Source organism: Sciurus vulgaris (assembly GCF_902686455.1).
Source record: "Sciurus vulgaris genome assembly, chromosome: 8".
NCBI lineage: Eukaryota > Metazoa > Chordata > Mammalia > Rodentia > Sciuridae > Sciurus > Sciurus vulgaris.
The window spans coordinates 16,481,059-17,057,774 of NC_136468.1; the positions used below are offsets into that span (position 1 = coordinate 16,481,059).

The 576,716-nt window shown below is 41.8% G+C and overlaps 6 protein-coding genes, 1 long non-coding RNA gene and 2 pseudogenes across 19 annotated transcripts; 6 read left to right on the forward strand and 3 right to left on the reverse strand.

Moving 5' to 3' along the window:
- Positions 1-3,607: 3,607 nt before the first annotated feature.
- Positions 3,608-146,887, forward strand: KIAA1549. 5 transcript variants are annotated; one of them, XM_079150075.1, is made up of 21 exons: positions 3,608-4,059; positions 56,073-58,751; positions 62,704-62,792; positions 63,772-63,949; positions 72,623-72,753; positions 75,321-75,504; positions 77,653-77,712; positions 78,854-79,002; positions 82,425-82,602; positions 86,716-86,900; positions 95,614-95,810; positions 97,815-97,930; positions 98,183-98,308; positions 103,621-103,826; positions 104,925-105,148; positions 106,139-106,292; positions 117,974-118,291; positions 128,359-128,405; positions 132,887-133,044; positions 138,852-138,997; positions 140,931-146,887. In XM_079150075.1, exons 1-21 carry the CDS (start codon positions 3,909-3,911, stop codon positions 141,183-141,185), a joined length of 5,931 nt encoding a protein of 1,976 aa, XP_079006201.1. In that variant the 5' UTR covers positions 3,608-3,908; the 3' UTR covers positions 141,186-146,887. The 5 variants fall into 5 exon arrangements, with proteins under 5 accessions (XP_079006201.1, XP_079006199.1, XP_079006200.1 ...); XM_079150073.1 differs by having other exon boundaries at positions 3,785-4,059; positions 140,979-146,887; XM_079150076.1 differs by lacking the exon at positions 3,608-4,059 and adding an exon at positions 13,545-14,738.
- Positions 146,888-160,514: 13,627 nt separating this feature from the next.
- TMEM213 (transmembrane protein 213) lies at positions 160,515-165,736 on the reverse strand. The gene is made up of 3 exons (XM_079150150.1): positions 165,456-165,736; positions 161,680-161,751; positions 160,515-160,768 (listed from the first exon to the last, which is right to left on the reverse strand). The coding sequence occupies exons 1-3, from the start codon at positions 165,565-165,567 to the stop codon at positions 160,599-160,601; spliced, it is 354 nt and encodes a 117-aa protein (XP_079006276.1). The 5' UTR covers positions 165,568-165,736; the 3' UTR covers positions 160,515-160,598.
- ATP6V0A4 (ATPase H+ transporting V0 subunit a4) lies at positions 164,687-246,631 on the forward strand. 6 transcript variants are annotated; one of them, XM_079150105.1, is made up of 22 exons: positions 165,394-165,523; positions 169,607-169,728; positions 194,513-194,646; positions 195,691-195,769; positions 196,021-196,115; positions 200,290-200,415; positions 200,814-200,908; positions 202,273-202,399; positions 204,843-204,925; positions 206,327-206,420; positions 210,402-210,614; positions 213,497-213,647; positions 214,404-214,543; positions 216,195-216,352; positions 226,249-226,342; positions 230,800-230,918; positions 232,247-232,463; positions 236,802-236,903; positions 239,136-239,255; positions 242,607-242,724; positions 243,605-243,776; positions 246,295-246,631. In XM_079150105.1, the coding sequence occupies exons 3-22, from the start codon at positions 194,530-194,532 to the stop codon at positions 246,386-246,388; spliced, it is 2,514 nt and encodes an 837-aa protein (XP_079006231.1). In that variant the 5' UTR covers positions 165,394-165,523; positions 169,607-169,728; positions 194,513-194,529; the 3' UTR covers positions 246,389-246,631. The 6 variants fall into 6 exon arrangements, with proteins under 6 accessions (XP_079006233.1, XP_079006229.1, XP_079006228.1 ...); XM_079150103.1 differs by lacking the exons at positions 165,394-165,523; positions 169,607-169,728 and adding an exon at positions 164,693-165,097 and having other exon boundaries at positions 239,142-239,255; XM_079150102.1 differs by lacking the exons at positions 165,394-165,523; positions 169,607-169,728 and adding an exon at positions 164,697-165,097.
- A 1,497-nt stretch (positions 246,632-248,128) lies between these two features.
- On the forward strand, positions 248,129-308,334 carry SVOPL (SVOP like). The gene is made up of 15 exons (XM_079150120.1): positions 248,129-248,320; positions 262,160-262,267; positions 262,442-262,533; positions 265,838-265,936; positions 273,281-273,352; positions 276,703-276,827; positions 278,212-278,275; positions 280,967-281,092; positions 282,365-282,493; positions 286,877-286,950; positions 288,936-289,144; positions 290,203-290,314; positions 291,253-291,334; positions 292,178-292,267; positions 307,709-308,334. The coding sequence occupies exons 2-15, from the start codon at positions 262,183-262,185 to the stop codon at positions 307,889-307,891; spliced, it is 1,542 nt and encodes a 513-aa protein (XP_079006246.1). The 5' UTR covers positions 248,129-248,320; positions 262,160-262,182; the 3' UTR covers positions 307,892-308,334.
- An 8,078-nt stretch (positions 308,335-316,412) lies between these two features.
- Positions 316,413-419,016, reverse strand: TRIM24 (tripartite motif containing 24). 2 transcript variants are annotated; one of them, XM_079150099.1, is made up of 19 exons: positions 418,352-419,016; positions 369,464-369,582; positions 364,494-364,641; positions 360,793-360,925; positions 357,005-357,121; positions 353,600-353,714; positions 350,078-350,224; positions 342,095-342,212; positions 339,074-339,240; positions 334,189-334,365; positions 328,116-328,289; positions 326,238-326,373; positions 324,644-324,716; positions 323,191-323,359; positions 320,947-321,275; positions 320,130-320,262; positions 319,097-319,171; positions 317,623-317,772; positions 316,413-316,826 (listed from the first exon to the last, which is right to left on the reverse strand). In XM_079150099.1, the coding sequence occupies exons 1-19, from the start codon at positions 418,707-418,709 to the stop codon at positions 316,617-316,619; spliced, it is 3,048 nt and encodes a 1,015-aa protein (XP_079006225.1). In that variant the 5' UTR covers positions 418,710-419,016; the 3' UTR covers positions 316,413-316,616. The 2 variants fall into 2 exon arrangements, with proteins under 2 accessions (XP_079006225.1, XP_079006224.1); XM_079150098.1 differs by having other exon boundaries at positions 338,972-339,240.
- Positions 419,017-475,442: 56,426 nt separating this feature from the next.
- Positions 475,443-480,402, forward strand: LOC306667498. Its single transcript, XR_013765577.1, has 3 exons — positions 475,443-475,517; positions 479,456-479,534; positions 480,119-480,402. It is a non-coding gene; the product is annotated as an uncharacterized lncRNA (long non-coding RNA).
- Positions 480,403-507,151: 26,749 nt separating this feature from the next.
- On the forward strand, positions 507,152-507,911 carry LOC306668949 (V-type proton ATPase subunit d 1-like; annotated as a pseudogene). The gene has a single exon. The product of its transcript is annotated as a V-type proton ATPase subunit d 1-like (transcript).
- Positions 507,912-528,943: 21,032 nt separating this feature from the next.
- On the forward strand, positions 528,944-531,459 carry LOC306667575 (hydroxymethylglutaryl-CoA synthase, cytoplasmic-like). The gene is given in 3 exon segments (XM_079150265.1): positions 528,944-529,927; positions 529,930-530,484; positions 530,487-531,459. Coding segments are annotated over 3 exon segments (1,548 nt in total). The 5' UTR covers positions 528,944-529,008; the 3' UTR covers positions 530,561-531,459.
- A 14,870-nt stretch (positions 531,460-546,329) lies between these two features.
- Positions 546,330-551,172, reverse strand: LOC306668950 (mitotic checkpoint protein BUB3-like; annotated as a pseudogene). Its single transcript has 2 exons — positions 551,149-551,172; positions 546,330-546,992 (listed from the first exon to the last, which is right to left on the reverse strand). The product of its transcript is annotated as a mitotic checkpoint protein BUB3-like (transcript).
- Positions 551,173-576,716: the final 25,544 nt, after the last annotated feature.

The following is a 576,716-nucleotide window of genomic DNA, read 5'->3' on the forward strand; positions in this document are numbered from 1 at the left end:
TGAATCATTTCTATTAGCTAAAAATTGCATTTTAATTTTTATTTCTAACTGATGTCAACTCCTTAATGGTGGAGCAAACATTTCATTGTCTGAGTTGGCTGAGAGAGGGAGGCTCCTTTCTCTGATTCCCTTGAGGTCTAATTCAGGTGGGAACTTACTGAAGATTGAGGCCAAATCTGAAAGGTATACCTCTTCACTGGTGAGTGGATGTTCCCCAATAAACACAATGAGGGTGCTGGGGTTGAACATGGGTCAGTGCCTAGGAAGACTTGTTTCTAGAGGTGAGCTAAGAAGAACTTCTAAGAATGTGTTAGCAAGGGTAAGGAGAAAGAAACTGGCTATTTCCCTTATCTCCAATTTTTAGGTGGTGATCAAAGCAGAGTGGCCTTGATTGTGAAGTCAAGCCATTTACTCATAAAACATCTGAAGAAACCCACACGAGCAATCGAGCAGTCGATACACGGTCTATCCGGTATCTATTTCTCCTGCTGTAGGCAGCGTGTGGCCCTCCATATTTTTCCCACCTATTCCATGGAGAAGTGCAGGAGTAGTAAACTTTCCAGAACTTTCCATGAGTCCTCCAAGTTCTTTCTTCAGGATTGCAAACAATATGCTGGGGCTTTGGCAGCCCCGGGGGTTGAGCAGAGTATTTACAGGTACAATGGGAAATCCTAAGGCAGGTTGACACCATATTTGAACTTCATATTAATTTAATGGGGGAGGCAAAGCACAAATTCATAAAAGAGAAAATAGCACATGACAGAAGAGTCAGGCTCCCTTCCCAAGAGCCCAGTGTGCAGTAAAAGGGCACCTCACGGCAGTGGTTTGTGGTCAAACTGAGGCAGAAGTATCAGGTTAAAGTTTAAGCTGGTGACAGGAAAGCAGTGCTGGCCATATGCTTAAAGTGCCTGGTAAAAAGTCTTCCCCAACTGCCTCCACTGTTCAAGACAAACAAGAAAACATCAAAGGCTATGCAAGCAGGTCTGACCACAACCCCTTGCCTGGAAGTAACCTCTGGACCCAAGGTGGAGGGGCGGAGGGGGACCCTCATTTAACTTAATTTCCATGTTAAAAGATATACCCAGGGGGAGACCTAACACAAATTTATTTTTTTCTCTTTATATCTTTCTACTTTTATATATACATATATATATATATTTGCAAACTGCATTTTGATTCACTGTACACAAAAGGGGTACAATTTTTCGTTTCTGTGGTTGTGCACAATGTAGATTCACACCATTTGTGTAATCATGTATGTACATAGGGTAATGATGTCTGTCTCATTCCACTATCTTTCCTTCCCCCATCTCTCCCCCATTTCCCTCTACACAATCCCAAGTTCCTCCATTCTTCTCTTACCCTCCCCCACTCCCTTATGTATCATCATCCACTTATCAGAGAAAACATTCAGGCTTTGGTTTTTTGGGATTGGCTTATTTCACTTTGCAAGATATTCTCCAACTCCATAATTTACCTGCAAATGCCATAATTTTATTCTTCTTTGTGGCTGAATAATATTCCATTGTGTATATATACCACAGTTTCTTTATCCATTCATCTGTTGAAGGGCATCTAGGTTGGTTCCACAATCTAGCTATTGTGAATTGAGCTGCTATAAACATTGATGTGGCTGCGTTACTGTAGTATGCTGATTTTAAGTCCTTTGGGTATAAACCAAGGAGTGTGATAACTGGGTTAAATGGTGGGTCCATTCCAAGTTTTTTGAGGAATCTCCATACTGCTTTCCAGAGTGGCTGCACTAATTTGCAACTCCACCAGCAATGTATGAGTGTACCTTTTCCCCCACATCCATGCCAACATCTATTATTACTTGTGTTTTTGATAACAGCCATTCTAATTGGGGTGAGATGAAATCTTACCCCATATTGTCTTCTGTGAAGTGCTGTCCAGTTCCTTAGCTCATTTATTAATTGGGTTTATTGATTGGATATTTTTGGTGTAAAGTTTTTTAAGTACTTTATAAATTTTGGAGATTAGCGAACACAATTTTAGACACGTTTTTGACCTTGTGCAAGATTGTGAACAAGATGGTGTTCGTTAAGAGATTGCAACATAATCATGACTATTGCTGCATAACCTATGAATATGCAAATTCCTGATCCACAAAGATGGAAACATTGTTCATCCTCTGCCTTCCTTGCCACTCTGTGGAATGACTGCTTGGCTGCCTGGCTACGCTGCCTATGGGGTAACCACTACTAATCAATGCAGTAAAGGAGTCTTCCTAACGCTCTATTTGTTAGCTGGCTTGATTTCTCCCTTGCATAAGCAAAAGGACCCGCTGAGCAGGTGACAAAATGAGGTGTTTATACAATGAATTCAACAAAAAGAAAAGCCACAAAAACCGTGAACAAGAGGTCCCACATCTAGGGCCACCGCATGCAGGGACCAGACATGCTCTGACAAGCAGTGTCTCCACTTAGGTATTTACCTGGGTGTATATGCTGGAGACAAGGGGTGCAAAGCCCTGTTGGGCGAGGGCAGGGGGCCAAACGGGACTGTTTATGACGCATGACTTTCCCCCCCCCCCCCCCATTAAGGACACCAAAACAAGCTATCTTTAACCTTTATTTTCAGTCATTTTCCTTGAAACCAACAGATTGATACTGAGGACAGGATGCCCCAGTCTTATTCTGAAGAGGATGCTTAGTGGTTCTCTCCAAGGGTGGGACCTCCCCCTCCCAGCTTAGGTGGGAACCTGGCTGAAGAGCAACCTGGATGGATCCTTTGGTCGGTGTAGACGATTCACATTTTCCATCGTCTGTCATAATTTTCTGGACAATGAAATAGTGGCCCCCGCCCCCCGTACACAGCTTTGGTACCCTGGATGGTATAAGTTCTCCAACAGGATGTAGCCGTCCCAAACTACCCCCTTCACCCTTCCAAGTCCTTCCAACCCCCGAGTGTCCTTAGAGTTAGAAGCCCGGCACACAGGTATTGATAAACGGTAGCCCCTTCTCTAAGTTCCTCCTTTTCCCTAAGAAATCTAACCTCCAAACTCTGCCTTCACCTCCCATAGATGTTGCTTTTCCCAAAAAGGGCCCGGCGTGCGGGGCTTTCTCCAGCTCTGCATCGATTCGGTTCAACAGCCACTTGCCGAAGGCCTACTAGGTGCGGAGTTGCTTCCTCAGGACCGGGCGAGGGAGAAAGGAAGGCTGGGCAGAGCTGTGCGCGCGCCTCCTCACCCCGTTATGCACGCCGGGCTCTTGGGAAGCAGCCCGACTTCTCCCGGCTTTGTCCGCGCAAAGGCTGCCCGGAACGCAGGCGCCCGGCACACACCTGCTGCCCGCACCGAGCGCGGCAGAGGAGGAGCGAGAGGCCCGCCGTCTCCGGGCGTGCCAGGTTCCGGGCTCCGACCCCTCTTCGCGGGCCTCCTCCGCTCCGGGCGCCCCGGGGGAGCCAGGGCGACGGGACCCAGCGCTAGGTGCCGGGTCGGGGCGGCGCCCGCGGCTCGCCCGGCCCAGGCCTCCCGCGTCCCCCGCGTCCCCTCCCGGGAGGCGGGTCCTGGGGGAGGGCCGTGCACCGGCCCCGCCGCCGCGCCCGCGCCCGCCGCGCCGCCGGGGCCGCCCCGCAGGCAGGCGCCGGGCCGGCCGGGAGGTGGTGCTCGCCTCCCCGCGCCCGGGCCCGCGCGTTGCCGGGCAGCGGCTCCGAGGCTCCGAAGGGGGCGGAGCGGCGAGGCCGGCGTGCGGCTGGCGGCCCCTGTCCGCGGTTCCGGCCCCCGGCCCGCCCCCGCCTCGCCGGCCTCCCTCCGCGCCGGTGCGCGGCGCCCGGTCCCAGCCGCAGCGCAGCGGCCCCTCCACGGCTTGAGCGCGCCGAGCCGCGAGGCCGGGCCGGGGCGCCTGCCGGGAGTGCCGGGGGCGCGGCGCCGACGCCGAGGCGCGGCCATGGAGGGGAAGCCCCGCGCCGGGGTCGCGCTGGACCCGGGGCCGAGCGGCCGCGGGCCTTCCGCCCGCCGCGCCCGCCGCCGCCGCCCGGGGTTGCTGCTCCCTGGCCTCTGGCTGCTGCTGCTGGCCCGGCCGGCCTCGTGCGCCCCAGGTAAGCCCCGCCGAGACCCTCGGGACGCGGCCGCGACCCTGCCTGCCTGTACTGCTGTTCTTTTCAAACCCCCGGCTTTCCCCGCCCATCCTCTTTTATTCTCCACGGCTCCCTCGCCCTCCTTTCTGGAGATGCTTTTCCATTCTTCTTGGGCCCAGCAAATAAAGGCAAGGAGGAAATAAATAAATAAAACGAAAAAGCCAGCGTGTTCTGGCCAGTCTTGCTAAAGGTCTGCAAAGCCATCCTCTGTGAACCGTGGAGCCCCAGGCGGGTCTGGTGGCTTCGTCACCGAATGTGCCTTATTTTTTCTGTAAAATGCAGGCACTGAAATTATATGTGTGCATGGTTGTGTGAATGTGACATGTCGAATGTTTTGGGATACTTTATTGTCGGGCGAAGGAGTACATTCGGTGTGGGCTTTGAGACAGTATTGCCTTGCCGTGAGCAGCCAACGTCCCCCAGATGCAGGCAGGCTGGCCGTGTCCCCCAGTGCGTCAGGACACAAAGAACATTCAAAGAAAATCTCTTGGAAAGAGCCCTGGCTATGGGTCTTTCCAGGGAAACAGCTATTGATATTAATTCTGCAAAGGCATTATTAGTACAATGGAATGTGAAAATATTTTGATTCTTAAGTGTCAGGGCATGAAAGGAGTAAGGGTTGTTTTTATAATAGATGCAATTTAGTGACTGTTCATCAGCATGGAATTAAGAGGCATGATTTATGAAGAAGTATGTGGGTGGGTTTTGTTTGTTGAGGAAATGATTTAATTCATATTGCTTCTCTGAAATGTTTATTTGTCCACCCGAGCATACACACAGGATCGCCTGGAGACTGGGTCTGAGCTGACACACTGCAAACCAGTGATTGCCCCAGCACACACACTTGACCACTTTGTGGGTGGAAAGGGAAGGTGGAATGAGCAGCTTGGGGTGGAGAGCTACTGCACACTGAACAAAAAACAGAGCCATGAAAGCTACTTAGACTCCTTCCTTCTGTGGGAGTGGGGCCAGCCAACCGCCAAGTGGCTTTAGATGAAATTGGAACACACCTGAAGGTGTTCCTTGAACCTGACTGTCAGCATTATAACCGATGCCACCGAGGGCATGTACCATAGAAGCACAGGAAGGGACTTTGGGGATCTTAGAATGGGTGCCCTCCCATACAAGAGGAAACTAAGGCAGAGAAGTGACTTACTCAAGGTCACAGGCTAGTTGGTGCTGAGGCATCACTTTAAACCCCCCTCCCGCTACTTTTGACCCACAGACAGGTCCACACCCAAAGCCTTCATAAGGATTTCCCCTAGCTAGGTGGGGCCTTATCTCAGGGAGAGTGGGTCTCTATTAGGAAGTATACAGCTAGTGCAAACAACTTTACCCAATGTAGTCCACCAGGCCTCAGTCCCGCTTAGTTCCAGCTCTGTGAGTTTCTCCTCCTCCAGAGGAGATGAGAGGAGATAATCCTGAAGAGTGCTCTTGGCTTTAGTCAACAAAGAAAGCCCCGTGATACTAATGGACAGCAAACTGTTACCATTTATGGAGTGTCCTGTGTGCCAGGTGCTGCATTTTATGCACATGATCCAGTCCTGTTAGTAATTAGGCGTTACTGTTCCCATTTCACAGGGGAGGAGACTAAGTCTTCAGGAGTTGAGGTGTGGTTAGCTTAGACTCTGACACGCTTGGTCTCTATCCTCAACAACTTCCCCATGTGCATGGGATATCTGGATATTCTGCAGAGGTTGTGGAGAATATAAGTTCTTTTGATAAATAGTAGAACAGTTTGTATTGTCCTTCCAGAACTTTCTCCCCTTTAGAAGCCCTTTCCAATTCCCCTCCACCCCCAATCCAAACATGCAACCTGTGACCTGAAATTACATTTCCAATCTAGAGCTGATGTCATGGAAGCAGAGACGTCATCCTTTCATAATTTGTGTATTGGACTCCTCTGGTTTGCACAGCTGCTTGGGGCTGGATGGTAGACTGCGAACTAAGAAACAGAGAACCCAACTCAAGGACCTGGTGCTCCAGGATCCAGTTGTAAACAAAGCAGCACATGAACGAGCACAGACCCTTGCATACGCTGTTCAGGGAAAGGAAAGGCAAAAGGCAGAGTGACGTGCCTGCAGGGTGCCTCAGTACGAAAGTCTCTCTCTCTCTCAGGTGCTGGGGTTGAACCCAGGACTTCACAGGTGCTAGTCAAGCTCTTTGCCCCTGAGCTGCATCCCCAATCTCCCAATGCCCGTCCACTTTCTGAAGGCTGTGGGGAGTGACCTTGGTGGAGGGTATCTTCCTGACATAGTGAGGCTGCTTGCATGGCATAGTGAGGATGCCTGGGCATGGTCAGCAGCTGTTGATCTTTGGGAGAGGTGGCATCACAGTTGTTTGGCTCATGTCTTCTTTCTGCCACCAGGACCCCTTTCCTAAGTCCTGAGTGTGGGACCAGCAGTGTGGGGAAGCTTTGCTGAGTGCTGCTGGGGCGGTTTGTTTTCTCTGAAGAGCAAGCAGTGTTAGTTAGAAGGTGGTGTGCCTTGGTCCTGTTCGGGAGTTCCTCTGCCGTCTGCTCTGTGGCCATCTGACCATGCCCTCCTTCTTTCCTCTACGGCTTCTGTTCAGTAGTCTGCTTTCAGGTGACACCCTTATTACAATCTTTAAATTTCTGTTATTGATTTCTTGTTTTTTCTATTTCAGCATTTTGAATTTGCTTTTTTTTTTTTTTTTTTTAATCTTAAAACATTATATATGTTTGGTTTTGACTGTTCACTGTTGTGGAAACAACTTGTCATACTTCGGACTTTCTTTCGAATGCAGTGCTTTTAGGCAATCTGCCGTCCACAATATAAAAAGAAAGAATCATGCCCTATTCCTTCACCCTATTCAGAGATGTCTTTTTAAAAATAATTGTCCTTATTAAATTGATAGATAGCTCTGCAGAATTTGGAAGTTACTAAAAGGTATAGAAAATGGTTACCCACAATCCCACAACCCATAAATAACACTAAATAGTTTAAGTCTTTTCTTCTTAACATAAAAAAAAGTGAGAATCAAATTAAATGCATAATTGTATTTACTACTTTTTCAATGTTTAACTTCGGCATTTCCCTGTCCACTAAATATTAGAAAATGCAATTTTCTGGTCTAATGATTGAATTATTCTTCCATTTCCAACCTTTTTTTAGTAGCTATAAAAATGATATGATAAATAGCTGTGAAGAGAAGCTTTGTCTATATATTTTTTTCTCCACGTGGGTCTTTTTTAGTACATACTTGTGGAAGAGGAATGAGAGTATGATTAAACTGTCAGGCCGATCAGGCTATATTTCTTCTTGTTTTGTGTAGAGTACTGGGTGCCTGGTGGGTGCTCAAATTGTGGGTGAATGAATTTTTTTTTTTTTTTTGAAAGTTGTAATGCTAAAATAAACCCTTGAAGATTGTGTAGTTGCCTCTTGTCATCACCTGCACTGAATATTATTTTTAAAACCCTTGTTGAATACATCTGTAAATATTGTTTTAATTTGTATCTTTTAAATTTCTTTAGTGTTGGGCATTTTTATTTATTTTGTGTTTATATTCTGTGATTTTTTTTTCCCCACATTTTTGTTCATTTGTCAGTTGGGGTATATATTTAAATTTTTACATATTAAATTTAAGGATAGCAACCACTGTTCTTTCTATTTGCTCTACTTCCCTCTTCCAGTGGATTTTTTTCTTTTAAATTTCACAAAATTTTGAAATGAGGAATTTTGGGTTATTTTCATTTAGTAAAATCTTATTTTTCTTTTCATAGTTTAATTGCATTTGTCCTTATGGTATGTTCATTTTTATCCTGGTAAATATGCTGTCTTATTGGTGGCCATTTCCAGGTTATACCTTGTGATGGTTTCGTGTTCCGTAAGCAAAGACTTAGATAAATGCTTGACAAGCGTGGTCCAGGGCCTCCAGTATCGATGTCATTTGGGATTAGGGTGCTTGTTAAGAATTTAGATTTCGGAGCTCCCTCTTACCCTAAATTTGAGTGTTCGGTAGTGGTGCCTGGGGAGCTTCATTTTGACAAGTTCACAGCTCATTTTTAGGCACTTTGTACTTCAAAACCACTGAAGTGGCTATTGTGCACCTTGGAACTGAGAACTAATAGTGCTTCGGAGATGCCCCATTTAGCATCTTGCTGTCATCTTTTCATTATTAGAACTGGTGCTATATTTTGTTTGGTCTTAACTGTTTTTGGTTTTGTGGTTTGTGGGTTTTCTTAAGGTTGCCAGGAGAAGCGCAGAGCTTGCTGCTGAGTCTTCCTGCTGTAGCCTGTCAGGAGTAGCTCCCTGAGGGCTGAGCACAGAGCCCCACTGGGAGAGGTTGAAAGTCACAGGGGACCTGAGAGCCAGGGGTTTTCTGTCAGTGCCCTAATTACCGTTATAATTACACTAGGTGAATTCTCAGGTAGGAAGTGCCTGTTCTAACTGCCTCACCTGTTTTCGAGGTTTGCCCGCCCACCCTTCATCTGGAGCTCACCAGGATGCTGTTTCTCTTCCCTGTGCTTAGGCAGCAGGATCTGTTGGACAGTGAGTTAGAGAACTTGACGTACACATTTCTGCCCGTCACTGACTCTGTGACTGCAGACAAGTCGCCTTGTCCTGGGTTTCCCCATCAGTGTAAAAAGGGGATGACAGAGATGGCTCACCCAGGTCCTCACCGTGAGTGCCTTGACATGCTTGCTGTAGATAGCCTCCATCCTGTTCCTATGGGTTTTCTGCAGCTGTCAGTTCTCTTTGCCCAGTAATTGTTTAGGTTGGTGACCTGCCATTGCATTCTGTTCTTTTTAAAAATACTCCTTCAGGCAGGTGTGGTGGGGCATGACTAATCCCAGCTATTCAGGAGGATTGCAAGTTCAAGGCCAGCCTGGGCAATTTAGGGAGACCCTATCACAAACAAACACCACCCCCCAAACTAAAAGGACTGGGGATATAGTGCAGTGGTAGAGCACCCATGGGTCCAATCCTCATCTTTGAAAAAACAAAAGACAAAATCCTTCCATTCTTTCCTCCTGCATGCCCAACCAGGACACGTCCATCCTTTGCTTTCTCTCTTTTTTCCCTCTCTTTGTTTCTTCCTTTTCCCCATCTCCTTTGATAAGGCCATAGGAGTGCCAGTGCTGTGGTTTACAGCTTTAGGCATTACTTCTCTTTACTAGTGAAAATCCAATGTTGCCATCCTCACTGGGCAGCCCCCCTGCATCATCATTATCATCTGGTAGTTGAAAATGCAGATTCCCAGATCCCACTGTAGACCTTCTGAATCAAAATTTGCCTTTAATAAGGTCCCCAGGTGATTTCACATACATGGTTCAGGTTTAAGAAGCCCTGGGTGAGGAGCCCTCCGTGAGTGGTGCCTCCTGATCCAGCCTTCTGGGACTAAGTAGTTTTGGAGTCTGAGTTAGCCAGGTCTAACTCTGCAGCTAATCCAGATGTTCAGAGACCCTGAGACATACCTGCGTTTGGAACTGGTAAAGCCCTATTCCATTTCATATTAGATGATTTGCAGCCTGTTCATCCTCTGGGAACATTTAGCTGATGGTTAAAGTATTGAAGTACTGCCATGCCAGTCGGTAAGTAGCTGCTGTACTGAACTTCCTTGCCCCCATCCCCTAGTGCCCGGGACCTCCCTCCCTCAGGATTCTTCTCTCCAACCTCTCCAAGATCCAGCAACTGAAGGGCTAATGCTCAGTAGAGCAGCTGCTTCAAGGACTCTGCTTCATTCTTTTTGATAAAAGCCATTCCAGTAGGTGTGTGGTGATAGCTCATTGTAGTTTTAATTTGCCTTTCCCTAAGGATTAGAGATACTGAACATTTTTTCCTGTGCTTCTTGGTCACTTGTATGTCTTCTTTTAAGACCTGTTTGGGTCCTTTTGCCCATGAACTTAGAATAGCTCCCTTCTGTTAGTCAGTACTCACGCTCTACCTGCTGAGAACTGTGTTGACTGTCGCGGACATTCATTTGTTTGTTCATCCATCCCAGATTCAGTCCTTAGGAAAAGTTTGTCACATGGTATATTTGATGGTAGCTGAAGTCATGGATGTGGAAGACACCACCCAGGGAGAGCATGAGAGAAGGGACCAGTGACAAGGCCCAGAGAACTAATGATGAAAGGGGAAGAGAAAGAAGAGCCCCTGAACAACAGTGATCATGGTGACTAGATGGTGTTGTGACAGCTTGGGGGAAGGGGAGAGTTTTTATATGGGTCAGTGACCCATCATGTCAAACGCTATGCTACCAAACTTGTGTGTGTGTGTGTGTGTGTGTGTGTGTGTGTGTGTGTGTGTGTGTGTGAGAGATGGTGCTGGGCCTTGAATCCAGGGCCCTTTATATGCTAGACAAGCACTCCACCACTGAGCTACACCCCTAGCCCTCCAAGGGCACGAGGGTCCCAGGGCCAACTGATCCGAATCACTTGGAGTACTTGTTAAATACCCAGACTAATGGTCAAGTTAGATCTGCTGAAGCAGGGTTTGCATTTTTGCAATGTTCAACAGGCGCTTTAAGGTTTTCTTATGCTTGGAGAGGTCTGAGTTATTCCTGTTAGGAGACTGATGGTGGCATGGAATTGATTTAAGTTTTAAATCATGTTTAGACTTGTTCATGTTTATAAGCTACAAGAAGGAGTCAGTAAAGAGACAGTGGTTGAAAATGTAAGGAAGGGTAGGAGTAACAGATGGGTACCTCACCCAAAGTGGGCGACTTCATGTGGGCAGGCAGGATCAGCAGAAGCAGCGTTGGGGGCTGGGAGTGAAGTCGGAGGGGATGAGAGACATCTGTGATAATGTCAGGACCTGTCCTGTGTGATTTTGTCCTGCAGCATTTGACATTCTGGGGTGGCCAGGGAAAGGTGAGCTATTGAGTGGCTTGGGATATGAGCGCAGGTGTGAAGAGCCAGTGGGAACTGAGGGAGCTGACAAGAGGTGGATGGAGGGTGGGGTCTAGCTGGAGGAGGAAGGAAGTGAACGGTGGATGGAGCAGTGGGAAAAGGACTGGAGGAAAGGGGTCCAGCAGGGGTCCCAGGCAGGAGTATGGGGAGGTGGAGAGAGGGCTGGCGGGATTGGTGCGTGGTGTTCCAGGTGTCAGGAGTGCTTCGGCTCTGGTTTTGGTCCTGGGTACTGACCACAGGTAGCTGTAGTACAGGAGTTTGTTGAGGTGGAGTGCGGAGTGATCTGGGTGGAACGAGGTGGGTGCCTACTCTCCAAGCGTGTTGAACTTGCCAGGAGCAGGGTAGGAAGGCCTGGAAGCGGGGCCTCAGACCTGCAGTGAATCAAGCGAGAGACCAGAGCACCGTGCACCATGGTGAGGAAGTCTCTTGAGCTGTCCCTCTGCTCTGCCATTTTCACTGCCAGCGTCCCCACCCCAGCTCCTGTCATCTTTTTTCATCTTCCACCTTCAATTGGAGGGACCTGCTGGACATGTATCCTTCTTGCTTAAGTTTGCCTTGGCTACGGTGGCTTTCATCACACTCCAGGTCTGAGTCAAGCCCCTTCCCTGACGCCCTGTGTACGGGACAGGTGAGAGGAGGGATGTGGGATGTGAGAGACTGGACACAGCTGGTGCCCGGTGTTGAGAGTGTTGGTGCTGCGAGGGGCCCACACCACCTCCCCCAGCAGTAGAGGTGGATGGATGGACCGAACGCTGAGTTTGGCTCACCCTAGGTTGAGGTCTAGCAGTATAGAGGCTATTTTTCAACCCTGGGAGGTGGGTTTGAGTTGACAGATGTGGCAGGGACAGCATAGGTCCCAGCCCTTCAGGGGGCCATTGTCCACTGCTTTGAGTGAAGTTAAGGTATTAAATTAGGGATGATAAAAGAGGTAGTAAGGTAGAGGCCACCTGTGCAGGTGAGGAACTAGGAAGAGACCACTGTGGGTGGGCTGGAGGTGACAGGTGTTGCTCAGAGCGGGGCAGAGAGAGCCAGAGCAGAGCCTCCCGGGCTTGAAAGGACCGGACCCAGGGCAAGAGTGGAGGGATGCATTTTGGAGAGGAGGAAGGGAGAACAGGCAGGAGCTCTGGCCATGGAGATGCAGGAGGAGCAGTGCGTGACTGTGGAGGGTGGCAGGTCAGGGGCTGGGCTGTAGCTCGGGGGAGCGCGTGCCTAGCACATGTGAGGCACTGGGCTCCAGCCTCAGCACTGCATAAAAATAAATAAAATAAAGGGATATATATATATATATATATATATCCTCATATATATATGAGGTCCACATGGGTGGAACTGGGAATTGGAGAGAATACAGCAGTTTCTGGAGGTGATCGAGAAGAGAGAGGTGGAAGGGATGCCAGGCAGTGCACAGGGCCCAGCGGTGTTGGAAGGCCAGTCTTGGTAGTAGGCCAGGGGGTATTCTGGTCACCCCTCCAGCCGCCCTGGATGGCCCAGGCCTTGGAGGAAAATGGGCAGGCGACAGCGGTCCTGGGCTGTTGAGGGCAGGGACGTGGAGGCTCCTTGCTGCTGGCGATGGGCTGGGAGTTCCCAGCCTGTGCAGTCATCCGGAAACTCTCCTTGCTGCCGTTTTCTCTGGCCTCTTGTTGGGGCCTGTGGAAGGAGCCCTTCATCACTTAGCATTTTGGGTGCCGGGATTAACTTTGGAGCCAGACAGTCTGAAGGGCTGCTTAAAAATGCTGGGTAAGTATTGCTGGAAGCTTTAAAGCAGGGCAGGGGGTGGGGGAGGGCTAAAACATACAAAACCGAATAATCTTATGGAGCCAGCTTTGTGTGTGTGTGTCTCGAGGGGTGGGGTCGGGGGAAGCCTGGCAGGCAGGTGTGAACTGGTGGGAAGTTGCTAGGGCTTTGCTGTACCCCAGGTGAACTCCCCAAACCAGCAGCCTCAGCATCACCTGGGAGCTTGTTAGAAATGCACCTCAGGCCCTGCCCCAGTCCCACTGACGGAATCTACCTTTAAAAATCATCTCCAGTGATTATGTGCGGTACTAAGATTTGGGAAACTCTGGCCTAGGCAGTTTCTCATTGAGGTTGAGCGTGTTTTCAAAGATTTTTGGTTGCTACCTAATTAGTGGGGCGTTTTAACTTGTAAAATCCCAGACCAGGTTTCAAGTTGACTGGGAAGACCAAGGGCAGGTTCAGAGTTGGTGTCTGGCTGGCTGTGCTCACTGAACTGTTCCTGCTCTGAACTTCCCTACAGGGCCCTGCATGGCCCCAAGCCTTTGGTCCTGTTCTGGTCTCCCTGAGCCCATCTCAGCAGGATTCAGGGAGGTTAGCTACCTAGGATTACAAAAGCACCCCCAGATTGTTGAAACCAACAGGTGTCCCTCAACAGAGGAGCAGTTGCACAAAGTGTGGTCTAGACGTACAGCGGAACATTCAGCCTTAGAAAGGAAGGGAATCCTGACCCACCTGCGGCATGGATGAGTCTTGGGGACACGATGCTGAGGGACAGGCCAGAAATGAAAGGACAGATGCTGTATGACGCTGTTTTCACCAGATACTTAAAATAGGCAAAACCACAGAGGCAGACAGCGGGATGGTGGTTGCCAGGGCCTGTGGAGGGAGGAGTGGACAGTTGTTTAACAGGTACAGAGTTTCAGTCTTCCGAGGTGAGAAGAGCTCACTGGTGTCACCACGACGTGCGTCTCCTGGATGCTACCGAACTGTACACTTGGGATGGTTGACAGGGTGAATTTTATGTATTTTTCTAAAATCACAATTGTTTTAACCACAGTTGTTCCCCCTCGTGGTGGAGTGGGAACTAGCTGGTCTGGTAGCAGGAGTGGACTTTGGTCAGAGCTGGGCGCCTCAGTGGTCTGGGTGCAGGGCAGCGGCTCATGACAGGTGTTGGTTTTGGGAGCTGGCTGTCTGAGGCAGGTGCCAGGCTGGGATGGAGGGACACCTGTGTGGACCAGCACAGGCAAGGTCTGCATGCCGGGGGGCAGGGCAGTGGTTTCAGTGGCTGCCCACGGCCCAGGCCCCTCCCCCTCAGGACAGCTTTGCTTTCCCTTCCCCTGGGTCCCTCCCAGGCCTTTCGTTGTTGAGGGTTTAGTTGCTGGGGTGTGGGCTGGGGAAGGCAGTTGGAGGAAGGGGTTGGAGTCTTCAGTCAGGGCCTGAATAGAGGCTGAATAGAATCTTTATTTTTATTAAATATTTTTCCTTGTATGTTTTTTTGAGACAGGGTCTTGCTACGTTGCCCAGGCTGGCCTTGAATTCCTGGGCTCAAGTGATCCTCCTGTGTCAGCCTCCTGAGTTGCTAGAGACTTAAGAATTTGTAAAATCAGACTTTTTTTCCTAGCCTTTGGAATTGAACTTTTAAATATTTTTATGCCTTTTGAGGGTTACAATGGCTTTTTTGGTTTTTTCCTGATTATAAAAACAATATGCATTCATTGCAATAATTAGTACTTACTGTTCCCTCTGCCTAGTACATTCTTATCTCAGATTTTATCTGCATGGGTTACTCTACTTCCTGTAGGTCTCTGCTCAAATCTGGTGTTCTCAGAGAGGCATTCCCTAATGCTGTTTTTAAAAGTGAGGAGCTGCCCTTATCCCGTTTCTACATAAGGTCATATTCTGAGGTTATAGGGGTTAGGACTTCATGTGACTATTTGGTTCGACCCGTAACAGTGACATTTAAACCAGGATTTGAAGGAAGCAAGGGGGCACCCATGTTCCGAGCAGAGGAAGTAACCAGTGCAGAGGCCTCAAGGTAGGAGGGGGCCTGGCATTGGGGATGAGAGAGCCCAGTGCACTGGGAGGAGCAGGGCCTGGGTGTGAGAGGAGTGGGCACTGGGGGTTTTGATCAGAGGGTGACAGGATGAGACTTGGAATGTAAAATCTGCTGCATGTTAAATGAACGTAGCTGATTACGAAAAGGTATGAAAGTTTTCAGAAAGCAGCAATCACCCCAGATCCCACCACTCAGCTGTGACATTTTGGTGTCTGTTTCCTGACTTTTTCGCACATAGAAGCAGACACACACGCAGCGCAGTAGTATCACACTCTGCCTGTGGTTTGGCGACTTGCATTTTTTTTCACTTCGCACTTTATCACGGAATTTTTACGTTGTCGGGAAATAGATCTGCATCGTGATTTTGATCAACACTGTGGACGTTTTGTATTTTATTTGATTAGTTTTCCATTGATGGATAATGATTGTATTGCTTTCTGCTGTTCTGAGCATCACTGTACATACATCTTCACACACTTTCTTAATTATTGCCGTAGGATAAATTCCCAGAAATAGAGTTGCTGGACTAGGCAGTGCTTACATATTAAATCTTGATATATTTTGCCAAATTGCTCTCTAGAAAGGTTGAAGCAATCTATATTCTCTCTAGCAATGAATCATAGTGCCAATTTTGCTTCCACCCTCCATAATACAGCCTGTTACTGATCTTTATTATCTTTGCCAAACTCCTAGGCAAGAAATTACCTCTTTAACAGTTGCATTCTTCGATTGTTTATTGGCATCCCATCCTTCATTTGAGCTCTCCTTTGTACTTTTTTTCTCTAGTCCTCTTCTGCAGAAATCTCAGGACTGACCTGAGAAGAATACTAACACCCATCTATGACAGAGAGCTTGCCATGAGCCAGACACCATGTGAGCAGGTGTCTCCTGTTTCATCTCCACAATCCTAGGACGTGGATGTGACTGTGATGCCCATTTTATAGATGAGGAAGACCAAGTTCAGAAAGGTTCACTAGCTTGCTCAAGGCCACATAGCTAGTGGGAGTCCTCCTAACCCGGGGGATGAGCGTGTCACTTGCAGCCATGGTTCCTCTGGCCGGATTCATGTTAGAGAGTGACCCCATGGTCTCTCCTAGTGAAGGGCCTGCTCACAAGCTTTGCTTGCTTGGAATGAGCTCTGTGGCTGCAGGTCTAAGCCCTGCCCATGGCAGGAACCCTAACTGAAGGCACCCTCAGGCCTGGCCCCAAGAAGGTGCTCACCAAACCTTGCTTAAGAGAAATGAAGGAAGCAGGTTTTGGAAAGTTGGGTGGAAGTACCATTTGGTCTTATTTCAGCAGATAAAACATTTTAACAATACAAGATGGCAAAAGCTAAAATTCATGTTCTGAGCCGTATTCTATTTCCTCCAGCGTAGAAGGTAATCTTCTTAATGCTCCATGACATTTTCGTACTGCATTTCTTCTTCTCTGTGTCCTGGATCATATGCTTGTGGCTTTGGTAACATTTCTGCCTTGTTTTGGTGGTTCTGTTTCTCTGTGGTTTGTTTCTGGCAGCAGAGTTTTCTGTGGTGTTCTTTATCTTCTTTGTTAATAAATTATACCATTGGTTTAAAATCAATTTCTCATTAACTGAAGATTTTGCTGGGAGGAAGTCAGTGCCTTCGGATACATCCCTTGTTCAAGGCCCAGCCAGCGGAGCAAGCTGTCCTACTTCCGTGGCTTTCTGTGCCCTTTGACCTTTTTCTTAGTTCTCCGTAAAATACAGCTTATTAATGCCATGAGCTCTTGCCTGACTCTGGTGTTAAAGTTTAACCTTCTGAATAATTTCCAGAAATCTTATTCCTGTAACTGCTGATTTTTTCACTGCACTTTACGTTGACTCTCTTCATTGGCAGCCTTCGCATGCCTCTGTTCCCTCCTCCCATCGATGTCCCGCTCCTGTGAGACCTGACATGCCATGGCATCTGCTGTATGGGGCGGCATAAACTAGTGATGCACAGAAACAGCCAAGTCCCAGGGCTTTCATTCAGCCAGTGGCTTCCGACTCCCCTGTGTTGGCCTGTTTTGTACCTTTTGAATTTTGTCTTTTTCTGGAGTTTTGCTAACCTGGATCCTGTGCTTTCTCCTTCCATCTTTGTCTTGGATTTTCAGTGCAAGTGCACGCGTGCAGGCAGGTGGCTGTGGGGCGGCTGTGTGCACCTGCCCGTGTTGTTCATTTACTGAGTCTCACTGCCGTGTGAGCACCGTGCTAGATGTTGAGATGCTACGATGAACGTGACCCTCGGAACTCAGTCACTCGGGAGAGCGCCTCCCGTATACATGTAACTACCCAACAGCGTGCCAGGTGGTATAAGGGGACTGCCTAGGTGATGTGAAGCGGACCAAAAGCTGGCAGTGGATGTAGGAGACAAAGATGGCGAGTGGGGATACTTTAAGATGGGAAGTATGATGGAATGGTCTTTTAAAGCCAAAGGGGAGTATTGGTTCAGTTATTTATTATTGTGGAACAGATTACGCCAACCTGGAATGTCTTAAAGCCAAGTGATTCATTATTTCTCATGAATCTGTGGGTCAGGAACTTGGTTGGGGTCGCTCCCATGACTGGGTTGGGCTGGCACCTGAACTGGGCCACAGGGTCTGACTTGGTTTCCCTCGTGTGTCCAGTCTCCTGCCATTTTCCCACGGGCTCTCCCTCTCTCCTCCCCTGGGCCAGCTTAGGCTTCCTTGGAGCAGAAAGGTCTCAGGGTAAAGGACTATGAAGTGGCTGGTGGCTGCCAAGAGGGAAGAAGCAGAAGCTGCCAGTCCTCTTAAGATCCTGGGCTTGAAAGGTTCTGAAAGAAGCAACCGGAATGGTGACTCTGTTAGAGCAGGTCACGAAGCCAGCCCGGATTCCAAGGGGCGGGGAGGGCGGGGGTCCCACGGGCGGGGGTCCCACCCATAGTATGTGCTTATGATTGGATGATGGGCATCTTTGGAGGCTCACCACCATAAGTGGAAAAGGTTCCAAAAGAAGGATGTTTACAATCAGGTACATCACAAACGGAAAGAAAGATACAATTACTGGAGAAAGTTCTTGGAAGAGGCAGGAACAAATGATGATGATAAAATGGAATGGGCACTTGCCCCATGCCAGGCGTTCTTGAAGGCACTTGGCCTGTAGTAATTGTTTTTGCCATTTAATGCTGATAACAACCCCATCTATCAGGTGCAATTATTAACCTCATACAGATGAGGAAAGTGATAATATCAGGAGAGAAGTAAGTCACCTTAGTGGCTTGAAGTCATATAGCTAGTAACTGAGAGAGGAGGGATTCAAACTCCAGAGCATCCTTGGACAGAGAGAAAGAACAACGCGTCTTCCGGTGAGGCGGTGGGAGGGAGGGTGAGTACAGGTGTGGGCGACGTAGGTGAGGGATGGGAGGAGGCCACACTGAGGAAGCTGATTTCTAATGGCCTTTTTTTTCCCCGTTTGATGGGGACATGCCATCTCTTATGGGACTGGAACAGGTTGGGCTCCATGAAAACGGTGGTTCATCATTCTCGGACCTGTGGCTCCTAGGAGGGGGACAGAGCAGGAAGCTACAGAAGGATGGCGGAGAGGACCAGAGCCTGGAGGAGGGGGAGGCCATTCGTAAGCAGCGGCACCTCCCCAGCCCAGTGGGGGTTCAGCAGCGGGTTTTGGCTGCCCCATGTCAGGCCAGAGAAGGTCCATGTTCCCTGGGTCCATCCTGGGGCTGAACCCACAGTGGCTCCTTCAGTGCTGGACAAAAGGCTGATAGATCTATTTCCTGTTCAGCTGCTATGATGGCCTCTATGTCTTAAGATTCCTCCAAAGTAGCATTTTTATCATAGATTTGGGGAAAAAAGAAAAAAAAAAAAAAAAAAAAAAAAAGAGCATCAAGAATCTTCCTGCACAGACCCCACAGATTGTGGGTTTTTTTTTTTTAAAGTGGTTCTGGGGATGGAAACCGGGCTCCTCATGCATGCAAGGCAAGCACTCTACCACTGAGCTACATCTCCAGGGCTTTTTATTTTTGTTTTGAAAGAGGGTCTCACTAAGTTGCTGAGGTTGGCCTCTAACTTGTCATCCTTTGTCCTTAGTCTCCCCAATAGCTGGGATTATAGGTGTGCACCGCCGAGTCCAGCTTTCTTTGGACCTTTAATTGGGTGTTAATTCAGGTACTCTTCAAGTGCTATGCTTCTAGTCTTAAAGTCTTTTCTAGTTGTGGTGGGTCTTTTAGTTTTGGCATTGGATTAATTACTGTGTACCCAATATGAAGATTGTTAAAAACATAATGTATGAGAACTCTGGGACACAGTGCAAAAAATTATATCATTTCTTAGGTAGTGTAATGTGTGTGCCTACCTAGATAGGAACAGTTTCCTAGCCATCTAGTCTATCTGGCTCATCTTGCATTGTTGCTGAGTGATCCTGGGGAAGTATCTGCCATCCACAGTTAGGGTGAAACCACTCATCTCTGAACTGGGGAGAGGAAGAGTTGCTGATGTGGGAAAGTGGAACAGCAAGACTTTGAATTGGAGGAGAGAAGTACGGTTTTAAACAATATTCCCAGGCAAATCTATTGTCATGGGAGGTGTGTGAGAGACTGTTAACTCCTGAATCATAGAACTTTTACTGCCGGGAAGTTACATAAATATTCATACCAGTTCCTATTTCTGTGACTCTGACAAGGTGCCCCAGGGCCCGTAGCTTCAGGATTCAGGCTGAGCTGGACCGTTTCATTAGTGCATGACCACAGGATGAATTTCAGGCTTTTTATTATTCTGTTTGAGACTAAAACTCTGGGGAAGAGAGCAGGACTTGGGAATGTGCCCATCCCTTAGCCAGGAGTGAGTGGGCATCTGAGTGACAGTGGGCGGTGTCTGGATCTCATGCCATGGTGGGGGGAGTGTTCCCTGAAGTGCGACTGGGGTAGTGGGCGACAGGCAGATTTGCAGATGTGTGCTTCACAGCCTGCACGGGGGTCACGTGCCCGCTGCACTCAGCACGGGGACATGTGTGTGCATATACTCACTGATAAACCTGCATGTGTCTGGGTGATAACATACAAGGGAGAGGAGAGGCAGAAGTACGAATTAACAGACATTCTCACAGAAAAATACAAATCACAAAGACACAAGTACATAAAGAAGTATGGTGTGCACAGGTGTATAGGTTAATAGCAACATATAGAGCAATATAATAATAATAATACGCTGCTGTAAAATCAGCAGCAACGCAAATAAAGCCGTGTGGACTCAACAGAATGCTTGGGTGCTTGAACTAGAAGGAAGGCTGAATCTTTGAGGCTGGTTCAGGAGAGGGTAGAGGGGCGTAGAGATCAGGAGGGGTCCGCATGTGACTGCGGGGCACCAGTTGGGTCCACATGCTCTAACAAAGTAGTGGCCAAGATTTATGATGAGCCCTTGGTCTCTGCTCGTGTTCCATGGGGGTTCTCTTGGCTGTGTCCCATGCCATTGTGTTCACTGAGTCAGTCTGATCTCTGTGATGCCTCCAATTTGTTCTGTCTTTCCCTCCCTCATCTGCCTGGCTGAGTGGAGCAGCCTCCCCCGCTCCTGCCTCTCCCTCCTCCTCCACCTACAGGCTCTGGAGGCAGAGTCCCCGTGGAGGCTCTGTCGGTTGTGCATTGCAATGCTGTTCCTTCTTCCTGGAATGCCCTTCCTCCTCCTCATTGGCCTGATTTTGCTCCTTCCTCGGAATCTCAGCCTGTGCATAACCTCCTCCGGAAGACCTCAGCACCCTGGAAGGGTTGCCATGCCTTCTGTCCACGTGCACCTATTTTAGCGCCAGCCACTCTATGTCTTTGTTCCTAATTAGGTTGGAAACTTCCTGCGTGCAGGAGGTCTTGCTGTCTTCACCCCGTGTCCCCCCAGCTAGCATCTGGCTCAAGCAGGCCCTCAGTTGATGAGTTGTTAAATGGACAAGTGGAGGAAGGAATGGGCCACCAATGAAAGATCGCGTGGGTCAGCGATGGTGTGGATGATGGAGTGAAGCAGAACAGCCAGTTGGTGACTCCACTGTGGCTGTGGCTTCTCGCTGGGCTTGTTGGCTGCTTGGTAAAGCTGGGCTTCTTGTCTTCCTGTCCCTTGCTGCTGCCTCCTCCGAGATGCCAGCTCAGATCCCCTGTTCACACTCGCTCTTCTTTCTTCAGAACTTAGTCGCTCTTTTGGTCTCAGGAGTCACTTCCATGTGATTGGACCTCAAGGCTAGTCCTCATTCCTGACCTGTCACATGACCTTAAGTCTCTGTGGATGGTTAGCTATCACTCTAGCCTTCAGACTGCCGCACTGAGTTTCCTCTGTTGAGAGAAAAGTTCATTAGCATCTGATTATAAGTGATGCTCATTTATGGATACTTTGGAAAATATGAAAGTATATTTAGAAGAAAATAACCATCTTTATTTCTGCCACCTAGCTATAACTGTTTTATCAACAGTTTGATATCCGTCTTTCTGGTCTTTTAAGGAATATACATATGTAATATACATATGTAATATGTATACATAATAGACTACATTTTATGAAAAAAAAGTACTCCTTTTTATATGCTTATGTAATTGACTCTACTTTTTCATAAAATGGGATCAGACTCCATAACATTTTGCATCTTGCTGTTTTCATTTTACTATAAGCATTTTCCATATTCCTTAAAATATTTTTAATGGATGTATAAAATTCATTTGTAGAGCAGAATTTCCAAGCTGTTCCTTAATTATTTGTTGTCTTTCTTGGTCCTCATTCATGCTATTCTGTGCAATGCTATGATGAACCTCTTTATGCATAGATCTTGGAACTTCTGGTTATTTCCTTTAGGATAGTTATAAAGAAGAATAGCTAAGTCGAAAAAGAGTTGACTGGAAAAGAAAATAAGCTCTGTGTGTGTGTGTGTGTGTGTGTGTGTGTGTGTGTGTGTGTGTGCATCAGAGTGCTTTCCAGGATAATTTATTCAAAGATTTGCCCCATGTTGGAATTTTAGAAATAGATTTATAGCTTGCATATTTCAGTAATTTTCCTGAAAGAGAACACCTGGTCAGACTGTTTTCCCAGCCTTGTTGTCTGGTTGTGTTCTGTCTCATCTCTTTATGTGGGCATGTATTTGTCCACAAAGGCTCGCTACTCTCTGCATGCCTTTGGGGATCTAGAGCCCAGAGGTGTGGTGTGGATGACAGTGGGAATCTCAGCTGTATGGTGGTTTCCTAGAGATTGGTGGCTTGACCTGGTGCAAAAGGCTGGGAGCCAGAGCTCACGGGCCTCCTTTCTAGTGTCCAGATGGAGTGTGCTCATCTGTGAAAGCCCAGCCATTCTGTCTTTCCTTTGCCAAGTGCCTCTTCCTGACCCCCCCTTTATGCCACAACTGTATTTAGTGTCTTTATACTAACTGTTCCCAACTTGAATTACAGTGATTACTTTATTTCTAAAATTGTGGTAAAATACATATAGCATAATGTTTACCATCGTGACCATTTTTAAGTATATGGTTCAGTGGTGTTAAGTGCATTCCCGTTGCTGTGTAAACGGCCTGCAGAGCTCTTTTCATCTTGTAAACCTGAAACTCTATATCCATTAAAAAACAAGTCCCTGTTCCCCTGCCCCCAGCCCTGGGAACTCCCATTTGACTTTCTGTTTCTGTGAATTTGACTCCTCTGTTCCCTCAGATAAGTAGGATCATCTGCTGCTCATCCTTCTGTGACTGGCTCATTTCACTTAATACGTCTTTGGGCTTAGTCCTTACGGGATGTGTCACAACTTCCTTCCTTTTAAAGGCTGCATAATATTCTGTCGTATGTCTGACCACATTTTGTCCATTGTCCATATGGTCATGTGGCCGTTTCCACCTTTTGGCAGTTGTGCATTGCTGTGATTCATTTCTCTCTTTTGTAGGACTACAGATGGAATTCAGGCCCTTGCACAGGCCAGACAAGCCCTCTACCCTGAACTACATCCCAAGGCCCCAGAGATTTATTTTTAATTTTGTTTTCCGACTATGAACAGCAGGGACAGCAGTTGATTTGTCCTGGGTCCTGGATATTTAGTGCTGTCTGGCTCGTAGAAGAGGTGAGCCAGTGTTCTAATGAGGAGATAGTGGAGCCACCCAGGGGCACCTCAGAGGAGGGCTGCATGTGGTGACTTAATCCTGTGGCTCTCTGTGGCGCTGTCAACACACTGTGACTTGGCTGTCTCTCTGTCCCTCTTGCCTTCAGTCTCTGGGTCTCCCATCTGCTGCTTTTCTCTTCTCTGCCACCCACTCAGTCCTGACCGCTGGCTCTGCAGCACACAGGCCTTCCCCCGTCACCCTTTTCCCACAGCTTCTGGACTGAGCCGTCCACCTACCTTCCAGGAGAGGCAGAGGTGCAGGTGGGCCAGGGAGGGTGGGTTGAGACAGCAGCCTGAGGCGGAAAGTGGCGCCCCTGGGGGTGGAGGAGACTGAGGCAGAGGAATTACTGGAAGGACTTGGGGAGGAAGCTGACCATTTTGGACAGAGGGCAGGAGCCTGGGCAGTTTGTCCTGGCTGTAGAGAGCAGTGGGGGCGTTACGGAGTCTGGCTTGTTCAGCACAATCCAGGACTGAGTTGGGCAGTTCCTGTCCTCCAAGTCTACCCTTCCCCACTCTCCAGGCTCCCTCCTGGCTGCGCCCGCTGCCCCGCAGTCATGCCCCCTCAGGCCCTCTGTGCCCTTTCTTTAACATCGTATTTATGCTTAATTCTCCAAAGGGGGCAGTACCTGCCTGGGCCCCCAGTTTCCTGAATTCTGGCCCTCTGCTGAACAGAGTTCAGCTACCACTGTTACTGATAGAGTTCAAGTGCACAGACAGGCTGACACCCTTGTAGCAGTTCCTCTTGACTCCGCTCATTTGTTCTTGTCTGGAGCTGATTATTACTGTTATTAATCTGGTTTTCATGCATACTAGATAACTAGATCATCAGCCCCTTGCTAACGTAGCGCATGTGCAGTACGCCGTCCCTCCGTACCTTCAGGGCATTGGTTCCAGGAGCCCGGAGACCCCAGGTTCCAGGATGCTCAAGTTATTTGCACATAACCTATGCCCATTCCCCTGAAAAGTTCTTGTAAATACCTAATGCAGCGTAACTACTCTATTTTTTAGGGAATAATGACAAGTTGAGTGGTGCACGCCCCCACCTAAGGCAGCCGACTTCATTTTCACTTACGTTTCCTTTCACATTTTTGTCTCCCACTGAAGATTTTCAGCTTGTCTCTTGTATCGTTTTGTTTCTGTGCTTCATGTAGGAGGGTGACCTCTGTGTTTTTTTTTTTTTAATCTTTTTTTAAAATTAATACTTCATTTTTATGATTGTTTTTCTGATTACTGTTTTACTTGAAAGAAAGTAGGGTGAAGCTGCTTTCAGAGCGATTCCGAGCAGCTTCAAAGCAGTGACCTCTGATCACGTTCATCGTCCTCTGTCCTGATGGTCCCGCTCTTCCTATCATTCTGGTTCTTGGTCTCCACCCAAATACGCACTGTTGACTTGCTCTTCTTGCCAGGCTTTCTCCTTGCTCTTGCTGAATGTCGCTCACCAACAGTTTCAGCTCATTTGGGGCGTTCGGTGGTTTAAAGGCCTTCTAGAATCTTCTGGAACTCTTCCTGGGGATATTCTCCAGATGATCACAAAAATAGCAGAAGTGGGGGCTGGGATTGTAGCTCAGTGGTAGAGCGCTTGCCTCGCACGTGTGAGGCACTGGGTTCGCTCCTCAGCGCCACATAAAAATAAATAAAGGTATTGTGTCCATCTGCAACAACAATGAAAACAAAACAAATAGCAGAAGTGGTAAGAACAAGAGCTGGGGTCTCCAAGTTCAATTGCGGATTTCAGTGTGTGAAAATACATTATGGGGCCAGAGTATAAATGTTTTGCTAAAGAAGGCCTTTTAGGTGATTGTTACGCTCGCTTTTCGGACCATCAGCCCTGGGAGTTCACAAGTCATGCTGCTTCGCCATGAGTGACCCCCCGAACATCCCTTGATATGTGGCTCCTCAGTTCATTCCTGGGAATGCACTTTCTCCTATTTGCACTAGCTAAGGAGTGTAGAAGCACGAAGGCATGCTATTTTTACGTGCCCTGGAACTGTTCCTCTGGTTCCTGATTATTAAACTTCTCACTTGCCTTAGCCTGACGTCTTTCCTGTGTTCTAGAACCCCAAATTCTTATTTTTCTGGGTCATGTTATTGGTGATTCCATTAATAGCTGGCATTTTTTTCCCCAAAGCTCACCCTATGGTAGCCTGGTGGCTCTTGACCTCGTGCACGGTAGAATCACTGGGACAGTTTTGAAATCCAGACCGTACCCTGCCAAATCGAGCCAGATTTTCTTGGGGTGGGATCCGGAAGTCAGGAAAGCTCTGACCTGCAGCCGTCCCCTTCCTGGATTGTCTCATTTAGTCCCTGCACGGTAGGCTTGTGTTCTTTTCCTCATTTTCTAGAAGGGCGCACAGAGGGCAGGATCGATTGATCTGGTGTTTGTGGCGACTCCTCCGGTCTGTCCACGCTCGGAGGCGATCCTCTCCATGTGCCTCTGCTCTTCTGGAGCCAGATGGCCGGGTGAAAGCAGAGCGGTGGTGTTCTGTGATGTTGAAGAGCCAGTGTTGCCTTCAGGTCACAAAGCGCCTTTAAACCCCCAGCTCTTGGGCAGACATGCCCGTTGTGTGCTTTTCTCGTGTCGTTTGCTTATCATGGTGACGGAGTTTCCATTGGTTTATGAGTATTTGTCAGATTAGCATTTTATGAACTCCTGGTTCATCCTGGTTTGTCCCAGGATGATCCTGGATAAATGCCTTCAGTTCTGGGTGCTTTACTAAAATCTGTACTCCATTTGAATCAGTAGCTTTGTGAGGAAAGCAGGTGTTTTCATCCACCCAATGCGTGGATAGAGAATCTGCCCATCTGGGAACAGCTCACTGAGCTGCAGAGGGGACAGAAATGGTCTCTGGGCCTCTTCATGGGGATACGCAGGGAAGGCTGACCAGCTGTGCAGTAAGGAGATGCCAGGGTTGGGAACCAGAGGAAAGCTGGGTTAGGGGGACAAGATCAAGGGAGGGAAGACCTCATGTTTGAAGGCCAGAAGGAAGACGCTAAATATGGGACAGATGAGGGTCGGGGGAAGCGTTTGTGAACCCTACATTCTGCGATGCCTTTTTGAAATTTGAGAGACTCAGAGGAAAGGTGTGCATGCAGGCGGGAGAGGAGAGTAGTGGACCTGACTTTGGGGACAAAGGAATGACAGGTGGGGAGGTAGCTGTGGTGACGGAAATGGATTGAGGCGAGGGTGAAGGTGGAGACCTCATGTGAGGTGGTGCTGATAACTTCAGCAAAGTAGGAGAGAGACTGCTGGAGTGTGCGGTCAGCCCCGGGAGAGCAGGAGTCCAGGGCCATGCAAGGAGTCCAGGGGCTTCAGGCATGACTAGCAGGCCTGGGCCAGAGCTGGTGGCTGCTGCTCACCTCAGCAGTGCCTGGAGGCAGCTCAGGAAGGTGCCTCCCTTCTAGAGCAAACTGAATTCGAGAGAGGTTGCCACTCATGAGGAACGTAAATTAGAAGTGATTATTCTTGTACCAAATAGTCTTTAAATGACAAGGGTCCCCTAAGGCACTTAAATATAACTCAGATTCCAGAGGTGGTTTCCAGGCAGCTTTTCAGGAATTCATCTCATCACACAAATTAAGGCTCAGAGGCACGTTCGTTCCCCTTTCTCCAAGACGAGGAGGGATAGAGGTCAGTTGAGAGGTTCCCCTCGTGACCCGCTGTGGGGGTCTGTTAGAAAAAAATGTTTTAAGAATTTTGCAAATTTGATAGGTTTTGAAAAAACATATGACAATTTCCAACTTTTGAAATTAAAGTATATATATATATATTGATTTATATAAAGTGCTTATGAGGATGCTGGGTGATGAATTTCCACCAACTGATTAAAGCCCTGTGACGCCAGATGAAGAAGCAGAATGCTACCTGCCCCTCAGAAGCCAGTTACCTCCTGCAGTGTAGTGGCTGTCCTGGTTTCTACGGCTGAAATATGAAATTAGTGTGTGCAATCATGTTGTATGCAGACTTTAACCAGCAGCTTTGGTTGTGGAGGCAGCTTGTTCTTGTGCAGATCTTGGAATTAGATGGCCTTGGTCACCTACTTGAAAATATGGCATTCATTGGGAAGGTGGTACTTGTACAGTCTTCTGAAGTCAGGGGTGTTCACTGTTTCTCTTGCCCTGCTTGAGATACCCTGGTGCCCTCTGGGGATTGGCACAGGTTTATTTGCCTGGCTCTGTTTGTGTGACCCACCCATGGGTTTCTGTGCTCCTCACTGGTCACAGGCAGTCCTGGGATCTGAGGAAGGCCCTCAGTGTGCCTGGACTCTGCATTCAGTCTGGACCATGCAAGCCAGTGCTAGATGATTTCAGGGACTCTCATTCTTGAGGCAGACTCATCCTGGTACTCTTCTTTGAAGCTTGAACCTGGAGAAGTGGGTCAATTGGCTTACAGATTCATTCATTTATTTATTTTTAATTTGATAGAGTTGCCAGCATTTAAAAATGAATAGTCTTCCTTTGGAATAACTGAATACCTGGCCCCTAGGGCGCACTCTGCTGACATTCTATCATGCTATCCTCGAATGTGCGTCTTTACTTTGCAAGGTTTGTTCTGCTCACCTGGGAAAACCGTCCCTCAGTGCATCTCATGCTATTTCGGAAACCCTGTTGCTTTTGCAACCACACTTAACTATCACCCCCAAATACACAAATTCCTTGTGCCTCTCCTTTTATGTTTCTGTGGTACTTCATCTTTTTCCTGGGGACCTAGTGGATAATAAATAAACACTGGCTTGATGAACCTGGGTGATTTGATGTGTATTAACTCAGAGCTGGTTGACCCTTGAGTACTGGTTAAGTTGTTAGCCAGTCCTGCAGGGTTGCACCAGAATCCTGTCTCTTTTCCGTGTGATAAGAGAGATAGCGGAATATGCATTTGGTCCCCACAGTGGGATGTGGGAAGAAAACATTAGAACTTCTCAGTACTTTTATAGAAAAATCTATTTTGTATATAGAAATAAAAACTGCTTTTCTAATATCTAGTATATGGGTTGACCCTGAGGTCCTTAGTTATCTATGTGACAGAGGGTTTTGTGTCACATATGGAGAGTACCTGAGGACTCTCCTCAGGACCTGAGGACAAACAGGAATGCCATGATGTGGGGGGTTGAAAGTGAGTTTGTCACCTGTTTGTCATCTTTCAGGGACTTGGGATGGATGGAGGTGATGAGTGTTCCATTAGGTGGATTTTAAATTAATATAAATAATTTTGAAATTTTACATGAACAGATTTTCCCTTAGTGGACAAGTGGCCTAAAATGAATTTTTTTTGATGGGGTAGAAGCTCATGGGCAGAGGCGATGTTAACAGTGCAGTCACAGCGGGTGAGAAGTGGCCACGCTTACTCCCCGTAGCGGCTCTTTGTCAGCCTCAGTGCATTGAAAAACAGTGTCAGTGGCCTGGGGTGTGGCTCAGTGGTAGAGCGCTTGCCTGGCATGTGTGAGGCACCGGGTTCGATTCTCAGCACCGCATATAAATAAATGAATAAAATAAAGGTCTATCAACATCTAAAAAATATTAAAAAAAAAAAAAGCAGTGTCAGCGCCTGTGTGAGTTAGGGCTGTGTAACAGGTACCACACGCTGGGCGGCCTCCTTTTGGAGGCCAGAGGTCCTGAGTCAGGGTGTCCACAGGGCTACGGGATCTCTGTGGCTCAGGGGAGAGTCCCTGTTTGCCTCCTGCTGCTGCGGCATCTGCTGGTGGTTCTTGGTCGGTAGCTCCATCACCCCAGCCACACCGCTGCCTCCACCTGTGCATCCTCACATCATCTGTCCTGTGTGTCTCCATCCTCTTCTCTCTGCATGCTCATCTTTCCTTCTTTCGTGAAGACCTCGGTCATGTGGGAGTAGGGCCAACCCTAGTAACCTCCTTTAACTTCCCTGCCTGTATGAAGACCCTATTTCCCAATAAGGTGGCATTCTGAGATATGGGGGCAGGGTGTTTAGGACGTCAACATTTCTTTGTTGGGGGATAAAATGCTTCCCGTAAGACTGTCTAATCAGATGTGATAAGTTGGTCTCTGAGGATTGAAATTCATCAAGACAATTGGAAGAATCGTTTATACCTCCAGTTTTTATCAAGGAAGCTAGGATGAATTTGATTTTGCCTTTAGATGTTAGTCAGCAAGTGTTATGAGCTATTTATTGCATGACCACTATTTTTAAGTTTGCTTTCATGTATGATTTATAAGAATCAGAACTTGAAAACAGTAGACTGTGTAGGTTTTAGACAAAGTACCTGTGTGGAGGTGTGCTTGGGAATGTTTTTGTTGGTGGGGTGTGTGACCCAGTCTGCTCGGAGATCACCCCCTGGGCTGTCTGAGGAGTGGGGTCATCTCTGTCCAAGTCCATCTCCCTATCTTATGAAAACGTGGCCTTGTAGCTTCCCTTCCCTCTCTGGTGTCAGTGTCCTCATTTGTAAATGGGTTGTTGGGGAAAATGAAGGGATTTAATTCCCAAAAGATGCTTAGCACAGAACTTGGCTTATAGTAGGCAGTCAATAAATACAAATCCTCTTGGAGGTTGCGTTGGCTTTTGTTGTTTTCCATAGTAACTTCTTTTATCTAATGTTTCATCTTGGGGAAACTGGTCAACTTGGGGCCACAGATCTCATAAGAAACTCAACTGGGTGGACAATGATTGTATAAGAATGGCCTAAAAATAGCAAGTGGGGTGTGGAACTGGGTGTGAGTTTCTTTTTATTTTTTCCCACTTGGTGTGACATGTTGATAGATAAAATCCACGTGAATGCGCCTCTGAGGTCTTCCTACACCAGTTGGCAGTGGGATGTCAGCAGGGACCCGGCGGTATTTACCTGTTCCCCACATCCTCTCTCCTTGCGCTGCCCCAATAAAGATGTGGTGAGCCCCAGTGGTTCTCTGCTGAGCAGGGACATTTTTTTAAATGGATTCTTTTTAGTTATATATAACATTAGGATACATTTTGACATAATCACAAAAGCATGGAATAGAATTTGCTCTAATTCAGTCCCTGGCACTTCCCCCCTCTGCTCCCCTTCCTCCACTCAGCTGATGTTTCTGCAGTGGGTTTATAGTTGTTGTTTTTTTTTAATTCCTGTGTTGGCATTCACTGTGGTATATTCATGTATGTACATATGAAAGTTTGGTCAGATGCATCCCACTGTTCTTTACCAGGGTCATTTTGAATGTCTAGGGGGCAGTTGTTGTTGTGTGTGTATATGTGTTGGGGGCATTATAGACAGTGGGTGGGGTCAGGGATCCAAGGAACTGGGGACCTCTAGAGGCCTCCCTGTTGGACTGCTATTAGGCTTTTTTTTTTTATTTAAAGTTACAGTTCTGTTTCAGAATATCTTCAGTCTGTGAGTGACTTTTCTTCCTGTCCCTATAGCCAAGCAAAAGAAAGAGTTATTGTATAATGACAGTAGAGTGGTTTCAAATTCTTGCTGAAGATGCCCTGTGTTTCTTACTTAAATAGCCTTAGTAATCAAGAGTCTTTCTGGTAAAGGCCATTGATTCTCTGGAGAAATCAACTAAGGCTTATACATAGGCAGAAATCCATTTTTTTTAAAAGAACAAATTATAACTGGTGTCTAAAAGCAGAGAATAAAAAGCCTCCCTCTGTAAATGTAACAATAAACATAGTGTATTATTCGATTTCATGTTATCATGATACATTAAAACCAGTGAAGGAGGAAAGGGAGAAGAGGTAGATTAGAGCCCACAGATTGGGGAGAGGTTTAGGATGGAGGGAGATTGAGCAGGGGAGGGAGGTGAAGTGAAAGGGGAGGAAAAACCCAGCCTAGACACCTTCTTTGCTATTGACTTAGACTGCAGATATATTTTAAAATTTATCATATGAAGAACAGTCCTTTTATAATCTTATTTTAAAAATGGTCACTATAGTTAATTACCATGTATGGGGTTCTTAAAAAATGTTTGTGGATGATTTTACTGTGCCTAGGTTAAAGCATGTTAGCAACCTGGTTTGAGAGAGGAGAGGGTCAGAAGGCAGTCGCAGACTTTGGGCAAGATGGCATGAGTGACTTCATGGTTTCAGTATCTGAAATTGATGAATGAAATACAAACAGAGAAAGCCAAAAGTCTGATTCATCTCCAGGACAAGTCGGGACCTCTGTGGACCAGAAGTGTTAGGGAGCTGCAGAATAGTTTTGGGCCAAGGTCAGCCCTGGCGGGTGGGGTGCTCAGCTTGGAGAGTGTCCAGAACCTGGACGGCAGCTGCCAGCGTGCACACACTAGGCACCAATGAAGAGGGGAATGGTACCATCTTCCCCTGAGGTCTGGGAATGGCTACATTATAGTCTGGGGATGTCTTAGATGCAACCTATCCTTCAAACGCCTGGGGCGAGGTTTAAAATGTGCATTCCTGGCCTGCTCCTTCAGAGAATTTGGGGAGAGGTCTGAAAATCCATAGTTTTAAAAGATCTTCAGGCAGTTCTATGAGTGAGGAGCCCAAGAAACACTATACTGGTGAAAGGCGAAGTCGACTTTAGAAAAATAATAGCTTGCCCAAATGAAATGCACATGAGCATGTTTAATTTGCACTGAGGAGTTTTTGTATTTGAGCCCCTCAATTAACTGTCTTTAAACATTTCTTGACAAAAATTTTATTGTGTGCATGTGCGGATATGTAGCAATGAATCCCACCATTACGTACAACTGTAAGGCACCATGCACCAATAAAAATATGGAAGACAATTTCTTGGTGAAATACATATAACACTTACCATGTTATCCATTTTATTTACTTTTAACTTAATGTAAATTTGGGGGGATTGAACCCAGGGCCTCTCATGCTAGGCAAGTGCTCTCCCACCTAGTTACACTGCCAGCTCTACTTCGACTCTTCTGAAGTGTACATTTCAGTGACAGTAAACAGTCACAATGTTTTGTAGCTCACCACCATCTAGTTCCATGTTCCCCTAGGTTCCTGACTTAGCTGCTTTTTGTCTCTATGGGTTTGCCTGTTCTGGATATTTCATATAAACAGAACTAAAAATTTCTGTGTATGTATATCTGGTGGTATTTACTTAGCACAATGTTTTCAAGGCTCATCTCTGTTGAAAACAGATTGGTCTTTCATTTTTTTTAAAATTTATTTTTATTGTAAACAAATGGGATACATGTTGTTTCTGTTTGTACATGGAGTAACAGCATACCACTTGCATATTCATAAATTTACATAGAGTAATGATGTTTGATTCATTCCATTATTTTTTTCCTTCCCCCCCACCCCTCCCACCTCTCTTTTCCCTCTATATAGTCCCTCCTTCCTCCATTCTTGTCCCACTCCCGCCCCCCATTAAGTGTTATCATCCACTTATCAGTGAGATCATTCCTCTTTTGGATTTTTGAGATTGGCTTATCTCACTTAACATGATATTCTCCAATTTCATCCATTTGCCTGCAAATGCCATAATTTTATTATTCTTTATAGCTGAGTAATATTCCATTGTATATATATACCACAGTTTCTTTATCCATTCATCAATTGAAGGGCATCTAGGTTGGTTCCATAGTCTGGCTATTGTGAATTGAGCCGCTATGAACATTGATGTGGCTGTATCTCTGTAGTGTGCTGATTTTAAGTCCTTTGGGTATAGGCCGAGGAGTAGGATAGCTGGGTCAAATGCTGGTTCCATTCCAAGTTTTCTAAGGAATCTCCACACTGCTTTCCAGAGTGGCTGCACTAATTTGCAGCCCCACCAGCAATGTAAGAGTGTACCTTTTCCCCCACATCCTCTCTAACATCTATTGTTGCTTGTGTTCTTGATAATCGCCATTCTAATTGGGGTGAGATGGAATCTTAGGGTAGTTTTGATTTGCATTTCTCTTATTACTAAAGATGGTGAACATTTTTTTCATATATCTGTTGATTGCTTGTACATCTTCTTCTGTGAAGTGTCTGTTCATATTCTTAGCCCATTTGTTGATTGGGTTATTTGTATTCTTGGTGTAGAGTTTTTTGAGTTCTTTATATATTCTGGAAATTAGTGCTCTAACTGAAGTATGAGAGGCAAAGATATTCTCCCACTCTGTAGGCTCTCTCTTCGCATTGCTGATAGTTTCCTTTGCTGAGAGAAAGCTATTTAGTTTGAATCTATCCCAGTTATTGATTCTTGCTTTTATTTCTTGTGCTATGGGAGTCCTGTTAAGGAAGTCTGATCCTAAGCCAACAAGGTGAAGATTTGGACCTACTTTTTCTTCTATAAGATGCAGGGTCTCTGGTCTGATTCCATTGTGAATGGAATCAAGGTCCTTGATCCATTGTGAGTTGAGTTTTGTGCAGGGCGAGAGATAGGGATTTAGTTTCATTCTGTTGCATATGGATTTCCAGTTTTCCCAGCACCATTTGTTGAAGAGGCTATCTTTTCTCCATTGCATATTTTTGGCACCTTTGTCTAGTATTAGAAAATTGTATTTATTTGGGTTTGTGTCCATGTCCTCTATTCTGTACCATTGATCTACCTGTCTATTTTGGTACCAATACCATGATGTTTTTGTTACTATTGCTTTGTAGTATAGTTGAAGTTCTGGTATTGTGATACCCCCCTGTTTCATTCTTCCTGCTAAGGATTGCTTTACCTATTCCGGGTTTCTTATTCTTCCAGATGAATTTCATGATTGCTTGCTCTATTTCTGTGAGGTACATCATTGGGATTTTAATTGGAATTGCATTGAATCTGTATAGCACTTTTGGTAGTATGGCCATTTTGACAATATTAATTCTGCCTATCCAAGAACATGGGAGATCTTCCCATCTTCTAAGGTCTTCCTTAATTTCTTTCTTCAGTGTTTTGTAGTTTTCATTGTAGAGATCTTTTACCTCTTTGGTTGGATTGATACCCAAGTATTTTATTTTTTTTTGAGGCTATTGCAAATGGAGTTGTTTTCCTCATTTCCCTTTCAGCTGTTTCATCGCTTGCGTATAAAAATGCTGTAGATTTATGCATGTTGATTTTATAGCCTGCTATTTTGCTGAATTCATTGATGAGGTCTAGAAGTTTTCTGGAGGAGGTTTTTGGATCCTGTAAATATAGAATCATGTCCTCTGCAAATAGTGACAGTTTAAGTTCCTCTTTTTCTATTCGTATCCCATTAATTTGTTTAGCCTGCCTAATTGCTCTGGCTAGAGTTTCGAGGACAATGTTGAATAGAAGTGGTGAAAGAGGACATCCCTGTCTTGTTCCCGTTTTTAAAGGGAATGGTTTCAGTTTTTCTCCATTAAGAATGATGTTGGCCATGGGCTTAGCATAAATAGCCTTTACAATGTTCAGGTATGTTCCTACTATCCCTATTTTTTCTAGTGTTTTCAGCATGAATGGGGTGTTGTATATTGTCAAATGCTTTTTCTGCGTCAATTGAAATAACCATATGATTCTTATCCTTAAGTCTATTGACATGATGGATTACGTTTATTGATTTATGGATGTTAAACCATCCTTGCATTCCAGGAATGAACCCCACTTGATCGTGGTGCACAATTTTCTTAATATGTTTTTGGATACGGTTTGCCAATATTTTGTTAAGGATCTTAGCATCTATATTCATCAAGGATATTGGTCTAAAATTTTCTTTCCTTGATATGTCTTTTCCTGGTTTGGGTATGAGGGTGATATTAGCTTCATAGAATGAGTTTGGTAGGGTACCCTCCTTTTCTATTTCCTGGAATACTTTGAGAAGTATTGGAATGAGTTCTTCTTTGAAGGTCTTGTAGAACTCGGCTGAGAATCCGTCTGGTCCTGGGCTTTTCTTGGATGGTATATTTTTAATGGCTTCTTCTATTTCATTGCTTGATATTGATCTGTTTAAATAGTGTATGTCCTCCTGGTTCAGTTTGGGAGGAGCATATGTCTCTAGAAATTTGTCAAAGTCTTCGGTAGTTTATATTTTGTTGGAATGCAGATTTTCAAAGTAGCTTCTCATTATGTTCTGTATCTCAGTGGTGTCTGTTGTGATATTTCCTTTTGCATCATGTATTTTAGTAATTTGAGTCTTCTCTCTCCTTCTCTTTGTTAGTGTGGCTAAGGGTTTATCTATTTTGTTTACTTTCTCAAAGAACCAACTTTTTGTTATGTCAATTTTTTGAGTAGTTTCTTTTGTTTTAATTTCATTGATTTCAGCTCTGATTTTAATTATTTCCTGTCTTCTACTATTTTTGCTGTTATTCTGTTCTTCTTTTTCTAGGGCTTTGAGCTGTAATGTTAGGTCATTTAATTGTTGACTTTTCATTCTTTTCTGGAATGCGCTCCATGCAATGAATTTTCCTCTTAGTACCGCTTTCATAGTGTCCCAGGGATTTTGATATGTTGTATCATCATTCTCATTGACCTCTAAGAATTTTTTAATCTCCTCCCTGATGTTTTTTGTTATCCATGTTTCATTCAGTAGCATATTATTTAGTCTCCAAGTGTTGGAGTAATTTCCTTTTTTTACTTTGTCATTGATTTCTACTCTCAGTCCATTATGATCTGATAGAACACAAGGCAGTATCTCTATTTTTTTGCATTTCCTAAGAGCTGCTTTGTGGCATAACATATGGTCTGTTTTCGAGAAGGTTCCATGTGCTGCTGAGAAGAAAGTGTATCCACTCGTTGATGGATGGAATATTCTATATATGTCTATTAAGTCTAGGTTGTTGATTGTGTTATTGAGTTCTATGGTTTCTTTGGTTGGATTTTGTTTGGAAGATCTATCTAGTGGTGACAGCGGTGTGTTAAAGTCACTCAGAATTATTGTGTTGTGGTCTATGTGATTCTTGAAATTGAGAAGAATTTGTTTGATGTACAGGGATGCACCATTGTTTGGGGCGTAAATATTTACTATCATTATGTCTTCCTGATTTATGGTTCCCTTAAGCAGTATGAAATGTCCTTCCTTATCCCTTCTGACTAACTTTGGCTTGAAGTCCACTTTATCTGATATAAGGATGGAAACCCCCGCTTTTTTACTGGGTCCATGTGTGTGGTAGGTTTTTTCCCATCCTTTCACCTTTAGTCTGTGGATGTCTTTTTCTATGAGATGAGTCTCTTGCAGGCAGCATATTGTTGAGTCTTTCTTTTTAATCCATTCTGCCCATCTATGTCTTTTGATTGATGAGTTTAAGCCATTAACATTCAGGGTTATTATTGAGAAATGATTTGTATTCCCAGTCATTTGGCTTATTTTTGGTTTTTAAGTTGGCTTGGTTTCTCCTTTGAGTGTTTTTTCTCTAAGGTAGTTCCTCCCTTTGCTGACCTCCATTGTTGTTTTTCATTTCCTCCTCATGGAATATTTTGTTGAGAACATTCTGTAGTGCAGGCTTTCTATTTGTAAATTCTTTTAACTTTTGTTTATCATGGAAGGATTTTATTTCATCTTCAAATCTGAAGGTTAGTTTTGCTGGGTATAGGATTCTTGGTTGGGAACCATGTTCTTTCAGAGCATGAAATTTGTTGGTCCAGGCCCTTCTAGCTTTTAGAGTCTGGGTTGAGAAGTCTGCTGCTATCCGTATTGGTCTCCCCCTATATGTAATCTGATGCTTTTCTCTCGCGGCCTTCAAAATCCTATCTTTATTTTGAATGTTAGGCATTTTCATTATCACGTGCCTTGGTGTGGATCTGTTGTGATTCTGTGCATTTGGTGTTCTGTAAGACTCTTGTATTTGATTTTCCATTTCATTCTTCAGGTTTGGGAAATTTTCTGATATTATTTCATTGAACAGGTTGTTCATTCCTTTGGTTTGTATCTCTGTGCCTTCCTCAATCCCAATAATTCTTAAATTTGGTCTTTTCATGATGTCCCATAGTTCTTGGAGATTCTGTTCATGATATCTTACCATCTTCTCTGTTTGGGTGACTTTATTTTCAAGATTAAATATTTTGTCTTCATTGTCTGAGGTTCTGTCTTCCAAGTGGTCTAGTCTGTTGGTGATGCTTTCCATTGAGTTTTTTATTTGGTTTATTGTCTCCTTCATTTCAAGGATTTCCGTTTGTTTTTTTTTTTGAGAATCTCTATCTCTTTGTTGAAATGATCTTTTGCTTCCTGAAGGTGCTCTTTCAGCTTATTGGTATTATCATTCATTGCCTGCATTTGTTCTCTTATCTCATCCTTTGCTTCGTGAATCATCTTAATCATGTATAATCTGAAGTCCTTTTCTGACATTTCTTCTAACATACTGTCATTGGATTCTATTACTATAGAATCTAGATTTGTTTGGATCATTTTCTTCCCTTGTTTTTTCATGTTGTTCATGTATCTTCCCCTCTAGCGCTGCAATACCCTCTAGGGTATTGCAGATTTCCCCCTATAGGCTTACAGTGGCCCTATAGGTTTCCAAAACCCTTTCTTTAAGGGGAGATCAATATTAGCAGTGCCCAAATCAGACACTATGCAATCCTAGACCAAATAGCCCCTATGGGGACAATAACATCATGTAAATAAGGGAGAAAGCAACTCTGAGGGAACAGGTAAACAGAAGGAAAAGAAAGCAAGAAACATAAAGAAATAAAAACTTAATTTTTTTTTTTAAAAAAGGAGAAAAAAGAAAATCTGCTGTATAATAGTCATATATAGTAATGAAACCTCCCAGTGTTCAGTAGCCTGATGTATAAAGAGGTACCTGACAATGAGCTTCAAGCCTCCAGCAGGCGTCTCAGGATGGGATTTGCCCCACCCGAAGATGGAGCTATGGCTTCCAGGATTATCCAAGATGGCTGCTCTGGCTTCCAAATGTGTTGGCAAATGGGGCGCTGCAGCTCAGGGGTGGATGTGGTCAGCTGGAGGTCCTGGAGACGGGATGCAGTTGGTCCGGCAGTGGTCCTGGAGGTCGGGTGTGTTTGGTGTGGTTGTGGGATCCTGGAGGCCGGGTGCAATCAGTTTTTCTGGGTTCCCGGTGATAGGGCGCAGTCAGTTGGTCTGGGGTCCTGGTGGCAGGGAGTAGTCAGTTGATGTGAGGGCCCCAGAGGCAGGGAGTGATTGGTTGGGCTGAGGGATCCTGGAGACAGGACTTGGTCAGTCCGGCCAGGGGTCCTACAGGGGCTGGCTGTTGTCTCAAAATGGCGGCAGCCACGTGTAATCAAACCTGCAGGTACTGTAACAGTGACCTTCCAGGCAGCAGCAGGCAGCTGGTTCTCCACTGGTGGTGTGCGGTCAATCTGCTGGCAGCTGTTGGACGATCGGGAGGTGAACCTCCAGCGTTGGGTGATGGATAGGGGTAAGGCAGGTGATGGACAGGCGAGAGGCAGGCAAATGGCGGATGATAGAAGCCTGATAGTGAGCAATCTGCTCTCAAAAAAGGCGTCGATATGCTGGCAGATTGCAGGTGATCACAGCAGACAAATGGGGTAAAGAGCAGGGGATTGATAAGCAGCAAAAACTGCCTCACCGAGAAACAGATATCCTCTGCTTGAAACCGGCATTGCGGAGCGACAAGGAACGCAGCCTCCCTCTAGACCGCCATCTTGGATCCTCCCTCATTATTTTTTTAAAAAATATTTTTAGTTGTAGTTGGATCCAATACCTTTATTTTTATTTTTGTTTATTTTTACGTGGTGCTGAGGATTGAACCCAGCGCCTCATATGTGCAAGGTAAGCACTCTACCACTCAGCCCCAACCCCAGTCCCAGCCCCTTTGATTCTTTTTTATGGTTGAATAATAGGCATTGAGTGGATCTACCACATTTTGTTTATTCACTAGTTCAGGGACATTCGGTTGTTCCCATCTATTGGCTGTTATGAATGGTGCTCTGTGAACATTCATGTGCCGGTGTTTCTTTGAACACCTGTTTGAGGTGTTTGGGGTATCCCTGTGGAGGAGTGAGATTACTGGGTTACATGAAAATTCTGTTCCACTTGCTGAGACACCGTCCACCCCTCCCACGGTGGGTCCACTGCCACGTGCTCACCAACACTTCCCATTTTCTTTCTCCTGAGGCCAGCCGATGGGTGGGGTTTGACATTTTATGATGGTATTCATTTGCATTTCCCTAAAAATGAATCTTTTCATGTGCTGGTTGGCAATTATATTGCTTTTGAGTTAGAAGTTATTTAGATGCTGGGCCTGGGGTGGGCGCTGGGGTAGGGGGATGTTGACCATAGGTTACAAAATTTCACTCAGGAGCAGCAAGTTCACAGATGTGTTGTACATGGTGATGATAGTTAGTAACAATCTATTTTAATCTCGAGAAATGCCAAGAGAGTGGATTTTAAGTGTTCTCATCACAAATGATAACTCCATGAGGTTAATTAGCTCAACTTAGCCATTTCACAATTCCTACGTGTATCAAAATGTCATGCTGCACACCACAGATATGTACAACTTTATCAGTTTTAAAAATAAAAGAAGAAAGAAAGGAATGGTCAACACCATAGGTGGTGTTTCTTTACATAGCAATTAGTCTCGAGTGGCGTGGCTGAGACTGCAGTTGCTGGGGCGGGCAGCCCAGGGTGCCAGGCTTTGGGTGAAGCAAGATTCACTGAGCCAGCTGCCGTTTTGTGGCATGCTGGTGAGAATAGCACATCTGCCAGGAGCTTTGTGAGACTGCAGCTCCCCGAGAGGCATCCAGTATGAAGTCCTTGTCACACACGAGATCTGTTGCATCCCTGTTATTTTTTGGGTCCCTCGAGCTGAGGTTCCTCAGCTGTGGAGGATGGACTGTGCTGTGGTCCATCCATTTTGCGGTGCCCCAGGTGGCCATGAAGAGGTTGCTGGGGTAGCAGGCAGGTCATCTGGCCTATTGTGTTCCTCACTTGAGTTTCTTGCTTCCAGCCCAACCTCCAACTTACTCTTGCAGGAAGGTAGTGAATGTGTTATCATCAAGTGCCTGGAAAACTGGCCTTGGGAACATTCTCTGTAGGTTCATGGTTCTCCCCACTGGGCCTCCCTTGGGCCTACTCACCCCATCCACCCTTAACTGGGTTTAAGGCCCTCCTGTGGCAGCACCTGCCTGCAGTCAGTTTCCTTTGGAATTAGAGTTCAATGTTATTTTTTATTGTATTGCTTTTTGAAATGCTGTTTAAAAGTCCCCAAGTTGGTATGTCTGTGGTGAAATGCAGTGAGCAAAGATTTTAAATTGTGAAATTGATTTTAATATATGCATGTAAGTCTTGTTTATCTTGTAGTCACGAAAAGTTTTGTGCCTAGCTATTCAAGAACAATTATCTGAAAATTTCCCTGGGAAACTCTGCAGTCTTTCCGTGGTGCTCTGAGCTCTTGGTAGTGTGCTATTATGGTCAGAGCAAGAATTTTTGTTTTTTGTTTTAAATAACTTTATTTTTTAATTTTTTACCTGTTGCTGAGGATCAAACCCAGTGCCTCATGCATGCGAGGCAAGCACTCTGCCACTGAGCTACAGGACCAGCGCCCCCACCCCCCCAGCAAGGGGTTTTGATAGCAGAGGGATCCAGGTTCAAATCCTGGGTCTCCACTTACTGGATTTAGGACTTGAAAAAGTTTCTTAATCCTTTAGACCCTCAGTTTCTTCACTGATCTAAGTGGGAAGGAGAACAAGACCAACTCCTGGCAGAGTAGCGATTGTCTAGATGAACCTGCACACCTCACAACTAACCATTACAACATTGTTTTCCTTGTCTTTTCCTTTTTGCCCACAGTACTGGGGGTGAAAACCAGAATCTCACACATGCCAGGCCGGTGCTTGACCCTGAAATATAGACCCCTAGCTCATGATTTTTTTAATGATTTTTTAATGTGGTAAAATATACCTAACATAAAACTTAGCAGTTGAGTCATTTTTAAGGATACAGTTGAGTGGCATCCATTATAATGTTCCTCGATATTTTAAAATTTAATTTTAATTGTAAGTCTTGTGTATCGATTGAATCTCTCTATTTTTACATAGATGAAACCACCCTGTGGGCACCCTGATTTCTCTCCTGGAGTAGTCCAGGCGCCCTCTCCTCACTGTCCCTGAAGGTCATCCCTGCCGCCCTCACACCTTCTGCCTGCTCAGGCTGGTGCCCTTCAGTGGGGCTCACAGCTGTCGCCAGCTGGAGGTTCCCAACCCTGGGTACCTGTGGGCACCCTGAGGCCTGCTATTAATAGAGGCTTTCTCAGGTCATTAGGTGATTATGCAGAAGGCATTAAACAGCCTCTGATTTTGGAGGTTGGGGGAGAGTTGCCTTCTGTTTTGCACAGGTGTTATGCTGTCTGTTAACACTGCTCTGAGTATGGAATAGGGGAGAAAAGGATTCAGAGTCTTTTTGCCATTTTCTAGAAACTCTAGTGAAGGGGTGTGGGAAGAAGAGGAAATTGAAACTATTTAGCCATCACATTTTAAGGTAATTTTAGTACTTCATTAATCTATCCTTTGGACAGGGACTAAAATAAATGTACTGCTTTGGAAATATTCTAACATGTCTATTTCCTCCCCTCCTTCTTTATAAATGTCATAATTTCCAAGATCTGCTTTATTCTTTATTCATTCTTTTGGGAACTTTGAACTTAAGAGAGGGAGAAAGAGCGAGAGACAGACAAGCCTTACTCTACCATTCAGAGAGCCAGAGGTCAATCTGTAATTTATTTCTAAAGAACAAAACAGACTTCAGCAACTTTGTATTGAATTCCTCATTAAGTGACTTAGAAAATGTTCTAAAATAAGCACAAACATGTTATCATTTCAGATTCCAAATAATTTTTGTTCTTCCTATAATTTTATCTTTGAGTTTTGGAATGTCCTTAACACGTGCTTGAAATTCTGACCTCCCTAGTGCAGTGACGGGTGTCAGCCGTGATGCTCAGTGACTGCTTCATCAGTAGGTGAGCAGCGGATGGGGACTCTGCTGACAGATGGAGCAGGCTGTCACTGTGTAAGCTGCTGGTGTATATGACTGTCACTCCTGAGAGGGGCACAGGCATCTCCTGCTGTGATGCCATAGGAATTTCAAGGACCACCTGGAAAGCCTTGTGCCCAAAGCCTCGATCCTGAATCCGAGGGAGCCTCTTGATCTAACTGTTTATGGGCAATTTGGGGGTCAGAAGAACATGTTGAATGACACCATGAGACTATAACCAGCAAAATACAGAATGTGGGCTGTCTGTGGGGACAAATGACCTGTTTTGTTTAACAAGTAAATAGTGCGTAAAAAAAGGACAGGAAAACTTATGAAGTAAAGAGACTAAAGAGACACATGATCCAAGACAGTATGTTTCTTGTTTGGAGCCTGACTTGAAAAAGCAACTGTACAAAAATATTTTGAGGCCATCAAGGAAAACTGAGAAGGAAGTGGATAATTAGAAGATATTAGGAATCATTTTTAATTTTGTTGGGTGTGATAATTATATTGTAGCTATGATTGTTAAAAAAAGAGTTCTAATCAGAGTTAATGGAGGTGTTCATTGAAGTGAAAAATATTATCTGGGATTTGCTTTTCTTTCATTAAAAAAATTGAAGTCGTTGAAGCTGGCAGTGGCTTCTAGTCTTCCAGTCTTTGGGTATGTCTGACTGTTTCATAATAAAAAGTTTAAAATGCCAAAATTTGTTTGTTGGCAACATTTAAACATTTTACTGTAAATAGCGAAAACACACATGAACTCTGCTGGGCTGGTAGGACTTCTGTTTTAGAAAAATTGCCTTTTGGCTTATTTATACATTTGATCTGGTTAGTTTCTTGGCAAATTAGTATTTACATTAGCTTCATGTTATTCCTCATCCTGGAGTCCCAAGAAACCTTTAAATAAACCAAGAGAAGTCATAATTGTAGATACTTAGAAAGTTAATGTTATGGATAATTGCTAATCAGGGGGCTCTTCATACCAATAAGCAGGCAGAAGAGGGGGTTTGGGAAAGATTGCTAGTGAATGGAAATAAATTAAGTAAGGAAGAGAATAATTTGCGTGTTTGAATGGAATCATAGAAGTATATGTAAATAGTGCTTGATTTGGTGTGTGTCTTAGTCCATTTGGGTTGCTATAACAAAATACCTCTGAGTTGGTAGTTTATGAACAATAGAAACTTATTGTTCACCATTCTGGAGGCTGGGAAGCCAAGATCAAGGTGCCAGGAGGTTTGCATCTGTGGCGGGCCTGTGCTCATAGAGGTGCCTTCTGTGGATCTTCACGTGGCTGGAGGGGAATAAGCTTCCTCAGGCCTCCCTTATAAAGGCAGTAATACTTACAGGCTCCACCTTCATGACCTAATCAGCTTCCAGAGACCCACCTCTTAATTCAGTCACCCTGAAGTTCAGGTTTCAGTATAGGAACTTTGTGGGGGGAGTAGCACAGACATTCAGAGGATAGCAATATGATTGCATAGCTGGCTCCTCCCCTCCTGTCTATGGTAGGTCACCCTCAAATGAACATTTCACTGTGGAGTTTGGAAGTCCCCAGTTTTCTCTTTCTACCTTGATATGGTATCAGTTGACCTCAGTGATCATCTTTCTGCAGATCATCACCAATCTGTATCATGGGCCCAGACTGCTTTCCTGAGCCCTAGAGTCCCAGTTCCATCCACCCCAGCTGGCTCCCTGCCCTCCACACAAGCCCTGCTGTGCCAGACTTCCCTTGCTGGCCGTTTCCACATCTGTGAGATGCTTTCCCATCCCAGGCCTTTGCACAGGCCACCCTTCTGACCGGAGTAGCCTCCTGCTGTCCACCTGGCTCCTCCTCCTCTGCTGACCTTCCCTGTCCATCATTCTCCTTGCTCATTTCCTTGGCAGTTCTCTCAATCTTATCATCTGTCCTGGCGAACTCTTTACATGCTGCCTGTAGCTACCATGGTCAGGAGGGAACTGTTGGACTTATGAATGAAGGGGCACATTAGGCTTTGGGCTGGGCATGGGAGACAGACCAGTGAAGATACAGCCTCTCCCTTAAGGAGTGCAGGGCCTTCTAAGGAATCGGGGAGTAAACCAGTAATACAACTTAAGTGTGATAGAAATGCACAGGAGGGCATCTGGGGAAGATGGGACAGGGGAGTCTGGGTCTGACAGGAAGGACTGGCCGAGGGAACAGCCTCTGTGAAACCATAGTGGTAGGAGAACATGGTGAATGGGGAAGGGGACCCAGCAGGACAGGGAGTAAGTGGAAGATGGGGGCTCTTGTCCATCATCTGAGGGCTTTGGATTTCTGGAGGCTGTTAAGAACCAGTGAAGGATTTTAAGAATGAGATGACTTGGTAAGGTTATTTCTTTTCTTCCTTTGGATAAAATGCAGACATACAGACATGGATTGACCATATCTGCATGTTAGAAACTTGAGGTGGATCAGCGTTTAGAGTGGGTTATGCCTCATGGTTCCATGGCCAGGAACACACACTTCTGATGGGGGCTGGGGCAGTTACAGCATTTTCAGCCAGCGTCCCTTGGCCTGAAGCCTCTGGAGTTGGGGCACATGGGGGTGTCACAGTGAGTGAGCATGAGGTGGGGAAGTTTCATGCCGCAAATGCCATCACCCTTTGCACTTGGACTTAGGGTCCACTCCAGAAACTGTCGAAGAGATTTGAAGGACTGCTGGGGGGTTTTCTGGGCTCTCCTGGTTCTTGAACTACACTCAGCAGGTGAAGAAGCAGGGTGGTTAGGCGCCTCCTGTGCTCAGCACCCTGGGAAGCCCTTCTCCCGTTAGCTGTGCAAGGCTGGGCTTCTCGGCAGATCAGCAGGGCCCAGATTCATCAGTGGTAGTGAGGAGGAACGAGGGGAGACCTAACAGATCTCAACAAGTTGTACCCCACTTATTTACAATGAATCAAAATAAATGAATTATTAAAAAAAAAAAAAGAATTAAAAAAAAAAAAACGGCGTGACCTGGCTGTGAGGGTGTGTCGTTGATGGGCCTGTGGCAGAGTGTGGGGGTTGTTGTGGTCTCATGAGTGGTGACACTGGGACTCCAAGTCACATTTTTTTTCATCTTTTTGAGATATGATCTTGCTGTGCTGCCCTGGTTGGGCTCAAGTGATCCTCCTCAGCCTCCTGAGTAGCCCCGGTACCCAGCCTCAAGTCACCTTGATGGTTCTCCCTTGTCCCCCTGTGCTGTCAGCTGCTGGATTTGTGGCTGAGTTAACCTTCGCGGGGTCTCTGACTTGGAGCTTTTCTACGTTCCCTTCTTGCTGTCTCCCCGCCTGCTCCTGGTCTCTGTGGTGTGTAGGGTGGAACCTGCTGGCTGGCCTGCTCCCCACTCTGCACAGTAAAGATGCTAAAAGGGCTGCTTTGCTCAGAAACTCCACCAGAGAGCTGCGAGCTGCTTGTCGCCAGTTCCTGAGCCAGCTTTTCTAGCATCCTCCCCAAGCAATGGGGCTGCTGCTGTGTGTTACGCAAACACATCCCACACCCACCAGGCTGGGGGCTGCGGCCCCTGCTGGCACTTCCAACCCTTGTGACCCCTCTCTCTTTTAAGCCTCCTGCTCACTTGATATCAGAGAAAAGCTTAATTTGGAGCTGAATTAAGGTCTTAAGCCTGTAGCATAAGCTGTTTACTGTTCGCTGGAATTAGACCACTCAGGGAGGCAGCAGCGTCTCCTGGTCGCTTGTTACCAGCTAGTGCGCTGGTGTGGAAATGAAAGCTGCTGTCCCTGGGTCCCCCAGGGAAAGTGCCTCCTCATGCTTAGTCATGGCATGTCCTGTGCCATCCATCTCCAGGATAATTGGAGACAGCAGATTATCTTGAGGATGATGGTGTCCTTTTCCCTGTTGTTGTGTGACTGTGTTTTGAATTAAATTATTTTAGAAACAGATGGCTGACAGAATTTTTTTTTCCTTTGTTCTTAGTGAATTGAGTATTTAGTTTATTTTGGTTACTTAACATGCTGATAGTCTTGCTTTCCAGGTTGTTAAGAGAGGACTGATCTTCTAGTTAATACTCTGTACCTTGAATTACACCAGCATTTTAATATCCTGTCTCCTCAAATGAGCACATCATGCAAAGAGCATCTCTAAATCCCAACTATGAAGCCTATTTTGATGTTTTAACTATAATAGTGTGATTTATAAAAAGTTTTGCAGTACCATTATTTTAGTGTTGTTTGGTTGGGGCCATTGTTTTTTGAATTCCTCTTGAGTTCTCTCCTCTCGTCATGTTCCAGTGAAGTCACTGATTGTGTCTGGGCCCCCATCTCCAGAGGAAGTGGAAGGTGTGACCACAGACTGGGGATTTCTCCAGGGGACCTGTGCAAGTTGGAGATAGAGCAGTGTCTGGTTTTGCTTTCTGTGGGACGTTCTGGAGACTTTGGCCCCATTATCTCCCTGTTTGGAAGGGACTGTACGATACCAGTGCCAAAGAGTCCTGCTTTTTATTAGCTGGAACTTTTTAGCTAAAACTGAAGCTCCCTCAGCTATTGATGTAGTGGCCATTGTTATTTTTGGGATGACCCCCCCCCTTTTTGCTGGGGAATCTCATCATGTGACAGTCAGAAGACCACGGGATTGAGGGGGCAAGAGGGACAATTGGACACCCCACCTGGACTTTGGATCCTGAGGGTGCAGCCACGAAACAGAGTGATGGAGAGTCCAGCGGTGGCTGTGCTGGGTAGAGCTGACTCAGGCCTTGTCCAGGACTCTCCCTGCAGGAAACCCCAGCTGGCTCTCTAGCCACCAGCCTCCCTCTGCTCATGGCTGCTGTTTGAACCTGAGCCTTCTGGTGCATTCTGTGAACCTCCTGCTAATGTAGCCAGAGTTGTCTCTGTCGCAAACACCAGAGGATCCTGACTGAGAGAACCCTGTAGCATAAATGTGGGGTCATATTTCAGTTCTACTTGGAAAGCAAACTTCAACACTCATTTTTCAGGTAATAATTTTCTGGAACACTGACTCTTGTTAGCAGATGAGAGAACTGAGACACAGGGAAGTGAAGTGAGCTGTTCAAGGCCAGCAGTTAACGAGCTCACAGTGAAGCAGGGCGAGAGCAGGTACCCGAAGCTCCTGTGTCCAGCAGCCTCTGCCACATCCCAGTGCCTCCTGAGTGAGTCAGGAACCAGAGATGTGAAGTAGGACAACAGATGTTTTCATGTCGTCTGTGCCTGAGTAAAAGTCAAGTAACGAAAGATATCAAAGGAAGATTTCAAAAAGAAGTGTTTAAATAAGAGTGAACTTAAAATATTGGGGAAAAGCAGTTACTGTCATTCTCCCTGAGGCCGAAGCTTTTCTGCGGCGCGAGTTTCTCGGTGATGGTTCTTTCAGACCGCACGTCCAGCTGCACCCTGAAACATTTGGGGGCAGTGGGTCTTGCTCATGCAGGATGATGGGGAAACCTGCCTTCTCTTTGGGGTGCAGCTCTCGTAGTGAACCTGACCCTCTTGCTTCATTTTTGTGGGTAGCTCCCTCCTCCTGCTCCCTGAGGTTTCTCTTACACCCCAGCCCTCCCCTCCTGGTGCACTTTGCCTCCCCCGCAGTTGGGCCCTGTTCTCACTGGATGACTGAACATACATATATACATACATATATATATGTATTTTTTAAATTTTTAAATTTTTTTTTTTTTTTTTAAGGGAAAAGAGAAGCCCCTGTGGTCAAAATTCCCTTAAGTTCTCACCATTAAGTTGTACGGTTTTCTGGTCTCTACATTCACTTTCGATTCCACTTCCTTATTCCTTCTGCACCTGGCTCATCCCTCACCCTGTCCGTCTTCCACGTCTTCCTCTCCTCTGGATTGTTCCACCAGCATTGCTGCAGCTCAGCACTTTTTCAACGAGAGGTTCTTGCACTGGCATTTAAATTGGTGTTAGATGAAACAGGTTCCAAAATAGCATTGTTTGTACATGCGCACGCACGCGCACACACATACACACTCTCAGATTCCTGAACCCCAAGCCCAGTCTTCTGAATAAGATCAGTATTTTAGTTTTTCTTTTGAAAGAATTTCAGACGCCATAACAAAGTTGGAAGGTTAACACAGAGTCCCCACTTGCTCCTTATCCAGCGTCCCCTAACGTCAGCCTCTGATGTGACCCTCGCAAGAGTCATCAAAACTGAGGCCTCAGCACTGGCGGCAGACTGTGCACTAAACTACAGATTTTTACCTGATTTTAAGCTGATGGTCTGCAGACCAGCTCGAGGGGCCGGGTTCTAACACACCACCCTAGGCCTGTCGCCCCAGGTTCAGTTACTGTGGCCACATAATGGGGCTCTGTTGCCTCCTGCCCCCTGTTAACCTATTCTTCACATAGCAGCACAGAGAAGGGCTTCAAAACAAAACAAAACAAAACGCTGTTCTAATCACGTTGTTCTCGTGCTTTTAATGTCTTCCTCAATGGTTTCCTGTTCCTTCGTGGTGTTTGTTCAGTACCCTCAACATTGGGGCATCTGTGCTTTGGGTATTCTGATCCCTGTCTCCCCTAATCCCTTCTTGATGTTTTTTTTTGGGGGAGGGGTACTAGGGATTGAACCCAGGGACATTTAACTGCTGAGCCACATCTCCAGCCCTTTTAATTTTCTTATTTTGATACAGGGTTTCACTAAGTTGTTGAGACTGGCTTTGAACTCATGATCCTTCTGCCTCAGCCTCCCGAGTTGCTGGAATTGTAGGCATGTGCCACCATGCCTAGCTTTCTTGGTACTTTTTTAAAGCTTTCTTTCCCCCTGCTTCCAGATGTGTTGACCTTCTGTGGGCTATGTCACCAATCCTGCCCCTCTGCCACTGGGCCTCATGGAGATCCCTCCCTCAGCCCAGACAGGCAACACTGCGTGCTGCTGGTGCCTTGATTGACAGTCAGGCCCAAGCACTTTATCTCAGTACTGTAAGCCAGTGACAAAAATCTTGAAGACCATGATTTGAGAAACAATGGTCTAAGACACTCTTCTCTACATTCACTCTTGTCCATATGTCATACACACAACACACACACACGTGTGCGTGCACACACACACATGCACACACACACATGTATCCATGCACTCATAGGCACATCTGGTCCTAAATTTTAAAAAGCAGAATCCTTAAAACTTCTAAGAGGTAGTATAGAAGAGTATCACACTTTTTAGTGTAGAGGATGATTTCTTAAAACTTCCATCTTAAGACACAACATGAATCTCAGACAATAATGGTAAAAATTGATAAATTGGACTATATTAAAATTGAGATCAAAAGACACCGTAAAGAGAACCAAGCAACAAGCCACAAACTAGGAGAAGTTGTAACTAACACAGGATAATAGGATCCAAAATATGCCAAGAATCTCTAAATCAGAATGAAAATGACAGACAACTCAATGGAAAAATGGTCTGTAGAACTGACAAGACACAGCAGAGGCCACATGAGTGGCCAGCAGATGTGGAAAACCATAAGGTTTCACACCAGCTGGACTGCTTAGTGTCAGGTATCGGGGAGGATTCGCCAGTCATGCCCTCCTGCGTTACTAGTGGGAGTGTAAATTGGCTCAACTACTTTGAAAAACTTCTTGGTGTTTTTTAGTAAACTTGCAGATGAACATATCTTCTGAGCCATTATTCCATTCCTAGATACACATACACACATGTCCATACACATGTGTACTTTCATATGTGCTTTGCACGTACGTATGTGTACCAGAATATGGTTAAGAAAATACATGTCTGAAATGTTTGCACTAAACAAAAATTGGCCCTAGTCCAACTGTCTGTCCACAGTAGATGGATAAATGAACTCGATCTATTCATGTGGTGGGATTTATGTTGACATGGAAATAAAGAATTATAGCTACATGTAAAATAAGGGATGAATCTAAAAAGAATGTAGAGAGAAAAAAATTAGTGATAAGAGAATATAGGCAATGCAATTCTGTTTTGAATAAAGTTTGAAAACATGCATACGTGTGGTAAGACTATAAAGAAAATCAAGGATATGAAAAATACAGAACTCTAAATAATAGTTATCTCGGGGAAGGGAAGGCAACAGGAAGGGGTGCACCAGGGCATCAGAGGTGAGGGGAGAGCTCTTCCTTAAACTGGGTTGGGGGTACTTGAGTGTTTGTATTATCCATATAACTGATGTGTGTGGCGGGGTGTGTGTGTGTATATACATGTACACACATCCACACACTTCAGATTTGATAGTAACACACCAGAACAGGCTGGAGGAGAGGGTGACCTGGAAGAAGACACCGGCACGTGTTGGGGTTGGAGAAAGAAACGGAGGATGCTATTTTCTAAACCAGTGAGAAAGATGAAAGGCAACCATGGGAGAAGGGACATTTTAATAATGGCACAAAAAACCTCCATGGGACATTCTGGGAACTAGGAGAAGAAAAGTTGCTAAAGATTTGCCAAGTTGGCAGCAGTTTAATTATGTGACTACTTTTATTTTTAAACTCTTTGAAATTCCCAGGGGGATGGTGGTGGTGTCTTGTTTGGTAGGTTTAATATCCACAGTTGAAATGACTCATCGTGTTTTGAAAACTACAATTTAGCAAAGAAGCAAAAATAGTCCCGTTTGGATTAGAGCTCTTTAGAGACATTTGACACTGCTGCTCCTGGGGTTCCCCAGTTCTCAGAGAATTTCCTGCATTTCCAGCACCCTTGAGCTGTTCCCAGGGGGACAGTGGGGTCTCAGAGTCCCAAATGCCTGCCTTTGTGTGGGTTTCATGAACTGAATTGAGCATGTGCTTTCAACTCCTTTGTTGTATAACATAATCTAGCGTGTTTTTCAACCTCATCAACTATTTCAATAAAATGGACTAATTAACGAAGTATGGCATGGTGTAAAGAGCATTCCACCTCTGAGAGCACACGGACCTGTCTGCAGGCTGAACTCTGTCCCTGTGTGCTATTTTGAACAAGTCAGCTTAAACTCTCAAGTCTCATGTGCACGAGAAGGAAATTGGCTTGGGTCTTAAGGGATCCATTTAGCTTGAAAAGTCCATGATTGATTACTACATTTAGGGAAGAGTTCCAGATAGAAAAATAGATACTTAAAAGACACTTATTTGTGTGAGTCTTAGATAGTTGGGGAGCTTCATCACTGACTTTTAGTCACTGTGAGCCAGCACGTGGGCAGTTCCTGGACTGTGACGTACAGCACGGTCATGTCCAAGGGCCGGGGGAACCCAATAAATATATGCTGCGCAGGCTCCAGGAGAGAAGGTGCTCAATGTGGCTGCTTAGCCCGGGGTGTCAGACCCGGGTCAGCTGGAGCGAAGCAGAAGCCCAGGCCCCACTGCAGAGCTGCTGGACAGTGGTGGCGTTTTCCCAAGGTCCCCGTGTCGTTTGCGGGCATGTCACCGTCTGAGAAGCACTTGGTCTTCACCCCGACCCCTTTCCTTTCTCTCTGTTGTCAGAGAGCCTTTGACTCTTTTGTGATCTAATGCTTCAGAGCTCAGAAGTTGATCTCTAGGGCTGGAAATGAGAGTCCCTGATGCCTTTTATGCTGAAGAAGAGACTCACCTGGGTTTTCTAACCTCCTCCTGAATGACCTGCAGAAGTAATTCCCGTGGCATTAAGGCTGCTGTCTCTCCCCCAGGGCCTCGCAGAAAGGGGGAAAGGTGCCCAGGTTGGCAGGCCTGACGGTTCTCAATGGGAAGTTTTGTGTTTTTGTTCCTCTGCTTTCCTAGTTAGGAGATTTTTTTTCTTTTGTCCTTTTGATTACTTGCCTTTCTTGTTCCTTTGTCCTCCGAAAGCAGGGTGGATTTAATTCTAATTTGCATGAGATTTGGGTAGCTTCTTGGCCTTTTGGGTAGCATCAGATCTGGTTCATAAATTAGCCACTAAACATCACTTCTCTTTATCTCTCTCAGCCTTCTGGTTCACTTGAAATGTGTTTCTGATTTCTTTAAAAGGGATCTTACTCCCTGTTCAGCTCTTACATTTCAAAACAAGTTATATCATAGCAGTGTTTTAAAACAGACACATAAAATGACTCATCCTTAGGAAAGTGTTCAAATTTATATGCTATACAGTTGGACCAAGTTGTGATTTGTATTACCTCTTGAATGTAGGACTTTTCAACCTTTACTGCTGAAAAGTACAGCTGCTGTTTTACCGTGGTTGTATTAAGTGTCATGTTTTCTTTCACCCATGCTTGGAATGTGACAGGTAAGTCATAAAAGCACTTACACAAGGAATCCTAGGGTCAGGTTGTATTGAAGGCAACAAACATTTAATAACATCGCTATGAAACAGCTTAAAATCTCTAAGAAATCATGTCCTTTTAGCATACATTTCATTTTCTTTTCTTTCTTAATAATTTTGCAGTGCTAGGGATTGAACTCAGGGCCTTGGGCCCGCTAGGCAAGTGCTCTACCACTGAGCTACTTCCCCAGTCTGTGTTCATCTTTTAAGTTAGGTCACAGAGAAAGGAGAATGATACTTTAAAATAAGCAGTTTCAGGCTGGGGAGATAGCTCAGCTGGTAGAGTGCTTGCCTCGTAAGCACAAGGCCCTGAGTTCGATCCCCAGTACCACCAAAAAAAAAAAAAATAATAAAAAAAAAATAAAAAATAAAATAAAATAAGCAGTTTCCATCTGATATAAGTTTGTGATTTTTATATGCTCAGGGAACCAGCTAGAAATATGTTATCTATAGGACTAAATGTTATTTACAAATTTTAGTATATTTACACAAAATCTATTCACAGAGTTTTGTCTTAACTTTAAAAAATATATGTATTAGTTTAATATATATACACACATATATATTAACATACATATTAATTAGTTTAGATGGATACAATACCTTTATTTATTTTATGTGGTCTGAGTATTGAACCCGGTGCCTCACACATGTGAGGCAAGCGCTCTACCACAGAACTACAACCTCAGCCCCTGCCCTGTTTTAACTCTTGATTCCCATCTCTACTGGTGAGTCACAGATACCTCTGCTGTCCCCCTTTCGACTTTTAGGCAGCTATACTATACATCTTTTGTTTACTCACAAATTGCAAAGCAGTGTTATTAGTCATTTATACCATTAATGTTTGTGTAGAGTTTACCATACATTTGTCATTTATTTGGTCTCTATTTCTTCTTCCCAGACCTTTTGTCTGAGCTAATGTATCCTTGTTCTTGAAGGATGTCCTCATTTAGAGGTGGTGGGGGAGCTGCTTCTCCTGCCTCCTCTTCTCCCTCTTCCCCTCCCCTCCTCTCTTCTTTCAGTGTGGGGGATCCAACCCAGGCCTGCACACACTAGGCAAGCACTTCTCCTCTGGGCCACATCCCCAGCTCAGGTTTAATTAGAGACAGGGTCTCTCTGAGTTGCCCAGGTCGGCCTCAAAATGGTGATCCTCCTGCCTCGGCACGCTGGGTAGCTGGAGTCACAGCCACGTGCCACACCTTATGCATCTTCGTGATGAGGAGTCTTTGGTTGCTCAGATCCGAGGTGACAGGTGTTTGCTCAGCACCGTGAAGAGTTTGTTCCCCGTGCGCTAGCCTCCAGTTCTGTGACCAGTTCTCGGCTTGTGTAATCAGTTGTCATCCTTTTCTCTCTGACTGCTTTCATAATTCGTCATTTTTTAAAACAATAATTATTTTATTGTATTTATTTATCTTATGTGTATGTGGTGCTGAGGATCAAACCCAGTGCCTCACATGTGCGAGGCCAGCGCGCTGCCGCTGAGCCCCAGCCTGGCCTCACGGTTTGTCCTTGGTGCTCTGTGGCATCTTATTTGTAAGTATGGGTTTAAAAAAAATTCACCTTGTTTGGGATTTCCTGGTTTTCCTAAATTGAAGGATTTGTATCTCCTTGATTTTGGAAAATTATTAGCATTATCTCTTTGAATATTGTTTCTATGCAACTCCCTTTATTATGTTTTTCTACAGCTTGATCAAGGGCATGTCTTCTGCCTTCTGTGTCTTTCTTATGTTTTGCCTCTCTGTTTCTGAGTGGTTTCTTCAGATGTGCCCCTCAGTTCGCTAAATCTTACTTCAGCTATGTCTAAATTATCGTTTGATGTGTGTATTAAGTTTTTAAATTTTAATTACAGTACTCTCATATTTCAGTGTTCTTTGTTTCCTTTTCAGATATTTCTGGTCAGTGTTCATAGTCTCTTGTTCAGAACTCATGTTTTTAGTCCCCACTTACTATTTTAGATGGACTAAACATATTTTTAAAAAAATGTATCCTAGAATTCCAATATCTGAAGTCTTTAAGACCTAATATTATTTTGTGTTAGTTTCTTTTGACTTTTCCATGGAATTCTCTTGACTTCTCATGGTACCTTATTTCCCTGTGTGTTTTTCGTTTTGAATTTTGCGCTCATATTTGTTGCTGCTCTTGCTGTGGGAATATTTGATGTCTGATTTGAGAGCGTGTTCTTCTGAGGACAATTGTTTTCTTGAGACAGAGTTTCACTCTGTTACTGAGGCTGGTCTCAGGTTCCTGGGCTTACTGATTCTTTTGCCTCAGCCTCTGACGTGGTTAGGACTGTAAGTGTGTGCCACCCTGCCTGGCCTGGGGATCATTCGTCTTAGCTTCTGACAGACATTGGAGACTGGGTCTACTCTTTTGGTGGGGGAAGTACCAGGGACTGAACTCAGGGCACTCGACCACTGAGCCACATCCCCAGCCCTGTTTTGTATTTTATTTAGAGACAAGGTCTCACTGAGTTGCTTGGTGCCTCGCTGTTGCTGAGGCTGGCTTTGAACTTGAGATCCTCCTGCCTTAGCCTCCCAAGCCACTAGGATTACAGGCGTGCACCATTGTACCCGACTAGACTGGGTCTACTTCAAATTAGGTTTCTTAGCATAGTTATTAGGACCATACAAATAATATAGGTTCTAAACTTGGGGAGACTTGTTCAATTGCTGCACAAAGCTGAAGTTGAGAGACATTTTTCTTTTCTTCTTCTTCTTTTTTTTTTGACTTCAACAACAGGACTTAATTGTGTCAGTTCTGGAGGCCAGCAGCCCAAGGTCAGGGTGTCAGCAGGGTTGGTTCCCTCTGAGACGGGGGAGAACCCTGTCCCCACGGTTCTCCTAGCTGCTGGTGTTTGCTGGCAGTCTGACATTCCTTGGCTTCTAGGAGGAGAGCTCTGATCTTCCTTCACCTTCCCAGGTGTTCTCCGTGTGTGTGTGTGTGTGTGTGTGTGTGTGTGTGTGTGTCCAAATTTCCTTTTTTTAAAAATGAGGACAAGAGTCATAAAGAAGATTGAGTTGAGGATTATTCTTAGGGTATTTCACACACTGTTGGGACAAGGGGAAGGCGTCAGTTCTGCTTGTGACCACTGCCCTGTCCCCAGCCTGTGCCACAGTGGACAGTACTCTCGGCCTCTCTCAGTGGCTGGGCCATCGCTTGCCCAACTTCTCTAGGCGACGTATCTAAATCACAGGTGAAAACCCCTGAACTTTGAAAGCGAAGATGGCTGTCACAGGATGAAGAATTGGAGAGTCTGAGCGGATGGTGGGATGACGTGACCTGGCGTCTTCCAAGCTTTCCTTCAGTCATTCACGCAGGTGCTTACTGGGTTCCTGCCAGATGCCGTTCGTTGGGCTGGCTACCAGGAAAACAGGACCCGGCCCTGCTTCCAGAAGCTCAGTTTAATGAGTGGGCAGGTAGTTCGATGATAGGGGTGTGACAGGTAGAAGACCAAGGGGGGACACTAACCCATAATTAGTGCTTGGGGGCAGGAGTTTAGATCCGTGTGGCATCTGAAGGACCTGCAGGAGCAATCCTGGTGGAGAGCCGGGAAGGGCATTCAGGAATGGGGACAACACAGGGCAGGTCACCAAGGCCAGAGCGGATCTGGGTTTGGGGAACTGCAGGACGCTGATTTGGCCAGAGCATAGCCGTGGGGCCCTGGGAGTGGGGCAAGGAGTGGTGAAAGGTGAGCCTGCAGGTGTCCGCGGCCCACACGGGGTCCCGGCGGCTGTTTGGGAGCACAGCCGGGAAAGCAGGGAACCCTTACTGGGCTTGTGCGATGCTGCCGGGGGTCCCCTTCCTTCTCTCAGGAGTCAGCTCTTGATGAGAAGAGAAAACATGGGCTTAGGGGTCAGGGCAGCCTTGTGTTCAGATGCCGGCTCCCCTCTGGGCGTGATCTTGTGGACTTACCAACCTTCTCTAGCCTTCCTCCTGCGATCCTGGTGTGATAAATGAGGGAGAGGGCCAGACGGTCTCCTGAGGCCTGTTTCCTGTGTTGCATGGTTCTGTGGGTGTGAGCATCTGTTGTTAGAGAAAGTGTGTGAATGTGTGCGTGCACACAGGCAAGCCTACGTAAAGGTGGTGCTCAGGTTTCTGAATATTTGAAGATAGAGTTCCAATGGCATTTCTGGCAGTATCTGGCTTCTGAGGAGCTGGGAGTCGTGGCTGTTTACCGTGAGTGGATGTTTGCTGAATGAATAACTGTTTATGCCTGAGAGGGAACGTCAGCAGCCCGATTGGCCTTGCATTGCGGCTAACCCAGCTTTGGTTTCTTGATAGATGAGCTCTCTCCGGAACAGCACAACCTCTCCTCATTCCCCGCGGAGCTCCTGCTGGAGACCAGCACCACACCCAGCGCTGCACACGTGGCCTTAACAGAGACTGCTGCGGGGTCCCAGCCGAGCAGGTCTCTGCTCCCCATGTCCTCTCCATCTGCCACTAGTTTTGATACAGCCTTTTTTAATCACGGAAAACAGACCCAAAGTACAGCAGAGCACAGCATCTTTGTGGCAAATTATGGGTCGGTGACGAGTAATGAGGTGGCCTTCGGTGACGATGACATGGATAACTTTTTGCCAGATGCTCCCTGGACTTCTGCACGGATGGTGTCCCCAATGCAGTCCATCATGGTCAGCCCCCCAGAGCTGCCTGAAGAAACGCCTGAGCTCAAGCCCACTCCGTCACTACCTGGGATTTCTCTACAGAACAAAGAGGTGATGTCCGCCTGGCAGAGCTCAGCCCAGCCACCAGCGACTTACGCAGAGTCCCCCAGTCACTTCAGCACCTTTTGGCTAGCTTTCCCCACCTCCGAGGGCATAATTCCAACTCCTAATGGGAATCTGGTGCTTTATCCTACCGAAACTTATAGCCAGTTACCAAGTAGGACTTTGCCAGAGACAGAGGCTCCAGTGACAGAGGACGCGGGAGCCCTGCCCTCTGGCTTTTGGTCTTCTCTGCCTCGGCCCTTAGGTGGTGACATTCCCCCACAGCCATCTCTCCCCCCGGGGGAGGCCTCACAGACTCCAGAGGAGATCCTGGCCACAAGCATAGACGGACACCCTGATGTCACCACTGCTTGGAGTTGGCATCTGGAAGAAACCATCTCTCCAGGGACATACCCTGCTGTCACCATGTCACAGACGGCCTTTGCTCTCAGTAGCACACACTCGGCTTCATTTCCATCCCCTCTTGCCTTTGTATCTTTTTCTACTCCTTCAGCTGAGGCTTCACGTGACTCCTTCCTTCCTGGAGACGCGGGCGAGACCTCAGAGTTGCCTGGCAGTCCTGTGGTCCCCGGTCACGGGGCCGATACCCCGGTCCTGAGCCCCGTGGCCTCCCTCAGGCCCTATACGTGGTGCGCATCCTGTGCTGTGGCATCTCCTCGGCACGTTCTGGCCACAAGCCCTGTGGAGAGAGACGTGGGGTCAGGGGATGGGCCCGAGACCCTGACGGTGGCCACGCTGGAAGTGAGCAGCCCCTCTCTGTGGAACAGCGAGGCCACCGACCTCTCTGAGTTTGAGGAAGATCCTCAAGAATATAACACGCGGTTCCCCTCTAGGCCCGTTGTCTCTCTTCCTTCTAGGTCCCTGAGGGTCTCAGAAGCAAGCCCTGGCCTGTCGGCTGCGGAGGGCCTGAGCAGCGCCACCGCCGCCCAGGTGCTCCCTGCCCTGGACCGTCTCTCCACACCTGTGTCCTTCCCGCCTGCCTTTGGCTTCTCCTCGGTGGCTGACGCTCGAGTAATGCCCTCCAGTGTGACAGCTGTATCTTTCTCAGCAATCGCTAGTGACCTCCTTGACTCGTCTCTCTTTGTCACGGTGAATAGAAGCACACCGTCTCCAGTCGTAGACACGAGTCTCTCCCCCGCTGAGAGTCGGGTTCCTTCTGTGGAGCCTTCCCCTTTCCCCCTCCAGGAGCCCGCCGGGGTGTCCCAGCAGCCATCTGCGAGCATCCTGAATCTGGCGGCCGGCTTCTCCTTTACTCCTCCGCTGGACCTGAGCAGCCTAGCCCCCACCTCTTCACAGGTTCCTGCTGCTCCATCTCTGATGCCAAGTGTCCTGTCCCCTTTTGCGTCTCTGTCCCTTTCGGCCTGGGCAGCAACCTTGGCCTCGTCTGACTCTGCCAGTTTGCACCCACCTCATCTTTGTGCCCTGAGTTCCGTAGACCTGGCGTTGTCTCAGCTCCGGCCGAGTTCAGACGTCCCTTTAAGGACGGTTGCTTTTCTCCCTGGTCATTCTGAAGTGCCAGCGCTCCCAAGCTTGCCCTCCGATCCTCTCCAGCTTGCTGGATCATCGACCGCCTGGCCCACAGACTCCGACACCCATTTTACCTCCGCTCCCGTGGGAACTACCACCTCTTTTGAGTTTTTGCCCATCCCCCATGACTCCGTGGTCACCACACTGGTGCCCCCAGGCTCCGAGCCCACCCTCGACGTCTCTACTGCTGGGACTCACCCCACGTCCCTGTCTGCAGCTTCCCCTTGGACACCCAGTTTTACTGAGGCTTCTTGGTCCTTGACTCTGACACCCTCTGAGGACCCAGTCGGTGCCACAGACGATCACAGGTCTGTCTTTCCCTCTTCCTCCCAAGTCGTTTCCACTGGTCCAGTGTCTGTCAGCGATGCGTATCTGCCATCAGCATCCTCAGCTATCCCCGGGGGGAGCTCCTCACCCCTGCCCACGGAGCCACCGTCCACACCCACAGGTTCACCGTGGAACACGTCCCCCGAGCCAGGCACACCCAACAGCACTGCCTCCGCTGGCGATACCGTGGACTCTGCCCTGAGCAGCGGCACTGCGAGTCAGAGCCCCCTGGAGGACAGTGCAACCCCTCCAGGGCCGTCTCTCCACCATGTGACCACCTCCACTCTCGAAGCGACAGTGGGTACTCCAGCACCGGCCACCACCAAGTCACCCTATGTGTGTGACATTACAGTTCCCGATGCCTACTTGATCACAACTGGTAAGGCCCTGGGTCCGGTCGCCTCTCTGGGCGGGGGCTTTTCCTAAGGTGCTGGTGAGCAGTGCTTACGAGAGACCTTACATGCATCAATTTATGTATAACACTTAGCCCAGTGCCTGGCACCTGGCAAGCACCCTAAAAATGACCTTTTAGTACTTGCAACAAAAGCAAATAGAGGATTGAAGTGAACCGTGGAAGTTTATGGTAGGGTCCTTGTCTTCAAAAGTCATAACTCGGTGTGTGCACGGGTGACATGGTTGAAAGGAAGCACTTTCTCCTTCAGTTCAGGCAGCCGGGCAGTTGCATAGGGTAACCTTTGCAATTTTATGCTGATTCACTATTCTTGCTTTTGCTTTTATATATTCCTGTAAATGTCATTCGGATCCTGAGGGAAGAAAAACGAAGTGAATAAATGTCCCCTGAACGCAGTCACAGACTTTGATCCTCTGTCTCACCTGCAGCCCCGGTTGGTGGCCAGCCTAGCTGCAGGGTCCCCTGCATTGTGGGCTGCTCCAGCCGCATTAAGCCACATGGGGTCTCACGGGCTATGAGCATGTGCTCGTCTCCAGCCTAATTGACAGAGCCTGGCTCTGTGAATTAGTTTTGGTGGGGACAGTTTTACTAAAGAAGGGAGAGAAAAATGGCAGAACTAGGGAGAAGTGGAATGGACAAAGAGGAAGAGGAAGAGGAAAAGGTGCAGGTGAGGAAGGGAAGGAGAAGAGCTTGCCTGGTCTGTGATCCATGGAGTCTCTGCCCAATACCAGGACAGTGCCACCACCCCTTCAAAGGCCTGGGAACACTGGCAACCTTTGCTCTCGTCCCCCCAAAGGGAACCTTTGCAATGCAGGTGACATAACTACTGAGCATTTAGTATGTGCGTGCTACTTTTTGAGGCTGTGAGGGACATAGAGCCGAGTCAGACGTGGTCTTAGAACCTGGTAGGGCAGGCAGTGAGCCATGGGCTCCATGGGAGGAGCAGGTGACTCCATTAGGAAATGAGGTTGGAACAAAATTAGACACTTTAATCTGCAGGATGTGAGCAGTCGAGTAGGGAGAGGAGTTTCTCATTGACAGAAACTTTTCGTTCTCCTTACACCACAGAGGGGCTGGATGTAAGGGGCTTATGAGAAGAGTTCCTGAAAGCATCTTTATCTCCGAGATACTATGATATTTATGATACCGACAATGTTGTATCTTTGAGAATTTTTCTGCAAGTAATTGGGAACCATTTTAGAAGTACCTCTGAGAACATTGGGTATCATATGGATAAAATTTAACTTTCATATATGATATGCATTTAATGGTGTTTGATGCCCTTTATTGGTATCTATGTTTTCAAACTGCTTTTTGGAAAAAAATTCACCCGTTGTGAGTGTACGCTTCAATAGCATTGGCAGCTGCGCAGAGCACCACACTGTCACTTTGCATTTGAAGAGAAAGTAGATGCCATCTTTCACTTTTGTAAGGCCTTTGACAAGAGGACAGATCAGCTCCTCTCCAATTCTTGTTTAGATTTGACCTTGGTGCTGTTTTTTTTAGTAGTTATCTATCCATGAGAGAATCTGGAGGGGGGTTTGAGGTGGTTCTTTGTAGTAGAGTTCTGTAATAAAGTAGAACCACTGTAGGTGCTGTTAATCCTGATGGACTGGCAGGGAGACCCTTGACTGTGGGTGTCCAGGGAGGGTTCCCACCTGGAACCTTCCTGACCCATGTCCTCTTCTAGAGGGCTCCTCACCTCTCTTCTGCTAGCTCTGGGGAAACTAGATAGTTGGCAAAAGAACTGTAAGATGTGTTTCTGTTTTCCCCAAAGACTGTAGTTCTCGCATCTCAGTGTGAGTTTTATAATGTCTTCCTGAGATTGCTCAGAGCAGGTGGCAGTTATGGTGGCTGTGGGACCACATACAGCAGCACCTGGCTGTACTGAGAACTGCCTTCAGCCATGTGAAGTCACTTACAGTCCATGCTTCCTGCTTCCTCTGTCGGTTCTTGTTTCTGACTTTCTGCCTCCATCCTTACCCAAACCACGCTCTTGAGACTCTTGCTTTCCTCCTCCCTACTTCCTGGTCTGTTCTAGCCCTCCCTCCTTCTTTCCACTTCCCCTCCCTTTCCTATTCACTTTGTCTTTCCCTAAGATCCATGGCATACTCTGATCCACTTGGAGCCTGTGCAGACCATGTTGCATTGGCATGACCCAGCAACGCGGGCAGGAGCAGTGGATTTGTTCTGATGGTCTCATGAACTAAAGGACTGATCCCCCTTATCTTTTTAATATCTGGGTCACTGAGTTGTTGGAAAGACAATCAAATGTAACTTACATTTTTTTATTATTATTAGAACTTCATAGTTATACATAGTAGTTGGGTTCATTCTGACAAACTTACACATGCATGGAAATCAATTTCAGTTCACAACCCCCTTTTCCCTCTTATCCTCCCTCCCCTGTCCCATCCTTCTATCTCCGTTCTACTAGATTTCCTTTCACTATTAATTTGTATTTATTCTTTGTGTAATCTCATCCTTCCCTCCGTTTTCCTTTATTTTATTCTAATTTCTGGGTATGAGAGAAAACATTTGACCTTTAAGTTTGGTTAATTTCACTTAGCATGATATTCTCCATCTCTATCCATTTACTGGCAAATGCCATAATTTCATTCTTTCTTTCTTAATTTTTTTTTCTTTTTGGTACTGGGGATTGAATTCACTTGACCACTGAGCCACATCCCAGCCCTATTTTGCATTTTGTTTACAGACAGGGTCTCACTGAGTTGCTTTGTGCTCCACTTTTGCTGAGGCTGGCTTTGAACTCTCAATCCTTCTGCCTAAGTCTCCCAAGCTGCTGGGATTATTGGTGTGTACCACTGTGCCAGTCTTCTTTTTTTAATTTTTAAAGATTTTTTTCACAATAACTTTTCTTTATTTATTTCTTGTTATGTGATGCTGAGGCTCGAACCCAGCGCCTCACAAGTGCTATGCAAGCGTCTACCACTGACAGTCCTTCATTCTTTTTTAATGGCTGAGTGGAACTCCATTGTGTGTGTGTGTGTGTGTGTACATCATAATTTCTTAATCTATTCACCTATTGATGGGGCACACTTTTTTTTTTTTTTAAGAATCAAGAATGTGATGTGGACTGATCCTGTCTCCATTTCTCAAAATTAAGAACAGGGAAATTAAAAGTGGAATATTAATATCAACTGTATCTTAATTCTGCACTATGGGAAGTTGATGGAAGAGGAAGGAAAAAATCGTAGGGGAAATACGGACAAGCTTAGCATACCTAAAATCCCAGCGACTCAGGAACTGAGGCAGGAGGATCACGAGTTCAAAGCCAACCTCAGCAAAAGTGAGGCGCTAAGCAACTCAGTGAGACCCTGTCTCTAAATACAATACAAAATAGGGCTGGGGATGTGGCTCAGTGGTTGAGTACCCCTGAGTTCAATCCTAGGTACAAAAAAAGAGAAGGACCAGCTTACTAAATGCTCACTAGACCTGGGGCAGTGGGCATACACATTAGTATAGGTTTTAAAATGGAACTTTTTATATGTGAAAAAAAATTCAACCGAACTATGCTTTTATATGAGAAATATTTCCTGCACAAAAATTTAAAATATAGGATTGGGATAATGATTTTTCCCCACCCTTAGTGAGCAGCATTCTTCATCAACTGCTTTGGAAAGGGAGGGGAGGAGTCTTCTTATGAAGATATCTCTAGTTCTGTTGAGCAGCATCTAAAGCCTTTAAAAATGTTGCTTCTAAGAGCTTCTAAAGTCTGGTGTTTCGCTATTAGGGACATAGCCAGGGGTCAACCTGCTGTTTGTTCAGATGAAAACGGGAGCTGGAAGCTCTTTTGTCCCCTGGCTAACACAGTTTGGCCTAGCCTGGGGTCCAGAGGTGTGATTCCTTTGGTGTTCATAACGACACTCACGTGCGCGTGGTGGTTGTCTAATCGCAGTGCTGGCCAGGAGAGCTGTGCAGGAGTACATCATTACCTCCATCAAGGAAGTGCTGAGGATTCACTTCAACCGCGCGGTGGAGCTGAAGGTGAGCCCCTGCTGGACGCGTGGTTGAGTCTGGTGGCAGCTGATGACGGCCCTGGCACTGTTCCTTCCTCTGTCCCCTCTCCTGCTCCATTCCTGCTCATCCTCAGATCTCCTCTCAGTGTCATTTCTTCAGGGAAGCCTTTCCTGATGCCAGACGGGGTGAAGTTTAGTTCATTTGGGGGGATGTTTTGGCAGAGTCGGGACGGAGGGGCTCTCAGAGGTGACAGTTTGGGGTGATGACCTTAACAATTTTTGCTTCCCTTGGTTTACCTTGAAGGATTTGGATTGAGTTTGAATTAAATCTTGGAGTGAGTACATATGCCTCTTTCAGTCCACTTAGTGAGATGAGATGGATTTCTGCATCTTCCCTGTTCACCCCCCAGGTTTCCCTTTCCTAGATGGGCTGAGGCAGCCAGGCTCTCTCTAGACCTGCACCATCCACAAGCGGAGGTGACTGGGGCACAGGAAACAGGGCTCGTCTGAACTGAGTTGTGCCCTAAGTGTAAAATACACCATGTGGTGGAGCTGAAGATTTCAAGAATATAGTGAAAAAGGAACAGAAAATATCTCACTTATAATTTTTTTGTATTGACCTCATATTGAATGATGTTTCAGTTGCATTGGGTTAAATAAGGTGTATTTAAGATTAATTTCACATGTTCTTATGTTTTTTAATCTAACCTCTGGAAATCTTAAAACTGTAAAGTGGCTTCCATTGTATTTTGGACAGTGAATGCTTGATACAGAAAGTGCTCTTTCTTCTGTGTGTGGTTTAAACATGATGAACACCCTGAATTCTCTGGTAATTTTGAGCTGTTTTTGAGAAGATTGAAAGAATGCAATAACTGAAAATCTTGATTCTCTGCGAAGCACTACCCTTTCATTTAAAATACCAATATATTTTTAAGTTTAATGTATTATTTTTTTTGTCTAGTACAACTTCCTTTGAGCTTGAATTGTCTTTTTTTTTATTTCCCTAGGTTTATGAACTATTCACTGATTTCACTTTTCTGGTAACATCCGGTCCTTTTGTTTACACGGCAATATCAGTCATTAATGTACTTATTAGTAGTAAACTAGTGCGTGACCAAACTCCTTTAATCCTGTCTGTGAAACCTTCTTTCTTCGTGCCAGAGTCCAGGTTCCAAGTCCAAACAGGTGAGACAACTGAGCCTAGTGTTTTGATTTATAAGTAGAATTTCATTTTTTTTTATTTTTATTTTTTAATTTTTTTAATTTTTTTATTTTTTTTAGAATTTCATTTTATTTTTAAAAAATTGGAGACTATTTTAGAAACTATTCATCCAAATGTTTATTTTTTGAGGTAGGATCTTGCTGTGTGCTCAGGCTAGCCTCTGACTTCCAGTCAGGCCATCCTCCTGTCACAGCCCTTTGGGAGGCTGAGGCTACAGGTGTGTTCCATTGCACCTGGCTCTGTTATTTAATTTAGAAAACCTTTATAATTATGGAAAAATTCCAGCATATATAAAATACACAGAATAGTTTGATAATCCCCCATGTACCTACCATGTGGGTTTCAGCAGTTTTCAGCCTCTAGCCAGACTTATTATGACATCTGTACCCCCATTCACCTGTCACATTATTTTGCGGTGAATCTCAGGCATGGTATCATCTCACTTATAAATATTTTACCTTATGCCTCTGAAAGGTAAGGCCTGTTAAACACACAAACTCACCCCTACATACTCACACTCACATAATCTGTCCACAAAATCATCACACTCCCTAAATTTAACAGTAGTTCCTTTTTAAAAATTTTATTTATTTTCTATGTACTTTCTTTTTAAATTTTCTATTTTTTTTTTACAGACAGCATTTTGATTCACTGTACACAAATGGGGTACATCATTTCATTTTTATGGTTGTACATGATGTAGATTCATTAAAGTATAGAGAATTACATATGCTTATCCTGAGCTTAAAAAATAATAAATGTTTTACCAGTTTTGTTTTATCTTTCCTCCACAAGCTTTTTTGAGGACCCAAGAGTGTTTTAAGACACTGCCAGATATTATGTCATTTTGCCCATAAATACTTAAGAATTCATCTCAAATGAATTTATATACCTTTGAAGTATTTTGTCAGTTGTACCTTGTGATACTCAAATTGTTATCTTAGGTATTTTTCCACTTTAAAACAATACCAGTCACCTTCACATTGCATATATTTATTTAGTACGAGGTTGGCCTCTGCATTTCCATGACATGATCAGTAGAAATACCACTACTTGCCCTTGGGCCTGGGAAGCAGCTTGACGCTCTGCCCATCCTTCTGCAGCCCCCAAAAGCAGTTGAACTTCTAGTCCTCAGAAGTGTGGCCCCTGAGGCCCTGAGAAGCAAACAGGCAGACATGCTGACCACCCCCCACAACCCTGAAAAGCAGCTGATCAACCTGTCCTGAGCACATGTTCCCTGGAGGCCCTGCAGATCTCTTGGGCAACGATGGGTGCCCTGTGTAGTCCCATCGGTACATTCTGACTCCCATGCATAGCTCAGACACTGACAGGTACCCAGCCCCATTACCAAGCACTGCAGTGCATCCACCTGGGCCCACCAGGGTGGTCTTGCCCCAACACAACCTGCAGAGAAACTGGTATGTGCCTCATATCTGGTGGTGCAAACCTATAATCTCTGCAGCCTAGGCCACTGAGACACATGTAGGTATTGTTGATGTTGAGTACGCCTGAAGAAGCAAAGCCACCTAGAACCAAAGCCAGTGCAGCCTTTCTGACCACCATCTTAGGACACATTGCCAGGAGAAAGTCTTTTATTATGAAAGCCATACTGTAAAATTGGTAGAGGCAGTAGGTCCTCCAGATACACCAGTGTCTATGTATGGACACAAGAAACATGAGAAAACACGACATCCACAAAGGAGCATGAATCTCTAACAATAGACCCCAAATAAAAGGAAATCAGTGAATTGCCTGAAAAAGATCCAAAATAATGACTTTAAAAATTTTTTTAGTTGTAGATGGACACAGTGCCTTTATTTCGTTTATTTATTTTTATGTGGTGCTGAGAATCAAACCCAGTTCCTCACACATGGGAGGCAAGTGCTCTACCACTGAACTGAAACCCCAGCCCCACAAATAATGACTTTTTAAGGACTTAATAAGATAACAGGGGAATTCAGAATTAGGAAGGTAGTTTAGTGAAATTAGGAAGATAATTCATGATATGAATGAGAAACTCAGCAAAAAGTTAGCACATCATAAAAAAGAATCCATCACAAATCATGGAGCTAAAGGACTCAATCAATAGAAATAAAAAATATAGTAGAGAACCTCAACAGAAGAATAGATCAAGCAGAAGAAAGAATTTCTGAGCTTGAAGACAGGTCTTTAAAAATAATTTAGTGAGACAAAAAAAGAAAAAGGATGAAGAAAACCTTTGAGACTTTCGAGACATCATTGCATGAGCAAACATTTGCAGTGTGGGTATTCCAAAGGAGAAGAGAAGAGAAAAGGCATGGAAAAATCTATTCAATGAAATAATTACTAAAATTTTCTAAATCTTAAGAAAGATATGGATATTCAGGATCAAGAAGCTCAAAGAACCCCTGCAGATTCAATCAAAAAAGATCCTCTCTGAGGCATATTATAGTCAAATCATCAAAAGTACAAGGTAGAATTCTAAAAATAGCAATAGAAAAGTGTTAGGTCACATATAAAGAAATCTCCATTACACTAATAATAGACTTTGTAGCAGAAACTTTATAGTCCAGGAAAGAATGGGATGGCATAGTCAAGAGTGCTGAAGAACAAAACAAACCCCTGCCAATCAAGAATACTAAGCAAAGCTGTCTTTCAGAAACAAAAGAGAAATCAAATCTTTTAAAGGCAAATGAAAACCGAGGGATTTTATAATCACCATACTGGTCCTATAATAAATGCTTAAGAGAGCCCCACATTAGAAATATAGGGATAATAACTACCATGAAACTTGTGACCATCCAAAACTCACTAGTAGAGCAGATATACAGAAGGAGTCAAACTGTATCAATACAGAAAATCACCAAACCACCAGAACCCCCAAACAAACAGGGAGGAAGATCTATAAAACAGCTGGGCGAGCTGGCACACACCTGTAATCCCAGCAGCTCAGGAGGCTGAGGCAGGAGGATTGCGAGTTCAAAGTCAGCCTCAGCAATAGGAGGTGCTAAGCAACTCAGTGAGACCCTGTCTGTAAATAAAATACAAAATAGGGCTGGGAATGTGGCTAGTGGTTGAGTCCCCCTGAATTCAACCTGGTACACAAAAAAACCAACAAACAAACAAGAAGAGGATATGCAAATCATCCAGAAAAAAATTAAGAAAATGACAGTAATATTTCTTTACTTATGAATAATAACTTTGAATGTAACTAAATATGCCAATCAAAAAGTATAGACTGACTGAATGGATTAAAAAGTCAAACCAAAACAACAAAAAAATAAGACTTAGTGATGTGCTGCCTAGAAGAAACTCACTTCACCAAGAAAGACACACATAGACTGATAGAAAAGGGATGAAAAAAGATATGATATACCATGTAAATGGATACCAAAAGTGAGCTGAGGTAGCTATATCAGATAAATAGACTTTAAGTCAAAAACTGTAACAAGAGACAAAGAAGGCCACTCTATAATGATAAAGGGATAAATTTAACAAGAAGAGACAAACAACAATTATTGCACACACAATGCCGGAGCACCCAATTATGTAAAGCGGACATTATTAGATTTCAAAGGAGAGATAGACTCTATTACAATAACAGTTGGGACTTTAGTACCCCATTTCCATCAATGGATAGGTTGTTTAGACAAGAGAATCAACAAAGAAACTTTGAAATTACATCATGCTGTAGAACAAATGGACTTGATAGACGTTTACAGAACATTTTACCCAACAGTTGCAGAATACACATTCTCATCAACACACAGAATGTTCTCCATTATAGACCATACGTTAAACCACAAAACAAGTCTCAACAAATTAAAAAAAAAGTGAAATTATAGCTTATAACTTCTCTGATTACCACGGAATGAAACTGGAAATCAACAAAAGCAACTTTAGACATGGTACAAATACAAGGAAATTAAGCAACCATCTCTTGAATGACCAGTGAATTGATGTAGAAATCAAAAGGAAATTTAAAATTTTCTTGAAACAAATGAAAATGAAAACAATATACCAAAACCTGTGGGATATAGCAAAAGCAGAACCAAGAGGGAATTTCATAGTAAATGCCTGTATATTAAAAAAAAAAAAAAAAAAGATAAAGGAAAAATTCTAACTAACTTAATGACACAACTAAAGGAACTAGCTAGTAAAGCAAGAACAAACCAAACTCAAAATTAGTAGAAATAACAAGGATCAGAGAAGAAATAAATACAGATGAAAGAAACAGTAAAAAAAGATCAATGAAATGATGAGTTGGTTTTTTTAAAAGATAGATAATATTGACAAATGTTTAACTAGAGTATCAGAAAGGTGGGGGGGAGGGAGGGAGGGGAAAAGAGAGAGGGTGAGGGGGAAGGTGGGGGGGAGACAGAGAGAGAGAGAGAGAGAGAGAGAGAAAGGGAGAGAAGGAAGAAGGCCCAGCCCAAATAAATAAAATCAGGGATGAAAAAGAAGACATTTCAGCTGATATGATACCACAGCAATACAAAAGCTCATCATTAGGGACTATTATGAGCAACTATATACTCACACATTTGCGAACTTACAAGAAATGGATAAATTTCTGTACATGTTACTTATCAAAATTGAACCACGAGTATGTAGAAAACCCAAACAGACCAATAACAAGTAAGGAGGTTGAATTAATAATAAAAAGTCTCTCAACAAAAAAAAAAGTCCAGAATCAGATGGCTTCACTGTTGACTTTTATGAAATCTTTAAGGAAGAACTGATGCCAGTTCTTCTCAATCTATTCCAAAACATTGAAAATGAGGAAACTTCCAAATACAACCTTTGAGGCCACATTGTACGGATACTAGAACCAGACAAGGACACAACAATGACCAAAAAAGAAACTGCAGTCTTGTAGGTGGACATAGATGCCAAGATTCTCAATAAAATACTAGTGAAATGAATCGAACAAGATGTAAAAAGTATCACATACCATCATCAAGTGGAGTGTATCCCAAGGAGGAAAAGGAGGTTCTACATATGCAGATTGATAAATGTATCACAACAAAAGAATAAAGGACAAAACCCATATGATAATCTCAACAGGTGCAGAAAAAGTGTTTGATAAAATTCAACATCCCTTCATGATTAGAAACTCTCAAAAATTAAATACCTAATACTTCACACAGTAAAGGTTGCATATGAGAGGCACATAGCCAACCTCATGCTGAATGGGGAAACATTATAACTATTTTTTTCTCATATCTGGAAGGAGACAATTATGTTTATTGTCACCGCGCTTATCCAGTATAGTACTGGAAGTCTTTGGCAGAGCTGTCAGGCAAGAGAAGGAAATCAAGGCCAGCCACCTAGGAAGGAGGCAGTCGAAGGCTCCCTGTTTGTAGCTACATGATTTCATAGCTGGAAAAACCTGAAGACTGCAAAACAACCTCTTAGGACTTATGAATGAATTCAGCAAGGTTCTCGGATACAAAAATCAACAAGAAAGATTCAGTAGCATTTGAATACACCAGTAATGATATTACTGAGAAAGAAATCACAGCAGCTACCCAAATAAACAATAACAATAACAACAGCAGAGCACTCAGAACTGAGGAACTGAGTGAGTGAGTGGTCTCTGAGGTGAACTGAGGAAGTGAGTGGTCTCTCCAATATAAAGTACAAAATGCTGATGAAAGAAATTAAACAGGACATACATGATAAAAAAATGGGAACATATTCTCTGTCCAAGATTTAGAAGAATTAATATTGTTAAAATGTCCATAGTATCCAAAGCAGTCTATAGATCCAGTGCAATTCCTATCAAAATAACAATGATGTTCTTAACAGAAGTAGGGGAAAAAAAAAAAAAAAAAGATTTGTGTGAGCCATGAAAGATCTAGAACATTCAAAGCAATCCTGATCAAAAAGAGCAAAACTGGCTGGGTGCTGTGGTGTACACCTATAATCCTGGCTACTTGGGAGGCTGAGTCAAGAGGATTGCAAGTTTGAGGCCATCCTCAACAACTTAGTGAGACCCTATTTGAAAATAAGGAATAAAAAGTTTAAAAAGAATTGGGGGTGTAGTCAGTGGTAGAGGGACCCATGTTTGAGGGTTCAATCTTCAGTACCAAAACAGACAGACGAACAAAAACCCCCAAAGCTGGAGGAATTACAGTACCTGACCTCACAGGGATCATAACCAAAGCCGCTAGTAATGCATGAAACAGACACGTACGTGGGTAGAACAAGATAGAGAACCGGTGTAGACTCATATGTTCACAGCTCACTGACTTCTCACAATAGCAGCAAGAACACACATTGGTGAAAAGGACAGTCTCTTCAATAAGTGGTGCTGGGAAAACTGGATATTCACTCAGAAGAGAGAAACTAGATCCCTGTCGACTCAAGGGGCTGGGAGTGTAGCTCAATGTAAAGCGCTTGCCTAGCATGTGTGAGGCCTGAGCTTCAGTCAATAGCCAGTAACACACTCACTCACACACACACACACACACACACACACACACACACACACGTGCAATAGGAAAAAAAATCCACTCAAAGTGGACCAAAGATTAAATTGTAAGACCCCAGAGTATGAAACTATTAGAAGAAAATAGGGGAGATGCTTCAGGACATTCGTCTGGGCAAGAGTTTCTTAGATATGACCCCAAAAGTACAGGCACAAAAGCAGAATTGACACATGGGGTTGCATCAAATTAAAAAGGTCTCTGAATGGCAAAGCAGCCCACCAGCGAGGAGACGGCCAACGGGGGGCAGAAGACCCTCGCACACTGTGTGTCTCTGCACGGGTTCACTTCCAAAGTGTAAGGAACTCAACAGCAAGACCTGCAGCAGTCCGAAGGAGAAAGGGACAGACAGGGCTGGCCCCGGTGAGGCACTGGGTCCATCCTCAGCACTGCATACAAATGTACTGTGTCCATCTACAACTAAAAAAATTTGAAAAAGAGAAATGGACAGTGACCTTAGGAGACAGTTCTTGAAAGAAAATATACACATGGCCAGTGGGGTTATGCTAAAGGCCAACAAATGCTGAGCATCAGTAATCATCAGGGAACTGCAAATCAGAACCACAGTGAGAGTTCTCACCCCAGAATGACTGTGGGACAAAGACGGAAAAAAAAAAAAAAATCACTGTGGCAGGGAGGAGGAGAAGACAGAACTCCATACACTGTTGGTGGGGATGTAAATTAGTGTTCTTTTCCTTATGGAAAAGAACATTAGCGTATTCATTGAGGAAACGGGGATTTCTCAGAAACTAGGTCTAGCTACCACATGGCTCCACAATTACATTGTTGGGTGTATGTCCAAAGGAACTGCCATCAGTATGTTGGGGAGACACCGCACTTGCATATTCAGTTTCTACTCTATTCACAAAAGCCAAGACAGGGACCCATCCTAGACATACGTAGCAGCTGAATGGATAAAGAAAATGTGATGTGTGTACACAATGGAATATTATTCAGGCAGAAAGAAGAATGAAATTTGTCATTTGTAGCATCACGCATGGAATTAGAGGACATTAAGTGAAATAAGTTAGGGATAGAAAGCCAGATATCACATGTCCTCCTTCACATGTGAAAATTGAAAAGCTGATCTCAGAGAAGTGGAGAGTGGAGAGTGGTTGGTTACCAGAGCCTAGAAAGGCTGTGGGGTGGGGGAGGAGGACTTCTGATGGGACAGTGGAATAACTATGGTGGAAACAACTCCTTGTGTATTTCAAAATAACTGGTAGAGAGGATTTCAAACATTCCCAGCACAAAGAAATGATAAATGCTTGAGGGGACAGATGTGCCAGTTTCCTTGATCTGATAGTTATATGCTGTACACATCCATTGAAATGTTATGTCCTACCCCACGTCCTCATGTGTTAATTAAAAATAAAAATCCCTTTTAAAAGTGCATATTAAAAAAAAAGAGAAACAGTTGGGCGGGTGTTGCACGCCGGTAATCCCAGCAATTCGGGAGGCTAAGGTAGGAGGATCGAGAGTTCAAAGCCAGCCTCAGTAACTTATTTAGCAAGGCACTTAGCAGGTCAGTGAGACCCTGTCTCTAATACAGTATAAAAAAAAGGAATGAGGATGTGGCTCAGTGTTTAAGCACCCCTGGGTTTATTCCCTCGTACCACAAAAAAAAAAAAAAAAAAAAAAAAAGAAATAAACTGGGCGTGGTGGCACACTCAGGTAATCCCAGTGACTTGGGGCTGAGACAGGAGGATCACAAGTTTATAATCAGCCTCAGCAATTTAGTGAGGCCCTCAGCAACTTATTGAGACTCTGTATCAAAATAAAAAATAAAAAGGGGGCTGGGGATATAGCTCAGTTGGTAGAGTGTTTGCCTTGCATGCACCAGGCCCTGGGTTCAATTCCCAGCACCGCAAAAATAAATAAAAAGAATAAAAATATAAGTAAAAAGGCTGGGAGCTGTGACTCAGTGGTTAAGCACCCCTGGGTTCAATCTCTGGTATCAAAAATAGAATTAATTAAATAAGTAAACAAATAATAAGAAATTTTATAAGAATGGTTAAAAAAAAAATAGAAAGAATGCACCATAGCACTTAATCCTGTGCTATGGATGAATTTGTTGATTTAGGTGCTATTTCTTTTGCTCTCTTCACTCTGTAATCCTTAAGAAGCACCACCTGCATGGGATGTGACTGCTGTCCTTGTTTTCAGTCCTTCAGTTTGTGCCTCCCAGCGTGGATACTGGCTTCTGCAACTTCACCCAGCGCATTGAGAAAGGCCTGATGACCGCTCTCTTTGAAGTGAGAAAGCACCACCAGGGGACCTATAACCTCACGGTGCAGGTGAGAATGTCACCAAATGCAGAGTTGAACGTAGCCTGCAGAGGAGAAACTGTCCTGCGGTGTTTGGTGGGCTCACCCTCATTCCCTGCAGTGGAGGAAATCCGGATGACGTGGGCCAGTGCCCATCTCCCTACAGCGTGGAGTCTGAACAGTGGGCACGGCCCGAGCATCCTAGAGATCACAGAGTAGCTGATGACCAGGGAGATGGATGTGCTGAGCTGAGGAGAGGACCACAGGCAGGAAACTCAAGAATGTTCTGAAAAGAAATGGAATCAGGCTAAACAGCCAGGGGGTGCCTCCCGTGCTGGTGTTTTCATAAATGTCACATGTCTGTTGTAGTCAGCTTTTTGGTTGCTGGGACTAAAGGACCCGACCAGAACAATTTTGAAGGAGGAAGAGTCTATGTGAGGGCTCACAGTTTCAGAGGTCTCAGTCCTTACAAGTCCAGCTGCATTCCTCAGGGCTCCAGGTGAGGCTGAACATCATGGCAGAAGCATGAGGCAGAGGGAAGCAGCTCACATGGTGCCCGGAGGCAGAGAGACTCCACTGTCCAGATACAAATCTACACCCCCAAAGCCAGGCCCCAGTTCCCACCTCCTCCACCACACCTACCACTTCAATTAATCTCGCTGATTGGGTCAAGACTCTTTTTTTTTTTTTTTTTTTCCTTGCGGTGCTGGGGATTGAACCCAGGGACTTGTGCTTGCAAGGCAAACACTCTACCCACTGAGCTCTCTCCCCAGCCCCTGGGTCAAGACTCTTACCACCCAATCATTTCTCCTCTGAACCTTCCTGCATTGTCTCACATGAGCTTTTGGGGGACACCTCACATCCAAACCATAATAGTATGTCTCATCCAAAATGCTTGGGACCAGAAGTGTTCAGATTTCAATTTTTCAGATTTTGGAATATCTGCATAGACTTTATCAGCTGAGCTTCCTGATTTTGAAAATCTGAAAAGTCTCTAAATCCAAGACTTTTTGAGCACTGACATGGCAGATGGCTTTTGAGAATGTCAGGCTTTCAGGTTGGGGTGCTCCCCCTGTGTCATGGAGTACCCTGCGTGCAGCACTTCCGTCTCAGCAGAGGAGGTGGCTTCCAGTCCCAGGACTGGCCTCGGGCGGTTCACATGGAAGCTGCTGATGTTTTTGCATTTCTTTGATTTTTTCCCCCTCCTTTATGTTCTTTGTTCTAACATGCCTGTGAACTAGATTTTGGTGGCTGGATTCACCTTCCCTATTTTGTATTTTTCCCTCTCATTTTCCATATCTTTCTATTCTCTATTTATTTTTAAACAGATTTTCTAAACTGTCCTCCGGTCACCAATGTGATCATCAGCTGCGCCCATTACGTTATCCAATCCTGTAGAATTTTTCTTTAGCAAACTCCCTTCCCCCCAAATTTTTCTTTGCTCCTTTTTCACAGTAGCCTGTCCTGCCATGAGGCAGATGGTCTTGAATGACAGTGCAGGTCACCATGAGAGTCTCCGAGGACGTTAATTTGAATTGTGAAACTTGGCCCTCCCTCTCCTCCGTTGGGTCTGCTTTCTCTACAGTCATTGCTGGCATGTTGGTCTCCATCCCTTGCCTCTGCACTGTGTCTGGAGGTGTTTGGGTTGTTAGCATGGGTGGCTGTTCCTGTGCCCACCCTGTCTCCTAAGGGAACTGGGCAGAATGTACTGGAACACACTCGGTGGGCTTGCGTGGCCAGAGGCAGGCAGAAGGGGCCGCTCCCGCTGCTGGGAGGAGGCGGGTCTTCTCCAGAGGATGCGCTTTCCTGGTCCTCACGGCCCGGCTGAGCACTCTTCCCTTTTTCTCTTGCACGCCCTGGACTTACCTCTCTGCCCTCCTTCTTACTTTGGGTTCAAACCCTCAAGAGGCCTTTTGCTGCCCCAGGGTCTCATTTTTCCTCCGGGAGCAGATCTGTGGCGTTCTGGGTGAGCTTGGAGGCTGCCTGCCCGGGGCCTGTGCTGGCCTGGGTGTGGCGTTGGGCAGGGCAGGAGCGGGAAGGTCATCCCCGCGGCTCGTGGGCATGATTCTTTTAATAGATCATACTGATCACCTCTGCCAGCCTGCATTGTCCTCTGCTCCTTCGCTCTCTCCCGGCGGCCTCTCTGGACCCTCCTCGGGGACTGGCTCCCCGCTTTGCTGTGGCCTGTCCTGTGTAGGTTTCGGGTCTGGGTTCCCTCGGTTCTGGCTTATTTCAACATGATCCGATCCTTTCTCCATCCTCCAGAAATGGAACAGGCTCCGGGTTGCCTCTGTTCCCAGTGCTGTTGTGGATTCGCTCTCCTTGGTTCAGCTCCTTGTGGTTTCAGTGGGACTTGGTGAGAGGCAGAGGGGAAGGATTATGGATAATGTGCTCAGTGTGTCATTTATGTCAAAGGCATTTTCAATAAACGGGGTGTTTTAAAGTCTCGCAAAAGGTTAGCAAGCTGGATAATCTTTTGAGAACTCACCTCTTTTTAAAAAACGGGTGTCAGAGCTTGTGAGAGAGAATCCGCCATCCAGCTTGAAGCTGAATGATTCAGTGTACTTTAGAAGCTTCTTCTGACTTCCTTCTTTCAGATCTTGAACGTCACTGTCGGCTCCTCCAGGATGACGCCTCGGCGGGGCCCGGTGAATATTATCTTTGCTGTTAAAAACACACAAGGATTTTTGAACGGCTCAGAGGTGAGCGAGCTGCTCAGGAACCTGAGTCTGGTGGAGTTCAGCTTCTACCTGGGGTACCCGGTGCTGCAGATTGCAGAGCGTGAGTACTGCACGCCTTTGAAGCTCTGGGGAAGAGGCTGCTGGCGTTTTTGTTGGTGGACCAGTTTTAAAAATACTTTGAATTTTAAAAGGAGACTACTTTTTTAGAGCAGCTTTGGGTTCACAGCAAATATGACCTGAAGATGTAGAGATTTCCATCATCCCCCTTCCCTTCATGGACAGTCCCTCCCCTGGTGACACCCCATCAAAGTGGTCCATTTGGTATCGTTGACAGGCCTACATTGACTTGCCATTACCACCCAGACTCCATAATTTATGTCAGGGCTAAATAACTTTTTTTAACTAAAAAAATTTTTAATTTGTTCTTTTTAGATCTACATGACAGTAGAGTGTGTTTTGACATATCATACATACATGGAGTATAACTTCCCATTCTTGTGGTTGAACATGATGTGCAGTTACACTGGTTGTGGGTTCATATATGAACATAGGAAAGTTAGGTCGATTCATTCTACTGTCTCTCCTATTCCCCTCCCCTCTCTTCCCTTCATCCCCCTTTGTCTAATCCAGCGAACTTCTATTCTTCCCTCCATCCCCCCCTTATTATGTGTTAGCATCTGCATATTAGAGAGAATGTTCAACCTTTGGTTTTTTGGGATTGACTTATTTCACTTAGCATGATAGTCTCCAGTTCCATCCAGTTATCAACAAACACCATAATTTCATTCTTCTTTATGGCGGAATAATATTCCATTGTGTATATGTACCACATTTTCTTTATCCATTCATCTGTTGAAGGACACCAAGACTGGCTCCATAGCTTAGCTATTGTGAATTGAGCTGTATAAAATTTGATGTGGCTGTGTCACTGTAGGACGCTAATTTTAAGTCCTTTGGGTATATGCCAAGGAACAGAATATCTGAGTCAAATGGTTCTTCCATTCCAAGTTTTCTGAGCACTCTCCATACTGCTTTCCAGAGTGTTTGCACCAGTTTGCAGTCAGGGCTCACTCTTGGCGCTGTGTGTGCTCTGGACAAATGTGTGGTGACAAGTCTGTACCATCATAGTATCATACAGAGTAGTTTCACTGAGACCTTCTTTTTCAAAGGAAATATTTAACTGAATTCCAGAATATAAATCAGATAAAATCAGAACTTCTCAGAATCTAGCCAGTGGATCTCCAGAGCCCTCCTCACATGCTGAGCCTCTCTGTGACTTTGAGAGTAAAGGGGTACTATTAAAAAGTGCTCTAGCTCTAGAAAAGGGCAGTGGAATAGGGATGAAAAACGGGTCTGTGGCTGTCAGGGCTGATGTGGGAGGAGGTCTGACTATAGCAGGGTGGCAGAGGTGGTTTGGGGGTGACGGGACTCTCTGTACCCGACCCTGGTGACCACATGACTGTGCACTTAATCAAAACCTATTAACTTAGACTCTGAAAGGAGTGAATTTTACTGTGTGTTAAAGATAAAATATAATAAGTGGAAACAAAACCTTCCTTCATGGCTGAAGCAATAAGGTTCACAGTGCTGCTGGAGGCAATCGGGAGGAGGGGAGAACGTGTACCTCAAAAATGGAAAACTCTGGAGTTGAAGTTGGACAGAAAGTATCAGATTCTTTTTCAAAATGGAAGAGCCAAGTGGCCGAAGGACTTAACATTTATCAAAATATCGGTGATTAAGTTAAAAAGAATAATGTGTAAAATAAAAAGTAGTCAGGGATATCACAATTTCCAGTTACACATATTATACAACTGCTAAAATAATAAGTGTGCTGGGTGGCAGGGGCATGCTGAAGACTGTCCCAGGCAAGCCAGGACAGAAGTCACTTTGTCCCGAGTCACTGCTGGGAGAGCCCCGGGCTCCAACGAGCACAGTGCGAATGCGTTGCCTGGAACCCTGCCCCCCATGGAACTTGAGGGGGGTCTCTGGGAAGCAGTGCCCCGTGATGGGGTGAGGGGAGGCCCGCTGTTTCTTGTGTCCCCCTCTCTCCTAGAGAACACCGTGCCCAGAAACCACCTCCTGTCTGTCTCTACACTGGTCTGGCATCATGCCCTCCCTTACTCAGAGCGCGGTGGCGTAGCAGGGGTGCCCTGTGTGACTTGCCCGGTCCTCCCAGGGCGTGGGCCCTTCTGACTGTTGCAGACGTGCTTCTTATGGACTCTCCCTCCCGCCTCTGTCCTCTCCGTAGCCTTCCAGTACCCACGGCTCAACTTGTCTCAGCTCCTGAAGTCCTCCTGGGTCAGAACAGGTGAGCTGGACTTAATGACGTCGGGAGCTTTAAGAATGAGAAGGCCGTGAGGGCGTGTTGAGAGTGATACGCCTTTCCTGTTTCCTAAATTGAGGACAAAATGTACTTTAAATTCTTGGCAAAGAATGAATGAGAAAGGGATTCAAATTGGGCTATGGGAATGCGTCCCACTGAGTTGTGGCACAAAAGGATTGGCCTTCTTTAAAACTTATACATAAGTCCAGGGCAGAGTCTAAGCAGAATTCACAATCTCCTGACCCAGAACAAGAGGAGGTTCAGAATGGGGATTTTTTTCCCTAAAATTGTTTTTGTTGGTTTATAAGGACAAGTAGGATAGATTGTGAAACTGCCATGGGGCCCAGGTCAGATATTTAGAGGGAGGCATTGCATTGGAAGGCTTTCTAACCTGGTCCACAAAAGTCTAACTGATTGTTAGCTGCTCCCTTAGTGCCAGAGTACAGGCAGCACGTGATTGGCACAGGTAGGGAGCGTGTCAAGTAGCGTCGTCTGCATTTACGGGATGCCAGTTCTTACTTAACGTAGAGCATCCCGAGGAAGGTCTGCCTCTGCGTGGCACATGGGCCTCGTTTTCTAGATAACTTTCATAGCGATTAAGTGCCTTGCCTGAGGTTGTATCTCACAGAGGATGGAAACTAGTTCTGGCTGGAAAGCACATGCTGCTTGCCCCTGGACCATGCTGATAAGCTGATTGTCTGTTTAGATAATCTCGTCTAAAGCAGATAGCAGAGGGCAGCCAGACACCCTTTCTTCAAGTTAGTTTGTAAGTCCAAGTCTTAAGATGAGATAAGAATGCACAGTTCCCAGAAGTTTCCAGATAAGTGCAGACAGACAAAATGTTGGCTCTTGGGTAGATGCTCTTTGCTCCAGAGCTCCTGCTGTGCTGCGTTCCCAGGGCTTCTGGCCACCCGCCTGCAGAACACTCAGATAAGACTCGGAGCACTGCTGGGTCCACCGTCACCCTGTTTGTGTCAGTTTTCCCGCTCTTAACATCTCCTCTCCAGGGATTGGCATTTATAGTCATCTGTATTAGTTTCGACCTCACACACATGCACACCCATGCAATCCCGCCCTTGCTGCCTCTGACTTGTCTGGGGCTGTGTGTGTTTCCTGTTGCATGCAGTCCTCCTGGGCGTCGTGGAGAAGCAGCTCCAGAACGAGGTGTTTCAGGCTGAGATGGAGCGCAAACTGGCCCAGCTGCTGAGTGAGGTTCCCACCAGGAGGCGCATGTGGAGGAGGGCCACTGTGGCTGCAGGGAACAGCGTGGTGCAGGTACTCCCAGGGGGAGAGGGAGGGAGAGGGAGAGCCCATCAAAACCCACCGTGCCTCATGCACATGGGAAATGCCAGGAAACAATTCTGATCTCAGCTGATTGCTCCATTGGACACAGCTGAATGCAGCAGCAGCATTGCTGGCCAACTTGAGTCCAGAGAGTGTTGACTGAGTCCTTAGTAAGAGTGTGGTCTAGCACTGGACCTCGGGGAGCGGAGCACAAGAATTGTTACTGGATTGCCATAACAATGCAAGAGCTTATTTTTTTGAAGTTTTGTTTTTTTTTAATTACCAAAATGTAGCCTATTTTATGGAATGGAAAGTTGTTATTGATGACATTGTAGAGATGAATCATTTATCTGGAAGAGGCCTTAAGGATGGAGAGAGGGTGATTTTCTGCCTCTCACCAACATGGTTGTCTCATGTTACCCCAGATCTTCTTTGCATTGGTAAACTGGCAGCCAGGTTACACAAGACAGATTTGTTTGAACTGGAAGGTGACCCATTTTAAATGCACAAACTCACAGGATGCTGGAAGTTGGGCTGTTATTTTTCCCTTTCTGTGGGCTTTTTTTTCTTTACCAACTGCTGACTTGCCAGGCTAGGAGAATGGGACGTTTAGAACTGCTGCATTTCAGAAACAGGAAACGAGGGTAGAACTCACGGCTGCTGCTGTGGGGCTGGCAGGGGGTGGGAGGTGGGTGTGGAGGCATCAGGGACAGAGATGCGTGTGTGGCCTTGGCCAGAATGAGGACTTCCTGGTCCCCGACACTCTCACTGAGGGTTTCCCTCTTGGCATTTCTCTGTGTCCCCTCCAGGAGATGTGATTCTTAGGTTTCTAATGTGCTTCCTTTGTCAGTTGCAGTAAAGGAGAGAAATTTAAAAACTAATAAAAAATAAGCATAAAACAAAGAATAAAAATTAAAATGAGTTATAAAAGCTTTACCTTGTTCTATAGCTTTCATAGAGTTCAAGATCTGAGTGTGGGTTGATTTATGCCCATAAAGCAATTAGGAGCACCATAAAACTGTAAAAATAAGGTGCTAAATTGGATATGCAAACTCCCAAAGTAGGAATATCACATTTGTGAAAGTTAACCAATCTACCTAATGCTAATGATGCTGTCTAATACAGACTGCTTGTAAACCAAGTTCTGCTTCTTGTTCCCTTTAGAGTGACCAAACATGGAGTCAAAGATCTGTAGACAACAGTACACAATTCACCACAACAATTTGTGCTTAATTTGTAAATGTGGAAAAGTTGAATGAACCTAAATGTCCAGCAGTTGGGGATAAATAGCAAATATTTATGTGTTGGAATATTATGCAGCCATTATTTATTTATTTATTTATTTATTCATTTATTTATGTTTGATCCCAGGGATTGAACTCAGGGGCACTCAACCACTGAGCCATATCCCCAGCCCTATTTTGTATTTTATTTAGAGACAAGGTCTCACTGAGTTGCTTAGCACCTCACTTTTGCTGAGACTGACTTTGAACTTGCAATCATCCCACTGTAGTCTCCCAAGCTGCTGGGATTATTGGCGTGTGCCACAGCACCCGGCTGCAGCTACTAGTTTTTACAATTAGTGATACGGGATTTTTAAGTGAAAAGAGATTAAAAAAGGCATATGCAGTATGATCCAAATATTAATATAGAATTCAAGGGAGGAAAGAATGGAAGGAAATATATCAAAATGTTTGCTCTGGTTTTCATTAATTGGTTGAATTTCAGTAGATTTTAATTTTATTCCTTTACCTTTTTTACATGCACATTTTGAATTGCCAGTGGGCCATCTGATTTTTATGGTGTCCAAACTCATTTTTAAAATGAAGTTGAAAATGTTGCCCAAAGTGATGACTCCCAAGGTACCAGACTCATCATGGTTCCAGACCCCAGCTGAAGTAGCCGTCAGCTAGGGGATGCTGGAGTTAGACCTGCCAGTGACTTTCAGACGGACAAGCTGGTGAGAGGCTTTGATCAGGGTGGCTGCACTGGACATTTGGAATGCTGATTTCTTTCTTTTTTTAACTAATGACTTTATTTTATTTAGTTTTGTATGTGGTGCTGAGGTTCGAACCCAGTGCCCCAGGCTTGCTAGGCACTGAGCCACAATCCCAGCCCTGGAATGTTGATTTCTACAAGAAGAAATCATGCTTTCCCATATGTATGCATATAGACAGAGGGACAGGTGGACATAATCCACATGGTTTTCTGTAGCCCTTTGATAATATTCTATTCTACAGGCTGATAAAATGTTAGTCACTGCAGCATGGTCATCGGGAAGGAGGAGGTGACAGGGGAGCAGACGTGCTTAGTAAATGGGCCTCCTAACAGCAGGCAAAGGACAGGACAGACAGGCCTTCTCAGGGTCGACGGATGTTCTTGAAGGGTGAGAGTTTGGACCCATGTTGTTAAGGGTCTTTGGACATGATCTGAACAAAGGAGTTTTCAGTGAAATCCTGAATTCATTGATTTTTCCAGAAGTTTCCCATGGCAGAGGAGTCTAGCTGTGATACCCAGAGCATAGGGCAATGTCAGAAACCCGTACAAGTGGACAGAGAAGTGGCTGCTGCATTTTACCAACAGCAAAAGTACAGACCAGAAATCCAAATTGCACAAGGAAAACAAAGCACTCATTGAACTTTATCTCAGGATAGGAACCGAATGCTTTGCTGGAGTCTAAAGGGGCAGTAAAATATTTTCATGTTATTAACAGAAATGGCAATGCAACAAACACTGTGTGAATGTGACACCCTGATTCAGCAAGTGGACGGAGCGCTCAGGTGCTGATGGGAAGGGTCTGTCCTGTGGCATGAAGGAAGTTAGGCTTTGGGGTGTATCCGAGTTCTCTTTGACCTGTAGATCATAAACTCACAAGGTTTATTATTCCTAAACCAGCGGTTCTCAGTGGGTGGTGTTTTTGCCCCCATCCCCACCATAGGTCACATTTGGCAACATCTGGAGACATTTTCAGTTGTCACTTTGTGTGGTACAGGCAAGTCAGTTGCTCCTGGCATCTGGTGGGTAGAGGGCAGGGATGTTGCTAACCAACCTAGAATACTCTGCATGTCAAAGATACCTGGCCCCAAAGGTCCAGTGCTGAGGTTGAGAGGAGGGACTTCACAGGAAGGTCAGGAGTGCCCCCCGTAGCTTGGCGGGCCTGTGGGAACTTGTCAGTGACACGTCTAGACTGCTGGGACTCGCAAGCCCTCAGTCCCGTGTATCTTGCTGGCCACGATACTTCAGAGGTGTTGAGCAGGACAAAGTCCTTCTCTGCCTTCAAGAGAGCTCCTTGGTGATGGTGGGCTCTGGGCAGCGGAAGGGTCTTGTTGTGAATCCTGGGTCACAGTCAGGGGTGGGTGGCCTGAGGAAGGACATGTGAGCTTCTGCAATGCTGATGACTTCTGTTCTCTCAGGTGGTCAATGTGTCCAGGCTGGAGGGAGATGACAATCCCGTGCAGCTCATCTACTTTGTGGAGGATCAGGACGGGGAGAGACTCAGTGCCGTCAAGTCTTCAGATCTGATTAACAAGATAGACCTTCAGAGAGCAGCGATTATCTTGGGGTACCGAATCCAAGGCGCTATTGCCCAGCGTAAGTCCCGACTGTGCTGGGGCCCAAAGCCAGGCTTCTTCTGACAGGAGCTCTGTGTTTCCAGCATTCTGATGTGGGACTTTGTGTCTTAGACTCTTGTTTTGAATTGGCACTTATACAAGATGTCAGTTGTTGAAGCTCATTTGCTGAGACCCCCTTTGTTCTAGATCCAGGGGCTTCTAGTTGTGGTGGGTGCTGCTGCTTTTCCTATTTCCCGTTCAGGCGTCTCTGGAGTGTTTCGGCACCTTACATCAACATTAATGTCCTTTCCCCTCCTTCTGTGCTATTTCTTTTTTTAAAAAAATTTGTCTTAGGCAAAATAATGTGCTTGTTTTGTTATTATTCCAAAATCTCCTGTGTCATGTTCTGAACGTTGGTGGGGACAGTGAGTCACGCAGGAAGCAGGGAGGTGCACTCTGAATTTGTTGGCTCCTTTTAGGGTCTTTCAACACAAAGAAGCCCTTGATCCTTACCCTTTTCCACCCTATTCCTCTCCCACCCTGTCCTCACACCACTCCACAGTGAAGAAAGAGGTATTTTGATCTTTATTTTTGTTGGAAGGTCCTCAGCCCCTGCTCCCTGGCCATGGCTGCTCTTGGTGTCTCTTTTCCAACTCTCAGATTTTGGGTCCATATTTAAAAAGAAGGAAAAGGAAAGGCATGGAAGAGCATGCTTTTCTAAATATACCTTTACAAATCAAGACTTATTTTAATGTGGATGTTTTCCCTCTGGGATCCAGAGCAGTCCTTTTATGAGCTTGGGGAAATTTGCTCCAATAGCGAAGCCTTAAGGAAATGTTTTGGCATCAGAGAATGCCCAGAAACCCTTCACAGATCGCAGGTGGGAGGCAAAGCAGTTTCAAAAGGTGACAGTTTTGAAACTGTCCTTGGGAGCATCAGGTTCTTTGTGAACTCTGTCTTGTCCCTAGAAACTGTCCAGGACAGGGCTCTGGACACACTTTTTCCATTTGATGGAAGACGGTGGGACGGTGTGAGCCATAACCAGGGTCAGGTTGTGCTGGCGCATCTGGGATGTACTGCGTGTTAGTGTCTTCTGTTTTAAGGCAGTGAGACATGAGAGCAAAAGCACTTCCTGACGTGGCTTCACAGGTGACATTTCTGATGGCAGGAGAGGCAGCTCACCCACTTAGGTTTTAAACAAGGTGAGTGCAGCAGGATATGGACACCTCTCAGGCCTCCCTCGGTCTGCTCCTGCCCCTTTCTTCTCAGTCCTGGAATTTCAGAGACAGTGGCAGAAGGAGGCTGCAGCTGAAGCCAGGGTCAGTCTAGGGGCCTTGGGACACTAGTGTCCACCTGGCTTTGCTCGGTCTCTGCCTCTCCAGTGGTTAGTAGGCTGGAACTCAGACGAGTGTCCAGATCTCTCAGCACCTTGGTAGATGCTAACACTGCTTCTCTGTTGAAGGTCATTTTTATGCAGAACGACCTACATAGATAAATTATCTTCAAGTTAAATTTTAAAATCCAAAGTTTTGGCCCATCGTTACTTTCCCGTGTCTCCAGCTGTGTCTGCTCTACTCGGTCCTTGTTCATAGCCCATCTGATTTAGGATGCTTGCCCTTCCCGGTTGCTCTCAGGGGTCCAACCCAAACAGACACCTACCCCAGGAATCTTTTGATATTACATCTTTGAGCAGATACTTCTAGACCCCACAGTGGTATTAGCTATCATGTGAAATGAAGAAGCATAAGACTCAGTCCCTGCCCATGTTGACTAAGATGGATTTGAAAGATAAGACCTGGCATTGTGGCCAGGTTGTAGAGCAGAGCCGGCAGTGTATCAAGCTGATACATTTATGTAATAAGAGGCATTTAAAAAGAATAATGAGGCACCATTTGCAAAACAAAGACAACAAGAACAAAAGAACTTAGACAAGGTGAGATTGGTGTCCTCCTGGGGAGGTCCTTATGAGGCAGCTTTCAGGGGTGAGAGGGGTGGGCATTTGGGTTTCGATGACTGAATCTGAGTGGGAGAAGCATGGAGCACAGTCCAGGTCGGTGAGGACCCAGTGAAGGAATCTGGGGCCCAGGGGCGTTGAAGTGGGGTAAGCAGAATATGGTTCAGGGTATGAAAGAAGGTAGGGCTGAGGTAGGGGTGGGTGGGCACGACTGTGGTCAGGAGTGGCTCATTCAAAGCATAAGATTTGCTTTAATATGATTTTAAAAATTCGCACTCGGTAGCTTAAATAAAGGAGTTTCCATTAAAACCCAAGTGCTCAGGGAGGATCCCAGATGAGGAAGTAAAGGCAGTGCCCATAACCATGTGTTAGGATTTCAGTTTCCAAACACAGTGGAGTACACCTCAGAAAAATTTAAAAACCATCTTTATCATTTTTGAAAAATTGTGGTAAAATATATGTAGCATAAAATTTACCATTTTTTTTCTCATTAGTGGTGGGGATGGAACTCAGGACCCTGGGTATGCTAGGCAAGCACTTTACCACTGAGCCACGTCCCCGGCCCCCCATTTTTACCACTTTGAAGTGTATAATTCAGTGACTTTAACTAGCTTCACAGTGTTCACGACTGTCTCCATTACCCATTTCCAGATTTTTTCGTTATCCCAAACAGAAACTTTACCTAGTGAATAATGCCTCCCCATTTGCCACCCCGATCCCTGGGCAAGCTCTGTTCTTCTCTGTCTCTAAAAACTTGCCTATTTTAGGTACCTCATGTATGTGGAATGGTATGACACTTACATTTCATGTCTGACCTTCTCACTTAGCATGTTTGCCAGGTTCATTCATGTTGTAGCGTGTATCAGAATTTCCTTCCTGTTTAATAGCGAGTGGTATTCCATTGTACCAATGGACCACATTTTGCTCATCCCTTCACCTGTCGATGGATATTTGGGTCGTTTCCTCCTTTGGCTGTCATGATTGAGCTCACTATGAACAGCACCTTCTTTATTATCTTTCAGTAGCTGAAGTGGAAGTAACCAAGGGCCTGGGTGCTTGTGCAGCATCTCATGAGTCACTTCTCTTGGTACACAGCACCAGTCGTGTATGACATTGGTTAGTGATTCAGTTACTTGGTGGAACCTGTGCTCCTTGAGGGCCTTGTATTCTTGTCCATTGTTGTGTCCTCCTTTAGAACTGCATCTGGCACATGTAGTAAGCATTTGTGGAGCCAGATGCTGTGGCGCATGCCTGTGAGTTCTCAGGAGGCTGAGGCAGAAGGATTGCAAGTTTGCGGCCAGCCTGGGCAACTTAGGAAAACCATGTCTCAAAATAAAAAATAAATGTGCTGGGGATGTAGCTCAGTGGTGAAGTATCCCTGGATTCAGTCGGAAGGAAGGAAGGAAGGAAGGAAGGAAGGAAGGAAGGAAGGAAGGAAGGAGGGAGGGAGGGAGGGAGGGAGGGAGGGAGGGAGGGAGGGAGGAAGGAAGGAAGGAAGGGAGGGAGGGAGGGAGGAAGGAAGGAAGGAAGGGGGGAAGGGGGGAAGGGGGAAGGGGAGAAGAGAAAGAAAGAAAGAAAGAAAGAAAGAAAGAAAGTTGGCTTGTGGGTAAGTGGAGAAACTGAGTGGGCAGGCCTTGGGTAGCCTCCTATGCTCTCCTGAGACCTGAGAGGGTGAGTTCCCGCTGTGGCAGTACCGTGGTCACAGCAGTGTTCTGGACAGGTAGTTGCTTTTCACCTTTTTTTTTTGGTGCTGGGGATATGAACTCAGGGCCTTGTGCTTGCAAGGCAAGCACTCTACCAACTGAGCTATCTCCCCAGCCCTGCTTTTCACTTTTGAAGAGAACTACTTTTGATCAAAGTTTTACAGAACCATTTTTGATATGGAAATGTACTACAGCAGGAATTCAGAGACAAGCTAGTAAAATAAACTAGAAGGCAAGAGACCTAGAGTCAACCTAGTTTTGCCATTAAATTAGCCACAGGCCTTTGGAAACTTCAGATGTATCATCATGATTGTCGATGTCTCCTGCATGGGACATTCTGTGTGGCCTGCTCACATTTCCTGTCGCTGGGAGGTTATAACCTGTTGTCTTGAGTTGAAGGCATGGGGACTTGCTGAGTTCCTCATGGAAGAAGGCACATTCGGTCCAGTGCCTGGGCTAACAAGGCATCATTGAGAGACTGTCTTCCTGTCCACAGCTCTGGACAGGGTGAAGAGGCCATCTCCGGAGTCCCAGAGCAGCAACCTCTGGGTCACCGTTGGTGTGGTCATCCCGGTGCTGGTGGTGATGGTGATCATTGTCATCCTCTACTGGAAACTCTGTCGCACAGACAAGCTGGACTTCCAGCCTGACACTGTGGCCAACATTCAGCAGCGGCAGAAGGTAAGGGTCGGGATCACTTAAGCAACCTTGTGGGACAGAGGTGGGTCTAGGCTCTAGATACTGACCAGTGGGAGAGAGCCATTACAGGCATCTTCTGGCTCTGGGCTGGTGTCCTCTGCCTTCAGGTCTGCATAACCAAAATCCCCGTTCTTCTGAGGTGGATACATGCCAGGAACATGAGGCTGCAAAGCTCAGGTGAAGGGAGCTTTGGGGTCTACTGGGATTTCATTTTTGAGAGAGTCAGTTGAAGCTCATGTCTGTCCCGTGTATGAATTAGGATCTCTTTCATCTTTGGATATTTTCAGAGAAGAGGGGCCAAGGGGATTTTTCTCACATCAGTGTATCTTCTCTTTCACACACAACTCCAGTGGACATCTCCTTCACTCTCTTTCTACCATGTTGGATGCCCACCTATTCACTCCATCATTCAAAATTGGTAATACAGGCCTTAAACTTCTAACTTCAAAAAATAAGCAGACATTTATTTGCCATTCTTTCAGTGTTCCTGGTTCTTTTTGTTGTTTTTGAGTGTTGGTCTGTTGGGAGGAACGCTATATGATTTTTCTTGAAATAAACAATACCCATAATGTATCAGCTGTGGTTTCAATTTGGGTTTCTTTGAGAAGAGCAAGGCAATCTGAGTGCAAAACTGTCTTGATTTTTTTTTTTTTTTTTTGATGCCTTCCTCCACCGCTCACCCCACTCTGTAGTTTTTTTTTTTTTTTAAAGTTGATTCGCCTACACCTAGTTTGACAGCAATTTTTTTTTAGCAGCCCATTTTGCTTGTGTCTTTTCCAAAGCATTCAACTTAGTTTTTATAGAAATAGCAATTCTCTTTTCACATGTATGTTTCATTAGTTTTCTATATTATCTTGACATTCACATCAGGTTTTGGAGCAAAGAAATTGACTTTGAGTCAGAATCCTAGCTCACAAGCCAGAGTCCTAGGGAAGAACTCACCTAGGACATCCACCTCAACATGAATATCAATGTGTTTGCCAAGGGAGTAGAAGGTGGTGGTCAGTCTACTGAATTAACTTGTACCCTCTGTGGATCTTACAAATTTAGAGGACTTGCCCTACTCTGAAAGTCTGATTAAGAACAAGCAAGCAAAAGACAAAAGAATAAGGAATAAGGGAGCCTTTTAACTCTATTCTAATGATCTCAGTGTAGCTCTGCATATTATAAACTTTGTGAAAACACAAGTTTTATTTTAGTTTTGTAAAAGTTGAAGGAAAATTACCCCTTTTCTCTTATGAGTTAACTAAAAAAATGCAAAATCTTGATCAGGCTTATGGCTGCACTATAATCGTTTATGTAAATGTTGTATTTCTGCTCATCTCCACTTATTTTTACATAGTCTGCTTGAGTTGTTTTGTTGTTATACCAGTGAATGGCTTGGAAAAAACCCCTGGCACCCTGAATGATCCATAGCGTGAATTTCATAGTAATAAGTTCAGTGGGAGTTTGGAAGGTGTTGTTCTCATGAAAGGATCCTTACAGGGAAATTTCACCAGCGTAGCTGTGTGCGTAGGTCTTTTCTGGTCCACATTTCCTGAGGCACACACTCCTTCTGGAAGCCCATCCATTCTCTGTTACTTCAGTAAACTCAGAGAGGTCAGCATATCTTGGGTTGAAAACAGAATATTCCCCCTGCTTTCTCCTTCTCTCATTTTATTTCTGAAATACTTTCACAAGCAGGACGGTGTTGTGAATCAAATGGACAGTTTCAGATAGAACCTCTCGCCCTTGGGAGCTGCTCTTTCCCTTCGGGTGGCGTGAGGATATGCGATCCGTGTCTGCAGCCTTGTCACAACAAGGGTCTTCTGCAGGGCGGAGCCCACGTCAGCCGGCTCATGCTGTCAGCGGCCAGGAGCTGGGTCTTGTTTTGTGGGCATAAACACTCACCTTACAGATGTTGTCATGGGTTTGCCAGAGGGAAACCATGATCTTCCTTTAATTTAAAAACAAACCTGTCTACCTCCTTGGTGCTGTAGCCTGTTCCTTGGCTGATCTGCAGGGCACTCTCCTGCCCTGGAATTTCAAGGTTCCCTTTCCTGTGGCTCTCTGTTTCCTCTCTCCTTTCCGATCCACTGCTCCAACTCTCCGGAATCCTCCAGCAAATCCCAGAACTGTAAACATCTGGAGACAATAAATCTACGAATCTACAATCCACACCCCTTCCCCTATAATGAGAAGATGACCTCTTCAGATTGTCTGGGAGTAGGTTATTTTTGAACTATGATAACAGGGAGAGGCTCTTCTGTCATGTTTTGAGGCAGGGCCCTTTCTTATTTCTAATAATAAAGAAAAAAAAAAAAAAAAAAAAAACCATGGACCTTTCCTTTATCTGTATTTTCTTTAATCTGTAGTCCAAAGTCATCATTTGTCACTACTACCTAAAAAGCTGTGATTCAGATCCTCTTCACCCGGATGGCATTGGCTAGATGCTGTAGGACCTCAGGGAAACTTATTCCTTCTGATGGGGACGGGCCACACCCAGTTATTAGTGTGGGATTGTAGCTCCTGAGCCATTGGCAACTGGGTTGCTCCTAAGGTCTGCGCTGGGGGCCGCAGCAGGAGCTGCCCAGACGATAGCTGTTCCCTCACCATGCTCCTGAGCCAAACAGCCTGCCATCACTGCCTTCCCGGGCCTTAGTGAGGGAGAGGAGCCATCATCCCAAAGCTGGCACACGGTGCTGTGAGCAGGTCTTGTAGAGGGACCACTGCCACAGGTGCTGTCTCTGCCTCTGACAGCAGGTGATGCCGGGCTGCAGCTGAGGGGTGAAAGAGGTGACAGTGACTGCAGAGGGAATGTGAGCAGGCCAGGCGGACTGGAGCAAGATTGTAAGGAAAGGCACAGCCCAGACCCACTCAGACCCAGGTGGTGGAGTCCAGGCTGGGAGGCTTCAGGACATGGAAGGGACTGGAAAAGGTACCAGGAACCACAGGCAGCCGGCAGGTACTGCAGGGTTCTTAGCAGGAACAGCAGCTTGGACAAGTTCCCATTAGCTGAGATCACTTGGGAAGGCCATGTGGAGTGGCCTGGGGAGGAGCTGGCAGAGGCCGCTTCCCTCCTGCCGGGCAGCCTATGCCCAGCGGCTGCCTGGAGTCCATGTCAGGTCCGCGGAACGCCTAGTGCGCAGGTAGTCTCAGTTCACTGGTCAGCCGACTGCAACCTGCTGTGGTCTTGGGTGGGAGACTCTTGGAGTGCTGCCCCACAATCCCTGGGTCACAGGGTTTCCAGGGTCCACATGCTGGCTGTGCTGAAGACAGACAGATGGTAAGAACTTTGCCTTCTAAGTGGAAACAGCATGGTGGTTGCGGGGATTTTTTTTTTTTTGCAAATTACATCAGTTGAGTACCCAGTGCTTGCAGTGGCACTCTTTATATGATTGCACATTTTTATTCAGATGCTTCTGGGATTTGCTCTGTGGTTTCTATTGTCATCTTAACTGCCCCTTCCCTGGGGGACAGTCTAACCCAAGCACTGGGGACTTTACTGTGTCTTGTTCCATCTGGGTCTTGTTATATTTATGACCCACTTGTCTTAACATTCATTGGGCGTCTCTCTTGTTATTTGGCTGACCTGCTCCACCAGACCTCCCTGACTCCTTGGTGATGTGTTCCATTGGGGCACAGACAATGTGGCTTGTTCCCTCCATAAAATATAAAAGAAAGAAAGAGCAAGAGCCTTCTTTCTTCAGAAAGAACCAGACCCTAACATGCATATTGACAACTAATTAGTTTTGAGTCCTCTTTTATAAAATATGGAGTGGAGCCTGTTCTGTATGTGAAGCGGGGCATGCAGTGCCAGCCAGACTTAAGTCTAGATTATTTTTTAAAGAAGACATGGAAAGCCTAGTTACAGTGTCCAGAAAATAGGGTTGAAACAAAAGGAGCGAATTCCATACAGGGTGTGTGTGTTTCTCCTCTTAATTTTTTCCTTCTGCATGTGGATGGCTTTTGTGTATAAGCATGGATTAGTTGTCCAATTTCTGTTGTCATCAAAGATAGTGACTTTCCCAGCTGGTGAGAAGTGCAAGGATCTAATGGATATTTTTTTATTTTTTACAGACTGCATTTTGATTCATTGTACACAAATGGGGTACATCATTTCGTTTCTATTGTTGTGCACGATGTAGATTCATACCATTGGTGTAATCATACATGTGCATAGGGTAATGATGTCTGTCTCATTCCACGATTTTTCATACCCCCTGATGGATTTTTAAAATGTGGTAGCTGGACTCAACAGTAAGCCAATGGGATTTGTATACTTCAATTATGACATACTACCTTTTCTTGATTCCTCATAAAATTCAGTAAGTTTGGTGCTTCAGCTGACCTTTCTAAAGTTCATTAAGTCATCAAATATTTATTGAGGGTCTAACATGTGTCATATCCTGTTGCTGACCTAACAGAACATTGTATCCAGATCTATGTCTATAACTATCTGATGCCTGGGGACTCAGCTGTTTATATTAACTACTTGACTTTTCATCAATCAACAGCCATAATAATGCTGTCAATCTCACTTGTATGGTATTTTGTCATTTATGAAGTATTTTCACATATATTTTCATGCTTACTCCTTGCATGAGCCTAGGCAGTTTCTCGGGGAAGGCATTTAGAGCCTTCTCTTGGACTATGCATGCAGCACATGGATACAAGCACTGTTTGTGTTTTTACATCAGTTCCCTTGGAGGCCCTTGCTTTGTTACAGCAAACCCCGGAACGTGTAAAAGAGATCGTTGCCCAGTTCTTAAAGACACGCACTTTCTTACTGGGAAATATACCAAAAAGGATTTTAGCAAGATTTATTAAATGATGGCCGTGGTGGTAGATGACTGTTGATTCTGTTACTCTTTTGCTTAGGGCACTTTGTTTAAAGAGATAAAAGGAGGTGCAGCTGGAGTAAAGCAGCCCCATAAAATCTTAACCGCATGTGAGGATTTTTATCATCAACTATGAGTAATCGGTGTCAAATTTCAGTTTTCTAGCTATCTTAAAAAAGCTCGACAGATGGACACTCAGGAATTATATAGGTGGATTTGCATTTTCATTTCAATATGAAAGCAGTATTTATAATATGTATTTCATAAATTAGGACAACATCTCAAAGCCCGAGAGAAGGAACTCCATCCTAATCAATGGACTAGATTTTTTAAAGCTCAGGAGTTACCTTCTGGCTCGCCTTACTTTTCCTCCACCTATACATACATTGATGCTTCACTTTTAAGAGTACAGTTGAATCTTTATAGAGGTTTACAGCAGGTGAGGAAGAAGCATTAGACAGGTAACTGTTGGGTTTCCAAAAGGTGTATAGCTGATGGCTGCTAAGAACATTATTTATGCATCCAAACATGTTGCTGTGTAGTTAATCTAAATCTAAATGAGTGCTCAGGCCTAGCAAACAAGCGGGAGGGTCCACAAGGCACCGTGAACAAGGGACTTCCTTACATTAAGTGAGCTGAACACAGTATCCACCAGTTGTTAGAAAGAAGTTAATGAAAATCGAACCTGCAAGTCTGTATAAACGTCCAAGAAGGCATACAATCCTATCTTAGCTCTACTGCTTTTTAAAATTTGAAGATGTAATTTCAGTCTTTTAGACACAACTGTGGAAATTTTCATTCCTTTGTGTTTTGATGCAAAACACGGCATTGAGACCCAGACCCAGACCCAGGGCCAGTGCCCAGGGCGCTGGTGAACTGGTGGCTGAGGACAGTGAGCTGTGGGCAACCTGCACTCCAGGGCACTTCGGTATTTCCCTGCAGACGGTGCAATCCATCTTGAACATCCCCCTTCTAAGCTCCGCAGATCAAACACAGGGCCTTGCCTTGAGCTTGTCCCCGGAAAGGAGACAGTGCCTGAAAGTAGACAGTGCCTGCGGGATTTCTTCCTGCTGTCCTTTTGTTCTCATTGATTCTTCCACAGGAGGGAGGCGTTCTTTGATGGTTGGGAGGTGCTAGAGGTGAAGTTGTTAAATAGAATCAACCCTGCTCCCACTGCCCCCCTCTACAGAATATCTGAATTCACAGCATCCCCGACAGGGACTGAATGATCCTGGTTTTTGTCTGCATTTCTTCCTTTAAGAAATACATACAAGATGGGGGACTAGGCAACCATACCACAGGTTTATTGTGCCTCAGTGAAAGGGATTTACCAAGCATTCTGAACTGTCTTTTTATGTGATATCCTCACCTCTGCACAGAGCACCCCAGAAAGCCACTGTGTGGGCTAGAGGGGAGTCTCTCCTGTAAGGTGGGAGAAAAGTGAAGCCTACTCTTAGGAAAATGTTTGTCCATCCCCAGGGCCCCCTGTAGACCCAGCTCATGGATGAGGAAATTAATTTATGGGGGGAGAAGGAGGCTATGGAGAGGCATATGGGTTTATGGTTTGCAGAGCCGTGCTCCTGAGCATAGGCCTATGGGGCCCATGGCCTGCCTTGTAACAGGATCTTATTAATTAGAGAATATGGGCTGTCAGTCTTTGCGCCTTTTGTTTCCAAGCAACTCTTTGTAAACTATCTTTACTGTAAGTTTTGTCCCCCTCTGCTGGCATAAATCATTATTGCAGACTACTTTCCTTCTACCATTGATCCTGGATTTCTAGCATTATAGGGCTGGCTATATTATGGGTCGCTATCGACCCATGCATGCCTGTAATCCTAGCCACTCCAGAGGCTGAGGCAGGAGGATCACAAGTTCAAGGTGGCCTTGGCAATTTAGTTAAGACCATCAGTAACTTAGTGAGACCCTGTCTCAAAAACGAGGACAGAGGATGTAGCTCAGTAGCAGAGTACCCCTGAGTTCAACCCCTAAGAACCAAAATTTAAGGGGAAAGACCTTAGGTGACCCCCTCAGCCACTGGTGTCCCTCATTTCTGCATAAAGTTAACACAAATATGACAAAACTTTTTGCTTCTACCTGTGGGATATTGTCTAAAATCACTCCCAAGACTTCAATGGTCGTCTTGACTGAGAGGCGTGGAACACAGTGTGCCCAAGGACTTTAGTTTGCAGGGGGTATTCCTGCTGAGGAAACCACTCAGGGACGCTTTGGGCAGTTTATTTCCCTATACTCTGCAAGCTGGATGTAAGGAAATGGTTAATACCCACGCCTGATGCTTTGAGAGTCATAAAAATGGAGTCATCAAAAATGGTGCCCCAGCTAGGGTTGTGACTCTGGTGGAGCGCTTGCCCAGCTTGCCCTGGGCTCCAGGTTCCAACCCCAACTCTGAAAAAAAAAAAAGGTACCCCATATCTCTGGGTACCTCAGATGTCCTTCCTATTTCACCACAGGCCTAGAAACTGAGGCCTGGATCCACAGGTGTGGGCTCATGGGCCTGATTATAGGTTTTAGGTCAGTCATTGCCATATGTCCTGGGGGGTGCTCCTGCCCCCACAGTGTGAGTGTGGACTTTTTCTGAAGACCTCTTCCCCCTTCCGCTTTGTTGCTCCCATTACTTCTGTGGACCTTTCCTCTCTAGAGATTCTTTACTCCTTTGGCTTCGATTACACTGAACTTTGCAAATTCTTCTCTTGTTTAGAAGTCACCTTCTCTTTTCTCCCCAGCTTCCTTTTCTCTTCTTAGCCCCAAACTCTTAGATGTTCTACAACATTATATTCACACGGCCTGTGTTCATTTTGAAAACCCCAGCTCCCCTGCATGCCACCTCCAGACAGGTGGTTTTCAGCCCACGGGTCCCTAGTCCCTGTCTCCAGCTGCACCAAGCTGCTTTCCTCTGGGACCTTTTCTGCCATCTCACCTTAGCCTGTTTAGAGTGAGACCTGTCATTTTATCTCCTTAGTCGTCATTCCTGTAGGACTCACCTCCTTCCCTTGGCCTCACTTCCGGTTTGGGATGTCCTGTCCAAAACTCCCAGGCCATCACTGGGTTTCTGCTCTTCCTTTGTCTTTTGTGTCTATTTGGTTTCCATCTCCTTCCTGCTGCATCCTACTGCTCTCCATTCCTTCCCATTTTCTTGGCAAGGATTTTGGCTCATGCCTTTGTGGTTTCCAGAATGTGGCATCACTGGGTTCTCTTACTGGTCCCCTGTGTCCTGTCTGCTTGGAGTTTAGGAATCCGCCAGTTTACAACATTTAGTGGTCTTCTGATCGCCCAGAGGGCGAGCTCCAGAAGCTGGTACTGGGAGTGGGTGTGCGTGCCGGCCTTCTCTCTCTCCCGCTCCCCTACACTCTGGCCCCTCTAGTGCAGCTGATATGACCTCTTTGGGCCTCAGGATTCTCCGGCCCTGGACGCAATCTAGAACATGCTCTTTGTAGCTCCCCAAGTTTTACCTGTCCTCAAGGACTGGCTTAAGTCCTTCTTTCCGTATAAAGAATGTCTCACCCTGTCTCTCTCTTTCCATAGTCCACTGTGACAAGGGGACAGGTTCTGTGTTTTTTTTACAGGCTTTCATATTATGTTCTAGCTATTTAATCCTGTCCTCTTGTTTAATCTTCTGCAAGCATCTGTCACAAATTCTAGGAATAAACAGAACCTTGCATATAGTCAATGTCATAGAGATGCTTGGTGGGTTGGGTTGGTGGCATTGCCAGCACAGTCTGGGGTTGGGGGTCATGCTCTTGTCTAGTCCTCGTAACCTCTCTTCACGTGCTCAGATTTCACATTAACCACCTCGTTTGTGTGTCTGCCTGTGTGTGTGTGTGTGTGTGTGTATGTGTGTGTGTGTGTGTGTGTTTTAGCTGCAGATCCCTAGCGTGAAGGGCTTCGATTTTGCTAAGCAGCATCTGGGTCAGCACAATAAAGATGACATATTGATTATTCATGAGCCAGCACCACTGCCAGGACCTGTGAAGGACCACACCACACCCTCTGAAAATGGAGACGTGCCAAGCCCCAAGTCAAAGATCCCTGCCAAGAACGTCCGCCACAGAGGAAGGTTATTATTGGGCTTTCTGGATTGTTCTCTGTTGCAGAGCATGCTTTTGTTCTCAGGTTGTCCATTTCCAGCATCAGCAGGGCTGAGGGTGAGTATTGCCCTGTGTCTGCAGCCTCGGATCCTGATGACTTGCCCAAAGGCACACGCGGACCTGGGAGTTTCTTGCCGGCTCCGCAGGGCTACCAAGTGGGGCTGTGCAGTTCTTTCCCCAAATTATCCAAGGTTAGGAATCACCAACTGCGATGGGGCAGTAGTGTCTCTCAGACTAGATTAGGGACAGGCCACTCCAGCACGTGTGCTCTAGGAGAGCCATGTCTGGTGGTCACGCGCAAAGGATGTGTAAAAAAAACGCATAGCCTGTCGCCACACTCAGCCAGCGTTGGCTTCTTCACTATTGCCTGTCACGCCAGCAGCTGGCCATGGCCTCACTGCTCTGTCTGCAGGTGACCCTCAACATGTCCTCCTGTGTGCTTTGCTTTTCTCCAGCTTCCCAGGCTGTCACCTTTGTTAGTCTTTGTTAGTATGTCACACAGGACTCTCCACGGCCTCCCAGCTCCCCCTTCCTAACTTATTCCCAAAACCTCCTAAAAAAGAAAAAACACACATGGAGAATTACTTATTTTTCCAAACTATCAACAAGCCCGTTGCTGCCCTCTGATCTTGTGAGATGGACTAGAGTTATGTTGAAGAAGGTCAGGTTCAGACTCAGGTTTTGTGGAACTGACTTCTCATCAAAGCACAACCAGGCCTGGCCCCTGGTACCTCAGATCACCAGCCCGCCCCTGAGCTTTGAACTCTAACTCCTGATTGGCTGCTGAGAGTGAAGAGTGTTGGCCACACCGACATTCAATGATGTCATATTTTCTGTCTTACCAGAAGACCCACCCCAGGTGTCTGACCTAGCTTTAAGAATTTAACAGATGTAAGAGCATGATCTTTATGGAAGAAAATGAATTGTGGAGAGACATGCTATTTGCTTAATTTGCAGGCTAAGAATAAAATGAATTATTAAAAATGATTTAATACGCTAGTAAAGCTTAGCAGGGTGTTTTTTCCTCCCCTAGTAGTCTCATCATAAACTTCTAGTCCTGTCATCTCAGTTCCTTTACACCCTCAGGCTTCTCGCTCATGGGTTCAAACTACTGTGGATCAAAAATATTCAGGAAAAAAATATGTGTACAGACCTTCCTCTCATGTCATTATTCCCCACAAAATACAGCATGACAACCGTTTACATTGTAAGAGGGATAGTGAGTAACTTAGAGGATGTGCATAGGTTAGGTGTAGATTTGTGTCATTTACTATCAGGGACTTGAGCATCCATGAATTTTGGTGTCCCTGGGGGTTCTTCAGGCAGTGCCCCATGATACTGAGGGACGACCATATGCTTTAGCATCCCTCAGGGCCCCAGAATGTCTTGACACTTCACGTTGTGGCTGAAGCCAGGGAGCCCAAGGACGCAGTGTGCTAATTGGTTAAGGATTTTCCCCAGCCTGGTGCAACGTGGGTGTTCTGATACCTTGATGTTCATATATAGAGTCAAATCTCAGTAGTGGTTGTCTCCGGCTGTTGTGAGTTTAGGAGTCTTGTACAACTCTAGAGTCAATTGGGACAGCTGCACAACTACCCTGGCCTCCTAGCAATTCTCAGCCCCAGTGGACCCCAAACCAGGCCCAAACCCCAGATTCTCTCTGATTCAACTTGTGTTAGACCCAGATTGCCGGTCTAGAACTGATCTGGGGCCAGGAGCTAGCTCTTAGGCCTCAGCAGCTGTGGGACTAGCCTCTACTCTGGCACTTATTTCCAGCATTTGTTGATTGCAACCTCCAAAGCCAGTAATCCGTACCTTCAGGACATGGTGACTGAGTGTGTTAACGTGGTCCTTGAACTGTTTCATGTCTCCCAGTTTTGCCTGGAAGCCTGATTTCCATGTCTGACTTAATGTGACCTTTTTCTTTTGTTCCTTCTCCCTTCTAATGTTTGCAGTTTGTTTTGTGTTTGCAGGGTCTCCCCCTCCGATGCCGACTCTACTGTCAGCGAGGAGTCCAGTGAGAGGGATGTGGGGGACAAGACGCCAGCTGCCGTCCATGAGGGCAAGGCCCACAGAGCCCCGCAGAGCGGTCTGTGACTCTCCTCCTTCTCCGTGTTACTGGGAGTAAGGGGTTCCCATAGGCCAGGGTGTCACCCCACTTCAAATGCTAAACCTTTAAAAGAGACCTGTGGCACGGACCCTTCATCATTCCGGGCTGCAGTTCCCAGCATGGATCGTCACTATTGTAGTGGTGTCTGCTTTGAGGCAAGGGACTGTGCTGGAGGTTAGGGTTTGCTGGGGTGCATCCTAAGGTTAATAGCCTTGTTTCATTCTGGTTTAGAGTCCAAACAATTTTCCTGCCTGAAGGACAAGGAGGAGGAATTGAACATAAATCATAGTCATAAAAAGTGTCCCCAGAATTCAGTGACTTTCTTAGGATTCAAGGATTTCACAGCTGTCACTGTCAGTAGGTTTTGTTCATGTCCATTACGTCTGGTCTTGTGCCTTGACCTTTTGTATGATCAGACTCCGTGTTAGCACCCTTGAACTGGGAGTCAAATAGAGCTTTGCAGACCAGGGATGGAGTAAATTTGCCTCCCATTCCCAGGGACACTGCCACGAGACTCATGCCTTTGGTAAAACTGTGCCCAGAGGCCTTCCTACCTTGAGAACAGTTTTTGTAGTGGGGGCAAAGGCAGCTTGACTTTAGTTTAATTGATTCTGTTAAATACATGTGTCCTTTCAGCCTTTGTCCTGACTGGAGATTTATTTGTATTTTAGCATTGTGTTTCAGTAACGCAAAGATGATTGGGAAGCCTTAGGCTTCCTAACTTTAATAGTAATTTTTATATTTTTAAAATTACACGTTTCTCTGTATTAAAATGCAGCACAGAGTGAACTGTATTTATAAATGAATGGATTCTGGACCGAAGCCCAAGGACCTCTGCTATCTCTAGTATGTCTGTGGCCTTGGGGCCTTGGGACCTGAGGCTTCTGTGAGACTAAACCAGCCCATCCTTGAAATCCCTTCCAGCTGGTTCTCTTATAACGTTAAAGAAATATACCCTTAGAATAAGGGAAGGGATATTTTTTTTTCCCCTTTGTATTTTTTCTACAGAATCTTAAAAATTATTTAGCACCATGGTAACACATGCTGTATTTTAGATAAGATAGGATTAAAATCTAGTTTTGATCCTCTGAAAGAAACATTTTGGCGTGGAAAAAAATAGCTCTAGATTTTCTCAATTTCTGTTGATTGCTTACCTTGGAAGATCTTGCTATTAGTTCGTGCATTTAAGTCCTTCCAAGAGTGTCACGACCAGTGAATTCTACAAGAATCAGACACCACTCTCAGCATGTATTCAGAATCCAAGTGGAGAGCTCTTCAGCTGCCGGGCAGAGAGCCGTCTGCGAAGGATTGGGGTGGATCAGATGCACTGCTGTAGTTGAAAGGGACTCCAGTCTGTGCGTTTTCATGTTTTAGAAAGATGGTTTTCTCACTGCAAATAGTGATCCACTTTTGAAACTTTGTTTCTCCTTGAAAGCCATCATAAAATAACTATGTACAGCCAGAAGGCATTTTATTGCTTGCATAGAAATTTGTTAAGAAGCATATAAAGAAGTCTAAACTGTAATCATAGCTTTTTAATTCTCTTATACATCACATAAAAATCCTCTTTTTGTAAGTCAAATGGAATCAAACGCTAGTGAAGGCAGGAGGTTGCTTGAGAACCATTCAGGAACCCTCCTCCCACTGTCCTGGGACCAGAGTTCCCTCTCACCTCTTCAGGCTTCTTGGTAAGGCTTTTAACAGCTGTCCCAAGTCATCTGGCATTTTGAGGCCCAACTGCAGTGAAGCCAGAGAAGACCTCTGCTGGGTTTTTAGAAATTTGAGGTGTGCTTTATTCCTGTCCAGCTGTTTGGCAGCGGACTGCCATGAGGCAGGAACCCTTCGGAGATGACTTAAGGCAGATCTGCAGTTGAGATCAGCCGTATTGCTAGTACAGCTACACAGGGGCCACCTTTAATGAGGGTGTGGAGGGACGGGGGTACTGCGTACTCTCTTTGGGAGACAGCAGTTGTTCTCAGGGTGTGGTCAGGGCTGCAGACCTTGTCCCTGCCTGACTAGTTACTGTCTCTTCCCCCTTTATGTCAGGAATATGTCAAGTAGATAAGGACTATGAAATGCTGAGGGTATTTTTTTTTTTATGCTGCCCTTAGGTCGCATGTGTGCAAGTGTGTGACTTTTAAGTAGTTATAGCTCTATTAATTTGAATTCCACAAACTCCGTGTTCTGGAATCTTCTGTGGGAGCAAAGCCAACACTTACTCTTGCACATGCTGAAGAGTTCGCCAAGCAAATTAAGTTTTTACCAGGTCAACTACATATAACGTTGAGGTTTTTTTGAGTTAATTTCAGAGTGCCCACTTATAAAATGAGATCGTATAGTTCTCATCCTGTCAGTAAGCAGATCCCCAGAGGCCTCTTCAAGAAAACATTCTGTCAACTCACTTGGTCATGCATTCAGCAGGGCTTGCTGGGTGCTGGGGTATAATGGAAAAGGCAAGATAAGTGTGATCACACTTGGTGATGTGTGACTGTGGGTCACCAGCATTAGGAAGGATGCAGTGTGCTTGTATTTATCTATAGATAGTGGAATAATATTTCCATAAAAAATTGCTGGTGCTCCAACATTTCAGTAGTGCCCTTTCTGCTGTCATTCTGCTTGATTGACGTTATCCTGTGTGATCCAAGATTGTGCCCTTTCTTTTTTTTGTCTTAAAATGCAGAAATTTCTTTCTTTTTTCCTTTAAAGAATTATAAATGTATATAATTTTGGTTACAATATGATGTTTAATATATGCATATACTGTGGGATGGTAAGATATAGAGATTTAACATGAGATATTTCACATTTACCTTTCTTTTGTGGTGAGAATACTCAAAATCTAATCTTGTAGCTATTTTCAGATATACAGCATATTGTTATTAATCATAGTCACCATAATGTATGCTCTGTCGAGTTGAATTTCTATCATTGCTTTTTAAAACTAACATGGGAAGAAAAGGCAGTTTTAATCCAAAGTCCTTGCTGTGTGGATCCCTTAAGTCTAGAAGCCTCACAGCATCAATCTCTTAGGTGTTCTTTTTACTTCCCAGTGGTCGTATTATCCAGGGAGTTTTTTTTTTTTTTTTTTTTTTTTTTTTAATTTGTGTAATGCATAGCAAACAATTTTTTATATAGTTTAAGAACACTCTTCAGCCATTTGAAGGGCTGGGTCCCCGATGGTAGAAGCTGGAGGGTTCTCTGTGCCCTCCTGCACCAGCCCCTCAGCTCTATAGAGAGGCTGTGCATCCTCTGCACCTCTGGCTGCAGGTGGTGAGTGACAAGCAAGGAGCTCTGAGTGCCGAGGGGAGGGGTGGGCTGGGGCAGGCGCAGGGGCCCCTTCACGAGCTGCAGCACTCATGGAACCCAGGCAGGGAGCACAGAACAGAGCGGAGAGGCCTCTTCCTTCTGTCACCTTTGAGGCTCAAAGGCAACTCCCAGCTCTCTGCCACCCTAGGGGAGAGATCTCACCTTTAGGGATCAATAGCTTAATGGGCTACTCTTTGTGACATTGGCTGTCCCTTTAGAAGTTTGGGTCTGCAGGGCTGGACTGTCTGGCAAAGTAATAATCTCCTTTCAGGCATTATGCCTGCAACTTAAGTAGCTGCCCCTGGATGAAGGAAGTGTAACCGGTTTGGCTCCCTCCAGGTGGGCAAGGAAGGAGGCAGGAAAGCCTGGGAACAGCTGAGGTCCTACGGCTGTGCCCCCTGCTGGGAGGCTTCACTCAGGGTTGTGTGAATCCTTTCTGATTGCCTGGGATACCAATGAATACTATTCAAATGAGAGAAAATACAAGAATGTATATATCACTGATGTGCATTCCTTGTATAAAATACCTGTGTCTTCCTGCTTTGCCAGCTCTTGATCTTTTTTACACCAAGGAGAAACCTCCACATTTTTCACTTTTGCTTGAGGTTTCAAACCTTAGGCTTTTAAAAAGGCACAGTCTCTGCCTTCTGTTGGCCATTTATTTTTACAGTGTCTGAATTTCCAGAGGTGGCCTGTTAGAGGGAGGGCATCAGGTGATCTTAGTGTCACAGCCAGCTCTCTTCGTCTACACAACCCCTCTCCCCAGCCCTCTCTCTCCTTTTTCCTTTTTAAACTTGAAGTTTATTGGAATCATTCTTACTCTAGGTAATACTCATTAGGAAAAATTCTCATTACAGAAACTACAAGACAAGCACCCATTTGACCAAGATTCAGTCTCTGTTAAGATATTTAAGTGTTTTTTTTCCTTTTTTCTTCTCACGTAGACTTCTTCTATTTCACAGATCTGGTTTCTTTTTGTAAAAATTATTGTAGTAAAATATACATAGCATAAAATTAACCCTTTTAGCCTCTTTTTTTTGGGTACTGGGGATTAAACTTGGGGACACTCAACCACTGAGCCACATCCCCAGTCCTTTTTATATTTTATTTAGAGACGGTGTCTCACTGAGTTGCTTAGGGCCTCAATAAAGTGCTGAGGCTGACTTTGAACTTGTGATCCTGCTGCCTCAGCCTCCCAAGCTGCTGGTATGACAGGTGTGCACCCTTTAAGCTATTAAGTGTGCTTTTTAATCTCTCTCCCTGTATGCAGCAGGTTTTTTTTCTCCAGTATCTTCAACTTTTCTTTCTACATCAGGAAGGAAAAGACAGATAATTGTTAACAGTATACACCTGAGTGTTCATAGGCCCCTTGTCTTTCGTTTTTTTTTTTTTGGGGGGGGGGGGTGCCAGGGATTGAATTCAGGGACACTCAGCCACTGAGCCACATCCCCAGCCCTATATCGTATTTTATTTAGAAACAGGGTCTTACTGAGTTGCTTGACACCTTGCTCTTCCTGAGACTGGCTTTGAACTCTCGATCCTCCTGCCTGGGCCTCCCAAGCCTCTGGGATTATAGGCACTGGCTACCATGCCCCGCCCCCTTGTCTTTTGTTTTCTCCATAGTGTAGTCAACCCTCTGTATCCGTGGATTCCTCATTCAACTGAAAATAGACTGAAAATAATTTTTTAAAAAAATTTCATCTGTATTAAACATGTAGAGACTTTTTGTTGTTATTATTTCCTAAATGATACAGTAGAACAAATATTTACAGCACTTACATTGCATTATGTATTTTAAGCAATGTAGAGATCATTTAAGTATACGGGAGGATGTATATAGATTCTATGCAAATACTTTGCCATTTTATGGAAGGAACTTGAGTATCTGCAGAGGTCCTGGGACTGATACCCCTTTGTACTCGGTTAATATCACTCTAGTGAGCTCCTTCCTACGTTAGCTCAGAATTGCTATGAATGCTTTTTTTTTTTCCTCCTAGAAGTTCTGTAAATTGCTTGTTGACCAGTTGAGCAACCTCAGGGTCCTTCTGTCCTCCCCCAACTCTTTTTTTAAACTGGAGATTTAGAACCACGTTTAGACAAAACAGCAGTTTTTTACCCAGTATCACAATGATTTTATCACATCTTTTCTAAGAGTGTTTGTAATTTTTAATGAAACTGAAAGAGACAATATTTAACTCATATTGTTTAAGTTCAAATAGAGAAATTTCAATTATGCTGCCGCCAGCATGGGGACTTAGTTTTAGTCAGAGGAGCTGGCTGAGGAGTCTTTCTGGCAGAATCCATACTTTTGAGTGTGCTGCTTCTTTAGGTGACATTAGTGTTTTCCTTTCCTTCTGTGCTAGCTCCCCCCTTGCCCAGTTCAGGGAATGAGCAGCCTTCCTCAGCCTCCATCTTTGAGCACGTGGACAGGATTTCCCGCTCCTCTGAGGCCAGCCGGCGGGTTCCCAATAAGATCCAGCTGATTGCCATGCAGCCCATCCCGGCACCTCCAGTACAGCACCCCATCCTGGCTGACCGAGTGGCAGAAACCAACAAAATCAACAAAGAGGTATTAATACTCCCTTCTCCCTATTTTGTCTTTTTTTTTTTTTTTTTGTACTGGGGATTGAACCCTGGGGTACTCCACCTCTGAGCTACATCCCCAACCCTTTTTTATTTATGTGTTTTGAGACAGGACCTTACTAAGTTGCTGAGGCTGACCTTGAATTTGAGATCCTCCTGCCCCATCATCCGGAGCAGCTGGGATTACCAGCGTGTACCCCCGCGCCCAGCCGCTCCAGCACTTTAAAAACTTTGTTTTGAGACACCATCTAAGTTGCCCAGACTGGGCTCTAACTTAGAATCCTTCTGCCTCACCCTCCCCAGTAGCTGGAATTATAGGCATGCGCCATCTGGTTAATACCCTTCTTTAAAAAAAAGCACGTTAATAGAAAAATACATTCTGATTTTGTCCATGCTTTAAATAGAGTGAAAGGTACAGTGTAAAAAGGTCACTAAAGGCATGAGCTGCTGACAACTGTGCTTAATTTGAAACATGCTTACTTTTTAAAGTCAGGTGCTGGTCAGGGACACTGTTAGACACATTGGCAGATGTGCAGAAGGGAGTAACCCAGCAACCTGAGACTGCTGCCCCCAGAAAATCCTGCTTTGGCTCTGGTTCAGGTCCCACGGGGTCAGTGGTGATGTTGCCATCTTTGGGGATGCTACTCTTGGTGAGGAGGGGCTCACGCATCAGGGAATGTTCCCCTAAGCTAGGTAGTTAGCCATAAATGGATATGCTACGGTATAATGCACATACCCTCGCTGAATGTCAGTTTTACTTTAAAAATCTCTAAAGTAGTGATAATATTGGGTATGGAGAATATTTATTATGTTCTCAGGGCATGTCATTACTTTTGATCAGACAAGTGTGTCCTCAGAGTTGTCACAGAAGGATTTCCAAGGTTTGAGCCTCCCCCCTGCTTTGGGTTGAGAAGGCCATCGCCCCTCCAGGACTCCTGCGCAGGCTGGGCCCTCCGCCACCGCCTTACAGCATCTGCCTTGAACCCATGGACAGCAAGCCCAGGTGGGGGGGAGTGTGGCATGCCTAGCAGGCTGTGCCCAGCATGTCCCCGAAATCTCTGAGCACACCCCTCTCCTTGCTCAGATTCAGACAGCGCTGCGGCACAAGTCCGAGATCGAGCACCATCGCAACAAGATCCGGCTGCGCGCCAAGCGCCGCGGCCACTACGAGTTCCCGGTTGTGGACGACCTGTCCTCGGGCGACACCAAGGAGCGGCACCGCGTGTACCGCAGGGCGCAGATGCAGATCGACAAGATCCTGGACCCCACGGCCAGCGTGCCTTCGGTGTTCATAGAGCCCAGGAAGAGGTGGGCCTGGGCCCTGGCCGGGAGCTGGGGGTGGGCGCTGGGACCTGCCCTAGAGCGTGGGCAGTGGGGACGCCCTCTGTGTCATGGGACCAGGGACTAAAAGCCCTGCCCATTTTCATGAGAAAGTCTCCGAGGACAGTTGAGGGGGTTTGTACCCGGAGAGCTGTGTGTGCTTCTAGGAGGGCTGGGCCTGCCTGGGGCGCTCAGTGTAGGAGATGTGGGGCCTTTCCTCTCTGCGTCTCCAGCTGCCTCGGAGCCGTTTCCTCCGGGTCTAGGCACACACCTACAGCCTGGCTCATGGTTCCTCCTCCAGCTGGCCTCTTCCAAACTTTCCTGCCCTTCCTTTCCTCTCCTCTGGTATTTCTGCCCCAGCTGTACGGATGGTCTCACTCATTTTCCCACAGCCTCCAGCAGTCTTGGGCTCACCTTCTCCTGTCTCCTCAACTCCTGCCTCAGCTCAGCTCAGCTGTTTTCTAAGCACTGCCCTTGTGTATGTCTTCCTGTGTCCAAATCTGAGTTGGGTTTCGTTGCCTTCCCTGTGAAATCTGTGCTTCTGGAGCCTTGGCTTGCCTCTCCATTCAGCTCTTTCCACTATCCAGTAGATGGCCTCCTCATCTTCTCTCACATGTTCCTCTACTTCCAAAGTTTCTGGCCTTGGGTGTGCCATTTCTGTGCCTCCCATTTTCTTCCCATGACCTCCCCAGCCTCAGATCTCACTCTTCAAGATCTGCTTCAGGGCCCTGTAGCTGGTGGAATTAAGAGCTCACCCTGACCTCTCCCTTTTCTGAACCGTCTGTGTCACTAATAGTGTCATGATTACTTGCTTGTTATTAGGTCAAGTCTGCAGAACCCAGATTGTGGCTGCCATGTTGTCTGTATCCTCTGGGGTGCACATTGTAGGCACTCAGAAAACGCTTAGTGTGTCAGGTGGGTAAGCCAGTGGTGGGAAGGCTTATTTCCTGTGAAGACAATTTTTGTTTGTTCCGGCAGCTCACGAATAAAACGTTCTCCTAAGCCACGCCGGAAACACCAGGTCAATGGATGCCCTGCTGATGCTGAGAAGGACAGGCTCATCACCACCGACAGCGATGGCACATACAAACGACCTCCTGGTGTGCACAACTCCGCCTACATTGGATGCCCAGTGAGTAATGCTCAGTCCTCTGGAATTGGGGTGGGGGCTCGAGGGAAAGACCCTGATAGGAAAGGATGGTGAACAGTGCTGGCTGCTGCCCCATGGGACATAGATGCCTGGGCCAGCAGGGCCCTGAAGCACATGGGTGTGGCTGGGCCTCTTCTTCTGTCGTATCAACCTGGGGTTGCTGAGTAACACACCTGAAAAACTACCCCATGTTTTCCTTTCTGCCCCTGCAAGCCCTGTCCTCAGGCTTCAGAATGGAAGCTTGTCGCAGTTAATTGGGAAAGAGATAGAGGAAAAATGAGGTCCAGGTTTGTTTCCCCCTCCACTCCCTGCGAGATGGCTGTTTGGGTTTCTTGGTGATAGCAGGGTTCTTTAGATTGTCTCCCTTTCTCCTAGAGTGCTAAGAAGGTAGTGTACTCATTGAGTTTTGCTCATTTCAGCATTGTATATTCAAAATGCTTGGGACCTGAAGTGTTTCAGATTCTGGCATTGTTTAGGTTTTGGAATATTTGCTTGGATTTTGCTGGTTGAGTATCTCTAATCTGAAAATCCAAAGTCTGCAATGCCCCCAAATCCAAAACAGAGCATCAGGGCAGACAGAACTCACCAAGTTACAGATTCTGGTATATGTCACATTTTTGAATTAGGGATGTTCAACCTTTATATACATTTCTTGTTTTTAATTTTTGCAGGGTTGGGGATTAGGGTCCAAACCAGGCCTCCCATGTGCCCGGCAAGTGCTCTACCCTGAGCTACATCCTTAGCACTTTTTTTTTTCTTTTTTAAATTTTCAAGACAGGGTTTTACTAAGTTGCTGAGGCTGGCTTCAAACACGTCATCCTCCTGCCTCAGCCTACTGATGCTTATGGTTGTGTGCCACCTCACTCGTATGTATTTCTTATTTTTATGGGAGAATGAACTTAATGGAAGTTAAGAAATGAAGAAGTAAACACTTTTTTCCAAACTGAAAGGGGCACAGCGTTGCTTGAAGTGTGAAGGCAGACATGGATAGCATTAAGACACAGGCACACAGGCCCCATTGAGTAGGCTAGCCGCGCTCCTTGCGGCGCTGTGAGAAATACAGATACGAGCCTCCTAGACAAGAGGCGGAGAGCTGGACGCAGCTCACTCTGGCAGTGCTGGGAAGCACAATGGAGTTAGCCTGGTGCCAGGGAGCAGCCCTCCCGTGTTGCCCCAGGCCCTGTCCTCCTGCAGGCAAAAGGACAAAGCCATCCTTGTTTAGAGAGTAGTTAGCAAGAAGCTTATCCTTGGAAACAGCAGTCATGTTGTACATGACCAGTCTGGGTACTTAGGCAATTCTTGAAGTTTCTTGAAGTTTCTATTTTCCCCCTAAATTGCAAATAAATCACAAATAATACCGAAAGACAATATAATTCCACAAATGTATAAAACACTGTATCGTCATGGGACCCAAGTGCAATTGAACCATCTGAAAGAAACGGGTTTTCCTTGGAAACTTACTGTGTGCCTGGTGTCCTAAAGACTACTGTGGCCTTTGTAACTCCTCACGAGGATCCTTCGATTCCAGAGTTAGAAGGTCTGTCAGTCAGACCACTCTCCTCCTCAGCAGGAGTGAACCCCTCGTCTGTCTCTCTGGATGTCTGCCCCTCCGCTGGAGGAGCCGTCGCTGGTCCTTCTTGCAGCAGATGGTGCTTGCGTGCTGCAGTGGGGTTTTGAGAGTGTCTGGACGTCAGTGGTGTCCAACTTCACTGTGCCCTGGGGGTCCACGTTGCCAGCCCCCTGGAACTTCTGTCTGTCTGAAGCGGGGCCTTCCTGCGGTGTGGAACTAACCGTAGAAGAAGCAGGGACGTTGCTTCTTCTCCCTCCACTTCCCTGGGCAGCCTGGGCTGCTTGGCCCCCACAGGAGAGCCTTGCCCTACTTGCCCTTCTCAGTTCCTCTGATCTCTTCATTCACCTTCATTGACCCCAAGTGAAGCTTTCATCATGGTGGTCTAGACCCTCTTTTTAAATTAAATTAAAAATTTTTTTAAACAGTTTCTCTTTTTATGTTGCCCAGACTGACTGCAAATTCCTGGGGTCAGGCAGCTCTCTTGCTCTGGCTCCCAAGTAGCTGTGGTGTCACATGTTCCTTTATCACACTGGGCTTGGACCCTCCCTTTCTTCTTCCTTTTTTCTTTCATAAGAAGTGCAGAGTTCTTTCCTGAGCTGGTGCAAAGAACACTTCCCTGGAGACCACAACTGGGCTGTATCCCTGAGGCTTCTTTTTTCAAAATTCCCCAAAGGAAACTCTTCCTCAGATGAGCTTCCTTTTCACTTTCTCTCCCTAAAAATCCTGCAATGCATACTTGGGAAGACAGTGTCTCTCTCAGAACAGAACCCGCCTTTTCATAGGGAGTTTTTCATCCTGAAAACCATACATGCACTACATGGCTTTGCGTTATCTTGACTTTTCTACTTTCCCTTCAAACTGCCTTCCCCCTTGAGGTCTCTCTTCTCCTAAAACTGGAGAAATAAATATTCCTCACTTCCCATAACTAAGGCTGCCACTGTAGTTCAGGCCTGATGAACTGTGACCCTCAGGCCAAGTCCAGCCAGATGCCTATTTTAGGAAATGCAGTAAAGTTTTATTAGAAGACAGCCACGCCTGTCTATGTGCTATGTGTGGCTCCTTTTCAGAGTTGGAGTTGTGACACTCTGTGACCTGAAAGCCCTAACATACTTATTGTCTGGCTTCACTGAAGATGTTTACCAGGGCTGGGTGTGGTGGCACTTGCCTGTAATCCCAGCTACTTAGGAGGCTGAGGCAAGAGGATCACTTGAGTGCAGGAGTTTGAGGCCAGAGTGGGCAACATAGCAAGACCCCCATCTCTTAAAAAGAAGAAAAAAATGCTTATTGGCCCCTGATAGTATTTATCTTCCAAACCAGATGCTTTGGGTGAAAAGATATGTTGTTAATTATTAAACTGGGGCAAGAGGCATAAACCGAGGTTGTCCTGGATAAAACAGGATGTCTGACCACACTTAGGATAGCCCTACCAGAGATTGCAAAATAGGAACCAAAACCCGTAATCTGTATCTGCACAAAGGGAACAACACTGAACCTTAATACAGTTATCAAACCAGGATCAGGAAAATGGAATTCAGCTTCTGACTTCGGCGTTCTGGGTGAGCCTGCGCTTGTGCAGACCTCAGTTTCTCCTTTACTAGGGACCGTCTCCATATGGAACGCTGTGCTCCATGTTGGGAAGTAGTAAACAGGATGAGACCCCCTAGCCTTCCAGTTCTGACAGTGTGGCCTGAGAAGCGAGGACGCAGCAAGACCAGAGAGGAGGAAGCCCAGCATCGTGGCCCAAGAGCTCCTGACCTTCTCAGGAGGGTTTACAGCACGTTCTAGTCAGCTTTGTGACTGCTGTCACCCAAAGTCCCACCAAGAACAATTTTAGAGGAGGAAAGTTTTATTTGGGGGCTCTTGGTTTCAAAAGTCTCAGTATGTATATGACTGAACTGACTCTGTTGCTCTGGGCTGGAGGGAGGCAGGACACCGTGGTGCAAGGGTGTGGCAGAGGAAAGCAGCTGGGAACATGGCACCAGGAAGCAGAGACAGACAGACATGGACAGACAGACAGACTCCCCTCCCCATGGACAAAACACGTACCCCAGGGGCTTGCCCATGACCCACCTCCTCCAGCCACACCCTGCCTGCCTGTGGTTGCTGCATGGACTGCAGGGTTGGGTTCTTTGTCTCCCAAATTTGAAGAATGAAATCCATGGACACAGGGTGAGAGCACAGTAGCAGGATTTATTGGAGTAGCAGGAAGAAAGAAAGTAGAACTCTTAAAGTTGGGGGGGGGGGGCCAAGAGAGGGATCCCGGAGAGTGGCTGTTGTCTGGGGGTTTATACAGATCTGCAGGGTCAAGGGGGCTAGCCCTACCCAACCCTGGGGAAGGCACTCGGTGTCCTTGGGCTCTCCCTGCTCGCTTTGGTCCAGTCGGGTTACCATGCCTGTTTTGGTGGGGCTCTGGGTACCTGGCAGTGGTCTCACTATCAGTTAGTTCTCTTTTTTCTCTCTCTGCTTACACAGGAGTTGTCCTGACGTGGACGAGGGCTAGCTTGGAGCTATAGTTTCTCAGCTCTGCTTCACAGAGACTTGACCCCAACGGAGCCCAAGTTTCCTGCCTGTCCATTTTAACCCTTTCTCCTGCCTCAGAGTTACCACCCAGTTAATTCCTATCAGGGGATTAATTCACTGATTAGGTTAGGATGCTCATATCCCAATCAATTCACCTGTAAACTTTCTCGCACTGTCTCACACATGAGCTTTGGGGGGCACTTCATGTCTAAACCATAACACTGGGCCAGCGGGAGTCCAAGGGAATCCCCCTTCCCGTCTTCAGAACATGCCTCATTCTGAAAGTTGAGCCTTCTTTAAGGTTATAACCACTCAGGGTGAGGTTGGCAGTGGCTCCTGCTGTTGGGGGCTCCCCAGTTTATGTGAGCTCCTCTCCCTGGGCGGAATCTCAGTCTGCCTGTGGTTTTTTCTGTGTCTGCACTGCCTGGTCCTGGCAGTACCGTTACACAGTCAGCTGTTGGAACTCCTGCCAGGAATGTCACTTCCAGCTTTGAAGAAACCTCTCACGTGTAGGATGTTCTTCCAGACTGCCTTTCCTTCTCTCTACCAGGGAACATAGGCAGGTGGTATAGTAATGACCAGTCTTCCTCCTCTGTCCTGCCAGAAAACCACAAATTGGAGGAGCCGCGAGTGGGTCCTTAACCCACCTCATAGGAAAGGAGCACAGTTCCTTCTGATGGTAGACGTATCATAAACCAAAGGCCCCTTTGGGGGCCCTACTTAGAATCCCTAGACCACAGAGATCACCTGGTAGAGCCTTTATTGAGATATTGCAGTTTTGGAGGAACAGCTGAGACCAGGCGTGTCAAGTGCACAAGAGTGAGGTCACCAGTGGAACTTTCTGGAGAGAACACCTGCTCCTTCTCAAAGGGACTGGAGCTCTCAATGGTAGTTGGTTGTTTCTGTCTGAGTCTGAAGCCAGAAACTGGAGCGTTCACATGAAGTTTTCACATTTTTAAAATATTGACTATTTTCAAAAAGACAGTAAAGGCCATGCAAAGCAGGTCTTTGAGCCATTTGTGGGTTTGCCAATTTGTAGTTTGGTTTTCTCTCTGGAGTTAAGCAGCGACTGCACTTTGTGTTGGCGTGAAAAACCTCTGATCTTTCGTGAGACAGACCTTGATCTTTAGGAAGCCGTTTCCAGACAACTGGCCAAGCTTCAGGATGTGTGGAATACAGCTTTTCCTTGTCTCAGGCTCACTGACCCAGACAGGCATGGGAATGCCTTCCTCGGCCCCTCCTAGGATGATCCAGCCAGCCAGGCTGGGGCCACCCAGCATGAGCAGGCACTCGATGAGGAGGCCCCCCCTTCCCTGGGTCCCAGGGTGCACCCTCGTCTATTTCAGTGTGTCTACCAAACCATAATGTTTGGACTTGGGGAGCCTCTGAGACAAAAAGGGACTCTTTCTCCTTTGGTTTCCTATTGTGTCTGTTGAAATTTACCCAGTGTACACTATGACAGTGTTTTGCTCATAGTGCAATATTGAGAAATAAGGTAGTTTCAGAAAATCTTAATTGTTGACTGGATTCCTGCCTCTTAACCCAGAGTATGAAACATCATTTAAGTCTTTCTTAGTGACTCATGTTATCCAGAGAGTCCTCCAGTTTAAAGACAAATGGTTTCTAATTAAATTATTATTGGTACTTTCTTTTACAAATAGTTATAATAGGTATTAGAATTGTTTATCTGCACATGTACATAGCTTTAATATAGTGTTGACTTTTGACCTCTTCTACGGGTATGTAGGGCAATTTTTTCTTACTGTTAATAGTCAGTAGGCTGCTGCTCTTTTTGGTTCCTATACCTATGGAAGGTTGACTTGGTTTTTGGGAATATACACTATTGTTTTTAAATTTTTTATTCAGGCATTTTAATTATACATAATGGTGGGATTCACCATTACATGTTCATACATGCGTATCAGATAATTGGGTGAACTTCATTCCCCAGTACCTCCTCTTTACATCTCCTCTTCCTTGATGGTCCCCTTCTTCTACTCCCCTGGTCTACCTTCTGTTTTCTTGAGACCCCCCCTCCTTTCCCTTTTTTCCCCTCTAGCTTCCATATGTGAGAAAAAAAATATGACCCTTGATTTTCTGAGTCTGGCTTATTTCACTTAATGTAATGCTCTACAGATCCATCCATTTTCCTGAAAATGACATAATTCCACTATTTATAGCTGAATAAAGCTCCATTGTGTAAATATACCACATTTGCTTTATCCTTTTATCTGTCAGTGGACACCTAGGCTGGTTTTGTAACTTCGCTCATGTGAATTGTGCTGCTATGAACATGGGTATACACATATTGCTATAGTAAGCTGACTTTTCATTCTTTTGTGTAAATATCAATGAGTTATATGATGGTTCCATTCCTAGTCTTTGGAAAATCTCCAATCTCTGATTTCCATAGTGGAATTTAAAGTCCCACCAACAGTACGTAAGTGTTCCTTTCTCTCCACATCCTCACCAGCATTATTATTTGTATTCTTGATTGTGACCTTTCTAACTGGACTGAGATGAAATCTCATTGTAATCTTGATTTGTATTTTCCTGATTGCTAAAGATGTTAGAGATTTTTTTCACATATTTGTTGGCTATTTGCATTTCTTCTTTTGAGAAGAGTCTGTTTAGTTCATTTGCCCATTTACTGAGTTATTTGTTTTTTTTTTTTTTTTTGTGGAAGTTTTTTTTAACTTATTTTTCCTATGATCTGGATATTAACCTTCTGTCACATGAGCAACTGGCAAAGATTTTCTCCTGTTTTGTAGGTTCTCTCTTCATGCTCTTGTTTCCTTTGTTGTGTAGAAACTTTTAAATTTGATTTTATTCCATTTTTTAATTCTTGGTATTATTTCCTGAACTTTAGGAGTCCTATTGAAGAGGTCATTGCCTGAGCCTATATGTTGGAGTGTTGACCTTTTGTTTTCTCCTTTCAGTTGTAAAGTTTATGGTCTGATTCCTAGGTCTTTGATGAATTTTGAGTTGACTGACAGATAGGAACCTAGTGTCATTCTTCTACGTATGAATATCCAGTTTACTTGGCACCATTGGTTGAAAAGACTATCCTTTCACTAATGTGTGTTTTTAGAGCCTTTGTGAAACTGTCATGTGGGTTTGTCTTTGTGACTTCTATTTCATTGGTCTATGTGTCTGTTTACGTGACAGTACCATGCTGGTTTTATTCTGATAGTTCTGTAGTATAATTTAAAATTGGATATTCTGATGCTTCCAGCATTGCTCTTTTTGCTCACCATTACCTTAGCTATTCTGAGATTTTTATTCTTTCATATGAATTTTAGGTCTACTTCTTCTGGGTCTGTGGAGAATAATTTGATGGGAATTGCATTGAATCTGAAGATTGTTTTTGGTAATATGGCCATTTTAACAATGTTAATCTTTTACGTGAACATGGGAGGTCTTTCCATCTTCTTGTGTCTTCAGTTTTTTTCTTCTGTGTTCTGTAATTTTCATTGTAGAGATCTTTCACCTCCTTGGTTGATTTATTCCTAAGTTTTTAATTTTATATTCTTTTGAGGCGATTGTGAATGGAATTGTTTTCCTAATTTCTTTTTCAGCATGTTATTGTATATAAAAGCTATCTTTTTTTTTTTTTTAATGTGTTGATTTGGTGTCCTACTTTGTTGAATTTGTTTATTAGCTCTAGGAGTATTCTGATGGAACTTTTTGGATCTTTTAAGTATAGGATCAGATATGAGCCTCTGTAAACAGTGATAATGTGACTTTTACCTTTACTATTTGCATACCTTTTATTTCCTTCTCTTGACTAATTAGTCTAGCTAACATTTAAAGTACTGTATTGAATAGGAGTGGTGAAAATGGACATGTCTGTCTTGTTCCTTATTTTAAAGGAAGTTCTTTCAGTTTTTTTGCCATTAAGTATGATGCTGACTTTGGGTTTATTGTGTATAACCTTTATGGTATTGAGGTCAATATTTTTCTATCCCTAGTTTCTTTTCTTTCTTTCTTTCTTTTTTTTTTTTTTTAATCATGGATGGGTACTGAGTCGTGCTGAGTTTTTCTGTATCTATTGAGATGACTGTTATTTTTGTCCTCAATTCTGTTTTACATGGTGAATCACATTTATTGATTTTAATATGTTGACCCATCCTCATATCCCTGAAATGAACTAACTTGATCATTTTATTCAATCTTAATATGTTGCTGAATATAATTTGTTAATATTTTGTTAAGGATTTTAGCCTGTATGTTCATCAAGGCAATCGGTATATAGTTTTCTTTCCTTGATGTGTCCTTATCTGGTTTGGGTTTCAAGTGATACTGGCTTCATAAAGTGGATTTGAATGTGCCTCCCACCTGCTCTTTATTTTGTGGAATAAGTTGAAGAGCATTGGCATTGGTTGTTCTTTAAAGGTCTGGTAGAATTTGAGAATCCATCTGGTCTTGGCCTTTCCTTTGGTGGAAGACTTTTTATTACTGGTTTGATCTCATTGCTTGACATTGCTTAGTTTAGGTATTCTGGATCCTCTTTGTTCTGGTAGGTCAGATCTGGGTAGGTCATATGTGTCTAGAAATTTATTCCATTTCTTCTCAATTTTTCAACTTATTGGAGTTTAAGTTTTCAAAATAGCCCCTAATGATTCTGCAAATTCCAGACATGTCTGTGGTGATGTCTCCTTTTTCATTTCTAATTTTATTAATTTGGGCCTTTCTCTGGTTAGGCTAATGGTTCATCAATCTTATTTATCTTTTCAAAGAACCAATTCTTCATTACACTGATCCTTTGTATTGTTTTTGAATTCTCTATATCATTAATTTAGATTCTGCTCTTGTTTCCTTCTTTCTATTGGTTTTTGAGTTGGGTTGTTCTTGTTTTTGTAGGATTTTGAGATGTAACATTAAGTCGTTTATGTGGGATCTTTAAAAATTTTTTTTATGTTGGCACTCAGCTGTAAACTTTCCTCTTAGAACTGCCTTTATAGTCTTCCCAGAATTCTAATATGTTGTATCTCCTAACTTCTTCTATCATCCATTCATCATTCAAAAGTGTATTGTTCAGCTGGCTGTGGTAGAGCATGTCTGTAATGTGAACTACTTGGGAGGCAGAGGCAGGAGGATCACAAGTTTGAGATCAGCCTGGGCAACTTAGTGAGACCCTGTCTCAAAATGAAAACTAAAAAGGGCCAAGCGCCTTTGGGCTCAATTCCCAGTACTGCCTGCCCCCCAAAAAGTATACATTGTTTAATTTCCATGTATTTATATAGTTTCTGTAGTTTTTCTTGCACTGAATTTTTAATTTAATTCCATTATGATCTTATAAAATACAAGTAATTCTATCAATAATTTTTTGTGTATGTATTTGCTAATACTTACTTTGTTGCCTAAAATTTGGTCTGTTTTGAAGAAAGTTCTGTGAGAGACTGGGAAGAAAGTAAATTTAGTTTTTTGGGGCTGACATTCCATAAACGTGTGTTAAGTTCATTTTATTTGTAGTATTTTTTATATCTGAAGTGCCTGTTGATTTTATGTCCAGATGATCTGTCTGTTGGTAAGAGAGGTGTGTTGAAATCATTCAGTATTATTGTTTTGGGATCTGAGTCTTTATGTTGAGTAGTGTTTGTTTTATGTAATTAGGTGCACTGATGTTTGGGGCACAACATTTACAATCGTTATGTCTTCTTTTTAGATTGTTTCCATTACCATTATGAAGTGATCCTTGTCTCTTCTGATTAATTTTACCTTGAAATCTGCTTTGCCCAATATAAAAGTAGCTTCTCCTGCTTGCTTTCAGGCTCTGTTTGCATGGAATATCACTTTCCATCCTTTAACTTTCAACCTGTAGATATCTTTACCTGAGAAGGGTATGTCTTGCAGGCAACATATAGTTGGATCTTATTTTTAAATCCAATCTGCCAGCCTGTCTTTTAATTAGAGTTAATACCATTTACATTTAGTGTTCTTATGGAGTGGTGTTTAGTGTTTCCTGCCATTTTGCTTTATTTCTATTGTTTAATTCACTCCTAAGTCTCTTGTTTAAATATTCTTCTAATGAGATTTATCCTTTCCTGAACTCTACTATTTTTTGAAATCTCTTGTGTTTAGGAAGTCTTTAAGTATCTTTTGTAATACTGACTAGGTTGTCATGAATTCTTTATGCTTATCTTAGAAAGTTTTAACTTCTCCTTCTATTATGAATGATAGCTTTGCTGGATATAGTAATCTTGTCTGGCAGTTATTTTCATTCAGGATTTGAAACATATCTTTCCGTGCTTTCCTGGATTTTAGGGGTTTTGTTGAGAAATCAGATGTTATTTTGACTGGTTCTCCTCTAAATGTAATCTGATGTTTCTTTCTTGAGGCTTTTAAAATTCTTTTTTTGTTCTTTACATCTGACATTTTAATTGTAATATGTAATGGAGAGGATTTTTTTTTTTTTTATATTGTCTATTTGAGGTTATAAACACCTTTTGTATGTGAACATCCATTTCTTTCCCAAGGTCAGAAAAAATTTCTGCTATTATTTCACTGAAAAACTTGTCAATGCCATTGGCCTATATTTCCATTCCTTCCTTGATACTGATGATTCATAAGTATGGTCTCTTAATGTTGTCCCAGAATTCTTGTCTATTCTGATCAAAATCCCCCCACTCCCTTAATATTGTCTAAATATTCAAGGCCAACCACTTTGTCTTCCAGCTCCGAGATTCTGTATACTACTTGGTCTATTCATCTATTCAGTGTTTATTGTGTTGGAGGTTGATGATCCCACTTTCTCCATAGGTCTCACAGGAGTGAGTCCTTCTAGTAGGTCAGGCAATTGTTTTGTATACAGCATGGCATATGGAGCACACCCTATGTAATTGCTCTTTTAGACAACAACTGAATATTCTAAAGGGGTATGGGAGCACTTTAGATTGATACACTTCATAGGTATGGTGTCCACACCTTTTTTTTAATACCTTTATTTTGTTTATTTAGTTCTTTAATGTGGTGCTAGGGATCGAACCCAGTGCTTCATATATGCTAGGCAAGCACCAGAACCACTGAGCCACAACCGCAGCCTGTGTCCACACCTTTGTGTTATTTTTCTCTGCTGCTGCTGTAGGAATGGCTATCCATGAGGGGGATCTTCCTACTTGGGGCCTGGTCATTGGTTTGGGGTTTTTGTCTCCCCTGTTCTTCATGTGAAAGTACTACTGAAGTTTGAGTCTGTTAGGTTGTATGTGGTACAAGGTATACTGTCTCTTAGAGAATGTATACTTTGAATTTTATTTATTGGCTATTTAGGCTTTCAGTAAAAATATATACTTCCAGGTACTAAAATGCATTTCAGATAGTTGACTTTAGTTGAAAAAGAAAAAAAAAGATCGTTGAATATTCCCACATTTTCCCTTTCTTTATGATATAACCCTGCCTCCCTTGTATGATGTAATGCATATTCCTCAGCTGTCATTTAAAAAAATTCTTATGGTAAACCTTTTCCTCAAGTTCAGGAAAATTGATGAATTCCATTTTGGCCCTAGAGTTTGGTTTCAGGGTCACCACAAAAGCTCATGTCTGATGTTTTTCCTTTATCTTTTCCCCAATGTAGTCTGATCCTGATCTCCCAGCAGATGTGCAGACACCATCCTCGGCTGAGCTGGGCCGGTATCCAGGCCTGCCCTTCCCGGCCTCTCAGTACATCCCACCCCAGCCGTCCATCGAGGAGGCACGCCAGACTATGCACTCCCTCCTGGATGATGCCTTTGCCCTTGTGGCCCCCAGCAGCCAGTCTGCTGGTGCAGCAGGTGCAGTGTCCGGAGTCCCAGCCAGCCTGCCTGTGAACAGCACCCCTTCCCGTGAAGAAAGGCGAGCCACCCAGTGGGGGTCCTTCTACAGCCCCGCGCAGACAGCCAGCAATCCCTGCAGTGTAAGTACTGACCTTCTGGAATTCTTTCCTGGGCAAGATAATGAAGTTTTGTTGCCTGACTGCATCTCCTGCAGGTTCCCCATAAAACTCCGGTTGTAGTTGATAAAAATTCCAACTTGGATGATAGGTCTTAGTTTTTGTCATCTTTTGCTAAGTTAATTCTTAATATTGGAGGCGTTCTTTTATGCTGCTCTGCTGTTTTGTTGAGGAGTTCAGCGGATTTTGTGGAAGCATCTTCCTGGCTCCCTCACTGTGTTGTGAATGGAGGTAGGATAACTGTCAAAACATATTTGCATTGGTGTCTTCAGTTAGACTGGAGCAATTTTGAATGTACCCAAATTGTTTAAGTTCCTGAATGACCACCTGGAAAGACCCCTGAGGGTCTGGGAGCATAGGCAGCCCATCTACCAGTGGGCAGGGGCACTGTTGACAAATGTCAGCTGCCCGTCTTGGGAACTGACATTTCAGCATTCCATCTGCCTTTTCATCGGCCTTCATTGGTGTTTCTTGTATTTGGCTGATCCTTTCAAACTTGCCTTCATAAGACTTTGGTAAAAAGTAAAACTCCAGGAAGTAAAGTCCGTGTGATTTTTGCTACGTCCAGAAGAAATGATTTGACTAAAGGATTTGTGACATTAGCGTTGGAGAGAAGTTAATGGACCACAACTTAAATTTATTAGTAGGGAAAGGTTTTTATTGGGTTCTTCTGATTCTGTTTCCCTTATTAAGGTGTGACATTTCCCTTATTATTGAGTGACAATAGACAAATGTCATCTCTGAAATTGGTGTGAATTTTTAGGCCTGTGGTGATAGATTGCTTCCTCCAAGGTCTGGGAGGCAGAGTGCATGCAGCCTGGGCAGCTGCTACTGTGGGCAGCAGGGCGGGCAGGGAGGACCATTAAGTGTAGTTGTTATTGTTTTTAATATGAAAATATAGCCTGTTCCAATAACAAATGTTAAACTATTTCAAGGTTATATCTGATGGGTTATGATCTTTTAGGAAACAGATGATACAGAACAATACTCAGTGATAAAACAAGTGTGGATACAGTTGCTGTACGGTCCCTTGAAGCTTCTCTCATGTGTATTGTCATTCAGATACGTGACACAGCATCTCTGTGCCCTGGGCCCTGCTGGTGTTGGGGATGGAGTGGTGTACAGCACAGGACCTCCTCTCCAGCTCTTGCACTCCGGTGGGGACCAAAACAATGAATCCAGTGCACTGTGGTCAGTGCCATGGACAGGAGGCAACCTAGAAGAACACCTAGCTGTATCTTGAGGCATTTAGGAAGACTTTTCTGGGTAAAATGACATCTAAGTTGCAGTCTAAAGGATAATTAGTGGTTGTCAGTTAAAGAATAATATTTCACATAGTGGGAAATATGGCAGAGATATAGCAATAAAGACATGGGATAAACTTCCTCTTCTGGAAAAGATGGAAGAACAGGATCTGGATGTCTTTCTTCCTGAAACAACTAAAAAAAACTGAATGAAATATATGGGTTTTTGTGACCCTGGATCTTAGACAAAGGATGGGGATCACCGAGAAGCAAGTTGAGTCTTACTGTAGCTCCAGCTTATGCCTCTGGAGGGTTTCTAGGCCCCACCCAGGGAGGGGACCAGGCAGAGCTCAGGGTTCAGCCTGAGTCGAGGAGACAGATTGGAAGTCCAGAGAGGAAAGGCAGCTAGAGTTCACAGAGGTGCGTGTAGAGAGCAGAGAGGTGCAGGGGAAGGCTCTCTAGAGGTCTGCAGAGAATCTCCATCTCAGTTATAAGTACAAGGAAGCTACCCAACAAAGGGGAAAGAAGCACCAAAAAGATGAGAGGGAGCAATCCTCAGAGACCTCACAGGCCTGGGAAAGAGTTCTTGCTGTGAACTGGCCTGTCTCTTCCAAATGCAGATGTTGGATCCATAACCCATATGTGACTGTATTGGAGACAGACTTTTGAGGAGGTGATTAGTGTTAAATGAGGGTGGAGTCCTGATATCATAGAACCGTTGACCTTGTAAGAAGAGAAAGAAATGATAGAACCATGTAAAAACATAGCAAGAGGTGGTTGAGCCCCAGTTGGGAAGAGAGCCCTCATAAGAAACTGAACCTGGCCAGAATCATCTTCTGGGACTTTCCAGCCTCCAGAACAGTGAGAAAGAAAATTTCTGCCATTTAAGCCACCCATTCTATGGCGTTTTGTTATGGCAACAGACTGGTACAGTCAGTCTTTCCCACTAGTCAGAGTGGAAGACCTCATAATTCATGGTACACCACTTAGAACACTTAGAAGAGGTTTGCCTTAGCAGTACAGGGAAAAGACCAGGTTAAAGCTGCTCTGTTTCTACCAAACAAAGCAGACAGACGTAAAACCTGAATCCAAACAAAGCTCAAGAGTATTTCTAGAAACAAAAATGTGCAGCATCCAATAAGGTAAAATTAATAATGTCTGACATCCACTCAAAACTAACCAGACAAGTCAAGAAACAAGAAAAGACATAGATGATAAAAATGGTAAACAGGAATATTTAAAGAATTATTTTAATGTAGTTTCATATATTCAAGAAGCTGGAGGAAAAATTAAGCATGTTAATTAGAGACCTTGAAGATATTAAAGGATACTAATCAGACTTAGAGATGAAAACTATAGTATCTGAGAGGAAGAATATACTGGATGAGATTAATGCCAGGTTAGATATTGCAGAAGAAAAGATTAGTGGACTTGGAACATACAGTAATAAAAATTATATACTGTCAAATAAAGAGAGGAAATGGAATGACAAACATGAACAGATGATTAGTGAGCTGTACAGTAGCGTCAGGTGGACTCATAAATATGCCATTTGGAGTTCCCAGAGAGGGAAGAAAGAAAAAGTATTAAGTAAATAATGGCCAAATCTGTACTGAGAAAGAAGAGATCATGACCCCTCCTGTTTTAAAGTTATATCACAGAACAGCAGTAATCAAAACAGTATGATACTGGTATGAAAGCAGAAACACAAATAGTGGAATAGAGTAGAGCCCAGACAAGTCCTTATGTATGTGGTCAATTGATTTTCAGTCAGGACACAAAGGGGAAAGGATGGTCTCCTCAATAAAAGCTGCTGAGAAAATTGGATTTCTACATGCAAAAGAAATCGGACCCTTACATTACACCATACACAAGAATCAACTGAAAATGGCTAAAAGACTTGAAATATAAGATCTAAACCATAAAATTCCTGGAAGAGAACTTGGGGAAAAGCTCCTTGACATTGACCTTGGCAATGGCCTTTTTATTTTTTTAATATCATACTAAAAAATCAGGCTACAAAAGCAAAAATAAATAAAGGGGACTACATCAAACTACAAAGCTCCTAAACAGGAAGCAGGCAAAAAAATAAAAAGTGAACCTGCAGACTAGGAAAAGGTCTTTACAAACCACATATCTCATAGGGAGGGGGTTAGGATCCAAAATTTATGAAGAACTCTTAATGGCTCAATAGCAGAGCCATTAATATTGGGTAAAGAACCCAGACAAATATTTCTCCAAAGAAGACATAAAAATCAACAGCAGGTGTTCAACATCAGTAATCATCAGGGAAATGCAAATTAAAATTAAAATCATTATGACATACCTCCTCATGTTGACGTTGATGATAATGTTGAGGAAGGGAATCCTGGTACACTGTTGGTGGAAATAAAGATTAATATGCCATTATGGAAAACAACATGGAAGTTCCAGAACAACTTAAAAACAGAACTACAGTATGATCCAGCAGTCCCTCTTCTGAGTGTGTAGAAAGAATGCCTGACCTGCATTATAAGAGCTATTACAGAAAGTCCTTCAGGTAGAAGCAAGGTGATGTCAGGTGAGTATTTGGATCTACATAAATGAATGAAAAGCACTGGAAATGTGAATATGTGGTTAATTTTTTTTAAAACTTCCATTATTTAAAGATTCAAAAGATAATCGACTCTTTAAATGTAAATAATAACAATATACCGTGGGGTTTGTAACCTAGGTAGAAGTGAAATGTGTAAAAACAGCACAAAAGCCAAGTAGGAGAGATTGACATTTGCTCTTTGCATGGTCTTATGCTGTGTGTGACGTGGGATAAAACTCTGACTGGTAGACAGGGACAGGGAGGATGTGTACTACGAACCCAAGGCAACTGTTATCAGCCAACAGACGAGTCAAAAGAAATCACAAAAAATAGTCCAAAGAAGCAGAAAAAGAAGAAAAAAGGAGCAAAGAACAGGTGGGGAAAATAGAAAACAGAGACCAGCAAGGTTGATTTAAAAAACCCAGCCTTATCAGTAATCACATTAAATGTAAATGGTCTAAACACCCCTCTAAAAGAGCAGAGCTTGTCGGATTGGGTAAAAGACAAGATCCAAGCAATTGCTGTCGACAAGACAACCCACATTAAATGTAGAGGTACAAAGGAGGTTAAAAGTGTGGAGAAAGGTCTGCCCTGCTAACACTGACCACGAAAAGTCTGAGTGGATTTATGAATATCTGCCAAAAGAGATCTTATGGTAAAGATTATTATCCAGGATAGAGGATCATTTCATAATGATAAGGTGATTGGTTCTTCATCAAAAAGACAAAATCTCAGCCAAGTGCAGTGGCACACACTCGTAATCCCAGAGGCTTGGGAGGCTGAGGCAGGAGGACCATAAATTCAAAGCCAGCCTCAGCAATTAATGAGAGTCTATTTCTAAATAAAATATTTTAAAAAAGAACTGGGGATGTGGCTTAGTGTTTAAGTGCTGGTGAAGTCAATCCCTGGTACCATTAAAAAAAAGAAGAAGAAAAAAAATCTCAAATGTTTATGTGCTTAGTAATAGAGCTTGAAGCAAAAACTGATAGAAACATGAAGCAAAAACTGATAAAACTGCACATAAAAATAAAGCCACAATTGGAGATTTCAGTACTCCTCTTTCAAGCACTGAAATATATAGAACAGGGCACCTAACATGAGCAGAATATACATTCTTTTAGTAATACATGGAATTTTTACCAAAATGGAACATTCTGGGTCACAAATCTAATGTCAATAAATTTTAAAAGATCATATTGTATAAAATTGTATAAGAACTTCATCAAAGAAGATATGGAAATAATAAACAGTTGGACATGCAGATAATAGAGATGTTCAGCATCATTAGTCATTAGGGAAATGCAAAGTAATTTGCAATGAGGAACCAGTGTGTGCCTATTAGAATGTTTAAAACTTGAAAAACCAGCCACACCCAATGTTGATGGAGATGAATTGCTGGTGGGAACGTGAAGTAGCACAATCACCTTGGAAAAATAGTTTGATAATCTCTTAACAAGTTAAACATACACCATGCGTATGAACTAGCCATTCAGGTCCCAAGTGTTTACCTAGGAGAAATGAAAGTTTTTCCCCATACAAAGATTTTTATATTATAGCAGCTTTACTTGTAACAGATCCAACCTGGAAACAACCAAAATTCTCAGCACAGGTGAGTGGAGAAGCAAGTATGGTGTGTCCATATAATGGAGTACTACTCAGTGATGAAAATGAACTGTTAAATCAGGCAAAAATAAATAATTATGCTAAGTGGAGGAAGCCAGGCCAAAGAAAAAGAATATCTACTATGTGATTCCATCTAAATACAATTTTAAAAAATGCATACAAGTCTTTAGTGACAGAAAACAATCAGTGGTTGCCCAGGAATGGGGTGGGGTGGGGGGGCATCGGATGGAAGGATTATAAAAAGGCACCCAGAAACTTTGGGGGTGAGGGATGTGTTCATTATCTTGATCATAGTGGTGATTTACAGGCATAGTTGTACATTGAAGCCTGTAAAACCGCATTCTTTAAATACGTGCAGTTTATTATATGTCAGTACAACTCTGTGAAGGTGTTAAAAACTTCTTCGCTTAAGTGTGCCTGATACGTGTATTAGCTAGGGTTCTCCAGAGAAACGGAGCCTGTGATGTGTGTGTGGAGAAAGAGAGAGCTAGAGAGATTAAGAGTGATTGGTGACAGCTGGGAACAGTGGCTCGTGCCTGTGATCCCAGCGGCTTGTGAGACTGAGGAAGGAGGATCGTGAGTTCAAAGCCAGAGCAACTCAGTGAGACCCAGTTTCTAAATAAAATATAAAAAAGGACTGGGGTGTGGCTCAGTAGTTTACCACTCTGGGTTCAATCCCCAGTATCAAAAACAAAGGAACAAAAAAACGGATTGATGAGGAGGAGTTGGGCCACTTGATTGTGGAGCCTGAGAAGCCCCAAGATCTGCTGCAGGCTGGAGGACCAAAGAGCCCGTGGGGTGGTTCTGAGGCCTCAGTCTGGATCCGAAAGCCTGCAAACCAGGATCTCCGAGGGCAGATCAGGAGACGGAGGGAGCACCAGCCAGTCTTCCTCTCCCTCTTTATTCTACAGAGGCCCTTTGTGGAGTGGCTGAGGTCAGCTGCCTTGGGGAAGCCCCTTCTTTCCTCAGTCCACCAATCTGAATGCTAACAATCTCTTCTGGAAACAGGCTCAGGACACACACGGAAAGAGGGTCTAGCCGGGTATCTGGGCATCCTGTAGCCCAGGCACGGTGTGCTCTTCACAATGAGATTGGTTCTAGCATTTGGTACAGAAGGGGCAGTAAAGTGGTGATTCGTGAGGCAGGAGAGCGGAAGCAAGAAGCCCGCGGTCCTAGCACCCCGCCTCATCCCGAGGGTAGCGCCTGCACGCTGAAGGCTTCGCGTGCACTGTGGAAGGTGCATCCCACGTTGGGCCGGAGGGTGGTGTCAGTACAGGAGCAGGGGCACCGTCAGGAAGCTGGTGTAGCACTCTTGGCGAGAGTGAGTGGCTCCAGCTAGGATACCGCTGTGGATGGAGTGGAGGGGAAGAATCTAGAAGGTTCCACCTGTTTGCTTGCTGGCCGCCCTGAGCCGGGATGGAAGAAGAGTTTGATGACCCAGGAAAGAGGATTCCGTGGGTCCAGAGCAGCAGTGGAGGAATCGTGTTTAGAAATGAGGGGTTATATTTCTTCCAACTTAACAGAAGGAGGAAGGAGAGGCTGGGGGCACGAAGCGGAGGAACCACCATCCCAAGGCTTCTGTGCTCCCTGGGGGACGGCAGAGCCGCCGTTGGGAATGAGGGAAGAGAGCAGAGATCTGCAGTGCCCACCGAGGAGAAGGAGAGAAAACAGATTCGAGGCACAGCCGGGAGCTCCCCGTTGAGATTGAGAGTCAGGAAATCACCGCGACGTGAGTTCAAGTTCTCTAGTTTTGTTGTCCAGCATCGGACACCCAGGTGTGGCATTGAGAAGGCAGACAGTGGGGTCGATCCAGATTTAGGGCTCTGTCAGGTGACCGTGAGGACAGGACACCAGGCAGGAGATGTGCGAGTGAGAGAGGCAGTGGAAATGTGATAGACGGGCCACCAGCCCGCCGGAGCCGGGGGCTGCTTCCTCTCGAGTCTCTCCACTGTCTTCCACTAGTGGGCGCCACTGTCCTCAAAACCATCGCAGGAGCTTCCTGATGGTCTCCCAGCCTCTGGCCGAAAGGTGGGGTGTGGGACGTCAGGGTGGAGCAGTCCAGGAGCCCAGAGCCTCAGCCACCGACAAGAGAGATGCAGGTGTGGGGTGTGGAGCAGGCCAAGCTGCTGCGGAACTCACACCTTGGAGGCATTCGTGGGATGACGAGAGGACCTAGAACCAAGAGGAAGATCTGCCAAGAGCCTCTTCCGCTTAGTCTTGAGGTTTCCAAGAGGAGAGCTCGTGTGTCGCTTTCTGACCTGAACTTGGTCACTGCTGGCCTCTAATCCTGCTTCTCCCTGCCCCCAAGCTTTTCCTGGATCCCACCGCCTCCAGCCCCAGACTGCCAGTCTCCCAGCAGGCAGCCCCTCTCCCGTGTGCGGCTCTGCATGCTCTGGGCGGGGGGTCAAGAGCCACCCGTGCTGTGAGACTCATTTTTTCCCTTGGCCACCACTTTTCTCCTTTTGCAGCATGAGCTCCTTTACTTGTTTGGTTTCTGCTGACGAATTTTTAGCCGTGATTTTTGACAGACTTGTGTTACTATTTTTATTATTTGTTCCTGGTTCTTAGGTGTTGGGGATCAAAGATTCCATGCTAATGCCTTCATCTACCATCTCATCCATGAATTCAAATGCATACTAGTATTTCTTATTGTTGACTTTTTGATGTGACCTTGTTTTTTTTTTTTTTTTTTTTTTTATGAGAATGGTAGTGATTTAACCTAGCGGAAAACCAGAATCATATGAATTTCAGCATGTCGATAAACTGGTGGTAACTTACTGGTTTGTTGCCAGGAGGCAGCTGACCACCCTTTATTTGCTTCTTCTGACAGTAAAAACCACAGGAATGTGGGTTTCAGGTGCCTTCAGCTGCCATGTGAGCCTCTGAGTTCCATCCGATGACATTCTGCTCCTTCTTACCCGCAGGGCGGTGTGGGTTCTGCAGCAGTGAGTCAGGCAGCTGGGAGGTGGCGTTTCTGCTGCCCTGAGCGGAGTTCTGCTCTTGGAGTCACCCCCTGCGCAGGCGTGGCTGCCCAGCGAAGGCCTTTTACAAGGCCTGGTGGCTCCACCTCAGGCCTGCCCTGGTCTGCACAGCCCTGGGACTTCCCTTGTTTTATATGGAATAAGAATGAAATTAAAATGAGACTTGTATTGACATAGCTGATTAAAACTTTGAAATTCGGTTTTGTCCGCCAATCCTTTTATATAGGTGTGACTCATTTGAAGTAAACGCCTACCATAGAATCACAGAAATTCTGTCAGTGATTTTTTTTTTTTAAACTGGCTCAGAACAGAACATCCTCTTACTGAATACAATAGGTTAAAATGCCTCACCCCACCCACAATAATACCATGGATTTGGGGCACCTTTTTTTCCCACTGTTTTCCTGTTGGTTTATCACTTAGCCCTCCTGAAATCCTGATAGGTAAAGTGAGGAGCCTTGATTTTAAAAAAATGCACATGAATGTTTTAAAACTCCCAGCCATGTGGAGACGAAGGGCATCATGGGTAATCTTCATCCAGTCTCAACTTTCTGCTTTTCTTCCTCCCATCTGTCCCTCCCTCCATAATCCCCTCTAGTTACTGTCCCCTCAGCTGGGAACCCTAGAGGGTTCTAATCTCCTCGCCAAGGGGATGGAATCCGAGAGGGTCAGAAGGGGAAGAAGTCCCACCACAGTTTCACATCTATGAACCCCTTCGGAAGGGGTATAGGGAGGAATAAACATCCTTATATCTTATGCCATTCTTGGCATAAAGAAGCAGGCCTGGGAAAATCGGGTAGCCTAGCCCATCTCTCTGACTCCAAGGCCTCTACTTTCCCTCTTAAAAGGAGAGATTTGTCCAATGGAGAAAGTCCTGTTGGTGAACCCTGGGCAGCATGGTGCAGTGGAAGAAGAGCCTAGACTTTGGAGAAGAACTGAAATTATAACCTAAAAAAGAAATATCTAGTATCACTGCAGCCTCAGAAGCAAGACTAAGTCCTTAGCTGAGAATTCCTGATCATAGACAAGCAGCTGTTCAAGCTGGCCCAGAAAATGGTCAGAAACTGAAGGGGCTGCCTTCATCTTCTAGAGTCTCTAATGTTTTATTTTCTTCTAATTTCTGGTTTTCTATTCTAAACATGGTATAACTTTTGATGGTTTTTTTTTTTTTTTTTTTTTTTTTTTTGGAGGTATTGGAATCTCTGCTGGTCTTTCCCTGGATTTGTGTGTATAGGGGTGTGGGGGGGTGTGCTTTGTACTAAGTGTGATCACTTAAGCTACCTTCTAGCAGAAGTTAAAGTTCCTAGAGAAGGGGAGACTAGGGATGAACAGGCACAGAAACCCTGTCTATTGTTCACAGTCCTAGTTTTTGATGTAGAAGAGATCTAGAAATTAGTTGTGTCTTCTCTAAAGCCTGATAGTCCCGTTCCCCAAACTGAAACCCTTAGCATCACTTGATGGCAGAATGCCCCGGAAACATGCTGAGTTTTAATGAGAAAATAATTCTCCTGAAAGTTGATCCTGCACGCCCAAGTTTATAAGTTTGCTGTGGTCACTTTATAGTAAGTACTGAGTGTCAGTCTTCATGTCTTTTTGCATTTCTTCCAGAGGTATGAAGACTATGGAATGACTCCTCCCTCTGGCCCATTGCCAAGGTAAGGTTTCAGAACAAAATGTATTATGACTGTCTTTCGTAGACTGGTCTTTTTTAATTTTGTAAACTCACGTTTTTTAACTAATATGAGCAGATACAAAACTGTTTTATATGTCCTCTATATGTAACCAGAAAAGGAGGGGAAAAAGTTAGGATTTAAGTTCTGCTTCCAGTAATGACAGACTAGAGAGTTTGAACCAGTCCTTCTCCTGGGAATACCTGGAAAGCTAGATAAGATATTAAATTTTAAAAAACTCCAAGGGCTAATGGAGATATACAGCACTGTGGGAACCCAGAGAAGTGAGCCCTGCTTTGGGGCCACTTTTTTACCCGTGGTATCTGCTGACTCCAGAAGAGGCTGAGAAAGTGAATGAAGCTTTGAGAGACTCGGTATAGGGCTGGGAGGAGGAGAAGGAGAGGAGACCTTGATAAACACCCAAGGTTTTGAGTTCCAACCCTTAGGCCCTGGGAGAAAGGCTGGGTTATAGGTAGATTGGTCCCTTCTGGACCTGACTTTCAGCTTTGAATGGTGACGAGGGATTGCTGCCTGGCAGAAACACATGTAAGTCCCCCTGGGAGGGGTTAACACATTCCAGGCCTTACACTGTTGCTACACTACATGTCACACATGGACATGCACACAACCAGGCATATGAGAAGAAAAGAAAATATAATTGAAAACAAAATCAGGAGCAACGGCAAAACAGAATCACAGGGAATCCAGATATGGGAACTGTCAAACACAGATTTTATAATTATACTTAATATGAAGTTCAGTTTTATTGTTTGGGAAGATATAAAAGTACTACTTTATATTAGACTGTTGCAAGTCAAGGATTCTGGTATGATTGTTAGGTTAACTCATAACACAATGCTAAAAAGGCTTAAATATAATAAGGAGAAATAAAATAATTTTAAAATAAAATAACCCAAAAGAAGGTAGAAAATGGGAGAAAAAGGAACATGAAATTGACAGAACATACAGCAAGCCAATTTAAGATGGTAGAAATCTAAATTCAGATATGTGTATGTGTGTATATTTGTGTGTGTGTGTGTGTGTGTGTGTGTGTGCATGTAGTTTTACTAAATGATAATGACTAAATATTCCAATTTAAAGACCAAGGTCATTATATCGAATTTAAAAAAGGGTATTTGGCTTATGAGAGACACGTCAAAAAATATAAAGATGGGAAAGGATATAGAAAAATTTGAACACGATTAGTCAGCTTGAGTAAAATATGGAATGTTCAATACTACAGAACATGCAGTATTATCGTTATTTTTTGCATTGGGGAAAGTACTGGGGATTGAACCCAGGGTCTCCCACCTGCTTGGTGAGTGCTCCACCTCTGAGCTGTATCCCCAGACTTTCTTGGTATTTTTTTGGGGGGATAGGGTGGGGTACTGGGATTGAACTCGGAGGCATTTGATCACTGAACTACATCTCCAGACCTATTTTGTATTTTATTTAGAGACAGGGTCTTACTGAGTTGCTTAGTGCCTCACTTTTGCTGAGGCTGGTTTTGAACTCGTTATCCTCCTGCCTCAGCCTCCCAAGCCACTGGGGTTATAGGCATGCACCACTGCACCCTGCCGGACTTGTGTTTTGTCTTGCTAAATTGCTGAGGCTGGTCTCAACCCTGTGATCCTCTTGCCTCAGTCTTCTGAGTAGGTGGGATTACAGGCGTGTGCCACTGTGCCCAGCATACCTCGTTAAAAATACATTTTATAAGGGCTGGGAAGCATTTAGCTCAATGGTATAGCACTTGCCTAGCATGCACAGGCCTGCATTCAATCCTCAGTACAACATACACACAAAAATAATTAAAAATTTACTATATCCTGGGCCATAACTAATCTTAAATTTCAAAGAAGTGAGATCACTCAAAGTATATTTGTTCATTCTAGTAAAATTGTTAGAAATCAATAATAAAAGATAATTTAAAAATTCTTGTATATTTGAAAATTAATCAGTACCCTGGTAAATAACACATAGTGCACTTAAGAAATTACAATTGAAATTTTAAAACATTCTAAAATGAATGTTTTATATGTGCACCACAAATCAAAAGTTGTAGGATCGGCTGTAGTAATGTTTGGGAAGGGAGTTGTTACCCTTAACACATATGTTGGGAAAGAAAAATAGCTGGAAATCAACACTCTTAACTGTACATCTCAAGAAGTTACAAGAAGAATATCCAATTAAAGAAGAGGGAAAGAAATTATAAAATAAGAATATAGACTAAAATAGAAAACAAATGCTATAAATGAGAAGACCAACAAAGTGGAAAATTAGTTTTTGAAAGTTAATAAAATTGATAAATCTGGCAAACTTAAAAAAAGTCTGTGTAACAGATCATCAATTGGAATAAAAAAGACACATTAATATAGATCTTAAAAGATTTTACAAACACATTTTTGTTAATAAATTTAAAGTGGAAAAATTTCTAGAAAGAGAAAATCTGAATCATCATATAACTTAGAAATGGAAATCATAATTAAAATTCTTCCCATAAAGAAAACTTCAGGCCCAGATGGCTTCAACTGTGAATTCTGCCAAACATGATGGAGGGAAAGGTCAATGTTGTACAAACTAATAAAAATAGAAAAAGAAAGACTACCCTCAAGTCACTTAATGAGACCAGGGTCATTTGGACACCAAGGACAAGGACATAAGAACAAGGTCATTGCAAGACTGGAACCATTAAGGGCCAGTTTCACTCTTGAACATAGACATAAAGAACATGAAACCAAATACTAGCAAACATCCAGCAACATGTACAGAAGAATATCATTTACAGCCAAATTGGAGTTATTCCAGCAGTGTGAAGGTGATTTAGCATTTTTTAAAAATCAGGCAATGTAACACATTGCTTTAAAGAGAACTAAGGAAAATCTCATTTCAGTAACTGCAGATAAAATGTAATTTTTTTAAAAAAGCCAGTATGTCCTTGATGAAATAGTGAAAATTAATTTTATTCAACCTAGGCCCTTGAGTCTTTCAAGGTGACAAAAGTGGAAGTACTGACTATACAAATAAATCCCTTCTTCTGGATGGGGGATTTTAGAGGAAAGCACTCGCTCTGCTGTTCGTGACTGAATGGAACCAACTGCTTCCGTGCTTTTTATTTAAACAACTGACGAATATTCATGTTCAGACTTGGGGGTTTGTCACTATCTTGAATATGAATGAAGTGAACTTCTTATTTCAAGAAAAACAACTGACAGTCTATTTGCCAGTGATAAAATTGAGCTTTCAAGTGAAAATTAGACTTTCAGAACCTCTTGTCTGCCATGTTGAACTTGACAGCATCCTAGTATTTTTCTCGATGAGGTTGGTGGTGCTAGTGAAGCGAGGGGAATTTTTGACATTGTAGAATTAAGTGTGTGAGTGTTCATAGTGTCTTCCTAGTTCATTGAACTGGTATTCCCCAAATGGTAAATGCATGGGTTAAAGAGCCATTCAGAGTCAAGATAGAGCCAGTGGGGTCTGATGGAAGAGAACAGTGCTTTGGTATTATTTCAGATCCTACATTGCTACTAACCCTTAAGGAATTACCACTTAAGTTTTGGTGGTATCAAGAATATCTGAAGTATTATTTGAATGCTTTCTAGAAAGGCTATTAAAATACTCTTTCCTTTTCTAAGAAATGTTTAGTGAGGGCAGATTTTCTTCCTAAAATCACGTGTGTCAACTGACTGTATAATATGTGAGAATTGAAGTGTCTTCTGTTAAGGAAGTCTGAATAAAATATAAGAGTGCCACTCTTCACTAATATGAGGGAGAGTGATTGGAGAATATAATTAAATTCACAAAATTGTTAACATGTGATAGGTTTGTATTATTTGTAAATGAGTTTTTAAAATATTTAAACATTTTCTTAGTTTTAGTTTCTTAACACCATTAGTGTGGAGAGATATAGTCATATAAGCAAAAACTCTTGAGTTCCTCAATAATTTTTATGTGTTTAAAGATATCCAGAGAACAGAAATAGACTACACTGCCTTAGAACACGCGTTTCAGCCTCGATGGACAGCCAGGTCACCTGTGGAGTGTTTTAAAAGCCCGTGTCTGGGTCACACCTCGGGAGGTTCTTGCTTACCCAGTCTGGGGTGAGGCGTGGGCACCAGGATTTCATCTCCTCCAGTGATACTGATGTGCAGCCATGGCCGAGGACCACAGCATAATTGGAATTCTGAGCCTTTCTTTGTTCTGGAAACAAGCATCCTGTCTTCTTCTTTAAATAGAAGAAATATATTCAATCACCCAGCACAGATCAGTTAACCTCACCTTTGTACTGAGATAGGCCATGAAATAATAAAAGCCACCCTCTGGGAGTGGGTTCCATTGCCCACCTTGCAGGAGCAGGAGGAGGATAAACAAGTAGACAGAGAAGTCTTCATTTTCCACAGGGTGAGGTGGCCCTAGTCAGATGCCAGCACAGGGGAAACGTAGTCCTGATGCCTGTGCTTTGCCTTCAGACCCGGTTTTGGCCCTGGGCTGCTGCCGTCTTCAGAGCTGGCGCCCCCTGAGCCCCCGCAGCCGCAGTCATCTGCTGAAGCTCCATTTGCTTCCAGAGGGATCTATCCAGAGGAGATGCCATCCGTGGCCCGGCCCCGGCCTGTTGGGGGCACCACAGGTAATGTGGCGATCGAGCTTCCATTTTTGCACTGTGGGACATTTGCTTTAGGAATAAATTCAAAGACTATAGTCTAGGCTTCCCAGAGCATCAGCGTCTTAGTGTTTTGTGGTCTTTTCTAGGGCCAGAGCTGTTTTCGCTCAGGTTCTGGTAGAGACGAGGACAGGAGGGGGAGGGGAGGGGCAGAGCCCCTAAGACTGATGTCTGCTGCTCCTTTCCGAATCAGCCCCATCACATGGAAACCAGCCCACCTCTTCCCGGGAAAACATTTCTAAATTCCTCCAGTAAACAGAGAGGTCTGTTGCAGCACCAGGGGTGGCATTAAAAGAGAGTTTAAAAGAAGGTGCATTTGCCCACCCCTTGTGATGCGTAACCCTCAGAGTTGCTGGGAAGTGACTAAAAGGGAGATGTCTTTGTTTTCTTTGGTCACTTTTGGGAAGATATAATCGCTATTTTCTCCTCAAGTCTTGCCTCTCTTGGCTTTTCCCTTCTGCCTTTTTAACTATGGGTTGAGTGTTCTTTATCCAAAATACTTGGGACCAGAAATGTCTCAGATTTTGGAGGTATTTTTCTGTCTTTTTTTTTTTTTTTTTTTTCCATAGACTTTACTAGCTGAATATCCCGGTCAGAAAACCCCCAATCCAAAATCCTCCCAAATCTGAGACTTCTTGAATGTCATGTCAGCACTTGAAAAGGTTTGGACTTTTGAGCATCTTGGATTTCAGATTAGAATGCTAAACCCACGTCACCTCCTTCCCTTTTCTTATTGTCACTTTTGTGCCCTTGTGCCCATGCCCTCCCTCAGCTGTCTCAGACTAAGAGCAGAGTCAGTGGTTGGGAACCTGGAAGCTGGAACCACCATGCACCGTGTGGACACCTGTCTGTCCCTCTTTCAAGTCCTCATTAAAAGAATCATCCTAATGCTGTTCCTGGGTAACCAGCACCACTTCCATTTGGTTATTTGATGGTGCTAGTCATGGTTTCTCATTCTAGCATTATTACAATTTAAATCCCTGCAAATAGCTTTTCTTTATTTTAATAATGTAAGGGTTTTCCTTTAGCCTTCTGAAATTAAAATAAAAATCTGTAAACAGAATATCTCCACATAGGAAGTTAAGTCTCCAATTTCTGTTCTTAAGTAAATATAGGCTAAAGTGTTCAATTGCTAGAGATTTCTTTGAAGCCAGAGAGAAAATAAATCGTAAAGTCTTCTAAAATATATTTATTTCATTGATTTGAGAAACATTTTGTACAATTTGGTTTGCTTAGTATATTCTATACAAAGATACAAGGTTTTTTAAAAGACCATAATTAAAATGTGATTAAATTTCCTTTCATGTATTCAGTTTTGCTTTTTTAAAAAGAATCGTAAGCATCTGTATTTTGATAGTCCAACTGCTTTTGGTATTTGTCTGTTTTAAGACACGTGTAAATGTTTGAGGAAAGGAGGGGCTTTCTGATTTTTAGTAAATAAAGAAAAAAACGAAAAATGATTTCTGAATTGAGAGGCCTCAATAATTACAGTTAGATAAGGAAAGAATTTATTTTCAGAAAGTAAGTTGAGAAGAAAAACAGAAAAATACATTTGTCTCCCCTGGGAGTTTTATGTTAATTTCAAACCCAGAACATATCCTCATCAAGTTCAGCACATGTTTCATACTTATGAGGAATTTGTTCTGAGATCTTCATAATCCCCCAGTTTTCAAAGACAGCTCTGCTTTATAATCAGTGTCCCCAACTGGTCCAGTAGAAGTGTATGTGGAACACCTGAGAAAACACCTTCAGAACCCCTGAGGGGGACCTGCTGGTGGTGGACAGTGTCCAGCATGGAAGGGTCACCCCACCAGTTTACCTGTGGTTCAGACTCATCCCAAAGTGACAAATGATCATTCCATTGAATAAAACTTGAACTTCCGAGTGGGTCGATACTGAGTAAGCTCTATTTGTGAATGCTTTTCTGCGTTCCTAGAACATCTGTGATGTTTTAGACTGAGCTCTCTCCCTATTACTTACATAGCTCTGTATTCTTTGAGAATCTTTAAAAACATTTTTTTAATTGTAGATAGGCACAATACCTTTATTTAATTTATTTATTTATTGTACGTGGTGCTGAGGATCGAACCCAGTGCCTCACACGTGCTAGGCAAGTGCTCTACCGCTGAGCCACAACCTCAGCCCTCTTTGAGAATTTTAAGGTTCAAGATCATCTTACTGTGTTCTATTACAAAACCTGAAAGTCACTCTTTTATTTTTTCCATTCATTTTTTCACCCTCCTTTTTGAAGACTGGGGAACTATGGAACCATGACATGTTAAATAATTTATTTTCCTATTTTATGTCTTTCTGGAAACATACACCTTTATAATGTCATCAAGAAAGTAGTTTAGACCAATTCCAAATTTGCAATGATTGTGAGAGGTTTTTCCATTTTGGTCTTCTAGGATGTTCTTATATCTTGCATTGTGTTAGTCCTCAAAACAAATAATGGCTGAGCACAGTGGCACATGCCTCTAATCTCCGTGACTGAGGAGATTGAGGCAGGAAGATCACAAGTTCAAGGCTGGCTTTGGTAACTTGTCTCAGAATAAAATATAAAAGGGTTTGGGGGTATAGCCCAGTGGTAGAGCACACTTAAGGTTCAATTTCCAGTACCACAAAAAAAGAAAAAATATATTCTGCTGTGCTATGGGGCTTCTCATACTTTACAGATGCTGTGCTTTGCACTGAGTATTATTTCTCCTATGAAATGTTGTGTATTTGGGCCTTGCTGCACCGCATATGTACTAAACAAAATTCAGATATACTAAGTCTTTATTAAAAATCTCGATGATTATAGAAATTGTATGTGTCACTCATTTGAAGAATAAGTTTTCTTTTAATAATTTCTAGTAAGAGATGAACTTGTATAAAAATTTATAATGGAAAATGTTGGGATCTAATAGAAAAAATTATCTTTTTGGATATGGAAAATTATGAAACATATATTTCTATTCATATCAAAATGAAATACTGGGGCTGTGGTTGGGGCTCAGTGGTAGAGTGCTTGCCTAGTACATGTGAGGCACTGGGTTCAGTCCTTAGCACCACATAAAAATAAATAAATTAAATAAAGGTATTGTGTGCATCTACAACTAAAAAAATTAAAAAAAAAAAAAGAAATACTACCTAGGGAAAATTTGTGGTATATTTTAGCCAAAAGTTATTTTTATGGAAGATAGCTCTTATAAATTGACAAATGGGCAAACCACAAAAGAAAAATAGGCAAAGGATGGAAAGAAAGAACTCACAAGAGAAAGGTGTGTGTAAGCCAGGTGTAGGTAGTGGTGTACACCTATAATCCCAGCTGCGTGGGTTGAGGCAGGAAAATTGCAAGTTCAAGGCCAGCCTGGGCAACTTAGCAAGACCCTGACTCAAAATAAAATAAAAAGGGCTGAAGATGTAGCTCAGAGGTAGAGCACTTACCTAGCACGCATGAGGCCCTGTATTCAATTCTGGTAGTGCGTGTGTGCATGCACACATGAGAAAAAATAGAAGAAGATGCATGTGTGTATATGTGACCCTATTAAAAAAAAAAAAAAAAAACTTGGAAAAGCTTCCAGTTCTGAAAATAGTTTAAGAAATACAGATTAAGACCACACTAAGGCATAGCTACAATCATGGATTATTTTCTTAAGAATGTTGTGTGATAAAATTTGCATCCAGTTTCTTCATCTGTACAATGGGCATGAGTATTAATTTCCTATAGTTGTTTTGCTGATAAAAAGATAATAGATATAAAGTGCCCCAAATAACACTTAGTATATCATACATTTTCAACAAATATTAGCTGCCTTTATTATTATTACTATTACGTTATTTCAGTGGTGGTATAAACGTTTAAAACATTTGGAAAGCAGTTTGGCAATAGGACTCACAAGTCTTTGATTTGGTGCTTTCACTTCTAGAAAGTGAAAGGAAGTCCCCTAAATCCAAAATATTGCAGAAGAATTATGTGTGCCAAGATGTTTATCACAACATTATTCAGAATAGCAAAAAAATCGTTAGTTTCTTAGATTCCCAGTAAGTGCATTACTGAGTAAATTGCACAGCTATTTAAGATGAAAATATAAAAAGTCAGAAAAGAGGTGCTAGGCAAGGTGGCGGGCACCCAGAGTCCCAGTACTCAGGAGACTGAGGCTGGAGGATCTCTTAAGACCAGCCTGAAGACTGGGCAACTTATCAAAAATCCTGTCTCAAAAAAAAAAAAAGAAAAAAAAGAAAAGAGGAATTTAGGATTCACCAGTTGCCACCTTGCCCACATGTGTTTGGTACTTAATCTATTTCATATCTTCCAATCCTTGAAATAACTGATCAGATTTTTAACAGCATTGGGAAAGTTGGAAAACCAGGCCTCAGGAGTAGTCTTGTCAGAGGCTCCACGCTCCATGTGGAGTCGGGGAAAGCCTGTCCTGTAATGTTGAGTGATCAAAGCAGGAAGCAGAATCACGACTGGATTCTGGATAAGTGTTTCAGTGGAGTTCATTGCTCTGGCTGAGGCCTGGACAATTTTTCCTGACTTTCAATTACCTATATAGATATATCGATATATCTATATATATATCTCCAAATTAAACCAGTGGGGCGCTCTCTTTCTCAACACAGCTGATGAGTTGAGGTTGATAACTAGATGATATGGGTAGGAGTGGGCTTACATTGATAACTAGATGATATGGGTAGGAGTGGGCTTACATTGGAGGGGCCCTCCCTTCCATGAATTCTCAGAGCATGAGCATCACAGATGAGCTTGATCCTGGGAGCATTTGAAAATAAGTATGTCATAGCACATGCAGATTTTAGGACAGGAGTGCAGCTCAGTGGTAGAGTACTTGCCTAGCCTGCAGGAGCCCCGGGTTCTATCTCTAACACTGTAAAAAGTAAAGTAAAATAAAATAAATAAAGATGCCTTTTTTCGTCCTTTAATTTGCAGTGTAGGAATATTTCCAAATGCCAAAAGTTGGTGGTAGAGGAAAATAGGTTATTTAACACCTGACCCGCAGAGCCACATGAGGCTTCAGGTTTCCCAGTATATAGGAGTTAGTGCCAGAGGGCCAGTGGCCCGACCAGTGTCCCTCACTGGTGAGCAGAGGTGTGTGGTGTTGCTGGTGCTATGACTCAGTCGTGGGAACACTGTGAGGAAGAGGGCCTCCGCCTTCTGCATTCCAGCCTTTTAAGACACAAACAGCTGGGCACGGTGGCACACACCTGTAACCCCAGCGGCTCGGGAGACTGAGGCCGAGGTTCGCAAGTTCAAAAAAGACCTCAGCTACTTAGTCAGGCCCTGGGATGTGACTCAGTAGTTAAGTAGCTGGATTCAATTCCTGGTAACAAGGAAAAAAAGAAAAAGGCATATTGGATATTCTGCTCCTTGTGAATCTCAAAGTCACAGGCAGCAAGAACCAGGCCTCAGCTTCTTTATGGCTCCAAACCCCTTTGATTCAGAATGATTCAAAAAATACGAAGCATATTTTAAAAATGAAAATAATTAAAAAATCAGCAGGGCGGCCCTGGCTGTCACCCTACAGACAGCAGAAGTGCCCTCCGTGATCCTTCGTCCTAGACCTTTGATGTCAGCAGGTACTGAAAGGGAATTGGAGCCGCTCCTGGGCGTTCTCTTAGGAGAAGTGTTTCTGGAGATGCCGCTGGTGCTGTGCGTGGGCATTGCTCCTCCCTCGTCCTTAAAGGAGCCAGTGGTCAGAGTTGACGGTATTTTTCTCCATAGCCTTCCTCCTATAAATGCTGACCGGGCCACTGCACCCTGTTCCTCCCAGGCTCCCAGATCCAGCACCTGACGCAGGTGGGCATTGCTAGCAGAATCGGGGCCCAGCCCGTGGAAATCCCACCCAGCAGAGGCGGCCAATATGGGGGACCAGGCTGGCCTGCATATGGGGAGGATGAAGCAGGGCGAAGAGAGGCCGTGAGTATCCAGGACGTGGGCCATGAGTTAAGCTTCTCATGTAATCTTTTAATTTAGCTGCTACAGTTTGGGGGATCCATTTTTCAAACCTATGTTTAAAGAAAAAAAGTTTTAATCTCCCTCACTATTTTCACCTTACTGTGTTTTTGCTGTATCCTGTAGTAAACTCTCTCCCACTTTTGGGAAGCCTGTGTATTTTCTTGAGGCAGATTTCGATGGCTCTAAGTAGCAAGTCTGAACCTGAAGGTAGATAAGATCTGGCCTGGGTCTTGGTGTGATCACTGTGTAGACCGCCCTGATCTCACCACTGTGCTTCTTTCTGGCTCACTGATGTCATTCTGCCTTGGCCGCTGTGTGTGGATGGTCTTGGAGTAAGCGCACAGGTCGCAGGGTTTCAAGACAGGCTCCACTCAGTGGGGGAACAGATAACCTCTCCAAGTACTCTTCACTGTTTTTCTCAAGAATTTCATATCCTCAAGGGATAAATTAATGAAGTTTGGAAAATACAAACCAAAATACCACTTTAGGTTTTACCTCTATCTTTATGCTCCTACTTTTATTGAATTTCTGCACCTTCCTAGCAGCTATGCTAGAGCCCTCTCATGGCTCGACACTTTATGTGGTGACAGTAAATTCACATTAGAATATGGTTTTCCCCAAAAGACATTTGTTAGACTTAGGACTGCAAAGCTTAGAGCTTTGCTTGAAGTTTATTGACACTTTTTTTTTTTTTTTTGCCTTCATTGTGCCTTGCTTAGTTTCATGACGTATTTTAGGTTTTCTAGTCAAATCCAGTAATGTTCACTTTGAAGGATTTCTTTATTGCTCTTTGGAGAAGTGGAATGTAGAAATAAATAAGTCAGGACTAGAAGGCCATGTCTCCCTCACTTTTAGCATTCAGGTTTTTAGTACACAGATTTACCACACTGACCTGGACACTGATTTAGTGTACAGACCTGAGGCTTTTTTCCACTTGAAAAAAAAAAATGAAGATTATTTTTAAAATGAAAAACGATCACTGAAAAGCATAATTGTTCTTGTCAAATGAAGGCCAAATTAATCTGTATTCTGCAGACATGAGCAGAACTGTCGTCTACTTTTGTGTGTGTAACTTAACTTTAAATTGCTCTCGATAGACACGCATGGAGAGACGGACACTGGCCTTGGTGGCACATGCCTGTAATTCCAGCCACTCAGGAGACTGAGGCAGTAGGATCACAAGTTCCAGGCCAGCCTCGGCAACTTAGACCCTGTCTCAAAACGAAAAATGAACAGGGTGTAGGAAATAGCTCAGTGGCACCCCTGGATTCGATACCCAGTACCTCAAGACAGACTGATAGATAGGTGACGGATGGGAAGCTATGTAGATGATTGTAGGCAGGCAGGCAGGCAGGCAGGCAGGCGATACAGCTCAGTGGCAGAGGGCTTGCCTAGCATGTCACATGCCTTGGGTCTGAATCTCAATGCTGCAGCAGCAACAACAACAACAAGGAGACAACAGATTGACAAGATGGAAGGTGACCTTGTGATCTGGCTCAGGCTCCACGGCCCCAGCACGAGTTCTCGCGCTCTTGGGACTCCAGACCCGGCTGAGGCAGTGATTCTTCCCATCCCCTTTGCCCCAGTCTTACCTCCCTCTGCTCTCAAGTGTTGCCCTCTGACCTCCACCTTCATGAGGTGCTCCCCCTCCCTCCCTGTCTTTCCGGCTCCCAAGTGCCCCGTTTCCTGTGGCGGGGAGTCCCACACCATCGCCAGCTTCACCCATTCCCTCCACACCCTGCGACATGGGCTCAGGCAGCAGCACCGGGCTAGAGGGTTGGGCGACGGGGTGGGAGGTGGGGGTAGCCCCTGAGTGGTCCCAATGCCGATTTGAATCTGATGTTTCCTGGTGTCCTCACGTGGGAAGTGCAGTAACGTTTGCCATGTTTTTCAGCCTCACATGCTCGGACATCAAGATTATTCTTCTTCACCGCTGTTTCAGGTGCCAAGGACTTCAGGCAGGGAGCCCTCAGCTCCTCCCGGGAACCTCCCTCACCGGGGGCTGCCGGGCCCTGGGCTGGGTTACCCCACCAGCTCCACGGAAGACCTCCAACCCGGCCACTCCTCAGCCTCCCTCATCAAAGCGATCCGCGAGGAACTCCTCCGGCTCTCCCAGAAACAGAGCGCCGTGCAGAACTTCCACAGCTGATGGGCCTCGCCACAGGCTGGCCAGTATCCGCTTCCCGTGGAAGCAAGACCAAAAGGAAGTCAACTGAGTGGGTGTTTGTAGGAGGAATGAGCATCCTCGGGCCCCTGCCTGAGGGAGGGAGCAAGTTGCAATTTTAGAAGATGCCAGAAGTCATACAACAACTCATGACACTTCTCCTTGATTGGCAATTTGGTGGCCACTCGGGTTCTGTTGAAATGTGTGTACTTTTGGCCAAAAGCCAGCAACATTTCACAAAAACAAAACATAAACCTAAGCTAACAAAATGACTTAAGTCTCCTTTTTCAAGGCAAAAGATGAAAATGCGTAGATGGCGTCGGGTTGGAAGGAACCGAGCGATTCCAAGGGATTCAGACTGACGTGTACGATGCACCTGCTGCTTTGTTTTCTAAGAAGAGTTTTGAAGACGTTTTATTCACGGCTTGATTTCCCTCTTTTTCTCCATAGGAACTTATTTTAATAGGAATATTAACAACAAGAATACTAAGACTGTTGGGAGATTTTTTTAAAAAGCTACTAGTGAGAAACCAAATGATAGTTCTAGAGCCTGATGACTCCAAACGAAGCCATCGCCTGTGTTCTTCCTCCTTTTTCTGGTGCTACAGCTCCAAGGCCCCTTCGCCTTTGTGTCTGTGAAATGCAACCTTGGCTTTGCAGCGGAAGAATGTGTCCAAGGGTTCATTCTGTTCTAGGGGAGGAAAAAAAAAAAAGCAACTCCCAAGTGGTGGGGGAGAGCTTAATATTTATTTGGTTATTCAAAATACATATCAGAATTTAGATTTACCTCCTTGATTGTGTTTGCCATTTAATCACGGGGCTTGTGCACCTCCTGATGGGACCCCATTTCAGCACATACCATTGAGGCCAGTCCTGCAGAATGAGGCTTTCAGGAGGTCCTAACTGGTAGATCCTTGCATTTTGCTCGTGATCTTGCTCACAAATTATGTTTGAATGAGAAGTCTTATGTACGCAGACGTTATTTAAAACAAATTCCCAGGACCACCAAATTATTGTGAATCCATCCCTAGTAACCCATTCCCTGTGTTCAAGACCTGGAAGTGGAACTGAGTCCAATTCCAGACTTTCTTCAATGAATCAAGAAGTGTCAAGAAGAATTTTGAGACCACAAGGAAAAGGAGAGAGTTCCCCCTCATTTCTGATTTTATTGTGTTATTACTTTGTTGAGTGACTATTAAACTGTCTCATGCACTGTGGGCCAGAGAGAGGGGGTCATCTCACTTAAAACATGCTCCTGAAGTAAACATTTCCCCATGTCCCACGTTATAGTCAGAAAGAGAGTGACATTCTGTTTTCTGGTGCCTGAGTGAAACTCAGGAAATGCAGGCTTACAGAAGAGATTCCCACTCTGAGCCTCTTTTTATCAGATGAATTAATACTTTTGATTAAACAGCAGATAACAAGGTAGAATTTGGGACTGTGCTTTAATCAAAATCTGTGTACCTGCGCCAAGTTTTAAGGATCCGGAAACAGCTAGAACAAGCCTCCGGAGTATAATCATTGGTTCCATAATCATGCTTTACTCCCTTCTTGGTTAAGCTTGTGGAACACATTTAGAGTTTGGGGACACAGGGAAAGTCAGTTCTGGGGAATTCAAGGGTAGCCATTTTTCACCTGCATTCCACTGAAAGACTAGGGGTACAGAAAGGTAAGTATGTTAGTCAGCTTTTCGTTACTGTAACTGAAGCATCTGATGAGAACAATTTAGAGGAGGAAGAGTTTATTTTGGGCTATCAGTTTTCAGTCCATGGTCATCCAGCTCCATTGCTCTGGGTGCAAGAGGGTACAGAACATCGGGATGGAAGGGTGTGGTGAAGGGAAACTTCTCAGCTCATGGCAGCCAGGAAGCAGAGAAAACAAGGAGCCAGGGGCAAAATATAATCCCCAAGGGCCTGTCCCAGGGCCTGTTTCCTCCAGCCGTACCCAACTTGCCTGCAGTTGCTAACCAGTGGTCCCTTCAGGTTTCAATTCAAGCTGGGCTTGGTGGTGCATACTTGTAACCCCAGCTACTTAGGCTGAGGCAGGAGGATCCTAAGTTCAAGGCTAGTCTGGGCAACTTAATGAGAACTTGTCTCAAAATAGAAAGGCCTGGGGATGTAGCTCAGTGACAGAACACCCCATGTTCAATTTGCAGTACTGCCAAAATCAAATGATTAATCCATCAAGTGGATTAATCCACTGATGAGGTTACAGCTCACGACCTAATTATTTGCCTCCAAACATTCCTGCATTGGCTCTCACATGAGCTTTTCAGGGAACACCTTATATCCAAACCATAACGGTAGGTCTGTCGAATAAATGACTGGCAGCCTCTTGTCAGGCAGTCCCCAAAGGCTCCCAGTAGCGTAGGAGAGAAGGCCCCATTCTGGGCTAGATTTCTTACCTCTTGGTCTTGGCTTAATACCAGACTGTCCCTAAAATGGATCCTCTTTTCATGCCACTCAGAAAGAGCAGGTTTCCTGATTATAATATTAAGGCTTAGATATCCAAGCAGTTTTATTATGGACACCTTATAGTAAGTTCACATCTTGTGACAGCAGATGGAATAAATGACCCTTTCTCTCCCCGGATTTCTGCTTGGTGTTGTACGTGTTTTGCATCTCATGTGTCCTGAAAATGGTTACCTCCTCTGTGTGTTGCAAAAACGGGTCTCTGCTTCAAAGGGTGTGGCTGCAATAGCAGATTGGATGCCTTTCAAACTGCCACAAAGGGATTCTGCCTGTGCTCTCATTCTTAGAACCAATACACCTTTGAAGAGAAGTCAAGACCAAAGATGACATATAACCAGCAGCTGGTGGCGTGAGCAGGTCCTGCGGTTGCCAGTGCTGGGTCGTTGTGTGAGGCACCCTTGGTTTGCGCTTGTTGCCCCTAAGCAGCTGCTGTAGTAGTTTACCAGTTACCAAATTCAATGTCCTGACTATAGTGGGATGCACCACACCCGGTGGGTCTTCAGACACCCCGTTAGCATGCTCTACTTTAAAAAAAAAAAAAAAAAAATCCTTCTGTTTGATCATGCACAACTTTGGAGTTCCATTTAAATTTAAATTTTATGTCTAATTTTTTCCTGTTTTAGAAATTCTAGTTGTAACAAACTATAAATTGGAGTCAGCGTTGTAGAGGAGATTGTTAGACTTTTTAACTAACTCCCTGTGACAGGTTCCTTCTCTGAATTTCATTTTCCCTTAATCCACAAGAACACGCCTCGCGGGCCCACCTCCCAGGTTCTCGAGTTGTGAGAAAGTGAGGTGTTCCCGTCTGCAGACACCCCTTGAGGACGGAGCATCAAGCACTGTGAAAACGAAGGACGTTCTCTGTACGAATTCCCTGGGATGGGTGACGGGACCGCCACCATCTGCCAGTGAGGGTTCACACGGACGCATCCAGAGCAGGACTCAAAACCCCGTGGGACTCATGCTCCTCACCTTTTGTTTTAAACTCACCCCCCGCACACACCTTTCAAAGGGCATCAGTTAATTATCTTTCTGCTACTGCCTTTCTGTGCTTCTGGCACCAAATAGGTCAGCAGCCACGGAGCCCTGTCTTCTGAAATATTAGAATCTAAGTCAGATGGTACAGATGGGTATAAACAATGGAAGAGAAAAAAATAACATGGGTTAAAGATCCATAAAGTTCAAATGCACAAGTGCTTTGGGTACTCAGAAGTCATGGAAGTTCCATGTTGGGAAGTCATAGGCTCTCGGGGAGAGATCAAGTCCCTGCCAGTGGTGAGATGCACGAGATGAGCCTGTAGTGGGGAAGGGTGTTGAAATTAGTGTTTGCTGGCGTTGGAAATGAACTTGATCCTGAACAGTGGCAGCGTGGCAAACTGCAGCGTTGAGGATGATTCCGAAGAGGAGGCAGTGGTGCTGGCGGATGCATTTGCTGTGACACGTGAGCAGACGACCAAGCTGGTGGAGATGTACTGATGGAGGTCTCAGGGGCGGGGAGCAAGTGCAGGGGACCAGGAACTGCTAAGCGTCCAGTGTAAAGTGTGCAAATAGTGACAAGAATGATTCAGAGGGTTGCCGCTTAGAGCAGACCTTGATGGCCAGCCTTTCAGTAACATTAACCCTTTTTGGAGCATAGCAGATTTTAAATAAACGTATTTGGCTTTTTTATAGCTACACATTTTCCTCAAATTTTATTTAATGCCAGAGTGTGTGTGGATTTTGGTGGCACATGGCTCTTAAGGAGTGGGTTGTTGCCAACCAGATTTTATGGGGCAGGAGACCTGTGTGTTGCAGAGCACAGGAGGCATGCTGGGAAAGCGTCAGCTGAAATGAGGAACTGCGCTTTATGAGTCCCCCATTTCTCGGGTACAGGGTCAATGTTTACTGCGTTTGTGCGACGTCTTTCTGAGCTCTCCAGTAACCAAGCCAGTCCCCCCAGAGGCGGTCTGCGTTGGCAGCACTCCACGGGTTAATCATTAAGTGCCCCTCTCCTTGCCCTTGCGTCCTGGAGCCTTAGACGTGAATGCATTTGACGCTTGGAAGGACAGCCGGCTAGGTTCTGGGACAGGGCACTCCTGGTCTTGAGTCCCACACTGACTTCAGCTCTCCCGGAGTTCTCGCCACGTCATTTCTACCTCCAGAGCAAGGCTCCAAAGCTGGTGGCCAGTCTTCTCATCCACGCTGGGCCCAGGCAGGGACGAGGGTGCCTCCTGGGTGCCTGCGGGTGGTCCGTGTGAGCACAAACTCGTTCCTATGGCCAGTCCATTGAACTTCGGTTTCACCTTTACTCCAACAGCTGCAGGAGGTGTTTCTATGAGCCATGGCTGTGACATTCTCATAAAATGTGTAGACTTGACACTTGTCACCTAATGAGCAGGGAGGGCCCAGGTTTCCAGTTTCTTTTGATGTTTTTGGAGGAATTGTTGATGTTTAAACTAGAACTCCTTTGTCCACTGTTGAAAAGACTTGAAGAACGCCGTGAGGCGGTACAGCACTCAGTCCATGCTTGTGCAACAGCACACTTGATCCTTTATCTCAAGAATGTACAGCAGAGCAGGGCATGGTGACACACACCTGTAATCCCAGTGACTCGGGAAACTGAGGCGGGAGGGTCACACGTTCGAGGCCAGCCTCAGCAACCCAGTGAGACCCTGACTCAAAAATAAAGAAAGATAAGAAAAGGGCTGGGGATGTAGCTCGGTAGTAGAGTACCCCTGGGTTCAGTCCCCAGTGAGGGGTGGGGGACATGACAGCATTGAAGTATAGGATGAAAATAGTGTCTTTGGAAACAAGCAGGAACCATTGAGAAAGTGAGAGAAGCAATCAGTGTCTTCGTCTGATACACTCTAGTACAATTTGGTGTCCCACAGGGTAGATAATGATCCAGGCTCCTTGCTTTGCTTTCTGTCTCTGGGTTTTTCTGCTCTGGCACCACTTCGTGTTTAAAAGGTAGAAGGGACCGGGAACCAAGGGAATGATTCTAATCTCGCTGTCCCTGATGGCCCAGAACCTTCTTCCCGGACTACTCGGAGCATTGTGAATGCCCTTTTCTTGTGTCCACCAGGTTTAAACTTGACTCCCAAGTGTGCAGGTTGGGAACAGTATGGGTTGGAGGTCAGGCCAGACACCTGCTCTGCTCCTCTGGCAGATGTGGGGAGGGAGGAGGGAGGTACTAGGAACTGCATCTTAGGCATTAGCTCATTTGCTCTGAGCTGCAGGGAGTCAGTTCAGAAAAGTGGATGGGGGTAGGAAGACTCTCCACTTGGCCCTCCTCTGGAGCTTCACTGGGGACCCTGGAGATTAGGCTAGTGTTAACTGGAGGGGTTGCCTCATGGATTTCCCTGGGGTGCCAACCTGTCTCTTCTTGGTGAAGACCCATGTACTTCTGATTCTTCCTGCACCCTCTTTCCTAGGTCATGACTATTAATGTATGAAACTGCAGAGAAAATTGGGGCCATCCGTGGCATCAATACTGCAAATTGAACCTGACAATCATGATTTGCTGGTCTCAAATGGGCACCTAAATCTCAGTATGGGTATATGATTTAGTAATCGAACCCTCCCTTCTACTTGGCGGTTCTGTTTCTACCCTTCAATTAGCTGCACTGTTTTCTAATGTGCTGTGTAGATTTTTTGAAATAATTTATGCAAGTGTTTGGTTTCCATGTTTACAATTTTTACAGCTTTCCTAGCATTTGAAATGGAAATGTCAATAAATGCTATGAATTGGTGTCAAAGTGATATTTTCTGTTTATTTCCTTGGCAACATGATAGTTTTCTCATTTGTAAAACGTGAAAAGTTGGGTGAGGTGACCTTTCAGTTGTCTAAATCTGTGTCCCTGGTGAGAACACCTAGTCCTGCCTTTGTTTTCCAAGGAATTAAGTTGAAAGTATTCCATTCGGCGAGGAACTTGCGGGATCGATTTCCACTCACGTCGCCAGCGCCACGCCCTTCTGCTGTTCTGCTGCCCACTGATCGAATTGAGGCATCTGCTAAGAGCTGATTCATTTTGGAATTAAAAGATTTAGCAAGAAATGAGAAGGTTAAAGTCCTTACAATCTTGAAAGGTAATAGGGTAAACCTGGAGTTTTGGTGAAACCCGAGGAAACGAGAAGCCCTGGCAACTTAGAAAAGCAGAAGGAGCTCAGATCACAGGAGGACATAGCAACAAGATGAAATGTGGAATCCTGGATAGGATCCTGGGACGGTGACACCAACAGAGGAGGACCCTGGTAGGAACCTGGGAGAGATCCAAAGAACGGCTGTCGTTTAAACAATTGGATAAAGGGTATTTTATTGGTTTTGCTCTGTTATGGTATTAAGACTTAAATATTAGAGGGAACTATGGAGAAGCTGTACAGAAACTCTGTACATAATTTTTGCAGGTTTTTTCCAAACCTAAGGTGATTTTAAAATAAAAGAACGGTTTGGGTGGTATAGCTCAGTGGTAGTGTGTATGCCTAGCATACAGGGGTCCTCAGTTTGACTCCCAGCATCACAATACATAAAATAAACACAAGGCCCTGAGTTCAATCTTCAGCATTCCTCACCTTACGCACGCACACACACTGATGTGGCACAGTTAAAGCCCATGCAGCTTCCGCAGGATGATAGGGTCCTGTCCACAGCCAGATTCTGTCGCACCTCTCAGGGCACACAGCTCCTGCCATCACTGAGGCCACGGTTAGCAATTCCAAGTCTAGCATAACATAAGCCCTCATGGGATCAACCCAAAGGAAAATTGAACCTAAAATAATTAGAGGAAATAAAACACTATGAGAAGACCTCAACGAATGCTTGAGGGACTGGGGTTGTGGCTCAGTGGTAGAGCGCTTGACTAACGTGTGAGGCACTGGGTTTGATTCTCAGCACCACATAATTAAATGAATGAATAAAAGTTATTTAAAAAGAATGAGATGTTTAAAGAGATTAAGAAAAATAATAATACCATGTTATGGAAATCTAAGCCAATTTCAAAGAACCAAAAATAAATCTTTGAAAGAAAACGAATGAATTAAGAAAATACATTTATATATAATAGTCGCATGTTTCAATACTCTATGACCTAGCTGAAGAAACAATTGTTAACAGTTGTAATTCACGTATCTTTACGTTTTAATAAATACAGCTTTTGGATAAAAACAGCAACAAAAATGCCATGGTAACGGTCGGACTTACGACCCTATGAGATCTCACATGCTCTGAATGTAAACGCGTTCCAGTGGATGGAAGAGCAGGAAGTCACTAGAAGAAGCTGAGACTCAGAAGGAAGGTCAGGCTTGTCCCACGCCCAAGGCCCATACTCTGAGTTGACTGGGGTTCACGTTGATGAACTTGAACCACAATTGGCGTTTCTTGTCTGGCTCTTTCCTCTTCCACTTTGTACCTGCCAAGCACAGCTTAAGGTAGAAAGAAAACAAGAAGAGGTCCCTGGGGCCAGAGCCTGAGTTAGATCTCTAGACTGATGGAACCTGTTGCCCACCCGGCGTTTGGAGTAACCTTCTTCCTCCCGGGTCTCCAGCTCCTGCCGTGCTGCACCCTCTGCCCATTCAGGAATAAATGTGGGGGGTGGTGTATGTTTGATTTCCCTAATGTGAAACCTGGAAAAATTACAGCCACAAGTTTAGGTAAACCACATTTGTGTAGTTAAGTTGATTTGTTGTATTAGCGCCAAAGTATAGCATTACAGAAGGGTAAACTCTGAAGCGTATTGTGACATTGTTTCAGAGAGCCTGTTCACAGATGGGTCCTTCAGCGTCTTAACAACACACTCAAGTTTAAGTGTTTGGATTCGGGTTCTCTGAAGTGGTAATATGCCTCTCCTTCCTCTTTTCCTTCATCTCTCTCTTCCTTTCTTCTTCCTCCTTCCCTTCCTTTCTTTTTAATTGAACCCTGGGTGCTTTACCACTGAGCTGCACCACCAGCCCCCCACTTTCTGTTCCCCTTTTATTTTTTATTTTGAGATCTAAGTTGTCCAGGCTGGCCTTGAACTGGAGATCCTGCTGCCTCAGCCTCCCGAGTCGCTGGGATTCAGGCATGCACCACCATGCCTGGCTTTAAACCAGTGGTTTTCTTTCATTTGGTATTTTAAAATTCTGAGATGTTTTTAAATAAAGTGTTACTGCAAAGTGTTTTTTAAAGGGGCAGGAGTGTGGTCTTGGGAACTAAACAGAGCTGCTACAGTTCAGTGCAAGTGAGCATTGGTCTTCTTTTCCAACAGCCATCTGCACTGTGGCTGTTTTGGAATAGCTGTAGGGTTATTCTATTTTTAGCAGCATACAGATGAGATCACAGGAGGTTTAGATCTTCCCAAAACTAAGAGTGAGAGAAAGATGATCATGGCTACTTGCCTCGGAGACACTTGGTCTGAGAACCGTGTGTGTTTAGATTTTAGATGTTTTTCTTTCTGGTTTCTTGGGGAGACAAATTTGACTCCCAAATTAGGAGTAAAGTTAAATTTTTAAAAAGACACAACCAAATTTAAATCAGAGCATCACATACTAACTAACCTATTGAACTTCACCTTATTTGTTCTGCCTTTCCTGGTCAAAATTCAGATCAGCGAAAATGAAGGAAATAAAAACCAGTGTAACTCTACCACCAGGGATATTAGCATCAAAATCGTAGTAAATTATGGTCTTTTGAAAAACAACTGGAGCTGGGTGTGGTGGCACACACCTGTAATTCTAGCAAATCAGGAAGATGAGGCTGGAGGATAAAAAGTTCAAATCTAGCCTCAGCAACTTAAGGAGTCACTGTTTTGAAAAAAAGGGCTGGGGGACTTAGCTCAGTGGTAAAGCACCCTTGGGTTTAATTCCCAGTTCAAAATTCAAACTTATCTAGGTATCTGTATTTTGTTTTTTATTTTCTAAACCTAGCAACCTTAACATAACAGCTAACAGAAGTGTGTGCTAATGGAGACAATCCATGGAATGGGGGAGGGTGTGGATAACGCAGAAGACAGAAGAAAGTGAGGGATTGGGACTCAGGGAATAATGGGGAAACCAATCCTTTGGGATCAGGATGTTTTCCCACTGTGCACAGGAAGGAAAACAACACTGGCAGAGTCTGATCAGTCTGCAAGTATTCAGAAATAGACAACACTTTTTGTTCAGGGAAAAAAAACACTCCAACTGAATATGTTACCATTTTTTTGGATTAGTAAACTCTGATTTTTTTAAAATAGACAGTAAAAACATTATTTTATAGGAAATTGTCTAATTTTGTGCTTTTTTAAAAAATGAATTCTGTAGGGTGTGGAATTGGGATGCTGAAGGCAGAAGGATCACAAGTTCAAAGCCAGCCTGAGCTATTTTGCAAGTCCCAGTCTCAATAAGTAAATAAATAGGGCTGGGGACATAGTTCAGAGGTAGAGAGTCCCTGGGTTTGATTCCACAGTACATTAATTAATTAATAAGATGAATTCTCTTTCATTTTCCATGTGACTAGTGAAATACATTTCAGATTAATGGTGCCCATTATTTGGTGTAACACAATGACTAAGGGACCTGCTAGTATTTGTTCTTTTAAATTTGTTAAGGTGTTTTGTGGCCTGACTTGATGAATGTCCCATGTGAGTGTGGGAAGAATGTGCATTCTGTTGTCAGAGCAAGTGTTCTATACATGTCAATCACATCCAGGTGACTTGGTGGTGCTGTTCAGTTCCTTAATGACTTTCTGCCCGCTCCATCTGTCAGTTCCTGATCAGGGGCACTTGAAATCTCCAACTATATTAACAGCTTTGTCTGTTTCTCCTTGCGGTTCTATCAGGTTTGCCTCCTGTATTCTGACGCTCTGTTGTCAGGCACAGGCACATTAAGGATTGTCACATCATCTTGGAGCATTGGCCTCTTCCTCAGTGTGTAATGTCCCTCTTAATCCCTGATAAATTTCCTTGCTCTGAAGCCAGCTTTGTCAGAAATTAATATAACAACTTCATTTTTCTTTTGATTAGTGTTAGCATTGATTGGGGTTCAATCCCCACTACAGGGGCAGGGGGAGTTGGTGTGATTTGCTAGAATGCTATAAGAATAATTGTTAATTTAGTAGCAGCAGTGGTAGTAATGGTTTACATTATAAAGTTTATAATAGTAGTCTCAAGCATTAGCTTTGCAGTTAGGACACCTGAGTGTGCGTCCACCTTTGCTTCTTCCTGTTCCCACAGGCTTGGGCAGATTGAAAAGTGATTAAAAACAAAAATAGCACTGGGGTTGTGGTTCAGTGGTAGAGTACTTGCCTAGCATGTGTGAGGCACTGGGTTCAAGTCTCAGTACCACATATAAATAAATGAATAAAATAAAGGCTTACCAACATCTAAAATTTTTAAAAAAAAAAACATGTTGAGAAATACAATTGAGTTGGAGGCTTTGTTACAATGATTTAAAAATAATAGCTAAAATGCATTACAACATGTTATATCCTCATCATAGTAATGGTAATAATTCTAAAGTATACAATAGAAGAATCAGGCATTACCTTTGCAGTGACAGCACCTACGCTTCAATCTATCTTTGCTTCTTACCATATATATAACCTTGGGTAAGTTATCTAACATCTTTTAATCTATATTGCAACATTGTGGTATTTGGAGTTTAGTTTGTTGTTGTCGTTTGTACCAGGGATTGAACCCAGGGGTCCTTAACCATTAAGCCACAATCCCAGTCCTTTTTAAAATATTTTATTTAGAGTCAGGATTTTGCTAAGTTGTTTAGGGCCTTGCTAAATTGCTGAGACTGGTTTTGAACTCACGATCTTCCTGCCTCAGCCTCCTGAGCTGCTGAGATTACAAGTGTTGTGCCACTGTATCTGGCTTGGAGTTCTTCTTAAGAGGAATCCTGGGGACCTTTTATAAGAAAGGATAATATTTCAGAAGGAGGTGATTTACTTTCTGAGGTCACAGAATATTCCAAAAGGTCATTTCCCCCATATGAGCATGTGTGTATTTTCTTTCTCTCTCTCTCTCTCTTTTTCTTGGACTTGAGTAATCCTTCCACTCCAGCATCCCAAGTAGCTGGGACTGTAGGTATAGACCATTATGCTGGGCTTTTTGTTTTTAATGCAGTTTTATTATGAAGTCATGATTTTTTTAGAAGTTTGGAAAATAATTTCAAGTATAGAAAAAAACAATTCCTAAGTTGACTGTATGAAATAGCCCCAACATCTCAGTGGAATCTCATCTAATTTTTCTCTATGTATTTTATTTCCCTAGTTGAAGGACATATTATATGTACAATTTTCTATCATCCCTTCTTTAGCAATGTCTTGACATTTTTCCATGTCATTAAAGGCTCATTTGCATCCAACATTTGTGCTACCTAGGTGTGGACACATGTATAGCTGTCCACATTTTTTTTTGCCTTATATTCCTCTGTATAGATCTACCATAATTTAATCATTCCCTAATGACAAGCTCTTGTCTGTTCCAAAGGTTCTGCTATTATAAATTATGATGTACTAAATATCTCTGTATAAAATTGTCTGGTTTTCAGATTATTTCTTTAGAAAAAATTCCTAGAGCCAGCATTATTGAGGCAAATGATCTGAGTAGATTTAAAGGATTTTATTTCATATTATCAATTACTTTTCAGAAACCCTGGGCAAATTTATACCCCTAATGTTTGAAGATATATCTTACTGCACTGTCAGCAGGACTATATTTATATTTTTAAAATATTTTAGATTTTATAAAAAAGTTTCTACATCCTTTTTGTGGTTATCTTTTTACAGCTACGTGGTATCTTTCAGTAACATTGTTACTGTTTCTTTATTGTTTAACACTTGGGTCTTTTCTCAATATGTTATATTATCTAGAAGGGCAAATTATTGGAAGCAATTGTTATTTCTCCAGAGAATCTTCCTTTTTTTTTTTTTTCCTTTGAATTTGTCTGTTAGGTAAGTTATCAGAAATAGGTCATAAAATATGGATAGTTTCTTTTTTTTTAAATTTGGTATCAGGGATTGAACCCAGGGGTGCTTAACCACTGAGCAACATACCCAGCCCTTTAAATATATTTTATTGAGAGACAGGGCCTTGCTAAGTTGCTGAGGCTGGCTTTGGACTTGAGATCCTCCTGCCTCAGTTTCCCCAGTCGCTGGGATTACAGGTGTGCACCCCCATGCCCAGCAGATATTTTTAATATATCCAGAATGTAAGAGGTCTTCTAATAGTATGATACATGTCATTTACTGGTCACCAAATGGAAATAGATCTTCCTTCCTGAGGTGCATGTAAGTGTGTGTCTGTGTTTGATGGGGGGTGGAGGACAGGCAGAGTAGAATTCACTGGCCTCTATATTGTCCCAGTATCCAAGGTAGACTTGCTGATGCGGATTTAAAGAAGAGAATTGGAATCCTGGAGAAGATCAGCTTTTTTTTTCTTTTTAGACTAGACTGATCTGATGCGACTTTGGCCATCTCACCCTATCTCCTAGGATTTCATGGAAACCCACAGATGCAAGTAAAAATAATTTACATGACATTTTTCTTCAGCTAGGCAAGTCTGAGTAAAAGATTTGAAATGTTACCACTCTTGGCCCATCACTGAGTTCCGATTTACCTTCCATGAAAATTCCCCCCACCACACAGATCAACCTGGTGACCAACCTGCCTCCCCCAACCTCCTCCCCAGGGTTTTTCCAGGGGAATTGCCCTCAGAAATTTGGGAAGTGAAACTTTGTTTTCTCCTCTTGATCCAGCGGTCTTTTACATGGTCTCAATTCAGAGAAAATTTGGGAAGTTGTCATCTTTGCAAATCGAAGATGCTTGGGAGGCTAAGGAACATTCTGTGTCTCTCAGAAAATTTCACTCTTGGGACAACATATGAAGTCTGAGAAAATTATTATAAAATGTTAAAAAATAATTTAAAAATTATTAAAAACTCCTGCCTGCCTGGTATGAACACTCTGGTGTCTACCTGGCATATCCTCTGCATGTACCTTACAGACAACAATGTTAGACGTTTCTCTCCAGTTTGGTGTGTAAGTTGCTGTTATCCTGCCCTGTAACCTGGATCTGCTACTTGCTGTCTGCTATGCAGACTTCCTGGTAAAAATACATGGCAGTCTCATTTATAATTTCAAAAGCCAGTCACAGTGTTGTCTTCTTGAATACATTTCCTTCCTTCAATTCTTCCCAAACCTAGCACAACCCTGGCATACCTGAAGGTGAGGATATGTCCAAACCCGGGAGTTTAGTAACAGATATACATTTTATTTTTTAATTCAACTAAATTGCATGCTCCCAAGATTTTTCTTATAGGCAACTTTTTAAAAATTCACATGAAAAAAAAAATGCTAACTCTGATACAAATGAAAGGCAATACTATCTCAGATTCAAAGTAAAATGGAATTTAATAAATCAGCATCCTACAGTGGAAATACTGTGCATGTTGTCCTTGGCTGAGGCATGGACTTGACTGACGTCTGTCTTGGAATGGGGAGACTGAAAGAAATCATGAAAAGTCAATTTCAGTTTCTTGAACAACTGAATAAAGTCATCTCTGTGTCAGTTTGAAAAGCAGGTAATCTTATAGGACCTAGTTTAAATAATGGCTTCTCCTGGGACCCAGCACTACTGCATCTGGGATTATTTCCCAGGGAAATTTGATCACAGGCGCATGCAGGATGGGAGCTTGTGAGGATTCTCATCCTGGGGTGATGTGGAAATGGGGCTTGGAGACAGTGTAGGCGTCTGTCCCACAGGAGGTGGGGAGTGGACCATGCAGCTTCCCATGATACCATCTGTGTGGCGGCCAGAGCCCAGGCCGCCATGTGCACGCCAGCCACAGTAGGCCTCAAAGACAGCATTGTGCAGAGAAAAGTCCAGATGCAGCACGAGATCTCATTTATGTAAATGCAAACAGCTGAACGTATAACACGCCTTGCATTTATAGAGGCACATACAGAGACCCACACGATCACCTTAGGCAGTGGCAGCAGGAGAATGAGGGGCATGGGGATAAGAGGGAGTACAGAAAAATGAAGGGACCTTGCAGAGATCCAGGGTGCCCCAGTGACATGAAATGAGAGGTGTGATGAACTACGCCTCTGCACAGGCATCCAAGTGCAGGCTACGAAAAAATAAATCTTCATGGGGAGAAGGGCGAGGCCTAACGGGGGTGGTATGCCATACGTTTTCCCAAAATAAATGAGCACAGTTCTCTTAGGGAGTCAAGAAACATTCATAATTACCCTAACCACTGATCTTAATAACTGATCTCCAGAGTGGAACTGATAAACTAATTTAGGCATTAAAATTTGGTGCCAGTAAAATATACAAGTTATCCTACTATTTGATATTTTGTTGAAGATTTCACTTCAAAGGTATTTGACTTGATTCATGAAATACCACCCTTCTCCAAAGTGATGATAAGACTTTCCTGGATTCTTTTAAATCCTGTTTTTAAAAGCAGATTTTGGGTCTGGGGAGATAGCTCAGTTGGTAGAGTGCTTGCCTTGTAAGCACAGGACCCTGGGTTCAATCCCCAGCACCAGAAAAAAAAAAAAAAAAAAAGGCAGATTTTATATTTTAGAGCAGTTTTAGGTTCCTGGCAAGTTGAGTGGAAACTCCAGGTAATTGAAACTCCAGGTAATTCCCACATACTTCCTGCCTCTGCCCATGACAGCACCTGAGGGGCACATTTGCTACACTTGATAAACCAGTGTTAATACATTATCATCACCCCCAGTCCAGAGTTTACCCTAGGGTCCACTGTACAGCCTGTGGGTTTGGACGAATATGATGTGTGTCCACCATTATAATATCATACAGAACAGTTTCTCTGTGCTCTTCTTGTCATCGTCTTCTCCCCCAGTCCCTGGAAACCACTGATCCTTTTACTGTCTCTACAGTTTTGCATTTTCCAGAATGAGGCATGGTTGGAATCACAGGTAGGTAGCCTTTCCAGACCGGCTTCTTTCGCTTAGTAATCTGCAGTTAAGCTTCCTCCATGTCTTCTCATGGTTCCGTGGCTTGCGAATCAGTTTTCAGAGGAGCATTTTGATCCAAGCATCTCCAAGTTCTGACAGTCTTGGTGCTTCACATATTGCTCCTAATAATACAAAATTTGGAATAGAAGCCACTTGTTTAACCAGTGAAAGCAGAAATATTTGCTTATTTTTATGCGACCAGTTTGGATCTTATTCCTTCTTGATAGAAGGGAACATGTTATAAATGAAACATGAAGATTGCACTTTTGGCCCTGACTGCTTTAGTGTGAAAGAGAAATGGGCTTTTGTGCACACTGAAATCCCGGGACTCTGCAGTGGCAGTCTGGGGGACAGTATCACCATCTGCAATACCTCCTTCACCAGTGAGTCTTTATCAGTCTGGCCATGATTGTATACTGTTTGTCATCATTTTTTTTTTTTTAAAGCAATTTGAACAACACATTTACAAGTCTGCTGTTCAGCAGAGAAGCCTGCAATTGGAACCAAGTGTTAGATGCGAAGTGTGAGCTTTTCTTGGTTCATGGCAAATTGCCTCTTGGGAAAGGTGCATTCCAGCCATGGGAACAGCAAGAACGAGGGAGGGGATGGAGAGGGCCTGGGATGTTTAGGGAACTGAAATAATTTAGCACTGGATCTGCATGAAAGATATGTAGGCGGCAAAGCTGGAGGGATGTGAGGATCCAGGGTCGTCTGAAGAGGCTAGATTCAGCCTGAGGAGCCACAGAAGGGTTTTCACTGGGGTCAACCCCCTGACTTACACTCTAGAAGAGTCACCCCAGAAGAGGTGAGGGGTGGGCTGGAGCCAGTAAGGCTGGAAGTAGAGTGGAGGCTGTCCCCAGGACACTCCAACCATGGGCTGACCAAGACCCCTGGAATCACACTGTGTGGACACATATGACTTCAAAACAGATACCAGGGTTCAGAGAGAAAGAGAGCTGTTTCTTCAACTAGATTATTATTTCTTTAAGTTTTAAAATACGCTCACATATATGTTCGTGGAATGAGGCCTGCTATAAACTAAATATTGTGCCCCTCCCCAGATTCATGTCAAATCCCAACACCCCATGTGGCGATGGCGTTTGCAGAGGGGCCTTTTGGGGGCCTCTAGGTCATGAGGGTGCAGCCTCATCAGTGGGATCAGTGTCCTTGTGAAAGAGTCCTCAGAGGGCTCCTTTGCCCCGCCCACCAGGTGAGAAGATGGCCATGCCTGAGCCGAAGAGGGCCCTGACCAGAGCCTGGCCAAACCAGCTCCCTGAGCTCCATCTTCCAGTCTCCAGAACTGGGAGAAGTCAGTTTCTGCTGTCATAAGCCACCCGGTCTATGAAAAGGTGTTATAGCAGTCTGAATAAGACAAGTCCAAGTAATCCTATGACTCATGTATGACTAAGCTTTCCTGGGATCTAACATTTAATTTTTAATAGGAAATTATGTATGGTTTATTTATCCTTGAGCATGATACATATGAAAAGAAATAGATTAAAAATGATGATTTTTGAAAAGTCAGATAGTTGGGCTCCACATTAATGGCTAATCTTTTATTTCTACACATGACATTTTGATACAGATATGCCCTGTGCTGTTTAGACTATATCATAATGTGTAGTGTGTGAGGGCAAAGTTGACTGTTGAAGGAAAAATTTAAAATGAAAAGTCCATCTACCACCGGGTGGGTCCTTGCTTTATACCTGGACACTCTCAGATCCACCATAGTCTTCCTTTTTTCAGTCTCCAAGAAGGGAGCAGTTTACATTCAGTCTGTCCTTCCTCTGTGCAAATAATCTCATGCGTATAATCCCAGTGACTCAGGAGGCTGAGGCAGGAGGATGGCAAGTTCAAGGCCAGCCTCAGCAATTTAGTTGGGTTCAATCCCCAGTACCAAAAAATAAAAATAAAAGAAAGGAGATGGAGATGTCAATTACCCTGATTTGATTGGTACACAGTGTATACATGTGCTGAGATACCACACTGTACCCCATAAATGCCTGCATTTTAATGTGATATGGCAGGGACTACACCCAGCTCACCTCAGTATCGTCTGGATTCAGATGTTGTCCCAGACCAGAGGATCTGACGTCCACAGCTGCTCTGTCCTCTGCTTGTTCAGGCAGCAGGTGCAGAGAGAGGGGCCAGGCTGCCCACTGCCTTCACACCGCGGCTCAAATAGCTCCATAAGCTTTTGCGTCCCCTCCTGGAAATACTGCACTGGTCCAATTCTTACATTTTCCACTTAGAAGACTGATGCCCATCAAAGGCACAATATTTGTGTTCACGCTGGCCAGAAATACTTCTTAATTTCCCTTCTTTTAAAGCTAGTACTCTAACCACTATGTCACTCTTTTGTCTTTTCGGTGTTTGCAGACAGTACATGGGAATGTGCTCTTGAGTGGATCTTTTCCTCTTTTGGATGATAAACCATTACGCATTGTGAAATTTTTCCTTGAATTTCTGAAATAGTGGGCTGCACGCTCGTGTGTGCTCACGGCAGAGCCTGGACGCTGCTCGGACACTTCCATTCCCACGATCGTGCCACCCTCGGGAGCAATAGGCCCATCCCACTGCACTAATGCCACGTACGAGTCAGGAATTACGGGGCTTTTCAGAGTGCAGGACAAGCCAGGCCATCCCTCCAGATTCTGTTGTCAGGGAAGTTTACTTAGATTTTCTGAAAGAGTGACTGAGCAGTTTTAAGTTATTTGCTTCCTATAGAAAAAGTTTCTTCCTCTCTCGGAGGCCTCGTTTTTCTTTGTTTTGATATAGGGTTTATCCCGTCTAAATGTTTTCTCACAGACCGTAGGAGTTGTTCCATGAGTCACATTGTCCTTTCTTCCTCCTGACAAAACCTGTCCCTCCTCGCTTCACCCTCCCCTGGGAGAGTTTACAATGACACCCAATGTCCGTGCTCAGGTAAGTGCTATGGCTGCATTGCTGACAGAGCAGTGACCTACCACCAGCTTCTTTAGAGTAAGTTATTTCAGCCTCTGGAGAGAAGTGGAGGCTCTGAATGCAGAGAGATGATCATAAGTTGTCCAGGGCAAGGACTCATCCATCCATTCATCCACCCATCCATCCATCCATCCATCCATCCATCCATCCATCCATCCATCCACCCACCCATCCATCCATCTGTCCATCCATCCATCCGTCCATCCATCCATCCATCCATCCACCCATCTGTCCATCCATCCATCTGTCCATCCATTGACAAACATGAAGAGCTTACTCTACCTAGGATTGAAAGCATAAAGCGATCACGAAGAAGCCCATTTGCAGTGGCTGTGCCTAAGGCCTTGCCAAGTGTCCTAGAGTGCCAGCTCCAGGTAGCCCAAGGCTGCCTGTGCCCCAGGAGGTGCCCCAGGAAGTGGGAACAGAAGGAAACATTCCTGATGGTCGGGAGATGTTGTGAAGGCCAGAACGAGGGAGCTGCGGGGGAGAATGGGTGGGACTGGACAGCCTCTGAGGTCACAGGAAGGAAGACAGAGCTGGAGAAGGGTAGGATGTGGGGTGAGGGAGGAGGGGCGGGGGCCCTCACTTTTTGAGATGTAGTTGTGCCCTTGACTGAGTGAGAGGCGGGGGCCGGCGACCTGTTCTGCCGTGTGCTCACCAGAAGCCCACGACCTGGGTTTCTTGTGCACCCCTGGGGCCCAGAAGAAAACCCTGGTTAAAAGAGGAGCCAGCCCGCCGGACACCCGACAGCAGAGTTTGTGGGGCGCAGAAGGCCCTTTGGAGTCAGGCTGAGGGCCGCTGGCCTTGGTTCTGGACCCTCACTCTTCCTTCCCTTTTCTAAGTAGTGAAAGGGGTGGGGTGTAGCTCAGTAGTGGGGTGTGAGGGGTGTGCAAGGCCCCGGATTTGATCTCCAACCCCACAGGGATGAGTGAATGAACGACTAAAAGCAGTCGAGGCTTCGAGGGAAAGGCTTTAGAGTAATGGCGGCCTCCCCACCTGGTGGAGGCAGAGGCCGATCTTGGGGCTGGGACGCATCTCATGCTTGCGAGTCCTTGGGCTCCTCTGGAGTGAGCTTCATCAGTTTGTCCACACAGAGCAGGATGAGGGTGAGGAACCAGAGACTCCAGCCCACGGCAGCCGCGATCCATCCGTATTCGTCCACTCCCGCTTGGCAGCACCGGGCTGCCTGGGGGCAGAAGTCAACACCTGGGGAAGGGAGAGGAGAGTGGCAGGATGCAGCACGCCAGCCACCAGCCTTTTCTCTGATGTTAGTAAGAACAAGAACACGTACAATGTGAGAGCAGATACTTAATGAACACCTACTATATGCCACGCACCAGGCCAAGTCTTTGGCACTTGAGTTCCCTTACATGTTTCTCACAAGACGAGAGGTACTGTTATTAGTACTCATTATTATTTTGGTGCTGTGGAGCCTCCTTAAGCATACATGCACCCTACCACCATGCTACACCCCCAGCCTGGTGATAGGTACAATTACTATTTCCATTTTGTGTGAAGAAATTGAGATTATAACTTGCCCAATGTCACAAGGTGGCAGAAATAAAACTCGAACCCAAATCTATGAGACTCCAAAATCGTATTTTTATCGTGTATGATTGCCTGTTACCTTCTTTATAAATGGCCAGGAGTAAGCACATTTGGTCATTCCGTGAGGGCAGCAGAAAGGGGCCAGACTTAAAGGAGAACTTCCCACTAATGAGATGTGTTAATGTGGCTGCTCTGTGCATTCCCGAGCTCCTTGCCGCTGGAAATTCTCAAGTAGAGAATGAACGGAAATAGGAGAAGGGGACCAAAACCAAGTGCCTGCCTTTTTCAGGTTAGCTGATTTTTATGGACTTCCCCCCTCCAAACTTCTACAAGCATTTGAACCCAGGGAGTCTTTGGTCACCCACCAGGGACTGGGTCATTAGAGCCACCTGCACCAAAGACCGTAAGCATACATTCTGCAGATGGTCCTGGGCGGAACCACTCCAGGCCCAGGAAGCCCAGGGAGATACTTGATCACCTACTAGCAGCCAACAGAAAGCAGGAGGACTCAAATTTCCCTCCCAGCTCCGGGGCCAGCTCTGGGGTGAGGGCAGTTGGCAGAGGCTTACTGGGGCACTGTTCCAGGGTCCCTGGTCCTGGGTGGTGGGTGGTCAAGGTTGAGTTGTTGCTGCTGGTGGTTTCTGAAAGAAAAGACAGGACAGAGTCTCAGGCAGAAGGAAACACCATTCCCAGGTACAGGGTTTGGAATCTTGTCAATCAGTAGTATCGTGAGAGTGTTATAGCCTGTCCCGTACAGGTCTATTGAAGCTTTATGAAGCTAACTCCCTGCTGTAGACTGAATTGTGTCCCACCCAAATTCATATGTTCATGTCCTCATGCCCAGTGTGACTAGATTTGGAGACAGGCCCTTAAGGAAGCAATTAAGGTTAAAGAGGGCATTATGGGTGGGTCCTATGCCAGTGTGACCAGTGTCCTCATGAGAAGAGGAAGGGACACCAGCTATGCATGTGCACAGAGGAAAGGCCACGTGAGGACACAGTGAGAAGGGGGTCATCTGCAACCCAAAGAGGGAGGCCTCAGGAGAGACCGTGATGCCGTGACCTTGGCCAGCTGGCCTCCAGGACAATGGGGAAATAAGCTTCTGGTGTTTAAGCCCCCAGTCTGGGCTGTTTTGGCAGCCACCCAGCAAGGAATCCACTCCCCTTTTCTTATCACTGTATCTTCGTTTCTCATTGCCCTTCAGTGACCAAAGGCCTGCTGTATAAATAGCTTGCCACACTCTATTTTTAGCTGCTTTCTGTGCAGATAGATGTAACTATAAAAAGGCCTTTCCAGTATATATTGAAACTATCACTGAAAAGTCTGGAATGTCTTCTCATAACTGTCTTCAATTCCTTTCAAAAACTTGAACGAGTCAACACTGAAATCTGACCTCGATTCTTTACTTTTGATGATAGGAGGTTGCTACACAGGCACGTGGCCATGCACACAAGTTAAACAGTCAGTCGTGCACGTCAGTCCAGGGCTTGGGATGTGGTGTCAGTCAGTAGTGAGTATTGTGAGGCTACAGAATTTCCAGCAGGGGTGTACAGAAGCTTTATGTGACAAAGTGGACTCCTGTTGTCACCTGAATTGTGTCTCCTGCAAACTCGTTGCCAGAATACGCAGTGCATAAATTCGTTGTTTGATTTAGGAGTAAGGAGCAGGGAAACAAAAAGAACTTAGGCAGGAATTCTAAAAGAGCCCTTTGCCTTTTGTCTCCAGGAAGCTGAAAGTCTAACCCTTTGCCATCTGGGGAGAAGAGAATACCCACTGAGGTTGCGGGGTGGAGAAGAAAGGCCACTCCCATGTTCCTTCATAACGCAAGGTCCACGCTGTCCCATGCAGTGGCCTTGGCCACTTGGGGCTATTTAAACTGATTAAAATTAGCTGAAGTTAACAAGTCAGCTTCTGGGTCCCGTTAGCCACGTTTCGGATATTCAGTCGCTGCATGTGGCTAGTGGCCACACGATGCAGAAATGGAACCTCCCCACCATCAAAGTAAGATCTATTAGCACTAATGCTGAGTTAGGTGGATCAAACCAAGAGATTGATTTTGCAGAACCTTCCTGGAAATTATATTGCTTTTCAATCTGCTTTGCTGAGAATGCAAAAATATACACCAAACCAAAACAAAAATATGTGAAAACTTTCAACACTCCACTGACCGCAGGTCAGCATGTTCTCCAGGTGCTTGCTGTCGTAGTTAGCAAGAAGGCTGTTTAGCCAAAGCCACGGAATTGCTGCCCAGAACTAATTTTATGCCACCCAATCCCCAAGCAACTCCTGTGTCCTGCTTAAGGTATGGTAAATTACCCTGATGAAATCTGATTGTTACTGTAAATTATTTACAACTAAATGGCTCAGGGCTTGGTCTTTGTTTTGGACACGCTGATTCCTCCGCATTTGAATTTTAACTCCCTTGGACCTGACTTTCATCTCCCCTCTGCACCTAGAGTACTGGAGTTCTGATATTCCTGCCCCGAGCAAGTGAGTGGGAAAAATGTAGTTAACTGCCAGTTTTAGTTTATGTAGTTACCACTTTTTATATCAAAAATTATTCCAGAATAGCAGTTTTATGTGGTTCAAACAAAATAGCCCAGGTAAAAAATTCCCAAGCACTTAACTATCACTCTCCTTCCTTATGAGCAGAAACATCCCCAGGGACTTACCTCATTTGGAAAGACCAACAGCTCAGTGGAGTTACATGTATCAATTTTTTTTTTTTTTTTTAAACTGGGGATTGGATCCAGGGGTGCTCTACCACTGAGCTATATTTGTTTGAGGGAGTCCCCCACCCCACCAGGGATTGAACCCACTTTCAATCACTTTAACCACTGAGCCAGATTCCCAGCCCTTTTTATGTTTTATTTTGAGACAGGGTCTCACTGAGTTGCTTAGGGCCTCACTAAGCTGTTGAGGCTGACCTCAAACTTGTGATCCTCCTGCCTCAACTTCCTGGGTCATCAATTTTGTTTTTAGCCCCCATCATGAGCAAGGAACTGTGAGGGTAAGCAAAGAAAAATTAAGTAGCTCTATCTGAGGAGGGGAAATAAGACAAACTTGTTAACCATACTTGCTAACAATCATCGTATGTACAATTACCATGTGCTGCTTCTTCTTTTTTTTTTTTTTTAAACCAGGAATTGAACTCAGGGGCTCTCAACCACTAAGCCACATCTCCAGCCCTTTTTTAGAAACTTGAGACAGGGTCTCACTCAGTTGCTCAGGGCCTTGCTAAGTTGCTGAGGCCGGCCTTGAACTTACGATTCTCCTACCTCAGCCTCCCTAGCAGCTGGGATTACAGGCATGCACCACCACACCCAGCTTATTGTAAATTCTTTAAAAGCAGTCATCTCACTTGCTCTTCACACAAAACCCTGTAACTAGCACTGTGTTCACTCTCATGTTCTAAACAGGAAACGGGCTCAGGGAAGAGAAGCAATTTGCTCAAGGTCACACAGCCTAGTAAGTTGTGGAAGCTGGGGTGGAACTGAGCCTTGGTGGGTCTGGGCAGCACACCGAGCTATCTGGCAGCGGCCACAAGAGAGGTACTAAGGACGGGAGAGACAGGTACAGACTTGGTGGGAGTCAGCTTCGAGACAGGGAGAGTCCCAGGTGCAGGGCAGACAAGGGAACTCAGACAAGATCAGAGCTGGAAGCAGCAGGTCCCTCTGCCACCAGGTGCAGGCCCAGCTGACAGAGCCAGGCTGGTGAGACAGTGGGGCATAACCCAGCGTCGCCGGTGCCCTGGGGAGGCAGGAGAGTGGTTGGTAGTGAATGGCAGCTTCTAGGCTTCGGGAAAGCAGCAGAGGAAGTACAGTTGCCAGGAGGGACAAGGACTTCAGTAAGGGATGGTGAGACCAAATATGAGGGCAGACTGCCAATCACAATAGCCCAGGGGAGCTGAGGGAGCGGAGCTGAGAGGGGCCATGAGAAACCTGTCAACCAGATTTTGTTACTTGAGACAATCTGGTCCTCTGATAGGTAAGATTCTGACAAATTCTGTGTGTGTGTGTGTGTGTGTGTGGGTGAGAGAGAGAGAGAGGGGGGGGGGGGGGGGAGACCAACGGAGGCGCTGCTCCTGTCCTAGCCCCTGAGTTAAGAGTTGGATCTTGGTCTTAGGCAAACCTCAGGCTCCTGACCCTGTGCCCACCCCCAGCTCCCTGCCTAATCCTTCTGTGAAAGTCCTCTCTCCTCTGCTTCCTGCGGGACCAGCCTTGGCCAAGGACTCCTGCCTCCCCCTCCCTCTCTCTCGGGTGGCACCCCCTCCCCACCCCCTGCTGCTCCCGCCCTCCCTCCTGCCCTCCCCCTTTCTCTCCAAGAATAAAGCTCACAGTTCTACCTGCCCAGCAAGCCGAGTGGAAGGAGGCAAAGCCCAGGCAGAGGAGCAGGGCGGCCCGTGGGGCAGAGGTGAGGTGCTGCATGCTGCAGAGGGAGGCATCTCTCTGGGCCATGTCGCAGGTGTGCCGGGTGCTGCTGAGGTGACTCCGGCCCCACAGGAGCCGGCCAACTTCTGCTGTGTTTGGGAGAAAGGGACGGATGGGGTGGAGCCAAGGAAACCTGGTCTGACACACCTGCTCCCCTGTCTCTAGAAGGGAAACCAAACTCTGTGGCTGGGGGGCAGAGGAGGGGCAGCACTGCCCTTCTTTATTGAGATGACATTGTCCCCACTGAGAAAAAGGGAGGGCGTACTGCTGGTTCCTTGGAGGGGAGCGGCTGCCCCTTCCACTTGCAGGAGTAGCGTGGACTCCCTATTCTGTTCAGTCCCCTATTTACTGAGCACCTACTATGTGCACTGTGCTTTGCTCAAGTCTGTGGATGCTTGCCCTCCAAATGCTTAATTCACTGACATATAGGGCAGCATTTCAGGAATGAGTTGGGAAGGACAAAGTACTTTGGGTCTCAGCAGAAAGAGGCCGAATCTGCTGATGGGATATTTCTTGAAGAAAATGGCATCTGAATTGGGCCTTGAAGAATAGATAGAATTTGGAGCGGTGGAGAGGGGAGGAGGGTATTGTGGGTAGGAGTAACAGGTGAGCAAAGGCTCGGAGGTTCAGTGTGACCACGGCACAGGTAGGTATAGGTGAGCGGAGGAGAGGGAGCTGGGGCAGCTGGACGGCCCTGGAGAGCAGGAGGCTAAGCTTCTACATGCAGGGCTGGGGAGTTGGCACCAAAGTCAGGAAGCAGAGAGGGGCTTCGTGAAGATGTTGAACTGGGTAGCGGCTTGAAGGGGGCTTTGCCTTCAGTCTGAAACATTTACAGTGGTCTCCCCTTGTGCACGGGGGATATGTCTCAAGACCCCCTGAGGACGCCTGATAGCCTGGGTGGTACTGAGCTCTCTGTATTCTGTAAAGTCCAATTTATAAATGAGTCACAGTAAGAGTGATAATGAAATAGCAATCATAGCAATGTGCTGTACTGAGCATTATGTAAGATTTATGGATTGTTATTTCTAGAATTTTCCATTTAGTGTTTCAGACTGCAGTTGCATGTGGGTACCTGGAACCACTGTTGAGGTGGAGAACACTAGTGTGCATTGAATACTCACACCGTGTGTGAAAGGCATCGGCCTAAACACTTGAGACTCACAGGTGACTGGGCCTCGGTTCCTGCTCTTGAGGAGGGCACGGTCCAGCAGTGGTCAAGCAGGGAAGAAAGAATTTTGATGCAATGTGGCCAGACTCACATATGGGAATCTCCCATGGTTATAGGGCTATAAAAGAGGGAGCACCTGAGAGGTGCAGGGGAAGGGCTCACAGAGGAAGTGACATATGGGCTGTACGTGCAGATGGCAAGAGGCCAGTGTTTGTAGGGGCCTGCCTGGAATCAAATTCTAGCCCTGTGTCTTATTGATCTGGTGGCCCTGGGCAAGTCACTTCATGCATCAAGCCTCAGTTTCCTTATCTGAAAAGCAATAGGATAATAGCACTATCTCAGGGTTTGTTGAAGTTTTCCATGTCAAGCACTTAGCACAGGTTGAACAGATTCTAGGTACTCAGGAAACTTAACCACCATCTAAACAGAAGGGTCATCCTAGATAGAAAATAAATACCAGAGAAATGGGAAAAAGTCCATTTTAGGGAATAATAATGTTATTTATGCATTGAGTTATTTAGATCCTACCTTGATCCTCCAAGGACTTAAGGACACTAACCTGCAATTAACCTAGCTAGATAAGATAGAAGAAATGAGGCAAAGAGAAATTGAGGATTGGAAATAGAAAACAGGTCTAGGAGCAAGTTCAGAGCATGGAACGCCACGCACGTTTCCAAAGCTTCTGGTAGCTAGTGTGAAGAGGGTCACAGGATTGCATAGGCGATTCATGGACAAAAGCCACAGACAGGCGACAGCTCTTGGTACTGACCTACAAAAAATTACAGGATGCGTTTGATGTGAGCAGAGCGTGTCCCTCCGAAAAGATGAGAGCCAGGGGTTTTAAATGACCCTGCTGTGGGTTGTTGTGGAGGTGGTTTTAATGGCAGCGGTGACCTGAGTCGAGAGCATCCAGCAGATCCTCTCTGAGGACACTTTGCCAACATAGGAGATGAAGGGAAGGGGGATGTTCATCTCCTCCTTTCTTTTGGTTATTGGTATTTGATTTGAGACTTTGAGATTAGCTGTTTGCAGAACAATCCAAAGACAAACATTCTCTTATCAACAGATGAAAGTACTTGGACTTGATCGGCCCCTGATAACGCACCATTTCCCAAAGAAACAGCCTCGAGGCCGCTCTTTCACAAACATCTCCAGGATCAGTTGTTTTCTCCAGGAGCAGTTAGCTCTGCCGGCAGCCTCCCAGGCATTTGGCATTGGTTTACTTTGGAGGGTGCACCAGGAAGTTGCGTTGCTCAAAGCTGGATGTTCTCCGGGAACGTTCTCAAGATTTTTTTTTTTTTTTAATGCTCGAGATAGGTATTGGGTTACACATACTTAAAAAAAAAAAAAAAAAAAAAAAAAGTCCAGGCTAATAATGTCTGTGACCAGGCTCCATGGTGGAGGTTGAAGTGGGGGTGGCCAAGAGGTGGGGTTCCGGGGCCCTCACTGTGGTTTCATCTGTGGTCCCTGATGAAGGAAAGGAAAGGGCAGAGTGTTTCCTGTGTTAGGAGATCGAAAACCAGCATCCTGTAGCCTGCAATGGCCAAAGTCTATGAAGGAGCTTCCATGCTGAAGACCGTCCCTGGCGATTCCGATAGGCCCCTCTACCTCCTGTCTCTGGCCTTGAACTTGGGGCTCTCATCTTCACTTAATTCAAAATTCATTCTGAGGAGGATCGAGGCCCCACACACAACTGTGCCTGTGCCCCCTTGCTTCAGATCACAGATGGGGTTGATGGCTCTCCGCGTGGCCTTGCCTGATGTTTTCACAACATAAGCTCAGGTTCTGGATGCCCTTGAGCTGAAACCTTGGACCCGAACCTGTGGGGCCCTGAGCGTGTGGAGTTTAACCTCGGTCACTGCCGCTCGGTGATGGGTGTAGGATTTGGAGAGAATGGGACTCGTAGAGAACTCGAGGGTCTGACCTTCAGATGGTGCCACAGAGGTGAAAAAGTAACCAAGTCAGCAAGCCTGGAGTTCACCATTTGGAACTGGGTTTGAAGTTTCCAGACGCATTCAACTTGTTTTCCATAACTGCAATTCGAGGTGGCCCAGATGGAGGGAGGGATTGCCAAAAGGGAAGGAGCCTCCTCCGGCTGAGGCCCACTTCCACCTGGGCCACAGAGCTCACTCCCACCTTCTTCTCGGAAGTTTATTTCTTATTTTATAAACACGGGGGCGTTTTCTAGTCATCCTTACCTGTGTGTGGCGCTGGGTACCGCGGCCTGCACCCCTGCCTAGCTTAATTGTGTTGCCTTCCGCAAACACACTTCAATGGTTTCTATGTTTTGCTAAATAAGACCTGCGCCAGGACCTGCACTCCTGTAACCCCACTGACTGGGGAGGCTGAGGCAGGGGGATCACAAGTTCAAGGCCAGCCTCAGCAACATAGTGAGGCCTTAAGTAACTTAGTGAGATTCTTTCTCAAGATAAAACATAAAAAGGGCTCCCTGGATGGTCAGCAGTACTAAGAAAAAGGGGGAGGCTGTCACTGAACTGCACAGAAGTGCAAAATGTCGACACCTTCCTGGGGAATTGAACCTCCAGTAAAATATCACTGCGCGACACCCCCCGTGACCTCCAGCGGTGCTTTTGACTCAACTTACCTGAATCCTTGTGCTGTGTTTCAGCTGTGTGTCTTATACAAGTGTATGTCGTGTTGGATTTTTAAAACCCACGGTCCGATGCTTTTTGTCTTTAATTTGGACGCCTGATCTATTTACTGACACGTTTAAATCAACCTACCAGAGGCTCTCAGATTCCCCTGTCTTAGGCCCCTTTTCCTCACTATTTTTGGATTCAGGTTTTAAAAAAAATTTTTTTTTCATTTTTTAGAGGCTACAATACACATTCTCGACATGGAATTCTAATATCAGTTGGTATGCTTACTATCCGGCAGATAACTTGAAGACTTTGGAATTCCAGCTCTGTTTGCGCACCCCTGGTTTTTATGCCTTTCTTACCACATATGTGCGCCAGCCGCTTCTCCGCTTAGGAATGGGCTACGTCCTATCGAACCGTGTAAGTTGAAAAGACCATAATTTGGAAATGTATTTACCCTGACCTACAGAGCTTCCTAGCTCAGGAACACAGTCCGCTGTGGAGTGTCCACTGCTTCTCCTCCTGGCTGGGATCCCTGCCCAGCGCAGCAGGAGTGTCCTGCGGCCCAGGAGGAAGCAGCATGCACCCTCTGAGTGCACGTTGCTCATGCACCATCATGAAGTCAAAAACATCCCCACCATTTATGTCAGAGCCTGTGTTTATACATATTTACCAATAGGTCATTATTGTTACCTTATAAGTGAAGATTTATTTGAATTTATCCACATAGTTATCAATTTGCTGTTCTCAATTCCTTTCTGCATGTCTGGTCTTCCAACTATGATCACAGCCCTCACTATAGAGCATAGCTTTGAGTATGCCCTCCTGGAGGGCCTAATGCTCTCAGATTTTGCTTATCTGCCTGTCTTTATTCTTCCTTTCTTCTTCTTCTTCTTTTTTTTTTTTTTTTTTTTTTCCGGTGCTGGGGATTGAACCCAGGGCCTTGTGCTTGCGAGGCAAGCACTCTACCAACTGAGCTATATCCCTGGCCCCTTCCTTTACTCTTAAAAAATATTTTCAATGGGTCTACAACTCAAAGTTGGCAGATATAGTCTTCTACTGCTTTAAAAACATTATTCTAATTTGTGTGTGTGGGTGTGTTACTGGGGACTGAACCCAGGTGAGCTTTACCACTGAGCGACATCCCTAGCCCTTTGTATTTTTTGAGACAGGGTCTCATGAAGTTGTTTAGGACCTTGACAAGTTGCTGAGGCTGGCCTCCAACCTGCAATCCTCCTGCCTTAGCCTCCTGAGTCAGTAAGATTCCACGTGGGAGCCACTGCACAAGGCCAACACTCTGTTTCTTTTGACCTGTGTTGTTTCTGTTGAGAACTGTCCACCTAACTGGCTCAGCCTTGTAGGTAACTTGTTTCTTTTTCTTCTTTGCTGATTTTTAACATTTTTGTTTTGTCTTTGGTTTTCAGTAGTTTTACTCTAACGTGCTTAGGGATGGATTTCTTTTTATTTGTTCCCCTTGGGGTTTGTAGGCAACTGAATATGGAGCTTGATGTTACATAAATTTTGAAAGGTTCTCAGCCATCAAATTCCACTCTGGTTCTGTTCTCTTCTCTCCCTTTGTGACTCAGGTTATAAACAGTTAAAGCTTTTATCTGTATCCTCTAAGTCTTTATTTATCATCTTTTTCTTGTGATTTATTTTGAACAATTTTTTTCTCTCATCTTTTAGTACATGATCTCTTGTCATCTGTATCAAATCCACTTTGTAACTACTGATTGGATTCTTTATTTCATTAGTCTCAATTCTGGAACTTCTATTTTATTTTTTAAAAATATAGATTTGTTACCTGTAAAGATATTTGGTTTCTATTTTTCATCTTCATGAACAGAATAAGAGAGACACAGAGAAAGAAAGAGAAGAGAGCAGGAGAGAGGAGAGGGAAGAGAAAAATAGAGTGAATACAATTATTTTAAAGTGTGTGTCTAAAAACTTCAGTATCTGCCACCTTTTCCCTCATTGGTTTTCTATTGTCTATTGTTTCTGCTGGTTTTTATTCATGTGGTCATGGTTTCTTGTGTACCTGGTTATTTTTTGTTGTGCTCAAAATTGTAACTGCACACAATTGTTCATAAGACTAACTTGAGACCTAAGAAGATCTGATCTTCCTGTAGAAATAATATATTGCTGTTGCTCTTTACTCAGCACTTGGGGGCAACCCAAATCCGCCATCATGTCAACCCAATCTCAGCAATTATGATGATTTATAGCTAAGTGATAGACTTCGTGTGCATCAGTTTATTTTGGTGACCCTTCATCCTATGGTGCTAACTCTTTAGAATTTCTTTTCTTTTTTTTTTTTTTATTGTAAACAAATGGGATACATGTTGTTTCTCTGTTTGTACATGGCGTAAAGGCATACCTAGAATTTCTTTACTCAAGGAAGTTATCAAAGATGATACCAAAAATGTGTACCCAAGGTTCTCCATTTCAATGTTATAAAGTTTGTGAAAATAAAAGCTTAGAGCCAGGTGCAATGGTACAAGCCTGTAAGCCTAGCTACTTGAGAAACTGAGGCAGAAGAATCATAAGTTCGAGGCCAGCCTGGGCAAAGTATCAAGACCCAGTGTCAAAATAAGAAGATTAAAAAAGACTGGGAGGTAGCTCAATGGTAGAGTGCTTGCCTCGTATGTATGAGGCTCTGGTTCAATCCCCAGTACCACAAAGACAAAACACACCTAAAAGCAGCTTATAATGGATTGAAAGATAGTTATTAAAAATGATGTGTCTGTGGTGAGGGTGTAGCTTAGCATGTGCAGGGTCCTGAGTTCAATCCCCATTCCCAAAATGAAAAAAACATTAAGAATAAGATTTAATTATTTGGGAAAACATTAACTGTATTACATAAGGCATTAAAAATGTATGTCTACATATCCAGTATAATTTCATTTCTGTAGTGCAAAGAAAAATATTTGGCAAACATCCTATCAAAATGTGATGCTACAGTTTTAGGTGGTTTTTATTTTCTTCTTTACACTTTATTTTGTCTTTCAAATAAATTTTTTTTTTTTTAGTTGTAGATGGACACAGTATCTTTATTTTTTTTATGTGGTGCTCAGGATCGAACCCAGTACCTCACACATGAGGGGCAAGTGCGTCTATCACTGAGCCACAACTCCAGCCTTGTCTTTCAAATTTTCTATAATACATTCTTAATACTTTTGTGAAGAAGAAACAAAATTAAGTTAGTGCATTTTTTCAAGGAGTTTTTTGCAGGAAATCGATACAGCCACAATGGAGCAGATAGACTGCACTTGTTAATATCTGCTCCATCGCCTGGGAGAATTTTTTAATGTTGAGGAGTCTTCTCTTCATTAAAAAAATAATAATAAGTTTCAAGTTGTATATGGTGAAGAAATCTGCTTGCCAGCAGCCTCTGCTCTTAGGGTGCCAAAGTCCACAACAGAACGTACAGGAACACGCAGGACTGTTCAGGATGGAAAGACTAGAAACAAAGCTGAAAGCAACCACAGAATTGCAGTCAGATCTTAGTGTTGGAGAGGAACCTCAGAGGACGTGGGGCTTGATCCTTAACCTGGTAAGAACGCCCTGGAAAGAAAGGGGTCTGTTAGAGTTGTGGATGGCTGCATTTGACTGGTCCTGCCTCTCAAGGTTGTTCCTTGGACTTCTGTTCAGGTGCCTCGGGTGACTGGTCTCTCACTCATTGTTAAGGAAGCCAGCCAGTTCCTCTGTGGAACAGTTCTAACTGCTGGGAAAGTCAGCGAGTTACTCGCCTCAGACAGGCAAGGGCTTTTTAAGGTGAGGTTCACAGACAATTAGGGGATCTTTTCAGCGTTGCAACTCTGTGATGGCAGTTTCGGGCTCCCTGCAAGTCCCAATTTTATCATGTGTGCCGCCTGTTTCTGTTGGCACAGCAGTGCTTGTGGTCAGATTCATTTTTTGTTTAGTAAACAGAGAGGTATGTTCTCAAAGAGTAACTCTGAGCTAAGGTTTTGGGGAAACAAGGTCCGTGTTTATGATAAACACTCCTCCCGTTTTTCTTTCCAGTTTTGTCCACATGAAACTAAAGGAGACCAGACATCCTGTCCAGGATCATTGGCCCTGTCCTCCCAGCTCCTGGCTTCTTTCCTACGGTGTCCTTCGGGCCTCTAACTTTCCTTCACTTTGTTCTCTTTACCTGATCTTCTCTGGTCCAGGCTGTCCATAGGCCCCAGGGGAAGACAGAAAAACCTGTGGGGTGTCCTGGATTCCAGGTTCCACTTCACCACTTTCTATGTTACCACTGAGAGGTCATGTAACTTGGCCATCATGCTACCCAAGAAATATGGTGGGGACTCTTTAGGTGGGGGACCCAAAGGGGAAAATCCAGGGAGTGGTGCCTTCAATTACTTTTGAGAAGACCTTTGTCTAGGGTCCTCAGAAATCACCAGAGCTGATAAGTGATTCCCAGAGAGCCCTTGCTACCTGCGGCACCTGACACTAGGGGGTGGTAGGGGCAGCAATGAGATGTAAAGACCCTGAGGGTCAGGGTTTTTGTGTTCTGCTTCCAGCTCTGCCACCAATTGGCTGTAGGAGCTCATGTAAACACTTCACCTCCCTGGGGTTCTGTTCATCTCCAACGAAAAAGAGTTGGATTGGATGATCTCTTAAGTTTTCTTCCAGTGGTACAGTTCGAGGATCTCTATGCAATGCAGGATCTTAAATAGAGTAGAAACAGAAATAAGCTGGGAAAGTTCATTTTTGAAAAAGAAGGTAGAAAGTTGCCTGTAATCCCAGCAACTTGGGAGGCTGAGGCAGGAGGATCACAAGTTTGAGCCAGCCTCGCTCAGCAATTCTTGAGACCCTGTCTTAGAATAACAAATAATAGTAAAATGGACTGGGGGTGTGGCTCAGTGGTGGAGTACTTCTGGGTCTGATGTTCAGTACCACTTGTATCCAAGCATGCATACATAAATAAATAAAGTAGAGGCAGAAACTAGGAAAAGAAACTCACTAGTGTAATTTGCGTTCGATATTATCACAGAACAGCCAATGACTGGGGAAGTGCTTCCAGGTGTAAAGCCTAGAGAGACTGCAGGTAAAATCCACCCAAGACCAGCTCCAGACATTTTGCCTTCTGTCTGGTGAAATGTTCTTTTCCTTCATCTCCTTTCCGGTTGCTGAGCAATGTGGCAAGTGAAGAAAGCATGAAAGCGACATAAGCAGCTCTGCTCCAAAGAGAAGAGAAGCGGAGAGACGCCAGGGTCGGGCTGGAGAAGCCAGAGCTCAGGGGCTCCCGCGGGAAGAGCTCTGCTAAGAAGCCAGGCGCTGAGGGCCAGGGCAGGAGCTGGAGGGTACAGGGGAACGGAGGCGACCGAGAGAGCCGCCAGGGGCGTTCTGGGCCCCAGGGCATGCTCCAGAGGACAGAGAGCTGTGAGCCAGTCAGGGCCAAGTGGACATTGGAGGATACCAAGGCACAGAGTCATCTTGCTGGAGGAGCCCACGGGCAGGAGGCCGTGGGAATGCACATGGCGGGGGTGATTCTGGTTCCAGCACACATGGATTCCATCTCCGCGTGCTGATACATGAACTCAACGAGAGTGTTAGTGCCAACGAATTTCAGAGAGAGAGAGAGAGAGAGAGAGAGAGAAGTGGAATGTCAGTCCCTCTCTTTTTAGCGATCTCAAATCATCCTCTTCTGTCCTGGGCACCTTCTCAGCTTGTAAAGGATCATGAATGGCGGAGTTGGTGCCTGGCCAGTGGTGCACAAAGGTTAGGCTCAAGGGCATGAGAAAATTCACTACTGGGGACTGGGGATGTAACTCAGTGGTGGAGCTAGTCTAGTATGTGAGAGGCCCTGGGTTCACTCCCCAGCACCGAAAAAAATGACTTATCTGAAGGATGATGTGGCTGGAATTCAGCTCAGAAACATGGGATGCTGCTTTTGGAAAAGTTAGATTGTTACTTTTCCAGTTACTTTTTGGATTAAATTCCTTGCTTACTTTCTACTTATGCCTTTTCATTTTCCAAATGGCGATGATCTCCTGTTCATTGAGCTGTACAGCTGAACCTGGCAGGGGCACAGTACCTCCTAATCCCGGGTCTGAGCCGCTGCCGCACAGGGGCCTCTGCGTAAGGCAATGTCACTTGGAAGGTGTGGGCGCAGCACTTGTGGCCCTCCAGCTGGGCAACATCCATTTAACAGAAAGTCCTTGGGGCAGAAAGTGCCTCCCTTTTTTTTTTCTCTGAAGAGACCTTCAGAGAAAGTGTGAAGTGGTGACAACTGGCAGCGTGCCCCAGGCTGGCCTAGAGACGGGAACCTGGGAGCGAACGCTGAAATCCAAGCCAACGCGTTTGGGGGATGGAGCAGGCGGATCCGGCTCTGGACAGTTGGTTTTCTTCAGACCTCACGCTTCCCCCAAGTCCTGAGCGTGCTGGAAAACACTCGTGTGCGTGAAATGATTAACAGGAGGATGCCGCCTCTTCAGAAAGTCAGAGAAACAGTCAGAGAAGGAAGGCGCGCGCTCTGGACGCCTCACGGTCCCCTTTTGTGAAGGGTGGACTGGGCTGAGTCTGTCTTTCTCACAAGTCGCTGGAGATCCCTTCTGGGCCCGGCTGTGCTTGGTTCTTTCTTCCTTCTTTCCCTCTTCCGTCCCTCTTGTTGACTTTGGTTTTGGATAAACCGGGTTGCCGCGGCCGACACCTTCCCTGTTCCCACTTTCCAAGTTGGTGACACAGGCAACGAGGAGACTGAGCGGAGGCAGGAGGCTCCCGAGAGTGGAAGACATCGTTGGAAGGTGCAGGGAGGGTCTCAGGGCCGTGAGGGCGAGTGGAGGTGGACGGTCCTGTGTTCTGCGCGTGCTGTGCAACAGATTCACCGGAGCTCTGGGACCAGCAGCTGTGTCTTCCCGTGAGAGAGACCCACGAACCCTCCTGGGGTGCTCCATTTGCTCTTCAGCTGTGACCCTACCCCTCTTTCTCCTCACAGCCTGATATCTGAGAGAGCTGTCTGTCCTCGATTTCTGTACCCATCTTTTCCTCACCGACCACTGGTTTCCTGACTCTTGACTTCTTTGAATTCTGTCCCCTTCGCTCCACTGAAGTAGGTCCACTGGGTCTCCAGTCACCTCCAGATGCCCCTGAGTCCTCTTCAGGACCACTCCATCATTTCTTTTTCTTTCCTTCTTTCTTTCCCTCTCTTCCTTCCTTCCTTCCTTCCTTCCTCCCTCCCTCCCTCCCTCCCTCTCTTCCCTTTTTTCTTGTGGTTCTGGGGATGGAGCCTAGAGCCTGGTATATGGCAGGCAACTGCTCTTCCCCCAGCCTCATTCCAGGATTCTTGAGACCCTTCCCTGTGTTTTCATCCTTCTGATTGGATAATTCTGCTTCTTTGCTGCCTTCTCTCTCCAGCCCTGAACCTCTGAGTTCCCCTATGCTCAAGCTGGACTTCCATCCCTTCCCCCTTTCTCATAGCTTGAATTGAGCCCTGTCCCCCAAATTCCTATGTTGAAGTCTTATCCTCCGGTATCTCAGAATTTGACCTTATTTGGGGACAGGGTCTTTGCATAGGAGATGAGTTCAGATGAATTCATGTTGGAACAGGGTGGTCCCTAATCCACAGGACTGTGTTCTTATAAAGAGGGGGGATTTGGACACTTACATCTGAAGATAAGGCAGAGACTGGAGTGAGGTTTTCACAAGCCAAGGAATACCAAAGATTGTCACAAGCCACCAGGGGTCAGGCAAGAACATGGAGCAGATCATGGAGGAACCAACCCACCCACAACACCTTGACTTCAGACTCCAACCTCCCAAAGCCTGGGCCAGTACATTTCTGCTTTCTAAGCCACCCGGTCCCCAGTACTTTGCTAGGGCAGCCCTGTGCACTAACACACCCTCTGCTTCCCCAGGCAAGTGTTTCTCCAGCTTGGGCTTCATGGCTCTTTATCCTGTTAAAATTTGAGATCAGCAACAAGGCAAAGATGGCCTCTCTCACCTCTCCTTTTCCATATCATACTGGAAGTCCTGGCTAATTCCCTCAGACCAGAAAACAAAAGAAGAAATAAAACTCTCATTGTAGGAGATTACTTGTCTTTGTAGGAGATCCGAAAGAATCAACAACTGCACACACACACACACACAACCTCCTGCAAATGGTAAGTGTTTGTATAGAAAATCCCCTTCCTCATCCCTGTGCACATGGCCTCCCAGAAGCAGCTTTCTCTCAGCTGGCCAGGTCCCCGGCAACTGTCACTGTCCCATCTCAACTCTCCCCCTCTAGGTCACAACTTAGTCTGCAGAGATCTTGATCACTCTTCCTAGGGTGTCACCCTGGTTCATGACATTGATGACATTATGCCAACTGGACCTAATGAGCAAGAAATAGCACTTTGCTGATAAGGCATTTGTATATCAGAGGGTAGGAAATAAATCAGACTAAAGTTTAGGGAACTTCTACCTCTGTGAAATTTCTAGGTGTCCAGTATAGGGCATGTTGAGATGAGGTGACAGGTAAGTTGTTGTGTGTGACCCCTCAAGGGGCACAGGGATTAGTGAGCCTCTTTTAATCCTGGAGGCAAAACAGTCCCCACATGGGAGTGTTACTCCAGCTGATTTACCAAATGACTGCAAGTTTTGCGTGGGGCCTGGACTAGGAACAGGCTCTATGACAGGTCCAGGCTGCTGTTTGGGCCGCTCCACCACTTGGGGCACAGTATCCAGATCCAATGGTGCTTGGGGTGTTGATTGCAGGTCCCTATTGGGTGAATAGCAGTATGGGCCCTTAGGACTGGGGAGCAAGGCTCTGCCATTAGCCAGAAGCAAACTACTTTCCTTTAGAGAAGAAACTCTTGACCTGTTATCAGGCCTTAGCAGAGACTGAAGCTTGACTATGGTCCACCAAGCGGCCATGTAATGGAGCTGCCTGCCACGACCTGGGTATGATGACTCACCCAACCATGAGCTGAGCACACAAGGCAGCGTCCATCATCAGATGGAAGTGGTGAATACATGCATGAGAGGCCCTGAAGGCACAAGTTTCACGAGGCAGTGCCCCGAATGCCCCTGGCTCCCACTCCTGCGATGCTGTCTCCCCTCCCAGCCTATGCATGATCAGCTGAGGGGAAGGGGATACCTAGACCTGGTTATGCGTAATATGCAGACGTCACCTGAAGGGATGTACTTGAAGGACAATAGTAAAGGGAAATCGTGAAGGGCTGAACTTTGGTCAGCACTTTGCGTGGAAGGAGAAATGGCCAGATGTGTGACTTCATCCTCTGGCAGGTTTGCTGCATAATCCAGGAGTTAGAAGGAATGTGATTTAAAAATTGGTGACCAAGAAATCCAGGGAAGAAATGTATGAATAGATCTCTCTGAATGTGCAGGAAGCAGGAAAATATTAATATCCCATCTGAATGTTCACCAAAAGTTGACCTCAGTGCAGGAGGATTTTAATAATAAAATGGGTATGATAGCCAGTCAGCTTCTGTCTCCAGCCACTCCTGTCATTGCCCAGTTGGCTCATGAACAAAGTGACCACGATGGCAGGGATGGACTCCGCAACACGGACTTTCAGTCACTAAGGCCAGTCTGGATATGACCACTGCTGAGTGCACATCTGCCACAGCAGAAGCCAGCACTGAACCCTTGGTATGACAGCATTTGCCAGGATGATCAGCCAGCTACCTGGTGGCAGCTTGATTACATTGGACTACTTCCATCTTGGAAGGGACAGCATTTTGTCCTTACTGGAAGAGACACATATTCTTGATATGGATTTGTCTTCTCTACATATAACGCTTCTGCCAAAACTACCATCTGCAGACCAACAGGAAGCCTTATCCACCGTTACAGTTTTCCATGCTGCATTTTTATTCTGTTTGTGGTGCGCATATTGAGCCGAGGCCTCATCTCCGCCTGGCAAGCCCTCTACCCCTGAGCTCCGGCTCCAGCCCAGCGCTGCTTCTGATCAAGGGGCTCGCTTCACAGCAGAAGCACAGCAATGGGCTCCTGCTCAGGAAGTTCACTGGTCTTACCCTGCTCACCACAGTCCTGAAGCAGCTGGCTCAGTAGAACGTGGAGTGGCCTTTTGAGGACTTAATTATCGCTCCAGCCAGCTGACAGGACCTTGAAAGATGAAAGCGCGGTTCTCCAGAGGCTGAGTAGGTTCTAAGTCAGCATCCTGTGTGTGCTGCCCTTTCCTCCCACAGTTAGGAATCAAGGGTGGAAAAGGTGCAGCACTATGCCACTGTAAAGATAGAAAGAGCCCGCACCTGTGTAAACAAAAGCCTCTTCCCTAATTGCCCTCAAACCCCTCATAAAAGCTGCAAAGAATCTTCACCTCTTATCCGTAAAGGCCAGGCAGCTGACCTTGCTGGTGCCAAGGCAATCTTAAAAGATAATGATAACACTCCTCTCGGAGACTCAGAACTTAAAATAACATCATATATATAATTTTATGTCAGCCAATTAAAAAGAACACTGTAAAACTTTTCGCCTTTCATTATAAATAGGCCTGTTGAACAAAGGCTCGGGGCCTCTTAGCATCACCGGGTTACCGTGTGAGCAGAGGACCAGGCTCGAGCTTGCCAATAAATGACTCTTTGTTGCTTGCATTGATCGTGGTCTCTGGTGGTCTTTGTGGGGTCTCGAGCCGCTGGGCATAACATATGGGGGCTCGCCCGGGATACCCCAAGCCCACCTAGACACCTGATCATAGAGTCATAAGTGACATCATTGGCCGGTGAGTAAGGCATTGCCGTATTTCTGTCTGGATTGCCTGCAGGTTCTGGTTCTGGGCTGGCAAAGTCCTGGCGGACGCGCTATAGGACCCCAGCAGGGTCTCGGGAGACGTCCCCTCGACCCATCTGGGCAGCCTGTGTGCTGCATCTGGGCGACTTTGTCGCGTCTGGGCGGCCTTTGTGCTGCATCTGGGCGACTTTGTCGCGTCTGGGCGGCCTTTGTGCTGCATCTGGGCAACCTTTGTGTTGCGTCTGGACTTTTGTTTTTGTCGACAAAATACCAACTAGCCAATTGTAATCTAGCGCGCAATATATATATGTCTGTCTGTTTGTGCATTTGTGTACTGTCCTGTATGGTCTTTTCTCTTGCCTCCTATTAGAATTCTTCGGTGTGTTAGTCCACTACTGTTCTGTTTCCCATTCTTAAACTTCTCATCTCCAATCTGGAGGAAGATGGGTCTATAAATCTCCTGACGGAGAGGAGAAATACTAACCAATGGTCAAATTCACTTCATCCTTTTGGAATTATACAGGAAACAGGATTTCAACCGGATAGACAACCAGCGGAGGCTCTCTGCTGTAACGACATCTCCAACCCACGCCGGCGTCGTCTGATCCAATTTCTTTTTTATCTAACCTTTACATTTCTCCTCCTCTCCATAGTGGGATATCTGGTTGCTGTAGAAATGGGCCAAACTCAGAGTACCCCTTTGGCCATAGTGGTCAGCCACTTTGGGGAGGCTCAAGCCAGAGCCCGCAATTTGTCAGCTGAGATCAATAAAAAAAAAATTTGTAACCCTTTGCAGGTCGGAATGGCCCACCTTCCAAGTGGGATGGCCCCCAGAGGGAACCTTCAACCTTCCAACCATCCGAAAAGTCAAAGAGAAAGTCTTCCAATCAGGGAAAATTGGCTACCCAGATCAAATTCCATATATTCTGACCTGGGAAAGCTTAGTAGACAGTGACCCTCCAACCTGGCTTTCTCCCTTCCTACCGCCACCGCCCTCCCCCACAACTGAAATGCTTGCCCTAAAGAAGTTAGGCTCCTCAGAAAAGCCCACAGCTCCTCACCCCATTCTCCCAGAGGAAGATTCAGACCACCTTTTCTCTAACCCCCCTCCGTATATGCAAGCCCCTATTCCTCCTCAGGACCCAGGACAGGAGGCTGCAGAAGAAAGAGAAGCTGCTGCAGCCGGAAATGAAGAAGAAAGAACTGGCTCGGGAGGGCCGGCAAGGAGAACGCGAGGCCGAGTTCAGCGGGCAGCCTACCCCTCCCAACCAGAAGCTCCAGATTCTACGATCGCTCTGCCGCTCCGAGAAACTGGGCCGCCAGACAACGCTGGCAATACCCGGCTTCAATATTGGCCCTTCTCTACGAGCGATTTATATAATTGGAAGAATCAAAATGCTAAGTTTTCTGACAATCCTAAAGACTTAATTTCCCTTTTAGATAGTGTCATGTTTACTCATCAGCCTACTTGGGATGACTGTCAGCAGCTACTCCGGATCCTGTTTACGACCGAGGAGCGTGAAAGAATCCAGATGGAAGCCAGAAAGTTGGTCCCAGGGGACGACGGACAGCCTACTGTAAACCCTGACATAATTAATGCTTCTTTCCCCTTGTCCAGGCCGCCACAAGATGAATGGGACTACAATACGGCTGAAGGTAGGGAGAGGCTCCGGGTTTATCGCCAGACTCTAATGGGGGGTCTCCGGGCCGCAGCTCGTAAGCCCACCAATTTGGCCAAGGTATACTCAGTAATGCAAGAAAGGCAGGAATCACCTTCAGCTTACTTAGAAAGATTAATGGAAGCATTTAGACAATACACTCCTATGGATCCAGAGTCACCCGAGAATCAGGCAGCAGTAGTAATGAGTTTTGTTAACCAGGCAGCACCGGATATAAGGCGTAAGTTACAGAGAATAGAGGATTTAGAAGGGAGAAGTATTCAAGACTTAATGAGAATAGCCCAGCGGGTATTCAACAACAGAGATGCACCAGAAGAAAAACAGCTTAGGGCTACTAGGGAAATGACTAAAGCATTAGCAGTAGCAGTGCAGGGCGGGAGGACAGAGAGAGAAAGAAACAGACTCCCGAGCAATCGGCCACCACCTGGGGACTCCAGGGCACATGAGCTGGGTCAGAATCAGTGCGCCTACTGTAAAGAGGAAGGTCATTGGGCTAGAGAATGCCCTAAAAAAAGAAACCACAGATCTAGAGATAGTAGAGGAACGACTAGGAGATCATCGGTCCTGGTCACCCGAGATGAAATGCACGATTAGGGGCGACGGGGTTCGGAACCCCTCCCCGAACCCAGGGTAACTCTGAAAGTGGAGGGGACTCCAGTGCAGTTTTTGGTGGATACAGGAGCTCAATATTCAGCTTTGACTGACCCTCAAGGAAAGATTTCAACAAGCGCCTCGTGGGTACAAGGGGCTACGGGGATTAAAAAGTGCCCCTGGACGACCAAAAGAACAGTAGACTTGGGAACGGGAAAAGTGTCCCACTCATTCTTAGTCATACCCGACAGCCCCTATCCCTTGCTGGGAAGAGATTTATTAACCAAAATCGGGGCCCAAATTCATTTTAATCCCGAAGGTGCCCAGGTAACAGATGGACAAGGAAAGTTGTTACCTATGCTAACTCTTACTTTGGAGGATGAGTATCGGCTACACCAGCAGCCGCAATCCCCTGATAAAAACATTAAAGACTGGGTACAGCGGTTCCCAGACGCTTGGGCAGAGACTGGAGGAATTGGGCTAGCTAAACATCGGCCTGCCCTCTATATAGAGACAAAACCAGGAGCTAACCCCGTTAGGGTTAAACAATACCCCATGACCAGGGAGGCTCGGACAGGAATAACCCCCCACATCAGGCGACTGCTGAACCAAGGGATACTACGACCTTGCCGGTCGGCATGGAACACCCCCCTGCTTCCAATACGGAAGCCCAATTCAAACGAGTACCGCCCAGTACAGGACCTAAGAGAGGTAAACAAAAGGGTGGCGGACATACACCCTACTGTGCCTAATCCGTATACACTTCTGAGTGCGCTTCCTCCTTACAGACAATGGTATACGGTGCTGGATTTAAAAGATGCCTTTTTCAGCTTGTCTCTAGCTCCAAAAAGCCAAGAGCTATTTGCCTTTGAATGGACGGACATTGATATGGGTATCAATGGACAACTCACCTGGACAAGATTGCCGCAAGGATTCAAAAATTCTCCCACTTTGTTTGATGAAGCTCTACATGAGGACTTGGGTGAGTTTAGGAAAAACCATCCCAACCTAACCTTGTTACAATATGTAGATGATCTCCTTGTAGCCGCTGAAAACTGGGATGAATGCATCCGAGGAACAGAAAATTTACTCCAGACACTGGGCAACCTGGGATATCGGGCATCAGCAAAGAAGGCCCAAATCTGCAGACCTGAGGTAACGTACTTGGGCTATCTCTTAAAGGGAGGAAAACGATGGTTAACTCAAGCCCGAAAAGAAACTGTTCTAAGAATCCCAAAGCCTCAGTCCCCACGTCAAGTAAGGGAATTCCTTGGGTCAGCTGGCTTCTGTCGACTATGGATTCCAGGGTTTGCAGAATTAGCCAAACCACTGTACGAGGCCACAAAAGACAAGCAGCCCTTTAATTGGACAATAGAGGCAGATAAAGCATTTCAACAAATCAAGGATGCCCTCTTGTCAGCCCCGGCCCTGGGACTCCCCGATGTTATTAAACCGTTCTTTCTCTATATAGATGAAAGTAAAGGGATAGCAAAAGGAGTCTTGACTCAATACCTAGGCCCCTGGAGGAGACCAGTAGCATACCTGTCAAAAAAACTGGACCCGGTGGCTGCAGGCTGGCCCCCATGCCTACGTATGATTGCTGCCACAGCCCTAATGGTAAAAGATGCTGATAAATTGACTATGGGACAAGAATTACATGTGATTACTCCACATGCTATTGAGGGAATCCTGAGACAACCTCCAGATCGATGGCTCAGTAATGCTCGGCTCACACATTATCAGAGCCTATTGCTTAACCCTCCCAGGATTATTTTTCAGGCACCCTCAGCTCTCAATCCTGCTACGCTGCTGCCTGACCCTGACCTGGACACACCCATACATGACTGCTCAGAAGTCCTAGCCCAGGTTCATGGGCTTAGAGAAGACCTGCAAGATCATCCGCTGCTCGATGCAGATGCAGTGTGGTTCACGGATGGGAGCAGCTTTTTACATCAGGGTCAAAGGTATGCGGGCGCAGCAGTAGTAACTGAGACAGAGGTGATCTGGGCTGAGCCCCTACCAATAGGCACCTCTGCCCAGAAGGCAGAATTAATAGCTATGACTAAGGCTCTGACGATGGGAGAAGGAAAAAAATTGACCGTATACACGGACAGCCGTTATGCCTTTGCAACTGCCCATATTCATGGGGCTATTTATAGAGAAAGGGGAATGCTAACGGCAGAAGGGAAATCTATTAAAAACAAGGAAGAAATTGTGTCCCTGATAGACGCCCTTTGGTTACCCAAGAAATTGGCTATCGTACACTGCCCTGGGCATCAAAAACCAACTGATCCAGTATCTAGGGGCAATTGTTTAGCAGATAAGATGGCACGAGAGATAGCCCTTCAGAGAGACTTGATTATGGTTGCTCAACTCCCAGACTCTGGCCCACGAACCCTTCCAAAAGACCCAACCTACACAGAAGAGGACTTATCATGGATTCGCCAGCAGCCAAAAGCCCAATACTTAGACGGATGGTGGAAAGACTCTGAAAGCCGGATAATACTTCCAGAACTGTTGGGACAGAAAGTGTTGTGCAGGCTCCATCAGACCACCCACCTGGGGACAAGAAAATTACAGAACTTGATGCAGCAAGCAGGAATTAGAATTAAAGGTGTGCAGAATAAGATAGAACAGATTGTCAAAAGTTGCAGGGTTTGTAAGTTAACAAATGCAGGATATAGTAAGTGGGAATCAGGAAATAGATTAAGGGGAGATAGGCCGGGGGCATATTGGGAAGTTGATTTCACTGAAGTAAAACCTGGAAAATATGGGTATAAATATCTATTAGTCTTTGTAGATACTTTTTCAGGATGGGTCGAAGCCTTTCCCACCAAGCGAGAAACAGCGCAAATAGTGGCTAAAAAGATTTTAGAAGACCTCCTGCCAAGGTATGGATTTCCTGTAATGATAGGGTCGGACAATGGGCCAGCGTTTACTTCCCAGGTAAGTCAGGGGCTGGCTACAGTACTTGGGGCAAATTGGAAACTACATTGTGCTTATCGACCCCAAAGCTCAGGACAGGTAGAGAGAATGAACAGAACTTTAAAAGAGACCTTAACTAAATTAACCATGGAGACTGGCGGTAACTGGGTAGCTCTCCTTCCCTATGCCCTGTATCGGGTGCGTAATTCTCCCTACAAGATGGGACTCACCCCTTATGAAATCATGTTTGGGACCCCACCTCCAATACTCCCTGATCTGACTGAGCGGCTCCTAAAAGAAGAAAATGTAGATGATTTTGAACTTTTATTTTCCCTCCAGGCCCTGCAGAGGGCCCACAGAGAAGTTTGGCCAAAGCTCAGAGGCCTGTACGAGTCAGGCCCGCCTCCTGTTCCTCACAACTTCCACCCAGGGGACTGGGTCCTAGTGAAGCGACACCGACAGAGTAACCTGGAGCCTCGGTGGAAGGGCCCCTACATGGTCATTCTGACTACACCCACCTCTCTCAAAGTCGACGGCATCGCCTCCTGGATTCATCACACCCACGTTAAGCCGACTGAACCCCTTGCTGACATTGTGCTTCCTGCCCTAGACGACTCAACGTGGAGAGTGGACAGGTCCAAAAATAACCCACTAAAGATCAAGCTTTGCCGCCACCGACTGTGATTATGTTCTTACTTTTGCTTTGTTATTTTGCCCTGGCCACAACCGTGGCTGTGGCTCCAGTTTTTGGAGCCACCAACCTCAGCCCACATCAGCCTTATGAAATCACCTGGGAAGTAACTAACCCGGCGGCAAGAGTTCCCAGCCTGACTGTGACTGAATACCACCCTTTATGGACATGGTGGCCTGACCTGCAAGTAGACCTTTGCACTTTAGCAAATGGGGCTTTTTCTGTGGGAACAGGCACTATTAGCGTTAATGAAGAATTACACCTAAGTAAACGGGCCCTTTCAGATACAGTAAGTGGGAGAACAAGGAGATTTAACTGTGTTTATACTCGGGGGAGGGAGGAACTCCAGCATCTCCCCTTCTATGTGTGTCCTGGTTATTCTCACCAGAAAGAATGTGGAGGGGAAGAATCGTATTTCTGTGCTAAATGGGGATGTGAAACCACAGGGCAGGCTTATTGGATAAAAGCCTCTCGTGATCTAATTGAAGTCAAGAGAGGTGAAAAAGCCTCATGTAGCAGTAATTGTAACCCCCTGTTAATTACCTTCACTGATAAGGGGAGGCGGGACAAACAATGGACAAGAACCCGGTCATGGGGGTTACGCCTCTATGCTGAGGGACCTGATTTAGGGGTTGTGTTCACTGTTCGGATGATTATAAAGCCATTCACCCAGTCATTAGGGCATAACCAAATTTTACGCCCCCCAGCCCGAAGAATTCCAGTCATCCCCCCTACCCGAGGTCCAAAAATTATTAAATCAGTTACCTCACGACCAGCCACCCGCTCCTTAAGTGCCCCCTACTTAAGGATCACACAACCCCACAAACAGTTGATTGTAAATCCAATTCAAACAGAAGTCCATCCCCTTCTGAGTCTTTTGTCTTGGTCCTTCATGGTGCTCAATGCCACCCACCCAAATATGACCCGGTCCTGCTGGCTCTGCTATGACACTGTTCCCCCGTATTATGAGGGAGTAGCAGTACAAGCGCATGTTACTATCTCCACCAGCCTCCAGGACTGTCGTTGGCGATCCAAACAGTCCCTAACCCTAGAGCAAGTGTCCGGGCAAGGGCTCTGTTTAGGAAAAGTGCCCCATGCCAGCCGATCCCTCTGTCACTCGACTTGGGGAATCCAACCTCAGGCAGAAAACTCTTTTATAATACCCCACAATGATACCTGGTGGGCTTGCTCCTCTGGACTCACCCCCTGTGTCCACTGGAGTGTGTTAAAACGGTCAAAGGATTACTGTGTTCTAGTCAGATTGGTTCCGCGGCTAATTTACCATGAGCACCAGAGTTTTATGACTATGATTGAACAAGGATGGGGCCCGAAACAGAGCCCCATTCGACAAAAACGGGAGCCTATTACTTCTCTAACTCTCAGTCTGCTGCTCGGAGCTAGCCTGGGAGGATTAGGAACTGGAGTAGCATCCTTAGTCACTCAGAGCCAACACTATTCTAATCTAAGAGCAGCAATAGATGCGGACATAGAGCGTTTAGAAGATTCAATCTCTCATTTAGAGCAATCTTTAACTTCCCTAGCCGAAGTGGTCTTACAGAATAGAAGAGGTTTAGACTTAATATTTTTACAACAAGGAGGCTTATGTGTTGCCCTAGGGGAAGAATGTTGTTTTTATATAAATCACTCTGGGACAATCAAGGATAATATGGCAAAAGTCAGAGAAGGACTCACAAACAGAAAGAAAGAACGAGAAGCTCGTCAGAACTGGTTTGAATCTTGGTTCAATTTTTCCCCTTGGTTAACTACTCTAGTGTCTGCTATAGTGGGACCCCTAATATTGTTGCTACTAGCTGTAACTATAGGACCTTGTATAATCAATAGGTTAATTGCTTTTGTTAAACATAGAATAAATACGGTACAACTAATGGTGCTGAGGGCCCAATATCAGCCCGGGAAGCAGTAAGGGTTAAAACTAGAGAGACCCAAGATTGGCTCTCTAAATGTTCTTGGAAAGGGGGGAATGTAAAGATAGAAAGAGCCCGCACCTGTGTAAACAAAAGCCTCTTCCCTAATTGCCCTCAAACCCCTCATAAAAGCTGCAAAGAATCTTCACCTCTTATCCGTAAAGGCCAGGCAGCTGACCTTGCTGGTGCCAAGGCAATCTTAAAAGATAATGATAACACTCCTCTCGGAGACTCAGAACTTAAAATAACATCATATATATAATTTTATGTCAGCCAATTAAAAAGAACACTGTAAAACTTTTCGCCTTTCATTATAAATAGGCCTGTTGAACAAAGGCTCGGGGCCTCTTAGCATCACCGGGTTACCGTGTGAGCAGAGGACCAGGCTCGAGCTTGCCAATAAATGACTCTTTGTTGCTTGCATTGATCGTGGTCTCTGGTGGTCTTTGTGGGGTCTCGAGCCGCTGGGCATAACACCACATTACTTCTTCTAGTGATCCACTGGCAAAAAATGCCCCCTTGGTCTTGTGACTCTGTGCTCTGCTGGCCTAGAGGTTTTAGTTGCAGAGAGGAGAATGCTTCTACTGGGGAACACGGCAATGATTCCATTGAACTAGGGGTTAAGGCTGACGCAAAACCAACTTGGGCTCCTCACGGGAGTCAACAGGCCAAGGAGGCAGAGGTGGTGTTGACTGAGACTACGATTCTACAGCGGGGAAAAAAGAAGACAGGTCTGGAATATAGGACGCCACTCAGGCACCTTTCAAGCTCGCCATGCCCTGAGAGTAAAGCTGATGGGAAACCGTGAGGGCCCCAGGCAGGCATGACCTCTATGGGCGCACACTTCAGGAATACACGTAAGAACAAGGAGCGGCAGAGGTGTTTCTTGAAGACAAGGGATGGAATACCAAGCAGACACTAGAAGAGAATACTGTGATGGTCATGAATATTTACTCCTTGTTAAGAATAAATTTGCATAATATACATATTAAGCAAGGGTCTTGCTTTCTTTCCTCCCCTATTCGCTGGTCATGTGGCATTTTTATCTCAGTATTTAGCTATCTTTAATTTTACATTATGGGGTTTAAGTTACAGAATGTCAGAAGAGTAAACACCACTCAAGGCGTCCGCGTCCTCCTTCAGGAAAGGATCAGCGCACTTTTAGTTGACCCTGGTGCTGGGGGGTTGAACCCAGGGCCTCAGGCATGCTCAGTGCGCACTCTACCGCCCAGCCGCACCCGGCTCCCTGCTACTGTTTTTATTCAGACATCAACTGCGGTTTAACTAGACGTGTTTGGGTGCCGAGTTGCACTTGTGAAGACGAATTTTATGTGTTAACTTGACTGAGCTAAGGGATGTCCAGATAGCTGGAAAGTGTTATTTTGGGATGTGTCTGTGGGGGTGTTTCTGGAAGAGATTAGCATTTGCATCAGTAGACTGAGGAGACTCGAGGCCTCTCCAAAGCGGGAGGAAATCATCCAGTCCACAAAGAGGTGGAGGAAGAGGCATTTGCTTCCTGTCGCAGCTGAGACTCTTCTCCTGCCTGTGGGCATCAGACAGATCTCCTGGGCTCAGGTTTGCAGACAGCAGGTCCTGGGACAGCCTTCCTCGGCCTGTGAACCAATTCCCATGACAAGCTCTTAAGAAAGTGTGTGTATGTGCTGTTGGTCCTGTTTCTCTGGAGAACCCTAATTAATACTTTGGCCATCTGAATATCCTCTTCTGTAAAATGTTTCTGTGCCTTTGGCCCATTTTCTGGTTGGATTGTTTGATTTTCTTTTACTGATGAAGTCTGAGAACTCCACAGATTCTAGTTGAGTTCTTTATCAGACAATGACTTGCAAATATTTCCTTCCAGTCTTTAGCTTATTTTCATCCTCTTAATGAGTTTTTTCATCCTCTAAACAGCCAAAGGAATTTATCTCTCTGTTTATATGTAATGTTAACATATAAGCATATATTTACATAAAGATAAATAGATACTTGTGTAAATATACATAAGTATAAACATATATATTTATATAAATATAAATTTCTTTTTTTGCACTGCTGGAGACCAAACCCAGGCCCTCTCACTTGCAGGGCCAGAGCTTTGCCACTGAGCCACGCCCCAGCCCTTGAGCCACGCCCCAGCCCTTGAGCCACGCCCCAGCCCTTCATCAGTGTGCTGTTTTCTTGGATTATATTTAGGTGTCTTGTGTCTAAGAACACCTTCCCAGTCCTCTGTTCCAAAATGTTCAACTCTATTTCTTCAAAAAGTTACACAGTTTCACATTTAAAATTGATTTATCATCTGTTTTGAATTAACTTTCAGTTGGTGCCTCCCCTGGCCTGCAGAGTTCCCAGAGGGGAGAGGCTGCCCAACCCTGGGATTCCTTTTGCACTTCTCAGCTCTCATCTTGCTGATCTGCTTTGTGAATCCTGAGTTCAGTCTTGGGGACTCTGTCCAGTTAAATCTGGACTTGTGAGCAAATCTGCCCTGACGGGATTAGTGAGCATGGCCAAGCTCTGCCTCTCAAGAAACCCAAGCTCCGCTCCTCTCCTTCTCCTTCTCCTCCTCTTCTTCCTCCTCCTCCTCCTCCTCCTCCTCCTCCTTCTTTTTTTCTTTTTGGTACTGGGGATTGAATCCAGGGGCACTTTACCACTGAGCCACATCCCCAGCCCTTTTTAATTAATTAATTTATTTTTGAGGCAGGGTCTCCTTAGGGCCCCGCCAAATTTTTAGAATAGTCTTGAACTTGCAATCCCCCTGCTTCAGCCTCCAGAGTTGTTGGAAGTGCAGGTGTCGGATACTGTGACAGGCCAGACTGTTTCTTTCTTACAGGGTCTAGGAGTAGACCACCTGCTCCCTCAGAGACCCCAGTCTCCACTGTGCCAGGGTTAAAATGGCCACAATTTCCCAGCTGTCTCCAGCCGGCTCCTCCCTGGTGCCTCCCATACTGAAGTTAGATTTTTCAGTGTTCTCAAAAGCAGTGGTGCCAAGAATCATGCACAAAACTCACCCAAGGGGTTTATTAAAAATGAAAATCTCAGACAACCCAGGCGATTTGAACCCTGATGGGATATTTGATATTAAGGAATTATTGCTGAATTTTAGGAGTGACTATGATGTGTGTGTGTGTGTGTGTGTGTGTGTGTGTGTGTGTGTGTTTGTGCGTGTGTGTGTGAGATCTATGAAAAAAATCCTTCTCTTTTAGAGACATATGCTGACGTATTTTGAAAGAAATATATGAGGTATGGAATTTGCTTCAAAATAATGGGGAAGGGTGGGGGGAAGTGGCAGGTGTGGATGACCCAAACTTCCACAGCCATGGGAACCGTGTGTCCAGGGGGATATTCTCTGTACTCTTGCAGATGTTGACATTTTTTCCACCATAAAAAGTGAAAAAAAAAAAAAAAAATCACCCCTTTAGTTTGGGGTATATTTAGTAGGCACCCCAGGTGGGTGCACACAGGGGATCTCTATACACCCTCTGGGAAGCCGCTCTGGAAAGTTCATTCATGTCAGTGCAGTGTCTGGAGCAGAGTAGCCTCTGAGCCCAGAGGAAGTGCGTCTGAGGGGCTCACTTTGATGGCCCTCCCCTTCTCTGCCAGAGAAATGGGAAACGCCGTAGTCCTCCGTAAGGAAAGGGTGAATGTCACGTGCCGTCCTGTCTCTCTACCTGGGCCTTGTCGGAAACTGAATTTCAGACGTTGGGCATTTGTAAGTATTCATCTGTTTTTCTGCCTTTGGAAGTACATAGAATGTTTTGGAGAACAGTTCATAGGAAGATGGCTAATGGTCGTGTCTACAATGTTCCTTTCTTTCTGTGATGCTGGGGGTCAGCCCGGGGCCTTCTCACTCCCGGCAAGCACTCTGCCAGCGAGCCACGCCCCAGCCCTCGACCTGACAATGTCAAGGAGTGTTCTGGTTTGCTTAGTAAATACACTAGGCTGCTGTCTATGGGGCTCCTTCTAAGACTCCTAGAAACTTTGTCCCTAACCCTCAATCCGCCGAAGGCAAGTTATCCTCATTGGAAAGCAGTGTCCTGCTTCCTGGTGGGGACTCAAAGTCACTGCAGAGGGCACAGTGGGGGCGGGGTTAAGCAGGGCGGCCGGTGGGGCAGGTTTGTCCTCGCCCTCAGCAGTGTTGATACAGTACAACCGCCTGAGGAGCGGCAGCCAGGAGGGGCGCTGCGGGGAGGCAGGGAGGCTCCGCTCCCACATGGGCCCTGGGCCACTGGGGAGCCACACCCGGCTGAGGAGGCCTGAGGCCGGCTGCTGCTTCTGGGGGCTCCCTTCCCTGAGCACCGGGTGGACCTCTCTCCCCTGAAACTTGGGTAAGAAGGGCCTCTCTGTGCTTTTGCTCTGCATGAAGCTGAGATCTCATGTCTCTTTTCTGTGAACAGATTGCCTTAGTTATCCCAAAGGACAGCAAACAGACTTTTGGCTCATCTCGGTGTCAGAGGGGACAACACAGAGCCCGACTGTGCACTCTGGAGGGAGGGGATGATGTTTATTCTTGATTCCATAAATGGAGAAGTGGTTTTGGAGCAGCTGCTTGGTGGTCAATATTGAGCTAGATGGTGCTAGAGTGGAAAACATGGAGTAGGTCCAACCTCATGATTGTTCAGGAGTGGGGGTACAGAAATTCGTTAAACAAGTAATTGCAAGTGACTGCTACTCTGGCAATAAAGAGGAGGCAGCTTGGGTCACTGGGGGTCAGATGGTGGTCAGGGAAGGCTGTGGGAGGAAGAGCATACTTAAGTTAGACTGGAGGAATGGCAGGTTTGTGTGGGATATGGGGATGAAGGATGAAGAGGAAGAAATTGAGGTTCCAAGACCAGGGGAAAGTGTGAGCAAAGGCCCTGGGGTAGGTGAGAGCTCAGAAATGAATGCAGGTGTCTGGGGAACAGTGTGGAGATAAGTGAAGCTGGAGAAGACAGAGGCCAGATCCATAGCCTTTTCCTGGCCAGCTCTGGCGTTAGTCTTTATCCTGACAGACGCTGGGACAATAGATAGGCCAGGTATCTGGCAAGCTGTGAAGTGGAACCTGCTCTGGGGGCATGGCAGTGCTTCAGAAGGTGACTTGGAGGAAAACCATTTACAGTGGCAGGGCTGGGCCTCTAGAGAGTGTTTGGAGGGAAGGAGCTTTGCCCCTCCCTGCTCCCACCCCTTGCTCTCAGGGACACTTTCATTTAGTCCTTGGAGGGACTCTTTAGCTTCCCTCCCAGCTGGGGCCATGTCCTTCCTGGGTGTCTGTTCCACAAACCCTAAAATGTGGATAGTCCCTTTGTCACTGAGACTTCAGTGATCTGTGTGTGGAGGGGCAATGCTCTAGAATCACATGCTGTCACACCCCACAGTTTGGAATGCATCTGCCTGAGCCCCTGGGCACCTCTGACCACCCCAGGATGCAGCCGCCCTGCTGTGGGTTTATGCCAAGTTCAGGTGGACGGCAAGGGCTTCAGGGGCCCGGCCTGGCTTGCTCCCCTGCTTCACAGGAAGCTGTGGACTTGCATCTGTGACACGTAGTGTGTCTGATCACATGGGTTGCTTTGCCCTTAGCCAAAATGCTTGGGACCAAAAGTGTTTTGGACTTCAGATATTTCAGTATTTGCGTATACCAAATGAGATATTTTGGGGCTGGGACCCAAGCCTATATGCAAAATTCATCTGCTTCATAAATACCTTATACACACAGGCTGGAAGAAATCTGGAACAGTATTTTTGGAGCACCTGGTTGTGAGGGTGACCTGTGTCATGAGGTCAGCTGTGGACTTGTCTGCTGTGGCATCATGTCAGGGCTCACAAAGTTTCAGATTTTGGAGCAGTTTGGCTTTTGGACTTTTGAATTAGGGATGCTCCACCCGTGTTCACATCTCCATGACTGTGACTGGCCCCCCAGAAGTGTGTCTTAATCTCTTTTTAAGCCAGAGGTGGCAATGTACTTGTGACTGGATAGTGGAACTGTGACTCACAGGTAGGCCCAAGAAACTCACAGGGCTTCAGGTGAGCATCCTTCCATACGCAGGGCACAGACGTATTTAATTCCTATTGACTGCATAGGGTTCTGTTGTATTTCATCATCCCCTATAGATGGGCATCTAGCATAGATCCATTTATTTTAATTCTCATTTATAATGTTTATTTATCTGTTTTTCTATGTATGTTCAGGTTTGTCTGGATAATTAGCAATGGAGATCTTGGGTCTCAAGCATGAATAATATAAAATTCAATGGACAGTGACAAGGTGCTCTGCAAGAAAGCTATAAAGAACTTACACCTTAATGTATGAAAGGCTCTGCTTTCTCACATCACAACTTGGGTCTTTAATCATCTACATGTGATTACGTGTGTGTTACTGGAAATTGAACCCAGGGCCTTGTGCAAGCTAGGCAAGTGTTCTACACTGAGCAGCACACCCAGCCCTTGTTTATTTGTTCTGCAGTGCTGGGGATTGACCCAGGACCCTGTGCCTGCTAGGCAAGCACTACCAATGAGCTACATCTCCAGCCCCACCCTACCCTTTAATCATATTTAAAAATCTTTGGCTCATTTGATAGAGGGTGAAAAGTTCTATCTTGTTTTTTGTTTATAGTCTTTAAGTCAGGAATGATTCTAGTTGAATTTTAATGTTAACTAAAAAAAAAAATATCAACCTCAGATCTCACATATTCATTCCCTTAGATCTTGCTCTTTGTTTCCTGCAGACAGAGACCGGGCCAAGATGGCGTCTGTGTTTCGAAGTGAGGAGATGTGTTTGTCACAGCTGTTTCTCCAGGTCGAGGCTGCGTACTGCTGCGTGGCTGAGCTCGGAGAGCTGGGATTGGTTCAGTTCAAGGATGTAGGTATTGCATTCTTTGGAGATAAGAGGAAGGTGGGAGTGAAGCAGATAAGTCTTTCACAATACCTCTCTAGGGAGCAAAATGGGTTCTGCAGGGAGAGGAACCTGGAATAGATGGAATTCTAGAGGATCTGCGACGACAGGCCAAGTCATTCAGGAACATGTTCTTCCTCCATGCCTGTCTCCTCCGTAGAAATATTCTGGAGCTCTAATGCAATCAGCGACTCACTGATGTGGACACCATTCTATTTCATTGCCTGTGTAGCATCCTCAAACATGCCTCTGCAAGGGGCATGCAGATTAACAAACCTTTAATAAAGACAGAAACCATTTTTTTTTGGACTAGTCAGTTTAGGGACAAAATATTCTGGAGTCCACAGTTATGTGTAATACCCAGGACTGAGTTCCGGAGTGATACTTTAAAGATAGAATGTCTTGAGTGACACTGGGTGTCATTTCCCAGGGGCACTTTATGTCCTCACTAAGCTCTTTTTGGCGTTGCATGTAGAGAATTAGTCTTCCTTATTTGCTCACCAAGGTCAATGTCAAAGCTTAGCTCCTACAGGGAAGGATCATGCATTGGATTTTGCTTTCCTACTTGCTAGCACAGGACCTGACTGGAGGCAGGTCCTCAGAAACACTTACTGGGCTAAGCCAAGGGTCACCACCCGAGGGTTGAATTTTTATTGATGATTATGAAATTTACATTGACTTGTGCAGTTTTCAAGGTCCATTCATATTCATAGCCCTGTTGAGGATTTCCAGGCTTTTTTGGAGAACAAATTCAACTAAAAACAAGGAAATCTTGGATGTGGGAGGACTTTGTTTCTCTTAGGAATGGGAGGGCCAGAGCGAGTGCCATGAGGGTTTGTGAGAACACCAAGGGTTGGTTTTCCCGTGAGTCACCTGTGTTGTGCGTGGAAACACCTGCTCCCATAACTCCAGCAACATTCTCCAGCTTTAAGAAGACAATGCGATAACAAAGGAATCTTTTATAGCTGTGTGGCTTAATGTGTGCCTGGTGTCCCCCTGCCCCCCACCTAGTTAAATGTGAACGTGAACAGCTTCCAAAGGAAATTCGTGAATGAAGTCCGAAGGTGTGAGTCATTGGAAAGAATCCTCCGTAAGCCACTTTTCTTACTGTCTAAATGGGGACTGGTAAGGAGGGAAATAGTTTGCACAACTTAATTAACAAATGTGTCTCTTTGAGGTGATGGTGGAGGCAGGGGATGCAGGAGGTTGGAGGGTGGACCCTGGTGCTGGGGCAGGCCCTAGGGCAGCTCAGGCAACTGAGCTGACCAGAGGACACCTGACCCCATGGCTTAATATGGGATCCATGGTCACCTTCTACTCTTTTGGATTGTCATCCCTCAGGTTTTCTAGAAGATGAGATGCAAAATGAGATTACAGTCCAATTGCCAGAGAAGTACCCGGAGACTCCTCTCCCACGGGAAATGATTACCCTGGAGGTAGGTTCTGCACTCTGCATTTGCCCCCAGGATAGGACAGTCACAAAACCTGTCTTTTGGGGAACTTTGAATGCACTCATGGGTCTTTTACCTGGTTATAGACGGTGAGGAAGCAGATTTCAGGGCGACTACCCCAGGAAAATTGCAAGGCGCGAATTCGGGGGTCACTCTTACTGATCCCGGGAAGAGCTGTTCTCCCTTCTCGACACAATCTCGGGAAGCTCACCTCACCATGAGGGGTGATCTGCTCTGTGGGCACAGATTCTTACAGGCAGCACAGTCTAGTCTAGGTGGTGCCCCGAGCAGGCTGAATGTAGGCTAGTGGCGTGTCTGCGAGTCGTCTGCCTGCTGCAGAGCAGCTGGCCAACTGGCTCTTTTGCATCAGAACCTTCTTTCTCCTCCTCCTCCTTCTGTTTTGTCAGTGCTGAGTCTTGAATCCAGGGCCCCACACATGCTGGACGAGTGCTCTACCCCTGAGCTGCACTCCAGCCTGGGAGAAAGGTTTGAACCAATCCAAACAGGACCCCCCCCATCGCCTCCCATGTCAGCGGCTCTCAGCTCTGCACTTCCCTCAGCCCCCAGGCCTGTTCTTGTGACTGGGAGGCATCCCTCTGGTTTAGGCACTGACCCTGATTTCTAAGCCATGGCAGAAGCCTTCTAGGCTGCCTGGTTTTCTTTTTATTTTTTCTTTCCTTTTTGGTACCAGGAATTGAACCGGGGGTGCTTAACCACTGAGCCCTTTTTATATTTAGGGCACATCCCCAGCCCTTTTTATATTTAGAGATAGGGTTTGCTGAGTTGCTTAGGGCCTCACTAAGTTTCTGAGGCTGGCTTTGAACTTGTGATCCTCCTCCCTCAGCCTCCCAGGCCACTGGAATGACAGGTGTGCACCACTGTGGTTTTCTTAACTGTTCCGCTCTCCTCTGCCCATTCACCAGATTCTGTCCCAGAAGTGGCTTATCTCATCACTTCCCTGCTCAAGAACATGCTATGACTCCCTCTCACCTGTATCAGTCCTAGGCACCTCTGACCACCAAAGCCTGGCCTCCTGACCCTGTCCTAACCTCAGCAGTCCTCCATCCTCCCTGAGCTTCTCCCTTGGTTCTCTGCTCATCTCACACCCAATTCTCAACTCCAAGCTGTTGATCATGCTGTGCCTCAGGCCCAGGGTCCCCTTCCCCTGCACCACCAGCCCCTCTTCCAGACTCAGCGTGACCCCCTCCTGTTCTTTAAAGCCTTCTCCAGCTTTGCCAAAGCATGGAAACTCCATTCTCTTAGAACTTCTGTTGGGCTTCTAATCAATATGGCATGTTCATAATCTTCTAATTCAGTGGTTCTCAAATTTCTTGGTCTCAGGCATCTTTATCCTCAACTCTTATTGAGGATTCCAATATTAATTAAATAATTAATGAAGATCATAGTTACTGATGTTTACTGTATTAGGACCTAAAATAGAAAACAAGTAAAATATGTATTCATTCATCTAAAAACAATCTTATTATATGTTAACATATTTTAAATGAAAAAAATAACTATTTCCCAAGACAAAAGCGGTTAGTAGGAAGAATGGCAGTGTTTACAGGTTTCTTCAATTCTTGGCTTAATGACAAGACCTGGCGTCTTAGATCTGTTGTGATGGCTGTTTTACTTGATGTGTGTGTAGATGGTCCCGCCTCACACAGACGCGCAGCTGGAAAAGCCAGGGATGTTCTAGACACCTTTTCACAGTGTGGCTGCCCTTCTCTGCTGTTGTGTTGAAGCTTGACCAGCATAGGCACTTTCTTGATCTTGATAAACAGGTAGTAGATATTTTCATTTCCAAATTGAGGTGGTTATGTTTTAGGTAGGAGCTTGAAAGAGAAATCCATCCAACTGAATTTAGGATGACCTGATTGGTCTAGTTCTCTTTTCTGTAAAAACTTCTCCAACCATGCCGAGGCATGCAGATTTAAGTTTCGCCATTTAGACTTTAAAGTGTTCCATTTTGTCTGATATTAACATGCTTTTTGGGGTGGGGTGGGGAAGAGGGGAGCTAACATTTACATGGATAGCATTTTTTATTGTTTATTGCTGTCTCTTTGGTAAGGGTTTCCCTTGGATGGATTTTTAAAAATCTGAAATGATAATGTCTTTTTTAGGAGGTGACCTTAATCCGTTTCCATTTATTGTGATTACCATCCGCTTCCTGGCATTGGGCTTAAAACCCTTGGCTTAAAAAAGCTGTGGATTCAGTTACATTTAACCTTTCAAGACATGTTCCCAGTAAATTTTTCCCAGGGACCTTTCAAGACTCATGCTTCATAACACTTTCTCATAAAATGCGCTGCTACTTCACTTCCCATCCCTCTCTGGACCAGCTGACTCTGTCTTTGTCCCAGAGCTTTACTATACTATGTTTAGTATGCATTCAGTGGTGATCATTTTACTAAATTCTGAATTGATCTACTAGGATATTTATAAAATAAGTGTAAGGTGTTAAGAATTATGATCCAGCAGTCACTGACTGCCCATCACCCTGCATAAGATGAAAGAAGTCCAGAGTGATGCTCAGAAAGACTTCTGTGAGCCCTGCCTTCCTTTCTTCCTCTTGAAATAATCATTACACTGAATTTTGCAGTTGATTTTCCTTGCTCTTCATAGTATTTTTTTTTTTTTTCATGCTGGGGATCAAATGCAGGACCTTGTGTGTACTAGGCAAGCAGTTTACCATGGAGCTATGTCCCCAGCCCTTTTCATAGTTTTATCAAATATTTAGTCTTCTAAATAACTTAATAACATATAACCTAGTATTGCACATTTAAAATTTCCACTCAAGTGGAACCACGTTGTTTATTCTTCTGTGACTTGCTATTTTCTTTCATCATTTCAAGACTCCGTAGTGTTTCTTGTTTTTGAAATTAACTCATCTTCACTGCTATAAAGTATTTTTATTGAATATAACACACTTTATGCCATTGTATTGTTGATGGACATTTGGATAAATGGTCTTTCATATCTTTATATTATTTGTTAAATCTCAGAATTGCATTCATAAACTGTATCAGGTATTGAGTTGATCTTACTGAGTTTTTTATTTCAATTGCTATATTTTTCATTTTCAAAACTTCTAACAGTTCTTTTTTTGTATCTACATGTTCTTTTAATAATTAGGACATTGTTGTTCAATAATTTATTATTAATTGATTTCTTTTTTTAACCAGGGATTAAACCCAGGGGCACTTAACCACTCAGCCACATCCCCAGCCCTTTTTATATTTTATTTGGAGACAGGGTTTCTGAGTTGCTTAGGGCCTCGCTAAGTTGCTGAGAGTGGGTTTGAACTTGCTATCCTCCTGCTTCAGCCTCCTGAGCTGCTGAGATCACAGGCATGCGCCACCTCGTCCGGCTATTTATTTTTTTTAGTGGAAGCAATATCTTTACTTATCTCTTTGAATATTCAAAAGAAAAAGCAAACACACAAGGGTGTCGCTCAGTGGCAGAACACTTTCCTGACATGCATGAGGCTCTGGGTTTAATCCCTAGCACCACCAGAAAAACAAAGCAAATTAAAATCTTTTTTCATACTGTTCTATAAAAATGATTTCATGACATGTGATCGTGCGTTCTGATTTCGTTGATGATTTATCTTATCATTAGATTTTATTATAAGCCTTATTCTTTTGCATGCCCATTTTGGGAAGGAAATTGTTGTTTTGCTTGCTACTGTCTTGTCTTCCATGTTCACTGTTCTCTGTGTATCCTTTTCTCATTTGCTTGTATCTGGATCCCCAGATTCTCACTTGGAACATCTGGTGGCTTGGAGGTGATACGGATTTCTCTTCTTATATTTAATACATCCTTACAGTGAATTGTCAACCTGTCAATCCACTCCATCTTCCTTTCTGGTGTTTTAAGTGGGGAAAACATGTCTGGGCTTCCCCACGAAGGTGCCTCCCTCCCCGCGGAGTGTCTTCCCATCCCCCCATTTGACGAGGGGACTCTGGAGAGCCGGTGGATGGTTCCAGCTCATGTTCTGCAAGAACAGGGAGTTGGTGACTAGTCAGGTCACCCAGCCTCCAGCTGGGTTAGGATGCACTGAACACCTCTTTGGTTTTAGTTGTCGGTGCGGGTAATGTGTGGTAGGAATATTGTAGTGCTTTCTGCCTGGCTTACCTTCTGTTTCCCCCCTGCATAGACTATTCTAGAAAAATTGGAAGGAGAGTTGCAAGAAGCCAACCAGAACCAGCAGGCTTTGAAGAAAAGCTTCCTAGAACTGACTGAACTCAAATACCTCCTGAAGAAAACCCAGGACTTCTTTGAGGTCTTTTTTTTTTTTGGTGGGGGACTGTTCATTAAAGGGCCCATTAATCATAACCTCAAATCTTCTCAAATTTTGAAAGCTGACTGATTTAGAGCTCGAATAAAACACTCATTTCTGTCCCATGACCAGATCATCGGTGAAGGGGAAGAGCATGTGCCCTAAATGGTTCTGACCGAAGGGACAGTCGGAGCAAAAGGACAGTTCATTTGGACAGATTTGGGGTTTTGGTAGGAAGAGACTGGGAAGTTTTTCGATCTGGCAAGGAGCGCTTTGATTGTTCAGTTCGGTTAATTGTTTTGTGGAAAATTAAAATTTCTTTAAAAACAGACAAAACCTTGAAATGTGGGTGCTTCTAAGATACCAGAGCCTTTAAGTGACAGTGGTGCTTTGGCTTTCAGACGGAAACCAATTTAACGGAAGATTTCTTTATCGAAGACACTTCCGGTCTCCTGGAGTTAAGAACTGTACCTGCATTCGTGGCTGGAAAGTTGGGGTTAGTGTGACTCTAGGTCCTGAGTCTTTAGCTCAATGCCTGGCATGGGTTTCCTTGAGTGTTTGAGTGAATGAAAGAAAGAACAGAGAGCCACCGAATGGTGACTGCTGCCTGTGAAGGCAAGGCCTCCACAAGGAGCAGACCCAGGGCCATCTCGCTCATGGGTGGGGTGGAGGAAGTGAGGGCACCCTGTGTAATGGCCGTGCTTGATCTTCAGCCCAGAGCGTGCCATGCACGGATAGCTCCTGTGGGAAAGCTTGGGGATCAAGCACAGACAGATCCCCTCAACTCTTCGTTGGCTTTGGAACTGGGTTAGGGGATATATGTTTCTTCTTTATCTTTAAAAGACTACTTGGATAGCGTGTGTTTGGAGTTTGAGTAATTTTAGAAATGATGTAGTTATGCAATCAAGTCATTTCCAAGTAGCAGCATTATGATGTGTGATATCGATAAAAATATGTGGAGATTCAAAATGGTGGGATTTCATTCAGTGTCTAAGTGAAATTGATGAATTTTAAGATATTCCTGAACATTGTGGGTTTGGGATTTCTAATTTTTTATTCAATTAGATATTGAGGGCCTGCTATTTGAAGCACTAGGCATTGAATTTGAAGTGGAAGGAATAAATAATTACTGAAAACCTTTGAAGCTGGGGGGTGTAGCTTAGTGCACTTGTCTAACATGCACAAGGCCTTGTGTTTGATCCTTAGCATGGTAAAAAATATTTTTTTTGATCCAGTGATAGTACAGGATCAATGTATGTTTAAACTGATAAAACAATGAATGTCAACATTTTGAATATCATATGAGAAGTTTGTGTCAGCAACTATTAAATATCTGAATGATGGGAAAAACAGAGATACATAAAAATCAATGTATATTTCCTTCTTTAAAACTTTTTAAATTGATGTATTATAATCATACATAATAGTGGGATTCTTTGTGCCATATTTGGACATGATTAGATCAATCTCATTATCAGTACCTTTCCTTTTGTTTCCTTTTTAATACATTAAAAGATTTTGGTAAAAATGCAGAGCCATTATGGAATATTTGCTTCCACTAGCTGTAATGCTATACTGTGTATTCTATCACATTTTTAATTGCAATAAGAAAATATGGAGTATTGGGATGATTTAAAAAAAAAAAAAACTCAAATTATCAAAGAAAACAGAAGGTCCAAAGGGACTTGGGGTGAGGGGGCTGGGATGTGGACTGTCCTTGTGATCCCTACCCTCCTCCTCTGCTGTGAAAATGCTTCCAGCCTGCAGAGCGAGGTGGGCCTTCCTTCTGTGGTTGCCCATCTTCTTGTCCCATAGAGCCTGCTCTTGTGCTCAGGAACGTCTCCTCTTCTGACCGCCCAGGTTCACGGCTGGAGTGATAAACAGGGAGAGGATGGCTTCCTTTGAGAGGCTGCTGTGGCGTGTCTGCCGGGGCAACATCTACTTGAAGTTCAGTGAGATGGACACGCCTCTGGAGGATCCTGTCACGGTGGGAGGCCCGGGCTGCAGGAAACATCCTCTGAAATTTCTGGAATCCACGCCATGAGAGTCTGGCTCTCAAAACCCTGAGTCTTTAGTTCTTTGAGAATAATACCTATTTCCTTTCTTCCTCCTATCTCTTCTCTTTTCCCTTCTGCTCTAGGTTTGAAAGATCACTCAAGGACTGATTCTTGTTAACACTTCATAGTTGGTTCATTTCTCCAAGTCACGTAGCTATCTTGTTTCTAGAAACTCAACTGTACCAGCATCATGTGAGTGGCAGCCGTGTCTTAATCACAAAGCACCAAGAACCAATTTAGGTGTTTCTCAAGCTTCAGTGCACTCATAGGCATAGACCCAGGTCACACAGAGTGACCTGGGATGCAGACTCTGATTCAGTGGGGCTTGGGTACAGCCTCAGCACCTGCAGCTCTCACAGCCTCCCAGAAGATGCTGACGGGGTACTGGTCCGCAGTACTGGCCCGAGGCCACAGGCTTCAGCCAGAAGAACTTCCAGAGGCTTCTTCCCTGAGGGCTTCATATTTATTGCTGTTAATTCCCATAGCATATTGATTCCTCCTCCCTTCCACTTAGTATTTAAATCCATTTCTTCTATAGTTCCAAGAAACTGCATTTGTCTCTGAAAGAGTGTCATCTTTTCCAGATTAGAGGCTAAAAGAATTAATCTGAAGTTTTATTTGATAAAGAATAACTCAGGAGGCTACGGCAGGAGGATCACAAGTTCTAGGCCAGTCTCAGAAACTTAGCAAGATCCTGTCTCAAAATAAAAAATAAAAAGGACTGGGGACATAGGGATTTAGCTCAGTGGTGGAGCACCTCTGGGTTCAACCCCCAGTGCCACAAAAGAAAACAACAACAAAACTCTCCCGTAATTAAAATAAATGAGATTTAAAATAAGAAAGAAACACAAGCATGAAACATTTAAAAAACACCCCAATGTCTTCATTTTTTATTCTCTTCTTGTACTATTTTTCTCTAGACTGTAGCCATAAGCAGGTATACTTTTATATGGTTTTTACATACATGGAAATGATTTTTCTTTCCCTCTTCATTTTATATAATATGAGATTTCCTATATGTCATTATGTATCTTTTTTATAGGTTATTTTTGAATTTGACATTGAATCATCCCTTTTCATAATGTTATTTTTATTTTTGTTTGTGGTTCTGGGAGTGGAACCCAGGGCTCTTCACCGAGCTACGTCCTCAGACCCTTTTATTTTTTGAGACACGGTTGCTCACTAAGTTGCTTAGGGCTTCACTAAATTGCCCAGGCTGGCCTTGAACTTGTGATCCTCTTACCTCTTACCTCTTCCTTCTGAGTAGCTGGGATTATAGGTGTATACCATCATGCCTGGCCATAATGTAATATCATGGTAGTATAGAGTATTTATAAAATAAACATCTGGAATCTGGAAAAAGATGACCACAGACATTGAAGGTCACCCAATGAATGTCATGAGGTCAGAATGGATCCCTGATTCTGGTGGATTAGGAAATGAGACATTCAGAAAAGGACCAGGGTAGCTTCCATGGGTGAAGGAACCTTTGGACATGATGTAAAGCAGGCAACTCAGAAACCCTACACCACTCTGGCCCTGTTCCCATAAACAAATGCCCAAGAGATAATTTATTTTGATGCTATTTTAATAGATGCCTAATATTTCCATTGAGTTGATGTGATATTAACTATCTATTTTTGAACACTTCATTTTCAAATTTTCTCCAGAAAAGACCCTATGATGAGCAACTTTATGCATTTAGGTTTCTGTTTTCTTTTGAATTAGTTCTATAATATGAATTCAAGGAAGATAGGATACTGGCTTAAAGGGCATGGCATGCTTGTCACACTTGAATGGTCCTGACCAATGCCTTTCCCTGGGGTGCTACCTGACTCAGTGCCCTGAGTGGTATGTGATAAGTTCCTTGGGTTTGTGGTCACTTTTCTCATAGTGAGTTTTGTAACTTTTCCTTTGTTCCCTTAAGTTAATTAAGAGTGAGAGAGCACATTTTTTCAGTTCATTTTTCTTTGCCATAAGAGGTCAACGTTTTTGTAAATGCTTGAGGAGCGCATATTCTCCTTTTCTCTGAATGTCCAACTTGGACTTGATGAAACAATTTAAACACGGGTACCCAGCCAGCAACTGTGTGAGTTGAAAACTAGACACAGCTTCCCCTTTGTTAAATGTCAACCACACTCATCCCTGAAATGCAGGCGTATGTGGGTTGATGCTGGAGAGCCAACTGGATATTTTCCTTGTAAACCTTGCAGTATCCTCATCTCCTCTTCCTGGTGTTTTCTTGCTTATTCTCACATCCCTTAGGTAGAGGGCTTAGAGATGAATTCAAAACCCATCTGGGGTACCATTGAGGTAGCAAACAGTGAGGCTATGGCTTTAAGACCTTTAAAAACATTTGTTCTGATTTTCCAGAAAGAAGAAATTAAAAAGAATATATTCATCATATTTTACCAAGGAGAGCAGCTCAGGCAGAAAGTCAAGAAGATCTGTGATGGGTAAGAGAAACTGCTATGGCCCTTTCATCAGTCACTGGGATCAGGGTCAGGTAGAGATGTGCTAGGCAAAGCGTCCATGATTGTGGCTCCTCTGAGGTCATTAGGGTTTTTAGACTAACCCCCACGTTTAACAAGGTGGTGTTAAAAATGCAGTTGACTTTTATAGCTGTGGGAATACGAACAGAGAGAACTCGGGTGACATTTAAAGATAACTGAGTGGACATGTTAACCATTCCATTTTATTACAAGGTAGACTCCTTATCTATTGCTAAGTAGTAAGACTGCCAGGCATGGTGGTGCACACCTGTCATCCCAGCAACTTGTGAGGCTTAGGCAGGAGGATTGCAAGTTTGAGGCCAGCCTGGGCAACTTAGAGAGACCCTGTCTCAAAATAGAAAATAATAAGGGCTGGAGATGTTGGAGATGGAGCCGAGTGGTAGAGCATTGCTGAGTTCAATCTCTAGTACAAAAAATAAAAATTAAAAAATTTAAAAAAAAAAGATAGGCAAACTGCACTTAAGTTGTCCCTGATTTTGCAGACTCATCCTCTATGCAGACTCTTAGAGGCAGACATTAATACATGAGATCCTGAGGGGAGAAGAGTGTTACTGTTGGAATGTCCCATTGAAGTCCAGGTCGTTGGCTTCCTGAACAAAGAATTGAGCAAGACACACAAAAGTAACAGATAGAGTACAGAGTTATTGACGGTGAAGACAGCACTCTGTTAGGTAGAATGGAGAGGGATGGCGAGAGAGAGAGAGAGAGAGAGAAAGAGAGAGAGAGAGAGGCTCAAGGCCCCAGTGTCGGAAATGAGGGTCTTACACCCTGAACTGTGGGACCTGTTCTTCCCTGTACAGATCTGATTGAAGACCTTACCCCATTTTTCCCATTGGTTACCTTATGATACCTGATTAGAATATTTTCCACCCCCCAGCGGTTACTTTAAAAAACTGATTAGAATATTGCCCACTTACTTCCACTGGTCATTTTAAAATTTGAACCTGTGGCGGGAGTGTCTTGGTGGTAAGTCCTCAGTGGTGGCAGTTGTCATGGTAATGGGATTTATTGTAAATAGGGACAGGACTCATTTCCTGTCTTGTCCTCCAGTGGCTTCTTTCTTATACCCTGTCTGCCATATTGGTGTCCCTGAACGCCTACCTAATAGAAGGGAGTCAAGACCACAGTCCGATTTCCATAATAGTTCATAGGTTTCACAGTTTGAATGAAGCTCATTCATATAACAGAACCCCAGTTCAGTTGCTGGACTGCCAAAGAGGAGGCTGTTGTCGGAAAGGGTGGCCATCTGACCCACATCAGCAAACAATGGCCATGCAGAAAAGAGATTGTAGAGTGGCTTCAGCACTAACCTGCGTCCACATCCTTGGAATGTATTAAACACAGGTTTCGAGCAACCATATACCCCTGCCCAGAGCCCGCTGCAGAGCGCAGAGAGATGCTGGATGGGATCAACGTGAGGCTGGAAGATCTAATCACGGTGAGTGAGGGGTTCGTGTGTGTGACCTGGTTGGGGCCGCCTCTGTCTTCTCCCTCTGAGTCCTGTGCCCCAGGCCCTGGCTGGAAGGCTGACTGGAATGTTTGCTGCACTCTTCTGCCTGTGGCTGGAGAAGATTGCACAATTAGAAAGCTGTTCAATAAGCTGAGTGATGATTCTGTCTGTCAGTAATGCTCTGCCCAGGCTGGGAGCTGGCCACAGCCCTAGCCAGCCTAATCTGATCAAAGGAACCCTTTATTTCCTGCCTCAGCCTCGATAGAATCTAGAATCCAACTAACCAGCTTACTAAGTTGAACAACCAGTTTGATCAGTACTGAATTAAGCCGACCAACTGAACCTATAAGAACAGTACACCTAGTCTCACCATGGGAACACATGTACATCCCTAATCCATTTCCTTGGTAAAGTCTGTCATCAACCAGGGTGACACTGAGGGCTTCTGTGATGGGCACACTTGTCAATCACAGCAGCTTTGAATGTGCCCACTGAAGTCAGCGGGGCCTACATCTGATGGAATATTCTAGACCAGAGCCATCCGGTAGGCCTCTGTGCGATGCCAATGTTCTGTAACTCACAATGTGTTGCAGTCACCATCCATGTGTGGTTATTGAGCACTTGAAATGGTGCTAATGCCAGCAAGGAACCAAATGGTTATTCTTTATTTAACTTTAATTAAATTTAAATTTTAGTACCTGCATGCGGCTACTGTAGGCCAGCACAATTTTTTTAACCACTTTATAAATTTTATTGATGCAAAGAATGTATAACACACATTTGATAAATAATAAAATGCATAACATGCGTTAAGTTCCATATGGCCAATTGATTCTCCTTCTTTTTTGTAATTTATTTTTTTTAATTTAAAATTGTTTTTCATACATGTATGTGGGGTAATGATGTCTGTCTATGCCCCACTACGGATCAGCATCTGCTTGTCAGAGAAAACATTTGGCCTTTTGTTTTTGGGATTGGCTTATTTCACTTAGCATAATATTCTCTAGTTCCATCCATTTACCTGCAAATGCCATAATTTCATTATTCTTTAAGGCTGAATATTATCCCATTGTGTATATGTTTACCACATTTTATTCATCCATTCATCTGTCAAAGGGCATCTAGGTTGGTTCCATAGTTTAACTGTTGTGAATTAAGCCGCTATAAACGTTGATGTGACCGTGTCAGTGTAGCATGCTGATTTTAAGTCCTTTGGGTATAATCCAAGGAGTGGGATAGCTGGATCAAATGGTGGTCCCATTCCAAGTTTTCTTGGTAATCTCCATGCTGCTTTCCAAAGTGGTTGCACCAATCTGCATTTCGCCAACAATGTATGAGTGTACTTTTTTCCCCACATCCTTGCCAACACCTATTATTGCTTATATTCTTGATGATTGATATTCTGTCTGGAGATGAAATCTTAGAGTGGTTTTGATTTGCATTTCTCTAATTGCAAGAGATGATGAAGGGGCTGGGGAGATAGCTCAGTCGGTAGAGTGCTTGCCTTACAAGCACAAGGTCCTGGGTTTGATCCCCAGCACCACAAAAAAAAAAAAAAAAAAAAAGAGAAATGATGAATATTTCTTCCATATGTTTCTTGAGTGATTTTATTTCTTCTTCTGTGAAGTATCTATTCAGTTCCTTAGCCCATTTATTGATTGGTTTATTTGTTTTATTGGTGTTAAGTTTTTTGAGTTCTTTATATATCCTGGAGATTAGTGCTCTATCTGAGGTGTGGGTGGTAAAGATTTTTTTCCCATTCCGTAGGCTTCTCTTCATGTTATTGATTGTTTCCTTTGCTGAGAAGAAACTTTTTAGTTTGAATTTATTGATTCTTGATTTTACTTCTTGTGCTTTAGGGGTCTTGTTAAGGAAGTCAGGTCCTGAGCCCACATGGTGATGATTTGGGTCTACTTTTTCTTCTAGTAGTCACAGGGTCTCTGTTCTGGTGCCAAAGTCTTTGATCCACTTTGAATTGATTTTTGTGTAGGGTGAGAGATAAAGGTTTAATTTCATTTTATTGCATATGGATTTCCAGTTTTCCCAGCACCATTTGTTGAATAGGCTATCTTTTCTCCAATGTGTATTTTTGGCACCCTTGTCGTATGAAATAATGGTAATTATGTGGGTCTGTCCCTGTGTCTTCTACTTTGTACCATTGGTCTACATGTCTATTTTAGTGCCAGTACTGTGCCATTTTTGTTACTATGGCTCTGTAGTATAGTTCAAGGTCTGGTATTGTGATGCCTCCTGCTTCACTCTTCCTGCTAAGAATTGCCTTGGCTATTCTGGGTCTCTTATTTTTCCAAATGAATTTTGTGATTGCTTTTTCTAGTTCTATGAAGAAATGTCATTGGGATTTTGATAGGAATTGTTTTGAATCTGTATAACACTTTTGGTAGTGTAGGCCAGCACAATTTGAGATCCTCAATGAGTGGGTTTGGGAATTTGGGGTGTCTATGTTTGCAAACACTAGGGCTAGCAGGCGCCTTTACCCTCCCAGAAAATCTGTGTTGAATTTTTTTAATCTCGCTATTCCTTCATTGTCACTGTCACAAATGTTCCTTCAAGTAGTCACCCTTGAAGTTCTTTTCCCCAAATACTCCACGGTAGAGCTCAAGAAGAGAAGGAGGGAGGAGACGGGAGAAGAAAGAGTGCTCATTACGCTCACGTCAGTGTGATCGGGTGGCCTCTGTGTTCGTGACTTCTCCTGTTTAATCAGGGCCCAGGGCAAGTCTTAGCCACCCAGGCAGTTCATTCTGGGGGTGCTCTTACAAGAGGATCTCAGCAGCAGGTGGGCTCAGCCAGGAAGGTCAGGGGGTCAGATGGCCAATGGAGCAGGGGGTTCTCTGCCTGGAGGCCATTCTCAGAGTTTGGGGAGCGCTTCCCCCTTTTTTAGATCAGTATTCAGTCCAGGTCTGTCAATAGGTGTTTCTTTCCTAAAGGGAACATGAGCTATTCTTGAAGGGGCGAGCTCCATTTTAAGGTTTACGCAGACTGTATCGACTGTGGTGGCTTCGTCTCCTGGAAGTCCTGTGGCCAGGAGGCTTCACACTGCTGAGTGATCCTTTGAGACGCATCAGTGGGCCTGGTGCTATCATTAGTCTCATCGCCATGACGTACCTTTTCCAGAATACTACAGCAGCCACGTGTAAAGGTTATTGAAGAGGGTTACCCTATTCGTTGAATTACAAAAGCATAAAAACTAATTCCATTAAATACATTTTTATGTGGGACAAGTCATCCACTCAGTCCTTCCTGTGTTCATTAATTCACGTGTCACTTCTTAGAGGGATTATGTATTTACAGCATTTTTGGTGGGTGTATTAATTTTTTTAGGGCTGTTATAACAAATTACTGCCAACTGGGTGACTTAAAGCAACAGAACAGTTCTGGAGGCTACACATCCAAACTCAAGGCATCTACAGGGCTGTGCGCACTCTGGAGACACCAAGGGAGGGTCCTTCCTTGCCTCTTCCAGCTGCTGGTGGTTCTCTACAACCCTCGGAGTTCCTTGGCACTCCATCTGTCCTCCTGGTCGCATGGTCTTCTTCCCTGTGTGCACAGATCCCCAGATTTCTAACAACGCCGCTCACACTGACTAGGGCCCATCCTAACCCAGTATGACCTCATTTTGCCTCCATTATATCTGCATGGGCCCTATTTCCAAATCAGATTATAGTTTAGGACTTTGACTTCATCTTTTTTTTTTTCCCTGGGAGGAGGGACACAATTAAACCCATAAACAATAGGATCATGAGGACTTTAGAAGAAAGGGAAGATGCGCTCTCTGCCCTGGGGGTATAACCTCCAGTAGGTGATAAGCTGGTGGTGATAGGTGAAGTCAGATGAGCTCCTGCCTCTGACGTGGGAGGAACCCAGGGCACGGGAAGCCATGATTGCTGACGAACCCCCTGCCGCATGTCAAGTCCCTCCACGCATGTTCCTCGTTTCTCGTCTTTTGCCTAGGTCATCACACAAACAGAATCTCACCGCCAGCGCCTGCTGCAGGAAGCAGCTGCCAACTGGCACTCCTGGTTCACCAAAGTGCAGAAGATGAAGGCCGTTTACCACATCCTGAACATGTGCAATATCGATGTCACCCAGCAGTGCATCATCGCTGAGATCTGGTTCCCAGTGGCTGACGCTGGACGCATCAAGAAGGCCTTGGAGCAAGGCATGGTGAGTGACGGGAGAGCTGGAGGGGGCACAGGGGTCACATGGGCCTCTTCAATCCCTCAGTGAGGCGCTTGGCAGTTGTCAGCCCTCTGAACTCTGCAGGCGACTTGGTGGTTGGTTGGTCTCCAGCTTTGTGTCTTCAGTTCTGAACCCAGTCTCAGGGCACATAGAAGAAATGTCTCCCCTCCCCTCCAAGCGTTTGACGAATAGCCAACATTTCTTCGATCCTCAGGGGGTGTATATTGAGCACGGATGTGCCCGTCACTCTGCCAGGTGTGACTGTAGATACCACAGTACAACTGCAGCCATCGTCCGTTAGCTTGTGGAGGTGACAATCTGGCTGGAGAGACAAGAACCAAGCACCCAAGACAAGAGCTAAAGGGCAGAGACTGCCCTGGTGCCCGGCAGCGTGCCGAGCAATGTGCGTTTTATTCTTATGGCTCTGCATTCACATCTTACTCGTGCACTGGGTACTGGGAACCCATCTAGGGCCACAGGGACAGACAGTGGCCCTGCCCTTGTGGACATCCTAGAAAGGGAGATGGCAGTGCCCGTGCCCACGAGAGTATGATTTCAGGCAGCAGCGAGTGGTGGGCAGGAAACAATCGGGAGGGCAGCGAGGGGTGGGTGGGGGGTCGGGGCTTGCCGGGCTCCCCTGTCCGCCACACTGACGAGGGAGGGATCCCCTGCCCTAAATCCTACACGATGGCCCGACACATGGCTGCTGACACTGGACAGATGAGACTGAAGGCCACGTGTCCTCAGAGCCCCAGTGAGAAGGACACGACAGGCCGGGCAGGCCCACGTGAGGGTCATACTAGGACCTGCCCTTGGGAGCAAAGGGAACCAGCTGGGCCTGCAGGGGGCAGGCTTGGTAGTGACCAGAGGGTGGGGTGACCTTTGGTTCCTGCTGGAGGATGTGACTGGCTCATTTGAATAAGCTCATGGGGAAGCGAGGAGGCGAAGCCCATAGGGTCCAAGACTGGGCAGGGGCAGCTGTGGCTGATGGGGGAGCCGGTTGGTCGGGAGCCTCTCCCGCTAGGTAGGTGGCATATCTGGTGACAGCAAGGAGGCTCCTGGTGTCTGTTGCCAGATGAATCCCCGGAGCAGGTGGCCTCAGAGCAGATTTCCTGAAACGCCACAGGAAGCTCGGGCCGGGGAGACTCTGCTTTCAGGCCGGACCTCCGAGGGTAAAGGATTTGTGGCGGGAATGGAGAGGAGGTAGGAGCTGTGATCGTCCCCTTTGTACAGATGAGGAAGTGGAGGCACGGGGCGTAGTAGTGACTTCTCACAGAGCTGGAGCCAGAGGCAGGATCTGGATGTAGGAAGTGTTTCTCTTAGACCCCAAACCCAACTGCGTCCCTACATCATGATCCCAAACTGCTCAGCTGGGCGTTTGAAAAGGGCACTTCCCAGACTGGGCTGGGCAGGGGCTGCTTCCTGGAGGAAGGACCGAGGTGGAGAGGACAGAGCAGGTGCAGGGCGAAGGGAGCTGGGGGGCCCCCTGGAGGGAGGCTGCAGCGGGCTTACAGAAAGGGGCGGGGGCTCAGGAATGGCTCCAGAGAAGATCCCAAGGGACCTTACAGTGGGGTCACCAGGGAGGTCGTGTCCCGATGCTGGGGTCTGAATCGAACACACAGGCATTCTGTTACGAAGGACGTAGCCTTCCTGCAAGGCCACTAGGACTGGCTTTGTTCTGAGGTCGGGTGGGAAATGGTGAGGCCTTGGGATGGGTCTTGCCACATTGCCCAGTCTGGTCTCAACCCCTGGGCTCATGTCATCCTTCCTCCTCAGCTTCCCAAGCACCCAGGACCGTAGGCATGCACGTCGCACCCAGTGTAGGGCAGGTGTCAGTTTCTTCAGTCCTGAGACAGGAGTTGGAGGGCTGTGTGGGTCGAAGACAGGAAGGAAAGTGTACAGGGAGAGCATGTGGTGCTACCATCCCTGTCATCGTCATCAATAAGCATTTGTCACCTGCACCAGGCAGCAGGGCAGCTGCCAGAGGCACACATGTACAGAAAGAAGAGAAAAAACGGGAGAAGGAAGCCACGGTTCTTGCCATCAAGGTGATAATCATGCCCCGTAATCAGAAAATATAACAATACAGCCAAAACCTCTCCACTGGCTGCGAGAACTCCAGTCACTCCAAGCCCCCAGGGCACTTACTGTGTGCCCACTCAGTGGGGCTTAACACGGCTGAGTGAGTGCTCAGTTCTCAGCCTCAGTCCTCTGACAATGCCATGGGGTGCACATTAGGACAGATGCCATTCTGGAGAAGCGGACACCAGAGTGGAGGGGTGGCGAAGCAGGGAATAGCAAGTTTGATGGTGGACTGGTTGATTGAATCAGAAGGGACAAGTGTGATCATTCCACAGCTTCAGGAATCTGGGAGACTGGAGGCTCCAAAGAAGGAGCAGGGGCAGGAGGACCAGGCTTTGGGCAGGTTAAGCAATTCAGTTTTATGCTCCTGGAATTTGTGAAGTTGGTAAGACTTCGGAGTAAGCAAGCCTAAGTAGGCAGTTAGAAGAGAATTGAGATTTGGGGGAGTGTTAGGGCCATTTGGAAGAGATGGATTAATTCAGCCAAGTGGATGCGCTCTTGAGGGAGGAGGTAGAGAGAGAGGGCAGAGGAGAGAACCCAGAACCGAGGAATCACGTGGGCGTGGACAGGAGCAAGCAAGCAAATGGAAGTTGTCAGGGATTCAGGAGGGACTCCTGTGCTTTCCTGCAAGATGAATTAGGGAAGTATTGGGAAGATATTCGCTTTGTGCAGATGAGGCTGTGATTCTCAGAGAGGCGGAGAGGTGTCCAGGTTCATGTGGAGGTCCACGTGCTGTTCCCAGCCCCTGGCTCTCTTCCTCAATATATCACATGTTCTTTTTGCAGGAACTAAGTGGCTCCTCCATGGTCCCCATCATGACGGAAGTACAATCTAAAACAGCCCCTCCCACCTTTAATAGGACCAATAAATTCACAGCTGGCTTCCAGAACATTGTTGATGCCTATGGTGTTGGCAGTTACCGGGAGATAAACCCAGGTAAAGACCAGATGTGCTGCACAGCAGGACAGCTGGAAAGTAAAAATTGGGTAAGATGCACTTTTAGGAGAATCAGCTAAAACTGTGACTTTCCTAAAATCTTATGTGATTTCTCATACCCAGTGTTGTCTTCCCTCTATAAATGCTGGTTGGTGATTCGTTGTCTGTCTTCACCTTGAAGTGCAGCCTCATTGGGCAACTGAATTGAGTTCTGGTTTCCTTCACCCCTTCAACCTGGGTCATCCCTAGTGAGGCGTAGGAAAGACAAGAGCACAAAGTAGAGGAGATTCTTAGCGCCCTCTGCTGCAAAGTCTTGGGAGCCTGGTTGGTAGAATAGAGAGGTAGACCAGATGCCTGCAGGGCACAGCCTCAGATCCATGGCACAGGGCCAGGGCCTCCTGGGTGGAGAGTCCCCGATGGTGTGCAGTGAGAAATACAACAGATGGTGCTGGAAAGCATACAGAAGACACTTAGAGATGGAAAACTGACTTTAAATTCCCTCAAACTTGGTGATCTTGGGCCGGTCACTTAACCTCTCTAGGATGGTACATCTAAAAATCGGGAAATAAGAATCCCTACTCATGGATGAGCTCCTGCATTTGGGAGCCAAACACGTGTTGTGGGTGGGGATGGGGAGGGAAGACCATCAGAAAGACGTGGGGAAGCCCAGATGTGGAGTGTGGAGAAGTTGTTGCTTGGAGGGGCCCGGAGGACGTTCAGAGGCCTCAGGCTCAGAGGTTCCCCCTCGCCCCACAGCCCCCTACACCATCATCACATTCCCCTTCCTGTTCGCCGTGATGTTTGGAGACTGCGGGCACGGAATCGTGATGCTGCTGGCAGCCCTCTGGATGGTCCTCAATGAGCAGCGCTTACTGTCCCAGAAGAGCAGCAACGAGGTGGGTCTCGCCTCCCCTTCTGGAGGCAGCCTTCCAACGTGTATGTTTCCACCTTGGGGACAACATGTGCTCATGAAAAATAAGGGAGAGTGGCGAAGTTAAAAAAAAGGCAAAATAATTCAACATGGAACTCCCTGCCAGACACATTCCTTTGGCTGGTTAGGTGTAGCCTCATTCAGGATTTTTTTGTGTTTTTTGGTCCATGGTTTGACAAGTCTTTGATTTTTTTCTTCCTCTCTTCTCCTCCTCTTCCTCCCCCTTTCTCCTTCCTTCTCCTCCTCCTTCTCTTCCTCTTCGACCTCCTCCTTTGTCTCTTCCTCTTTCTTTTCTTCCTTTTCTTCTCCCCTCTCCCCACCTTTCCTATGGGCAGCCCAGGGCCTTGGGCATGCTAGGAGAGCTTTCTATCACTGATAAAAGCATTACATTATTCATAGTAAAAATTAGGAAAATACAACAATCTAACCGCTTAGAGAAAAATCACAGTGAATGCTTTTGGCTATCTTTCCATTTTTTTGTATGTATGATTATTCACAAATATATAATTTTCAAAACTTAGCATCAAGAAGTGCATGTAATTTGTAACTTCCTTTTTTAATATAAAATATTGTAAGTGTTTGTTCATGGAAGACCCTTTTCCTTTTCTCAGGAGACCCTGAGAAATCCTGAATCCCAAGTCCTCGTTCATGTTTGAGGTTTCTCTGCCTCCCACAAGGTCCCTTCATGGTGTTCCAAAGATTGAAGCAACTCAGGGGTCTGCATTGGTTCAGAGTTTATCAGCAAATCAGTAAATGGCTTTGTGTTCATGGTAATACATCTGACACAGCCAAACCTGCCTTTAGCTATGTTCCAGAATTATGAGAATAGCTGCAAACTTTTCTCATGGGTTGAGCTAATTAGAGCTAGCTGGTGAGGCCATTATGAGTTAATCATAAGTAAGGTCAGTGGGCAGAGTCAACCTGTGACCAAGTTTTCCATGACCAGCTTAACAGATGTCATTTTCTACAGTAAACATTTCAAGTTGCAGTGATACACTCGGGCAGTTCTTGGAATGAGTGACACACATCAAGCGGTGCTACAGGAAAGGCTCTCCTCCTAGCTGTGAGGTAGCTGCACGACGCAAGACCCTGAGTGAGTGTAGATTTGACTTGCCATGAATGGGCAGCCGTTGGAGGCCAGCTAGAGCTTGTCTTCTGGAGGTACCCAAGACAACAGCCAAGTCCCTTCCTTAGAGTTTCAAGTCCCTTCCTTAGAGTCGAGGCCTCAGCTTGTGCTTCAGTTCACTTTCTAAGTGGAGACTGAAAGAAAGAATATGAAGCTTGTAGATTTTTGTTTCCACATAAAAAATAACAGTCTAGAAACTTCTTTCCTTCACATTTATAGTGCTGGGGATGGAACTCAGGGCCTCGCATGTCCTAGGCAAGAGCTCTACCACATCCCCAGCCCTAAGACTTTCTGATTCACCTATATAAGTTCGGGAAAACCAGGGTGTGTATGTTCTTCCTCTTTGGATTATTGGTGTCTTCCTTGGTCACATGGTCCCCTCCATGGGACCCCCATGCTAGTGATGCTGGAGACTTCCAATAACACTCTCCTCTCTGAAATCGGCTGTGGAGCCCACTGACAGTGGCCTTTTCTCTCTCCCTGGGGCCAGATCTGGAACACTTTCTTCAGTGGGCGCTATCTGATCCTACTCATGGGCATCTTCTCCATCTACACGGGCTTGATCTACAATGACTGCTTCTCCAAGTCTTTCAACATCTTTGGCTCTTCCTGGAGCGTCCGGCCCATGTTCAGGAATGGCACATGGAAGTAAGTCTGCAGAATGAGATGGCTCACTTGCTGGGTGTTCAGGTGGCCTCAGTGACTGTGCTCATGGTCCAGAGAGTCTATACCTGGCTCTGCTGAGAGGTGCACCTACAAATTCAGTCCATAACTCAGTTTTATCTATTAGGTACGAAACCTGCACCACTTCTTCAGTGACTGTGCTGGTAACTGTAATGCACAGAGAAAGCTTTTAAGATTTCAGTTCAATTAAATTTATATTATAGAGTATGTACCCTGTTCTGGACGCTATTGTGAAAACAAGTGGTAGAACTCGTAGAAGAAAACCTTCCTGGAAAAGATGGTGGCATTTGAAACATACCTTGCCAAGGCAGAGGCTGGACGTAGACAGAAACGATACATCCAGGCATTTCGGAATGAAGGCTTTGCTTTAAGAAAATCCCAGGTGGACGTTGAACTTGGTCTCAGCTTCCATGTTCAAGGCCCCATGGTCTAGCAGAGCATTTCCTTTGGCTGCTCAGGGCAGCTTGACTTCGATGTTAAAAGCAAAGTGGGAGACTTGAGTTTTGCAGGGCCAGCTCCCTGTATTTGCCTGTGTCTGACAGAGTGAGGAGGGAATGGGTGTTGGGGGTGAGGGGTGAGGGCAGCTAATGAGGTCTGGGGGCTGCAGGAAAGTGGGACCTGGAAGCCCTCTGGATCCCAACAGCCTGCACCTCCCACGTGCACCCCATGGTTGTTTTAGCAGCTAATCAGATGAGCAGGCACCAGACTGGAAACATAACACTTCAGGAATGTGGACTCCTAGGGGAGGGAGAAAATTTTAGAGCTTGAGAGATAGGTCAGTGTGATGAACTGGGAGAGAACGGAAGCGCCCTGGAGGGTAGGGGACTGTGAGGGACACAATCGAAATGTTGACAACCTCATGACCTCATGATTCCTAGGACCCACCCCCACACCACCCACCATACTGGGATAGAACCCAGGGGCACTTTACCACTGAGCTATATCCCCAGCCCTTTTTCAGTTTTATTTTGAGAAAGGGCCTTGCTAAGTTGCTAAGGCTAGCCTCAAACTTGTGAGCCTCCTGCCTCAGCCTCCTCAGTTTCCCCAGTAGCAGGTACACAGGCGCGTGCGTGTGTCACCGCGTCCAGCTCTTTAGGGGATCTTACGTAGCATGACTCACATGGCAGAGACACTCTCAGTAGGTCAGGGCTGATTCGCAGAACTACAAGTCACAGGTGACATTTTCCTGGCCTTTGTCTGTGCAACTTCTTTGAATCAGTGTAAGGTTTCCTTGTCTGGTTCTGAGCTTCCTGTTGAGGAGGAAGGACTACAAGTGAAGACAGACGCGTGAACGCGTCTGCGGCTCCCTTCTGGCCCTGCCTCTCCAAGCCTGGGACGATTATGATAGTCCTATTTAAGGAAATCCAAGGGGTTCTAAAGCATTCTTTTTGTTCCTCTGACGGACCTAACTTCCTGTAGGAGAGAATGGGAATGTTAAAATAAAGAAAAAGAAGGATAAAACTGAATATAGATGGCTATACCTGTCTTTTAAAAAATTCATGATTTATATCCTGAGGAGATGCCTCGGAGATAAACAGAGACGAATTTTGAAATGAATGAAATCGCCATAATCGGGGCTGGGAATGTAGCTCAGGTGGTAGAGTGCTTGCCTCACAAGCACAAGGCCCTGGGTTCAGTCCCCCCACCACACACACAATCCTCATGATCTCACCAGACTGCCAACATGAAATTTCATTTCCCCAGAGTGTGATTGTGAAAGGTCCTTTTTAACTGGCGGGAGTGACTCAGCAGATGTGGTGGGACTGAGGCTCTCTTGCCCATAGGCAAGTGACCCCTTGTCCAATTCAAGAATCTTCAGTGGACTCTGGAGTCCGACTTGAGAGACGCTGAGCCACATGCCCAAGTGGTGTTGATAGTATAAAGCAGAACCTCATTATCAGGGAGGCGGAAGAACATTCCAGTCATCCATGAGAACTGAAGTACTCGAGCAAGCTGGTTTTGGTCCCCAGCCACAGCCTGCTTCCCCTGCAGTTGACAGTGTCCCTCAGCTGAAGACTTGAGGCCAGGAGCGTGCCTGTGGTCCCTGAGGTGGGTGTGTTGACTCAGAGAGGCGGTGCACCCTGGGAGCCTGGGGCATCCCTGTAAGAGGGTTAGAAGGACTTAGAGGGCTTGGCCCCGGATGGGTTGCAGGGAGGTCTGGTCATTGTTCTTGTTTGGACAAGATCCTTTTTGCCTGTGTGCGGGGCTGACTAGTTTTCATCTGACTCTGTCACAGTCACAAGGTGGCCTGGTCTGAGGTTGGTGTTCCGTGAGGCTGTGAAGTTGTGTATGTTCAGCAGGAGACACTGGCTTAGCTGAGTGCCAGGCCAGTTCCCTCCTGTGAGGTGTGGCTGTGTCCTCTGTTGGCACACAAGTCATCTTGCTAACAAAGCCCAGCCATTGGCACAGCAGCATGCTGTGGGACAGGGGACCGTGTCCAGAACAGTCCACAGGGCCAGCTGCTTCGACTGGGCAGCAAGTGGAAGTGCTCTGACACCCCAGCTGTTATTGAAGACCCCGGCACCTTATTTATTTATTTATTTATTTTGGGTACTGGGAATTGAACCCAGGGGTGCTTTACCTCTGAGCTACATTCCCAGTTCTTTTAAAAAAAGAATTTTATGTTGAGACAGTGTCTTGCTAAGTTGCTAAGGGTCTAAGTGGCTAAGGCTGGCCTCAAACTTGTGATTCTCTTGCCTCAGTCTCTGGAGTCACTGGGATTACAGGTGTGTGCCCCCTTACCTAGGTGAAGACCCCCAGCACCTTGTTGCAGAAGGGTGGGAATTTATTTCTGAGCAGCTTGTCAAATTCATTATTTCAAATACTCATTCCCAGGCCCTTCCACAGAGGTATGTTCTTACAAAGAAAATTAATCTCTGATGGTCAAGTCTCCTTGAGGCTACTGAAGGGTTACAGTCCTATTGCATTTTATGATCTGGGCGAAGATGGGATATAGGTTTAAAGACATTCAATAGGCCACAGTGCTTTTAGGGCTGAAGTCACAGAGATGGAGGTCTGTGTAAAAACTCCATCCATCCTTCAGGATCAGCTCAGCTGTTCCCTCCCTGAGGAGACTGACTTTCTTTCTTATATGCTCCTATCACCCCTTCCCCTGTTTTTATTTTTTTTAATTGACCTCTTTTTTCTTATTTCCTGCAGTCTTAATTTTTTTTTTTTTTGTACCAGGGATTGAACCCAGGGGTGCTTAACCACTGGTTAAGCCCTTTTTGTATTTTTTTTATTTATGTATTTTAATTAAAAATCATAAATTTACATAGGGTAATGTTGTTTGATTCATTCTGTTATTTTTTCCCTTCCCCCCACCCCTCCCACCCCTCTTTTCCCTCTATACAGTCCTTCCTTCCTCCATTCTTACCACCCTCCTTATCCCTAACCCTAAACCTAACCCTAACCCTAACGCTAACCCCTCCTACCCCCCCTTATATGTCCTTATCCGCTTATCAGCGAGATCATTCGTCCTTTAGTTTTTTGAGATTGGCTGATCTCACTTAGCATGATTTCCTCCAATTTCATCCATTTGCCTGCAAATGCCATAATTTTATCATTCTTCATGGCGGAGTAATATTCCATTGTATATATATATGCCACAGTTTCTTTATCCATTCATCAACTGAAGGGCATCTAGGTTGGTTCCACAATCTGGCTATAGTGAATTGAGCAGCTATGAACATTGTTGTGGCTGTATCTCTGTAGTATGCTGATTTTAAGTCCTTTGGGTATAGGCCAAGGAGTGGGATAGCTGGGTCAAGTGGTGGTTCCATTCCAAGCTTTCTGAGGAATCTCCATACTGCTTTCCAGAGTGGCTACACTAATTTGCAATCCCACCAGCAATGTATGAGTGTACCTTTTTCCCCACATCCTCGCCAACACCTATTGTTGCTTGTGTTCTTGATAATCGCCATTCTAATTGGGGTGAGATGAAATCTTAGGGTAGTTTTGATTTGCATTTCTCTTATTACTAGAGATGTTGAATATTTTTTCATATATCTGTTGATTGCTTGTACATCTTCTGTAAAGTGTCTGTTAATTTCCTTAGCCCATTTGTTGATTGGGTTATTTGTATTCTTGGTGTAGAGTTTTTTGAGTTCTTTATAGATTCTGGAAATTAGCGCTCTATCTGAAGTATGAGTGGCAAAGATATTCTCCCACTCTGTAGGCTCTCTCTTCACATTGCTGATAGTTTCCTTTGCTGAGAGAAAGCTTTTTAGTTTAAATCTATCCCAGTGGTTGATTCTAGCTTTTATTTCTTGTGCTATGGGAGTCCTGTTAAGGAAGTCTGATCCTAAGCCAACAAGTTGAAGGTTTGGACCTACTTTTTCTTCTATAAGATGCAGGGTCTCTGGTCTGATTCCGAGGTCCTTGATCCATTTTGAGTTGAGTTTTGTGCAGGGTGAGAGATAGGGATTTAGTTTCATTCTGTTGCATATGGATTTCCAGTTTTCCCAACACCGTTTGTTGAAGAGGCTATCTTTTCTCCATTGCATATTTTTGGCACCTTTGTCTAATATGAGAAAATTGTATTTATTTGGGTTTGTGTCTGTGTCCTCTATTCTGTACGATTGATCTACCTATCTATTTTGGTACCAATACCATGCCGTTTTTGTTACTATTGCTTTGTAATAGAGTTGAAGATCTGGTATTGCGATACCCCCTGCTTCGATCTTTCTACTGAGGATTGCTTTAGCTATTCTGGGTTTCTTATTCTTCCAGATGAATTTCATAATTGCTTTCTCTATTTATGTAAGGTACACCATTGGGATTTTAATTGGAATTGCATTGAATCTGTATAGCACTTTTGGTAGTATGGCCATTTTGACAATATTAATTCTGCCTATCCAAGAACATGGGAGATCTTTCCATCTTCTAAGGTTTTCTTTAATTTCTTTCTTTAGTGTTCTGTAGTTCTTATTGTAGAGGTCTTTCACCTCTTTTGTGAGATTGATTCCCAAGTATTTTACTTTTTTTGATGCTATTGTGAATGGGGTAGTTTTCCTAATTTCTCTTTCTGAAGATTCATTACTTATGTATAAAAATGCATTGGATTTATGAGCATTGATCTTGTAACCTGCTACTTTACTGAATTCACTTATGGGTTCTAAGAGTTTTCTGGTGGAATTTCCAGGTTCCTCTAAATATATAATCATGTCATCAGCGAACAGGGATAGTTTGAGTTACTCTTTTCCAATTTGTATCCCTTTAATTTCTCTGGTTTGTCTAATTGCTCTGGCTAGAGTCTCAAGAACGATATTGAATAGAAGTGGTGAAAGAGGGCATCCCTGTCTTGTTCCAGTTTTTAGGGGGAATGCTTTCAGTTTTTCACCATTTAGAATGATATTGGCCATGGGCTTAGCGTAGATGGCCTTTACAATGTTAAGGAATGTTCCCACTACCCCAATTTTCTCTAGTGTTTTGAGCATGAAGGGATGCTGTATTTTATCAAATGCTTTTTCTGCATCTATTGAAATAATCATGTGATTCTTAACTTTTAGTCTGTTGATATGGTGAATGACATTTATTGATTTCCGGATGTTGAACCAACCTTGCATCCCTGGGATAAAACCCACTTGATCGTGGTGCACTATCTTTTTAATATATTTTTGTATGCGATTTGCTAAAATTTTGTTGAGAATTTTTGCGTCGATGTTCATTAAGGATATTGGTCTGAAATTTTCTTTCCTTGATGTGTCTCTGTCTGGTTTAGGTATCAGGGTGATATTGGCTTCATAGAATGAGTTTGGGAGGGTTCCCTCCTCTTCTATTTTATGGAATACTTTAAGAAGTATTGGAATGAGCTCTTCTTTAAAGGTTTTGTAGAACTCGTCTGAGAACCCATCTGGTCCCGGACTTTTCTTTGTTGGTAGGCTTTTGATGACCTCTTCTATTTCATTGCTTGAAATTGATTTATTTAAGTTGTGTATGTCCTCCTGGTTCAGTTTAGGTAATTCATATGTCTCTAGAAACTTCTTGATGTCTTCGAGGTTTTCTGTTTTGTTGGAGTATAGAATTTCAAAATAGCTTCTAATTATGTTTTGTGTTTCACTCGTGTCTGTTGTGATATTTCCTTGTTCATTCCGAATTTTAGTAATTTGAGTTTTCTCCCTCTTTCTCTTTATTAGTGTGGCTAAGGGTTTATCAATTTTGTTTATTTTTTCAAAGAACCAACTATTTATTTTGTTAATTTTTCTGATTGTTTCTTTGTTTCAATTTCGTTGATTTGGGCTCTGATTTTAACTATTTCCTGTCTTCTACTACTTTTGGTGTTGGTCTGCTCTTCTTTTTCTAGGGCTTTGAGCTGTAGTGTTGTCGTTTATTTGTTGATTTCTACTTCTTTTGTTGAATGCGCCCCATGAAATAAATCTTCCTCTAAGTACCGCTTTCATAGTGTCCCAGAGATTTTGATATGATGTGTCTTTGTTCTCGTTTACTTCTAAGAATTTTTTAATTTCCCTCCTGATGTCTTCTGTTATCCATTCATCATATAATAGTGTATTATTTAATCTCCAGGTATTGGAGAAGTTTCTGTTTTTTATTCTGTCATTTATTTCTAATTTCAATCCATTATGATCTGATAGAGTACAAGGTAGTATCTCTATCTTCTTGTATTTGCTAACAGTAGCTTTGTGGCATAAGACATGGTCTATTTTAGAGAAGGATCCATGTGCTGCTGAGAAGAAAGTGTATTAGTTCTTTGTTGGATGGTATATTCTATATAAGTTGGTTAAGTCTAAATTGTTGATTATGTTATTTAGATCTATGGTTTCTTTATTCAATTTTTGTTTGAACGATCTATTCAGCGGTGAGAGAGGTGTGTTAAAATCGCCTAGTATTATTGTGTTGTGGTCTATTTGATTTCTGGAATTGAGAAGGATTTGTTTGACGTACTTGGATGAGCCAATGTTCGGGGCATAGACGTTTATGATTGTTATGTCTTGCTGATTTATGCTTCCCTTAAGCAGTATGTAATGTCCTTCTTTATCCCTTTTGACTAACTTTGGCTTGAAGTCCACATTATCTGAAATGAGGATGGATACTCCAGCTTTTTTGCTGTGTCCGTGTGCATGGTATGTTTTTCCCCATCCTTTCACCTTTAGTCTATGGGTATCTCTTTCTATGAGATGAGTCTCTTGCAGGCAGCAAATTGTTGGATTTTTCTTTTTAATCCATTCTGCCAGTCTATGTCTTTTGATTATTGAGTTCAGGCCATTAACATTCAGGGTTATTATTGTAATAAGATTTGTATTCCCAGTCATTTGACTAATTTTTGTTTTTTGACATGATTTGGTTTCCCCTTTATTTGGCTATTCCTTTAGGCTAGTTCCTCCCGTTGCTGATTTGCATCGTTGTTTTTCATCTCTTCCTCATGGAATATTTTGCTGAGAATGTTCTGCAATGCTGGCTTTCTTTTTGTAAATTCCTTTAGCTTTTGTTTATCATGGAAGGATTTTATTTCATCGTCAAATTTGAAGGTAAGTTTTGCTGGGTATAAGATTCTTGGTTGGCATCCATTTTCTTTCAGGGCTTGGTATATGTTGTTCCAGGCCCTTCTAGCTTTTAGGGTCTGGGTGAAAAATCTGCTGATATTCTTATTGGTTTCCCCCTGAATGTAATTTGATTCTTTTCTCTCGTGGACTTTAAAATTCTGTCTTTATTTTGTATGTTTGGTATTTTCATATAATGTGCCTTGGTGTGGGTCTGTTGTAATTTTGTATATTTGGAGTCCTATAAGCCTCTTGTACTTGGTTTTCCATTTCATTCTTCAGATTTAGGAATTTTTCTGATATTATTTCATTGAATAGATTGTTCATTCCTTTGGTTTGTTTCTCTAAGCCTTCCTCAATCCCAATAATTCTTAAATTTGGCCTTTTCATGATATCCCATAATTCTTGTAGATTCTGTTCATGATTTCTTATCATCTTCTCTGTTTGGTCAACTTTGTTTTCAAGGTTAAATATTTTGTCTTCAATATCTGAGGTTGTCTCTTCCAGGTGTTCTATCCTATTGGTTATGCTTTCTATGGAGTTTTTAACTTGGTTTATTGTTTCCTTCATTTCAAGGATTTCTGTTTGTTTTTTTTTTCAATATCTCTAACTCTTTATTGAAATGATCTCTTGCTTCCTGTATTCGCTCCTTTAACTGTTGATTGGTGCGATCATTTAATGCCTGCATTTGTTCTTTCATCTCCTCCTTCAATGCCTGCATTTGCCCTTTCATCTCCTCGTTTGCTTCCCTGATCATTTTAATTATGTACATTCTGAACTCCCTTTCTGACATTTCTTCTGCTGTGCTGTCATTGGGTTTTATTGATAAAGTATCTAGGTTTGTTTGGGACATTTTCTTCCCTTGTTTTCTCATATTGGTCAGATGGCAGTGGGACTTTGTGATATTGCAGAATTCTTCTATTGGCTTATATTGTCCCTGTAGATTTCCAGTGTATCACCTTCCTGCCTTCAGTAGCCTGAAGACTTGGAGTAACTTGATAATGCAATGCTTCCAAGGAAAGCTGCCCCTAGTCCTCTACTGGTTCCAGGACTTGGAGCTGGCTCTGTGTGGAAAGGCTCTCAATGGGGGGTCTGCTCCGAGAAGCTAGCCTGGAAAGGTACTTCCTGCCGGAGGGGGCCGGGCTGCGGGCTGTTTGGGGAAGTCCGTGGCTGCCCTGTCCTGGTCCCTGAAGCAACCTGCGTGCAGGAACTTGCCGCCCTGGTTCAGGGACTTGAAACTTGGTTCTGTGCAGAAAGGCTCTCACTGGGGGGCTGCTCCGAGATGCTGGAGAATCTGGCCCTGTGGGAGGAGCCCACCACTGGAGTGCGCAGGGCTGCCTGGGGAGGATTCTAGCTGCCCTGCCTTACTCTAATAAGACACTAGAATCCGGGCCTGCTGCCCGGGCAGCGCTTCACGGGGGGGGGGGGGGGGGGGGGACACGACTCACCCCAAGGCTCTATTTTAGTCCGAGTCTCTCAATGCCTCCCCTTCTTGAATCCTGGGTTCTGGAGTGACTGGAGATGCAATCACCCTCTAGTCCGCCATCTTGGATCACCCCGTGGAAAAAGCCTGTGGCCGGGGGGCCAGGGGGTGGGGCAGGTCCGCCTGGAGAGGTCTCTGGCTGCCTTCCCCTGGTCCCAGAGGCTGCTTGCAGGCCGGAGGTCACCACTGGCTTGGGGACTTGGTGGTGGCTCTGTGTGGAAAGGCTCTCACTGGGGGGTCTGCTCAGGGAAGCTAGCCTGGAAAGGTGCTTCCCGCTGGAGGGGGCCAGGCTGCGGGCTGCTTGGGGAAGTCCCTGGCTGCCCTGTCCTGGTCCCTGAAGCAACCTGCGGGCAGGAACTCGCCGCCCTGGTTCAGGGACTTGAAGCTTGGTTCTGTGCAGAAAGGCTCTCACTGGGGGGTCTGCTCCGAGATGCTGGGGAATCTCCCCTTTTTGTATTTTATTTCGAGACAGTCTCACTGAGTGGCTTAGGGCCTTGCTAAGTTGCTGAGGCTGGCTTTGAAACTCATGATCCTCCTGCCTCAGCCTCCCGAGCTGCTGGGATCACAGGCGTGTGCCACACAGTTTCAGTTTTCTTTACTACACCTCAATCAGGCTGAAAGTTCTTTGGGAACTTGGATGGTGAGCTCCTTGTGGGCCAGAGGGTAGCTTCCATATCCTTGGCGCCTCAGACAGTGCTTTGGCACATAGTAGACATTCCATACCCGAGCACAAAGTGATCTAATGAACAAAGGTGATGACTCGTACCAACAGCTGGGCTTTGGTTGCCCTGGGAGCTCATGGCTGATGTGCTATAGTATTTTTTCCATTTATGGCTGATCATTTTTGTTTGGTTTATGTTTTTCTCCTTTCTCTATAGTACTCAAACAATGAAGGAAAACGAGTATTTACAGCTGGATCCAGCCACGCCAGGAGTGTATTCTGGAAATCCATATCCATTTGGGATAGATCCGGTAATAATATTGTCTTGGGTAACATATTTATTATGTACAATGTTTTATCAAGAAGATGTCTGAATGGAGGGAAAGAAAGCACCAGAACCTGTCAAGTCAAAAACTTATGTTGAGATAGAATATTTTGCATTGGAGGTTTTTTTTTTTTTTTTTTTTTTTTTTTTACAGTGCAGGGATCGAACCCAGGGCTGGATGCATACTAGGCAAATATTCTACCATGGCACTGCACCCCAAACCCCATACTGGAGGGGACACATGGAGCTGGATTCAGGCGCGGATTCTAGCTGTACCTCTTCCCACCCCATGGGTCATTTTCCATATAGTTTCTGAACATCGCTTCTTTCTCCATCAGTTATCCCATTGGCAGTGAATGATAGAATCTTTAAAAAGTCCGTGGATGCCTGGAAACTATGCCTGTTAGATAAGCTGTCTGGCCTCTTAGTCAAGTTCAGTTCCCTACTTTGCATTTTCTTGCAGGAGGTAACATCTTTGCCTTTTTCTTCAGCATAGGATTGATACAAGATTTTTAAAGGTATACACTTCCTCTTATTTGTTTGTTACATATTTCTCAACCAACTAGATGCGAGCCAAACAAAACACAGGTCTTTCCTTATGAAACCTTTAGATGTAAAGGAGTTATGAATGATACATGTCTGTTCATACGAAGCTGCGCACACAAGGGCCCAGGGCACACTGCCACCAGGTGGCAGCCTTGTGCTCCAAATGGATATGAGTTGTGTGGACTTGAACTTGGCAAATGCTTCTCAGTTCTCTCCGGGGCAGAACCTGAGACCTCAGTTTTGGTTGCCAAAGGTTGTAAACAAATACCGTATAAAAATGGTTTCAGATCTCTTCCATCTGTGGGTAATCTTCATTGTTCTCCCACTATCTTCCCACCTGCCTGCCCTTAGAAAAACAAAAAGCATTGTTCAGGATTTGTTTGTATTTGCCACTCAGGAGCAGTAGCATTCTCACAGTTTAATCAGAAAGAGTAAAGCCCTGAAAACTGGTTTGTAAACTGCAAAGTGTTAGAAGTCAATTTGGGTTTTTATTTCTCTAAACTGGAAGGCTTTATTCGTGTCAAAGGAATGTCTCTGTCAGTCAGCAGGCTGAGGAGGAGCCTCATTTGCCTGGGTCTCACTGTTCCTATCCTCCTTCCTGGCCCACATCTAATTCACCAGCAAATCCTATCTGCTCAATTTGCTCCTCAGAGTGGGGGGTATGGCGTTAGAGAGAGAGAGAGAGAGAGAGAGAGAGAGAGAGAGAGAGAGAGAGAGAAGGGGGGGGGAGAGAGAAAAAGAGAAAGTGGATGTAGAAAATAATGAGCTGGGGACTTAGTGATAGAGCGCTTGCCTAACATGCACAAAGCCTTGGCCTCAATCCCTAGCATCACTAGAAAAGAATAAAGAAAATTTCTGATCATTTTATCATAAAATAATACATACTGGCTCACACCTGTAATCCCAGTAACTTAGAATGCTGAGGCAGTAGTATCACAAGTTTGAGGCACCCCTTGGCAACTTAGCGAGACCCTTTCTTGAAATAAAAAGTGTTGGGGATGTAACTCAGTGGTAGAGAGTGCCCCTAGATTCAATCTCCAGTGTGTGCGTGCACGCATGCGCGCCCTCACACACACACACACAAATTAAAACGTTTTAAAAATAAAAAATATAAAAAATTAAAATAAAAATAAAATAGTGCATACATATGATAAAAATCTACACAGTACAAAATATTCTAAAGAAAATCAGAAGCTGATTTTCTTCTTTTCCTTTTCCTACCATCCTGTGTCTCAGTAACAGAATATTCTGTGCCTCTGTCAATACTGTGTCACAGAAACTAATGAGGGGTCCTCTTTTGCATGATGTAAATTTCCACAGTACATTATTAACTGTGTCAGCATCTCTTTTTGAATCAAATCACAAATATTTGGCCTTCATCATAACCGAGAGGCCTGAAAGATATTTCTAGATATTTGCTCATCATGGGTTGAAATCATGGCTTCTCCACTTACTTGCTTGTGATTTTGAGCGAGTTATCGTCTCTGTGTCTGTTCCCTCACCTGTGAAGTAGATATAATAACAGCCCTAACTCTGAGGACTGCTCAGCAGGTGATCTGATTTTTACAGATAAAACCCCAGAACAATCTGGTGCATAAACCTGGCAAATGCTCCTTAAGGTGAGTTGCTATGTATTATTTCTTTTGAGGTGTGTAAGTGACTTAATCTTCCTGAGATTGTGAAAATTCCCTTATCTGAGAATTTGTTAGACCTCAATGAGATGAATGCATCTAAAGAGCTTGGTATATGCTTGGTACTTAGCGATGAGCACCTAGAGTTTATCAGATTTGGGGGAATCTCCAGTGTGCTGGTAACCCCATCCTCCCCCTGCTGAGTGATACTGTAGGAATGGGCCAGCCAGGGGTTGAAGGAAAGGCAGAGGGCAGAGGGCAGATCTGGTGCAGCTCAGATGCCAGGACAGATGACAAGCTAGAGGAGACACCTCTAGTGTTTGAGCACTACTAGTGGAGTCCTTTCTGCTTCCATCCCACCAGCCTCTTGGTGATTGTCCAGCTGGCAGCTGCTCAGGATGTTGCAAAGAAAGAATCAGTGATATGAAGTTCCTGCCCTGTGTATGTATGCATGTGTGCGAACGTGCATGGGCACGTGTGTGCACGTGTGCACATACCTGCACATTACAGGAGGAAATAAGGTTATATATTGAGGCTGTGTCTACTTGACTGCTGGCCCCAAACAGAAGCAGAGTATTTTGGAGGAGAAAGTTATTCAGGGGGTGCAGAGAGCCCTAGGATGGTGGCTGGTGTTGGGCCAAGAGGTGGTGCATAATTGGTGTTAACACAGCGTGATCTACTTTTGCCTGATTAGTTAATGTCTCCTCTGCGCTAGTGGTCAACAGATATTCCTTATTCTTTCTTGATTGGTACCGTGTCGCATGCTCCAACTGTGCTACTTAATCCTAAGATGATTGGCTGCCTTAGGTATATAAGACATTCTCTTTGCCTGGGAGGAGATGGCAGAATGCAGGTTGCAGATCGCAGAATGAAGGACTAAGACACCTCCAGATCGCAGGTCCCAGGACACACCATTAAGAAGCACCTCTGATAGAAAGCACCTCTGATAGAAAGCACCTCTGATATCACGCACCTCTAACATGCACCTTTAGGATGTAGGATGCAGGACACACCTCTAAGAAGAAGCAGTAGACTTTTGATAAGTGTAGCCTCTCTGAAAGAGTAGCACCTCTAAAATTAAGCAAAGTCTCTCTTCCTCTAAGCAAAGCCTCTCTTCCTCTAAAACTAAAATTAAGCAAAGCCTCTCTTCCTCTATAAACTAGCGAACAAGCAAATAAGCAAGGAAGTAATCCAGATAAAGTAATAGAAGTAGTTCAGTTCCAGTCCACCTCTGATAAATTACCGCGGGATTGTTGCACAGCAACAAGGGGGAGGTGAGAAGGGGGTGGGATTTTGTAACCTTTGAGATACAGCATTTCAAACCCTGAGGCTAAGTCTAGCAGGACGTTTGGAATGTGCCAAAGTGGGGTCAAGGGCAGGAGCAAGGCCTTGGAATCATTTGCACAGGGGTAGGAGTGGAGGCCACAGGAGAACTGAGATTTCTGTGAGAAAGAGGAATGTGAGTGATGGGGCTCACTCATCGGTGTGAGACCCCGACTAGCCCCCCAACTGCTCTGGGTACTAGTCTTGTTTATCGGTTTTATTTGGCGCTGGTGGGTACATGTGTCCCCCACCTTGCCAGCCTGGATGGGTGTAGAAGGCAGGAACTGTGTCTTACCCATATTGTCATAGAGATTGGTTTTAGAAGTGGCTCCTTGAGAAGGGTCTGGGAGAAATGCTTGGTAAAGTCCAGCGCTACAGAAAGTCAAAGTAATGGTGCACACCCATGATCCCAGCTACCCGAAGGCAGAAGCAGGAGGATCATAGGTTTGAGGCCAACCTTAGCCACTTAGTGAGACCCTGTCTCAAAATAAAAAGGGCTGGGGTTACAGCTCAGTGGTAGAGCAGCCCTGGGTTCAATCCCTACGACCACACACACACACACACACACACACTCACACTCACAAGAAGTGGGCATTGGATATATCTTGGACCAGGGATCTACAGGCTACTGTTAAGGGAGCTAGGCAAGTTTGAGACCTCTCCTTAATGTTTCAATTTATCTTTTCATTTAGGACAGGGGAAGAGTCATACAGGATTCTTCTCCCTTTCTTTCTATCAGCAACTTGGTATTTTGTGAATGGCATTGGTGGTCTTGATACTGTTGTCACCTAGTTGCATTGGTAACGTGCTTGGTCCTTTCCCTTTCCTGAGCCTAAAATGCACGTAGTTCTCAGGGCGATTCCTGGGGAATCGAGCTGCAGCGCCAGCTCCAGCAGAGCTTCTGGGCTCTCTCACGTGTTTCTTGTCACATTTCTTCTTCCAGATTTGGAACCTGGCCTTAAACAAGCTCACATTTTTGAACTCTTATAAAATGAAGATGTCGGTCATCCTGGGAATTGTCCAGATGGTTTTCGGCATTATTCTCAGCCTCTTCAATCACATGTGAGTTTCCTGATTCACCCTCTGGTCGCACTGATGATGTGGAGGGATGGGACCGCCAGCTTGGCCCTGCGTCCCTGGGTGCAAGTCTCCTTTCTGTGAACTGTGCTTCCCTGCGTATCTTGGCCGGGCAGGGGCTGGCTGGGTGGCTGGAAGCAGTGGCACCTGTTTGTGCTGAGCAGTCTGAAAGGTAGGCACACCCCTCTCACCTCAGAAATAGCTGAGGGCTCAGAAAGAGGCTGGGGAGCACACACACCGTGCACCCCCAACCTGAGAGGTCTGGGCTGGTGCTAGTCTGGGCTTAGCTCCCACGCAGTGGCCAAGGTTGTCTGTTCATGTGGCCCAGCTGTTTCTCTTTCTCTCAAGATGCATCACTGGAAAGCTTCTTCCACTTATTTATGCTGAAAGTATAAATGTTGGAACATAACTTCAAAGGTACCCGTTCTGTGTTCTTTTGCCCATGTGGCATCTGACGTGAAGTCACAGAAATATTCAGTGAGCAAACCGACGAGCACCTGTTACTGCTTTCAGCCTGGGAAGTGCTTCCTGAACTAGCCTGGTGCATGCCAGGGCCCTTTCTGTCACCTCTCTTAGGAGCCCCTCTTAGCACTGTAGGACTCCACCTTGGAACAGGAACTGGCAGGCTCTCTCGGGGAAGGCAGAGAGTGAATGTTTCAGCCTTTCCAGGCCTTACAGTCTCCGTTGCGATTTCTTGCTTCTGGGTTTGTAGCACGAGAGCAGCCGTGGACATTACGTAAGGGAACGCGTGTGGCTGTGTCCCCCTGAAACTTATGCACACACTGAGGTTTGCATTTCATATAGTATCATAAAATATTCTTCTTCTTTTGTTTGTCTCCCTCTACCATTAAAAAAATGTATTAAAAAAAATCCTTAATTTCCAAGCTGTATAAAAACAAGGGAAGGACTTGATTTGACCCAGGGCACATTGTTTGCTGACCTGTCAGAGCATTTGTAGGAGAAGAGCTTCCCAATCCCCATTCTCCTATCCTTCTGCCTTCAAGTGTGTTCCTGAGAGCTGGGTCTGCACGAAAGCCGTGGCCAAATCGCCCCTCTCTTTGTGACTCTCAAAGGTCACATACGAAGCACGGCCTTTGCTTCATACTTCACCTCATAGGCCCTGGCTCTCTCTGAAGCCTTTGTGCACAGTGCTTCCCAGGAATTCCCTGCTCTTCTTTTCTGTGCCCCCACAATTGCCGCTTGCTGTTTGCCACAGTGTTCAAGAAGAAACGGACGTTCTGTGCTTTGGGGAGCAGACTGCGGTGTGAATGTGTCTGCGATGTTCTTTCTTGTGCCTGTGTTCTCAACCCCAGATACTTCCGGAAGACTCTCAACATCATTCTGCAGTTCATCCCCGAGATGATCTTCATCCTGTGCCTGTTTGGATACCTGCTCTTCATGATCGTCTTCAAGTGGTGCCAGTACGAGGCCCGCGGGTCCCAGCACGCCCCCAGCATCCTCATCCACTTCATCAACATGTTCTTGTTCGACTACGACGACCCCTCCAACGCGCCCCTCTACGAGCACCAGGTAGCTCTGGTTTAAAGAACTCCTCTGTCAGCCACTCCATCATGTCAGGCTCCCTCGCGCTCTGTGAGTCCTGCAGGGAGTAGTTATGTGCAGGACTGAGCCGTCCCAGCACCAGGGAAGAATGTCAAGTTCAACTCTCAAAGGTTCTTGTACAGGAATGCACAGGGGCCGGGAGTTCGTGTGGCCCCAGCCCTTCCTGTTGGGGTAACAGATGAAAGGGGTGATGGCTGAGGGAGGAAAACCGGGTATGAAAAAAAGAAAGTAATCAGCCTGCAACTTGGTTGGCTTCAGACTAGAAAAAGCTCAAAAGAGCACCTTAAAGTTTAATAATCTTGTATTCAAAAAGCAAACTCTAGCTAAGGTTCACAAGCATAGAATCAAGGAGGGAAGTTTTCTAGAGCCTTTGCAAGGCCCTGGGTTCAATCCCCTGTACTGCAGGAAGGAGAAGGGGGAGAGGGGGAGGGGAAAGGGAAGGGGGAGGGGGAGGGGGAGGGGAAAGGGAAGGGGGAGGGGGAAAGGAGAGGGAGGGGCAGAAGGAGGAGGAGGAGGAAGAGGAGGAGAAGGAGGAGAAGGAGAGGGGGAAGGGAAGGGGAGGAGAAAAAGAAAGGAGGGAGGGGCACTTCCTTTGTTCACACCAGTCCTGGGTTTCTAGAAAACTATGAACCTGCCCCATGTTGATCTCAGGTCCATGGCAGCCAGAGATTGTTTTCCCTTCCCTTTCTGCTTCTCTTTCATTGAACGATAGCTTCCAAGAGTTGCATTTTATTGCCACTCGGAGGTCTCCTGTTTCTTTTCGGCTCTGTCAGCTTCACCCATTCGTCCCTCTGTGTTCGTGGGGGGCTGGTTCCAGGACCCCTCACCCCCTGGGGATATCAAATCCATGGGTGCTCAAGCCCCTGCTGTAACAGGGTGTGGTATCTGCACCTAACCTACACACCTCCTCCGGCATATTTTATAATACCTGATATCATATAAATGCCATGTAAATAGCTGTTACACTGTTTTGTTTAGGGGATGATGACAAGAGGAGAAAAGTCTACAGACACAATTCTCTCTTTTTTTTTAATATTTTTGATCTGTCATTGGTTGAGTCTGTGGGTATGGAACTTGCAGGTAGAGTGTCACGTGCATTTTATTTTGAAAAAAAAAAAAAAATGTCCCCTCAGAACTGACCATAGGAAGAAGGCAGTGAGTAATTCTCTGAGAACACAAGTAGTTCCTTTTCCCTGGCTTCTCCCAGTGATTAGGCAGGTTTGCACCAAAGGAGGACCCCCTTCTTTCCCGGTCCCTCCGGGTGGAGCTCTGCGGTGGCTCCGCCATGCCAGGTGGTGCTTGGTGCAGCTGTCCTCCACCAGGATGCTCAGGCGGGACGTCCTGGTTGAATTTAACTTCTCGCTCCACTGGGCCACACACGTGCTCAGGGGTTTGATTCTTGGTTGTCTCCTCCTCCACAGAAGCATCGGACAGAAGAGAAAGTTCTCAGGTCGGGTTTTGTGGGAATGAGCTTACGGAATCTGTGACGCATGCTCTGTGAGCCCTGTAGCGGTGCCCCGGTGGCTGAGCTGTACGAAGATGCAGCCTTGAGCCACCCCAGAGCATCCTCCCCAGAGTCATTTGCTCAGGGCTGGAGTCGGAATGAAGGTTTACCTGGATTTCCCAAACAGGCAGAGGATCAGAGCGGCTGAATGTTAGGGGTCTCCACCGCTTTCCTGGAGGCCAGGGTCCTCCCTTGGTCTGGAAAGAGCGCCCCATACTGCACAGTGGTGGTCTTGCCTTTCCAACTTTTTTGGCTTCAAAACATTACTGGGACTAAGCTGTTTCCCCGCACCCTAGGATGGCGATTCACTATCTGCACACAGTTTGAAGTTTCTATAAGCTGATTTTGGGGTCCTGCAGCTCCATGTCCTTGCCCTGACTGTCTTTTGATGTTTTTTCTTTTTAATTATTTACTTATTTTAAAAAAAAATTTTACAGACTGCATTTTGATTCATTGTACACAAAAGGGGATACATATTTTCGTTTCTATGGTTGTGCACAATGTAGATTCATACCATTCCTGTAATCATACATGCACATGAGGTCATGATGTCTATCTCCTTCCACCATCTTTCTTACCCCCCCCATTTCTTTCTACATAATCTAAAGTTCCTCCATTCTCTCATTTTCCACCCTCCCCACCCCCATTATATATCATCATCCACTTATCAGGAAAAACATTCAGCCTTTGGCTTTTTGGGCTTGGCTTATTTCACTTAGCATGATATTCTCCAATTCCATTCATTTATTTACAAATGCCATAAGATTATTCTTCTTTATGGCTGAATAATATTCCATTGTGTATATATACCACTGTTTCTTTATCCATTCTTCCGTTGAAGGGCATCTAGGTTGGTTCCACAATCTAGCTATTGTGAATTGAGCTGCTATAAACATTGATGTGGCTGCGTTACTGTAGCATGCCTTTGGGTATAAACTGAGGAGTGGGAACTGGGTCAAAAGGAGGGTCCATTCCAAGTTTTCTGAGGAATCTCCACACTGCTTTCCAGAGTGGCTGCACCAATTTGCACCTCCACCAGCAAAGTACAAGTGTGCCTTTTTCCCCACATCCATGCCAACATCTATTATTGTTTGTGTTCTTGATAATAGCCATTCTAGTTGGAGTAAGATGAAATCTTAGAGTTGTTTTAATTTGCATTTCTCTAATTACTAGAGATGATGAGCACTTTTCATATATTTATTAATCGCCTGTATATCTTCTTCTATAAAGTGTCTGTCCAGTTCCTTAGCCCATTTATTGATTGGGCTCTTTGTATTTTTGGTGTAATGTTTTGTAAGTTCTTTATAAATTTTGGAGATAAGTGCTCTATATGAAGTGGGTGTGGAAAAGATTTTCTCCCACTCTGTAGGCTCTCTCTTCACATTCTTGATTGTATCCTTTGCTGAGAAAAAGCTTTTTAGTTTGAGTCCATCCCATTTATTGATTCTTGCTTTAATTTCTTGTGCGTTGGGAGACTATCTTTGGATGTTAAGTGCGGACAGCCACACTCGTGTGCACACCTAGCCAGGTGCTTCGTGCATCCCTAGGGAAAAGCCTAGTTACAAACAGGAACACATGGCGAGGACGTTTTCAGGTGCAGGAGGTAGGCTGGGCAGGCCCAGCGCAGGTCACCTGATCCTCCCTCCCTTCTTCGAGCATTTAGAATGGAGCGAGGGTAGAAGATTGAACCGTGTTCCCTCTGTTATCCAGGTCAATCTCATTAGCACGGGGTAATAATCATCTCCAGCTGGCCCTGCGGCAGGTCACAACAGAAGCAGCCTAAAGGCTCCTGAAAACACTTTTCCTTTTCCTTCAAGCTCATTCCAGACCCTTTCAGTCTCCTGACCCAGCCGTGGGGGCCACCTGGTTCTTATGGCCGTCGTTGCTGAGTCACTCCTCAGAACTGGGATCTGAGGGCGGCGTGAAGAAGGAGGTGGGGCCTGAGGACATGAAGGGAGTTGGCAGCCATTGCGTGCAGTGGCGCACACCTGTAATCCAGTGACCCAGGAGGCTGAGGCAGCAGGATTTGAGTTCAAAGCCATCCTCAGCAATTAAGTGAGGCCCTCAGCAACTTAGCAAGACCCTGTCTCTAAATGAACAGTAAAACGGGCTGGGAGGTGGCTCAGTGGTTAAGTATCTCTGGATTCAATCCCTAGAACCAAACCAAAAACCAACACCAAAACAAAAAACACGGCAGGGTGATAGATGGGACCACGGAAGCCTCACTCCAAAGTGAACTGTGAGACACCACCACGAGGGGCCGGTGGGTGTCCTGACCCTCGGAGCCGCCCACTCTGAAGGCAGGTGGAGGGTGTGGGAATTTTGTATTCCTCTTTAAGAGAGAGAAGGAGCAAGAATTGGGTGATTTTTCTAGCACTGAAAATAAAAAATCACTGATTGAACAATGTGACTGAAAGTGACCAAGGGCTTTTGGTTACCATGATGTGACTGGCGGAGCCGTGGGACTTGCCCCTTTGTCCCTGCCCAGGGAACAGGGTGAAGGTATCAGGGGAAGAACAGAGCTGCCTCCAGGCGTGTCTCTCCACTCTTCTTGCTCTAAAGGCTGGTGGCACACGGTCTGAGTGTGACAGGAGCCACACAGAGATCCAGTTTCCTCCCTACACCGGGCAGCCGGCACCACGGGCTGACATTCCTCTGTCTGCTCTAGGAATATTCCAGATACCAAGTTGAATAGGTGCAAAATGCTTTAGATCCCCAGAGTGCTATCGAAGTGACCCACGTCTACCATTTTGATTTGCGATTACTTTAAAACAAGGGGGTCTCATCGTTTGGTCTTGCAGCGAGAAGTCCAAACCTTCTTTGTCATCATGGCGTTGATTTCGGTGCCATGGATGCTTCTGATCAAGCCGTTCATTCTTCGAGCCAACCACCGGAGGGCCCAGGTAAGGGCTGGGTTTCATGCACCCACTGTGGGTGCAGGGTGGGTTCTTGGAAGTGGAAGTCTGGGGCTGAGAGAGAGGCCTGGGCTTCTGCGGGGGCTATCGAGGGACCTATTTCCATCAGTAGAGACATACCTGGACCCACTTTGTCCCCAGCATACTGATCCTCTTATTTCCAAAACTTTGTTCAGGCAGTACATGTGCTATCTAGTGGTAATTAATGATTTACAAGAGACTGAACTTGGTTGTCTTAATAGTTGAACACAGAATTATTTTACTATAGTTTTACTTTTAAAATGAACATTAAGCTGGGCATGGTGGTGCACACCTGTAATCCCAGCAACTTGAGAGGCTGAGTCAGGAGGATGGAAAGTTTGAGGCCAGTATCAGCGATTTAGTGAGGCGTCCTAAGCAACTTAGCAAGACCCAGTCTCAAAATTTAAAAAAGGCTGAGAATGTAGCTCAGAGGTAGAGCACCCTGGGTTCAATTCCTGGTACAAAGGAAAAAAGAATTGCAAGATTTTACTACATTATGTTGCAGGTTGTGTCAGGGAACTAGAGCAGTAAACAAAGTTGGTTCTTATTAATTGGTGATTTTCCTCCTGTTGCCAAATACCATTTCAGCCTACTTCCTCCTTTTGTCTAAACTGCTCCTGAGCTTCAGATTTACCTAGGCAATGAAAAAGATTAATATCCACAGGAAGCAAATAGGATTTAGGAAGATTAACCCCTCCCAGGGGACATCAGAGTCCAACTCTGACACACACATGTTGTTTGAGATTATTCTCTGCTTTCCTCCATTGGGGCAAGGGCTCAAGTGAAATATACTAAGATGCCGTATGCCCTAAGTGACTGTAGATATATTCATATTACATCCTACTTATTCTAACATCTGTGTTGGATACTGACCTCAAATATTATTTATGAGGGACGTGGATAGAAAGACCGAGATAAGAACACTTGTTTATCGTGTGATTAATTGGGGAGAGACTAAGGTGGTGAAGGGAGGTTGAGCCATATTCAAATTCAGAGTTCCACAATGTCGTCCAGGTTCTTATGAGAATTTATTTGTCAAACTAGGAGACCAAACGTTTTATTTAAGAGTTTGTTGGTTTGACTTGTAACTTGTAAATATTTACACAAATGGCATGTGGATTTTCAATTTTACCCCTGCCCAGATCACTGCAGATATTAGTTGCAGACCTGCTAAAGAAAGAGGTAAAGATACTTTAGTGCCTAATTTTTAATACTCCCATGACGTCATCCAGGTGCAACTTCGGATGTGGGACATTAAGCTTCACAGTGACTTGAAAGGGTACAGCTTGAGCATCCCTAATCTGAAAATCCAAACCCCAAACTGCTGCAGGACTGGAAACTTTTTGAGCTCCAACATAACACTATAAGCAGAAAAGCCCACACCTGACATCCTACCGTAGATCGTGGCCAAAATGCAGGCACTCTAAAGATATCATCAAGTTGCCTTTAGGCTGCCTGTGTCAGGCGTATTTGAAACACAAATGAGCTCTGTCTCCAGACTTGAGTCTTGTCCTTGAGATATCTCATTATGTGCCTGCAAATATTCCAAAATCTGGAAAAAGCAAAATCTGAACTCCTTCCAGTTCCAAGCATTTCAGACATGGGATAGTCCAACTGTATTCCCTTTGAACTTCAAGGTGCACCAGGCCCAGCTGAAAGGTAACTATACCTAGATTTTACTTTCCCTTGACTTTTTTCTAGACATTTTATTTTAAAAAGTATATTTGTGTTGGAAAAACATATTAATATCTCCGAGGTTTGCCCATAGAAACCTGGCTGTTTGAGTTCAGACTATGTGGAAGTTACACCTGATCTATGAGAGTGTGTTTGTTTTAATAGTAGAGGTTCTTTTGCACACAAATCACTTTTCTGTAAAAACTGCGCACAGTGTGGCTATGGAGGAAAGCACATGCTCTGGATTCAGATGACCTAGGTTTGAATCCCGGCCTCACTGATTGTTACCATGTGATCTTGGATACATTTCTTAACCTTTCTGTGCTCCTTTGCTTCTCTGTAAAATAGGGTGATAATTATGCTTATATGAAATGGTCCTTTTGAAGGCTTAACAGGATATCAGAGAATTTAGATCAGTATCAGATACACAGCTGACTTTTAGTGAGAGCCTTATTTTATACAGTACTGTTATGATTCTATGCTTTGGGTAAGTTTAGAACTCTTTGTTTTCTTGCTTGCTGATAGCTGCAGTCATTAATGATCCAAGAAAATGCCACAGAGGACATTGAAGGTGGCCACTCCAGCCCTCCTGGCCAGAGGACTTCTGCGGGCACCCAGGGGGCTCAGGATGACCACGAGGAGGAGGTATCTTGGAAGACTTCCCAGTGTGACAGATTCTAGCAGTGGGGTCTGGTCTTAACAGTCACTGCACGTGGGCACTGGCCCTGGATGCAGGCACAGAGCTGGGAGGCTCTGGGACCCTGCTGGCCTCAGCTCTGTGGCTCCTGCGTCATGGAAGGTCCCAGGGAAGGAGGACTTTGTTAGAGGATCAGGGCAGCTATTTACCAACCCATCCAGGAGTACTTTAGAATTTCGGCCCCAACTGAAAGAGTGAGTGAGTGGGGCAGAAGGCCCAACCTATGCTGAGGTCCCCTAGGAGTTGGCTGCATTTACTCTCCTCTGTCCCCTCAGTGCCCCTCGGGAACAGCAGAGCCCTTTCTAGCCTGAGATACTGAAGCAAAAGTGGATTTTTGCTTCCCAGTCTTTTCCCACGTGATCGTACTCGGCTGCCCAGCCTCCTGATGCTGCCTCCTGAGCACCTCCTGATGCTCTGCCCATCTTGACTCCGGTTACTTATCTCCTCCCTAATCTGCCTCCACCTGAATCTGTGCACTGCACTGTTCTCAGCCCTCCTGCCCTGCCCCCTGGGGATGCGTGACTGGCTACAGCCTTTACCGGGACCTCTGTTCTCATTCTGGAGCCTGAGCCATGAGGGCCAGAGGTGCTATAATGGCTCCATTTGTGGCGTTAATGACTTTTAAAAATTATTTAAACAAATGGGTGGTCAGTTGGAATAAGAAAAAAAAAATCTAGGTGGTGGGGAATCTCCGCCACAGGGTTCCGGGGACAGAGAGTAGCCATGGCAGTGGCTTCTGGTATCTCTGACTCTGTCGGATGTGGTGGAGTGTTTTGGAAGCCAACCTTCACAACCTCAGACCCAAGTCCGGCCTGCCTGGACAACCTCCCTCATCTGTTCTCCTCCAGCCCTCAACGTGTACGAGGCAGCTTCCAGCGGCCACCTCTCCATGAGCTGGCCGTCCTTCTTGGGGCCACTTTAGCCTCTCGCAGGCTCCTTAGCCCGGGGTTGGTCATGCTGGGGTCTCCCTTCCCCAGGCAAACGAGGCTTGGCCTCTCCAGTGCCACTCCCACCAGGAGTTAGCCAAGTTCAGTCGAAGGCTCAGTCCTTCAGGCTGTCACGTCTGCCACACACCTGCCACAACATGGGGGTCCCCAGAACCACCCTCTCCTCAGACCCGCTGGCTGCAAATTGGGGGAACCCCTGAGAGTCCTTCAGTTTCCGTGCTCAGGGAACAACTCGGGGAGCTCAGGAGACTGCTATAAATGATGGTGTTTTTTGTTGTAGCAAAAAGATCCAAATCCAAACCAGGCAGAGGCAGAGACAGGCGGGGCAGGATCTAGGGATGGGAGATTTCCAAATGTGGAGCTTCCGTGCCCGAGGGACGCACTCCCCTGCCACCACCGATGTGTGACAACGCGCACAGGGGAGACGGCCAGCCTGCAAAGCTCCCTGGCACTTCAGTGCCCAGAGTCCTCCTGAGGTTTCACCACACAGACATGATGGGCCGCGCAGCCCAGGGGGCTGCGGTGGCATCCCTCCCATCCCTGGAGATCAGCCCCAGGCCATGAGTCCATGGCTGGACTTCCTGGTGCGTCCGGCCCACACAAACTATCAGGCACCCCCGGAGAATAGCAGATGTCCCACTAGTGAGAAGCCACAGGTTTGGAGGTGTCCTCCTGGGAGCCAGGACAAAGCCAGGCACACTGCTTTGTCTTGACTCTACCTACTCCATCCCGGCCCAGGCCTTGCCTTCGGCTCCAGGATCGAGGGGGGAGGCTTGTTTTTGTGTTTTCTCTGTGACCCAGGACGTGGTTGACTGTGGCCCTGTTCCTTCCAGCTGTCACTGACTGTGGCTGGCTGGCTGGCGGCATGTGACTTCTCCAGCCCTTTGACCTTTGGTCTTTTATTCCCTCTCTGGGAAAGAGGGTGTTCCAGGGGCTGGGAGCTCCTCCTTCTGTGACCTGTCCCCGGGGGAGTTCCTTGTTCCTCCCACGGCCATCCCCTGTGTCCCTCCCCAGCCTGGCCTTTTCTTCTGAGCTCCAGGTCCACCTCCCCCAGGGGCTGAACCTGAACCATTCTCCGTGCAGGCCAGGCTGCTGTGGTCTGCAGTTCAGCCCACGTGAGGGTCAGCTGCTCCCCCCCTCCCACCCTCTCCATGGCTGCCCTACTCTTCTTCTGGCCCCTGGGGCTCCAGGCCGTGGTCCCGGCTGGGTGGGAGGAACGTCTCCCCTGCTCCCAGGTTTGCGGCCTGTCCTCGTTGCTGCTCTTCCCGTCCTGAGCTGTGCCGCCTGCCGGCACCTTCTCCCTGCTGGTTTGTAGGTGATGTCAGTGCCCAGTAGACTGTGTCCATGTGTCAACATGCAGAAGGGCACACAGGAGCTCCTGTGTCCTCCTGCCGCTCTCTTCACCTCGGGCCTGATCACTGAGCCAATCCCCACACGGGCCTTTTTGCCACAGGCCTCTTTTCCAATCTGTGAGGCTGAACCTCCCCCAGGTCTTCCTTCACTCCCCTACCACCAGCTACCGCCTGCTCACCTGTGTGGCTCCTTGTCGACTCCAGGCTGTCTTCTCAACTCTCCCCAGAGCTTGGCCTTCCAGAAACTTCAGCGCCTGGGCACGGTCTTCTGTTCTTCACCTGCACAAGCTTCCATTTTCAGCCAGATTGTTTTCTCCCAAACTTGACTTGATGATATTTCACACCACCTACCAATTTCTTCCCAGACTCGCTTTCCTTATCAGGAACCATTTGCTTCTCTTTTACTTCTGGTCCCTTCCCCATCCTCCATGGCCCAGCGTAAATCATCTCCCCTTACCAACTGGTTGTCTTTGAGCTTTCTCCATTATGGCCGGGAAACATCGCCCCGCACTTGCCCTACCTTTTCCTCAAGTGTGTTCATTTTCCCTGAGTTAGTCTGAAAGGGTCTCAGTGGCAAAGTGCACATCTTGTTCATCTGAATCTCATTTGTAACACCTTTAATGGGCCAGGGGGATAGAGAGAGGCTGGATGACGGTACCAAGACAGAGGGAGGATATAAGCTCTAGGCTCCACAGCAGGAGGGGCCACTGCAGTTCACAGTAGCCTGTTTTGCATTTTATGCAGAACGAGAGGAGAGGAGCTGGAAGCTCCAAAGATGCAGGAATGGTAAGCAGGCAGAGACGCTCACCGCCCCGGCTCAGTCAGCACGTGTTGTCCACACGTGTTGAGAGATCATACTGCATGGCCTGCAATAAGTGCATATGCAATTATTGAATCAATCAAAACTTTAAGAAGTAAAAAAATAGATAGTTAATGCTGACAATATGAAAAAGCAAAAGAAAAAAGCACTTCATATAATAAAGTAAAAATTCCCTTTCAGTTCAACTTCGGAGACGTCTTCGTCCTCCAGGCCATCCACACCATCGAGTACTGCCTGGGCTGCATCTCCAACACGGCCTCCTACCTCCGGCTCTGGGCCCTCAGCTTGGCTCATGCACGTGAGTCAGATCTCCCCCGGGAGCCGCCTGCACTGCACTCACGGGCAGTAGCAACTTCTCTGAGTTGCTGGTGGTGTGTTTGCCAGAAGACTGCTGTTTTAACAGATTTTACCACGTGATTATGACTCCCTGATCACTTTAGAGGAGTTGTCCGTGTGTCTGAGTGCACATGAGTAGAAGCCTGTCTTGGTCCACTGGATGCCGTGACGGCATGCCATAGACTGGGGGCTTGAGCCATAGAGAATTATTTTATCACAGTTCAGGAGACTGGAAGTCCAAGAGGAGGGTGCCCGCATGGTCGGGTTCTGGTGAGGGCCCACTTCCTAGTTTGCAGATGGCCACTGGATTCCTGGTATGTCCTCCAGGGAGGGGAGAAACAGAGTGAGAGCAAGCCCCTGCTGTCTCTTATAAGGCCATTAATCTCCTCCTGGGGGCCCTTTTCATAATCTCATCTAACTCTCATCAGCTCCCAAAGACCCCACCTCAAATACCATCACATTGGGTGTTGGGGCTTTAACGTGTGAATCTGAGGAGGGACATAAATATTCAGTCCACAACAAATCATGCTGTGTGCATACTTTGTGGGGTGTGTGTGTATGTGTGTAAATCATGACTTGGATCCATTCATTTGCTGCCAATAACTCTAGTTAGTTGACTTCCACTGGTGACTAATATGCCACCATGTATTTCTCTGGCTTCCTCTTGACGGAGACTCAGCCATTGTGAACACAACTGCAGACAATCTTATGTAAACACCATGGGGCACACGTGTCTGAGTACTCCATCTGAGTGGAGTTGCCAATTTATGATGGTAGTGTAGAAATGGTCTGTGCTTACAAGGTGGACCTGTGGTTGAGAGGGTTTCTCTTGCATCTTGCAGAACTGTCTGAAGTGCTCTGGAACTTGGTAATGCACGCTGGCCTTTGCCAGCAAGGCTGGGGAGGACTCATTGGGGTCTTCATCATCTTTGCCGTGTTTGCCGTCCTGACAGTAGCCATCCTTCTCGTCATGGAAGGCCTCTCTGCTTTCCTGCATGCCCTGCGGCTGCATTGGTAAGGACGTCTTCCTGCAGAAGTGCAGGGTGGTGCAGGCACAGAGGGCAGGCTGCCGGTCATGCCTGATCTGCTCTGTGATGTAGGCAACTTGTGCACCTTTCTGCAACCTTAGTTTAGTTGTCTTCTGGGATAATATTAAATGATGTAAGACACATTTACATATATACTGGCTGCCCTATAATAAATGTTACTTTTCATCTATTCCTCTTTATTTTTTTAATGTAATTTAATTTTTTATTTTTTAAAAAAAATTTAAAAAATATTTACAAACTGCATTTTGATTCATTGTACACAAATGGGTACAACTTTTTGTTTCTATGGTTGTACATGATGTAGATTCATACCATTCATGTAATCATGCATGTACATAGGGTAATGATATCTGTCTCATTCCACCATCTTTCATACCCCTGCCCCCTCCTTCCTCTCATTTCCCTCTACGTAATCTAAAGTTCCTCCATTCTTTTCTTACCCCCCAACCCCCACCCCATTATGTATAATCATCCACATATCAGGGAAAACATTCAGCCTTTGTTTTTTTTGGGATTGGCTTATTTCATTTAGCATGATATTCTCCAATTCCATCCATTTATCTGCAAATGCCATAATATTATTCTTCTTTATCACTAAATAATATTCCATTGTGTATATATACCACAGTTTCTTTATCCATTCATCTGTTGAAGGGCATCTAGGTTGGTTCCACAATCTAGGTATTGTGAATTGAGCTGCTATAAACATTGATGTGGCTGCTTTATTGTAGTATGCTAATGTTAAGTCCTTTGGGTATAAACCGAGGAGTCAGATAACTGGGTCAAAAGGAGGGTCCATTCCAAGTTTTCTGAGGAATCTCTACACTGCTTTCCAGAGTGGCTGCACCAATTTGAAACTCCACCAGCAGTGTACGAATGTGCCTTTTTCCCTACATCCATACCAACTTCTATTATTGTTTGTGTTCTTGATAATAGCCATTCTAATTGGAGTAAGATGAAATCTTAGAGTTGTTTTAATTTGCATTTCTCTAATTACTAGAGATGTTGAACACTTTTACATAACTACAGTTACCTCATACTAGACAAAGGAGCCAAAAACATACAATAGAGAAAAAATAGCTTGTTCAACAGATGGTGCTGGGAAAACTGGAAATCCATGTGCAGTAAAATAAAATTAAGCCTCTATCTCTAACCCTGCACAGAACTCAACTCAAAATGGATGGAGGACTTAGGAATTAGACCAGAGACCCTGTACCAAATAGAAGAAAAAGTAGGCCCAAATCTTCATCATGTTGGCTTAGGAGCAGTCTTCCTTAACAAGACTCCCAAAGCGCAAGAATCAATAAATGGGATGGATTCAAACTAGAAAGCTTTTTCTTAGCAAAGGATACAATCAATAATGTGAAGAGAGAGCCTACAGAGTGGGAGAAAATCTTTTCCACATGCACTTCAGATAGAGCACTAATCTCCAAAACTTATTAAGAACTTACAAAACTTGACACCAAAAATACAAAGAACCCAAATAGTAAATGGGCCAAGGAACTGGACAGACACTTTACAGAAGAAGATATACAGGTGATTAATAAACATATGAAAAAGTGTTCAACATCTCTAGTAATTAGAGAAATGCAAATTAAAACAACTCCTTTTTAGGTATTCAATGGACATTTAAAATAAGCAACTTGTCCAAACACAGGTGAGGTGACAGGTCTGACGTGGGCTCATCCAGTGTGTGCTCTGTCAGACTGGACGTTTGCTGTGGCTGCTGAGGACAGGAGTCATAACAGAACAAGTTATCAATGCCAAAGTGGAATCAGAGAGGGTATGGCGATGGGGAAGGTGCTCACAGGAAGCCTGGTGTTTACAAATGGACTCAGAGACTCTCGGTGGACACTAAGTTGAGGGTGTCATGCCCTTTAACCACCCAGACTGTCCTCAGCTTACACGGGTCTTTTCCATCCCCCTCTATGGTAGCTAATCATGAGAAGAGTGTGAACGCTTCTGCGTTGGGTGAGGGAATTGCAGCATCCTCTGCCTCCATGGCAACATCATTCCCTCCATGCCATTAAGAACATGAACTCTGAACATCACAAAGCAAGTGAAGGTGTCTGATATTAGCTATGTAATGTTATAAAAATATAAACCTCTTTGTCCCACAGCAGCACGGGCCCACAATCGAGAGTCAGGGTGGCAACAGAAATCGTGGGTGACCTCAGGAAGAGTGAGGTTGACTTTGCATGTGATGGAGGCAGGGGAAACTCATGATATGGCATGAGCTGCCAGTGCGGTGCTCCATGAGGCCTGGAGGAAGCAAGGGGGGTGGGGAGAAGGTCAAGAGAAGGGCTTAAAAAAAAATCAGGATTCCCATGGCAGCCATCAGCCCAGGAGGCTCCCCAGAGGCCTTTCTGACCTTGTGCTCGATTTTCTGCATGTTCTGCTTCTTCCTTCTAGGTGCCAGCCGCCAACTTATTATTTAATCCCCCCCCCCCCTTTTTTTTTCTTTTCCTTCCTCCCAACAACAGGGTGGAGTTCCAGAACAAGTTCTATGCTGGGGCTGGGTACAAGTTTTCTCCGTTCTCCTTTAAGCACATCCTGGAAGGGGCAGCTGAGGAGTAGGCTTTGCACCAGCATCTGTGCCAATAAAGAAGTTTCGTCCTGCCTTTGATGTCAACCCATGCAAAGCGCTCAATGGAATGCTTGTTCTCTGCTAACCGGAAGCATGGAGTTAATGTGGTATTTAATTATAAGCCTGGGGATTTGATGTGACTTAAACACATTGTAGAGGAGCAACTCCAGCAAATCTATTTTGGCTTCACTCTGGGGTCGTAATCATCAAATAATAAAATGATTGGTAAATGAGTGAGATGCTATGCAGATGTCTTCTTGCAAAATTTAAAGTATTATATTCCAGAAAACAAATATATGGGCCATTCCCCTTTTCTTAAGATGTCTTGATTCGAAATTGTCCCATAACAATTAGCATTGACAATCACAGGCCAACATTGAACAAAGAATTACACAGCTAATCCCAGAGAAGGATTGTGTTCATTTTTATCCCTCATTTCCCCCTTCCTCAAACACCTTTTTCCCTTGTCTACGGCTTAGCGTTACAAGCTTAGGAACTTTCCCATGAATTTTCAGACGAGGAAGAACAGATAATGTTCTCTGTCTGGGGGGGAGGCTGCCCCCGTGACCCTCTGCCTGGCTTCGTACTGTGAAATGAAGCGTGACAAGCATTTACCACAGGTGCGCATTATGCTGGTGTAGCTGGAGAAAAATGCACACGCTCAGGCAGCTTCTGGGAAATGTGCACTAGGAGGGGGACATGGTTACACGGTTGCCCATCATTCTTCAGTTCTCTGGGCTCAGAAGTTGTCCTTTAGGCACCTGGACCATCGGAACCCCAAGGGCCTGATAAGATTCTTTCCATCAATGGCTTCCTCTGACCCTAATCCAGATGAATTATGACTTCTGTGGTGACTGTACTGGTAAAATCAAGTATTAACGTTTTTGTAGTGCTTTACAGTTTATGGAATTTATGGGGCACATTCACCTGGTACCTTATTTAGTTCTAAATTTTCATTGTCAGTAAAATTCCAAAAGAGCTGATCAAATTCAAAAGCCCCTTTGGATGGGACTCTGTTTTTTATCCCCTCTTGTCCTCCGTGTACTGGGACTGACTGGTGCTCAGGGAGGGGGCCATGCTCCTCCCTAAAAGGAGGCTTCCTTGTCACTTTTCGGTCCACGTCATGACTTGTCCAGCCCAGTTCAAGTCACTTATTAGGTACTCAGTAAACGTTCATTTACTAAGACAGTGGAAGAACGGTGGTTGGAGCGAGAAGATGTGTATGTTCGAGGTTCAACTCGAACCTCAGGCAAGAAAGGGGGCTGCGACCCTCATTGCCAGATGGGGACAATGTCCTCCACTCTCTGGATTGTAGAAGGGCTGGCAAAGGGCTGGCAAAGGGGCTGCTCGGCCAGGGCATGACTGAATGGGAGAACAGACCGTATGAAGCAGGTGTTAAGGATGGCCCTTGCTCCGGGATCACTGGAGAGCCTTAAAGTTCCCACACAACGCGTCCTGCTAGCCGGCTCACCAGCCACCTGCCTTCTCATTCTAAACAGCGACGGCCAAGAGAAAAACATTAGCTAGGGAAAATGTCCCTCTGCCCCTGGCCCAGGCCTCCATTCAGAAATGCCCCCAGCATCCCTGAGAAGAGCGTATTAATTCCCAGGGCTTGGTGGCCACCTTCTGTCTCAAGGAGAGGTATGACTTCCCCTTTAAAAAGGCTCAGGGGAGGGCTGCTGAGAAGGGGGTGTGCCCTCCCTGCCACTCACCTGCCCAGGACGGGAGATTGTCCCTTAAAGAATCCTGTTTGGAGGACTGAGATGAAAGCAGACCAAGGCCAGGCCCAGGCATCTTGGGAAGGCAGGCCTAGGCGCCCCCAGAATCCTTCCGTGGTCCCACCTCCCTGTAGGCCTTGGCTGTGGTGAGGTGGAGCAAAAGGGCCTGGAACGGAAGGAACATTTTCCAAGGAAAACACGGAGGTAAGAAACCCTTGTGGGTTGCAGAGACCTGCGCCCGTTTTCCTGCTGGGTGGGGGTGGGGTGGGGAGTGCACCATCATCATCGTCATTATTATCATTGTTTCAGTCACAGGCTACTTGTTAGCGTATGGCTGAAGGCAAGTGGAACAAGAAAAATTTATTCTTTTAAAGTGATATTATAAAACAAGGTCTCTCTCTCTCTCTCTCTCTCTCTCTCTCTCTCTCTCTCTCTCTCTCTCTCACACACACACACACACACACACACACTCACTTAAGAAAAAGCGACAGGAGCCCAATTTTTCCGGCTAAAATATTTAGTACATCAAAATACAATCAATAGACTAAAATGTCAACCAGTGCCATAGAATTTCTATGAATGAAGTTTGAACACCATCTAAGCCTTTTTTAGAGTAAACCCCTAATCTATTCATTTTCTTCTCAGGTAATTTGAAGGTGGGTCATACAATGACTTTCCCATTGGAGGATTTTGCTCTGTGTGCGTGTGTTGATACTAGGGATGAAACCTGGGGCCTGGTGCATGCTGGGCATGTGCTCCCCTGAGCCACACCCCAGCCTCCCACTGTGGCTGAGAAACTGATGCTAAGGGATGCGCAGGATGGTCTTCCTTCCTTCCTTTGGATTCAGACTGACTTAGGGAACCAAAGAATGGGTGTCAATTCAGCCTCTCCAGTGTTCCATTTCAGATTTAAGATCACAAGTGTGCGCAAGCGCTCTCTCTCTCTCTAGTTCCTTGTATCCATCTCTGAAATATTTTGTCCTTTTCTTTTTATTTATTTATTTTTTTTGCGGTGCTGGGGATCGAACCCAGGGACTTGTGCTTGCAGTGCAAACACTCTACCAACTGAGCTATCTCCCCAGCCCCTGTCCTTTTCTTTTTTATGAAACTTTTCACTGAAACTCTATACTAAGAAAATACTTTCCATAAATGCTTAATCAATTTTGAGTTCGTGTTTGAGTGTCCTCTGAATCATTTGGAGCGTAAGTCCCTTTATGATGTGCAGATGTGAATGCTAAAATCCCAATGCTCCATCACTACCCCACCCCCAGCTTACCCCACCCCCAACTTGCCCCACCAAAGAATCTTGTCGGAAACCCTGTATAATCTGATAGGGCAGAGATGAAACCTTCCATGTTGCTGATAAACTTGTACATTTGCTTCTTCCATTCCTTGGCAACCTCCTCTGATGCTGGGTGCTCACCTGGGCCTTGACTCTCTTCGAGCTGTGTGCCTAAGGATGATGGGATGTTCCCCAGGGTGCAGTGTGCACACCTGGGGAGACCAAAGTAGGAGGACTGCAAGTTTGAGACCAGCTTCAGCAACTTAGCAAGATGCATATCAAAATTTTAAAAAAAGGTTAAAAGGGCTGGGTAAAGCCCCTGGGTTCTATCCTCAGTACCAAAATACAAAAGAAAGAAAAGAAAGAAAGGAAGAAAGAAAGAAAAAGAAAGAAAGAAAAAGAGAGAAAGAAAGAAAAAGAAAGAAAAGGAAGATGGATAGATGGATGCTGTGACCAGCTGGCACTGAACACTGCTTCTGTGACTGGGCAGGGGCCAAGTTTACTCCTCAAGAGTGGCATTTGAGCAGGTCACACTCACTTTTTTCCCACTTGTTGCTCCAACAGGGTCTCGGGAAGAATTAAAGCCTGGAAACTTTTTTCTTCCTCTAAAATAGAGTGCTTCTGCCACGTACAACAATGTAGAACAGGGAACATTTTTAGTGAAAAGTACCAGTCTGTTGTCACCCTCCTAAGACGAAGGGACTGGCTTGGTGAATACCCAATGAGACACCTGGTGGAGAGGTCCTAGGTCTCATTTCCCACTAGGAGCGAAGCCCAGGCCAGGGTGACCCTTGAAATAAAATGGCCTCTTAGAAAACAAAGCAGCTTTCTCCCTTTCTGGGTAATTTTATCATCTGAGCCCAGGATGTTCTGTTTGTGGAATGTCAGCAGTACAGGCCTTGAGGGGAGGCATACTCATTCTTTATTTGTTTATCATTGATGGACTGGTCGATTGGTGCCGGTGGAGCCCAGCTGGTCACCTCCTTAATTCCTGTGCTCAGAGATGAGCAGCAGCCCCACCAGGTGTGCTCACCATGGCGCCATGTTGTACAAATATCAGATTTAATCCTTCTAACACACGTCAGTGGAGGCTGATCTGTTGAGAGTTGCACAAGTATCACAGACAGCAAATAACTGTGGGGGCGCCCCTCCTGCACCAATGCGTCTTCACCAAGCTTCTCCAGAGCCACTCACCACAATCGTTCTTGTTAACAAAACACCAGTCAAGATCTCTGCAGAAGGGCTGGGTGCAGTGAGACACCCTATTTCCTGTCCCTCTGCTCTGTCTTGCAACAATTAAATTTAACTGCAGACTTGATGGACGTACTCTGCTTTGGTGGTGTACCTTGTAAACCCCCCTGGCTGTTCTAAGAAATGGGACAAGTGGCACCTTCTGAGAACTCCAAGAAAAAATTATTTTTATACTTCTATGTAAACTTCTGAAAAAATTATAATCCTCCAAGCTCCCCCCGCCCCCAACACACACACACACTGGGTATATAGTTCGGAGATTTCTAGACTCAGCAATCAGAGGGAAAATTTGTTTTAGGTGAAAGCACCCCTCTGGACCGGCTGCAGTCAATCGATCTGCTTCCTGCCAATTCCTCCTGTGTCCAGCCTCCTCTGTCCTCCTCCATGACAGGGGCTTACACCAGAGAGAGCTTTATTTTATTTTATTCCCCCACCAAAAGATGCCTGAGGTGGGCAGTCCAAGCTGCAGGGTGCCTCCGTGGTCATCAGGTTCCTGGCTCTTCCTGTCTTATGCTGGTCCACCCTCAGCCCAGAGTTAACATCTGTACATTTGTGTGACCACCTGTGGGGGTCCTCTCTACCATGTCCCACGTGGAGGAGGAAAGGATTGACTGCCGGAGGGGACGTTGGTGGTTTTTCTTTCTATTACCCCAAAAAACTTATCTGCTCAATGAACACACAAGCACCAATACTTTTTATGAGCGGGGCGGACGGGCATGGCTATACCGGCTCTAGCCTCTTATAACAACATGGAGTCGCTGAGCTCTCCTTCTTTATAACATACAGGTAAAGGGGCCAGGATTGGGAGGAGCTTCTTCTGAGATGGACAGGATAGGGAGGAGTTAGGGGAGCCATCCTCTTAGGGGGAAAATTCCAGAAGGAGACAGGGAGCCACTCCCATACAGTGCCACATACTCCCTGGCAGTTCCTAGAAGCCAGGCCTCTGCGTCCCATGACTCAACCTAGTCTGATTCTGCTAAATAAGGACGGCTTCCCACAACCACCCAAGATGCCAGCTGCAAAGTCAGCCACCCACTGGGATCTAGGGAGGAGGAGGAAGGAAGAGGCCAAAGGGCTTTCCCAGAAGCCCCTACAACTGCAGGGCCTCCCAGGGGCCACCACCATGCCCAAGGCTCAGGGGCAGACCTGCTGTTGGGGAGGCCACTTCTCCCTTAGAGAATGGGACCAGGTCAGGTAAACCTCACCAGACACCGGCTGCCTCCCTTTCCTGCTCCTTCCTCCCTCGTGCCCATCCCTGGCCCCCACTCTCTTCCCACCATCCCTTCCCCCTCCCCCTGCCCCTTTTCTTCCACTTTCCTCCCACCCACCATCTTCCCTCCCTCTGTCCTTTCTTCCGTCTTCCCATTGAGTTCTTATAAAGTGACACTAGATTTTTTTATTATAATTTCATCAGTTATTATAGAAGATGAAAAAAATTCCACTTTGGTTTGCAATGACCGTGTCCTCATGTGAATTGTCTGTTCCTATCTTTTGTCCATGCATCTATCTTATACATATAAAATTATATATTATATATAATACATATATTTATAACATGATTTATATATAATGTTTACATATATCATTTTCATATATTTTAATATATAATTTTTTATTTTTTTAACATATAATTCTTTAACATATAATTTGTGGTTTGTACCTGCATCAACGTTTACTCAGTGCCTATGTTATTAGTATTGCTTTTTTGGCAAACATTTTTCTGTGTTCTTTTAATTTTTAACATTGTGGCAAAATGTATACAATTTACTATTGGAACAATTTGAAAGTGGCACAGCCTCAGGACAGCATTTTTTTCAAAATGAATTTTTTATGGTAGAAGAAAATAGCCTTTCTCAAAATTCAAACAATGCAGAAAAATGTGGACAAAAGGAAACAATAACACATCTAAAATCCTAAGTTCCCTGCAGGTCATTCTTGCGGTTTTTTTTTTTTTTTTTCTTCTCATTTGAGCGGTCTGGGATTGGAACCGCGGTCCTTCCGCATGCTAGGCGAACGCTCTCCAAAAGGAGCTATTTCTTCAGCTCCCCTGCAGGTCATTCTTACTTGTCCCTTTTCTCCTGGTCATCTCCCAACTGTCTTTGGGTCTCAACTTAGACTTGCCTGCTGAGGTCTCCCTGGGATCAGAGCTGGCTGGGGAGAAACCCCTCGGGTTGCAGAGTCCCCTCCACCCAGCCTGTAATCATTGATCACACTGGCCTGTTTGCCTGTACCGCATTAGACTGTAAGTTCTCTGCGGGCAGGGCCTCTCCATTACATTTTATCATATGATACTTAGTAGTGCTCAGCAGAAATTTGTTGAAAGACCAAACATTGTTTTGGACATATCTCTCCTGAAATCCCTCTATCTATAAAGGTATATATTTAAACGCAATTTTATACACTGGGGTCCAGACACAAGTAGAAATTGGACAATACTTTTCAATGCTGTTTTAATTGGCGTTGCGTGACTTTGACCAAAAGACCCGACAAGAACAACTTACAGGAGGAAAAGTTTGCTCTGGCTCATGCTGTCAAGAGGTTCAGCCCATGGTCAGCAGACTCCACTGCTCTGTGCCCAAGACGAGGCAGAACATCATGGTGGAGGGGCATGGCAGAGGGAAGCAGCTCAGGACATGGTAACCAGGAAGCAGAGAGAGAGAGAGAGAGAGAGAGAGAGAGAGAAAGCTCCAATTGCCAGGAACAAAATATAAACCCCAAAGACTGCCCCCAGTGACCAGCTTCCTTCAGACACATGCTACCCGCCACTACAGTAGTCCTTTCAAATAATTAACCCATCAAATTGATTAATCCACCGATTATGTTATAGCTCTCATGATCTAATCATTTCCCCACTGAACATTCTTTGTAAAATTTTTTATTTTTTTATTTTTTATTGTAAACAAATGAGATACATGTTTCTGTTTGTACATGGAGTAACAGCATACCATTTGCGTAATCATACATTTACATAGGGTAATGATGTTTGATTCATTCTGTTATTTTTTCCTCCCCCCCACCCCTCCCACCCCTCTTTTCCCTCTATACAGTCCCTCCTTCCTCCATTCTTGTCCCCCTCCCACCCCCCATTATGTGTCATCATCTGTTTATCAGCAAGATCATTCGTCTTTTGCTTTTTTGAGATTGGCTTATCTCACTTAGCATGATATTCTCCAATTTCATCCATTTGCCTGCAAATGCCATAATTTTATCATTCTTTATGGCTGAGTAATATTCCATTGTATATATATACCACAGTTTCTTTATCTATTCATCAATTGAAGGACATCTAGGTTGGTTCCACAGTCTGGCTATTGTGAGTTGAACAGCTATGAACATTGATGTGGCTGTATCTCTGTAATTTGCTGATTTAAGTCCTTTGGGTAGAGGCCGAGGAGTGGGATAGCTGGGTCAAATGGTGGGTCCATTCCAAGTTTTCTAAGGAATCTCCACACTGCTTTCCAGCGTGGCTGCACTAATTTGCAGCCCCACCAGCAATGTATGAGTGTACCTTTTTCCCCACATCCTCTCCAACACCTATTGTTGCTTATATTCTTGATAATCACCATTCAAATAGGGGTGAGATGGAATCTTAGTGTAGTTTTGATTTGCATTTCTCTTATTACTAGAGATGTTGAACATTTTTTCATGTATCTGTTGATTGTTTGTACATCTTCTGTGAAGTGTCTGTTCATTTCCTTAGCCCATTTGTTGATTGGGTTATTTGTATTCTTGGTGTAGAGTCTTTTTGAGTTCTTTATAGATTCTGGAAATTAGTGCTCTATCTGAAGTATGAGTGGCAAAGATATTCTCCCACTCTGTAGGCTCTCTCTTCACATTGCTGATAGTTTCCTTTGCTGAAAGAAAGCTATTTAGTTTGAATCTGTCCCAGTTGTTGATTCTTGCTTTTATTTCTTGTGCTATGGGAGTCCTGTTAAGGAAGTCTGATCCTAAGAAACAAGTTGAGGATTTGGATCTACTTTTTCTTCTATTAGATGCAGGGTCTCTGGTCTGATTCCGAGGTCCTTGATCCATTTTGAGTTGAGTTTTGTGCAGGGTGAGAGATAGGGGTTTAATTTCATTCTGTTGCATATGGATTTCCAGTTATCCCAGCACCATTTGTTGAAGAGGCTATCTTTTCTCCATTGCATATTTTGGCACCTTTGTCTAGTATGAGAAAATTGTATTTATTTGGGTTTGTGTCCATGTCCTCTATTCTGTACCATTGATCTACCTGTCTATTTTGGTGCCAATACCATGCTGTTGTTGTTACTATTGCTTTGTAATATAGTTGAAGTTCTGGTATTGCGATACCCCCTGTTTCATTCTTCCTGCTAAGGATTGAACATTCTTGCATTGTCCCACACATGAGCTTTTGGGGGACACCTCACAGCTAAATCATAATAAATACTCAACTGTCTTTTCTTTCAGTCCTGAGGACTGAACCCAGGGGCACTGTAACATTGGGCTACATTCCCAGTGACCCCATTCCTTTTTTTTTTCTTTTTTAAATTTTGAGACAGGGCCTAACTAAATTGCTGTGTCTGGCCTGGAACTTGTGATCCTCCTGCTCCAGCCTCCCTAGTAGCTGGGATTACAGGTGTGTGCCACTGCACCTGCCTTCAATTGTTTTTCATTTAAGAGCTTTTAAGTGATATTCTGTGACATGAATCGATTACAATGTGTTTAGCCACTTCTCTCCTGGAGGGCATCTTTTATTGTGGTGACCGTCCTCATATCTGTATCTTTGCCCTCTTCTTTGACTATCCCAATTAGGCTGTCCTGAGAGTGAAATTGCTCAGTTGACATTCTGCCTAATTGCCTTCTAGAAAGACCGTGCCAATTTACACCCTCGGACTTCCACGTGGTATAGTCAACCTGAAATTTTAACAGGGATTGAGGATTTAGCTCAGGGGTAAAGAGCTTGCCTAGCAGGTGCAAGGTCCTGGGTTTGAACCACAACACACACACACACACACACACACACACACACACACACACACAAAGAAAAAAGAAAAAGAAAAATTCAAGTCTGACAGAGGAAAAAATGGTAACATTTTAAAGTTATGTTGAAAATTAAGTTGAACTTGATTTCACAGATTTATCAGTCACTGTATTTATTCTTCTTTGTTAGTCCTACAAGTCCTTGAGCCTCTTTGCCTTTTTCTTCCTGACCTGTGAGAGTTTTTATAAAAGTATATGTTTCACATTCTGTTTTTTATTTACTGTTCTTTCAATTTATAAAATTCTTATTAAAGCAGTAAGCTGCTGTGGCATCCTCAGGTAGTCAGATAAAATTATGGCAGAATTAAACAACCTCCTACGTCGCCTTCCCCCATCCCCAGAGAAATTTCGTTAGCCTTCTTGATGACAACCTTTATAATTACAACCACAAAATCATCCTTTATTTCTTGGTTTTTCAATTCAGGATAGTATCAAGCATTACTTGCTAGCAAATATAATAATTTAGGTAATAATTTCCTTTTTGCTCTCCTCCCAATACTTTGCAGGTCTCTTCTTTTTAGTTGTTTTTAGTTATTTTTGTGGTTGTGACTAGCAGATCTGGAAGCCATAGTCAGGATCTTGGCCCATAGTTAGGGTCCGTCCTTCCTCGTCGAGTTCCATCACTCACCGTTGTTATGGTCATCTGCTGTCCCCGGGTCAAAGATAGATCATTTTCATTCAGTTCTGATACCACAACCAGATCTATTTGTTCTTTTGGAAGTTGACATTAAGCTGAAAAAAGAATAAACAGTCTTTCCCTTTTTTATGATGATGTAAACATTGCTCACTAGAGACCAAGTATTTATGCTTATAAACATACACTTACTTCTCGGGAGTTCCAAGGTCAGAATGAGCAGGAATTCTCCCTTCTTTTGTTTCATCAATTGCCTAAAACCATGCCACAGTTTAGTTTTACTTCATATTGTGGAAACAAAGTGTTGTAACCTCCTCTTCAGTCAAGAAAGGTGTGAGCTTACAGGTGTGTCTTTATGGAAGCAGCTTTAACTCGGAGCAACTGGGAAGTCAACATATAATTGTTTAAAGGAATAAATTTTTAATTGATATAACCCACAAACCATAAAATTCACCATTTTAATTTTGTGTTTGTGGTGCTGGGATTGAACCCAGACTCTATATGTGCCAGGTAAGTAAGTACTCTTGCTCTGAGCTCCCTGCCCAGCCCTTTTTATTTTATTTTGAGACAGGGTCTCCCTGAATTGCTCAGACTGGCCTTGAACTTGTGATCCTCCCACCTCAACCTTCTGAGTAGCTAGGATATACCATGGACACTGCGTCCAGCCTACAAAAGTTTTGAATTTTAATTAAGAAGTCCAAATATCTATTTTTTATTACCTATGCTCCATGATCAGGAAAATATTCACTTACATTTTCTTCCAAGGATTTTATAGTTTTAGATCTTAAATTTAGATCTTTTCCCCATTTTGTATTAATTTTTGTAGATGGTATAAACTAAGGGTCCAACTGCATTCTTCAGCATGTGAATATCCAGTTCTTTGTTAAAAGACTGTCCTTTGGTGATGGGAAAGGGGTCAGAGAAGGTCCCCTAGAAGGGAGAAGGGACCCTGCAGCTTCAAATGAGCCCCTGCAGGTTCTTGACTTACACCATAGAAAGGAATTTCAGGATGCAGCAGAAGAGGCACCAACAAAGGCTTATTTAAGAAACCAAAGCCATGTCTTCAGGAAGGCTAGAAATGGGGCAGGACACACACTCAACCCAGGGAGAGGGGCACTGGGGGGCTTGAGAGTGAGAGGCACTTTTGAGGAGTTGGGCTTTTTTCTTTTTTTTCTTTTCTTTATTATTTAAACAAATGGGATACATGTTGTTTCTCTATTTGTACATAGAGTCAAGGCATATCATTTGTGTAATCATAAATTTACATAGGGCAATGTTGTCTGATTCGTTCTGTTATTTTTTTCCCTTCCCCCCACCCCTCTCACCCCTCTTTTCCCTCTATACAGTCCTTCCTTCCTCCATTCTTACCACCCTCCTTATCCCTAACCCTAAACCTAACCCTAACCCTAACACTAACCCCTCCTATCCCCCATTATAGGTCCTCATCTGCTTATCAGCGAGATCATTTGTCCTTTAGTTTTTTGAGATTGGCTGATCTCACTTAGCATGATATTCTCCAATTTCATCCATTTGCCTGCAAATGCCATAATTTTATCATTCTTCATGGCGGAGTAATATTCCATTGTATATATATATGCCACAGTTTCTTTATCCATTCATCAACTGAAGGGGAGTTGGGCTTTTTCAGGGACCGATGTCAGCCTGGTGGGCTCAGTTCTCAACCTGGAGCACAGGGCGGGTGGGCTCTAGGTCGATGCCACCCAGTCAGTAGATGAAGTTTGGAAGATGCCAATATCATAAGCCTCTGACAAGGTTCTCCCTTGGTCTTATTTAGTGTAAAGAAAATATGTTGCCGCCAGGCAGGGTGGTGCATGCCTGTAGTCCCAGCGACTCAGGAGGCTGAGGAAGAAGGATCGTGAGTTCAAAGCCAGCCTCAGCAAGTCAGTGAGACCCTGTCTCTAAATAAAATACACAATAGGGCTGGGGTTGTGGCTCAGTGGTCGAGTGTCCCTGAGTTCAAATCCTGGTACACCACCCCCGAAGAGAAAATATGTTGCAATAACTAGCAAAGTCATCTGGACTCACAAATCAGACATTATTACCCTGTGTACAAATATATATATATTCCACATCATGTACAACCAGAAGAATGAGAAATTAAACTCCATCTGTATGTTGTATCAAAGTGCATTCTACTGCCATGTGAAACTAATTAGAACAAATAATTTTAAAAAAAGAAAAAGAAAAAAGATTCAAGAGCGTTTGAGTTTCTCAGATTGAGTTTCTTTTCTCTCTGAGTCTCCTTCCTGCAGCCTGTTTATTTTGTCTATCTCGCCTTTGCCATTGAATGATCTTCAGATTTTGATAAAGTCTCTTTATTCCCATCTACAAACGTAGGAGGTCATAGCCAACATTAAATATGTACTGAAGTCCATTCTATCATCAAAAGAAGATGGTGGACTGGGGATATAGCTCAGTTGGTAGAGTGCTTGCCTAGCGTGCACAAGGCCCTGGGTTCAATCCCCGGCACCACGAAAAAAGAAAAAAAAGTTGATTTTCCTGTGAACTACTTTATTTACATAAAAGGTTACCAAATAAAGACTACCCCTCAAAAGTGATCTGGACAGTGTCTTGAAGGAGGCTGTAGTTCTAGAACTGATGGGCCTCTTTCAAGCTCCTGCATGGGCTGAGAGTCCAATTATTACAGATTTTTTTCCACTGTCTGAAAATAACAACTTATTTATTTATTTATTTTTCATTTTTAATTTTTTTGAAAATAACAATTTTTCAAGACTTTTCAAGGTCTCCTTTTGGGGAGAAGATTTCATGGGTTATTTCTGGGTGTTATTGATCTCTCTCCCCTCTGAGGATATCTGTGTCTCTGACAGCCTTTTTTTTTAAAAAGACTCTCTATAGCACAGGGTCATTGTTTTGATGTCTGCCTTTTGTGTCTCCAGCTAGGTTAAAGATTTCTTAGGGCAGGGAGCATATCAGACCCTTCTTTGAAGTCTTCCCAAGAACCCACACACACCACCAGACACAGCTTTCCAGATGGAAAGCGTTAATGAACTCGGTGTGCTCCTACAGGCAACTGCTCTGTGGCTATTTTACTGTTCTGGGAAGAGGAGACTTTGTGTCTGCTCTTCTTTTTAAAACCCATTTTACTGAGGTGTGATTGACATATGAAAAGTTGTGCAGGTCTCACGTGTACGACTTGATGAGTTTTAGAGATACGTACATACCTGTGAAACCATCATGAAAATCTGTGCCTTAGACCTAGCCACCGATTCCAAACATGTCCTCCGGTCTCCTCATTGTGTGAAGAACACTTAACATAAGATTATACATTTGGCAGTTTTGGGAATACAGTACAGCATTGTTAACTGCAGGCGCTGGGGGGCTCCCTAGGACTTATCTGGGGTTTTGTTGTTGTTGTTGTTTGTTTTTGTTTGGTACTGGGGATTGAACCCAGGGCACCTTACCATAGAACCACATCCTGGTATTTCTATTTTGAGAGAGGGTGTTGCTAAGTTGCTGAGCAAAACTTTATCCTCTGGCTAATATCTCCTCTCCCCTCCCTGCTCTGGCCTGGTGATCGCCATTCAGCTCTTCACTTTCATGGGTTGGACTGTTTTAGATTGATCACAGAAGCGATATGAAAAATTATTTGTCCTTCTGTGTCTGACTTATTTCCTTTCCCTTCACCTTCTCACTGACACTTGCTGTTTCTCTCGCTTTGTTTTTAGTTCTGGGATGGAGACCTCATGCATGCTAGGAAACTACCACTTCTCCCAGGGGTTCTGATTTGCATTTCCCTCATGATTAGTCATGTTGGGCCTGTGTTTATCTGTTGGCCACTTTTACATCTTGTTTTGAGGAATGTCTATTCAGGTCCTTTATCCATGATTTAATTGGGTTTATTTTTTTGTTGTTGTTATTATTTTGCTTTTTTTTTTCCTCTTGGGTCATTGGGTTACCGGAGTTCTTTATATAGCTTGCATGTTAACCCTTTATTAGTTCTGATTCTATTCCCTATGGCGGTCTTACGTTGGAAAAGTCAGTAAGACTCTCAGAAGCTGCCAGGCACGGTGTTGCACACTCTGAACAAAGGGGCTCAGGAGGTCGACCTCAGCAACTTAGCAAGACCCTATCTCAAGGTTTAAAAAAAAAGACTGGGGATGTGGCTCAGTGGTAAAGCACCCCTGGGTTCAAATCCCCAGTACCAAAGAACAAAACCTACCAGCCAAACAAAAAGACTCAGAACCTTATTTTTGAGCTATTTATTCCGATAAATATTACACATACTCAAGAGGAAAAAGCAAACAAATCTCAAAGTATCTATCATCCTCCTTCAACAATCGTCAGCATTTGGCCATTTTTTCATCTGTACATCCATCTACTTCTTACTTTCACTATTGCTACCCTGCCGTTCAGTTATTTTAAACCTAAACCAAGACCTCATCCTTTCATTGGTAAGTATCTCAGTATCTCAAACATATCAGAATTTTCCACTAGAGCCGTAATATCGTTGTCACACCTGATGATGTCATCCATAATTCTGTAGTAGCACTAAACTTCCACATTTTCTCACATTTCCCTGATTTTCTCTATTGTTACATTAATTTTCAAAAGTTGATTTCTTCAAGTGAGGAGCCAAGCGAGATTGAGTCAAGCCTTTGATGTGCCTGTCCCTGTTGCCACCCGTGGCCCCCTTCCTCCTGCCTGCCTGCCTGCTGTTTACTTCTGGGGGAGGCGGAGCGTGGCTTCTCTGGAATTTCCCTCACGTGCGGTGTTTGGCTCGATCCCTGGCCTCTACCTGCCTGGATTCAGCTCAATCTCTGTGTGTGAGGATACTGCACAGTGGCGCTGTGTACTCTCCTTGCTTCTCATCATCCGCCTGGCTCTCAGTTAGTGGCATTCGGATTCTTCAGTGGGTGCAGGTGTTATCAGCCTCTCCATCTTGTAGCAAAGTTCCCACCAGCCTTTTGCAGAAAAGTTCATCGGCCCTTGGTGATTGTCGCCCTAGATTCATTATTTTGCTAAGGGTTGCAAAATAGTGATAATTTAATTCCAGTCTTCTTTTTGCAAGTATTACCTGAAATTCAAGAATAAATTTCTTTCATCAACTGTTTGGTTACCCTGATATACGATGTGCTCTTTTAAAAAGTCAAAATACTAAATTGTTTCCAGAATAATGAATTTGTTTCTCAGCATTCTCCTAAGGCGATTAATGAGGTCTTCATTTTAGTATTACTATGACAAATGCATTTTGACAACTTGAATGTCTTTCAGTTCTTCGCAGTCATTAATCCTTTTGATGACACCAAATGCATCCTTAATAAACAGTAATAGAAATCATGGAGCTGGGGATGGGGGCACATGCTTATAATCCCAACAACTCAGGAGGCTGAGGCAGGAGGATTGAAAATCTGAGGCCAGCCTCAGCAACTTAGCGAGGCCCTGTCTCAAAAGGACTCGGGACGTAGCTCAATGGTGAAGTGCCCCTCAGTTCAATCCCAGAACCAGAAAACAAAAAACCCATAGTGTGACTTATTGGCTCCCATTTTTTGAGCACTTGGGTACCTACCAGGTATAGGTCAAGCACTTTCCATGGACTGATGCATTGAATCCCTACACCAACCTAACAGGTACAGTTATGATGTTAAGTTCATTTGGGAGATGAGAAAACGGAGGTGCCCCAAGGGCCAGTTCCTTCAGTCGACACATTGGCGAGTAGTGGGGTGGACACTGAGAGGTCTGGTTCCAGAGGGAACGTGCAAGTGAGGGTGACCATGCTTGTAAGGTTTTTGCAAAGGTTCAATGAAATGCTGCCCACAGTGTGCCTGGCGCATAAGATGCGCTCAATAGCCCTTATATTTCTTTCTTTGTCCCCTCCCTCCATTCCACCGGGTAGCTGTGGGAACTGTGGTCATTTAGATGGCAGCCAAGCAGACTGAGCCCGTCACTGTCATCAGCCTTCGGAAGCTGAGCCTGGGGGTTCCCGAGCCGCAGCAGCAGAAAGGTAAGATCGTCAAGGCCGCCTCGGGCTCTCAAGATGTGGCTTGGTTCCCCGCCCACCGTAAGAGCTAGGTGTTGAAATAACGAGTGTGGTTTTCCAACCTCCGCCAAAGGTGGTGATGATCCACGGGCATCCCGCCCGCCAGCACGGCCCCTCACCTTGATCTTCCCTCCTCAGAGCCACGGACCTTCACGGTGGAGGATGCGGTGGAGACCATCGGATTCGGCCGCTTCCACATTGCCCTCTTCCTGATCATGGGCAGCACCGGGGTGAGTCTCCCGTGCTGACCTCTGGTTGTTGAACACCGGTTTTCTGCTGGCCTCCCACTGGGCTGACCATTCCAGGGTCTGGGAGGTGTGTGGAAGGCAGCAGGTCCCGGTGGGGTGGACCCATCCAAAAGTCACTTCCTCCACCTGTGGCAGGTGCTTGGTTGGGAGCAAATGAGCACCTGTGTCTCTGTGTTCCGGAAATTCAAAGCCCACGTTTCAGTGTTCGAGACTGCTGTGCTGAGAGTCAGGCGCGGCTCCCAGGCAGTCTGCACCTGCTGTGATTCCAGACTCCCATCCCTCAAAAGGCGCATGCCGGGGTTTCTTATTTACTGCTACGGGTCAGATGTGTTCCTCAAAATCCAGCAGTGGCCAGGGTGATGGTCCTGAGCGATAAGGAGGAGAAGAGGCCACAAGGGTCCCGGGCACCAGCCCTTAATAGAAGAGGCTCCAGCCAGCAGCCCGGCTCACTGGTTATCCCCTTCCACTAAGCCCACGGTGCCTGTCCTCTCTGGAGGATGAGCTCTTGCCAAATGGCAGAACCTGCCCATGCTTTGATCTCAGACTTCCCAGCCTCCAGAACTGTGAGAAAAGAAATTTCTGTTCCTTTTGTTTTGAAATGGAGCCTCTCAATGTTACCCAGACTGGTCTGCACTCCTGGGCTCCACTGAACTGCATCCCCAGCACTTTTTCATTTGAAGACAGAGTCTTGCTAAATTTGGCCTTGAGCTTACGATCTCCTGTCTCCGCCTCTCTAGCAGCTCCGACTACAGGCACGTGCCATGGTGCTAAGGTGAATCTCTGTTCTTTACCAATTACCCAGTCTCAGGTATTTTGTTGTAGTAGCATCAATGGACTAAGACATTTACCATGTGCTGTTTTGAGGAAGGAGAAGAGACAACTCCATTCTGGGACTTTCACAACAGTAGTGACGTTTGTGAAACTACAGAACCACAGCAGTTGTTAAAAGTCCCACACTGCGGTGCACAATGATAACATGCAGTTGCAGCTCTAAGTTATGTTGTGGGCCCTGTGTTTTGAGGGCGGGTGTAAAGGTTCCCAAGAGGGAAACCAATGAGCAACAGGGAGCTGCGACCCTCGACCCTCGCAGCTCAGCTGAACAGTCCAAGGAAAAGTCGGGAGCGGCAGAGGAAGCGGGGAAGCTCTTAGGCCTCTGGGAAGCGCTGCATTCTCCAGAAACAAGCTAGTATAAAAAAATGTGTCCTGTCTCACTTTTACACTGATCAACAATACAACTTAGGGCAATTTCCTATGTGTAAAGTGAAGTTGCTCGTAGGTCCCATATTTTTAAGATTCCACACTCGAGAGACAAGCACAAGTGACCGGCAGGATTTTACTCCCGGCTCTGTCCCAGCTTCAGAACATCTCAGAGTGAACTGGCGTCTGGTGGCCTTAGGTGTCTTGTGGTCTGTTTTAATTCCCCTGAGGCCCCGTGCAAGGAGGGGCCCTCTGCCAGGCCACCCGATCCTCCCACTCTCACACACAAGGGAGGATAACTGTTTATCTGATGCAGGAACAGAATCTTTTCCCCGGTGTCAGGAAGGATGCTTTGGATGGGATCCTCCCGTGGGAATGGCCGCGAGGCCAGTGAGGGGCTGTGGCTGCCCCAGGCCCGGCTGTGGGCACCCTGACTGTCGCGCACTCTTTCTGCTCTAGCAGTTGGAGCAGCTCTTGGGACTGGGACGCAGTGGAACAGCAGCCTCAGCCTGTGACCAGGCGAGTCCTGATCCTCCCCCACTCTCCCATGTGTCCTCAAGATCTGTACAATGAAGCTCAACCACGAACCCCAGCTTGGCTCCTCGGGGTTCCTGTTCCCTGAGGTTGTCAGTGGGATGGAGTCGAATCCCTTACTGGTTTATTTCCCTCTGGGACTCCATAGAGGAGGGGTGTCCTGATTAACATTGACCTCGCTGCTCTCTATTATTGAGGGAGAGAAGTTTAGCAGATCAAACACCCTTAGGTGGTCATGCTGGGTTTTGTTGTTGTACTGAGGGTTGAAATCGGGGCCTCGTGCATGCTAGGTGAGTGCTCTGCCCCTGAGCGACACCACTTTCCAGCCCTTTACTTTTATATTTTGAGACAGGAGCTTGCTAAGTTTCCTAGACAGGTCTTGAACTTGAAATTCTCCTGCCTCAACCTCCTGAGTTGCTGAGATATAGTCGTGAGACGCTGTGCCTGGCTTGTGCTATTTTATTCTGAATACTTTTTGACCTAAAACAGGCCAGTCACCTGATCTCTGGACATGACCGTAATCCCTAAGGGGAGATAAGCCACAATGATACACTTGAACTTCCCACACACAGGTTGACATCACTCTACCCTTTTCATCCCAGACCAACTTAAGGATAGCCTAGCAATGCTGTCAAAGGATGTGCCCCAATCAGTCCATCATTTTTTCCTTGAATTCCCTTTCCCCTCCTGATACTATGATGTCAATATTCACTCTGGCCACTAGGCATGGGATTTCATAAGTAGTTGGCAACTGGCAGGTCACACACCTCTAGCCCCAGCAGCGTGGGAGGCTGAAGTGAGCGCACTTGAGTCCAGGGTAACGTAGACCCCATCTTGAAAATAAGCCTTGGCTTCAGCTTCGACTTGTTCTTGATCATTATCCTGTACCTCATTTCTTCCATCTATTTCTATTTTTTTTTTTAATTCTTTTTTAGCCCCTACTTCCTTTTCTTGGGAGATAAAACTAATCTGTAATGGACTGCAGAGTATGAATAGAGGAAAATAGTCAATATTTATTGAAACATCTAGTAGCACATCCCACACTGCTTTCCCAATGGTGAGCTGACATTGCACTAATTGCTTTCTTTTCCAGTTTTCATGGATCTTCCCATGCGACCCCAGCCTCTTGAGATCAGAACTGTTTCCCAAATCAGTTTGCAGGGCGGGTGCCCTGCAGTCCTCAGTGACGAGTACGAGGGGCAGAGCGGGTTGATGTGGCTGCTGGTGGCTGGCTAGGCTGGCTCGCCAGCGGAGTGACTGGCCCTACACAGCATTTTCATAGTATTATGCAAATGCAGAGGTCAGCAAACCCACAAGTGAATACATGTCACAAACTCTGGGGACCCTTTCAAGTTGCTCAAACCATAAATGTTACTTCATGAAAGACAAAGTTCTGTCGTTCTGTATCCAACTAGCTTTACTGGGTTGTGCTCTGTAAATGAAGGAGGGGAGAAAGAAAAATTAGGACTTGGAGGGGAAATGCCCAGACGGGCAGACCTGGGAGGAAGGGGGGACGAGCTGGCACTCAGACTTGGCATTATCTCCCCTCTTGAAGGTCGTTGAGGCCATGGAGATCATGTTAATAGCTGTCGTGTCTCCTGTCATCCGCTGTGAATGGCAACTGGAGAATTGGCAGGTGGCATTCGTGACCACGGTGAGTATCTGCTTCCTGTGCCAGGAATGAGCTAGCCGAGGGCCTGGGCGCCCTTGCCTCCACCCACAGGGCTGCGGGCCAGGAGATGGCTCACTGCAGGGAGTGCTGGCTCCTACAGCTCACTGGGTTTCAGGCCAAAGCTCGCTTTGGACGCCTTTCTCCTCCCCACTAGGGTGCATGACCTTGATCTGCTTGCATTCCAGCCTAGAGCAAGAGACCAGAGAAAGGAGAGTCGGGAAAGCGACCCTTGTGTCTTGAGTTCATCATGGGCTAAGCTGGATGACCAGGAAGCTAATCAGTTGAGCCATAGTGACTTAGCAAATCACCCTCTTTGGGTTATAGCTCATTTGACTTTTCTCAAAGAAAAGCCTTATGAGTTGTATAACCACATTTTGCTACAAAGTGTAATTAAACATATTACCTAACATTCTTTCAAAAAGTAGGTAGTAAGTATGGATTAATTACCAATGGACTCTGCCTCTGTGTGTGTGTGTGTGTGTGTGTGTGTGTGTGTGTGTGTGTGTGTGTATGTGCCCGCGCGTGCATATGCAAAGATGCCCAAGCTTTGCTGACAGGAAGGGTGTCTGTTGGGAGACTGCAGAAAGTTCCAAGTTGCTCAAGCAGAAAGGGAGAAGTGGGAGAAACCAGGAGCGAGGTTTCCTTCATGGAAGGTGCCAGAAGCGCCACCAGTCTGCATAGACTCCATTCTGTCGGCCACTGTTCCCCAACATTGGGCCAAATTGCCTAAACCCTCCAAGCAAAAAATATTTGACACAAATGTGTATAACATTTTTCAAATTGCCATTTGTAGAGGAAAAGTCAAGTTTATGTAAAAGCATCATTGACTTCAGAGTCATGTTTCTCTAAGTGCGTAAGGAAGTACACTTTCTATCACGGCCCTCTGCTAAATCTCCTTTCTTAATCTTGAAAGAGGCTCCCGATACATGGAAATGTTGGAAGCCATGCTCTGGATAGTGGCAGCCACTTCAGGGCTTTAAAGAGGGATGTGGTCCATTTTCCAAGAGACGAGGCCAGAGGAGCAATGCCAGGGAGGTGGCAGCTGGAGTAATGGCAGAAAGCACAGGGGACTGTTCTGGAATCACTTAGGAGATGACATCAGAGAGATGCACGATGACAGGAGACAGGTTGATTTACTTGGGGGGAAGCTGGTTTTCATGAAGAGCAGACTTAATAGAAATATCACGAGCAAAGGTGCCCAAGCCTTGCTGACAGGAGGGGGTCTGGGAGGAGGATAGTGGTGACAAGATGGCAGTCAGATGGCAGTGGCCTTGAGGAGGAGAAGGCTCCCTGAGAATTAGCATCTGAAACTGGCAGTGGAAAATTCCAGAATTCCCCCTACCTGCAGGCTATGAGGGCCTGGGCAGAGGAGCAGCCCTGGCTGCAGGAGGCTGCCTGAGATGGGGTGTCCTAGTTTTCTACTCGGAGGCTTAACCAAATTTTGCTGTGAAATTTAATCTGCTCTGGGTACCAGGAAATAGTGCCCCTCAGCTGAGGAACTTCTCTGAGTCCTTCTTGAATAACATGAACCACGTGCCCAGTTGTGTTTCTTTCTGTGTGTTGTGAGTTGGGGCATCTGGAGCCAGGTTTATGCCCAGTCTTGGCTGCAAATCTATCCTTGTTCTTGTGGTTCTATTTCCCTTGTTAAATTCCTCTATAATTTTGTTGCACTGGTAACTTTTTTCTAAAGCTACCTCTAATATTAAAAAAAAAAAGTACTAGAGACTCATAATTCACCAAAGGTTATTCCTGAAAGCTCAGCCCTCGTCCCCATGCCAATCCAATAATTAGGACATGGTTTCGAGAAAAAGGAAAAAGAAGTTGTATTGCTTTGCTGGCAAAGGAGACACACAGGGTCTCCGGTCCCAGAGGCTGTGATCCTGCCCATGCTGTATTCCAGCTCTGCCCCAACGGGGCCCGCAATTCACTTGTTAACTTGGGAGATTTCTTAGATTTTCTGGGGTCATCCCTGAAGTCTGAATTACTGTTCCTGTGCTGTATGTGTGCCCAGGACAGATAACCCGCCCTAGGATGGGGAAGAAAGGTAATTCTGGTCCCCACTGGAGATCAGGAATGGGAAGATAAGGGAGAAGAGATAAATAGCATGTCCGTATTTAAAATGAGCCTCAGTTCGGAGCAGCAAATGCCATATTCAAAGCATGAAGCGGATCCCTGTTCCAAGGTCTTGGAATTGAAATAAAGTCATTTTCCCTGTTCTGCACAGAATCCATAGTCCTGGTTAGAAAGCATTACGTGTTGACCTTGCACCTTTAGGGTAACTTTACCTGTAAGTTTAACTGCTCTGCACCCCAGTGGGTTTGTAGGTAGATACATCTGGGCTCTTGAGAATGTCAGAGACCAATGCGACATCTGCGTCCGTCACTTCTGCAAAATCACATGATACATGTTCACAGCTCACATCTGCTGGGTTGTTGCAACAACATCTCCTAATTTTGCCTAAAGAGGTTCCTAAATCTGCAGAGAGTGGCTGATTCCTCCAGCTCCTGTTTGGTGGCTCACAGCTCAGATTTCTCTGGGTAAATAAGCTCACTTGAGATATGAGTGTCTGCTGAGTCCCTCCCCTCGTCCTGTCCTTCAGTCTGTCTTTCATCCTTTTGGTATGAGTCCTCTCTGGCTTTAGCAACTACCCCAGCTAGCTAACAACACAGGACAGATTAGGCCATGAAGCAGCATTTTTATAGCCCCTGGGCTAAGCAGCTCCTAACCTAACTCCAGCTCCACATTCTTCACCACCCGGCCTGGGCAGATGCTAATTGAGGATGTTTCTAGAATAAGTTTGGACTACCCATTGCTCAAAGGCCAGTGTGCAGAAGATGAGGGTTGGTAGAGCATACTTACCTGCCCAAATCCAAAGAATGGGCTCGGAGGCCATTCTTGGTACAGCGGAGCCAAGGTTTTAATGAGCAATCTTGCAAGATCGGTGGCTGGGTGAACAGGCATGCCCAGAGTGGTTACAGCCAGCATTTTTTTTTTTTTTTTTTTTTGGTGCGGGGGATTGAACCCAGGTCACTCAACCGCTGAGCCACATTACCTACCCTATTTTGTATTTTATCTAGAGACAGGGTCTCACTGAGTTGCTTAGAGTCTCTCTAAGTAGCTGAGGCTGGCTTTAACTCGAGGTCCTCCTGCCTCAGCCTCCCAAGCCACTGGGATCATAGGCGTGCGCCACTGCACCAGGCCTATAATAGGCATTTTCTCACTGGTTGATTACCGTGGTGTGCACAATCTTCCCAGATGTTGCCTAGGTTTTACTGTCTCCCTTTGGGTTGAAGAACTGTACCTTCAGTTGTCTCTATCCACTCTGTTCTCCTGTGGCAGGCGGGACGGCCTTGCTGGGGTGACTCGGTTTCTCTCTGTTGGTCAAGTCAGTCCCTTCGCCCACTTCCTGTGTGTATGGACTTTGAATTGGCCACATCCGGGTGTTAATCTCTGGTAACCACTCTGTTTTATTCCCCTCCAGCAGCTTTTCTTACATCCCTAGTAACTTTTATTTTATTTTTCCCAGTAATTTTACATTTCAAGTTAAATACTGTATTCTAGAAATGGCCACCAGACTTGCTATGGGAAGCAATCGGGTTTTTCCAAGGACTGGCATCTAGGAAGATGGGCTTAACTTCGAACCTCAATCTTGTGGGGATCAGGGGTGCCAAGGGCTTTTACAGGGAGGGAAAGGAGAGTCAGGGCAGGAAGACATACTGAGTGGGGGCTTCCTCATCCAGAACATGTGTCTCCTTTTTCCTTCTCTGAGTTAATGGACATCGACTTTCTGGGGCTACCGCCTGTGGTCACTTTTGTGATCCTGGGGATTGAACCCAGGATTATTTTACTCCTGAGCAAAAGCCCCAGCCCTTTTTATTTATTTATTTATTTATTTTAATTTTGAGACAGCATCTCACTAAGTGACTGAGGCTGGCCTCGAACTTGAGATCCTCCCACCTCAGCCTCCTGAGTATCTGGGATTACAGGTGTACATGGCCTCACTCACCCATTTTCTACAGTTCTTTTTAGATAAATTACTTTTCCACAAGTTAAACCTCACAGTCATTTACATGCTTCGTGTTCACTGACAAACAGAACTAAAGACGAGGGGGGATCACAAAGCTTCTGATACTCTGGGTTCTGTAATGCCAAGAGCGATTTAGCAGTTTGCATCTTCACTGTTCAGATAGCACTTCTCTTTAGAACTTGGAAAGTGGGGCAGGAGGGAGAGGAGGGCACAGGGGACAGCTCTGCCCAGGGTAGCTGCAGATCCACCGCCCTGGGATAACTAGGATTGTGGGTAAATTACATCCCTCACACTTGTGAATCAGGGAGTCAGTGCTGAAGAAAGGAACTTCATGTGGTGCTCAGATCAGAAGCAGAGGAGTCCTGCTTCATACTAAAAATAAGCACCTGGAGAAGAGAGCAGAACTCCAAGGGGCAGGTGAGGGTGTCCGTTCTGTGATGTCCCAAACAGGGTGACGGAATTGCAGGGCTTGCGAGCTTTGGGCTTAACGTGGACTTCTGAGTCAAGGTCTCTGCCCTAGAAAGTACAGAGCACAGGGCACGATCTTGGCTTATGTCATTGAGGAATATATAGGATGGCTTTGTTCATGGCTCCCTGGGGACAAAGCGCATTTGTCTCCCTCAGGACGGGAGGAAGGGAGAGAAGGAAGAGCAAGCCGCAGGGAGAAAGGCCTTCTCCCTGAAAAAGCGCTAGAAACAAAACACACACGTTTGTTTCCCTTTGATTATCCTGGAGGGGACCAGGCGGGGAGGCTTGGGAAGAAAAAAGCCAGAGCAGCTGGAAACGCTTGGGAGGCAGACAAACTCCGTGGGGCTGGCACGGACACCTGCTAGGAGGTCTGCGGCCACAACCCTGGTGGCGGGTTGAGGTGCTTGGGTTTTCCTCAGGGACTGACAAGCCACTGTGAGAATGAGAGGAAAATGAGCAGGTTTGCCGGGGGATTAATGTTTGGGGGAGTTGTTGGGTTGGGCTTTTTTCTTTTTCTTTTTGGTGCCAGGGATTGAACCCAGGGGCACTTAACCACTGAGTCACATCCCCAGCCATTTATATGTTTTATTTTGAGACAGGATCTCACTGAGTTGCTTAGGGCCTCGCTCAGTTACTGAGGCTGGTTTTGAACTTTGGATCCTCCTGCCTCAGACTCCCAGGCTGCTGGGATAATAGGTGTGCACCACCGCACCTGGCAAGTTTTTCTTTTCTTTTTTTTTAAATGGATGATTGATGTTGGCAGGAAGTTTACATTTGCTTGTAGTCGCATGAAGGAAAGATGGTTTTTATTGGCCACTGTCTGTGTTGGAATAAGGCGGAGTAGGAAGGAATAGAGAGTTCTTTTTCATTGGAATAGAAATTCACGACTGCAATCTGGAGACCATCTGGGAGCGTAGGCAAAGCAGTTACGTGAGTTACCTGCTCTGTGCACCTGGGGATTTGTTGTTGCTGTCTTAGGCCAGAGTAGGGCCTGACTCTGGGGAGTCCCAATACGCCAGGTCTAGTTACTTGCAAAAGGCAACTATGAAAAGGATTCATTATAAGTAACTTGGTGCACACCTGTAATCCCAGCGTCTCTAGAGCTGAGGCAGGAGCATCGCAAGTTCAAAGCCAGCCTCAGCAACTTAGGCCCCAAGTCACTTGGTAGACCCTGCCTCAAAATAAAAAGGGCTGAGGACGTGGCTTAGTGGTGAAGCGCCTTTGAGTTTGATCCCTAGTCGTCCCACCCCCCAAAATGAATTTAATATTCAGGATGGTTATGTCAGAATGCAAGGGGAGTCAAGGGGACTAGGGTGCTCAGCTCTGTCTTCCGAGGGGATTGACCCGAGCTTCAGGGTTTAGTTGGGGGTCAGAGGGGTCCCTGGTCGAGCTGTCTTGGTCAGACTGTGGTCTGGTTGATCATCTCAGGATGGTCGTGTAGCCCTTGTTCACGAAGAGGAAGTTGCTATTGCTGGAGGCTGAGGCAGGAGGATCACAAGTTTGAGGCCTGCCTCAGCGACTTAGACCCTATTTCAGGTGGTAGAGCACTCTTGGGTTCGATTCACAATACTGGGTCGGGTGGGGGTCACTGCAGCCTGGGGTGTGGTTTCAACTCTTGTCACAAGATTTTATCCTTTGGGCCTGTCGTTCCTGGAATCCAAGGTGACTACAGGAGGGAAGGACTCAGAGAAAGGACACACTAGAAAGGCAGGTTGGCCTTCGTCCCTTCAAGTGTAGGACAGGGCCTGGAGATCTCTAGCTGCTGCTTGGGGGTCGGGAACGGGATGTTATGAAAACTGGCAGCTGGCAGTCTGTTGATCATGACTCCGTGAGACTCTTGAAAAAACCTTCATCATCTTTATCTTGGCCCCTCAGCCTCGGAAGGGGAGGAGTACCAATTTAACCCGAGGTTTAAAGTAGCAAAGGACACAGCTGTGTTAGGGTCCCATTCCAACTAATCCCGGGAGAGTCAAAGTGAACACATGGTAATGCAAATCACACAGCGAGGTGTTATTAAAGCAAGCTCCAGCCTGGACCCAGCCAGCCCCTCAGACATACGATGGCTGGGGGGAGGGAGGGCCCCGAGGGGTGAGAAAACGCTCTATTTAACAGATTTCCAAGCATTCACACACAAAGACCTGTACGTTATTGGTTAAGATTTGAACAGCTAAACATTAGTCCTCCTCTGGTTGGGTCCTGCCAATCTATTTGATTCTCATTGGGTCCCACCAGAACTGAACGGTCCTAGAGGAAGAAGGGAGGAGGGAAGGGGTGAACTACGCAGGAGATGAGTCGGGGCTAGCCCCCCTGTCCTTGATAGATAAGGTTTCCAGGCAGCTGCACATTCCTCAGACAAATGTCTCTTAACAACCTCGATAAGCACGGGGCCCAGCAGGCCTGCTTGTGCTGTATTGGCTCTTGAGGGTGCAGTCGCAACTGCCTGCATCCTGGTGATGAAGACAGTGAGCTGCGCAGAGATCCACCCTGTTCTTAACAGCTGCAAAATGAAGGTGGAGATGCCAAGCTTTTGTCCCTCTTTCCATTAGCCACTGGACATCTGTAGGCCCACGTGGAGAGTCTGTGCTTTGAGCAAAAACAGTCCCAAGGCCTTGTCACAGCATCAGCCAGCAAGAGGCATACGCATTGTCCTTGAAGCCCCGAACATGTTAACTGGGCAGGGCAGTGAGGTCGGGGAAATGCCAGTCTTTAAGTTCCACCCCTCGTGGGTTTTCAGTCCACTCTTAATCAGGATGGACGGACGCTTCGTGCAATAAACAAACGTCATCTAGGAACTCTGATAGGGCATGATCGATCCTCCTCCCTCCCTGCAGATGGTGTTTTTTGGCTACATGGTATCCAGCATCCTCTTTGGCCTCCTGGCTGACAGATATGGCCGCTGGAAGGTAGGTGGGGCCTTGAGGGATTTGGAATTTTCTTCTGTGTGTTCTTTAGCTTTGTGTGTGCGTGTGTGTGTTCAAATGTTTCTCTGAACATCCAAGACAGAAACTGCAGACATTTCCTTCTGATAGCACATCCCTGAGGCCCAGGCAGGGCAGGTTGTCTTCGTTTTTCAACCGTTCCTGAGGTTTCTGTCCCCATTCCCAGTCCGTATACACACTTGAGGGATGTGCATAGTTAAAACTCATTCGAGTGTGGAAATTTGCAATATAAACAGGCAAACTCACATTAGTTAACTTTGTAATGTTTTGAAGCTAAACTGAAGCCCATATGCCTACTCAGATTAAACATCAAGGCATAAATTATCCTCAGAAAGAAAACTGTCTTCAGCGGCTTCCTGTGGGGCCCATCTGTAATCCCAGTGACTCCGGAGGCTGAGGCAAGAGGGTCACAAATTCTAGGGCAGCCTCAGCAACTTAGCAAGACCCTGTCTCAAAAATACATAAAAAGGGCCTTAGGGATGTGGTAAAGTGCCCTCGGTTCAATCTGCAGCACCAAAACCAAACAATCCCCTTCAAACCCTCAACCAACCAAAAAAAAAAAAGAGAAGGTCTTCTGATTACAAACCCAAACCCAGGGCCTTTTAAAAAATTTTTCTCCCTTGTTTGATTTCTAATGAAGCATAAGCGCAAAGGGAGAGAGCTCTAAGGAAAACATTAATAGAATTGTCTGTGTGTCTTAAAGTACATAAAATAGCAAACCTTATAAATTAACATAAAATCTTAAGCTTCTTAAAGAAAAATTGCAAAAGGCATTTTATGAAAGAAGACATACAACTGGTCAGGAAATTTACTCACAGAAGATAACCAAAGCAAAATGACATAGTGAAGTGTTTTTCCTTATCAAATTGATATTAAACATCAAGCCCATACCTACCTTTTAGGGAAGTGTTAAATATACAGCCAGTGCTGTTGATGTTGAAGGAAACTTACGTATGTTACCCGAAATTTGCCTTTTGTTGTTGTTGGTACTGGGGATTGAACCCAGGGTGCTCTACCACTGAGCCACATCCCCAGGCCTTTTTATTTTGAGACAGGGTCATGCTAAGTTCCTGAGGCTGGTCTCCAACTTGCGATCTTCCCTGCCTCAGTCTCCTGAGTCGCTGGGATTACAGGTGTGCACCACTATACCCAGCTCTAAATATGCCTCATTGACATAAAAATTATTTTTGAGATAAAAGTAATTAAGAAGCAGCAAGCAGAAGAAAAACTTTATCCTCTTCCTCTCATTTTTCTCCTTTAAAATTGGGATAAATTCTCCTTTGCTGGAGACAACGCCCGAATCTTTTTATCAGCCCATAGAGGGCGCCAGAGGCATCTCCCACAACCTGGCTCCATTATTTCCTCCTCTGTGTTTACCTTCCCCAACTGGAAGCCTAACTCTGCTTCCCTTTGGTCACTGCCCAGAGCTCTGATGTTCCTGGATGAAGGTGATATGTAAGCCTGAGTTCCGATCCATGCTTTGGGAAGCTTTGCTTCTCCCACGTGGTGTGCTCTGAACGTGTGAACAACCTTGTTTTGCTTTTTTCCTTATTCATCTGTTGTTGCAGGAGTCCATCTCAATGAAAAACTCACGGAGATCGAGGAAACATTTTCTTTCCTCCCTGACAGTATTTTCTGACTATCAGTTTGGCAGTATGAATTGAGAATCTTGAAAATATGTTATTCTAACCTGGTCATTTGCCTCCCAACAATTCTAGTTTACTGAGATTATTTGAGAGTCCACAGCGATCCATGTACAGATGTTGTCCCGATTTATTTTTCTAGTGAGAAAATCTGAAACAACCTCAGCGTTCAACAACAGGGTTTATAATAGGTTTATGTATTACATGACATAGGTTATACTTTGTATTATAAAGTGTAGTCAATTCTGAAATTTTTATTTTATTTATTTTGGTATTGGAGGTTGAACCCAGGGGCACTTTATGACTGAGCTATATGCCCAGTCCCTTTATTTTTTATTTTGAGATGGTCTTGCTAAATTGCTGAGGGTCTCATTAAATTGCTGAGGCTGGCCTTGAACTTGTGATCTTCCTTCTTCAGCCTCCAGAGTTGCTGGGAAGATCCTGGAATTTTTAAAGCCATTAAGAATTTATTTTCTGCTGGGTGTGGTACATGCCTGTAATCCCGGCCACCCAGGAGGCTGAGGCAGGAGGCTTGAAAGTTTATGGCCAGCGTGGGTAACTTAGTGAGACCCAGTCTCAAAATAAAAAAATAAAGGGGATGTAGCTCCACGGTAGAGTGCCCTGGGTTCAAGTCTCAGTATGGACGGCGGGGAGTTTTCTTTTACAAAAAAATAGGATACAACTGTAAGACCCCCAAAAAGGAGACCCCAACTCTGTCCTATGGATTGACGGCAACCCCAATCAACCGCAGGAGGCGTCACTTGATGCAAACCGCAAGAGGTGTTTATTCCAGCGCGCTGGGACCCAACTCATGACTCACACAGGAGTCGAGGAGTCGAGTCCAAAGCGAAAAATCTTGTAGGTTTATAAAGGCAGAGACCACACATCGGGAGGGGTCGCACATGAAAGGGAAAAAAAGGGGGAACAAAGCCGCCGGGAAATTCCAAAGGGGGTCTGGGTTTGCTGATAACATACAACATGTTTCACAATGTTTTACAACAGGGTGTAGATTCTGGTCAACAGTTTCTGGTAATCTTATATCCTATATATCTTAACTGTCTGAGCACTATCTGGCTTAATTTACCCTTTTACTCTCTGTCTGGGGCTGTTTCCTGGAACAGCTTTAAGGGCTTTGTTCCCATCACTGGGAGGGAGACCTTAGGGAGTTGAGATAAAACAGACAGCTTAAAAAAATGTCCATTCTTTCACAACTATAAACAGCATTTTCTCTAGATGGGAGGATCAAGGATGATCCGAATTATTTTCTTCCTTATTCTGTACTGCGAACTTGTATTATTTTATAATTAGAGAAAAATCTAATTCCTGGAGGTGTCTCCTTCTAATCATTCTAACGCAGTGTCTCACTGGGCTTTGAAGCCCAGTGAGTAGGGAAGGTCTATTTTTGCTTTCTGATGCACAACTGAGTTTGTCGCCTGTGAGTGGGGCACCTTAGGGCACTTCTGAAGAACATTCTGAACTTGGAAGGTCGGGGCTCTGGCACAAGAGACAGCCTGGGTGGCACTGCTGGTTGTGGGAGACCAGTGAGCTGCTACCCACCAGCTCCGAGAGGGAATCATCTGCTTGGGAATGCAAGTTCACCTGGTGCCGCTGGATCCTCTCGCCTCCCCGACCAAGGCAGGTTGAGTAACTAGCTGTCTTTTGTTGCTTCAGATTTTGCTCATCTCGTTCCTGTGGGGAGCCTATTTCTCCTTGCTGACCTCTTTCTCTCCCTCGTACATCTGGTTTGTCTTTCTGCGGACCATGGTGGGCTGCGGCGTGTCTGGCCATGCACAAGGGTAAAGGCTTGCCCAGAGGATCCCCAGGGAAGTGGGCATTCACCCCCACTCCGCTGTGCTCAATGGACTTTGGCATCACCAACTAGAAAATAAACAGCCTTGTGCTACTTGCTTTTGAGTTTTAAAATTTTGAAAATAATGGCTGCTTATTCCAGTGGGAGCAGTTTGCTCATCAAGATCATGCTTGACCTTGAGGCTAGTGGAGTGGTAGGTTGAACATGTGTTAGCTTTTTTGTTGTAAAGGCTAATTGTCACTTTTTGACCAGGAAAATTTTGGTAACTATATACTAATAAAAAGTGTTGCATTACGTAGATTAAAAAAAAAAAAAAAAAAAAAAAAAAAGTCCAGTGCTGGGGATATAGCTTGGCCCTGGGTTTAATCCCCAGTCTTCAAAAAAAAAAAAAAAAAAAAGTCCATTTTGGAATAAGTAGTTTAAAGCACTTTTGTCCTGTGACCTAAGACTGTACCAGAGTGAATTTGCAAAACAGGGTGAGATCATATTGAAATAGAAACATGATTCTCATCTGCTTCCTGCCCTTGGGTAAGTCGGCAGGGTCTGGATTTGAAAGTTGTTATGCTACGTGGGTTTGGGGGAACCTCCTTGAAATTAATAGGACCCCTCAGGCTATCCTCTCCTGTTCCTTGGAGCAAGTTACCTATAAAATATATTGGGGTATGTCAGAGCACCTGATAGTCTTCCTGTATAGAGGAAAGTATTGCTTTGCCCTGGGGCATAAGCTAAGCATCTGAGGCCTGGAGCCCTAAAGGAGTAGAAGCTAAGTGGAATCTTAAAATATCCCCCGGGGAACCGTCTAATAAAGATGTTAAAACCCAACCTTGCCTAATCTTAGCAGAGGAGAATGGATGAATATAATTCCATTTATTCCACTTACAAAACTAGCATGTGCTTAATTGGAAACCTCTGCTTTGACCCTCCTTAGTTGGAAAACTATTTACCTTCTCTTAGGTGTATTCTAATTTTCGGGTATGCTTTAGAAAAGGGAATCAGGTTTGGGCAAAAGAGGTCAGGCTACTATCTCTGACGTAGTAAAAGAGGGTTTAAAATAACTTTCAGAGTAAAAATGGCAACAGAGAAGCAAGCATAAATTCACTTCTCACTGTTTCTTATGTGGACTTCAGTTGTAGCAGTTACAAATGTGTGATATAAATTTTTTTCTTTTGGCTGTGCTGGGGATCAAATCCAGGGCCTTGCACGTGGTAGGCAAGGGCTGTACTGCTGAGCTAGTCCTGTAATAATTTTATTTTGATGTACAATGAATGATTATACTTTTGAATGCTTCATTTCTGTGACCAGATCGCTTTAAGAAAGGTAATTTGGTTTTATAAAACCAAGATAACTCTGTTTTTGCCCTTCTGGTTTAGGTTAATCATAAAGACTGAATTTTTGCCCACAAAGTATCGAGGCTACATGCTCCCCTTGTCTCAGGTAAGGTGAGATGGGAACTGGACCCGTCTTCGGCATCCACTGGCATGTGATGCTTGTGGGTCTTCGGGCTGGTTGATCTTTGGTTGGCACACTGCCTATTTTCTGGCACTAACTAAAAAGCATTGAGAATGCTTGAAGCTGGCAGTCAGATTCCAAGGGTTTCTGACCACTGGACTTACGTCATCCAGCGATGGTGCTTAGAATACAGTATCATCCTCTTCCATGATCAGGAAACATTCCGGAGTCTGGCTTCACTGGAATGACAGACATGCAGGAATGCGTCTGGGATCACCTTTCTCTCCCCTTTGGAGAAGGGAAGTAGCCATCAGTCCACCTCCCTCCCAAGGATTCTGATATCTGCAGATCCATCACTGACCCAGCCAGAGGCAATGTGTCTAATTGCCACATTAAAGCTGTTTCTCCTGGGGAGAAGACTGGGGCGCTCTCGAGTACTCAGGTCCAGGTTGACCATCGAGAGATTTTGCATCTGGAAGAAATGTCAATCTGGATACCCTGTGCCAGTTTCCATGCCCTCAGGATTCCAAAGTTTCCACCTATTGGGGGTTCCAGGAAAGAAACGACTCTGCCCACTGAAGCAGTCTGTATTTGGCAATAAGTAAAGCAGTAGAAGAAAGTTTTATCAAAATTTTTTGAGCCACGTGTGTGTGGTACATACCTATAATCCAGCTACTTGGGAGGCTGAGGCAAGAGGCCAGCCTCAGTAATTTAGAAGATCCTGAGTTCCAAAATAAGAGAGGGTAGGGGCCTGTGGATGTAGCTAAGGGGTAAGGTGCCCTGGGTTTCATTCCCAGTATAAAAGGGGAAAAAATTGACATTGAATTTGGGCAATAAAAATAACAAAAAAAAAATTAAGAAGAACCTGCAACACTAGGTAGACACTCTACATTATTCCCAGCTTCCTTCTTCAGAAGTGTGTTAAGATGGTTGCACACACTTTTAATACTTAGCATTTGGATTTTACACTGAAAATTATTTCAAGAGTAAAGCTCATCTGTGGACATTTTCATCTAATACCTTGGCATAACTCCTGGCTAGGTCCCTTTTTTGCTAGTCTTTTTTTTTTAATCTCCTTGGGTCATCTAGCCTATTCCAGTGGTTTTCTGTAGCTATAATATAGTTTTTCCCTTGGTATCCATGGAAGATGGGCTCTAGGACCCAGAGGATACCAAAATCCATGGGTGCTCAGGCTCCTTATGTGAAATGGTGTATTATTTGCATATGATGACTTAACAGACCTACACCCATGAATACCATGTGAATAACTGTTTTGCATTTAGGGACTGATGACAAAATCTACACATGCTGAGTATAGACACAGTTTGATCTTGAGTACTTTTGATACCTGGTTGGTTGAAATCACAGATGCAGATTCTGCTGATATGGAACCTGCAGGTATGGATGGCCAACTGGACTGACCCATGTTGTCTTTTCTCCAACTCCAAGAATCTGTTTCGATGACCAAGACCCCTCCTGAGACTCAGAGCCCAGAGGTCAATGTCCCGCACATTGATCTCCAGGGTTCCTCAGATACAGCCTGCTCACAGCTAGACTCTTCATCTTCCCCGAAGCCTCTGGTTCTGCATGTCCATTCTCAGGTCACAGCAAACAGGACCCCTCAGTCATCAGAGCCACAGACTTGGAAACCATTATGGACCCTCCCTTGCCCTCACCCCGGGCTGCTAACTCATCCCCCGTTGATGTAGCCTTGATCCAAGTATCCATCACCAAACATCATCACCGTTATCTCAAAACACGTGCCAAGTCCACTAGAGAATTCTGACATTTTGGTGAGATTCTGAAATCTCACCGGGAGCCACACCCCCTCTGGGTCTACTGCAGTTCCCTTATTTGTTGTCCCTTTTCATCCAAGTCACTATCACATTATTCTACTTCCTTTATAGCTCTAGTCACTTTATGATTTTTTTTTTGTAACGGAATTCTTTGAAAGAGTCACCCCTCAAGTGACTCCCCAAGGAATCTTCTGATGGGGTCCCTGCTCCACCTCTCTGAGGCAGTGGAGTTGCCATCATGCTCAGGGTAAAGCTGGGACTTGTTCCAACTTCTGACAGGGAGACCGGCCACCATGGGCTCTGTTATTTATGATATAAGATGATCTCCAAGGTATTACTTGTAAGTCCAAGAGTCAGTGTGGAGCGTTTTGTAGTCTGTGGTACCATTTGTGCAAAAAGAACACAACATACCCTCATCAGCTTGGGTGTGTCTAGAACAGCTTTGGAAGGACATAGAGGAAGCTGGCACCATTGATTCCTCTGGGAAGAGAAACCGGATGGCAGAGAACTAGGGGAAGAAAGCACTTTCGCCATTTTTTTTTCTTTTTTGGTGCCTTTTATAAATTATGACCCAATGAGCGCTTGACCTAGTGAAGGAAAGAAAGGTCAGTGTCTGAAACTCCCCAGGGTACCTTGTTCTTTAAACTACAGCGATAGTGCCGACTCACTCTCTCTCTCTAGCTGAGGCTCCAATTTACAGAAAACAAACGGAGTCCTGGAGAAGTGAGGTGACTTGTCCATTTCCTCCAGGTAGCGGAGGTGGTGCTGGGAGTAGAACCTGAACAGCTGCCCTTGGGGACTCCCATCCTATCCTTGAGCAATGCAGATGGCGGGCAAGGCAAGTGGATAGGAGGCATTTTAATCTTACGTCTCTGCCCAGGTTTTCTGGCTGGCTGGCTCCCTGCTCATCATTGGCCTGGCCTCCGTGGTCATCCCCACCATTGGGTGGCGCTGGCTCATCCGGATAGCCTCCATCCCTGGCATCATCCTCATCATGGCCTTCAAGGTGAGCAGGCTCCGTGGTCCTCTCCAGCTGGCCCACTCGCCTTTTTATCCCCCAAGTATCTTTCTCCCATCTATCATCTTCCGCTATTGGAGAGTGTCCCAACCTGCCTGCCCCTGGCCCTCCATCACCATTAGATGACCTGGCCCTACTGCTGCTGACCTCGCTCTACCTTGAGCACACGCCCTGGAATGCTGTTCACGTGTTCTTCGGCCACTGCCGGCCTGCCTGCTCGACCTCCTCCTCTCCCACTAGGCTGTGTGGGGCTCAGCTGCAGAACCGCCATCCTCCTTAACTTCCAATAGACTCTGTTCTTTGTTTAATGATAGGATTGGCCACTCAGCAGAACGGGGCTTTGATTCCTTTGTGTCACCTACCCTGTGGAATCAAAGAATTTCAGAACTCGGAGGGTCCTTGGTGGTCATTTTTTTTCCAACCCTCAATCCAATTTAGACATGCCTGGTGGCAGGTCTCTGCCAGAAGACTCCTGGCTTTGTGCATGTGACTCCTTTATAGATTTCTACAGTATGTCCCATGGCCCGGCAGCTCCAGCTGTCAAGGAGGTCTCCGTTATGACGAAAGACCTTATAAATTTACCTGCGGGTCTTACTGTTTTTTTCTGGAAAACCAGAGATCTCTCTGCTTGCCATGGCAGCCTTTGAGGATTTAAGGGACATCCTCCTAATTCTCCTCTCCCCTAGATAAACTTAGCACTTTCCAGTCTCTTCCATGACAGCTGCCCCTTTTCTTCTTCTAGACAATCCCAGTTGGTCAGTGTCTTCTGGGCAGCAGACGGTTGCTCAGAGTCCCCTGCCAGCACCTGGGGCCTGGGAGGGGGCGCTCAGCAGGCCTGTGGCTTCTCCATGCCGCCTCTGTTGCGTGGACGAGGACCTCATGGCTTTCTCAGCGAGCTGCCCTCCACAGCGGGATTCTGGTGGGTGAGGATCAGCTACATCCCCAGGGTCCGCTCTGCCTGTCTTCAAACCTAGAACTAAAGCCTGTGATGGATGTATGTTTTTTAAAAACCTAAATTAAACGCACACATTTAAATTTCATCCTTTGGTTTTAGCCCAGTGCTCCATTGCCCCAGACTTCCCTGCCCAGAGGCAAATCTCCAGGCGAATCCAGCAGATGGGCTGCCGCACTGTACACTGGCCAGCCGCTGCATACGTCCCCCACCTCGGGAAACAGGGCTGTGTCGTCGGAGGGAGCAGTGATGCTAGTTCTGGGTCTGTGACAGTCACAACTCTGGTGTCCTTTGTCATCTGTGCCCAGTTCATTCCTGAATCTGCTCGGTTCAATGTCTCCACCGGGAACACCCAGGCTGCCCTGGCTACCCTGCAGCGCATTGCCAGGATGAACCGCTCGGTCCTGCCGGAGGGGAGGCTGGTGGAGCCCATTCTGGTGAGTTCAGACCCCTGAGATCTGCCGCCCGCGGAGTGGGGAGGAGAAGCTTTACTAGCTCTCTAACCTCCTCCTGGAGGCAGGGGGTAGCCTGGGAGAGCAGAGCAGAGATGAGGCTCAGCTGAACTCCACTCTGCGCTGCTGTCATGCTGGTGAGTTACCCGACTTCATTCTCCTCAATACCATCCCAACGGAAGCACCTACCTTGTGGAACTTATCATGTGATGTGGCAATGTTGTTTTGCTTATGGAAGATTTTTTTCTGTTTCTGGGGATCAAACCAAGGGCCTCATGCGTGCTGGGCAGGTGCTCTACCTCTGAGCCACCTCCCTGACCCTTTTTACTGTACTTTTTGAGACGGGGTCTTGCTCAGTTGCTGAGGCTGGCCAGGAACTTTCAATCCACCTGCCTCGGCCTCCCAGGTAGGGGGATTACAGGCACGTACCACAGCATCTGGCTGGGAGATCGTTTTACAGTTTTCTTTTCTTTTATTGACCTTGTCTTATTTATTTTTGGTACTGGGGATTGAACCCAGGGGTGCTTTACCAGGAAGCTATGTCCCCTGTCCTTTTTATTTTTTGTTTTGAGACAGGCTTTCCCTAAGTTGCTGACAGTGTCACTGAGTGGCTGAGGCTGGCCTCAGACTTGGCAGCTCTCTCCCTTCCCTTCCTTCACCTTTGTCTACTCCACTGAACTTCTAATCTCCTCACCTCCTTGTTGTGGTTAGCTTCCACATATCAGAAAATTTGGACCTTTGTTTTTTTGGGATTGGCTTATTTCACTTACCATGATAGTCTCCAGAACATTCATTTACCAGCAAACGTCATAAAGTCTGTCTTTATGGCTGAGTAACATTCCATTGTGTATATATACCATATTTTCTTTATCCATTCATCTGTTGAAGGGCACCTAGATTGGTTCTATAGCTTAGCTATTGTGAATGGAGCTGCTGTAAACACTGATGTGGCTGTGTCACTATAGTATGCTGATTTTAAGTCCTTTAGGTATACACTGAGGAGTGGAGTAGCTGGGTCATATGGTGGTTCCATTCCAAATTTTTTAAGGAACCTCTGTACAGCTTTCCTTAGTGGTTGTCCCACCAGCAATGTATGAGTGAACCTTTTCCCCACATCCTCACCAACATTAATTGTTGCTTGTATTCTTGATAAATGCCATTCTGACTGGGGTGAGATGGAATCTCAGTGTAGTATTGATTTGCATTTCTCTAATTGCTAGAGATGTTGAATATTTTTTCATATATATGTCGACTGATCGTATTTCTTCTTCTGTGAAGTGTCAGTTCAGCTCCTTAGCCCATTTATTGGTTGGGTTATTTGGGGGTTTTTTGGTTTAAGTTTTTTGAGTTCTTGATATATCTGGAGATTAATGCTCTATCTGAGGTGTAGGTGGCAAAGATTTTCTCCCATTCTGTAGGCTCTCTGTTCACGTTCTTGATTGTTTCCTTTGCTATGAAGAGGCTTTTTAGTTTGATATCATCCCATTTATTGATTCTCGATTTTACTTCTTGCTTTTTAGGAAGACTCCTTTTTGAGGAAGTCTGTTCCTGAGCTGTTGGAGTGTTGGGCCTACATTTTCTTCTAGTAGGTGCAGGGTCTCTGGTCTAATGCCTAGGTCTTTGATCCACTTTGAGTTTTGTGCAGGGTGAGAGATAGGGGTTCAATTTAATTCTTCTACATATTGAGTTCCAGTTTTCCCAGAACCCTGTTGAAGAGGCTATCCTTTCTCCAGTGTGTGTTTACGGTACCTTTTTTCTAGTATGAGATAACTGTACTTATGTGGGTTCATCTCTGTGTCTTCTGTTCTACTGGACCTCATAAGGAGTTTGGTCTCTTTACATCTGTTGTGCTCACTGGTACGTTGGGAGGTCTGTCACGTTATTTTGCATTTCCTCTTCACTCTTTCTCTTTTCAATTACCTTTATATTTCCTTTCATTAGCTTGGAATTTGTGCACTCTTTCTTTTATTGTAGCGGTAACCCTGAGGTAATAGATGTACACTTAGCAACATCAAATCTCATTTGCTGCCTTTGAGTGCCTTCTCGACACTAGGACCTTAAATATCTTGCCAATTATTGTCTTCCAAATCATTGTTTCTTCCAAATCATTTTTGTCTAGAGTTTAATTTTACTTTGTAAGCTTCTCTGAACAACTCATTGTTTTAAAGCCCGCATCAATTTAGATGTACTAACCGTTTTAGTATCATCATTTTTATTATTCATTTCTAAACTTAGTTTTATCATTATTGACTTCTAGTCTTTCTTCTTTCTGTTGGGTTAATTTGGTTTTATTTCCAATATTTAAAGGTTGGTTCTATCTAGGCTTAATTGGGTATAAGAAACAGGGTACAGATCTAGCTTTGGCATGTCCTAATGACTAACCAGTGGTTTTGATACTTTTATTGAATAATTCATTCTTTCATATTTGAATTTTTTGAGATAATCTGTTGTAATGGTTGAATCAAATATGTGTGGGAATTTACTACGTGATAAGGACAGAATTTAATTTTTATCCACTTTGTTTGAAGACTTTTTTTGTACTGGGGTTTGAACCTAGGGGTGCTCTATCACTGAGCTACACCCCCAGTTTTTATTTTGAGACAGGGCCTTGCTAAGTTGCCCAGGCCGGCATCAGACCTGTGATCCTCTTGCCTCAACCTTCTGAGTTGAGGCAAACCTTCTTTAAAAATTCTTTAATAAACGGAATTTCACAAATGACCCCTTCCTGTCTTCTTCCTTCCTTTATCTTCTGTGCCATGTGTCTTTACACCGGTTTTCTTCACGTCTCCCAGGCTGGTCAGTGAGATGCGTCACATGTGAGAGAGTCAGTGACGAAGCCCGCAATGCTGAGGGTCCAGGAGTGGCGCTGGGGCCAGTGCTGGCAGGCTGGTCTCCGCCTGGAACGGGGCCTCTGTAGCTGTTCTCCAAAGACGCTGCGAGGAAGGCTCGGAGCAGAGGCCGTGCTGGCGGGAGAGAGGGTGTGGGGACCAAGATTCAGCACCGAGTGTTTTATCAGGAAGAAAGGGATGATTCCTGTGACTCACCGTAGCCTTGGCTTTATGACTTTAGTGACACTGAGGGAGTCGAAGAAGGAGCCATAGTGGCATGTAAATTCATAATAGAGAGGTGGGTGGGCTGGGCACAGTGCCTGTAATCCCAGTGGCTCGGGAGGCTGAAGCAGGAGGATTACAAATTTAAAGCCAGCCTCAGCAAAAGCGAGGTGTTAAGCAACTCAGTGAGACCCTGTCTCTAAATGAAATACAGAATAAGGCTGGGGATGTGGCTCAGTGGTTGAGGGCCTCAGTTCCATCCTCTGTAAACCCCACCACCAAAAAAAGGTAGATGGGCAAGGCTCAGGATGGAGGCTCAGGACTCCGTGATTCCAGGCTCTGCTACTACATGGCTATGTAACCTTAGGCAAGTCACTTACCCTCTCTGGGCCATATATTCTGTTTTGGAGACCAGGACTAGAAAGTTGGAGGATGGGACCAGGTCCAAGGTTTTCCAATCATGAGTGACCAGAGCCCTCCTATGTGAAGTAGATGAGAGTGGAGTCATCTGCGACACCATGCTACCCACAGTGACCTCCAGGAACTGCGTCCAAGAGCCACGGGAACAGAAGACCTCTGAATTCCAGGCATTCTCTAGTTTTCTGTGACAGCAGGATCCAAAACTCCTGAACCAACCACACCCCTGGTCCCTCTGGAGGGAGCCTGCTGTCCCAGGTTAATTTATGAGAAAAGAATAGTAGGTTTTCTACTGAGAACCATCCAAAGTATTTCCAGCTTGCTTCCCTCTCCCACATTTTTGGCAGTACTGGGGATCGAATCCAGGAGTGCACTGCCGCTGAGCTACAAACCAGCTCTTTTCATTTTTTTGAATTTGAGACAGGGTCTCCCTAAATTGCAGAGGCTGGCCTCCAATTTGCAATCCTTATGTCTCAGCCTCCCGAGTACCTGGGATTACAGGCATGCGCCATTGCACCCTGCCTTTTTTTTTTTTTTAAACATAGGTTTTTACTTCTAATGTTAATTTTAAAAGAATCACCCATCTGTTTTACTGTTACTTTTTATTTCTCCTTCCCTCCCCACCCCTGCACCGGCACTGTTGAGAAGGGCAAGAGTGGAAGAATTGGATCTTAAGTCCAATGAGTGTGGCTACTTGCCAATGACAATGGCTGGCTGAGGTTAACGTGTTGAAAACAACATTCTAAGAGCATGGCGAGCTGTGTTGAGAGGTCATCTCACTCTCCCCTACACCCCCATGATTCTTGCTTTCTATGATCCCAAATATTGCAGAAATATTTGCTCATCTCTAACCTGCTAAATGTATTGTCTCCCACTTTCCCCACCCGTTTGATGATGCCAGGAAAAAAGAGGAAGATTTGCAGACCTACTGGATGCTAAATATTTACGGACCACATTACAGATCTGGGTCATATGGTAAGAACGCAGTTATTGAAAAAGGAGCTTTAAGTCAATGGGCATTTGGAGGAAGCTCACAGGCCGTTCCCTCTCACCTGTGATTTTCGCCCATGATTTCAGTTACCTGTGGTTAACCGTGGTCTGAAACTACTAATATTTGTCTTACTCCCTCCAAGCAAGAGAGACGACACATATGACTCTTGTTATGTAGATTGTTACAGTCGGGCTATTTTATCTTTAGTTGTTGTTCCTCTCCTACTGCCTAGTTTATAAATTGAACTTTATCATAGGTATGTATAGAAAAAAGCGTGCTGTATACAGGGCTCGGTATGCTTGGTTCTAGGCATCCACTGGGGCTCTTGGAACATGTGTCCTGCAGATAAGGAGACTCCTGTGAATCCACTCGGCACCACGGGGAGAAAAACACAAGACAGGCTCCAAATATCACCTTTAGCAATGTCTTACCTCTTAGCACCACACCACTGCCACCAGAAATAAGTAAATAAAAGATTTAAAACGACAAAACCCTGATTGTCTACAGCCATTTCCCCCACTTACGAGGGACTGAATTCAGGGCTGCTCTACCACCGAGGCACGTTCTCTGCTCTTTTCATTTTATTTTGAGAGAGGGTCTCACTAAATTGCTGAGGCTGGTCTTGAACAGTACATCCCTCTGCCTCAGGCTCCTCAGCAGCTGGGCGCACAGCGGCAACCAGTTCTTAAATGTTTCTTGTCAGGGACATGTGTGATCTCCTGTGATCCCAGTGACTTGGGAGGCTGAGGCAGGAGAATTCCAAGTTCAGGGCCAGCCTCAGCAATTTAGTGAGACCCTGTCTCAAAAAATGGCTGGGGACCTAGCTAAGGTGGAGCACCTCTGGGCTCAATCCCTGGTATTTAAATAAAAGGAGAAAAAAAAAAAAAAAAAAAGATTCTCATTTGGCTAAATTCCTGCACTTTTGCAGCCTGGTCTTTTCATTGCCTCATGACAGAAACTGATCCCTGGAGGTCAACAGTGACCAATGCACTGGGATATCCTCTCCTGGTCCTTTCTGCTTCACTTCTCCACAACCTTGACCTTGAGTAAGCAAAGCCTTCTCAAACAGCACACAGAGTGCTAGGTATAGGAGAAAAGATTGGTGATTATACATTAAGTTAGTAACTCTGTGCCATAGATTATCATGAGAATCCCCAAAGGTAAGCTACCAACTGGGAGAAGAAATTTGCTATATATAGGCAACAAACGTTTTAGAGATCTACATATACACACCTGTATAAAATATTTTATTTATATTTGTAATTTTTTTCAAGAAAGACAACCCAGTTTAAAAAGACTTGAGGGGCTGGGTTTGTGGCTCAGTGGTGGAGCGCTTGCCTAGCACGTGTGAGGCACTGGGTTTGAACCTCTACATTGCATATAAATAAATGAATAAAATAAAAGTCCATCAACAACTAAAAAAAATATATATATATATAAATTTATATATACATAATAAATATATATTTATATTATAATATAATAAATATATACATCACTCATAATGTGCATCAGAAAAACGTGTCAAAACATGCTGCAGTCCCCAGTGCCACACACACACATGCTCCACCCTCACGTTGCCCAGGAAATACAAATTAAAGCCCAGCAAGGTACCCGTGCGTGGGAACGGCTAACGGGGAGAAGACTGATGCCAGCAAGTTCTGGGAAGGAGGCAAAGTAGCGGGAAGGCTCGCCCCAGCTGACCGTAGTTCACATCAGGGCGACGACCTCGGGAAGCTGTTCCCAGGTGCCCATTACAACCGGAAATGTGCAGCCCAGGGGCCGCTGATTCCTAGGTTCAGGCCCGTCAGAAGCGCACCCAGACATCTGCATGGGAAGGTTCCCTGCCGCTTTGCGTCTCCTGCCCGCGCCTCCCCGTGGCGTCCCCTCCCGGCCGCCTGCCTGCTGAGCTGCTTCCTGTCCCTCGGGTCCCCGCACGATTTGGCTGACGACGTTTTCTCACTCCCAGGCTGGGCATCTCCTTTGCCTACTACGGGGTCATCCTGGCCAGTGCTGAGCTGCTGGAGCGGGACCTGGTCTGTGGTTCAAAGCCAGAGTCGCAGGTGGCGGCGGTGACAGCGGGGGACTCAGAGGAGAGTCAGAGCCCCTGCCACTGCCACCTGTTTGCCCCCTCTGACTACCGGACCATGATCATCAGCACCGTCGGGGAGATTGCTTGTAAGTGTCCCCGGGCTGGGGCCCTCCGCTCGGGCAGCTCCTGGTCCGCTTTTTCGCTGCTGTGACTGAACGGCCTGACTAGCACAATGCGAGGAGGAAAGTTTATTTAGGGGCTCAGGGTTTAAGAGGGCTTAGTCGGTAGAAGGTGGGCTCCACTCCTTGGGGATCAAGGTGATCATCATGCTGGAAAAGTGTGGGGTGGGGAGCAGCTCACACGATGATCAGGAAGCAGATTCCGCTGGCCAGATGCAAAATATATACGCAAAGCCACGCCCCCAGCGCCCACCTCCAGCCACACCCTACCTGCCTTCTGTTACTATTCGGCCATCCCCACTGGGGATCAATTCACTGAATTGGTCGAGGCTCTCATAACCCAATCATTTTGCCTGCGAATGTTCCTGCATTGTGTCACACATAAGCTTTTGGGGGACACCTCACATCCAAACCATAACAGGTGGAATATGTGCAATTTGGAGTCTCAGAAGTGCAACCCCTGATGTGGCTCCTACCTGGTAGGACTGCACGAGACCCCCAATTGTGCTGACCTGTCTCCACTTTGGATTGATATAGGAAAGAAAGGTCCAGAGGCATAAAGCTTTGAATTATTGTGTTCTGTCAACTCTAAGGTGCATTTCACCCCACATTTTAACACCTCAGAAATGGGGACATATCTTAAAATGACTCGTTAGATTTAGAATGGCAGCATTATTAGGTCTTAGTTGACCTAAAATGATGGTACTTAAAAATCAATGTAAAAAATTAAAAGATAAAAAAAAAATCAATGGCACCCTGAATTCAATGAGAAACTGTATAAAACATTTAAAATACAGACCCAGCAAACTGGCCATTTATAATAGACCCCTGTGGACCCTTGGGGGAAAGTGTCTTGAAGGAGTCATGAGTTTGGTGACAGCGGACTGGGTTTCGAATGCAATACCAGAGCCATTGGGATGAAGTTGTTCCTTTCTGAAATGACAGGGATGAATCCTGGCCAGGGTTGATAAAATGCCACTTGTCTGTCAAAGTTCCAGAAATTGTCTTTGCTGTTTGCTTTCCAGTGAACCCTTTAAATATTCTGGGCATCAACTTCCTGGGAAGACGGCTGAGCCTGGCTATTACCATGGGGTGCACGGCTTTATTTTTCCTCCTCCTCAATATTTGTACTTCAAGGTATCTTTCCTTCAGTTGCTTCAAGACAAACAAGTTATGTACAACGGTTTTCATTGAAGTCTCCTGACCCCTGGTCTGGGACGAGTTCCTTTCCCAGGAGAGTAGCGAGCAAGCTGCTTATTTGACGAGGAGACTCTCGCCTGGTGCCTACCCCGCCTATTTCCCTCTTCTACTGCTCCTGCTTCCCTCAGCTCTCAGGATATGGGTGAAGTGTTGGCATACCCACTTTACCCACCAAAATATCTAGGATCTTTATGCAAAGTTTCCTGGAGAATTGGAGAACAACCCAAATTGTTTATCAAATTATCTGGACCAATGCCGAGATAGTTCAGTGAGATGGACAACCGATCTGTGGGGTGAGATTGATTTCACTCTTAATTTAATGTACAGTGGGCCTCTGCATCTGTGGCTTTCAACCATGGGTTGAAAATATTAAGGATTGAAAAAGTCTATGCATGCACTGAGCACGCCTAGACTTTTTACTTTGCATTATCCCCTAAACAATACTGTATGGACATTAGCTATTAAATAAGATATTTATGGATATTATAAGTAATAGATATTATAGGGACCTGAAGATGATTTAAAGCACATGGGGATATGGACATAGGTTAAATGCAAATACTAGCTGTTTTAGAGAAAGGACTTAGGCATCCTGATTTTGGTATCCGCCAGGCTCGAGGAGCGTCCTGGAACCAGTCTGCAGTGAGTACTGAGGGGCGAATGTTTGTGTCCTAAAAACTGTACCATTTTTTCGGGGCATGTGCTCATCTAGGGGGTCAGATGGGAAAATGGGCTGGGAGGAAGTTGGACCCCACGATTAAGCCATCTGAGAACAGTGCCTCCCTCTGGTTGAGTGTCTGCTCAGAGTCAGTGGTGCCCTTGGAGGGGACCTGCGTGACACGGTCTGTGACTTCCCTCTGCTTCCGGTTCTCCAGCGCAGGCCTCATTGGCTTCCTCTTCATGCTCAGAGCCCTGGTGGCAGCCAACTTCAACACCATCTACATCTACACTGCGGAGGTGAGTCTCCCAGAAGAGGTGGTTACTTCAGGGCATGCAAGTGAGCTACTTAGGGTGTCCCTCTGCAGGCCATGCGTCTCTGGCTTCTGCCAACTCTTGACAATGTTCTCAAGACAGCCCACTAAAATGGCACCAGCAAGTTTGATGTGGACTTTCCCCTCTCCCGTTTAGTCTATCAAAAGCCCATCTGAGAGGAAAGATGGGACCCTTCTCCCTTTTTCGCTGAACAGTATGCATGTGAAGAAACTAGCATCACCCTGACCTGCAGAAGGCAGTCGGGAGCAGCACCGCGTGAAGCTCCTGTTTCTCCTTCCGTATCTTGAAAGACCATTTCCCCTTCTTTCTGTTGCTCGGTGCACTGGGGGCTTACATTTGAATATAATTGTGGTTTATTCCTTATGCATTAGTTTACTGAATGCATACATCTACTAGACGTAAGGCACTGCCTGAGAGAGCTGCAAGACTTCCTCATAATCCCCTGCTCATATGGGGGGGAGTGCAGTGTCACCCGCCTGTACTCCCAGTGACTCGGGAAGCTTGCAAGTTCAAGGCCAGCCTCAGCAACTTAGCGAAGGCTTGTTTCAAAAATTTAAAAAAAAAAGGGGGGGACACAGTGAGGCTGGGGACGTGGCTCAGTGGCAGAGCTCTTGCCTGCACGCCCAAGCCCTTGGGTTCAATTCCCAGAGCTGGGGGGAACATTCCAAGGTGTCTATCAGAGAAAACGAGCCTCTTCAGTGGTCCAAAGTTATCTGGTGTTCAATCCTTATCAAAGCCTGACCTGGGGTTGGAGGAGAATGCGGGGAAGAAGAGCCATCCCTGACTGGCCTCTCCATGCCCCCGCAGGTCTACCCCACCACGATGCGCGCTCTGGGGATGGGGACCAGCGGCTCCCTGTGTCGCATTGGTGCGATGGTGGCACCATTTATCTCCCAGGTACAGCGAGGAGAGTTCATCAGGAGGTGGGGAAAGAGGGACACTGGGCCCTTCAGATTAAGGGTATAACCAAAGATTTCTGCTCACTCGATGAATTTTCCTGAGGTCGCGTTGCCCTGGTGTTTGACTTTGGGCTGGGAAAGAGGCTGCATTAATGCCAGGCTCTGCCAGTCAATGATATGTATTGCTTCACCTTTGGGGTTCGCTCAACTTTAAACTGGGCGTTGTTGGAGAAGGATCCAAAGAACGGGATGCCTCGAAGACCAGGGGCTTCAATTCTGAGTTGGATCTGTGGCTGGGTTTGTCCCATCAGTTGTCCAGACAGGCGATTGAAAAACTGCCCAAAGCACAGGGAGGTGGTATTGGGCAAGGGAAGTTCAGTGTTCAGGAAAAGCTGGTACAGGCGAGGGAAATCCAGGGGACCCTGGAGCCACGGTGAGGCTTTGCTTCAGGAGGGACATCAGGCAGATAAGGTGTGTTAGTCAGCTTTTTTTGTTGCTGTGACAAAAATACCTGACAGCTTAGTGGAAAAGTTTATTTTGGCTCATGGTTTTGAAGGGTCAGTCCATGGGGGGAGGGGGCGACTCCACAGCTCTGGGTCCAAGCTGAGGTGGAGCATCGTGGTGGAAGGGCTCCATACCTGGCAACCAGGAAGCAGAGAGTGCTCTAGTCACCAAGATAATCTATAATTCCCAAAGGCATGCTCCCAGTGACCTACTTCCTCTAGCCACCCCCTAGCTGCCTACAGTTACCACCAAATTAATCCACTCAAGTGGAGTAATCCACTAATTAGGTTACAGCTCTCATATCTGGTCATTTTACCTCCAAATATTCTTGCATTGTCTCACATGAGCTTAGAGGGGACACCTCATATCCAAACTACAACACACGGTGACCTGCAGCATTGTAGGTCTTTGGGACCTATATGGTTTATCACTCTGTACTGCTCATTCTCTTTGGTCACAAGAAGGAGAAAATCCACATGATCTGGTTGTAGCAAAAGGGTAGGAGAGGGGCTGGGCCCTGGGAAGGCCTGGTCCAGAAGTCAGGGCTGGTGGGAATCTGAGCCCTGTCCACTTCTACCCTGTCTGGGTTCTGTGGTCATTACCCCCCTGAGCTTGTGGCTTTCACTCCTCTCTCTTGGAAGACCAGGGTGCTGTCTGCCCGTGTATGTGGCGTTCCCACAGTCCCTAGCACAGCCCTCGCTCTGGCCTCCAGAACACAAGGATTCGTTCTCTCCTGATCACTAGGAGGTGCCTCTCGTTGCCCATTTGTGGTCAGTCGTCCATGCTTGAGCTGCGTTAAAGTGGACGAGAGCCAGGACTGTGGATAAGCGCAGGTGTGGAGGGGAAATTCTCAGAGGAAGCTCTGCGGCAGGTGGAGCAGACCCTGATGTGCATTCCTGTAATTTAATAGGAATTTTGTGACCACTAAGGTTTTAATTCTTGGGAGTGATTTTTCTCTGCCTGGCTTAAGAATGGGGGCTGCTTTTTCTTGTGCCTTTGTTTTTCAAAATTCCTTTGTGCCTATTATTTCATTTTCAGAAAAGTGTTTACTGACTAAAGAAAAGAGTGGAATACTGACTTGGCGGACCAGGCCAAATGACCAGCCAGTCATTCATTCCTCCTGCTTCCACTGGGAATTGAGTCTCTGGGCTCTCAGCCGCCTGGAGCACTCTCCCTGGGGACTTGGGGATTTATGCCAGAGGTCATCCTGCATTGGGTGGGTTTGTGGTTAGGGAGGAAGCCGACTGAGACCAGGTGCCCTGGGCCGGGGCATCTCGGCATCTGGGCATCAGGGGTGCTAAGCTCTTTATAGCTTCACTCTTCCTCCTGGGCACCCTCGTTTGTGAAAGGGGATGAATAGTAGCACCCGACAGGGGTTTGTTCTGAGAATCAAATGAGATGAGTAAATGCAAAATATCTAGAGCCATATTTGACCCTTGGTAAGCATGTGACGAGTGCTGGATAATAACAATAATGAGCAAAAGCCCAAGGACAGATGCTATTCAAGTAAACATGTCTCCTTAACAAAAATACTCTTTTCTGAGTGGGACTCCAGGTGAAGCTTTATTGTTAAAGACGACAAGGGTGCAGATGTTTAAGAGCCCAGACAGGATGAGATCAGGAACATAAAAACCAAAGAGGCGGTGCTGCTACCGTCCAGAACCAGAATGCGATGCTTAATGGTCTTGTAATGTTGCTCGGTAAGGCGGGGCCCCGTGGCTGCGAAGAGTGAGAGCTGTTGCTTCAGATTTCCTCCTGGTTCAAAGTTAAGCCTTTTAAAAATGCTATCAAAACAGCCCTCACTGCTCTTGTGTGAAGTCCACGTTCCTCAGCAGGACATATTTTATTGCACCAGTGTGCGTGGCCATTGGGGCAATGTCTGCAAATGCCAGTTGGACCTTTGCTGTCCTTAAGGGACTCCAGATGTGTCAGGGACAGGGAGTAGGAGGATGAAGGAAACAAACTTTTTTTTTTTTTTGGTGGTACTTCAAATTGAACCTAAGTGACACTTTACAATGAGCTACACCCCCAGCCCTTTTTTTAAGTTTTTAAGACAAGGTCTCCTTAAGCCACCCAGGCTGACCCTAAACTTTCGATCCTCCTACCTCAGCCTCCCAAGTCCTGGGATTACAGGTAAGAGCCACTGTGCTGGTGACCTGCTTTTAATTCCAGTTAAATTATGTCACCATACAATTGGGATACTTTGCTTTCCTTAACAGGTTTTCATTGTGAGAGTTGGGATCTGGGAAACTTTGTGCCTACTCCTGGGATATTGCCTGGGTGTAGGGTTGGGGAGCTACTCCAGGCCTATGGTAGGGGTTGTCACTGTCAGGAGCTGATAGATCTTTCCCTGGAGGAGACTCTCAAGTTTTGGTGGTTATCAGAATTGCTAGTGTGATGCTATAACATAGAATCCTGGACTCCACCCAGACATGCTGATTCTGTGGATAGAGACCAGTCACTTGTACTTTTAAGTACCCCTGTGGCTCTGATGCAGCTGGGCTGCGGCCCACCCTGTGAGAATCACTGCCATCTACAGGGGAGGTGGCAGCTAGGAATTAGCCTTCCCTTTCATTTAGTTCTTCCTCTTTTTCTTTCTTTTATTATTTTTTAATTCATTTTTATTGTAAACAAATGGGATACATCTTGTTTCTCTGTTTGTACATGAAGTAGAGGCATACCGTTTGCGTAATCATACATTTACCTAGGGTAATAGTTTTTGATTCATTCTGTTATTTTTTTCTCCCCCACCCCTCCCACCCCTCTTATCCCTCTATACAGTCCCTCCTTCCTCCATTCCTGCCCCCTTTCCACCCCCTATATGTGTCATCATCTGCTTATCAGTGAGATCATTTGTCCTTTGGTTTTTTGAGATTGACTTATCTCACTTAGCATGATATTCTCCAACTGCATCCATTTGCCTGCAAATGCCATGATTTTTTTATTCTTTATGGCTGTCTTTTATTATTCTTTAAAACACTCTCTTAAATCAGTTAAAGCAAAATGTTTACATATTAATCAGTAATATGTATACTCTGTTGACTCTATAAGTTTAATACAGATGCCTCTTCAAAACTGAATGTTTTGGCAGGTGTGGTGGCACACACCTGTAATCTCAGATATTTAAGAGGCTGAGGCAGGAGAATTGCAAGTTTAAGGCCAGCCTCAGTAATTTAATGAGGTGCTGTCTCAAAAACGACTGGGGATGTAGCTCAGAGGTAGAGCACCCCTTGGTTCAATCCTCAGTACAAAAAAAAAAAGTCTCGATGTTTAGGTGTTAGTAACAGAAACAGAAGGAGGTATGAGTATGCAGCCCAAGAAAGTAAAATAATTTTTCTACAGAAGTATTAGACTGACTAAAACACAGAAGGAACCAGTACATGACCTCTATAGAGCAGAGATGGCCCTCATTCTGGGAAACTTCCAGAAGTCAGGCCCCTTGCTCTTAGTTCAGGCTGCTATAACCAAATACTGTAGAGTGACTTACAAATAACAGGAATTTCCTTCTCATGGTTCTGGAGGTTGGAAGTTCAAGATAAGGCACCTGCATGGTTGGTCTGGTGAGGCCCTTCCTGGCTTGCAGATGGTGACCTTCTCATTGGGAGGAGAGGGAGAGAACTCTCTGAAACCTCTAGTGGGGCCACCCTCATGACCTAATTACTCCCGACAGCCTCCTCTCTAAATATAGCATGGTGTGGGGATTAGGATTTCAACATGTGAACTTTGGAGGGACACAGTCACTGGGCCCGTGACACCAGGCATCCCCTGGTTCAGTGGCGTGTGAATTTCTGGTACCTCCTGTGGATGGTCAGGTCCTTCCAGCACATGCCTGTCTTTGGGCGTCACCCCACTTTGCAGTGGAGACCCTCACAGCCTGAGGTGGCACAGCTGTGGCGTGCGGGGTACAGTGACACAAGCGAGACTCGGCTCCCTTGTGGCTGACTTAACATGGTGTCTCAGCCAAGGAGATAGTCGAGCATGGGGGCAAAGCGTGGAAAAGTGTTCTAAATCTTTACAAAGAGTGTCTTAAGGGGGTGTCAATGAGGAAGTCCATCCCTAACCCCTAGCAATACCTGCGCAGGTCTTCTCTGCCCAGCTCATTTCTCAGGTCACCAGTGGTGTGACTGTCTCCAGTCTCCAATCTCATCCCTTCCAATTCCAAACTCTATCAAAGCAACTGAACCAGCTCTCTATGACTCCTCCTACTCTTCATAGGCTGCCCTGCCCATGTAAGCCCTCAGGATTCAGAAGCAAGCAGGGGAGACAGCCTCTGTGTAGGAGGGAGGAAGATCCCTTCTCTTAGGATCCTATTTTGGTGACTCATTCAGGAAACTCTCTGGGGTTATTTTCTACCAAGTTTAGAGGCTGCTTTATATAGTTTGGTTGTTAGAACATCAAAAAGAATGGAAGTAGCTATGATCTATATTTTATAAATAGAATTAAGAGTTGTATTATCCCAATTGTACATTCAACTAGCATGTATTGAACTTCTACTCTGCCTAGTAATGTCCTTGTATAAATCAGTTTTTCATTAACTTTAACAAAATAACTGATGTTGCTTATCTAAAAAGAAAAGAGGATTATTTAGCTCACAGTGTTGGAGGCTGAAAGTCCAAGATCAGAAGCCCCCATTGGTCCTTCCTCTGGTGACGGCCTCATGGTGGCAGCACCAGGATGACATGACAAGCATTTGTCACTGTGCCTGGCTAATTAGTATTTCTTCTATTCAGAAGTGATAGTCGAAGCTCTTTTCATATTTGAATAATTTACCTTCTTTAGTTTTCCCATTTAGGCACTTGTCCATTTTTCAATTTGGTCTTTAAGGCATTGATTGGTGTGAATCCTTTACATATAAAAGGAATTTCAACTACTTTTCTGACATTGCAGAGATATCAGATTTTCCATTTATCTTTTATTCTTATTCATGTTCTCCTTTTTCTATACAAAAACGTTAAGTTCATGGCTGGGGATATAGCTCGGTTGGTACAGTGCTTGCCTGGCAAGCACAAGAACCTGGGTTCAAATCCCCAGCACCGCAAAACAAAACAGAACTTTAAGTTCAGAGACACTTGAATTTATCATTGTTTCCCTTCACCATGGGTTCTGTGATTAGGATCGTGAAAATGCACACTTTCCTTCTAGGCCTCTGTGACCTATCATTTTTGGGAGGGAGAAGGAAAGAGTGAGTGTAAACCTTTTATTGAAGTATAACGTACATAATCTATTTGCCAAATTGTGTCCAATTTAATCAGCGTTCACAAGGTGCATGCATCCAAGATTCTAACCCAGAAACCCTGACATGCTTTCTTCAAGGCCTCTGGAGTTTATTGCGATGTGAGGTCTCATGCAGGAAACAGTTTTATGATTTCCCAAATGGTGAGCTGATTGTCCCAACACTTCTTATTGAACAATTCATTTTTACTCTGGGGTTGGACATATTAGTTTGCTTATGTTCCCACAATGACCTGGTCCATTTCTAGCTCACTGTTCTAGTCCACTGGTCTATCTGTTTTTGACCTTGTCACATTCTTTTTATTACTCTAACATTTATAGTACATTTTAAAAACTGGGTGCTCAAATCCACCTCCTTGCTCTCCTTACATTCCATCTTCTGTTTGCCCAAATCCTATTAAGATTTTGATCTTTAACTCATTAGATGTATCAGTTTAGGAACTCTGACTTTTTTTCCTATAATGTCTACCTAGTTAAGAATCACATTTGTCTATTTGTTCAATTTTCCTTCTCTGCTCCTTGCTGGGATTTTATTGCTTTCTTTAGATCCTGTGTATCTTAAATTTATTCCTAGGCATTGTTTATGTCTTTTTGTTGTTATTTTGAGTAGATTATTTTCTTTTATTAAAACTTCTATCTTAACTTTTTTTTCCTATTGATTTTTAACAGCCAGCTTACGGAACTGATTCTGATGGCTTCCCAGTCGAGTCTCCTGCTTCCGGCCGTGTGATTGTATCCACCTGTGATCTCTGTCCTCGCCTCCAGCTCGGTTCTTCTTGTCAGCCATTAATGGGCTTCCATTCCAGTCACGCTTTCCAGCCAGCCTCCCAACAGGGTTCCCTCTCCACCCACTCTTTCCCCTCTGTTCTCTCTCCCTGCCTCCTGCAGCCATCCCTGCTCCATCCAAAGGACTCTTGGAGTCTTGACGAGGCCTCTGGTGATGCCTGTGACTCTAAATCCAGAGGTTGCTTTGATCCCTCGTCTCCCTCCACCTCTCGCCCACGTGGAGGGCTCTGCTCCCAGCACCTTGCCCTCTGGCAGGCTTGCTCCTACCTCAGTGGCAGCTTCTCATTCTGCTGGAGGTATGTCTGCCTCTACTTTCTCTTTAATTGCTGGGGATTTCTTATTGCTCCATGTTTCCTGCGCTCACGTGATGTTATCATGTCTGTGACTTTGATACTGACTGCGTGTGTACAGCGCTTCAGTGTCTTTCTCCAGACCAGGCCTTGATTCTGAGCTCCAGATCCTTCCATCCAACTACCTTCTCCACATTTCCACTTGGAAGTCTCGGAAGCATCTTAGATCCATCCTATCTGAATCGAACTCCTGCATTTCTCCCAGATCCCCTCTTGCACAGTTTCTGCCAGGGAACGGCATCTGTTTGGCCTATTTCCCTGTCTCTCATCTGCAGCATCCATCCCCAGATCATGAGGCTTCACTTCCTAACACTCCTGAATCGTTCATCTCGTCACCTCTTCTGCCTGCAGGCACTCTGGTGCAAACCGCCTTCAGTTTTCACTGGACTGCTGAAACTGTCCTGAGTGGTCACCTTCAGCACATTTGCCCATGGATCTTATACTACTCTTTATCTCTTCCCCTTCCTGGAGACAAAACTCCTCAGCATGGTGTACAGGGCTCTGCCTATGAGGCCCTGTCGTGTTCAGCTCAGGCTGCCATGATATGGAATAGGCTGCAGGGCTTCCACAGTTACTTCTTATAGCTCCAGAGGCTGGAGGGCTGAGATCAGGGTGCCAGGAGGGCTGGGTTCTGGTGAGGCTCTCTTCCTGGCTTGCAGGTGGCCTTCTCTCCCTGGGCACTCACGTGCTGGAGGAAGAACTCTGGTGCATCTTCCGCTTGTTCCAAGTGCACTGATCTCAACATGACTGGCCCGGCATGAGTCCATTTAAGCCTAATGACTTCTCAAAGGCCCACCTCCAAACATCGCCTTGGAGGTCAGGGTGCGGCAAATGAACTAGTGCAGTCATTGGTCCTGCAATCATGCACAGAGACCCCGAGTCTTAAAATTGGGAATGTGTTTATTGGGGGGAGCTGGGGAGCCTGCAGAGCTGCAGACCGTTTTGTTCTTGACAGCACATCTCTTAGAGGGCAGTGCGAGGGTGAATCTTAACCCTGGCATAACACGTTGGAACAACTCACTTGTTTGCTGGTACGGAGAAAACATTTTTCCCAGTGAGGAAACAGGAGGTGTCCTCATAAGATGCCAGGAACCACACACCTAAAGTACGCAGCAGGTGGTGCAGTCGGGCCTTATTTTTCTCCTTAATCAGGGTCATGGTGCCCACAAGAACTGGCCCAGCGTGAGGAGTTATTGCCGTCTGTCCGCTGCGCTCAGCATTCCAGCCCCCTTGGCTTCCGCTCATGCGCAGGAACTCCGTGTTCGGGTTCTTCAGGGTGCGCTCTCCCTGACCTCAGGAGGTCGGCCCTCATTATGGCTTCAGCAACCAAATTTGGGTGGAGGCGCATTTGATCTGCAACAGGCCTCCATCTAGTACTCCTTCTCCCTATTGACACCTCTAAAAAATCTGGCTCTTGTAGTCTATCTAAAGTACCCAGTTTTTTCCTCACTTGCTGTCCCCACACCCTGGAAACCTCTTCCCATCCCATCCCTTTCGGTAGCCATGATTCCTTACCCCTAGGAAAGCTCTCCCCGACGCCCAGCCTGAGTCTGGCTTCCCTGGTGTGAGTCTTGGAGCACCCAGAACTTTTCCTTCACATAACTTACGGGATTGTAATTGCCTATTTATTTGCCAGGGTATTTAAGGCCTCTCTAGTGGACTTTAAGTCCCACTAGGACTCAGATGTATGCCTAATTCACTAGTTTTTGTATTCCTAGTTCCCATTGCAGTGCCAGGCATATAGTGGAGCCTCAGTATGTTGGGAATGATACTCCTGATTATTTGTGTATATAGAAAACAATTTTGATATTGATTCATATCCAATTAACTTTATTGAAACTCATCTGATGGATGAGTTTGGGTTCTTAATGTAATAATCCACATGCAAGGTTGACTGGCGAACTCCTGGGAGGGAGGGCTAATGCAGGAGGGAGCAGGAGTGGCCATCACGCAGGGGAGGACTCTTCTCCTGTTCTGCCTTGTCTTTTAGCAAAATGAGTTTCATTTGCTGATGTATTGTCTATAATTTTTGAATCAAAACTCATACGTGAGATGGTGGTGATTTTTTTGTTTATCTGCTAGGTTCCAGAATCGTCATTGACCTAGTGTCATTAAAAAGACACAAGGCTGGGCTGAGGGTGTAGGTCGGCAGTAGAATGCCAGCTTAGGGAGCTCCCGGGTTCCGTGTGCAGCAGTGGGCTGACCAGGGGTGGAGTGCAGGGGAAACATGTGGGCCGCTTCTTTTTTGGAGCTCTATTCCTTGGTAGAGAGCTGATCTATTAAAGGGTGACTGTCCTGGCACTGTTGGGGATATGGTTCACAGTTATTGTGAGAAGCATGCAGACTTAAACCAGGGACTAAGAGGCACAGGTTCAGCCAAAAGCAGGCCTCACTTTAATGATGGTCTCACCAAATCAGGTGCCTGGCGGTCAGGGACACACAGACTGGGTACAGCCAGCATTTTCTCCCCTAGAGTGCAAGATACCCCCTCAGGTTCCTCGTTGGCTGAGTACATTGGGTTGCACAATCCTGAATGTCACCTAGGTTTTACTGTCTCCTATTGGGTTATTTATTTATTCATTTTTAAAAAATATTAATTTTAAAAATTTTTACAGACTGCATTTTGATTCACTGTACACAAATGGGGTACAACTTTTCATTTCTATGGTTGTGCACAATGTAGATTCATACCATTTGTGTAATCACACATGTACACGGGGTAATGATGTCTGTGTCTCATTCCACCATCTTTCATACCCCCGCCCCCTCCTTCCTCTCATTTCCCTCTACATAATGTAAAGCTCCTCCATTCTTTTCTTACCCCTCACCCCCAACCCCCATAATATATCATCATCCACTTATCAGGGAAAACATTCAGCCTTTGGTGTTTTGGGATTGGCTTATTTCACTTAGCAAGATATTCTCCAATTCCAGCCATTTATCTGCAAATGCCATAATATTATTCTACTTTATGACTGAATAAGATTTCATCTTACTCCAATTAGAATGGCTATTATTAAGAACACAAACAATAATAGATGTTGGCGTGGATGAGGGGAAAAAGGCACACTCATACATTGCTGGTGGAGTTGCAAATTGGTGCAGCCACTCTGGAAAGCAGTGTGGAGATTCCTCAGAAAACTTGGAATGGACCTTCCTTTTGACCCAGTTATCCGACTCCTCGGTTTATACCCAAAGAACTTAACATTAGCATACTACAATAAAACAGCCACATCAATGTTTATAGAAGCTCAATTCACAATACCTAGATTGTGGAACCAACCTAGATGCCCTTCAACAGATGAATGGATAAAGAAACTGTGGTATATGTACACAATGGAATACTACTCAGCCTTAAAGAAAAATGAAATTATGGTACTTGCCAGTAGATAGGTGGAGCTGGAGAATATCATGCTAAGCAAAATAAGCCAAACCCATAAAACAAAACAGAAGATTTTATCTGATATGCAGATGCTAATTCACAATGAGAGGCAACTGTGTTATTGGGTTGTTTAAACAAATATGCCTTTAGTTTTCCATACCTCCCTTTGTTCTCTGGTGCTCGGAAAGCGCCCTTGGATTGAGTGCCTTCTGGCAGTACAGAGTTTATCTATCAGGTGTTGGAGAAGGGAGCTTCCTTCTCAAGTCCTGTGCGGCAAGGGGCTGGGAATTTTCACTCGGGAGTTAACTGCGAGTAACTTCTCATTCTGCTCTGCCCTCCAGCTGCCTTTCTTACATCCCAAGTCATTTTACATTTAAAGCTAAACACTGTATTCTGAAATTGGACCACTGGCCTTTCTATTTCTCAGTCATTCTCTCTACTTTTGTTTACTTCATTTTTTGGTTCAGGGCCTTAAACCCAGGGGGCGCTTATCCACTAAGCCATATCCTCAGTCCTTTTTTGAATTTTGTTTAGCCCCCCCCCTTTTTTTGTATTTTTGTTTTTTAGTAAATTTCAGAACAATGTTACTGAATATTGACTTCAAATTTATCAACAAAGAACTGTGGGGAGAATTACCTTATGGTTCTTTTCATTAGTGATTATCTCTTCTTAATATTCTTAAGTCCACGATTTTAACGATTTTGTCATAGTTAGCTTTTTTCTAAAATAGTTCTTTGATCAATTTGTCAACTGTACTGTTTTTCTTCTAATTTGACTTTTGTCTTTATTGTTCTATAGAATGTGTCAGATTAGTTTTTTTAATTTATTGAATTAGAAGTATAGCTAATTGCTTTCCTCATTTTATAGTAATGGTTTATAATCCTTTAAAACAATTTTTTTTCTGAAATAAAAATACTTGTAAAATTTCAAATACAGATATGTGTTACTAGAAAGGAAAAATTCCCAGTAACTTCATAATCAGAGATAACCACGGCTAATAGTTTGGGGTATGTTCTTCCTGGTGCTTTTCTATGCATACATGATTTTTCTCGAGGTATGTAAACCAGTAACATTTGTATATATGTAGATATCTTATTTATATATGAATACATACTTACAATGTACCATAAATATATGGATGTCTTCATGAAAGTCAACGTATTTGTGTATATGTTATAGTCACCTGCAGAGGCAGGTGCACAACCTTCTCTCCTCCAGAATTTGGCTTGATTGTTGAGATCATGCCCCTAGGGATTTGAAAAGGATTCTTACCTAACTGGAGTCTCTAGAGAGAGCAGAGCAGGATTTTCAGGCAGTTCTCAAGCACCCCAGAGTAGGCAAGGAAACCTGGTGTGGGGTTTTACTAGGCAGATGGAGTCAGGCCCTCCACTGCATTACAGATGTAGACACTGGGCTGTGTGTGGCTGCACAACTCCATGTTGCAACCACAGTGGCCTTTTCTTACTAATCTCGTAATTCAGTAAATGTAGATCAACCTCATTTTTTTAAAAGCAGGTGCATAGGTTTCCATTTGCACAGATGAGCCATGATTAGACAGCCATTGACTTGATGATGAATAAGTTGTTTCTATTTTTTCTGCTATTTACAAACAGGACACTGAATGTTATGCACAGTATACCTTTGTACACATGCCACTATTCTAATCATTTTTTATTTATTTTGGTACCAGGAAGTGAACCCAGGGGCACTTAACCACTGAGGCACATCCCCAAACCTTTATTTTGAGACCGGGTCTCACTAAGTTGCTCAGGGCCTTGCAAAGTTGCTGAGGTTGGCCTTGAACTTGTGATCTTCCTGCCTCAACCTCCCGAGTTGCTGGGATTACTGGGGTTGCACCACCCCACCTGACTATTCTAATCATTTTAACATATAGTCATTGTTCCAGATGCTGTATAAAATGGTCACAGGATTATAATCACTGGATTAGAGGCGTTTGCCCAGCTTCTGTTTTTTAATTTATATGACTTATTATCGTCTTCCTATTTCCCCTATGGTAAACACATTTTCAATGTACTTGATTTCTTTTTGAGATACCACACATAAGTGAGGTCTCTTGTGCTTGGCTTATTTCACTCAGCATATTGTCCTTCAGGTTCACCTCCATGTTGTTGCAAATGGCAGAACTTCTTCATTAAGTCTGAATAATATTCCATGGTATCTTTCTACCATAATTTCTTTATCCATTCATGTGTCGATGGACACTTCGACAATGTTCTGGCTATTATGAATAATGCTGCTGTGAGTTCAGGAGTAGAAATTTGGGCATACACCAGCAGAAGGGCTTCTGTATCAGATGACAGTTTTCTATTTTTAATATCTTTGGGAACCTCTGTATTGTCTTTCATCATGGCTGCACCAATCTACATTCCCACAGGGAAGGATTTCCTTTTCTCTGTGTTCTCACCAACACCAGTAGCCATCCTAATGGTGTGAGACATGTCCCTGTGGTTTTGTTCTGCACTTCCCTGATGATGGATGTTGAGCACCCTTGCGTGTACCGCTTGACTCATTTCTATGTCTTCTTGGAATAATGTCAATTTAGGTCTATAAACCCATTCGCACACTAGCACCCTATTCCTCTTCCTCACGACCAAAAAAACAGTAAGCTTTTAAATCTTTTTCAATCTGGTGGACACTAAATTATATCTCCTCAATTTGTACTTTGCTCATCATTAGTCAGGTTGACCATCTTTCACTTAATATTCATATGTATTTTTAAAAAAATTGCTTGTGTGATTTGCTGTTTTTCTATAGACTGGACATTTTAGTGTACTAGGTATTTGTCTGCCCTTTGATTTTATTATCAAAATTTTTTGACTTACAAATATTTATATACCAATTTTCTCTTATGGTGTTTATGTTTTGTGTCATGCTTAAATGGTCTTTGTTGATCATTTTTCCAAGTTTCTGAAAATATTTATAAAACACTGAAAGCGCAAAGGCTTTCAATGTTTCATCTAAAACATTAAATTCTTTGATCTAGTCACAAGTAATTCATGCATAGGCCTGAGGTAAGGCTCTAACTTTCAAAAGCAACAAAACAATGGCTACTGGTTGTTCTGGGGCCATTAATCATCCTTTCTCGGGGCCTCCTCTCAGCTGACCTAATATGCCTGTTACAGTAAAATCAGATTTCCATAGATCCTTGGAAGCTTTGTGACTCAGTGCTTTATTGATCTATTCTGGCACCTACACTATACTGCTAATGATTGCAATTTTATGTTTAATGCCTCTTAGGCTAATAACCTCCCAGGCCTCCCCACCTCATGGTTTCAGGTTTCTTGATTTTTCTTACATATTTTTTCTTTCATGTTAATTTCAGAAAAATTTTTCCCCCAAATTGATTCCAAAATCAGACTGGGTTTTGATTTGTTAGAATTATAGATCATTTTTTGAGAGTTATGTTTTTACAAGACTGCACCTAAGAACTAAAGTAGATTTATGTACTTATAATTTTCAAATTTCTTGGTATGTTTATTCCTGAATACTTTGTTCATGTTAATTGTGTTCCACAAATTAAACGTTATTCCCATTCCATTCAATATATTGGGGATTGAACCCAGGGGTGCTTTACATCCCCAGTTCTTTTATTTTGAGACAGGGCCTTCTAAATTGCCTAGGTTGGCCTTGAACTATCAATCCTTCTCCCAAGTAGCTGGGATTACTACAGGCATGCACCAACGGGCCTGGAACCCCTAGTTTTTATAATCAGATATTACTTGAGTTCTAGCTTACAAATAATAGAAACTGACTTTGATTAGACAGAATTTATTGAATATTGGGTTGTTGGAGTCTTTTTTTTTTTTTAATGGAGCATAACCCTATATCCTATTGGGGAAGCCAGAAAGACTAGGCAGTTGCTCATGACCCTGGCTGATAGAACAGTTATATGACCTGAACTCAACACAATAGGGTCTCAGGCTTTAGAATTCATTCTCATGGTGCTACAATTTTGGTGTCCAGTATTGCAAGTGGCAGCAATGACACTAGAGCAGATAGTAGGGCAGAATCTAGACACATGCCCTATTGTGGCAGGATTTGGTCATGGTTCAGACTGCCTGGCCTCTCTTGATTTCTAGTCCTTTCCTAAGCCTGATTTCCTAGCCTTCTAGCAATGTACGCAAAACACAAACTCCTCTTTGGGGAAAACCAATTTTGGAAGATAAAATCAGAGACCAGTAACTGTCATTTGTTAGGTAAATTTCAAATAATTGGGTTAGTATCATGGGTTCTGTTTGCATGAGTGGAATTATTTACTGTTTGGGAGGCAACAGGCTACTACATACAATATTTGGGTTCCCAAACTGGGCATCTTAAGGGATCCTAGTGACACTAGGCTACTTGTCAGAGATCTGTATGACTTAGGGCAATAGTTACTGACACTTGTCACTTAACATAGGCTCATCTATAAAGTGAGGAGGTTGGACTAGACCAGCTAGTTTCTAGGTCTTTGCAAATTGCACTATTTTCATTCTAAAGAGGCTTGCTTTTCCTTAGTTACTTCCCTTATGATTTAGCTGAAAACTATCAAGGACTTGGCTATTTGCCACTGTTGGACAGAGTCCTGCGGAACATGCAGTATGAGAGGCAGTTGAGTAGAGATTTATTCTTACTGTGGAAATATGGACACAAATAGAAAGTTATGATTGTTACATGATGCATTATGAACACAGGCAAGATGCACTAGTAGTCTTTTCAGAGACTGAGATTACATCTTCTGAAAAACTTTGTTTTATCCTGTTGAAACAGAAGCGGGGAGCCAGGCATAGTGGTGCACACCTGTAATCCCAGTGACTTGGGAGGATTTCAAATTTGAGGTCAGCCTCAGCAAATTAAAAAAGACCCAAAGGAGGAAACTGGACATTTTGGCAGAGAGGGTATAGCATAAATTGAGGTCAGAAGTTAAGTTGAACTGGTATGAGAGGAGGTGGAAGAACAGGCAGGTATCTTGTCTTCCACACACACACTGATATTTACTCTATGATGCCTGCACAAGTGGATGCAAAAGAGAAGTCTGAGCTGGCCCATGCATATTTAATACCAGTCACATAAAAATGCCTACACCAGCTTTGCATCAGAGATGCATGGCTTATCCTTGCTTTATCTATGATGCAAAGGGTTATTGTAAAGTTAGGGATAATGAGTGTTCTCTTGTGACTTGCAGGTTCTTATGAGTGCATCATTCCTGGGAGCCCTGTGTCTTTTCTCATCTGTCTGTGTTATATGTGCCATTTCTGCATTTACTCTTCCCATTGAGACCAAGGGGCGAGCCCTACAGGTAAGTGATACAGGTCTTCTCAGCTGCCACTTTTTGAACTTGGTAGGAGGGTATCCTTCTTTGAAGTAGGCATGACTTATTGTAAAACAATATTTAGGCCAGGTGCAGGGCCTGTAATCCCCCCACTGATTTAGGAGGCTGAGGCAGAAGGGTCCTAAGTTTGAAGCCAGCCTCAGCAATTTAGTAAAACCCTGTCTCCAAACAATAAAAGGGATTAACAGGGACCAAGATGAGAGATAGTTGTTGAGGCTTCAACATTCTACCTCTCCCACTTTTCTGTGTGGGTTGAAGCATTGCTGCAGAGCTGAAGGAAGCCAAGGAGCTGAAATGGGTATTTGTGTTGTCCTTGGCATCACGTGGTCCTTACACATTGGCTCAGCCTCCTTTTTCCCTTGTCCCTCTGAGCAGAGAGGAGCCAAAAGCTTTAGTGCAGCACCAGTTGCCATGAATACCAACCATTAGCAGACACTGCTCAAATGAAAGGGATGCCCCAAAATACAAGGCAGGCTGCAGGAGAGGGTCTTCCCAGGTGCTGGTTCTGATGATTTTGTTGCTGGTATGTAAGGGAGTGTGTGGGGAAAGGGGAGAAGAGTCAGGGTGACTGGCTGGTTCTGAGCTGCTGCCTCTGAGACTGCAGAGTCAGGAGGCTCTTACTGCTGAAGGTGATTTGCCCTCTCTCCTGTCCCATTCAGAACAGGCTGTGGAGAGGGTAAACAGTAAGCTGTAGAAGAGGTTTATATTTTTGGTGCAGATTTGTGTTTTTGTCTGAGTAGATCCAAGAAAGGCACTATTGAATACAGAAAAACAGGCCTATACCAGTCTTGATGTTTTCCCCCTAGCTCAAGGTAATATGCACTTTAATCACCAATTAGGTGACCTAATCTGAACTTAGGGGTTTAAGTTCCTTCCTTGGAAGGATGACCCATCATTGAATGCTTAAAATCAGACTGAATTAAATGACTCACATGCCTTCTTTTAATCTTAAATAAAAGGATTATCACATCCTTTACATAAGAAATAAACTAGGGCACAAGGAAATTGAGTAATGTGTGTAAAGGAACACACTAGAATTTAATTTAGTCGAGGAAAATCAAGTACAGGTGCTAATAGTGCTAATATTTCATTCCTTTCCAATTTTTCATGCAGTGTTAAAAATATATATGAGGGGCTGGGGTTATAGCTCAGTGGTAGTACACTTGCCTAGCATGTGTGGAGACACTGGATTTAGTCCTCAGCACCACATAAAAATAAGTAAATAAAGGTATAAAAAAATTTAAAAAATATAAGAAACCTAGCTTACTATTTAATGTGCCTAATGGATTTCCAGTTCAAGTTATATCCATCTACAAAACACTAGTCTCTTTTTTGTTGACTTGGACATGTTTTTAACACTATGGTGAAATAATTTTGCTTATTTAATAATTTAGCTTTTTAATATTGTTTTCTTAGAATTTTAACATGGCAATCCAATACACATTTGAGCACAAAGCCCTATCTATGGGCAAATCCTACGTTGTATGCACACACACCCTCCCCCCTTGGTGCTGTGAGCATTTACCATATACAGCTTCTAGAAATGTTTACAGTATGTCAGAATTTTTACTTCCTTTCAACCACACACACAGACAGCATCCAAACTGGTCACTAGTTTAAAAGTAGCGTTGATTCCACTTTAGAACCACTCTAAGAAACTCGTTTAAAAAAATAAAAAATGACCGCCCCACAAAAAAAGGGTGCAGGCATGCCTGCCTGTGATCCCACCTGCGAGAGCGGCGGGAGAGGAGCAGCACAAGTTGGAGGCCAACCTGGGCAACTGAGCAAAACTGTCTCAGAGAGAAGGGGCTTTGGATGCAGCATGAGAGCAGCTCCAGTGTACTCCCTGTGACACACACATAGAACCCAAGAAACTAAGAACTTCAAAACCAACAACCACCAATTTTTCTAAATAATGTCTGCGCTGTACTGTACTAAAAATTAAACTATAAAGCTAGCATTGCCTTTCCAGATACACAAAGATAAATACTGGATCATAATTTCTTAGAAATATTAGAGAGCAGTCTATTGTTAGTTTTCAGTGTCAGCTGAGTATGAATAGAAAACTTTTTAAAATTGTATTATTGATCTATTAAATCTTTTTTTCCCCTAGCAAATTAAATGAGACCTGCGAAGCTACATCAACCAGAGGAGCAAAATGCATTTTATCTTCACAGAGCAGTGGCACATTTCTTAAAAACTTGGTTTTATTTCTGTATGCTATTCAGTAATAAACTGATTTTATACCTAAGAACATAAGGCATACATGGGAATGCAGCTGGCAACTGTATACTCATCTTCTCCTTGGGAGACAATATATAAAAAAAGCTTTTACAAAATATACCTAAGATTTGAAAGTCTATGAATGGGAGAGGGGCAAGGAAGATATCTTTTCTTCCCTGATATCAAGAATACAAAAATCTTAGAACACATATTTGGTCTTTTCCCATAAAGGTTGTAGCTAAAGTTGGACAAAATCTTGTAGTTAGGGCAAGAACTGGCTTGATATCATTAAATCTTTCCAAACCACTAGAATATTCATCAGGTTCAAATTAAAATTAGCATCAACTATGGCCTTCATAGTATTCACAAAATACACTTAAATTAGCGGCTTGTATATAATTACATGCCATCACGATTTCTACTCATTTATGTTAATGGGGAGAATCTTTGATTCTCATAACATGAACAAAATGAAAGTATGCAGCCAGTCTCCTGACAGATAATCCCTCACTCACCTGCTGTTTGTGGGGAGATTGTTGCTGTGAGACGTCGCAGTTTTGCACATTCTTCTAGGACAGGAATGCTGGGGAAAGAACATGTAGTCGTTCACATTTACATTTTATCTTTTATCAGTGTTCAGGCTTGTTTTAGAGGCCCACTGAATTTGGGGACCCCAAGACTGGCTTATAATTCCATACACTAGAAAAAGAATTCAGCTATAATTGTTAAGTGTTGCGACAAGAGCAAACTACATTTATGAAAGGTTTCCAATTCTCCTTAAGGAGTGCAAAGAATTTCTATTTGAACATAGCCATGAATGGCTTAAAATCAAGACTGATTTGACCCTTAGTAGGCTTGGGGCATAGGTTCGTGGACCTCTGGCAGATACCAAACTCCCCAGATGCTCCAGTTCCTGATATAGAATGGCAATTTACATATAACCTATGTATGTCCTCCCATATACTTTAACCATCTCTAAATTATTTGTAATACCTAATGTAATATAAATGCTATGCAGGAAATAATGATAAAGAAGTCTGCATGTGTGTAGGACAGGCTTTTTCAAACATTTTTGAACTGTGATTAATCACATTCATGGATGAACAACCCATGCTATGGTGGGCCAGCTATAAGTTAGGGTTTGTGAGTACCTGTGGACTCTATCACAAGTCCACTAAGATATTCTTAGTTTTCAGGTTGGACAAAAGTAGGGCAACATGCTGAATTTGGTCAGCAAGCAACCACTCATTTTAAGGTCTAGCTATTATAGAATTTTAGGCCAAAATATATTCCATGCAAAATGTCTTTGCTATACTTGTAGGGCTAAACAACCCACCATAAATCTAACTGAAAATCCCAAAGCTGGAGTTAGCAGCACTTAAAACTAAAATCAAAGGCTAGCAATGATCCAAAACCAGTCAAGCAATGACGAAGTTGATGCTCAAGCATCTTCCCAGGGATTTCAGAACTCTCAGTATCTCCAAGGCTGTCCAGGCTTAAGGAAATTGGTATTAGCACTGCCTATCCCCCAGGCTCCTGAGACAGAACTAAATTAGTCTACAGCAAATTCTATTCACATAATTTTAATTGAATAAAATCCTCAACTCCTGTAGGTTGCTTAGCATACTTACAGATAGCAGTCGTTAGAAATAAAAGTCAACAAATTTCAAGTTACTTACTTGTAAGAACTTTGATCATTTTACTTTATATAATTAGAGACAATCTGTCTGAATCTGTTTTATGTAGAGAAGAGAATTTGACTTTAAACTCTTTAAAAGCATAGTCTTCAATGGCAAAAACTTCTCTGTGATATGAATACCAAATTATTTTGGACCTTTTGTATGTTGGGCTTTTAAACATACACTGTCATTAGTTAATGCCTAAAAAGATCAAATTAAGATAACCAGCATCACTGTCAAAGTCTGTTACCTGGAACATCCTCATTTTCTTTGGGGAAACAAACTTCTCAGGCCAGCATATTCTCATTCCAAGGGTAAGAAGTGTGCACCTCTGATAGATCAGTTTATTCTGTCTTTCCTCCCCAACAGTCACAACTGGGCTTTATCATTTGCAATGGAAGGATGCCTGACTAGATTTTCTGCTTCAATTATCTTGGGGTAATAGGTAACAGAATGGGGGCAAAGAGTTCACATTCCTCAGTTCTCTGACTCAGAGGAGCAAGGTAAAGCAGACTTTCTTCCATGCTGCATTTGAAACTGTGCCAAGATAGAATTGTGTTCACTTGCTACTACCAAGAGAGGATTTTTAAAGACAAAAATTAGGATTTAATTATTCTAAAACTAATTTTAGGCCTGGGGATATGCCTTATTGGTAGAGTGCTTACCTAGCATGCAAGAGGCCCTGGGTTTGAGTCCCCAACATCACACCACAAATATAATAAGAAAAACCTTAGAATCAAATAGAAGGTTGTCCCCACCAAAGTAATGGTAGGTCGCTAATTGGCCGTGAGCAGACAGACAAGTAGGGGGAAGACCAATAAACACAAACATCAAAGCAAATCTATAAGTCACGGGCTGGGAAAACTAGGGAGCTTTATCAGAGCAGACAAACATCTGAAAAATGGGAATTGGTATGCCAAACATCCCCTAGCTGTAGTTAATTGTAATCCCTTAAGGAAACTATTATTTCAAAACCAAGTCATATAGCATTTTCCCCCTTCCCTTCCAGTACTGGGGATTGAACCCAGCAGGGCTGTACCACTGAATTATACCCCTAGTCCTTTTAAAACTTATTTTGAGACAGGGCTTCTTTTAGATGCTGAGGCTGGCCTCCAACTTGTGATCCAATACTCCTGCCTTAGCTTCTAGAGTCACTGGGATTACAGACATGTGCCACTGGGCCCAGCCACAGATATGAAAAGGCAGGACAAGTTTGGAGCCGTCTTGGCAAATTAGTGAGACCCTGTCTCAAAAAATAAAAAGGTTGAATTTGTAGTCCAGTGATGGAACACCCCTAGAGTCAATCCCTAGTACTGTGAAACAACAACTCTCATAACATTCACAGTAAAAATTCCATCAACTTTTATTAAAATCAAAGCATCTGGTCTGCCCCTCCCACCCCCATAAAAAACAGAACGTAAGACTACTGCCTCAGATGTCCTTCACAATAAGCAAAAACCTTTATGGAGAAGTCTGTGATATGATTGGTTATGAATTACCTGCATGTGGATTATGACTCAGTAATGTCCATCCAAGATGATGGTGCAATACACGTTTGTAAAGCCATCAACTATTAATTTACATAGTAAAATATGTATGTGGTTATTTGAAAGAAGGAGCTTGATAAATCAGATGGATGAACTCAAGGTCATGTTCATAATTTTAATGGCTAATCAGCTCATTTGATTTCACTCATTCATATGGATAAATAGAAATTGAGTACATCTTCAGTTAAACCTAAAAACCTTTCATTCACATACATACAGCAACTTACTTTTGGGCTTTACATTAATTTGAATCAGGTCTCAACAGGAGGAAGAGTTCCTCCTTTCAGATTCTGAGAACGGTCAAATTTAGAAGCACTGGAACAGCAGAGGACTTTGAAATGTAAATTCATAAATGGAGCAATTGGACTGTGGAGTTAATCTTGTTAAAAACTTTCCTAAGCTATATGCTATTGTGTGGTAGTAAAACAAAGTCGATTCTTTAGGTTGGAAAATAAAGTACGATTACCATGGGAAGAGGGCAGTTCCTTTTCTTCCAACATGTTCCACTTTCCTGTGCCTGTTCAGAAAAGTAGAGCTTGTTAATTAAAAGAGGACAAAAGGCTCGCACTGCCAGAATCTGATGTAAAGATATATTTTGCCTTTAACATGGTTTATCTTAGTCCTTTATATGTCTGTCATAGCTATATGAGTCTCAACTGTGTCCTTGGGTTCCCTACTGCCAGAAAGATGAGATCCTTAGCACCCGGAAAGCAACTGAATTGAAACTCTTGAAGTCCCAATTCCGATAAGGTCTGTTCATTTACGGCTGTGGCTAAAGTTGCGATCACTTTCAGCAATGGGGGTTCTGCAGCTAGGTTACTGGGCTCTTAGTTTAAAATCCAGAGGAAAGTGTCCCAGAGATTTTGGTCATAGGTACATACTGGAGTGTAAAAGTTTAACACTGAATATTCTTTTTGGGGGGGAGGGTGCTCTCAAAGTGAGTATGGGATAGCGTAAGGCCTCTATTTTCTAGCTTTCATTAGAATAGAATTTAAGAACTATTTAGTTGGGATCCACCTGAGCACATAGGCACTTGTTAAATAAGGTCACAGGACTTAAGAGACCACTACGAAAGGGTTAATAGGAGAGAGAAACCAAGACATTTGCTTTTAATATAATTTATATTATTATATGATTACAGGAAAGATGGTTCTCAACTGCTTTTCATTCAGCAAAAGATGGTAACAGTGAAAAAGAAATACTGTTTTAAAAAGGTTAATATGGCACTGAATATAATGACAGTTTGGGATACATTAGTAGAAATTCTGGCTCAGATAAATTTAGGAAATTATATTTTTTTCTCTCTTAAGCCCTACCTCCCTTAGTGATAATTCTACCTGTATTGCTCTGTTTAAACTAAGAAGACAAATAAGACAAGTGTGGGAGAACAAACTACCAGAAGAGCAGTATTCTAAGATACCAATAATAAATGTGTTAGCAAAAGCTCTTATAGCTGCTGGGCTAAAAATACTGGAGTAAAAACAGACAAAAAGGTCTATGTATTATCAAAATTTGTTCACATACTAATAGGTGAACAAATGTCAAATGCATATTCAAAACAACACAATAACAAACACCACCATAAATCACGTTTTTGGAAAAATGATTAAAACTTTTTAACAATACATTATTAATATATTATGGATAAGACCTAAGTCTATATAGAAAATGGGAAACTATTGCTAATAGCTATTTTCTCCTTATATTTTATCTTTAGAAATACCTGAAAATCCAATGAATTACCCACAGAATATTTTCAAATTTTTCATTTCAAGAAATAAGGTCATGTGGATAAAACCACACCCTCTATTTTAATTCATGGGAGATGATACAACCAGAGAATTCGAGTTAACTGTACTTTTATTCTGTCTTCCTAAAAAGAAACAGTTCCTCCAGATGTTAATTATAGTGTCTTCTTAATACAGGTTTACTTTGGTAAACTAAAAATATCCACCTGTAAGTATTTAGTCAAATGTTGGATTAGTATATGGCAAAGCAATTTTCTTCTTAACCTAATTTCCTTGATAGTTCATCTGGTCCTAAAAAAAACACTGAACACATAATGAATAAATGGATATTAAACTAGCTGAGTTGACCTGTTAACAACATGCCTGTCCTTAGAATACAGATCTTTCGTATCTCGATCAGAATGAAAAAGAAATTCTGGTTAAGTCAGATCAAGGATGAAATTTGGGGTTCTGATTCTTATTCTTAAAAAACAAAACAAAACAAAACAAAACAAAAAACAATAAATAGATGCACCAGAAAAAAAATATTTTCACTCTAATTTCCCCCACATACCTGCTCTCAAATCTCACAACACGTTTTCATTTTAAAGACTGAAGAAAACCATAACAACTAGTCCCTTTCAGGGGAACTTTTTTAGTGCCCGAGAGGACATATGTTGAAGAAACCTCAAATCGAATATGATGTGCCCAGCTGTATTTTATATTTTGAATAGTTCCACTAAAAGCCATATTGAAAACAATGAGGATTGTTATAAATGGACACCTACACAATTAAAAAAACAAACCAACCACACATAGACACACAGCAAGACCAAACATGTGCACACTTACTTCCTTTAGGGGAGAAAGCTAAAGAAAATCTATATCTAGAAATGTAAATGGCCTTGAATACCTGCTATACCAAACACCTCTATAAACAAGATAAAAACGAAAACAAAAACCAAACATTTGTTTTCCTGATTTTTCTTTAATACAGTTGCCATCTTACAAGATATACCATTAGGTGCCTTTGTAATAGTAGCTAATCTACCCTTTCATTGCACCAGTTGGCATCCTGGAAAAGATCCTTACCACTCATGTTTGGGAAGCACTGCTTTTAAGTACAATAAACCTAGCTCTTAGGTTGGGCCATAATTAATGGGTAGTGGCATTAATTTCTATAAACAGATTAACGCACACATCCAATCCACATTAAAATTTTAACTCAGAGTTCATACAAAGTCTATTTCCCTTCTATAGTAGCTATTGCTCCAAATTGTGGTTTTGAAATTCAAGGAGTGGGAGGAATGTCCCTTTATTTTATTGTTGATGCTTCTTACTTTCTTCCTTTTCTTCTACCATCCTTTCTACCTCCCCTCCTTTCTTTCATTTTTTTTTCCACTCATTTCCTTCTTTTTAATGAGGTTAAAAGAAATGGGTTATTAAAGAAATCAAAGTCTAGTAAATGTCAAAAACAGGTCAGAGAGCTCACAAACTCTTCTTTGTATCGATGTTAAATTACTGACAAAATGTTTTTTTGAAAACAAAAAAAAATCTAAAAACGAGCATATGCCAATGGTGCTGTTTATTTAAGCAATTGGCGTTCCTCGATGCTTTTGAGACGCTTCTTCCGGGGCTGTACAAAGTCATCATCTGAATCATCACTAAATTTATTATCTTCTGATTCATTCCTGAATTCTAGTTTAGGAAACCTTTTTTCTGGATAAAGGTTCTTTAGAAGTTCTTCAAAATAGCTTTCAAGTTTTATACCGGCATTGGCTACTTCTGAGTCAGGCTGTTGGATAAAAATAAAAATATGAATTAAAAAATAAGACCAACTTTTTAGACAGTCAGTAAATGTAATCTCTAACATTTCTGTTTACCTTTGACTCTAGAGAGTATGAATATCAATGAATTGTTTTGGAAAATATTTATGTACAGTCATTAACAAAATATATAAGAGTTGGGACTGGAAAAAGTCTACAGAAGATCAGCTGAAAACAAAATAAAAGACTGCTTTATCTGGAATGTCCACAAAGGAGGTAGAAATGGTAGGTAGAAATGGAGATAGAAATGAATTACTGAAGATAGATCAATGAGATGCCATAAGCATAGGATCATGGTATTTTTAGAACAAATTAAAAGAAATGTGGTACTGTGGAATGAGTAGCAAAAACACAGAACAGAGCATCAACAAAAGGATGCAATCTGACAGATGTTCAGATGAACTGAGATGAGAAAAATTTAAATGAGAACTTTTTGAACTATCCTTAATATTTCAAGATAAACATCACAAAGACTAAAGTCTGGAAGTGCAATATTCCAAGATAAAAGAATGAATACTTTTGGTTTAAAATAATATTTTCTCAATTGTCCTCAAGTTATCAGCTCTAACTTGCATCTGCACTCACCATACAATAAGCCTTTGAATATAAATGTAGGCAATCTTTCTAATTACCTCTTTTATACCCTGACAGACCTGCAACATCAGAAATTTATTCCAGTGTACACATCTTGGTCTCTTTGTATATTTAGAAGGGGTCCAGGCTAAGAGTACTTTCACGCATTGATATTTATTCTTCCCACCTCACCTCATTGAATTCCGCGCAGTTCTGAAAGATCAGTCTAAAATCAGCTACAAAATCTTCAGGTTTTGTGTACATGAAATAATCTTCTTGAAGTCTTTTTTTGATAGTTGACAAGTCCATTGGATTTTTAATTATTTTGTAATAATCAGGCACCTTCAAAATAAATGAGATGTTGTAATACAATAACTGACTTCTATCTGGTCTTAAATATATTCTATAAGATGGGATATAAAATTGAGATTGTTTTCATTCCTCTTCTCTATACAGTTTTGTTACTGGTAAGAAAACCTGCACGGCAATATTGGGAAACATATATTGCCTTCCACACATTAGGAATGTTCTCTTTCACTTTTTCCAAAAAATGTTTCCAATATTTTTATGAAAAACTGTTTTCACGTATTCCCTGTTAAACCTTCTCTAGTCTCCCTCTTCATTATTAAGCAAACAGCAATTACTAGAGAAAAAGCTTTATTCTAGCTGAATGGATGATTTTACTGCACACCATTGTAGCAAGTGGTAAAGAAGGGCTTAAATCCCCAGCTCTGTGGCTCAGTGGTATGATCCTGCATAAGTTACTTGATCTGAATGAAACTTCATTTCTTCATATTCCAAGTATGGATAATCCTAGGGACCTTGTAGGACTAATGTGATGATATATACATATCAAGAAAAAGGGGACATTTTACTGTTGCAGCTGTAAGCCAGGATCATAAAGTTTTTGGGGTCAAAAACTTTAAATCTGTACTGGTATTACCAGTCTTTTTTCTTTAAAAGGAAAAGATCCTTTTCCCCTTAAAGTATTTATTTCCTTTTCCTATCTCAAGTTCTCAAAAGTTGCTCTTAAGAAAGAAGCTGATTATTCTCAGCCAAATGAATTCACCTAAACCAGTTTTCTTTGCATTAATTTTTTCAATTTATCAAAAAATTTTAAAAAAATTATTACATTTAAAAAGAAATTTCAGATAGCATAGAACATATTTTGGGTAGTGAACCCTTTTTGAACCTGGTGGAAGCCAATGATTAATATACGTACATTCCCTTCCTTTTTTTTTTTTTTTTTTCTCCCTTGTTGGTTAAAAGTCCGCTTATTTCTTAAGCCTACACCTATAAATCAAAATAAGTACAGAAAATTTGGGGAGTCTTTACCTAAAATGTGAAGTTTTATCCCCAACAGCTTAGAACACATTCCTAAATCTTTTGAGATACAAACACAGAAATCATCTGCAAACAGTAGGTAAATGAGTTAAGATGAGAAGTAAGAATACTTGAGAAATGAACAGAAGCTTTTAGCCAATTAACATTAAAATGTATCTATTTAGGATCAAAGAATTCCATATGTATAAATAATTTTAAGATTTGGATTAGATATAAGAAACTATTGAAAAAATAGCATAGAAAGTAGGTTCTCATGAATGAAATTTCAAAGAAAAAAATCATCCCATTGTATAAATATGAACTAGATGATATTAATACTTACAGTTAGAGGAACAGGGTCTTGAAAAGCCAGACTCATCTCATGACAGTAAAGAAATAAAAGGAGGCGTTCACACTTCTAAGCAAAAATAAATAAAAATATAACACAACAATAAAGTCAGCTTATTTTCCTTAAAAGAATTTCATAGATCTCAATGTACCACATTAACAATTAAAACCTGATGAATATACAGGAAAAACACTGAATATTGACGTTTTGCTTTCCTTCCCAATGGGTAACTATTGTTTGATAATTTAGGATGTATGTGATTGAGATATTTTGTTCACTATAATTAAGTGAACAGAAATGGAAGCACTAGAAACCCATTTGAAGTTCTTTACAATGAATTCCACTAACCCAGTTTATGTACTGCGAATTAACAATCAATAAAGGAAGACCACAGGGCTATTAAGAGATCCAGAGGTGGAGCCTCTTCTTTCGAGTGTTGATTCTTAAGGCCCGTTGCATTCATATGGTCCCCACTGCAGGTGCTGCCACTTCTCTGTTTATGGGTTTATTCTAGGGTATTACTAGCAACAAGTGTTTCTGCCCTTTCTTGCATGTCAATTTCCATACTGTTTTCTACTTAATAATTTAGCAAGGGATGTTCTTTAGTAGTTTTAACTATTAGGTTAACCTAGTAGCTTTAAATATTAATTACAGATAAATATATAAGCTGGCTTTGGTACAAATATAGTACTACTTGGTGAAAGAATAAAATAATTTCTAGGAAGAGTGAATTGAAAAGGCCATCTTGTTGGTGCCAATTCTCAACAAATTCTGAGGAAGAAGACTTATCTGTGGTAAAAATGAAAATATTTACTCAAGGGAGACTAAGTTTAAAAGACCAAAATCTATAAAAGAGAAGACATTTATCTTGTTCAGATACAGTATTTTAAGCTTCTATGGTGTGTGTTAGTCTGTCTTTAATTTAACTATTTAAGATTCCTAATTTCTACAGAAAAAAGAAATTAAAGTTTAATGCACTAACAAAAAGTTGTCCACCACTGTAGGGTTGAAATGCTCAAAGACTTACCCTTTTATCTATTGGTGTTAATTTAACAAGGCCTTCAGTTTTCCTTTTTTCTGAGTTGTGACTGGGAGCATCACAATCATATTCAACTTCTGGCTTAGATAAGTCTCGGCAGAAAGTACAAATCCACTCTCCACTGTTGGGTAAAGTATTTTTAAGTTTCTAATGCATCATGTCTCCCTTTACTAGTTCCCTTTCCCACCTCCTCCTACATGCCATCTATGACATGGACTTGGCATAAATTTTAATCACTAAGTATCCCACATCTACTAGGTAAAAAGTACAACGAGGAAAGTGGAAACAGCAGAAATTTAATGCCAGGGCCCAAGTTCAGTTAAAGTGTAGTAAAAAGGCATGAAATTCATACATGGAAAAAAAAAACTCACCTAAAGTAAATAAACATTAATGTAGGGCTGATGTGAAGTATAATTAGCATTTTTACTCAGAAGATTCAGGATAAAAGAAAAACTCTTGTTATTATTATTGCAACTGGAAGTTTAAATGGATCTGTTATTTTTTTTTCCCCCCTTATAACAGGTTTTCTAAGAGAAGCACAAGGAATAGCAGACAGGGTATGGGAAACCAAGATTACTATTAGGGACTTGGGAGTATACATTTGCAACAAGTGGAATTTCATGTAAGTTTTTACACAAAGGTAAAAATCATCAAAAGCTGATTACTGGTATTTATTATTTTGTAGTGCTAGGGATTGAACCCAGGGCTTCAAGCATGCTAACCAAGCACTCTACCACTGAGCCACACCCCGGCCCTGCTGCTATTATTTATAGTGAAAGAATGTGGAAAGGGAGGTACTACTTACCTTGGAAAGTTTGTCAATGTGGGCACATGACAAGAAAGATGGAACACTTTAGGACACTTCTCACAACATAGGAGTTCCCCTCCGTTTTGACAAACTGCACACCAGTCCTCATTGGGGTCATCCTCCTTCCTCGTCTCTCCAACATGAAGAGGTGACTTCTGGGAGGCATCTGACCACTCGGACTTTCCAGTTGAGGAATTTTCCTGGTGGAGTCCAGGCTGATCTCCTGTGCTATCAGGGGCATCGGATCTTAGCACAGTTTCCTCAGAAGCAGAGTTCTGACTGCTATTTAAGAGCAGGGAAGTAAGTATGCTTCTTGGATAGTTGGTCTGCAATGAGAGAGTATATTAAAAAAAGTATACATATATATACATATACACATACATAAATGTGTATTAATTTTGAAATTGGCATTTTTGCATTATATATGTGTATATATCATTGTTTACCATATATGTATGCGTAAACACACATGAATGTTTTTTGAAAGTGGCTTTTTTGTGTTAGCACTACTTCGATTTTAGACTATAGACCACTCTCAGAGGCACCTGGTGACTTCAAAGGGGTCTAATGAGTACTTCTGAGAATAGGATATGTTTATCACTAACTGTATTAGTCTCTAATGATATAGAAGACATGGGCATAAAGGTGTGGATAACGGGAAATTTTAAAATCTGCTGATGGCTAAAAAAATCAGAGACTAGATTTGAGTAGTTGGGAAGACAACCATACAAACTGTAAATATAATGTAATTTTTTGGAGCTGTTAATTCAAATTATACCTATGAGACAAAAATTATACTTCTAACATGAATCTAAATTTTGTGTTGGATCCTAGGATAGTGAAGGTTTCTAATACACGTTTTCTCCTTTAAACATTTTTAAAAAAAATTTCAATGTAATAAATGTAGATATAGTTAAAAGAACTCATTCCTTGGAGGCAACGATTTTTAAATTTAGTTTTTTTTTCCCCTGCTATTTACATTCATTTCTTTTTGTTGCTCATTTTTGAGATATGGTCTTGTGATTTTGCCCAGACTAGCCTTGAACTTCCATGTCCCCTGCATCTGCCTAGTCACACACTACTGCACCCAGCTTACCATATTTCTAAACAAAAGGTTTCTACAATAATTTCTTGGATCTTCCATTTTCAATTTTTTTTTAAATAGTATTGGGGATTGAACCCAGGGGCGCTTTACAACTAAGCAAGAACCCTAGCCCCTCCCTGTGAACATTTTGAGACAGGGTTTCACTAAGTTGCCTAAACTAGCTTCAAATCTGTAATCCTTTTACCTCAGTCCCCTGAGTAGCTCTGAATACACACATGCACCACTGTGTCTGGCATGGATTTCTTCTTTTTTTTTATTGGTGTATTATAGTTATAGATAATATTGGAGTTCATTTTGATATAACCCTAAAAGTGTGGAATATAATTTGCTCCAATTCAGTCCCTACTACTTCCCCTTTCTCTCTTCTCCTACCTCCCCCTGTTACTTTCTTCTACTTTATTGGTCTTTCTTCTATTTATTTATAGTTTTTAAACATTATTGCATTATAGATATAAAGGCGAAATTTACTGTGAATTTTCGATTTTAAGTACCCTGGTTGTTTGCGTGTGTGTATGTGTATGATTTTCCTGCTGTAGAATATCTGTAGATTAGGATTTTATATTCTGACTCTACACTACCTCCTTAAGCCACATGCACCACTACCACTACCATCCTCTTAACAGTTTTTAGTAAGCATTGCTTTATTGCTTTTTTAGTTGGTAGGGGTCAGTATAACTGTTCATAGCTAGCATCTACTCCAAATGATCTGTCATAACTGGTTAAGTATTCTGAGATTCAAAATTTTTGCTACATGTGTATTCATATTATATCCTGATTGTATCAGTTTTTAGTTACTACTGTATTCAGGTGCTTATTTCATCATTATGATTAAGTAAATATTGTCCATTGTCAAACCACAAAATGTACTATTGACTACATTCTCTTTCTTATACCTTGTTTTTTACTAGTTTTTTTTTTTTAATTCTTTTTCATTTGCTATTTTTTTTTTTCTAGGTACCCATCTCTATGCCAATCTCTGCAGTGTTATTCGATGCTTTAATACACTTCGAACATTTTTCTCCCTTTAGATACATCTCTGTAGAGTCTTCTGTCCTCTTGCTATAGCTACTGTACTGGAGACGATGCTTTTCTTACCCCCTAAGTATGAGTAGTATTGCAAGCACTGATGTAATTACATTTTGAGGCCTAGATTCTTCATCTGATTCTTGTTTCACTATAACAACAGGAAAATCATAATTTTCAGGTGGTCCACTGTTTTCTTGTTTTATTCGGATTGGCTCCAACATGACCACTGGGACTTTGTGTGTAGAATCAGCTCCTGCTGGTTTGCTGGAGGAGCCAGAGCTGTAAGTGTAAAAGAGGGAGAGAGAGAAAGAGAGAAAAAAAATTACAGTAAAAAATCTCACAGCAACTATAAAAATAGTAGTCTGGAAAATGCTGTATCTTCATAACAAAATACTTCATGTCAGTAATAAATGATGCATAAATTAAATGTAATCACCATATGCACGTTTCATTTATGATAAAAATGCTTTACATACTAACCTATCCGAGTAGTTACATTATATATCTGGAAGGACAAATAAAATATGGCTTAAAATAAAAATGACTTCAAAATTCTGAGGGTCTATAAAGGGCAACCAGATTTGGTACCTTTTAAGTATCCTTTTGTGGGCTTTCCTAGTTCCCTTTCAAGCCAATGACAATGAGAACTTGAGGCTCTCATTAAGAATTTGTTGTCACAGTGTGAAAACCAGAAATTATTTATTACTTAAAGAAGTTAATGGAACGAAAACCTTGTACAGATAGCCACAATGTTCTCATGAGATTATAAGCAAACCTTTCCCCTCAGAGAATGTCAATTCCATTTAAGAAAGTTAAGAACTGCGTTCACTATCTAGGACCATTTTTTAAACATAAAGAGGGGAAGAGTAAAGTAGCAACTTAAAATCTCAATAACTTTATTTTAAGCAGAACGAATGTTTGATCACTAGAAAAGTCAGATAATAATGAAATTATTGTTTCTTTTCCATAAAATTTTGATTGTATGTGGTGCTTTCATACCAAATTTTCCTTGCTATTATGTTAATATCAAATATATTTTCAATATAAATATTTTTCTATCTTTAAAGACAAAGGTATACTTAATCCTTCATTAATTTATTAAAATTTTAATTAAAGATAAAAGCTGTTCAAAATGCACCGAGTATAAAACATGTTGAACAATGGCAAAATAAATCTGATTACAGATTTTATGTACAGTTGCCCTCCGTATCCCTGGGTTCCACATCCATGGATTCAACCAGCATGTGGATGGGAAATATTTGGGGGAAATAAACTGCGTCTATACTGAACGTGTATAGACTTTCTTTTTTGTCAAAATTCCCTGAACCATATAGTATAACAACTATGTAAATAACATTTACATTGTATTTGGTATTGTAAGTAATCTAATGATGATTTAAAGTACAAGGGAGGATACGTGTAGTTTATATACAAATACGATGCCATTTTATATAAAAGACTTGAGTATCTGCAGATTTTAGTATCCTCAGGAGGGTCCTGAAACCAATTTGCCATGGATACTGAAGGACAACTGTACTAGAGGATATGGTTAAGTCTGTTTACCTTCCTCGGCTCCCAACGCTGGAGGCACTAGGTGAACGTATTGGGGGGTGGACACTAGTCATAGTAACAGGTCCTAAGGAGGGGGAAATCATACATATTCATAAATGAATTGATAATTAAGTACTGAAGTCCTGTTGAGTGAGTGTGCTCATTTGTCACTACAATGAAACTGGGAACATGCAACAAAATTCTATGAAACAGTAAGCAGTTGCCAAAGTTCAAGCATAGTCTGTCATGTCCTATTAGAACAGCAGGATTTTCAACCTCAGCACTGCTGACTTTGGACAACAGAATTCTTTGTTGTCAGGGATTGATTGTGCATTACAGGATGTTGTGCAGCGTCTCTGGCCAATACAAGTTATGAATTACCAGTAGCAGCTCTCTACATGTTCCAACTTGGAGTGTGACAATCAAAAATAACTCCAAAAAAAGCATGGTAGAACCTGTCTGTAATTCCAGCTATTCAGAAGGCTGAGGTAGGAGGATTGCCAAGTTTGAGATCAGTGGTAGTGTTCGCCTTGCTTGTTTATATATGCAAGGCCAGGGGCACTTAACCACTGCCTTTATTCCACTTTATCCCAGCCCTTTTTCAAATTTTCAAAATTTCAGACAGGGTCACCCCAAGACACTGAACTGGTCTTAAACTTGCAATCCTCTGCCTCAGCCTCCCGAATAGCTGGGATTACAAATGTGGTACTGCACCTGGCAAAGAATAAACATTTTTGTTTAATATGTTTTATTGGCCATGTATTGCTCCTTTACAGAATTATCTATTTATTGTGTCCTTAGGCAATACTGAGTGGTCCTTATTTATTTGTATAAACTTGTCATGTGATAAACAACTTCTCTACCATAATTTATCATAACTTTATTAGTTTAAAATAGGTATCTCTATTTAGATTCTGTAACTGTCTTTCATGTGACTGGTGAAAGAAATAATAATTTTGATTCCTCATTTCAGTTTAAAACACCTATTATGCCTAGGTCTCCAGGAGTAGTACTAGAGTGTTTTGCTCTCGGAAGAAATGAGTAGATACATTAAATATTCTTATACCAAGAACAAAACAAAACAAACAAACAAACAAAAACCCACCCAAACACTGCTGTCTCTGTGTGTCATCACTAGGAAATTTTAATGGGCAAATCACATCCTAAAGAAGACCACATCATAGGCACCTTAATTTGTTAGTAAGTACAATACTAATTTTCTCCAAGAAGTGCTATAATGCCTATAAATTCTATTGAAATTCAGAATATAAAGAAGTTTCACCTCTGCTTTCTTCATTGTAGGTATAATAATTTTAGGTAGTACAAAAAATGCAGATACATCTTAATCATTCATCAAAAAAGGGATGAAGGGGGTTGGGGCTGTAGCTCAGTGGCAGAGCACTCAGATCGCTTGCCTAGCATGTGTGAGGTACTGGATTCAATCCTTAGCACCACATAAAAATAAACAAATGAAACAAAGGCGTTCTGTCCATCTACAACTACAATAAAAAATAAATAAATAAATAGGAGTGAAGGGATTTTAAATCATTATAAGTAGAGTTAGAACTAGAAAAACACTTATAAAATCAAAAGAAGGCGATTTTACCTGCAAGGCCTGGAGATGGCACTGATGAATTTGGTGACTGCACGGTTCTGTTTGAGGGTGGTCTTGGCTGGCCATGATCTATGCTAGTGTCTTTCCTCACAATATTGTCCAGCATAATAGTACTTGAACAATCAATCTTACAAGAAAAGACATTATTTCAGGGCAAACTGCTTTTGTAAGTTAAAAGAAAGTTTATAAGAAAACTTCAATGACAATTACTATCAAACAATAAGACACAAATATCACATTTGAGAAGTTCTAATAGATATTTTCACCATTAAAAAATCCCAAATAAAAGTTTTCACTCTTCTTACTGTTTTATCTTGGCAAATACACTGAGGACGATAGTATGTCCTCAGGGATATCAGGAATTGATATCAGGAAAAAGTAGAGTCATTGTATCATTTGTACTTTAAAAAACAGCACAATTTTACATTGCTGCAAATTCTCTTTAATATCTGCTTTAAAAATAAGGAACTGGGTTCTTGTATTTGCTTCTGCATTGAATCAGTTGTGATTTGTGGTTTTGTTTGAAGAATATAAAGAAAATCTGGTCTGGTCTTACATAGACAGGACCTTGAGGGTGCTCAGAGTTATAGTCTGTTTAAGTTTGTGGCCCACAATTTAACAAGTGATATTCTGGGTACACCACAGAGATGAAATAAGTCGACATATTACATAGTTCTAGAGCACCAAGTTCCTAACTACATTACTGTTTATTAGGAAAAACAAAACAAAAAGCACTCCCTTTAATGCAACGGGTAACACTGCTTTCCTAATCCATTAACAGGCTAAATACTAATAAATTTCTAATTAAGAGTTTAATGTCTTAGACGCAAATATTCTTTATACCTAAACACATCAAATTTCCCAAGAATGCTTTTGTGATTTAAATCTACTTCAATTTTCTAACAGTGTTAGCCTTTTTCAATCAGGATTCTACAAGAGAATGTAAGGGCATAATAGATTGTATATAATTAATTAATTTGTTTCTGCAACTAGAATAGTGCTAATTGTGAAGCATCCTTGGTAGGATTAAGAAAATAGTCATTCCAACTCAGGTGATGCATTTCAGTTGCAAAAGAATGGTGGCCAAAGGGTCGCTTGCATGAGGAATGCAGAAGAAAATATAGGAGAACAATTTTACTTCCAGTGTTCCGCTTTCCTTGGGGGAGAAAAGATTAATACTCTTTTGGCAATACCTTGGGCAATACTTTTCAGATAGAGCAAAAAGATCAGAATGACTGGATTCATTGTATCTTTAACATAAGGAAAATCATTTACATAGTGTAATAATTCTAGAAGCTAAATAAAGCAGTGGGAATTAGAAAAGTGAAAACGAATCAACTTATATGGTAGAAATCTATAGAATATTGAAAATATTTAAAAAAATACTGATAAATATAAGAGCTTGGAGAAATGAATATATTATTTTAAAATAAAGCAAGTCAGAGGAAATTTTGCATTAGTCAGTAGGATCTAGCAGAAAATGTTTTGATTTCTATTACTAAACTTGTCTTGTCTCATCTGATGTCTTAATGCCTAACATCCACCTCTAACCTTGTTTTAATGTACCCTATCCCAGCCATTTAACTTCCCAGTCTTCCCGTATCTTTACTTCTCTCCCTTCCCAGCTTTGATTCAATGATCACTGTAATCAACCATTTACAAATACCTTTGACTCCAGTGCCCTGAAAGGCATTATGTTGTATATCTAAGTGTTCACAATTTATATTAACTGCTGTTACAGTATTTCTAAGGAATAAAAATAACTTATAAAAACAAACTATAATCCAACAAGCCTATGCCAGTTACTAGATCCAAATTCACTGATGATTTCCAAAATGATGTTAATATAAATTCTCTATGTATACTTACATCTGGAAGAGAAGGAAGATTATAAGAACCTCCCACTGGTGAGCTCAAATCGATCATGGGTGAACCAAAAGTCTTTCCATCATATCCTGCTGCACTAGTGATGGTAGGGCTGGAGGGAGTAGAGGATGTGCTGCTGGCAGTTGATGGGGTGGCCTGCCCACTGCTGATTTGCCACTACAGAAGAGAAGAAAATGGACAATCGATAATTAGGCCTATAACATGACATATACCTAATCATTCTTTGTGTCACAAAATGAAGTAAAGGACACATTCTGCTTTTGCCCCCCCTCCCCCATTTTTATTGTTGCATTTTAGTTGTACATACTGATGGGATTTGTTGTTACACATTTATTCCTACATACCAATATAAAATATTATAATTTGGTCAGTATCATTCCCCAGGACTTCCTCTCCCTACCCACCCCCCATATCCCTTTCCTCTACTGATCTCCTTTGATTTTCATGAGATCTACCCTGATTTTTCTTTTCCTTTTTCCTCTCTAGTGATCACATGAGAGAAAACATGACCCTTAACCTTCTGAGTTTGACTTATTTCACTTACCATGGTCTCTTACTCCATCCATTGTCCTGCAAATGACACAATTTCATATTTCTTTATGGCTGAATAAAACTCCATTGTGTATACAAACCACATTTTTTTAATCCATTTATCCACTGATGGACACCTAGGCCCCATAGTTTGGCTAGTGATTTGTGCTGCTGGAAACATGGGTATGCATGTATCAGTATAGTTTGAGGACTTTAATTCTTCAGGGTAAATACTGAGAAGTGGTATAACTGGGTCAAATGGTGGTTCCATGCCTAGTCTTTTGAGGAACCTCCATACTGACTAATTTACAGTCTCACAAACAGTGTAAAAGTGATCCTTTTTCTTCACATTCCCTCCAGCAATTATTATTATTGTATTATTGATGACAGCTATTCAGAATGGTGTGAGATTAAATCTCAATGTAGCTTTGATTTGCATTTTCCAAATTGCTAATGATGTTGAACATTCTTTCATAGATTTGTTGGCCATTTGTATTTCTTTTTTGAGATGTGTCTGTTAAATTTATTTGTCCATTTATTAATTGGTTTATTTGATTTTTTGGTGTAAAGTTTTTTTTTTTTTTGGTGTAAAGGTTTTTGAGCTCTTTATATATTCTGGATGTTAATCCTCTGTCAGAAGAGTAGCTAGCAAAGATTTTTCTCCCATTCTGTAGGTTGTCTCTTCACATTTCTGTTTCCTTTGCTGTGCAGAAGCTTTTTAATCTGGTGCCATCTCATTTATTAACCCTTGGCATTGTTTCCTGAGTTTTAAGGGTTCTACTGAGAAAGTTATTGACTGTGCCTATATGCTAGAGTGTTTTCTTCTAAAAGTTGCATAGTTTCTGGCCTAATTCCTAGATTTTTGATCCACTTTGAGTTGATTTTTATGCAGGGTGAGATAAGGGTCTAGTCTCATTCTTCTACACATGGATAACTGGTTTTCCCAGTACCATTTTTGACAATGGCTATCTTTTCTCTCTTTTTGCCACCTTTGTCAAGGATCAATGACTACGGATGTATGGGTTTGTCTCTGTGTCTTCTACTCTGTTGATTTATCTATGTGTCTGTTTTTATGCCAACACCATGCATTTTTTTGTTACTGTAGTTATGCAGTATAATTTGAAGTCAGGTATTATGCCTCCAGCATTGCTCTTTTGGCTTAGAATTGCTTTGGCTATTTGGGTCTTTTATTCTTCCAAATAAACTTTAGGATTGTATTTTCTAGTTCTGTGAAGGTCATTGATATTTTAATGGGGATTGCATTGAGTCTATATATTGCTTTTGGTAGTATGGCCATTTTAACAATATTAATTCTGCTTATCCATGAACATGAGAGGTTTTTTTCATCTTCTTGTTTCTTCTTCAATTTCTTTCTTCAATGTTCTGTAGTTTTCATTATATAGGTCATTCACCTCCTTGATTAGATTTATTCCTAGGTATTTTGAGACTAATGTGAATGGAATTATTTTCTAGATTTCTTTCTCAGCAGATTCCTTGTTGGTATATAGGAAAGCTACTAATTTTTGTATGCTGATTTTGTGACCTGCTACTTTGCTAAATTTATTTATTAGGTCTAGAATTCTTTTGGTGGAGTTCTTTGGATCTTCTAGGTATAGGATATAATCTGCAAACTGATAATTTGACTTCTTCCTGTTCTGTTTTTGTCCCTTTCATTTCCTTCTCTTGACTGATTGCTCTGGCTAGAATTTCTAGCACTACTTTAAATAGGAGTGGTGAGATTGGACATCCTTGTCTTGCCCTAGATTTTAAAGGAAATGTTTTCAGTTTTTTCCCATTTACTCTGAGGCTGGCTTTGGGTTTTTCACATATAGCCTTTATGATGCTAAGATAAGTTCCTTCTATCCCTAGTTTCTTCAATTTTTTTTTTTTTTTTTATGAATGGCTGCTGAATTTTGTCAAAGGCCTTTGCTGCATCTATTGAGATGGCTAAGTGATTTTTGTCCTTAATTCTATTTAAATGATTTATTACATTCATTGATTTGTGCATATTAAACCATAGTTGCATCTCTGGAATAAAACCACTTAGTTGTGTTATATAATCTTCTTGATATGTTGTTGAACATGATTTGCTTATATTTTATTAAGCATCTAAGTTCATCAAGGACACGGGTCTGTAGTTTTCTTTCCTTTATGTATCCTTGTGTCTGGTGTGATACTGGCTTCATTGGATAAATTTGAAAGAGTTCCATCCCTTTCTATTTCGTGGAATAATTTGAGGAGCATTGGTATTAGTTCTTCTTTAAGGGTTTTGTAGAATTCAGCTGAGTACTGGACTTTTCTTTGTGGAAGTTTTTTCTTTTTCTTTTTAATTACTGCTTCTAGCTCATATGTCCTCTTGATTTACTTCTGACAGAGCTTATTTGTCTTAGAAATGTATCCATTTATTCTAGGTTTTCCAACTTATTGGAGTATAAATTTTCTAAATAGTCTATTGTCTGTGGTAATTTTTTTTTTCAGCACCAATTTTATTAATTTAGTTTTTTTTTTTCTCTCTTTTTCTTTTGGTTAGTTTGGTTAATGACTTATCCATCTTATTTATCTTTTCAGAGAACCAACTCTTTGTTTCATTGATTCTTTTGTTTTTTTTCCCCTCAATTTCATTGATTTGGGCTCTGATCTGATTAGTTTGTTCTTTTCTCAAGGGCCTTGAGATGCATCATTGGGTTGTTTATTTGGGATCTTTCTGCTTTTCTTATGTAGGCACTCATAGCTGTAAACTTTCCTCATAGAACTGCCTTCATAGGGTCCCAAAGGTTCTAGTATATTGTATCATTATTCTCATTTGAGTCTAAGAATTTTTAAAATTTCTCCCTTGATTTCTTCCATCACCCATTCATCATTTCAAAGTGAATTGTTCAATTTCCATGTGTTTATATAATTTCTGAAGGGTTTTATCATGCCGATTTCTGATTTCATTCCATTATGATCTGATAAGATTCAAGGAATTATATAAATTTTTTTTGGATTTGCTAAGGCCTGCTTTGTGGCCTAACATGTGGTCTGTTTTGAGCTGCCAAGAATAGTATATATTCAGCTGTTATTTGATTACGTATTCTGTAGATGTGTCTTAAGTTCAACAGTGGAGTCTCTACCTTGTGAACCTGTAGTGTCCCTATAGTTTCCCAGTACCTTACTTATTGAGGAACTGTATTCCTGCTGCGTGAATACTGAGCCATAGAGCAACTAGAAAATTAGCCTTTCTCTACTCTTGAATCACTTCTGAATTCACAAGTAATTTGAATGTAAAGAAGTAGGAAGGGAGTGTACAGGTATATATATGTAATATTCATTAATCCTAATGTCCCCCACTACTCCCCCCAAAAAGGGCACTGATTTATATTGGAAGACAATAGTTAGTGTATACCAGAACACCTCTTGAAAAGCTTATACATACTAGAAAATAAATATACACTTAGCAAGTTCAAGGTAAAGATGGAGTATTAAAAACATATATCTTCTTTTATTGCTACCTGAAAATAAGCCACAGACAAGAGCTTTCAGGTTTTCATGTATCTCTTTCTCATTTTACACATGTGAATAGATAATTAAGCCTCAATAAACATCTGAGGTAAGTCTTATTCAAGTTATAAGCTGTAATAAACACATAAGGTAATAATGTTGGGCAGGCTGAACTATACAGAGGTTAAGCATGCTACTATCTGCTATTTCAATACTTACTGAAAAATAAGATATTTTGATGGAGAGACAAATGGATGAATCAATAAATGGGTATATGGATAATAGGCGATAAGGCAAGTAGAATAAAAATGTCCCTCCCCAAATTCTTTCAACTTTTGTTATGTTTGAACATTTTCATAATGAAATATTAGAGGGAAGGAAAACAATGAGAAGTATTCAAAAGAAGAAGCAAAAAAAAAAAAAAAAAAAAAAAAAAAAAAACCCTGCCCAAACACACCATCATTTATATACGGATAACACTACAGAGTAATAATGTCTGAAACATTTTAATTTTAAAAAATCAAATCTATGTGCTTCACTGTAACAACTGCAAACAGAAGTATATGAAGTTGGCTATGAATGCCATTGTCACCATCCACCTCTCCCACAACCCACCTCCATATCCCACTTCCTTCTTCCCTCCTTCTCTCCCAAGAATAAGAAATTCCAGGTAGTGAATACCATCCAAGGTTTTTCTATATATATATGAGATTAAAACACACACACACACACACAAGTGAAATAATAACAATAATATCTCACCACAAGTCTGTGTTTTTTCCTCATGTATCTTAGATCTATATAGATTAATGCATTTCTTAATATTTAAAATATTTCTATTATATGAATATACTCTAACTTGTTAAATTAATCTATCAATTAGAATGAATTTGCCAGCATATTTTATCCTGGTTTATTTGTTCATTAATTCATTTATGTTTAGATTTTAGGCCAGAAAAATTAAAAAAAAATTTTTTTTAGAATATCTTCCTATTTAAATATAATAATAGGGGAAGAGGGAAAGCTAAGTACCCAAAATGTGCTAGGGCTTTTACATATATGAGAATAACTCTCAGCACAACTCTGCAAGTTACTCACTTGTTTTATAGTTAGGGTAAGTGAGATTTAAAAAGAATACACTTGCCCAAAGTCACAAAATTATTAGAAAACAAACAGAACTTAAGGCCAAATATTAGCTTGAGTCCTTTTTACCTAACCTCTAATGATAAAATAGAAGCAGGTGTGAATTTAATATGATTTAAGAAAATTTGCAAGGTCAAACTGATTATACATACAAACACACACACACAGACACACAGAGCATGTACTTCTCAAATAAAAATTTCAAATGATTGGATTAAAATGAATGTCATAAAATTAAGGGATAACATCATCTCTATTTTTGTCTTAATAAACAAATTAAACCAAAACCACTTCATAAATTTTCAACTAAAAAGATTGATGCTGAGATAGTTTTTATTTTAGCTTATAATTTTAGAAAATATTTTGACCTGAAGACATCAAGAATATAAATAATAATAAACCACATCATATCTAATATATAATGCTAAATATTACACATTTATCAGATGTGTATGTATTCTATATTAAAATTGTGCTACAACTAACTTTGTTTCCAGGAAATGTTGAAATACTTTCTCTTTGTGGACTATAACCTGGATTTATTATATTTTTTGGGGGAAACGTAATATGCTTATCTAAATGTTGCATACATAGGTACTGCAAAAAATTTAACACCAAGAACTCTTTGGTTATACTGGGCCTTAATTGCTACAGTAGTGGTTTGATTTCTCTTGTTGATTACAAAGTAATATGACCCTTTCTCTTAGGTTTTGTTTCTATGTGTCTGGCTGCAATAAATTTTATAATTCAAATCCATTAAAAAAAAAAAGGCATGCTTGCTCTTACTCTTCGGAGACTGTTGCTTAATTTATAGATTAATTTATAAATGACAAATTTATAAATTCAATGTAACTTGAAAATAAAATGAAGCAGAATCAGCAACTGAGGAAAGTACACATACCTGTTTTATGGCTTGTTGAGCCAAGAAAGCCATCTGCAGAGGGTTGGGCTTTACTGCTGGTCGTGGAATATTCTGGGTTGGTGGGTACCTCAGTTGTTGAGGATGAGGGGGAAGAACTGGTCCATTAGGTTTAGGACTGTGATTCTGAAAGTTTATCAAACGTGGAGGCGGGGGTTGCTAGAAAAAATAAATAAGACCACTTCAGTAACAGGCCCCTCCATAAAGACAAGTTAGATTTCTATCTTAACAAAACCTTTGAAGACAAAAACTCTTCCACAGATGAACCATTTATTTAGATTACAAAAAGGAAATGGGGAGAGGGGAATGACAGATAGAATTCTAGAATTTGTATAACAGAATTTTTTTTGTGGTGGAGGGGTTCCAGGGATTGAACTCAGGGGTATTTGACCACTGAGCCACATCCCCAGCTCTATTTTGTAGTTTATTTAGAGACAGGGTCTCACTGAGTTGCTTAGCACCTTGCTTTTGCTGAGGTTGGCTTTGAACTTGTGATCCTCCTGTCTCAGCCTCCTAAGCTGCTGTGATTACAGGCATGTGCCATTGTGCTTGGCTTATGTAATCGATTTCTGAAAAGAGTTTGATTAGGAAAGAATCTTGGAAGAGGGGTTGCCAACTAATTTCCAAGTGGGTTATATAAGATTGGACGTAGGCCACATTGGGATGTAGGTAAAGGTGTTTTAAGTATCCTTCCTTCTTCAAACCAAGTGATCGTAGAATAATAATTGCTAAGTTATTGAATGGTTGTTAAATGCCAGGTGTTGCTTTAAATCCTTTATATATATTCACTCATTTTTCTCAACAATTCTATGAGGTGGGCATTATCTTTATTTTATATGTAGGGAAACTAAGGTATAAAGAATTTAAGCAACTTGTATTTGAACAAGAAGTCTGACTCCAAGGTCTGTACTCCTAACTAACAAATCATTAAGAAAATAGTTGATATTAATGACGCTCAAAAATTAATGAATTCTAGATCTCACTGTGCTCTAAGTACATGGCACGCATTTTACTTATGTCATTGAGGTATATGAGGTAGGAATTTTTATCTCTATTTTTCAAATCAGAAAGCTGAAGATTAGAAAGCTTAGGTAACTTAAAAAAGACACAGCTAGTAAAAAGGCAAGACCAAAGCTTTACCCCAAATCTAGTCTGTCATATCATTACCAAAACATATTTTGGTATTCTGTTGACTGTTGATTAAGACTAACTAATTATACTTTAGAGAATGAGTCTACCTAAAGAAAATAAATTTTGAAAAGTAAAAAAATAGGATGTTGTATGATGTGAGTACCCTCTTCACCATCCAATTCTCTCTATAGATGGCAATTTACTGAAAAATAAATACTTCTTTTCAAGATAGCTTAAACATGTGTGATCAGAACTTGAGAGGCAACTATATCCTCCCATATTCACAGGGAGACAAATCAATGCAGGATCTAGAAGGCTGAAGCGGCAGCACCTCAAACTGACACTGTGAAGGCACACACAGCTATAAAGTGTATCCCTGCCCAATTTTTCTTCCTTTTCTTCATATTTTGAAATTTACTCTTCTGTCCTATGTTAATTCCTTCCCTCTTATCTCTCTAAATTACTTGGTGCTAGGTTCACTCTCATTCAAGAGTGGTCAGTAATTATAGACCCAGTGAAAAATAGATTTAATTTCTGGACCAAGTGAAATTATGCAGGCAAAGAGTAGAAAAACAATATTGGAGAAAAATAATAGAGAGACCTTCAGAACTTTACAGAAGCATAAGCCTGAGGCCATAGCCAGTCTTTTTGGTTTTTCTATAAAAGTTTTGTGAAGTGTTTTATATCATAGAAGCACAAAAAGAAAATAGTTGGGAAATCATAGTGGAAACTTTGGAAAACTTAAATTTATCAAAAGCATAATTTTTTTTAACAAGTGGGAAAACACCAACAGTCTTTGAGAGTGAATAAAGGTAGTCCTACAAGTATTTTAGCATCCTAGTCTTACTCTCTCCCAGACCGATATTTACATAACAATTTGATGAAATAATGACAACTGATGCCACTAGTACACTATGGCCTGTAAGCAATCTGTAGGACTAGATGTCGACTCTGCCATTCATGAGCTTACAGGCTTATGAGGAGGTGATTTTTCACCCTCTTCCAAACTGCTAAAGTGATGGAGTTAATATATAAGAATCCCGTGACAGAGGAAAGTAACTTGAAAGAATATTAGAAACCAGTTACAATCTTAAAAGAAATAGACCAGTAATATTTAGGTTAAATGGAATCATTTAATTTTCAAGACAGAGGGAAATAGTTGATAATAATTGAGAATAGAGAAATAACTGAAAGCTTAACAGATAAGAAGAACTTAATCACAGTGAGAACTACTGCTGTGATTTATGTATGACAGTGTTCTGTATGTGACAGTGTTCTGTAACAAGTAGATCTGACCCCTAAAGTTTAATGGAGTATACTGTATAGTGCTAAATAAAGTTAATTACATTTGCACTATTTAATCATATAACTATTCTACCTCTGCTATCACTCAACTCTCAAACCATGCAGATGACATGGTTAATCTTCAGAGAAAGCAAAACTAGGAAACTACTATGTAAGTGACTTGAGAAGCATTCCCTTACCTGTACACATGGGCAGATATGTATAATTTGTACACTCACAACAGAGGAAGAGACACACAGTATGCAAATAAACTAGTATAAAACTGAGAATGAAGTGGGTAGGGCAGACTACAAGTTTATAGAAGAGGGTAAACTAATGAGTGAAAAATGTAGGAGTGGGTATTTGGCAGAGAGCAGATAAAGAGATCAGAGTGTGAAGAAGGTCTAGGAGGCAGAAAGAGTAGTAAAACAAAACAGCAGGGTGTAAGCACCACAAACATATGAAAAGTATTTCTAAGTGGGAAAATCAGATTGTATAATAGCAACTGTACATTATATATAGTACTAAATCCTAGAGACTGAAAATAAGATCCAAAGGAAATTTCTGAGGAAAGCAAGCTAAAAGTTCATTGGTCAATTCTGTTTTGTCACTGCTTATATAAATTTATAAACTCTTTTCACATAGACTCTATTAACTGCTTCATCACTTACTTCTTAGTGAAAAAGCAATTAGCTGAAATGATGGATCCAAACTTTTTTTGTTAATAAGTGATTAAATAAAAATCCTACCATCTCTCAGACATGTCAATATTAATATAAGCAAATGCTTAGCATAGGCACAACAGATAATGATTTTCTTTCTCTCGATATTTAGCTTCAGAAAAATTTTAGCATTCTTTATAGTCTATTTATAATAAGTCATTCTGCTTTAAATTTTCTTAATAAAATTTCAACTCTGCCATGTATGCTCGAGGTATCTAAAACATACAATTCTCTTTCCCCATGGAGCTCTTCACCAAAGATCTTTCAAATTAAACAATTTACTTACTTTCTGTAAAAACTTGGGTTGAAACAAAGTTTTTAAGGAGGCATATTATTATAATCCTAGATTTCATATGCCTTCTTAATCAAATCCATAGAAAGCCATAAACTTCAAATACAATTTCTCAGGTCTTTACAGAAATGACAATAAAATCAGGATCTAACTGGGGTTGGAGTAAGGGTGGCAGTTAATCTCAGTGGTAGAGTATATGGTTAGCATGTGCAAGACCCTGGGTTCCATCCCTGTACACCTATCCCACATGACTAGGCTCCACATATGCCCACAACCTTTACTGAGGGTTGAAGAGTTGTACAAAAAACATTTCTATGCTTTGTAAAATCATTATTTAAAAAGTTATGCCATTTAATCGCTCTTTTCATTAAAACAAAACAAAACAAAACAAAAAAAACTTCACGTATTCTTAGTGCCAGTAAAATGCTAGTAAAATACCAGTAAAAACTTTTTCCCCCTCCTAGTTCACTGGTAAATTCCTTTTATTTGATGAGATATCTATATTATTCCTGTTTTCTTTCATTGTTAAGAAATTCTGAGTTAAGTTTAATTCCTACGTATAACAAGAATTCTTAGCCAAGGTGTTTATACTTGACTCTTACTAAATTCCATTCCATTTCATTTGTGTCATGTACCAAAAAATCACTTCAAATCCTTTGTGGAAACGGGAACAGCATATGTTAATTTAAAAGTAATTAAAATCTGAAAATAAGAATTTATATGAAATAGACTTTAAATTCTACTAAATCTTTATTAATCTAAGCTGAACAGGACTGTTTAAATGCTTTTATCCTCAAAACTGGACTGAAAATTAATAGAATACTTCATATTTAGTAAAAAAAAAGTCAATGGAATTTGTTCAGATAGAAGTTTGAAAAAGGTTAAAATTCTAATGAACCACATACCTGCACTTTTCTATTTTGTATTTCATTTTGCCATATTTTCTAAGATTGCAATATGGTTTTATAAATACTGGCATCCCCAGATTCTTAAAAGTACTTATCTTTCTGAAGCACTAATAAAGAAACTACAGTTATTCAGCTTTTTCCCATCAATCATAGGAATGGTTTATTTGGGAATACAAACACTTACCCTGGCTATAATTTAAAGACAATGAACAATAGATGAAAATAAATGTGCCAACTAAATAAACCATTAAATCTTTTTTGAGTAGAGCTAAAAACTAAGTTTTAAGTCAGGGATTCTTAATGTGGTAAATTTTTATAAGTTCATATATTTAAATCAAGGATGATGGATGTCTTGGTTATTTTAAGAGCTGCTGAACACAATCATACTACAATTATCTAAGTTAGGACAGGCCTGCTTCCAAATTTACCTGATGAGAGATGGAAGGTTGCTGGATGGGCCCCTGCATTCTAGGGTTTGGTAAACCCACAGGTGCTGGCCTCCGTTGCACCTGTTGCCTCTGAGCCATTACCTGTTGCTGCATATGCTGGAGTCGTAATTGAGCTAGGCTGATCTGTGTTGGAAACTTGGATAACTGGTTTGAAGATAAACCACCTGGTGGCTGTGAATTCTGTTCCACGACAGGATTCTGCTTAGGCATTTGTGGTTGACTCTCTTTATCCTCGATTACTAAAGAACCTAATTAAAGAGAAAAGAGCGAGGGATAAAGTTTTTTGATAATTGGTGAAATATCACATTCTGAAGGGCTCTTTTGCTGAACTTTAATTCTAAGGAGTTTTTTGGTCTCAGGACCCTTTGCACTCAAAAAAATTAGAGGACCCCAAAGAACTTCTGTTTATGTAGGTTCTATTATCAAAATTTACTGTAAGAAATATAAAATGAGAATGTTAAAAAATTCACTAATTCATTTAAAAATAACAATAAACCAATAGCAACACGTTTTATGAAAAACTAAAAAATATTTAGTGAAGTATGGCACTCTTTCACACTTTTGAAGATCTAAGTGTCTGCTTAATAGGTAAACTTTATATCTGTTTCTGTGTTATCTGTCATTGATATATTGGTTAAGTTAAAATATATGAAGAAATTTATTCTCATTCATATATAGTTGGAAAAGGGAGGTCATTTAGAGAATTCTTATAAATCAAAACAAACATATTTGACATTGGTTCTAAAAACCAATCCCACAGAGTATTTCTGATTCTTCAGTATTAATTATTAGCAATCTCGTTTCTTATCCCTTTATAATATATACTATGTTAACTCTAACAGAAAACTGGTTTGCAACTATAGTTTTAGAGTTTAAAGGTGTCTGACAGATTTAATCCAAATAAATTTCCTCAACAGTAGATATTCAAATGTTTCTGATTCACTAAGCACACACATCTAAAAACAAATGGTAGCTAAGCCAGGCACAGTGGCAGATGCCTTTAATCCCAACTACTTGGGAGGCTGAGTCAGAGCAAGTCTGAGGTCAGCCTTGGCAACTTAATGAGACTGTCTCAAAATAAAAAAATAAAAAGGGTTTGGGGATGTAGCTCAGAGGTAGAGTTCACGTTTCATTCCCAATACCACCAAAAAAGATGAATAAATAAATAAAATTAAATTTAAAAAGCATAGCTACCATTTATCAAATACTTACTGTGTGTCTGGCACTGTGACAGGTAGGTATACATACTGCATATATGTAAAAGGAATGTTAAAGGAACTTATAGTTTAAAGACAATTAAAAGACTCATCCAAAGTCATCAAGACGTTAAATATTCATCTCGATCAGTATTTTTCTCTAGTACTCGTTCATAAAATGTTTCTTAGAAGCCACGGGATAGTTTCCTGTGAGATTTATGATGTAATCTCACTGTTAAATAAACTGAGCTGTAAAGGATATTTTAACTTTATTATATCAGAGTTTCACAAACTAACAAGGAGATCCTGTTTTTGTTTTTGCTATGTAGATTTATCTAAAACTATATCCATTTATGTGTGCAGTTTTAGATCTAATTCTTAAATGTTTCTACATGAGGGTGTTTTACATGTATGTTTTAAGTGCAGAGATGTCTATTCATGTGACAACTTCTACACATACGTGAACTTCTAACTTGTGATAAGTTCTCAATACAGAGGCATGTACTGTGGTAGAGTAGGGTGTGGTGAGGAAGAAAGCAACTCACACAGATGCTCTGTATTTCTAAAGCTGCTTCTTTCTAGTAAGGCAGGTGAAATGTGTGTATGATTCTAGTTGCCTACTATGTTATTAACATGCATACGGCCATAGATACTGCTAAGAGTGATCTGCAGGCGTCTCTTTATCACCTCTCCTTCGAGGATTCTTTTTGTTCTTCCCTTGTATGGATAAGATTTGTGTAAGCCTGTTTCTTCCTTGCCTACTGTGTTCTGAGAGTACTGGCTCTTTTTCCAGTCTTTCTTCCCTTTTCCTACAAAGAATTTAGCCTTGGGGATGAGAGAGCAACCATCTTTGATGATTCTGAACCAAAGTCAAGGAACTAAAAAAGCATCTCTGAAGGGAATACTGGCTGTTGATGAATAATGTATAGGGAATTCTTAAATTTTTGTTTGTGTAGTTTCCCTGTGAGAAATTAAGAAAGGAGGCAAAAAGATTATTTCTACTCAGCAAATAGCATAACAAGAACGTGAAAGTAACAGCTCCCTGCCCATGTGTACAGGTAAGGGAATGCTTCTGAAGTCACTTACATAGTAGTTTCCTAGTTTTGCTTTCTCTGAAGAATAACCATGTCCTCATGTTACTAAGTGATAATCTATCACTGATAATCTGGTGAACTCAAATACTTAAGATTTGGATACTTTTCTGTATTTATATTACACTTTGTTTAGTACACATACATACATGTAAAATTATAACTGACAGTGAAAGTTAGGGGAAAAAGTCTTCCCTAAATAAGATATTGAACCATTAGGAATCTGATGAATGGGTCTAAAGGAAAGTAAGCCAATAATAGTATGAGAAGTGCTATCTTAACAGAAACATTATAAACATGAAAAATACTAGCCAGGTACAGTGGCATACACCTATATAATACCAGTTACTTGGAAGGCTATCTCAGAAAAAGAGGAAAAAAAAAAAAAAAAAAGAGTGGTGGGGGCACTAGGGACATAGCTCAGTGGCAGAGCACTCTTGCCTACCATGTGTAGGTCTCTAGGTTCTTCCCCCAAATGGGGGAAAAACCCATAAGAATGACAGTCAAGAGGTAACCCATTCTGATAAATCTAGAACTAATCATTCAAACAGGATTCTAGGGGAGTAAATGCCTCCTGAATCCCTCCCTAAACCTAGATACCCCATAAGTCAACAAAAAAGTATTTTCTGATCATCCAAATATGTACATATGTGCTTATACTTATGTGTATATATTATCATATACACAAATTAATGACATGTCTTTAAAATAAGATAATGGCAAATGGAGTGGAAGAGAATATATTTTCAATAACATATCATGACCACTGAGAATTCCACAACCGACACCTTGAGAAAATGTACATAATGGCCTACCTAAGTTAATAATATTTTGGGCCCAGAAACTAGGATCACAGTGAAACTGGATAGTGTTGTTGGTCACTGGGGAAGCATCACACCGTGCACGAAGGAGGTGCCGTAACCGGTATGTAATCTGAAAGAAAGCAGAGAGAGAACTGAACATCACATCTTTATCAGGTAAATAATATATTACTTTGCCCAATGAATACCTAAAAACAGTCACTGGTGTATATGCAATACATAATAACCAATCATATATAGATTAGACAAATGATCATACAAAATAATTTTCTTTTCAAGTCATTAAATTTTTGAGGTATAACTCAGCTAAACTGTTGCACACTGACCTAAAAAATATCTTAAAGTGATAGGTTAAAGTGAGTTTTTTTTTTTTTAATTAGTAATAAAACGTCACAAAAATGTCAAATCAAATATTGTTAAAAAATTTAATGTACCTTGTTCTTTTAATTTAATTTTTAAGGGAAATATTCAGAATCTAGACTTAGGGATCTAATGAGATATAGAAAATACAAATTAGTCTGCTTAGGAAACAGAATGAGGTCTGCTAGTGAGATGGTTCTCCCTGTTTCTCACTGTGACTCAGTTCCTACCACCTCCCGCAAACATCCAGTTTTAAATCTCACTTGAGATTCAAAATCTCTGAAGGGGATCCCATAACCAGCCATTTCTCTTCACACCACAATCTTCATTCTCACTTGGTCCTTCAAGATTTCAATTCCTGACTTTCTATCATCATCAGCTCCAATATTCTTATTGTCACAATTCTAGATGATTTTAATATTCAACCAGATGGTCCTTCTTTTCAGCACAGATACCAATAATCCTACAAATCTAGCAACTCCTATGACCTCTGCTCTTACAACTTCTCCTGTCTTTCCATCTCACCTCATTCCTTTCTATCCCCCAGTATGCAGCTTACTCTCCAGGACCAATCATTACAGTCATTTTCTTGCACATATCCTCAACTTTTCTCTCTGTCACTTAACCAACTGCAAATATGAACTTTCCCCCTGGACAAAACAAAGCAAACTACCTTGATTAAATATTTCTGCATCGATATTAATTCCTGAAATTGAGCAAATAAACACAAGACTCTCTGGTTCATTCACTTCCTGACTTATAAATGACTATTTCATACCTTCTATTTTTCTTTTTAAATCTCCAGTATCTTCTCCCCTATTCTCAATCTCAACTGATGGCCTTGCTTACCATTTCACTGATAAAACAGGGATCTTGTTCAAATTTCCACCTCCTATCAGTATCACTATTTCTATTATAATGGATGAGCTGTCCAAGCTGAATAAGACCAAACCTGCCAATTGTGCAGCAAAGTTGGCCAGTCTTTCTTACTCAGCAGTTCATCCATTTTCATGAACCAAACCTATCAAGATATAAACATGCTTTAAATTTTCCCAGTTGAAACCAAAATTCTTGACTCCTTTTCTCCTATCATCAACACTGCTCCATGTTTTCCCTCTCTTCTACAACAAAATTCAAAACTCTTCTATATACATGTCTCTCATTCTTTTCTGAAACCATTATATTTAGACTTACAGGAGCTTTCACCAGAGGTGGTAATACTGTCCTCCTGGAAACACTTTCTTTATGTGGCTTCCTGCATAGTATAATCTTAGTTTTCCCTGTACTTTGCCAGTAGCTATTTTTTTTTTTTTTTTTAATCGCAGTGGCAGCACTAGGGATTAAGCCCAGGGCCTTACAAATGCTAGGCAAGCCACTCTACCACTGACCTATATCCCTATCCCTTTTTAAAAACTTTGAGACAGGGTCTCACTAAACTGCCTGGGCTGGCCTCAAACTTGTGATCCTCCTGCCTCAGCCTCCTGAGTAGCTGGGATTACAGGAATGTGATACCATGCCCAATTCAGCAGCTACTTCTGGAAGTCACTGAGAATATAATAGGCTCCAATATCAACCTGTTTTTGAAGTCCCCAGTAAGGGCTCGGCTTAACATTCTTGTTGGCATTGTACAACCTTCCTCTGCATTATGGGTGTTTTCTTTTCTTCCACAACCCCATTTGCTGCAATGCCCCAGGGCTCAGTCTTCTGACTTCTCGGTCTTCTTCTAGACCCATATACTTTTGGTGATCTCAGTCAGTCTCAGTTTAAATAACTCATTTTAGATCTCCAGCCTGGATCTCTCTTTTGAACTTGCATTTCCAGTGACTAATTCAGCCTCTCCACCGGTTGTCTAAAAGGTATCATAAATGTGCTATGTCCGAAAGGGAACTCCTGAGTTTTCTCCTTAGGGCTATTTTTCCTATAATCCTTCTCATGTCAACCTGCATCTTAAGGTAAAAGTCCTCGGTTCCATTGTTTATCTCACACCCTACATTCAACCTGTCAATAAATCCTGTTGGCCCTCTTTTAAGATATATGGAAAATCTGACTACTTCTATCAGCTTTGCTAGTTACTGCTCCAAAACTGCTGAATTATCGCAAGGTTCTAATTTGTCTCCCTAATTTTTCCTTGTCCTCAAACCTCTACATTCTGTTCTCAACATAACAGATGCAGTTAAAAGAGAAGTCATCTCATGCCGTTCTCTCAGCTTCTCCAATGGTTTCCCACTCTGCTGCAGTCCGTCAGGACTCCCACCTCAGTCTCTGCATTTGCTGTGTGCTCTGCCAGGAATATTCTCCTTGAATATTCCCCTCCATACACCAGTGCTCCCAGACTCCTCCTTCAATTCATTTTTCTCTAGAGAAATTATTAGCATGGAACAGTCTATATATTTTAGTATTGACTATCTATCTTCACTAAAATGCAACTCCTTGAGGGCAAAGATTTTGTTTTGTTTTCTCTGTTCCCTCATTACTCAGAATGATGCCTGGCATATGGAAGGTATTCAATATAATTGTTGAATAAGTAAATTTGCTTCAATTGCTACATTATCTTGAAAAAGTATAATACATTTTGACTAAAAATTATTGACATTTTAGGACTATGGAGACTTTGTGGCACAGTGTTAGGAAAATATATTCAATAAATACAAAGTGCCTTTCCCCAAGTTTCTCTCCTTTTCTTATTTTTTGATATCCTCCAACAATTCTGATTATAAATCACCATAATATGTTAACCAACAGGATTGTTCTAAGAACGTTTTTATAATTTTCTAAAATTTAATAATTCATTGTATTATTTAAAAGTTTTATTTTATTTGACAAATAGAAATTTTATCTACTTGTCATGTAAAACATGTTTTAAAATATGAATACATTATGAATTAGCCAAATTGAGCTAATAAACGTGTATTATCTCACATTTTCATGGTGCGAACACTAAATAGCTTTTATTAACTATAGTCACCATTTTATACAATAAATTTATGACCCTGAATTTTTCTTGAATTTATTCATCTAAAATTTTATATCTTTTGACCAATGTCTCTCCAAAAGCCCCTTAATAATCACCATTCTACTATTCTACGAATTCAGTTTTTTCCCATAAATAATGTGAGATTGTATCTTCCTGTGCCTAGCTTATTTCACCTAGCATAATGCCCTCCAGGTTCATCCATGTTGTTTCAACTGACAGGATGCTGTTATTTCAAAGTCCCTGTGGAAACTCATGTTGAAATTTAATTCCCACTGTGAGGTAATAAGAGATGGAGTTTTAAGAGATGACTAAGAGTAGTTCTGTATAAAAAGCCCAAACTGAAGAATCCCTGTTAGTAGTTATCCCTTAATAATTTTCTAATCACTGGAACTATAAAAGTATCTACTACTGGGCTGGGGCTGTAGCACTTGCCTAGCACATGTAAGACACTGGGTTTGATCCTCAGGACCACATAAAAATATATAAATAAAATAAAGGTATTGGGTCCATCCACAACTAAAAAAAATAAAAAAAAAATACCTACTACTATTAGAAAGAATGATTGTGCTTTATTTCCCTGGTCTCTATCACTAAATTTTTCTTGCCTTCCCCTATATAACATAAAATAAATTCAATGCTTAATAGATGACAGAAGAATCCCAAGGAAATATGGTAAGGCTTAAATATTTTAAAATATATTTATATATTTTATTTAAGAACACTGGACTTTTGAAAGAATTCTTCTATTCCACTGGGTTTGCTCTTTTTTTTTTTTTTTTTCCAACTATAATTCCTTTTTGTGAAAAGACAAACTGAATTAGAAGATCTGAAATCATAAAACTCTCCAAACACGGAGGGAAGCTCCTTGATTCTGGCCTGCCTTGGCAATGATTTTTTAAATTTTTAAACATTACACCAACAGTCCAGGCAACAAAGAGCAAAAATAAACGAGCAATTCTGGTTTTTTATAATCGAAGGTCATATGAGAGTGCACAGATACACTCTGTAGTGAACTACAGTAGTGATAATTTCTGTACATGATAGTTTGTTGCAGCATTTCTTTTCCTGTCCTCTCTTTTATTACAGGTTAGAATTAACAAATGGCAAGGAATAGAAAAGACAATATAAAGATTTTAGAAGGAGAACTTAAACAGGACACAGGTTTGTGATTCACTGGATGTGATTCTAAAATCTTTTATTGAACACTGTCAAATCTGTAAGTTTCATAGGTATAGGCATCATATTTAGACCCTTCTGTATGTGCTACCATAGATGTGAAATTCTTGAAATGTTAAATTGAGAATTTTGTTAAATGGATTGAGAATTTTGTTTTCTGGATTGGTGCATTTTATTACTGCAAGAAATATTTAATACTCGGCATAGTACAGAAGCCTTTAAAAAGCATGTCTTCGGGCTGGGGATATGGCTCAGTTGGTAGAGTGCTTGCCTTAAATGCACAAGGCCCTGGGTTCAATCCCCAGAACCAAAAACAAACAAGCAAACAAACAAAAAACCATGTCTTTCCCCCTAATTTCGTTTTGTTTTAAATCACATTTTAAAGGTAGTTTTCTTGTTAGTAAAAGTTGTCTAATTGAAAAACATAAACAAGCAAAACTACATCCAACAAAAAATGCTTCTGCACAATAAGGGAAACAACGAAGAAAGTAAAAAAGCAGCCTAAGATTGGGAGAAATTATTTTCAAACTATATATCTAATAAGGGCAAATATTTAAGACACACAAGGAACTCGCACAATTCAATAGCCAAAAAAACAAATAACATTCAAGACACGGTGGTGCACACCTGTAATCCCAGTGGCTTGGGAGGCTGAGGCAGGAGGATCACAAGTTCAAGTCAGCCTCAGCAAAAACAAGGCACTAAGCAACTTGGTGAGACCCTGTCTCAAAAATAAAACAATAAACTGGGCTGGAGATGTGGTTAAGTGAATAAGAGCCCCTGGGTTCAATCCCAGATACAAATATAAAAAATAAATAAAAATTTCACTTCCTTATGTACAAATGATATAGGAGCTGTGTCATAGTACCTGTTACAACCCAGCTACTTGGGAGGCAGGAAGATAGCAAATTCAAGGCTAGACTGGGCAATTTAGCAAGACCCTGTCTCAAAATAAAATTTTGAAAAGGGGGTGCTGTTCAGTGCTTGCCTAGTGTGCAAAGGTCCTATATTTAATCCCCGGCACTGTAAAAGAGAAAAAAAAAAAAAAGAAGAAGAAAAAAGAAATAGAAAATTCCTATCATTTGTTTCCAAAAAATAGAATAGGTGACAGAAAACTGATTTGGATTGTCATATTATTTCAGACTATAAATCTCTATTGAAATTTTAATGAAACTAGTGACCCAAGAGGTCATTACAGTGTCTCCACCACCATGGCCAGTCAGTCATAGGGGAATCTAGTAGTTCCTGTAGGTTGAGAAGCCATTGGCTAAGGTGTTTGAGGCCTGCAAGTAAAAGAACCATAGGCTAAAGTGGGCCAAAGCAGCAGCTCTTTGGCCCATGTTTGCAATATCAGGTCAGAAATCCATGAAAGAAGAAAGAAATCTATTCCTATTCTGTGGATTGGTATTTTATACGCCCTCATGGAATATGAAGCTTTAGAAAGTTCAAGTTTTATTCTTATAAAAGGCATTAAATTATTTCTGTATTTTATATATTAGGTCCTTTCACATTCTAGAAATTAGCAAATCTAGCCTCTTTGAATGGACTTATTACTTATCCAGTGATTTCATCTTTTTGTCTCATAATTCTTAGAAATTTAATGAGTATGTGTTGTCTGTTTTCCTATGCCTTTTAGCTCAAGCAAAAAATGTATCAATGTTGACTTTTTCTTTCTTAGATGCATTAGGAAAAAACAAAAAATTCTTTAAAGAAAAAGATTAAATAATTTTTTCCCCTTACACATTCTTGAAGGACAGGAACTTTATCTAGTCAAAAATAATAAAAAGTTATTTGTAACTTTGTTTAAGCAACAGGTAACCTAAAAGTAATTTATTCTGGCAAAGGTTAGAACAATCAGTATTAGTATATGGGTCTGGGCTGATTTTAATTTATCTTTATCAAAATTACTAGATGATAAGACTAAAGAATTTGTTACATGTTATTATTTGAGATACTGATCATCATTTAAAAGAAAAGACTTTGTCATGCATTTTCAAAAAATAAAATAAAGCTTAAGCAGAAAAAAATTTAAGAACATTTATATGGCTTGACTTTAAATGGCTAAATGTCTTCTAGATCCTCAAAGTATGGTCCACATATGAGCAGCATCAACACCATCTGCTTATTAGAAATGCAAACTCTGGCCCTATGCCAGAAGTACTCAATAGGCATCCCCAAGTGATTCAAATGAAGTGACATACTAGACTAGTGTTAAAATAATTCACTGAAAATTCAATTGTGGGATGCTTGGCTTGCATGTGTGAAGCCCTGGGTTCAATTCCCAGCACTGCAAGAAAAAAAGAAAACAAACAAACAAAAAAAGAATTCACTGAATCAGAGCCAAATGGGGTTAAAATATCAGCATCATATATTGTAGTGTAGTACTAAGGACAGGAACACAGACTTTAGAGTATGATCTGATGTGGAGAGTGGTGAATCAAATCAAGGCCTCTGACTTCTCTTGTGGCTGTGTTTGTGCTGGGAGCTGCCTTTGTGTAGGTGCAGGTCAAGATGACCCAATTGCTATGATAACACTGGCCAAGGGGCTATGTGCAAAAGTGCCTGGCTCTATCAATTGAGGCCTTGAGTTTAGTACCTTCTCCCAGGGATAGAGGATTCTGAGTAAAACAAGATGACTCTAATGTCTCACCAATTTATATCCCTCAGATTGCCTGCTTATTGAAACTTTCCCACAATTAACCTTTTGATAATGAAACCTATAAAATAAACTTGCTGACCTAGCTCTGAGTCAGTCAAGCCTCACCAGGACATGGCTACCCACCTGGCCTCAGCTTTTTCTCCCTATGTGTGTCTGTTTGTCTTTTCTTTATCCCCCATCACCCCTCTGGCATTTCCCTTAATTAATAGCCAGGGCCCAGAATAGAGATGGGGCCTTGGCAGTCTGAGACTATAACTTGATCCTTACTTATACCTCTTTACTGGGTGATATTAGTCACATTTAACTGTATTCCTTGGTTTCATCATCTGTACAACGGGGATGGATAGGTGTATCTATCACATAACAATGATAAAAGTTTAAATATTGCATGAAAAATGCTTAGAATTAGATCCTGGCTTGCTACAGATAACCAGTAAATTTTTACTACCATTATTTATTAACATTATTGTTTGTATTAAACTTAATTGCTATGAAAACTGAAAATTTGGGAAAAAATAGGAATGACTAAAAATAGAAGTAGTCTAAAATTGAAGTCATACCTAAATTGAGTCAGTTAAAAATATTTCTTAAAACCAAGATGTTTTGGTCAATTAAAATTAGAAATAGGTAAACTACACTGAATGTGCTGGCCTCAAGCTCAAGTGATCTTCCTGCATCAGCCTCCGGAGTAGCTGGGACTACAAGTGCACATTATCACACCTGGCTAATTTCTGCATTTTAAGCAGTCCAATGACTATTGTTTCACTATATATTTTTACAGAATGTTAAATACCATACTTTATCTTACCAGTCGCTTGCTATAAAGTAATGCTGTACTGCTGCCACTGGAAACTGCCCATTTAGAAAAATGCATGACATGTTCCAACTGCTTAGAAAGTCCAGCCACTTCCTGTTGTTGTTGCATAAGTTTCATGCGATGGTCCTTTGCAAGGCTCTGAAAAGAAGGAAATAATTTCAAAATTATTTTCTGCACTTAACATTTATTTCAAAAGCCATTTTTAGATAAGCAAATGAGAATAACTGTCCTTTCTATACACTAATTAATAGCAGTTGAAAATATTCTTAGTGTTTTTTCCTTTAGTACAAAAGATCTCTCTCACTGGAACACAAAAACCACATCCCATAAATTGCCTCCAGCCCATATCCCCTGGGTCTGGCTTTACATATTCTGGGCTTTAGGTCTCTGCTAATGTATCCTGCCAAATACACAAAAGGACAAAAGCATGGATTAGCTATGATACAGACAATATTAAATTCGATATTTGTAAATGAAAGAGATATACCATTGAGTAATTTAAAGTTACCAGTTCACATGATTTCATCAGTGATATGATTTCCCCTTTTAGGTATTCTAGTCCCATCTGCAACTAGTTTTTGTCCAGAATAATGAAGTGTGGTAAATAACACTTATCCTTTGGATACAGTATTAATATTTAAAAAGACATTGTTATGGTTTACATATGAGGTGTCCCCTAAAAGCTCATGTGTGAATAAGGTGACAAAGTTTAGAAATGAACCAATCAGATTATGAGCATCTTGATCTTGATCTAATCAATTAATCCTCAACAGGGATTGACTGGGTGGTAACTGTAGGCAGGTAGGGTGGGCTGGAGGAAGTAGGTCACTGGGGGGATGCCTTGGGGGTTTATATTTTGTCCATGGTGAGAAGTCTCTCTCTCTATGCTTTTGGATGTGATGTCCTGTGCTTCCCACTGTCACACCTTCCACTAGGCCGCTTTTCCTCCCCGATGAAGACAGTCAGGTGTCTATAGACTGAGACCTCTGAAATCACGGACTCCCAGATAAACTTTTCCTCCTCTAATTGTTCTTATCAGGTCTTTTGGTCACAGCAGTGAAAAAACTGACTAAAACAGACATCATATTATTTTTGTCCACTGAGAATTACCATGGGATCTGACAGATACAGTGGATAATTGTTTTAATGTGCTTTTATACAGCTACATAAAAGCAGAATACAGAATTTCTGTAAGGGAAATACTGTCTTTAGAAAATAGGGTGGTCTAAAGTGGAGAGCACTGAACTTGGATTATTTTAAAAGTCCATCCAAAAACCTCATCCCAGCAAAGAAAGAGGAAGAAATAGGGCTTCCTACTGGCTCAAATTAGAAAAGTTTAAATTGTTATACTCCAACCTGGACCTATATTCTCAATAGACTACATTTCTCAGTTCTAAATTTGGAAAATGCACATGCTAATTATATTGATTTAGCTATTGAAGAACTGTTAACAGGCGATGGCTTTTCCATATCTAAGTTAAACTTAGAAGACAACTTACCTATTAGGTTATTTCTGACCTCTGTGAGATCTAAATGTTTCTTTGTAAACATTCTAGTAGAAATAGAAATTTGTTGATTTTTAAGGAGGTTGCAAATTGAGAAGAAGAAGCCCCAATGTTTTGGTCTTCTATGGTAATAACTATTTGGACTTTTAGCAAATAAAACTGGTTATATTTATTTGCCTTTAAGGAGAACTCTGAACCAGGAAAATCATTATGAGGAATAGAGGCATACATAAAAGGTGCTGTGAAAATTTAAAGACTGATTAAAAATAATACTGATGACAGATTCATTTTTATAGATTCAAGAGTCTGATTATTTTAAAGTTCTTCAACTGATTCTAATGTACAATAAAGTTTAGAAACCTAACTACAGCAGTGTATGCATTACTATTCTCCGTGGAAGCAAATCAAAGTGATCACTGTTATACAGAGCTTTGAACACTTCAAATTTTGTTTAAATGGGGGTTTTTGGTTTATTTACAAACTGTAAAGACTTAAAAACATAGTTACTATAAAGGGGGTCTGATTCCTTCTGCCCAAAACATTTTCTCACCAAATAACTTATTCCTAAACAACAGAGAATTATTTCAGTCTTTGTTTCATGTATGATTGATAAAATACGGGAATAACTAGACTTTCAAGCAAGGACATAACTTTTTGACAGAGACCTCATAACTTGGTCAACTATGGAAATAAAGAGATTGAACTTATTATTTCTAGGAATCTTAATGTTCCTTAACTCTGCTAATGTTAGGATTCTTTAATTGTCATTCTAAATTGCTTCTTGACTGTGAATTCTTTTTGCATCAATATACTAAAAGAATATCTAAAGATCATGCAATTAATATATCTTAAAACACCATGTACAAGTTATCTCATATTATCTGAAGTCAAACACTGACTTTGGATACTGACTTTCCCGAGTTTAAAAAAGCTTATGAACATAGCAATATTTTTCTTACTGGCAGTTAGAAACAACTATCCTAGCTGGCTTGAACGTCACTTCTTAAGTGTTGCTTTCGCAATTAATACTATAAAATGTTGAGGATAGGAGCCACGTTGATTTATTTAATTTCTCACAAGGATAAGTATGAACAGTAATGTACTGTTTAACAATGGGATACATTATATGAAACATCATTAAGCAATTTCATCATTGGATGAACATCTCAGAGTATACTTATACAAATTAAAGACTATATCACCACTGTAATCTTACAGGACCACTGTTATGTATGGAGTCTATTTGTTATAGTTTGGATCTGGAATGTTTCTCAAAGGTTCATGTGAAGGCTAGGTTCATAGCTGGTGGCACTACAGGGTAGTAGGGTCTACTTGGAGGAAGGACACTAGGGACATGCCCTTGAAGGGTTTATTGGGACCCAGGTCTCTTCCTCTGTTGTTGCTCCCTGGCAGTCATGAGGTGAGCAGCATTCCTTTACCACAAGCTTCTGCCATGATGTTCTGACTCACCAAGGGCCCATACAATGTGTCCAAGTGACAATGGATGGAAAACTCTGAAAATATGAGCCAAAACAAACCTTCCCTCCTTTTACTTAATTTTCTCAGGTATTCTATCACAGTGATGGAAGCTGGCTAACTCACCCCTGTTGACAGAAGCATCTCTATGTGGGGCATGACTGCATTTATTTGAGAACTAAATATAACTAACAGTGTATCTTTCTAAAAAAATTTGTTAAACTCTGCTGCTTTGCTGATACAAAGTTATCACTTCAGTGAATCTGTAAAATGGCCCTTCTCTTCGATGCTCACAGAGTTCCTTCTGGAAGCAAGGCTTATGTTTATGCTATGAAGCAAACAATAAGGAGTAGGACATACCTAGTGTATTATAAAACTGTAAATAGACAATACAGAATCTGTCAGAGGAAAACTGGGATTGTGGAAGAAAGTCAAAGTGTAGATGGAAACAATTACAAAAGGATGCTGATTTCAAATTCACTTTAGGAACGTTCACGTTGAATCACAATGTGCTGTTCTTCTAGCAACTTACCTCCAGCTGGTGCAGCAGAGCTTTTCCTTTTTTATTTATTTCTACCATCAATGTAAAGATAGCAACTTTGATATCCTGCTCCACCTGCTTTTGGTTTTGATTTACTTCAATTATCCTGAAAATTAAATGAAGGAAAAAAATCTAAAACTGAAGGCAGATTTGTTTTACAATATTTAAAATTGATATTTTAATGTGTAAATTAGACTAAAATATTTTCAGCCCATTGAAGATCCATTTCTGGGTCCTTCTGTTTATTTATTTTTACTTAAGTATTTATTTTTTGGTACTTGGGATTGAACCCAGGGGTGCTTTACCACTGAGCTACATCCCCAACCTTTTTTGTTTTTAATTTTGAGGCAGGGTCTTGTTAGGTTTCTGGGGCTCTTGCTAAGTTGCCAAGGCTGGTCTCAAACTTGCTATCCTCCTGCTTAAGCCTCCAAAGTCGCTGGGATTACAGGCAGGTGCCACCATGCCCAGCAGAGTCCTTCCACTAAATATCAACTTTCCTGAAGATGACAATGAAATAATAATTGCGAAAGATACAAGTCATTCAATTCAATCTTAAAAGCAAAACATAAAAAAAAAAAAAGGAAGAAAATGAGCACATTTTAGGAAAATGGGATTGTTTGGAAAGATTATGACACCCAGGAAAATCAATACTCTCCTTAAAAGGATGGGGTGGGGGGTTGGGCTGAATGTAGCTCAATGGTAGAGCAGTTATCTAATATATGTGAGGCACTGGGTTCAATACCCAGCACCACATAAAACTAAAAATATAAAAAAAACAAAATAAAGGTATTACGTCCATCTACAATTTAAAAAATTAAAAAAAAAAAGGATAGGGTGAGGGGAGTGAACTAAAACTAGGATTTATAAACATGATAAAGAAACTATAACTGAACTAGTTCTGTCATGTTCACTGAAACGAATAGGTAGAAAAGTATAAATATGATACTCTGATCTTAGGCTTCTGAACTGCTTAAGTATTCATTATACCTGAATAGAAGCAAAAAACAACAACAACAACAACAAACTTTTCTACTTCTAACACATTTATCTTGAAATAAATAGTGTTTCATCAACCAAATACTTTTCTTCCTTTGATTTGAAAATGGGAATGTGATCTCAGAGAGATGGAATGAATATAAAGAAAATATACATTGTACCATACCAGAATGTCTTATAGAAGTAGAAAAAAACAATAAATCAAATATCAAACTTTATGAAATTAAATAAAAGCTTCATTCCTCCTGCCTGTTTCTCCCATAATACACCTTAAATTTTAAAACCAAATTGCCAGAAATTTTTTTCTCGAACATTTTTCAAGATAAATTGTTTAATCAATATAGCTATAGGATCAAGAAAACTAGATAACCCTATGAAGCAACCAATCTCAAAAAAACTCATTTGAATCTTCCTTATGGTAGAATGAATAAATAAGGGGAAAACAAAGCCATGTTTGCAAACACATAAAAATAATTTAATATTAAAATTAGTACAGTAATTTAATCCTTCTATAATCAGGCCATAAATAAATGTAAATAATTAGTACCTTACTAATGAAGATTCTTTAATTTTTACAATTCAGAAAGCAACATCTTGACATATAAGAATGCTATTATTTTGTTAAAAAACAGAATTGCATAAATCACTAAAAAAAAAAACAAATAAAAACGCATTTGAAGAACTCACATTACCTGATTTCATGACATTATAAAATGAAAGTTGAGTATTGGCAAAAAAAAAAAAAAAAAAAAAAAAAAAAAAAAAAAAAAAGAAAGAAAGAAAGAAAGAAAAACACAACGGAACAGAGCACAGTTAGGGAATAATCCCACACTTAGATGGTTAACTGATTTTCCACAAAGGTGCCAAGGCAAGTTGATAGAGATAGGGTAGCCTTTTCAACAAATGTTGTTGGAAGAAATGGACCACCACGTTTTTTTTTTTTTTTTTTAAAAGGTATCCTGACCCATAGCTCATAACATATATACACAGTATAAGAGTAAGAAAAAAGTCAAAAGGGTAAATCACAGTAAGGGTAAATCTTTTACTAAAAAGTTAATTATTTTGTAATTACTACTTTTTGCCACTAGATGGTAGAAATGTTTATAATTATTTGCCCTGGTTGGTTCAGTAAATGTTCATTATAAATTTTCAGTTACTCGGAATCCAAAATTTAAAAACCTACCAATATTCTATTTGGTGAAATATATTGGCCTGATTAGAATAGTATATTCTAAAGTCCTTATAGAAATAAGAAATACTCTTTGGTTAACTAGAGTTGTTACATGAAGAGAGAAAGGTAGAAGAAAAAAAAAAAGCTGATAAAGAGAAGAAAAACTAAAAAAGACACAATATAAAACAACTGTCATACAATATATAATAATTATGTAATAATAATACTGGAACATCAAGCAAAGATTAAATCATGTTTAAGAATCTCTTTTAAAGAAATCTGGTAATACAATAAATTACCTAAAAAAAAAAAATCCAAATGCTCCACCCTTAGCTATGTTCCAAAATGATGAGAATGACAGAAAATGATGATTAGCCTTGAGCAAGATGAACCCCAAAGGCTGACACAATTTTCCCAGTGAACAACATTCAAAGCCCCTGCCAGGCCTCTTTTGTTCGGGTTTTTGCATTTGGCATTTCTTGACCTATTTAGGAAGTAGCATGTTACTTCTGTATGTGAAACAACAAAAGAAAGAGGACATGGGATTTCATAGGTGTGTTAAAGTGTTAATTAAATGTCAGTACGTGCCCTACATGGGATTAAAAAAAAGTGGTGAGATACCCCCCTTTCTTCCAAAGATGTTAGTGGTTTGCTCCCCAATTGATAAATTCTGAGATGGAAGTCTTTGGACAGTTGATTTCCTTTTTTGGAGGACAAAAGACATAATAAGTAATAAATAGAAACTGTTTGTATATTATAGCAAAGAATAAAAGGTATGTTTAACAGTTTAACAATCCCTGTCTCCTGGTGTCCTAAAATTTCTATCTCCTTGCAATTAAAAGATCACAGCCCATGGAGGCATCTTGAATTTTCCTTAAAATATCAATTAAGTACATAATCAACTGTTTAAATATTTTTATAATGCTGGCACAAATGGTTGATTTTGTTTTTTAATCTTGGCATATTTTTAAAATTGGAAAATACCAAATAATTATAAATTATTAATATCTAACAGTTGAGTTATTATTACTTATTTTTGTTATCATATTAGTTTAAAAAAGTTCATAGCTCAAAAAAATGGTTTCTAACCCAAAGTTTCCAAAAAGAACCTGAGTCATCTGAGAGCTTACTAATTGCTTCACAATGAGTTAAGAAAAATATTCTCTTTTAAATGTGAATACATTTAACATATAAAATGATTTATGATAATACCATAAGTGCAAATTTACCTGTTTTGGATCTGATTTCCTGTATATTTAATGTATTTTGTTTTTTCCATCAGTTTGGTGATTAGTGTATCTATGATCACTTTCTGATTTTGAAAAGCTTCTTCTATAAATTGATATCTGAAGAAATAATAAATAGGCAAATTATTTCAAACAAATATCTGTATAAAATGAGGGGAAGTCCAAATGTAAAAAAAAAAAAAAAAAAAAAAAGGTGACTAAAAAAAGTAAGATTATAAAAGATATATAAATAATACTCTTTAAAAAATACCAAATACAATCCTATAAGGCAGGTTTTCTCTTCCTCTCAAATTATTCCTCTAGATAATGTATATGGACATTCTTAAAATTATTTAAGTTAAAGAAAGACATCCATTCCTAATAGTTTTAGAGGCTTACAGAGCTCATCCGGTAGATCTGGCAAAAAGAGATTTATTAAACATTAACTATTTCATAATTTAACAATTCTGAAAGTTTCCCTCTAATGATGAATTGAGCCATAAAACTGAAGGCTTGGTTGATATATACTATTTTTCACTATCATTCAGATAAAAATATTTTCTAATATCCATTAGAATTTCTTTGGTGATTTAGTTAATTATTAATGGTTTATTTTGAAGTAATTTCAAAATGAAATATGTAAGAGTACAGAAATCTCACATATACCTTCACAAAGATGTATCCATTTTTCAAATTTTGCCCTTTAGCCACTTAATTCAGTGTGCATTTCCTAAAAACAAGGATGTTCTCTTATCTAATAAGAGTAGTTATTAAATTCAAGAAAACAACGTTAGATACAGACTATATCCAATTATGCCATTTGTCTGAATGCCTTCTAGACCTTTTTTGTCTCTAGTTTAGCATACACTCCAGGATCGTTCATCAGTACATTTAATTTTCATGTTCCATTTCTTCATTTCCAAATGAACAACTTTTTTCTCTTCTATTGTTTTTTAGATTAATTCTATTGGGTTATACAAATTATCTTGCAGGATTTCAATCCTTTGAAATATAATACTTTGCTTGGTCATATGGCCAATTAAAATTTTTTCTTCATATGCTTGAAAAGAATGTGCATTACTGAGTAAAATTTTCATAATATCAATAGCTCCATGTGCTAATTCTGTTATTTGAATCTTACTGACATGTTCTTTATTGATTTTTTGTCTTATTTTGTCAATTATGTCTAACATACTCTGTAAAGTATATTAAAATTTTCTACTCTGTGGACTTACTAAAGTTCTGCAATTTTAAGTTTATGATGCATATAAACTTAGAGCTCTTCTATCTTTTAAATTAAGACTTTTACCTTCATAAAGCTTCCCTTTTAACCTAAAATAATATATTTTGTCTGCTATATCAGTTTGCCTTTGGTTAGTATCTGTATGACGACACATCTTTTCCCACCAAAATTTTTGTTTATTCAGATTTAGATATTTCTTATAAGAAGCATATAGCAGGAGCATTTGAGGACGTAGCTCATTAAGGCCCTGGGTTTGACCCACAGTACCACAACAAACAAAGAAAATAGCAGATTTTTCTATTTTGTTTCTTATCTAAACTGGAACTGTTTTGTAATTTGGAACACTTTGTGCATTGATTTGATATAATTATGAATGTTTTTTGCAGATGTATCAATTATCAAGAATGTATTTGAGTCCACTTATTCTTTGTTGCTTTGTCTTACTTTGGTAGCCTAGTTTATACTGGTGAACTATTCCCTAACCCTGGGCCCTTTGACACATTTTTACTATTCTTCTAGTGACTATCCTAGACATTACAAAATGTAGATTGAAACTTAACATCATTGAATATTAATCTGTACTTTTTATATTCTTCTTAGACTCCATGTCTCTTAACATGTCTGCCATGCAACACACAAAACGCACACATACCATAAACTAAGATGTTGTTTCCTAAGTCAATATTCATTTAGTTTTACTCATACCTATTACTTTTTTATTCCTTCACGCATCTCTTACTGTTATTCATTTACCTAAAGGGGTACTTTAGTGAAGGTTTACCAGAGATACATTCCCTCGGTGTATTTTGTAAGAAAATCTTTCACTCATTTTAATTTTTTAACAATATGCACACTGGGTATAGAACTTTAGATTTGCAGTTATTCTTTCTGTCCTTTAAAAATGTTATTTTCTTAATAATCCTGGTTGGGTAGTGTAGGACTTCTTGAATATGAACTAGATGTCTTTCATCAATATTTGAAAGTTCCCAGCCATTACATTATTTTTCAAATATTGCTTCCTTCCCAGTCTTTTCTTTCCTTCTTCGACTGCAATTACATCCATGTTGAAAACTTCTTTATCTTTCTTGTCCATCTCTTCTATGTTTCATTCTTTTGTTTACCATGCTTCATTCTGGATATTTTCTTAACTTTTTTTAGTTCAAAAATTTTCATTTCCCACTCTGTGAAATCTGCTATTCAAACCTTCTATTGAAGTAAATTTCAGTCACTGTAGCTTTCTGTTCTATACTTTCCATTTCATTCTCTTTTTATAGTTTTTTTAAAAATACCCCATCCAAACTTTCCATTTTGTCTTTTACAACCTTGAATGTATGACGCAGAACTGTGGGTCTTTTTATTCTGTTATATCTACTTGGTTTCATTTACAACATCCAATCCAACATACTTGGTTATTTCTAATTGCATACTGAATACCATTTTACAAAATTCACTACCAAATAACTTTGAAGCCTAGAATATTTTCCTTCTCTAGGGAGGACTCACATTTGATTCTGCCAGGTGCTTTGAGACATCACAATACAATTTTACATTAACTAGCTAATTGATCATTACTATAAGGGTTCCAACTCAAGGCAAGAGGAACTACTCCTTATGAACCTGAACTTGAATCCCTCAATTCTCAGTCCCAGGAGCATATTAAAATTAGTCTTCAATTGCTAGGCAAATGTCTCAAGAGGGAAAAAAAAGCTCCTGCCATTTCTGCCCCAATTCCAACCAAATTCTTATCCATTAATCCTTTCTTTCTTTTTTTTTTTTTTTTTTGTACCAGGGATTGGACTTAGGGGCACTCGGTCACTGAGCCACATCCCCAGCCCTACTTTGTATTTTATTTAGAGATGGTCTCACTGAGTTACTTAGTGCATCTCTTTTGCTGAGGCTGGCTTTGAACTTACGGTCCTCCTGCCTCAGCCTCCCAAGTCACTGGATTACACTGCACCTGGCCCAATAGTTTACTACTTGATTATCTCTGAAATTTCACAGATAATTTCTGGACTTTGTCCAGCTTTTCTATTGCTCTTCATTGGTATACTTGCTTCAAATTATCTAGTCTTCCATTATGGGAAATCTAGACTATTAGAAGCAATTATACATGTATCAACCAATCTGAATGTTACTGTCCTAATCAGTGGTTGCTAAATCAAGTACCTGTGGAGCTTAGATGTAAAAGTAAGCTAAAATGAACCAGGAATGGTTTCTCAAGGTGATTCTGTAGTATGGGACATTTGGTAGTGTCTAGAGACATTTTAAAATTGTCTAACTAGGGAAGGGTGTGGGGTGCAGTGGCAACTAATTGTTAGAGGTCAAGGATGCTTGCTGCTAAACCCCATATCATGCACAACATTCCCCCAAACAAAGAATCATCTACCTCAAAATGCCAATAAAGCCAAAGTAGATGAGCTCTGGTACAGGCCAGTATAGCACTGGCAAACAACATTATTTGCAGTCTGCCATTTAGCTGAGGTGGTAGCAGTACTCAAGTCTAAGAGAACTTTATTATAAATCTGTTTATAACGAATGGTGCTGGTACCTATGCTCCTTGTGTTCTAGCAGCTGACAGTCCCGACATGTCAGTTTGTCACACGTTTCACAATAAAGCTTCAACTGTTCCTTTTTATGAAAAGGACAAAACACTGGTCGCTGGCTGGTCACGCCCACTGCCTCTGCAGAAATCATGGAAAGCAAAGAGGAAAAAAATTAACATAACTGCATATTACATACTAAATTGTTCACTTAAACTCAAATCTACTGATATAAGAACCACAAATAACTTTTATCTATACTTTAACTACTGCTAGGTATTAAAATAATAAATATTTTCAGCATTTCTAAAGGTAAATGAGCTTTTCATTTTCTACAATAGTTCACAGTAATTCCATAGTAAATGAAAGAGCTAAGTTGTATAGATAAAAAGATGCTTTTTCTATGCCAAATGTGAAAGGAGATTTTTAAAAATGTGATTTTTTTTTAAATAAAATAAAAAATATGCTGGGCATGGTGGTGCACACCTATAATCCCAGCTCCTTGGAAGACTGGGGCAGCAGGAGGATTGCATACCTAGCATGGTGAGATCCTGTCTCAAAATAAAAACAAAAAGGACTGGAGATAGAGCTCACTGTTAGAGCAGCCCTGGATCAATTTCCAGTACCCCTTCCCCACCCCCCAAAAAAAAGGCAGGGGTGGGGGTATAAGATTTAGTGACATTACTCATATTGTCTTGTAAGATGCTTTCTCTCTCAAATTCTTAGATACCTTTCTATATTAGTAAATAAGAATGAGGTAGATGTATTTATTAATTGTATAATATTCCATCAAATGGCAAACCACATGCCAGTGGAAGGTTCTCATTTCTCAATATGGTACGAAAATGCTGAAACCCTAAACATATAAAGCAATAAATCACTTGACTGTTTCCATAAAATAAATTACTAGTGGCAAAATTGTTAGGTCAAAGGGTAATTTTATATAGAAATAACTATATGGCCCTCCAAAAATAGTACCAATTTATACAGAGAGGGTATTCTCTATATTTTTATGGTGTGGGGGGAATTATAGGGGGTATTCTCCATATGTTTAAATTGTACCAATAGATGAGGGAGGGAGAGAGAGAAATGTCACCAAATTAGCATTAGACATACTTTTAAGGTTTCCATTTTTTATTTAAACCTTTGATTCACTTAAAATTTATTTTAATATAATTCTAAATCCTTAAAAAACCCTTATGTGTATACTCGCAAAGAGAATGAATTAAAAGATTCACATTTTCATGATCATAATCCAATAAAACAAGTTAAAAAGAGAAACTAATAAAACGCAAACACTAGGAAAATTAATTTTGTTCTTTTAAAGAATTCTTGGGTTCATAATAATCACAATGTTCAGCAACTTATTTTTGCACTTAACATACATCATGGTCACTTACAGACATGCCAAAGTAGAAAATAAGCAAAGACAAAAATTCATGTATCTCTAATTGCTTGGTAACCATAAATGCAGAATATCTTTAAAATAGCAGAAATCAAAGTGGTAAAGTATAACTCAAACTTTAAGCACTTGTATTTCTAAGTAAGCAAAGGAAAACAAGGGCCGAGTTAGTCCTAGAATTTAAAATAAAACTGAGGTCACCTAAGAGAATTGTGATTTATTAACTAAAAAATATAAAACAGATTAATTAGATAAAATATAATCAGCCAGATGTGGTGGGGCACACCTGTAATCTTAGTGGTTCAGGAGGATGAGGCAGGAGGATCATGAGTTCAAAGCCAGTCTCAGCAACTTAGTGAGGTCCTGAGTAACTGAATGAGACTCTGTCTCAAAATAAAACATAAAAAGGGCTGAGGATGTGGCTCAGTGGTTAAGTGCCCCTGGGTTCAATTCCCAATACCATTAAAAAAAAAAAAATGTAAAGACACAAGATGAAATGGAATTAATTCCAGCAATGCAAAAATGGCATAATATTAGTAATTTGAATATCCTCATAGTTCCCTGCTTCCTTCTCCTTGATGTTCATGCATTGCACTTTAAATGTAGATAGGATAATCGTGCATCTTGCTTTATTTGGGACAACCAATAGTTTATGTCTACTGTCCAGAAATAATTTATAGTGCCTTTTTCTTATTTAGACCCACCTATAGATTCCTATATTTACTGAAGAGTTTGGATCCTGACTCAGTTATCCTCTTAGTCTTAAGTCTCATCATCATCATCCTGGAAGACTTGGAAATTCAAATGAATTATCATATAAGACAAATCAGAGACTACTTTCCACCTTCTTCTTCCTTTTTTTTTTTTTTTTTTTGTGGTATTGGGGAACAAATACACGAGCACTGTACCACTGAGCTACATCCCTAGCTCTTTTTATATTTTATTCTGAGACAGGGTCTTCCTAAATTGTGGAGGCTGGCCTCAAACTTGCAATCCTCCCACATCAGTCTCCTGAGTAGCTGGGATCACAGGTGTATATCACCATGTGCAGCCTTCTAATTCTTAGTTACAACTCTTACTGCATCTCAATGGCCAGTCCCTAATCAACTATCAACCAACACTTTCTATTTCCTCCCTTTATCCCGTTAAAATGTAAAAATCCTTCAAAACATCATTACAATGCATCTCTTACATTGTCCAGTTAAAGCCCAACCCTGCATATGTCCAACTCTTCTCTATACCCACACCCAAACTGTTGAAACCTGCTGGAGGAATTTTTATGGCCCACACTTCAAATATAACCTTGACACCATGAAGAAAATCTTATGTTTCCATAGGTATGACTCTTTCAATAGGAGTTACATGGTCTCTAACCTAAATCCCCAATCTGAGGTTAGTAATCCTTTCACATATTCCAATAGCATATAGCAGGCCAAAGTACAATTTCTTCTTTCTATAGTCGTTATTATACTATAAAGTTCTGAAGTGCAGGAAATATCTGTCTTCTTGCATTTTCATGTCTAGTATTCCCAAAATACAGAGTAGGCATGCAAATTTGCACTAGTTCACTCAAAGAATAAAAAACAGCAAAACAAATTTTAAATAGAAATAACAGTAATGAGTCATAAAAAAGGAATTAAGTTCTGAGACATACTATGAAATGTATGAACCCTTAAAATATGTTAAGTGAAGTAAGCCAGATACCAAAGGAAATAGCCAGTAGTTATGGTAGCACAGCATTGTAAATGCAGGTGATGTCACTGGATTGTATACTTAAAAATAGTTAAAAAAGACAAATTTTATGTTACACATGTTTTACTAAGATAAAACATCTGTTTTAGTGGATGTTACTTTAAAAGTTTATAACACAAAAACTTAAAAACCGTAATTACATAAAAATCAAAGCTTCTTTGGTTATCTATGTGTCATGTAAATATCACAAAGCGGGTTTACTACAAAATCATCAGAAGCAAGAGAGTTATAAAATGTTTAGGTCTACTCCTTGTCACTTAGAGATAAGGGAATAAGAAAAAGCAACTTTTTTTTTTTCACTTGCTCCGTATTCATACCAGATAATTATAGTAGCAGGAGGGCTGGGAGTATGAATGTGAGAAAGAAGGATTCCATAACTAATTCATACCTACCAACATTCATAAGTAATCCAATTTCAATTACAATATTGACTTTTTATATTAAAAAGAGCACGTTTAATGTTTATGAATGTATCAGAATAAATTATCATAAGGAAGTATGTTGGGAGAGATAGGGAATGAATGAACAAATGAATTAACAGAACTGATTTATTACCTGGAGATACTTCCTCTTTCTGTCTGACAGTGTGGTCTTTTGTGAACTTCACCCTTTGGTGAGCTCTAATACATGTCTTGCAGAGCCATTCAACACACTCTACACAAAACCCATTAGCTTCTGCATTGTCCTCACAGCTTGTACACACCTGATGACAAAGCAAGCATTCACATAAATTTTTGAGAAAAATGAAAAGTTGCTCATCCACTAGTCATACATAAATAACGTAACAGTCATATTAGACTCAGTTTTTTCCCTTTCAATTTGTTCTTTTTAGTTATACATGACAGTAGAATGTATCGTGATGTGTCAACATACATGGAATATAACTTCCCTTTCTGTGGTTGTACATAATGTGGCGTTACAGTGGCAGTGTATTCATATGTGAACACAGGAAAAGTTTATCCTATTCATTTTACTGTTTTTCCCATTCCCCATAGTGCTTGTAAATTTAATTGACATTATGTATTAAATTACATGCGTATGTAATGGAGATACTAAGCATAGGTAAGAATTATTATATTTTCTCCTTAGTTCAATATACTAAATATTCCAGGTACTGTACTAGGTGTTGAACATAGAATGATTAGGAAAAGCAAATGCAGTCCTTGCCATTATGATACCTACAGTCTCAAAGGTTAGAACTCAGCTCCCCCTACTTACTAGCTGTGTGCTCATGGGCAGAATATAGTACCTATTTCTAAAATGAGGGTAATAACAGATTTTACTGTGTCGCTGTAAAGATTACAAGTATGTCTGGGAAGCAAACACATATTGTTGAAATAATCATACAAATAAGTAACTATTTAAAAGTGTTATAAAGGAAATATGTGAGAAATTATAACAGCATATGATGGAGAAACTGTTCTCATTGTACTGGGTTTGGATATCTGGAGAAAGCAACAGGAAGAACTACCCAGAGAAAATTTTTCCTTAAAAAAATCCTATTACACCAAGATACGAAAGTTGAGTTGACAACTACTGGATGAAAAGTCTTCTTGGAAGACAGAAGAATATGAACAAGAAGAGTATAGCAAATTCAAAGAACTGAAAGAAAGTCTGAAATGCTGTGATGTGGAGAACAGACTAAAAAGGGGGCAAGTATTTCTGCATAAAAACAAAGTAGGAGGTTTTGCAGTGGTGTAGGTGAGGGCTGGTAGGAAACTGAGATGAGAAGGGAATGGGTGTGAGAGAGAGTTAGGAAGTAAAACTAGTTTGGACGATGCACCGGGTATGTGAGGTAAGAAGAGATAGCATTTATGTTTCTACGGTTACTTGTGTAGCTGTAGATGGTGGCACCAATCTCTGGGTATGGATATTAAAGTCAGACAACATATAAGCAGTTCTCATTATCTTATTTGTGGTTTGGAAGAAAACATATTTTTCCTTCACCCAGGGGTTGAAAAATTCCAAATACCTATACATCAAAATCTCAGCTCTTATCATCTTTAAATTTCTAGCATTATTTGACACTATGAATGCCTACTTGTTAGAAATCAAGTGATTTTTAAATGACTTTGGATTAATACCTACCAATCCTCTTTTCTCCCTGAATGCCCCTCTAGATCCCATCTACCACTGTTTTCCCTCTGATTCTGTAGATTAGTCTTTAATTTATAAACTGATTTCACCTACTTATCTTCAACTACCACTCCACAAAGATGTCACCTAAAATACAGTCTCCAGGATAGGATACAAAAATGAATGTGTATATACACTGATCAGAAGAGATTTCTTATGCATGAAGTCAAATTTTTAAAAAGTAGGAAGAGCATGTAAATATTTATATTTATGAAAGATACAATAAAGTGGATAATTTGTTTAAAAATTATAGGGTGGGCACAGTGGTGAATACCTGTGATCCTAGCAGATCCGGAGGCTGAGGCAGGAGGATAGAGAGTTCAAAGCCAGCCTCAACAAAGTGAGATGCTAAGCAACTCAGTGAGACCCTGTCTCTAAATAAAATACAAAGTAGGGCTGGGGATGTGGCTCAGTGGTCGAGTGCCCCTGAGTTCAATCCTTAGTACACTCCCCCCCAAAATATCACATGGTATTAAAAATAGAAGGATAAAAGAAGTAACCAGTTACCTATAAGGAAGGGAATAAATATGGTAGATAAGACAGGGAGAGAAGTTCTGTGAAAATACCATTTTTTAGATTTTATTTTGGAAGTATATGAATATTTTATATGTAGTTATACAAATACAAATTTTAAAACTTAAGTCTCTAACCATCAAAACCAAACAAAACAAATGAAGCTGCCTATAAAGTGGATATGGCTTACCACACAGGGGAAAAATTTTTTTGTTGTTGCATGTAACTTTAAAACATGATGGTTTGAGCCAGGAGCACGGGTGCCTGACTGTAATCCCAGCAACTCAGGAGACACATACAGGAGGAGCCTAAGTTGGAGGCTAACCTCAGCAACTAGTAAGACCCTGTTTCAAAATAAAAAGGTCTGGAGATGTAGCTAAGTGAGAAAGTGCCCCTGGGTTAAAACCCCAGTGCTAAAAAAAAAAAAAAAATTAAAAAAAAAATTGATTGAATACCTTCTAGTGCATACATGTACCATTGTTCTTGCTTTCTGTTTTGCTGCACTCTACAATTTCCTTTAGGTTTCAACTCTATTCTTCCATATACTCTTTTTAAAAAAAAAAATTTTTTTAAAGTTTTACATGGACACAATACACACTTTATTTTTATTTTTTATTTTTTTAATGTGGTGCTGAGGTTCAAACCCAGTGCCTCACATGTGCTAGGTGAGCACTCTACCACTGAACCACAACCCCAGCCTTCTTCCATATACTCTTATTCCACTATGTTTATGTGTTGCAGTTGGTTTCATTTTAGATTCTAACAATTGGTGGTCTGCAAGGAAACTGCATGTCAGAAGAAGAGACTTGAGGCTTGCTTGTGATTTCTGTGGAGCATCACTCCAGACAAGGTTACTTCCCCCGAGGAGCAGCAGGTCCTTCTTATAGAATAGTCAACTCTAGTTTGAAGATTTCCCAATACTAGTAGAACCAGTTTTTTTAATTTTTTTATTTTATTTTTATTTTTTAGTTGTACTTGGACACAATAGCTTTATTTTATTTTATTTCACTTTATTTATTTTTATGTGGTGCTGAGGATTGAACCCAGTGTTTCACACATGGTAGGCAAGTACTCTAGCACTGAGCCACAACCCCAGCCCTAGAAGCAGTTTTTTTTTTTTTTTTTTTTTTGGCAACCAGCACCAAGGACTGAGAGGTCTGAGTACCAAGCTGAACACTCAGACCCCAGCACCAGCCATGCTGTACCGACTCCTCAAATGTTTGAGAAGTTCCACAAACTCCTTCTTCTAAGTTTCTAACTTTAAATAATGGCATCCTTTGCTTTTGTTTCCTCAGTTGCTTCCCGAAAGTTGCCACCCCAGTGATACTTTAAGAATATTCTTTTGATCTTTTCAGAAGCCAACTTTACAGTTAGTTAATAATTCTTTATTTTAAGAATTAAAATAGTTTCTTATTGCACCAAGACAAATATAATATACAGTGGATATTTATTTCTCCTGGAGAAAATAATTATGGTCAATTTAATAAAGAACCAAGGTTTCCAGTACAAAAGAGATACACATATAAAATCAAAAAAGTAAAACACTATTAATTCTAAATTTGACTTAGAAATGTCAATAAATACTTACATTGTCTGTCTTTCTAATAAAAAGACTTTGTTAGATTATATTCATGAAAGGGCTAGAAAACTGACTAACCCAATAGTGATGGGCACTCATAGGGCCCATACTGTGGTCTTCAAAACCAGTTCCATTCCCTCCACGCTTTGGGAGCTGGGGGCTGAACCCAGGACCCCAAGCACGCTAAGCATACACTGTGCCATTGAGCTGCACCTCCAACCCATTTCTGTTCTTTCTTGAAAGTTGATTTCACAATAATTAGAAAGTTCCCCTGAAGGAAGCACTATTTTGGCCTTTAATAAAAGTTCATATTAAGGAAGAATTGTAGATACTTTTGAAACAACAAAAAGAATTTTACTTTGGGGCGTTCGGGATAGAACTCAAGGTCTTGCACATGCTAGGCAAAAGGTCTATATGCTACATGCCCAGTACAAAAATAATTTTAATTAGTAATGGCTATGCTCATTTATAAAGTGACCCTATATATTCCAGTACTACCCCTGAGAAACAAAAAGCTGAAAATGAAAGAGCACACAACATAGGCATGTGCACCGTACAATTTTCTGATTAAAAACAGCTGATAATCATTTTTCCCTGACCAAATTTAGTCTCTTCCCAGATCTTCTGTTACAAATGAAAGGAACTGCCTAGAGAAATCACTGATTAATCATGATCCACAAGTAGACAAATATGCTATACTTAGTACATGCTGTGGGATTCATCTCAGTAGAGCTAACCCTAGCTATGGTATCAAGGGCCATGCCTAGGGACCTGACGTCCAGATTTAAGGGGCCAATAGATATGTTCTATGCATGGGTTATGGAAGCAGGAAAGAAAAGAAAGATACCATTGTATTTACAAATCCAACACCTAAGACAATACTACCAAATGAGGCTTTCAGAATAGTACCATGTAAAAAGACAACTTTCCTAAAAATGTAGACTCCTCACTAATCAAAGACATGATGTATTTCATATGTATCATTAAAATAGAAAAAAGTAAAAAAAGGAGATTGAAATTAAAATCTGTCAATATATACTTAAGTACTAAGAAATGCAATAATGTCAAATATAGAATAATGTTTTTCTCTGGAGAGGATGGGAATACAGGTATGTAAGCAGGGGCGTTTATACTGGTACTCTTTTATTTCCTAAATTGAACTATTCATTATTATTTATATACATTTAAAAAACTATATAACTTCATAGATTAATGGTCTAAAATTTGACTCCTCCAGCATTTTAGGTGCCTTATCAAAAGGTGGTACAAGCTCAAAGTTCAAAAGTTACCCACTTACCTGATTAGACTTTTCTACTGTACTGCTGGGAACCTCAGTAGTATCCTTGACAAAAAAATTATCTATGATGTGTCTCTCTGCACACTCTTGGCTGCAAACTGGGCATCGAATGACTCCAACTGTGAAGAACAGAATTACAATCTAGTTTTAATATAAATATAGTGAGTACTAAACAACATGTCTTATCTACAATGTAAATGGGTTCTTCTACAATGTCCACTCATTTAGAATTCATGCCTGTTCAAGTTCATAAGCAATTCAATTTATGTACATTATAATTTTATTTACATGTTATACTCGAAATGCATTAAATGGTGCTTAAATCTTCATAATTTTAAGTGACATGTCCTCTCCCAAAATAAAGATCCCCATTTCTACTATTTTTCTGTTTTGCAACTTCCCTAGGAGTGGTGTTTAAACAGGGATATATACAGAACCACATATATTTTTAAATGAACAAGGAACTGTGGTTCTTTCTAGACCTATGGAATCAGAGTTTCTGGGAGTGGAAGAAACACTATTCCGTTTCCCTTTAACAAAATGCAAATGGCAGCAAACGGATCGCCCACTGCCAGTGGAGCACCAGCTGCCTGCTGTTGCCTAGAAGTTCTGTGTCACAGTACCTGCAGGTTTGACTACACTTGGCTGCCGCCATTTTGAGATAACAGCCAGGCCCCCTAGGACCCCTGGCCAGACTGACTGAGCCCCATCTCCAGGATCCCTCAGCCTGACCTGACTCCCTGCCTCTGGGGCCCTCACATCGACTGACTGCTCCCTGCCGCCAGGAACCCCAGACCAACTGACTGCGTCCTATCACCGGGACCCCAGACCGACTGATTGCACCCGGCCTCCAGGATCCCACAACCACACAAAACACACGGGACCTCCAGGACCCCTGCCGGACCAACTGCATCCTGTCTCCAGGACCTGCAGCTGACCACGTCCACCCCTGAGCTGCAGCTCCCCATTTGCCAACACAAATCGAAGCCAGAGCAGCCATCTTGGATAATCCTGGAAGCCATAGCTCCAATCTTTGGGTGGGGCAAATCCCATCCTGAGACACCTGCTGGAGGCTTGAAAAGCTCATTGTCAGGTACTTCTCATGTATCAGGCTACTGAACACTGGGAGGTTTCATTAATATATGACTGCTACACAGTAGATTTAATTTTTTCTCCTTTTTAAAAAATTTAAGTTTTTATTTCTTTACTTTTCTTGCTCTCTTTTCCTTTTGTTTACCTGTTCCCTCAGAGTCTCTTTCTCCCTTTTTTGCATGCTAACATCCAATTTCTTTTGATTACACTCTCACCCTTTCTATTTTCTAGAACTTCTGTATATTCTTTTCTTATCCCATTAACAGCCACATTCTACATCCCTTTGCATCCTCTTTGTCCTCCATTAGAAACTGAAGACCTTATTGCAAACCTGTTTGTTTTACTGAAGATAATATTTGAACTCACTTTGTTTATTATGACAATTTTGTTATTGTCCCCATAGGGGCTATTTGGTCTAGGATTGAATAGTGTTTGATTTGGGCACTGCTAATATTGATCTCCCCTTAAAGAAAGGATTTTGGAAACTTATAGGGCCACTATAAGCCTATAGGGGGAAATCTGCAATACCCCAGATCTGCAGCGCTAGAGGGGAAGATACATGAACAACATGAAAAAACAAGGGAAGAAAATGATCCAAACAAATCTAGATTCTATATTAATAGAATCCAATGACAGTATGTTAGAAGAAATGTCAGAAAAGGACTTCAGATTATACATGATTAAGATGATTCGCGAAGCAAAGGATGAGGTAAGAGAGCAAATGCAGGCAATGAATGATAATACCAATAAGCTGAAAGAGCACCTGCAGGAAGCAAAAGATCATTTCAAAAAAGAGAGATTCTCAAAAAAACCAAATGGAAATCCTTGAAATGAAGGAGACAATAAACCAAATAAAAAATTCAATGGAAAGCATCGCCAACAGACTAGACCACTTGGAAGACAGAACCTCAGACAATGAAGACAAAATATTTAATATTGAAAATAAAGTCGCCCAAACAGAGAAGATAGTAAGAAATCATGAACAGAATCTCCAAGAACTATGGGACATCATGAAAAGACCAAATTTAAGAATTATTGGGATTAAGGAAGGCACAGAGATACAAACCAAAGGAATGAACAACCTATTCAATGAAATAATATCAGAAAATTTCCCAGGCCTGAAGAATGAAATGGAAAATCAAATACAAGAGTCTTACAGAACACCAAATGCACAGAATCACAACAGATCCACACCAAGACACATTATAATGAAAATGCCTAACATTCAAAATAAAGATAGGATTTTGAAGGCCACGAGAGAAAAACATGAGATTACATATAGGGGGAGACCAATATGGATAGCAGCTGACTTCTCAACCAAGACTCTAAAAGCTAGAAGGGCCTGGAACAACATATTTCAAGCTCTGAAAGAACATGGTTGCCAACCAAGAATCCTATACTCAGCAAAACTAACCTTCAGATTTGAAGATGAAATAAAATCCTTCCATGATAAACAAAAGTTAAAAGAATATACAAATAGAAAGCCTACGCTACAGAATGTTCTCAACAAAATATTCCATGAGGAGGAAATGAAAAACAACAATGGAGGTCAGCAAAGGGAGGAACTACCTTAGAGGAAAAAAAAAAAAAACACTCAAAGGAGTAACCAAGCCAACTTAAAAACCAAAAATAAGCCAAATGACTGGGAATACAAATCATTTCTCAATAATAACCCTGAACGTTAATGGCCTAAACTCATCAATCAAAAGACACAGACTGGCAGAATGGATTAAAAAGAAAGACCCAACAATATGCTGCCTGCAAGAGTCTCATCTCATAGAAAAAGACATCCACAGACTAAAGGTGAAAGGATGGGGAAAAAACCTACCACACACATGGACTCAGTAAAAAAGCGGGGGTTTCCATCCTTATATCAGATAAAGTGGACTTCAAGCCAAAGTTAGTCAGAAGGGATAAAGAAGGGCATTTCGTACTGCTTAAGGGAACCATAAATCAGGAAGACATAATGATAGTAAATATCTATGCCCAAACAATGGTGCATCCCTGTACATCAAACAAATCCTTTTCAATTTCAAGAATCACATAGACCACAACACAATAATTCTGGGCAACTTTAACGCACCTCTGTCACCACTAGATAGATCTTCCAAACAAAATCCAACCAAAGAAACCATAGAACTCAATAGCACAATCAATAACCTAGACTTAATAGACATATATAGAATATTCCATCCATCAACGAGCGGATACACTTTCTTCTCAGCAGCACATGGAACCTTCTCGAAAATACACCATATGTTATGCCTCAAAGCAGCCCTTAGGAAATGCAAAAAAAAAAAAGAGATACTGCCTTGTGTTCCGTCAGATCATAATGGACTGAGAGTAGAAATCAAAGACAAAATAAAAAAGGGAAATTACTCCAACACTTGGAGACTAAATAATATGCTATTGAATGAAACATGGATAACAAAAAATACCAGGGAGGAGATTAAAAAATTCTTAGAGGTCAATGAGAATGATGATACAACTTATCAAAATCTCTGGGACACTATGAAAGCGGTATTAAGAGCAAAATTCATTGCATGGAGTGCATTCCAGAAAAGAATGAAAAGTCAACAACTAAATGACCTAACATTACAGCTCAAAGCCCTAGAAAAAGAAGAACAGAATAATAGCAAACGTAGTAGAAGACAGGAAATAATTAAAATCAGAGCTGAAATCAATGAAATTGAAACAAAAGAAACTATTCAAAAAATTGACAAAACAAAAAGTTGGTTCTTTGAGAAAGTAAACAAAATAGACACACCCTTAGCCACACTAACAAAGAGAAGGAGAGAGAAAACTCAAATTACTAAAATTTGTAATGAAAAAGGAAATATCGCGACAGACACCACTGAGATACAGAACATAATGAGAAGCTACTTTGAAAATCTGTATTCCAACCAAATAGAAAGTACCGAAGACATTGACAAATTTCTAGAGACATATGCTCCTCCCAAACTGAACCAGGAGGACATACACTATTTAAACAGATCAATATTAAGCAATGAAATAGAAGAAGCCATTAAAAATATACCATCCAAGAAAAGCCCAGGACCAGACGGATTCTCAGCCGAGTTCTACAAGATCTTCAAAGAAGAACTCATTCCAATACTTCTCAAAGTATTCCAGGAAATAGAAAAGGAGGGTACCCTACCAAACTCATTCTATGAAGCTAATATCACCCTCATACCCAAACCAGGAAAAGACACATCAAGGAAAGAAAATTTTAGACCAATATCCTTGATGAATATAGATACAAAGATCCTTAACAAAATATTGGCAAACCGCATCCAAAAACATATTAAGAAAATTGTGCACCACGATCAAGTGGGGTTCATCCCTGGAATGCAAGGATGGTTCAACATTCGTAAATCAATAAACGTAATCCATCATGTCAATAGACTTAAGGATAAGAATCATATGGTTATTTCAATTGACGCAGAAAAAGCGTTCGACAAAATACAACACCCTTTCATGCTCAAAACACTAGAAAAAATAGGGATAGTAGGAACATACCTGAACATTGTAAAGGCTATTTATGCTAAGCCCATGGCCAACATCATTCTTAATGGAGAAAAAACTGAAACCATTCCCTTTAAAAACGGGAACAAGACAGGGATGTCCTCTTTTACCACTTCTATTCAACACTGTCCTCGAAACTCTAGCCAGAGCAATTAGGCAGACTAAAGAAATTAAAGGGATACGAATAGGAAAAGAGGAACTTAAGCTGTCACTATTTGCGGATGACATGATTCTATATTTAGAGGATCCAAAAACCTCCTCCAGAAAACTTCTAGATCTCATCAATGAATTCAGCAAAATAGCAGGCTATAAAATCAACACACATAAATCTAAAGCATTTTTATATGCAAATGATGAAACAGCTGAAAGGGAAATGAGGAAAACAACTCCATTTACAATAGCCTCAAAAAAAATAAAATACTTGGGCATCCATCTAACCAAAGAGATAAAAGATCTCTACGATGAAAACTACAAAACATTGAAGAAAGAAATTGAGGAAGACCTTAGAAGATGAAAAGATCTCCCATGTTCTTGGATAGGCAGAATTAGTATTGTGAAAATGGACATACTACCAAAAGTGCTATACAGATTCAATGCAATTTCAATTAAAATCCCAATGACGTACCTTACAGAAATAGAGCAAGCAGTCATGAAATTCATCTGGAAGAATAAGAAACCCAGAATAGCTAAAGCAATCCTTAGCAGGAAGAATGAAACAGGGGGTATCGCAATACCAGAACTTCAACTATACTACAAAGCAATAGTAACAAAAACGGCATGGTATTGATACCAAAATAGACAGGTAGATCAATGGTACAGAATAGAGGACACGGACACAAACCCAAATAAATACAATTTTCTAATACTAGACAAAGGTGCCAAAAATATGCAATGGAGAAAAGATAGCCTCTTCAACAAATGGTGCTGGGATAACTGGAAATCCATATGCAACAGAATGAAACTAAACCCCTATTTCTCACCCTGCACAAAACTCAACTTACAATGGATCAATGACCTTGAAATCAGACCAGAGACCCTGCATCTTATAGAAGAAAAAGTAGGTCCAAATCTTTACCTTGTTGGCTTAGGTTCAGACTTCCTTAACAGGACTCCCATAGCACAAGAAATAAAAGCAAGAATCAATAACTGGGATAGATTCAAACTAAATAGCTTTCTCTCAGCAAAGGAAACTATCAGCAATGCGAAGAGAGAGCCTACAGAGTAGGAGAATATCTTTGCCACTCATACTTCAGATAGAGCACTAATTTCCAGAATATATAAAGAACTCAAAAAACTCTACACCAAGAATACAAATAACCCAATCAACAAATGGGCTAAGGAAATGAACAGACACTTCACAGAAGATCTACAAGTAACCAACAAACATATGAAAAAATGTTCCCCATCTTTAGTAATAAGAGAAATGCAAATCAAAACTACACTACGATTCCATCTCACCCCAATTAGAATGGTGATTATCAAGAATACAAGCAACAATAGGTGTTGGAGAGGATGTGGGGAAAAAGGTACACTCATACATTGCTGGTGGGGCTGCAAATTAGTGCAGCCACTCTGGAAAGCAGTATGGAGATTCCTTAGAAAACTTGGAATGGACCTACCATTTGATCCAGCTATTCCACTCCTCGGCCTATACCCAAAGGACTTAAAATCAGCATATTACAGAGATACAGCCACATGAATGTTCATAGCTGCTCAATTCACAATAGCCAGACTATGGAACCAACCTAGATGCCCTTCGATTGATGAATGTATAAAGAAACAGTGGTATATATATACAATGGAATATTACTCAGCCATAAAGAATAATAAAATTATGGCATTTGCAGGCAAATGGATGAAATTGGAGAATATCATGCTAAGTGAGATAGGCCAATCTAAAAAATCCAAAAGACAAATGATCTCACTGATAAGTGGATGATGACACGCAATGGGGGGTGGGAGGGGGGCAAGAATGAAGGAAGGAGGGACTGTATAGAGGGAAAAGAGAGGTGGGAGGGATGGGGGAAGGGGAAAAAATAACGGAATGAATCAAACATCATTACTCTATGTAAATGTATGAATATGCAAATGGTATGCTGTTACTCCATGTACAAAAAGAAATAAGATGTATCCCATTTGTTTAAAAAAAAAAAAAAAAAAAAACCAAAAAACGAAAGTATTGAACCAATCTGTCTTCCATCAAAATTAAAAACTTGCCCTTCAAAAAACCCTGTAAAGAGGAGGAAAAGACAAATAGACCTTTGGTGAAAACATTTGCAAACTTTATGTCTACAAAGGTTTTCTATCTATCTATCTATCTATCTATCTATCTATCTATCTATCTATCTATCTATCTATGTATCTATCTATCTATCTATCTGGAACTTTCAAAATGCAACACTAAAGACTGGGCATAATGATGCACGCCTATAATCCCATCTAGTAGGGAAGCCGAGGCAGGAGGATCAGAAGTTTGAGTAACATAGCAAGATCCTGTGTCTCTAAAAAGAAGAAAAGAAATAAAAGAGTAAACAAGAGAAGATCTGAAGAGATATTTTATTGATGAAGATAGACACATGGCATATAAGCACATGAAAAGATGATACATACTATTTATTGTTAGTTACATACAAATTAAGGCCATGATAATAGTTATTAGAATACTAGAATATTAGTTATTAGAACACACAAAAAGTGGTGAAAATACCAAATGCTGGTGAAATGAGGAAAAACTAAATTCCTCTACACACTGTCAAAAGGAATGTAAAACAGGTACCACATTGGGACATCCTTCGACAGTTTCTTTAAAAAATGAACATGTTTACCACATAACTCTATAATCTCACTCCTACGCATTTCAGAGAAATAAACTTAAATCAGTCTACATAAAAATAAACTGTAGCAAACTACTTCATGGAGTATAGACAGCAAAAAAAAAGCAACTGATTATTAGCTGTGTCTGAGAGCACAGACCTATAATCTCTCCTTCTTGGGAGGCTGAGGCAAGAGGATTGCAAGTTCCTATTTCAGAATGAAATTAAAAAGGGCTGTAGCTCAGTGGCAGAGTGCTTTCTTAGAGGACCACAGCCCCAGGAAGCAACCGTTGACATATACAATAAATGGGACAGATGTTAAGATATCACTGAGTGGGGAAAAAAATCCAATTTGGAAAGATGACTGATAAAAGATTTCATTTATATAATATTCTAAAACTGATGAGATTACAGACATAGAGAACACAGGAGTAGTAGTGATAGTGAGACTGTTAGGGTCCATCATGGGGATAAAGGGAAGATCTACTCTGTACTCGCTCGTGACCTATTAAAAGTACAGTAAGTGTTCTTTCCTACTCCCCCACCACCAAAATCTTCCAAAGACTCTTACCAACCACAGAAACCAGATGCATCATAAAAGATAGGTCGCTATGATGTCTCAAGGAATAAACTAGATGAGAGAATGAGACTCTTGGGGATCACCACAAAAGGACAGAAGGTAAACTCACTCCTCCGACCTTAACCTATTATTTCTTTAAAAGCACAGTATGTATTTTCTTCCATCCCTACCCATGGCTCTTCCATAGCCATACAGACCTACATTTGTCCTCTTTGCCAATTACTCCAAACTCCTAAGCAATCTTTTTGAGTCACCAATTTCCTCTTTATAAAAACTGTTAATGATGATGATGGTTATAACCATATTGAGAACTTGCTGTGTTCTATTTATTGTGCTAAATATTTCATGGTCATCGGATTAATTTTGAGGCGGGATTGTTTAAAGGATTATAGAAGTAAATGTAAAGAAAGGGTCTAACCTAGGCTGGTACCTGATAAACTTGTGCATTAAGTTTCTTACTCTCCAATTAAGAACAGATGGTGAATACTTCACTTTTCCCAAAATTACCAGTGTCACCTATCTATTGGATTCCCTCAGAGTATGATCTATTAAGGCTATGAATTAATTCTGAGTCTACAAATATGCCATTACCTAAGAAACAAATGGGATTAAATGTTGTTGAATTCTAAATTTGTACCTCTGAGTTTCATTCCAATACCACAGGTTGACCATTTTAGTACAACAAAAACAAAACATTACATATGATGCCATAAATGCTCTGCTTGGGTGAGGGAACTGATTTTTTTGACACACTATCCTAGGAAAAGGGAAAATCTGAAATCAGACAAGTAAACAAGGAGTCAGTAAACCAGAAATAGGAAAACAAATGCTATAAACTACTTTGTCAACAATGAACAGTAAGGATACTGTTAAGAATATGTGCTGGAAACAAGTTAGAACAAGGAAGCCACCTATTTTTAAAATTAGAACTACTAAAACTACTGTTATATTTTTCTGAATTTTAAAGGAAAAGCCCTATTGAGGACTTATGTTCATTACCCATTTAAATCTAAGATTCTGTGTTTGCTGGCATCATGAAGTATGCTTAGATAATTGTAAAGTCATAAAGCATGACTGCTGGGGGCAAACGATGACAGGTCACTAGTTATTCCCTTACAAAAGTAATGATTTAAAATAAACTTACTAGGCCTGGGCTTGTGGCTCAGTGGCATGTGTGAAGCACTGGGTTCAATTCTCAGTACCACATAAAAATGAAATAAAGGTCCATTGACAACTAAAAAAATTTTTTTTTAAATGAACTTACTAGTATCTATTTTTATTCATTTTTCCACAAATGACAAGTTTTAAGCTTTGGGGTTTTGAGATCTGAGTATGATTTGTTATCTCCTTTTGAGAAGTTTTAGATTCTAAAATCTAAGCATAATTCAGGGCTTATCATTTGACATTATATGCTAGGAATAGTTGGCACTTCTTTGCCCAGCCCTACAAAAGACATGTAGATTTAAGATCTCTTAATACACATGGTGGATCACAGACACAGTGAGTTAATGACTGGACCATGAGATGGATCACCTCTAGTCAGGCAACTGTATTTTGACATCGATGGGAGAAAAAGGAGAGAACCCATGGAATGCATGTTAGTGCTCTGTCCATGGTCCTGTCATACAATTAACGGCTTGCTATTGTTACACACATAGTCATGTAACACTTAGCACTGAGGATATGATCTGAGAAATGTGTCCTTAGGCTTTGTCATTATGTGAACATTACAGTGTACTTACACAAACTAAAATGGCTACAAATGCAATATGTGACATAATCTTATGGGATCACAGCATATATACAGTCCATCATTGACTGACTTCTTACACAGTTCACAACTGACTAACAAAAGACTCGAGTAAATGCTTTCTCCAAGTAACATACTTTATTTTTTTTTGGTGAGGGGCAGTACTGGGTCATGCAAGTGTGCTAACACTGAGCTACACCCCTAGCCCAAAAACCTTCTTTAAATATACATAGAGGTTTTAAAAAACAGGTTGGATACACACTCAAACAACAAACATGTTCAGTTTTCCAGGCAGCCTCAGACTGAGGTAGTTCTTCCCCCTTTCTCAGCTGTAATTCTCAAGAATCTGTAGAATGTGCTAAAGATGCAACATCATGAGAAATGGAGGAACTGACTGGACCAACCTGATTTCTATTCCTGTCCCCCTTAGAAACAGCATGTCCTTCAGGGCTTTAGTCCACTGAATCATGTTGCCTCCGGGGTATAAAATCTGGGGTAGACTGCTGTCTGTGGTCCCTGCAGTACACAGACAAGATTTCATCTACCTGGCAGCTTCATCAAGCCTTCATCAAGCCTGGTTTGAAATGCACTCTCTGCTTCTTCTGTCCCTTGTTGTTTATTTGTGAGTGATAAAAATGCCTTGTGTACTTGTGTGTGTGTGTGTGTGTTCTGACTCACTGGACTTAGGCAAATAGTAAAAATGCAGCCCCAGATGAAATGGGCTGAAATGTAATCAGTGCATATCAATGTTTTCCAATATGAAACTTTGGAGGACTTCATAATTCATACCAGACAAAATAGATTTCAGAAACAGAATTACCACCAGAGAATACTGCATAATGATAAAGAGCTCAATTATTCAAGAAAAAAATCCAAATTCACATGCATCTAATTAACAGAGCTTCACAACACATAACAACAGAAAATGATATGGAGCCAGGAGTGGTAGTGCATGTCTGTAATCCCAGCAACAGGGTAGGCTGAAACAGGAGGATTGTGAGTTCAAAGACAGACTCAGTAAAAACAAGGCACTAAGCAACTCAGGGAGACCCTGTTTCTAAATAAAATACAAAATGTGGCTCAGTGGTTGAGTGGCCCTGAGTTCAATCCCCAATACCAAAAAAAAAAAAAAAAAGAAAAGAAAAAAAGATATGGCTAAAAGAAAAGCAGACAAGTCCATATTATAGCTAGAGATTTTGATCTTCCTCTCTCTCTCTCTCTTTTAATATTTTTCAGTTGTCAGTGGACTTTTTATTTATTTATATGCAGTGCTGAGAATCAAACCCAGTGCCTCACATAGGCTAGTAAGAGCTCTGTCCCTGAGCCACAAACCCAGTCCCTCCCTCTCTTAATAACAGAACAATCAACAGAAAATCACTAAGGATACAAAACAAGACTTAAATAACCTGATCAACAAATATTTAAAGAATACCCAAAACATAGCTGGGCTTGGTGGTGCATGCCTGTAATCCCAGCAACTGGGGAGGCTAAGGTAGGAGGATCGCAATTTCAAAGCCAGCCTCAGCAAAAGCAAGGTGCTAAACAACTCAGTGAGATCCTGTCTCTAAATAAAATACAAAATAGGGCTGAGGATGTATGTGGCTCAGTGGTGGAGTGCTCCTAAGTTCAACCTCCCACCGCCGACCCTCCCCAAAAAAACCACCCAAAATGTGAATGAGACAGTCACCAAGATACATAATACTAATTAATAAAACATGTTATAGAACTAAAAAACAAACAAACAAAAAAAACTAAAACAACAAAAAAGCCAGAATCCATGACCAAAATGAGATTACTCAGAAATCAGTAACAGAACTAGAAAATCCCTAAACACTTTGAAATTAAACAACTTACTTCCAAATAACTCATGTGTTACAAAAGAATGATTTTTAAGTTAATGATTTAAGCTTCTATCTCAAGAAACTAGATAGCTGAGCATGGTGGCACATGCCTGTACTCTCAGACAGGAGGCTAAGGCAAAAGGATCACAAATTTGAGGGCTGGCCTGAGTAACTTAACAAGATTCTGTCTCAAAATAAAAAAATTAAAAAGTGGTGGGGAAGTAGCTCAGTGGTAGAGTGCCCCTGGGTTCAATCCTCAGGACCACAAAAACAAAACCTCCAGACATAATCACCAAACCTCCACAAAGAAAGAAAACCTGAATAGTCTTGTATCAATTAAAGAAATGGAATTTGCATTAAAGAACCTTTCCACAAAGAAGAATCTAGATCAAAGGGCACCACTTAGTGAATTCTACTAAACATTTAAAAAATATACTATCATCCCTAAACACTCTTTTAGCAAATAGAGAACAATTTCCACCTTGTTTATGAGTCCAGTATTACCCTAAGACTAAAATTAGACACAGTCATTATAGGAAAAAAAAATTAGAGACCAATATCTCTTAGGAACAAAGATTAACAAAAATATCAGAAAAGCAAATATAGAAATAAATATATGTAAAAGATAATATATCATGAGAAAGTAGGGTTTATTCTAGAAATGCAAGATTGGTTGTAAAATATTTACGTAAGTTCAAAAACTTCCATTCTTATTACTTAATTTCATTCCTCTTATTCCACTTTCCTACAGGTAACCGTTTTTATTTAAACCATAGTTTCTAATTTATTCTTCCAACACTTTTTTTTTCTATTAGTTCATTTTGCAAAAATGTTTCTTCTTTCTTACATATACAAAAAGTAGCTAACTATGATACACTGTAGAGCAGCTTGCTGTTGTTCACTTTATATATATGTGTATATATATATATTATATATATATATTCTGGTGATCATTCCATATTCAATAAAGGTTTAACTCCCCCCCCCATGTGTGAATGTATAATGATTATATAGCAAATCCCCTCTGATGGCTTATTTCCTATTTTTTATATTATAAATGACTACAATGAATAACTTTATCTACATATCACTTTATAATCATGGCAGATATACCCTCAAAATAGATTCCTAGAAATGGATTTTTGGGTCAAAAGATAAAAGGATCTGCAATTTTATTAGAAACTGCCAAATGTACCCTCATTGGAAATGTATGACATTCAATTTCTCAAAGTCTCTGATAGAGTAGCTTGATAAACTTGGATTTTTGCCTAACAGGTGAAAAATAGCTATCCTGGTATAGTTTTAATTGACACACTACTCCTTCCTCACTGTAAGATTTAACATCTGTTCATGAGAGTCACTTGCATCTGTATTTAGGGTATTATTGTTTATCTTTGTTTATTCATTCACTTATTAAGTTGTAAAGAAATTTAAACTACATTCATTACAATTTATATTAAGAATACTGGGAGATCCAAGATGGCGGACTACAGGGAGTCTTCCTTGTTGATTCATAACTCAGGTTATCAAGCAGAGGATATCTGTTTCTCTGTGAGGCAGTCTTTGCTGCTCTTAGATTCCCTGCTGTTTACCCCATTTATCCACCTTGATCACCCACAGTCTGCCTGCATATCGCCTACTTTTTGAGTGTAAATTGCTCACTGACTGCCACCTATCATCCAGCATTTGCCCATTTGCCTGCCCGTCATTCAAAACCCGAGGTCCACTTGCCACTAATCTGCAGATCACTCACAGGCTGCCAGCAGATGACCAGCTGCATGCTATCGCCTAGAAGTCAACTGTTACAGTACCCGCAGGTTTGGTTACATGTGGCTGCCACCATTTTGAGAACACCCAGAATCTCCAGGACCCTGGCCTGACTGACCAAGCACTGCCTCCAATACCCCTCAGCCCAACCATGCCCACGCCCAGAACTGCAGCTCCCCATTTGCCAACATATTTGGACGCCAGAGCGGCCAAGTTGGATTATCCTGGAAGCAGAAGCTCCCATCTTTAGCTGGGGCAAATCCCATCCTGAGATGCCTGCTGGAGACTGGAAGCTCATTGTCAGGTACTTCTCATGCATCAGGCTACTGAACACTGGGAAGTTTGGATAGTATATGACTGTTATAGTGTAGATTAACAGTTATTCCTATATCCTTCCCCATCCTCTTTGTCCTCCATTAGAAACTGCAGACCTTATTGCAAATCTATACTGTAGATAATAATTGAACTCATCCTCTCTGTTTATTATGACACTATTGTTAACGTCTCCATAGGGGCTATTTGGTTTATGGCTGCATATTGTCTGTTCTGGGTGCTGCTAATTCTGATCTCTCTTTTCAATAAGAGGTTTTGGGAAATGAACAGACACTTCACAGAAGAAGATCTACAAGCAATCAACAAACATATGGAAAAATGTTCAACATCTCTAGTAATAAGAGAAATGCAAATCAAAACCACCCTAAGATTCCATCTCACCCCAATTAGAATGGTGATTATCAAGAATACAAGCAACAACAGGTGTTGGCGAGGATGTGGGGAAAAAGGTACACTCATACATTGCTGGTGGGGCTGCAAATTAGTGCAGCCACTCTGGAAAGCAGTGTGGAGATTCCTTAGAAAACTTGAAATGGAACCACCATTTGACCCAGCTATCCCACTCCTTGGCCTATACCCAAAGGACTTAAAATCAGCATACTACAGAGATACAGCCACAACAATGTTCATAGCTGCTCAATTCACAATAGCCAGATTGTGGAACCAACCTAGATGTCCTTCGATTGATGAATGTATAAAGAAACTGTGATATATATATATATACAATGGAATATTACTCAGCCATAAAGAATGATAAAATTATGGCATTTGCAGGCAAATGGATGAAATTGGAGAATATCATGTTAAGTGAGATAAGCCGATCTCAAAAAACCAAAGGATGAATGATCTCGCTGATAAGTGGATGATGATACATAATGGGGGGTGGAGGGGTTAGTGTTAAGGTTAGAGTTAGGGTTAGGGAGAGGGGAAAGAATGGAGGAAGGAAGGACTGTATAGAGGGAAAAGACGGGTGGGAGGGGTGGGGGGAAGGGAAAAAATAACAGAATGAATCAAACAACATTACCCTATGTAAATTTATGATTACACAAATGGTACACCTTTACTCCATGTACAAACAGAGAAACAACATGTATCCCATTTGTTTACAATAAAAAAAATAAAAATAAGAGGTTTTGGAAACCTATAGGGTCACTATAAGCCTACAGGAGGGAAACTGCAATACTTTAGATATGAACTGCTAGAGGGGAAGGTACAAGAACAACATGAAAAAACAAGGGAAGAAAATGTTCCAAACAAACCTAGATTATATATTAATAGAATCCAATGACAGAATGGCAGAAGAAATGTCAGAAAAGGAGTCCAGAATATACATAATTAAAATGATTCATGAAGCAAGGTATGAGATAAGAGAGCAAATGCAGGCAATGAATGATCACACTGATAAACAATTAAAGAGCAACTGCAGGAAACAAAAGATCATTTCAACAAAGAGATAGAGATTCTCAAACAAACAAATAAAAATCCATGAAATAAAGGAAACAATAAACCAAATAAAAAACTGAATGGAAAGCATCACCAACAGACTAGATCACTTGGAAGACAAAACCTCAGACAATGAAGACAAAATATTTAATCTTGAAAATAAAGTTGATCAAACACAGAAAATGGTAAGAAATGATGAACAAAACCTCCAAGAAGTATGGGACATCATGGAAAGACCAAATTTAAGAATTATCAGGATTGAGAAAGGCACAGAGATACAAACCAAGGAATGAACAATCTATTCAATGAAATAATATCAGAAAATTTCCCAAACCTGAAGAATGAAATGGAAAATCAAATACAAGAGGCTTACAGAACACCAAATGCACAGAATCACAACAGATCCACACCAAGGCACATTATAATGAAAAAGGCTAAAATACAAAATAAAGATAGAATTTTGAAGGCCATGAGAGAAAAGCATCAGATTACATATAGGGGGAGACCAATACAGATATCAGATTTCTCAGCCCAGACTCTAAAAGCTAGAAGGGCCTGGAACAACATATTTCAAGCTCTGAAAGAACATGGTTGCCAACCAAGAATCCTACATCCAGTAAAACTAACCTTCAGATTTGAAGACAAAATAAAATCCTTCCATTTAAACAAATGTTAAAAGAATTTACAAATAGTAAGCCTGCGCTACAGAATGTTCTCCATGAGGACAAAATGAAAAACAACAATGTAGGTCAGCAAAGGAAGGAACAATCAAAGGAGAAACCAAGTTAAGTTAAAAACCAAAAATAAGTCAAAATGACTGAGAATACAAATCATATCTCAATAATAACCCTGAATGTTAATGGCCTAAACTCATCAATCAAAAGATGTAGACTGGCAGAATGGATTAAAAAGGAAGACCCAACAATATGCTGCCTGCAAGAGACTCATCTCATAGAAAGAGATACCCACAAACTAAAGGTGAAAGGATGGGAAAAAACCTACTACACACACAGACTCAGTAAAAAAGTGGGGTTTTCCATCCTTATTTCAGATAAAGTGGACTTCAAGTCAAAGTTAGTCAGAAAGGATAAAGAAGGACATTTCATACTGTTTAAGGGACCATAAATCAGGAAGACATAACGATTGTAAATATCTATCCTCCAAACAATGGTGCATCTATGTACATCAAACAAAACTTTCTCAATTCCAGGAATCAAAGAGACCACAACAAAATAATTCTGGGTGATTTTAACACACTGCTGTCACGACTGGATAGATCTTCCAAACAAAAACTAAACAAACCATAGAACTCAATAACACAATTAATAACTTAGACTTAACAGAAATATATAGAATATTCCATCCATCAACAAACAAATACACTTTCCTCTCAGCAGCACATGGAACTTTCTTGAAAACAGACCATATGTTATGCCTCAAAGCAGCCCTTAGGAAATGCAAAATAATAGAGATATTGTCTTCTGTTCTATCAGATCATAAGGGAATGAAATTAGAAATCAATGACAAAATAAAAAACACAAATTACTCTAACACTTGAAGACTAAAAAATATGCTATTGAATGAAGCATGGATGACAGAAAACATCAGGGAGGAGACAAAACAGTTCTTAGAGGTAAATGAGAAAGATGACACAACATATCAAAATCTCTGGGACACTATAAAAGCAGTACTAAGAGGAAAATTAATTGCATGGAGCACATTCAAGAAAAGAATAAAAAGTCAACAAATAAATGATCTAACATTACATCTCAAAGCCTTGAAAAAAAGAACAGAACAACACCAAAAATAATAGAAGACAGGAAATAATTAAAATTAGAAGCTACTTTGTAAATCTATACTCCAACAAAACAGAAAATATCAAAGACATCGACAAATTTCTAGAGTCATATGATTCTCCAAACTGAAGTAGGACATACACAATTTAAACAGATCAATTTCAAGCAATGAAACAGAAGAGGCCATCAAAAGTCTACCAACAAAGAAAAGCCTGGGACCAGACAAATTCTCAGTTGAGTTCTATAAGAACTTCAACAAAGAACTCATACCAATACTGCTCAAAGTATTTCATGAAATAGAAAAGGAGGGAACACTTCCAAATTCATCCTATGAAGCTACTATTACTCTGATACCAAAACCAGACGAAGACACATCAAGGAAAGAAAATTTTAGATTGCTATCTCTGATGAATGTAGACACAAAAATCCTTAACAAAATTCTGGCAAATCACATACAAAAACATTAAGAAGGTAGTACACCATGATCAAGTGGGGTTCATCCTGGGGATATAAGGTTGATTCAACATCCAGAAATCAATAAGTGTAATTCATCACATCAAAAGACTTAAGGTTAAGAATCATATGATTATTTCAGTAGATGCAGAGAGAGCATTTGCAAATTATAACACCCCTTCATGCTCAAAACACTAGAAAAAATAGGGATAGTAGGAACACACCTCAACATTGTAAAGGCTATATATACGCTAAGCCCACGGCCAATATCATTCTTAATGGAGAAAAACTGAAAGCATTCCCTTTAAAAACTGGAACAAGACAGGGATGTCCTCTTTCACCACTTCCATTCAACATCATACTTGAAATACTAGCCAGAGCAATTAGACAGACCAAAGAAATTAAAGGGATATGAATAGGAAAAGAAGAACTCAAGTGTCACTATTTGCTGATGACATGATTCTACACTTAGAGGATAAAAACAAAACAAAACAAAACAAAACAAAAAACTCCACTAGAAAACTTATAGACCTAATAAATGGATTCAGCAAAATAGCAGGATAGCAGGATATAGCTAAAGCATTTTTATTCATAAGTGATGAATCAGCTGAAAGGGAAATGAGGAAAACAGCTCCATTTACATTAACCTCAAAAAAAAAAAAAAATTGGGAATCAATCTAACCAAAGAGGTGAAAGATCTCTACAATGAAAACTACAGAACATTAAAGAAAGAAATTGAAGAAAACCTTAGAAGATGGAAAGATCTCCCGTGTTCTAGGGTAGGCAGAATTAATATTATCAAAATGAAGATACTGGATTTAACACAATTCCAATTCAAATCCCAATAACATTTCTCATAGAAATAGAGAAAGCAATCATGAAATTCATCTGGAAGAACAAAGACCCAGAATAGACAAAGCAATCCTGGGCAGGAAGAGTGATGCAGGAGGTATCACAATACTAGACCTTAAACTCTACTATAGAGCAACAGTAACAAAAATGGCAGGGTATTGGCACCAAAGTAGACAGATAGACTAATGATACAGAATAGAAGACAGAGACAAACCCACATAAGTACAGTTGTCTCATATTAGACAAAGGTGCCAAAAATATACAATGGAGAAAAAATAGCCTGTTCAACAAATGGTGCTAGGAAAACTGGATATCCGTATGCAGTAAAATGAAATTAAACCTCTATCTCTCACCCTGCACAAAACAACTCAAAATGGATCAAGGACTTAGGAATTAGACCAGAGACCCTGCACCAAATAGAAGAAAAAGTAAGCCCCAATCTTCATCATGTTGGCTTAGGATCAGACTTCCTTAACAAGACCCCCAAAGCATAAGAAATAAAAGCCAAAATCAATAAATGGGATAGATTCAAACTAAAAAGCTTTTTTTCTCAACAAAGGAAACAATCGATAATGTGAAAAGAGAGCCTATAGAGTGGGAGAAAATGTTTTCCACACATATTTCAGACAGAGCACTCATCTCCAAAGTTTATAAAGAACTTAAAAAACTTTACACCAAAAATACAAAGAACCCAACCAATAAATGGGCTAAGGAAAAGGGCAGACATGTCACAGAAGATACACAGGTGATCAACAAATATATGAAAAAGTGCTCATCATCCCTAGTAAATAGAGAAATGCAAATTAAAACCACCCTAAGATTTCATCTAACTCCAATTAGAATGACTATTATCAAGAACACAAGCAATAATAAGTGTTGGTGTTGATGTGGGGAAAAAGGCACACTCATACATTGCTCGTGGAGTTGCAAATTGGTGCAGCCACTCTGGAAAGCAGTACGGAGATTCCTCAGAAATGGACCCACCATTTGACCCAGCTATCCCACTCCTCAGTCTATACCCAAAGGAGTTAAAATCAGCACACTACAGTGATGCAGCCACATCAATGTTCATAGCAGCTCAATTCACAATAGCTAGATTGTAGAACCAACCTAGATGCCCTTCAGTTGACGAATGGATAAAATGGATAAAGAAACTGTGTATATATGCACAATGGAATATTACTCAGCTATAAAGAAGAATAAAATTATGGCATTTGCTGGTAAATGGATGAAGGTGGAAAATATTATGCTAAGTGAAATAGGCCAAGCCCAAAAAACCAAAGACGGAATGTTTTCTCTGATAAGTGCATGACAGTATATAATGAAGGGGGTTGACGGGGGGGGGGGGGGGAGGGAAGAATAAAGGAACTTTGGATGGTGTAGAGGAAAAAGGGGTGGGAGGGGGTGGGGATAGAAAAAGAGTAGAATGAAACAGACAGTATTACCCTATATATGCATATGATTACATGAATGGTGTGAATCTACATTGTGTACAACCATAGAAATGAACAGTTGTACCCAATTTGTGTATAATGAATTAAAATGTGCAGTCTGTAAAAATAAAGATTAAAAAAAAGAATACTGGTAAGTACTTTAGATTATACAAAGGGGAATGAAGGGAAGGGAGGTGGCGTGGGAATAGGAAAGACAGAATAAATTGGACATAACTTTCCTCTGTTCATATATGAATACATGACCAGTGTAAATCCACATCATGTACAACCACAAGAATGGGAAGTTATACTCCATGTATGTATACTATGTCAAAATACATTCTACTGTCATCTATAACTAAAAAGAACAAATTTTTTTTTAAAAGAATACTGGTAGTATTATGAAAATAATGTCTTCTTAAAAATATAACTGTTAAGTTTATTAGGATGATTACCAGTGTAAAAAATGTGAGATAAAATGAATCTCTTGATTTCTTTGAGTATGCAACTGTATTTCAAAAATCTTGATGTATAAAACTGGCTTGGAAATGTCAATATGCAGAAATAAACTCTTTTTTCTTTTTTTCAGTGCTGGGTATTGACCCCAGGGTTACAAGCATGCTGGACCCCAATCTACCACTGATCTACATCCCTAACCACAGTTGAATTTTTAAAAATATATTTCCTGGCCAGGCAAGGTGGCATGTGCCTGTAATCTGAGCTATTCAAGAGGTTGAGGCAGGAAAACCACAATTTTGAGACCAGCCTTGGAAACTCAGAGAGACCCTATCTCAAAACAAAATAAATAGGGCTGGGGATATAAATCAGTGGTAGAGTGCTTGCCTAGCATACAAGAGGTCCTGGGTGTAATTCTTAGCACTGCAAAAGAATCTAAGGGACCTGTAGAACATTATCAAACACACCAAAGGAAACATAATGTGAATTTCAAAAGTAGAAAAGGGAGAGAAAAGCACAATAAAAATTTCAATAAATAATGCCTGAGAATTTCTTAAATGTGATTAAAGACATGAATCTATATATCAAAGATGCTCAATGAGTCCCCAGATGGATAAACAGAGATCTTGTTACTGTGGTTATATCTAGAATTCTAAATTTTCCTTCAGGGACTATTAACTTCTGTTCTTGATAACTGGAACAATTCATTTATGACTTTTCCAACTATTTTCCAAAGTTTGAATTCCTTATAGTGTGCGGTCACTGAAATTTCTGTTCCATTCTACTTGGTGCCCAGTTGGTAACCCGATAAAAGTTTCCTTAGACATCTAGCTCCAAATGGTGGATGAGGGCAAGCAGGAAAGCACTGTCATTTTTTTTTTTTTTCCTTTTCTGTGTGTGTGTGTGTGTGTGTGTGTGTGTATTAGTTGTCAATGAATCTTTAATTTTTATTTATTTACCCACAGTGCTGAGAATTGAACCAAGTGCCTCATACATGCTAGGCAAGTGCTCTACCACTGAGTTATAACCCAGCCCCAGTACTGTCATTTTAAATCTCTTGATAGAAGCTGCTGAAGTAAACAGCTAAAGTCAGGCCAGAAATCAGCACTCAGCCCTCCAGCTCTGAAGAGACATTTCTCCAAAGATATACAGCCCATTAGCACAGGATTGTTAACCTTAATTTGGAAAAATGCAAATGAAAACCACAATGAAGTATCATTTCACACCCAGTAGGATAGCTATGATCTAATAAAGGGATAATTGTCAAAACAACAATTGTCAAAGATGTGGAGAAATCAGAACTCTTGTATATTGTTAGTAAGATACAAAAAGTTGCAGGTGTTGTGAAAAGTTTGTAGATCATCATAAGGTTAAAAATAGGGGCTGCAGGGGGTGCAACTGAATGGTAGAAGGCTTGTGCAGCATGCATTAGGTCCTGGGTTTGATCTCCAGCTCCCCCGCCTCCACACACACACAAAGTGCTGTACACTCCAAAGAATTAAAAACAGATTCAAATAGTTACTTGTATACCAATGTTTGCAGCAGCATTATTTACAATAGATTAAAAAGTACAAATAAGCTAAATGTCTGTTAACTGATGAGTGAATAAACAAAATGTGCTATACACTATTCAACCATAAAAAGAATGAAATGTTATATGCTACAATATGGACAAATTCTGAAAATATGCTAAATGAAATAAACCACACCAAAAAGAAACTATATTATTATGTATTTCTACTTTTAAAAGATTATCTAGAATAAGGGAAATTCACAAGAACAGAAAAGTAGGAAAGAGCTTACCAGCGACTAGGGGGTGGGGAGATGGCAAGTTTTTTTTTTTTTTTCTCTTTCTTTTCCTTTTTTTCTGTACTGGGGATTGAACTCAGGGGTGCTTAATCACTGAGCCACATCCCGAATCCTATTTTATATTTTAGAGACAGGTTCTCACTAAATTGCTTGCAGCCTCACTAAGTTGCTGAGGTTGGCTTTGAACTCATGATCCTTCTGCCTCAGCCTCCTGAGCTGCTGGGATTATAGGCATGAGTTATTTCTTAATAGGCACAGAGTTTCTGTTTAGAATAATGTAAAAGTTCTAGAAATAGTGGCAATTGTTACAGAACATTGTGAAGGTTCTTTTTTCTGGTTTTTATTTTTTTGTGAATGTTCTTAATGCCATAGAATTATGCACCCAAAATGATTAAAATAGTAAAATTTTAACGTGTTTTATCACAATAAAAAAAGGTAGGGGGAAAATCCCAATCTTTTAAAAGGGGCTAACAGTGTAGCTCAGTGGTAGTTATGTGCTCTGCAAGAATGAGACCATCCTAGATTGCATTCTCAGCACTCACCACAAAGAAAAAAAAATTGATGAAGTATAGTAAAATAAACTAAAAAATTTTTTTAAATGGAATAAAACTAATGCAGTTCTTCAAACTAATAAAATTGAAAACCTATGGTAAACTGAGACAGAGAAACAAAAAGCCTATAAAAATCCAGCAACATGAATGAAAAAGAGGACTTCAGAATTTAGATATACAGACATGAATAAGTTATTACAAATTACTTTTAACAATAAAACTGAAGATTTATATAAAATAATATATTACATATTTAAATAATTATTATAATAATAATTCTTATTATCATTATTTGCGGTGCTAGGGATCAAACCCAGGTCCTTGTGCATGCGAGGCAAGCACTCTATCAGTGAGCCATAGTCCCAGTCCCTAAAATGTACATTTCTTAGAAAGAAAATTGTCTACCAGAGACTCTCAAGTAGGAATGGGAAACTAATTTAAAGTCTTCTAGAAAAAGTTTTAAGAAAATTGAACAGGGGTCAATAGTCTCCTGAAAAGCTCAAGCCCATAATAATGCTACTGTATATTTAAGAAAGAAACTTTCACTCCAAACTTGGTAGCATTCTGCAATTCATTTTATGAAGTTTGCCAAACTGTACAAGAAAACTCTTAATAGTAGTATTAGGAAGAAAAACACAGGTCAAATTCATGAATTTAAGAGCAAAGTAAATGATTAAATAATAATAAAAAGGAAAACAAATCCTGCAACATTACAAAAAGGGTAACATCAGACTTCCCCCCCAGGAATGCACAATTTTATTATTAGAAATCAATTCTTAGAATTCAGCACATAACAGATTAAATGGAAAAATTACACTTTTGCTAGATGCAGAAAAGGTTCATGCTTTTTAAAACACCTATTCATGGCTAAAGACACACACATACACACATGCACCCCTTTGTGGATATTAGCAATAAATGGGTAGTATGCAGCATTACATTTAGACTCAGTACTATATATGCCACCCTAGAACCTGACAAAATTTTTAGGTTCTTAAAGAGCCTAATCACAAGTGCTTCCCCTTACTCTACTTCTACAGATAATGTCTCCTAACCAAATAGCCCTTGTTTATCAGGTTCAGTTCCCTGTTAGCCTTAGAATTATTCAAAAAAGCCAATCACATCCTGCCATAGGAACCAAGGGGCAACCCCTTTTCATGATACTATATACAAAGTTCACCTGCCAAAAGCCCCAGTTGTTCACTCTTTAACAACCCACATAGTCCTGCATGGCATGTGTTGTCCTTCTGTCCAGAGTTATGAGTATATGGGATTAATAAGCCACTGATGATTTTATCTGTCAAGTGTAGAGTACTATGTGTTAGGCCATCTTCATGACACTATGGGGACATTCTCTTACCAGTGAGTTGAACAGTAGGTTATTACAACAATGGGAACACTGGTGCCACTCTAATTCAACAATGTACTGGGGAGTTTAGGAAGCATGGAAAAGTAAGAAAAAGGTATAAGGATTGGAAATGATCAAATAAAAGTGTTGTTAGTCACAGTTATAATTATACACATAAAAAAAGCCAAATGTATCAGACAAATTACTAGAATGTGATTAAACAAAGTAATGGTAAAAAACATTTTTTCAAATATTACATCACTGGGCATAGTGGCATATACCTGTAATCCAAGCTACCTGAGAGGCTTAGGCAAGAGGATCACAAATTCAAGGTCAGCCTCAACAACTCAGCAAGAACTTGCCTCAAAATTAAATTTTGTTTTAAAGGGCTGGGGATATAGTTCAGGGTAGAGCATCCCTGGGTTCAATTCCAAGTACCATCAAAAAAAAAAAAAAAAAAAAAAAAAAAAAAAAAAGTTACATAGTTAAATATATTGACCAGGAATAAAAAGGTAAAAGGTAAAAAATAATGTTAGAGTACCACTTTTAAAATCATCAGAACCTACTGAATACCTAAGGAAAATCATAAGCAATGTGTAAAATTCCTATAGGAATAATTATAAATGTTTAATAGTCACTAAAGAAAAACTAAGAGGCCAGGTACAGTGGTACATTTCTGTAATCCAATGACTCTTGAGGCTCAGGCAGGATCCCAAATTGAAGGTTAGCCTGGGCAACTTAACAAGACCCTGTCTCTAAATAAAAATTTAAAAGTTAAAAAAGGGCTGTGGGTATAGCTCAGCGGGAGAATGCTCCTGGGTAAAAATCCCCAGTAACAAAACAAACAAAAATCATAGCTGTGAACTAGAAAATTCAAATTATGTATGTGTAAACCTCTCCCCAAACAGACTTAACAGTTTTCACAATCCCAATCAATATTTCGTAAGTTTTTTTTTTAAACAAAACTGGAAAGGTGAATATATAAAATTTATATAATTCAAACAATGAAAACAATCAAAAGATGTTTTTGAAGAATAATATAGGTGATGACAGGGGTTTATATTATGGTTTGTTTTTACCAGATATCAAAACCTACCATAAAGACAAAGTATGGTATTGGTTTAGAGAGTGCCAAATAGCCCAACAGACCTGAATTGCCTGAGAATCAGATGAGTGCTAAGACAAAAAAAACCTATGTATTTTTAAATAATCAATAGGGATGGGAGTATTGAGCATTGAAGAAAGAATGGCATTTTCAATAATAGGGCTGGTAAAACGTGAAACTGGATTCCAACCCCTAACCATACATATAAATCAAATGAAAGGTAAAAAAGAAAACAAAAGCAAAACCTAAATGTGAATGGCAAACTATTGAGCTTTTAGAAGAAAATAACTGCATGACTTTGGGGTAGACAGATTTTTTAAAATTAAAGCAGTAGGGACTGGGGCTGTAGCTCAGTGGCAGAGTGCTTGCCTACCATGTGTGAGGCACTGGGTTCCATCCTTATCACCATAAATAAATAAATAAATAAATAAAGGCATTTTGTCCATCTACAACTACAAAAAGAAAAGAAAATTAAAGCATTAACCACAAAGGCAATTCATAAAATTAAGTCTCATTCAAAGGACTCTACTAAGAAAGAAAAACAGAATGAGAGATTATTCCGAATATTAAAAAACTCCTGTAAAAATTAAAAGAAACAGCCCAACAACAACAACAACAACAACAAATCAAAACAAAAAATGAACTGAGAAAAGAGACTTAAATAAGAACTTCACAATAGCTGAAATCCAAATGGTCAATATGAATATGAATATGAATATGAAAGTTACTCAACCTAGGTAGTACCTAAGGAAAGAATATCAGGTTCAAAGAAATTCACAAGAAAGACCTGAAATATTGCCAAAAATAAAGAGATTGATTGACACCAAATACTGATAAACATCTCAGTCAACAAGAACACATATGAATTGATCATGAGTAAATAGAGTTGGTATTAAGGTGAAGATTTACATAGCTGTTCTTCAGTAGAAATCCCTTAGGACTCATAAAGAGCAAGATAAACGTTTTTTTAAAAAGCCAAAAACAAGAAACATTTCAAAAGCATGGCAACAACAGAATGGAAAAATTGTGGTATATTTGCACAGTGCATTATTGTACAGCATAAAAAATAATGAAACATAGTTAAATGGTGGGCCCTCCCTTTAATGTTAAAACAGCAAGAAATAAAATACATGGTATCATTCCTTTCACAACACAGAATCCACCAACAGACACCACTAAGTAATTATGTGTCCCATAAAGTAAATGAAGGAAGCTGTTAACACAGAAGTAGGTAAAATGATTTTCCTCTAAGGAAGAGGAGAGGGGTGATGAAAAGGGGGCACACAAAGAACTTTTGGGGAAGGGGCAATGTTGACTTATTTTGGTTACATGAGTTTTCACTTAAACTGATAATAATACATGCATTTCCCCATGATTTTTAAAAAGTTTAAAGGTCCTAAATTTGGGGGTCGTTGTGTACTGGGGGTAGGGCTCTTCAAAAAAAAAAAACTGAGAAAGCAGGCTGAGAGGAAGGAAGAGTAGTCAGGAAGAAGGTGAATTGACCTTGAGAAATAAAATAGTTCTGTACAAGAGGATAATAAGGGAAACAGATTTTCAAGACAAAGAAAGTTGATAGAATTTATTGAGGGGAGGGAACTTTGGAAAAAAAAATAGCAAGGAGAAAGCCTTAACTTTTAGGTACTTTCACACCTTGTTAAAATAATTGGGAGGCTATTAGAGGCTGAGACAGCTCCAGCAAACCTTGGGTTTCTACTTAAGCAAACCAATATAAAACCACCAACTAACCTCTAACTAGGAACTTTCTTCTTTATTCAAATGTTTTCTTTGTCTTACTTTCCAAGAAGACTATATGGAAGTGACTCCTTTCTGCCCACATGGTGCAGCACTAAAGTGCTTGCCATGGCTGCTGCCCAACTAATGAACTGTTGAGTGCTTCAATAAACTCTTTAAAATTTCAATTATGCCTGTTTAACTATCCATTCTAAGTATATAAGAGAGAACTTACAATAAGCTTTCTCACAAATTAAATATTACTTAAATGAGCTGTGCTTATCAAACTGCTGTCCCAAGTACGATTTTGAAAGATTTCTTTCTCTACTTTACAAAATAATTTGTCCTGACATATAAAGTTAATCAACATATTTCTCATGGTTTTCTTTTTATTTTTCCTTAAATGTATAATTTGATACATAAAAACATAAAAATTACACATTAATGAAATGCTGTAGGATATTTCAATCATGAATGCATTTGTAATGCTTAAATAGGGTTAAACATCTCTTCTTGAACATTTATCATTTCTTTAAGGTAAAATTTTAAGATTCTTTCTCTTAGCTTTTTGAAATATTATCCAACTGTTACCTACACTCACGCTACTATGCAAGCAGCATGTAAGAATCTCTTGCTCCATCTAACTATAATTTAGTACCCACTGATCACTCCCCCCGCCACCATTCTCTGCAACCTCTGATAACCATCATTCTCTCAAATTCTGCAAGATCAACTCTTTCACTCCCCATATGAGTAAAATAATATGATACTAATCTTTCAGTGCCTGGCTTATTTCACTTAACATAATAACTTCCTGTTCCATCCATGTTGTCAAATGACAGTATTTCATTTTTATTGAATATATTCTGTTGTGTACATATACCACTTTTTTTTTTTTTTTTTTTTTTTTTTTTGATCCATTCATCAGGTGATGGACGCTTAGGTTGTTTCCATGTATGGCTATTGTGAATAGTGCTACAATAAACACAGGAGTGCAGTCTCTTTAGCATACTGACTTCATTTCCTCTGGAAAAATACCCAGGAGGAGGATTGCTGGATCATATGGTAATTCTGTTTTTAATTTTTTTTAGGAGACTCCATCCCATTTTCCACAATGGCTATACTAATTTATAATCCCAATGACAGCATGGAGGGGTTCTCTTTTCTCCACACCCTCACCACACTTGTTATCACTTTTTTATAAGAGCCTTTCCCCCCACCCCCTTCTCTTTCTTTTGGTGGTAGTCCTGGAGATCAAACCTAGGTCCTCACATATACCAGGCAAGCACACTGTCACTGAATCAAATCCCCAGTCCAGTAACAGTCATTCTTACTGGTGTGAGGTAATATCCCGTTGTGTTTTGATTTGTATTTCCCCATTTAACAATATTGAACATATTTTCATGTCCTGTTGGCTATCTGTATTTCCTCTTCTGAGAAGTGTCAGGCCCACAGCCTAGCTATGCTTCAGTTGCCAAAGGACCAAAGACATCCTGAGACAGTGTGTGAGACAGGTTGATGGAAAACTCCTCACAGGGAAGGTCCAGTGGTGGCGGGCTGGACAAGTAGAACTCTGTCCTCAAGGTATTTTGCCACAAAGTCCAGGGGTGATCAACTAGACTAGTAGCACAGTGTTTGGTTCTGCACACATTACCACAGGGAAAGGGATTTCATAGGTTAGGCTACATAAACAGTGACGTCATTAGCTCTGTCCCATGGTATGACCAGTGTTACAAGGAACTTGGCATATGTGTAAGAAAGCAGCTTTCTACTTATAACACTATGCTGTCTCAGTTTCTAGTACCTGTGAGAGTCAAGTATTATTCAAGATAATACTTATGTGAACATTCAGGACCAGGCCCATTTTCATTGTTCCCTTGACTTGGCTAAATTCTTGGGAAAAGAAAGGGATGTTCCAGGGACAAGATGTTTTTACTATCCTTTTTTGGTCAAGAATGACACAACTTTCTATTTTGGTCTATCACTCATTTTTAAGTCAGGTTACTTTTTTGGGGTTTGTCTTTGAGTTCCTTATACATTCTGGATCCTTTGTCAGTTGTGTATATAGTGTGAAAACATTGTCTCTCATTCTATTGGTTGTCTCTTCTTTTTGATGACTGTTTTCTTTACTGTGCTGAACTTTTTAGTAAGATGTAAGTAATTCCATTTGTCTATTTTTGCTTTTCTTTCCTGTGCTTTTGGGTCTTAACAAACAACAACAAAAACAACAACAAAAAACCTTGCCCATCCTAATATCCTGAGAAGTTTCCCACTTCCTACTGTTTTCTTTAATTATACCAGTCCTGCAGCAAGTTCTTTTAAAATTATAGTACTCCAAGAGTTATTACAAAAATCAGGAGATACTTGTTCGAGCTTGTAATACAAGATTAATAATCCCCATCCAAATCTCTTTCCCTTCTCAAACTACTATGACTTCATTCTTTTAGTTATCCTTTAAATCAAACCTTTTTTTTTTTTTTAATTTGGGATTGAAATCAGGGGTGTTTAATCATTGAGCCATATCCCCAGTTCTTTTTATTATTATTATTTTATTTTGAGACAGGATTTCAGCAAATGACCTAGGCTGCCTTTGAATTTGCAATCCTCCTGACTTGAGCTCCTAAACTGATGGAATTACAGACATGTGCCATAACACCTGGCTTAAATCAAATATTTTATATATTATGAACTTTTGAGTATATTGACAACTGAGCTACAGAGCATATTAAAACTATATCCCATTCTCAATTTCATTCTTGAAATTAAGAGTTGCTTGCATTTTTTTCTCTCATTTGCTTAGTTTTAGGTATTTATCACTAAATTAGCATAAAATTTTCCACTAGAAGTGCAAATCCCTTTTTAACATACAGATATATCAAGTAATCCATGAGTTTTATATTCATTCCATCAGAAATATCCTTGGGAATCTGAAGTCCTTTTTGCAGCTCTAGTCTTTCTCAAGCTGCTGTAATCTGCCATCCTGGGACTTTCCTTCATAATTATCCTGGAAATTCTTCTGCCTAATGACATCAATATAATTATGTTTTATGACAAGTGAAATATAAATAGTTTCAAAATAACCATACCAATATAACTACTGGTGTTTACATTAAATAATCTTAAATATAAGATTTCTAGTTAGGAACAGTGGTGCATACCTATAATCCCAGTTACTCAGGTGGCTGAGTAAGAAGAGAGCAAGTTCAAGGTCAGCCTTGGAAACTTAGCTAGATCCTGTCTCAAAATTAATAAAAGACCTAGGGATGTAATTCAGTGGTAGTGTGCCTCTGAGTTTAATCCCTAGTCTCTCTCTCTCTCTCTCTCTCTCTCTCTCTCTCTCTCTCTCTCTCACACACACACACACACACACACACACACACACACACACACACAATGTAAATTTCTTTCTGTGCTTAGGATTATAGCACACTAAGAACACTGTGATTTAAAATCAGTTTTAAAAAATTATTTGATTATTGGTATAACCATCTGGTTGATATGTAACAATGTTCACTTGATTGGGGGGTGTTGGTTGAGAGGATAGATGACATGACTTACTTGATTGAGAGTTGTTTTTATTTATTTATTATTATTATTTTTTTGGTCTAGTTACATAAAAGTATTTACATGGTTCCAAAGCCAAAACTGCAATTTAAGTTTTATTACAGTGGTCTAATTTTCATTCCCAGTTCCTTCTTTTGTTCTCCTTTGCCCCCACTGGTAGCCATTTTAGGTTTTTAATTTACCCTTCCACTGTTTTTTTTTAAATATAAGCATATATTTATTTTCTCTCATCTCTCAATTTTCTTTCTTTCCAGTGCTAGGAATTGAACCCAGGGTCTTACAAATTAGGTAGGCAAGGGCTCTACCACTGAGCTACAACTCCCTGCCCTCTAGGACCTTTTAGTGGATGGGTCTAAGAAATACATTGACATACATTTTGCCCTACCTTCCACAAAAGGTAATATAAAATATTTATTTTCCTGCACTTTTACAGGTCAACTTAGATTTCCTGAAATTCAAAAGACAGCAGTACATCTATGTAGTCATATTATGTAGTTTATTCCACTAGTCATCTACTGCATGTAGTACCAATCTTTCATTATCACCAACAGTACTGACTCAAATAATATTGTGCATCTTATTTTATACTTTTGCAATTGTTATCTCTGACATATATTACTAGAAGTAAAAGTGCTAGATCAACAAGAAAGTGCATTTGCATTTTGCTAAATATTACCAAATTAATTTCCATGGGACTTTTACCATTATGCATTCTCACTGGCAGTAGAGTGAAATGTCTTACTTTTCTCAGTTTTACCCCCAAAACACAATGCCAAAATATAATAATATATTTATTTTGGGGAACAAAATTTTAAAAGTTTTCTTTGAATCTCAACAAGAAGCCACATGTACTACATGGGAGGCTGAGGCAGAAGGATCACAAGTTCAAAGCCAGCCTGGGCAACTAAGGAAGATAATGTCTCAAAACAAAAAAGGGTGCTGTGGATGCAGCAGTTCAGGAGTAAAGCACCCCTTAGTTTTATCTCTAGTAACCAACCCCTCACCACACAATTTCTTACAAATGTTCCATACATGAATTTACCAGAAAAATGGATCTTACCATCTTTTACTGCATACGTTATTAAACCCTCATAATAGCCTTATGAAATTTTTTCTACTTAATCTTGAACCAAGATGGATTTTATTTAGTCCTTAAGGTTATTAATATGGCTAGGCAGGGTGGAACACGGCTGTAATGCCAGTGGCTTGGGAGGCTGAGGCAGGAGGATCACAAGTTCAAAGTCAGCCTCAGCAAAAATAAGGCACTAAGTAACTCAGTGAGACCTTGTCTCTAAATAAAAATACAAATAGGGATGGGGATATGATTCAGTGGTTGAGTGACCCTGAGTTCAATCCCTGGTATCTGCCCCCCCCCCCCCCCCCAAAAGGATTATTAATATGTCCCTCATCTCTGTGTGTTATTCTCAGCAACTCTCCTGAAATTTTCTTTTAAAAAAGTGGAAGTGTCTGGTGGGGGTGTTGCTCAGTGGTAGAGTGTTTGTCTAGTTATTATAAATGTGTCCTACCTCTTTAATGACTTCTGGCCAATTTGAGTTTATTCAAAATTGTGAACTCTATTTTCATTTTATTTGTCTAGCATAGCTCTGTTCAACCTCTTATCCAACCTATCTGAGTCTTTGGTTTTGTGGCTCTATTTTTTGTGGACAGCGCTGAGTTGAATTTTGCTGTTAGTTAACCTGACAAGACTAATATGGTCTCAAGGTTGTCAGAGACTGGGTATGTAAATTATTTCATTATGTTTGTTTCCTTTGCTCTCTACCCCTTCTCTCCAAACATTTCTTTTGGTATCTAGAAAGGTTTGGGTTTTTGTTCTTTCTAATCTATGATACCCTTAGTCCTCTCTATTAGAGACCATCTACTGATTACCTAGTATGAGCAATACAGAAATTAGCTCATTTCTTCCTCTCAAACTATTCCCACTCCACATCCCCCATTACATTATTATTACAATTAAAGTAATAACATTCTTTAATGCTTTGGTTAATTTCTATAAGGCAATCAATGATCCTATTAAGTCAGTCCTTGCTTGTGTGAAATTTATTCACTTAAGAGCTTCTTCAGGATGGCACACTTCATTCCATATACTCCTGAATAATTGTATTATAGATACAATGTCAGGGTATGTAACAAGTATATACTACTTTGTTACTCCTTATCCCTGTTGTTAAATTCAGTCTACATTTAGAAACAAGATATCCTTGTAGAATCTCTTTTCTGTTGCTTTCCAGAAGTAAGATCTCTTAGCTTTAATACACAGTGTCATCCTTAGAGAAAAGGTCAGTAAAACACCATGTTCCTGAAGTGCCCTCCTCTCTGTTCCCAAGAACCTAGCCAAGTTAAGGGAATAATGAGAGTGAATCTGAGCCAGAATGACCAGATAAATATCATCATGAAGGACACTGGCTTTCTCTCATGTATGCTGGAAATTAGGGCAAGTTAGTACGATCTGCAGAAAGCTGCTTTCTTGCATACATGCCAAGTTCCTTGGGATGTTGGTCATACAATGAAATAAAGCAAGCTAAGTTAATGATGTCACTGCTTCTGTTGCCTACCCCTTCCATGTGGTAACTGATATGGAGCTGAGCAAAGCGGAGAGGATAAATGCTTGTCCAGTCAGCTATAATTGGACAAATCACAGAAGCAGCATGAGGGATGGAGGTGTTACTTTTAGGTAAATTATAGGAAGTGAAAAATGGCCATATCACCATCAGCACATTCAATCTTGTCTGAAAAACAGGTGCTACTTGTCCAACCCATCACCATTGGACTTTCTGCTGAAGTAATGAAGGTACTATGAGAAGCAGAGGTGCTCCTCCCCCAGACCATTGCCAGTGGACATTCCCTGCAGCATTTTTCAATAAGGTTCATGTCTCACATTCCATCTTTTGGGTGTCTTCTTTGGTATCTTGGCAACCTATCCTATTGCTCTGGCACAACTGGTTTGTGGACAGTATGTACACAAACTTGAAGGCATGATGCTGGTGTAAACAAATAAACAGATCAATGGAATAGAACAAAGCTCAGAAATAAAGCCAGACATCTGCAACTTAGGTTTTTTGGGTACTGAGGAATGAACCTAGGGGTACTTTACCACTGAGCTACATCTCCAGCACTCCTTTGAAAAAAAATTATATATAATATATTGAGACAGGGTCTTGCTTGATTGCCTGGGCTAGCCTCAAAAAAGTGATCCTCCTGCTTTGGCTTCTCAAGTCACCGGAATTATAGCTACTGTGCAAGACTACAACAAATTTTTGATGAAGATAATACAGTAAAGAAAAGACAGCCTTTACAACAACAGCGCTGGAAAAGATAACCATTTACATGTGAACTTAACTTGGATCTATACACCTCATACCAAAATTAACTCAAAATGGATCATAAATCTAAATATAAAACGTAAAATGAAAACAGGAGAAAATATTGTTAAAGATTTCTTAGAAATGGCACAAAAGAAAAATTAAACTGCATCAAAATAAGAAATTGGGCTCTAAGGAGAAACAAAGAAGAGTGGCAGGAAAAAAAAAAAAAAAGCACAAGATAAATAAACTCTTAGTTTTCCAGATATTAAGAGTACTTAAAAATGGGGGCATATCAAAAGACAAAAATATCAACTTGAAGGACTTTCTACAGCTCAAATTGGGATATATGGCTATTAAAATAATGAAAGGAATGGATTATAACATATTGAATTTTAAAATAAACTTCATAAACTTATGAAGAAAGGCAATAAACAGAAAAAGTTACCTGTACAGTAAACAATCAACTAATATGTGTAGAATGATAGTAAATAATCACCATTTCCCAATAGAACAATAATAACTGATAGAATCAAGAATCATATCATTGAGTATCAATTCATGCTTTTTGGTAAATGAATATTCATGCAAACCCAAATTATTTCCTAGAGGATTACATACTAACTACTAAGAGGGTAGGGAGATATCTTTCAAGTGGAAAATTCTGGCAGTAACACCTTAAACACGTGATCAAAACCAGCACTAATAATGGGACAAAATGGCATTATGCAAAGTTCTGAAAAGGACTATCCAAGAATTTCTTCCCAAAGGTGTAATAGCAGAATTTGTTGAAGGCATAGCCAGACTCATTGTAGTGCTCTACCTGGGAAATTTGTATTCACCATTTTTCTTTTTGAAACATGCCCACAAAATTCATTCTATGGAACTTGCTGGCAATCTGCTTTGGACCACCTCCCTCCAAATTATTTCCCACTCCTAAAGAAGTAGGCTTTGAAGGACATTATTAGAACAACCAGTAAAATGTGACTATGGTCTATGCATTAGATAACAGTGTTGTACCAAGGTCAAATTTCCTGAATTTGATAATTATACTGTTTAAATAGATAGGAATACCTTTAGCCTGGCATGATAGAATACACCAGGTACTCAGAGGGCTGAGAATAGGACTGCAAACTGAAGGCCAACCAGAACAACTTAGGGAGACTCTGTCTTAAAAAAAAAAACCCAAAAAACAAAAAACAAAACAAAACAAAACAAATGGCTGGGGGATGTAGCTCAATTGTAGAGTGCTTACCTAGCAGGTAGAAGGCCTCCAGGGTTGAACCCAGTATATCATTAAAATATTTAAAACACACATACACCACACACACGTCAAAACTCATTAACCTAAACGTTTTCAATATGTGCAATTCACTGTATGTTAATCTTACCTCAAAAAAACTTTATGATTTTTTAAAATCTCTATTCTTGACTTGTTTAAGGTTGTAAGGTCATGATGTCTGCAACTTACTTTCAAATGCCTCCCCCCCAAATAATGAACAAGTATACATAAAGTGATAAATAAAATGTGGCAAAATCTAGTAGCCTTAGGAAGGCTCACAATAACAATACTCTTAAATTTTTACGTATGATCTTTATACCTGAAGATCGGTTTGGTTAGATATAAAAATGTCAGTTCACATTTTCTTTCTATGAAAAAAATCTTAAAATCTTTACTCCTTTGTCTTCAAGATTCAAGGGCTGCTATTGGGGAGTTGAAAGAGTGTCTGCTGTTCTTTCCATTATAAGTGATCATCACTTTGTATGGATGCTCAAAGTATTTTCTTTTTCTCTAAAGCCCTAGAATATTTTGCTGGTGGTTATCCCATTTCAATTCTCCTTGGCACATGGGTTGCCCTTTTAGTACAGATATATATATATATACACCTTAAAAAAAAAAAATCCTGGATTACAATGTATAGTTTTCTGTTCCTTTATTTCAGTAATTCTCAGGTACTATTACAAGAATCTATGTATTTATGAGTATGGATATATAAGATTTTGTCACTTCTATAAATCCCTTTTATATCTTTTTACTTCTTTCCTTTTGTCCTTTTCTATCTTATATTTCTTTTATAGCACTTTCAACAGTTTCTCTTCATTGAAGAATCTTCTGCTTCATCTTTACTTCCAAGGTATTTCTATTCATTTCTTTTTATGTCCTATATAGTATGGCTATCTCATTTCTAAACTTTTCTAATGCTGGTTTATGCTGTATTTTCTTTATGTATACTATTTTATTTTCATATTTCATCTTGTAGAAATAATTTCATTATGCCTCTGCATTAAGGCTAAGGTATACTTGAGCTGAGCCATATATCTCCATTACTGTGGGTCTGTTACTCATAGAGCTGTTATCCTCTTTTTAAATTTTATGTTATCTTTGAGTGGTGTAAGACCACAGCACTTTCTATAATTCCTATTATAATCAAGTATATTTTCCTTTACTTATAAGCACAGTTTTGATGTAAGGGTTGTAGATTCAGAATTCTAGAGTTTCCTCTAATGCAATTATCAACAAGTTTTCAAGCTCCCGTATCTTAGCATAACCACTTCTCTAATACTGGACTTGCTTCCACCAAGGTCTTCCTGTACTTGTATCTGAGCCTTATCTCTTCTTTATTCCCAGATTCCTACCCTCATCAGTCTGTGTTTATTTGCAACTGTTTATTTCCACTGTGGGGCTCTGTTCTTTCACTGAACAGTTCCAGCACTTCAGGACCTGGTTGTCCTAGTCAAATCAGACTTTCCTGTGTTCTCACCCAGAAACTTGAACCGGACATGTTCCCCTCCTTGTCACAACTATTGTTTCCAAACAAGTTCACTGTATCCTCCATTCTGAGGTACTCCCTTTCTGTGTTATTAGTTGGTGATATCTAGATTGTCTGATTCTTAGTACCATTAGAAGTCTTTTTGAAGCCAGGCATGGTGGCAATGCCCGTAATCTCAGCTATTTGGGAGGCTGAGCTGGGAAGATCACAAATTCAAGAGAACCTGGAGAACTTAGACCCGGTCTCAAAATCTAGAAAAACAAAAAGGGCTGGAGGTATTGCTTAGTGGTAAAGTGTCCCTGGGTTCAATCCCTATAACCAAAAAATAAGTCCTTTTTAATTCCTTGTCTTGCTCCAACATGGTTGTTATTCCTATATGGATCTTAGTACTATGTGTGTAATTTCATTACATTCATTTTTATGTTAGCATTTATTTAAAAAGCCATGCTTACCAATATTCTAAAATAATGCTACTTTAAGTGGACATTTGCTGTTGACTTATTAAGACAAGGAGCTTGTGTCAGAATGGAAACCAACCAAGTCACTAAACACATTTAGTTTGGATGACACTGGATTATATTCTGTGGCAATCTCCTTTTTAAAAAAATTAATGTTTAAATTTATTGTAATTGATTACATAAGACAGTAGAATGGAACATAACTTCTCATTCCGCTGGCTGTACATGGTGCTGAGTCACACCAGTAATCATACACGTACACAGGGTAATAATGTCTGTCTCATTCTACTGTCTTTCCCATTCCAACTGTCCCATCCCTCTCCTCACTCCCCTCTGCACATCCAAAGTTCCTTCATTCTTCACTAACCTCATGCCCCACATTATAGAGCAGCATCTGCTTATCAGAGAAAATATTCAGTCTTTGATTTTTTGGGATTGGTTTATTTCATATAGCATGATATTCTCTAGTTCCAAACATTTTTCCTGCAAATGCCATTTCATTCTTCTTTAAGGCTGAGTAATATTCCAGTGTGGTATATGTGTGTGTCTCACATTTTCTTTATCCATTCATCTGTTGAAGGGCATCTAGGTTGGTTCCATAGCTCAGTTATTGTGAACTGAGCTGCTATAAAAATTGATGTGGCTGTGTCACTGTAGTACATTGATTTTAAGTCCTGTAGGTGTAGACTGAGGAGTGGGGCAATTGGGTCAAATGGTGGTTCCATTTCAAATTTTCCAGGAATCTCCATACTGCTTTCCAGAGTGGCTGCACCAATTTGCAGTACCACCAGCAATGTATGAGTGTACCTTTTCCCCACATCCTCGTCAACACTTACTATTGCTTGTATTCTTTTTTATTTATTGTTTGTTCTATTTGGTTATACATGACAGCAGAATGCATTTTAATTCATTGTACACAACTGGAGTACAAATTTTCATTCTTTCAGACCCATATTAACAGTTAATGAACATACTTTGAGTAGCATTGCCCTAAAATAACAAGCAGAGATGCTGGATAGCATTTATAAAAAGGCAGATAGATGTCACTTTAATTCATGATATCTAGCAGCAAATGGGCCTCGACATGACCTGCAATAACACTACATTTTAATGGTCAGCTTCAAAATTCCACTCCTCAAACCTGTTCCGCTCATGTTACCCTCTTATTTTCAGCAGGAACCCCACTTTCCACTTAAGAGAAATAGATGTGAGCTCAAAATATGGAAACCTTGTCTACTCTAAAGCTTCCCTCTTCCTGCCTTTGCTCCTGTACACAATAAAGAAAACATCTCTTCCTAAAGTTATCAATCCTTCCACCTGTGCCTTGAACCAATCCCTTGAGGCCTTCTCAGAAACCTCACACACTCACAAATCTCTTCTTTTACATATTTAATAGTTCACTTGAGTGAACCCTTTCCACTTTCACTTACACAGTACTTAAGCTTCTGTGATTTATAAAATAGGAAATAAACAAAAAATCCTTCTCAACTCCCTATTCTCTCTCCCCTTGAGTACTACCTTATCCCTTTCTTCCCCTTCAGAGGTAAACTTCTCTAGAGTTGTCTAAAACTTTCTGATATCTTTCATCTTCCCATTCATTGATTAAATCCACTCCAACCTTGTTTCCTCTTCTCTATCAAAATGTGTTTCTGCAAGCTCAACATATTATCAACCTTAATTTTCTTTTGAAATATTCTCATATTGGACCTTGCAGGAGCATGACACTATTCACTATAATATACTGCTACCTTTGCTCTTTCCCTGACTTCAGGGACGTCACATCTTCATGGTTTTCTCCAACTTCATCTTCTCAAGTCTCCTTTATAGTTCCTTTCCTAATACAGTAGCCATTGTAGTAGGTTATTTCCTCACGCTATTATCCAGAATAGAAGAGAGGGAATCAAATGAAAAAACAGGAGACAAAAAAGGGTGGGTCAGAGAAGCAGGAGAACTTAATACCAAAATATGGATGAAAAAGCTAAGCAGGAATGATCAATAAAAGCAAGTTACAAGACAAATAAGCTGGAGAAGATTAAAGACAGGAAGAAACAAAATCAACATGTACCAGTACAAAGCCACAGACTCTAGAGATCTCATGTGCTACAGGTTCTCCTGGTTATGCTTCATGCTGAATATAGGCAGTCAAAGGATGCCAAGGAGAATATTTTATCCATAATCAAAATAAAATAAAGACCTTCTAGTAGTTATAATTCCTAATCACCATAGACCACATTTTTATTTTAAATTTGTTGTATTAGCTGGGCACTGTGGCATATACCTGTAATCCCAGTGACTCAGAAGGCTGAGGCAGGAGGATTGTAAATTTGAGGACAATCTCAGCAATGTAGTAAGATGCTCAGCAATTTATTGAGACCCTGTCTCAAAATAAAAAAAATAAAAATGGATTGGGGACTTAGCTCAGTGATAAAGCGCCTGTGAGTTTAACCCCACTACAAAAAAAAAAAAAAAAAAAAAAAAAAAAAAAAAAATGTTGCATTATGAAATGAGCACTTGTGGACTATTTATATTAGAAGAAATCAGAAGAAAGCTCTCTGAGAAAGTATTCACAACTTCAAAGAGGAGGATATAAGGGGCTGGGAATGTAGCTCAGTGGTAGAACGCTTGCCTAGTATGCATGAGGCCTTAGATCCTGAACACACACACACACACACACACACACACACAAAAAAGAAAAACCAGGAGGATCTCAAGTTTGAGACCAGCAATTTAGCAAGGTCCTAAGCAACTTAGTAAGACCTTACCTCAAAATAAAAAATAAGAAGGGCTGGGTTGTAGCTCAGTGGTAAAGTGCCCCTGGGTTTGATCCCCGGAAACAAAAATAATATAATAAATTTTAAAGTTCATGTCAATCATAACAAGCTTCTTTTTAATTGTCAACTAATGCTCTAAGATACAAAATACACTTAAGGCATTGTTGAAGACAGAGTATATCTATTGAATTCAAAGAGTCTTCTTGTTAATTTTGAAATTAGAGGCTCATTTCCTTTTAGATCTGGTTAATCACTGCTGTTAAACTCACAAGCTCATTGAGAGCCTGTAAAGTGCCAGTTCTGCCACTCTAAAGCTATTTTGTTTGCAAATGAGTATTACCTTTATCATAGCTGAAAATGAGAATTCAAAGATTCAAATGATTCAAGGCTGGGGGAAAATTACAACTCCATCAATTTCATACAGGTAATAAAATGAACAACATGAGACAGCTATGGTTATGACTTGCTACGGGACATGGATCTCTTTGTCAGGTAGTTAAGTATTGAAGTCCCCTGGAATGACAGGCATCCAACCATCTGCACAACTCTGAAAGTCATCAAATATGAGCATTCCTACGGGTGCAGTGGTACACGTTTGTAATCTCAGTGGCTAGGGAGGCTGAGGCAGGAGGACTGCCAGTTCAAAGCCAGGCTCAGCAGCTTAGTGAGGCCCTAAGCAACTCAGTGAGACCCTGTCTCTAAATAAATATTAAAAAGGGGCCTGGGGCAGTTGCATACAGCTATAATCCCAACTTCTTAGGAGGCTGAGGCAGAAGGATTACAAGTTCAAAGCCTACCTCAGAAACTTAAGGAGGCCCTAAGCAACTCAGAGAGATCCTGTCTGTGGCTCAGTAGTTAAGTGCCCCTGGGTTCAATCCCCCATGCAAAAAATAATAATAATTTTTAAAAAATAACAAAACCAAAAGCTAAACACAGCCCTAATATTTCTGGGCTCAACTTTCTCTATTACTCAAATGCCAGAGCCTCAAGCCATCCGCATTCAACCTTGATTACAGACTTAAATGGAACTACAATATCTCTAGGATTAATTGGAATCCAGGATCACTTTTCTTGCTATTGCACACATGCCCCAATTTAGGTACTTTCCAGGCTGCTGAAATTGAGGGACTTTTGTGAGCCACCTCCTTATGGGACTTCCCTAGGAAATAAGATTAGGGGTTTTATGCCAGAGACTTGGTAAAAATTTACCATAAAAATCTTGAATCTTTTGACAGACATTTTAGTTAAAAACATATTAAAATCCATAAACCAACAGGCATGGTGGAGCATGCCTGTAATCCCAGTGACTCAGGAGGCTGAGGCAGGAGGATTATGAGTTCCAAGCCAGACTCAGCAAATTAGTGAGACCCGCAGCGACTTAGCAAAACTGTACCTCAAAATAAAAAATGAAAATGACTGAGGATATAGTTCAGTTGTAGAGTATCCCTGGGTTCAATTCTCAGTGAAAAATTAATTCTATAAACCAACCAGGTATGGTGGCACCTACCTGTGAAATCTGAGGCTGAAGGATCACAAGTTCAGGGTTGGCCTGGACAACTTAGTGAGACTTTGTCTCAAAATATTTTTTAAAAAGGGGTGGGAGTGGGGGTACATCTGGGAATGTAGCTCAGTTATAAAGTGCTTGCCTAGCATGTGCGAGACTCTGGGTTCCATCCCTAGTACAGCACAAGGAGAAAACAAAAATAAAAATAAATCTATTTATCCAAGTACATATAAATTATGTTAGTAAGGTAAAAGAAACAGGGTCTGCAGTATAGAAATCCTACTATCTTCAGTTCAACTGTGTATGGTTTGATAGGTTGTACAGTACCAGAGACTGCCTGACTTGAAAGCAAATGGAGGTTAAAATACAGTCCACATTACAATTCTTAAAACATGCATCCCTTGGTCTACATAAGCCAACAGGGCACTTTTTTATTTTTTCTAACCCACACAAAGCTACTGTTTCGGCCTGTGGCAGCCTTGATTCTCCCCTCAGGATATTCCTCAAAGCATATGTGAAATGTTGCCATTTGACATGCTTAGTCTTGTGACAGTGATGATCTACGTTATCAAGTACATTACACCTTAATTTCTGAAAATAAATTGATTTTTCTGCACCTCAGGGGATTATATTTACTATAGAATGTGGCACCCATTCCATTTAAGATTATTGGTCTAATGCATATTAAAAATGCAGGAGTAAAATTTGAGATAGCAGTCAAGTTTACAGTAAGAAACTTAAGACCCTTGTGCATCTAGATGACAGTTTAACTTGGTAAGGTCTCAAAAAATTTAAAAAAAAAACACACACTTTGATTCTTAGATCGTTAGATTTCTGTTTCTTTATTTTTTTCTTAGAGAACTCACCAAGTTAAACTGTCTTCTAGATGCAAAAGGATCTCAAGTTTCTTACTGTAAACTTCACTGCTATCTCAAATTCTACTCCTGCACTTCCAATAGTTTGTGATTCATCCATATGCAGGTATATCAACAATGCAATTAAAAGTCTTCTGACGCCAACTTCTTACCTGCATAGAGTAACTAGTACTGAGACTTTCATGAATTATCTGCACCATAACTGAAAAAAATATATGAGGTAACTGTTTTCAGGCAACAGACAAAAGGCAATGAAATACTCTGAAAAAAGGGATACTCAGACTACCTCCCACCCCCAAATGTCTTTACGCTGTCACTGGGGACTATTTTCTGACCATTGTGCAGGGAACGACAACCAAAGCAGAACACAATTAAAGAGCCCACAAGAATTTAGGGCTGTGAACCAGATAGAAAATACAGGGCAAAGAACTACAGAGAAGGAAACTGAAGAGAGGAAGAGCACCAGTAGTTTATGAAGGGTCTTGCCAAATCCTTGGTTGAAGGCTACCATGCACATGAAGAGCAAGACTATAGGAAGTTTTATCAAGGGGATGGAGAGAAGCAAAGATATTAAGGCCAAGCAAGAACAAAGAGAAAACAATAAAAAGATGATAGCCTCAAACTAACATATCAATAATCACATACATTTGTAAATGGATTTAATAATTAAAAGCAAAAAATTGACAGCTTTGATTAAAAAAAAGGACAATGATATCTACATGAGCAACTTTCAATATATAGGTAAAAAATAAAAACAGGGAAGCTGAGCATGGTGACGCATACCTATAATCCCAGCTACTTGGGAGGCTGAGGCGAGAGCATAGCCAGCTATTTTTTTTTTTTTTTTTTTTTTTTTTTTTTTTTTGCAGTGCTGGGGATTGAACCCAGGGTCTTACACAGGCTAGGCAGGAACTGTATCATTAAGTTACACCCCCAATCTTTTATTTTAAGACACGATCTTGCTAAATTGCCCAGGCTAGCCTTGAACTTGCAATCCTACTACTTCAGCCTGAGTAGTTTGGATTACAGCCTGTGCTACCACACCTAGCTCCTACTTCTATGCAACCCATCAGTCATAGAATAAATCACAAGAGAAATTAAAAAATTGTTTTGAATGTAATGTTAATAAAAACACAACACAAACTTTGTTGCAAGAAGTTAACACAATGTTTACAGAGAAAATTATAAGTACATCTAGAAGAGAAATAACAAAGCCAAAAGTTAGTTGGCAAACCCCTAATAACTAAGAAAAATATGAATTATAAATAATAAAACAGAAGAGTTTGCAGGGTATGATGGCATACACCTGTACTCCCAGCAACTTGAGAGACTGAGACAGTAGAATCAAAAATTGGAGGCTAGCCTGGCAATTCAGTGAGACCCTATCCCAAAATAAAGGGTTGGGCTACTGCTCAATGGCAGAGCCTACTGCTTAACAAGCATGAAGCCCTGTGTTTGATCCCCAGTACTACAAAAAAAAAAAAAAAAAAAAAAAAAAAGATTTTTTTCCCCTCAGGTCTTAAAGACATTAAAAATTGTTTCCTGGACAACAAAGTAAGACCCTGTCTCAAAATAAAAAATAGCAGAGGATATAGCTCAGTGGTAGAACAATTGCCTAGCATTCTGCGGCCCTGAGTTTAATCCCCAATACTTAAAACAAACAAGATAACAAAAGAAAACCATGTATTAGCTAAACGAATAGATAGAACAGAAGAGAGAGTATAGAAACAGACATATATACATGATCAGTTGATTTAACAAAAAAAAATTAAAATAATGAGAAAAGAATTATTCTCAATAAATAGTGCTCTAGCATATAGTTAAAACTATGAACTCCACCTTACACACATACACACACGCACACACACAAATTTCTCAAAATGGATTACAGAATATAAATATTACAGGACTAAAACTATAAAAATACTGGAAGAAAAAAATGGGAGAAAATCTTAGTAAACTGAGGGAGGCAAAAAACTGTTAGGACACAATCACTAACCATGAAAGAAAAAAATAATAAATTAGACTTAGAATTTAAAACTTTACCTCATCAAAAGATATTAAGAAAATGAATAGGCAAACCACAGAGCAAGGTTGATGAACAACAACAAACCCACTTGCAATACATGTGTCTTACAAAGGACCAGGATTCAAAAATACATCATTTTTACTTTTCTACAAAAATGTGCAAGACTTAAATAAAAATCTTACCAAAAAGATGTAAGAATGGCCAGTAGGCACAGGAAAAGAGGTTCGTTAGCAAAATGAAAACTCAAACCATTATACAGCCTTGCACACCAATTATAATAACCAGAATTTAAAAGACTAAAATATCTAAACTGGTAAGGATGTGAACCAACTCTGGTGAGAACTGTTGGAGGAAGTGTAAAATAGTGTACTAGAGTAAACATACATTTATCATACAAACAAGAAACTCCAACTCTTAAGTATTTACCTATGGAAACAAAAACACAGCCACACCAAGACTTGTATACAAATATTTATACAGCAGACCTGCCTTATCCATAGGGAATAACTTCCAAGACCCCCAGTGAATGCCTGAACCAACCCTATATACTATGTTTTTGTCTGTACCTACATACCTACAATAAAGTTTATTAAATTGGGCACAATGAGAGATTAAACAATAATTAATAATAAAATAGACTATAGAATACACTGTAGTAAAAGTTATGTGAATGTGGTCTCTGTCTCAAAACATCTTATTGTACTATTTTCAAACTTCTTGTGATGATTTAAGATGATACGATGCCTATGTGATGAGAGCAAGTGAAATGAATGACGTAGGCATTATGATATAATATCAGGCTACTCAAAACACAACACTGTGATACCCAGGATAATAGATCTGATAACTAAGAGGGCTTCTAAGTGACTAATGGGTTGGTGGCATATATAGCATGGACATGTTGGACATGATTCACGCCCTGGGCAGGACAGGGTGAGATTTCATCATGCTACTCAGAACAGCACATACTATAAAACTTATGAATTATTTTTGGAATTTTCCATATTAATATTTTCAGATTGTGGTTGACTACAGGTAATCTGAAGCACAGAAAGTAAAATCTCAGGTAAAGTAGGACTGATGTACCAATCTCCCAAAACAGGCAAATGAATAAACAAATTGTGCGTAGAACAGATACAGAAATACATATCAATCTTAAATACTATTAAATCCTTTGCCACTAAATATTTTCTCAAAAAGATGATTTATACTGTTTCACCAAGAAGCAAAGAAGAAATTAGCTCATAGAATAGTTACATATATTGTAAACTGACAGTTTAAGAAGTTTTAGGAGCTGGAGTGTGTATAACTCAGTGGTATAATGCATGCCAAGCATGTGTGAGACCCTGAGTTTGATCCCCAGCACTACAAAAACAAATGTCTTAGGAAACTGATAAATTCTTATATTTTATTCTACCTTGACAAATGATGAAAGTGTGCTCTCAGTATTTTTAAAAATAGCTCAGCATTTGCTATTCTTTGGCTGAACAGTACATGGACAACAAAACACTGCACAACATTGTAACATTTCTCCAATATGAATTTGTTTTCTAACTTAATACACAAAAACAAAAACCTTTTCTAAACTCTTGTCTCTTTTCTAGATATAACTGCATACTATGAAAATGGCAGTCAAGGCTGAGGTGGTCATCCAAGTTTAGCTTGTGGTCACTCACCCTCTTTCCTTCCAACATGTAGCCTTTAGAAAAGGAGTTTAGACCAATGTTTTAGAACAAAGGTCATCAATAAGAGCTTGGTAGCCAGTGTAATTGTGTTTAAAAATTTATAAATTACACTTTTAAAATAGTTTTGTGCTGTTGTTAGTTTCGTTTTAAGTAAAACATATTTGCAAGAGTGAGGTTGAATGGCATAGCACTTACCTAGCATGCCATCCCCATCCCAAAATGAAGTCAAAACCATGTTGACTTTTTAAGAAAAATATACTTTAGGATTTAGTTTTCAGGAAATCTACTTAAGAAAGGAAGCACCAAAGAGTATTTTATAGAAATTAGATCTGATACTGCTGAGAACCACTATTCCAATCCTTGAATTTTGATCTTAATGGAAATGAAATGATGTACCCCATTTGTGTACAATGAATCAAAATGTAGTCTGTAAAAAATTTTAATAAATAAATAAAATAAGTCAAATGTTAAAAAAAAAAAAAAAAAAAGAATTCTTTTATGAGGGCTGGGGATATCACCCAGTAGTTGAACTCTCTCCCACCACACACACTGACACAAAGAAAAAAAAAAAAAAAAACTCTTATGGTCAAATGTATTTGAAACACAATGCTTCTTGAGTCAAAGAAATATTCTGGTTTAATATTATGCTCTAGAAGTATGAAACTATGTCACATTAGGCAGAATCAGGTTCTTTGGAGGGAGGGACCTAGAAGTAAGTATATCACATGGTTGTAGTAATGCTAAAGTTTGAAAACCTTTACCTAAATCTAAAAAAAGTATCAACTGCTTTGGCCTAAAAAATCTGTTCTGTGGTGTCCTGTGATGGCACATGCTAATAATCCCAACAACTTAGGAGGCTGAGGCAGGAGGATCACAAGTTTGAGGGCAGCCATAGCAACTCTCTAAAAGTAGAAAAAAGGGCAGGAGACATAGCTCATGGTAAAGCACCCAGGAATTCAATTCCCAGTACCACAAAACAAAACGAAACAAAACAAAACAAAAATAAACAATTATCATCCAAGTTAATGCTTTTCTTGAACTCTTGTTTATAATAATAATTTTAAAAAAAGTTTGGAGATAGAATTACACACAAAAAATCTGGAATTTCAAACCTGTCTTAGAATTCAGGATCAGAGCTCTTATTATCCATGTTTGATAATAACTCATTTCTATAACTATTCAAAATTCAAATCTTAGTTAGCCACTTGTTTGTTTAACCATTTAAAATTTAAATGCAGTTGATCCTGGGGGTTGGCACACGTGAATTCAACCAACTACAGCTGAAAAATATGGTGGGAGAGAATCTATGCTTGCAGTGAACATGTACTTTTAAAAATTATTTCCTAAATGTTACACTGTAATAGCTATTTACATAGCATTTACAATGTATTCAGTACAAGTAATCTAGAAAAGATTTCAAATACATGGAGGGTTGTGCATAGGTAATATACAAATAGTAGGCCATTGTACATACGGGATTTGAGCATCCACAGATTTTGGTATCTGTGGAGTTCCTGGAACCAAACTCCAGTAGATACCAAGGGATAACTGTAAAAGAAACCTTAAAATGTGTCTAAGAAATAAGAAGCAGGGTTGAGGTGGGAGTTAGGGGTATAGCTCAACAATAAAAGCCACGCTAAGAATGCATGAGGCTAGGTGTCAATTCCAGGCATCACCAAAACATTAACATAAAATTAAGAATTAGGACTTAAGTTTCACCTGTATCAACTTTCATACTTGCAAACTAACAAAGCAGCCTACCAGTTTCAAAGATGGTGATAGAAGAGAGTAGAGAGTTAGAGATAGCAATAGCATATTTGTAGCAATAGCATAAGTCAAAGTATCAACATTTTTGCACTGGTTCCCAGAGCCCCAGTTCCCACAAGACAATGTGAAGAGAGCCAGCTGATACCTACACAGGCAGTGGTTGTGTTACAGAAGAGGAACCCTAAGCTTAAGGAACCCTAATCTTTTAAGGTGGGCAATAAGTATGCCCACCCTTTGGCTCCAGAGGAAGACATTATTTTTATCAAACTGTATAGCATATATTCTTGCTCTTTGCTGTGGTGGGAGATACTATCTTTTCTCCCTAAGACTGTTATTCATACAATATCCTTAACAAAACAGAAACAAAGAGCAGTTGGTACCTCACTGGCAAGAGCGCAGAGAGAGACCCATGGAAAATTGTCTCCCAAAACTACAGACTGTTCCTAAGATAAATGGATTCAAGACCACAATCTATTTAAAACATCAATTTCATACATCCCTTGACCTAGTGTAACTATTTAATTAGCATATTACCTCAAATTAAATCAACTATTCTCTCTAAACTGTGTATGTTAAAAGTGATTTCCCTTTTTCAGTTACTTTGTATAATCTGAAGGATGTGCTCCAAAAATTGCCATATTAAATTTTAAAATACGAGAATCAATTACGGTTCTTACTTTAAATGTTCCAAACCTGTTAACGTTAGCAATGGGAACTACCTGTCAAAAAGTCTCATTACCCAGTAACAAACACTACAAAGAGAACAGTAACTTCCAGTTATTGACTACAAAACACAACAGTGTGCCTCCAAATTACTTTGTTCTATTTCTCTTTACCCTCCACTGTCGCAAAAATAAAATCTTCGAAAGAAGCAGACAACAAACCACCGTCTCTGGGTTCCTTTGTCCCCAGCAGAAGGGGAGAGAGGATTGCGAACTCATTAAGGTAAAGAACCCCAAACATGCAAGGCAGGAAACAGACGGCATTCAATCTGCAATCAATCATCAAAGAAAGTCACCATCACTTAATCTCCATCGCTCCCAACCCCCCACCTCCAGCTCAAATAACGTGGGTCTATACGAGATGATTAGGATCATATGGACCCGGACAAAGCTTTGCAGAGGCAACGGGTAGCAGTTAACTAGATGCAGTCGGGCAAAGAATCCGCGCCACGGAGTACAGGAGACTCCGCCGGAGCTCCGCAAAAGTGCGGGTCGCACAGGCCACCGGGTCCTGCAGGAGGGCGCCGCGAAGCGGGGCGGCGCGGCCGGGGCCCCGGCGCCCGGGGAAGTTGCGCGGCGAGCCGCAGAGCGCGAGGGCCCTCCATGTCACCGCGACACAGACCCTCCTCCCGCCCCTCCCCCGCGCGCACCCCGGGCGGCGGCGACATGACAGCGGGTCGCGCGGCACAAGGACGCCCGCCGCCGCCGGCGCGCTCCCCGCTGCCCCCCGCGCCCGCCTCTCACCTTGCGTGGCGAACGGCGAGGAGCCGCTGACCGGCGAGCCGGGGGCGGGGACGGGCGGCGGGGTCTCGGCCGAGCCCAGCATGGGCGCCGGCAACATGAGGTAGCGCTGGGGCGCGGGCAGGCAGCGCTGGCAGAAGGAGTGCAGGCAGGGCAGCAGCTTGGGCGCCCGGCTCTGGATGTTCTGGTGGCACACGGCGCAAGTGTCCAACAGGTTGAGCCGGGCCGCCTCGCTGCCGCGCTCCGAGTCCGGGCCCTGCCGACTTTCGGCCTCGTTCTCCCCGCTCGGCGCCGCCGAGGGCCCCCCGGCGGCCGCCGCCGGAGCCGCGGCCGCCGCTGCCTTCTCCACAGCCACCTCCATTGTCCTGCCCCGCCGCCGCCGCCGGGGAAGGGGGAGCGCGGTCTCCGCCCGCCGCCCCCGACGACCTCCTCCTCCTCAGAGGCCGCTCGGTCGACCCGCGGAGAGCGAGGGAGGGCGGGAGAGCCGGGCGGAGGAAGCCGCCTCGGGACCCGGAGACCCGCCTCCCGGGTGGCGCGGCCGGAAGAAGGGGATCTGTCAGCGGGGACCGTTCCCGGCACCGAGGAGGCTGCGCCGGGTCCGCTTCGCCAACCGCCGCGGCGCTCTTCGAATCCGCCCAGCGCGCCCTCTCCTCCCAGCCTTTCTCTCGGGCCCCCGGCCCACTGCAGGCCCCGCCCCCGCCCTCCCTCTCCCAGCAACCGAGGTGACGGCGAGGAGCGCACCGCCCAATAGCTGCCGCGCCTGGCGAGGGGGCGGGGCCTCCCGGAGCCCGCGAGGCTCCGACGGCCGCGGCGGGAGGCAGGGGGGTGGGAGGAGCCGGCCCGGCCCCGCCCCTCCGGTCGCCTAGAACCGCGGCCTCTGATTGGGCCTTTGTGTGTGTTTCGCTCCTCTGAAAAGATTAAAGGTTCATTTGTTAACCACCAGGTACCTAATACGGCACGGCGGTGCTAGCTCCTCCTACGGGGCGGGGCTCCACCTTGTCAACTCAACGCAGTTAATTAAGTAACTGCTTCGAAAACTCTGGTTTTACTACTGGAGACGGGATCTTGTAAGAGGAGTAAATATGGTGGTACAGTCAAAGGAGGACCGAATGAAGGTAGTGAAGTGCAAGTAAGATTAAAAAATGTATTGTGTGCAAGGGATATTTTAGAGGCAGCGTAGATTTGGAAGTCTGAATGTATTCATCTCCAAGATGAATGAATACGACGAGAAGGGAAGGTTCTCTCGCAAGTCTGAAAAATTTTGAAGGATTTGCCCCTTGAAGAAAGACGTACTGGGGAATGAAATTGACCAAATTATGTTACGTGCTTGTACAAATATGTAACAATAAATCCCACTATTAGGTATAATGCACCAATAAAATCTTTTTATTATAAAAAGGCGAGGGTCTTGAGATGTATCTCAGTTTTCAGAGCGCTTGCTTAGCATGGATGAGGCACTGGATTCAATCACCAGGACAGGGGTAAAAAAACGAAATGAATTTAAAGTCTGTGTTTTGCTTTTTAAATTCATAAAAAAGTAGTTCTTTTTAAAAGTATTAATATATAAAGATTTGCAAATGTCCCAGACATGGTGATGCACAGCTGTAATCCTTGCAACTGGGGAGACTGAGAAAGGAGGAGGATCTTAAGTTCAAGGCCAGCCACAGAAATTAGTGAGACACTGTCCTAAAATAAAAAATAAAAAAGGACTGGGGATGTAGCTCAGAGGTAGAGCGCCCCTGGGTCATGCTTAATGACATTTAATGACTGTTTATTTGTACAGTAAAAGTGACCCTTTGTATCTGTCCTGAACATGTGCAGGCTTTTTATTCTTGTCTTTTCTCCTTATGCAATAGAGTATAGCACTATTTATATAGCATTTACATTGTTTTAAGTGTAAGTAATCTACAGATGATGTGAAATGCATACATAAGAGAGGGTGCATAAATTATAAGCAAACACTTAGCCATTTTGTATAAGGGACTTGAGTAACCTTAGATTTTGGTGTCTGTGGGGGTCCTGGAACCAATCCCCACCCCTCTTCATACCCAGGGAAGACTGTAGTGTTTCTGGACCTTAGTTTACATAAGAATCACTGGAGAAGCACTCTTATATGCAAGCTCTTTGCTCCATCTCTTATTCAATTTTAACAGCATCTCAAGTGATTCTGATGTGGGTGGTTCAGGACCTAGAAACAGAAGCTTATTCCAAACGTCTTCATCCAGTCACAAGTCTCTCCTTGAATTCACCTGTATATGCCTCTCAAGTCAAAGCTACCCCTGTTCTTTTCCTTTGGCCCTTTCAATGCTACCCTGTTTTGCACATGCTGCTTCTTTTGTTTTAGAATGTTCTTTCTTCAAAATGTTGACTCTTGTCCCTTCAACCCAACCCAAAGTTCATCTCTCCCTCCCCTGCATTCATCAGTACCCTATATTTTTGGAGCTGCAATTTCAAAATCTTCACATACTAAGAAATAAAATCTTTGTGTTCTAGATTAATGCTTTCAATATGCTGATAATTCATTACATGAGTGGTATGTAGGATTGCAAAGACAAGTCCCTCTTATTTCCCAGGTGAAGAAGAAAAAATAAGAGGGAAAATCAAGGAGGCTTGTTTTGAGAAAAATTTCATAAAATTTGAAATCACCCACTAAGTTAAAGTTTCTCAAGTGATCATGTAAAGCCAGTTTTACAAAAGTTTATCTTCCATATTTTTAGCTTTTGTAGTCTCACACAATTTAAGAAACCATACATTTTACTTTGTTCAAATCTATGTGTCTTCTGTTTTTTAAGTCCACTAAATTAATTTATTGTTGTAGGGTGTTTTTCTTATTATGCTACCTTCTTATTAGAAGTTAACTATTGTATCCTTCCAAGTGTGTTGCAAAAGGATTTCACAAATATCCACACTATGCATAGATTATTTTCCCTTAATTACAGCTTTGAATCTAGTTTTCCTTTCCTGTTCTAGAATATTTTTATGGTTCCCTACTACACCCAAAGCACTTACTTCCCAATCTCATCCTTATCTGGTCCTCCTGTCTGACATCACCACCTTCCCACACCTATTCTATGCTCAGCCTAATTGGATGTCTTGCCACTTTCTAAGCTGACTCCTAGGGAAAAATAATCTATGGCTAGTATGGATCTTTGTGAAATACATGAGCAGCCTTTTCTGACTCATGTGTCCTTCTAGCAACTTATTGAAATTGTGGGTAATATTGAGGACCCCCCCAACCCAAAGGGCATGTAATTTGTCCTGTTACATTACAAATTCTTGAAACTAAGAACCATGTCTTCTCCTTTGTATTCCTTTTAACATTTCCCAAATTTCATGGAGGCCAAAAATCTAGAATTTACTTCTTCCAGTTTTAGCCATATCATTCTCTTAGCCTTAAATATCTGCTTCAATTAGCTCTCCTTTTCTCAAGTATGTTGCTCTTGAGCATCTCTTACTAAGGTGAAGGTTTCAGGTCAGATAATTACAGTTGATCTTCCTTTCTACCATCACCTCCCCTCCCCAGTCTATTTTTCTTCCCTGGTAAATAGTGTTTTCAGAACTTTTCCAAATGGAGAAAAAGCCACTGAATGGTCAGAGTGGCAGTAGAGGGGGAATAGGATGGGGAATCAGCAAAGGGCAGGTGTAACTAAGTGGGCTGTACATGAATACTGACCTCTGAGATTCTACTCCATTTACTGTCTCCATGAACAGACAGTCACCACAACAGCTGAAGCAAGACCCATGCAGAACTGTCCTGGAAATAAAGGAGCAGAGAAAATCCCAACATTTTAATGTTCTGTCTGCTCTATGGAAACACATTTTATGGAGTTTTATTATGAAGTTAGGGACTGTAGGGAGGAGTAAGAAGAAAAAAAATCCATGAAAAACTCAATCAATCAAAAACCAATAAGAGGCCAACAGAAAAGAATGTGAGAACAAGGCAGACCAGGCAAAAATGAAGGAAACAAGTATAAATAAAGGAATAATGGGGCAGAAAATATGCTGAAAAGAGACACAAAAAAAGAAAAGCAACTAGGGGCTAGAAAGAGAATGAGGACAATTGTGAAATTCCATAAAGGGGAGCAAAAAAGTGGGACTGGGGGGAAGCAAGAGATGGGTGAATGGAGATTGCCAAGGATGCAACGAAAATGAAGACTTGGTTATTCATGAGAAGTTATTTTATTTTGTATATTTATTATTATTATTATTATTATTATTATTATTATTATTATTATTGTGTGAGACAAAGGATTGAGCCCAGGGGTGATCTACCACTGAACCACAACTTCAGCCCTTTTTGTGGCAGAGGAGACCCAGCTGGCCAAGGGGGTTCACAGCCACCTGTTCGTGTGATCCTGCAGGAAGAATTTCAAGCATAGGCAGAGCATGGAGACAGGAGTTTACTGGAAAAGTGGGACCTGAGGATCCTCTACAACACAGGCACTGCAGGAACCACCTCTAGAGAGTGAGGCCTGACCTGCAGAGTCTGGGGCTATTCCTATTCCCTCATACTCACTTAAGCAGTTTATTATTCCTTTGTTTAGGCCCTCAGCAAGTCTTCTTTGTGAGGGTGCTGAGGACCTGGTTAAAGGGGTAGGTACAACAATCCTGTCCTTAAGGAGGATTCAGTTCCCATTTTCCAGATGTTCATCTGTTTTGATAAGGTTTGCTGTGATTCCCGTCCTATGACCTGTGGATCGCTTCTGTGTCTATGTCTGATGTCCTCCTTGCAAGTCATTGCCCTTCCCCGACCTGCTTGTTCGTGGCTGACTAGCTACCTAACACTTGTTATTTTTTATTGAGAACAGGAACTTACTAAACTGTGGAGTCTTACCTGTGATCCTTTTGCCTTAGTCTCCTGAGTTGCTGGGCTTATAAGGCATGAGCTGCTGCATCCAGATTTAATGAATTCTTTGATCCAATGTTTTGGATTGAGTTGTGTACCCCTTCACCAGATTGGCCACAAAACGAGGGTTCCCACAATCCTCTTCTCAGGTTCAGAGATTTGCTAGAGCTGTCACAGAACTCAGGAAAACACTTTTTACTTCCATTTACTGGCCTATTATAAAAGATAAATCTAGGAACAACCAAAATGAAAGAGATATACAGGGTGAGATATGGGGGATAGTAGGTTTCATGCTCTTTTCTGGGGTCACTACCCTCCTAGCACCTTCATGTATTCATTAACCTGGAAGCCTCCAGATCCCATGCTTAGGGTTTTAATGCTGGTTTCATTACACAGGCATGATTGAGATTAAGTCCATTTCCAGCTCCTCTGCCTTCCACAGAGGCTGGTGGTGGGACTGAAACTTTCAACTCTTTGTGTCATGTCTCAGTCTTTCCTGGTGACCAGATGCCATTCTGCAAGTCACTTCTTAGCATACACTCAGGTGTCCTTGAAAGGGGCTTATTATGAATAAAAGGGCATCTTCCTCATCCCTATTACTCCAGAAATTCCAGGGATTTATAGAACTCTTCAGGTAGCAATCAAGGTCAAAGACTATATATTAGATTGAAAGAGGGTCCGTAACTAGCTCAGTGGTAGAGTGCTTGCCTCCATGCGCTGGAGCACTGGGTTCAATCCTCAGGCACCACATAAAAAAATAAAGATATTCCACCTACAACTAAAATGAATTAAAAAGAACAAAGGATACCCTGGAAACTCTTTCTTCCTTCTTTTCCCCTCCCCTCCTGTCGATTTCTTCCTTCCCTCTTTCCCTCTTCTTTCTTTTTACTGGGGGAGTGAACCCAGGGACCTCACTTTACCACTGAGTTACATGTCCAGATCTTTTATTTTTATTTTGAGACAAGGTCTTGCTAAATGCTGAGGTTGGCCTCCAGTTTGAGACTGTCTTACCTCAGCTTCCTGAGTAATTGGAATTATAGAAATGTGCCACTCCTAAAATATGTATTTATATGTATTATTAGCTCACAAGACATTTCACATTGGATGGGGTGTCCTCTCTCATGAGAGAGACCAGAGCATTCTTCCTCTACAAACACACAGGAAAGATCATGTGCAGGACACAGGGAAGTTAGTAGTCTGTAAGCTAGAAAGAGAGACTTGCCGAGAATTGGCCACAACCCTTCATCTTGAACTTTCCAGCCTCCAGAACTGTGAAAAAATAATATCTGTGGATGAAGACCCCCAATCTGTGGTATTTTGTTATAGCAGCCAAAGCAGAAGACACCCAACTATACACATGAGTACTATAGATTTATAAAATCAGTTCCAATGTTGTCTATGATTCCATTATCAAAATAATTTTGGGAGGAGGATATCGCGAGCAGCAGAGAGCGAGTGACTAGAATTTGGTTCCAACAAGTTGGCTGTCTATTTGATACACTCGGATAACACAAACCTTGAATATTCCTAATATCAGCAGCGTCATCAAAAATCGTATGGCAAAATAAACACACCTCAATCAAATAGTCCAAAGTCCTCTCTGCCTTGTCGGTTCCCACAACCTCGAATGCGACATTATCTTAGTCGGAGAGCAGACCACGGCTGGTCTCGAACTTCCTCCTGCGGATGGTCTGGGGAATCCAGGACCAGGCCCGTCTCCGCTGGTCTGCGGAGTCTCAGCGGATGGATGACGGTGGGGCTGGCGAACCTGGCTGACGTGGATTGGTCAGAGATCTGGGCTTGAGCCGAGGAGCTGTCTGAGAGGGGCGTTTATATACCCTTCTTCTCGGTTTGTTTCCAATTCTGGTCCAGATGATGTCTTATCTCCTTGGTGCAGCGCTCTCGTGACACTTAGGTATTTTGGCTTGCCGTCCACTAGGGGCTTGTCATTTATTCGTCAGACATCCAAGTCTGCTCCTTTCAGGGGAGTTGTCGAGACAGACATTTAAGCTTGTATTAGGTTATAGTCTAGGGCTAAGCAACTACGACAATTTCAATGACTCGAACAATATTAAATTTTTTCTCTTTCACAACGTGGTCCAGGGTGAGTCTAGTGTCTGCTTCTCTGTCATTCAAGGCAACACATTTCTTCTAGCTTGTTACTCTCCCATCTCTTAAAGTGTCCTTTTCTGCCTGGTCAAGATCTGCCTAGCCAGCACCTCGTGTTTCACTCAGGGAAACAGAGGAACTGCAGGGCAGCAATATTAACCAAGTAGCACAAAAGCTGAGCACCCACTTTCACTGATTCATGTTGTTAAGAAGCCACATCTAGTTCCATGGTGAACTGGGAAATTCCCTTTTAGGGTGGTAGTACACGTACCATGTTAAAACTCAGCAGAAAAGAGATTCTGTTACCAGAAGGTCAAGTGGAAATTGGTTGGGGCAGACGGGTGGAAATTAGTGAAGGAGCACCTGGTTAGCAGCTCTACTCAGCTCTTACTCCTCACCATGGTGACAGTTGGCCGTGTGTCCTAGATTGCTTTTTTGTACCCCTGTAGTCATACACATATGTGCATTTGGTGGTTGGGGTTGTCTCTCCCTCCACCCGAGTAAAGCAACCAAGGCTAAATGTTTTCCTCTGATATGCAGATGCTAATTCACATAAGGGGGTGGGGCTAGGGAAAATAGAGGTACTTTGGATTAGGTAGAGGGGAGTGAAGCGAGGGGAGCGGGTGTGGGGGCAGGAAGGATAATAGAATGAATTGGACATTATGACCCTATGTACATATACATGACTGGTGGGATTCTACATCGTGTACAATCAGAAGAATGAGAAGTAATGCTCCATTTATGAATGATGTATCAAAAAGCAATTTACTGTCATGTATAAATAGAACAAATGTAAAAACTCTTTAAAAAAAAGAATAAGGTGAGCATGGTAGCACAAACCTATAAACCCATTAGCATGAGAGTGTGAGGAAGGAGGATCACGAGTTCAAAGCCAGTCTCAGCAACTTAGCAAGGCCCAAGCAACTCAGTGAGACCCTACCTCTAAATAAAAAATAAAAAGGGCTGGGAATGTATCTCAGTGGCTAAGTGCTCCTGAGTTCAATCCCAGTACCAAGAGAAAAAAAGTGGAGTGAAGAGAATAGCTTAGAAAAATAAACAGGTTTTTATAACAGAGGATAAATTTTCCTCTACCCTCTTACGTCCTCGGGTTTCAGTTCTTCAAATAAATTTATAATAGACAAATGAACAAGAAAAAAGGTACACAAATTCGAGGGTAAAGTTTTGCATGGTGAGGGTAGGGAGTGCCCCACAGGGGGAAAGAGAAAACCCCTGGAGAAATGACCAGGATTAGCTGGGCATGGTGGCTCACGCCTGTAATCCCGCAATCCAGGAGGCTGAGGCCGGGGATCGTGAGTTCAAAGCCCGTCTCAGCAACTTAGTGAGCTGTAAGCCACTGGGCCAGACTCTGTCTCAAAATAAAAATATAAAGGGGCTGGAGATGTAGATCAATGGTTAAGAGATTCTGGTTTCAATCCCAAGTAGGCAAACAATTAAATTAAAGAAGATTGTGCTGTGTGTATTTTTTTTTTGCTGTGACATCCTCTTATAACTTTCAGTCTGGAGATCTTTTTTTCATTGTTCTTTTGAACAACTACATAATATAGTAACTACTCCATGACATACACCCTTTATTAATGCAGGGGGAGAAAAAGAGGAGGGCAAATACATTTATTCTTATTTTCATAATGGATGATTACTGATACCACTGCCTTCATTGAATGGTTCATCCATTTCTCCTTAATTTGAAATACTACTTGTTATTTATATCAGATTTCCATATATGCATGTGTCTTCTCAGATACTTTTTTTTTTTTTTTGAGATACTCGAGATTGAACCCAAGGCTTTGTGCATGCTAGCTAAGCACTCTACCACTGAGCAAGTTCAAAAAACAAAACAAACAAAACCCCAACATTTTTTGAAACAGGGTCTTGCTAAGTTACCCAGATGAACCTTGCATTTGTGCAATCCCATCATGAGGACCTCAACTTTGAAGCCAGCATGATAATGTAGGGAAAGGAAATCCTGTCCTCAAAAATAAAAAATAAAAGCGCAGAGTGTGTAGCTGTGTTGTAGAGTACTTAGCCTAGCGTGTGTAAGCCCTGGGTTCAAGCCCAATACCACCAAAAATAATAAAGAAAAATGAATTATTTTTTTTGCAGTATGAGGGATAGAAACCCTGAGACACTTTACCACTGAGCTACATCCCCAGTTCTTTATTTTTAATTTTGACAGGGGTCTCACTAAGTTGTCCAGGTTGGACTTAAACTTGTACTTTTCCTGCTTCAGTCTTCCAAATTGCTGGGATTACAGTTGTGCACCACTGTGCCTGGCAAAATTATGTTTTGAATTGGAACTACTTAGACCTGATACAAAATTCAAAGTGTATAAAAGCATGCCTGATACTACTGAATATACCTGCTAGAAGGCAGTCATATCAGGTGGTAAGTAAATGCTGATGGTTGCTAGAAAATTAATTTATGACTCTCATGTTATTAGTTTGAATGATAATTAATTATGTCTTTGAGGACCTATAGTATTCAGTGATACCTCTATTTTGAGTCAGTCTTCTATGAAAGTTAATTGTGTACATAATTATATCCGTCTCCAACAGAAATATGGGCTTCACAGGAAAAGCATTTGTGTTAACTTTCTATTCTAGTACCAAGAACACAGCTCAGAATCTCAGGATGTTGTTAAGGAGCATATTAGTCAGCTTTGTATTACTATGACAAAATACCTGAGGCAACTAACTTCATAGAGAGAAAGGGTTTATTTAGCTCACAGTTTTGGAGATTCAAGTGCCTGCTTTGGCTCACTTCTGGCAAAGGTCTTCCTGGCTCTAGTCATGGCAGAAGCACATGTGCAGAATGGACACACCTTAATAACCCAAGAAACCCACTAGGCCCAACTCGCAAAGATTCCATCCCACCCAATAGCATCATCCTGTGGACCAAGCCTTCAATTACAACGGTCCCTTGAACATAAATCAATCATGTTCAGAGCATAACAAGGAGGAAGAAGTTTTTGGTTTTGATATGAGAGAAAGTGACCTTTATTAAGACTTGGCTTCAGCAGGAGTAGACCCTGAAGACTGAAAATAATTGTCACTTAAAATATACATGCCTAGGATGCAAGAGGACCAGATTTTTGGTCCCCAGCACCATATATATGAAAAAAGTGAATAAACCCCTGCCTCCTAGAGAGAAAGAGAGAGGCTTTGATTTAAGTGGAGGCCAATCTACTATCCCTGAGTTCTAGGATAACTATGCTAATTTTGCTTTGGTTGTTAAAAATATGGCTTAACAACCCTTTCTGAGCTGAGCACCATCGCACATGCCTATAATGCCAGCAACCTGGAAGGCTGAGTTAGAAGGCACGTTTGAGGCCAACCTCACTCAGCAACTTAGTGAGGCCCTGTCTCAGAATTAAAAAAAAAAAAAAAAGATAGGGGATGTGGCTTAGTGGCAAAGTGCTCCCGGGGTTCAATCCAGTAGTACCTTGCCTCAAAAAAAAGAAAAAGAAAAAAGAAAAGACCCTTTCTGAAGCAGAACTGTGACCAAGAGCTAAAGTGCTTGTAGGGATTCAGCTTGACTGGACTGGGCTAACCCTGAGTAACCCTGGTCTGCTTTCCTTGCATAGTTTCCCAGCATATTATAAATACAAAATGTGGAACTTCATGAACAGACCCAGCACCATCCATGATAGGAATGTGCCTGATGTCCTTGATGTTAGTTTGACATAGCAAAGCACATTTCTGCTTTAGACGAAGTCACTTTTCTCCTGAAGACTACACAAGCCCTCTCCCTCTGACCCAATCATGGAAATTCACAGATATTTTCCTCCTCCTTCAAACAGGTTTCTGCCAATAAGTCCCAGTAAATTATACCCTGCAATCTTGGACCTGTCTTCCTTTTTTTTTTTTAAGTGCTGGGGATTGAACCTGGGCCCTCAGACATGTGGTCACTGCTCTACCACTGAGCTGCACCACCAGCACCTGTCTTAGTAGTCTCACAACAACTTTCAACTGGTACTCATATCCTGGGACCTGTTTTTTTTTCCAGAACAGTGCGCTACATAATTCTATAACATTTGTCCTTATGTAGACAGTATTACGTTACCATGAATATTGCTTCCTTTAGAATTTCATCTATGAAAATACTTATTTCCTGGATTCTGGTTACTTCTTTCTATTCTTGGGCCCATCTACAATTATACTATTTAGAATGTTGACTGTCCCCAGATCACAGGACATTGAACACTGCTGAACTTACATGCAGTGCTGGCCATCCCTTCGTGCAGGAAAGAAGACTCTCCAAAGAACCACGCTGATTTTTTTCCCCTTGTATTAGAGATCAAAACAAGAGCTTTGCCTGTGCTAGGCAGGTGCCCTATCACTGAGCTATATCCCCAACCCTTTTTAAAAGTTCTGAGACAGGGTCCTGCTAAATTGTCAGGCTGGCCTCAAATCTGTGATCTTTCTGAGTCTCTGGAATTACTGGGGTGTGCCACCCTGCCTGACTCCTACACTAATCTTGATGCTACTTGACCAGATTATTGGCAACATGAGGTTTTATTCAAGACTGAATATCTCGACTTTTATTGTATAACTAATGTTGGATTACAGTATTCTCTGTATTCTGATATGCTGCAATGCACAATACCTGGCATATCTCATTGATATATATATTTATTTACTTATATATATATATATTTTTTTTTTTTTTTCTCACCAAATAATTCTTGAATAGATAAATAAAGAAATTATGTTCCGGAGGATGAAAAACAAGACTACACTATGGTTTGGGATCGTGTTTCCCTGTGCTGAGAAGAGATCTATCCAGGGAGAGGAAATAGGAATATAGGCTATGTGTTGAAGAAAACCAGATTCCACTCTGAGCTTTGAAGAATTTAGTGCCTGGACTCCATGCAGTGGTGTGCTGGAGCTGGTTAGCAAGAGCCCATTACTACATTTTCAGGATTCTTGAAAGCGGGTATTAAACTGCTGATAGCTTATAAAATTGGTTGTGGTAGCAATATTTACACCATGGAAATCAGCAAACATACAAATGGACATTTCGTCCCCAGGTAAACATCTAACAGCCTACGCTAACTCCAGGAGACAGATTCAAAGCACGAGACCACACATCCCTCACCTGCCTGGCACGGTCTCATTATACCCTGATTTTCCTCATGCAGCCCACCTCTCACTGTCAAAAGTGCTGACTTTGGCAGGGTGTGGTGGCACATGCCTGTAAATCCTTGACTTGGGAAGGCTGAGGAAGGAGGATTGCAAGTTCAAAGCCAGTCTCAGCAAGACCTTGTCTCTAAATAAAATGTAAAAAAGGGCTGGTGATGTGGCTCAGTGGTTAAGAGCCCCTGAGTTTAATCCCTGGTACAAAAAAAAAAAAAAAAAAAAAGAAGTGTTGACTTTGGACAATTTTTTTTTTTCAGCATTGGAATGGAGGATGGAATCCAGGGCTTTAAGCATCCTTGACAATTGCTCTGCCACTAAGCTACATCCCCAGCCCTTTTTTATTTTGAGACAGGGTCTTGATAAGTTGCTGTTTTAGTCAGCTTTTTCACTGATGTGACCAGAAGACCTGACTAGAACAATTTTAGAGGAGGAGAAGTTTATTTGGCTTTCTGAGGTCTCAGTTCCCAAGACGCCTGGCCGACTCTGTTGCTTTGGGCCCCATTTGGGCAGAACATCATGAGGAAGGATGTAGCAGAGGAAATCAGCTCCAAACAGGGCAATGGGGAAGCAGAGAACTATCTCTCACCAGAAACAAAAGATACACCCCACGGGCATGCCACCAGTGACCTATCTCCCCTACCACACTCTGTCTAACTTCTGTTGTCACCCAGTTAATCCCTGTAAGGGGATTAACCCCCTGATATGGTTACAACTCTCATCACTAATCATTTTACCTCTGAAACTTTTTTTTTTTTAGTAGAGGGGATTGAACCTGGGGTGCTTAACCACTGAGCCACACCTCAGGCCCCCTCCCTTTTAAAATTTGAGACAGGGTCTCACTAAATTGTTTAGGGCCTCACCTCACTAAATTGCTGAATCTGCCCTCAAGCTTGGCAATCCTCCTGTCTCAGCCTCTTGAGTTGATGGCATTTCAGGCATGTGCCACTACACCTGGCTTCTGAGGCATCAATAGTTCAAGGACCTTCTTGTATTGTTTCACATATGAGCTCTTGGGGAATGCTTTTATCTTAACTATAAGTTACCTAGGCAGAACTCAGACTCTCAATCCTCCTGTCTCAGCCTCCTGAGTCTGGAAAATTATTGGCATGCACCACTACACCCTGTTGAACTACTTGGTCACTTTAGTTCAAGGATAGTTCTCTTAAGAAGCAATAAACTGGCTGGCCTCTGCTGAGTGGATGGTGACCAGCCTCAGTGACTCCCAATACAAGACCTTATTTGGAACTTTGACCTATAGAATATGGGAAATGTCATTGACAAGTATCCTTTTGCTTAACAACTTTAATTCTTTCTCCCAAAACACTAATTAAAAATCTGTTTTCAAGAAATATTTTTCATTCATTTTAAGGGGAAACATAATTATACTAGTCCATCTTCTGTTGCTAAGAACAATCCTAAAACTTGGATAAACTTTTTTTTTTTTTTTTACTTATTTACTTATTGGTACTGGGGATTGAATCCAGGGGCACTCTTCTACTCTACAGCCCAACCCTTTTTATTTTTATTTTGACAGTGTCTCACTAACTTGCCCAGGCTGGCCTTGAACTTAAGATTGTCCTGCCTCAGACTCCCAAGTTGCTGGAATTACAGGTGTATGCCACCACACCTGGCAAGACTGGGTAAATTGTAAAGAAAAGAGGTTTATTTAGCTCATAGTCCTGGAGGTTCAAGAGCTCATAACCAGTGATGGCCTTTGAGTTGACAGAGTCCTGGGGTGGGACAGAGCATTGCATAGTAAGAAAGGGAGCCCAAGTGTGTTGTGCATCTGTCTCTCCCACTTATAAAGCTCCAGGATCCAATCACAGGGCTCCGATCAAATGACCTCATCTGATGCTAATCACCTTCTAAAGCCCCGCCCCTAAACACTATAGTTGGATTAAGTTTTCACACTTAATACTTCATAAGGGGCATCAAATGTCAGTGCAGAACCTGAGTGTCGCTCAGACCATATCCAAACCATGGTAATAATGATACCTTAAATTCCAACCTAAGACCCTACATATTATTTACAGAGAAATACAACTAAATAATTCAAATTTGTATAATGAATAAACAAAAAAATTGAAAAGAACATAATTCGTGCATCTGTTGAAGCATAATAAAGGTTATTGAACTTGCCAGAGGATGATTTCAAGACTTAGTGGTGGAGGGGGCAGGGGCCTCTTTCTGAGTAAGGTGGTGGAGACTTTATTAATGAACTTTCAGTCAGACATTTCAGATCAGAGTCAGATACACTTGGTAATAATTTCCTCTCTCTTGAGACTGTAGCTAGAAGGAGCTTCTTTTGTGGACATGATCAATTTTCCACAATATATGACTGATTCAGAATTTTTTATCTTTTCATAATTCACAAAATTTATACCCAACACAGTGAGCTCTCCCTTAAAAAGATTCAATATATTCTAATCGTATTTCCTTTTCATTTTCTTTATCACCCCCATCTTCATTCAATGGTTAGTTTTTTTTTTTTCTTTTTATGTACATTTTATTAGGGATTGGATCCAGGACCTCATGCTTGCTAGGCAAGCGCTTCATCACTGAGCTCCATCCCCAGCCCATTTTATTTTATTTTTGATGGGCTATCACTTCATTTCCCAGGCTGCTACATTGCTTTTTTTCCCCACTAGTTTTTCTGCCTTTTGGAGGCACCTAGGTACGGCACACTCAAAACCATTCTTAAAATTAGAGCTATAACCCAAACAACCCAAGGAAAGTTAGACCCAAGAACACTCCAAAACAGACTGAAGAATCTCTGTCACTTAATGAACCTAGAAACAGGCAAAGCAAAAGTCAAACACAGTGCACAATTCAAATTTATTCCACATCAGAGCTTCTCTAACTGGTAACTCTTGAGTTGGTGAAATCGTAATGTCAAAATATCACTGCTTATAGTATGTTTACTTAGTATATTTTTTCAGTGAAAAAGTCATTTTTATGATTTAAAAAATTGTCAGAACAATAAAATCTTGGTTATTATGACGAAAAGTTGTTAATTGAATAACTGGATTAAGAATCACGAACATAGCCAGGTACAGTGGCACATGCCTATAATCCTAGCAGTTTAGGAGGGTGGAGGCAGGAAGATGGTGAGTTCAAGTCAGTCTCAGCCATTTAGTGAGGCCCTAAGCAACTCAGCAAGACCCTGTCTCTAAATAAAATACTAAAAAGGACATGGGCATATGACTCAGTGGTTAAGTGCCCTGAGTTCAATCGTTCAATCCCCTACCACACACACACACCACACACACACCACCAAAGCACACGAAGAATCATGAATACAAAAAATTGAGTCCACCTGTGTTGAAATTCATTCTGATGTGTGTGTGTGTGTGTGTGTGTGTGTGTGTGTGTGTGTTATTGGGATTAAACCCAGGGCCTCACACATCCTAGGCAAGTGTTCTACACACTGAGCTGTACCCCATTCACTCGCCCTTTAAATTTGGACAGTCTCACCAAGTTACTGGAGGCTGGTCTCTAACTTGTGATCCTCCTGCATCAGTCTTCTTAGTAGCTGGGTATTTTAGTCAGCTTTTTGCTGCTGTGATTAAAGGATCCAACCAGAACAACTTTAGAATTAAAGTTTATTGGAGGCTCACGGTTTCAGAGTCTTGATCCACAGACAGCAGCTCCATTCCTCATGGCTGGGAGTTGAGGCTAAACATCCAGGCAGAAGACTGTGGCAGAGGGAAACAGCTCACATGATGATCAGGAAGCCGAGAGAGAGAGAGAGAGAGAGAGAGAGAGAGAGAGAGAGAGAGAGAGAGAGAGAGAGAGGGAGAGAGAGAGAGAGAGGGGAGAGAGAGAGATAGACTCCACTCACCATACAAAATATATATAATTCCACTCACCAGATACAAAAATATGATAATATATACAATATATATAATTCCCACCTCCTCCAGCCACATCCTACCACTTCAGTTACCACTCAGTTAATCCCTATCAGGGGATTAATTCACTGAGTGGATTAGACTCTCATCGACGACCAATCACTTCTTCTCTGACATTCTTGCAGTGTCGCACAGTGAGCTTTTGGGGAAATACCTCAGATCCAAACAAGAACACTGGGATTTCAGGTGTGTACCGCCATCCTTCTCATTCTAAACCTTCAGACATTTCCTAATGCCTTGTTAAGTGTTTCAGCCCAAGTCTTAGCTATCATCGATGGGAAGGAAGGAAGTGTTGTGCCCTTCTTTGGCTGTAAGCCATAACAAAGAAGGGGAAGCTACTCAGAACATGAAGCATAATAAGTATCCTAAAAACATCTAAAGAGGTGAAGGGGAAAAAAAAGATAACTTACAAACAAAATATTAACATTGGAATGGAATTAAATTAGCAGTGCACAGGGAAGCCAGAAAATATAGGAAAAAGTCTTCCAGAACTATGGGGAAAAAAATTGTTACCAACCCGGAAAATGTCCTTTAGTATTTACATGGTTTTTGGTGTTATTATTATTAATATTATTATTTTGGTAATGGAGATTGAACCCAGGTGCTCACCACTGATCCATGTCCCCAGTCTCTCCTTTAAAAATTTAATATGTGAGGGCTGGGGATATAGCTCAGTTCATAGGAGTGCTTGTCTGTCAAGCACAAGGTCGTGAGTTCATCTCTAGCACAGAAAAAAAAAATTTAATGATGTTAATTTCAGTTGACAATTGGTTTATGTTTTATATTCTGTTCATCACAGGCTCCCTAAAAGGTGATATCCAAAAATACAAAATTCATGACAAGATGTGTGAAAAATAAATGCCAAACTGGCCTCGAATTTGCAATCCTCCTGCCTCAGCCTGCCGAGTAGCTGGAATTACAGGCATGTACCACCACACCCAGCTTCACATCGTATTTAAAAAGGCAATAATAGCTGGGTGCGGTGGTCCACACCTATAATCCCAGGAGATAGGGAGGCTGAAGCAGGAGGATCGCGAGTTCAAAGCCAGCCTCAGGAACAGTGAGGTGCTAAGCAACTCAGTGAGACCCTGTCTCTAAATAAAATACAAAATAAGGCTGGGGATGTGGCTTCTTGGTTGAATGGCCCTGAGTTCAATCCCTGGTTCCAAATAAATATTAAAAATGAAAATAAAAAGACAATAATGGTGCATCGTTTTATGATCATGTGTGATTCCCAACCTCTTTCTAGCTTGAAAAATAAGTTTCATATAACTGTTTTTGTATATTTTTAGTGTTATGACCATAATAACGGGTTGTCTGTGTTAAATTCTAGAGAACCAGGGATCTCTGAGATAAAAGGCTTTTACTGAGTCATAAACAAATGCCAAACAGAAAGAAAGGACCAGGACTGGGACAAATTTCTAAGCCGCCAGCAGCAAGGCTGAGCAGGCAGTTGGAAAAATGTCTCCTGGATCTAGAAAACCAAGTGTTTTGAGTGAAAAACCGGGGAAAGAAAGAACCTTATGCTTATGTCGACCTATGACAAAGTGGAGGGACAACCTGTTAAAGGGCGGCAGGCTTTGATCTGGGAGGACAAGCTGGAGGAAGTACTGTTGCCTCGAATTCGATGATGAGGAGGGTTCCTCCTCCACCAGGGGCCTTGAGTCAAGGGTTCTAACATACATTTAGGCAGGAGGGATGGTTTCTGCTCTCTCTCTCTTTTATTTGTTTATTTATTTATGGTACTGGACATTTAACCCGAGGGCACTCTACCGCTGAGCTACATCTCCAACCCTTTTCCATTTTTATTTTGAGACACGGCCTTACGAAACTGCTGAGAATGGCCTTCACCTTGCAATCCTCCTGCCTTGACCTCCCAGTTTCTGGGATTACAGTCAAGCACCACCACACCTGACTTTCTTTTCTTTGGTTTGGTTGGCCTGAAACTGTTAGCTGAATAGCTTCTCCCATCTCTGTTCCTCTCTCCATTCTTTGGTCTGTAACTAAATGTAGGATCTCTCTGAATTTTTCTCTTAACTTCTGTTCTAGACTTTGATGATCAGATGTCCTGGAGGTTGTGGGGTCCTACTTGAGTAGCCCCATTTTGAATTCTCCTTTTTAGAATGCCAACACTGCTTATATTGTATTATGAGCCATTGTCTTTTCAACTAGATCGGAGGGTCAGAAACTGAGCTTAATCTCTTTACTACCACTGGCCTCGCACAGGTCTTTAACATTGTAGGTGCTAGTAGCTGTGCACTGAATGTTGATGCATGCCCAGTAATCTCATATTTTTGGAAATCTTTCTAAAAACTTTTTCATTATGACTGGGCATTATAGTGCACACTTGTAATTCCAACTACTCAGGAGGCTGAGGCATGAGGATCACAAGTTCAACGTCAGTCTGGGTAACTTAGTAAGTCCCTGAGGACTTACTAAAATTAAATTAAAATTAAATAGATTTAAAAAAAAAAAAAAGGAGGAAACTGGGGATGTGGATGCAGCTCAGAGGTGGAGTGTTTGCCTAGCAGGTCTGAGACCCTGGGCTCCATCTCTAGCACTGAAAAAGCCAAAAGAACAGAAGAAACCTTTCCATTATTTCAGACTCCCATCTCAGCACCACTCCTCCCTCAAAGGAAAAGAGGAAATATCCTTTTAGAACCGTGCGTTCCCACATGACTCACAGCAAAAAGAGTTCATATAGAAATCATGGGGTCCGGGCTGGGTTGTGGCTCAGTGGTGGGGGCACTTATCTCATGTGCGTGAGGCACTGGGCCCAATCCTCAGCACCACATAAAATAAACAAATAAAGGTATTGTGTCCATCTATAACTGAAAAAAAAAAATGTAAAAAAGAGAAAAGAAAAGAAATTATGAGGTCCAGTCATACTTTATTCCCTGAGCATATTTTCTTCCCTTTATATGAATATCAATCATTAAGAGAAATAACTAGTTATTGCACTCAATTCATTATTCATTGCTCATAAATATTTGAATTGGATCACTCCAGATGAGAGATGATAATAAAATATGCAATTTTAGGTCTTGCTTTCTGTTGGAGTAATTGACTTCGGAACCTTATAGACCGTCAAGTCTACATTCTATAAGGAATGACTGTGATTTGTCCCTTGCACTGATAAATGCCGTTTCTTGGAAATGGGAAACATCTTAGCCATTTGAGATGCCATCAGCTGTGTGACGGGCAGTTGCTTTCTCCTGATACATTTCATAAGAGCATGGTGTTATAAAAGTATTATCGCAGCCATGGGAGAGTAAGTCAGTTCGACTTGGATCTATGGCAAAAATTTTAATTACCTTTATTTTTGGCCCTCAAAACTTACTCTGAGGATTTTGTTTTATGGAAAAAAGTATGCACAAATACAAATAATTGCTTGTATAGGAATTAAAAAAAGATCAGAGAAATAGTTAAAACAGCCCAAAGGTAGAAAAAACCTATAAACCAGTGCTAAAAGTTCACTTAAATAAATGTTGTAACTATACAGTAAAACACTACATAGCCTTTAAATATTTTTCTTGTTCAGGATGCAAGACAGGAAAATCTTGAAAATTAAAAAAATTTTAAAAAGGTGAAAATTAAAAAAAGAAAGAAAATAAAGAAGGAACAAAACAGGAAGAAAGGAGAAGAGGAAGAAATGAAGAAGGGAAGGAAGGAGGGAGGGAGGGAACATATGGACGTCTGCACATCAAAACATTTCAGTGGTCTTTTTCTGAGTGGGTATACAGGTGACTTGTTTTCTTCTGTGTGTTTTTCTGCATTTTTAATATTTTTTTTAATCAGGCAAAACATTCTAATAAATGAAGTCAAAGCAACCAAGAGTGAACCTACTGCAGACTGTGGACTTGGGGGGATAATGGTGACTCACTGGAAGTTCATCAATTGTAACATGCTGATGGGAGATGCTGATAATGGAGAGGGTCATGTGGCGGGGGCAGGAGTATATGGGACATTTCTGTACCTTCTATTCAATTTTTCTATGAATCTCAAACTGCTCTAGAACTAAAGTCTAAATAAATCAATAAATGAAAAAAGTAGCCAGACAAGATGGTGCTTACCTGTAATCCCAGCCACTCAGGAGGCTGAGGCAGGAGGATCTCGAGTTCAAGGCCAGTCTCAGCAAAAGCAAGGCGTTAAGCAACTCAGTGAGACCCTGTCTCTAAATAAAATGCAAAGGGCTGGGGATGTGGCTCAGTGGTTGAGTGCCCCTGAGTTCAATCCCTGGTAGCCACCCTGCCAAAAAAAGGGAAGGAGGGAAGGATCTAGTGGATCCAGAGTCCAATCTCCAAAGTCTGTTTCTCAGCTCTATCTTGATTCTCTCTTCTGGTTCTTCCTTCCTCAAAATTATATCTTCTTCTAAACATTAGGGCTGCACATAACTATAATAAGTTCACATTTTGTGTACCTCTTTTATGAATTTATAAAACATTTTGCTATTCACAAGAAATAAAACTGTCTCAAATTTGAGGAAAAAAATGGTTTAGAACTGCATTTTGTTATATAATTAAACTTTTCTGGGAAGTATCTAGCATTTCTGAGAAAATGTTTTGAGCAATTTTCAGATAGACTTTTATTGTGAGATGGAAAAAACCAAAGTGTTTTTCCTATTCTTTCCTCAACAATCAACACAGAATACTTCTGTGACCCCAGATGTGTGGGAGGTTTTTACCACATACCAGGCAAACAATCAATTCTCCATATTCTGCAATAGACACCAGCTGTGAGTCCTCTAATTCAATTTCATTCTGACACTGTCTACCTGGAGGTAGAGTCAGATTTCACAGGTAGAGGGCTCAGTCCAAAAAGACTGCCCCACCCCCAACTTCAGATGTCAATTGTCAGTTTCTAACTAACCAGGTAGTTGTAGAGTGAATTTCCCATGAAGTCCTCCTTGGGTTTGATAATTTACTAGAGCATCTCACAGGACTCAGGGAAACACTTTACTTCCATTTATTTATTTATTTATTTTACTGAATCTAGGGGTGCTTTACCACTGAGTTATATCCCCATACCTTTTTAAAATTTTCTATTTTGAGATGGGGTCTCATTAAATTTCTGAGACCAGCCTCAAACTTGTGATCTTCCTGCCTCAGCCTCCTGAATTTCTGGGATTAAAGACATGAGCCACCATGCCTGGCTACTTTTACTCATTTATTACAAAAGATATGAAAAAGGGTATAGATGAATATCCAGATGATAAAAAGCATAGGGCCAAGCATGTACAAAAGGATGAGGGGGCTCTAGCCCCTACCCCATCTCTTTATCATACAGAAGACTGTCTTTAGAGATTCCAAGGGGATTAGGAGCTGTATATCAGCAAGTTTGGAGGAAAGCCAGATATATATTTCACAGTATCACAACTTCAGTGAAATTAACTGTTTTGTTAAGCCAGGACTTTTTGGAGAAGTGACTGATATTAGATTTGGGACCGGAAACATATAAAATGATTCTGGAAACTATCTTAACCAGAAAACATTGTAGCAGCTGTCTTCCCAGATGAACACCTGCTTCTTTCAAATTGGAAAAATTAAAGAGGACCCCGCCATGGTTCTGCTAACCTGTTCTTTAAGTTATTTCTCCAGCTCAGCTTTCTGTAGGCAGTCATCTCATGCTGAGAATGGAAGCTGAATGGGAAATACCCTACCTCAAGTCGGGGCTCCTGGTGCCAGGAGAATATTAGCAGGAGCTGAAAATCAGATTTGCAACCTTATTCAGCCTGAAATATATACATATCTCTGGGCCCCTGATTTGGTTCTACCCGAATTTAATTCGGATGCTTCTGGGGGCTCAGTTTGACTAAGCTACAAATAAATTAATTTTTTAATAGAATTTTTCTCTTACTCCTGATCAGGCATGTGACTGAATCCAGACCTGCTGAGGCCAAACCTGTGGCCAGGGTACCCCCGGCAGAATTTGCAGACCAGGAAGGGACTACTGCTTTCTGGTGGTATCATTTGGATTAGATGATTCCAGAGACTTTGCCTGTAACCTAGTGGGCCCTGAATCAACGAAACAAATGAAGACAGTCCTTGAAACTGCAAAACTTGGCCTTTTTTCTTTCCCTTTGAGCCAGTTTTGACTGCCCTTGCTGCTTTTGGTGAAAGAGAAAAATGATTTTTAAAAAAAATCTATGGACCCAAATTAGACCCCTGATACATTCTCCACAACAGTGCATGTTGGTTCTTGGCCTTCCTTTATTTTCTTGTGATTTGGGTCTCTTCTGAACAAATTTGGGATTCTCCTGAACCAATTTTGGGGGTCAGCCCTTTGAGTAATAGAAAAGCTTGGATCTTTATGGCCTCCATAACTGGTTTAGGACATAAAGGGGCATAAAGAAACCAGGATGTTTGGAAATCTCTGTTGTTACTTGCATAAGAATGGAAATTGCTAATTCTATCCAGGAGCTCCCTAAAAATATTTTTGATTGACTTGTATAAACCTATGACTTAGAAAAAGATCATTTTATCTTCATGGTACTGTATGGTCTATATAACTGAAAGTGCATTCTGATCCAATGTAAATTTTTTGTGTGTTCTTATCAATTAAATTGGCTATTGGCTTCACAGAGACTAAAATATTTGATAGCTGGCAGCAGCAGCCCCAGTGGAAATTTACTTACATGAGAGTCTTCAGACTCCAAAGGTAAGAGATAAATGCTCCATCTGGTCCACTTGTAGTGATGTTAAGTGACTAGGTTCTTTTCCCCCCCTACCCCCAGTACTGAAGATTGAATTCAGGGTGCTATACCACTGACTTGCATCCCCATTTTTTTTTTTTTTTTTTAAGACAGGGTCTTGCTAAGTTGCCTAGGTTGACCTTGAACTTGGGCTCCTCCGACCTCCTGAGTCACTGGGATTGTAGACCTGTACCACCACGCCTGGTGGTAACTAGGGTCTTAATGGAGGCGTCAAGTGACTGACCTATGATGTGCAAAGGTCTCATCAGAATCCACTTCAGAAGAACACACCCTATTCCTGGGTTGGAAGGAACCCTAAAAGATCTTCCAGGAGGTGCACACTAGCCCAATGTGGTGGCACATGCCTGTAATCCCAATGGACTCGTGAGGCTGAGGCAGGAGAATCTCAAGTTTGAGACCAGTTTCAGTAACTTAGTAAAATACTGTCTCAAAAATAAAACAAAGAGATAGCTGTAATTGCTCATTTGAATTGTCAACCTGATTGGCTTAAGAGATGCTAAAGATTTAGAGGCTTCTGGTGGTCAATGAGGATGTGTCTAGGAATGATTGGCATGTGGGATAGCCAACTGAAGTGGAGACACTCCCTAAGCATGGGCAGCACTGTCCAGTAGGATGGTGGCTTGAATGGAATAAAAGTTGGATGAACAAGGAAGCAGATGCAGATGCAAGCTTGATTCTTCTTGAACAGGTTTTTGATTGTTGCTGCCATCACCTGAGGATATCAAACTCTCTCTCCTTCACTCTTCAAAAGCAGATTCTGCCAGGGATTCTCCAGGGAGTTTGAAGAAGCCTTCAGTCTCAGACTAATGTGACATCATTGACCCTGTTGTTCTGAGACTTCAGCACCTTGGACTCCAACTCTCCAGCCTGCAGATGGCCATGGTGGACTATCCAGTTCCTGGTTGTGTAAGCCAATCTAACAAATCCCCTTCTTATAATCATACCTCCTATTGGTTCTATTCCTCTAGAAAACCCTGACTAATACAGTAGCTCCGTGGTGGAGCACCTGTGGATTCAATCTGTACTAACACATGCACATACTCACACAAACCAAAAACAAAACTAAAAGACCCCAAAGTACCCCAAACCCTGTGTCACAAGCAAGCTAAGTCATTAACATAGACCAAACAAGGTTGTGTTTTTCCACAATGTCAAAAGTCATTGAAAAACAATAATTTCATAAGCTATACCACTTTCATCAGTGGCAGTTCACTGCGTCTTTGAGGGGTCACCTGGTAGTCATAGTCCCATCTTAATTTGTAATATCTTTAACACTCAAGTCGCACATCACCCTTTACACAATTATATATATTTAAGTTACAGAAAGGCTAAGATAGGGTTAAGACTGTTGCAGGGTTATAGGATGCTGATCCAAGATCACAGGCTGAGAGAGATTTTAATGTAGAGTCAAAGAGTCGCTATAGGTACTCTAATAAGGATTTTAAGGAACCAGCTGAAGAACTTGTTCAAGTGCAGAACTTTCAAAGTGCAGGAACTTATTCTAGGTCAAGTACCAATGGACAACCATTCTAGGGCATCAGTTTGGAGCATCAGCTTGAGATGTCAGCTTGGAGTGGGTCATGCATAGTTGTTGTTATGGTTTGGATGTGGGGTGTCCCCCAAAAGTTCATGTGTGAGACAATGCAAGAAGGTTTGGAGGAGAAATTATCAGGTGATGAGGCCCTTAACTCAATCAGTGAATTAATCCCCTGACTGGATTAACCGAGTGGTAACTGGAGGCAGGTAGAGTATGGCTGGAGGAGGGGGGGTCATTGGGGTGTGCCTTTGGGGTATATATTTTGTATCTGGCAAGTGGGTCTGTCTCTCTCTCTCTCTCTCTCTCTTTCTCTCTCTCTCTCTCTCTCTCTCCTGTCTGTCTGATATCATGTGAGCCACTTTCCTCCATCACACTCTTCTGTCATGATGCCCTGCCTCACCTTGAGCCCTGAGAAATGGAGCCTGCTGTCTATGGATTGAGACCTCTGAAACCATGAGCCCCCTAAATAAGCTTTTCCTCATCTACCATTGTTCTTGTCAGGTCTTTCTGTCACAGTAGCAAAAAAAGCTGACTAAAATATTCATCATGGGCAGGAGAAACCACATTCTGCTGAAGCCCAATGGGACAAGAAATTGGAAGTTTGTCACTATGGCAATTTTCCTGGTTCAGGCTCATGACAAATGACCAAGTGATAGAGTCAAGGTGCTGAACCGTACCGTCTCAGGATGCTCCTCCTTTTATGAGCCTTGAATGAAGGGATTGCCTCATTTGGTGGTCTGTGATAAGCTCATGGTCCTGATTTTTCCTATATGAGTTGGATATGCCCATGTATCCGTGTGCTTCTGGTTAATTTGATAAGTTCACATGTGGTCATTTTTATTAACATGATTAATTTACTTATCAAGTTGTGCCAGGCAGATAGTGGTTATTTACTTGTAGAAACAAGATATGGAGTCATTCTACCTCAGCACTTAAACTAAAAATGGAGTAGCTTATGGCAAACTACTGTCTTATAAAATGGAGTAACACAGGTATAGGCACAGCCTGAAAATTTATGTCCTAGACACATGGAGTAACTGAGCAGGGCACACACTGCTCTTCACACCCCTTCCCCCCAAAAGCACCAAAAGCTGGGAGGTGCATCTTGGGGGGCGGGGTGCTCATCCGGCACATGAGCTAATCCACACTTCTTGGTGGTGTTCAGGGATTTCTAAGGCATGGAAAAGGAGACAGGTGGCCACTGGTGACACTCTGGGAAGGAATCCCTAGAAGCAGCACATACTGACCCAGCACACTCCTAAGCATCAGTCATCAATCAAGCTGCTCAAAAAAATTGAGCAGAGTTTAACTGAAACTTACCAAGGTAGAGGTGCCTTGGAAACTATCAAAGATGCCTGTGGTTATGCCAAAGGGCATAAGAACCAGATTGAAAGGGCTTCCATTGAATAAAGGGATAATTTAAATATCAAGAAGAATGGGCTGTCTCCCTGCTGCCATGGAGTTGCGTGCAGCAGGAGGCTGGCGTGCAGCCAAGATTCATTTTCGCCTGTGACCTACTGCCATGGTCAAGGAAAGCATCGCTGCTGGAGGTGTAATGGACCTTGGCTTCATTAGAGGTGAAGACCGCCCTCATCCACGATGGCCTTGAGTGTGGAATTCACATGCCAAAGCCTTTGACAAGCACCAACTCCATCCTTATGAACTTGTACCCAACTCTAATGAGCCTTTGTATGTCAGGTTGGTGGGCCCTTTCTGTTGATCACAAAATCAACCTAATTAAGGTTGATGACAACAACGAACTCAGGGAATAAGCTGGGCATGGTGGTGTACACCTATGATCTCAGTGACTCAGGAGGCTGAGGCAGGAGGATTTCGAGTTTGAGGACAGTTTCAGGAACTTAGAGAAGCCCTAAGAAACTTAGTGAGGCACTGTGACAAGATAGAAAGTGCTGGGGGTGTAACTCAGTGGTAGAGTGCCCCTGGGTCCAATGGTTCAACTCCTAGTGCCTTAAGCAAAGAAAAGAAAGAAAAAAAGAAAGAAAGAAAGAAAGAAAGAAAGAAAGAAAGAAAGAAAGAAAGAAAGAAAGAAAGAAAGAAAGAAAAAAGAAAGATACAAACACAGGGGAATGGTCGAGAGGGAAAACCCTAGAGAGTTGTTGGATGTAGTTTTGTAACAGTTAAGGACATGGCAAAGAATCTCAAGCCAAAGATAGCATTAAAGATATTTCAAATGCAAGAAATGAGCAAATAAAAACATGTGATTCTCTGTCCGCCCCCCCCCACACCACACACAAACACACACACACACACACACAGAATGGGGCCAGGCATGGTGGTACACATCTATAATCCTAGCCACTCAGTCTGCTGAGGCAGAAGGATCATGAATTCCAGTCAGCCTGGGAAATTTAGCAAGACTATCTTTCAAAATAAGATAATAAAATAAAAACATTGGGAATGTAGCTCAGTGGTAGAGTGCTTGCCTAGCATGTGTGAAGCCCTTTAATCCTCAGTACTAGAGGAAAAAAAAAAAAAAAAAAGAAAGAAAGAAAGAAAGAAAGAAAGAAATAATGAGGGTGGGGATTTAACTCAGTGGTAGATCACCAGCCCCACATAGATGAGGCCCTGGGTTTGGTCCCCAACCTCCCACTGAAAGAAAAAAAAAAAAAAAAAAGGAGAAAAGAATGGTAACCACAGTGAATCCAATCAGAGAATCAAAGCATACCAACACAGGTGAAAGCCAGGAGTTCATAGTGAGAGCTGATATAAAACCACATCATCTTTGGATGATGCTGGGGACCATATCATTTGCTCACTGACAAAAGGCAAAGAATGAAGTATTTATCCTGTCTTTCTTGTAAGAACTATCCCTCAGGAGAACACGTGGAATAGTTCTTTCTTATTGAAGAATTCTAGATTATAAATAGAGAAGAATTAATAAAACTACAGTATTGCCACATATCCTTAGTGAAACAATGGATCTAACAAGCAATTATCAATGACTGTGAAGATGATTAGGTGAAAAGTTAGTGGGAAACTATATCATCGAAGTTGCCTAATGGGTTAACGTGTCCTTTGCAATGTGCCATTGGTTTTATTTATCTTTGCCCAGCATTCTAAATTGTAAGGAAAAGTTGCACCTCAATATTTTAAGGTATTAACTGCAGCTGGGTGAAATGGTGCATGCCTGTAATCCCAGCTACTCAGGAGGCTGAGGCAGGAGGATCACAATTGAATGCCAGGCTCAGTAACTTAGTGAGATTCTGTTTCAGAAGAAAAAGGACGGGTGATGTAGCTCAGTGGTAAAGTGCCCCAGTGTCAATTGGTCATAAGACCTCTTGATTAGTAATCTTTCTTTAGATATACAGAATCCAGAACATCTGGTGACCTTTAGATAACATCAGTATGTGATTCAAATAAATGTACCACTGAAGGATTAATAATTACTTGAGTAACCATGTGCATGAGGTTAAAAATACATTTCCTTAAATTTCCTAGACAAGCTCTTCATTTTTGTTTTATCTTATTTATTTCAGGGTCTTATTTTTTATATTATATTATGTTATTTATTTATGGTACCAGGGATTGAACCCAAAGGTACTTAACATCTCCAGAGCCACATCTCCAGCCCTTTTTATTTTATTTTGAGACCAGTTCTCCCTAAATTGCTCAGGACCTCGATAAGTTGCCAAGGCTGGCTTTGAACTCATGAGCCTTCTGCCTCTGTCTCCCAAATTGCTGGAATTACAGGCATGTGCCACTATACCTGGCTTACTTTGGGATTTAATATCACTATTTTTTTCTGTACTGGAGATTAAACCCAGGGGTGCTCTACCACTGAGCTACATCCATCCCCCCTACCCCAACTTTAAATTTTGAGACAAGATCTTGTTAAATTGTGGAGGGTGTCCATCAACTTGAGATCCTCCTGCCTTAGCTTCCTGAGTCCCTGGGATTGTGGGCAAGTGACATTGTGCTCAGGTAAGCTCTTCCCTTTTGATTGTAAGCTAAGATGGACCTTAGGAAAGTGGTCAGGCCATTTTTCAATCAGCTAGTTCATCATAAAAATTTTTTCCTGCCTTCCCCATTGTCTCCATCGTGGGGGCAATTCAACCAGACCTTTAAGTTACTGAAAGCTTGGTTCTTGTCTCTGATGCCAATCCAATAACAAGGACATCATTTTGAGGAAAAAGGAAAAAGAAGGTTTTTTCTTTGCTAGCGAAGGAAAAACACAGGGAACTCTTGTCCCAAAGGCTGTGATTCTGCCCATGATCAGGAACAGGGGGCTTTTCAAGAGGAGAGTCAAAGGCTACATTACACATGTTCTCTGTTGGAGTTGCAATTCACTTGTTAATTTAGGAGATAGTCATTTCTGAGATCTGGTGTCATTTGCAAAGTCTGAATGACTTCATTCCTGTGGTGGGTACGTACTCAAGGAGAGGTGATGCTGTCTACTGATGGGGAAGAAAGGTAATCCCATTTCCCCTGAGATTAGGGAGGGGAAGAGATTAGGGAGGAGTAGGAAGAGAGGAAGAGAAAGAAACATGTCCACTTTAAAAATCAGTTGCAGTGGCAGAGCAGCAAGGGCTACATTCATAGCATAAAGTGGACCACTGGTACATTTCCCCACTGTCAATTTCTACATTCCATTTCTATGGAAAAATGGGCAATGACATCCCCAAGTTTCTTCCTGCTAAAAGAGGGCACAGTTGAGGGCAGTGACCTAAAGTCCTTGTTCTCTACCAGGTGGGGCACGGACAGTTAAGGACATTCAGCATTAGAGCAGTCCAGAGGTCCACACTGGCAGGTGGCAGGTGACTGGACAAGACAAACATAGGGCAGGAGTCATGCTAAGACAACAGTAAACAAGACAGCAAAGCATTACTTTTTTGTAAACAACTGTGCAAAAACCATGAAGACAGTAACTCATAATCATATCAGTGGAAAACAGATCAAGTTTATCAATGTAGGAGATTAGGAAGATACGTAGGCCTATGGGATTAGGCTCAAATTAGCTCAGGACAAACTTGCGACTCTAGAGTCCTTTATGATCATTATTATTAAGAACTCCCACACAAGAACCTTTCCTCTATAGCCTCCAGCTTTACTTACTTTAGGTAGGGCTGACATAAATGTACATCTTAAGTTACATTTAAAAAAGCCATTATTTTTTCTTTTAAATGTCCATGTAGGACTGTGCTTAGGCTATACTCTCCTGCCCGATGTTTAAGATCAAGTTGGTCAAAACTGACCTTGTTCCTATTTCTCTTAAGAGCCAGCTGAGATTCCTCTGATCACTCTTGGGGATGTGTTAAAAACTTCTTGACTTCTTTAGCTTTCCTCTACCAATGGTTCCATCTGCAAGGGTGGGTCAGAGTCCTGTTGACCATATGTGGCTTCTCTTAGAAGCTTCAGGAACATTTCCCTCTCCAATGCCCCTCTTCTTTGCAGAATGTACACTGGTTGGTTTCCTGTTCTCCAGGGTCCTCTCAATCTCCCTGATCAGCAGATCAGGTGACTTATCAGAGTTGTAGGGCCCAGAGAGGGGTCCCATCATTCTCTGGGTCCTGACTGACCATAGAGGGAAAGGGCCAAAATGTTGGTCACTTTTTCCTTGGCCCTTCTATCTCCTTGACTTTGGTCTCCAGTTTTTGGTTTTAAACACTGCAAGCCGGTTTCACGAATCTTAAAGAGGGAGTAACAGGTTATAATTTAAATATCTATAATTTTATAGTGACCCCTTTCATTTAATTGGGGTCAGTATTAGTACTGGAAGTCAACATTATATATTATGTATCCTGTAGTTGATGGCTTATTATCTCAAATTAACCCAGGTTTTTTTTTTTTTTTTCTTTCCTTTTCTTTCTTTTCTTTTTTTTAAGTGGTACATTTGCAAAACACTAACAGGCAAAAGTTATAAAGTTTATAAGGAAAATTGAAATTATCAGAGCAAAAACATATTGTTTGTATAGTAGATACGAAGCAAGAAAAATGACTTTTATAATCTTGAACTTTACTTAGTTATACATTATATCTCCTGTTTCAGATCACAGTAATCTTTACAACAAAAATAAATCTTTTGGACACAAATTTAAATGAGATGAAGTCTAACCTATTTTGAAGCCATTCTAACATGGAGTAAGGTGGGAGGCTGAGCCTTATCTCAGGTAAGGCAGGGCTTTTCCAAATAACACAATACAACATTACATCTGAAGCATGAATCAAAGAAAGGCTAAGAGAGTTTTAACTTTCTTTTTGTGGAAAAATTAATGGAATGCTTCCATGTTTTATAATGTGATGTTTAAACAGATCAGGCTCTCCTTATTATCTTCCAAAAGTGCATTTAAATTACAATTCCAGTGTGAAGAGTAACACAAAATTATATATATAACTTATTGACCACAGGTTACTTTATACAGCTATAAAACATAATATGACATGAATAAATACCAACCAAATTTGTTATTCTTGCACTAACCTGAGATTTTGCTACACAGAATTTTAGTTTAGAGAACACCAACTTGGCAAAATACTTTCCTAAGCTTTACAATTAACTAAGTTTAACTTTTAATGCACAATTTAGAATCCAGAGTGTATGGCAAAAATAATCACAGATCTGTGTGGGTTAACAAAAATCAAAGGATAGCCTTAAATCTCTTATATATTTAGGAAACTGTTAATGATCAGAAATTGACTAGTCAAGGCAAAGTGATATAAGGCAGGTCTTCAAATGACAGTGTGGCCCTTCTATGTCAGATACAATGTATAAAAGAGAGCACTTATTGATTAACTTGCCAGTAAACTTAACTTTTATAAACTTTTACATAACACTTAGGCAAGGCTTAGACAGATATAGTTCTCCAATGCATACATCTACCTATTCACATATATTTAGGGTGTCAACTATATTGTTATAATCTAAATAACAGTTGTTTATTTAACCAGCTGCAAAGTAATCATTTAAGACTTTTTTTTTTTTGTGCCAGGGATTGAACCCAGGGGCTCTTAACCACTGAGCCATATCCCCAGTCTTTTTTTACATTTTATTTAGAGACAGGGTCTCACTGAGTTTCTTAGGGCCTTGCTAAGATGATGAAGCAGGCTTTGAACTTGAGATCCCCCTGCCTCAGCCTCCAGAGCTGCTGGGATTACAGGCATGCACCACTGTGCCCAGCTCATTTAAGACTTTAAAACAGGTACAAACCCTGATTCCTTTAAGACTTGGTATCTCCAAATAATAAAATTATTTTAATAGATATGAGCAGATAAATGTTTCAGACTTTTCTTCATATCAGTACATTAAAGTTCAAATAATTTTATGCTAATTACAGCCAATTTAATCATAAACATAAACTTTTTGAGATTTACCTTCCACAAACATTCTGTGACCTACTTAAACATTCACAACTTCTATGCATTCTTAGTTTTGCCCTCTTTCATCTTGGACTTTAGCACAAGAATAATACTTTACTAGACAAAATACATTCTCATCCAGAAGCATTTCTTTTACTTTCTAATTTTCCATACTAAAATATATTTCCATACCTTTAACTTTCTTCTATCTTTCTAGTTTTGGACTCTCTTAAATTCATATTCTGAAATAATCCTTATGAATGTCATCTGTGCATTTAATTTACACAAAACATCTTATCCCAGGAGAGGGATCAGACAATCAGCATATAAAAAAACTTTGTCTTAATCTTTTCCCTCCTAGGTGGCATTCAAGGGATTGGAGCACAGGATTTTTTTTTTTTTTTTTTTTTTTTTTTTTTTTTTTTTTTTCAGTGGTGGGGATTGAACCCAGGGCCTTGTGCTTGTGAGGCAAGCACTCTACCAACTGAGCTATCTTTCCAGCCCTCACAGGATATTTTTGAGCCTGCCCTGTCTGCCTTGTTGTTATCACAATGCCATCAACTTTAAGTGAGTTCCCCACTGTCAATTGTACCTGGAAGCTCCTTTTGGGCCTTTTTTTACTAAGCATATTGCTATGCATGGAGGAGGCCCTTTCCATCCTTTTCTTTAGGCTTCCTTGAAGATCCCTTTGCAGAGGTTACTTGCAAAATACAGGTTGGCCTTAGTTTCTGTCTTTTCTTTTCTGGGTGTAGTTATTTATTCTGCTGCTCTGCCCAGGCATTTCATTTGATGGGATACTATTAAAGCAAGAGTTGCTTTGCCCCAGTGATGGATATCCACTGGACAAATGGGGTCTCCTGTCAGATCTTAAAAGGGGAGACTACTCCTGTCCCCAGGTCATAAACTGACAGTGCTGGAACCTACTGCTACCTCCTCTGTGGCCTGAAGGCAGGGCAGAGGCCAGGTTCTCTTTGGCCTTTTTTGTACAGTCCAGGCATCTTTTTTTGGATTCCCCTGCTCCCCAGTTTAGGGCTGGTGTCCTTGATCACAGTGAGAAGATCTGTGGCTCCCTGGGGCCAGGCTGAGAAAGAGTACTGGGAGTTCCAGCTCTGGGTTTAAAGGATTTAAATCATCTTAACCCTTTCTTCTGGTGTCCTGCTATCCTTGCACACCAGAGGCAGTGTCTTTTGGCACCTTCAACTTAGTTCCTAATGATTCAGGCCCTTTATCATGCAACTGCATTAATGCCTGTACACACAGAATCTTTCATATACTTTACCCCTGACAGACCAACTTCAACGTCAAGATTGTATAATAATCCAGAAAAACCATTTAAAGGCCAGATTGTGGTATAGTAAACCCTCTTTCTCTTAGACAGGCTTATCCCTATAGGTGGCCCATTCAGCCAAGAGATCTCTGTTCAAGAAACTACTGGTAAGATCACAGCCTGGCCCATGTCTTAAAGGGCCAGTAACAGACAACACACACACACACACACACACACACACACACACACACACACACACACACATGAGAGGATCACCAAAACCAGGGCTGACAGACAGGAACTTTTAAAGCAGACAGACCTGAATGTCCAAATTTCTTCCACTTACTTTATCTTTGAAAGACCAACTCCAACCGAAAGATTGTATAATAATCCAGAAAACTATTCAGAAGCCAGAACACTATAGCAAAACATTTTCTTAGGCAGACTTATATGTGTAGGCAGCCCTTCAACCCACTTTACCCGTGACAGACCAATTTCAATTGCAAGATTGTACAAAAAAGAAACACAGAGAGAGACAACCAGAGAGGATCCCCAAAACTATGGCCAACAGATAGGAACCTTTAAATTGACCAGCCAAGATCTTTCCCAAGAGAAGACCTATAGGCTCAATGCAGTATTGGTCATGTCTTAAAAGGGGCAGTAACAGATACAAACAAAACAAAAACACAGACAGACAACCAGAGGGAATTCCCAAACCCAAGACCAACAAACAGATGAGAACCTAGAACAGATCAGAAGGGAGTAAATATCCCTAGGTTCTTGAATCCCACTTAATCATAATTCCCTCACTAGTGATGCCACAGAGGTCCCCAGAAAGAAGGACAGGGTTCCCATTAAGAGGAACAAGATGTGTGGAATCAAGGGTCTTGGTGTGCACACTGAGGTATTCAACAAATGGCCAAGGGTGTTGAGACCTTACTGAGTTCACTTTCCTTTTTCTCAAAGTGGACCGTGATGTTGCAACCTATACCATTCAGGGAGAGAGGGCAGGAGTTCCCCAAAACAAAAGGAGTTTCAGCAGTTGCTGGGACGGTCCCTCCATCCCTCCCTTTACTCACAGGAACAGCTCCTCTGGTTCGACCCACATCAAAATTACCTGTCTCCTAACTCTCAAGTTTGAAGCACCTTGAATCTTCAGCATGGAAATGGGGTTTCCTTGAGAGCCAGGCCTGCCCAAGAAAGCTGGAGAGTGGACTTCTCTCAAGTCCCATCTGGATCACCAAATTTATTGCCTGAAATTAGTCCTTGTCCCTGATGCCAGTCCAATAATGAGGACATGATTTTGAGAGAAAGGAAAAAGAAGATTTACTGCTTTGCTAGCAAAGGAGAAACACAGGAGACTCCTGTCCCAAAGGCTGTGATTCTGCCCATCATCAGGAACAGGGGGCTTTTAAAGAGATGATTCAAAGGCTACATTCCAGTGTTCACTGTTGGAGTTGTAATTTACTTGTTAATTTAGGAATAGTCATTCTGAGATCTTCTGGTGCCATCCTCAAAGTCTGGATTACTTCCTTCCTGTGGTGGGTGTGAACTCAAGGAGAGATAAATCTGCCTAGGATGGGGAAGAAAGGTAATTGTGTTACCTCTGAGATCAGGGAGGGGGAGAAATAAGGAAGGAGCAGGAAGAGAGGAGGAGAAAGAAACATGTCCATTTTAAAAATTAGTTGCAGTATCAGAGAAGCCAGGGCTATATTCAAAGCAGAAACACTGTTAAATTTTTACAATAATATAATGGATGAATCATGCCAAGAGCATCAGAAACCAAAGCTCAGCATAGGCAGCACAAAACAGGTATTAGGTATTTCAAGTCTCTTGATGTGACCTAACAGGGAATGCATAATCAGGTCACCTGTGCTCCCCTGACTTGGAAGGCTGAAGCAGGGGGACTGCAAGCTTGAGGACAGCCTGAACAATTTAGTGGGACCCTGTCTCAGAATGAAAAATGAAAAGGGTTGAGGATGTAGCTCAGAGGTAAGGTGTCCCTGGATTCAATCCTGGTACCAAAATCAATCAAACCAACAAAAACATAATGGGGAATGCACATTACCACCAAATTATTATTATTATTTTTAGTTAATCTTGAATCAGATTGAACCAGTAGACTTTATTAATTTACAGGAAATTCAGAGAATTGAAGAATGGGGTGTATGTGATGGGCAAACCGTGGAGATCCAACTGGCAAAATTCAGAATACAGAAAATTCTATGGAAACACAAATAACCTTTGCTTCCACATCACAAGCAAAAAAAATGGTCATGGCAAAACAGCAGAAAACAAAACTATAGGTTAAAGGAGACTTAAGAAATATGTCCACAGAAATAATGAAAAGATCTCCTTTGAATCCTGATTGGAACACACAACTATAAAACCTAAACATTTGTGAAATGAAAGACAAATTCCTGATTCTGGCTGGATAGTTAATAATTCTTAGAAAGTATTGCTCATGCTTTTTAGTTATGTTTTGAAAAAAATGTTCAACATCTCTAGCAATTAGAGAAATGCAAATCAAAACTACTCTAAGATTTCATCTTACTCCAGTCAGAATGGCAATTATCAAGAATACAAGCAACAATGTGTTAATGAGAATGTGGGGAAAAGGCACACTCATACGTTACTGGTGAGGCTACAAATTGGTGCAACCACTAAGGAAAGCAGTATGGGAGTTCCTCAGAAAACTTGGAATGGAACCACCATTTGACTCAGTCATTCCACTCCTTGGTTTATACCCAAAGAATTTAAAAGCAGCATACTACAGTGACATAGCCACATCAATGTTCATAGCTGCTCAATTTACAATAGCTATATTTACAAAAGTTAGGTGCCCTTCAACCAATGAATGGTAATGAAACTGTGGTATATATACACAATGAACTATTACTTGACCTTAAAGAAGAATGAAATTATGGAATTTGCCAGTAAATGGATGGAGCTGGAGAATATCATGCTAAGTGCAACAAGGCAAAGAACCAAAGACTGAATGTTTTCTCTGATACGAGGATATTAATTCACAATAAGGGGGTAGGGTTAGGGAAAAATAGAGGTACTTTGGATTAGGTAGAGAGGAATGAAGGAAGGGGAGAGGAAATGGGGGTAGGAAGGATAATAGGATGAATTGGACATTATGACCCTATGTGCATATATGATCACATGACTGGTGTGATTTTACATCATGTACAACCAGAAGAATGTTATGCTCCGTTTATGAATGATGTATCTGACTGCATTTTACTATCATGTATAAATAATTAGAACAAATTAAAAAACTCTTTAAAAAAAAGAATAAGGTTGGAGCTGAGCATGGTGGCACACACCTGTAATCCCAGTGACTTGAGAGGCTGAGGAAGGAGGATCAGGAGTTCAAAACCAGCCTCAGCAACTTAGCAAGGCCCCAAGCAACTCAGTGAGACCCTACCTCTAAATAAAAAATAAAAAGGGCTGGGAATGTGTCTCAGTGGCTAAGTGCTCCTGAGTTCAATCCCCAGTACCAAGAGAAAAAAAGTGGGAGTGAGAGAATAGCTTAGAAAAATAAACAGGTTTTTATAACAGAGGATAAATTTTCCTCTACCCTCTTACGTCCTCGGGTTCAGTCTTCAAAATAAATTTATAATAGACAAATGAACAAGAAAAAAAGGTACACAAATTCGAGGGTAAAAGTTTTGCATGGTGAGGGTAGGGAGTGCCCCACAGGGGGAAGAGAAAACCCCTGGAGAAATGACCAGGATTAGCTGGGCGTGGTGGCTCACGCCTGTAATCCCAGCAACTCAGGAGGCTGAGGCCGGTGGATCATGAGTTCAAAGCCAGTCTCAGCAACTTAGTGAGGCTGTAAGCCACTTCACAAGACCCTGTCTCAAGATAAAATATAAAGAGGGCTGGGGATGTGGCTCAGTGGTTAAGCACTTCTAGGTTTAATCCCTGGTACCTAAATAATAATAACAAGAAAAGAAATGACCAGGATTGCAGGGCTTCATATTACTCAGGCAAAAGAGGATAAATATGATAAATGTAAAGAGAAATGACAAGACAGAGGAAAGGAAAGGAAACAGGGTGGGCAAGTTATAGGAAGGTAAACTGGGCATATCATTAACACAGACAAGACACTTTTGTGTCTTTCCACCATGTCTAAACTTATAGAATAATAATAAACTCACAGGCTACACTCCTGTCATTGGTGGCAGTGGCTTGAATGTATGTGAGTCACCTGATAGACATAAGCCAGGCAAACGCAAGTTCCTTTATTCTGATATCTGCAACACCCAAGTCACACATCACACTTTACACAATTGTGTATATAGCTTACAGAAAAGGTGAAGGCAGCTGCAGGGGTTCAGGGGAGTGAGCCAAGGCAAAGGCAGAGAGCAGATAAGAATGCAAAGAGTCACTGTAGATGGTCAGATAAGATTAGGAACCAGCCAAGAACAGTTCAACCACAGAGCTGTCAAAGCACAGGAACTTATTCTAGGCCAAGGTCTGGAAGGATGGCAGTTTCAGAGGGCAGTGCATGGTTGTCCCAGGCAGGAGAAACCTTACTCTGCTAAAGCCCCAGGACAGAGACTCAGAGGTTCTTTACTGTGGAGGTTTTCCTGGACAGGGTCATGATGAATGACCAGGTGACAGGATCAGGGTGCCCCTGTGTCCAGTCTTGGGGTGCTCCTCCTTTTATAGGTTGCTTCATTTGATGGTCTAGTGTGTTTGATGAGCTTGTGGGCCTGGTCTTTCCAATATGAGTTTGATATGCCCGGCATCCACATGCTTCCAGTTAATTCAACAAATTCACAGGTGGTCATTTTTATTGGCATGATTAATTTATTCATCAGTTTGTGCATTATGGTTGTGCCAGGAAGGTGGCAGTTGTTACTTAACAAGATGTAGAATCATTGTACCTCAGCACTTAAACTCAAAATGGAGTAGGTTATAGCAAACTATTGCTTTATAAAATGGAGTAACACAGGTGTAGAGACAGCCTAAAAACTGCTGTTCTATACATCATGGAGTCACTCAGAGCAAGGCACAACCTGCTTTCTGCAGTGGTACATGCTTGTAGTCCTAGCTACTTGGGATGCTGAGGCAGGAGAATCTCAAGTTCCAGGTCAACCTCAGCATTGCACCAAGACCCTGTCTCAAAAATGAAAAAAAATTAAGAAAGAAAAAATAAAATAAAAAACTAAGGATGTAGCTCATTGGTAAAACACCCCTGGGTTTTATCACCAGTACCAAAAATTAATTAATTAAATACAATCTATGATATATAATAAAAATTTTAAAAGATCTGGAGATGTAGCTCAATGGTAGAATGTCCTTGGGTTTAATTCCAAGTACTATAAACAACAACAACAACAAAACAAATAGAACAGCAAATATATTGGAAACTAATGGTAGATAAGGGCTCGTTAGGAAGGTTCATTTGTGTAGGCCTTCTTGGCAGTGTCTTGTTTGAGGATGTTATTCCCTCCCTGGAATGGGAAGTGTGTGTGTATGGTGGTGGTGGGGGGGTGCCATTCATAAGGGGACTCTGATCTATTTCCAGGCAGATGGGATGCCAGAGAGCTCCTTCACCTTGTGCTTTCCCTTAATTGCCTTCAGCTCAAAATAATCTTTATGCTAGTGAGGCATAGTTTGGGGTGGCATATTGTAACCTCCTACATATCTATAGTTGAAATTTGGAATTTGCTTTAAAATATTTCAATTGGTGAGGCAAGAGTAAATAGGAGTATACATGAATAAGATTGGTTATGTATTGATACCCTTTGAGGCAAAGTCATAGTATCATTGACACTATTCTCTCTGATTTTATATATTTTTGAAGCACAATAAATTTTTGTTGTTTTTTCAGTGCTAGGATTAAACCCAGGGCTTTGCACATCTAGGCAAACACTACCACTGAGCTATGTCCCCAGCCCAATAGAATGTTTTAAAATAAAGAGCCCACACTGTAACCAAATGCAATGCGATCACCACTCACTGAGTGCAAAGCTGATAAACACAACCTGGAGATAAAAGAATAAAGTTTATTACTTGCAGCAAGTAAAAAGTTCATTGGAGATAATTCTCAAGGCAGTATTCTCCCCAACAAAGAAAGTAGGGGGCTTTTATTGGGCAATCTTGTACATATTCATATAGGAAAGATTCGTCATCACAGGTAGAAGCAGCACATTTCTGAGCATGCTCAGTTCTAGGTCATGCATCACAGATTGGAAAAAAAAAAGACAGCAATGCCTCTCAGAGGAGAATTTAGTATTATAATGAGCAAAGTTTACACTAGTTCCCCTAGAAAGAATGAGTCAGAGTGACTCAGCAGTTTGGGCTAGTTTTTTTCTTGCCTTATCTGAAACAAAGAGCTATAAATACTATCTATCTAGCCGTTCTTATTTTTTAAAAAAATCTGTGAAGTGAATCTATGAACTGACTTTCTTGAAGTTCCCAAAAATCAAAGTACCCTTTGACTATGCTTGCAATAAATTGTTGTCTAAAGAATGATTTGAGCCAGGTGCAGTGGTGTACACCTGTACTTGGGAGGCTAAGGCAGGAGGATTTTGAGTTCAAGGCCAACCACAGACTTAGCAAGACCCTGAGCAACCTAGCAAGACCCTTTCTCCAAATAAAAAAAATAACTTTAAAATAGGGCAAGGGATGTAGCTGAATGGTAAAGTGTCCCTGTGTTCAATCCTCAGTGCCAAAAAAAGAAAAAAAAAATTGAATAACACCGAAGCCAGGTGCAGTGGCAAATGCCTACAATCCCAGTAACTTGGGAGGCTGAGGCAGGAGGATTACAAGTTCAAGTCCAGTCTCTTAATGAGATCCTGTCTCAAAATGAAAAAAAAAAAAATATTAAAAAGGGCTGAGGATGCAGCTCAGTGGTAGCACCCCTGGATTTATTACCTAGTAGCACACCAAAAAAAAAAAAAAAAAAAAAAGAAATAACCCTGAGAGAGGCAGGTGTCAGTATTAGTATGCCCCCACCCCCTGCTGTTGCTTTTTTAGATAAGGATATAGATAGTCAGAAAATTTGATATCTCCAAGGACAGAGAGCTCTCCGTGACCCATTAGAAGAACCATCATCAGAAGGCAGATGTAATTCTCAGGTGCATTCCGTTTCCTCTGCACCAGCTGTTCCCCTCCGTCCCCGCTTCCTTGCCGGGTGGAAAGTGTCGTGACTTCAACTGCACAGACATGGAGGGCCATCGTCTCTGGGCCATCGTCGTCCACACTCTCTTACCTGGATGGTACTACTTCGATTTCAGATGTGCACAACGAAAGGAAAACCTTCCCCTTAGTCTCCGTGGGCACTGTGCTTAGGTTACACTATGATATCACACCACTGGGCACAATCACTTGGTGCATGAGAGACTCTTCATGTTCTCCATCGAGGGGGAAATGAACACCCTGGAACGGAAGTAAAAGGAACAGGAAACCCTGGCTTGCAAAATCTGACATCTCTTCTTTGTAAACCATCTGTGCTTATTTCCTGTTATCATTCAATGAAGTCATTTAAAGTTTTCAGTCTATTTCAATTCCATATTAGGGGAAGCATTTGTCCATGTTTGCCCCAGAAAGTTTAGCTTGGAAGCAGGGAAGCTGAGTGGGTCAGGTAAAGATATAACCTACAGGGAAACTGACGTGCCAGTTAATTTGATAACACCAAATTTGTTAAGTAGTACGTTAAGAAAATGGGCTGACATGTGGATTGTGAATTGACTTTCTCAGTGAACTCCATTCTATTATTTTTTAAATTGGGGTTTGAACCCAGAAGCACTTTACCACTGAGCTACACTCCCAGAACATTTTATTTTCTAATTTTGAGACAGGGTCTCAATAAGTTGCTGAGTCTGGCCTCAGATTTGCCATCCTCCTGCCTCAGCCTCCCAACTTGCTGGGATTATGGATGTAAGTCATCATGCCTAGCTATCCCTTATCTTTTTAGGGTCTTTGCCAATAATCAAGTCATTAGGGTAGGGGTTCATGCAATATTACCAGTGTCCTTGTGAAAGGGCAACATGAAGTCACAGAGGAGGAAGATGATATGAAGACACACAGGAAGAACATCACATGAAGATGCAAGGTTGGGACTGTGCTGCCGCACGCCAAGGAACACCCAGGGCCACCAGAAACTAGGAAAAGGGAGGATTCTCTTACAAATTTCAGCAGCAGTATGGCCATGCTAATATCTTGATTTTGGATTTCTAGTATCCAGAACTGTAAGACAATAAATTCATGTTATTTTAAGCCATCCAGCTTATGGTGCCCTGTTATGGCAGCCCTAGAAAACTAGCACAGGTTCTATGTACTCTAGGTAGCTTATTTTTGTTTTCTACCCCCATCCCCCCCACACAAATGAGCTGGTGATTTATCTACATGGGATACTTTTGAATGTAAATAGGGGAATAAAAGATATGAACTGCGACTATCCTGGGTAAACTGGAATGTAAGTTGCTTAGCACAGGTTGAGTATCCCTATCCGCACGTGTTTCAGATTTCAGTTGTTTTTCAGATTCTGGAATATTTGCATATAAATAATGTATCTTAGAGATTTGACCAAGTCTAAGCACTAAGTCCATTTGTGTTTCACATACACCTTATGTACATAGCCCAAAGGTGGTGTGCTTTTAGTGTGCCTGCATTTTGACTGCAATCTATCACATTAGGTCAAGTGTGAAAATTTCTACTTCTGGAATCCTGACAGCACTGAAAAAGTTGCAGATTTTGAAGCATTTTGGATCAGGTTTGTTTGTTTGTCTTGTTTTGTGGTACTAGGGTTTGAACACAAGGGTGTTCTACTACCAAAGCAGACCCCTAGCCTTTTGAGATATGACATTGCTAAATTGTGGAGGCTGGCCTTAAACTTGCAATCCTCCTGCCTCAGCCTTCCAGGTAGCTGGGATTACAGGTATGTTCCACCATGCCAGCTTGGATCCCAATTTGTTTGTTTGTTTGTTTATGGTACTGGGGTTGATCCAGGGGTACTTTACCACTGAGCTACATCTCCAGTCATTTTTATTTTTTATTTTCGAGACAGGGTCTTACTAAATTCCTGAGGCTGACTTTGAACTCACAATCCTCTTGCCTCAGCCTCTGAAGTGTCAGGTGCACCATGGAGCCTGGACAGGTTGCAGAATACTGAATAAGACAGCTAAAGGCTATTTAGCATCCTTCTTCCTCTGGATGTTAGTTGTTTCTAATGTTTCTCTATAAAAATGATGCAGTGAACAAGTTGGGGTGAGTTTTCCTTTCCTGAATAGATGTACCGATGCTGTTCTTGCCTAGATATGTAGAGGTGAAATTGCTGGGTCACAGGCATATAAATTTACCAAAGTACTAGATATTGCCCAAGTTCCCTCAAAGTGGTTTTACTTACTCTACGCTTACCAGAAATGTAGGCAAGCACCCATTTTTCTATGACCTCGCCAAATGTACACTAGTAAGCACTTTAATCTCTACCAATGTGCTGGTTGTAAAGAGATATCTCATTCTTATTGCAATATTTATTTCCCTGAATGCCAGTGAGGGTTAAAATATTCTCATATGTTTTTTGATTATTTTATTTCCTCTCCTGTGAATTGGTATTCATTCATATAATTTGCTCATTTTTTAATCTAATTGTCTTTTTCTTATTTGTATAAGGCAGCTTTATTTATATATAAATACAAACATATTCTGGCTTATAATCTTTTACTACATTGCAAAGATTTCTATCATTCTATTCACTTTCTTTAATTGTTATACAACTTTTTATTATACAAAAATTTAAAAATTTTGATGTATTCAAAATTAATCAATATATCACTTTTTTTTTAGGTACTGGGGATTGAACCCAGGAGTGCTCTACCACTGAGCTACATTCCCAAACTTTTAAGTTTTGAAGGCTCCTGCTAAATTGCTGAGGCTGGGCCTTGAACTTGCAGTTCTCTTGCCTCAGCCTCTTGAATCTCTGGGATTACAGATGTGCCACTACACCCAGCTTGAACTTTGCTTTTGGTATCTTATTTAAGAAGAAATTCTTCTTTATCCTAAGGTCATCAACAAATTATCCTGAATTTTTCCTCTTATATATTTTTTCAATTTGATTACTCAACTGTGTGACTATACTACATTAATGCAAGGTTTGAACTTTTACACATGTAGATTTAGGGGAAAACCCAAAAGATTTTTAGTTAGCAGAAGGATGTGGGTTAGAACTCAGTTCTGCCTCTTCTCAGTCATCTCATTTTGGGCAAGATGACCAATAACAACTTCGCAGGCTTTTGAAAAATTGAATGAAAGAAATACCCAGTGCACAGAAAGAGCTCAATAAATGGTATCACTATATGTATAAATATATATATATGTGCATATATATATATATATTTAAAGTTCATCAATAATGGTGATACAACAATGTGAATGTACTTAATGTGACTTGCCTTGTAGCCTTAGAAATGGTTAAAATGGAACTGTGCACAGTGTAATTTCAGTGGCTCAGGAGGCTGAGGCAGGAGAATCTTAGATTTGAGACCAGCTTCAGCAACTTAATGAGACCTGTCTCCAAATAAATAATTAAAGGACTGGGGTTGTAGTCAGGATAAAGTGTTTCTGGGTTCAATCCCTAGCCAAGAAAAAAAGAAAGTTAAAATGGTAAGTCTCCATTTATTTTGCCATACATTTCTGTTCAATGAACCAAGATTAATTCAAAGTTTCATAAAAAATGGTATGATTTTAGGTCAAAATTAAAAAGGAATGTTGAAAGATTTAAAAAGTAAAGATAACACAAAATCTTAGAATTTGGGAGACTATAGTAATATTTGAAAAGAGGAAAGGAGAAAAAATGTGTTATCACGAAATTTAGTGTAAAGTTGTCTTATAAATAAGAGATGAATTTGGAGAAAAAAGATAGTTTATAAATAATATAAATATAAAAATGGAAAATAATGAGATAATTATAAAATCTTACAGCTTACTTCTAAGTACTAGAGATAAAATGTTAATGTAAGACAGTTGGCTCCTTCTCTTACACAAAAATCAAGTCAAGTTGTGGGTCACAATTTTAAGAACAGATCACTACTGAGAAGTCAAAATTTGAGTCTTTACTAGCCAACTGGCTGACTGTCTCACACAATGCCCAAAATGGCTACCGGGGGAACAGCCCCGAGCGTAGGGTTGCAGGGGTTTTTATACCATCAGTCAGTACATCAATCATAAGTGACTGTTGCTATGATTCAAAACTATAAACTCATATCATGAGATCTAAAATTGTAAGCTGAAGGGGAAGTGGGTCAAAATGACCTTAGTCAAGTACAAGTTAAAGAATGGTTACTAACATCTAGACAGTCATTGTTGACATGGTACATTGTCTAAGAAAAGTAGGAATCAAAAAGAGAACAATTTTACATTATATAAGAATTGCCATTTTGTGTTGCCAAGCACGCTATGCTAAGCCACTGTTGATGGGTACAGAGGCGGGATGCTCCCACAGGAGAATCATTTCCTACATGACGTGGAGTCTCAGGGTAAAATGGAGTCTGTTTAGTCATTGCCCATATAGCCTGGTCTACAACATTTCCATGGTGTCAAATATGTCAACCCGTCACAAAGTCAGGTGCAGTGGCACATGCCTGTAATTCCAGTGACTCGGAAGTCTGAGACAGTAGAATAACAAGTTTGAGGCCAGTCTTGGCAACTTAGATCCTGTCTCAAAATTAAAAAAAAATTTTTTTTAAAGGGGCAGAGATGTAGCTCAGTCCCCTGGTTTCAATCCTCAGTTATACACACACACACACACACACACACACACAATTAAAAATGGTTTAAAGTAGAGACAAAAAGTTTTCAACATTGACATTGATGATTTCTGGATGTGACAACAAAAGCTCATTAACAAAAGAAAAAATAGATATTAGGACTACATCAACCTACAAAGCTTCCTGTGAAGGAAACAATCAGCAAAATGAAAAAGGAAGATATGGGATGGGAGAAATTAAGTATAAATCATATATCTGATAGAGGATTAATACTTAAAAAATAAAAGAAGGTCTTATAACTCAATAAGAAAAAATCCAATAACCTGATTGTTATGGCTCAGATGTGAGGTGTCCCTCAAAAGCTCATGTGTAAGATTGCAAAAAGGTTCAGAGGAGAAATGATTGGGTTGTGAGAGTCTTAACTCAATCAGCAATTTAATCCCTTGATAGGGGTGAACTGAGTGGTAACTGAAGTGGTAGGGTGTGGCTGGAGGAGGTGGGAATTGGGGTATGTTTTGGGGTATATATTTGTATCTGGCAAGTGGAGTCTCTCTCTGCTTCTTGATGTGAGCTGCTTCCCTCCACCACATTCTCCCACCCATGATGTTCTGCCTCACCTCGAACCCCTAGACATGGAGCCAGCCTTCTATGGACTAAGACCTCTGAAACTGTGAGCCCTCAAATAAACTCTTCCTCCTCTATAGTTGTGCTGGTCAGGTCATTTAGTCACAGCAGTGAAAAAACTGACTTAAAAACTGATTTAAAAAAATGTGCAATGGATCTGAACAGAGAGCTCTCTAAAGGCCAGCAGGTAAATGAGGAGGGGCTCCACATCTTTAATCATCAGGGATATATGGGTATGCAAATCAAACACAAGGAAATACCTCGTACCTTTTAGGGTGGCCATTAAAAAAAAGAAAAAAAGATAACGAGTGTTGGTGAGGCTGTGGAGAAAAGGGAACTCTGACTCTCTGTTGGCGGGAAAGTCAATTGATGCAGCCATTTTGGAAAATGGTTTAGAGATTCCTACCAAGAAATGCAAATGGAAGAAAGAAACAATTGTGCTTTATAATGGCAACAGTGAGTGCATGGTAGTCTTTGAAGGTATCCACAGCAGAACCACTTGGCGAAAATTCTACACGTTTAAGGTAGCCACAATGCCTGGAAACCCCCAACACCATGACACAGAGACTACACTTGTCTCTCTACAAAAAGGAGAAACTTATTTGCAGATGTTTCAACAGAAGAATTTGTGACCCTAGAAAAAATTAAGGTAACTAGGGCACTTTTGTTTTTTGTTTTCGGTTTGTTTTTGGTACTGGGGCTCAAACCCAAGGCCTTTTGCATGCTAGGCAAGCAGGTCTACCACTGAGCTACACCCCCACCCCTAGGGGACTTCATTCAACAAAAATGACGAAGAGAGGAAAATAGATAAGATGTAGCCAGATTAACATTTCTTAAGTATTTCACTTTCATGAACATTACAGAAGCATCTTAAGTAGAAATTATGATCAAAAGCAAGTTTTTATCACCAGCCTCAGTGAAAGCTTTGAAAATCGTCAGGGTTTTGTTTGCATCATAACATAGTAAAATTTAAATTTTTACTTATGTTCAGTTTGGAGCTTCAGCATCTCATAGTTTAATTTGAGAAATGAACTTTATAATAAGCCTATCTTTTATTGTAAGAATGTATGAAGAAATTAAAATACTCATCTGATTGATTTTGTTGGGCATGGTGGCACATGCCTATAATCTCAGAAACTCAGAAGGCTGAGGTAGCAGGATTACAAGTTCAAGGCCAGCCCAGGCAATTTAGCAACAATCTCTTTTTAAAATATATATTATTTTTGTTTTAATTAGCTATACATGACAGTAGAATGCATTTTGACATGTCATACATAAATTGAGTATAATGTCTCATTCGTCTGATTGTACATGATGTAGTTACACAGATCATGTAACCATATATGTGCATAGGACAATAATGTCTGATTCATTCTCCTATCATTCCTACCTCCCTGCCCCCTGCCCCTCCCTTCACTCTCCTCTGTCTTGTCCAAGACACCGCTCTTCTTCCTCCACAACATTATTGTAAATTAGCATCTACATATCAGAGAGAATATTCAGCCTTGGCTTTTTGGGATTGGTTTATTTCACCTAGCATGATATTCTCCAGATCCATTCATTTACCAGCAAATGCCATCATTTCATTCTTCTTTAAGGTCAAGTAATAGTTTACTGTGTATAAATATCACAGTTTCTTTATCAGTCATCAGATGAAGGGCACCTAGGTTGGTTCCACAGTTTAGCTATTGTGAATTGAGCTGCTATGAACATTGATGTGGCTGCATCACTGTAGTATGCTGCTTTTAAGTCCTTCAGGTATAAACCTAGGAGTGGGATAGCTGAGTCAAATGATGGGTCCATTCCAAGTTTTCTGAGGAATCTCCATACTGCTTTCCAGAGTAGTTACACCAATTTGCAGTCCCACCAGCAATGTATAAGTGTACAATTTTCCCCACATCTTTGCCAACATTTTTTGTTTCTTATATTCTTGATAATTGCCATTTTGACTAGAGTGAGTTGGAATCTCATAGTTTTGATTTGCGTTTCCCTAATTGCTAGAGATGTTTAAAAATTTTCATGTATCTGTTGATCGATTGTATTTCTTCTGTGAAGTGCCTGTTCAGTTCCTTTGCCCATTTACTGACTGGGTTATTTGTTTCTCTTGTGTTAAGCTTTTTGAGTTCTTTATGTATTCTGGAGATTAATGCTATATCTGAGGCACATGTGGTAAAGATTTTTTCCCCATTCTGTAGGATCTCTCTTTACGTTATTGATTGTTGCCTTTGCTGTGAAGAAGCTTTCTGATTTGATTCCATCCCATTTATTGATTCTTGATTTTATTTCTTATGCTTCAGTGATCTTGTTAAAGAAGTCAGTTCGTAAGCTGAGACAGTGAAGATTTGGGCCTAATTTTTCTTCTATTTGGTGCAGGGTCTCTGGTCTAGTGCCTAAGTCTTTGATCCATTTTGAGTTGAGTTTTGTGTAGGGTGAGAGATAGGGGTTTAATTTCATTTTACTGCATATGAATTTCCAATTTTCCCAGCATCATTTGTTGAAGAAGCTATCTTTTCTCCATTGTATGCTCTTGGCACCTTTGTCTAGTATGAGAAAACTGTATTTATGTGGGGATTATAGGCATGAGCCACTGTGCCTGTTTGGTTTTACTATTTCTATGAGGAATGACATTGGTATTTTAAAAGGAATTGCATTAAATATATATAATGCTTTTGGTAGAATGGCCATTTTGACAATGTTAATTTTGCCTTTCCAAGAGTATGGGAAATCTTTCCATCTTCTAAGGTCTTCTTCAATTTCTTTAGTGTTCTGTAGTTTCCATTGTAGATGTCTTTCACTTCTTTTGTTATATCAATTCCCAAATCTTACTCATTTAATTTTTTTGAGGCTATTGTGAACAGGGTAGTTTTCTTAATTTCTCTTCCAGTGGATTCATCATGGATATTTAGGAATACATTTGATTTATGGGTGTTAATTTTATATCCTGATACTTTGCTGAATTTATTTATGAGTTCTAGAAGTTTTCTGGTGGAATTTTTCAGATCTTCTAAATATAGAATCATGTCATGGGTAAATAATGATAGTCTGAGTTCTTCTTTTCCTCTATGTATCCCTTTAATTTCTTTCATCTGTCTAATTGCTGTGGCTAGTTTTAAGGATAATGTTGAATAAAAGTGGTGAAAGAGGGCATCCTTGTCTCAGTTTTTAGAGGGAATGCTTTCAATTTTTCTCCATTTTAGAATGATACTGGCCTTGGGTTTAGCATACATGACTTTTATGATGTTGAGGCATGTTCTTACTATCCCTAGTTTTTCTAGTGTTTTCAACATGAAGGGGTGCTTTATTTTGTCAAATGCTTTCTCTGCATCTATTGAGATGATCATATGATTGTTGTCCTTAAGTCTATTGATGTGGTGAATTACGGGGATTTCTGTATGTTGACCCAACCTTGCATTCCTGGAATGAACCTCACTTGATCATGGTGCATTCTTTACGATGTGTTTTTGTATGTGACTTGCCATAATTTTATTGAGAATTTTTGCATCAATGTCCATCAAAAATATTGGTCTGAAGTTTTCTTTCCTTGAAGTATCTTTCTTTGGTTTTGGCATCAGAGTGATACTAGTTTCATAGAATGATTTTGGAAGGGTTCCTCCTGTCTAATGGTATAATTTTAGCAGTATTGGTGTTAATTCTTCTTTGAAGGTCTTGTAGAACTCAGCTGAGAATCTGTCTGGTCCTGGGCTTTTCTTAGTTGGTAGGCTTTTCATGGCAGCTTCTATTTCATTCCTTGAGATTGATTTGTTCAAATTGTATATGTCCTCCTGGTTCAGTTTGTGTAGGTCATATGTCTCTAGAAATTTGTTGATGTCTCAAGATTTCCTATTTTATGGAATACAAATTTTCAAAATAATTTCTAATTATCTTCTGTATTTCAGTAGTGTCTGTGAAATGTTCATTTTTCATCACAAATTTTAGTAATTTGAGTTTTTTCTTTTTCTTTGTTAGCATGGCCAAGGGTTTATCAATTTTATTTATTTTTTTCAAAAAATCAACTTTTTGTTTTGTCAATTTTTTGAATTGTTTCTTTTGTTTCAATTTCATTGATTTCAGCTCTGATTTTAATTATTTCCTGTCTTCTACTGCTTTTCATGTTGGTTTGTTTTTCTTTTTCTAGGGCTTTGAGATGTAATGTTAGGTCTTTTATTCATTGACTTTCTATTCTTATAACAAATGAGCTCGATGCAATGAATTTTCCTCTTAGCATTGCCTTCATGGTGTCCCAGCGATTTTGATTTGTTGCATCACTATTCTCATGTACCTCTAAGTATCTTTTGATTTGTCCTTGATTTCTTCTGTGATCCATTCATCATTCAATAGCATATTATTTAGTCTCCAGATGTTAGAGTTGCTTCTATCTTTTATTCTACCATTGATTTCTAATTTTATTCCATTATGATCTGATAATGCTACAGGGTATTTTCTCTATTTTCCTATATTTGCTAAGAGTTGCTTTATGGAATAAGATATGGTCTATTTTAGAGAAGGATCCATGTGCTGCAGAGAAGAAAATGTATTAGCTCATTGATTGATGAAGTATTCCATATATGTCTGCTAAATCTTAATTATTGATTGTATTAGTTAGTTCTATGGTTTCTTTGTTTAACTTTTGCTTAGAAGATCAATCCAGTAGTGAGAAAGGTATGTTAAAATCACCCAGTATTATTGTGTTGTGATCTATTTGATTCTTGAAGTTTAGAAGGGCTTGTTTGATGTTCCATTGTTTGGGGCATAAATATTTACAATCGTTATGTCTTGCTACTATATAATTCCACTAAGCAGTATGAAATGTCCTTCATTGTTCCTTCTGATGAACTTTGGCTTGAAGTCTACTTTATCCAATGTGAGGATGGAAACCCTGCTTGTTTACTGCAGTTCATGTGAGTGATATGTATTTTTCCATTCTTTCACCTTCAGTCTGTGGATATCATTGCCTATGAGGTGAGTCTCTTGGAGACACCACATTGTTGGGTCTTGTTTTTTAGTTCCATCTGCCAGTCTATGTCTTTTCATTGATGGGTTTAGATCACTAATGTTCAAGGTTATCATTGAGATATGATTTGTGTTCCCAGTCATTTTGGTTTATTTCTAGTTTTTAATTTGAATTAGTTTCTCCTTTGATTGAGTATTCCTTCAGTGTAGTTTCTCCGTTTGCTGATTTTCACCTTTTTCTTTTTTCATTTCATCTTCATGGAATATTTTGTTGAGAATATTCTGAAGTGCAGGCATTCTAGTTAATTCTTTCAATTTTTGTTTATCATGGAAAATTTTAATTTCATCTTCAAGCCTGAAGCTTAATTTTGCTGAATATAGGATTCTTCATTGGCATCCATTTTCTTTCAGAGCTCAAGGGATGTTATTCCAGAACCTTCTTGCTTTGAGGATCTGGGGTGAGAAATCAGCTGCAATCTGTGTTGGTTTACCCCTATATATGTAATCTGATATTTTTCTCTCACAGCCTTTAAAATTCTATCCTTATTCTGTATGCTGGACATTTTCATCATAATGTGCCTTGAAGTGGGTCTGTTATAATTTTGCACATTTGGGGTCCTGTAAGCCCCTTGCATTTGATTTTCCATTTCATTCTTTAGATTTGGGAATTATGTCATTGAAAAGATTGTGCATTCCTTTGATTTGTATCTCTGTGCCTTCATCTATCCAGATAAATCTTAAATTTGGTCTTTTCATATTATCCCACAATTCTTGGAAGTTCTGTTCATAGTTTCTTAATATCTTCTCTCTATGGTCAACTCTATTTTCAAGATTATATATTTTGTCTTCATTGCCTGAAGTTCTGTATTCCAAGTGATCTAGTCTGTTGGAGTTACTTTCTATTGAATTTTTAATTTAGTTTATTGTTTCCTTCATTTCAAGGATTTTTGTCTATCTCTTTATTGAAATGATCTTTTGCTACCTGCACTTGCTTTCTTACATCATACCTTACTTCCCAGATCAGTTTAATTATGTACATTCTAAACTCCTTCTCTGACATTCCTTCCATTGTGGTTTTGATGGATTCTGTTATTGGAATATCTTGGTTTCTTTGAGGCGATTTGTTCTCTTGTTTTTTCATGTTGTTTGTGTGTCTACCCATCTAACAGTATGGATCTGAAGCAGTAGAGTTTCTACACCCTGTGGACTTATAATGTCCCTAACAATTTCCAGTACCTCAATATTTAGGAGGAGACAAGTAATAACAACCAATGCAAATAATATATAGCACTAAGTCAAATAGTTTCTACTATGATGTCTACAATGTTAATTATCACAATAAACAGAAATGATGGGATCAGTTATTACCTATAATAAAAACAGCACGTTTGAAAAAGGGTTTATGTTTTCAAATGGTAGACAAGGAGAGAATAGAAGTGATGTTGGATGTGATGATTATGAGGGAGAAGGAGAGAAGGCAGAAGTGAAAGATTGAAGGAGAGTGAAAGAGAGAATAATAGAGATTAATAGAAGAAAGGACAAGAAAAACAAGTAGGAGAAAAAATACGTATTAAGCAACATTTAAAAAAAAACTAAAACTAAAAAATAAAAGAATACAAAACAAAACTAAAATATAATAATAAAACATCCTAGTTCACAAAAAACTAATCCATGTAAAATAACTGACTTCAAAAATGCTAGAGGGGCTAGGGAGATAGCTCAGTTGGTAGAGTGCTTGCCTTGCAAGCACAAGGCCCTGGGTTCAATCCCCAGCACCGCCAAAAAAAAATAAAAAAAAAAAAAAAAAAAAAAAAGATGCTAGAGATGAGAAGAAAAAAAGTTGATGAAAAGTTAAAGAATTCTTTATGTTGGAATTCAAAATATTCTCAGCTTCTCCTCTCAGCAGTTTTAGGTGGGGTCTTCTGGAGTGTGATACTACACCCTCTAGATTGCTGGAATGAAAGAGGCAGTCCCATAGGCTGAGTTCCTGGAGACAGGGTTTATGCTTAGGTGGGTTCCAGGCTTTTGGCTGAATGCTAATTGGCCTGGAGATTTTAAATCAGTGCACCTCTAGTGCCCAGCACTTGCTGCTGGAAGCTGGAAAACCTTACCGTAGGGATTTCCCCTTCTTTCCACTCACGTGGTGGGAAAGCCAACTCTTAGTTCCCCATGTCACCTGCAGACCCCACATTTCCTGGTCTCAAGTTCAGTCTCCACACAATTTCTCCCACCCCCACACTTCTGCGTTCCAGACCAGATGCATCTCTCCAGCTGGTCCTGCAGTCAGATTGGAGGGGGAAGGGTAGAGTCAGGTGGGTTTCTACCACCAGTTGTCCCCCATGTTAAACTCTCTCCACTTTTGATTTTCTCCCAGTCCCTTAAGTACACTCAATGTCATGCAGCATGTGTTTACTGGACCTGTATTTTGGACCAAACTTGGGTTTGCCAGGAATCGGCTTCCTCTGCTGCCAGCCCTCATGCCATGGCTGCAAAATGGTCCTTTCCATTATCTTCCACACACTGCCTGGAGAGATGGTGGCATCTTCACCACACACAGATATTGTGCAGCATGTCCTTCAGGTTTTTTGGGCAATGTCCTTAGTTTTTAAATGCTCTGTATCCAGACACACCTTGGGCCTCCCCAAACTGTGGGTTCCTTTAATTCCCTTATTCCTCTACTGTGCTCACAGAGGACCTCTCTGGCTGGAGCTTCCAACCTGGCCACAGTAGCAGCTGTGCTGCTGGGGATTTTTTCCTTATTTTATTATATCCAAACTACTGTGTCCATGGTCTGCTTTGAATGTCCAGTTTTAGATTCCAGTAAGGTCTCCCTGCCTTTTATTTGTTCACCCACCTTGCAGATAAGCTACCTGTCTGTTTTCTTGGTTTCACTGCGTGGAGGAGTCAGGAACACAACATACTCTATTCCACTATCTTGGATCTCCTCCACTCTATCTTAAATAAATAATAAAAAGATCTGGGGATGTAGTTCCCTGGGTTCAATTCCTAGCACTGAAAAAAAATTAAAAGTTAAATATTAATCTGGAAGAAGTAATACAAAACAAAATCCCAGAATAACTCCCCATTGCCATAAAGCTAATAAATAAAATCCTAGAATCAATGAAAATAAGAAATACCCACTGCTCAGGTTATAAGACCTATATAAACATCTGCCTGAGCATGACCAAATGGAGCAAATTTAGAATTGCTTCTCTATGAATATCATAAATAGAAAAATCTGCATGTTTTAGAAAGAGCATGGATCTTCCTCTCAGGGCACTTCCAACCAGGTAGATCTTCTGGGAATGTGATTTTCAGACAATCACTTGGTCTGAGTTTTCTTCTATACCTTGAGAAAATAAATATTTCCCAATTGAAAATTATAATGATTCCAGCTGTTTTAGAAAGATTGCATTTGACATTTAATTTAGAGTACAAATGAAAGAGTTGTTCTGTCTTTGCTAAAGCAAATTGTATGAACATACTATTAAAGTCAGGGTTTGTTTGTGTAAACAAATGCTTCCAAACACTCAACAATTTCAAGGTTTGTTTGTTTTTTAAATGATGGGGATTGAACCCAGGGGCACTCTACCACTGAGCTATTTCCCAGACCCTTTTATTTTTTGAGACAGTTTCTTTCTTACTAAATTGCCAAGGCTGGCCTGGAACTTGCACTTTTCCTGTCTCAGCCTCCCAAGTTGCTGGGATTATAGGCATGTGCCACTGTGTCTGGCAAAAGTTTTTATGACTAATGAATAATTAGTGAGGGCTTTACTTCTATAAATTAAAAAAAAATCCTCAATCTTTTCATTTGTAGTCTTGTAGGGATGCTGAGGACAGAGCGTATAATTTATTATACAAAATGATCTCATGGGCAGCTGGGGAACATAAAACTCATCTATCAGGGATTGCATTTTTATTCACATAGGCAAACAATTTGCTCGAGAGTGGATTATTTTATAATTGTATGTGTTTGAAAGAATTTAGTTATATCAAAAGAGATGCAACAATAACATATGCCTTGTTCTGCAAGCTTTTACAAATATAGCAGACAATAAGATTCTGGATTGTAGACTTAACCATATTCTTTTTAAAAGCCCTACAACCATCTGTCCCTTATTTTCTGGGACAGATCTGGTTTCAGTATTTTTTTTTTTCCCATCGTCTCTATAAACTTCCAGAATTCTTCAGAAATTCAGATATTTGGGATACTTTGGCAAGCAAGAAATGAATTAAGTCAGTATGCATTCAAATAAAAGCATACATATATAAAAGGAAGCCAGAAAATCACAAATGACAGAGAATTATAGGTTTAGGAAATATCAAAATTGTTTACAGGAGTTCATGCATGCCTAAACTTTTACTTAGTATCATCATAGACCCAGGAACTATGAGGAATAAGCATAAATTCCATTCAAAGCCCCACATCTCAGAATCACTTTTTCAAACAAACATGGCTCCACCTCTGTTCGCTGCTCAGTTTCCGCCCATCTGTTCTGGTAATTACTTTTCCTTCCTCATTGTGGTTTCCAGTGTCTGGACAGGCTTATCCTGTTTCCTCCGGATGATGGTTTTTGTTTGAAATCAGTTTCCTGATTCCTCTTCCTTTTCTCTTTCATCCACTCCTGTTTGGCTTCTCATTTGTACTGCAAACTTACATAGAGCCTTCTAAATACTATTCCAACAGTAACCCCTGACATTTAGGACTGGAGTATTCCAGCCCTTGACTTTAATATCATATTTTTCATATCATCACACACACCCCCTGCCCACATGCACATGAGAAGAAAGTGGTGGATGGGTGGTGGGAGAGAGTGGTGAAATGCTTTAACCACATAGTGACACCGAAGTTGCTCAGCTATGCGTGGACAATGATTGATAAAATTCTACTTGAAAAGTCACAAAACATGGACAAAGACTTAAAATGTCACAAGAATGAGGTCACAAAATTCTTTATCCCAGAGGAAGCACAGGCCTGAGAACAGTCACTTAGGTCATTCAGATCTGGCACAGCGGTTTCTGTAGACTCCCCAATGCCATAAAGATTATAAATAATCCCAGTAAAAGCCTTTTCCTGCTTGTCACAGTTCTTATCAGGAATGTACAATATAAGTGATCAACAACCAATCAGCAGCCTTTCCTCTTCCTGTTGACCAAGGCAATTATAATAACCTATTTGTTGTAACCTCCTTCTTTTTTGTGGTGGGTGGGGGTGGTACTGGGGATTGAACTCAGGGGCACTGAGCCACACCCCCAGACTTATTTTGTATTTTATTTAGAGACAGGGTCTCACTAAGTTGCTTAGCACCTTGCTTTTGCTAAGGCTGGCTTTAAACTTGTAATCCTCCTGCCTCAGCCTCCCAAGATGCTGGGATTACAGGCATGCGCCACCGTGCCCCGCCTCCTTCTTGTTCTTATATTTTAATCTATGAAAACCCAGACTCCTTGGGTGCCATTTTGGGAGCACGTACTCTGGCCAACTACCCAAATAAACTCTGTTCTCATACTTGAAGTTTCTTAAATTGCCTTTTAGGTTAACAATGAAAGAGACCATCTAGTTCTATGTTGGTGTTGAGACAACAGGATAGCAGGGTATATTCCTCTCGAGGGCTAGCTATCACGTTGCAAAATAGAAGAGAAGAAATAAAATCGAGAAGAAATCATTATCAAAAATGCAACTCGCTCACAGGAAAAGGAAACTCATCTTTCACTATGGGGGTAGGAGGGAAATGACCACAAAAGAAAAACCCAGTCCAAATGAGGGTTGTTAGGGACAATTCTCCAAGTTTTGTATCTTTCTGCACATCTTTTAACCAGGACACTGACTGCCCATTGTTCTGAATTAACTTTTCAAGAACATCGATATAGTAAACTGCCTTGAAACATAGAGATAGTGTCTCCCTTTATAGCAAAGAAAAACTTTGCCATTCATTGTAGTGAAATAATGGTTTCTCTAGGACAAAGGGCAGGCTTAGAGACAATTATTAAAAAATTCTTGTTCCCTGAGCTCCAGATATCTCTTTGTAATAGAACTCACTCTGTGCGCAGGCAACAACTGGACCTTGTATCACCCTAGGGGAATAGGGGCTTGGGAAACTGGTGCAGAAATGCATTTTCTCTGGCTACTGCTGTTTCTGCGAGTAATAAACAGTCTTTCATTTCTGATACAGGCATTTCATGTCTTCTACCAGTATCAATGAAACTCATAACTACATAGCTTGTATAGCAGGTAAAATCTCAGACAGCTTCAAGTCTTTAATGGATCCCTATAACGGATTACCTGAGTCTAGGACCTTACAATAAACAGAAATTTTATTGTTTCACAGCTCTGGATGCTGCAAATCCAATATGAAGGTACACTAGCAAGGGCTTTTATTGATGAATCGTTATACGATAGCAAGAGGGTGAGTGAAAGATAAAACAGAGCTGAACTCACCCTTTTATAATGAGTCTACTCCCATGATAATGGCATTAATTCATTCATGAGGGAAAATCCCGCATGGTTTTATCTCTGCTTTTCGTTCCCACCTCGATACCATCATGGTGACAATTAAATTTCACCTTGAGTTTTAGAGGGAGCAAACATTCAAACTACAGTACGGGGGCACCTGATCTAAGAGAATTTTGAGATAGGGAGTAGAAATGCTTGCTGAGGAGCAGAGTATTTCAGTTTTCCTTTAGAGTCAAAGAATAATCATTCTTGTGGAAGGTTCATGAGATTTCAGTACTTTGGGAGTTGGCAGTTGAGTTGTTTTGTGGTAGTCATGGTGAGAAATCCCAGGTACCCAAGAGAGAGCTGGGTAGAAGAGATCAGATGACTTTGCAGACTTCCCATGGAGAACTCTTGGGTATTGCTATCCTGTAGTGCCACAGAAATCCTTGTCATTTCAGTCTGTGTGTTCTGAGGAGTTTAGCAATTTCCATATGCTTCTGTTTCATAGGTAAAGACTCCAGGCGAACCCTACATGGTTTCCAAGGAGGACAGTGGAGCAAGTTGTAGGCTGCTGAATGCAGGTATGGGCTGAGATTTGGCTGATTATACCCAGAACAGAAAATACCAAGCCTTTTCTTTTCTTTCTTTCTTTTCTATGCTAAGCATTGATCCCGGGCCTTGCACATGCTAGGCAAATGCTCTACCACTGAGCTATACCCATAGCTCCCAGCCCCACATGTTTTTTTGAAAGGCCAGATAGTTTAAAAAAATTTTTTAAAAATTTATTTATTTTCTTATTTTGGGGTAACACTGGATATTGAATGCAGGGATACTCTTCCTTTGAGCTACATTCCAGCCCCTTTTAATTTTGAGATAAGATCTCATGAAGTAGCCCAGAGGGAGCTTGAACTTGCAGTCCTTCTGTCTCAGCCTCCCAAGTAGGTGGATTACAGGCATGGGCCAGTGCACCATGCTAGACAGTAAGTATTTTGGTCTTATGATCTCTATAGCAAGGATAGACAACTCTACTATTGTAGAGCAAAGTAGCCATAGACAATTTTGATGGGTGGGACCTCATTCCAATAAAACTTTATTGACAGAAATAGGAGTAGGCTGAGTTTTGACTATGGGTGGTAGTTTTCAAATTCTTGCACTAAATGATTGTTATATAGGCTGGTTTTAGTGTGCTGTCTGACCTCAGGAGGACATTATGCTTGTTTTGATGTTTTGTTTTGAAAAATTTGGGTTTTTTGTTTTTGTTTTTGTTTTTCGGTACCAGGGATTGAACCCAGGGTTGCTTTATCGCTGAGCCACATTCCAGCACTTTTTATTATTTTATTTAGAGACAGAGTATTACTGAGTTGCTTTGGGCCTTGCTAAGTTGCTGAGGCTGGTTTTGAACTCCTGATCCTCCTGCCTCAGCCTCCCGAGCTGCTGGGATTATAGGCATATGCCACCGTGCCCCGCTTTTGTTTTAAAATTCTTAATAGTTTTTAAAAAGGGTCCTCATATTGTCACCTTGCACTGAGTCCTAGATATACATAATCTTTTTGCAGTTGTATCACTAGACCTGAATAAAACCAAATCAACCTGATATTTGGAGATTAAAATTATGAAATGAGGTCAGAGATAAGATATCAGATATGTGCCAGGAATACTTTAAAGATAAAATGTTTCCTGGTTCAGAAGCAATGAAAGTAAGAACCTGTCTCTTATCAGTTATGTTGACAGATGTGAAGAGAGAATGGGTCTGTCTGAAAAATGACTCTTCAGTGATCCAGTAGGCATATTCTGGGCCATTCTGGTTAGGGACTGAATATCCAAAATAAATCTGTTGCTGAAACATCAATACTAAGCACAATGTTTCTTGCCCCAATTTCGAGCATATATAATTTCAATTATAGTTTCTCACACATTTCTCTCTCTAAAAATTCAGGATCGATTTTTTTTTCGTAATAAATAGTCCCATTGCAAGTTTAATTTCTCATCGTAATTAAATACATTGGTATTCATCTCAGTCCATTCAGGCTGCTGTAACAGAATACCTTAGACTTTCTAAAAACAGAAATTTATTCTGCACATTCTGAAAGCTGGCAAGTTCAGTATCAAGAGGCTGGCAGAATTGCTGTCTGACAAAGGCCAGTTTTCTCATAAATGGTGCAATCTTTTGTCTTCACGTGGTAGAGGAGCAAACAGGCTCCTTTCGGCTCTTTTATTAGAGCATCACTCGGGTTCATAAGAGTTCTGCCCTTATGATCTGGTCACTTCTCAAAGGATCCGCTTTTTCTCTTTCTTGGTACCAGGGATTGAACCCAGGGGCACTTAACCACTGGGCCAGATCACAGCCCATTTTTAATGTTTTATTTACAGACAGGGTTTCTGAGTTGTTTAGGGCCTTACTAAATTGCTGGGGCTGGCTTTGAATTTGGGATCCTCTTACCTCAGCTCCCCAAGCTGCTGGGATTATAAGCATATACCATTGCACCTGGCTTCCACTTCTTAATGACATCACTTTGAGGGTTAGTTACACTTCAACATGTGAACTTTGGGAGGATGAAAAAAAATTCATGAAATAGCAGTATCATTTATATTTCAATATAAATCTATTACTGTTACCTTCTCTTTCTTTCTTTTTTTCTTTCTTTCTTTCTTTTCTTTCTTTTTTTTTTTTTGGTGGTGCTGGTAAGTGACCCCAGAGCCTTGTACATGCTAGGCACATGCTCTTCCACTGTCACACCGATCTGTTAACTTTCATGAGATCCTGAGCTTGGCAAATTGACAAAATCAATTCAAACGAAGACCCACCACAGAAATGATGACTTCAGGAAGGCAAACGTCATCTTGACGGGTTGGCCATAGTTAATACTCTGTTCTTTGCCAGGTGGCTCCTTGTGGCTCTTGCATTAGGTTTTCTCCAGGCAATGATGACCCATTAAAGCCATTTCTACAGGGACGTTATATGGCTGACTCTCAATCTGGTGACTGAAACAAGGGGTGTTTGGGGACAGACTGATGAGGTAGGTGGGGATAAAAAGGAGGAAAGTGAGAAAGGAGGTGAACCAAAACACTCCATCATGCCTGGGCCTGACATTTTCAGGGAGTGTGAGAACCTGGTGGCCCCACCTGGAGACGGAGAGTGGAAGTCTACCTCATAGATGTCCTCAGCTCACTGAGTCATCAGAGTATGGAGACTGAATGAAAAGTCGTTTTCACCTGTTCCGAGTTTACCTAAGGATGTTAAACTTCAGAACGGCAAAGACATTTTAATTATTATTATTAAATTTAATTACTATTATTACATACATTCCATAAGCTCAATGTTATTTAGGAAAAGTTGCTTTAGCTTTCTGAGGGTGTGGGGGTGGGAACAGACACTGGGGATGGAACCCAGGCCCTTACCCATGCTAGGCAAGTGCTCTACCATGGAGCTGCATTCCCGGGCCCTGCTCTTGACTTTAATAGCTGCAGAATTCTGCCAGAGAGAGAAATCTGAAGAATCTGCTTGAATCCAAGCTTGGGTAAAAAAGATGTGGAAAGACAAGATACAAGAAAGGCATCATAAATTGAAACACATTTGTACATCAAATATGTCGTTATTTTATTTTATTTTTGGAACAGAAGCTTACTTTTATAAAAGACCAAAAATTTAAGGACATCTATAAAATAAGCTATAAAAACAAAAGAATGATTTGTAAACATGGTGATATGACATAGAATATAATGAGCTTTTAATAACTGGGTTAGTGTCTTAGAATAAAATGTTGAAGACATTTATGTAATTCAACCTGCACCATGTGCTTTTATTTATTTTATTTTATTGGTACTGAGGATTGAACCCAGAGGTGATTTTACCACTGAACTATATCCCGAGTCCTTTCTATTTTTAGCTTTGAGTCAGGGTCTCACTAAGTTTCTGAAATTGGCCTTGAACTTGTGATCCTCCTGCCTCAGCCTCCCAAGGCACTGGGATTACAGGCGTGTGCCACCATGCCTGTTTTTGTTTTTGTTGTTGTTGTTTTATTATTTTTTAAAAATTTGAAACAGGGCCTAAATAAGTGGCCTAGGCTGGCCTCAAACTTTTGATCCTTCTGACTCAGCCTCCTGAGCAACTGGTATTACAGGCATGTGTCACTAGCCCTGGCTTAAAGTTGATTCCTTTTAAATGGAGATTCTTAATGTTTAGCACAATTATTTTCCTTTTTCTTCCTCTCTTCAGGTGCTCCTTTGCTTATTATATGCTATTCATACAAGAATGGAAATGCCTCTGTTATATTCCCTAGGAAAAAAATACAAGAAACAAAGTTTTCTTACCCTTTCAACGTCTTCCAATCTCAAATCCTTACATTTCCTTCCATCAGCAGGAAGTAATTAAAGAAGAAAACTTAGCCCTTCTCCCATAGAGATAGAATGACGACTTGACAGTAGGGACTTGAAGGAGGGCCCAGCCTCTGACCTAACTGACTATATTTTATCTCTCTGATTCCATTATGCCTTCCTGATTTGTTTTATTTTCCTTCAGAGTTCCTGAGTCATTCTCTCCTCAGCACCATGGGTTCCAGGAACACAGATCTGACTGATAAATGTCTCATGACAGTTTTGTAAGTTCTTTATAAATTTTGGAGATTAGTGCTCTATCTGAAGTGTGTGTGGAAAAGATTTTCTCCCACTCTGCAGGCTCTCTTTTCACATTATTGATTGTATCCTTTGCTGAGAAAAAGCTTTTTAGTTTGAATCCATCCCATTTATTGATTCTTGCTTTGATTTCTTGTGCTTTGGGAGTCTTGTTAAGGAAGTCTGATCCTAAGCCAACATGATGAAGATTCGGGCCTACTTTGTCTTCTATCAAGTGCAGGGTCTCTGGACTAATTCATAAGCCCTTGATCCATTTTGTGTTGAGTTTTGTGCAGGGTGAGAGTAGAGGTTTAACTTCATTTTACTGCATATGGATTTCCATTTTCCCAGCACCATTTGTTGAACAGGCTATCTTATCTCCATTGTATATTTTTGGATCCTTTGTCTAATATGAGGTAACATATTTATGTGGGTTTGTCTCTGTGTCTTCTATTCTGTACCATTGGTCTACCTGTCTATTTAGGTGCCATTACCATGCCGTTTTTGTTACTATTGCTCTGTAGTATAGTTCAAGGTGTGGTATTGTGATACCTCCTGCTTTACTTTGCAGTGTGGAGACTGAAACTATCCCCCATTCAACAGCTACCCTCTTGTTGCCAAAAGAGCTCCACATGCCTATCCGAGACAGTGACCAGCGATAATGATCAACCAGACCACGGATGGACCAAGATGACCTGTTTTGCCAGCTCTGCAATTCTTAGCCTTTGTTCTCCTTTTCTGCAAAACCTCAAAGCAGTTATCAGTCCCTCAAAGATAGCTAGATCCTAGGTCACTATAGCTTTATGTTTTTTCCACTATGGCCCCACTGAAAATAAAATTCCTTTCCTTCCTTTACCATCGATTGTGTTCTTGATTGCCTTTTTGAGATAAATGGCTGAACCTGGCCCATTGAGTTCCCTGGAGCCTGGGCTTTCCCTTAACTCCAGCAACAACTCCATGCCACCACTGTTGACAGTTTGAGTCAATAATGAATGAAATGGGATTTTCTGATGCAAGCCACAGCATGAGTGAAGCTTGAAAACCTTACAGTGGATGCCAAAGATTGCTCACTGTCAGGAGCCTATCAGCTGCCATTTGCCTGCCTCTTGCCTGTCCATCGCCTGCCTTTCACCTATACATCACCCACCAACTGAGGTGCACCTTCCAATAGTCCAACGGCAGTCAGCAAACTGACCGCAGACTGCCAGTGGAGCACCAGCTGCCTGCTGTTGCCTGGAAGTTCACCGTCACAGTACCTGCAGGTTTGGTTACATGTGGCTGCCTTTTTAGGACAACAGCCAGGGTCCTATAGACCCTGACTGAGCCTCGTCTCCCGGATCCCTCAGCCTGACCAATCACTCCCTGCCTTCAGGGCCCTAACATTGACTGACTGCTCCCTGCCACCAGGACCCCCAGACTGACTGATTGTACCCCACCTCCAGGATCCTGCAACCAGACCGACCACACCCCACCTCCAGGACACTTGCCTGACCAACTGTACCCTGCCTCCAGGACCTCCAGCTGACCATGCCCACACTGTGAGCTGCAGCTCCTCATTTGCCAACACACTTGGAAGCCAGAGCAGCCATCTTGGATAATCCTGGAAGTCGTAGCTCCAATCTTTAGGTGGGGCAGGCAAATCCCATCCTGAGATGCCTGCTGTTGACTGGAAGCTCATTGTCAGGTACCTCTCATGCATCAGGCTACTGAACACTGGGAGGTTTGAATACTATATGAATATTATAGTGTAGATTTTCCTTTTTCTCCTTATTGAAAAATTTTAAGTTTTTATTTCTTTACTTTCCTCGCTCTCTTTTCCTTTTGCTTACCTGTTCTCTCAGAGTCTCTTTCTCCCTTTTAACATGCTAAAAACCAACTCCTTTTGATTACATTCTTTCTATTACCTAGAACTTCTATATATTCTTTTCTTTTCTTTCTTTTTTTTTTTTTTTTTTTTTTGGTGGTGCTGGTGATTGAACCCAGGACCTTGTGCATGTGAGGAAGGCACTCTACCAACTGAGCTATATCCCCAGCCCATATATTCTTTCCCTATCCCATTAACAGCTACATTCTACACCCCTCTGCATCCTCTTTGTCCTCCATTAGAAACTGCAGAGCTTATTACAAATCTATTTGTTATACTGAAGATAATACTTGAACTCATTCTGTTTATTAGGACAATATTGTTAATGCCCTCACAGGGGCTATTTGGTCTAGGGTTGCATACTGTCTGAACTGGGCACTGCCAATATTGATCTCCCCACTAAAGAAAATGTTTTGGAAACCTATAGGGTCACCATAAGCCTATGGGGGGAAACTGCAATACCCCAGATCTGGACTATTAGAGGAGAAGATACATGATCAACATGAAAAAACAAGGGAAGAAAATGATCCAAACAAATCTAGATTCTATATTAATAGAATCCAGTGACAGTATGTTAGAAGAAATGTCAGCAAAGGACTTCAGATTATACATGATTAAGATGACTTGTGAAGCAAAATATGAGATAAGAGAGCAAATGCAGGCAATGAATGATCATACCAATAAGCAGTTGAAAAAGCAACAGCAGAAGCAAAAGATCATTTCAACAAAGAGATAGAGATTCTCAAAAAAAAAAAAAAAAAAAAAAAAAAAGCCAAACGGAAATCCTTGAAATGAAGGAAACAATAAACCAAATAAAAAACTCAATGGAAAGCATCACCAAAAGACTAGACCACTTGGAAGACAGAACCTCAGACAATGAAGACAAAATATTTAATCTTGAAAATAAACTTGCCCAAACAGAGAAGAGGTAAGAAATCATGAACAAAATCTCCAAAAACTATGGGACATCATGAAAAGACCAAATTTAAGAATTATTGGGATTGAGGAAGGCACAGAGAAACAAACCAAGGGAATGAACAACCTATTCAATGAAATAATATCAGAAAATTTCCCAAACTTGAAGAATGAAATGGAAAATCAAATACAAGAGGCTTATAGAACATCAAATGCACAAAATCACAACAGATCCACACCAAGGCACATTATAATGAAAGTGCCTAACATACAAAATAAAAATAGGATTTTTTTAAAAACTATTTACAAAGTTTTAATTCTACCACTTCTACTTTTAAATATATCAAGCACTTTTTAAATATATAGAAGGACTAGATATTCCACATAAGAACCTGTCCACTATGCACACAACATTGGTAAGTAAAATTGCACATGTAGCAATGGTTAGAATCTGAGGTATTTTCTAATATGACCATTTTGTCCTTGAACATTTTTAGTCCAGTGGACAATTACAGGCATATGTAACGCTTAGAGATGGCTGAACAAATTCATATTCAAAAGTCATTTACAGAGGACAAGCTTCCCTATGAATTTCAACACAAAGTGTACAAAATGTGCTAATTTTATTAACTACTTGGTCATACACTGGCAACCTCTTTAACATCTAGAGACTAGATGTTGCAAAACTGGGACTCATTTGCCCATTATATACATTATATACAGAGCAAAACAAAATGCACAAAACAAAGAAAATTGATGTCTGAAAATGTCCCAAGTATGAACACACTAACATTACCTTTTGCAATTGCTTCCCTCCCACCTCCTCCACATCACTGAACAAGTGCAGATAGTACTATACTGCTCACAGAGGTGGTTTAACAGTTCCATTCCTCAAAGATTATTTTATATGACTTTTAGCAAAAAGATATTTACAAAGTGATATTTTACTATCTCTACATTTAACATACATTGGGCACTTCTAAACATCTAGCCAGACTAGATGTTTCAAGTAAGGTCTCAGTTTGTCCACTATGTACACGACAGTCTTGAATAAACTGCACACATGTAACAATAGTTCTAATTTTAAAATGTCTTCAAAATACAAACATTCTGGCCTGTCACCAACCCAGTGGGCTATAATGCTCAAAATTTTTGGAAGACAATCCTTCCTAGGAATTTTAACACAAAACATACAAAATTTGTTTACTAATTCTACTTTTGTCATACATTGGCAACCTCTTTAACATCTAGATAGACTAGATGCAGATTAGGATTCATTTGTCCTTTATATACACTATATACACAGCAAAGTAAAACAAAACCCATAGACATAAGGTACAAGTCTTAGCTCACGGTAGGTACACCCAAGGACCAGCACACAACTCTGTACGACTCAAAGGGGGTTTGGCTACTGCCCCCCAAAAAAAATTTCATAAGAATTTTAACAAAAAGAAATGTACAAAATGTGTTGTATGTTACCACTTCTACTTCTAACATATATCAGGCACTTTAGAACATCTAGAAAGCCTAGATATTTCCAAAAAAGTACTTAGTATTTTCAATGATCTATACAGTAATGAGGAATAAAATGCACACACAAAACAATGGTTACAATAGGAAAATGTCTTTTACATAAAACCAGTCTGCACAGGACCTCCTCCTCCTCACGGTCAGTCTTCTCCATGTCCTCTAACCCACTTAACAAACGTGGACAAGTGCAGCTCCAGAGATGGGCTAACGAATCCATTCCAAAGTCACTTGCAGAAGACATTTCCAATTTTTAAAAATAAAAGGCCATTTACAAGACGTTATTTTCTAATCATCAGACCTCGGCAACCTATTCACATTGAGAATGTCCAGATATAGCACACATTTTAACAGGTTGGGGGCAAGTTGAAGGCTGCAAGAAAAGGCATCAGATTACATATAGGGGGAAACCAATACGGATAGCAGCAGATTTCTCAACCCAGACTCTAAAAGCTAGAAGGGCCTGGAACAACATATTTCAAGCTCCGAAAGAACATGGTTGCCAACCAAGAATCCTATGCCCAGCAAAACTAACCTTCAGATTTGAAGATGAAATAAAATCCTTCCATGATAAACAAAAGTTAAAAGAATTTACAAATAGAAAACCTGTGCTACAGAATATTCTCAACAAAATATTCCATGAGGAGGAAATGGAAAACAACAATGTAGATCAGCAAAGGGAGGAACTACCTTAAAGAAAAAATCCATTCAAAGGAGAAACCAGGCCAAATTAAAAACCAAAAATAAGCCCAAATGACTTGGAATACAAATCATATCTCAATAATAACCCTGAATGTTAATGGCCTAAACTCATCAATCAAAAGACATAGACTGGCAGAATGGATTAAAAAGAAAGACCCAACAATATGCTGCCTGCAGGAGACTCATCTCATAGAAAAAGACATCCACAGACTAAAGGTGAAAGGATGGGAAAAAACCTACCACGCACATGGACTCAGTAAAAAAGTGGGGATTTCCATCCTTATTTCAGATAAAGTGGACTTCAAGCCAAAGTTAGTCAGAAGGGATAAAGAAGGACATTTTATACTGTTTAAGGGAACCATAAATCAGGAAGACATAACAATCGTAAAAATTTATGCCCCAAACAATGGTGCATCCATGTATATCAAACAAATCCTTCTCAATTCCAGGAATCAAATAGACCACAACACAATAATTCTGGGTGACTTTAACACACCGCTGCCATGACTGGATAGATCTTTTAAACAAAAACTAAACAAAGAAACCATAGAACTCAATAACACAACCAATAACTTAGACTTAACAGACATATATAGAATATTCCATCCCTCAATGAGCAAATACACTTTCTTCTCAGTTGCATGGGGAACCTTCTCAAAAACAGACCATATGTTATGCCACAAAGCAGAACGTAGGAAATGCAAAAAAATTAGATATACTGCCTTCTGTTCTATCAGATCATAATGGAATGAAATTAGAAATCAATGACAAAATAAAAAACAGAAATTACTCCAACACCTGGAGACTAAATAATATGCTATTGAATGAAACATGGATAACAGAAAACATCAGGGAGGAGATAAAACAATTCTTAGAGATAAATGAGAATGACAATACAACATATCAAAGTCTCTGGGACACTATGAAAGCAGTACTAAGAGGAAAATTCATTGCATGGAGTACATTCAAGAAAAGAATAAAAAGTCAACAAATAAATGATCCAATATTACAGCTCAAAGCCCTAAAAAAAGAAGAACAGAACAACACCAAAAGTAGAAGAAGACAGGAAATAATTAAAATCAGAGCTGAAATCAGTGAAATTGAAACAAAAGAAACAATTCAAAAAATTGACAAAGCAAAAAATTGGTTCTTTGAAAAAGTAAACAAAATAGATAAACCCTTAGCCAAACTACAAAGAGAAGAAGAGAAAACTCGAATTACTAAAATTCGTGATGTAAAAGGAAATATCATGACAGACACCACTGAAATACATAACATAATGAGAAGTTACTTTGAAAATCTATATTCCAATGAAATACAAAATACCGAAGACATCAACAAATTTCTAGAGACATATACTCTTCCCAATCTGAACCAGGAGGACATACACAATTTAAACAGAACAATATTAAGCAATGAAATAGAAGAAGCCATCAAAAGTATACCATTCAAGAAAAGTCCAGGAGCAGATGGATTCTCAGCTGAGTTCCACAAGACCTTCAAAGAAGATCTCATTCCAATAATTCTCAAAGTATTCCAGGAAATAGAAGAGGAGAGTACCCTACCAAACTCATTCTATGAAGCTAATATTGCCCTCATATGCAAACCAAGCAAAGACACATCAAAGAAAGAAAATTTTAGACCAATATCCTTGATGAATATAGATGCAAAGATCCTTAACAAAATACTGGCAAACTGTATCCAAAAACATATTAAGAAAATTGTGCACCACGATCAAGTGGGGTTCATCCCTGGAATGCAAGGATGGTTTAACATTCGTAAATCAATAAACGTAATCCATCATGTCAGTAGACTTAAGGATAAGAATCATATGGTTATATCAATTGACACAGAAAAAGTGTTCAACAAAATACAACACCCCTTCATGCTCAAAACACTAGAAAATATAGGGATGGTAGGAACATACTTGAACATTGTAAAGGCTATTTATGCTAAGCCCATGGCCAAAATCATTCTTAATGGAGGAAAACTGAAAGCATTCCCTTTAAAAACAGGAACAAGATAGGGATGCCCTCTTTAACCACTTCTATTCAACATCATACTCAAAATATTAGCCAGAGCATTTATACAGACTAAAGAAATTAAAGGAATACAAATAGGAAAAGAGGAACTTAAGCTGTCACTATTTGCTGATGACATGATTCTCTGGAGGATCCAAAAAACTCCTCCAGAAAACTTCTAAACCTCATCAATGAATTTAGCAAAATAGCAGGTTATAAAATCAACATGCATAAATCTACAGCATTTTTATACATAAGGGATGAAACCATCTGAAAGGGAAATGAGGAAAACAACTCCATTCGCAATAGCCTCAAAAAAGTAAAATACTTGGGAATCAATATAACCAAAGAGGTAAAAGATCTCTACAATGAAAACTATAAAACATTGAAGAAAGAAATTGAGGAAGACCTTAGAAGGTAGAAAGATCTCCCATGTTCTTGGATAGGCAGAATTAATATTATCAAAATGGCCCTACTTCCAAAGGTGCTATACAGATTTAACACAATTCTAATTAAAATCCCTATGACATTTCACACAGAAACAGAAAAAGCAATCATGAAATTCATCTGGAAGAACAAAAGACCCAGAATAGCCAGAGCAATCCTGGGCAAAAAGTGTGATGCAGGAGGTATCACTATACCAGACCTTAAACTCTACTATAGAGCAATAGTAAAAAAAAACAGCATGGTGTTGGCACCAAAATAGACAGGTAGACCAATGGTACAGGATAGAAGACACGGAGACTTATCCACATAAGTACAGTAACCATACGAGACAAAGATGCCAAAAGCATACAATGGAGAAAAGATAGCCTGTTCAACAAATGGTGATGGCAAAACTGGAAATCCACATGCAGTAAAATGAAACTAAACCCCTATGTCTCGCCCTGTAAAAAACTCAACTCAAAATGGATCAAGGATCTAGGAATTAGACCTGAGACCCTTCACCAAATAGAAGAAAAAGTAGGCCCAAATCTCCATCATGTTGGCTTAGGACCAGACTTCCTTAACAAGACCCCCATAGCACAAGAAATAAAAGCAAGAATCAATAAATGGGATAGATTCAAATTAAAATGTTTTTTCTCAGCACAGGAAACAATCAATTTGAAAAGAGAACCCACAGAGTGGGAGAAAATGTTTTCCACACACACTTCAGACAGAGCACTCATCTCCAAAGTTTATAAAGAATTAAAAAAGTTTACACCCAGAATACAAAGAACTCAATCAATAAATGGGCTAAGGAACTGGGCAGACACTTCACAGAAGAAGATATACAGGTGATCAACAAATACATGAAAAAGTGCTCATTATCCCTAGTAATTAGAGAAATGCAAATTAAAACCACCCTAAGATTTCATCAAACACCAATTAGAATGACTATTATTAAGAACACAAGCAATAAATGTCCGTGTGGATGTGGGAAAAAAGGCACACTCATACATTGCTGGTGGAATTGCAAATTGGTACAGCCACTCTGGAAAGCAGTACGGAGATTCCTCAGAAAACTTGGAATGGACCCACCATTTGACCCAGCTACCCCACTCCTTAAGTACCCAAAGGACTTAAAATCAGCATACTACAGTGATACAGACACATCAATGTTCATACCAACTCAATTCATAATAGCTAGATTGTGGAACCAACCTAGATGCCCTTCAATTGATGAATGGATAAAGAAACTGTGGTATCTAAACACAATGGAATATTACTCAGCCATAAAGAAGAATAAAATTATGGCATTTGCTGGTAAATGGATGAAGTTGGAAAATATGCTAAGTGAAATAGGCCAAGCCCAAAAAACCAAAGGCCAAATGTTTTCTCTGATAAGTGCATGACAGTATATAATGATGGGGGGCGGGTGGCAGGGGGAAGAGAAGAATGAAGGAACTTTGGATGGTGTAGAGGAAAAAGGGGTGGAAGGGGGTGGGAATGGAAAAATAGTAGAATGAAACAGACAGTATCACCCTATATATATGTATGATTACATGGATGGTGTGAATCTACATTGTGTACAACCATAGAAATGAACAGTTGTATCCCATTTGTGTATAATGAATCAAAGTGTGTCTGTAAAAATAAAAAATATTTTAATAAAAAAATTTTAAAAAAAGAATGAATGAAATGAATTAGTTGGGTTTCATTCCTGAAATTTCATCCCCATCTGTGTTGGTCCACTTTCTGTTGCTATGACAAAACACCTGAGAAAATCAACTTAGAGATAGAAGGATATGTTTGAGCTCATGGTTTCAGAGGCTTCAGTCCGTGGTTGCTTGACTCCATTGACTCTGGGGCTGTAGGAAAGCAGAACATCATGGCAGGGAGGGTGTGGTAGAGCAAAGATGCTCACCTCATGATGACCAGGAATCAGAAAGAGCAAGAAAGAGGGGGTTCAATGACAAAAATACCCTTCAAAGTCACGGTCACAATGGTTCAACTCTTCCAACTTGGTCTCACTTCCTTAAATTTCCATCACCTCTCAGTAGAACCATTGGCTGGGAACAAGTCTTCAACCCCTTAACTTTGGGGCACATTCTAGACCTGAAGTATAACACTGCCACTCTTCTCTGCATCAGTGATGGGTTAGGGTAAGAAGAAGGCACCAAGGCTGCAGATGTCAGTAGCCATTTCCTCTGGACCAACCCTGAGATAAGCACCTCCCACATGCCCTACTTGTCCCAGGCCAACCCTAGAAAGGAAGTTCTCTGCATGTAACTTAAAGATATGAGCCACCAAATATAAAGACCTATTTTGAAGATGTTTTCTGGGCCACTGCTGGCATCAATTATTCTATCAGAGTCCTAGAAGAAAACAGATGGCAAATTAAGACAATTTAAGGAGGATTTATAAATGGCTTATTTATAAAGGTGAGGGTACAGTAAGAGAAACCATACCACATGGAGGAAAATAACAAGAGGGAATTGTTACCCCAAGAGAGTTCTACAGGTCAAAGGGGTTGGATTCCCAGGGCCTGAGACAGAGGGTTATAGAAAGGGCATCTGACAATACCTGAGACCTTTGGTCAAGTTCTTAGTGATCTCACCAGGAAGGAGCTGGGGAATAAGTGTTCAGACCTATCTCAACGCTCCCTGATTTGCTCTTATTATCCCCATTGGCCAATCAACACTGGTCAGTTCACTGAAGCAGAGTGAAGGAAAGTGGAAAGTAGATCTGGAGGAGCAAACCCAAAATATATACAGCACTGGGGACCAACTGTATACCCAGCAAAAAACATCAGTGTAACTGGGCTTAGTGGCACACACCTATCAACCAAGCTATTTGGGAGACCGGTCAAAAGTTTGCTATCAGCCTGGGCAACCTGTCAAGAGCCTACCTTGAAATAAAATGAAGTGTTGGGAATGTAGCTCAGTGGTAGTGTCCTTTAAAAATAAGCCTCAGAGCAAGAGGGCATTTTTTTTTCTCTCTTCTCCCTTCTCCTCCTCCCTAATAAGATTAGGGAGATACTGTTATCTTTTCTTCCTTTAGTCAAGTGTCCTTGAACACACCCACCACTGTAAGGAGACGTCTGCCAGAGGATCTGGGAAGTGAACGTCTCCCAAATTGAGAAGTGAATCCTAACACACCAGCAGGGCCCCTGGGACCCCTACCAGAGCACACCTGGAATGCATCCAGTGAAGTGTTTCTTTAAAACCCCCTGTTCCTGCTGATGGGCAGAACCACAGCCTCTGGGACAGGAGTCCCCTGTGTTTCTTCTTTAATAGAAAAGCAATAAAATCTTTTTCCTTTTTCTCAAAACTGTGTCCTCATTATTAAATTGGCATGAATTGGCATCAGGGACAAAGACCAAGCTTTCCGTAACAGCAGAGCACTCACCTAGCATGTGTGTGGCTTTGGGCTCAATCTCTAGGAACACACACCATACACACACTCTCTCACCCCACCCACAAATCAGTGTACATGAAGAATGAAGAGGTCGTTGTAGTCACAACAAATAAAAGAAGGAAAATAGGATTACTTATACCCCACCCACATAACCTCTATGGATACATTTTTGTTTATTTGCAGCTAATAATATAGCTACAAAAATATGAAAAAATAGAGCTACAAGAAATCTAAAGAGAAATTGATGGCTAGAATGTGGTGAGAAGTTTAGATAAGTTCCAGAGAGGTTGAAAACAACTACTTTGCTGACAAAATTGAAAATATTGTAGAACAGTAGTTGATTTCCACAGAAAAAGGTGGATTAGAGTTACAGGTTGCTAGGCCAGACATTGGCTTGGGAGAATTTATAATAGTTCAGCTTTGAAATGAAATTCAATGAAGAACTCAAGTTGGAACTTGAGTTCACTGACTAATATCTTTTTTTAAAAATTTTATTTTATATAGTTCTTTTCTTCCCCCCAGAACTGGGAAGTGAAACCAGGGCCTTATGCAGGCTAGTCGAGCACTCAACCACTGAGCTACATCCCAGTACTTTTCTTTCTACTTTTTATTTTGAGACAGGGTCTGCTAAGTTGCTGAGGCTGATCTTGAACTTGTGATCCTCCTGCCTCAGCCTCCTTAGTAGCTGGCATCATAGGCATGTGCCAATGCACTGTCTACATTCTCCACTTATTAACTAGGGTTCAGTTCCACCGCAGGTCAGAGAAAATCCCCAACTAACATTGACTTAACAAGATAAAGGTTTCTCTTTTTCTTACATAAAAACCTGGAGGAATGCAACACAAGGTTGGTACTGCAGACCAACTCGAAATGCTCAGCTATCCAGGCACCCACCCACTTTCTGCCCCACTCTGTCGAAGGGGTGACTTTGAGCTCCCAGTCAAAGATGGAACCCATCCATCCATTCATACCTATGCAGCAGGTTGGAGGAAGAGGGAAGGGTGGGCGAAGGAGAAGAGGGGTATCTTTTAGGGCAGATTGTTGGCAGTTGTCATAGGATACTCCCCCCCACCCCCACTTCCATGGCTAGGTCTTAGACATATCACCACATATAGTTGAATAGAGTCACCAGAAATCTAGAATTCATTTTCATGTTTTGGTGATTACGTGGCCGGCCAACAATCTATTACTAAGAAAAAAGGCGACAGTAGACACCAGAATTCCGTTTCTGCCACAGTCACCCGCTGGCACACTCCCTGGGCGCAGCTGGACCTCAGTGTGTGTGCAAGAGATGTTGGTTGTTGTTACTGGGGAGCTAGACTCAGGAAGCTCAGTGGGAGTGAAGTCAGGCACTGTTTTCAATTTGAGCCATCGAATCATAAACCAGGGATTTGAGGCAATTTAAAACCAAGGTTATGTTTTCTTCCTACTTCAAAACAAAGTACCTGCCCTTTTTGTTGTACAGACTGAGTATTCCTTGTCCCAGATGCTTGGGACCAGATGTATCTTGGATTTCAATTTTTTTGGATTTTAGATTATTTGCACACATATATGTTTATATATATGCACATACATACATATACGTGTGTGTGTGTGTGTGTATATACACATATAAAACAGAGAGAGAGAGAGAGAGAGAGAGAGAGAGAGAGAGAGAGAGAGAGAGAGAGAGAGAGAGAGAGACACCCCTCAGGAATGAAACCCAGATATTGTTTATGAAATTTGCTTGTGTTTCATATACTCCTTATATGTGTAGGCTGAAAGTAATTTTATGTAGCATTTTTAACTGTTACCTGCATTTGGACTGTGACCTATCTGTCTCATGAGATCAAGACTAGAGTTTTCCATTTGTTGGATCATGCTGTTGGATCAGACATTTTGGGTTTTGCAACATTAAGGATTTCAGAGGTTTGGTTTTGGAATTCTCAGCCTGTATTGTCAGACACTGTACGTGAGGGTGATTGTGCAGGGATTGAGCATTTGGCTTTTTCCTTCTCTTTTATGGAATGGTGCCAGAAACCACTTTGGACTCCCTAGAGGAAAACTCTCTTAAGTGTCAATAATCAATGCAGGTGTTTGATCTTAGATTGTAATGACTCTGGCTTCCTGGTTTACTTGTCAAGAGACCATTGTTCTAAATGTGTGCATAAAAGAATCACCTAGAACACTGGTTGAAAAATTTTACTTCTGGAATCCACTCCCTAGGCATTTTGATTGAACAGAGACATGCTAAGACCTAGGTCTACATTTTGCCTAGTTTTTCAGATAATTTTAATGTACATGTATAGAGTAGCATTATCTAGTCAACAAAAATGTAGTGTGAGCCACATGCAGTTTTAAATTTACTATTAGTTTAAGCAAAGAGTCAAGATAGGGTGGAGGCTGGACATAATGGTGCACATCTATAATTCTAGTTACTGGGGAGGCTGAGGCAGGAGGATCACAAATTCTAGACCAACCTGTGCCATTTAGCAAGACCTTCAAAACAAAATAAAAAGGACTGGGGATGAAGCTCAGTGGTAGAGCACTCTGGGTTTAATTTCGAGTATTGGAAAAAAAAAAAGGTAGGGGGTGTAGTTCAGTTACAGAGCATTTGCTTAGCTCGCACAAGGACCTGGGACCTGGGCAACTTAGTGAGACCCCAGGTCACAAAAAGAAAACAAAATGTGCCAAAAAACTAGTAAAACTAAGTTTTGTGATTTCAACTACATATACTCGACATAAAAATTATTAATTGAGCTACCTTTACATTGTGTTTTAAATAAGTCTTTGAAATCTGTATTTTCCATTTAAGGTCCACCTCATTTTGGACCAGCTAGATTTCAAAGGCTTGACTGACCTGTGCTGCCTTAGCTATTATATTGGATCGTGCAGTTTAGATGATTAGGTGACACTAGATTGCAACTCTCCTGGCAGGGATTGAATTGCCTTCCTTTTTTCTTTTCTTTTTTTCCCCCCAGTCCTTGGCCTTGAAGGGCTGGGCCCTGTGTGTGCTGGGTAAGTGCTCTACCACTTGACTACATCCCCAGCCCTGAATTTCATTCTTATATATGCAGAGCCTGTCAAGGGCCCAGAACATAGGAAATGTTCACAAAACACTAACTGGTTAATTACAATTAATCACTGAAGTGATTGGGGTTGGGTTGTCATCTCACAAAACCACACGCCCGTGGCTGTGAACGCAGGCTGCCGAGGGCCCCAGGTTTTCCTGGGGTGTTTGAAATTTGCAAGGTCAGTTAATAGATAATCTTTAGTATTCTATTCAGAATCACTTCAAAGGCTGGGAGGGAGGAGGGACTCACTTCAAAGGCATTCGCAGGGAGAAATAGAGCAAGCCAGGAAAGCCCGTTGCTAGGACAACCTTCCCTGGATTGAAAGAGAACAATCATATATTGTAGGCCCACGCCTGGCCTGGCTGTGATCCTCCTGTCTGTAATGTACGCTCCTTTGGCTTGGCTCTGGGAAGAACAGTTTTTAAGTGGCCATTTAAGAGTGTAATTTGGAGCCAGAGGGCCATGGGGCACTAAAAGTGTTTAAGTGCTCAGAGAAGGAAAATGGGCTGAACACTGATTGGAAAGGAGCCACCCGAGGTGACGCACAGTCACTCAGAAGGTGCCTGTTGAACTGTTGGAATGTGCACTTCAAGAGGGACTTGTAACTGCTGCAGACAGAGCTCACTGATGGGAATCCAAGAATGGGGGTCAAAGCGAGGTGTCCCCTGGGGCCTAGAAAGTCATTAGCTTCAGCAGTTAAAGATTAGTTAAGAAGTAATTATTTCATGCTTACTTATTTTGTTTGTCTTTAAATACTTATACAGGTATTGGTTAGTTATGGTTCAGTTTTTATTTATTTTTATTTTATTTTATTTTTAGCTATACATGACTGATAGGGTGTATTTTGACATATCGGACATACATGGAGTGTAACTTCCCATTCTTGTGGTTGTGCATGACATGGAGTTTCACTGGTTGTGTATTCATAGAACTCAGGAAAGTTATGTCTGATTCGTTCTACTGTTTTTCCCATTCCCCTCCATTTCCTTCACTGTCTTTGTCTAAACCAATGAACTTCGACTCTGCCCCTCCCACCTTGTGTTAGCCTCTGCATGTCAAAGAGAACATTCAACCTTTGGGTTTTTTGGATTGGCTTATTTCACTTAGCATGATATTCTCCAGATCTATCCATTTACCAGCAAAAGTCGTAAAGTCATTATTTTTTTATGGCTGAGTAATATTCCATTGTGTATACATACATCTTTATGTATGTATACGTACATCTTTATGTAAATACATACATAAATGTACACACATTCTTTATCCATTCTTGTGTATACATACATTCTTTATCCATTCATCTATTGAAGGGCACTGAGGCTGGTTCCATAGGTTAGCTATTGTGAGTTGAACTGCAATAAATTGATGTGGCTGCTCTAAGTTCTTTGGTTATATACCAAGGAGTGGGATTACCAGGTCAAATGCTGGTTTGATTCCAGGTTTCCTGAGGAATCTCCATACTGCTTTCCAGAGTGGTTACACCAATTTGCAATCCCACCAGCAATATATGAGCGTACCATTTTCCCCACATCTTTGTCAACACTTATTGTTGCTTGTATTCTTGATAATTGCCATTCTAATTGGAATGAGAGGGAATCTCACTGTAGTTTTGATTTGCATTTCTCTAATTGCTAGAGATGTTGTCATGTATTTCTTGATTGTATTTCTTCTGTGAAGTGTCTGTTCAGATCCTTATCTCATTTATTGATTGGGTTATTTGATTTTTTGGTGTTGCAAGGTATGAGGGTACGTTTTTCAGTTTTCAAACAAATTTCAAATAATGAACTTTTGTTGGATACTTACTATATGCCTGGCATTCTATTAAATTCTATATTTAATTTTCAGAAAAATATATTGGTGTGTACATTTCATGGAGTCTTTAAAAATTGAAGTTTTGAGACCTTAAGTGACTTGTTCAAAATTGTTTCTTCTTCCTTTTCTTTTCCTTTTTTTTTGCTTTTTCAACCTTTTATTTCATTTTAAAAAATTTATTTATTTATTTTTACAGACTGCATTTTGATTCATTGTACACAAATGGGGTACAACTTTTTATTTCTATGGTTGTACACAATGCAGATTCACACCATTCATGTAATCATACATGTACATAGGGTAATAATGTCTCTCATTCCACCATCTTTCCTTCCCCCACCCCCTCTCTCCCCATTTCCCTCTACACCATCCAAAGTTCCTCCATTCTTCCCTTACCTGACCCCCACAAGTCCTCCGGTTACATACTATCATCCACATAGGAGAAAACAGTCAGCCTTTGGTTTTTTAAGATTGGCTTATTCACTTAGCGTGATATTCTCCAACTCCATCCATTTACCTGCAAATGTCATAATTTTATTCTTCTTTGTGGTACTGGGGATTGAACCCAGGGCCTCACTTATGCTAAGATGTCCCCAGTCCTTCTCATTTTGTGACAGGGCCTGGCTAAGTTGCTGAGGCTGTCTTTGAACTTGCAATCTTCCTGCCTCAGCCTCCCGAGTTGCTGGGATTTCAGGTGTGTGCCATCAGCCTGGCTTCTCATAGCTGTTAAAGGAGTATAAGGGTGATTCTTTGTTATCATTAAATATGATATCAGAAAAATCTTTATTTGAGAAAAAAGGTAGTATTTTATCATTTTAATTTAAAACCTAGACTACTCTTAAGTTTGAACATATTTCTAAGTTTTAAGTATTTCATCTCTCAAGGAATGCATCGGTAGACGAAGAAAGACCTACAATTAAGGTCCAACATCATGTGCTGTCTTGAAATCGGGTAAAACCAGGACTTTCAATGTCCTAATCGCAAGTTCTCCATCCTCCTCCATTCTCCCTGGTTATGTCCCAAGTTAAACAACCTGCCTGACAAAGGAACTAGGCCTAATGCTGGCTGATACCTGGAGAGAGGGCTTCAGTTCCCCACCCGCCTCCGGGATTATTCAAAAAAGCCAGCTACATCTTCGCAAGGGACCTGGGGCGTCCCTCTCTCTGGATCCCACACAGCCCGCTGCCCACGCGCTTGCTGGTTCTCACAGTTCCTGAATGCAGCCCCGTGGTGACATGCCTGGCTTGCGGTGTCCTCCTTCCCCAAGCTGTGATTTGTGACACTAGTAAGCTGCTGGGGATCTCACCATGTCCAGGGTCACGTGTTAAGCTGCGTATAAGTAGGCTCAGGTTCCTGAGGGTTCCACGTGCATTAGGAACAAAGCAGCTCTGCCCCCTGCCCTTTCAGGTTTGTGAGGGGCGGGGATGTGAACCAATTGGCCGCCAGATAAAGTATAATTAAAATCGTGGTTCACTGAAACCAGGGGTGCTCTGCCATTGAGCCATATCCCTGTCTTTTTAATTTTTTTATTTTAAGACAGGGTCTTGTTAACTTGCTGAGGCTGGCCTTGAACTTGTGATCCTCTTTAGTTGCTGATTATTATTTATTTTATTTTTTTGTTACTGGGCAATTGAACCCAGAGGTGCTTTACCACTGAGACGCTTCCCCAGTCCTTTTAGTTTTCTGTTTTGAGTGGCGGGGGGTGGGCTTCACTAAGTTACCTAGGGCTTCACTAAGTTACCTAGAGCCTCGCTAAATTGCTGAGGCTGGCCTCTATCTTTTGATCCTCCTGCCTCAGCCTCTCTTTAAACAGCTGGGATTACAGCTTGTGCCACCATGCCTGACTTTCTGTTGTTTCTTGTATACAGTTTTTTTTTTTTTCTGTGTGCAGCTTAAGTTTTGTATTTTATAATATAGATGTTTTAGTTTTATGTTGTCAAATTGATCCGTCTTTTCCTCCTGATAGTCTTTGTTATTTACTCTTAGAATCCTTCCCCCCAATTTGGTAATTACTTTTATATATGTGTGTGTGTGTGTGTGTGTGTGTGTGTGTATATATATATTTTTTTTTTCCTGGAGATTGAACCCCAAGGATGCTTTGCCACTGAGCCACATCCCATCCCTTTTTCTATTTTATTACGAAACAAGGTCTCATTAAATTGCTGAGGCTGATCTGGATTTTGTGATCCTCCTGTCTCAGCTTCCGGAGTCCCTGGGATGGTAGGCGTGTGCCACCACATCCAGATTAGATCATTTTAAAAAAATAGCTGAACAATTTCCCATTGAATATCTTGGGATGGAGAACAACTGTCCCTCTGGTCTCCTGTGTTACACATAATGCTGGAATGTACAGTTCCGAAGACATGCCCATTCGCAGGCAAGACTATCACAGTTGTCATTTAAAACTGGAATTGCAGGGTCGAAGCACTTATTACGATCTTCTCTATATTAAGAAGCTTAGCACTTTGATATGTTATAATGATTTTTTTCCATGAGTTTGTGGTATCTTTGGCAGTAAGGAACATTGAATTGTTTATATAGTCCACTTTATTGATCCTTTGCTTTATTGTTTCTGGGATTTGTATATTGTTAAGATACAAGCCAAGATTAATTTATGTTTTTTTTTTCTACTACTTTTAAGGTTTCATTTTTCATTTCAATTTTTGAGTCATGTGAAGTTTCTTTTGGCAAAAGAAACGAGGCAGGAAGCCAAGTTAATTTTTTCCCAGATGGCTTCCCAGCAACCCAGCACCATTTATTACAAATCAATTTTTCCCTACTGTTTTGATATGTTGCTTTTTTCCCTCGACTAACTTCCTGTCCACATTTGGATCTCTTTCTGTGATTCATACTGTGTTCCATTGATCTCTCAGCTTTTTCATGCTTTAGGACTCCAACTTTCAAATTACTATTCTTTATAATACATTATTTTTTATTCCATCTGGGATCAATTGCATATGTGATATCATGTGAGAATATAAATGACAACGTCACACTGTAGACATAAAGAAGAAAGTCAAGCAAATGTAGGTGGCAGATAGCAAGCTCTCATCACGTGTTTATATAATTACTCCATGAAAGGTGGGAAAAGGGAAAAAATAGCATACTGTTATTTTTATTACTAAAACCAGATTATGGTTTTTATTAAAATATAGTCACTTAATATTGGTGTCAAATACTTGTCCATTTTTTACCACTATTTCCTGTCCCTGTTGCTCTTTGAAATTGCTAATGATTTTGGCTATCTGAATAAGTGATGGGAGAGAGCATCCTGTGATTATACTACCTTACCATCTATGTCTACACTTTTGTCTTTCCTGCTTTTACAATTTTTATTCAATAAATTTAATTATGGAACCTAATGTTTGAGTTTTGCTGCAGAGCTTCCAGGAGGACAGAAACATGCGGAGCTGAGCCTGAATCCTTGCCTCCCAAATTAAACTTGCCTATAATTACAAGTATTAGATTTCTTCTAGTAAAATACAAAATGAACTACATCTCTAAAGGAAATAGAAACTTCTAGCACCAGTAGAGTTTAAGCAGAAGTGTACAAGAGAAAATGAAATCTGATTGCCTCCTCCTATACTCACTGTGCTAGAAATGAGTTTATTTCCCCAGAAAACATTGCTGTCTGCTGCCATTTTGTGATAGACATGATTCATGACTTTCTTAATCTCACTTATAGCCAATTCTGGCTGATGGGACAAAAGCAGAATTATTGGTGCATGCTGGGAAATTTTTTTTTCTTTTCTGATGAAAGAGACAGATGTGATTGGGTACCACCTCTTTCTCATTTTCTCTTTTTAAGGCAGGTTTGATGTATGGGGCTCTGGCAGCTGTTTTGAGCCATGAGGTATATATATATGCAAAGAATATCTCAGAACATTGGACTTTGATGTTAGTACTTCTTATCTCCAAACTTCTTGCTGGATGAAAAAAAGAATCCTTATTTTTTTTAATCACTGTGAATTAAATTTTCTATAGTGTACAGCAAAGAATCATGGACAATAGAGATAGTATAGTAACATATAAAACTGTAATTATAAAAATACAAATCAAGTAACAAACTTGTTTCTTGCCTACATAGTTCCAATAAAGTGATGTGAAATGTTGGCTTAGGATCAGACTTCCTTAACAGGACTCGCATATCACAAGAAATAAAAGCAAGAATCAATAACTGGGATAGATTCAAACTAAATAGCTTTCTCTCAACAAATGACACTATCAGCAATGTGAAGAGAGAGCCTACAGAGTGGGAGAAAATCTTTGCCACTCATACTTCAGATAGAGCACTAATTTCCAGAATATATAAAGAACTCAAAAAACTCTACACCAAGAATACAAATAACCCAATCAACAAATGGGCTAAGGATATGAACAGACACTTCACAGAAGAAGATGTACAAGCAATCAACAGATATATGAAAAAATGTTCAACATCTCTAGTAAAAAGAGAAATGCAAATCAAAACTACCCTAAGATTCCATCTCACCCCAAATAGAATGGCGATTATCAAGAATACAAGCAACAACAGGTGTTGGCGAGGATGTGGGGAAAAAGGTACACTCATACATTGCTGGTGGGGTTTTCAAATTAGTGCAGCCACTCTGGAAAGCAGTGTGGAGATTCCTTAGAAAACTTGGAATGGAACCACCATTTGACCCAGCTATCCCACTCCTTGGCCTATACCCAAAGGACTTAAAATCAGCATACTACAGAGATACAGCCACAACAATGTTCATAGCTGCTCAATTCACAATAGCCAGAGTGTGGAACCAACCTAGATGTCCTTCAATTGATGAATGGATAAAGAAACTGTGGTATATATATACAATGGAATATTACTCAGCCATAAAGAATGATAAAATTATGGCATTTGCAGGCAAATGGATGAAATTGGAGAATATCATGCTAAGTGAGATAAGCCAATCTCAAAAAAACCAAAGGTTGAATGATCTCACTGATAAGCGGATGATGACACATAATGGGGGGGTGGGAGGGGGGCAAGAATGGAGGAAGGAGGGACTGTATAGAGGGAAAAGAGGGGTGGGGAGGGTGCGGGGGGGGAGGAAAAAATAACAGAATGAATCAAACACCATTATCCTATGTAAATGTATGATTACACAAATAGTATGCCTCTACTTCATGTACAGAGAAACAAGATGTATCCCATTTGTTTACAATAAAAATAAAAAAATAAAGTGGTGTGAAAGATTTTTTTTAACATTTACCAAAGTTGATATCCTATTAGAATAAAACTAAAGTGCCACTGGATTTCATTTGAAGATTAAAAAATGAAGAATCCTACTTGCCTGATATAGATTATATTCTGAGTCAAATGAGGAAATCTAAGGAGATCTCCCAGAGCAATCTCAAGAAATGCTCTCGTTGGACTCTGATTTGCTGTCAGAGGGAGAATGAAAGAAATATTCTGTGAATGGTTCTTGTTCTTGTGCTTTGCATGCATGACCTCAGTCCAGTTTTGTCCATGAAGTAGGTGAGCTGTGAACTGAACTTAGCCTGTCTGACTGCAGAGGTGGGCTCTTTCTATATGACTTATGCTGCCTCCCCCCTATTCCATCTTTCCCCCAATTTCTTATTGGTGCATTATAGTTGTACATAATGGTGGTACTTGTTGCTACGTATTCATATATGCACATGATATAACAATGTAATTTGGCCAATATCACTCCCCAGTATTTCGCAGGTAGAATAAAAACAATATGCCTCTGGGGATTAGCAAGCATTTCCTCCCCTTTGGAGCTGGGGGTTGAACCCAGGATTGCTTAACTACTGAGCCACATTCCCAGCTCCTTTTATTTTGAGACAGAATCTCTCAAAGTTGCTTAGGGTCTTGCTAAGTTGCTGAGGCTGGCCTTGAATTTGTAATCCTCCTGCCTCAGCCTCCCAAGTCACTGGGATCACAGGTGTGCACCACTGTGCCCCGCTCTGATTATCTTTTTAGACTGACAAGATATTAGGGAAACAGCCTGAGAAAAATATTAACTAGCAAATGATAACATGTTGCATTAGCCAAGAAATATGCTAAATCTATACCAGCTGTATTGAAATCTTGCTCTAGATTAGAGTTTTGCAAGTTTTTCCAGCCATAGGCCCCACATTCAAATGGAATCTCAGAACCCTAATTGAACAGAAACTAAAGGAGGAGAACATTTTGACCAAGGAGTGGCTAATGGTGTCAACAAACATGGACAAATAGTGTTACTGTCACACAGGCAGAGCTCCCAAGGGGGTCCTGGGTCCAGGTTCTTGGCATCCTAATCAAAGAATGGAGCAAGATTCTCCTCCTCCTAGGTGGAGTGGGATTGATTGGCACCTTGATTGACAGCTAGATTTTGTGTGTGTGTGTGGTGCTGGGGATTGAACCCAGGGCCTTGTGCATGTGACAGGCACTCTTCCAACTGAGCTATATCCCCAGCCCAACAGTGGAATTTGACACAACTTCTCTACTACCCCTGTATAAGGGGCACAGAGGAGGAGCAAACCACAATGCTAATGATATGCTAACTAGCACAAGTGGACTTTAGGTCAGGCTGTCGCTCATGCCCAAGATGGAGGGCTTTCTCTTCCGGGTCTTGAAGTCCCCTTGTGTTCATCTAACTTCCTCCCTTTAACAGCGAGATGGCCCATTTTCCCCTCACAGGGAGATGTTGGTGGGATGGAGGTGCCCTAGCCCTTTCCCATTCCCTCCCTCCTACTTTTAGGACTGAATTGTACTCGTTGGATTTACTCTGGTGAGGTAGTGTCACTGGCAAAAGAGTCAGTGGAGAGGGGGTGGCTACAGCCAGATTTCAGATTTAGGGGCACATAGATCACACTTTCAGGATAAAAGGTGTTTTTTTTTTTTTTTTTTTTTTTTGTTTCGTTTTGTTTCAAAGACAAAGGCTTAAGCATGTTTTAAAAGTAAAGAATGTACTGATGGTAAAAGAGAGGCTGGTATTACAAGAGAGAAGGAAGAAAGAGAGGGAGTAAAGGCAGTGTTATGGTTTGAAAGTGCCCCTCCAAAGTATAGATGTTGGCAATGTAGTGTTGTTTAGAGGTGGGGCCTTAAAAGGGAATTAAGACATGGGGCTGCCACCTCATGATTGGGACTATTACCCCTTTAAGAGATATTTCTTTTGCTCTGTTGCCTTCTGCCACTGAGGACTCAGCACCCTTCCTGTGGAGGATGTAGCCATGAGGCGCCATCTTAGAAGCTCTCACTGGCAAACCTGCCCACACCTTCATCTTGGACTTCCCAGTCTCCAGGGCAGTGAGGCAAAAGTTCAGTCTCAGGTATTTTGTACAGACTCAGAACATGGATTAGAATATAGGTTAGGGGCAAAAACACTAGAGTACTCTTCTCTATTGGCTTGCTTTTGGAGATGAGTGTGCCTAAAAAATCCACCATAAAAAATGGGAAGGAACCTGAATAGAGAATTTCCTACTGTATTTCTGATCCTGGCTGAGGTTAGACAGGGTGAACTGCTGGGAAGTGAGCACTCAGCAGTTTGGTACTGAGAAGGCAGCTCATCAGATCTCTCCAAGGACTGGAGTGTTGCCCCATAAAGTGAGGTAAAAGCAATGTTGCAAAAAAGTTGCTGATATGGTGCATGCGTGGCTGATGGGCTGTCTAAATACTATCTGGATGGAGGGGAAAGAGACAGTGGTTGGGACCAATTCAAAAGAAAGTAAGAGTTTAAAGAACAGATGATTGAGGTAGAAGATCAAGTGGGGTGGGAATGGGTGATTGATTCCTTCTCCCCTGTGGAAACCAGCCCCACTTCTCTCCAGCACATTCTTTTCTCTGCTTTTAAAACGTGCTTATGCCAGTGTTGTGGCACATGCCTGTAATCCCAGCTACATGGGAGCCTGAGGCAGGAGGCTCACAAGTTCAAGGCCGGCCTGGGAAACCTAGTGAGACCCTATCTTACTATAAAATTGGGTCAGAAAAGGGATTTTAATATTCAACTTCAATTTTTTTTCCCCACAAATATTTTCATTGAAGAGCTATCTGACTATACAGGGAAACAAAAATTAAAGGAACAGATCATTCCCAATCTCATCAATAGATAAGTATTGTAAATATTACTGGTGAATTTTTCCAATTATCTTTATCTTTAATAATTTTTTGAAACTTAAATTTCATGAAACTTTTTGAAAATTTTATGAAAACTTCAAATATATCCTAAGGCAGAGGAAATAATATAGCATATTATGGGTACTCATGTACCCATCACCTATCTTTAAAAATGATCAAAATTTTAGAAATCTTTTTGTTATATATACTCCTCCACTTTCTCTTTTGTGGTATGATTCTCTAACGAATTGCAGCATTTTATCCAGGAATACTTCTGAATGTATACAGAGGGATATCTATGTTTTAAATGCCCTACCCCTTTGGTATAATTACACACACACACACACACACACACACACACACACACACACACCATCAGATGACATCTGAAAAAACAGATGTTGATTTTTAACACCCTCCCCTATGCAGCCTGTGTTCCAGTGTTGGCATTACAATCCAAACGCTCGACGCATCACATTCGGTTGATTTATTTCTCAAATTTCTTTTCATCCAAAATAGCCCTTTTACCTCCTTTGCAACAATTCCATCTACTTGTTGAATTTTCTAGCTGTAGATCTACATGACATCAACTATTATGCTGCCCATGCCTTTAAGTTTTTGGTAAAAAATAAGTTTGACTTCAAGGTTTGATTGGATTCATGTGAGATTCATTGATAGAGCATTTGTAAATTTAATCTGGATTTTTATCTATCTTTCTATTTATATAGAAAGACCCATACATTTATGGTAAAAAAAAAAAAAATAAACTCATACTGGAGCAATCTATTGTACCTTATATTTTAATAAAACACAGAGCTCTGTCCATACTAACAGGTAAGTATTCTTATTTTTCTTAATGGCTGGTCAAGTATCCAGTTTTAGAATGGCAAATAGTTCTATTGATTTCTTATTGATGGACATTTAGGTTTTACTGCTTTCCTATAATTATAAATAACACTATGGTAAACATATTTATAAATGAATCTTTATACCATGTTTGATTTCTTCTTTAAAAAAATTGTAGGAGTGAAGTTGCTGATTAAAAGGATATGCATATTAAATTTTCTTGATAGATATTGCCAAACTGTTTCACTTCTAAAACTTGTATTTACTTGAAATCTCAGCAGGGCATATTTGCAAGCCTGTTTTCCATAGCCCAATCAGATATTTGCAAATGTAAACATTTTTAATCTTTTCTAAATTCAGAAATGAGAAATATGTAAAAAATTTTTACTATCTATATCTTTGGATGTTTGTTTGAAAAATGAACATTTTCTACATTTTGTACTATTTTTGTTTTTTCAAATTGCCTGTATAAGTCCTTTATCCATTTAAAAAATTTCTCGTCTTTTCATTATTGGTAATTTAAATAATTTTATATTACAACAATCAAAATAAATTAAAAAAAAATCATACAGGAAATTATAATGAAAAGTAGACCTGAGTTTCCTTTTCCAGGTGCCACCCTAGTTGCCAGAGGCAGTTCTCCTAATAGCTTCTATGTTTTCTGAGATTGAGATGAATTTTTATAATACAAATATTTGCCTTTCTCCTCAAAAGTCTCATACTGTACTACTCTCTAAAGCTTAGCTTTTATTTTTTCCCAGTCATATATATTAGACATCTTCCCTTATAGCACATAGTTAATCTCATTCTTTACAGTGGTTCCATAGTATCCCATTGTATGAATGAATCATGATTTACTTTATTAGACCCCTATTAATGGGGTCTAGTATATAATAAGCTGAGGCTGGGGATATAGCTCAGTTGGTAGAGTGCTTGCCTCGCATGCACAAAGCCCTGGGTTCAATCCTCAGCAGCACCAAAAAAAAAAAAAAAAAAAAAAAATCCATTCCCAGGGTTTTGTTACTACAAAGTTCTGAATTCTGTGTACATGTAGTATTTATATCCATGTCTTTGTATATGTAGGATGAATTCCTAGAAATAGAATTCTGGGGTCAAAGATAATGTGAATTTAAAAATTTGGTAGGCATTTCCAGGTGTGGTGGCGTATGCCTGTGATCCCAGAGATGTGGGAGGCTGAGGCAGAAGGATCACGAGTTCAAAAGCAGCTTCAGCAACTTAGTGAGACCCAAACAACTTAGTGAGACCCTCTCTTAAAAGAAAAAATAAAAAGGGCTGGGGATGTGGCTCAGAGGTTAAGTGCCCTTGGGTTCAATCCCTGGTACCCCCCCCCAAAAAAAAAAAAATTGATAGACATTGCCATGATACCCTCTAAAGAGACCCAAAACTTCCTCCAAAAGTGTATGTGGGAACTTATAGACCAATATCTTTCACAAACATAAATCCTTCACAAGATATTAGCAAATTGAATCCTGCAGAAGATAAATTGGAGAAGTGGAGTTTATATAAGGAATGCAAGGTTTGTTCAATATTTGAAAATCAATGAACACAATCCACTGTATTAACAGAATAAAAGACAAAATATGCAGAAAGAACATTTGGTAAAATCCTATATCCATTCTCAGCAAACTAAGAATTGTGGTAAATTTGCCTAACTTGATAAAGCACATTTGTGAAAACACCTCACCTAATAACAGACTTTAAAAAAGACTAAGCCAGGCATGGTGGTGCACACCTGTAATTCCAGTGAATTCTAAGTCCAAGGCAGGAGGACTGCAAGTTCAAGGCCAGCCTGGGCAACTCAGTGAGACCCTGTCTCAAAATAAGAAGAGATGGGGACATCACAGCACTGGTTCACTCCCCAGTAGCCCCCTATCCCCCCATGAAATTGCAAGGGTAAGTTACAGACTGTGATAAAACACATATCTGATATAAGATTTATATGCAGAATACATGAAGAATGTTCACTACTAAATAATAAGAAAACAATTCGATTACAAAAATGAGCAGCCTGGTATACTGGTGCATTCCTGCAATCCTAGTAATTTGGGAGACTGAGGCAGGAAGATTGCAAGTTCAAGGCCAGCCTCAGCAACTTAGTGAGATGCTGTCTGAAGAGAGTAAAACGATAAAATAAATAAATAGGACTGGGGATGTAGCTCACTGGTAAAGTGCCGCTGGGATCAATTCTCAATACCTAGGGGGAAAAAAGAAGTGGAAGGCGGGAGACAAAAGATTTGGACTTTACCAAAAAAAGAAGTAAAAATGGCAAAAACACCTATAAAAATGTTCAACATCAGAGCCTGGTGCCGAGGCTTGTGCTTGCAATCCCAGTGTCTTTGAAGACTGAGGCAGATGGATTTGCAAGTTCAGAATCAGTCCCTGCAACTTAGTAAGCAATTAGAGAGAATCTGTTTAAAAAATAAAAAATAAATAAAAAGGCTGGGGATGCCGAATCAGCAGATCTTGTAGTTGCACTGGGTGCCGGAGGTCAGGGCTCGCTGGTCCCATTGACCCCACTGCAACCAAGTCCTTCTTCCCAGATCTTGACTTCAATGTGGATAACGGCTGCTTGCAAGGACTGGAGCGAGGCCTAAAGGCTGGGGTGCTCAGCCAGGCGGACTGCGCCTCGACCTGGTGCAGGCGAGTCCTCAGGGACTTGACACTTCACCTGCAGATCACAGACTATGGCAACTTCCTGGCCAACGAAGCACCGCCTCTGACGGTGTCAGTGATCGATGAGCACCTCAAGGAGAAGAACCATGCCGAGGAGCCGCTTGCCAGCTTCCTGGACTCCGTTACTTAGTTACTTAGTTATGACAACGTGCTCCTGCTCATCGCGGGTACACTGCGCTGGTGCTCCATCGCATTGCTGGGCAGCTTCGAGCAGACGGGGGCCTTGAACATCGCACAGCTGAGCTCTACAATGCCTTCTGGTGGACACGCCCTGGCCGCTTTCTTCCAGAACTGCGTCTTAGAGCTGGCTCTTGATGAGATGAACATCCGGATCATCCGCAGTACACTCTGCAAGGTCTACTGGGAGTCCTTTCACAAGTTCTGCACCCTACTGGGCCGGGCCACAGCTGATTCCAGTGCTCCATTCTGGTGTTGGAAGCCGACCAGTTCGCCTTCATCATCATCTTCATTTTGGCACAGAGCTATCCAAAAAAGAGTCCCAAGCTCTTCCTGTGCTGCAGATGCCTCTACCCTGAGGGCCTGGCTCAGCTGATGGGACTAACAACTATGAGCAGGCCAAGAACGTGGCTGATTACCACCCAGAATACAAGCTGCTTTACAAGGGTGCAGGCAGCAACCTGGAGACAAGACCCTGGAGGACTGATTCTTCTTCTTCCAGCAGGGTGAAGCTGAACAAGTTGGCCTTCCTGAACCAGCTCCACTCTAGTTTCTTCTAGGCCTTTGTGAAGCTCAAGGAGCGGGACTGTGGTGGCATTGCGTGGATTGCTGAATGTACTGCCCAGTGCCACCAAGATTGACAGTTACATCCCCATCTTCTAGCATCCTGACCCAAGCCTTCTCAGTGCACTGTGTATATCTGTGTGTGCTGGGACAAAGCCCATGGCTCACCTGCCTGCCCTGGGGGCGGGTAGCACATTGTCTTAGGGGCTGGCCAGCTTTCTTGATTCCCCTGGGATTGCTTTCAGGCCTGAAAAGGGCTGGGCCCCTCTCCCCTATTCAAGGATGGACCAATACCCCTTCCAAAGCAACGAGCTTCCCTCAGCCCTGTGTTTACAACTACCGACATGTCTGAGAAGCACATAGTCACTTTCATGTCCCTTCCTAACCTGAGAACATGTGGGGACAGTGTGAGCCCCCTCTCCCCTCTGAGGACCACTCCCAGAGTCGTGGCCCATGGGAAGGAGTGTGTGCGCGTGTGTATGTGTCCTACTGGGGCATGGAGGGAGTAGCTCTGCCCTTCTGAGACAATAAAACTGCCCTCCCAAAAAAAAAAAAAAAAAAAAAAAATGGCAGGGAATGTGGCTTAATGATAAAGCACCCCTGGGTTAATTCCCACTCCAAAAATTCAACATCAGTCATTAGGAGATGAAAATTAAAACCACAGTGAGGTATCTTGATATGCCTATTCAAATGAATAAATAGAAACAAATAGAAAGACCCCAACAATTCCAAGTGCTAACACGGCTCAAAAGGATCTTAGTCTCTGGGTATGGTGGCTCGTGTCTGTAACCCTAATGACTTGGGAGGCTGAGGCATATGAGGATTTGAGGATTGCATATTCAAAGCCAGCCTCAGCAACACAGAGAGTCCCTAAGCAACTCAGTGAGACCCTGTCTCTAAATAAAACACAAAAAAGGGATGGGGGTGTTGCTCAGTGGTTAAGCACCCTTGGGTTCAATTCCAGTACAAAAAAAAAAAAAAAATAGTTTATTCATCATCAGACATGGTGGTATATGCCTATATACAGTCCCAGCTCTTTGAAAGTATGAGGCAGGAAGAACACTTGAGCTGATGAATTCAGGCCAGCTTGGCAAAATAGTGAGACCCCATCTCAGAAAAAGGAAAGAAATGAAAAATAATGTATTAGTCAACTTTGTGTTACTACGACAAAATACCTGGCTCAGGCTACTGATGAAGTAGAGAAAGGTTTGTTTTGGCTCACAGTTCTGGAGGTTCAAGTCCAAGATCAGGTAGCTAGTCCCATTGGTTTGGGCCTCTAGAGAGGGCAGCCTATCGTAGTAGGATTAAATGCACACACCATAAGTCAGGAAGAAAAGAAAGAAACCCAGCTGCCACAACCCTATTGGAAAGTTATAAAGAGCAGGCTGAGCCTTGTTCAGAGTTACTCCACTTTATAAAATAGTAGTTTGCCATAAACTACTCAATTTTGAGTATAAACTCCAAGCTAAAATGACGGTATGCCTTGCTTGTACAAGAAACAACCACCATCTGCCTGGCAAAACCATAAGGTACACACTGATAAATAAATTAATCATGCTGATAAAAATGACCACCTGTGAACTTATCAAACTAGTCAGAAGTGTTTGGAAGCATGGGTATATCTAACTCCATATTGGAAAAATGAGGCCTATGAGCTTAATGAACACACCAGACCACCAGATGAAGAAATCCTCTCACTTAAGACACATAAAAGACAGAATCCCCCTGAGACTGGACATGTGGGCACTCTAGCCACTGACCATGAGCCTTGCCTGGGAAAATTGCCCCAGCCATGAACCTCTGAATCCTCTGTCCTTGGGTTTCAGCAGAGTGCAGTTTCTCCTGCCCATACTGACCCTGCAGGGCCCACTCCAAGCTGACATTTGAAGCTGACATTGCAAGCTAACACCCTGAAACTGTCTGGTGGACCTTGGCTTAGAGTAAGTTCCTGTGCTTTGACAGCTCTGTTCCCTGAACGAGTTCTTTGACTGGTTCTGGTTGGTAATCTTATCTGACCACCTACAGTGACTTTTTGCATTGATGCCTGCTCTGTCTTTGCTCTTAGTTCAGCCCCCTGAACCCCTGTTGTTCCCAGTTGTAAAATGAAATTATAAGAACGTTATCTTGAGAAACAAATGCCTGTTGAAATGGTCAGTTCCACTTCTCTTCTGTCGGCCTTTCTTCAGAAAACCTAATTAAGTATGGGTCCCTGCATTTTGGATTGTAAATAACTCTCTTTAAGAGTCTGATTTCGCCCTTTTGAAAACATAAGCACCCCTATGCATGGCTTTCAGACACTTGAGAATTCTCAGATACTTGTGAAAAGAACCAGTTTCTCTTACCATCTTTTCTTCTGCAAAAACACTTGCAAGGCCTTCAGTCATGTAGATTAGACATTTTCTGACACCAAATAACCTATAACAGTTATGAGAACCTGTGGATCAGGGCTCAGATTTTGGAGTTTTTTTCTCCTCTGGGCCCATGAGTGTAAAATAAAGTTTAGAGTGTCACTTGCTGCTTCTGACCAGCCCTTTTCCTGCAACATTTTGGTTCCTTGACCAGGAAGCAACAACCATGCTGGCCCTTTGAGCCACCAGCATGGCGGAATGCTTATCCAGATTGTGCGGTGCCCCTCAAATCAAACAAGATGGTGCCACCCGATAGTTCTGGGATCTGCTTCACCTGGGGACCTGTGCCTCTGCAGCAGCAACTGTCACCTGGACTACCTGGAGATTGGACCAACTTGTGCACAATCATCCAGAAAAAGGTGAAATCCTGGGGCAGACTGGGGGCCTTATCACCACCCATGGCCACCTGCAAGGGCTCCATGTGGATAGGGAACTTCCAAAGGGGAGAAAGTGTTTTAAATGCTTGAATGGTTTTGTGAATGTATGCAAAACTATTTGTGGCTCCAAGGCTTTGTGCAACGGAGTCTGCGTGAGTCCTAACCTGCAGTTCTGTGGTGACTTTGTATGGCATAATGGTGATTTGGGTCCTGCAATAGGACCTCTGACAAGACCTGGGGTTTATATAGGCACACCTTCAGCCAAGAAGCACCTCAGCTTTTCAGAGATGTGGCCAGGTGGATGCCTTGTGTGACTTCCCCTTGTCTGTCTTGTGACACCGTCATGGGGCAGAATGTGCGGTGAATACACTCTAAGACTACAGTTTTAGACTGTATCATAGAGTTTTGAGAAAGGGTTGTTCTAGAGACGATGCAGGTATATTAACTCCTGGGAAACTCCAGACCTTCTGTGAAATAGATTAGCCTTCATTCAGGGTAGGTTGACCCTCCAAGGGGCCATTCAATAAAGAGCTACATGAGCAGGTGCCCAAATTAGTTTGAGACCAGAGTGGGGGAAAGTGTTGCTTTTAAATCCAATCTGATATGGGACATAAATGTTTGTTGCATCACTTCTTGTGCTCCAGGATTCTGCCAAGTTCCTCCCTAAAGCTAGAAAACAGAAGGAACAAATGGATGGGATCTAAAAGGCCAACTAAATCAGACCCTGGACCTTTTAAGGGTACTAAGAGGTCTGCATTCTGCCAGGGGACAATGCAGGCCTTGCCCAAACTGCAGGGATTAACTGTAATTTTCTGCAGATTCCTGATAAGAGAGCCCAACAGACCTAGGAATTTCAGGGGATGCTCTACTTCCTGCAGTTTTTCCTCTTTGCTCCAGTTGGGCATGAAAGAGAAGTAAGCCTTTGCTCAGAAACACAAGACCACACATAGCAGAATGGGGAAAGAACTCAAGAAACCTCTAAATTAAACACACACACACACACACACACACACACACACACACACACAAATTTAAAAACCCCTCTACTTTAGAGAAAGAGGATGAAAGCAGGGGAAAATGCACCAAAATTACCCCAGATGGTCCTCTGGGCCTTATGTTAAAATATTAGAAAGAGTCCAAGGATAAAAGGGAAAAAGAACTCAAAAGATGATAAAATACTGTTGTTTTATTTGGATTCAGGAAGCAACCCTAAAGCCTTCAGTGCTCTGACTCAAACATTAGGCCTCCGCAAGGCCAAAACTCCCTCACTTCTGCTTCTGGGAATGATGCCAACAATGAGGGGGAAGAGAATCTGAGCCAGCTGCAGTGGCTCCCACTCCTCCACCTGCCTGTATCCCTCACTATCCACACTAAGGAAGGAATTAAAGCAATGCCAAAGGATATTCAGATTTTATTTTCTAGGGAGGAACAGGAATGATTTGGAGAACAACAATGACTGCTTGGGAGTAATTATGGCCTCGTCATTTTTATTCAGAATATCTGTCTAAAAGTTCATGGTTTCTGTGATAAATTTGCATTTGGTCCTATGCATCTAAATGTTTTTTTCCAACTAGTCTTGTTTTATTCAACTGGAGTTTTTAGTCTTCTGTTTTTCTTGCTGCCTTTGTTCAGCAAGGAACAGCTATAAAACTTTGTTTCCTGTTGGTTTTATGTATATTTGTGTACATCTGTGTATTATTAGTTGTGTTTACATGTGTCATGTACTTGGTATCAAAATTGGCTTATAAATAAATGAGTACTCATAAATTTAATAAATGGATCCAAATAATTTTTAGTCCACATGACTTAAACATTTAAGAAAAAGCTCAGTTTAAATTGGTTAAACAGATAAGAGTTTAAGATTTCTTTGTTTTTGGGCCTTCACTAAAAGCAAAGTTACTAAGAGTTAAAGTTGTTTCTTTTCTCTTTCTTTCTTTCTTTCTTTCTTTCTTTCTTTCTTTCTTTCTTTCTTTCTTTCTTTTTCTTTCTTTTTGTTTTTTTAACCAGGGATTAAGCCCAGGGATGCTTAACCACTGAGACACATCCCCACCCCTTTTTATATTTTATTTTGAGACAGAATTGAACTGAGTCACTTAGAGCTTTGCTAAGTTGCTGAGATTGGCTTTGAACTCTTGATCCTCCTGCCTCAGCCTCCCAAGCCACTGGGATTATAGGCATGCACTACCATGGTCAGTTTAAGAGTTAAATTTCTAACAGGTATAATTCTATATGCAAAAAGTACAGAATGTTTCATTTGTGTAAATAGCATAAAGCATTTCATCCTATTAAAATGGAGTAATTAGAAAAATTCAGAAATATCATAAAGATTGCTTTGAAATGCAAATTTTATAAAGGGTCAGAAACTAGGAAAGAGATATAAGAATGTTGGAAAGCGGAAATATGAAAAACTGGAAGGAAAAAGAAATGTTTCTGGATAAGGAAGTCTTTTGTATGGAAAAGTAAACAAATTATATAGTGTCTAAGTACATTACACATGGTTTGTGGAGGGTAGATTTTGAAAATTTGTGAGTGACTAAGTTGGTTATAATTAGCACAATCAGCTGAAGTTATTTAAAGTTTTTTTCCTAAGTTTAAATATTAATGTACTGATATAGGCCAGAATTTAATTCTCTATGTGTTGAAGTAACAAGGGTTTCTTAAAACACTAATCTGCTCTTATCTACCAAGGTAATTTCTTGTGTCTGTTAGGTTTCATTATTTAAGGGAACTAATATAAAAGGGATTAAGGTTTGTACAACTCTGGTAAAACAAACAACTGTCATTTTATATTGTGACACAACACTCTGGATTCTAAATTTTTCTTAAAAGTTAAACTTGGTTAATATAAGGGTATCAGTGTAATTGTGATGCTGTTACTGTCTTCTTTGCATATTAGATGCATTCAGTCCCCACGTATACAACTCTTTAAAGTAAAAGGTTAAGGAGAGCACTTTATCAAGCTGGTATTCTCCAAACTAAGGTTTTCTGTAGCAGTAGTCTCTTTCGGACTTATATAAAAAGAAAAAATTTAGTTAGAAATTTATGTCATTTAATATTTTGTACCTGGATAAAAATAAACTGTCATTAATAAGTTATATATAAAATTTTGTGTTATTCTTTACACTGGGATGGGAACTGGAATGCATTTTTGATAGGTAATGAACAGAGTCTGGTTTATTTAAAGGTTGATAATATGGGATATGAAGACATTTTGCCACTTTCCTCCAAAAGGGGTTAAAAGCTCTCTGAGCTTCTTTGATTCATGTTTCAAATGTAATGTTGGATTATGTTAACTGATATTCATGTAGACTCAGGAAACAGTATATGAAAACCTTATAAAGTAATATTTTAAAAAGAGGCAAAGATCAGCTTCAGGAATTAAACACCTTTCCTAAGATTTGTCAAGAGGCCCCCTTACCTGAGTTAAGACTGCCTCTCTCCTTATTCCATGTTAGGATAACCACTCAAGTTCATTCGAAGTTAAGTTCAAAAGATAGAGGGTTTTTTTTTTTTTTTTGTGTGTGTGTGTGTGTGTGTTATGAAGATTACTGGGATCTTCAAATAAATAGGGAATATAATGTATAACTAAAGATTTGGATTATAAAAATTATGTTTCTTGATTCATAGCTATTATACAAACTAAATATGTTTTTACTCATGTAAATTTCATTTTGTATTTTCCTTGAAAACTTTATAACTCTTATCTCTCAGTGCTTTGTAAAAGTACAATTCATAATATAATAACCTGAGTTAGTTTCAGATAATAACCATCACCTATAGGCTAGACAAAATATAAGGCTCACTTCCAGTATAATATTGACCCCAACTAAATGAAAGGGGTAAATAACTGTAACGTTATAGACATTAAATTTAAAATCCAGTACTCCTACTTTAAGACTGGAAAAACTGGCCTGCTAGATGTTTACAACCCAAACTTGGAGACTAAAGTTAAGAAAATACAAAGACCAAGGAAAAGAGCCCATAATTGTCTCTCGCCCTCTGAGGTCAGCTCACATCCAGGGAACAGTGGGACTTTCCTAAGGGCTTTACAACTCTGGGCCACATGACCTCCCAATCAGGGGAGTCAATGGGACCCTAGAGAACAGGAGGCTGACCAGTGCACATTCTGCAAAGAGGAAAGTCACTAGAAAGGGAACTATCCCTAATGGAAACCACACATAGTCAGAAAGACCTTAACCTATACTGGCAGATGGCATTAGAGAAGCTAAAAGTCTTCTTGTAAGTTCCCAAGACTGACCTCTGAGGGATCCCAGTTGATTCTTAACAGTAAATAGGGACAAGGTCAATTTTGACCAACTTAGTCTTGAATACCTGAGGAGAGTTATAACCAAAGCACAGCTGCACATGGGATGGCTTTCATGGCTAAGGAGGGACAATTGGTGGCAAAGGGGTTGAGGATCACCTGGATGTGATAACCAAGCAAACTGTATCAGGAAACCCACCTACACTGAATCACATGTTGCCAATTGCTTTGTTCATGATTAGGCCTAGCCCTGTTAGACAGGATTCTCTCCTTATGAAATTCTTCATGGGCCCACTCCTCCCATTATAAGAGGTATATGGAGAAGTAGCCTCTGGGACCAGAGCAGGGCAGCCAGAGACCCCTCCAGGCGGCCCTGCCCTCCTCCGGCCTGCAGGCTTTTTCAACGGGGTGGTCCAAGATGGTGGACTAGAGGGTGACTGCATCTCCAGTCACTCCAGAACCCAGGATTCAAGAAGGGGAGGCATTGAGAGACTCAGACTAAAATAGAACCACGGGGTGAGTCTCCCCCACCTGGTGAAGCTTGGCCCGGGCAGCAGGCCTGGATTTGGGCGGCTTATCAGAATAGGGCAGGGCAGCTAGAGTCTTCTCCAGGCAGCCCTGGGCACTCCAGCGGTGGGCTCCTCCCAAATGGCCAGCTTCTGGGAGCAGGCCCCCCAGTGAGAGCCTTTCCACACAGAGCCAGCTCCAAGCCTTGGAACCAATAGCAGGCTAGGGACAACTTTCTTCGGAAGTACTGCATTATCAAGTTACTCCAAGACTTCAGGCTACTGAAAGCTGGGAGGTAATACACTGGAAATCTACAGGGACACTATAAGCCAATAGAGGAAATCTGCAATATCACAGATCCCACTGACAAATATGAGAAAACAAGGGAAGAAAATGTCCCAAACAAACCTAGATACTATATCAATAAAACTCAATGACAGCACAGCAGAAGGTATGTCAGAAAGGGAGTTCAGAATGTACATAATTAAAACAATCAGGGAAGCAAACCAGGAGATGAAAGAGCAAATGCAGGCATTGAATGATGAGATGAAAGAGCAAATGCAGGCATTAAATGATCACACCAATGAACAGTTAAAAGAGCAAATACAGGAAGCAAGAGATCATTTCAATAAAGAGTTAGAGATACTGAAAAAAAAAAACCAAACAGAAATCCTTGAAATGAAGGAAACAATAAACCAAGTTAAAAACTCCATAGAAAGCATAACCAATAGGATAAAACACCTGGAAGACAGAACCTCAGATATTGAAGACAAAATATTTAATCTTGAAAACAAAGTTGACCAAACAGAAAAGATGGTAAGAAATCATGAACAGAATCTACAAGAATTATGGGATATCATGAAAAGGCCAAATTTAAGAATTATTGGGATTGAGGAAGGCTCAGAGAAACAAACCACAGGAAAATGAACAATCTATTCAATGAAATACTATCAGAAAATTTCCCAAATCTGAAGAATGAAATGGAAAACCAAGTACAAGAGGCTTATAGGACTCCAAATATAGAAAATTACAACAGACACACACCAAGGCACATTATTATGAAAATACCTAACATACAAAATAAAGACAGAATTTTAAAGGCCATGAGGGAAAAGAATCAAATTACATTCAGGGGGAAACCAATAAGAATATCAGCAGATTTTTCAATCCAGACCCTAAAAGCTAGAAGGGCCTGGGACAACATTTACCAAGCCCTGAGAGAAAACGGATGCCAACCAAGAATCTTATACCCAGCAAAACTTACTTTCAAATTTGACGATGAAATAAAATCCTTCCATGATAAACAAAAGCTAAAGGAATTTACAAAAAGAAAGCCGGCATTACAGAACATTCTCAGCAAAATATTACATGAGGAAGAGATGAAAAACAACGATGCAAATCAGCAACGGAACTAGTCTAAAGGAATAGCCAAATAGAGGAGAAACCAAATCATGTCAAAAAAAACAAAAATGAGTCAAATGACTGGAAATACAAATCATATCACAATAATAACCCTGAATGTTAATGGCTTGAACTCATCAATCAAAAGACATAGACTGGCAGATTGGATTAAAAAGAAAAATCCAACAATTTGCTGCCTGCAAGAGACTCATCTCATAGAAAGAGATACACATAGACTAAAGGTGAAAGGATGGGGAAAAACATACCATGCACACAGACACAGCAAAAAAGCTGGAGTATCCATCCTCATTTCAGATAATGTGGACATCAAGCCAATACTAGTCAGAAGGGATAAAGAAGGACATTACATACTGCTTAAGGGAAGCATAAATCAGCAAGACATAACAATCATAAATATCTATGCCCCGAACATTGGCTCATCCATGTACGTCAAACAAATCCTTCTCAATTCCAGAAATAAAATAGACCACAACACAATAATACTAGGTGATTTTAACACACCTCTCTCACTGCTGGATAGATCGTCCAAACAAAAATTGAATAAAGAAACCATAGATCTCAATAACACAATCAACAATTTAGACTTAATCGACTTATATAGAATATACCATCCAACAAAGAATGAATACACTTTCTTCTCAGCAGCACATGGATCCATCTCTAAAATAGACCATGTTTTATGCCACAAAGCTGTTAGCAAATACAAGAAGATAGAGAAACTACCTTGTACTCTCTCAGATCATAATGGATTGAAATTAGAAATAAATGACAGAATAAAAAACAGAAACTTCTCCAATACCTGGAGATTAAATAATACACTATTATATGATGCATGGATAACAGAAGACATCAGGAGGGAAATAAAAAAATTCTTAGAAGTAAACGAGAACAAAGACACATCATATCAAAACCTCTGGGACACTATGAAAGCAGTACTTAGAGGAAGATTTATTTCATGGGGCGCATTCAACAAAAGAAGTAGAAATCAACAAATAAATGACTTAACACTACAGCTCAAAGCCCTAGAAAGAGAAGAGCAGACCAACACCAAAAGTAGTAGAAGACAGGAAATAGTTAAAATCAGAGCCGAAATCAACGAAATTGAAACAAAAGAAACAATCGGAAAAATTAACAAAATAAATAGTTGGTTCCTTGAAAAAATACATAAAATTGATAAACCCTTAGCCACACTAACAAAGAGAAAGAGGGAGAAAACGCAAATTACTAAAATTCGAAATGAACAAGGAAATATCACAACAGACACGAGTGAAATACAAAACATAATTAGAAGCTATTTTGAAAATCTATAGTCCAGCAAAACAGAAAACCTCAAAGACATCAACAAGTTTCTAGAGACATATGAATTACCTAAACTGAACGAGGAGGACATACACAACTTACATAAATCAATTTCAAGCAATGAAATAGAAGAGGTCATCAAAAGCCTACCAACAAAGAAAAGTCCGGGACCAGATGGGTTCTCAGACGAGTTCTACAAAACCTTTAAAGAAGAGCTCATTCTAATACTTCTCAAAGTATTCCATAAAATAGAAGAGGAGGTAACCCTCCCAAACTCATTCTATGAAGCCAATATCACCCTGATACCTAAACCAGACAGAGACACATTGAGGAAAGAAAATTTCAGACCAATATCCTTAATGAACATCGACGCAAAAATTCTCAACAAAATTTTAGCAAATCGCATACAAAAATATATTAAAAAGATAGTGCACCATGATCAAGTGGGTTTTATCCCAGGGATGCAACATCCGGAAATCAATAAATGTTATTCACCATATCAACAGACTAAAAGTTAAGAATCACATGATTATTTTAATAGCTGCAGAAAAAGCATTGCATAAAATACAGCATCCCTTCATGCTCAAAACACTAGAAAAAATCGGGGTAGTGGGAACATTCATTAACATTGTAAAGGCCATCTACGCTAAGCCCATGGCCAAAATCATTCTAAATGGTGAAACACTGAAAGCATTACCCCTAAAAACTGGAACAAGGCAGGGATGCCCTCTTTCACGACTTCTATTCAACATCGTTCTTGAGACTCTAGCCAGAGCAATTACAGAAACCAAAGAAATTAAATGGATACGAATTGGAAAAGAAGAACTCAAACTATCCCTGTTTGCTGATGACATGATTATATATTTAGAGGAACCTGGAAATTCCACCAGAAAACTCTTAGAACTCATAAGTGAATTCAGTAAAGTAGCAGGTTACAAGATCAATGCTCATAAATCCAATGCATTTTTATACATAAGTGATGAATCTTCAGAAAGAGAAGTTAGGAAAACTACCCCATTCACAATAGCATCAAAAAAAAATAAAATAAAATACTTGGGAATCAATCTAACGAAAGAGGTGAAAGAACTCTACAATGAGAACTACAGAACACTAAAGAAAGAAATTAAAGAAAACCTTAGAAGATGGAAAGATCTTCCATGTTCTTGGATAGGCAGAATTAATATTGTCAAAATGGCCATACTACCAAAAGTGCTATACAGATTCAATGCAATTCCAATTAAAATCCCAATGATGTACCTTACAGAAATAGAGCAAGCAATTATGAAATTCATCTGGAAGAATAAGAAACCCAGAATAGCTAAAGCAATCCTCAGTACAAAGAGCGAAGCAGGGGGTATCGCAATACCAGATCTTCAACTCTATTACAAAGCAATAGTAACAAAAACGGCATGGTATTGGTACCAAAATAGACAGGTAGATCAATGGTACAGAATAGAGGACATGGACACAAACCCAAATAAATACAATTTTCTCATACTAGACAAAGGTGCCAAAAATATGCAATGGAGAAAAGATAGCCTCTTCAACAAATGGTGCTGGGAAAACTGGAAAACCATATGCAACAGAATGAAACTAAACCCCTATCTCTCACCCTGCACAAAACTCAACTCAAAATGGATCAAGGACCTCAGAATCAGACCAGAGACCCTGCATCTTATAGAAGAAAGAGTAGGTCCAAACTTTCAATTTGTTGGCTTTGGATCAGACTTCCTTAACAAGACTCCCATAGCCCAAGAAATAAAAGCAAGAATCAACCACTGGGATAGATTCAAACTAAAAAGCTTTCTCTCAGCAAAGGAAACTATCAGTAATGTGAAGAGAGAGCCTACAGAATGGGAGAATATCTTTGCCACTCATACTTCAGATAGAGCGCTAATTTCCAGAATCTATAAAGAACTCAAAAAACTCTACACCAGGAATACAAATAATCCAATCAACAAATGGGCTAAGGAAATGAATAGACACTTCACAGAAGAAGACGTACAAGCAATCAACAGATATATGAAAAAATGTTCAACATCTCTAGTAATAAGAGAAATGCAAATCAAAAGTACCCTATGATTTCATCTCACCCCAATTAGAATGGCGATTATCAAGAACACAAGCAACAATAGGTGTTGGCGAGGATGCGGGGAAAAAGGTACACTCATACATTGCTGGTGGGATTGCAAATTAGTGCAGCCACTCTGGAAAGCAGTATGGAGATTCCTCAGAAAGCTTGGAATGGAACCACCATTTGACCCAGCTATCCCACTCCTTGGCCTATACCCAAAGGACTTAAAATCAGCATACTACAAGAAATACAGCCACATCAATGTTCATAGCCACTCAATTCACCATAGCCAGATTGTGGAACCAACCTAGATGCCCTTCAGTTGATGAATGGATAAAGAAACTGTGGCATATATATACAATCGAATATTACTCTGCCATGAAGAATGATAAAATTATGGCATTTGCAGGCAAATGGATGAAATTGCAGAATATCATGCTAAGTGAGATAAGCCAATCTCAAAAAACTAAAGGACTAATGATCTCACTGAGAAGCGGATGAGGACATATAATGGGGGGTAGGAGGTGTTAGCTTTAGGTTTAGGGTTAGGTTTAGGGTTAGGGATAAGGAGGGTGGTAAGAATGGAGGAAGGAAGGACTGTATATAGGGAAAAGAGGGGTGGGAGGGGTTGGGGTGGAAAGGGAAAAAATAACAATGAATCAAACAACATTGCCCTATGTAAATTTATGATTTTTAATAAAAAAAAAAAGAGGTATATGGAAAGATCTAAAAACTAAACAACATTATGCCCACCCCTTTAAATGAGAAGATTGTATTTGGGTAGTAGAACGGAATATCCAACTCCTATAGCGTCTTTGAAGGGGTCCATTCGTTGTCATTTTATCCATCCCTACTTCAGTGAAGGTGGCCAAGGTGGCCCCTTTGCAGCAGGGTAAAACAAGTCTCTTATGGTGTATTCCTGATCCAGCTGCTCTGTGCAAGTTAACCATTCCAAATAAACAAGCTGCACTTCGAGAGGCCTAAGGACCACAGCCCTGCTTTAATCACTCTGGAGGCTAACTAATCCATGCACAGCAGGAGCCTGAGGAACTGACGCTAACTGGGATAAAGGGACTAGTCTTATTTTCTATATTGGTCCTATGATGATTTCTGTTCGGTCCCTGCAGCCTTAACGTACTGACCCTATTTGTCTTCTCCCACCTAGAGGGCATAAAGTTCCAAACGGTCCTCCAGAATTACCAATCACTTAACTTAGAGGATGTGAACAGAGGCGACGCCCCTTAAAAAAGGTGAAGGGGGCACCAAGGGGGGATGAGAAGGCAAAAGCAGGTCCAGCTGTAAAATGAAATTACAAGAACGTTACCTTGAGAAACGAATTCCTGGGGAAAGGGTCGCTTTCCCTCCCCTTCTGACAGGCTTTCTTCAGGAAACCTAATTAACCATGCGTCCCTACATTTTGAATTGTAAATAATGGTCTCTAAGAGTCTGACTTCACCCTTTTGAAAATGTAAATGCTTCTGTGCACGGTTTTCAGACACAAAGCTGTGGCGACCAGCACAAATTTGTGGGTTCCCACAAGAGGCCATGGGGGATTAGAAAACTAAAGACTCACGTACGTAGATTTTGAAGATAAAGCTAGGATCAGGTGGAGTGCTGCTCTCTGATGAAGATGCAGAGCCAGCAATCTTTATTTATATATGTCTCATTACCAGTTTAAAGACTGTGCAAGCATTATTCTTTATATTTAGGAAAGTTACAGAAATTAGAAACATCTATGTAGCTTTTCTGCAGTTGCAATCCGTAGTTACAAAGTGCCATGTTAGGAGCTTTGTGTAGCTCTCAAGAAAGTGCATCGTTTAAAGTTACTGCTAAGTGGGCAGGCTCAGGAGTAGGGGAGCTGGTGAAACATTGTGGTTGTGAAGCATAAGAATTCCTCTATTTCCAGGAACTGTGTGCCTGAGATCAAGGTCAGAGCTGATAGGACTCTTGCACAGAGCCTCCGCATGCAGGGCATTGCCACAGCACTAAGCATCCTGTGCCTTGCACAGAAACATTCCCAGGCACTGGCATGCCGCAGTCATGAGGTCATCAGAGACCCCCATCTCAGTCACTGCTCTCCCATCCCCTGTTACCACGAAGCTAGAGATTTCTCAGATGCCTGTGGAAGAGCCAGTTTCTCTTACTGGTTTTTTTTTTTTGCTTCTGTAAACACACTTCCCACCAGAAACTCTGCACAAGGTCTTCAGTCACGTAGATTAGAAATTTTATGACAACAAATATCCTATAACTGTTATGAGAACCTGTGGATCAGGCTCAGATTTTGACGTTTGTCTCCTCTGGGCCTACAGTTGTAAAATAAAGCTGGGAGCTCTCCTTCTCTCTTGCTGCTTCCCGATCAGCCTATTTCCAGCAACCCCTTAACCCTTCCCTTAACCCTTTTTATATATGCCATCGATGGAAGTGGTGAAGTCTGTGAATTTATTGTTGTTCCATAAAATCCAACATTGTAGAAAGATAAAAATGTGTTTGGTCTGTGTTAATGAGATAGGGGTAAGGGTCAGGGAGTCAGGGTAGGGGTCTAGAGGATGACAACTGGTTATCAAAGAGGGAAAAAAGTGTTGCTCACAATTAACCTCTGTGCTCATGCTCTTAGGCATGAATATAGGGGAGAAAGAAAAGATGATGATTAATAAAAGGGGAGAGTCCTAAGGATTATAAGAAAGGCCACCCCCTCTCACGGACACCCAGCTGTGGGGCCCCTTCTCTTGGGAGAAGTCGTTCTCTATCACTTTCTTAAATAAAACTTGCTTGCTTATACTTGCCTCGGCTGTTCTCTTGGTGCTCATTCTTCGACTCTTGGAACACTGACCTGCTCTCCACCAGACCAGCTCCTCACAACAAAGGCATGCCCTGATGGCCTGAGGCCCCCTCTCTAAGGTCCACAGCACCTCCTAATACCGTCATCCTGAGGACCAAGCCCTTACATATGGACCTTTGGGGACACTCATTCAAACTCTAACGGGGAGCAAATGTGATTCCCATCCATTGCTCGTGGCCCTACAAAATGGTACAAACACCATAAAGAGTTTGAATTTAGGCAAAGAAATATGTTATTTAAAAGAATTATTGCTGGCTAGGTGCAGTGGTTACCACTCAGGAAGGTGAGGCAGGATGATCACAAGTTTAAGGTCAGCCTCAGCAATTCAGTGAGATCCTATTTCAAAATGTAAAAAAAGAGGCTGGAGATGTAGTTATGTGATAAAGCTGTCCTGAGTTCAATTCCTAGCATAATAATAATTTTGTATAATATTATTAATAATATAATATAACATCACAATATTAATACTATTATACTGCTATACATTATTATATTGTATTAATATTAATATTGTTATTGTTATTATTGCTAAAGGAAGGAAAGGAACTGTTAGCCGTAGAGATGGCCTGCCTTGAGGGTTTGAAGCATCTCAAAGGTGGGGCAGAAAGGGGATTTTCTTTTAGAGAGAGTTGGGAGAAATCCTAGTCCTTGGCTGGCAGCAGTGAACATCTCAAGTGCGTAAGGAAAACTTTCAGGGAGGAGCGTTCTGCTTCGACTACCTAGGAAAGTAAACAACTGCCCCAAGTTGACTCAGTGTTACCAAGGGAACCCGTATAGGAACCTGGTGGTCTGATCACTCGTGAAGCATTGTGATTGGGCAAGAAACCTATAAAATGTACAGCTGTGCCCGAAATAAACGAGTTTGCAGGCTGCAGGCTGCTCGATACAAGCCTCCTTCCACCCAACTCCTGGAGTCTGGGTCTTGACTCCACACCACTTACCCCACGTATGAGCTAGCCCGGCACAAGAGAAGCTACAAGAGAGGAAGTCAAAAAACTAGAGAGCGCTAGGAAGGTGTTGGAAGTTGGGGTGAAAGGGTGGGTGCAGTTGAACGGAGGTACAATGTTTCTCTCTCAGGCTGACCTATTCTCAGTTGGATCCTTTCCGCAGGCCGGTTTTATAGGCTCAGGCTGTGGGGGGAGCAAAGTTCAGGACCTGGGGCTGGTAGCAAAGTGGACCCAGAGTTCAGTTAAAAGCTTTTGTTCTAATTGACTTTTGTTCTAATTGCAATAACAGATCAGTTAGTCATTTGTGAGGCAGAGTAATAACTTGGAGGGTGTGTTTTTGCAGAAGGTTGTTTCCTGGGTGGGAGAATTCTGAATCATCTGTCAGGTGGGAGTACAGGGTTTAGGCAAGGCTCAACCCAGCTGCTCCTGCTTGTCAGAATTCAGATCTATACAACTAAAAAGAATGCCTTTTGCTCTGTGATAATCATACCTCAATAAGCCTGATGTAAAAAACAAAATCCCAAATCTGATCTAGTCCTCTCGTGCGCTTTTTTCCAATAGTAATTTCAAATAGTAATTTTCAATAGTAATTTCATCATGTGATTTTAAAGTGGCAGTAGCTGAATTTGTGTTTCATCCCAAATTTGTACAAGCAAAGATAGAACATAGATTAGTGGTTTCCTGGGGCTGGTGGGTTTGGGGAGGGGCAAAGGGAGATTACTCAGGGATATAAGTCATGTTTTTAAGGTGATAAAGATGTTTTAAATGTAGACCATGGTGGTGGTTGCACAACTTTGTAGATTACTAAAAACTATTGTATACTTCAGAGAGGTGAGCTTAATGGTATGCCGATTGTGTTTCAATAAGTTTTTAAAAAAATAAAATGAAAAACTTCAGGTTAGAAAAGAAAGACAGATGCAGGGTGGTTTCACTGTGAAGCTAATGAACATGAAGCCATATGAATCTTCAGGCGGCGAGGATGTGTCCACATTCCTGGGAGGAATCTTACTTAGCAAGGTTCCTTTTGCAACAGAGTCACTCCATGATAACCCATTAATTCAGGGTAGGCACAGTGGCACACACTGTAATTTCAGCTACTAGGAGGCTGAGGCAAATTAGAGGATGGTAAATGGAAGGCCAGCCTGGGCATCTTGGCAAGCATTCACACTTTTCGCCTCATCCATTTATGATGCAGAGCCCTAATGAGTCAAGACCTAAGAAAGTTCTCACCTCTCAAGCATGATTAACATATGACTTTGGTGATTAAATTCCCAAAATATGCACTTTTAGGGTTGGAACACATTCAAATCATAGCACTGTGCAACAACTGAGAATTCCAAGAATTTTCTGAATGAAAAACTCCTCTTAACATCTGCACTAAGAGACATAACCAGGCTCTGGTATGGTTACTGGGAACCAAAGACCATGCCGCCCCTGGTGCAACTCAGCCCCTCTTAAGTTCCTATTTGTAAGGTGTGTGTGTGTGTGTGTGTGTGTGTGTGTGTGTGTGTGTGTTTGTACCAGGGATTGAACCCAGGGGCACTTAACCACTGAGCTATATCCCCAGTTTTTTTTTTTTTTTTTTTTTTTATGTTTTATTTTGAGACAGGGTCTCGCTAATTTGCTTGGGACCTTGCTGAATTGCTGAGGCTGGTCTGGAACTTTCCATCCTCCTGCCTTGGACTCCTGAGACACTGGGATCCCAGGTGTGCAACGCTGTGCTCAGCTCCTGACTGTAAATCTTGAGCTTGCCAAAAGAATCTGCTTTTTGTTGCAGTCAAAGCCTGATGATAGACCCCTGGTCTCCTTTACCTTGGGGCATTTATTTTAGAAAACTTGTAATTATAAATCTTTCTCTACCTCTTTGAAATATCTATCTATCTTCTACAACCCTGGAATATCTTTCTCAAGGAACTGGGAGCCATGCCTTTGAAAAGTAATCATTAAAAAAAGATATGGGCCTTTGTCTCCTAGTTTTTGTGGAAAGGTAGAAGAAAAAATTTGATAAGCACCAGTTCAAGGACACAGATGGTCTAATTGCATCCCTTAAGACCATTAGTACTTTTCCTTTAGCACATGGATTTTGGGGGAAGAGGACTGCAAGAGGGCTCATCCAGGTGGGTCTGGCTTGAGGTCACTAATAAGGATGACACCAGATAGTGGCTAGGGCTAGAATAGCAGGAACCAAAGAAGCTGGAGATACTGGTAACTCTGACTTTTCACATCTCGGGTCTTAGCCTGTGGTGTCTCAACTGGGCTAACCTGGGCCACGGGGCCATTGATGGCAGCTGCATGCTTCCCAGGGGCAGATTGCAACAAACAGGGAAGAAGTGACAAGGCCTTTTCTAATCTAGCCTTGAAAGTAAGGGATTGCTTCTACTGCACTGTGAACAGAATGTCACCAGTGTGACAAGTGAGTCTGCAGTCAACCCAGAATAAGTGAGAAGAAAGTAGACCCCACTTTGTCAAGGGACGTGTGTCAAAGTCATATTGTAAATGAGTACCAAGGGTGCTAGATAATATCGTGGCCAACTTTGGGAAACCGTTTGCCTAATCATCTACTTTTCAAGCATTCAGATTTAGTATGCTATAGAGAGTCTTGTGGACCTATAAATAGATATACTTCTTTGCATCTTTGTTTTCTGCAGAACATTAGATTCTCTAGATGTCTCTTCTTTTGACAATATTCTTATTGAATTTATGGTCTGGACAGCTGTGACGGCCAAATCACCTTCATTATTAGTTTGATCATTCAAACTCAGGAACTCCAGCTTTTTGGGATTTTGATATTGGTCATTTTAAAGATAAAGTCATAAAACTGATAATGAGATAAGAAAATTAATAACATTAATTTTTCTGTCTTTGAAATTAATTACATAGTTACTGAAGAGGGTGGAAAAATAAAGACTAAATGCAAAAGGAGAAAGTAAAATCAGTTGTTTTGAGTTTGAATTTCAAAAACTCTAAGAATCTAAATCATTTCTTGATAACAGACAATATGCTATCCCTGCCCAGAGACTATTGGGAAACACCATAATATTCAGAGGTGAAGTTGCTTTAGTTCATATCCTTTCCCAGAGCGTATCAACAAAGGGAAAAGAAGTGCTCTTCCCAGGGAAAACCCTAAATCTAAGTCCATGCAACCTTTGGGAATTTTGAAGCAGATGCTTACAGCTGAACGGATATTCTCAGGCAATCTTGAGGAAAAGCAGGCTGGGGAACAACTCCATTTTCTAAGGCTCTTAGTGTTGGGATGCCTGAGTTTTTTTAATCTCCTCACTTGGGTGTGATTTATCTATGATGCGATGGAGGGAAGCCCAGACTCTCAGCTGCAGCTGCTGGTTGCTCACGAACGATGGAAGTTCTGTTTCTTCATCTCCATCCATCTGTGGCATACCCTGGACAGAGAGGGTATATTTGACAGAGATTTTTCTCTTGGAACTACAGATGACTTTCTCTCTTGGCACTTTCTCAGCCCTAGACTCAGACTTACATTTTTTGGCAAGTATAATTTTCTCTAATTATTTTAGTTGTAGTCTGTCACACAGTTGAATTTATACTATGTATACTCTCTATATTTTGACTGACAGTTTTCTATTCTAATCTTTACACATAACAATCCATACATATAAATAGTTCCTATACAGTATTTCTGACCCACAGATACAGTCACTATTAAATATCGAAGGGAGAAACTTTGAGAAAACATTTCCCTGAGTAATTTTCTACTATAGTATTCTTAACTCCATACACAAATATAAACCATTTTTAAAATTTAGCTGTCTGTATTTCTAATCATTTATTTCTCTTAAAATATGGACAATTTCCTTCCTGTGTAATTGAGATTATGTTGAATATGCTACTTTGAAACCTTGCTTTTCCCATGTTATATATAAACTTTTACGATAATTTTTAATGACTCACTAGTAATCCATTAATGATATATCATAATTATTTAATCAGTCAGCTACTATTAGACATTATGGTTGCTTCCAGCTTTTCACTATCATCAAAAACCGTGAAATAAACATATTTGAAAATGAATGTTTTATCTACAGCCGTGATCATTTCCTAGAATTTCTGGGTCAAAGAGTGTGCAAAACTTCAAGTCCTCTGATTTTTTTTTTTTTTTTTGGCATTACATTTGTAATGGTCCATTGACCAAATTAAATGGCATGGCAAACAAGATGCAAAGGATGTAGAAACAGAATCGACCTCTTAATGGGAGGAGCAACGTAAAGAATGGAGAAAGCAGGGATCTGGGGTCTTAACTGTGGCTATTTTGCAAAGCAGTTTGCCTACATTGGCAGTTTGTAATTTTGTCCTTTCTCTTCTCTCCTGCCTCCTCTTCTTCCTCTTCCTTTTCTCCTTCTTTATCTTCCTTTCATTCATTTGCTTCTGGGATATTACTTATTAAAACCAAGAGCTAAGAGGCTCATATTTGCCTTGACATGAATTAGTCAGGAAAAGCCTGTCAATTCTCACCTAAGAGAAAGTGTGGGGAAAACTCCTTGGAAGAGTTTGTTGAAACAAAGCATCAGGAGTTCTTAGGGGGTTGAATTTAGAGAGCCCCCTCCCCTCTGCCATGGCAGTTAAACTTAGAGTGAGGATAAAGTGTAAGCGGTCACTTTCTGTGAAGGTTTCATGTATTCATTTAAGTTATAAGAATAAGAAAGCACTCTATATCTTCATCTCTAGTTTTAAGACATGATTTTCCCAAAATTCATTTGACAACATGAATAGGTTCTGGTTGGTTAGGTATATGGATAACTTTGGCTAGGAGTTTTTCTAGTTTGGTGTATTTGACTCTTTCTGTATTAACATTTTTTAAATGTATTCAGAACAAAATGGAATATGCAACTTTTATACTGTTTTAATAAAAGTCAATACATTTTGGAAAGTCTGTATGGAATACTCCTCATCTGCAGATTTATGAATTTTCCGTAATATTCCATATTAAAGTTTCGAGATGTCTTGGTGCAAGTATACCTGTTTGACTCTGTTTAATTTAGTGTTTCCCAATCTTATTGGATCATGGCAAGCTTTGCTTTTTAGGCCACAATTAACAATGTTCTTCGGTGGCTATAAAGCTGGTGGCGGAGGGGAGGCACCGTGTACTGTCTTTTCGAGGCTTACTTTTTTCCTGTAGTCACTATCCGGTGCCCAGGAGAGGAAACAGTGACAGACCTGGAGACTGCAGTTCTCTGTCCTTCAAACAGCTCTTTCACCATGCCTGGGTCACTGCCTTTGAATGCAGCAGCTTCTTGGCCAAAAGATGTGGGAATTGTTGCCCTTGAGATCTATTTTCCTTCTCAATATGTTGATCAAGCAGAGTTGGAAAAATATGATGATGTAGATGCTGGAAAGTATACTATTGGCTTGGGCCAGGCCAGGATGGGCTTCTGCACAGATAGAGAAGATATCAACTCTCTTTGCCTAACTATGGTTCAGAATCTGATGGAGAGAAATAACCTTTCCTATGATTGCATTGGATGTTTAGAAGTTGGAACAGAGACAATCATTGACAAATCAAAGTCAGTGAAGACTAATTTGATGCAGCTGTTTGAGGAGTCTGGGAATACAGATATAGAAGGAATAAATACAACTAATGAATGCTATGGAGGCACAGCTACTGTCTTCAATGCTGTTAACTGGATTGAGTCTAGCTCTTGGGATGGATGGTATGCCCTGGTAGTTGCAGGAGATATTGCTATATATGCCACAGGAAATGCCAGACCTGCAGGTGGAGTTGGAGCTGTGGCTTTGCTGATTGGGCCAAATGCTCCTTTAATTTTTGACCGAGGGCTTCATGGAACACATATGCAACATGCCTATGACTTTTACAAGCCTGATATGCTGTCCAAATATCCTATAGTAGATGGAAAACTCTCCATACAATGCTACCTCAGTGCATTAGACCGCTGCTATTCAGTCTACCACAAAAAGATTCATGCCCAGTGGCAGAAAGAGGGAAATGATAAAGATTTTACCTTAACTGATTTTGGCTTCATGATCTTTCACTCACCGTATTGTAAACTAGTTCAGAAATCTCTAGTTCAAATGATGCTGAATGACTTCCTTAATGACCAGAACAGAGATAAAAATACTATCTACAGTGGCCTGGAAGCCTTTGGGGATGTTAAATTAGAAGATACTTTGACAGAGATGTGGAAAAGGCATTTATGAAGGCTAGTTCTGAACTCTTTAATCAGAAAGCAAAGGCATCTTTGCTTGTATCAAATCAAAATGGAAATATGTATACATCCTCAGTATGTGGTTCCCTGGCTTCTGTTCTAGCACAGTACTCCCCTCAGCAATTGGCAAGGCAGAGGATAGGAGTGTTCTCTAATGGTTCTGGTTTGGCTGCCACCCTGTACTCACTTAAAGTTACACAAGATGCCACACCAGGTTTTGCTCTTGATAAAATAACATCAAGTTTATGTGATCTTAAATCAAGGCTTGATTCAAGAAGTTGTGTAGCCCCAGATGTCTTTGCTGAAAACATGAAACTCAGAGAAGATACTCATCACTTGGCCAACTATATTCCCCAGTGTTCAATAGATTCACTCTTTGAAGGAACATGGTACCTAGTTAGAGTGGATGAAAAGCATAGACGAATGTATGCTCGGTGTCCCTCTTCAACTGATGACAATTTGGTTGAAGGAGTAGGACTTGTGCATTCAAATGGAGCAACTGAGCATATTCCAAGAAGAAAGTGCCAAGACTCCCTGCATCATCAGCAGAATCCGAAGCAGCTGTCATTAGTAATGGGGAACATTAAGATACTCTGTGAACTGCAAGACTTCACAGTGTGTTTGGGTTGGGGTGGGGATAGGGAAACGGTTGAAGGATGGGGATGTCTGGGGACAATTTTAAAGGATTACACATTACTTAAATTTTTATGTGACTGACACAGAGCCTAGCAAACTGTTGTGCTATTGGAAAAGCGTCTCTGCCCAATTTGCTAACATGCTTCCTGTCATGGTCTAGCCAATGCTAAATGTACTCAAATGATGTTAAGGGCTCTGTAAAACTTTATACCTCTCTGGCCATTTATATGCATGAAGTTTAGTTTTTAAATATAGTTTGAATCCTGCACTTCTCTCAGAAGAAAGCAGAGGTACTCATCTCCAATTTAATTCCTTTTTTAATGTGTAAGAGTTTTATACTTTGAACAAACAAGATTATTGAAAGTACCTGTGGTTTTTGAAAATTTTTTCTAGCTTGGGGAATGTGGTCTTAAAATGTTATATGCACAAATACTCTTTGAAAATGGCAAGATGAACTTTTTTTCCCCTAAGATTTATAAATCCTAGAGAGCAGAAAAGAGTTAGGACAATAACACTAGTTCTGGGATATTATCCAGACCAACAGTAAGAAAGTTACTGTGGTGACCTCTGAACAGAGAGACACTGGCATTGACCTGGCTTCTGGCATGAAAGGCATGGTCCTTTTGGGAGTTGTTACTATAGCTCTGGGAACTGAGTGCTCCTGGTCAGTTCATGCTGGACCGTAGGTAACAACATTGAGATGTTACTGGAAGCATATATGAGGAAGCTTGTTGTTGCAATCCTTCTTTGTACCTTATTTAAAGAATATATGAAGCATTTCTTTGATGCCTTTTTAAATTTTTAAACTGGAAAGGAAGGATGGAGCAGGGCATTATTAGGCTACTTATGCTTCAGTCTCAGCAAAATATTCCATGAGGAAGAGATGAAAAACAATGATGTCAATCAGCAAAGTGAGGAACAACCCTAGAGGAACAGCCAAATAAAGGAGAAAACAAGGCGTGTGAAAAAAAAAAAAAAAAAAAAAGCCAAATACAAATACAATCATATTTCAAGAATAACCCTGTATGTTAATGGCCTGAAATCATCAATCAAAAGACATAGACTGGCAGAATGGATTAAAAAGAAAGATCCAACAATTTGCTGCCTGCAAGAGACTCATCTCATAGAAAGAGATGCCCATAGACTAAAGGTGAAAGGATGGGAAAAAACATACTATGCACATGGACACAGCAAAAAAGCTGGAGTATCCATCCTCATATCAGATAATGTGGACTTCAAGCCAAAGTTAGAAGGGATAAAGAAAGACATTATATACTGCTTAAGGGAAGCATAAATCAGCAAGACATAACAATCATTAATATCTATGCCCCAAATAGTGTCTCATCCATATGCGACAAAACAAATCCTTCTCAATTCCAGAAATCAAATAGACCACAACACAACAATACTAGGTGATTTTAACACACCTCTCTCACCACTGGAAAGATCCTCCAAACAAAAATTGAACAAAGAAACCATAGATCTCAAAAACACAATCAATAATTTAGACTTAACAGACATTTATAGAATATACCATCCAACAAAGAGCAAATACACTTTCTTCTCAGCAGCACATGGATCCTTCTCTAAAGTAGACCATATATCATGCCACAAAGCTAATGTTAGCAAGTACAAGAAGATAGAGATACTACCTTGTATTCTATCAGATCATAATGGATTGAAATTAGAAATAAATGACAGAGTAAAAAACAGAAACTACTCCAAAACCCGGAGATTAAATAATATGCAATTGTATGATGAATGGATAACAGAAGACGTCAGGAAGGAAATTAAAAAATTCTCAGATGTAAATGAGAACAAAGAAACAGCATATCAAAATCTCTGGGACACTATGAAAGCAGTACTTAGAGGAAAATTTATTTCATGGAGTGCATTAAATGAAAGGAGAAAAAAATCAACAAATAAATGACGTAACACTATGGCTCAAAGCCCTAGAAAAAGAAGAACAGAGCAACACCAAAAGTAGTAGAAGACAGGAAATAGTTAAACTCAGAGCTGAAATCAATGAAATTGAAACAAAAGAAACAATACAAAAAATTGACAAAATAAATAGTTGATTCTTCGAAAAAATAAACAAAATTGATAAACCTTTAGCCACACTAACATTGTATGTGTGTATGTGAAAGAGAGAGAGAGAGACAGAGAGAGAGAGAGAGAGAGAGAGAGAGAGAGAGAGAGAGAGAGAGAGAAGGGTGGAGGAGAAATGAGGTCCCAATAACATAAGTAATAGTAATAATAATAAGAGTATTGTTTCTCTGAGTGCCTTCTCATTCGCAGCCCCTGAAGAACTATTTTCAATTCCCCTCGACTGCTCGGGTGTCCTCCAGGGGATGTCTAGTGTGTGTTTTAAATGCGATCTAGCCAGCTGCTGCTTCTTCCAGCCCGTCCTCAGAGATTCCTTCCCTCCGTTCTCATATGCTGCCCTCCATTCATTTTTTCCCTGCTCTGGCTGCTTCTGTGATATTCTCTACTCATGCTTCTCAGTTCAAAACTTGGTCTCTTCTGGTTCACTACTCAGATAGACATCATGTTCTGCACTCGGCCATGCTCACAGTACTGAAAGGCCATTAAAGATGGTCACAGATTCTTTGCTTCTCCCATTGAGAGGTACGGTTTGATTCCCCTACCCTTGAATCTGGGCTGGTTCTGGAGATTGACCAATGAAATGTGGCAAGAGCAACATTGTTTCATGAGTTTTTCAGTTTCCACCTGGGTGTCTTAAAGTATCCCCTCTGGGGCAAGCTAGCACCTAAGTCCATCCTACAATATGTGGCCACCAAGCTGTGAGGTCAGGGAGAGACTGCAGGGAGAGAGAGATCTTTCTATCCCCCCAGCCATTACTCCATCTCAGCTCCGCACAGTTACCAAACAGGAGTGAAAGACCATCCTGGCTGTTCATGCTCAGCCACCATGCCACAGAGGAGAACTTAAGGAGCCAGCTGACTGTCAAAACTGGAGGCCCGGACATGACCCCATTCCAGTTCTCCCTGGCCACCAGAACCACTTGAGGTCCCGCTCATTATGGAAGAGCGGTGAGCTATTCCCAATTGTTCTGTTTAAGTTACGAATCTGAAAAATCATGGGCATAACAAGAAGATTGTTGCTCTGTGCCACTCAGTGCAGGGGTTGTCATGTAGCAATAGATGACTGCAAAAGGGAAACGAGGTGACAGGCACTCTGAACTTTCACTGTTGTACAGGGTTTAAGGAAACAGCTGACCTCAGTCACCTGTCGTGGTCCATTGACCCCGTCCAGCGAAGTCAATTTGGCACAGGAGACAAAGGAATCGCGAGGCTCTTGAATTTGGAACAGTTTATTGTAGATTCAGGAAACCTGGGAACCGGAACCTCGAACTGGCGCTCGAGGAGAGCCAGCTTATATCCCCTCCAGGAGGTGAAGGGTAGGGCTGATGCCAATTATGCGAAGATCAGGCGAGGAGCCAGCTGCCCAATCATGGTAAAGGTCAGAATGAGCAGGCAGATCAAGAGCACTGGAGAACACATGTGCATGAGTTGTGTGGGTGGACTTAATTGAATATGGCCAATGACAAATCAGCTGAGTGTGCTTATGTTAATTAACCTCCTCACTGCCGATGTGACCAAAACAACTTCTGGCTGGCGGCCAGGTGCCATCTTGGCATAGTCCGCATGGCATAGCCCCCAACAATTCCCCCTTCCTTATATGAAATGAAAAGGAAGCTGGCAGGGATCGTGTCTGTCTTAGGCCCCAGGAATCAACATCCTGTCCTTACCCGTCATCAAAGGATACCAAGGCAGGGTTGGCCCTTCTGTCTTAGGTTGGTACAGTGTTTTCCCATGGTTACCTGTCTTTGACTACGATTAAGCATACTAAGCCGTATACTGAGAGATTGTCCTGCTCCAAGGGCGGCCATGGCCTGTTTTATGATCACATTATAAGCCTGTTGACTGGCTTTGAGGTGTTTGTAGATGTAGAATAGAATTAACACAAGCATACCTAAGCTTATCAGTGTGGGACTTAAGAGTCCCCCAAATTTGGTGCCAAATTGTGTTTTATCTAATGCTCCCGTGATAATCCCTCCCAGTTTGACTTCCACCTTAGTGGTGTTCATGGCGAGGATCTGCCGTTGAAGCCTTCTTACCAGCCCGTTGAATCCATCCGTCCATTGTTGTGCGATCTGTGAAAATAACTGTCTAGAGAAGTTCTCATTAAAAGTCACAAAAAGGAAAGCTAGGCACACAGGAGTATATGAAAAAACAATCATTTCATTCTCCCTACATATTTCAGTATCAACTCCATTAACCTTTTGATCAGTGCACTTTCCTTTACTTATAGACCCTCCTTTTACAAAAGCCAGGGGGCTTATATCCGTACAAGCCTTAGGTCCACATAAGGACCAGATGGATAAGGGGTTGAAATGGCCTTTATATTCCAAATTTTCTATAAAATCTTTTGTACTTTAAGATGTGATATATATCTGATTAGGTAAATACCAAGGTCCAAAAGCCAGATTACTGGAGACCCTTTTATCAGGTCCTAGGTGCTGACAAGCCCCCCATAATGGAGGCCAAGTAATAGGCTTTTAGAAGGACTGGCAATGGCCATACCAATGGATATGAAAATCAGTCTTATTATTAATAGCTTTGGGCATGTAACAGTAGGTAACCCTAATGTGAAATTAGTGGTAAGAATAGGCGGATATAAATTGAAAGAGTTAGTAAGGGGCAAAAGGCAAGGCCACACCTTTACTATCCCCCATAGGTAACACACAGCTCTTCCATTAACATGGTGAGGGATCATCAACAACAGCAGTTGGAGGAACTTCCACATCTTCTTGTTGTTCTTGGTTTTCTATTGAGGAAGCCTTGACTAATCTTTCAGGCACCCAAATTGGCAATTGTGCGTCCTACGGGAAAACACAAACAGGCCCTTGGGTCCAGATTAATACTGGATCCGGGCCTTTCCATTGTCCCGATAGAATGTCCTTCCAGAACACTTGAGGTAGATGTTTTTTATAGGCTCTGAATGATGGTCAGCAGCCGATCGGCCCTCAGAATCGAGATTTAAAAAATTTAAAATGAGTAAGGCAACAGATAATTTGTCTTTTGGGGATCTGTGTGATGCCCCTATTCCCCCTTTTTGTTTATAAAGCATGTTTTTAAGTGTTAAATGGGCACGCTCAACAATGCTCTGTCCACTAGGATTATAGGGAATTCCTGTGACATGTTGAATACCAAAGGTGGAACAAAATTGTTTAAAGGCCTGGGACGTATATCCAGGACCATTATCTGTTTTAATTTGTTTGGGGAACCCTAGGATAGAGAAAGAATGTTAACGGTGTGTTATTATATCTTTGGTTTTTTTCTCCAGCGTGAGCAGAGGCCATAATAAATCCTGAAAAGGTATCTATTGACACATGGATGAATTGTAGTTTTCCAAATTCTGAATGATGAGTTACATCCATTTGCCAAATATGATTGGGCTGAAGCCCTTTTGGATTTACTCCTAACAAGGGGTTAGGAATAAGTGTAGCACATTTAGCATAAGACTTGACTATGTCCCGAGCTGTTGCATTAGTAATCTGATAGCATAAACGTAGAGTAGAAGCATTTATGTGAAAAGTTTTTGCATTTTCAGGTGCATCGAAGATATGTGTGTCTCTGGTGGCCATGTCTGTTAAATCATTGTGTAAACTTAGAGGACCTGGAAGGCCAGTATGAGCCCGAACATGCCCAATGAAAAAAGGGCTTTTTCTATCCCAAATAAATTTTTGTAAAGATTGTAAATACTTAGTGATGGTGGAAGTGAGGGAGACCAGACCAGTTAATTCTAAATTTTGAATAGCATTAACAACGTATTTGCTATCAGAGAATAGGTTAAAAGGCTCATGGTGGGTTTTGAATACTTCTATAGCTACTAATAGTTCTGTTTGTTGTGCAGATAGAGTATTAAACAGCAATGTTTCTGTAACATTATCTATAGTAATAGCACCCGTACCATTTTTTGATCCATCAGTAAATATAAGGGTAGCTCCTATAATAGGTTCTTTTTGGGTGACTTTAGAGAAAATTATAGGATGTCAACTCCAAAATGGAGAAGAGGATCAGATGGCAAATGATTGTCAAACACAGCAGAAGTACTAGTAAAGACCATAGCCCATGAATTTGAATTATTAATAAGATATTGTATCTGGTCAGTAGTATAAGGAGTAGTTATTGTCGAGGGATGTGACCCAAAGGTGGAAAGGGATACTTTTAATGTCCTAAGGATTAATTCTGCCACAGATTCAGTAAACAAAGATAAGACCTTGTTAGGGGCATAATTCATGTGAACCCATAGAATAGGACCTTTTTGCCAGAACACTCCTGTGGGTAACTTATTTGTGGCCAAGACAATGAATGATAAAGGCTTAGCTAGGTCAATACGATCAAGATGAACCTTTTCCATAGCTGTTTCAACAAGCTTGAGAACTGTTGGAGCCTTAGGGGTAAGCACCCGCTTAGAGAGGGGATCAGAATCACCTTTAAGAGTGTCAAACAGGGGGCCCAAACTTGAGGTGGGTAAGTGAAGGTAAGGTCTAATCCAGTTAATGTCACCTAATAGCTTTTGAAAGTCATTCAAAGTCTTTAGTTGGTCTACTCGAATACTAATATTTGCGGGTTTAACCATAGTTGCATTTATGATAGATCCCAGGAAGTTTTTGGTGTCTGTCATTTGTACCTTATCAATGGCAATATGTAAGCTCCACCTTTTTAGTGACTTTATTAAGGAACTATAACAATTTTCCAAGACAGTTTTTTCTTTATGAGCTAACAAAACATCGTCCATATAATGATAGATTAAAAGTTGAGGGTTGCTAGGCGTATGGGTTCTATAGCCTTGTTTACATATATTTGATACATAGTGGGCCTATTGGCCATGCCTTGTGGGAGAACTATCCATTCATATCTTTTATTAGGAGAATTGTTATTAAGTGAGGGCACAGTAAATGCGAACCTTTTGGTGTCTGAGGGATGTAACGGAATGGAAAAGAAGCAATCTTTTATGTCAATTACAATGGAGGGCCAATTAACTGGGATAGTCAATAAAGTAGGTAATCCTAATTGAATAGGTCCCATGGGTTCCATTATAGAATTTACTGCTCTTAGGTCATGCAATAGCCTCCATTTTCCTGATTTCTTTTTTATTATGAATATTGGAGTGTTGAAAGGAGAGGTGGATGGTTTGATGTGTCCGGCCTCTAGTTGTTCTTTAACCAATTGTTGGGCCGCTTCTAATTTGTCTTTTGAGAGGGGCCACTGAGGGACCCAGACAGGTTTATCAGATTTCCATGTTATTTTAATTGCTTCAGTGGCCCCCTAATGAAAATCCAATCCCTTTTTATCTTGTCTTGGAGTAACTAAAATGGGTGAAATAGGTCCTTGACTATTTTTTCCAAGACCTTTTCCCCATATGTGTTCTTAGGCTAACATCACTTGATTAGCTTTTGGATTACTGTATGGGATCTCAAATGTGAGATGTAAATCCATCTGTTCCATGATATCTCTCCTCCACAAGTTTACTGGGAGATGTTCAAGGACATAAGGTTGGACGGTACCACTATGACCTTCTTCATCCTTCCATTTTAATATGACTGCACTTTTGTTAGGATTGGAAGCTATACCCAATCCCCTTAAAGTCTGATCTGCCTGTTGAAGTGGCCAGGCTTTGGGCCATTCTGTAATTTTGATAATACTTTTGTCAGCCCCAGTATCTAATAAGCCCTCAAAACTTTTGCCTTCTAACTAACTTTGTCATAGGTCTATCTTTCAAATCCAATGTTAACATGACCATATTTTGGCCAGTAGAACCTAATCCTTTATTTCCCCTAATAATATTCTTTGATGGATATTTATCATGGCAGCTGAGTAAGACCAATAATTGTGCTATGTGATCACCCTGAGCTATTATTGCTACAACTCTTGGTGAAGAAGCAAGGATTTTTATTTCTCCTGTAAAATCAGGGTCTATAACTCCAGGGACAATATTTAATCCTTTTAAAACAGAAGAACTCCTCCCCAGAATTAGTCCCACTGTTCCTTTAGGTAATGGGCCGACAACCAAAGTTGGTATTAGTTGTACTCCCATCTCTGGAGTTAATACTGCTCTGGTGGAGGCACAGAGGTACAATCCTGTGCTTCCTCTTGTTTGTCTAATTGGGGAGGCATGGACTGGATAGCCCCGTATATTTGTGGGCCCCGAGGCCAAGGGCCCTGATTCACATTTTTTGGAGGTAAAGGGTTACCATCTTTGTCTCTGATTGATTTACAGTCACTTGCTCAGTGTTTGCCTTTTTTACATCGAGGACATAATTTTGGCACAGGACCCTGGGGGCAGTCTTTTTTTAATGTGTCCATATTGTTTATACCGATAACACTGTTGGCATGGGCAGGAGTTGGCATTGCCTCTAAGACCCTGTGCAAGTGCTGCAGCCATCACCTGACCTTGAATAAAAGCCTCATTAATATCCCTACAAGCCTTTAAGTAGGCTCCAAGGTCTTTGTTTTTCCAGGGTCTTATTGCTTCTTTACACCACTTACTTGCTTGCTCATATGCAAGCTGTTTGACCAAAGGCATAGCCTGGTCTACATCTCCAAATATGCATCCTGGTGTTTGAATCAATCTGTCTACAAAATCAGCATAGGGTTCATTGTTGCCTTGAATAACCTTAGATAATTGTCCTTGAAGATCGCCAGCACCTGACAGCATTTTCCAAGCTCTGGTGGCAGCAGCACTAATTTGTTGATACACATCGGGGTGGAAATTAATCTGATTACCTTGCCCTTCATATGGTCCTTGGCCTGTCAGCATGTCTAGATCCATTGAGGATTGCCTGCAACTGCATTATGTTGGGCAATATCAGAACATAACTCCTGGTTAGCCACCTTCCACATAAGATATTGTCTCCCAGATAAATATGCTTTTGCTAAATTACTCCAATCAGTCAGAGTAAGATTTTGACTTGCAAGATTCTCTAATAAAGAAATGGTAAGTGCAGCTTGTACTCCATAGGACATAACTGCCTCTTTTAATTGTTTTACTAATTTTATATCTAATATTTGATGATATCTCTGATTGTTTTGATCTTCAAATACCGGGAATATTGGGAACATTGATCGAGATTCTACATCAGCCCGCTGTCTGGGGGCCGCCCCTGTGCAGCAAGTACATGCACCCCTACAACTTGGAAAAGAGTGGTGATCTGGATTATATGCCGGAGTGCGTGGCGTGGTAGGGGCTAAATGCCACTGAGAAAATTTCTTTTCTAGCTCCATCCCAGATAGTTCCTGTTCCTCAGAGTCACTCCCCTGTTCTGAGTCTGAACATCTACTTCCTCTTTCAGAAGCTCGGCTCAATTGTTCCTCTTTTACAGATTCTAGTATCTGTTCCCCTTCTCTTAGCTGTTCTTGAATTTTAGGTTTTTGAGATGTCAGACAGGATCATACTAATGCCCAAAGAGGCAAAATCCCAAGAGGGAGAGGTGTTTTTTCATTTTTCTGCGTAGGTCCTCTCCTAAATGCTCCCACTGGGGAACATTAAGGAGTCCCTCATCTAGGAACCAGGGACAGTGTTTTTCTATGGTTTTAAGGAACGCCCGTGCAGTTTTAGTCTTTAATGGAGTTCCATTTTCTTTTAATAATGCCTTAAGTGGACCCTCCATGCGGAGCCGAGAAATTTCCGATCCCATGATTAAAAATCTGAATCGCTTCTCTAACTGCTACTAAAATAACAAACAGTAACCAAGCAAATAAAAGCAATAGAACTAACACTTTGAACACATTCATTTACTATAGGGCGTCCTTTGCTATCTCTTGGGACAGCCTTCTGTTAAGTTCCCTCACTAGGGGAGCCTTCTGTTAAACCTTAAGGCCACCATTTCCTCAAATAGGGAAACCTTCTCGTTAATTTCGCTAGTGAAACTGTCATTTACTAATCTTATCCTTGTGGTGCTGATAGCTGTATAAAATGTTACAGGTCCCCGTACGAATGCAGAGTTCCCCATACAGGCCACCATTTGATGCTGTCCAGTGGAGTCAGTTTGGCCCGGGAGACAAACGAATTGCAAGGCTCTTGAATTCGGAACAGTTTATTGTAGATTCAGGAAACCTGGGAACTGGAACCCCGAACCTGGAGGTTCTCGAGGAGAGCCAGCTTATATCCCCTCCAGGAGGTGAAGGGTAGGGCTGACGCCAATTATGCAAAGATCAGGCGAGGAGCCAGCTGCCCAATCATGGTAAAGGTCAAAACGAGCAGGCACGATCAGGAGCACTCGAGAACACATGTGCACGCGTTGTGTGCGTGGACTTAATTGAATACAGCCAATGACAAATCACCTGAGTGTGCTTATGTTAATTAACCTCCTCATTGCCGATGTGACCAAAACAACTTCTAGTTGGCTGCCAGGCGCCATCTTGGTGTAGTCCGCATGGCATAGCCCCCAACAGTCCGTGGGCTAAGGGCTGAGAAAATGGTTACAGAAGGTAAAAGGAACATACGTCCTGCTTGGTTTAAAACAGTTTAACTAGAAAACCATCCCGACCAGCAAGAAGCAGTCTCCAGAGAGAATGAGCAAATCACTCACAAAGAAATTAGGGAATTAGGATGTCACCAAAATTTTCAAGCTTCAAGATAAATAGAATACTTGCAAAATTCCAATGAAAACAATTTCTAACGTAGAATTCCAAATACCCTTCATACTCTCAGTCAAGCATGGAGGTAGAATAAAGAACATTTTCAAAATAGAACAATCAGAAAAAAATGTATCTTGCATATAAACTTGTTCAAGGAAGTACTGAAAGATGCTCCAATAGCTAGATTGTGGAACCAACCTAGATGCCATTCAACAGATGAATGGATAAAGAAACTCTGGTATATATACACAAAGGAATATTATTCAGTCACAAAGAAGAATAATATTATGGCATTTGCAGATAAATTAATGGAATTGGAGAATATCATGCCAAGTGAAATAAGCCAATCCCAAAAAACCAAAGGCTGAATGTTTTCCCTGATAAGTGGATGACAATACATAATGGGGGTGGGGGGCTGGGGATGAGAGAAGAATGGAGGAACTTTAGATTATGTAGAGGAAAATGAGAGATAGGTGGGGTATTAAAAATGGTGGAATGAGAGAGACATCATTACTCTATGTACATGTAGGATTACACAAATGGTATGAATCTACATAGTGCACAACCATAGAAATGAAAAGATGTACCTCATTTGTGTATAATGAATCAAAATGTAGTCTGTAAAAATTAAAAAAAAATTTAAAAAGACATAGGTTGCAAGAAATGAGAGATTTAGTGCAGAAAGGGAAAAAAGAGAGAAGGTTTCATTTTAAGAAAAGAACCACTTTTTTGAGGCATAATTGGGAGAGGGAAATCTTAAAATGTTAGCTGTGTAGCACAACATCAGTCTAGAGTTGAACTCAAATGTAAAGAAAAAAGATATATTGACAATTTTAACCATGGGGAAATGTATGGAAAACATTTCTTTAAACTACTGAAGTTGTGGGAAGACTTAGACTTTCAAAGAAAATTAGAAAATTAACTCCAAGTAAAATACAAAATGGCACAAGAAAGAAAATATAATTTTAATATTTATGTATACACAGTCATGTAGTCATTATAGGAAAAAAATGAAAGGGGGATTAAAATATGAAATGGGGATAAAAAATGGAAGGGAGTTGGGTGCCAGGGTTGGGATATGGTCTGACTGTGCACCCCAAGGGTGGATGTGCGGGAAGCTTGGTTTCCGCGTGGTGATGTGGATGTACTGTGGAGCCTGCCTTCAGAAGGAACTGATAGGGTTTTCAAGGGACTTTGGTTCTTGTGAGAGGGTAATGGTTCAGTTTGATCTCTCTCTGGCTTCCTGTCTCCCCTCCCTCTTGTACTGTGAAACCATTCATCACGAGGTGCTCAGCATAGCAGAGCTGATACTGGCACCACGCTCTTTAACTTCCTGAACTGTGAACTAAATGAAATTGGTTTCTTTGTAAAGTATCTAGCCTCAGGCATTTCATTATAGCAACAGAAATTGGGCTGAAAATTTGCAGAGGAAATAAGAATTAGGAGTGAGCCAAATCTTTACCTCCCATAATTTGAAGTAAAAAATATTGCTTATAGTTCATTTAGAAAAAAGGGCATAAGTAATAGAAGAAAAAGTCAATTGAATTGAGTGTGGCTTGTTTGGTGGCTTGGGATGATGGGAAGAGGGCAGTGGGGAACTAGGAAGTACCAGTTTGTGATTTGAGCCTGTTAATATATGAATTATTAAACTACCTACATGTAATACTTTCAGAAATGTAAAAAATATTTGACCTGGGACTCATATGTATAGATATTGGAAGATCTATAAGATCTATAAGATTTTTAAATGAAAATATGTAAGTACATATTTTCCTCATTACAACAAAGGTACATTGTTTAACAAAATTAAAAATTAAAAATCCAATGATGAAAATAATAATAGGTAGTTTTGTAACATAGAGATGATTAATATTTCAGTGTTTTCTTTTACTGCATATATAAATATTTTCTGAAACTATTTGAGCAGTATAAATCTGGTGGATTACTATTATAAAATATTTTGAAGTTTAAACCTCACCCATAAATCTTAAATCATTCTTCCCTACCCCTTAATAAAACCAAGGAACATAACTGTTCCATTGCAGTTATGAAATCAATTCTGAAAACTCCAATCCCATATTCAGTTTAAAGTGGTATCTTCCTCAGCCTGGCCTTGACTCAATAGATTTGTCAGGGACTCTAGGTCACTACTCTCCAATTGTTTTGTCTGCTAATCCTCAAAAGGATTTTTCCCCCAGTGCTGGGGTTTGAACCATGCTAAGCATGTGCTCTACCACTAAGCTACATCCCTAGCCCTCAAAAGATTTTGAAAACCCATTTATCAGTCATATTTTAAAATAGACAGCTAACATTTTATATCATTATATGCAGCAAAGGACACACGGCTTCCCAGCAGATTGAACACCCTATATTGTTAGTTTGAAATAAAATCTTTACATATTACCTTTAAAAAACAACCTGCACATCCAGTGGAATCTAAATACTTCTAGATGTGATGCATACCCATCCTTAGGGAAAAGGGGGAAGGGCACTGTGTCTAACTGGGTCTGGATGATTTGGCTCTTAATATTACAAAATGATTCTCCTTGATTGGGTTATCTTTTACAGCAATTACAAATTCATAATCAATCAAAGCAACATAAATATTTTACATTCTGATGGATAACTATCAAATATAGAAAGTAAAAAGATAATGAAAGGCATTTCTTAATAAGATGGATGGTGCTTATTTCCAAATTAGTTCATGCATCTCTGTCTAAATTGCTACTTATTGCTAGAGTGAGAAAGGGTTCATCAATTTTTTTCCTATTTTTCATCTTTATAGAAATAAACATTAAGAAAGCTTGATTACATAAATATGTAGATGAAACTGAAAGCAGTTTTGTTATAGCTGTGTCAATCAATTATTTGAATGCTCTCTGAGTTATTTTCTAAAAATCATATAGTCATCTTTATTGAAAATTGCTTTTAGTGAGTTATCAGCTGGCAACTCAATTAAGTCTTCCAATTAAGCAAATCATTGGAAATCATCTGTCTTGCAAAGAGATTTATTTTCTTCTTCTTCTTCTTTCTTTTTTTTGGTTTGATACTGGAGATTGAACCCAACAGTGTTCAACCACTGGACCACATCCCCAGCCCTTTTTATTTATTTATTTATTTTGAGACAGGTCTTGCTAAGTTACTCAGGTCCTAAGTTGCTGGCTTTGAGCTTGCAATCCTCCTGCCTCAGCCCCCAGAGCTGCTGGGATTACAGGTGTGCATCATCACACCCAACTTATTTTCTTCTTAAAGACACCTGCTTACTCAATTCCTAGGAAGAGCATCAGAAAATTCTTACAAAGACTTGTCAGTGACCAATTTATCGGTTTGGAATTTAGAGGCATCTTGCTTTGTTGAGCTAAAATGAATGGAAGTTAGGTTATAATACTGAAAAATTGTACATTTTGTGATTTTTTCCCCCTGCCTTGGTTTCAAATTAGGCCAAATTGAAGAAATTTTTGGTAATCTAATATGGCTGAGGCCTGCAAAATGATATGACTGATGGGCATTTAAAAAGGACGTTATTGTCTGTACAAAGACTTGGTAGTTTCAGGTGAAATATATTTGGTAAGAATGAGTCCTAAGTGATGCATGTGCATAATGTCACAACCTGTCAGGAGGCACATCATGGGAATAGGGCATCATTTTTTTTCCTTCCTTGTAGTATTGAAAATTGAACCCAGGACCTTGTACATGCTAGGCAAGTGCTCTACCACTGACCTACACCCCAGCCATTTAAAATTTTTGTTTTGAAACAGGTCTCACTAATTCTCACAGGCTGGTCTTGAACTTATGACCCTCCTGCCTCAGCTTCCTGAGTAGCTGGACGTATAGGTATGTGCCACCATGCCCAGCAGTAGTCATACTTTTTTTTATTTTTTATTTATCTTTTAATTTTTTACAGACTGCATTTTGATTCAGTGTACACAAATAGGGTACATCATTTCGTCTTTATGGTTGTACATGATGTAGATTCATACCATTCATATAATCATACATGCACATAGGGTAATGATGTCTGTCTCATTCCACCATTTTTTCATACCCCCCTCTCATTTTCCTCTACATAATCCAAAGTTCCCCCATTCTTCTCTCACACCCCTCTCCCCCACCCTCATTATATATCATTCTCCACTTATCAGGGAAAACATTCAGCCTTTGGTTTTGGGGATTGACTTATTTCTCTTAGCATGATATTCTCCAATTCCATCCATTTATTTGCAAATGCCATAATATTATTATTCTTTATGGCTGAATAGTATTCCATTGTGTATATATACCAGAGTTTCTTTATCCATTCATCTGTTGAAGGGCATCTAGGTTGGTTCCACAATCTAGCTATTGTGAACTGAGCTGCTATAAACATTGATGTGGTTGGTCAATCGCTGGATTAAAATTGCAATGGCTTGGTCTCTTTATTGTGAGTTTTCTTCCCTTGAAACCAACAATTAGTGGAATGACATGTTGGAACTATGGAATTACCTTTTCATTCACTGTAATAACCTTGATGATCCCTCCTGAGATCATTTCTTCATTATCAGGGTCTCTGGCTATGCTGAAAATCGGAGTCTCATAAAAATGAAAGAAAACTTCTTATTCTGTTTCCACTAGTTACTAAATTTATTAATTTTTTGTTGTTGTTTTCTTGTTGGTGTTTCTTTGTTTTCATGATGCTGGGAATCAAACCCAGAGTTTCAGATATGCTAGTCAGGCACTCTACCCCTGAGCTGCCACCATAGCCCTAGTTCACTCCTTTTTAGAATAAGGGGTGATGCAGGTACTGTCTTCAATGGCAGTTTTTGTTTTTTTTTTTTTTTTTAAATAAACTATTTGTTTCCACAGCAGAAACAGAAATCACAAGGTCAAAACTAATTTTTAAAAGTACAGTCACTGCCTTCCAATTTCGTTTGCCCAAATACCTTTAATGCAGCAAATCATCAAACCATCTCATGCATTTAGGAAACTTTCATAAAAAAAAAAAAAAAAAAAAAAAAAAAAAAAAAAAGAAAACATCTTTTCCATTATTTCAGGTTCTTATAATATTAAAATGAATATTTCCCCTGGTTTCTTTGTTAATAGTAATCAGTCCACCATTGGGGAGTACAAATTGTTTTATTATCATCAACATGGTACTTAAGTGAATGCAATCTTGTCAAGTACGTGGTGACTTGGGTTTTGTTTCTGCATCTGTCACCTGGGGAAGGAAGGTACCATCTTCAGGATGTTCCGTGTCATCCATTTCATACATACATGAGGCTATTGCAAGGGTAGTCCCATGGTTGCTGAAGGCAAGGGATGTGATGCTGGTCGGTACCAATGGAACTGGCACAGTCGCTTTTTATTAAATGGATCCCAAATATTTACAGATCCATCAGAACCACCTGTGGCAAATGTATTGTGGAAGTTGTGAACTGAAACGGCATTGACTGGGTAAATCTGCTCAATAATATTTTCTTTTAGTCTCTGACATTTGAATGCATACTTCTTCTTCTGAACCTCAGGGCTTGGGTCCAGGGACTCAAAGGCCACCAGCCTTCAATAGAGCTCAATACATAGCCCTGCGTGTGTGGAAATGCTCTCAGGCAGCGAGTTCGGCCTTAGAGGCTGGACTCGCTGCGCTGCTGCCCATAGCCGGTGTGCTAAGTCCCACACCAACACTGCGGCCCGCGGGACCTAAAACCAGCCGGTCTCCAGACACCGAGAGGGTGTGCACCTTGATCAGTGTTCACATCACGCATTTCCCACTGATGATCCAATCCCCGACTCCCGGTATGCGTTGGATCGCAGAAGGCGCAGGACAGGATCACGCGGGTGGGTGGTGCTTGAGCCGCGGAGTTGGCTGGCACATGGTCTAGGTGTGTACACGTGTCCCAGGACGAGACCAGCAGGAACTGGGAGGTGTTGGGGCTGAACTTCACCGAGGAGATGCCATTAGAACCGGTCCTCTTGAACTCGCCTCTGAAGTACGCCTCCGCTGCTTGCCGCCGCCTCCTTGCTTCGCTCCTGTTTCTTTTTTCTTTTAATTTACATTTTAGTCTATTTTTTGAGTATTTTCGTCAACTCACAGATTTTCATATATTTAAGATATTTCATTCGATTTGACATATGCAAAGAGTGTTCTGGCTTTTACTAGGCAGCCCTGTTTTTGTGACTTTTTTTTTTTTCCCCAGATTGAATTTAGGGGTGCTCAACCCCTGAGCATCCCCAGCCCTTTTTACTTATTTATTTTTGATACAGGGTCGCAGTAAATTGCTAAGGCTGGCCTCAAACTTGCAATTCTTCTGCCTCAGCTTCCCAAGCCTCTGGGATTACGGGCATACACCATCTGCTTAGCTTTTGTGACTTTTGGATACCATGTTATTAGTTTTGGATGGCTTCCTTGCTTTTTGCATCAACAAGATGTCTCAGGCATGCTGGCAACATTTCCTGGAGTCACTAATTTCTCCAAGGAGTTCTGGTTTCCTGAGTCCTAGGGACACTAATGCTCCAAGGTGTCATTGCTTCTAAGTCTTTCAAGAGAAACAAACAGAAAAATTATCTTTAAATTCATAAATTCATAACAGTGCTCATCAAAATGTAACAAGTCAGTGCTTTAAGATTTTTGCTTTTTGTTTTGTTTTGGTATACATCTCTTTCCTCTGGTATCATCCTTAAAGAGAAGGAGGATAGTAAGATAGCATGTCCCTGGAACACTTCTAGTTTCCAGGAAACTAAACTGGTCAAGTCAAGGAACAAACTAGGCTGGAATGCCCAGATATGCATTATCTTGAGGGACCCTGGGTTTCACTCATGCATACTGGGAGACAGGCAAGCTAATGTTATCTATAGAGAGTTGCCTTTTGCACATTTAATAGGACAGTTGCTTCTTGGGGTGCTAGTAATATAAGCAAGCTAATGCTGATGAGTTCACTGCTTCTGCAACCTAAAATATAAAACTCCTTTCCCGGGGGGCAACTGGTATGGAACTGAGTTTACTGTGGAAGGCTATGTGTCAATCATCACCAATGGACACCACCAATAGACAAAACACCAGGAGGGAGAGGAGGCCCTCGCTGAGGAGGCACCAGGAGGGGACTGATTTGCCCCCCTCACCACTGGAATTTCTCAGTATGTCATCTCTGGACATTTTCACTTGTCTCTGAAACCTGTCCCACTGCCCTGCACTGCTAGGCTGTAGACCTGATATCTTCTATACTGAAAATGCTTCCAAGTAAAATTGTTACAGGCAGATTTGAAAATTAGCGCAGACTGACCCCCCCCCAGACACCTCACCCTGTGTGAGGTTGGTCCCTTTCCACATGAGCCCACTCACATAGAAGCTGACACCTCCACCCTACTATTTGTACCCTAACCACAAGATCCTTGCTCTGTGGGACTAATGCAAAATTGTTTTTCTGAGAATGTAATTTCTGAGAATATGACTATATGACTTTTTTTGTAACTTTCCATTGTATGAAATGTACCTTGTAATTATGATTGTTTCCCCAGACCCCTTTTCTTTGGGTTTTAGGCTTGGGGTCAAGGGTTGCAGAGCTGCTTGGTTCTCTGCACACTCGGCCCCGGCTGGAAATAAAGCTTTCATCTTTATCTTTGAAGGATCTGGAGAATTATCTGGAAATTTGGGAATAGCACCTTAACAAAGTTAACATTCACTTTATTCTACAGTCTACCTGAAAGCACTTCAGAATAACAATAAAAATACTGGCAATAAAACTACTGAGCAAAATTTAGAGTTTCTTTGCAATTTCTTTTTTCTTAAATACTATAGTGACTCAAGTACCTACTTTTAAGACCTTTTAAGTTCATTTCTTTTTCTTCATGGTTGTATTAGCAATTTGATGGTCAGTTAGGATCATGTGTTTTATAGCTTGTTTTTAGTTTTAAGAATTGGTTTAATTTGGATTCATAGAATGTTTAAATAGTCCAAAAAGTCAAGATTACATAAATTTATGTACTAAAATTTTTCTTATTTTCCATCTGGAATAGTTGTTTGCTTTGTAACAAATCACCCAAAGCTTAAGATAGTGACGTCGTTATTTTTTGCGATTTTTTAAGTTGATTGGACAGTTCTATTATATGTAGTTTTGACTGAGGTCATGCATATGGTTGCATTCAGCTAGTATTTGGGCTGGAACATTCTGGAAGTACTCCTTCACTGGTCTGAAAATAAATGTCAGTTTGAGCCCCTTGGTTTTTTCCTGTTTGATGGCCTGTCTTTCCATGTGATGATGTCCCATCCTACAGTTCTTTCCGTGAGGCTTTCTGTTCAGAAGGAGAGCCCAGGCTTCTTCACAGCATGACCACTGAATTCCAGGGATCAGAGGCTGCTGGGCCTGATAAGGTTAAGGTGGGGAAGCAGCACAGTGTCACTTCTGCTTTATTCAAAGAAAGTCAAAAGGCCAGATCAGACTTAGAGGCAGGGAAAGAGACAGCGCTTCTTCCTGGGAAGGACAGCCTGTTAACACAGGGACATGTCGTCTGGGGCAGTCATATTTAGAGAACATCTACCACACCATTGCTACCTTCTCTACCCACTTCCTTCTTTACAGATACTGGTTTCAAAAAGAAGAGAAGATGTGGAACCCTTAATGAGAAGTGGATCTCACAATGTGTTACTTTGTATAAAACAGATAAACTATCTTCATCAAGTTTCCCTGAATCCAGTAAGAACATGACAGGAATGAATAAAAAGAACCAAAGAAGTGGTTGATTTGTGAGTGCAGGTTGGTGATATTTGAAGATGGGACCTGTGGAAGCAGTGAGGGTTAGATGGGGTCACCAGGGTGGGGCTTCCAGGATGGGATTGGTGGCTTTATAAGAAGTAGAAAAGAAACCTGAGCTGACAAGTTCCCATTCCCTCACCATGGATTGCCACCTACCATGTCACCCGGCAGCAGGAAGGCCCTTGTCAGATGCAGGCAGGGTGACATTAGACTTCCTGGTTTCAGAATGGTGAGAAATACCTTTCTCTTGCATAACAATTATCCAGCCTGTGGTGCTCTGTTGTGGTAGCACAGATGGAATAAGACGGTTTCCCAGTTATGTCTTTCCCTAAAGCCATTTCATTCACTTTGATACACATACATTTTCATGATGGAATTAACTGTAGCATTATTTCAGAGAAGTAAAACTCCATGTTGAGATATCTGATTAATGCCTTCCACTCTTCTTGTCACTTTTAAAATGGGGAATTATCCAGTACCCTCCAAGTAATCAGCTTCATTAAATAGTTGATGTATCTCCCAAGTAATAAGTTCTCAATAAATCAGGAAGTTTTTTCCTCTAAATCATACATTTAGGGAGAATCCAAGAAAGAGTGGGCAAGAGTAAGCACTTTGAAGAAAAGAGAGAAGTTCATTCAAATCCCTCTTGCACCATGATCCATGTGAATCTGAGCAAATGACAAATTCCGAGAATCTCAATTTAATCAGCTATGAAGTGTAGATAACCAAATGCAAATCCCTTATTTGTTTTGAGGGTTAAATAAGTATTTTGCATGCAAAGTGCCTAGCATAGTACTTCATAAATAGTATGTATTCATAGATGGTACATGGTGGGATTATTTCATTGCTATTTTCTATTTAATCAGTGCTAGAATGACCAACAGCAGGTTGTAACACAGAATTCCTGGATCTCTTTTGATTCCATCAACAGCAGCCCTGTTGAGTGAAGTTGTACAGCATATGTGAAATTTAATCTGTCTGTTAATATCAAAATGTTTTTTTTTTTTTTTTTTTTCCAAACTGAAGGTGTTTTGTAACAGGTTTTCTATAGGTGACATTCACCTTAATTGTGTAAACTGGGATGGGTGTTTTTCTGTCATGACAGGAGAATCAGTTCATTCCTGCTTCTGTGCTCATTCACTATACCTCAGCATCTTTGGGATGGAACATCAAGACGCTCTGTGGGATTTCCCAAAAGGGCAACACATTCAAACATAAAAATGTGCCTTTTCTACAGGTGCCACAGCCAGGTCTCTGCTGATCCCTGAGACCTCCCAGCACATTTTGTGAGTATTCAACATGAACATCGATGGCAGATTACTTTCTGCCACCACTTCCTAGAGTGTGGGGTGGGGTGGGGTAGAGCTTGCCTAGCATGTGGAGGCCCAGTGCCACAAAAACAAACAAATAAACAATAAATAATAAAATTATGTTGTCTTTGAGCCAGGCCTGGTGGCTCACACCTGCAATCCCAGTTACTCAGGAGGGTGAGGCAGGAGAATTACAAGTTCAAGATAAGCCTCAGCAACTTAGCAAGACTCTGTCTCAAAATAAAAATTTTTAAAAACCCTGGGATATCTCATACTAGACAAAGGTGCTGATAACATACATTGGAGAAAAGATAGCGTCCTCAACAAAGGGGGCTGGGAAAACTGGAAATCCAGATGCAGCAAAACAAAATTAAACCCCTCTCTCACCCTGCACAAAGCTCAACTCAAAGTAGATCAAGGACTTAGGAACTAGAACAGAGACCCTGTGCCTAATAGAAGAAAAAGTAGGCCCAAATCTTCCTACGTAGGTTTAGGACCTGACTTCTTTAACAAGACTCCTAAAGCACAAGAAGTAAAATCAATAAGTGGGATGGAATCAAACTAAAAAGCTTCTTCACAGCAAAGGAAATAATCAATAATGTGAAGAGAGAGCCTACAGAATGGGAGAAAAATCGTTACCACCAGCTCCTCAAATAGAGCACTAATCTCCAGGATATATAAAGAACTCAAAAAAACTTAACACCAAAAAAACAAATAACCCAATCAATAAATGGGCTAAGGATCTGAACAGACACTTCACAGAAGAAGAAATACAATCAACAAATATATAAAAAAAGTTCAACATCTCTAGTAATTAGAGAAATGTGAATTAAAACTACACTGAGTTTTCATCTCTCTCCAGTCAGAATGGCAATTAACATGAATCCAAGCAACAATAAATGTTGATGAGGATGTGGGGGAAAAGGTACACTCATACATTGCTGGTGGGACTGCAAATTAGTGTAATCATTATGGAAAGTGATATGGAGATTCCTCAGAAAACTTGGAATGGAACACCAGCTATCCCATCCTCAGTTTATGCCCAAAGGACTTAAAATCTGCATAGTATAGTGATGTAGCCACATCAATGTTTATAGCAGCTCAATTCACAATAGCTAGATTATGGAACTAACCTAGATCCCCTTCAACAGATGAATGGATAAAGATTACCCAGCCTTAAAGAGGAATGAAATCATGACATCTGCAGGTAAATGGATGGAGTTGGAGAATATTTTGCTAAGTGAAATAAGCCAAACCCCAAAAAATAAAGGCCGAATGTTTTCTTTGATAGGCAGATGCTAATTCACAAGGTGGGGGGCGCTAGGGAAGAACAGAGGTACTTTGGGTTAGACAGAAGGGAGTGAAAGGAGGGGAGGAGGTGCAGGGTTGGGAAGAATAGAGGAATGAATTATCCTTTATTATACCATGTGCATATCCTTTATTATCCCATGATCATGCCACTGGTATGGTTGTACATCGTGTACAACCAGACCATGAGAAGCTATGCACCATTTGCATATGATGTGTCAAAATGCATTCTACTGTCACATATAACTAATTAGAACAAATACAAACAAAACAAAACCAAAAACCTGGAGTGTGGCCCAGAGGTAGAGCATCCCTGGTTCCATCCGCTACACACAAAATAAGCAAAGCAAAGCGAAAAACAATGATGTGGGGCAAAGACATGCTCGTGTGGTGTGGGGGAACTGACGCTGGTCCCAGCCAGAGGGCTAGAGAACCGCTGGGCATGAGGGGGATTGTAGGATCGCCATTAGGCAGAATCTAGACCACACGAGATCCCAGCTGGTTCTTCAGTAGACAGAAGGGTTTAGAGGATGGGATGTATATTCGGGTTCTGGCCAATGGAGTGGACTGCAGATTCCACAAAGATCTGGAGCAACTGAAGATGCCTAGTGCCCCGAGTCGGCTGGGCCACTTCTTGGGCCTTGGTGTCGAGGCCAGCACACTAAGAACACTGGGTGCCAGTGCTGTGCTGTGGCCCTGCCTAAATCTCCGTGAGTCTGTAGGGCTTTTCTGTTAGGAATGGTTTACACACCTAAAATAAATAAAATAACCCCAAACAATACAGATATAGGTATATAGCTCATAGAACAGAATAGGGCATCCTTTATGCTCATGGTTATCATCTATTTCACTTCATCTTTCAGCACCATTGCAACAAGGGTTTTTCTTTTTTTATGCTTATTGGTGCACTATAACCACATATAATGGCGGGTTTGTGTCACATATTCACACGTGCACGCAACACACAATACGGTGTAGCCAAGATCATTCCCCAGTGTTTCCCCTTTCTCTTCCTCTTTCCCCCGATTCCTTTCCTCTACTGATCTCCCCCTCTCTCTCTCTCTCTCTCTCTTTAAATACAGACCTGGCTCTTTCTTGTTTAAAAGCCTTTGATAGTCTTTCTATGCCTGCAAGAGAGTCAACTCCCTGGAATGACTCTAAAATCATCTTGGCTTCTCTTTGGGGGACTAATGTCCAACCAAGTGCCAAAGCCCTGCTTTCCAGAATTTTAGATTTCATGGAAAGTACTCTCTCAGTCTATTTCCTATTGCTGTAACTAAATACCATAGACTGAGTGATTTAGGAAGAATAAAGGTCTATTAGGCTCACAGTTATGAAGGATGGAAAGTTCAAAATTAGGCAACTATATCTGGAGAGGTCCTTTGAGGGTAGAGACTGCAGAGTCTAGCACAGAACATTACATGTAAGTAGAATGTCCTACTTCAGGTGTTTTATTCTTACAAAGTCACAGTCCCATTGGATTGGGGTCCCACTTATTTGACTTCATTGAACTTTGATCACTTCCTAGAAGTTCCACCTCCAAAGAACGTAGCTGGATTAAGTTGCTACCTACCCTCTTAGTACCTCACACTGGGGATTAAATGTCAACAAGAGTTTCAGAAGGGACATTAAAACCAGAGCAAATACATTTTCAAGATTTGGCACTAATCATAATCTGTCCAGCCCTCCTTCTTTCAGACCACAAATTTCCTTTCTGACCATCTTAATTTTTCCTCAGTCCTTGGGCTCACTTGATAGGTGACTCTAAATGATGTTTGGGAGACAAACATAGCTTCAAAATCTGATTTGAGCATGAAAAGGGTGTCCCTGAATTTAGATCATCACACCTCTCACTGTATCTGGAGATGCTTAAATAATGTTATTGCACTGAAGTTTTTTTGTCTCTATACCCAGGAAGAAAGTGTCAGGAGACAGATAGATGAGAATGGTGAAAGGAGGTTACAAGAATAATAAAATGAGCCACTGTGCTGACCCCCGCCCCCACCCCATGCAGGCTTTCTTTGCCAAAAAAGCAAAACTGCAGCCCCACCTGGCCTAAGTGGACAGGAGATGTCACATTCCTCAGCAAACTGAGGCAGGTGGGAAGGTCAGGCAATCAGTGCAGGTAATGAAAGATGGGGGTCAAGAGAGGATGACTGGTTATCAAACAGAGAACAAAGGGTTGTTAACCTCTGTGATCTGCTCCTGGGCAATCTGGGCTGCTAACGATTAACCTCCACTCTTGCTCTTCCTGCCCTTAGATATGTACACAGAAAAGAAAGAGAAGGCAATGATTAAAGGGGGCTCTGGGGTCCATAAAAGAGCAAGCCGCAACCTCTCCCGAAGCTCTGGGGCCCCTTCTCTTCAGAGAAGTCTGTCTCCTTCCCCCTGTCAAGTGACACTTGCTTTCTACGCTTGCCTCCATGTTTCTCCAGTGTTTAATCCTCAACACCGGGAACAAGGACCTGTTCCTGATCTCCAAGACTGGTATCAAAAGGAAAAAACGGAGGCGTGTGGGGTTGCAGAGCAGGAGTTTGTAAGCCAGAATTTAAAGTTGGTGGCTTTGGAGCACACACTCTTGAGTGTACATCTCTGCCCTTGCATGGAGCCTGCACAGCAGTGTCTTCCTGGAAAGCTGCCTCACGCTCTCGTGGGACCCCGACAGCCTTTCCAACCCTATTCAAATACAACTGCATGAACTATCATGCCTTCATAATGACCATCAACTCCCATCTCTTCACAATTTATTAGATCTGTTTTCTTACAGTACTCTTGGACCTACCCTAGCACATGTCACTATGTGTGTTAGCTGTTTGGCTCAGCTTGCAACTGCTTCACTAGACAGGAGCCTCTTGAGGGCAAGGATGATGTCTTTCTTATCTTGCTTTTCTTGTGCAGCCCAGCAGAAACAATGGAGGCTGGGAAGAGGTGATTTATAGAGGTGGTAAAAGAAAACCACCCTTTTATCTCATGTTACACTGCCTGTTACTTAGCCAGGAAAGCACTATTTACACAAAGCTATATTGTGCATATGCCAAGGCCGGGCTTTTGAATTGTTGAAGCCTGAAAGCCAGGTTTACCCAGTCACAGGCATAATGTAAGCTGCAAAATCAGCTACGGAGCAAATAACTTCTGGGTTATCTGTTACAGCTGGTGCAGCCTGGCCTATATAGGTCTCCTGCCAAGAGCTCGCTCATCCCCTGAGGAGAGCTTGGAGTCCAGGCAGATGACTGTGTGAGGCAGAAAGAGGCCGTGAAGAGTTTGCAAAGGGAGTGGGCCCCTTTCCCCTTCCTCTCTGCCAACGGTTGCATCCGTGAGATTGTGTGGTCACTCCCCGGCTCAGGGAGATGGTGAGTTCTCTTCAGTGCATAGCACAGTTAGTTAACATTGAGCATACTTTGTTAAAAGTCACTTCCTTCTGTCACTTCCATTTTATTTAACCTGTTTAAATCTTCATTGATAAAATCAATACTAAATATCAACAGTGCACTTTTTCTTTTACTTATTTTTTAGTTTTGGGTACCAGGTATTGAACTCAGGGGCACTTAACCACTGAGCCACATCCCCAGCCCTATTTTGTATTTTATTTAGAGAAAGGGTCTCACAGAGTTGCTTAGCACCTCACTTTTGCTGGGGCTGGCTTTGAACTTGCTATCCTCCTGCCTCAGCCTCCTGAGTACCTGGGATTACAGATGTGTACTACTGCACTTGGCTTTACTCTGTGCTTTTTCTTTTCTTTTCTTTTCTTTTAGTGAGATAAATTATAGTTCTAATTCTTGCTATTTTCTAATCAGTAGATAATAGGCACTAAAATATATTTGAAAGAATAAAATTGTTACCAGATATTATCAACTAAAGTAGAAGCCTACGTCAATTTAAAAGTGTGAGATAGTGATAACACAGGAGGGGTTTCAGGCTACTACTTGGTAATAGATTAATTGACTATTTTATAACACAGACAAAAATCTAATAGAAAATCAAAATATACATTACTGGCAAAAATAGTTCATATAAATCTGAAATCAATTAGGAATAAAAATGAAAATATTTTACAGACATCTATATTTAATTTTTTATTGAAACAGTCCTTAATTTACTATTATTTATAGGAATAAATGCCTGTTATGATTACCAGGGGGAAAAGTCAAAAGGAGAGGGTTGTGCAAAGAAATTCAAAACACTTCTGATGAACTTTGTAAAGTCAAATAAAAGAATTTAGTTAATCTCGTGTTAATATACTTGACTAATTATTCCCTAGAATGGGCAGTTAACGCTGCTCCTTCCTTCCTGAGATACTTAACAACTTTATTGACTATAATTGACAAAAAATTTTTTAGAAATGTATGGTTTTTTAGAAACGTATGGTTGAACACATATATACCCACATATACGTAAATGATTAGCACAGTCAAGTCAGTGACCACATCCCTTACCTCACCTAGTTACCGTGTGCACATTGAGAACACTTAAGATCTACTCTCAGCAAATTTCAAGTCTTTGATACAGTATTGTTACCTATAGTCATGATGTCGCACATGAGTTCTCCAGAACTTACTCATCTTACAAATGAAAGTTTATATGCTTTGATCATTTCCACGCCCTCATCCCCTGACAGCCAGCATGTTACTGTTTCAATTTTTAGATCAATATTGCATGATCTTACTTGTGAGTGAGATCATGCAATATTGTCTTCCTGTCTGATAGTTCACTTAGCACAACACCCTTAAGACTCATTTGGGTTGTTGCAAATGGAAGAATTTTCCTTTTTTTTTATGGCTAAATAACAGTATATGGTGTATGTATGTGTGAGTGTATACACACTCAAACACTGGACTATTATATAATATAGGCAATATACATGCTATATATAGTGTATAGATATATCACAATTAATTTATTCATCCATCAGTGGACACAGGTTATTTCCATTCCTTTTCTATTATAAATAATGCCACAATAAACATGGGAGTGCAGGTATCTCTTTGAGATACTGAGTTTTTTCTTTTAGATATATACTCAGAAGTGACATTGCTAAATCATATCAAGTTCTATTTTTAATTTTTCAAGAAACCTCTCTACTGTTTCCCATAATGACTACACCAATTTACACCCAAGTTAACAGGGCATGCAGATTCTCTTTTCCCACATCTTCAGTAACGCTTATTACCTCTGGTATCTTTTTGTAATAGCCATCCTATCAGGTGTGACATGGTATCTCATTGTGATTTTCATTTGCACTTCCCTGATGACTAGTAATGTTGAGCACATTTTTATGAACCTGGGTGGCTACTTGTGTGTGGTCTTTGGGAAAATGTGCATTCAGGCTTTTTGTCCATTTTAAAACTAGGTTACTTGACTTTTGCTATTGAGTTGCAGGAATTTCTTAAAGAGTTTGGACATTAACTCCTTAACTACATGGCTTGCAGATATTCTCCCACTCCATAGGTTGCCTTCTCACTGTGCTGTTTCCTTTGCCATCCAGAAGCTTTTTAGTTTGACATAGCCCCACTTCATTTATGCTTCAGCTGACTATGCTTTTGTCGTGTGTGTGTGTGTGTGTGTGTGTGTGTGTGTGTGTATTAATTGCACCACCACCTATCCTAAGTCTAATGTCAAGGAGTTTCTTCTCTGTGCTTTCTTCTAGGCGTTCTATGGCTTCAGGTCTTAGTTCCATGTCTTTTATCCATTTTGAGTTGATTTTCATGAGTGGTGTGAGACAGGAGTTCAGTTTCATTCCCCCGTATGTGGGTATGATTTTCCCACTATCATTTATTGAAGAGACTCTCCTTTCCCCTTTGTATACTAATAGTACCCCTGGCAAATATTAGTTGAAAGCTCTTCCTATATTTATTATTTTTTTTTTGAACTTTTAGTATTCTTCCTTTTTTTACTTGTTCTTTTCAGGTGTACCTGACAGTAGAGTGTGTTTCGACATATTATTCATACACAGAGCATAACTTACTCTAATTTTGATTCCATTCTTGCAGTTGTACAAGATGTGGAGTTTCACTGGTGGTGTTCACGTGACATAGGAAAGTCACGTCTGATTCGTTCTACTGTCTTTCTCATCCCTCCTCCCTTCCCTCCATTCCCCTTTGTCTAATCCAATGGACTTCTATCCCCGCCCCTCCCCCACCAGTATTGTCTTTCTAAGTGTCACTTGGTGCTTAATTTAGTGGAACTGAACAAGTCTGATCCTTGCACAGCAAGATAATTTTTTAAATATTTGAAGAAAGAAAACTAGTCATAACTATTGCCTATTAATCAGTGTTCTCCAGAGAAACAGAACAAATTGTGTAGTGTGTGTGTGTGTGTGTATGTGTGTGTGTGTGTGTGTGTGTGTGCGCTTACCATAGGAATTGGCTTATGTGATTATAGAAGCTGGCAAGTTCAAATCTGCAGCTTGGGCCCACAAGCTCAAGACCCAAAGAAGCTGATGTTGTTGCTTCAGTCTGAAGGCAGTCTGCTGGAGAATTCCCTCTTCCTTGGATATGTATAGATCTTTTTGTGCTACAGGCCTTCCACTGATAATATAAGCCCATCCATATTATGAATAATATTCTTATTCAAAGTCCACTGATTTAAATGTTAATTTTCAAAAGCATCTTCCATGTGGACACATAAAATTGATTCCTGTGTGTCTCTCCAGAATTCATATGTTGGAACCTAATATTCATTGTGCTGCTTTTGAGAGGTAGAGTCTTAAGAAGGTGACTAAATTAAGAATATCTACACTAATGAGTAGGATCAATGACCTCATAAAAAGTATAAATGGAGCTATTCATCACGTTTGCTCTGCGGCCTTTTCCAGTATGTAAGGACTCCACAAGAAAATGCTACCCATGAAACAGGTTTTCATGAGACAACAAATCTTCTGGGCTCCTTACTTTTGGGTTTCTATTCTTTATAAATTTTCTGTTTGTTATGGTTTAGATATGTGGTGTACCCCAAAACTCATGTGTGAGACAATGCAAGAATGTTCAGAGCTAAAATTATTAGGTTATTAGATCGGTAACCTATTCAGTTGATTAGTCCACTGATATGGATTAACTGGTTGGTAACTGTATGCAGACAGCATGTGACTGGAGAAAGTAGGTCTCTTGGGTAGGCCTTGAGTTTATGCTTAGTCGCTGGTCCCTGGTCAGGAAGCTCTGCTTCCTGGCTGTCCTGTCCTGGTAAAGCAGATCAAGTACTCCCAGCCAAAAGACCCGTGCCATAACTAAGCTTCTCCTGTCAGATCAGCAGGATGTCTGCAGAGGTTATTGTGGTTGGTAGTTTCCTCTTTTTGGTAAATGCCAGGTTTGCACACAAAAGGTGTGATAGAGTAGATTCTGCAAGGTTGTTGTATGAAAAGATATTATCTGTTATTCTTGGTTAAAAAAAGTGGGGGCTGGAGTTGTGGCTTGGTGATAGAGCACTCGCCTAGCAAAAAATAAGGGCCCATCAACAACTAAAAAAAAAAATAAATTAAAAAAAAAAAAAAAAAAACGTGAAACCTGTGTCTGGTCTAGAGGACGGAACAGAAAGCACTTGTCATGTGACCCTTCAAGTGCCCCAGTAAACTCTTCCTCCTCTAAGTTTCCTCCCCTAAGATATTTTGGTCAGTGATGAAAAACCAACTAAAACACATTTAAAGTATTTTTTAAGTAGCAGCAGTAATGAACTAAGACTTTTGATCAACATATGTTGAATAGTTGCTATGTGTCAGACCAATGTGGGCTCTTTTTTTTTTTTTTTTTTTTTTTTTTTTTTTTTTTTTTGCAGTGCTGGGGATTGAACCATTGAACCCAGGGTCTTGTGCTTGCGAGGTGAGCCCTCTACCAACTGAGCTATATCCCCAGTCCCCAATGTGGGCACTTTGTTATTTCACTTAATGTTTATAACTCTAGGAAATAATGTGCAACCATCCCTCAGTATCAATGGAGGACTGGTTCCAGGATCCCCATGGATGCCAAAATCCATGGATACTGAAGCCTCTTGATCAAAATGGCATCGTACCTGAGATTATACCCCCTGGTGATATCGTGGACATGTCAGTCTGTGTAAGCACCCTCTCTGATGTGCACACAACAAAATCACCTAAGGACGGATTTCTCAGAACATGTCTTTTGTTAAGCAATGCATGACTACACATTAAATCACTTGTCTAATAACTAATATACTATAAATATCACACGAGTAGTTATATAGTCTTGTTTAGGGAATAATGACAAGCAAATAAGTCTGTGCATGCGTGGTACAGATGCAATTTCTTTCTGAATATTGTTGATCTGCAGTTGGGTGAATCTGTGGATGCGTAGTCCATAGATACAGAGCTCCGATCTTAGGCCCATTTCATTGATGAGAAATTAATTCTTACTTGGCTCAATTCTCCTACCTAAGAAAATACCAGTAAGAATTAAAAGGATTTTCTAGGCTGCATTTCTCTCCTAAAGCCCCTGCTCTTTCCACTATATAATAAATATTTTGATATTTTGTCTCTCCTGATACTTTTTTTCTCTAGTAATAAATCCCAGTTCCTTCAACTTTCTTTTTAAGGAGGAGTTTCCTCCTTCTTTTTTCTTTCTGGAGACCAGGTTTCCAAAAGCAGGAGATTGGAAAACTCCCACCCTCGGTACCAGGTACTACAGGTAGGTATTGGCTTGAGTATTGAAGTTATTGTATTATTGAGCTGGTAATTATACTGAAGATGGAAGGCATTGTGGACATTTTTTTTCTAACCCTGCCTGGGGAGGGTTGCTGTGAAAATCATCCAAAGCATCTGGTCTCACGTTGAACATGGGGCACCGTCGTGTACGTTGCAGTGATTACGTGTAATCTAGGTATATGTGAGGCCATTGTTAAATTCAGTTGCTTATATCGTGACCCTTAGGTTGGCTTAAACATTTCAGTCTCCTTTGACCTGTGTTGTTGGCTTTCCTTTAGTAGGTGCAGAGGGGTCAGTGTGGAAGCCGGAGCTGCATGCTGTGGCTAGTTCTCACGAACACGAGGTTCCCAGGAGAGGGTAAGTCTTGTGGGGTTGGAGTAGAATTCCTTGCCCCAAATGCACCCAGCCATATTGATGATCCACTTTCACTATCTTGTTTGTAAGATTTCCCTTTTCATTCAGTAGGATGGGCGCTTTCTTTTTTTCTTTTTCACTGCTAAGCACATGTTTTGTCTTAGCCGCAGAATTAAAAATCCTATCTTTCTGTTCTCATTTCATATAATTGGTCTCAGAAATGGCTTGTAATAATTTTTGCCCATTTTGAAATTCCCCAGAAAGACCTCTTAGAAATCATAGCATAGAAAGTAATAGTTTATACCTCAAGTTTAACATAACTACTTTCAAGTTACCAATCATCAATAAAAATGGTTTGTCTTTTAACTTCAATTATTCTTCTCTTACATAGTTCCCATTAATTACCAAACATGATTTATAGTTACCTTTATGTCACCAGGATATTATCAAATTTGTGGGGAAAAAAGTCAGGCATGCCAAATCTTCACCATGTTGGCTTAGAAACTGAATTCCTTAAAAAGACCCCTAAAGCAAAAGAAGTAAAATTGAGAATCAATAAATGAAATGAATTCAAACTAAAATGCCTCTCCTCAGCAAAAGGAACAATCAATAACATGAAGACAGAGCCCACAGAATGGGCGAAAAATCTTTACCTTATGCTTCTCAGATACAGCTTAATGTCTAGGATATATAAAGAACTAAAAAACAACACACACACACACACACACAAAACCAAATAACTCAATCAATAAATGAGATAAGGATCTGAACAGACACTTCACAGAAGAAGAAATGCAATCAAGAAATGCATGATGATATCTCTATCAATTAGAGAGATGCAAATTAAAACTACACTGAGATCCCATTTCACTCCAGTCAGAATGGCAATTATCAATAATACAAGCAACAATAAATGTTGGTGAGGATGTGGGAAAAAGGAACACTCATACATTGCTGATGGCACTGCAAATTGGTATAACCACTCTGGAAAGCAGTAAGGAGATTCCTCAGAAAACTTGGAATGAAACCACCAGTTGACCAGGTATCCCACTCCTAGGTATATACCCAAAGGACTTAAAATCAGCATACTACAGTGACATAGCCATATCAATGTTTATAGCAACTTAATTCACAATAGCTAAACTATGGAACCAACCTAGGTGCTCTTAAATAGATAAAGGGATGAAGAAAATGTATATATACACAATGGTATATATACACAATGGAATATTACTCAGCCTTAAAGAAGAATGAATGGTATTTGCTGGTAAATGGATAGAACTGGAGAATATTATGCTAACCAAAATAAGCCAATCCCAAAAACCAAAGGCCAAATGTTTTCTCTGATATGGAGATGCCAATTCACAATGAGGAGGGGTGTAGGGAAGAATAGAGGTACTTTGGATTCCAGATGGGAGTGAAGGTACAGGAGGGGGGAAGCGGGGTAGAAATGATAGTAGAATGAATTGGACATTAATACTCTATGTGCATATATGATTACACGATCCATGTGATTCTACATCATGTAAAACCAGAAGAATGAAAAATTATACTCCATTTATGTATGATGTGTCCAAATGCATTCTACTGTCATATATCACTATTTAGAACTTAAATTTTAAAAAGTCAGATATGGACATAAAAAACTTACATAATTCATTTCAATGTCTTTTAAATATCTAAAAATATTGTCTTACCCAAGTGAAAGAACATGGAAATAATTCAGAATAGAATTAAAAAATGAGAGTAGATTAGTTGAAGATAAGTGTAAATTCTCTTCAAAGAAAATACAAACACCTACATATAACCACTTTGTGGAGAATCCCTCCTTTTCTGTGAGTGCTTGTGCATGTAAATATTAGTACAAACTATGTGCCTTTTCTCCTAGACACCTGTCATTTTGATTCTCCGTGCCCTGTCCCTGAACTTGAGTGGGTGGAAGAAAAAGTTTCCCTCCATGACAACGGACAAGACATACTGAATATGTTGAGCTGTGGAACTGAAACTGCAAAAAGAATCAATTCACAGATAAAAAAGTAAGTAGTGTACACTCTGAAAATGTCCACACAGTAAACTACCAAAAACTTGAGAGGGGAAGAGGAGGAAGAATTCTGGGTAGAGCCGGGTGTGGCTCAGTGGTAGCGCCCTTGCCTAGCAGGTGGGAGGCCCTGGCTTTGATCCCCAGCACCACCACCAAGAAAAACATGCTGAGGTACAGCAAGTCCGCACGCTACCATGGAGTCCCTGATCTATGCCCACCGAGGGTCAGTTCATAGAATTTAAGGCCCACACAAAATGATAAGCATTTTAGATAGCAGATGTGCTAAAACAGATAAAATCGACTAAGTGAGAAAGAGAAAAAACCCAGTCAAGTTGTTATTGATTGTGTTAGGTGTATCAATTAAACAGGAAAAAGGAACCATCATGTAGAGTTAAATGAGAAAAGCTATGAATGGGTCGTACACTTCACTGGGGATGAGAGAAATGCCAATGTAAATAATTAGGCGAGGTTGCTAACGCAGCCAGGAGGGTGGCTGAAATGGCAGAGAGAAAGTACCCAGTGTTGGTGAGGATGAGGACCAGCGGAAGTGCTTATCACTGCTGATGAGCGTACAGCTTGATGCAGCCTTTTGGTAAAACAGGCAGTGTATACTAAACTGAGCACAAGCAGATCTATGCATTTGCACCTTTAGATACGTATACCAAGAAATGTATGCTATGTTCACCACATGAAATACACAGAATGTTCACAGCAGCAGGAGTCAATCCTGCATCTGGAAGCTACTTAGATTTTCATGACCCACAGAATAAGTAAATGGAAGAGCCACACAGCCCTGTAGGACACAGTGACCGGAATGAGCAAGCTGCAGGTAGACACGGCTCCTATAACGTCGGGCCACAGAGTCACACATAAAAAGTGCATGCTGTCCCCCCCATTTTTATAAAATGAAAACATTAGCAAAGCTAATTCATGGCCTTGGAAGGGTAACCTTGGCATGGTTGTGGCTGGAGGTGAATGAGCAAGAAGTTTGAACATGTTGGCGGTGTTATAATTCTTTCTAATTTTTACTTAAGATAGTAAAAACCTTATTCTTTCCACATCAAATAAAAGAAGCAAATATGGCAATATTTTTCAAGTTATAGATAGTTTTCCAAGTATTCAGTAAAAACAAACCTAACTTTCAGATTTCCAAGATGTTGTACCCCACATATAAATTTGGGAGCTCCTGTCATTACATGTGACATTACAAAACCTGTACTATAATGAGATGAATAAATAATAAATCTATACTGTTTCCCAATTCATAATAAAATGACTAAATTTTTAAAAACTTATTATTCTTAGTATAAATAACCTAAATTTCCCCAAATTCTTACTACAAATAAATTGATCAGAATATCTCTTTTGTATAACAGCTTTCCTGTTCTCCAATGGACTGAAAATTTATTGGATTATCTAGAACAACAGGGTGATATGATTCTACCTGATAGACTGGTGATATGTAAACTTTGAGCCTCCATCAGAAATAAACAGATGACAAACACAAGCCAATAATGATATCTTATTTTATCATTGATCTGATAATTGTATTTGTGAGAATACGCTTTTTGCAACATGGCTTAATTTTCTTTGTGTTCTGAATTCTCCTGTTTCAAAATAAAAAGAACTGGGGATGTAGTTCAGTGGTAGAGTGCCCCTATGTTTAGACCCCAGTACTGTGCAAAAAAAAAAAAAAAAAAAAAGTATCTAAAGTGGTTTGAGGAGTTTTTTTGTTACTTGTCGTCTCTTGTCCCTTTATTTGTTCAGATAATCAGAAACTGATTATGCAATTCTTTTTTTACTTTTAAAAATTTGTTCTAATTAGTTATACATGACGGTAGAATGCACTTTGATACATCATATATAATGAAGTATAATGCCTCATTCTCTGGTTATACATGCTGTAGAATCTCACCAGTTATATAGTTATATATGTACATAGGATAATAATGTCTGATTCATTCTAATATCCTTCCTGCCCCATAGTGCCTCCCCTCCTTTCATTCACCTTTACCTAATCTAAAGTAACTCTATTCTTCCCTAGCCTGCCCCCCCCATTGTGAATTAGCATCTGCATATCAGAGAAAACATTTGGCTTTTGTTTTTTGGGGGGCTTGGCTTATTTCACTTAGCATGATATTCTCTAATTCCATTCATTTACCTGCAAATGCCATAATTTCATTCTTCTTTAAGGCTGAGTAACATTCCATTGTATATATAAACCACTTTTTAAAAATCCATTCATCTGTTTAAGGGCACCTAGGTTGGTTCCATAGTTTAGCTATTGTGAATTGAGCTGCTATAAACAAACTAAAAAGCTTCTTCTTGGCAAAAGAAACAATCAATAACATGAAGAGAGAGCCTACAGAATGGTAGAAAACCTTTACTATATGCACCTCAGATAGAGTACTAATCTCCAGGGTATATAAAGAACTCAAAAAATTTAACACCAAAAAACCAAACAACCCAATCAATAAATGGGTTAAGGAATTGATTATGTAATTCTTGATCTGGAGTAGTAATTACATGGTGTTTTCACTCTGTTAAAAATGTATCAAGTGTGTACCTAAAAATCTATGTTATACTTCATTAGTAAGTATAACAGCAGCTGGGCACAGTGGTGCACACCTGTAATCCAAGTGAAAGAATGGACATTTTTTTAAGCTGTCTGTTTTATCTCAACTCCCTAAGGTCTCCCTCCCAGTGACGGGAACAAAGCCCTTAACGCTGTTCCAGGAAACAGCCCCAAACAGAGAGTAAAAGAGTAATTGGAGCAAGATAGTATTCAGGCAGTTAAGATACCAGAATCTACGCCCTGTTGTAAAACATTGTGAAACATGTTGTATGTTATCAGCAAACCCAGACCCCCTTTGAAATTTCCCGGCAGCTTTGTTCCCCTTTTCCCTTCCGTGTGCAACCCCTCCTGATGTGTGGTTTCTGCCTTTATAACCTGGTAAGATTTTCTGCCAGGGACTCGACTCCTGGACTCCTGCGTGAATCACGAGTTGGGTCCCAGTGCGGTGGAATAAACGCCTCTTGCGGTTTGCATCAAGTGACGCCTCCTGCGGTTGATTGGGGTTGCTGTGGATCCATGGGACAGAGTTGGGGTTTCCTTTTTGGGGGCCTTACACCAGCAAATGGGGAGGCTTTGGCAGGCGCCTTCCAAGTGCAAGGCCAGCCTGGGTAACTTAGCAAGACCCTGTCTCAAAATTAAAAAAAAAAAAAAAAAATTAAAGAGGGCTGGAGGTGTAGCTCAAGGGTACGGTGCTTCTAGGTTCAATCCCTAGTACTGGAAAACAAAACAAAATGAAGAAACAAGATAAATCTTCATGTGTGGTAGTGAGGTGCACTGTCACTGAGCTGCAAACCCAGCCCTTTTTTTTTTTAATTCTGAGACAGGTTCCCACTACATGAACTTGTGATCCTCCTGCCTCAGCCTCCAGAGTCGCTGGGATCACAGGTGTGTGCCACTGGGCCTGGCTCAAAATGGAAGGAATTTAATGCCAAAAATTGATGGCATTATCTGGGAGGGAGGGGGAGAGAAACAAAAGACCGTGAGGCAGTTTGGAGATCAGCAGCTGCACAGAGCAGCTCCCCTCCGAGCTGGGGAAACCAAGGCAACGTTCTTTGAGCCCAGTGTTATTTGGCAAAAGTTCCATCAGGCTCCCTTGACTCTCTCCCTGCCTGGCCTAGGCCTTGGCCTTGGCCCTCTATCCTTGGCCTACTGTGCTCAGTTTTAACAAGAATCCTGCTAACTCAGTTAATGAGAACTCCCCCACCCCTGATATCTGATCAAATTCCACATTCCCCACCCAGGATCTCTAAGTCCTTGGCCTGCCTTTAGCAAGAATCCTGTTTGGTCAGTTTAACAAGAATCTTCTACCCCTGATGTTTGATCAGGCTGCTCTTGGTAATTTTCCATCCACTGACCCCCTTCACTGTGCTTGTGGGCTATAAATCCCCAGTTGTCTTGGCTGTATCTGGAGCTGAGATCAGTTCTAGACAGAGGTCTCTCTTCCCCTGTAACTCAAATAAAAGCTGTCTTGCATTTTGAGCAAGTATCCAGTGTATAATCTTTCTTTTACACTGGGGGCTGGTATCGCCCAGCAGAGGCTGAAGCCCTGGCAGCCATCTTTGGAGGTACAGATGAAGTCACTGACAGGGGAGCAGCAGGAGGCAGAGGGGAGGTTAAGAGAACCACCCTGGCTCCTCCTGTAGGATATGGAAAATGACAACCCCCAGGACAGGAAGTGACAAGCCTCAGAACTGACCTGGAGGAGAAGGGAGGAGGAAGGCCATCATTAATCCTCTCTCAGGAAATCCTTTCCCAGTAACCACAGGCCCCGAGGGAAGAAGCGAGCATTTGTCCCTTCCCAGCCACAGTGGGTCCTGAAGGGACTGAGCACTGGGCCCTGGACTTTCACCCTTTCCCTCTGCCGATGAGTCCCGGAAGGAGAAAAGCAGATAGTGAAGCCCTGGGATACAGCCGTTCCCCGAGGAGGAAGATGAACAGTGGGCTCCGGCTGAGCACTGGCTCATCCCTTCCCACTGTCAGTGAGTTTTGTCCACTCTGCCCAGACCAACACGTTTTGCCCAAGCCTCTGAGGACTAGCCACTCATATTGTAACCTATAAAACACAGAACCCTCTGTAACCAGGGCCATTTTCTACCTCGAAAATGAGCCCCTTTGATGCCTGACTGATTGACTCTTGCTGATCCGTTTGAGGACTGCCTCTGCTTACCCCCCCTTCCCCTGCTTCCTGCCCTCTTCTCTCTTGCTGGTATCTTCCACTCACTGAGTCCCGTTTTCATTTTCTTATCTATTCTTTCAGTCTATTACCATTTATCTCAGATCTGTACCTGATTCTACCCAGGAAGATTCTGCAGTCCTGCCTGAGAGATCGAATTCTTTCTCTGCAGAAAGTTTAAGATTTAGAGATATCTGAAGATTTGATAAATTTTAAGATAAAGAAAAACTTCACTATTAAGGAGGAAGGAAGCTTCTTGTTTGAGGCCAATGATGTAAAATAAGTAGAGTACCAGAAGAAATGCAGATTCAATTTTTGTTTTGTTTTTAGTTTTTACAAAGCATGTTTATTTTAAAAGCCAGAATAACTTTGGTAAAAGAAACACAAAAATTCAAACAACATTACTCATTACTCTATGTAAATTTATGATTACACAAATGGTATGCCTTTATGCCATGTACAGACAGAGAAACAACATGTATCCCATTTGTTTACAATAAAAAAAAAAAAAAACAAAAACACACCCAGAAATAGGACCATCTAGTTTACTGTTGTCTATTGACTGGAACTTATTACTTTGCCAAATATGAAAGGGAACCTAAGTACTGTGGCCTAGTGTGCATTCAGGACTCTTGGAAGGAGGACAGGAAGTGGGACTCATCAGTCTTTGTGAACTGTGATATCTATGCACACAGGTTTTAGATTTACACATTGTGACTTTTTTCTGCCATTCTGGAAAGTCAAATGTAGATTTTAATTTTAATGAACAGTGAGCGATCTCTGCCTCAAAATTCTCACATCTAGCTTAATTGGCTCTTGCAGAACCATTTCTAGTGTTTGGCATGTTTCGGGGTACTAATCCAGTCCATCTCGTCCTTAAATATGCTTACAAGCTGCCAGGAAATACCTGGATGATACTGAGAATAAAGATTAATTTCTAGGAAAAAAAAAAAAAAAACACACACACAAAAATGAAGATGCAAAAAGGTTATAAGAGAGAAGTTTGCTTATCTAAAATGAGTTTTAAAATCTGATTCAAAGAAATTATATTTTGAGGCCTTAGAAAACTTACAAATAAAATTGAAAGAATGTCAAACATGGGAAAATGTTTAAAAGTTTATAAGGAAGAAGATTCTGTGCCTTGTGTTTTAGTAAGTACTATATTTCAATCAACCCTAATGAAATTTTACATTTTTTTAAAGAAGTTGTTATTGAACAAGAGAGTGGTGATCATTTGGATGAAACATGATATGCTTAAAATACATATCAGTCTAATGCCTTATTTTGACCAATTTACTGGTAATGATGGTAGAAAAGTAAAGGCAGCTTTGTTTACAGGCTTTATATTGATTTCAAAAGGGCATACCTGGGTTCCTTACGTAAAACTTAGAATAGTTTTATTGGAATGCTGATACATTTAGGCAGAATAGAAATTGGTTCATCAACTACACCCAGAATCTACTAATTAGTGGTGATGTCAACCTGGAGATTTTTGTTAGCATGAAGTCAGGTTCTTTCCCTGACTTTATAATTGGGATTTTCTCTTAAGGTCAATTATTGTCTAAATAGAAGGATGAGGAGTGTTTTAGCCATCTTTTTCATTCCCATGCCCTAAATACCTAATAAGAATAATGTAGAGGAGGGAAAGTTTATTTTGGGCTCCCAGTTTCAGAGGTCTCAGTCCATGGTTGACTGCCTCCATAGCTCTGGATTGGAGGTAAGGCAGAATATCATGGCAGAAGGGAGCAGTGGAGGAAAGCAGCTCAGGACTTGGCAATCTAAAAGGAGAGTGAGCTGCACTCAACCACAGACAAAATATAAACCCTAAAGGCATGCGCCCAGTGACCTACCTCCTCCAGCCATATCCTACTTGCCTACAGTTACCACCCAGTTAATCCACATCAGTGGATTAATCCACTATCATGTTACAGTTCTCATAACCTTGTAATTTCACCACTGAACATTCTTGCATTATCTCACACATAAACTTTTGGAGGGCACCTCATATCTAAACCACAACAATGAGGTTAGCAACTATTTGGATGGCATTAAACTGAAAAATAAGGTGACTATGTTGATTCCCAGAATTAGAATTCAAAGTATATCCTCAGAGTGACAGCAGGACAGAATAACAGGAAGTTTCAGCCCTTGTAAGCCCACAGAAATATCAATGTAACAATTATCTTTAGATGAAAACACCTTCATAAGAACCACATGAAAGCATTTGAAAATGAAAATCTTACTGGTAAGGGTGAATATGTAGACAAATACAGAATAATATTACACTATGATAGTGGTGCATAAATCATTTTTAACCTGAGTATAAAAGTTGAAACAAAAGGATCAAAAATAAATATAACTATAAACATTGGTTAGTGAGAACATAAAATATAAAAGTAAGGAAATTCTGTTATCAATAACATAGAGTACATGGGGTAGGGGATAAAAGGCTAGTTTTTGTATGTGGCTGAAGTTAAGTTGTTACCAGCTCAACAAACACTCATATAACTATAAGAAGTTTTATACAAGCCTTGTGGCAATTATGAAGAAAAAACTAAAAGTAGATGCAAAATAACTAAATAAATTGCAAATAATCAAAGAATATCACTACAAAAAAAATCACAAAATCAAAAGGAGTTCTTTATGTATCTTAGAGATAAATGCTTTATCTGAGGTGCTTGTGGTAAAGATTTTATCCCATTCTGTTGGCTCTCTCTTCACATTATTGATTGCTTCTTTTGCTGAAAGAAGCTTTTTAGTTTGAGTCCATCCCACTTATTGATTCTTTATTTAACTTCTTGTGCTTTATGGGTCTTGTTAAGGAAGTCAGATCCTGGGATGGCATGGTGAAGATTTGGGCCTACTTTTTTCTTCTAGTAGGTATAGAGTCTCTGTTCTAGTGCCTAAGTCTTTGATCCACAGTGAGTTGAGTTTCAGGTAGGGCAAGAGATAAGGCTTTAATTTCATTTTGTTACCTGTGGCTTTCCAGTTTTCCCAGCACCATTTGTTAAATAAGCTATCTTTTCTCCAGTGAATGTTTTTGGCACCTTTGTCTAGTATGAGATACCTGTATTTATGTGGTTTATCCCTGTGTCTTCTATCCTGTAACATTGGTCAGTATGTCTGTTTTGGTGCCAATACCATGCTGTTTTTATTATTATAGCTCTGCAGTATAGTTTGAGGTCTGATATTGTGATGCCTCTGTTTCACTTTTCTTGCTAAGGATTGCTCTGGCTATTCTGGGTCTCTTATTTTTCCAAATGAATTTCATGATTGCTTTTTCTAGTTCTATGAAGAACATCATTAGGATTTTAATAGAAATTGCATTAAATTTGTATAACACTTTTGGTAGTATGGCCATTTTGACAATATTAATTCTGCCTATCCAGCAGCATGGGAAGTCTGTCCAAAAAACTTAACATCAAAAAAACAAATAATCAATAAATGAGTTAAGGAACTGAACAGACACTTCACAGAAGAAGATATACAATGGATCAATAAATATATGAAAAAAATGTTCAACATCTCTAGCAATTAGAGAAATGCAAACCAAAACTACTCTAAGATTTCATCCACTCCAATCAGAATGGCAATGATCAAGAATACAAGCAACAACAAATGTTGATGAGGATGGGGAAAAAGGTACACTCATACATTGCTGGTGGGACTACAAATTGGTGCAACCATTATGGAAAGCAATATGGAGATTCCTCAGAAAACTGGGAATGGAACCACCATTTGATCCAGTTATCCCACTCCTAGGTTTATACCCAAAGGACTTAAAATCAACATACTACAGTGACACAGCCACATCAATGTTTATAGCAGCTCAATTCACAATAGCTAAACTATGGACCAACCTAGATGCCTTTCAATAGATGAATGGATAAAGAAAATGTGCTGTATATGTATATGACGGAGTATTACTCAGCTTTAGAGAAAAATGAAATGATGGCATTTGCTGGTAAATGGATGGAATTAGAGAATATCATGCTAAGTAAAATAAGCCAATCCCCCAAAACCAAAGGCTGAATGTTTTCTTTGATATGTGGAAGCTAATTCACAATAAGGGGGGTGGGGGGTAGAGTTACTTTATATTAGGTAGAGGGGAGTAAGAGAGGGGAAGGGGTATGGGGGAAGGAATGATAGTAGAGTGAAACAGACATTATTACCTCAGGTGCATGTATGACCGCATGACTGATGTGATCCTGCAATATGTATAATCAGAAAAATGAAAGTTTATACTCTACTTCTGTATGATCTATCAAAATGTATAAAAGGATTCTGTCATGTGCGAATAAACAAATAAAATAAAATAGAAAAAAATAAAATAATTTTTTTAAATCTAAAGGAATACAGTAAGAGAAAAAGATAATTAAATAGAGAACAGAGAACTGAGGGTGTAGTTCAGTGGTAGAGCACTTGTCTAGCATATGCAAGAGCCAGGGTTCAATCCCCAGCACTGCAAAACAAACAAAATACAGACAGAAAGCAACAAATAACAATAGTTAAGTCCTCAACTACCAATAGTCACTTTAAACATAAATTCACCTATCAAAAAATATACAGTGGTTGAGTAGATGAAATAAGATCTCACTCAGATGCTCACTTTAGAATTGAGGATACACAGCCTGAAATTAAGGAATGGGAAAAGGTATTCCATACAAATGGTAACCAGAGAGCAGAGATGATTATTGTTATGGTTTGGATGTGAGGTGTCCTCCAAAAGTTCACATCTGAGACAATGCAAGAAGGTTTGGAGGAGAAATGATTGAGTTGTAGCCTTAACCTAATCAGTTTATCCCTGATGGGATAAACTAAGTGGTAACTGAAGGCAGGTGGGGTGTGACTGTGGGGTATATATTTTGTATCTGGAGAGAAGAGTCTCCTCTCTCTCCTCCTTCTGCTCCCTCTCCTCCCTCTCCTCCCTCTCCTCCCTCTTCTCTCCTCTCTCTCCTCCCTCTCCTCCTTTTCCTCCCCTCTCTCTCCTCTCTCTTTCTCTCTTTCTCTCTCCCTCTCCTTTCTGATCCTCCTGTGAGGTGCTTCCCTCTGCCACACTCTTCCACCATGATATTCATTCTCACCTGGAGCCCCAAGGAATGGGACCAGTCTTCTATGGACTAAGACCTCTGAAGCTTTTTCCTCCTCTACAATTGTTCTGGTCAGGTCTTTCAAGTTGCTGCAGCAAAAAAGCTAAGACAGCTATGTGTAGGCAAAGTAGACTCTAAGTCAAAAGGTGTCTTAAGGGGCAAAGAAAGTCATTGCACAATGGCTGAAGGGTCAATTCAACAGGAAGATACAACAATCATGAGTACATACACACCCAGTGTCAGAGCACTTACATACACGGCCCAAATGGGCATACGTGAAGGGAAAATAGCAATACTTCAATACTCTACTGGGTTAGTCACTGTTGGGGGTCTGTGCCATGTGGGCTGTGCCGGGATGGCACCTGACGGGCAGCCGGAGGTTGTCTTGATCACATCAGCAGTGAGGAAATTGATTAATATAAGCACACTCAGGTGTTTTGTCACTGGCTGTATTCAATTAAGTCCACACACACAATGCATGCACAGGTGTTCCCGAGTGCTCCTGCTCGGGCCTGCTCATTTTAACCTTTGCCGTGATAGGGCAGCTGGCTCCTCAACTGATCTCAACTGGCGTGGCCCCGCCCTCCACCTCCTGGAGGGAATATAAGTGGGCAGTAGGCAGAAGGCAAGAAGAAGCAGCTAGCAGAGAGAAGAAGCAGCAAGCAGTAAGCAGCAGGCAGCGGCAGAAGGCAGATCATAGAGCAGAGAACTGAGAACACGCCTCTAGGTCGTAGATCACAGATCGCAGTATGCGGGACGCACCACTAAGAAAGCACCTCAGATAGATAGCACCTAGTTCACAGGATGTGGGACCTACCTCTAAGAAGAAGCAGCAGAACTCTAAGAAGAAATAAGATCTCTGATAAGCATAGAAGCCTGTCTTTCTCTAAAACTTTCTTTATAAGCAAAGCCTATCTTTCTCTCAAAGTCTCTCTTCCTCTAGGCAAAGTTTCTCTTCCTGTAAGCAAAGCATCTCTTCCTCTCAAAGTCTCTCTTCCTCTATAAATTAGTGAATATAGGAAAAGTAGTTTATTTCCAGTCCACCTCCACCGGCACAATTGTTGCTGCAGGCAGTAACAAGTATCTGTGGGATTGTTGCCACGGGCGGCAACACGTACCTTTGCATTGCTGCGACCAAAATGCCTGACATGAACAACTTAGAGTTGGAAAGTTTATTTTGGCTCATGGTTTCAAAGGTTTAGCCCATGAGGTAGCACCTCATGGCAGGAGTGTGGTAGAGGCCGTTTCTCTATGGTGCTAGGAAGGTGAGAGAGTGAGAGAGAGGGAGGGAGGGTGGGGAAGGGGCCGTGGAAAGATGAGCCCTGGGCAGGCTCCTAATCATCCCCCTCCTCCTCCGACATGCTCCACCTGCCTACAGTTACTGAGTGATTAGGTTACAGCTTTAAAATCCTCACAATCCAATCATTTCACCTCTGAACATTTCTGCATTAACCACAGGAGATTTTGGAGGACTCCTCATATCCAAACTACACCTACTTACAATAATAGATCATCCAGACAGAAAACCAATATGGAAACAGAAGACTGAAACTGGAACTACAAACCAAATTGTTTTAGTCAGCTTTTTTGCTGCTGTGACTAAAGGATCTGATCAGCACAATTGTAGAGGAGGGAGAGTTTATTTGAAGGCTCATGGTTTCAGAGGTCTTAATCCATAGAAGGCCAGCTCCATTCCTCTGGTCTCTAGGTGAGGCAGAGCATCATGGTGGAAGAGTGTGGCAGAGGGAAGCAGCTCTTATCATCAGGAAGCAGAGAGACTCCACTCTCTAGATACAAAGTATACACCCATAGCCACGCCCCAGTTCCCACCTCCTTCAGCCACACCCTACCACTTCAATTAATCCTATAGAGGATTAATTCCCCGATTGGGTTAAGACTCTTACAATCTAATCATTTCTCCTCTGAACCTTCCTGCATTGTCTCACATGTGAGCTTTTGGGGGATACCTCACATGCAAACCATAACACAAATGAACCAAACACATATACAAAACCTTGCACCCAACAGTTACAGAATATGCACCTTCTCAAAAATACACAGAACATTCACCAGGTTCCATAGTGTGCTAGGTCATGAAACAAGTTTTAACAAATTTGAGAAGATTGAAATCATTCCAAGTGCCTTTTCTGACTATGGTGGAATGAAATTAGAAATCAATAACAAAATGAAGACAGAAAAATCCACAATTACATACAAATTAAGCAACACACTTTTCAGCAACCATTGGACAAATGAAGCAATCAAAAGGGAAATTTGAAAATATCTTGAGACAGAAAAATGGAAAAACAACATACCAAAGCTTAAGGCATATAGTAAAAGCAGTACGAAGAGGAAGTTTATGGTGATAAACACCTACACTGAAAAAGAGGGAAGCTCTTAAGCAACCTAAAATTATTCCTCAAGGAACTGCAAATACAAGAACAAATTAAACTCAAATTTAGCAGAAGTGTGTTGAATATTATCCACAAGATATTGTATAAGAAACTCCTACAATTCAATAGGAAAAAAACTGATTTTAAAATGTGCAAAGGACTTGGGTAGACATTTTTCCAAAGAAGCCATACAAATGGTCAGCAGAAACAGGAACAGGTGCTGGATGTCAGTAACCATCAGGAATATGTGGTACAAAATCATGATGAGATATTGAGGATGGCAGTGATCACAAAGGTGAGAGCCATGGTAGGTGCTGGCAAGGGTGTACAGAAAAGGAAACCTTGTACAATTTTGGTGGGAATGTAATTTGTTGTACCTAGTATGGAAAAGAGCACACGGAGTCTCAAAATATTAAAAACAGAACACCAATATGATCCATGTATCCCACTCTGCATACATACCTAAAGAAAATACAATCAGCTTCTTGAAGAATTGCCCGTACTCTCATGTTATTTTTTAAAATTTTTTTCATTTTTTACAGACTGCATTTTGACTCATTGTACACAAATGGATACAACTTTTCATTTCTATGGTTGTACCCGATGTAGTTTCACACCATTAGTCCCATGTTCTTTGCAACATTATTCATTTAACCAAAACATAGAAGCAACTTAAATGTTCATGAATGGATAAAGATATGTGAGATGTATATATAATAATGGTGTGTGAACACACATACACTCACACTGGTATATTATTCAGTCTTAAAAAAGACAGAAATACTGCCATTTGGAGCAACATGCATAAACTTATGTTAAGTGC

Excerpts from the sequence above, each read along its gene's own strand:
- TRIM24 (XM_079150098.1), bottom strand. The coding sequence starts at position 418,709 with ATGGAGGTGGCTGTGGAGAAGGCAGCGGCGGCCGCGGCTCCGGCGGCG. Across the intron at positions 328,290-334,188 it reads CTCAACAAGCCATAAAACAG|TGGCAAATCAGCAGTGGGCA; the intron begins GTATGTGTACTT and ends TCTCTTCTGTAG. Across the intron at positions 316,827-317,622 it reads ACTGCGCGGAATTCAATGAG|CCTGACTCAGAAGTAGCCAA; the intron begins GTGAGGTGGGAA and ends TTTATCCAACAG.
- KIAA1549 (XM_079150075.1), top strand. The coding sequence starts at position 3,909 with ATGGAGGGGAAGCCCCGCGCCGGGGTCGCGCTGGACCCGGGGCCGAGC. Across the intron at positions 4,060-56,072 it reads GCCGGCCTCGTGCGCCCCAG|ATGAGCTCTCTCCGGAACAG; the intron begins GTAAGCCCCGCC and ends GTTTCTTGATAG. Across the intron at positions 105,149-106,138 it reads TTCATAGAGCCCAGGAAGAG|CTCACGAATAAAACGTTCTC; the intron begins GTGGGCCTGGGC and ends TTGTTCCGGCAG.
- TMEM213 (XM_079150150.1), bottom strand. The coding sequence starts at position 165,567 with ATGGCCCAGAGAGATGCCTCCCTCTGCAGCATGCAGCACCTCACCTCT. Across the intron at positions 161,752-165,455 it reads CCACTCGGCTTGCTGGGCAG|AAACCACCAGCAGCAACAAC; the intron begins GTAGAACTGTGA and ends CTTTTCTTTCAG. Across the intron at positions 160,769-161,679 it reads GACCCTGGAACAGTGCCCCA|GTGTTGACTTCTGCCCCCAG; the intron begins GTAAGCCTCTGC and ends TCCCTTCCCCAG.
- ATP6V0A4 (XM_079150102.1), top strand. The coding sequence starts at position 165,043 with ATGAGAAACCTGTCAACCAGATTTTGTTACTTGAGACAATCTGGTCCT. Across the intron at positions 194,647-195,690 it reads GATTGGTTCAGTTCAAGGAT|TTAAATGTGAACGTGAACAG; the intron begins GTAGGTATTGCA and ends CCCCCCACCTAG. Across the intron at positions 204,926-206,326 it reads GTCAAGAAGATCTGTGATGG|GTTTCGAGCAACCATATACC; the intron begins GTAAGAGAAACT and ends TATTAAACACAG.
- SVOPL (XM_079150120.1), top strand. The coding sequence starts at position 262,183 with ATGGCAGCCAAGCAGACTGAGCCCGTCACTGTCATCAGCCTTCGGAAG. Across the intron at positions 262,534-265,837 it reads TGATCATGGGCAGCACCGGG|GTCGTTGAGGCCATGGAGAT; the intron begins GTGAGTCTCCCG and ends CCCCTCTTGAAG. Across the intron at positions 289,145-290,202 it reads CACCGTCGGGGAGATTGCTT|TGAACCCTTTAAATATTCTG; the intron begins GTAAGTGTCCCC and ends TTTGCTTTCCAG.